This window comes from Canis lupus, chromosome 29, assembly GCF_011100685.1.
Source record: "Canis lupus familiaris isolate Mischka breed German Shepherd chromosome 29, alternate assembly UU_Cfam_GSD_1.0, whole genome shotgun sequence".
Taxonomy (NCBI): Eukaryota; Metazoa; Chordata; class Mammalia; order Carnivora; family Canidae; genus Canis; species Canis lupus.
In genome coordinates this window covers 128,814-705,529 of record NC_049250.1, presented here as the reverse complement: position 1 = coordinate 705,529, position 576,716 = coordinate 128,814, and the positions used below count along the sequence as shown (strand labels likewise).

At 38.2% G+C, this 576,716-nt stretch overlaps 4 protein-coding genes and 1 pseudogene across 4 annotated transcripts; 3 read left to right on the top strand and 2 right to left on the bottom strand.

Annotated features, from left to right (window-relative positions):
- Positions 1-7,890: 7,890 nt before the first annotated feature.
- On the top strand, positions 7,891-12,474 carry LOC100856084 (annotated as a pseudogene).
- Positions 12,475-88,439: 75,965 nt separating this feature from the next.
- On the bottom strand, positions 88,440-138,453 carry UBE2V2 (ubiquitin conjugating enzyme E2 V2). Its single transcript, NM_001205115.1, has 4 exons — positions 138,418-138,453; positions 106,662-106,810; positions 101,488-101,613; positions 88,440-89,654 (listed from the first exon to the last, which is right to left on the bottom strand). The coding sequence occupies exons 1-4, from the start codon at positions 138,431-138,433 to the stop codon at positions 89,508-89,510; spliced, it is 438 nt and encodes a 145-aa protein (NP_001192044.1). The 5' UTR covers positions 138,434-138,453; the 3' UTR covers positions 88,440-89,507.
- Positions 124,632-124,943, top strand: LOC100684842 (cytochrome c oxidase subunit 7B, mitochondrial-like). The gene has a single exon (XM_038579264.1). The coding sequence runs from the start codon at positions 124,669-124,671 to the stop codon at positions 124,909-124,911; it is 243 nt and encodes an 80-aa protein (XP_038435192.1). The 5' UTR covers positions 124,632-124,668; the 3' UTR covers positions 124,912-124,943.
- Positions 138,454-184,266: 45,813 nt separating the features above from the next.
- MCM4 (minichromosome maintenance complex component 4) lies at positions 184,267-201,407 on the bottom strand. Its single transcript, XM_038579263.1, has 16 exons — positions 201,207-201,407; positions 200,670-200,834; positions 200,206-200,369; positions 200,010-200,111; positions 199,412-199,507; positions 199,235-199,330; positions 197,692-197,830; positions 196,506-196,726; positions 192,866-192,986; positions 191,212-191,471; positions 190,406-190,771; positions 189,819-189,946; positions 188,626-188,833; positions 187,035-187,263; positions 185,697-185,830; positions 184,267-184,914 (listed from the first exon to the last, which is right to left on the bottom strand). The coding sequence occupies exons 1-16, from the start codon at positions 201,274-201,276 to the stop codon at positions 184,822-184,824; spliced, it is 2,592 nt and encodes an 863-aa protein (XP_038435191.1). The 5' UTR covers positions 201,277-201,407; the 3' UTR covers positions 184,267-184,821.
- Positions 201,408-202,136: 729 nt separating this feature from the next.
- PRKDC (protein kinase, DNA-activated, catalytic subunit) lies at positions 202,137-419,966 on the top strand. The gene is given in 87 exon segments (NM_001006651.2): positions 202,137-202,294; positions 204,250-204,326; positions 204,425-204,517; positions 206,717-206,791; positions 207,534-207,642; positions 208,157-208,269; positions 208,356-208,455; positions 213,824-213,879; positions 213,967-213,997; positions 214,476-214,633; positions 215,187-215,333; positions 217,047-217,211; positions 217,689-217,857; positions 218,168-218,217; positions 218,829-218,954; positions 220,193-220,345; positions 222,050-222,165; positions 222,499-222,658; positions 223,391-223,477; positions 223,912-224,031; positions 224,452-224,611; positions 236,225-236,331; positions 238,394-238,484; positions 239,919-240,082; positions 240,944-241,096; positions 246,787-246,894; positions 249,925-250,151; positions 258,408-258,502; positions 260,013-260,112; positions 261,400-261,533; positions 266,069-266,323; positions 269,991-270,214; positions 270,926-271,137; positions 271,561-271,693; positions 272,151-272,309; positions 273,334-273,537; positions 282,896-283,081; positions 283,461-283,565; positions 284,603-284,770; positions 288,442-288,569; positions 298,075-298,282; positions 301,853-302,031; positions 302,997-303,165; positions 303,407-303,472; positions 304,547-304,619; positions 305,894-306,042; positions 308,441-308,575; positions 308,775-308,894; positions 316,997-317,140; positions 320,176-320,327; positions 320,951-321,082; positions 327,050-327,161; positions 329,432-329,556; positions 329,642-329,791; positions 330,972-331,145; positions 332,023-332,121; positions 333,229-333,436; positions 335,482-335,671; positions 336,861-337,073; positions 341,851-341,963; positions 344,174-344,305; positions 347,392-347,571; positions 358,221-358,426; positions 360,791-360,929; positions 361,796-361,984; positions 362,823-363,047; positions 363,946-364,054; positions 365,808-365,919; positions 381,274-381,463; positions 390,213-390,387; positions 391,770-391,963; positions 392,774-392,954; positions 394,501-394,661; positions 397,710-397,921; positions 398,771-398,858; positions 398,967-399,110; positions 404,326-404,530; positions 405,940-406,007; positions 406,748-406,968; positions 407,271-407,363; positions 409,837-409,926; positions 410,118-410,189; positions 410,265-410,466; positions 411,244-411,432; positions 412,256-412,395; positions 419,761-419,772; positions 419,774-419,966. Coding segments are annotated over 87 exon segments (12,405 nt in total). The 5' UTR covers positions 202,137-202,140.
- Positions 419,967-576,716: the final 156,750 nt, after the last annotated feature.

Below are 576,716 nucleotides of genomic sequence, written 5' to 3'. Positions count from 1 at the left end.
CACAGAGACAGAGAGAGAGGCAGAGACACAGGCAAAGTGAGAAGCAGGCTCTATGCAGGAAGCCTGACGTGGGACTTGATCCCAGGTCTCCAGGATCATGCCCTGGGCTGAAGACGGCGCTAAACCGCTGAGCCACCGGGGCTGCCCACTGTTTGCTCTTTATAAAATTTTTTCACAACCATAAAATCAACTTTTTATTGTGCTATATTATGACATCATTGTAGATTTATAGAACTTTGTGGCTTGTTTGTGTATTTTAAGTATTCTCCTATATTTGTCCAGCTTTATTGAGATATAACTGACCAAATTGTATATATTTAAAGTGTACAATGTGGTGACTTGCTAACATATATATTGTGAAATGATTACCATAGTCAAGCTAATTAAAACATTCATCATCTCACAATTACCTTTTTTTACATGTAGTGAGATCACTTAAAATCAATTCTCTTAGCACAGTTCAAGTATGCAACAGTATTATTGATAACCACCATGCTGTACATTACCTCCTCAAAACTTACTCATCTTAAAACTGAAAGTTGGTACACATTTTCCTCATCCCCCAGCCCGTGAAACCACTATTCTATTCTCTGCTTCTATGAGTTAGATTTTTTTAGATTCTACTTATAAGTGAGATTAAATATTTGTCTTTCCATGTCTGGTTTATATCACTTAGCATGTCCTCCAAGTTTACCTTTGTTGTTGCAAATGGCAGGATTTCCTTCTTTTTATGGCTGAAAAATGCTCCATTGTGTGTGTGTGTGTGTGTGTGTATCACATTTTCTTTATCCATTTATTTTTCAAAGCTATAGTAATCAAAACAGTATGGTACTGGCATACACATAGACCAATGGAACAGAATAGGGAACCCACAAATAAACACATACATATGTAGTCAACTAATCTTTGACAAAGATCCCAAGAAGACACAATAGAGAAAGGATAGCCTTTAACAAATGGTGTGGGGGAAACTGAACATCTGTATCAAATGAAAAAGGATGAAATTTGATGCTTACACACACAAAAAAATTAACTCAAAATTGGTTAAAGACTTGGGGCACCTGGTTGTCTCAGTCCATCAAGTATCTGACTCTTGATTTTGACTCAGGGTTGTGAGATTGAGCTTTACATCAGGCTCCATGTGGAGCCTGCTTAAGATTCTCTTTCTCTGCCCTTCCTCTCTCTCTCTGGCCTTCTCTCATTGTCTCTCTCTCCCTTACCCTCCCTTTCTCCCTCCCTAAAAAAAAAAAGGTTAAAGTCTTAAGTGTAAGACTTGATCCCATAAAACTCCTAGAAGAGGGATGCCTGGGTGGCTCAGTGGTTAAAGCACCTGCCTTCAGCTCAGGGCATGATCCTGGAGTCCTGGGATTGAGTCCCACATTGGGCTCCCTGCATGGAGCCTGTTTCTCCCTCTGCTTATGTCTCTGCCTCTCTCTGTGTGTATCTCATGAATAAATAAATAAAATCTTAAAAAAAAAAAACTCCTAGAAGAAAACATAGGTGAAAATCTTGACACTGGTTTTGGTAATGATTTTTTTTATATGACACTAAAGCACAAGCAACAAAAGCAAAAATAAACAAGTTGGGACTACATCAAACTAAAATGCTTTGAAAAAAACCATCAGCAAAATGAAAAAGCAACCTACAGAATGGTAGAAAATATTTGCAAACCAAATATCTGATAAAGACTTGGTATCTCAAATGGTTTTGTATACATACAAACTTAGCTGCTAAAAAAAAAAAAAGTTTAAATAACCTGATTTTAGACATGTTATCTTTCCAAAGAGGTATACTGATGGCCAATATGTATATGAATAATTAATCATCGTGAAATGGTTATCATCAAAAAACACAAAGGGGTGCATGAGTATCTCAGTTGGTTAACCATGAGACTCCTGATTTTGGCTCAGGTCATGATCTCAAGGTTGTGAGATCAAGACCCACATTAGGCTCCATGCCCAGCTTGGGATTTTCCCTCTCCTACTGCCTCTTCACCCCTGCCCCTGTCTCTCTCTCTCTCTCTCTTTCCCAAAAAAAAAAAAAAAAAAAAGACAAAAGTACTAGCAAGGATGTGGGGTAAAGAGATCTGGTGCAATTTGAGATTACAAGTTGATACAGCCACTACGGAAAACAATGAGAAGGTTTCTCAAAAAAATAAAAAATAAAACTATGATCCAGCAATCACATTTCTGGGTATAATGCCAAAGAAAAGAAAGTCAGTATCTCAAAGAGATATTTGCACTCTCATGTTCATTGCAGCATTATTCACTATAGCCTAGATATGGAGCAATCCTTGTAAGTGTCCAGTAATAAATGAATTTATAATAACAATTGATTATGTTTTACTATCAGGTCACTTCTAGGTGACTGAATGAAATTATTTCCTTGCCTGGGGTGAGTGGGACAATCTTTTACTCAGGACATGGTTACTTGGAACTCCTTATATTCCTAAAATTCATAAAAGAATAACAGGGAACTTCAATCTTGAACCTTCAGTAGATGGCATGTTGATTACCAAGAGCCAGGCTAGCTTCCCATAGGCTCCATGGGCTTATTCTTCAGTTCCTCTGCTGTATGTTCCATAAGATAAAGCACCTGTTGCACTGCTTTCCCGCCACCTTCAGTGCCACCCTCTTTGCTTGGACTTCACACCCTATACTTTGTGGCTGAATAATTCCAGCCCATGATTCCAACTGCCAAATACATTGCTGCTGGCCCCCAAATCTAGACAATTTGTCCTAACATCCAGACAACCCAATTCAAAATCAACATGTCCACAAACGAAATATAAATGCCTCATCTTTTCTCCCAACACTGTCTGCTTCAAGCCAGCTACATAATTTGCAGCAGCCTGTAAAAAATGAAAGTGAAGACAAAAGTGCCTTTAAAGGAACCAAAACATAGGTTTTTTTTCTTTTCTCCAGTCTCTCTCTTGACTTGTCATGGTATTTGTTATTTCCGGTTGAAAGTTGTTCCAGGTTAACAAAAATCACAATTTTTAATAATTTGAGTGAATTTTACTGCTCATCTTTATGTTATGGAATGCCAGTTTTAAATGCAAATACAGGAGCATTTAACTCATATGTAAAATCACAGAAATTACACAATTTGCATTCTGTAACTTGTATGTACACACATATTTTATTCTTACCAAAACTGGCAACACTACACAAAACAGATTGAACTGCTTTTAATTGTGCTTCTTGATATGTGTACATTCTACCAACCCTCTCCCTTTGGCGCACTGATGGGTAAGGAAGGGCTTTCACTTTACTTCAATGTTATCATTTTCAGCAAATATAGGAAGAGCACAAGCAAGGGTATGATAGAGTTTCCTTGTCCTCTGTGCTTCCTCGTACTTCATTGCCTTCTTTCTGGGTTCTCAGCAAGCTCTGATTTGATTGGCAAGTGTAGACTCTGGGGCTGTGGGTTATAAACATAATTTGCTCATCGTGTCCTCACTTTGAGTGGGCCCATTGAGATTCTGTACTCATTGGGGCATCTCAACACTGTATGCCAAAGAACAGCCCCAAACTCCTTTGCTCACAAGCATGTTCCATCATCCCCTCAATAGAAAGCCATTAATTCCAGGACAGTGACAGCTTGGAGCCTGAGCTCCTTCTGAAAGTGGGGCCATGCAGCCACCCTGACTTCTGTGTCTCAGTGAGGGGCAGCACTGAGTCTAGAAGCTTGAGCCACCCATCTGAGGGCCACCTGACCCTTCTTTTGTCTGATCCTTCACAGCAAAGGAGCCCAAGCAAAATCTGCTAGAAGTGTCTCCTCTCTTCTTCCCTCCCTTATCACCTCTACTTCGAGGCTATACAGCTCTCAGGTCCCCCAGGTTCCAGTCCTGCTTCTGTCCATCCAGCCTGTCAATAGGAGCCAGTGATCTTTCTAAAATGCAAATTCTTGGGGCATCTGGATGGCTCAGTACGTTAAGCATCTGCCTTCGGTTTAAGTCATAATCCCAGGGTCCTGGGATTGAGCCTCATGTTGGGCTCCCTGCTCAGTGAGGAGTCTGCTTCTCCCTCTGCCCCTCCCCACTGCCCATTCTCTCTCTCTCAAATAACATCTTTCAAAATAATCTTTCAAAATAAATAGATAATAAATAAAATAAAATGCAAATTGTTATCACATACATACCAATGAAAATCCTCTAACTCCTCTAAGGTTCCATCCATACTCCTCAGCACACCTCACTCCCTCCTGGCCTCTAGCTCTCCCTGGCACGTCCCTTGGTCTCTCCCCTCTGCATCTATACCCCTCCCTCTCATCTGTCCAAGTCATCCTGGCCTCCACCCCTTCTTTACCTGCCCAACTTTTCTCCAGCCTTCCAGGCTCAGTGCAGGGCTGATGGATCCTGGGGACCCCAAACACACTCACCTAGATTAAGTGGCCTTCCTCTGTGCTAACATCAATCACAGAGTCCATTAAGCTATATATCAATCATATACTTCCTAATTCCTTCACCAGGAAGCAATGAACAACTTGTAGCCAGGGACAGTGATTTTTATGCTTTGTTCCCAGCACCAAACTTAAGGGACTTGCCCAGAACAACACTCATAAATGGTTCCACAGGGATTGTGCCAGAACCTCACCAGACAGGAAGGCCCTCCCTCTGCCTCCAGCCTGTAGAAAGCTCACCCATGAAATCTTTTTTTTTTTTTCAGTATTGAGATTTTACTGAAGTTTGATTTGCCAACATATAGTATAACACACAGTATATCCCATCAAGTGCCCCCCTCAGTGCCGTCACTCAGTTACCCCATCCTCCCACCTGCCTCCCCTTCCACTACCCTTTGCTTGTTTCCCAGAGTTAGGAGTCTCTCATGGTTTGTCACCCACTCTACTTTTTCCTACTCATTTTCCCTCCTTTCCCCTATAATCCCTTTCACTATTTCTTATATTCCACATATGAGTAAAACCATATAATGATTGTCCTTCTCTAATTGACTTCACTCAGCATAATACCCTCCAGTTCCATCCACGTCGAAGCAAATGGTGGGTATTGGTCCTTTCTGATGGCTGAGTAATATTCCATTGTATACATAACCCACATCTTCTTTATCCATTCATCTGTCGATGGACACCGAGGCTCCTTCCACAGTTTGGCTATTGTGGACATTGCTGCTATAAACATCGGGGTGCAGGCGTCTCAGTCTTTCACTGCATCTGTATCTTTGGGGTAAATCCCCAACAGTGCAATTGCTGGGTCGTAGGGCAGGTCTATTTTTAACTCTTTGAGGAACCTCCACACAGTTTTCCAGAGTGGCTGCACCAGTTCACATTCCCACCAACAGTGCAAGAGGGTTCCCCTTTCTCCACATCTTCTCCAACATTAGTTGTTTCCTGTCTTGTTAATTTTCACCATTCTGACTGCTGTGAGGTGGGATCTCATTGTGGTTTTGATTTGTATTTCCCTGATGGCCAGTGATGCGGAGCATTTTCTCATGTGCTTGTTGGCCATTTGTATGTCTTCTTTGGAGAAATTTTTGTTCATGTATTCTGCCCATTTCATGATTGGATTGTTTGCTTCTTTGCTGTTGAATTTAATATGCTCTTTATAAATCTTGGATACGAGCCCTTTATCTGATATGTCATCAGCAAATGTCTTATCCCATTCTGTAGGTTGGCTTTTAGTTTTGTTGACTGTATCTTCTGCTGTGTAGAAGCTTTTTATTCTGATGAAGTCCCAATAGTTCATTTTTGCTTTTGTTTCCCTTGCCTTCATAGATGTATCTTTCATAGATGTATGTTGCTGTGGCCAAGTTCAAAAAGGGTGTTGCCTGTGTGTCCTCTAGAACTTTGATGGATTCTTGTCTCATATTTAGAAATTCCATCCATTTTGAATTTATCTTTGTGTATGGTGTGAGAGAATGGTCTAGTTTCATTCTTCTGAATGTGGCTGTCCAATTTTCCCAGCACCAGAAATGGGCCCTCAACTCTATGGTCAACTAATATTCAACAAAGCAGGAAAGAATATCCACTGGAAATCTTTCATTTTCACATTGAAAGTATCTTGATGTCAAGAAGACAATCATGGAAAACTTTTAATTTCATTTCATTTTACTTTGTCATGAGGACTCAATTAGATTTGGATTTCACAGTAGTGAATTGGGAAAAAGTATTCCACTGAAGGTCAGGAGAAATGGGTCTGTTCTTGAGTTCTGCCATTAAATGCTGCATGTTCTTGTGCAAATCACCTAACTTATTTGGGCTTTGGTGCATTTATCTTTCAAATAAAAGGACTGTGTTAGCAGGTGATAATAATGCATGCACTCATTATAGCTACCTGCTACATTTTAGGCTTTATTCAACATATGATCTCATCCCCCCCAATAACACCATTTTCCAAACAACTAAAGTGAGACTCAGAGACTAAATATTTGCACCATCTGGTGCTGGTAAAGCAGTGCCTAGGAGAGTGGAGCAGGATGTTGTGCCTCACTCCTCTGTACATCACTAAAATCCCACTTCAAAAAATTGCTGCTTTACCAATCCCCTCAAGGCTATGACACCTGCACTGTCAGCCATCACAGGTCAAACTGTGCCAGACCCCCCATGTCAGTCTGATTCAGTTAATTCTGCTCTTTCCTCTCTGCAACTCTGTCTAAAAGGGACTTGCAGCTCTGAAATTCTGTGGTTCTCATATAACCCCTGAATAATTCTTATTCAGCCCTTTACCCCACCTCTTCCCCTTCTATCTCAAACTCCCAGATGGAGAGATGGAATGGTATGGGGTGGCAATCTCCAATTTCCTGGAAACTGCACACCTCAAAAATAGCCTGAGCCAAGTGTGCATCCCAGTTTTCCCAGGGGCAAGCCAGCCAGGAGGAATGGCTTAGCCTGAAAAGAGCAAGAGGAAGCAAGAATCCAACCTCCAAAGCAAACTCTAAACTCTGGGATTAAAGCAATGGTGCTGTTTGAGGCAGGAGGCTTTTAGGTGGGCAAGGACAAGTATTTGAACAAGCCTCTCCAACCCTCGAAGACCGTGGTTTTGTTCTCACACTGACCTCAATGTAAGGAAACAGAAGCCACAGCCAGGGAAATGGAGCATCTTGGCAGCCCCCATCATTGGTTTCTCAGAATTGCTGTGTCTTCTTCCAAATGAACCTCAGGAGAACCACAATTTTAAAACTTACTTCATCTGAGAGAGTCAAAATTATTTTGGCAGTTCTTGGAAGGGGAAAAAAAGACAACTAATCCCTTCCCTACTCCCTCCCCATGACAAAAAGAAAAGTTACAACATAAGGCATATTGGAGCCAGTTACAGAAATACATTTGAAGATCTGCAGTGTTGCACAATGTGCAAATTTGGAGAAGTTTAATTTTGAGGCTAAGTAAATGTCTGGAGACTTTATTTAAAATGTCCCTTTGTTTTTGCCCAGCCAAACTGGCACCTCAGCATCACAGAAGAGGCCTTTGTTTCCTCCATGACATCAGGACACTCTGGGTACAAAGAACAACCATCAGGGAATCTTAGATGGGCAGAAAGATTATTTCTATTTTAAGGGCTGTACCTCTGCTTCCTGCAGGGTTAGAAGGGCGTTAAGCAGGCTGTACCCTACAGGTTGCCTTAGTTAAATATATACATTCAGCATGATTAATACACAATTTGACAAGCCTCCCCATAATTTATCTGAAGCAAAATCTCAAGCTTACATAACATTATCATACATTTGCATCTCTAATGCCATATCATTTAATATTACTACACATTAAGAAAGGCATATCAAAACTGGAAATATCCCAAGGAGGTCAATTAAAGTGTTGGGAGAGACTTTCATATGATAATAATTTGGAAGAAAATGATGACAGAGCACGAACGATTAAAATATGTAATATCAAAAAAAAAATATATATGTAATATCACAAAGGGTAATAGGAGCCATGTGTGAACATGTTCAACAAGTTCCAAAATGCCTGGGCAGAGGGTTGCACTGTAAACCCCAAGGAGGTCATTTAGCATAAGTAAAAGAAGGAATGGATAACAAATAAAGGACACACAAAGTTCAGACCCCTCAAGCTGTGTTCATTCTGCTGGTCCTGCTCATTTACTCATTCATCTATCCATCCTTGTATTGAGTCAGAGAATATGTAGGGAGCACAGTCCCTTCCCTCAGGGTCTTCAGGACCTCAGGAGAAACAGAGTTCAAGCCAATTATACAAACATTTGAAAGCACCTACTAACTGCCAGGAGTTGTACCAAGGAATGCCCACAGGAGAGATTCTGTGACTGAGGTTAGCACCGGGGTCATGCAAGCACATAGAAATGATCAACAGGGCCAGACAAGGTACACTGAGAGGGTCCAAAAGGGCTCCTAGGGGAGGCCATGGTGAATGGAATTTCAAAGGATCATTAGAAAACATATGTTTTCTAATGTTTTCATACAGTAAGGGGGTAGGGAGGTGGAAGTTTCAATGGATAGAGCACTTCTGCTGACTGCTGCCCTATAACTAAACCCAGAGCCAAAGGCACCCAGACTTTTCAACTGCTTAGCAGCAAACCCTGAGTAGTGGCTTTTCTCCCATCCTCTGAGACCTTTGCTTCCAGCATTTCCCCCAGTTCCACAAGGTATTCCTTACAATTAACCTTTTATTCCACATCATGCGTAGTGGGGCTGCTTCTTTGATTGAACCCTGACTGATAGCAATTGTATATAATCTCTCACCTCCCACTTACTACCCAATGCACCCCATTAAGAATTCTGTTTTCATCTCTCCATGGAAAAGCTTTTGGAGATCCCCTGCAGCCTCAAATTCTCAACCCCTGGCCTAGTATTTGTTTGCATAGAACTTGCTATCTCAGCAGCATTTGAAACCATTGTTGGCTATCCCCTTCATGAGGGTTGATTTTTCTCTCATTTTCTCCTGGCTTTTTCTCTTGTGTATATTTGCTCTCTCCTCTTCTTCTTCCTAACCTGTAATTTTTTGAGTGTCCTAGTGCTTGGATCCTGGTTCTAATCCTTTCCCTGTGGACACTGTCTCCCCACCAGACTTAATCTGGTGTCCAGGCTATAAATGCCATGGCTACTGGGACTATCCAACATCTCCCATCCCCTTCTCTTGCCTGAGCTCCAACTCAAATCTGGAGCACTCTTCCTGGTACCTCCAGGGTGATATCTAACAGGCATTGGACCAACCTTCTGCCCCTCAAAATGCACCCCTCTGTGGGTCCCCCACATATCAGTGAACACTATTACTTAGTTGCTCAGGCCACAATTCTGGGAGTTTTCTTTGTTCTTCATTTTCCTCACTAGAGTATTCCTACATTAGCAAGTCCTATATACTACACTCCAAAAATATCCTAAGTAGAACTCTCCACATCTGTTGCCTCCATCCTAACCTGCATCTTCCTTTCTTCTTCAGATGCCTGCATCATGTTCCTAATACCTAACTTAAGGGGTCCTCACAATCTCACCTCTAGCCATCCTTCATCTGTTCAAAGCTCCAAATGTTTCCATTGCAATCACCAAAATATTTACACTACCATGCAAGCCCCACCTTGCCTACCACCCCATTGCCTACCATAAGCATGGGTTGTCAACCGAACACCTAGCCCATATAGGTACTGGTTTGTGCCAATTCCCTTCCTGCTAACTCAGGAAGGAGCATACAGCCTCATATAGTGCCTTAGTCTATTGAGGCTGCTATAACAAAATACCACAGACTGGGTCCTTATAAGCAGCAGAACTTTCTTTCTCACAGTTCTGAAGGCTGGAAGTCCAAGATCTAGATGCCTTCTTCCAGGTCCCAGATTTCTTGCTGTGTGGTACAAAGGGTGAGGGAGCTTTTTGAGATCTTTTATAAGGACACGAATCTCATTCATGAAGGCTCCACCCTCATGACCTAATCACTTCTCAAATCAAAGATACCACCTCCTAATATCATCACCCTGTATATTCAATTTTAACATATGCATTCAGGAAGCACAAACATTTAGACCATGACATATAGCAAGTGAGAGTTGTGAGAAAATCTGCTGAGGCTTTGAGAAATGTTTTCCTCAGGAGGGGTGTCCCAAGAACAGAAGTCTTCCCTTTTACTTCTGCATATTGTCATGCTGGATTTGACCCTGGGTTGCTGTAATATTCATCTTGCTTCTTGTCTTAGAATGAAGCAATCACTAAGGACAGCAGCACGTGGCAGAAATATGGAAAGGTTCTGGATCCTGATGATGTTGTTTGACTCTCAATCCCATGGCTTTAGGGCCCACCTATTTCTAGACTTCCTAAAATAATAAATCATAAATTTCCTTATGGTTTAAGTCTATCTGAGTTGGGGTTTCTTTTGATGCACCCAAAGGCATCATGACGTTACCTCTTCCTTTATTGCCCTTGGAACCACTGGCCTTCTTTCCATCTCTAGAACATTACAAACTTGTTCCCATCACAGGACCTTTGTGCTGCTTTTTCTAGCTTGGAGTGTTCTGTCCCAGAATACTCACCTACATTGGGCTTAGTTCAAGTGTCATTAGTCAATGGTAACTGCTTGACCTCCTCATTGAAGTAGACTCTTACCCAAGACTCTTTCTGTTTTATTTCCCTGTTTTCTTTCTCACAGCCTTTGTCATTACATTATATTATTTGTCTACATGTTTATTTTCTGCTCCTCTGCCAGAACGTAAACTCCATTAGGGTAGGAACATGGTCTTGTTCATTTTGCAGCATGCAGATTAGAGCCTGGTTTAGTGATTGTTCAATAAATGTCTTTGAGAGGGCACCTGGGTAGCTCAGTGGTTAAGCATCTGCCTTTGGCTCAGGTTGTGATCCCGGGGTCCTAGGATTAAGTCCCACATCAGGTTCCCCATAGGGAGCCTGCTTCTCCCTCTACCTATGTCTCTGTCTGTGTGTGCCTGTGTGTGTGTGTGTGTGTGTGTGTCATGAATAAATAAATAAAATCTTAAAAAATAAAAAAATAAAGCTTAGAATGGCATAGGCCTAGAAAAAGCACAAAAAAAATCTTTAAAAAATAATAAATAAATGTCTTTGGAATGAATAAAATGTGACATAAGAACATGGCAGATTAAAGAACTACAAGTATGGGATGCCTGGTTGGCTTAGCAGTTGAGTGTCTGCTTTCGGCTCAGGGTGTGATTCCAGGGTCCTGGGATCAAATCCCATATCGAGCTTCCTGCAGGGAGTCTGCTTCTCCCTCTGCCTGTGTCTCTGTGTCTCTCTGAATAAAAAAATAGAATTAAAAAAAAAAAACAGGTATTTCTGTGTGCTATGCTGAGGGGAGTGACAAGGGTATAATAGAGAACAGGATGGAATTAAAGATAAATGCCAAGTGGTTAAGAGCTTTGTGTTTTATCCTAGAATTAATGAAAAGCTATTGATTTTTAAGAAGAGCATAATAGGTTCCTGGCATGGACATCAGTGTAGGTGATGGTTACAGCTTCCCTCGTGTCCACATTAGCTCCCTGGCTGCTCCATCCACGCAGAGCTGCCACCTCTGTCATTGCCCTTTTTATCTCTCACTGGTTCAAAATGAAGCTGTTGTCATTTCTGTAAGCTAACTTGGCCAGAAAACCAAGCAGGAAGTGCAGCAGGAGGTGGAAGAATGGGTGGTATTGGGCAACAAACAGGCACACCTGAGCATGGTTCTGGTTGGTGAGAATCCTGCCAGCCACTCCTACGTCCTCCACAAAATCAGACCAGCTTCAGAAGTGGCAATCAACAGTGAAATAACTGTGAAACCAGCTTCAGTTTCAGACGAAGAATTATTGAATTTAATCAATAGACTAAATAATGATGATAACTAGCTGGCCTCCTTATTCAGCTGCCTCTTCCAGAGCACATTGATGAGAGAAAGATCTGCAATGGTGTTTCTCCAGAAATGTTGATGGCTTTATGTAATTAACGTCAGGTGAATGTGTTAACAGCGGCACCATAGGGTGTCTGAGAAATAATTAACTGACTGGCATTCCAACCCTAAGGAAGAATGTGGTTGTGGCTCAGAGGTCAAGAAATGTTGGAATGCCCATTGCGATGCTACCACACACACGGGGCACATGAACACTCTGGAGGTGATGCCACTGTTACAGTATCTCATCAATACACTCCCAAGGAGCAACTGAAGAAATGTACGGTTCTTGCAGAAATTGTGATCTCTGCTGTAGGCATTCTCAATCTGATCACAGCAGATATAATCAAGGAGGGAGCTGCACTCATCAATGTGGGAATAAATAGAGTTCAAGATCCCATCCTGTCTAAAGCCAAGTTGGTTGGAGATGTCGATTTTGAAGGAATCAGAAAGAATGCCAATTACATCACTCCAGTCTGGGGGGTTGGTCCCATGACAGTGGCGATGCTAATGAAGAATACCATTATTGCTGCAAAAAAGGTGCTGAGACTTGAAAAGCGGAAAGTATTGAAGCATGGAGTAAAACCAATCAACTGTTATGTTTTCTGTCATGAACGACATTCCAAGCCAATTCAAGACACAAAACAGGTCAATTTTTTATTTTATTGAAATGGTTTAAAATTATGCTTTGTATTTGTTGAAAGCTTAAATGGGTCTGTATAGCTCAGTACCTCACCACAAAGCATGCCAGTATCATGCTGGGTCATGTGATCCAGCCAAGACAAGCCATTAACGTAGTGATAACAGGAAGGACATTGTCCCATTGAGAACAGATGCTTAACTTTGTCAAGTCAGTTAAGTTAAAATTTGCCTTTTCTAGGATTGTGTTTCCCAAGTGCTATTCCAGTAAGAGTTGGTATTCACTTTAGGTTCCAAACCTTTCGAGTTCAACTGGTCAAATCAAAGGAAAGATGTTGCTAGAGAAAATTAGAGAAAAAGGGTGAAAAGGAAGAAATGGTAATTGAGTAGGAAAAAGTATTCTAATTTACGTACATATTGTATGTAAAAACTACCTGTTAATGGTGTCCTGCGCTGTCATTTCATGGCTTAGTTAGTCATTGGGAAGATATTTAGGGTAGTTCCACATGCTGTTAGTCTTTGTTCCATGTGTGTTACATTCATGAGGTCTCCTCATTATTTTCTAGTATTGAAAGACTTATTTTATAGATTATTTGTGTAAATTGTCATATTTGGCTTTTCCTCTACCCTTAAACTTCATTGTTACATCTTTGTATTGTTGGGGGTGTATGTATGGTTTCCTTGGCCTATCTTGAAACTTATTTTTGTTTTTTTTGTTTTGTTTTGTTTCTTTTTAATTTTTATTTATTTATGATAGTTAGAGAGAGAGAGAGAGGGAGGCAGAGACACAGGCAGAGGGAGAAGCAGGCTCCATGCACCGGGAGCCCGATGTGGGATTCGATCTCGGGTCTCCGGGATCACGCCCTGGGCCAAAGGCAGGCGCCAAACCGCTGCGCCACCCAGGGATACCTTGAAACTTATTTTTGAAAACAAAATTTGGCTTCATAATCATTAGGGAAGTTTGTATAAGTATGCAACTTACTTTTCCACCAAAGACTTGTCAGCAATTGCCTGCTTTTCTCGGATGTACCAGTTGGCTTTCCCGAATGGGTTTTTGAGAACTTGAGTTAATTTATTTTTTTAATAATAAATTTATTTTTTATTGGTTTTCAATTTGCCAACATACAGAATAACACCCAGTGCTCATCCCGTCAAGTGCCCCCCTCAGTGCCCGTCACCCATTCACCCCCACCCCCCGCCCTCCTCCCCTTCCACCACCCCTAGTTCTTTTCCCAGAGTTAGGAGTCTTCATGTTCTGTCTCCCTTTCTGATATTTCCTACCCATTTCTTCTCCCTTCCCTTCTATTCCCTTTCACTATTATTTATATTCCCCAAATGAATGGGACCATATAATGTTTGTCCTTCTCCGATTGACTTAAGAACTTGAGTCAATTTAATCAAACTTCCTGATTAAAAGGGTGTTTTTGTATTTGTTTCACTTTTTTAAAAAAATAAAACACTTCTGATTGGTGTGGGGAGTGGGGAAGGAGCATAATACAATACTGTATAAGGTATTCAAGAGAAACAAGAGAAGGGATGGGGTAACTGGGTGATGGGCATAAGGAGGGCGCTTGATGTAATGAGCACTGGGTGTTATATGCAATTGATGAATCACTAAATTCTACTTCTGAAACTAATTTTTTTTTAAAAAAAGAATGCTTGTTCCTACTGAATTGCAGAAAGGGGATTGCCTCCACTTCCTAATCTTATCCTCCTGTGAACTGAATTTTGCTCGCACTAATCCCTGAAAGTGTTTTGCTAAGATTGCCAACAATTTTCTGGCTACTGAATCAAATGGGCACTTGTTAGTTCTCATATCACTTGGCTTTAAAGCAGTTTCATTGTTTGCTATTCTCTCCTTTTTGAAATGTTCTCTTAACTTCCTTGAAACCACACACTTTCTGCTTCTCTGCTGTTTTCTTTTTGCTGTTACTTTCTTCCTTCTCCTTAGATGTTAGTTTTCTTTAGGATTTGTCATTAGACTTCTTTTCCTACTTTCTGTATTCTTCACAGTCTTCTCACATGACACCATCCATGCTGTGTTTTAAATCCAATCTATGGGGCACCTGGGTGGTTAAGCATCTGCCTTCTGCTCAGATCATGATCCTGGGTTCCTGGGATTGAGCCCTGCATTTGGCTGCCTGCTCAGTGGGGGGCCTGCTTCTCCCTCTCCTGCTCTCCATGCTTGTGCTCTCTGTCAAATAAATAAAAATTAATGAAAAAAAAATCCAATCTACATGCCATATTTCTAACCCAAACTGTGCTTTTGAGCTCCAAACCTATACTTCCAGCTGCAACTGGCTATCATCATGTGGTGTCATATACACACCCAATGCTCATTACATCAACTGCCTCCTTAAGTCCATCACCCAATTATCCCTTCCTCCCACCCACCTCCCTTCCAGCAACCCTCAGTGTTTCCAAGAGTTCAACCTCTCTTAAGGTTTGCCTCCCTCTCTATTTTCATCTTATTTTACTTTTTCTTCCCTTCTCATATGTTGCTCTGTTTTGTTTTTTAAATCCCACATATAAGTGAAATCATATGATAGTTGTCTTTCTCTGACCACTCATTTCACTTAGGGTAGCTCTATTTTTAACCTTTTCTATTTTTAACCATACTGTTTTCCAAAGTGGCTGCACCAGTTTGCATTCCCACCAACACTGCAAGAGGGTTTCCCTTCCTCTGCATCCTTGCCAACATCAGTTGTTTCCGGAGTTGTTCATTTTTGCCATTCTGACAGGTGTGAGGTGGTATCTCATTGCGGTTTTGATTTTTGTGTGTCTGTTGGCCATTTGTATGTCTTTTTTGGAGAAAAGTCTGTTCATGTCTTCTGCCCATTTCTTGACTGGATTTTTGTATTTTGGGTATTGAGTTCAACAAGTTCATTACAGATTTTGGATACTAGCCCTTTATCTGATATGTCATTTGAAAATATCTTCTCCCATTCTGTAGGTTGTCTTTTAGTTTTGTTAACTGTTTCTTTGGCTGTGCAGAATCTTTTTATCTTGATGAAGTCTCAATAGTTCATTTTTGCTTTTGTTTCCCTTGCCTTCATAGATGTATCTTGCAAGAAGTTGCTGTGGCCAAGTTCAAAAAGGGTGTTGCCTGTGTTCTCCTCTAGGATTTTGATGGATTCTTGTCTCACATTTAGATATTCCATCCATTTTGAGTTTATCTTTGTGTCTGGTGTCTAGCTTCATTCTTCTGCTCGTGGCTGTCCAATATTCCCAATGCCATTTGTTAAAGAGACTTTTTTCTATTGGATGTCCCTTCCTGCTTTGTTGAAGATTAGTTGACCACAGAGTTGAAGGCCCTATTCTGGGTTCTCTCTTCTGTTCCATTGGTCTGTGTGTCTGTTTCTGTGCTAGTACCATACTGTCTTAATTATGACAGCTTTGTAATACAGATTGAAGTCTGGAATTGTGATGCCTCCAGCTTTGATTTTCTTTTTCAACATTCCTTTGGCTATTTGAGATCTTCTGTGGTTACACACAAATTTTAGGATTGTTTGTTCCAGCTCTGTGAAAAATGCTGATGGTATTTGAAAGGGATTGCATTGAATGTGTAGACTGCCTTGAGCATAGAAATTTTAATAATATCTGTTCCTCCAATCGATAAGCATGGAATGATTTTCCATTTCTTTGTGTCTTCCTCAATTTCTTTCATAATTGTTCTATAGTTTTCAGTGTACCTCTTTGGTTAGGTTAAGTCTTATGGTTTTTGGTGCAATTGTAAATGGGATCAATTCCTTGTTTTCTCTGTCTTCTGATTCATTTTTAGTGCATAGAAATGTGACTGACTTCTGTGCATTGATATATCCTGCAATTCTGCTGAATTCCTGTATCAGTTCGAACAATTGTTGGGTGGAGTCTTTTGGGTTTTCCACATAGAGTATCATGTCATCTGCCAAGAGTGAGAGTTTGACTTCTTCTTTGCTGATTTAGATTACTTTTATTTCTTTTTGTTGTCTGATTGCTGAGGCTAGGGCTTCCAGTACTATGTTGAACAACACTGGTGAGAGTGGACATTCCTGTCATGTTCCTGACCTTAGGGGGAAAGCACTCAGTTTTTCCCCATTGAGGATGATATTTGTTGTAAGTTTTTTGTACATGGCTTTTATGATATTGAGGTATGAGGAACCAGCATTTTTAACCCCAGTCGTTACATCTTTGAGGCTCACTTCCCATCAATAGCATGGGGAATATTACTGATAAATCATTGGCAACATTACATTAGGCACAAATCTTAACTGTACATTTTTTACTTAAATTATACTTATTTGTACACTTGGCACCAATACTCAAATGGTGAAATATGCAATAGCCAAACTGTGGAAGGAGCCTTGGTGTCCCTCAAAAGATGAATGGATAAAGAAGATGTGGTTTATGTATACAATGGAATATTATTCAGCCATTAGAAATGACAAATACCCACCATTTGCTTCAACGTGGATGGACCTGGAGGGTATTATGCTGAGTGAAGTAAGTCAATTGGAGAAGGACAAACATTATATGTTCTCATTCATTTGGGGAGTATAAATAATAGTGAAAGGGAATAGAAGGGAAGGGAGAAGAAATGTGTGGGAAATATCAGAAAGGGAGACAGAACATAAAGACTCCTAACTCTGGGAAAAGAACTAGGGGTGGTGGAAGGGGAGGAGGGCGGGGGGTGGGGGTGAATGGGTGACGGGCACTGAGGGGGGCACTTGACAGGATGAGCACTGGGTGTTATTCTGTATGTTGGCAAATTGAACGCCAATAACAAATAAATTTATTATTTAAAAAAAAGCATCCCAGAAGACAACCCCAGGCCCTTTCCAATCAACAGCCCATCACCCCACCACTGACAAATGTTGTTGGGATTTGTTTCAGAAGTTACTTTTGCTTGTGTTTTAACTTCATATAAATGAAAACTTACTGAATATTATATCTTTGCAATTAATTCATTCTGTTATATCAATAAGTTCTACTTAAGTATTATAATAACAACAAAGCCTCAAAAAGACAATGTTACCACACCTAAGCAATCATTTTCACTGGATAGCTGTCACTCCCTTTGGAAAAGTCACTACTCTTTAAAACTATTATGAAATAAACATGCAAACAACATAAAGATGTATGCAGTATGACGTGTAAGTGCCCCTTTGCTTCTTCCCAAATCCCAAATCCTTCTGCCTTCCCTAGAGGTGATTGCTGCACACACTGCCACATGTCCTTCCAGAACTTTCCTACACATTTACATATGTTTCATTCAACAAATAGTTATTGAGTGCCTACTATCTGCCAGATCCTTTGTATTACAGATTTTTTTGGTACTGTTTTTGAGGTAAAAAGGATTTCACTGAATATGTATTGGAGAATTTTCTGCCTGTATCTATATATCTAACATGTTTTGCAATGCCTTATCATATTTTATAAGATATATGCATATGCTAAAATTGTTTACTATTCCCTTATTAATGGAATTCAGGTTGATTCCAATTTTCACTGTGTAACAATGCAGGGTATATTTAATTTTTATTTATCTGTGTCCATACGCAAGTATTCATGTAAGCTGTATTCCAAAAATAGAATTTCTGGGTGAAAATATGCATTTAAGATTTTTCTAGATATTGCCAGCTTTTGATGGCTATTGCAAAAATACCATCAAAATGGCTGCAATAGGGATCCCTGGGTGGCGCAGCGGTTTGGCGCCTGCCTTTGGCCCAGGGTGCTATCCTGGAAGACCTAGGGTCGAATCCCACATCGGACTCCCGGTGCACGGAGCCTGCTTCTCCCTCTGCCTGTGTCTCTGCCTCTCTCTCTCTCTCTCTCTGTGTGACTATCGTAGATTAAAAAAAAAATGGCTGCAATAATATGCACCACAGGATATGACTGCATGTTTCCTTGTATCCCCACCAACCCCAGATATGATCTCTATCTTCCTTAACTTTTGCCAATCTAACCAGTAAAATATGGATGGCATCTTGCTGATGTTTTAGTTCATGTTCCCCTGATTATTAGGGAGTTCAGCATCTTTTCAGTCATTTCAGCATCTTGTGAGTCATTGTTGTTTTTCTGAGACTTTACCCCTCCTTCTTTCATTTGGCTTTTTCTTATTGATTTGTGTGAACTCTTTATCATGACTATAACTCTTATTTTGTTCTATGTGCAGCAAATATTTTCTTCTGACCTTTGGTTCATGTTTTAATTTTGTTTATCATGTCATTCACTAATCACAAGTGTTTGGGTGTTTTGTTTTTGTTGATCAGATCTGTCAGTCAATTCCTTGATGGTGTTCAGAATTTGTGTCTTGCTTTGTACACTCTTCATGACCCCAGGGTTAAGAAAAGATCCCTCTATATGTTTTCTTTCAGCATCTTTTAAAGTTAGGTCTTCCGTTTTAGAAATATATTTCATCTAGAATTTGCTTTTCTGTTTGGTGAAAGGCAGGATCATAACTTGTTCCCCATCAAGTAAGCAGTTATCCCAAAGGCCCTTATTGGATGGTCCATCCCTTCCCTATTCCTCATTGCATACTTTCTTCTTGAATCCCATATATTCCTAGGAACCAAATTCTCTATGTCCAATTATAGGTGCACAGCCATGTCATTTTGTTTGTTTGTTTGTTTTCACAGCCATGTGAAACAAAATTTTGAAAAAATTTTGGTGAATACAAAATTTTTCAAGATATAAATATATTTCCAAGTCTTACTAGAAGTTCACTAATGGTTTCCAGGCTCTATTAACTTCTCTTCAGCTTCAAACCCCTTTTTCCTCTACTAGGAACCAAATTCTCTATGTCCAATTATAGGTGCACAGCCATGTCATTTTGTTTGTTTGTTTGTTTTCACAGCCATGTGAAACAAAATTTTGAAAAAATTTTGGTGAATACAAAATTTTTCAAGATATAAATATATTTCCAAGTCTTACTAGAAGTTCACTAATGGTTTCCAGGCTCTATTAACTTCTCTTCAGCTTCAAACCCCTTTTTCCTCTACTAGGAAAGCCCAGCCGGGGGAGGTGACTTAATTGCCACTTTAACCAGACCAGACTGCCTCAGAGGCTGCTGCCCTCCACAGTGGAGGGACCTCTGGCACAGTGGCAGCCCCAAGGAAAAGCCCCATGAAATTATCACATCTCCATCAATTTTCCTCCAAGGCAATTTTTTTGTAAAGTCGTTTTGTTCTTCCACTGATGTTTGCAAGTTATCAAGGCTTAATGTAAGAAAGAGTATTTTAAGACAAAAAGCCTTTCTTCTCAATAATAGTCAAGAGAGTTGGGAGAGAGTAATCAAATCATAGTATTCTAGAGATGGCATGGCTTTCATCATTTTTTCAAAAGCAAAGAAAATGTTTTATTACTTTGAACTGACTTGGGTATATCAAACCAAAGTGCTGCGGTTCATTTCTATTTTATAATTGTCCTTAATGCATAACTGCCACCTGGCCAAGTTTCCTTCTCACAGAGAATATATCAAATATTCTTTCAACAAGTATGCAAATAACTTTGTTTCAAATCTCATTGATATAGTTGATATGGATATACTTCTGTTTATTTTTTGTAATTTTTTAATTCCTCAAATGTATGATCCATGCTGTCCTAGGTCTCCTTATGTGTATGTGCAGTTTTTTAATTATACTACCTTTAAGAGACCTGCCATCAACCAGACAACACACAAGAATTTGAATAAATGATTCAAAATGAGCAGTTGCATTTCAGACCTTTGACATGGCACAAATTGCCAAAACAGGCCACATGCATAAACAGTTTAAACTTCTATTGGGTCGAAATAGTTAGAAATGTTAAGTTCCAGATTCTAATCTGCTCACCTATTGTCTTAGAACATGCACTTCTGGATGAACTTGCTAGTATTGATGGTAATTCCTCACTCTCTATTGTGACCAAGCATGAGACATTGGCTGAAAGAAGGAGTTAGGCTCTTCTCATGTGGAGCAGAGTTTGTCTCTATGCCAAAGTGGCTTGCATCTTTACACTAACACACGAAGTTTCTCCAAATAGCTGAGTAAAGTAGTTCAGAGCTCAACTGACACCAGAGCTCATGGGGAGACAAGTACTCTGTCCAAATCAAAGATTCAGGATAACCTACAATTTCTAATAGCATGATTCATTCAATTCAACTTTGTAACAAAAGTAAGGTGCCAAAGACTGTAGTAACACAGATGTGCCCTTAAGAATATTTTTTCAAGATCCTCTTTCTAGACCAGTTGCTTTCAAAATTCACAGTACAAAGCTTCACATGGAATAATTTGTGAAAATGCCAATCCAGGCTTGTCCCAGGTCTGTTAACTGAGGAGCTCAGAGTAGGCTGGAGAGTCTAGTCCAGGACCCTGGAGTCAGGGGGCTTGGACACACACTGGTGTGTGTTTTCATGCTAGATAAAAAGTGCAAAGCCTGAGAGAAAGATGCACTGGACAGAGAGTGACAGCACAGGGTTGTTGCCATACAGCATAGCACACCACAGCTCCAAGTGGGAGACTAAGGGCCACATGCAGTACAAGTACATTCCAGTAACACATTTCATGGTAGAGATTCTATAGTCCAAAAGGACAGCACCCATCATTTCCTTCAGGCTGAATTTGAGCCAAAAGGATAGCCTCCAACTTCCTGCATTTGCTCTAAATTTGTTTGTATAGATTTGCTAGTCACCAGGTCAGTTTACCATACATGATGAAATGACAAACCTTCTCCAGACAGTAACAGGAACAGTGCATCAAATCCTCCTTATGCTTCAAACATCTCTGACTTCTGCCACCAGCCAAAGAAAGTTCTCTACTTTTTAAGGGTTACCCTAAATTTACTGAATTCACCCAGATAATCCAGTTAATCTCCATAATTTAAGGTCAACTGTGCCAATCAAGAGAGTGATATCCCATCACATTCACAGGTTCTTGGAAGCAGGGTGGGACAGTTTGGGAGGGGAGGTGGCATTTCAGAAATTCTTTATAGTCAGCTATAAACACTGACTATATGTTGGTATACTAGGTGGCCTTGTTGTGTGTCATTAAGTTCCCAAATTGGCAGTTTCCTTTCCTGAGAATTTGAGATAATAACCCTTTTTCAGGACTCAGTACACCATGAGAATGATTGCAAATTCAGGCCAAACATTTGTTTGCAAATATTTCATTGCTGTACCAGATATCCTCACCAGGTATAATATACTGCTTTGTTCTTAATACACCAAGACAATGCTGTTGATCTCCCTGCCTTCCCATTGAAAGTGGTTATGTTGTGAATGTCCTTCCTGGGAGTGATGGTGGCTTAATCTGCTTTTTCTCATTCATTTCATCCACCCCGCAACAATACCCATTGTACTAGTCAAGGTTTGGGAATAACTAAGAAGAGCTTAATAAAGTGAAATAATAAGATTTGACCAGACACATAGCAACAGCAGAAGGCCATTCCCTCTGAGTCTGAAGGGCAACAAAAGAGAGTGGTTACCATATCACTGAGGTCTTAGGTAGAGGAATATAGACATCTCCCACCTATAGCCTGGCAAGGAGGAAGCCAGGGGATAAATACTCTGAACTTTCCCTCCTCCCCTCTTCAATATCTTACTGCTGACTTCCATCAGTTGAACCCAACCAGAGCCAAAAAGGAAGGTTGATAGATACAGTCAACAGAGATCAGCATCCCAAAGCACAGAGCATAGTGAGAAAATTGGAAATATACTGACTTTAATATCAAGGAGGAAGGATATAGTAGTCATAATAAATTCAGTTTTGCTGCAACGAATGACCCAAAATCCCTGTGGCTTTCAATAATGGTCACATGTTCATTCAGGGCCAGTGCTACTCTTCTCCATGTCATCCTCATTCCAGAATGGAGGCCAATCAAGCACCACCATCTGATGTATGTCTAATCTTGTAGGATGAATAAAGGAAGTAATCCCAGTACCAGCTACAAAAGAATCTGTCTAGAAATGGTACACATTAAATCTGTCCCATTTCAATGGCTAAAGCACATCATCACATGGCCACCCTTGGCTTTTTAAATATATGGTGATGTATAACTTCCCACTGTGAGAGGCATCATAGGGAGGAAAAACTGGAGTATCTAACAAACAGAAATACAATGTAACATAACAGGGATGAGTGGATATGGGTAAGCAAACAGCAATCTACCATAGTCTACTTTTGCCTAACCAGTATCCATACCTACCCTTGCTCCAATACAGAGAATACCCTTAGTCCTTCCCCATGGGAGATCAACCCTAAGGAATCACCCTGTGATTCATTCATCCAGCTTGAAGTGTAGGACCTCTGGGTCATATCTTCATCATCAGGTGCAAATGTGTCTTCTGAAGGTCCAGCGACCTATGAACATATGACTTAAAAAGCTATTTTCCCCATTAACAAATCCAATGTGCATAATTGCAATAAAAACTCACTCTTATTGGGAAATGAAGAGAATAGGAATTACATAGCAACCAGCAGCGATGAGTCTATAGTAATTATCAAACTCTACGAGGCAAAATTATGTGTATATATGTGCATTTTTCTAAAGAAACTGCCTATAGTTGACAGAAATCTCAAAAACAATCTGAATTTGAAAAAAAGGAACCACTGAAGTAAAAAGAAAATTATATATTATTGAGAACTAAAATTTCTCTGCTGTAATAGAATTTTCTTAGAACAAAAGCACAGTCGAACTCATTTCTAGATTATAGAAGTTGAATATAAAAGGAAGATAACCCTTAACTTCACTGAACTAAGAAGAAAATCATTCTACACTCAGTAGAGTAGAGCTATCATGCAGGAATAATTCCTTAATGTCTCAGCACCTGGATTATTTTGCATGTATAATTTGTTTCCATAAGTGGTTTGAGTGTATAGGTAGATTTTTCTCTCAGGGGTTGGACAATTAAGTGAAATGGGATATATAGGCAGGACTTAACTACTTCATGTCCATTCAGATTTACCCCAGTTAGCATACAGATCAAAGAGCTCATAATCAGTTACTTCCAGTAAGAAATTAATTTCACAGAAGAACAGAGAAGTAGCTCATTTGGTAAATTCATTTTAATGAGATCCCCAAAACCAGCTCTCATCTTATATGAATCTCAGTGCAGGTAGATGTCAGAGAATACTTAGCAAGTGAGTTTCTGTTGGAATCCCTCTCACTTTATCTTTTCCCCTTAGGTTTCTTTTTCCAGTGGAATTGGCAAGGAAAACTGTCATGGTCTTCCATTAGTCCCAAAGAATAAGCCATAAATTCTAAAAAAAAAAAAAAGAAAAAAAAAAGACAAAGATGCCATTAGGGAAACTGGCAGAAGAGATATCACTAAGAAACTACAGTGAGAGTTAGAGAGATCTTCTAAGTCCACCACCTAAAATAATCTATATATTAGTCTCTGCAAAATTGTGGCAACTATCTTTTTAAAGACAACTAATAATAACGTATTACTGAACTATAGAGCAGAGATGACAAACAAAAAACACATATGCCACCAATAAAATTACTACACCCAAAATCAATGGATACTTCTGCCCAAGAAAATTCTAAGCTATGTTTTTTCTTTTTATTAATATTTTATTTAAATTCAACTTGCCAACATATAGTATAACACCAGTGTTCATTTCATCAAGTGTCCCCCTGAGTGCCTGTCACCCAGTCATCCCATCACCCTGCCCTCCTCCCCATCTGCAACCCTTTGTTTCCCAGAGTTAGGAGTCTCTCATGGTTTGTCACCCTCTCTAATTTTTCCCACTCAGTTCTCCTCCTTTCCCTTATAATCTCACTATTTCTTATATTCCCCATAGGAGTGAAACCATATAATGATTGTCCTTCTCTGATTGACTTACTTCACTCAGCATAATACCCTCCAGTTCCATCCACGTCGAAGCAAATGGTGGGTATTTGTTGTTTCTAATGGCTGAGGAATATTCCATTGTATACATAGACCACATCTTCTTTATCCATTCATCTGTCGATGGACACCGAGGCTCCTTCCACAGTTTGGCTATTGTGGACATTGCTGTTACAAACATTGGGGTGCAGGTGTCTGAGCTTTTCACTGCATCTGTATCTTTAGGGTAAATCCCCAGTAGTGCAATTGCTGGGTCGTAGGGCAGATCTATTTTTAACTCTTTGAGGAACCTCCACACAGTTTTCCAGAGTGGCTGCACCAGTTTGCATGCCCACCAACAGTACAAGAGTTGCTTTGCTCCACATCCTCTCCAACATTGGTTGTTTCCTGTCTTGTTAATTTTCACCATTCTCACGATGTGAGGTGGTTTCTCATTGTGGTTTTGATTTGTATTTCGCTGAAGGCAAGCAATGTGGAGCATGTTCTCATGTGCTTGTTGGCCATGTGTAGGTCTTCTTTGGACAAATTTCTGTTCATGTCTTTTGCCCATTTCATGATTGGATTGTTTGCTTCTTTGCTGTTGAGTTTAATAAGTTCTGTATAGATCTTGAATACGAACATTTGCAAATATCTTCTCCCATTCTGTAGGTTGTCTTTTAGTTTTGTTGACTGTTTCTTTGGCTGTGCAGAAGCTTTTTATCTTGATGAAGTCCCAGTAGTTCATTTTTGCTAGTGTTTACCTTGCCTTCGTGGATGTATCTTGCAAGAAGTTGCTATCGCCAAGTTCAAAAAGGGTGTTGCCTGTGTTCTCCTCTAGGATTTTGATGGATTCTTGTCTCACATTTAGACCTTTTCATCCATTTTGTGTGTATCTATGTGTCTGGTATAAGAGAATGGTCTAGTTTCATTCTTCTGCATGTGGCTGTCCAATTTTCTCACACCATTTGTTGAAAAGACTGTATTTTTTCCAGTGATATTCTTTCCTGCTTTGTCAAAGATGAATTGACCATAGAATTAAGGATCCAGTTCTGGGTTCTCTATTCTGTTCCATTGTCTGTTCCATGTCTCCGTTTTTGTGCCAGTACCACACTGTTTTGATGATCACAGCGTTGTAATACAGCTTGAAAAAAAGCATTATGATGCCCCCAGCTCTGGTTTTCTTTTTCAACATTCCTCTGCCTATTCCGGGTCTTTTCTGTTTCTACACAAATCTTAAGATTACTTGTTCCAACTCTCTGAAGAAAGTACATGGTATTTTGTTAGGGGTTGCACTGAACATGTAAATTGCTCTGGGCAGCGTAGACATTTTCACAATATTAATTCTTCTAATCCATGAGCATGGAATATTTTTCCATCTCTTTGTGTCTTCTTCAATTCTTTCAGAAGTGTTCTGTAGTGTTTAGGGTATATATCCTTTACCTCTAGGTTTATTCCTAGGTATCTTATGCTTTTGGGTGCAATTGTAAATGAAATTGACTCCTTTATTTCTTTCTTCAGTCTCGTTGTTAGAGAAATGCCACTGATTTCTGAACATTGATTTTGTATCCTCACACTGCCGAATTGCTATATGAGTTCTAGCAATCTTGGGGTGGAGTCTTTTGGGTTTTCTACGTACAGTATCATGTCATCTGTGAAGAGTGGAGAGTTTGACTTCTTCTTTGCCAATTTGAATGCCTTTTATTTCTTTTTGTTGTCTGATTGCTGAGGCTAGGGCTTCTAGTACTATGTCAAATAACAGTGGTGAGAGTGGACATCCCTGTTCATGCTCCTGATCTTAAGGGAAAGGCTCCCAGTGTTTCCCCATTGAGAACGATATCTGGGGGGGGGCGGGGAGAAATGGCAGAAGAGTAGGGTCTCCAAGTCACCTGTCCTCACCAACTTACCTAGATAACTTTCAAATCATCCTGAAAACCTATGAATTCAGCCTGAGATTTAAAGAGAGAACAGCTTGAACGCTACAGATAGAAGAGTTTGCACTTCTAACAAGGTAGGAAGACGGATAAATAGATAAATAAATAAATATCAAGTGGAGGAGGGGGCCCAGTGGGAAGCCAATCTCAGAAGGGCAGCAAAAGCCTCCAGGACAGGAAAGCCCAATACCGGAGAAGCAGGAACTTTAAAAATACGCACCGGATTCTTCCTGAAGGGGAAGGAGCTCGTAGCGAACTGGGCAAGATCCCAGGAAGAGCAGTGGAGCCTCCAGGTTCCCAGGGTCACTATCAGGAAGTGCGCCCCAGGGGAGAGCACGCCACACACCGCAGGCCAAGCTTGGTGAAGGGCTGGAGCGCGTGCCTGGAGGGGCCCCGGGAGCACCTCATGCGGTGGCTCTGGACAGAGGGTGCTGCGCACCCCGGGAACGCGATTCCAGTGGCACAGGCCCCGTATCCCAGGGCACCAAGAGGACACAGCCCAGGATCCTGTGCTCCCATTGGGACAAGTGGAGGTGGGGAGGGCACAAGACACTGAGGACTCCCTTACCGCTGGGCACCCCCAAGCTGTGCAAATCAGTGCCCCATGCCCCCTGTATCATCCAGGCCAGTGAGGACTGGGATACTGCAGTAATTACTGAGGGAGCTAACTCCAGAGCTGGTCAGATGGATGCCGCCAGTGTTGTTGTTCCTCCAGGTGTCACCCTGTGCCTGGGACGGAGCGGGGCCACCAGGGAACAGAGGCCTCATGGGGTAAACAGTTCCCACTGTGCCGTGCACCTGGAAGGGAGCGGGGCAGCTCCACCAGGGGCACACACCTGAGAATCAGCACAGCAGCCCCTCCCCAAGAAGACCAACTGGAAGGACAGGGGAAGAGCAAGTTCTCGACCGACCAGCACTGGAAAGCTCCAGGGGAAGTCGAGGGACTTACAATATATAGAATCAGAGGATACCCGCCTTGTTTTATTTTTTTGCTGGTTTGTTTGGGTTTTTTTCTCTTTTTTTTTCATTTCCTTTTTCCAGTTCAACTTGTTTTTAGCCACTCTGCACTGAGCAAGAAAAACTCACCACAAAAGAAAGAATTAGAAACAGTACTCTGGGAAATGAACTAGGGGTGGTGGAAGGGGAGGAGGGCGGGGGGTGGGAGTGAATGGGTGACGGGCACTGGGGGTTATTCTGTATGTTAGTAAATTGAACACCAATAAAAAATAAATTAAAAAAAAAAAAGAAACAGTACTCTCTCCCACAGTTGCAGAATTTGGATTACAATTCGATATCAGAAACCCAATTCAGAAGCACAATTATAAAGCTACTGGTGACTCTGGAAAAAAGCATAAAGGATTCAAGAGACCTCATGACTGCAGAATTTAGATCTAATCAGGCAGAATTTAAAAATCAATTAAATGAGATGCAATACAAACTGGAGGTCCTAACGACAGGGTTAATGAGGTAGAAGAAAGAGTGACATAGAAGACAAGTTGATGGCAAGGAAGGAAGCTGAGGAAAAATGAGAAAAACAATTAAAGGATCATAAGGAAAGGTTAAGGGAAATAAATGATATCCTCAGAAGGAAAAATCTACATTTAATTGGGGTTCCAGAGGGCGCCGAAAGGGACAGAGGACCAGAAAGTGTATTAGAACAAATCATAGCTGAGAACTTCCCTAACTTGGGGAGGGAAACAGGCATTCAGATCCAGGAGACAGAGACATCCCCCCCAAAATCAATAAAAACCGTTCAACACCTCGACATTTAATAGTCAAACTTGCAAATTCCAAAGATAAAGAGAAAATCCTTAAAGCAGCAAGAAACAAGAGATCCCTAACTTATATGAGGAGAAATATTAGGTTAACAGCAGACCTCTGCACAAAGACCTGGAAGACCAGAAAGGGCTGGGTCTTAAATGAGAAGAACATGCAGCCAAGAATACTTTATCCAGCAAGGCTCTCATTCAGAATAGAAGGAGAGATAAAGAGCTTCCAAGATAGGCAGAAACTGAAGGATATGTGACCACCAAATCAGCTCTGCAAGAAATGTTAAAGGGAACTCTGTAAAAGAAAGACGAAGTCCAAGGAAACAATCCACAAAAACAGGGACTGAATAGGTATTATGATGACACTAAATTCATATCTTTCAATAGTAACTCAGAACATGAATGGGCTTGCTTAATGATCCCATCAAAAGGCGCAGGGTTTCAGCAAGACCCATCTATTTGCTGTCTACAAGAGACTCATTTTAGACCTAAGGACACCTACAGCCTGAAAATAAAAGGTTGGAGAACCATTTACCATTCAAATGGTCCTCAAAAGAAAGCAGGGGTAGCCATCCTCATATCAGATAAATTAAAGTTTATACCAAAGACTATAGTAAAGGATGAAGAGGGACACTATATCATACTTAAAGGGTCTATCCAACAAGAGGACCTAACAATCATGAATATTTATGCCCCAAATGTGGGAGCTGCCAAGCATATCAATCAATTAATAACCAGAGATCCCTGGGTGGCGCAGCGGTTTAGCACCTGCCTTTGGCCCAGGGTGTGATCCTGGAGACCCGGGATCGAATCCCACGTCGGGCTCCCGGTGCATGGAGCCTGCTTCTCCCTCTGCCTATGTCTCTGCCTCTCTCTCTCTCTCTCTCTCTCTCTCTCTCTCTCTCTCTCTCTCTCTCTCTCCCTGTGACTATCATAAATAAATTTTAAAAAAATTTTAAAAAATCAATTAATAACCAAAGTTAAGACATACTTATGATAATACACTGATATTGGGAGACTTGAACATGGCGCTTTCTGCAAATGACACATCTCCTAAGCACAATATCTCCAAAGAAACAAGAGCTTTATTTTTTTTAAAAACAAGAGCTTTAAATGATACACTGGACCAGATGGATTTCACAGATTTTTATAGAACTTTACATCTAAACGCAACTGAATACACATTCTTCTCAGGTGCACATGGAACTTTATAGACCACGTACGGGGTCACAAATCAGGTTTCAACCAATACCAAAAGATGGGGATTGTCCCCTGCATATTTTTAGGCCATAATGCTTTGAAACTAGAACTAAACCACAAGAAGAAGTTTGGTTATACTGTAATAGTGAATCCATATCACATTACAGCAGAAAGAATAAACCTTAATATATGTAAATTTTTTTAAAAATTGGTATATAAGAGGAGTCTCAAAATAGAAAGCAGACTATGACAAAAGAATTCACTGTGTTACCACTATATGAAATAACCTTACTGAGGAGGGATAGGAGTGGGAAGGGTGATGGCCTAAGTTATTTTTCATATTAGCTCAATCTTTACACCTAAATATAAAAGCACTGTACTCCAGTTGATAAAGTTGTTTTCCATTTGGGGTATGGGTTAAGTTTGAAGCCACAATTTATATATATTATAACTGAATAGTGTGTAACTCTATGGCATATGAAGAGGGGCAAGTTGTGCACCAAGTGGGAAATTACAGAGAAGTAAGGGGAAGGGACGAGAATATCCCATCTGGTAATGGATTAATATTTGAGACATTAGCACGAACCCATCTTAGTTTAATATAGATGCATATGAATACATAGAAAAATATTTATAGAGTTGTGTGTATACAGGTTAATATACATTCATGTATTTCTTCGCTCCATCAGTTTAGAGGAACTAGTAGCATTGAGCAGAGCTAGCACCCAGACTTAGTTCCTAATACCCTTCTCTGATCAAAGGAATCATAGCTCTACAGTGACATGGCTGATCCTAGGACTGAAATGGGAAATAAATGAGATAAGCCAGGAGAAATGTGTAGTGCCAGAAAGTAAGGAAGTGCTAACAACAACAACAATAATAATACACACACTGATGGAAGTATGTCAAAGGGACATGGGACCAAGTGAAAGGGTCCCCAATGGCCAAAGTGGAATAATTGGAGCAACAAAAAAAATAACATAGTATTGGATTAGAACAAAATGTATAAAGTAAACATTCATGGACCCATACTAATATGAGTAAATGAATAAATGATATATATGATGGATGAGGAAAGAGGTGATAGATAGATAGATAGATAGATAGATAGATAGATAGATAATAGATAAATAGATGAAAGAAAAAGAGAGAAAGAAAGAAGAAAGAAAGAAAGAAAGAAAGAAAGAAAGAAAGAAAGAAAGAAAGAAAGAATGATAGATGATGATGATGATAGATAGATAGATAGATAGATAGATAGATAGATAGACAGATGATAGATAGATCTCTCATGGATAAGAATTTCCAATGATCTATGCAAGTACTCTGTGTTCAAGAAGATATAGTATAAATCCCCCTTCCTCAAGTACTGGCTGCACATAGTAACTTTCTTCCAAAGAGCACAGGATGAATTGGGGAGGGGGAGGAACTTTACAGTAAAGACAGATGAAAAATGCCACCTCAGCCAAGTGATCAAGACTAATATCAAAAGTCATGTTGATAGTATTATTGGTAGTATGTACTTTAATAGGATGTGATGAGACTGGCATTTTACCTCTGTGATATTCCTTCCTAAAACCCACAAACCCAGTCTAATCATGAGAAAAATACTGGACAAGTTCCAATTAAGGGACAATATACAAAATATCTGGTAAGTACTCCTCAAAACTGCCAAGATCTGAGAAAAGTCTGAGAAAATGTCACAACCAAAGGACCCTGAGGAGACATGATGACTTAAGGTAAGTTGGTATCATGGAATTGGGTTCTAGAGCATAAAAAGAACAGGTCAAAAACTAAGAGGGATGTTTGGGTGGCTCAGTAGTTGAGCATCTGCCTTTGGCCCACGGCATGATCCCAGGATCCAGGATCGAGTCCCACATCCGGCTTCCTGCATGGAGCCTGCTTCTCCCTCTGCCTGTGTCTCTGCCTCTCTCTCTCTATCTCTCTCTCTCTCTTTGTCTCTCTCGCTCTCTCTGTCTCCCATGAATAAATAATCTTTTAAAAAAACTAAGAAAGTGTATTAAATATGGACTTTAATTACTGTTATCAAATTGGCTCATTCATAGTGAAGGTAGACAATACTGATGCAAAATGTTAATAATAGCAGTATATGCAAACACTCTACACTATGATCATAACTCTTCTTAAGTCTAGATCTATTCTAAAATAGTCACCTTAAAAAGTAAGTTTAAAAATCAATGGATAGGCTTATTAGCAGAATAGAGAAAACAAAGGAAAGAATTGATAAACCAGAAGATAGAACAATAGAAATTACCCTAACTGAACAGAGATAAAAATAGATTTTAAAAACATGAACAGAGCCTTAGGACCTGTGGGACTGTAACAAAAGATTTAGTATTCCTAGCATCTAAAGTTCGGAAGGAGAGACTGAAAGATATTCAAAGAAATAATGAAAGAAATCTTTCCAAATTTGGTGAGATATAAACCTACAGATTTAAAAAGCTGAGTAAACATAGGGTAAAGACAAAGAAATCCATGCCAAGATTTATTATAATTAAGTCTCTTTAAAATTAAAAAAAAAAAGAAATCTTAAAAGCAACCAGTGAGAAACAGCATATTCTCTATCAGGGAAAGATAAATCCAAATTGCATGTTTCTCATCAGAAATCATAGAGGCCACCAGAAAGTGACACATTATCAAATGCCTAAAAAGAAAAAAATAATTAAGAATTGTCAACTCAGAATTCCATATCTAGGTAAGTTTATCTTCAGAAATGAATAATATATGAAAAACCTCTCAAATGAAAGAAAACTAAAATCATTTTGCTGAAAGCAGATCTACTCTTAAAAAATGGCTAAAGCATATTCTATGCTTTCCTGTAGAAGTAAAAGAACTAAAATATAGTCAAACTGAAATGTAAAAAGCTATTATTGTGTTCCAGTCCCAAATGATGGCTGTAAAAACAAGGATGAAGGAGGAAGAAGAATAAGTCAATGATATAGAAGATGGAATATAAGGAAGCAGAAAAGAAAAAAAGAAAGTAACCAGATCATGAACAGAGATTGAGAGAACTCAGCAATTCAATTTATCAAAATTATATCACAATAATAGGGGTCCCAGAAGAGGAGGAGCAGGGGATAGGAGAAGAAAGTTTATTTGAACAAATTATACCCAGGAACTTCCTTAATCTGGAGAAGAAAAAAAGCATTCAATTCCGGGAGTCACACAGAACCCCCTGAAAATCAATATAAATAGGTCAACACTTCGATATATAATAGTGAAGCTTACAAACTGCAAGGATAAAGAGAAAACTCCTGAAAGCAGCTCAGGCAAGAGATCCTTAACCTACAAGGGTAGAAACATAAGGCTGGGAGCAGACCTGTCCACACAGACCCGGCAGGACAAAAATGGCTGACAGGACCTATTCAACGTACTAAATGGGAAAAATATGCAGACAAGGATATTTTATACAGCCAGGCTGTCATTCAGAATAGGAGAGATAGAGTTTCCTGGACAAAAAAAAACAAAAACAAACAAACAAACAAAAAAAAACTAAATAAATCTGTGAACACTAAACCACTCCTGCAAGAAATAGTAAAGGGGATCCCTTGAGTGAAAAGAGAGCTCAAAAGTAACAAACACCAAAATGAAACAGAGGCAATCTACAGGAACAGTGACCTCACAGGTAATTCAGTGGCACTAACTTCGTATCATTCAAGAATTACTCTGAATGTAAATGGACCAATGCTGCAATCAAAACACATAGTGTATCAGAATGCATTAAAAAGAAAGGGAATAGAAGGGAAGGGAGAAGAAATGGGTAGGAAACATCAGAAAGGGAGACAGAACATAAAGACTCCTAACTCTGGGAAACGAACTAGGGGTGGTGGAAGGGGAGGAGGGCGGGGGATGGGGGTGAATGGGTGACGGGCACTGAGGGGGGCACTTGACGGGATGAGCACTGGGTGTTATTCTGTATGTTGGCAAATTGAACACCAATAAAAAATAAATTTATTATTTAAAAAAAAGTATGCATTAAAAAAAAGACCCATCAATATTCTGTTTCTAAGATAATCATTTTAGACCAAGACACTTCCAGATTGAAAGTGAGGGGGTGGAGAACCATTTATCATGCCAATGAATGTCAAAAGAAAGCTGGAGTAACCATCTTTCTGTCACAAAAAAACAGATTTTTTTAATTTTTAATTTTTTAAATTATTCTTTATATTTTATTTAAATTCAATTTGCCAACATATAACACCCAGTGCTCATCTCATCATGTGCCCTCCTTAATACCTGTAACCAATAAACCAGATTTTTAAATCAAAGACTGTAATAAGAGATGAAGGACACTATCTCATAATAAAAGGGTATATCCTACAAGAAGATCTAACCATTGTAAATATTTATGCTCCCAACTTGGAAGTAGCCAAATACATAAACCAACTAATAACAAAACTAAAGAAACTCATTGATAATAATATAATAGTAGGAAAGACTAACAGCCCACTCACAGAAATGGACACATCATCTAAGCAGAAGATCCACAAGAAAACAAGAGCTTTGAATGACACACTGAACCAAATACTCTTCATAGATATATTCAGAGCATTTCATCATAAAGCAGAATACACATTCTTCCTGAGTGCACAAGGAACATTCTCTAGGATAGATCACATACTGGGTCACAGATCAGGGTTAAACTGCTACAAAAAGACTGAGATTCTATCATGCATATTTTCAGACCACAATCCTTAATAACTTGAAGGTAACCACAGGAAAAAAATTTGGAAAGATCTTAAGTACATGGAGGATAAAAAGTTTCCTACTAAAGAATGAAGAGGTCAATGAGGAAATTAAAGAAGAATTTTTTAAAATGCAAACAAAGGAAAATGAAAACATGACAGTTCAGAACCTTTGGGATGAGACAGAAGTATATAGCATAACAACCTTTCTCAAGAAACTAGAAAAGTCTCTTTTTGAGACTTGTTTTTTTAACAACCTAACCTTACACCTAAAGGAGCTGGAAAAAAAATAGCAAACGAAGCCTAAATCCAACAAGAGAAGAGAAATGAAAAAGATTAGAGGAGAAATCAATGATATAGAAATTTTTTAAAAAATAAAAAGAACGGGGATGCCTGGGTGGCTCAGCGGTTTGGAGCCTGCCTTCGGCCCAGGGTGTGATCCTGGAGTCCCGGGATCAAGTCTGACATCTGGCTCCCTGCATGGAGCCTGCTTCTCCCTCTGCCTGTTTCTCTGCCTCTCTCTCTGTGTGTGTCTCTCATGAATAAATAAATAAAATATTTAAAAAAAATAAAAAGAACAGTAGAACAGATCAACAAACCTAGGAGCTGGTTCTTTGAAAGAATTAATAAGATCAATAAAACCCTAGCCATACTTACCAAAAAGAAAAGAGAAAGGACCCAAATCAATAAAGCATTAAACAATAGAGGAGAGATCACAACCAACACCAAAGAAATGCAAACAATTATAAAACAATATTATGAGCAGTTATATGCCAACAAATTAGGCAATGCGGAAGAAATGGATGCATTCCTAGAAACGTATAACTGAAACAGGAAGAAATAGAAAACCTGCAGACCCATAACCAGCAAGGATATTGAAGCAGGAATCCAAAATTTTCCAACAAACAGGAGTCAAGGGCCAGATGGCCTCCCAGCAGAATTCTACAAAACATTCACAGAAGAATTAACACCTATTCTTCTGAAGCTGTTTCAAAAAATAGAAATAGAAAGAAAATTTCCAAATTCTTTCTATGAGGCCAGCATTACCTTGATCCCAAAACTAAAGACCCCACCAAAAAGGAGAATTACAAACCAATATCACTAATGAACATGGAGGCAAAAAATCTTCACCAAGACACTAGCTCATAGGACCCAACAGCACTTCAAAAGGATTATTCACCACAGCCAAGTGGGATTCATTCTTAAGATGCAGGGGTGGTTTAACGTCCACAAATAAATCAAGGTGATACACCACATTAATAAAAGAAAGGACAAGAACCACATGGTCCTTTCAATAGATGCAGAAAAAGAATTTGACAAAGTACAGCATCCTTTCTTGATTAAAACTCTCCACAGTGTAGGGATAGAGGGAACATACCTCAAGATAATAAAAGCCATCTATGAAAAACCTACAGCGAATAGCATCCTCAATGGAGAAAAAAGTGAGAGCTTTTCTCCCAAGGTCAGGAATATGACAGGAATGTCCCCTCTTACCACTCCTGTTCTACATAGTACTGGAAGTCCTAGATTCAGCAATCAGACAACAAAAAGAAATAAAACTCATCTAAATCAGCAAAGAAGAAGTCAAACTCTCACTCTTCGTAGATGACAAGATGCTCTATGTGGAAAACCCAAAAGACTCCACCCAAAAATTACTAGAACTCATACAGGAATTCAGCAAAATATAAAATCAATGCACAGAAGTCAGTCACATTTCTATGCACTAACAATGAGGCAGAAGAAAGAGAATTCCAGGAATAGATCCCACTTATAATTGCACCAAAAACCATAAGATACAGAGGAATAAACTTAACCAAAGAGGTAAAGGATCTGTACTATGAAAACGATAGAACACATATGACAGAAATTGAGGAAGACACAAAGAAATGGAAAATCATTCTATGCTCATTGGTTGGAGGAACAAATATTGTTAAAATGTCTATACTACCCAGAGCAATCTACACATTCAATGCAATGTCTATCAAAATACCATCAGCATTTTTCACAGAGCTGGAACCAAGAATCCTAAAATTTGTATAGAACCAGCAAAGAACCTCAATAGCCAAATGAATGTTGAAAAAGAAAACCAAAGCTGGAGACATCACAATTCCAGATTTCAACCTGTATTACAAAGCTGTGATCATCCAGAGAGTGTGGTACTGGCACAGAAACAGACACATAGATCAATGGAACAGAATCGAGAACCAAGAATTCCCCCTCCCAACTCTATGGTCAGCTAATCCTCAACAAAGTGAGAAAGATATTGGATACAATAGAAAAAACTATTTCTATTGGATAAAATAGAAAAAAAAACACAGTTTCTTCAACAAATGGTGTTAGGAAATTTGGACAGCAACATGCAGAAGAATGAAACTGGACCACTTTCTTACACCATGCACAAATGTAAACTCAAAATGGATGAAAGACCTAAAGGTGAGACAGGAATTCGCCTAAATCCTAGAGGAGAACACAGGTAGAAACCTCTCTGACTTTGGCCACAGCAACTTCTTGCTAGACACATCTCCAAAGACAAGGGAAACAAAGCAAAAATGAACTACTGGGACTTCAGCAAAATAAAAACCACAGCAAAGGAAACAGTTAACAAAACCAAAAGAGAACCAAAAGAGAATGGGAGAAGATATTTGCAATGCCTTGTCAGATAAAGGGCTAGTATCCAAAATCTATAAAGAAATTACCAAGCTCAACACCCAAAATACAAAAATCCAGTCAAGAAATGGGCAGAAAACATGAACAGACATTTCTCCAAAGAAGACATACAAATGGCCAACAGACACATGAAAAAATGCTCAACATCATTTGGCATCAGGGAAATACAAATCAAAACCGCAATGAAATACCACCTCACACCCATCAGAATGGCTAAAATGAACAACTCAGGAAAAAAACTGATGTTTGCAATGATGCAGAGAAAGGGAAACCCTCTTACAGTGTTGTCACAGGGAATGCAAAGTGGTGCAGCCACTCTGGAAAACAGTATGGAGGTTCCTTAAAAGCTTAAAAATAGAACTACTCTATGACTCAGCAATTGCACTACTAGGTCTTTATCCAAAGGATACAAACATAGTGATTTAAAGAGGCACCTGCACCCCAACGTGTATAGGAGCAATGTCCACAATAGCCAAACTATGGAAAGAGCCCAGATGTCCATTGACAGATGAATAGAAAAAAGATGTGGTCTATATACACAGTGGAATATTAGCCATCAGAAAGAATGAAATCTTGCCATTTGCAATGACATGGATGGAACTAGAGGGTATTATGCTAGGTGAAGTCAAAGACAAATATCATGATATCCACTCATATGTGGAATTGAAGAAACAAAACAGAGGAACATAGGGGAAGGGAAGGAAAAGGAAAATAAGAGGAAAACAGGGCAGCAAACCATAAGAGACTCTACTATAGATAACAAACTGAGGGTTGCTGGAGGGAGGTGGGTGGGAGGACAGGCATTAAGGAGGGCAGTTGATGTAATGAGTACTGGGTGTTCTATGCAATTGATAAATCACTAAATTCTACCCCTGAAAGTAATAATACAGCATATGTTAATTAAATTGCATTTACATTTAAAATTTTTTATTTTTTATTTATTTATTTATTTTTTTTTTTTTTTAAACAACAGCGTTGTTTTTTTTTTAAGTCAGTGCTCCAGGTGATTCTAAGTGATGCCACAGTTAAGTAGAAAGGCTTCCTTTTAATTTCTTTTTTTTTTTTTAATTTATTTATGATAGTCACAGAGAGAGAGAGAGAGAGGCAGAGACACAGGCAGAGGGAGAAGCAGGCTCCATGCACCGGGAGCCTGATGTGGGACTCGATCCTGGGTCTCCAGGATCACGCCCTGGGCCAAAGGCAGGCGCCAAACCGCTGCGCCACCCAGGGATCCCTAAAATTTTTTAAATAATAAATAATGCGTGTGTTAGATACTGTAAAATATTTCAGAGAAACATCCACTTCAAGAAAACACGAATATCTCTTAGCTAGCTCTTAAAAGAAGCCCCTGAAATCAACAAGTTCTATATATTGATTGAGTCCTATAGTATCACACAATGTTGTTTTTTGTGGTAATTTGGAAAACAACAAGCCTTATTTTTCAATCACGTTTAAAATACTTTAAGCATATAAGAATATTGTCACTCTTCTAACAAAAATGAGTCTGTGAGTGAATGCAATATCATGAAAGGCTTGAGAAAAATTATTAAATTTATTTTCAAATTGTAGCTCTATCAACTATAATTGCATTACAATACAACTTAATATAAAGACAAACAGAATTTAATATTTATTAATGCCCAAGGTAGAAAAAATCTCAAGTTACTTGTTATGCAATGAAAGTAACATTTTTCCATTTAGATATTTTTGGCTATGTATTAAATAAAAAATGTTACAGATGATATGGAGAATGCAAGGGGGAGAGAGGGAGAATATGGAGAGATGATTCTTACCTGGTAAAGCCAAGAAAAAGCACTCAATTTCAAAATTGAAGAAAAAACAAATTTCTCAAGCCATTAGTATCATTAGTGTTGCTTTAATAAAACCACACCAACATTAACGAGAGCAAATTTTAATTCACTTACCATGCCCCTACCCTAACAAACTACTTTTATCCTCCACATTCTCAAAATAGTTCAATCATAAGAATCTCCATAAGCTAAAATGTCTCAAACACAGAAAAAATGCACTTCCACATTTGATAAAACTCAATCTAAAAAAATAGTACCCTAAAATATTTACAAGAACAAAGAAAGCTACTAAGAGTGAGGCATATTTCATTCACATATGTTGAAACCTATTCCTAAGACTTCTGTGTTTCTCTGTCATTCCAAACATGCCCAAGAGGAAATGGAGAAATATTCTGGATGTAGGAAATATGTGCCCTGAAAGCATCTGAAATTGGTTCAAATTTTAACTATTTACTAGTGAACTCACTTATGCCCATGGGGCTGGCCATGAGAACAGAAAGCAAAATCTCATAGCACTGTCCTCTATCGTTTCAGCACACTCTGTATTCTAGTCTTAGAGTTTTCACAACATATGAAACAGTCACCTAAGGACGTAGGGAAAAAATGGAACTGAGGATTTACCCAACTTAAAACAGACAAGTATAAATCTTGAAATTGAGTAGGACTTGGATTGCTATGTTCATGCTCCTCCTAGTGACTAAACTCAGGAAAACAAACACACACACAAAAAAAAATCAGGTTTTCCAAAGTCACATTCATTAAATGTTTTAGTGTCCACAGTGTGAAGGATGGGACTCCACTAGTCTTCAAATAAATGTCCATACAGACTCTCCTCCACAGAGACCACCCACCATTTCACATCTTGCCTGTAAATTATCTGTATTAAGTAGAACACATTGTCTTGACTTGGGTCTTCAGCTTATAAAAAGCTTCCAAGAGCAAGGTTTGTTCTGTTCTTTATTTGGCAGATGGCATTTCAGGTTTGTGCACATGCTCAATACTATAAATAACAGCTCAAGCAGCCCTCAACTTGCTCTTGCCTTCGATGACACATAGGAGATCTTAGCTTCTATGGGTCACTGTTGTTTCCTTGTCAAAGTTAACCTTGTGTCCTGACATGTTTAGGCCATATTTCTTGTGACTCCCATTAAGTAGCAGAAAGACACAAACATGGTATTTATTAATTCTAAAAAATAACCATTCTTCTTATAACATATACAGCATCTGAGGGGCACAGGGCTCCACAATTCAACATTGTATATGTATACGAGGCATCTGCCACCAGCAAGGCCACAGGAAGGTATCAGCGTGAGACCCTGAAGGTTAGGCCTCCACAGGAAATTGCTTGGTCAGCAAATTGCTCCTACAGCTTGGTAACATTAACAAGAAAAAGCCAGATGTTGTTCAAACTAATCTTCAGCTCAAAATACAGAATGGAATCATTTTTCCATGGTCAAGAGGAAAAGCCACTTGCAAGTTCCCACTGTCTTTCCAGAGTTCTGTTCTGTTTAAAGCACTCTAGGACTCTAATCTTCAAGGAAATGAAATGCTAAACTAGACAGAAAAATACACAGCCCAAGTCCTGCATATTTTGGAATTGAGGAGGAAGCACCCATCTTGGTGGTCTCTTTCCTTAGACATATGAGCACAATGGTGACCCCCTCCAAGGAGGCTGCTGAGGTCTTCCCAGAGCCTCCACCAATTCCCCTCAGTCCTGTCTTTTCTCAACACTGAAGCCAAAGCGATGACATTAAAATTTACTTCTATGCATGTTCTCCTTAGCTCAGAATCCTGCAATAACTGCTCATGACACTCAGAGGAAAAAAAAACAACAACAGCACAATGTCATCCACACATATGCATAAAGATATGTGGACAAATACACCAGTAATGGTGGAAACAAAAATTGGCCTGAAGGTGAATCAATCAACAGTTTCAGGAGTCAAAGTACGGTCAATGCAGCCACCTACAGATGAAGTTCACCTATATGTACTGACAAGGAAAGGTAAATAACACAATGTATTAGGTTAGAGAAAAAATAAGACAAAATATTACATTTAGAATAAATCCATTTATGTTGTTTTAAAAGTGTGTAAAAGTGCATGGCACATGGGTGGCTCATTTGGTTAATTGTTCAACTCTTGATTTCAGCTCAGGTCTTGATCTCAGGTTGTGAGTTCAGCCCCTCTTTGGCCCCACATGGAGCTTACTTAATAAAATAAAATAATAAAATAAAATAAATAAAAATAAAATGAAACAAAACAAAACAAAATAAAATAAATAAAAGTCTCCAAATCTCTAAGGAGCCCGTTTGGGTTTTGGTTTCTTAAGTATAGGATGGTGTTTAGATACCATTTGCTAATATTTAATAAATGGTAAAATGAGTCTGATGTCTGATGATTCAGTTAAAATTGAGATTTCAGAACATGATTAAATTAATAAAAATCCTTTCCTTGAAAAAACAGAACTAAAAAAAAACCTTTATTTTTTGAAATCCCCTTAAACCATTTAATTTAATAGATGTAGCAATCCTTGTTCTGCATTTAATTATCTGTATCCTCCTTACTCCCACCCAAAATTGTTTATTCCACTTTGTGTTTAGAAAAAATAAAACTTCTCAACAGGCAGCCTGAAAATGAAAAGCATTTGGGGAAACAATTCAACACCTTTAGGTCTCACAAGTATTGAAACAACCCCCAGGGCACTACTGGTCCCTCATGAACCAGCTTTATGTCCACTCTTGTCAGCAAAGTGAGTTGGTAACAAAGTGATTTCTCTGAGCTATTGGTCTAAATCGTGCAGATTCACCTTGATCATTTTCACCTCAGTTAAACTTCAGATCATGGCTAATGTGACATAATTTGGGGGTTTGGGACTGAACAGTCAGGAAAGAATTCTTGGGACATCTTCAGTGCAAAAAAAATGGTGGTCTTATTAAAGCACAGGGGCAGGACCCTAAGCTATAAACAGCTGCACTGGGGTTGTAACAGGTGACTGATTATATATTTTCAAGGAGGGAGGAGGATTAGAGATAGTGTAAGTCCCTAAGGAATTTGGAAGCGGTTTCCAAGACTTTGAGGGATCATTTACTACTGTATAGTCAAACCTTAGTCATGAGACCCCTCAAGATGTTTATCAGCAGGGCACAGGTTTAGAGGATAACTGCTAACGTAGACTTTGATGGGGTGGGTAGAGATAAAGGAAGTTTCCAAAGGGATTTTTATATGTTAAGGAAGACTTACAGGATCCTGGAGGTCAGGCTGATATCAAGCTAAGGTTGCCTCTTTTTTTTTTTAAATTTTTTAAAGACTTTATTTATTTGACAGAGGGAGAGAGAGAGAGCCCACGAGCAGGGGGTAGGGGCAGAGGAAGGAGAACCAGATTTTATTTACTTTATTTGAGAGAGTAAGCCAAAGAGAAAGCATGAGCATGGGGGGGGCGGGGGTTGTACAGAGAGTGGTGGGGAGAAGCAGACTCTCCATTGAGCTGGGAGTCTGATATGGGAATCCATCCCAGGACCTTGGGATCATGACCTGAGCCAAAGGCAGACGCTCAAATCAACTGAGCCACCCAAGCGCCCTCTAAGGTTGCCTTTTGCCTGTAGCAAAGTATTAACATCAAAGCAGTTGAGTTCCTAGTGGAAAGTCACTCTGCCTATCCTAGGTACTTGTCAATGGGCTGCAAATTGTAAGGAAATTTAACTTTTTTCTACATTTCTTCTGCCTTTGTTCTTCACATCTAAGCAGCTGACTTTCCATCATCTGATAATTCTCCCTAGAACTACAGCTTTACCATAAACCTGACTTAAGCTTACCCCTTCTTGCCTGTGCTTGTCCTGGTTGTACAATGAATGTGCCAAAAGAATCTGAGACTGGGAAATGCCGAAGACCTTACAATGATCTGATTTGCTTTCCTACCCTCAATTCCTCCTCCTGTCACTCAGGACCTACAATATTGCCTTGCATATAGTAACCACTCAATAAATACTTACTGAATAAATAAATAAATGAGGCAACAAATGGACACAGTTCCTTCTTGGACATTCAATCTCCTCCCCCTAACTGCCACATTCACCACCACATGTTCCCCACCTACTTACCTTCCTCCCCACATTCAAATTCAATTCACCTCACATCCTCCACAAAAGTCTTTCAGTAATCTATATATCATCATTCACCACCAAAAAATGCACACTTACTGCTATATATACAATGTTTAACTAAGGGTAGTGATGTGAATGTGTGTGTCTGCCTTTGGCTCAAGTCATGATCTCAAAGTCCTGGGATGGAGCCCTGCATCAGGCTCCCTGTTCAGCAGGCAGTCTGCTTCTCCCCTTGTTCCTCCCCCTGCTTGTGCTCTCTCTCTCTCTCTCTCTCTTTCTCTCTCTCTCGCTTACTCTCTATGTCTCTCAAATAAATAAATAAAATCTTTGTTAAAAATACATCTTTACCTGCCTTAAAATCACGTATCATGAAGTAGAAATTGGAACAATAATCTTTGGCACCAGAATTTTTGTATTCTGTTCTGTTATAAACTCTGGAGTCAAAGATGAGAGCTTTAAGTTGGTGTATCATCAGTGACTAGAACAACCACCAAAGGTGATTAAGCTTCTTTAACTTTTTTCTTTTTTTTTTTTTTTTTTTTTTGTATTCTAGTTTTTTGCTTGGTTTGGTTTTTTCCCCCTAGAAGGGAGAGAGAGAAGAGGAAGCTGAGGATAAAACACAGTTAAGCAGTCAAGACAAATTTTTAGAAAGAGCATGTCTGACGTTCAATTTGTTTGCATTGCTATGCTATAGATCCTTCTTTTATTAACTCCTTCACATTTTCTCCCACTCAAAAAAACAAAAGCTTACTTGCTTACAGATGCCTTGTGTTAAGTGACATGTACAGTAGAAACTGATCAAGAGAGCGAAGTATCTAGGTCAATGGTATTTGGAGCAGAGACCACTCTTCTGAAAACAGGCTCCAGAGCAGAAATGAACATAAATACATAAGGACTCTGGGAATTTTCACAAATTTGTGTTCCATACAGAACAGAAGTCAATAAGCTATGTAATATTAATTTTTCCTGAACTCAATAGCTCTAATAGATTGCTTATAATATTTTATATACAAGATCATGTCATCTGAGATAGAAATAGTTTTATTTCCTTCCTTCCAATTTCAATGCCTTTTTTTCTTTCTCTTGTCTAACTGTCCTGGCTAGATCCTCCAGTACAATGATTAAGACAGTGGCCAGGACCGAGATCCTTATCTTGTTCCTGATCTCAGAAAGCAGTCATTCTTTCACTAGTTAGTATAATGTTAGCTATAGGTTCCGTTACACACCTGTTACCAGGCAGAGGAAGTGTCCTTCTGTTCCTGATGTGTTGAGAGTTTTTACTATGAAAAGACATTGAATTGGTAAATGCCGTTTCTGCTTCTATTGAGATAGGCTATGAATTTTGTCCCCTATTCTATTACTATGGTGTATTACTTCAATTGATTTTTCTATATTGAACTGGCCTTGCTTTGCTGGGATAAATACCATTCAATCATGATATATAATCCTTTATATATGTGGCTGGATTTGGTTTTCCAGTAATTTGCTGAAGATTTTTCAACCATATTCATTAGAGATATTGATCTGTAGTTTTCTTAGGTCATTAGTTTTGGTATCAGGGTAATACTGGCCTCATAAAATGAGTGAGAAGTGTTCTCTTCTATTTTTTGTAAGAGTTTGTGAAGAACTGGTATGAATTCTTCTGAAATGTTTAATAGAATTCATCAATGAAGCCACCTGGGTCTAGGTTTTTCTTTCTAGGAAGTCTTTTTTACATTAATTTGGTCTCTTTGCTTGTTATAAGCCTATTTATATTTCCATTTCTTCTTGTTTTAGTAGTTCAAGTCTTTCTAAGAATTTGTCAAGGCTATCTAATGTATTGGCATAGTAATCACTTATAATTCCTTTTATTTCATTTCTCTAAATAATGTCCCTGACTTCATTTCTGATTTTGGTAATTTGAATCTTCATTCCATTTTTCTTGGTCAATCTAGCTAAAGGTTTTTCAATTTTGTTCATGTCCAGACTTAATCTTATACAGAACTCAAGATGTCAGGAGCCCACAGGTTACAGTTGGGTTCTACTGTGTATACATAATGGAAACTCACTAAATGCTTGTCCTTGAACACTCTACAGATTTACACTCTCTTCTTTCCCTCGATGGCATTCCGATAGCTCTAAAACTGACTCTATAAGACTATCCTGCATAACTTAATTTCTACAAGTTTAAATAAACTTAGCAAGTGATAAAAATAAATATTTGTCATTTGATCAGACACTAAAACAGACAGAATGATGAAAGAAGATATATACTATCATTAATAAATATAGGTAAGCAACACAAACCAGCTTATATTGAAGTCATTTTTCCTCAATTAACTATCATTAACCAATCTCCAAATTGAATGATCTGAGTACTAAACTTTTAGAACCTGAAACGTGGACAGTCCCATAATTTCTAGTAGGAAGAGAGGCCCATGCAACGAAGGCCTTATGCATTTGCCTCATGACTGTGTGTTCCCGAACTTGCACCTATGCAAGGAAGAGGTAGTCCATATTTACAGGATATAATAAACATGTGACAAGAGTTGAACATACCATCCATGGTGACTCGGACAAAGAGTTAATAATGGATACCAGTGGAGCTTCTTTTTTTTCTGAGTTAGAATTAATTTTTTTTATTTTTTGTATATTTTTATTGGAGTTCAATTTGCCAACATATACCATAACACCCAGTGCTCATCCTGCCATGTGCCCCCCTCAGTGCCCATCACCCAGTTACTCCATCCCTCCACCCACCTCCCCTTCACTACCCCTTGTTCATTTCCCAGAGTTAAGAGTCTTTCATGTTTTGTCACCCTTTCTGATTTTTCCCACGCATTTTCCCTCTTTTCCCCCTATGATCCCTTTCACTATTTTTTATATTTGCCATATGAGTGAAACCATACAATGATTGTCCTTCTCCAATTGACTTACTTCACTCAGCATAAGAACCTCCAGTTGCATCCACGTCGAAGCAAATGGTGGGTATTCATCCTTTCTGATGGCTGAATAATATTTCATTGTATATATAGACCACATCTTCTTTATCTATTCATCTGTCAAAGGACACCATGGCTCCTTACACAGTTTGGCTATTGTGGACATTGCTGTTGTGAACATTAGGGTACAGGTGTCTAGGCTTTTCACTGCATCTGTATATTTGGGGTAAATCCCCAGTAGTGCAGTTGCTGGGTCATAGGGTATCTTTATTGTTAACTCTTTGAGGAACTTCCACACAGTTTTCCAGAGTTCACATTCCCACCAACAGTGCAAGAGGGTTCCCCTTTCTCCACATCCTCTCCAACATTGGTTGTTTCCTGTCTTATTAATTTTCACCATTCTCGCTAGTGTAAAGTGGTATTTCATTGTGGTTTTGAATTGTATTTCCCTGATAGCAAGTGATGCGAAGCATTTTCTCATGTGCTTGTTGGCCATTTGTATGTCTTCTTTGGTGAAAGTTCTGTTCATGTCTTTTTCCCATTTCACGATTGGAATGCTTGTTTCTTTGCTGTTGAGTTTAATAAGTTCTTTATAGATCTTCGATACTAGCCCTTTATCTGATATGTCATTTGCAAATATCTTCAGTGGAGCCACTTTCACAACTACCTATCGTTAAAATTGACGGCCATGTTCATGTATATGTATACATACTCATACACACACACATGCACATACACATGTACACCATCTGAAATAATACCAAAATAGAGTGCAAGAAAGAAATGTGAGCAGAACTCAGAGATTAATGAATGTACAGCTTCAGATGAGGTTAGCCTGAAATGAGGCTCATCGAATATCAGTTTGGTCCAGAAAAGAATGAGTTTCTACTGCAGCCACTCACATTCTCTGCAGTCTTTCCCTCAGATCCCAGAGCTCATCTTATCCATCAATATTGATAATAAGACAGGAGGGGCAAGATGGCAGAAGAGTAGGATCCCCAAGTCACCTGTCCCCACCAACTTTCCTAGACAACTTTCAAATCATCCTGAAAACCTACGAATTCGGCCTGAGATTTAAAGAGAGAACAGCTGGAATGCTACAGTGAGAAGAGTTCCCACTTCTATCAAGGTAGGAAGACAGAAAAAATAAATAAAAAGGCATCCAATGGGGAGGGGCCCCCACAAGGAGCCAGGCTAAGGAGGGCGGCGAGAGCCTCCAGGACAGGAAAGCCCAGTCCCGGAGAAGCAGGAACTTTACCAATCTTCCAATCTTCCCGGATGGAAAAGCGCTCACAAGGAACTCAGGCAGGATCCCAGAAGGGGCAGTGATGCCCCCAGGCTCCCAGGGTCACTAACAGAGGAAGTGCACCCCGGGGGAGAGCGCGTCACACACCGTGGGCCCAGCTCCATAAAGGGCTGGAGCGCGCACCCGGCGAGGCCCCGGGAGCAACCTGAGGGAGAAGCTCAGGTGGTGGCTCAGGTGGTGACTCCACACAGAGGGGGCTGCGCGGCTCCGGCAGTGCAATTCCAGGGGCGCAGGCCCAAGGCGCTGGGGGGTACAGCCCAGGATCCGGCGCTCCCCCCAGGACAGGCAGAGGCCGGGAGGACACAGGACAGCAAGGACGCTCCTGTCACCGGGCGGCCCCGAGCTGTGCAGATCAGCGCCGCCCCCCCCCCCCCCCCCCCCCCGCCCACGGGGCCTATCCCTGCGGACTAGGACCTGCAGTAGTTACTTCTGGAGCTGACTCTAGGGCTGGAGAGCTGGCTGCCGTCATTGTTGTTCCTCCAGGTGTCACCTTGTGCCTGGGACTGAGCAGGGCCACCAGGGAGCAGGGGCCTCACGGGATAAACAGCTCCCACTGAGCCATGCACAAATCTTAAGATGATTTGTTCTAACTCTCTGAAGAAAGTCCATGGTATCTTGATAGGGATTGCATTAAACGTGTATATTGCCCTGGGTAACATTGACATTTTCACAATATTAATTCTGCCAATCCACGAGCATGGAGTATTTTTCCATCTCTTTGTGTCTTCCTCAATTTCTTTCAGAAGTGTTCTGTAGTTTTTAGGGTATAGATCCTTTACCTATTTGGTTAGGTTTATTCCTAGGTATCTTATGCTTTTTTCTTTTTCTTTTTTTTTTTTTTTTCAGTTCCTGTGTGGGCCGGTTTATTTAGTGATACTTGCATCATTTTTTTTTATTGGTGTTCAATTTACCAACATACAGAATAACCCCCAGTGCCCATTACCCAATCACTCCCACCCCCCGCCCTCCTCCCCTTCTACCACCCCTAGTTCGTTTCCCAGAGTTAGCAGTCTTTACATTCTGTCTCCCTTTCTGATATTTCCCACACATTTCTTCTCCCTTCCCTATTATTCCCTTTCACTATTATTTATATTTCCCACATGAATGAGAACATATAATGTTTGTCCTTCTCCGATTGACTTACTTCACTCAGCATAATACCCTCCAGTTCCATCCACGTTGAAGCAAATGGTGGGTATTTGTCATTTCTCATAGCTGAGTAATATTCCATTGTATACATAGACCACAGCTTCTTTATCCACTCATCTTTCGTTGGACACCGAGGCTCCTTCCACAGTTTGGCTATTGTGGACATTGCTGCTATAAACATCGGGGTGCAGGTGTCCCGGCATTTCATGCATCCGTATCTTTGGGGTAAATCCCCAACAGTGCAATTGCTGGGTCGTAGGGCAGGTCTATTTTTAACTCTTTGAGGAACCTCCACACAGTTTTCCAGAGTGGCTGCACCAGTTCACATTCCCACCAACAGTGTATGAGGGTTCCCTTTTCTCCGCATCCTCTCCAACATTCGTTGTTTCCTGCCTTGTTAATTTTCCCCATTCTCACTGGTGTAAGGCGGTATCTCATTGTGGTTTTGATTTGTATTTCCCTGATGGCAAGTGATGCAGAGCATTTTATCATATGCATGTTGGCCATGTCTATGTCTTCCTCTGTGAGCCCAGTCACTCCATTGCCAAAGCTAGCAAGAAACATGCACGAAAGGTATGTATGATAGCGACACTCTGGAAATAGCCCAGAGGCTTATCAACAGTGGCAAGGTAAACAATTTGTGGTTCTTTCTTTCTTTCAAATATTCCTCAACACATACAACAACAGCTTGGATGAATCTACAACTATGTTGAATAAGAGAAGCAAGACATGGGAACATATATTGTTTGATTCTATTATATTAAGTTCTGAATATGCAACAAAACTGAGTCATTTTGTTTAAGAATAAAATATATGTTTACATAGTAAATGTGAAAGAAAAGCATGAATGTGGTTACCCAGTAGGTCAAGAGATGGTTACTCTCAGCTGAGAGGTGATAACCTAATAAGCTGTAATGTTTGTTTTGTGTACTTTTCTACTTTTAGTATATGTGCTGTCAAAGTGAGTACTGTTCTGTGTACTTTTCTATAGGTGATATTTCTCAACAGAAAAGATTTTGTTTTTTTTTTAAAAAGGCTTGGGATCCCTGGGTGGTGCAGTGGTTTAGCACCTGCCTTTGGCCCAGGGCACGATCCTGGAGACCCGGGATCAAGTCCCACGTCGGGCTCCCGGTGCATGGAGCCTGTTTCTCCCTCTGCCTATGTCTCTGCCTCTCTCTCTCTCTCTCTGTGACTATCATAAAATTAAAAAAAAAAAGGCTTAAGCGGGGCAAGATGGCAGAAGAGTAGGGTCCCCCAAGTCACTTGTCCCCACCAACTTACCTAGGTAACTTTCAAATCATCCTGAAAACCTATGAATTCAGCCTGAGATTTAAAGAGAGAACAGCTGGAATGCTACAGTGAGAAGATTTCGTGCTTCTATCAAGGTAGTAAGATGAAAAAAAAATAAAATAAAAAAGGCATCCAAGGGGGAGGGGCCCCGCAAGGATTGGGGCTAAGGCCAGGCAGCGAGTGCCTCCAGGACAGGAAAGCCCAGTCCTGGAGAAGCAGGAATTTTACCAACCTTCCCGGATGGAAAGGCATTCACAGGGAACTCAGGATCCCAGGAGGCACAGTGAAGGCCCCCAGGTTCCCAGGGTCACTAACAGAAGTGTGCCCCGGGGGAGAGCGTGCCACACACCACGGCCGAGTTCCCTGAAGGGCTGGAGTGCGCGCTCAGCGGGACCTCGGGAGTAGCTCAGGCAGCGGCTCCGCACCGAGGGAGCTGCACTGCCCCAGGAGCGCAATTCCAGTAGCGCAGGCTCCAGAGCCCAAGGCGTCGGGGACACAGACCAGGATCTGGCGCTCCCCTTGGGACAGGCAGAGACCTGGAGGACACAGGACAGCGAGGACGCTCCAACCGCCAGGCGGCCCCAAGCTGTGCAGATCAGCGCCCACAGTCCCCAGAGCATCCAGGCCCCAGTGGACTGAGAGCTGCGGTTGTTACTGCTGGAGCTGACTCTAGGGCTGGAGAGCTGGCTGCCGCCACTGTTGTTCCTCCTGGTGTCATCTTAGCCTGGGACTGAGCAGGGCTGCCAGGGAACAGGGGTCTCACAGGATAAACAGCTCCCACTCACCAACAATGAGATTGAAGAAAGAGAAATTAAGGAGTCAACCCCATTTACAATTGCACCCAAAAGCATAAGATACCGGAGGAGGGGCAGGATGGCGGAAGAGTAGGGTCCCCAAATCACCTGTTTCCACCAAATTACCTAGAAAACCTTCAAATTATCCTGAAAATCTATTAATTCGGCCTGAGAATTAAAGAGAGAACAGCTGGAACGCTACAGTGAGAAGAGTTCCCGCTTCTATCAAGGTAGGAAGACGGGGAAAAAGAAATAAAGGAACAAAAGGCCTCCAACGGGGAGGGGCCCCGCGAGGAGCCGGGCTGAGGCCGGGGCGAGTGTCCCCAGGACAGGAGAGCCCCGTCCCGGAGAGGCAGGAGCTGCACCAACCTTCCCGGGGGGAAAGGGGCTCGCAGGGAGGTGGAGCAGGACCCAGGAGGGCGGGGATGCCCTCGGGCTCCCGGGGACACTAACAGACACCTGCACCCGGGAGAGTGCGCCGAGCTCCCTAAGGGCTGCAGCGCGCACTGGGGACCCGGAGCAGCTCGGGGGGGCTCGGGGGCGGCTCCGCGGAGGGGGCTGCGGGGCGGGAGCAGCTCGGGGGTCTCGGGGGCGGCTCCCCGGAGGGGGCTGCGGGGCGGGAGCAGCTCGGGGGGCTCAGGGGCGGCTCCCCGGAGGGGGCTGCGGGGCGGGAGCAGCTGGGGGGCTCGGGGGCGGCTCCGCGGAGGGGGCTGCGGGGCGGGAGCAGCCCGGGGGGGCTCGGGGGCGGCTCTGCGCAGGGGGCTGCCGGGCGGGGGCGAATCCAACAGCACAGGCTCCGGAGCAAAGGGCGCCAGGACACAGCCCAGGATCCGGCCTCCCCCGGGACAGGCAGAGGCCGGGAGGGCCCAGGACAGCGAGGACGCTCCTGCCCCGAGCTGAGCAGATCAGCGGCCCCGCCCCGGAGCCTCCAGGCCCTGCAGACGGAGAGCTCCGTGGTGACTGCGGGAGCTGACTCCAGGGCTGCAGAGCTGGCCCCGCCACTGCGGTTGTTCCTCCTGGGGCCTCACGGGGTGAACAACCCCCACTGAGCCCTGCACCAGGCAGGGGGCAGAACAGCTCCCCCAAGTGCTAACACCTGAGAATCAGCACAACAGGCCCCTCCCCCAGAAGACCAGCTAGACGGACAAGTTCCAGGAGAAGTCAAGGGACTTAAAGTACACAGAATCAGAGGATACTCCCCCGTGGTTCTTTTTTTCTTTTTTTTTTCTTTTTTTTTTTTTTTTTTTGTTGTATTTTGTTTTGCTTTTTGATTTGTTTTCTTCCCCCACCCCCCTTATTTTCCCTTTCTTTCTTTTTCTTTCTCCTTTTCTTCTTTTTTTTCGTTTTTTTCTTCCTTTTTTCCCCTCTTTCTCTTTTCTTTCCTTCTTTCTCTCCTCTCTTTTTCTCCTTTTCCCAATACAACTTTCTTTTGGCCACTCTGCACTGAGCAAAATAACTATAAGGAAAACCTCACCTCAAAAGAAAGAATCAGGAACAGTCCTCTCTCCCACAGAGTTACAAAATCTGGATTACAATTCAATGTCAGAAAGCCAATTCAGAAGCACTATTATACAGCTACTGGTGGCTCTAGAAAAAAGCATAAAGGACTCAAGAGACTTCATGACTGCAGAATTTAGAGCTAATCAGGCATAAATTAAAAATCAATTGAATGAGATGCAATCCAAACTAGAAGTCCTAATGACGAGGGTTAACGAGGTGGAAGAACGAGTGAGTGACATAGAAGACAAGTTGATAGCAAAGAGGGAAACTGAGGAAAAAAGAGACAAACAATTAAAATACCATGAAGATAGATTAAGGGAAATAAACGACAGCCTGAGGAAGAAAAACTTACTTTTAATTGGTGTTCCTGAGGGCGCCGAAAGGGACAGAGGGCCAGAATATGTATTTGAACAAATCATAGCTGAAAACTTTCCTAATCTGGGAAGGGAAACAGGCATTCAGATCTAGGAAATAGAGAGACCCCCCCCCCCAAAATCAATAAAAACCGTTCAACACCTCGACATTTAATAGTGAAGCTCGCAAATTCCAAAGATAAAGAGAAGATCCTTAAAGCAGCAAGAGACAAGAAATCCCTGACTGTAATGGGGAGGAGTATTAGGGTAACAGCAGACCTCTCCACAGAGACCTGGCAGGCCAGAAAGGGCTGGCAGGATATATTCAGGGTCCTCAATGAGAAGAACATGCAACCAAGAATACTTTATCCAGCAAGGATCTCATTCAAAATGGAAGGAGAGATAAAGAGCTTCCAAGACAGGCAGCAACTGAAAGAATATGTGACCTCCAAACCAGCTCTGCAAGAAATTTTAAGGGGGACTCTTAAAATTCCCCTTTAAGAAGAAGTCCAGTGGAACAATCCACAAAAACAAGGACTGAATAGATATCATGATGACACTAAACTCATACCTTTCAATAGTAACTCTGAACGTGAACGGGCTTAATGACCCCATCAAAAGGCGCAGGGTTTCAGACTGGATAAAAAAGCAGGACCCATCTATTTGCTGTCTACAAGAGACTCATTTTAGACAGAAGGACACCCACAGCCTGAAAATAAAAGGTTGGAGAACCATTTACCATTCGAATGGCCCTCAAAAGAAAGCAGGGGTAGCCATCCTTATATCAGATAAACTAAAATTTACCCCGAAGTCTGTAGTGAGAGATGAAGAGGGACACTATGTCATACTTAAAGGATCTACCAACAAGAGGACTTAACAATCCTCAATATATATGCCCCGAATGTGGGAGCTGCCAAATATATAAATCAATTAACCAAAGTGAAGAAATACTTAGATAATAATACACTTATACTTGTGACTTCAATCTAGCTCTTTCTACCCTCGGATAGGTCTTCTAAGCACAACATCTCCAAAGAAACGAGAGCTTTAAATGATACACTGGACCAGATGGATTTCACAGATATCTACAGAACTTTACATCCAAACTCAACTGAATACACATTCTTCTCAAGTGCACATGGAACTTTCTCCAGAATAGACCACATACTGGGTCACAAATCGGGTCTGAACCGATACCAAAAGATTGGGATCGTTCCCTGCATATTCTCAGACCATAATGCCTTGAAATTAGAACTAAACCACAACAAGAAGTTTGGAAGGACCTCAAACACGTGGAGGTTAAGGACCATCCTGCTAAAAGATGAAAGGGTCAACCAGGAAATTTTTTTTTAATTTTTTATTGGTGTTCAATTTACTAACATACAGAATAACCCCCAGTGCCCGTCACCCATTCACTCCCACCCCCCGCCCTCCTCCCCTTCTACCACCCCTAGTTCGTTTCCCAGAGTTAGCAGTCTTTACGTTCTGTCTCCCTTTCTGATATTTCCCACACATTTCTTCTCCCTTCCCTTATAGGCCCTTTCACTATTATTTATATTCCCCAAATGAATGAGAACATATAATGTTTGTCCTTCTCCGACTGACTTACTTCACTCAGCATAATACCCTCCAGTTCCATCCACGTTGAAGCAAATGGTGGGTATTTGTCATTTCTAATAGCTGAGTAATATTCCATTGTATACATAAACCACATCTTCTTTATCCATTCATCTTTCGTTGGACACCGAGGCTCCTTCCACAGTTTGGCTATCGTGGCCATTGCTGCTATAAACATCAGGGTGCAGGTGTCCCGGCGTTTCACTGCATCTGTATCTTTGGGGTAAATCCCCAATAGTGCAATTGCTGGGTCGTAGGGCAGGTCTATGCATATCTTTGATTTTGTTAGATGATGCCAAGCAGTTCTCCAAAGTCACGTTTTATGCCAATGTACACTGTGGATAAGAACTGGAGCAGCTGTACATTCTCACCAGTGTTTGGTATTGTCAGTTTTCTTAATTTTACCCATTCTGGAAGGTAGCAGAGACAACTCACTGTGCACCTTTTCATATGGTTTTTGTTCATTTGGATATCATCTTTTTTGAATGCTGGTTAATGCCCATTTTCCTATTGGGTTGTCTGTCTTTTTCTTCTCATTGATAGAATTCTTACTTACAGATTTGAATTCCTCTAATTATTTGTATTGTAAATATCCACTCTCAAGGGTTGCCTCTTCGTTTTCTTATGGTATCATTTAATAAATTAAAATCCCAATAGAAAAAAGTTTACCAATCTTTTACCTTAAGGTATAGTTTTCTCTGTCAAGTTAAGAAATATTTTCCTGCCTTAAGCTTGGCTTTCATATTTATACCTGCAATCTAGTGGAATTGATTTTTGTGTATGGTGTGAGGTAGGTGTGGAGGCCTTTTTTTTTTTTTTTAGAGAGAGATTTGTTCATTTTGGGCAGCCCGGGTGGCTCGGCGGTTTAGCGCCACCTTCAGTCCAGGATGTGATCCTGGAGACCCGGGATCGAGTCCCACGTCGGGCTCCCTGCATGGAGCCTGCTTCTCCCTCTGCCTGTCTCTCTCTCTTTCTGTGTGTGTGTGTGTTTCTAATAAATAAAATCTTTTTTTAAAAAAGAAATTTGTTCATTTTATGTTTTCAAATTTATTGTCATAAAATTCTTCATAATGTCCTATTTTCATTATAATATCCATAATACCCTTTTTATTACTAATATTGATATGTGGGCCTTCTCTTAATAAGCCTTAATGAAGATTTGTCAATTTTAGAGAACTTAACAAAAAGCCAAATTTATATTTGTTTGTTCTATTATACATTTATTTTCTGATTTATTTATCTTTACTTTTATCGTTATTTCCTCCTTTCTACTGTCTTTCAGTTTAATTTTCTCACAAAAACTTCTTTTTTAAATTAAATTTCATTTTATTTAAATTAATTAACATACAGTGTATTATTAGTTTCTGAAGTAGAGTTCAATGTTGTACATAACACACAGTGCTCATTACATCATATGCCTTCCCTAACACCCATCACCCAATTACCCTATTCCCTCCATCCATCTCCCCTACAACAACCCTCAGTTTGTTTCCTACAGTTAAGAGTCTCTTATGGTTTGCCTCCCTCTCTGCTTTTAATTTTATTTTGTTTATTTTAATTTTCCCTCCCTTCCCCTATGATCCTGTTTTGTTTCTTCCATATATCAGTGAAATCATATGATATTTGTCTTTTTCTGACTTATTTCACTGAGCATAATACTCTCTAACTCCATCTGTGTCATTGCAAATGGTAAGATTTCTTGTTTTCTGATAGCTGAATAATATTCCATTATATATATAGATACCACATCTATTTTTATACATCCATCTCTTGAAGAGCATCTGGGCTCTTTCTATTGTTTGGCTATTGTGGACATTACTGCTATAAACATTGGGGTTCAGGTGCCCCTTTGGATCACTAAATTTGTATCTTCTGGGTAAGTACCAAGTAGCACAATGATGGGTCATAGGATATGTCTATTTTTAACTTTTTGAGGAACCTCCATACTGTTTTCTGGAGTGGCTATACCAGTTCACATTCCCACCATCAGCACAAGGTGGGGGTCCCTTTCTCCACATCCTTGACAACATTTGTTGTTTCCTAACTTCTTGATTTTAGCCATTGTGATTGGTGTGAGGTGATATATCATTGTGGTTTTCATTTGTGTTTCCCGGATATCAAGTAATGTTGAGCATCTTTTCATGTGTCTGTTGGCCATTTGTATGTCTTCTTTGGAGAAATGTCTGTTCATATCTTCTGACCATTTCTTGATTGGATTTTTTGTTCTTTGGGTGTTGAGTTTGATAAGTTCCTTATAGATTTTGGATACTAGCCTTTTATCTGATAAGGCATTTGAAAATACCTTCTCCCATTCTGTAGGTTGCCTTTTAGTTTTGTTGACTGTTTCCTTTGCTGTGCAAAAGTTTTTCATCTTGATGAAGTTCCAGTAGTTCATTTTTGCTTTGTTTCCCTTGTCTTAGGAGACATATCTAGTAAGATGTTGCCATGGCCAAGGTCCAAGAGGTTACTACTTGTATTATCCACTAGGATTTTGATGGATTTCTATCTCACCTTTAGGTCTTTCATCCATTTTTAGTTTATTTTTGTGCATGATGTGAGAAAGTAGTCCAGTTTCATTCTTCTGCATGTGGCTTTCCAATTTTCCCAATGCCATTTGCTGAAAAGACTGTCCTTTTTCCATTGGATATTCTTTCCCACTTTGTTGAAGATTAGCTGACTATAGAGTTGAGGGTGCATTTCTTGGTTCTCTATTCTGTTCCATTGATCTATGTGTGTTTTTAATGCCTGTACCACACTGTCTTGATAATCACAGCTTTGTAATACAGGTTGAAGTCTGGAATTGTGATGCCTCCAGCTTTGGTTTTCTTTTTCAATATTCCTTTGGCTATTCAGGTTCTTTGCTGGTTCCATACTAATTTTAAGATTCTTGGTTCCAGCTCTGTGAAGAATGCTGATGGTATTTTGATAGAGATTGCATTGAATGTATAGATTGCTCTGGGTAGCATAGAAATTTTAACAATATTTGTTCCTCCAATCAATGAGCATGGAATAATTTTCCATTTCTTTGTGTCTTCCTCAATTTCTGTCATATGCGTTCTATCGTTTTCAGAGTACAGATCCTTAACCTCATTGGTTAGGTTAATTCCTAGGTATCTTACAGGTTTTGGTGCAATTGTAGTAGGATCAATTCCTTGGTTTCTCATTCTTCCTACTCGTTAGTGTATAGAAATGTGACTGACTTCTGTGTGTTGATTTTACATCCTGCCACTTCCCTGAATTACTCTATGAGTTCTAAAAATTTTGGAGTAGAGTATTTTGGGTTTTCCACATAGAGTATCATGTCCTCTGCGAAGAATGAGAGTTTGACTTCTTCTTGATAATTTGGATGCATTTTATTCTTTTTTTGTTGTCTGATTGTTGAAGCTAGGACTTCTAGTAGTATGTAGACCAATAGTGGTGAGAGGATATCCCTATTGTGTTTCTGACCTTAGGGGAAAAGCTCTCACTTTTTCCCCATTGAGAATGATATTTGCAGGACGCCTGGATGGCTCAGCAGTTGAGTGTCTGCCTTCAGCTCAGGGTGTGATCCCAAAGTCCTGGGATGGAGTCCCACATTGGGCTCCCTGCATGAAGCTTGCTTCTCTCTCTGCCTGTCTCTGCCTGTGTGTGTGTGTGTGTGTGTGTGTGTGTGTGTGTGTGTTTCTCATGAATAAATAAATAAAATCTTTTTTTAAAAAAAGCGAGAATGATATTCGCTGTGGGCTTTATGTCTATGGCTTTTATTATATTGAGATATGTTCCCTCTATCCCTACACTGTGGAGAGTTTTAATCAAGAAAAGATGCTATACTTTGTCAAATGCTTTTTCTGCATCTATTGAAAGGACCATGTGGTTCTTGTCCTTTCTTTTATTAATGTGATATATCACCTTGATTGATTTGAGGATGTTGAACCACCCCTGCAGCCCAGGAGTAAATCCCACTTGGTCATGGTAAATAATCATTTTAATGTACTGTTGGCTCCTATTGGCTAGTATGTTGGTGAGAATTTTTGCCTCCATGTTCATCAGGAATACTGGTCTATAATTCTCCTTTTTAGTGGGGTCTTTATCTGGTTTGGAGATCAAGGTAATGCTGGCTTCATAGAAATAGTTTGGAAGTTTTATTTCCTTCTCTATTTTTTGAAACAGCTTCAGAAGAATAGGTATTAATTCTTCTTTAAATGTTTAGAATTCCCTGGGGAAACCATCCAGTCCTGGACTCTTGTTTTTGGGAGGTTTTTGATTACTGTTTCAATTCCCTTGCTGGTATGGGTCTGTTCTGGTTTTCTATTTCCTCCTGTTTCAGTTTTGGTATTTTATATGATACCATTTCTTCCAGATTACCTAATTTGTTGGCATATAGTTGCTCATAATATGTTCTTATAATTGTTTGTATTTCTTTAGTGTTGGTTGTGATTTCTCCTCTTTCATTCATGATTTTATAGATTTGGATCATTTCTCTTTTCTTTTTCATAAGTCTGGCTGGGTTTATTGATCTTATTAATTCTTTCAAAGAACCAGCTCTTAGTTTCATTTATCTGTTCTACTATTCTTTTGGTTTCTTTCACTGATTCTGTTCTAATTTTTATTATTTCTCTTTGGATCTAGGTTTTATTTGCTGTTCTTTTTCTCTCCTTTAGGTATAAGGTTAGGCTGTGTTTTTGGAGACTTTTTTATTTCTGAGAAAGGCTTGTATTGCTATATCTTTCCTCTTCAGACAGCATTTGCTGTATTCCAAAGGTTTTGAGCAGTTGTGTTTTCATTTTTATTTTTTTGATGAATTTTTTAATTTTTCTTTAATTTCCTGGTTGACCTATTCATTCTTTAGTAGGATACTCTTTAATCTCCATGTTTTTGTGGTTCTTCCAAATTTCCTCTTATGATTGAGCTTTAAAGAATTGTCTGGGGATGCCTGGGTGGCTCAATGGTTGAGTGCCTGCCTTCTGCCGAGGGTGTGGTCCTGGAGACCTGGGATGGAGTCCCACGTCGGGCTCCCTGCATGGAGCCTGCTTCTCCCTCTGCCTGCGTCTCTGCCTCTCTCTCTCTCTCTCTCTCACTCTCTTTGTGTGTGGGTGTGTGTCTCATGATTAAATAAATAAAAATCTAAAAAAATTAATTTAAAATAAAGAAAGAAAGAATTGTCTGAAAATATGCAGAGGATAATCCCAATCTTTTGGTACCAGTTGAGGTCAGATTTGTGACCCAGTGTGTAATCTATCCTAGAAAATGTTCCATGTGCACTTGAGATGAATATGTATTCTGTTTCTTTAGGATGAAATGCTCTGAATATATCTGTGAAGTCCATCTGGTCCAGTGTGTCATTCAAAGTCTTTGCCTCCTTGTTGATCTTCTGCTTAGTTTGTCTGTCCATTGTTGTGAATGGGGTGTCAAAGTCCCCTACTATTATTGTATTATTATCAATGTGTTTCTTTAATTTTTATATTAATTGGTTTATATATTTGGCTACTCCCACGTTAGGGGCATAAATGTTTACAATTATTAGATCTTCTTGTTGGATAGACCCTTTAAGTATGATAAAGTCTGCTTCTTCATCTCTTATTACAATCTTTGGTTTAAAATCTAATTTGTCAGTGTGCCTGGGTGGCTCACTCAGTTAAGCTTCTGCTTTCAGCTCAGGTCATGATCCCCAGGGTCCTGGGATCAAGCCCCAGGTCAGGCTCCCCTGCTCAGTGGGGAGCCTGCTTCTCCTTCTCCCCTTTGTTCTTGCTCTCTCTTGCTAGCTTTCTCTCTCTCTCAAATAAATAAAATCTTTTTTTAAAAAAATCTAATTTATCTGATAAAAGGATTGCCACCCCAGCTTTTTTTTTTATGACCATTAGCATGATAAATGGTTTTCTGCCCTCTCGCTTTCAATCTGGATGTGTCTTTGGATCTAAAGTGAGTCTCCTATAGACAGCATATCGGTGGGTCTTCTTACTGGTCTTTGTTATTTTGGGGCTCTCTCTTTGCTTAAAGGATCCCCTTTAATATTTCTGCAAGGCTGGTTTACTGATCACAAATTCTTTTAGTTTCTGTTTGTCCTGAAAGCTCTTTATCTCTCCTTCTATTTTAAATGACAGCCTTGCTGGATAAAGTATTCGTGGCTGCATTTTTTTTCTCATTTAGTACCCTGAATATATCATGGCAGTCTTTTCTGGCCTGCCAGGTCTCTGTGGAGAGGTCTACTGCCCCCCCTTGTGTTTCTACCCTTGTAGGTTAAGGAGCTCTTAAAAATCCTGCTTTCAGGATTTTCTCTTTTCCTTTGAATTTTGCAAGCTTCCCTATATAAAAAATATTTTTAATTGATTTTGAGGGGTGTTCTCTATGCCTCCTGAAATTGAATACCTGTTTCCTTCCCCAGATTAGGGGAAATCTCAGCTATAATTTGCTCAAATAAACCTTCTGCTCCCCCCTTTCCTCTTCCCCTGAGACCTTAACTTTTCTAATATTGTTTCATTTTATGTGATCACTTGTTTCTCAAATTCTCTCCTTGTTAACCAATGGTTGTTTATCTTTCTCTTTCTCAGTTCTTTATTCTCCATTATTTTGTCTTCTGTGTCACTACTCTTCTACCTCATTTACCCTAGCAGTTATAGCCTCCATTTTTCATTTCAGCCCAGTAATAGCCTTTTTTAAATCTCCACCTGATTAGATTTTAATTCCTTTATTTCTCCAGTAAGGGATTCTCTACTGTCTTCTATGCTTTTTTTTTTTTCAGGCCCAGCTAGTATCTTTATAATCATTGTTTTGAATTCTAGTTCTGACATCTTATTTATGTCCATATTGATTAAGTCTCTGGCTGTCTGTACTGCCTCTTGTTCTCTTTTTGGGGGTAAGTTCTTCTGTCTTGTCATTATATGTCCAGAGAAGATAGATGAAAGAGAGAACAAAATACAAAAATAGCAACAATGATCCCAGAAAAATATACACTAAACAAATCAGAAGAGATCAGAAACCAGAAAAGAAAAAGAAAAAAAAGTGAGAATAAAACCAAGCAGAAGAGAGCAGCCCAGGTGGCTCAGTGGTTTAGCACCGCCTTCCACCCAGGGTGTGATCCTGGAGACCCAAGATCGGGTCCCATGTCGGGCTCCCTGCATGGAGCCTGCTTCTGCCTCTACCTGTGTCTCTGCCTCTCTATCTCTCTGTGTCTCTCATGAATAAGTAAATGAAATTTTAAAAGAAAAATCAAGCAGAAGGTGAACAGAACAGAAAAGTAAACTAGATCCTGGGTGTATTTTGGTCTGTTTGTTACTAGAACTAAATCCCAAATTTGTAAATAAAGAAAAACTTTATATATATATATATATATATCTATCAAAATAAAATTGAGGGCAGCCCCGGTGGCTCAGCGGTTTAGCACTGCCTTCCACCGGGGGTGTGATCCTGGAGTCCCTGGATCAAGTCCCGTGTCGGGCTCCCTGCATGGAGTCTGCTTTTCCCTCTGCTTCTCTCTCTCTCTCTCTCTCTCTCTCTCTCTCTCTCTCTCTCTGTCTGTCTTTCATGAGTAAATAAATAAAATCTTTTTTAAAAAATGAATACAATGAAAGGAAACCAAAAAGAAAAAAAATATATATATATATAAAATGTGAATATAGAAATGAAAATTTTAAAAGACTTAACAGAAGAGTTGATAAAATCAGCTGAAAAGGAAAAAAGATTTAAACTGAAAGACTAAAGAATCATGAGAAAAAAAAAACATGAATTCTATATACTATTTTTTCCTAGAGCTGGAGTTTTGCAGTGCTGTATGCTCAGTACACTTAGTATTGGCTGGAAGTTTCTGCTGGTCTTCTGGGAGAGGGGCCATGTGCACTGATTCTGGGGTGTCCTTGCCCAGGCAGTACTGTACCAGCCCTTGCCAGAGAGCTGGACTCACTGTAAACTCCAGATTGCTCTCTGGGGCTTTTGTTCCCTTAAGGCTTTCAGGACTGCTTTGGGGGATGAAAATAAAAATGACAGTAGCCTAAGCTCCATCTCCGGAGCTGAAAGTTCATGCCCACCACCCTTCAGTGAGCCTTCATGGAAAAGCAATCACTTTTGTCTCTCTGTTTTCTGTCTCCACTCTGTTTTCACCCTACCTGTGACCAAGCATTTTTATCCCAGGTATGAGGCCCCATTTTGAGTCTCCAAACATTATAGACTTCAGCAGCATGCACCCCATTTTTCCTCCCAGGGGAGGGAGGAGGGGTCTCGCCATGCGTCTGCCTCTTGCTGGGTTGATACTAGAAAGTGGTTGTCCAACCATGCCAGCGGTTCATGGTTTATGGCAACATCACGCAGAAAGCCCACTCCTGGGCTCACTGGTTGCAGTCAGCTTCCCTGCTCTGATGTTGTGATACTCGGGAACTCTGCTCCACTCAAGCATCCTCCTTCTTTTTTGTGACCCCGGGGATCCTGAGACCATGCTGTCCCATCTGGGATTCCATCTTGCTTTGCCACCTGAGTACCTTTCAGGCAGGGATGTGCTCCACTAGAGCAGACTTCTAAAAGTTCCAATTTTGCACTCTGCTGCTTATAGCACTTTCGGGTACTGGCTTATGGATGCTTTCTCCTCCCCTCCACCTCAGGTTTATCTTCCAATATATTGCCTCAGATTCACTTCTCCTCACCCCCTATCTTGCAAAAAGTGATCAATTTTCTATTTCTGGAATTGAAGCAATTTTTTTCTTAGATCTCTAATTGAGTTTGCAGGTGTTCAGAATGATTTGATAGCCATCTAGCTAAATTCCAGGAACCAGACAAAACCAAAGTCCCCTATTCCTCTGCCATCTTACTCCTCTCCCTCCCTGTAACTTCCTGAAGTGGATACCTAAATGATTAACTTTCAGCATTTTTTACCCACATTCCTTGGCTCATGGCACCTTCTCCATCCTCAAAACCAGCAATGGTTGGTCAAGTCTTTCTCACATTACCCCACTCTCACACTGACACTTCTGCCTCCCCCTTCCAGATTTAAAGGACATTTATGATTATATTGGACCCACCTTGTTAACCCAGTATAATTTCTTTATTTTAAAGTCATTCCATTTCCATTTCATGGAAAGGGGGAGTCAAGGTTGTAGGTGGAATTAAAATTAGAATTCTTATAGACAGCATATATTTGAGTTTAGTTTTTTTAACCCAGTCTAATAATCTCTGCCTTTTAATCGAGGTGTGTAGAGCATTTACATTTAACTGATATGAGTGATGTAATTAGTATATTGGATATAACTCTAAGATCTTTACTATTGCTTTCTATTTCATTTGTTCATTTTTTTTCTCTTTTCCTCTTTTTCTGCTTTTGGATTTGGTGATTTTTTTATTTATTCCATTATACCTTTTATTGGCGTATTGGCAACTCTTTGTCATATTATTTTAGTAGTTGCCTTAAGATATCTACATATTCATCACAATCCATCTTCAAGTGATATGTCATTTTCCATATCATATAAGAACATTATAACAGTAAAATCCTATTTCTCTATTTCTCTCCTACAAGACTTCATGCAATTATCATACATCTTACTTCTAAATATTTTATAAACTCTACATCAATATTATTGCTTTATACAGTCTATAAAGATTTAAATAAGAAAAACTGTGTATCCATATATAAAATTGTCTATAAGACTGTATATTTTTTAAGATTTAAATAAGAAAAAATTGTGTATCTATATATAACATTTTTAGTGTTCTTCATTCCTTTGTGTAGATCCGTATTTCTTCTGGTATGATCTTCCTTCTGCTTAATTTCCTTTTTACTTCTTATACTGCAGGTCTTCTGGTGACTAATTCTTTTATCTTCATTATGCTTGAAAATGTTCTTTTTTAAAAGATTTTATTTATTAATTCATGAGAGACATAGAGAGAGAGGCAGAGATGCAGGCAGAGGAAGAAGCAGGTTCCCAGGAACCCAGGATCACACCCTGAGCTGAAGGCAGATGCTCAACCACTGAGCCACCCAGGCATCCCTTGAAAATGTTCTTATATCACCTTTGCTTTTTAGAGATGTTTTCAATGGGCAAAGAATTCTAGTTTTGTTTCCCCTTTCCAGTACATTGAAGCTGTTGCTCTACTCTGTTGTGGTTTGCAGAAAGAGTACAAGAACTACAAGAAATACACTATCATCCTTATCATTGTTCTTTGTACATGATACATCTTTTTTCTGCTTTTAAGGTATCACTGGCTTTAAGCAATTGATTAGACTTAATGTAGTTTCTTCAAGTTTCTTGTGCTTAGAGTTTATTGATATTTTTGAATGTATGTGTTTATGGCTGTCATCACACCTGGAAAATATCCAGCCATTATTTCTTGCCAAACCCTGGCTCTTCAGAAACCCTTTTTCCCCCCTCGCCTTTTTTCTCCTTATGTTCCTTTTTGAGTATTTTCTATTGTCTTTAAAGCCACTATTCTCTTATTCTGCAATATAATCTGTTATGAAACCTATTTGGTTAGGATTAATTCCTATTAGTTACTAATCCTATCAATCTTATTTTTCATCTCAGACATTATAGTTTTTATTTCTAAAAGTTCATTTTGTCTTTCATATCTTTCATGTCTCTACTTAACATGTTCAGTCTTTTCATTCTTAAAATATCAAATACAGTCATAACTATTTTAACCTTCTTCTTTGCTCATTCTATCATCTATGTTATTTTTGGATCACTTTTAATTGATTGATTGGATTGATTTTTTTTTCCCTCATTATGAATCCTACCCTACTTTGAGTGCTGGGTAACTTTTGACCATATGCCAGACAGTATGATTGTTGAGTGCTAGGCATTTTGTTTTCCTATATTTTGTGCTTTGTTACAAAGTTTAATTTCTTAGAATTGATTGATCGGCGTGTCTGGGTGACTCAGTCGGTTACATGTCTACCTTTGGTTCTGGAATATTTTGTGCTTTGGGATCAACATTCACATCAGGCTCCCTCACACATCAGGGATCTTGCTTCTCTGTCTACTGCTCCCCTTGCTTGTGCTTGCCCTCTTGATCTGTCAAATAAATAAACATAATAAAATCTAAAAACAACAATTTGAACCCTTTAGATCTTGCTTTTAAATTTCCTTAATTAGGGATGCCTGGGTGGCTCAGCAGTCTAGCATCTGCCTTTGGCTCAAGGTGTAATCGCAGAGTCCCCAAGATCCCTGCAGGGAGCCTGCTTCTCCCTCTGCCTATATCTCTGCCTCTCTTTCTGTGTCTCTCATGAATAAATAAATAAAATCTTTTATAATTAGTTAGTTAATTAATTTCCTTAGGACCATAACAGTGTTTAGTCTAGGGTTAGTTTATTCTCATCACTGAGGCAAAGCCATCCTGAGTATTCTTCCTAATACATTGTGAAATATGAAGTATTCCACTTTGCTTATGGGAACAGCCATTGTCCCAAGCCCCATGATTTTTCCCTCTAATCCTTTCAGGTAGTTCTTTTTCCTTGGCCTCAGGTGCTTTTCTCTCACACACAGGCTGATCTATACTGAGCTAAATAAATAATAAATGGAGACCCTCTGTAAATCTCTTTTTGTGTGGCTCCCTTCTCTCCAGTACTCTGCCCTGCAAAATCTAGCCATCTCAGCTTCCCGAAGTTCCCAGCTCTGTTTCCTCAAATCAGGGAGACTGCTGGGCTCTATCTGACTTCTCCCACCTGCCCTTGTATCTTAGGAAACTTTCTCCAGGTAGTAAGCTGGGGCAATTAGATGGCTCTATTTACTTGTTTCCTGTCTCCATTACCTGATGTTCAATGCTTCAGAACCATGGCTTCATATATTTCGTCTGGATTTTTTTTTTCAGGAGAGGGTAAATATGGTCCTTGTTTTCCCATTTTTTATAAACAGGTTGTATCCTTATGTTTTAGCCATACATCATGTTAACTATCATACAATTAAGCCATTTTCTTTGTTTCCAATCTGACAATATTTGTCTTGTATTAGATTATCTTACCATTTACATTTAACATAATTACTGATATATTTATATTTGGATCTACCATCTTACCAAGCTCCTATGTTACCTATTCTATATTCCTTTTCCCTTCCTTCTTGCCTTCTTTTGGATTATTTTTTATAATTCCATTTCTCCCCCTATTAAATAGAAAACTATATGCTTTTCTAATGTTTATATTTATTTATTTAATAATCTCTATACCCAGTGTGGGGCTCAAACTCAAGATCAAGGTTGCATATTCCAACTGAGCCAGCCAGGCATCCCTAAAAATTGTATGTTTTTTTTTTTTTTACTATTCTTATTTGTTTTGTTTTACTATTCTTCGAATGTTTATCCTCACTTAGAGCAGGCATCCTGTTTCAGAACAAATGAAAATTATGAACAAGTATTTCATTATGAACTTTTTCATGTTTTTTTTTTTTTTAATTTTTATTTATTTATGATAGTCACAGAGAGAGAGAGAGAGAGAGAGAGAGAGAGAGAGAGAGAGGCAGAGGGAGAAGCAGGCTCCATGCACCGGGAGCCCGACGTGGGATTCGATCCCGGGTCTCCAGGATCGCGCCCTGGGCCAAAGGCAGGCGCCAAACCGCTGCGCCACCCAGGGATCCCTTTTTCATGTTTTTAAAGTAATTGCCAATTTGATTCAAGAGATTCAAACTACTAAAAAGCAGAAATGCAAGTGCACAGGAAATATTTGACGAGAAGATTTTTTTTTAATGGGCTGGCAGATCTCAGAAAAGTAGAAGAAAAAATCATAAAAATAAAGCAAAATTGGAAGCAACACAAAGGATACAATGCATTGTCAAAAAAACATTAAGAGATATAGAGTAAACAAATTAGAAAAGCAGGGAAAAGGGAATAGAAATAAAGAATGTTAAGAGAATCAGAGAAAAAGTAACTGCTATGGAAGAATGGCAATGGAGGCCCAACTTATGCATATGAAAACAAAAACAATAGGACAGGCTAAAGATATAATTAAAGAAAGCTTTACAGAAATAAAGAAGACATGAATCTACAGATTGAAAAGGATCCAACTGTCCCAAGAAAAATTCACACAAAACATTTAATACCAAGGCATATTCTAAAAAAACCTTTGTATATCCAGATAAAAAGTTTGTCTAAGTGAAAGTATCAGAAAGCAGATTATTAGGCTGACCTCAAATTTCTCCACAGCCTGGTTTAATGCTAGAAGACAGTAATTAATGCCTAAATGTGCTCAAAGAAAGAACAAGTACTTTAAATACAGCCAAATTGTCTTTCAAGGACTAAAGCAAAATATTGAAAAGCCTCAGCCTCCTACTTCTGATGAATCTGTCCTTAAAAATCACCAAAGGATGGATATCAGCCCATCAAACATAAGAACAAAATCTATTATAAAAAAGAATGGACAGGGATTAAAAACAAACATAGCAATTGTGATTAAAGAATAACATAAATGTTATAAATATTGGCAATGAAAAAATAATAATAGAGAGGAGGAAGAGTACAAGAAGCAGCTAACAATTCTCAGATGAGACTCACTCTGGGTAATGAGAATCATCTTAGCAGATATTATGCCCCCTCTCTGGAGGCAGCCCACATTTAATGGTTGGTTGATGCAAGAATTTAAGGACCTAGACCACTCACCTTGATTTGCAACAACTCTAAGAAGCCGCACACTCCGGAGTTCCCATGGAATTGGCTAGGGCCTTTGCTGTGATCGCCTCCCAGCTCAACCTTGTGGTGCAGTGGCCCTGCCAGGTAGGCTATACAACTCAAGAAACTCTATGCTATTAGAGGTATTAGGGAGGGTGGAGGGGATATAAAAAAGACACCTGTGGTATTTGCGACAAGACTCTACAGGAGAATCACACTATACTACCAAGGTTCTAAAGCAAAGCCCTCTCTTCTATGACAGACACTTATGTCTTCCAACTCATGAGGCCAGGTGGATCCAACAGCAATCTACTGTAAAAGGAAATGGTACTAAGGGATCAGGCATGAGCATGCCACAGGGAACTTAAGAGTTTACATGCAAGTGACCTGAACATCATGTCAGCTTACATCTATAGTCACACTGGGGTCAAGGGGATATATGAGACCAGCTTACTGAGAAACAAGGAAAAGCCTGGTTTGCATATTGGTCAGTTTCATTTATCAGTACAAAGCCAAAAAGAAACTGCTTCCACATCACAGCCCTTCTTAGCCCTAAAAGGCAGCAGTGAATGACATCCTTTTCATGACATCCTTGGCACCATACCTCACCATCCACTTTGTGAGGCAGGAGGAAGCCTAAAGTCAGAATGTACATGGACTCATGGGAGGTAACAAAACACTCAGCTGGTTGGAGTATGGCAGGAAAACAAGTGGGAGGTCAGAGGAAGAGGCATGTGGATGCAACTATAGAGTGAGTACAAAGTGTGAAGATCACTGGATCAGAGGTTAAAGTCCACCAGAGGAACATCCACCACAAAAGAGACATCAAACATCCAGGTGGACAGAATGACTCAGCAAGCTGGCATCAGCTAGTCTCTCATCAACACCTCAGGGCTGATACAATGGGTACATAAAGAGAATATCAATGATGGTCAGGATGGAGGTAATCAAGACCAGTCTGTCAGTTGTTGGTGCTGAGTGTCCAACATGCCAATGACAGCAACCCATACAGCCTCCGATATAAAACCATCCCTAAGAAAATTAACCAGATATTTTGGGGGCAAGTTGAGTGTATTGCACGCTTCCAATCCTGGAGAAAGATGGTTTAATCTTTCCTCTAATAGACATATTCTGGGGATGAGTTCACCTTTCCTGCCACAGAGCCTCATGCCCTGATCCTGGGGGCAGCCTGGAACATGACCGTCAATATAAGAATATAAAGGCCCAGTCTTCTTGCCCAATTAGGACAACTCTAAATGGCCATCCTAGCTCCAGAACACCCCCATTGGAGTGGCTGAGGCCTCTGTTTTAACTGTCACAGCTCATATTCTTCCTCTGCCAAGACTGCTTTACTCCCATAGGTATTGATTCTCAGAGCATTTCTCAATAAACTTCCCGCACGAAAGTCTCAGAGTGTATATCCCAGGGACCTGCTTGCAGGAGAGGAAGGCTAGAGACAAAAAGACCAGCCTAAGCCAAAGTGTTTTGAACACTCTCTTCTATACACTGCCCATCGCTGATCCAATCCAGGGACTAACGGGCACATTCTAGCATTAGGTTCTCAATGACAAAACTGTTCTTTCTGATTTCTGAGCTTCCAAAAAGGGATCCAATGTTTGCAGTCTTGAAAGTACCTGTGCCTGGGTTTTTTTAATTAGAAAATCAGGATTTTAAGAGAGAATAAGCAAAATGTTGTTAAACTGGCAAATACACTAAAAACAAAAGGGGTCACATTTGTAGCCACAGGCTGCAATATAATTTGTGTTAAATAAAATCATGCAATAAAATATGCCCTGTGTGAAATTTCTAAATAAAAATAATAGCTTGAACATGATAGCAAGTATGAGAATACTGGTCTTCTGATTCAGAAAAATGAATGGTCCAGGGAAGAGCTTAATACACCAGATTTAAGCTATAATACAATATCTGCAATTGGTTACATGTTGTCTAGCAATGCATTCAATGAATCCTGAGAAAATTTAAATATTGTTCTATAACAGAAAACTGCCAATTCCAATCAAGCAATTGATTTGAAATTTAGCTACCACGCCCTCTTTCTCTCCCTCTTTTTCTTCTCTCAGAGGTATTTTTTCCTGCCACAGAAGCCAGAAATTACCAAAAATAAAAACAAGCCCTTGAAGTCATATAAGGCTATTTAAAGCACCTGAAACAAGACGATGACTCTAACATGTCTTCCTTGAATTTTTACAGATGCCACATTTATAAACTTCATATTAATCTCTATCTCAAAAAAAAAAAATCTCTATCTCTAGTCACCTTACCAAATGAATGAGGTATCTAGCAATTAAATTTACCGTAATTATCATTTTATCACACTTGATCAAATTATTTTTATATATTAAAAAAATCCTGTACATGCAAAGACCATAGATATGTCCATACTGAGACATAATTAAATAATGTGCCAAAAGTGATAAAATAATAATTTGGGGCCCTAGAGAAAATAATGGTTCAAATTCAATACTAGAAATACTAAAAGTTCAATCAACAAGTATTTAAGAGCCCTGGTGGCATTTAGTTTTCTCAATCAATATTCTACCAATAAACAACAGTTTTCTATTTCCCTCCAGAATTCTTCAGTACATTCTTTGTTTGCTCATCAAAAGATAAATCCATTTATAGTGGGTCTTATTTTTAAAACTGCCAGGATCAATTGAGAAAACACCATCTATAGTTTCTTCATAACACAGTTGCATTAATATTATTTCAGTAAAAGGTATGGACGAGGCTCCCTCTTAGATTTCTGAGCATCCCTTCCCCAACTCCAACAGCTGGGCTGGCTCCATCACCTCAGATCTTCTGCCTATAAACTCAGAAAAAAGGAAATGTGCCATGATAACCTACATTGTTAGGATGCAGAGAGGAAAAGAAAGTTCAGACATATCTTGGTTTCACTTATGTGCTTCCAGCATTATATAAAAATAAATCTTTCAGAAGAGTCAAAAAGAAAATCATCTAAATGATCCAAGGACAGGAATTTGGCTTCTAAAATGCAGGACATTGTTTTCTTTTGCACACAGCCACCTCACTAACGAAGATTCCCTTTCCTGGATGAAGCACTCAAACCTGTGGCTGCCCTCATATCTATTTTTACACAATGACAGGTAATTGCAATAAAACACATCTACACATTTTTACATCTACAAAGTGCCTGATACTAAACAATTCTGGTCTGGTCTTTGCAAAACTTCAGCTTTTATTTAGCTAAGCCAAAAATAAAACAAATAAACAAATGTCCTGTTTCTCTTAGAAAACTGCCTACTAGCAAAACTCTTCTGGTTAAATATATATATTTTTGCTGCCAGGGGGCCAAGATAACACATTGCCTATAAATGGCAGAGAAAGCTCTTCTAAAATGTGATACATGAAAATGGGTTATGTCGAACTCCTTTCTGAGCCTTGTGTCAGCCCTGGTCCATTTCCCCAGATGGGTGTCCTGCTGAGCCCGCTTATTTTCAAGTCAGTCTAGTCATTTTCAGCCATTACTTTTGCCAACAGGACAGAAGAAACAGAGAGAGGATTTTTGTAAGTAATCTTTTATTCTGAGCACTGTGAAGTCATTCTCCACTCAGAATAATACTGTTTTTCTTGGAACTGTCCAAGCTGTTAACCATAATGATGGAATATTATAAAGCATTACTTTATTCATATTTTATTTAGCCTAATTTTTAGGTTGCCACGTCCCAATTCCAGAATTCAATCAGCTCCAGTTTTAGCAGTAACCTCATACTTTGCATCCTGCCAACCAAGGTCAGTTCTTATATGGAGCTTCTGACTTGGACCAGTTGGTGACATAGACTTGGGAAGTGTGTAGAGGACCTCTCATCCCTGACAGATTGTCAAGGATTGTGCCTCAGATTATGCCAACATGACTGGCTCACTGCCTAGGAATTGCCAAGATGGACCAAAATGCAGATATGCTCCACTCTGTGACTTAGAAAATTCAATCCATTAATATGAAAATTGAAGTACACACAAAAAAGATGTCTCCATTACTGTTTAATTTACCTGCAAAGCTCCAGCCCATACTAGTCATCAATCCCACTTATGTTACAAAAATCCCAAAAGAGGGGGCACCTAGGTGGCTCAGTGGTTGAACGTCTGCCTTTGGCTCAGGTCATGATCCCAAGGACCTGAGATCAAGTCCCACATCAGGCTGCCCAGAGGAAGCCTACTTCTCCCTCTGCCTATGTCTGTGCCTGTTACTCACGAGTAAATAAAATCTTAAAAAAAAAAAAATCCCAGAAGATGCTTTCTTAAAATATTGGGGTTTGTATTTATATATTATTATAATAAACATTTGGTTTTTTCCCTCTAACCCTTAAAAAAACAACTTTATGGCATTTTTAGGTAGAATGCATACACTTTCCCTAATTAGCATCTTGCATTAGTGTGGTACACTGGATGAACCAACACTGACACATTATCATTAACTAAAGTCTTTAGTTTACCTTGGGGTTCACTCTTTGTACTGCACACTTTATGGGTTTTGACAAATGTATAATGCATGTATCTATCATTACAGTATCATACTGCCCGACAAATGCTCTTTGCTCCACCTATTTGTCCCTCCCCTACCTCCCTACAACACCCTAAGCTCCTGGCAACCACTAATCATTTTACTGTTTGCCTTGTCCAGATAGCATATACTTGGGGGTCATATGGTATGTAGCCTTTTCAAACTGACTTCTTTGACTTAACATGTATTTATGGTTCCTCTATGTCATTTTATGGCTTGATAGCTCACTTCTTTTTATTAAGGAATAATGTTCCACTCCTGAGAAAGCATCTGTCTCTTCTTCCTCCTCCTCCTCCATCATCATCATCATCATCATCATCATCATCATCATCATCATCATCATCGCTATGTGCCAGACACTATCCTAATACACATTAATTTAATCCTTTTAACACCTTATAAGTACTAGTAATATCTCCATTTTACAGATAAAAGAGAACATATTTTATCTGTAAGGAAGCAGGGCAGAAATCCCAAGCCTGCAAAGATAGTAAATGATGGAAAAGACTTAACCCTTAATCACTATAATATACTGCTTCATGTAAAAGCGTCTAAACATTTTTCAGAGCCCAATCTTGTTTTATTAACTCACAGAGCTACACTGAATATATAATTATATATATGAATTAGGAGTGCTCTTTATTATTTCTCAGGAAGAGTAATCCATCTTAGTTCCTACATGTTATATCTCTTTACTTTTATTTATTCGAGTAACTATCTAATGAGTGTCTCATCACCCACATAATTGGTGACAGTAACTAGACTCATCATCTAATCTTCAATTCACATTCAGTTCTTTTGTTATATAGTATTTCTATAATAACTTCAGATATCTTAGCCAAAATTATACTTTTCAACATCAATTGTAAAAAGTAGGATATTAATTTTACAAGATTATGAAAATTCCAGAATGAAAAACACTGGGCCCACTTATAGTCATGCTGTTGTGAGAGGTCCTTGGTTAGCTACTACTTCAATCTCAACATTACACCCTCTGGGCAACACAGCAACCTGGTAAGCAACTCCAACAAGAAAACTACTCTTGAAATACTGATGGTATTTCTGCATTATGACTGCAAAATATAATGGAAGAGCAATTAGGCAAGAAAAAGAAATGAAAGCCATCCACATTGAAAAAGTGTAAAATTATCTCTATTTGCAGATGGCATGATTTTATGTACAGAAAACCCTAAATAATTTATATCAAAAATCTATCAGAGCAAATAAACAAGCTCAAAATTGAAGACACAAGACTCAATAAAGTGTATACAGAGGTAATGATTATACCTCAACCCACAGCTAACAAGATACTAAATGGTGAAAAGCTGAAAACTTTTCCTCTAAGATCAGGAACAAGACAAAACATCCACTCTCACCAGTTTTATTCAACATAGTATTGGAAGTCCTCACCACAGCAATCAGACAACAAAAAAGGAATAAAAGTTATTTGAATTGGTAAGGAAGAAATAAAACTGTCATTATTTGCAGGTGACATGATACTATCTACAGAAATCTCTAAAACTCCACCAGAACACTATTAGAACTCATCAATGATTTCGTAAAATTGCAGGATACAAAATTAATACACAGAAATCTGCTGCTTTTCTGTACAAGAACGACCTAGCAGAAGCAAGGGAAATTAAGAAACAATCCCATTTACAATCGCATCCAAAAAAAAAAAAAAATACCTAGGAATAAATTTAGCCAAGGATGTGAAAGACCTGTACACTGAAAACTATAAGACATTCATGAAAGAAATTAAAGACAACATAAATCAATGGAAAGCTATACCATGCTCATGGATGGGAAGAATTATTTGTGTTAAAATGTCCATATTGACCAAAATAATCTAGAGATTTAATGCAATCCCTATCAAAATACCAAAGGTATTTTTTCACAGAATTAAAACAATTAATCCTAAAATTTGTGTGGAACCACACAAAAGAAAAACAAAAACCACAGAAAACAAACAAATAAAAACCCAAATAACCAAAGCAATCTTGAGAAAAGAGAACAAAGCTGAAGGTTTCACATTCCCAGATTTCTTTTTTTCACAGTCTTAGATTTCAAACTGTACTACAAAGCTATAATAATCAAATCAGTATGGTACTGGCACAGAAATAGATCAATGAGACAGAATAGAGAGCCCAGAAATAAACTCATGCTTATATAGTCAATTAATCTACAAGAAAGGAGGCAAGAATTTGCAATGGAGAAAGGGCAGACTCTTCAATAAATGGTGCTGAGAAAAATGGGAGAGCTACATTCAAAAGAATGAAATGGAAACATTTTCTTACAACACACACAAAAATAAATTCAAAATGGATTAAAGACTCAAATGTAAGACCTGAAACCATACAATTTCTAAAGGAAAACATAGGCAGTAAACTCTTGAACATTAGTCTTAGCAACATTTTTTACTCTGCCTCAGGCAACCATAGCAAAAATAAACAATTGGGACTACAAAAAGTTTTTGCACAGTAAAGGAAACTATCAACAATACAAAAAGGCAATCTACTGAATAGGAAAAGATATTTGCAAATGATATATCTCACAAGGGGTTAATATCCAAGATATATAAACAACTCATACAACTCAAACCCCAAAAACAAATAATCCAATTAAAAATGATCAGAGGTCCTGACCAGACATTTTTCCAAAGACATAAAAATGGCCAACAGACACATGAAAAGGAGTTCAACACCAGGGAAATACAAATCAAAACTACAATGAGATATCACTTCACACCTGCTAAAATGGCTATCATCAAGAAGAGAGAACAAGTAGTGAGAATGTAGAGAAAAGGCAACTCTTACGCACTGTAGGTGAGAATGTTGATTGGTGTAGCAGCCACTATGGAAAACAATATGGAAGTTCCTCAAAAAATTGAAAATAGAATGACCCATGGCATCTAAGTAGCTCAGTCAGTTAAGCATCTGACTATTAATTTCAGCTCAGGTCATGATCCCAGGTTTATGAGATCAAGCCTGACATTGGGTTCCACACTGGAATTCTCTCCCTTCTTCTCCCGCTGCCCCTCCTCTCCAGCTCACACATTTCTGCTCTCTCTAAAAAAAAAAAAGTAGAACAACCCTATGATTTAGTGATTTTAATCACACTACTGGGTATTTGCCCAAATAAAACTAAAACACTAATTCAAATAAATATACACGTGTGTCAGCTATCCTCAAATTAAAAAGAAAGAAAAAGATATGCACCTCTGTTTATTGCAACATTACTTACAATTGCCAACATATGGAAGCACCCTCAGTGTCCATTAATAGATGAATGAATAAAGAAGATGTGGTATATATACACAATGGAATACTACTCAGTTATAAAAAAAAAAGTGAAATCCTGCCACTCACAACAAGGAGGGTATTAATACTAAGTGAAATAAATCATACAAAGACAAATATCATATGATTTCATGTTTATGTGGAATCCAAAACACAAAACAAACAATAGAAACAGACTCATAAATACAGAGAACAAACTAGTGTTTTCCAGAAAGGAGAGAGTGAGAGAGATGGGTGAAATAGGTGAAGGGGATTAAGAGGTACAAATGTTGGGATCCCTGGGTGGCGCAGCAGTTTAGTGCCTGCCTTTGGCCCGGGGTGCGATCCTGGAGACCCGGGATTGAGTCCCAGGTCGGGTTCCCAGTGTATGGAGCCTGCTTCTCCCTCTGCCTGTGTCTCTGCTCCCCTCTCTCTCTCTCTCTGTGACTATCATAAATAAAAAATTTAAAAAAAGAGGTACAAATGTCTAGTTATAAAATAAATAAGTCCTGTGGATGAAATGTACAGCACAGGGATTATAGTCAATACTTGTAATAACTTTGCATGGTGACAGATGGTAACTATGCTTATTGTGGTATTTTGTGGAGTTTTGTTTTATTTTGTTTTTAAAGATTTTATTTATTTATTCATGAGAGACACAGAGAGGCAGAGAGATAGGCAGAGGGAGAAGCAGGCTCCCTGCAGGGAGCCCGATGCCAACCCGATCTCAGGACTCCAGGATCACAACCTGAGCCAAAGGCAGACACTCAACCACTGAGCTACCCAGGTATCCCTTGGTGAGTATTTTGTTACTACATCACACACCCGAAACTAATATAGTATTACCTCAATTAAAATTAATTGAAATTTATTTTATTTATTTTAGTGGATTAAAGATTTGAACATTTTATCTGACACCATAAAATCCCTAAAAGAAAACATAGGTGGTAATCTCAACATTGTATCAGCAATGATTTTTTGTATTTGGCTCCAAAAGGTAAGACAACGAAGGCAAAACAAACAAGTGAGACATCACACTAAAAAGCCTCTGCACAGCAAAGGAACCCACAAACAAAATAAAAGGTAACCTATGGAACAGGAGAAAATATTTGCAAATCATATTATCTAGTAAGAGGTTAACATCCTAAATATATACACAATTCATACAACTCAACACCAAAAATAATAATAAAAACATCCAGCTAGAAATGGACAGAGGATCTGAATGGAAATTTTCCCAAAGAAGACATACAGATAGCCAACAGACACATGAAAAGATGCTCAATATCACTTAATTATCAAGGAAATGAAAATCAAAACCAGTATTAACACTTCATTCCTGTTAACATGATTATCATTCAGAAGACAAGAGAAAACAAGTATTGGGGAGAATGTGAAGAACAAGGAACCTTCATGAACTATTGGTGGGAATGCAAACTGGTGCAGCCACTATGAAAAACAGCATAGAGGTTCCTCAAAAGAAGTAAAAAATAGAATTACCATATGACCCAGGAATTGCACTTCTGGATATGCATTCAAAGGAAACAAAAACATGAACTCAAAAAGATACCTTCACCCCCATGCTCATTGCAGCATTATTTATAATAATCCAAGACACAGGAACAACCTAAGTACCATCAGTCAATGAATTACTAAAATGTAGGAGAAAATACATATATTCATATACATATAGTGGAATATTATTCAGCCAGAATAAGGAAATCCTGCCGTTTCCAACAACACGAATAGACTTAGAAGGTTATTTGCTAAGTGAGTTAAGTCAAAGACGTACCCTATGATCTCACTTTTTGTGGAATCAAAGAAAAAAACCCTTTATATATAGAGAACAAGTTGATGGTTTGCAGAAACAGGGTAAAGATGATTTTAAAAGTACAATTTTTTGGTTACAAAATAAATCCTGGGGATGTAACATACAATGGTGACTAAATAATACTGTATTGTATATTTGAGTGCTGCTAAAAGAGTAGATCTTGAAATTTCCCACAAGGAAAAGAGTGTTTTGTAATTACATATGGTGACAGATATTAAGTAGACTTACTGTGATCATTTCACAGTATATACATACATATACTGAATCGTTACACTGTACATCTGAAACTAATATGTAACATCAATTATATCACAATTATTAAAGATTATTGTTAGTTGATAATGGCTATGTAGGATCCATGTTATTTTCTAGAAGTATTAAGAGGTAAATGTTAGAATGTCTGTATTTTTATTTATTTTTTTTTTACTTTTTTATTTTTAGAATGTCTGTATTTTTAAAATACTTCAATATAGTTTTGAAAAAGATCAGGGTCAGTTGCAAAAACAATTGTAAAAGTATAAGTATAAATGGTCCAAGTTTCAAAAATCATGCTCCAGTGTCAAGAATTAATCTTTCCTGAACAAAAAGATGAATGGACACAGAAGCTTTAATCTCAAGAGGCCTCAAGAGTGCTTATAAGCACTCCTTCCCCTACACACAATGATAAAAATTTCTCTAATTTAAATATCAACTTTATGTGACCCCCTAATATAATTTTAGAGAAGTTTTTAGGTTTGTTATACCAATGTTCAGAATCACTATAGACAAGGGTTTAGAAGATCTGAAATTACAACAAGTTATTCCAGAGTAATCACAACTCAGGCAACATGGAATGTTGATTTTCATACTGATGTCTTTATTGCATGTGCTTCATTTTCATACCCTACATTGGAATTATTTCCTCTGTACAGTAATAAACATCTTTTGTTCTAAGCTATCTAACAAACAAGGAAGCAAAGATCAATATTTGGGAGAGAGGAATTAGACTTCAGTTAATGCCTAACAACTAACTCGTTTCATCACAGACTTGATAAGCTATTGTGGCTAACAGTGCTGGTCATTACTTGGGAATAATGTAAAGCTAATGAAAAGTAGTTAAGGGCTTAGATTCGTAGGGATATAAAATCAATCTAGTTAAGATACAAATAGGCTAGACAAAGTACACATAATTTCTCTTCAGGGGGCCGAGAGCAGAGGAAAAAATATTGCAGACACATGACCAATGTACAAAAAACAGTTGTAGCAATCATCTGAAAATTAAAAGAACAATTCCATTCACTATAGCATCAAAAATAGTAACATACATAGGTATAAAGTGCAAGACTTGTATACTGTAAGGAAAGACAACTATGAAACAATGTTGAAAGAAATTAAAGAAAATGTAGGTAGACAAAGTCATCCCATGTTTATGGATTGGAAGATTTAATATCGTTAAAATGGAAATACTTCCCAAAGCAATGTACAGTCTATGAAATCGCTACCAAAACTTCAACTTTTTTTCCCCACAAGGATGAACAAGCTGGTGTTAAAAGTCATATGGAAATGCAAAGGACCCAAAATGGCCCAATCTTGAAAAGAACAAAGGAGGATTCAAATCCTTGATTTCAAAACTTACTGCAGTGTTACAGCAATCAAGACAGTGAGGTATTGGCATTAAAGCTAGATTTACAGATTGATGGAATAGAACTGGAAGTCCAGAAATAAATCTACACATACATGGTAAACTGATTTTTGACAAGACCATTCAACAAATGGTGCCAAGATAGTTGGATATCACCATGCAAAAGAATGAATTTGGACCCCTCCTTCACAATATATTCAAAAATTAACTCAAACCAAAAACCTGTGAAAGCTAAAAAAAAATTGTAGAAGAAAACATAGATGGGACGCCTGGGTGGCTCAGCGGTTAAGCGTCTGCCTTTCACTCAGGTCGTGATCCTGGAGTTCCAGGATCGAGTCCCACATCGGGCTCCCTGCAGGCAGCCTGCTTCTCCCTCCGCCTATGTCTCTGCCTCTCTCTCTCTGTTTCTCTCATGAATAAATAAAATATTTTAAAAAATTTAAAGAAAACATAGATGTAAATCTGTTACTGTATCAGTCAAGACGAATAAATGATAAATGACTAGATAAGTTGATAGATTGATCAATAGATATAGGTAGATAGACACAACACAGAGATAGATTTATTTTAAGGAACTGGCTCAAGCAACTGTGGGGGCTGGTCAGTCTGAAATGTGTAGGACATGCTGGAAATTCAGGTAGGACTTAATGCAGAATTCATTCTCCTCCAAGAAACCTCAGTTGTTTCTCTTAAGGTCTTTGACTGGAAGAAGCCTACTCCCATTATTGATGGTGGCCCCCTTTACTTAAACTCAGCTGATTGTAGATGTTGTCTGTATCTGTCTCTACATCTATGAAATATCTTAAGAGGAACACCCGAATTAGTCACTGACAAATGGTACTATGGCCTAGCCAAGTTGACACATATAACCATCATGACAACCTTGGACTAGGCAATGATTTCTTAGATGCATCAAGTACAAGCTGTCAAAGGAAAAAAACAAAAATTGGACTGCATAAAAATTAAAAACTTTGTGCACCAAAGAATACTATCAAAAGAGTGAAAGATAATACAAAGAATGGGTTGCAAATCATGTATTGGTAAGGGTCTAGTATCCAAAATATATAAGAACTCTTACGACTCAATAACAAAACAACAAAGAACCCAATTTTAACAGGGGCAAAGGATGTGAATAGACCTTTCTTTAAAGAGAAATATTGTAAAAAAAAAAAAAAAATGTTCAGCATCATTAGTGATTAGTAAAACCCACAATGAAATACCACTGTATAGCCATTAGTATTGCTAAAAATCAAAAACAAAGAGTGTTGGCAAGGATGTAGAGAAATTAGAACCCCCATACACTGCTGGTAGGAATGTAAAACGACATAGCCACTTCTTAAAACATCCAGGCAGTTCCTCAAAATGATACAACAGAGCTACCATATGACTGGACAATTCTACTCCTAGGTGTCTACCCAAGAGAAATTAAAACATCTGTCCAGCAAACAGCTATACACAAATGTTTAAATAGTATGATAGTCAAAAAATGGAAACAGCTCAAAAGCCCATCATTCTGGAAATGTTCTGGAATAGTGGTAACAGTTGCATAATCTTGAGGATATATTTAAAAACACTGAATTGTACACTGCTAAATGATGAATTATATGGTAATTTATAGCTCAACTTAAAAAGAAATAGAAATGAAAAGCTCAGGAAATGTAGATATGATGTCACTCCCAGCTATCCTGGCCTCAGGCCTAGCACTGTCAGGGCTGGAATGGAGTGGGCCTAGTAGAGCAGCGGAAGCACCTGCATGAGGTGCATGAACCAATCATGCATAGGAGAGGACCTGAGCAGGTAGTCGGTGAGCATACTCTAACAGGGAGCATTACTGGGCAGCATTCCATACCATGTTAGCTCAGAGGTAGACTGGTTTCTTCTGTATGTCCAAACACTAAGTAGTGACTTTGAGATTTAGGTCAAAAGTCTGTATTTCAGGTGGGCCAATACTTGTGCTGGATGAACGCATCTATGAACTACACCAACAATACCAGTTCAATTTATAACTTAGGACAGAAAAAGAAGGCAAACCTGTCTGCACAGGAAATGCCAAAAACAGCAGTCACAGTAAAACTAATTTATATAGGGGGCACCTGGGTGGCTCAGTGGTAGAGCATCTGCCTTCAGCTCAGGTTGTGATCCCAGGATCCTGGGTTTGAGTCCCACATCGGGCTCCCACAGGGAGCCTGCTTCTCCCTCTACCTGTGTACCTGTGTCTCTGCCTTTCTGTGTGTCTCATGAATAAATAAAATCTTTTTTAAAAAACCTAATTTAGGGATCCCTGGGTGGTCTGCCTTTGGCCCAGGGCGTGGGCCTGGAGTCCCAGGATCGAGTCCCATGTCGGGCTCCCTGCATGGAGCCTGCCTCTCTGTGTCTCTCATGAATAAATAAATCTTTAAAAATAAATAAATAGGGCAGCCCCGGTGGCGCAGCGGTTTAGCGCCGCCTGCAGCCCGGGGTGTGATCCTGGAGATCCGGGATCGAGTCCCACGTCGGGCTTCCTGCATGGAGCCTGCTTCTCCCTCTGCCTGTGTCTCTGCCTCTGTCTCGCTCTCTCTGAATAAATAAATAAATAAATCTTATAAATAAATATATAAAAAATAAGATAAAACCTAATTTATATACAGCCTAGATAGGAACATTTGAAACAGAATTAGCTTTCATGATATAGCAATGTTAAATTCAGGTATCTGGGGTAGAATCACCCTACGCCCCTCCATACACACACACACAGATTTGACAGCACATCTCAAGAACAGGGCTGGTGAAGGACACCAGAGGAATTAAGAGCAGAGGGCCAGAAAAGTACGTAATAACAGAGAATTTGGAAAGACAATCAGCACACATGAGGGCTCCTAAGTGCAACTGCTCTTGCTCCTCCTCTGTACAGAATGAGAATGAGCTTACGCACCCAAAACATGGTCTACTCAATGGTGTCTGCTATGTGCTAGATACACTTCCATTACTTTCCCCCTTTAAGACCGTGCTTATTAGACCTTTTGATACTGAAAGTGTGGTCCACCAACCAGGAGACATCACTGGCAATTAAGAAATATTGAACCTTAGGGCCTATCCCAGACATACTGAATTTAAATCTGCATTTTAACAACACCCCCCAAAATGACATTAAAATGAGAAAAGCACTGGTCTATACCACTAATATTCTTTCCAGACTGCACACTATATGCAAATAAAACCATGATTCTGTGTGCCCTCAAAGACAGCAAGGCTTCAAGCACACACTGTAAATGACTGAAAAATCAACACGTTTGGCACTGAGGGCATCTCAGAACTTGTTTACTCCTACTTCCTTTTCATGGGTAAGGAAAGGACTCCAGAGAATATATGGGCTATCTAAAATCTAAATTATTCTTAAATGACAATGTAACCCTTAAAAATTCAGTTTACCAAAGACCAGGATAAGCAAATCAGTATGTACGTATGGTCTAATTCTCCTTAAGACATGCTATCAATCTAGTATGTGCAGCTGTTCAAGAATCTTAGAAATTCAGTCCCAAGACAGATTTTCCTGATTAATGTCCCCCAAAGGCCAACACTTCACCTCTTGGTATTTGTCACTAAATAAATTGCCTATTTACCTATCTCTAAGCCCCAGTAGACTGTAAGATGCTTTGTGACACCACTGTGTGACATCACTGTATACACATGGCTGGTGAACTGCATGGACCTAATATGCTTTTGTTGAATTAATGAATTAATATAACCAAATAAAATCAACCAAAACCAGATGATTGTTAGTGGTAAAGACAGTATTAAAAGTCAGTCTTTTAACACCTGGCAGGGGAATTAGGAGCAAATATTATTAACCTAATCCACATTTTAACTTTGACTAGATAAAAACCAATTGACTAAACAGGGCAGCCCGGGTGGCTCAGCAGTTTGGCGCTGCCTTCGGCCCAGGGCATGATCCTGGAGACCCAGAATTGAGTCCCATGTCGGGTTCCCTGCATGGAGCCTGCTTCTCCCTCTGCCTGTGTCTCTGCCTCTTTCTCTGTGTGTCTCTCATGAATAAATAAAATATTTTTTTAAAAATTGAATAAACATTTACTGAGACCTTAACCTACCTGGGAATTACATTATACAATTCCAGTAAGGCAAGATGAGTAAAAGATTTCCTTGGAGGAACCACATATTGACATTTACTACATGTAGCCTTTTTTGCAGGGGGAGGTTCTATAACTCAGGTGACTTCAATGTGATTACATTCAAGAGTGAAGATCATTAGTGAAGAGGCAGGTTTGAAATGTAATCTCCTTTTCCTTTAATCATGTTTCTCAGCATATCCATTCACTTTACGTATGTTGCATATATGAAATTTTCTATTAGAATGTAGTTGAATAGTGGGGCCTTCACACCAAGTTACGCCAAGCTTTCTTTTGCACAAGTTAATTCTTTCCAATGGAATTCATTGTAAAGACCTGCTGCTGGTGTCAAAACAATTGTGCCTATCTAAAGGTGGATCAACCAGGCCAGCCCACCCCAACCAGCTCCAGGACAAGAGGAAGGGATCCTCTGGCCAATGTCGGGGTATCAGGCATGCCAGGACTAATATCCAGAAGCCCATCTGTTACCTTCAACCGAGCAGAAATTAAATTCATCTAGAATGCACAAGTAGGTTAATGAAGCCTACATAACCTCATATAACCTCTTAAAAAATCAGCTTACACTTTCCACAGTACAGACTTGATATAAACGAATATTAACATAAGATTTAATGCTTAGATTAATAACATTTTTAAATGCTACCATTTATTGATCACTCTGTATCAGACTGTAACTAAAAACAATATTTCATGAAACCACAACTCTGGGTAAACATGGACATTACAGAAGAAAGTGAAGATTACAGAAGCTAACTGGCCCAAAGTCATAGGGCATGTGGCAAAATAGTATTCACCCCAGGATTTGCACAAGCTTCCTCTCTACTGCTGCTCTACTTCATTTCTCAATATTACTATCCTGTTCACCTTAGAACCTTATTGCTCATGGGCGCTTAGGCTCTCTAAAGTAAGGAGTGCCCTTCCTCCTAACAACATGTTTACTCATTCAATAACCAAGAATTGACCATAACTTATATTTATATATGACCTCAAAATTATCATCTATATTCTATAACTTACTAGTAGCACTCCACAAGGATTTAACACAGAGAGGTCTTAAAAACAAGTATCCCAATGTGTTTGGCAAACACAACTCAGTAAAGGTTTCATGACAAAAAGTTACATTTCTGGTAGTCATGATTCCAACAATTTTTAATCCAAATAAATAATTCTGACATTTCTTTGTAGCCAAATACACTTGTTTTCAAAAGGTGATATTTTTAATAATCTTAAAGCATCTCAATTAAGAAAACATCCAATTTTTTATTTTTCATTTCAAAAAATATACTTTGGAAGTATGTTTTAAAGTTCAAATAATTATTAAAATCCATTTATAAGTAACTTTACAACTTTTATTGTGATGATCATGACCACCATAATTAGCTACTTGAACATCAACTCTCAGCAGTTAAAGCCAAAACATCAACACGAGGCCAAGGACAACAAGCGACAGGTTGATAAAAAGATCTACAATCAGAGTTGTAAAGAAGTTAGGAAGGAAACAGGATTACAAATATTAACAGAGGAGGAACACTTTGCACGGGCAGGAAGGAATCAGAGCATACCAAGTGATTCAAGCTGGTGAAGCAACCTCCCAAGAGTATTCTTCAAATTCATGGTCAGTGTTGATGTCAAAGCAAGAGGATAGAGGGGAATCACATCCAGAGTGATGGAGAGAAGAAAATTAAAAGTGCCTGAAGGAGTTAAAAGGAAAATCCACTCAACAGAAGAGAACTGGTCACAAGAAGAGAGGTGACCATGGGTGATGGAAATGGCACAGTTGTCAAAACAGAGAGGAGTAAAACTGCATTTTACTGCTGTTTATATTCTAAACCAATAAAAGTATTTAGCACCCCTTACTACTGAGCTTGGGGATCGCATCATTTAGCTTAACTTCATTGGTTAAAATGTGTTACCCTAGAAACTAATACTATACTATATGTTAACTTAAATTTAAAATTTTATAAAAGGAAAAACTGTTACCCTAAATTAAAATGTTATCAATATATCAAGTTACCTATCATCACTAATTGTAAATAATTTTTAATTCCTATTCAGGACCACAATGGCAGCAAAGTGAGTATAACTGTACTTCTTCATAATCAAGGGTTTAAGACAATTGTGGTCTCAAAGCGGAACAAAGACTCGGGAGTTTTAGTTCTTTGCAAGATCCATCTGGCTAATAGAAAATAACAGTAATGGACTTAATAAAGACTTATATTTACACCAAAGGTCAGGTAACATAGCAATTATGTTTCTGTAGCAGTCTGTCAGAGAAAAAAGGTTAGAAAATTTGAGATCCAGCAGCACACCACAGTACAGACAGGGGAAAAAAAGCCAAAAGATACAACATCAACATTTACATTTCAAGCAGATTAAATAAAACATCCTCAATTCTAAATTATTTTATATTTTAATTACTCTGTAGTTGAATGTAATTTACTTTATAATTTTATAAAGGCCCAAGAGCATAAGTTTATACCTTAGTACAGTTTTATGCATTAAACAATGTTTTAACAAAAATAATTCAAAACAGTGAGTCCACAAGTACTATTTTTCTCCTTAGAGAAGACCATACATTACTCAAGATTAAGAAATGTAGGCATTTAGGTATTTTACTTTTCTTGTGTACTCGATTATTTTCACTTGAGTATTGTAATTAGTGAAGAAAAGTCTATCACTCACTTTAAATTTGTCTATCACCCACTTTAAATTACCTGGCTTTTTAAAATTATAGCAATAGAAAGATAATTTATGATAATAATCTAGACATCTGACAATCATTACTTGGCCAACATGGCTTGAAAAGGAGTAAAACATTTTGTCAGTTATCAACTCTGAAGAAAATCTATTTTTCGTCTCCTAAAGGCTGCTAAACTACAATTCATCCCACCTTTGTATAATAAAGCAATTACAATTACCATGCTTGTTGACTGTAAGAGGAGACGTCCTTGGACCCCAAAAAATAACATTAATTATCATAACAAATTTTACTATATTTTAATATAAGGATATCCTGTTAAAATCTTACTTCACATTATATTGTAATTTCTCCAGGTTACTGTTATCTATTGTTTAAAAAAAAGAAAAGAAAAGCAATTAAACTACATGAAGAATATACTCAATTGTTAGTGCTTCCTAATAATCTTTGAACAAAGTATTTTTAAAAATTATCCAACTACTGCACTGAACAAACAACTAAACTTTTACTCTCAACTCAGTAATTTGCTTCTTTACTGAGTATAGGTCTCTCATTACTATTGAATTCTTAGTGCCAACTATTAGTCTTTCCTTTGGGAATAAAATATTAACTTCATTTTCATATTTCACTGCAAAAACTTCCAGATAAACAGCTGCTCGTTACTGAGCATGGATAAGATAAAAGAATTCACATTAAGTCTACATTTGACAGCAAATGAATCACTGTACAAACCTTACATGGTTATTTGGTCAGTTATTCATCTTAGACAAAAGGATTCCTGGAATCTGTGTTAAGAAAGTGAGATCTATCTGGCTTTGATTGTTCTTTTCTTAACGAACATGCCCAAAAACTCATGGGTCAGTCTTTCATAAACTACATGGCAAATTAACTTTTTTTGATGAGAATATCCAATCACGGATGTAAATACCACAGCAACCTCTTCACATCCACTGATTTTTTCTTTAATCACGTACTCACTCCATGTGTTCCCCAAAACTCCCTTATTCTACAAAATGATGGTTTTGATGTCATTTTCTGTATCACCAAATACCTCCAAAATTTTCTCTTCAGAAAATGCATATATCTTTTCAATGTTCCAATATACTTTTATTTTTTTTTTTTTCTTTTTTTTTTTTAATTTTTATTTATTTATGATAGTCACAGAGAGAGAGAGAGAGGCAGAGACACAGGCAGAGGGAGAAGCAGGCTCCATGCACCGGGAGCCCGACGTGGGATTCGATCCCGGGTCTCCAGGATCGCGCCGTGGGCCAAAGGCAGGCGCCAAACTGCTGCGCCACCCAGGGATCCCCCAATATACTTTTAAAATAACATTTTCAGTGTGAACTACGGTAAGATTTCCATCCACTCTTAATGTAACTTTTATAAGGCATATTATCTTTAGCATAAACAATATTTCCATACATTTCCTGCTTTTTAGTAAACACAGTACTGGGTGGGAATAAACTGCCAATACTCTTAACAATTCTCTAATACACTGCATCCATTCCTTTCTATAATGTTTCTATTTTATATACAAAATACATATACTTTCCAAAATAGTGAGAACTGAAATCTTTTTGTGAAAATAACGAAAAATTAATCAAACTGATACTGGAAATTACATTGATACTTATTGGAAAAGTAAAATCTGTGCCTTCTAGATCCTTCGCAGTAATAGACATACCATGATTCTACACAAAGTCTAAAAAATATACTTCTAAAATGAAATCAGGGTAAAACATTCCTTAAATACCTCCCAAATCCCATTATTCATTATACTAGACTTCATAATTAGTACTTATATTCTTTAAACTGCAAGTAAGAACACAGTCATGTGCTCATTAAAAGGGTTAACATAGTTTTGACCGAAGTCTGTAATCATATGATGTACCTACCAGAACCGCCCAAAGCCATACACACCAAATCTATTAAGGATAATGTACTAGTATTTTCCAGCTGTCTCCTAATTTTCAAAACAATATTAATTTCACATGTATACCAATAAAAATATAGTGTGAAACATTTAAATCAGTGAATTGGCATTAAATAATCCAGACTAATAAACCAATATAAATAAAACTAATGTACTCTCCAAGCACTTATTCAAATTGAAGTGATAAATTCTTTTAAAAGGATAATCTGAAATTAAAATTTCATCTGTATTACACCCATAGATTCCTATACCACTATCCTTACAAATGTTTATGTTCCAAAATTCTGAAAAGTAACACTTGACCCATAATGCCATCATTTAAAAATATTAGAAAAAATATGGTAAAATCAGCAATTCTGAAAACTAGTAACTAAAAGTTTTAATTAAAGCAGAACATTGACCTAGTAGGACAAGAATTTCATTTTTGTAATCTTTATTAAATTTGTTGATCATCCCCTAGGGTCGCAACTGCTAGCCTTTTAAACAAATTTCAAAGGCAATTTTACAGTTCATTTAATACCACACACACCTATAACCTTAGCCATTTTAGAAAACAAAGGAAAAACTGCTTCAAAAATGCGGTCTTAGAAATGTTACTATAAGTAAGAGCGGCTTTACATTAGCTCCTTCTATAATCAACCAGTATGTCTTAGATTGCCATGTAGATCTTGATTGTGACATGCAAAATGGATTCTGCTTTGGATACTGTCTAATTGGCATGCAGATTTCTGCAGAGATACATAGTCCCAAAAACCAAACGGAGAATAAACATCCTCAGGCCAACAATATATGCTTGGGGGGAAAAAAACCCTTCACAATAGTGGATACCGGTAAAGGAAAGAGGACAAAAGATCAAGGTAGCCAGATTCTCAGCTCACCAATATAATTTAACATTCAAATGGTTATTAGCTACAGTGTATGACAAGACACATTTCCAAAGTGGAAAAGAAATTGTTAGACTGATTTAGACCAGTAATGGTCTTATCTATGAAGTCATTGTAATTCAAATTAATCCTCAACCATTTAAAAATTTTAAGAACCTACTTTAATAAATTACACATGCACTAATTTGTGTATATGTTCTACATGTCATTTGAAAGCATTTTAAACATCTTTGAAAATTAAAAATAGCCATGTTGAAATTAGTAAATTTAGACAACTATCACTGACTTTCATGTATTACTGACCAAGAAAAAGCAGCTCAGAGCTTTAACTGTGAATGACTTGATATAAAATGTCAGGGCATCTGAGAAATTCGTCCTTGTTACCTAACCACCTTTCTATTTAATTCAATGAATTCATAAAAGAGTATTTTTAACAAAGTAGTATACCCAGTGCTTTGAAATGAAAAACTGCAACTTAAAGCCTTGAGTCATTTTGGTTAAGGCAAACATAAATGAGCTTTCAATTCGGAATTACTGAAACTGGATAAAATTAATCCCAATTAGTAAGTATAAGAAGCATAAGGGGAAGAAATGTCACAGAAACTAAAGAAGAAAAAGGTTACAAAGAAAAAAATGGAATGTGTATTTGGATAATTTGCAATTTATAATTCTATAAAATCTGCTAGAATTCAAACATTTTTTAGTATTTCTGGTAAACTCAAATTCAAAATACAATACCTGGGATTCCTCTTTCTCCAAAGAACAAATTAAACTACTTAAGTAATTTGTTCTCTGAAATACTCGGCAAATTCCAATTCACAAGAAGTATACAAAACAGGATAATAAAAGGTGTTTACAGATGAATAGCTATAATAATTCCAATTTTTGCTACCTCAGCAAGGTAGTGTACATAATACCACATCAATATAATAGAAATGGCACAGTTTCTGAGGACACATTCCACATTTTATTTACATTTTAAGACTAACTTTAATCTCAGAATCACATATCCATACACCTATTTCCTTTTTGTTGATTTCACTTAAATGCATGGTTTGTCAAACAAAGACTGTAAACAAATATTTACCATGTCTGTTACATGTAACACACAGGAACGGCTTTTAACAGAAATTCATCGACCTCCCCACAACATGTTTTTATTATAAATACAGGTATCAAAACAATCCTGAACATATTTTTGATACTACTAGTAGTCAGCACCCACACCGCTTCAAAAATTAACACAATTTGTGACAATATTCATTGTACCTGCTACTTTAGACAATTTCAACTGAAGCTCTTTCACTAAGCAAGATGGATAAAGCATGCCATTTCTGTTTTTCCTTCTTGAGATTTTTTTAACTTTTCAGAAACACACATGCTTCCACAGCATCTGACTCTTCTCTCCATGCTTTCATCTTGTAAACCTGAATTCTATTTTGAGTACTCCAGGTTTATGCTTAAATGACAGTGCCTTAACAAGAGAAAAAAATATTGTGCTGCATTTTTCCTCCTGAAACCTGAAAACATAATGGTGTACATATATTAAATATATTTCTACAAATGTCCAGGTCATGTTTACCAGCTGGAATTCTTTTACTTAATGTGTGGGTATATTCTGCATTGTAATATTTAATCAAGACATTAACATGAGTAGAAGGTTGTTGATTTAAGACAAGTTTGAGATCCACTAAAATTAATTGTTGTATGTTTGTCCTTCTGGTGGCTGTGGAAGCTTCATATTTTCTTTGGACATCATTAGACGTCTTAGCTCTTGAAGTACAACTTTAATGCTATATGAATTTTGCCATTTAGCTAACACTGGTATGCTCCGTGCATCCACCTGAAATGGAGGAAAAAAGCAAAATTAACTACAAAGTTTAAAGTACTATGGCATCAATTTATTAAACATACTTTAATAATAAATGCTTTTAAAATTCATAGCCTGGCTCTACTTTCACGAAAAAGAACATTATGAAACTACACAAAAGAAAACAATGCTATCATACTTAGGAAAAAGAGTCCTTCTGTAACAGGTATTTCCTAAAACTGTGTCTTTTATGTGTGTGTGTTTTTCTGTATCTTTTAATAAACATGTAGTGAACTTTGGACGTCAGAAATAAACATTACATTAAATAACTATACTGTAAATATATTTTCCAATTCCTTCTTGATGATATGGTCTGAAAGTTCCTCTCCATTTCCAATGCCACTACCCAGAATCTGATCAATTATCTTGAATGGGATTTAGGAAAAAGCTGTGAACCTGATCTCTGCTTTTGGATTCTTCTTACCAGTGTAGTCTTTGCACTATAATAAACTAACCTTCCATTGTAGAAGACTGACAGAATTAGACTGCAGTTCCTTCAAAGCCTTATCCCCAGGTAACTGATTATCACTTGACCTGTCTGGCAGTTCCCTGGAAAACCCCATTCACAGGGTTTTTTCTTTATCTAACCTCAAAATTTACCCACTGAGTACTACCTATTCCTCCTCCCACCCACACCCACCCAGGCATTTGTCAAAAAATAATCAGTGTCAATTGTTTGGACATCTCTGCTGCCTGGAGAGACATTACAAACAGGAAGGTGATCAAAATATTTCAGAGGAAAAATTGGGAAATTAGATGTCCACAGGGGCTTTGAAAAGTTCCACATATTCTTGGCAACCTAGAAGACCATACATATAAGGGCTCACAAAAGACTTGATAAACTCCCACTTGTGGCTGACCTTGAGAAACATATAAAAAAAATTACAACCAAGTGGAATTTACCCTAGAACTGTAAGTTTGGATCATTTTAAAAGTCAGTCGTTATAATACACCATATTAACAGAATAGAGAACAAAACCAAAATTATTTCAATAAACACAAAAGGGCATTTGATAAAAACCCAACTTTTCACGATAAAAAAAACACTTAACAAACAAGGTATAGAAGGGAACTTCTTCAGCCTGATAAGGGGCATCTATAAAAACCTACAGCTAATATCATACTCAATTATCACTGCTAGTCAACACTGTACTGGAGGCAATCAGGCAAGAAAATGAAGTAAGATGCATCAGACAAACAGATCAATCTCCCTTTGCAGATGACATGATCTTGTATATAGAAAAGCTTAAGAGCTAATAAACAGAGTAAAGCTGCAGGATACAGGATCAATTTATAAAAACCCTGTCTGTATACTTATAATAAACAATCTGAAAATAAAGTTAAGAAAACAATGCTATTTATAACTGGTTAAGAATAAAATGCATAGGTATAAATTTAATAAAAGAAGTATAGGACTGATCTAAGGAAAACTGTAAAATATCACTGAAAACTCAGATCTAAATAAATGGAAAGAGGGCAGCCTGGGTGGCTCAGTGGTTTAGCGCTGCCTTCGGCCCAGGGTGTGATCCTGGAGACCAAGGATCAAGTCCCCTGTCAGTCAGGCTCCCTGCATGGAGCCTGCTTCTCCCTCTGCCTGTGTCTTTCTGTCTCTCTCTCTCTCTCTCTCTGTCTCTCAGAATAAATAAATAAAATCTTTTTAAAAATTAAATAAAAGGAAAGACATCACTTTTTTTTTTTTTTGGAAAGACATCTCCTATACATAGATTAGAAGACCCAATATTATAGTATGAAAACACTCCTTCAAAGTGGTCTACAGATTTAATAAAGTCCCTATCAAAATTTCAGTTGCCTGGCATTTTTTTTGTTTGTTTTTGTAGAAATGAACAAGGTTATCCTAAAATTCATATGGAAACAAGGAATCCAGAATAGCCAAAACAGTATGAAAAAAAACAAAGCTGGCACTGGGCTCCGGTGGACGGCAACTCTCCACAGTCTAGACTGTGAGCTCCGCTCACGCCATGCATGCGAGTGGTTATAGTCACTGCTAAGTCTGCCCTTCCTCCCATTTTCACGTCCTGAACCAATCACTCGGGAAGCAGCCCTGCTGGGTGGGGTGAGTGAGATGGGAAGCCCTAGTGCACATCTTACTCTGATTCATACAAAGCATGGGCTGCCACATTTTTTCCCTCTTCATCCAGTGGTGTGGAGTGTTTGTTGTCCCTCATTCATTGTCCACCAGCAAAAATCATGATGATGGGATGATAATTTATTAACATTTAGGAAAACTGAATAGTTTCCGAGTAGTTAAAAACCCTGCTGTGAAATGAATAACCTGCATGTTGGAGTCACTCATTTAAAACCACCACTGAAAGACAGTATGCATGCTTTAAAACACACCCACAGAACAAATAGCTTTAGTACTGACATCATGGCTCAAGGTATGTTTTTCCTGCAGAGTGAAATGACTTGGTTAATCATGGGTCCAGTAGTGTTATGTGCTTGCTACATATTTGTTTCACGAGACCAATGGCGTGTTTCCAAAATTACTTTTTCCCCAGAACACTTGAAAAAAAAAAAAAAAAGGGATCCCTGGGTGGCGCAGCGGTTTAGTGCCTGCCTTTGGCCCAGGGCACGATTCTGGAGACCCGAGATCGAATCTCACGTCAGGCTCCCGGTGCATGGAGCCTGCTTCTCCCTCTGCCTGTGTCTCTGCCTCTCTCTATGTGACTATCATAAATAAATAAAAAATTAAAAAAAAAGATCTTATTTATTTATTCATGAGAGACACACACAGAGAGAGAGGCAGAGACACAGGCAGAAGGAGAAGCAGGCTCCATCCATGCAGGGATCCTGACGTGGGACTCGATCCCGGGTCTCCAGGATCAGGCCCTGGACCAAAGGCAGGCGCTAAACCACTGAGCCATCCAGGGATCCCTTCCCCAGAACACTTCTTTGTTCGATATGGTTAACGATAATTGGCTACTTGTCTCTTCTTGCCTCCTTAAATCTGCTACCATGCTATAAGGGTCCCATGCATTTCCTTTTAAGAACCTTTCCTCTGGGGCAGCCCGGGTGGCTCGGCAGTTTAGCGCCGCCTTCAGCCCAGGGCCTGATCCTGGAGACCCAGGATCGAGTCCCACATCAGGCTCCCTGCATGGGGCCTGCTTCTCCCTCTGCCAGTGTCTCTGCCTCTCTCTCTCTCTCTGTCTCTCATGAATAAATAAATAAATAAAATCTTAAAAAAAAAAAAAAAAAAAGAACCTTTCCTCTGGCTTTTCAGAGGTCCTATGAACTAGACAACCCCTAAAGTTGATCTTCTTCTGCCCATTTTATTGGTTGAAATTCCAAGATTCTAAAGAGAGTCTATGCAGTAGGAAAACACTGTCGTGCTGTCAGTTTCCAGTGGACAAGTCACAGACTGGGAGAAAAGATTTGCCAATCATGTATGTGACAAAGGATCTAGATCTACAACATATAAAGAACTTTGAGAACTCAACAGTAAGAGAACAAACAGCCCAGTTAGAGCGTGGGCAAGAGACTTAACTTGGCACTTCACCAAAGAGGATATGTGCATGGCAAACAAGCATGTGGGAAGATGTTCAACCACCAGTGGCTTGGTTATAACTCATTTTTTATCTACGTCATTGCAGACCTAATGTATGCTCATTCACAAATGCTCATCTGATTCAATGCCTGGTAAATGGCAGGAGGAACCCCTTGGATGAATTCATATTGAGCTGATATCCAGACATTTGTTTGATGGAGGGAACGTTTAGATCATTTCCCCCTATTCCCACAAAAGTTTTCCAACAGGTAGGGAGATGTCCCTTTGTCAGCAGTGACCATTGCCTTACCAAAACACACATGCACATGAATGTCTTAACTGACTAATGTCTATACTTCCTGAGCCAGAGAGGGTGAGCTGGACTCCTGAGCCACAGCATGGATGTCTGTGCACCCCAGAGAGGGGTCCCAACTGGCAAGCTTCAGTAATGCAGGCAATAAACACTGCATTGGCAACCCAGCCATGCCAAAAAGATAAATGCCTTTTCACAAATTTTCATTCCTCTTAAATTAAGCTATTTCTATCTGACTTGAAAAATACCCCATCCTGGGATCCCTGGGTGGCACAGCGGTTTGGCGCCTGCCTTTGGCCCAGGGCGCGATCCTGGAGACCTGGGATCGAATCCCACATTGGGCTCCCGGTGCATGGAGCCTGCTTCTCCCTCTGCCTGTGTCTCTGCCTCTCTCTCTCTCTGTAACTATCATAAATAAATAAAAAAAATTTAAAAAAAAATAAATTAAAAAAAAAAAGAAAAATACCCCATCCTGCCAATGAAGTGTCCTCCTTCCCTCCTGGTATAGTCCCTTGCTATGAAAACTGGTCACTTCAGAAAAGGTGAAGCTGGCTGTCCACAGACCTCCATCGTTCTCCCTTAGGGGTACAACCATAGTAATGTGAGTGTAGTTTGCTTTTAATTTAGACAAAGCTTTTATCTGTGATTCTTTCCCCTCAAATACAGTATTGTGAATCATTTTGATGATCAATATGTAAATGTGAATAATAGAATTTATGTGTCTGGATCCAGCCTTCTGAAGTCTTTTGAGGACTCTCTTTACACATAGCAATATATAGTGCTCTAGTACCCTTTCAGCAAAGCACATGTCATCATACGTGTCTTGTGCCCATCCCGTTTGCCTCTTAAACGTCTGGTTAGCGGGGACCCAAAGATTTCAGTGAGTCAATGTACATAACTTTGTATTTAGCTATATTATTGCATACGACACGATCTGGTGCTAATGCTCTGCCCTTGGCATTCTTAGGTGATGGCTGACTCCCCTTCTCTGTCATAACTCAGCTCTGGAATGCTCTATATAGCAAGGTTTCAGTCAGGGGCATTGCCTGTGGCTTTTATCCTGCCATCCACTGTGGAAAATGTGTACCTATTTCATGCTTGACACTTAACCACTTACCTCTCAACACATCATCCTGCTTGACTTTAACAAAATAAAGTGTCTCTGAAAAAAAAAAAAGAAAAAAAAGAAAAAAAACGAAGCTTTTCCAATTTTTTTTTTAAGATTTTATTTATTCATTCACGAGAGAGACAGAAAGAGAAGCAGAGACACAGGCAGAGGGAGAAGCAGGCTCCATGCAGGAGCCTGATGTGGGACTCGATCCCGGGACTCCAGGATCACACCCTGGGCTGAAGGCAGGAGTTAAATCACTGAGCCACCCAGGGATCCCAGCTTTTCCAATTTTAAAACTTACTCTAAAGGTAAGTAATCAAGAAGGGTGGTTCTTACATAAGGATGGATGACATCGGACCAATGGACTACAACTAAGAGCAGAAAAGTAAATCCATGCATATGTGATCAACTAATCTTTTGACAAAGGTGCCAGGAAAACACACAATGGGAAAAGGATAATCTCTTCAATAAATGGTATTGGGACAACTGGATAACCACATACAAAGGAATGAAGTTGAGTCCTTACATTACACATGAAGATTAACTCAAAATGGATCATAGACCTAAATTAAGAGCTTAAGCTATTTTAAAAAACCTCTAAGAAAACAGGAGTAAATCTTCATGACAGGGGATTTGGCAATAATTTCTTAAATATCTAATGCCTAAAGTATATTCAACAAAATAAAAAGTAGATAAGTTGCCTACATCCAAAACTTAAAATTTTGCATTGCAAATCACATGCTCAAGAAAGCATAGACAAGGGCAACCGGGGTTGCTCAGCAGTTTAGCGCTGCCTTCGGCCCAGGGTGTGATTCTAGAGACCCAGGATCGAGTCCCATGTTGGGCTCCCTGCATGGAGCCTGCTTCTCCCTCTGCCTGTGTCTGTGCCTCTCTCTCTCTCTCTCTGTGTCTCTCATGAATAAATAAAATCTTTAAAAAAAAACAAAAACAAAAACGGACAATCCACAGAATGGGAAAAAATACTTGCAAATCATATATCTGATAATGGACTCTTGTTCTATATATAAAGAACTCTTACAGCTCAATAATAAGAGGCCAAATATCTCTCAATATATATACTACTGGAAAAAATGCAAAATGTTATGTCCACTGTGGAAAAAGTCTAGCCATACCTCAAAAAGTTAAACATACAATTGAATGTCAGTCACATATGACCCAGCAATACTATTCCTAGGTATACATCTAAGAGAAATGAAAATATTTGCCCATATCACCCTGTATACAAATGTTCACAGTAGCAATATTCATGATAAGCTAAAAGCAGAAAAACCAAAATGTCTGTCAAATGATGAACGGATAAACAAAATGTGTTATATCCACGTAATGGAATTATTATTCATCAATAAAAAGTAATAAAATACTGATATATGCTAAAACATGAATGAACCTTGAAAATATTAAGTTAGGGATTCCTGGGTGGCGCAGTGGTTTGGCGCCTGCCTTTGGCCCAGGGCGCGATCCTGGAGACCCGGGATCGAGTCCCATGTCGGGCTCCCTGCATGGAGCCTGCTTCTCCCTCTGCCTGTGTCTCTGCCTCTTTCTCTCTCTGTGTGACTATCATGAATAAATAAATAAAATCTTTAAAAAAAAAAAAAGAAAATATTAAGTTAAAAAAGCTAGTCACAAAAATCATATATTATATGACTCCATTTAAATGAAAAGTCCAGAATAGGCAAATCTATAAGGACAGAAAGATTAGTGGTTGTTTAGGATATGGGAAGGTGGGGTAGAAAGGGACAACTAAACATGGGTACGGGATTTCCTTTGAGAGGGACAAAACTGTCCTAAAACTAGATTGTGGTAATGTATCCATAACCCTGTGAATACTAAAAAACACTGAATTATATGCACTTCGAATGAATTGTAGCTGGTGTGTAAATTGTATGGTATGTAAACTGTATCACAATAAACTGCTTAAAATAGAAAAGATAATTTTTAAATAATTCTCTTACAAGTAAATGAAACAATAATAAGAATATTATAATATTAAGATGTACTTAAAGTGCTTACTTCAATGCTTTAACTTACGGAGGAGCAAGCCCTTAGCCTATTTTAAGTAGACTCCATTAGTGAACAAGAGTTTACAAGTGGAGAAAATACCAAGCTCTTTCCAAAGCAGAAACAAACACTTCCAGCTATAAAGTTACACGATAGTTAAATAAACATAAGTGATTGCAAATCCTGTGAAATACCAACAGAGTACACACACACACACACACACACACACACACACACAAAAAAACCTGGGGGGGGAAAAAATGAAGGAAAGGAGAGAGAAAGGAGCATGGGAAAATAAGTATCATGTCAGAACAAATCTGCATCTTACCATTCTATAATATACAACAACCTCCAAAACTTGAAACCTCACAGCATAAAGAACTGACACTTGACAGAGCTAACCATCCACAAGGAGTAATTTTGCCTAGCTGTATTAAATATAAACAAAATTACTAAAGCAACAGGCATAATTTATCAAGTATCTAAATAACCTCAAAATATATAAAATTCTCCTAGCATATCACCAATGGTCAATGTGAAATTCTGACTATCAGTTATGAAAGTAATACTTTAAATTCTTAAATATCAATCAAGACAAAAACTGATGTCCAGTGTATTCACCCTACTTCACACATCTACACTCTAATCATTAAAATCAGTATCATTCCTTTCTCTGTTTTCATTTTTTTTAAAAGATTTATTTATTCAGAGCGAGAGAGAGGCAGAGACACAGGCAGAAGGAGAAGCAGGCTCCATGCAGGAAGCCTGACATGGGACCCGATCCCGGATCTCCAGGATCACACCCTGGGCTGCAGGCGGCGCTAAACCGCTGCGTCACCGGGGCTGACCCCTTTCTCTGTTTTCAAATCCCCATTCCAGACTGACAACATGAAGTGTTGGTGAGAGTATATGAGCACAGGATACTGTTACACACAACTAGTAGGACAGACATGGATACAATCCTGTGGAGAGTCAGTTGGCAATACTCCATCAAACTATGGGCAAGCCCCAAACCTCAGCAGACATTCCATTTCTAGGTGTATGCACTGGAGCAGTGCTACTCAAAGTATGTTCCACGGAGCGGAGCTAGGCCTTGAACTAATTTTTTGCTGGCGCGCCACAAGATAAACACAGAAGTGTCTATGATAATTTGACAGAGAAATTTTTATTTAAAGAATCTGAGTTTGTATTTTATCTTTTTTCTTTGATTTTCTTAGTAATTTTTATTGTACTTGAATTTACAAATAAGGGTGCCTGGGTGGCTCAGGTGGTTTAGCAACTGCCTTCAGCTAAAGTCATGATGCCAGAGGCCTGGGCTGGAGCCAGTGTGAACTGGGCTCCTTGATCAGCAGGGAGTCTGCTTCTTCCTCTGCCTCTCCCCCTGCTTGTGCTCCCTCTCTTAAATAAATAAAATATATATTTTTTTAAAGTACTGATCTACAACATATTGGAAACAACAAGCTAACCAACAAACACCCAAGTCTTGAGCAGCACCGCCCCAGAGTAAAAGAATACATGTATAGGAACGCCTGGGTGGCTCAGTGGTTGAGCATCAGCCTTCGGCCCAGGGCGTGATCCTGGGGTCCCGGGATCAAGTCCCACATCAGGCTCCCTGCATGGAGGCTGCTTCTCCTTCTGCCTATGTCTCTGCCTCTCTCTCTCGTGTCTCTCATGAATAAATAAATAAAATCTTAAAAAAAAAAAAAAAACATGTATAGTAAGAATGTCCACAGTAGAAATCTTTTCAATGAAAACTGAAAACAGCCTAAATGCCAACCAGGTGAAAAACAGAATACTGAACAATAAAAAGGAACAATCTAATTTAAATGACTCAACATGGATGAAGCTAAAAAATCACTGATAAAAGTGATACAGTACAGAGGTATATACACACATGCGTAGTAAAAGTTAAATAACCATGCTCAGAAATAATAAACACCAAATTCAAGATGAGACTACCTCTGAGGAAAGTGGAAGGGGAAACTGGGGAAAGGTACACAGATTAACCATTTATAACACAATCTTTCTTTAAAAAAAAAAATTTTAAAGAAAAATTAGGACCATTACAAACAAGACCAACATGCTAAAATTTCACAAGGGAAAATAGGAGATGTTGGTTATCGTTTTCTAAAATTTGTCTATGTTAAAAATATTTCTTCTAAAAACACCAAAAATGAGGACGCCTGGGTGGCTCAGTTGGTTAAGCATCTGCCGTGACCTCAGGTCATGATCCCGGGGTCCTGGGATCAAGCCCCATGTCGGGCTCCTACTCAACAGAGAATCTGCTTCTCCCTCTCCTTCTGTTCCTCTCCCTGGCTTGTTCTCTCTCTCTCTCTCTCTCTCTTTCTCAAATAAAAAATCTTGGGGGGAAAAAAATGAAACAAAAAGAAAAATGGTAATAAATTTATAGTAACTGCTACAAAGGAAAACATCAGAGTCAAAAAAGGGACAAAATTCAGATTAGAGAATCAGGAAGGACTTCTCTGAGGAAGTGACATTTACATTGAGAAATGAAGCGTCTGTAAGGATTAGCCTGAGTGGGGGACATGTCCAGACAGGAAGAACAGACAGTGCTATGGTCCTGAGGTAAAATGAAAGGTGTGTGGAGCAGTGTGTACCCTGTGAGTCCCAGTGAGCCAAAGCAAAAAGCATGTACAACATGGCTGAAGTCATTAAAGGATATTAAAGCAGAGAAGTGACACAGCACAATTGTATTTTAGAAAGATCCTTCCGGATCCTTGCTCTGGAAAGACTGGAGGAGGTAAAACAGCAGAATCAGAGACTGCTGCAAGACAAGAGATGATGGTCAACATTCACTTAGTGGCAAGGTAAGCAGAAAAATAAGACCTGACTCAAGTTACATTTTCAACAAAGACTAACAGAACTTAATGGTAGATAGGCAAGGGAAGAGAAGCTGTCTGGGAGACAAAACATCAAAAAACAGGTAAGACACCCATGAGGCTAGATAAACTTGTTAGAGGTATGCTTGAAATTTAATCCTGAATTTCCTAGTTCCCACAACAATGCAGAACCCACCATTAATTACTTAATTTATAGAGTCTATAATATGAAAACAAATCAGCAGTTGAGAAGAACAGCTACTCCCGGTAGAGATATTCAACAAGAACAACTTCCTCATAAAGGCAATGCTGTGCATCACAAAAGAAATTCCCTGAACAATATCCTTTCTGTAAATTCAAAATGTTTTATGATCCTGCTTCTATCACATCTCTTAATATTATCTAACATAGAAAGAGTTAAGCTCGCACATTGCAATTTCTAGAATAAACACTGAAAGAACAGAAACAGAATTTAGAAACTTGAGAACAACCATGTCAAAAGTAGAAGAGAAACAAAATATGCATGGGAAAATAGAAACCACAAAATAAAACAATTAAACCTAAATGTATTAATATATTGTATATTAAATGGACTAAATGTTCCCAGTAAATTACAAAGGTTGATTGACAGACAGGAAGGACTCTCAGAACTCAGCTTTTAGTTGGTATACACCAGGTAGGGAGCTCCGGAAGTGACCCAGCAGGTAAGGATTTGAGATTTCCAATGACCTGCCCACCTTCCTCCTGTCAGGGTCATGCTTTCATCGAGAGCACCCAGCAGGGAGGCACCAGCCATTTTGAGGCCTTGCTGTGGGCCTGCATATTTGACTGAGGGTTATGGTTTGGGGGGCTAGCTCTATGCTGAGGGCTCAACTTATTGCCAGAGGGAATTACAAATGTGGAATAGATGAAATATGGAATAAATCCTATCATGTTGGAATAGAATTAAAGGTACTGGCATATAAACTCATGGCTTTTAATAGATAATATATTGAGGTAGGTATGTAGATAGGAAGAAAAAAAGGAGGTTAAGGATAGGTATACACATGTGACATACTAGGTAAAATTTTTAAAAAGAGAGAATATATATAAAAGAAAATTTTTAAGATGCTAATTACCTCTGGTGAGGAAAAGAACACAGGGATGGGATGAGGAGAAGCCACAAGAAGTTAAGGATATTGATAATATTAGATGTTACTCATTATTATGTTGATAGATGATACTCATTATTATGTTGTTGCTATACTTCCTAACATGTATTTTGCATGTGAGCGAGCCCTCAATATGGCATCTCAAGAGTCTGGATTTAAGTCTTAACATGAACCTCAACAATCTACTCATACTGAATTTCAGTCTTTCCACTAACTCCCTGTGTGAATCAGGTAGAGCATGTCATTTTGGTTTATTTCCTTTAAACAGACAACAATGCTCAACCTTTTTGTTCTAATATGGACATAACTTGTTCCTCAAAGAAAAGCTTCCTCTTGAAGAATATTCATCCTTTTAGTCTCACCAAATGTACTGAACCTTAAAGAAAAATAACATTCAAAGAGAAATAATGGTCATCTTCATACCAAATAAGGCTTCAACTAAAATATGACTACTCAAGCAATTAATAAAATCCTAAGAGAATTGTGATTATCACATCTATCCAGGCTGGTTGGTTCATAAAGGTTTAAGGATAGGCTGACTTATAAGAGAAAAACAACATAAGATAAATTTCTTTTAGACTTCTAGCTAAACAAAGGTCCTTTCTTTAACTTTCTCCTGACTATATATTATGCATTTTATAAGAATAAAATGATTGGGGATCTCTGGGTGGCGCAGCGGTTTGGCGCCTGCCTTTGGCCTAGGGCGCGATCCTGGAGACCCGGGATGGAGTCCCACGTCGGGCTCCCAGTGCATGGAGCCTGCTTCTCCCTCTGCCTGTGTCTCTGCCTCTCTACATATATATCTATCATGAATAAATAAATAAAATCTTAAAAAAAAAAAAGAATAAAATGACTAATTTAACTTACCATTCCACTGGAATTATTAATTCCATTCATATTAATTTTGGTTACAAATCTAACTGATGGAGGAGCTTCTGGGTATTTAGGTCCACATTCTACTTTCAGGCTATATATTCTGTTTTCATAATTTGTCTGGAAGGCAAAAAATAATAATAGTAATAATAACAATATTCAAGTGCTAATAAAGAGAAAAAGACAATAGGAATATATTAGATCTTACTTTATGATCAAGAATTTACTTTCCTACATTGAAATTTATTAACTTATATGACCAGAAAGAAATGCAGCAAGTGTACTTAAAAGTCAAGATTTTATAATATTAAAATTACTCTACAAAAAAAAATTATTCTACAAAGTTATATCAAAATGATCACAATTTGCTTTTTGTGGAACAAACAATGCCTATAACAAAATTAAAAGGGAAAAACAAACCACTTAAATTCAGATTGTACTAAAAAGTTTATATTGCAGGGGGAAGGACTACTTGACTTGTGTCACACATATATAAAGGTTCCCATCTGGGGATCCCTGGGTGGCTCAGCGCTTTGGCATCTGCCTTTGGCCCAGGGCGTGAGCCTGGAGTCCCGGGATCGAGTCCCACATCGGGCTCCCTGCATGGAGCCTGCTTCTCCCTCTGCCTGTGTCTCTGCCTCTCTCTCTCTGTGTTTCTCATGAATAAATAAATAAAATCTTAAAATAAATAAATAAATAAATAAATAAATAAATAAATAAATAAATAAATAAATAAAAAATAAAGGTTCCCATCTGTCCAGAACAATTCTAAGTCTTCCTACTGTCCCAGTTTTAATTATCAACAATACTTCTTCACTCTCAAAAGGGTTTGGCTGGACAATAAATTACACGGTTACCCCACTTACACAGCAATCAAAAACTTCTAGCCATAGGGAAAACACATATACCATCTTATAGCAATAAAACATAATTATTTCATGCCTGTTATTAATTATATTTATGCTACTTCATTAACTTTACGATTCATTAAATTCCATTTTCAGAGAGACAACAGCAAACTTTATGTCTCCATATCATTTTGTTAATCAAGAAGTTGAACATCACCATATTATAAAACAGCCATTTTAAAGCTACCACACTAAAATACTTCCAGATTATTTAGGCTTATTTTCATGCTATAATTAACTCTTTATCTTTATGGCTTTTGCTCACTTGGTTAACTTATTAGGGTACAATTAATAATAGTAAAGTAAAAAATAAATAGAAGTGAGAATGTAATACCTGTTGGTTCCTGCATAAACCTGGAAAAAAACAAATAAGCTAACCATCTATAGATTTCACTTACCCAAACTGATCCACAGCTTCCTTTCCCTTAAGTAAGAGCTATTCCCAAGTGGAGGTCAGACCTGGGATATTAACCTACTGTAATTTAAAATGTATGCAACAATCTTGTACATATAATTATTAAATATTTTGACACTTTAGAAAGAAATACCTGTATAAAAATCATCCCAGTTTAATAGCACACATCCATTAACAACATGCTCAGCACTTTGGATATGTATAGAAAGGACTAAAATCAGAGAGATCTCCAAGAAATCATCCAGTCTGTGGTTCTCCAATCTGGATACATATTAGCTTCACTACAAAACTTATGTTAAAAAATAATAATAGCCCTGAAAAATTCTACAATGTTAAAAATATTCACAGTATGTAGAAACAACCAAAACACTCACACTTTGCTGGGAACAAACTGTTTTGGAAACAATTTGGCATTTTCTTATAAGTAATTGTATACCTACCCTATGATGTAGCAATTCCATTCCTAAGGATTTTATTTTAAAAAAGAAAATGGGAACAAACACGTTCACCAGACTTTTAAAAGAATGCTCATACCAGCTTTCTTTCTAATAACCACAAAGTAGATAAAAATCCAAATACCATAAACACAGCTGATAAACACATTGCGGTACATATTCATATAGTAAAATACTACTGCATAATAAGAAGAAACATACTCCTACTATATGGAACTCAGCTATATCTCTAAGATACTATGCTGAATCAAAAGAAGCAGACCAATAAATATACACACTACATGATTCCACTTATACAAAGTTCTACAAACTGCAAAACTTCTCCAAGGTGCAGGAAGTAGTGCCTACTGTGGAGGTGGGAAGAGGCAGAGGTATATCTAGAGTATAGGCAACAACGTGTATTTGTGGAAACTCATGGTAAGATTTGTGCATTTTATTATATGTAAATTATACCTCAATTTTTTTTTTTAAGTTAAGAAACTCTAAGCCAGACTTTTGATCTAATTCAATGCTTAGAGTAAACATCATCTTAACTTTGAACAACTTGGGACTAATTTTACAACCTCTAAATTTAAAAAAACAGCCACATCTCTCTGTTATCTAATAAAACAGCAAAAAAATAAAGCAAGTGAGAAAGAGAGCGAGAATATTTACTAAATATATACTATAAGTCAGGTCCCTTCCTATTGTGTAATTATTACATCATTTAATTCTCCATATTTCTTTTTTTTTTTTAAAGACTATTTATTATTTGAGAGAGAGAAAGAGACCAAGGTGAAAGGTAGAAGGATACAGAGAATCTCAAGAAGACTCTGCACTGAGTACGAAGTCCGACGGGGCACAATCCCACAATCCAGAGATCATGACCTGAGCTGAAATCAAGAGTGAGACGCTTAACTGACTAAGCCACCCAGGCACCCCTCCATATACCTAAAGATGAGTATAGTATCTCCATTTATATATAAAGAAACTTGGAAAAGTTACTAAACCTCTAATGCTAAAAAAATATTGCTTCAGAAAATTTAAAACACAAACATATATGGAAAAATAAAATTACTGAACATATAAATTCAAACAAATAACATAAAAAAACAGGGATCTTAATAATATACTAAAAAAAGATTTAAAAACCACTAATCAAGTAGCAGTATGATGAGATAAAAATTTTCCCATTATCCTGGTTAGATGTAGATACCTAAAGCTGAGGACAAACTAACTGCTCTCAACATGGCACCTTCTGAAGCAAAAACAACTAAGGCGAGACAGCAACCCCTGTAGGTTTTATTAAAAGGCAACTGAATGAGTACACAAGGACTCACCATCACTGGGTCCCACATGCTCCAGTAAGGGAGGTAGGTAGAGAGAGGGTGGGTGATCACTGGCTGGCTGGAAAGATGCTGTGCCTTTGTAAGGTGCACCCTTCTTGTCTCTTCCTGGCACTCAAAGGAAGTGAGAAGAAGCTCCAAGACCTCCACCCTCAGAAAGGGGAAGGCCCAATGAACAGAAGCCCAGCATGCCACTGGTAACTCTGTATCTACATGCACCTTTGGAGCAAACTAGACCCACTCCTCCCCAAGCTAAAACAGCCTCCACTATGCACTAGCACAGCCTGGACACAGGGGCTTCCTGCAGTCCAGTGACACCAGGAAAGGCAGCTAGTTTGGTGAGTCCTGCTGGTGACCCCATGGTGTGAGATAAAGTGGAAGTAGCTCTTCTACATTTGGGAACTATGATATGGGACAGTCCACAAAAATCACTGAGGAATTCATATACAAGCTCCAAAACATTCTTAAAGTTTACAGTCCACTGGAGGTAGTGCCCGGAGAAAACCTTAATCTAAATAATTTCAAATTGGTACTCTACCAAGCTCAGACCATCAAATCTTCAAACTACTCATTAAAAATGTTCATAAATTAAAGCACTTTTTTTTAAACCATCAGACCATAGTAATAATGCTCACATGCAGTGAAAATCAAGGTTTTCATTATAAATACCAAGTTATAAAATACATCAAGAATCTTAACCATCGGGCAGCCCAGGTGGCTCAGTGGTTTAGCGCTGCCTGATTCAGCTCAGGGTGAGATCTCAGAGTACCGGGATAGAGTCCAACATGGGCTCCCTGCATGGAGCCTGCTTCTCCCTCTGCCTGTGTCTCTGCCTCTCTCTGTGCGTGTCTGTCTCTCTCTCTTTCATGAAAAAATAAATCTTAAAAAAAAATATCTTAGCCATCAATATTATATTTCCTTCCTCAAATATCTGATGGAAAAATCAAAGCAGTGAAAGGAAAGAGTTTGTTAGGTTAGTAGTGTGCTCAAATTTTGCAAAGGAATACCAGAAAACATAAAACATACATTAATTCACTCTCTAAAATTAACACTGCTGATTACTTGGGTCCATTTTTCTTTTGTAATCATCAAAAGGAAATCTAAACTCTATCCAACAGCAAAAACAGTTGGAATGCTCTCATCATAAGGTAGTCAATAGTATATAAAACCAAAGACTAAAAAAAAAACTCCTTCAAATTGGTGTTCTTTCCAGCAAGTCAAGAACACTACATAATTCATATTTCAAAGACTCACTGCCAAGAATGCAATAAATGGGACCTTTGAGTAAGGAATGCAATGTAGAAAAATATTTCCCCAGTCTAGAAAAGATTTTGAGTAAAAATAAAACTTCATAAACTTAAGACCTAAGAATAAAATACAATAGGTCTGTTGCCAACAATACTAGAAAATATGCAAAAAAATCACATACTTTTCTATATACTTAATTAATGAAGAAATTGAGGCCTATCACATTTAGAAGGCAAGTCAAATGTCAAAAGGACAAAGATTAGTGTGTACTCAATAGAAACCAATTCAGAAACCCTTGATTACACATACAGCAGATTAGTAACATGTTATGTCAAAATATACTGTTTTCTCTTCCCAAATAACCCCTCCATTTCCTCACCTTTTCTCCTCTCTATCTGGAATGTTCTCCATCCCCATCACCACCTTCTGAAATCCTACCAGTCAGTCCTTTAAGGCTCATTCCAAAGGCAACTTCCTCCACTGTTCAGCCTTCCTCAATTATTCCAGCTAGAAGAAACATATTCTAAAGTCCCGTAGTGAACTTTCTCTGCCATATTTAGAATCTGTTATATGTATTTATTTTTTCTCCTCTACTAAACTGCAAACACCTTGACAATCTTTCCCCCCCCAGTCCTCCATACAAATCAAGCATTATACCCTACACACAGGAAGCATCAATAAATGTATACAAAATGAATTAAGAGGGAGGAACTGCTTCAGTCAGAAGTGATAATTTTAGTATCAATACTATAAAGTAAAATGCTTACTCTAAAATGACAATAAATAATAGAAAAAATATATAATATTTAGCACTGACCCTTGGTGGCCCAATAATCATGCCTGTCCACCTTGTAAGTGTCATATCTTCATCATCTTCAAGGCCCCAGCTAACCGTACCATCGCCTACTCCTTTTTGTCCTTCTTCAAGTTCTTCCAACAAGCGAAAATTACGAGGAACTTTAACGCCTATACAAAAGAATGTCAATGTAAATGTAAAAAGCCTATAATTACAAGAGCTGCATATATTCAAATTCAGCTTTTTCCAAATTAATTTTTATAATTTATTTTAAATTATAGACAAAAATTCCCTTTAAGCATTCTGCCCAAAAAAATGCTCAATCTAAAAACCGCACAAAATGAAAACACTAAAGAAAGCACTGTACCAAATATTAACTGCAATATAGAACATTTACATAAATTCCTAATTAATGTTATCCTGACATAAATCAATCATAAGGAAATCATTATAAAATGAGTATTTTCCATAACTGAGAATCTGTTCCAAGCCTAAAACACTGCATCGAATAAATGGGCAAAGGGCAGCCCAGGTGGCTCAGCAGCTTAGCACCCGCCTTCAGCCCAGGGTGTGATCCTGGCGACATCGGAACTGGTCCCGCGTCGGGCTCCCTGCATGGAGCCTGCTTCTGCCTGTGTCTGTGCCCCTCTGCCCCTCTCTCTCTCTCTCATGAATAAATAGATTAAATCTTTAAAAAAAAAAACACACTCACAAATAAATGGGCAAAGACCAGAAAGTTCATAAAAGCTCAAATTCATATATATACTCTATTGCTTTTCTAAGACTAGAATTATGTTCCATCTTTTAAAAAGTACTAGAGGGTACTATTTTTTTCTAGAATGCTTACGCAGCTCCACCCATAGTCCCCAATCTCCTTTCCTGTTCTCATCCCAAACCAGTAGGATCTTACCTTTCCCATGTTGGTGCTTAATTATTACTTGGACAGTTCCTCCATTTGAGAACAAGTCTCGTTATGGATGTAGGATCTGCCCTTCACCTCTGGGCCCAACCTTACCAATTATTCATGATCCACTAGCCCTTCTCACATTTCCCCTTCTTTAGAACTCATCACCTCTATTTCTAAAATCTTAACAGAAGTCTTCCTCTTTACCTAGAATTTCCTAGAATTCACAGTTTTCACTTTTATTCTCGATTAACCTGGTCTTTGCCACCATTGTGACCTCCAACCCCTAGAATCCAACCATGATTCCTCTAATTGACCACAACCTTTCCTAAAATTATTGGCTTGGCATCTCCATAGGATGGACCCTGTTGTCTCCCAAGTTCTCCATAGCATCTAGCCTGAAACATCCCCTAGCTCCACCACAGAAGTCCTGAAAAAATTAGGTAAATGCCCTCAGAAGCCTCTCTCTCTCTCTGGCTCTGGAGCTTGTGCATATGTGCTTGTGCATGCTCTGTCTCTCAAGCATGCACATACACAGCTATGAAGCAGAAAGGACATCTCTTTTATATATGTGTATATATATATACATATACACACACACACACATATACACACACACACACACATAGATTTTTAGTGACATCTCTTCTAAAGAGACTATCATTTGTGTTAACTTCTCTCTCTTGGTAAAACCAAAACATCTTTCACTTACTAATTCATAGTAATCCTTCTGGACGTACAATGAAAAAACAGTAAATACTGGAACATGGAAGAACACTAGCCATTTTATGTGCTGGCTTTATTTTTTAAAAAGTGCTTGGAAATCTTGGGTCACAGAAATACAGAGCTGTCATAAATCACAAGAAACAAGAGTAGCCATTACTTTAACTCCTATGATTGTATGCTACTTAAATACCTTATTCTACTTAACCCTACAAACACCCATTCTACACCTGTAGGAATTCAGGTATGGAGAAGTTATGTGACCTACCCAAAGTCACACGGCTGTAAGAGCCTCAGTTTCTAGACCAAAGCCACTTTCACTCATTAGGCTGCACAGCAATACAAACTACACAGGCAGCATATCCTGGCAGAGATCTAGGAATCAGACTGCCCAAGTCTAGTTCAGCTAACCATTTGACATGTGATCCCCCCAGCCCTGTCTTCTCAGCTATAAAAGTGAGTAACAGAAGTTCTTACATCACAGAATCACTGTGAAAATTAAATAAGATAATCCATCTTAAACTCAATAAATGCTGACTATGATGATCATTTTAGTATTTTATTTTATTCTTTTTAAATATTTTATTTATTCACGAGACAGAGAGAGGCAGAGACACAGGCAGAGGGAGAAGCAGGCTCCATGCAGGGAGCCCGATGCAGGACTGGATCCCGGTACTCCAGGATCACACCCTGAGCCAAAGGCGGTGCTAAACCGCCACCCAGGGAACTCCTAGTATTTGATTTTAGATAGAATTACATAAAACTTCTATTAACCTGCATCTAAGCTACGTGAGAAGGAAAGTTCTTTGTCCAATCCTATAGGGTGGCCCCTAGAAATTTTATCCTAAGCTATAAGTTTCTATTCACCTAACATTGGGACATATGCTATGCTATTTTCCTATAGATTTATAGTCATGACCTACAATACATTGCTACTGAACTGCTTTTTAAAGTAATCTTAAAGGAGCTTGATTATCCTTACACTTATGGAGTCATTCCCTAAGAATTATTCTAAATTTGCATTGAATTTTGTTGCCTATTTAATAAACAATTCAAACAAGTGACCTTTATAAACACCCAAGCTACAAAGTAAACAATGTAAAATTAATGTTTCTTTTTACATAAATGCCATAAAAGTGGTAAACCTAGTTATTGCTAAACTTTTCACCCTTTACCTTTATATAGCATTTTGGGAAAATACTTCTAAGACTGATAGACCAATTATTGAAATACTAACATTTAAAAAGTTATAGCAGCTAAGTCTATTTGCTTTTAAAGTATAAGACAAGAAAAAAAAAAGCCACTAAGCCATATTTTCAAATTCGGTACTAGAGCACTCTGGTTTTATTTCACCCAATCACTATGATCTGTGAAGGAAAAAAAGTCACAAGATGCGGATGTTGCTCCATGAAAACTCAAGTGTGTACATAAGCTGCCCTCTGGATCTCTTGCCATCTATGAACCTTCTTCTATAGTTCTACTTGTCTTTTTCCTATATGTCTATGTGTGTTGGGTTTTTTTTTAATAGTTTTAAATATTTTAACTCTTTAGGATGGGATTTTTATTAAAAGAAAAAAAAAGTAACCCATAAATCCACCCCTTTCTAGGTGAAACATAAAATGCTGTCGATTTTTTGGTTCAAAAGAACACCAAAGAATGCCAAAGATCATCTAGTCCAAAATCTAATACTTCAGACTAATGAAAATTATCACCAGGAAATGTTAGGTGATTATATCTATATATAGGTATAGATTAATAGTCACTTAACTTGGTTGACAAACCAAGTCAAAAATCTATGTCCTGTCTTCTCCACTAATCTAGTCTCCTCTTTAGTCCATTACAATGAACCTGCACTCCTGGGGGTAATAATACCAAAAACGGTAACATTCATAACCAAAACTGTGAATGCCTAGAAAACATGTTTCCAGCTTTAAATCTCAAGGATATCAAATTCCAAATCCCTTGCCTTTATTTCCCATGATACCAAAAATAAGGGCATAAAGATTACCGAATAAATAGAATAAATCTTGTCATGCAATATTAGGAAAAGATATCCCAACTCTAAGTTTTTACCTTTTTCAAGTTACAGCGAAATAAGACCTTGAATAGCACTAAGTCTATAAATCTATCCACACAAACATAAGAAATGACAGGAAACAAACTTACCAGCAGTTTGCAATTAATCATCTAAATTAAAGTTGAAAGGTAGTATGGTTTGATAGAGTAGTGTGGATTCTAGTTTCAGCTGATGGTAAACAGTCTAAGATATACAAAAGTCCCCAAAATTCAGAAATAATTATTACCATTTTAGTGTATTTCTCTTCAGATTATTTCCCATGTACAATCTATGATTCCTATGCTTTTTTCCCCAAATGAGATCTTGACTCATGGTTTTATAACTTCCTTTCCCCCCTGTTATGAACATATTTCTATGGCAAGCATAATCAAGTACCATTTTTAAATGCCCCAATAAATAATATTAGTCTTGCTTGAGGATCAGGGGTAGGGAAACTGGACCAGGGGAATCGTTGCCTACTCAAAAATTAAAGGAAAACACCTGTAGGAATGGAATAAATCTTTTGTCTTATGTGCTTTTCAACCATCCTTTAGCTGGTCCTCAAGAACACCCAAATTAACTATGGGACCCTTTCCCTCATCCCTCAAAGTATCTATGAGATAAGGAAGACAGTATCTGGGTCTTGTGTGCTGTGGAATATGGTCAGACTGTTTCCCCTGCCCCCTGCAGAGTTCTTAGGCATGGGTTGCAACAAACCTGAGCAGACAGACACACTGTTAAGAAGTCCCACCTGGGGATCCCTGGGTGGCTCAGCAGTTTAGTGCCTGCCTTTGGCCTGGGGCATGATCCTGGAGTCTCAGGATTGAGTCCCACGTCAGGCTCCTTGCATGGAGCCTACTTCTCCCTCTGTGTGTCTGCCTCTCTCACTCTTTCTCTGTGTCTCTCATGAATAAATAAATAAATAAAATCTTAAAAAAACAAACAAACAAACAAAAAAAGAAGCCCCACCTGTGATTTACATTGTCTGGGTCTGCCCTATTGTGGGAGTTCTGAGTTCTCCTCAAACACCCAACAAGCTGACTTGATTTTTAATAAAATATTTATTGAGCACCTCCTACAAGACAAACATCTGCTAAAAGCTTTAAAGACAAAAGTACTTCATTAAATCTCACCTTGTAAATTGATACAATAGCACCATTTCACTAAGTAAAAAAAAAAAAAAACTAAGGCTTAAATTATTGGGTTGAGCCTTATAAAATGAAACTGCTGCTTTCAGGTATCTTTTTAACAGAAAGAGTAATCTCATAAAATTCAATCTAACTACATGGAGAATGAGTCAGGGTTGAATCTCTTAGCCATTATTCTCCAATGCCTTGTCATGTAACCTACTAGTCCCAGGTGAAACTCATTTCCCTAGCTACTGCTAACTTGTCCCCAAGTCCCTGCAAATCTGATGGGGATGAGAGACACATCTTGACCAACTGGAGAAGCAACTCTGACAAAATGCTGTTCTGAACTCTCTTAAAAAGAACCTTTCTATATGTCACACACTGGGTGCACTCAAAGCAAAATACTCCTTCCCGGGGAAATAATATAGTATTTTATATTTTTCAAATTATTTTCTCATACAACCATCTGTGTATTAAAAAAAATCTTCTGAGGGATGATGGGTAGCTATATCTACATTTACAAAGACCAAAAACATGAAGTAACTAACTCAAGACCACAGCAAGCTAGTAGCTGAGTCAAAATAATTCAAATTTCCTAACACAGGTACAACATTCTGTCACTGTATACTACATCTCAAAATCCAGAAAATTTTATTCATTTTTTTTAAGTCTATGCCCAGTGTTGGGCTTGAACTCATGACCCCAAGATCAATAGTCACATACATACTCTACCAACTGAGCCCTCCAGGTACCCCAAAATCCAGATAATTTTTTTAAAAGGGTAGGGAAATTACAGAATGCATACAACTGAAAATACACATTTTCCAAAAATCATTCATTGTTGGAATTTGTCATATAAACAAAAATATTATTCATAGATAGTTGTTTAAAGATTCAAATGTGAGTTACAATAAAAAATAAACTTTAAAAAACATAGATATATACATAGATATAGATTAGTAGTGTCAAGAAAGGCAATCTTGCTTTTGCATGCTCCAAGATGGGAAAATGCTAAGAATTAACAAATGGTTGGTTCTGCTTTTTCATAGTGTTTTGTGTGAGGTGGGTATGGCTGGGATCTTTAACGTTCCAGGGAGCTTTTGTCCATAAGGAAGAACTTTACTACTGTTTATTCTTTCACTAATACTAATTTTGAAAAAAAAAAAATGTTTGATATTAAACAAGCTTTAAAAAAAATAAAAAATAAACAAGCTTTATAAACCCAATCAGTAAGTATTGAAACATTGATGACAAGCTGATTCCATTCTCTTTGGCTTTTAGTTAAAAAGAGGTCGGTTAATGTTTCTTTGTTGCATCTTTTTTAATAGTTTAAATGTCAAAACACATTAGCGAGTACAAAATTTATTATGACTGGAACAAAAGCATCTATGTTTCTTCATTATTCCTATAATTCCAAATAGAATAGATTTCCTTATTTAAATAATTTTGTTATTTCGCTTTCTCAGAGTATTACCATAAATAAAAGAAAATGGATTCTATAAATAAATAAATAAATAAATAAAATAAACAAAAATATTGTAAAGTGTTAAAATTTAAGTGCAAGAAACTTCTGATTTGTAGTGCTTAAAATCAAAAATTAATAAAAGTATTTATAAAAGTTCTCTGAATAATACAATTTTGTAGTAATTTAAGACTCAAATATTTGTTTGATTTTAACATTATTATCTTCCTTAACAGGACAAACAAAATTATGAAAACACGATGTAGAAGAACATAGATAAGACAGCAAACTATCAGGAGACCTACATTTTATCATCCATTCACTACTATATTAATTCATTCCTTCACTCAACAATCATTTGATTACTACTGGATTCAGTTACTCTGCTACGCAGTTGACACCAAGAGAACTAAAACATTTTTTTGCCCTCAAGAGCAAGACTAACTAATGGGAGGAGCCCCAAAACAGATACATGCATGTATGAAACAAGATATATAGAAAAGGCCACATTAAAAGGAAGCAAGAATCCAGATCAAAGGAGACTGGACAAACATGACAACCAAACACAATCTTGAATCATGTACCAGACTAGAAATTACTATTATTTTGCTTTAAAGCACATTAGCAGGGGGAGGAGTTAAGACAGCAGAGGAGTAGGGAGAGACCCTAAGTTTGTCTCATCCCTGGAATACAACTATATAGTTATCAAATCATGCTGAACAACCAAGAAATCAATCAGAGGTCTGATAAAACAAATGCCACAAGTCTACCAGAAGAAAAGCAACCACCGACTGGAAGGTAGGAGGTGTGGAGGAGGTACTTGAATCTGGTGTGAAATACCTGAGGACACAGCAGAGGGGAAGAAGCCTACTTAAAGAGGCTACCAGAAAGTATTATTAGCAGCAAAGTTCAAAATCAAAACTTTTAGAAGTCCGCAACAGTGGAGTACATGCCTAGCTTAAAGGTACTCAGATGGTGAAGCAGGCAGAATCCCATGTGTGACAGTGTGGTGTCAGGATCCCGGGGTCCCAAGAGGAAAGAGTGACACCTAAGTGTGGTAGGGTTCCTAGGCATAGGACTATGGAAGCCGGCTGAGAACAGCAAGTCTAGGTGGCCGCTTTCTGCTCTGTGTTGCATAAATCGAGAACCACTGCATGATCACACTATCACTTTCCTGGGACGGGTCCAGCAAAAGGCAGAAACGTGGCAAGACCCTCCCTGGGAGGAAGTGAGGTCTGCATTGAGAAAGTTCCTAAAATTTGAAGTTCCGAAACTCGCTCATGTGCCTGAGATAAAAATGCTTAGACACAGGCAGGGTAAACATAGAGTTCTGATTGAAACCAGGAGACAAGGGTGACTTACTGCTCTTCAATGAGGGCTCACTGAAGACTGGGGGGCCCAAATTTTCAGCTCCAAGGCTGGAGAGCTATGGCACTGCCATATATTCATCACAGGCATTGGAGCTGAAAGCCTTCAGGGAGCAAAACAGCGCCACCTAGTGGAGACCGGAGCTGCTAACACCAAGCCCTGCTCCCTGCACACTTGAGGCACCTGAGAATCAGCACAACAGGCCCCTCCCCCAGAAGACCACCAAAAACAACTTCCTCACACCAAGTTTACTGATGATAGAGGGGGCTGCAAGGCATCAGCTCCAGGGGAAAACAATAACGAGCATTCTTTGTATTTTTATTCTTTAGTCTTTTACTACTACTTCTTCACATACTGTCTCACTTTTTTCTTTTTTAATTCTTTTCATTTTTATACATACCACTTTTTTTTTAGTTTTTTGGTTCCCTTCATTGTATTTTGTTTTATTTTATATACTTTTTCTTTCTTATTTTGGGATCTAGTTTATCAAGCACACCAAAAACACTCAAGATCTAGTTTGGGGGGTGGATTTTTTGTTAGTGGTGTTATTTATGGTTTTATTCTTTTTCTCTCTTCTTTTCTTTCCCAGACTTGATGAGATAGAGAAAATGACCCCAAAAGAATGAATGGAAGATAGTACTCACAGCAAGGGAGTTAATACAGATATAAGATGTCTGAACTAAAATTTAAAACGAATATTAAGATACTAGGTGGGCTTTAAAAAAAAAAGATACTGGGTGGGCTTGTAAAATGCGTAAAAGACACTAGAGAATCCTTTACTGTGGCGATAAAAGAACTAAAATCCAATCAGGCTGAAATTACAAACGTAGCCTGAACAAATGGAAGAACCGAGATGCAATCTCCAGGGGAGGCCATAAAAATGAGGAAGAACAAAGAGAAGAGCGAATCAGTAATAGAGAAAATAAAACTATAGGAAATAATGAAGTTGAAAAAAAAAGAGGGAAAGAAAACTATTAGATCAAGAAGATAGACAACTAGGCGATTTCATAAAGCAAAATAATATACATATTATAGGAGTTCAAAAGAAGAGCGGGAAAACGGGGCAGAAGTTTACTGAACAAATTATGGCTGAGAACTTCCCTAATGTGGGGAAGGAAACTGGCATTCAAGTTCAAGAGGCACAGAGAACTCCCCTCAAAATCAACAAAAATAGGTTAACACCTCCACATATTATAGTGAAACTACCAAAATACAAAGATAAAGAGAGGGACACCTGTGTGGCTCAGCGGTTGAGCGTCTACATTTAGCTCAGGGCATGATTCCGGGATTCGGGATCGAGTCCCACATCGAGCTCCCTGTGAGGGATCTATCAACAAGAAAACCTAACAATCATAAAAATTTATGTCCCTAGCATGAGAGCACCCAAATATATAAATCAAATAATAAGAAACCTAAAGCAACTCACTGACAATAATACAAGGCTAAATAATAGTAGAGGGCTTTAACACTACACTCACAGAAATAGGCACACCCAAGCAGAATATCAACAAGGGAACAAGGGCTTTGAATGACATACTGGACTAGATAGCTTCCCAGGGGAATTCTACATATAAAGAAAAATACCAAAAGAAAAAAAAAAAAAAAAGAAAAATACCTATTCTTTGCAAACTCTTCCAAAAAAATTGAAATGGAAAGAAAACTTCCAAACTCTTTTATCTTGATCCCCAAACCAGACAAAGACTCCACCAAAAAGAAGTACAGACCCTGATAAACACAGATGCAAAAATTCTCACCTCTTAAAAAAGGGTGGGGTGGGGTGGGGTGGGGGGATGCCTGGGTAGCTCAGAGGCTTAGCGCCTGCTTTTGGCCCAGGACTGAGTCCCACATCGGGCTCCCTGCTTGGAGCCTGCTTCTCCCTCTGTGTCTCTGCCTCTCTCTCATGAGTAAATAAATAAATAAAATCTTAAAAAAATATTTCTCACCAAAATACTAGCTAATAGAATCCAAGAGTACATCAAAAGGATTATTCACCACAACCACCAGGAGTGGGATTTATTGCTGGGCTGCAGGAGTGATTCAATATCTGCAAATCAACCAATGTGATACACTATATTAATTTTTTAAACAATAAGAACCATATGATCCTCCCAGAAGATACAGAAAAAGCATGTGGCAAAATACAGCATCCTTTCTTGATAAAAAACACTCCACAACGTAGGGATAGAGGGAACATACCTCAACATCATAAAGACTATACACGAAATAACAGCAGTAACTATCATCCACAATGGGGGAAAACTGAGAGCTTTCCCTTATCTAAGGTCAGGAACACAAAAGGGAATGTCCACTCTCACCACTGTTGTTCAAAAGAGTACTGAAAATCCTAGCCTCAGCAATCAGACAATAAAAAGAAATAAAAAACATCCAAATCAGCAAAAAAAGAAGTCAAACTCACTCTTCACAGATACTGTATGTATAAAATCCAAAAGACTCCACCCAAAAATTGCTAGACTGATAAAAGGAATTCAGCAAAGTCGCAGAATATAAAATCAATGCATAAAAGTCCGTTGCATTTCTATACACTAACAATTAAGCAGCAAAGAGAGAAATCAAGCAATAGATCCCATTTATAATTGCACCCAAAACAGTAAGATACCTAAGAATAAACCCAACCAAAAAGATAAAAGATTTGTACTCAGCAAACTACAGATCACTTATGACATAAATTGAGGAAGACACAAATGGAAAAACATTCATGCTCATGGATGGGAAGAATAAACATTGTTAAAACATCTATGCTACCCAAAACCTACACATTCAATGCAATCCCTATCAAAATACCATCAGCATTTTTCACAGAGCTGGAACACACAATCCTAAAATTTGTATGGAATCAGAAAAGACCCCGAATAGCCGGAGGAATGCTGAAAAAAGACAGGGTGCTTCAGTCAGTTAAGCTTCTGCCTTTGGTTCAGGTCATGATGCCAAGCTTCTGGGATCCAGCCCCAACCAGGCTCCTTGATCAGTGAGGAGCCTGCTTCTGCTTCCTCGTCTCCCTCTCCCTGCCATTCTCCCTGCTTGTGTACCCATGTGCACGCTCTCTCTCGGTCAAATAAATAAAATTGAAGAAAGGGAAGAATGGAGGGAGGGAGGGGAAGAAACCAACCAAAGATGGAGGCGTCACAATTCCAGGACTTCAAGCTGTATTATAAAGCTGTGATCATCAAGATAGTGTGGTATTAGCATAAAAACAGACACACAGATCAATGAAACAGTACAGAGAACTCAGAAATGGAACCTTAACTCTATGATCCACTACTTTTCCACAAAGCAGGAAAGAATATCCAATGGAAAAAAGACAGTCACCAACAAATGGTGTTGGGAAATTGGACAGCCATATGCAGAAGAATGAAACTGGACCACTTTCTTACACCATATCCAAAAATAAACTCAAAATGCATGAAAGACCTAAATGTGAGGCAAGCATCCACCCAATCCTAGAAAACAGGCAGAAACTTTTTTGACCTTGGCCACAGCAACTTCTTGCTAGACACACCTCCAAAAGCAATAAAGACAAAAGCAAAAATGAACTATAGAAATTTCATCAAGATAAAAAGCTTTTGGGACGCCTGGGTAGCTCAGTGGTTGAGCGTCTGCCTTCAGCTCAGGGCATGATCCTGGGGTCCAGGGATTGAGTCCAGCATCAGGCTCCCTGCAAAGACCCTGTTTCTCCCTCTGCCTATATCTCTACCTATCTCTGTGTGTCTCTCTCATGAATAAATCAGTAAAATCTTTAAAGAAAAAAAGATTTAAAAACTTCTGCACAACAAAGGAAACATTAACAAAACTAAAAGGCAACTTACAGAATGGGAGAAGATATTTGCAAATAGATCATCAGATAAAGGGTTAAGTATCCAAAATCTATAAAGAACTTATCAAACTTAACACCCCCCCCAAAAAAAAAAAAAAAATCCAGTCAAGAAACAAGCAGAAAACATGTACAGACATTTCTCTAACGAAGATATACAAAGGGCCAACAGATACATGAAAAGCTGCTCAACATCACTCAGCATCAGGGAAATACAAATCAAAACCAAAATAAGATACCACCTCACACCAATCACAATGGCTAAAATGAACAACTCAGGAAACAACAGATGTTGGTGAGGATGTGGAAAAAGGGAAATCCTCTTACGCTCTTGGTGGGAATGCAAACTGGTGCAGCCACTTTGGAAAACAGTGTGAAGGGTCTTCAAAAAGTTAAAAATAGAGCTACTGTTAAGACCCAGCAATTTCACTACTAAGTATTTACCTAAAGAATACAAACAGTGATTCGAAGGATACAGTGATTTGAAGGGGCACATGCACTCAGTTTATAGCAGCAATATCCACAACAACTAAGAGATGGAAAGAACCCAGATGTCCATCAACAGATGAATGGATAAATATGTGGTATATGTATGTGTATATATATATATATATATATATATACACACACAATAGGACTCAGCCATCAAAAAGAATGAAATCTTACCATTTGTAAGGGCCTGGATGGAACTAGAGAGTGTTATGCTAAGCAAAATAAGTTAATCAGAAAAAGATAACTACCATATGATTTCACTCATATATGGAACTTAAGAAACAAAACAGAGAAACAGGAGAAGAAAAAAAATAAAAATAGGCAAAACAAAAGAGACTCTTAACTATAGGAAACTGAGGGTTGCTAGAGGGGAGTAAGGTGGTGGGTTCGGGTCACTGGGTGATGGGTATTAAAGAGATCACCTGAAGCAACTCTGTTTTGTTTCTTGTTGATGGACATCTGGGTTCTTTCCATCTCATTCACTGCTGATAATGAGAATAAACTAGTACAACTACTTTGATGAATGAACTGAAAAAACTTAAGAAAATATAAACCCGCTCAAAAGCCGCATATAAATAGATCTTTATATTGTTCCTAAGTACTTACATATGCAGCAAAAGTATAAATATGTTTGTGCAATATACTCCAAAATCAGGATAGCAATTACCTCTGGGCAAAGAGGAAGAGGCCTAGTACTTAGAAGGATACTGATAACATTTTACTTCTTCGAAAACAATCTGAAGCAAAAATAATTTATTAGATTTTGAGAGAGCTAGTGGTTGATATATGTGTATTCACAATTTTTTAAAAGATTTTTTTAAATTTATTCATTCATGAGAAATAGAGAGAGAGAGAGAGAGAGAGAGAGAGAGAGAGGCAGAGACAGAGGCGGAGGGAGAAGCAGGCTCCATGCAGGGAGCCCGATGTGGGACTCCATCCCGGGTCTCCAGGATCATACCCTGGGCCTGAAGGCGGTGCAAAACCGCTGAGCCACTAGGCTGCCCTGTATTCCCAATTTTTTTCTGCTGTTTAAAATCTGTCTTTTAAAAGGAGGAACATCACAAAAAAAGGGGTGGCAGAACATGAGAGAGAGAATGATGGGCAATGTTTGGGTACAGTAATTGAGGGTGAATGAGCAAAGAGCCAGATATGACCTGGAATATGGGGCTCAACAAAGAAAGGACAAGGTGCACTTGCAAACTCAGACTTTACCTGCAGTAAGAGGTGGGGTAAGGGGTGGGCATTAAGCATGATAAGGAAGGAAGAGGAAAATACTATCAGTAGTGATAAAAGATAAAGAAAAGTTAAGTGCCTAAACTAAGAAAACTGATTCATTGTATTGTAATTCTGTAATTGTATTTACTTCCAATTAACCAAAATAAAAATCAACTACAAGCTAGGAACTCTGCAAGGCCATTGGGATCTACCACTGACAACCATGGTCCCAGGCCTCTTGCAGCTTATAGTTTAACAGGGGAGCAAGACACAGAAATCAGATTATGAGAAGTGCTAAAAACAAGAAGGAACAACACAAATTTTTCATTAACATTTTAGTATTTTCATTAATAGGAAACTAGCCAGATGACCCTGAGTAAACAGTGTTTTCTTTTACACTTTGCACACTTCAGTGTGAAATGTAGAACTAAACTACATCAGTGACGTACAACCTTTTGTCCATCCCAACAAATCTCAATGACTGACCAACAACACATAAAAGCCTACTACAGGAGGAAATCCACCAGACTGGGTAGAAAGAACAGGCAACAGGAAGAAGAAATCCTTTGCCTTTTCTCTGCCCTTATCTCCATTTTCTGGTTCAAAATCCTTATTGAGCCACATTATTCCCAAATTTATGATTCTTGATCTCCGTGAAAAAGCAAGGTATCACCAATCAATTTTAAAACAAAACAACTTACCTATATGATTCCTGAACTGCCTTTAAACCAAAGATCAAATGCAGTTTTGTTATGCTATAGTTTTACTTTCTAAAGATTCATGATTCTTTTATCTATTAACTTGCAAACAAAATAGTCAAGAGTCATTGTATTTGGTGGCACATTAAAGGAAGCCAGAAATTATCTGCTATTCCTCCCACTGAGAGGTAGTCTCATTTTCCTCCCATTTAACCTTCCTTCATTTCATCCAGAGGACTGTTTCAGAACATTGGACAAGACCCTATCCTATTAAAAAAAAAAAAAAAAAAAAAAGGCAAAAAGCATTAAAGTTAAAAATTTTCAACTTGATTTCAGTACTTATTTAAAGTATTTAAAAATCTCCTAATATCAATAACCAGTTCCCTGAACAAGCAGTAAATGGCCACAAATATCTATAACAATAAAGAATATATATTTCATACACATGAAATACAAATGATACAAGAAAATAAACCAAATTTAAAAATTCTTTAAAAAATTGGCAAACTAAAGAATGATGAAATTATGCATCCACCCAAAAATAAAATTTAAAACATGCTAAACACAATGCTGGTAAAACTGTGAGAAAAATATATGTAGTATACATAACTTTATACCACTGGAAATCAATTCTACCTTAAGAGGTAATTTGACAATAAATAAATAATTTTTTTTTTTTTTTTTTTAAAAGAGGTAATTTGACAAACGTAACAAGAATTTGTACTCAGGGGCAGCCCGGGTGGCTCAGCAGTTTAGCGCAGCCTTCAGCCCAGGGCCTGATCCTGGGGACCCCGGATGGAGTCCCACGTCAGGCTCCCTTAATGGAACCTGCTTCTCCCTCTGCCTGTGTCTCTGCCTCTCTCTCTCTGTGTCTCTCATGAATAAATAAATAAATAAAATCTTAAAAAAAAAAAAAAGAATTTGTATTCATATGCTTTAACTTCAAATTTCAAGTTATGTTGTCCTCAAGAACAAAACACAGGAGTGTAGACTGCTTCCAAAGCCAGCTATGAATAATTCTCCTCTCTCAGGACATAGCCCTCCCCGCCATTAGGGCTGGAGACTATTTCCCCTCTGCTTGAATCTGGAAGGCCTTGCCACTTATTTTGACAGAATATGGTAAAGTGATGTTGGTGTAGTTGTGGAAATAGCATTCTCAGAAGCCTGGTGGCTTCTCTTCTGTTTAGCTCTCTTGGAAGCCAACCATCAATTAAGACACTACCAGGATGTTAAGAAGTCAAACAGGCCAGACAATGGCCAGTCCTAATTGAATCAAGAAACCTGAACAATAGGCCCAGCCAATCATCACATTTGAAGCCACTAAGTTATACAGTGATTTGCTATACAGTCATAGATGGTAAAGGTGAGAAGAGCAAGTGAAAAAGTACTCTGGAGAAAAATGGTTAGCAGTGCAAAAACTTAGAGGTCAACTGCCATACATTCAGGTAGTTATGTCATATATTTAAAACATTACATAAAATCACTTTAAAAGACATGAATTAGGAGCACCTGGGTAGCTCAGTAAGTTATGCACCTGACTCTTTGATTGTGGTTCAGGTCATGATCTCAAAGTCATGAGATCCAGCCCCACATTGGATTCTCTCTCTCCCACTTCCTCCCATCTCTCTAAAAAAATTAAATTAAATTAAATACATGAATTGTATTCCACAGCTAACATCATCCTTAATGAAGAAAAACTGAGAGCTTTTCCCCTAAGGTCAGGAGGTCAGGAATAAGACTCTCACCAGTTATTTAACAGTACTGGAAGTTCTAGCCATAGCAAACAGACTACAAAAGAAATAAAAGGCAGGGATCCCTGGGTGGCGCAGTGGTTTAGCGCCTGCCTTTGGCCCAGGGCGCGATCCTGGAGACCCGGGATCGAATCCCACGTCAGGCTCCCGGTGCATGGAGCCTGCTTCTCCCTCTGGCTGTGTCTCTGCCTCTCTCTCTCTCTCTCTCTCTGTGACTATCATAAATAAATAAAAAAAAAAAATTAAAAAAAAAAAAAAGAAATAAAAGGCAATTAAACTGATAAAGAGGAAGCAAAACTTTCACTATTTGCATATGACATGATACTCTATATAGAAAACATGAAAGAACCCACCCAAAACACTTCTAGAACTGATAAACGAATTCAATAAAGTCGCAGGATACAAAATCGATGTGTAGAAACCTACTGCTTTTTTTAAGATTTTATTTATTTATTCATGAGAGTCACAGAGAGAGAGAGAGAGAGGCAGCGACACAAGGCAGAGGGAGAAGTAGGCTCCATGCAGGGAGCCCGACGTGGGACTCGATCCCAGGTCTCCAGGATCACACCCTGGGCTGAAGACGGGCGTTAAATCCCTGAGCCACCCGGGCTGCCCGCATTTCTACACACCAAAAATGACGCAGAAATATCATTTACAATTGCACTAAAAACAATAAGATACCTAGGAATAAACCTAGCCAAAAAGGTGAAAGACCCATACTCTGAAAACTGTAAACTACTGATGAAAGAAATTCAAGATGGCACAAAAAAAAATGGAAAAACATTCCACGCTGATGGATTAAAAAAACAAGTATTGTTAACCATCTATTCATGAGAGAGAAAGAGACACAGAGACACAGGCAGAGGGAGAAGCAGGCTCCACACACACAGAGAGCCTGACGTGGGACTTGATCCCGGGTCTCCAGGATCATGCCCTGGACTGAAGGCGGCGCTAAACCACTGAGCCAACCAGGTTGCCCAACAAGTATTGTTAAAATGACTATACTACCAAAAACAATCTCCACATTTAATGCAACCCCTATCAAAATACCAACAGCAATTTCCACAGAATTAGAACCACATCTAAAATTTACGTGGAACCATAAAACATCCTGAATAACCAAAGCACTTTTGAAAAAGAAAAAAAAAAAAACAGAAGTATCACAATATAAGTTTTCAAGTTAAAGTGCAAAGCTGTAGTAACCAAAACAGTATGGTACTGGCACAGAAAGAGACACATAAATCAATGGAATGGAATAGAAAATCCAGAAATAAACCTACACCTATATAGTCAATAATCTTTGACAAAGTAGGAAAGAGCACCCAATGAGAAAAAGTCTCTTCAACAAATGGTGTTGGGAAAAGTGGACATCAATATGCAAAAGAAACTGGACCACTTTCTTATACCATACACAAAAGTAAATTCAAAATGAGTTAAAGACCTAAGTGTGTAACCTGCAACCATAAAAATCCTAAGAGAACACGGGCAGTAACTTCTTTCATATCAGCCATACCAACTTTTTTCTAGCTATGTCTAGGCAAAGGAAATAAAGCAAAAACAAACTATTGGGTCTACAATAAAATAAACTTTTCTGCATACGAAGGAAAATCAAAACTAAAAGGCAACCTATGGAATAGGAAAAGGTATTTTCAAATGACATCTGATAAATACTGAAATACATAAAGAACTTAACATCCAAAAAACAAACAATCCAACTTCAAAATGGGCAGAAGACATGAACAGACCTTTCTCCAAAGAAGACATACAGATGGCTAACATACAGATGGCTAACAAACATTCTCAACATTACTTAGCATCAGAAATACAATGAGAGGTCATCTCACACCTGTCAAAATGGCTAAAATCAACAACAACAAAAAAACAGGTGTTGCTAAGAATGCAGAGGGGAAAAAACCTTCCTGTACTGCCTTTGAGAATAAAAACTGGTGCAGCCACTGTGGAAACCAGTATGAAGGTTCCTCAAAAAGTTAAAAATAGAACTATCCTATGATCCAGCAATTCCAACACTGGTTATTTACCCAAAGAATACATAAACACTAATTCAAAGGGATACATGCAAAAAAAAGGGGGGGGAGGAATACATGCACCCCTATGTTTATACCATCATCATTCACAATAACTACAATATGAAAGCAGGTGAAGTGTCCAATGAGTGATGAAAGGATAAAGAAGACGGTGTGTGTGTGTGTGTGTGTGTGTGTAACAGCCATAAAACAAGGAAATCTTGCCATTTGCAACATGGATGGAGCTAGAGAATACAATGCTAATCAAAAAATAAGTCAGAGATTTTTGTTTTTCAGGGCTCTTTGCAAGGGTACTTGGCATGAAGTTGTAGCAAAGCAGTAACCGCAGTTGCACCGTTCTGCCTTCAGCTCCAGGATGTTTCCCATGGCCAGAATCGCTCTAAGTCATCTCGGAGTTCAAAGCATTCCACAAACAATGGCAAGGCAGAGTCACCAGAAATGGGCACCTGATTTCCATGATAAATATGGTAATGCTGTATTAGCTAGTGGAGCCACTTTCTGTATTGCTGTATGGGCATATACAGCAGCACAAATTGGAATAGAATGGAACCTGTCCCCTGTTGGCAGAGTCACCCCAAAGGAATGGAGGGATCAGTAATCCCAGCTGGTGTAATAATGAATTGTTTCAAAACCAACTCCTAATTGATGCCAAGTGAAAGCACTGTGCACCCACTAAAATATGGCATGATTTAAGAAATAAAGTACATTTAAAACCTTCAAAAAAAAAATAAGTCAGAGAAAGACAAATACCCTATGACTTCATTCATATATGGAACTTAAGAAACAAATGGGCAGGGCAGCCCGGGTGGCTCAGCGGTTTAGCGCATGCCTTAGCCCGGGATGAGATACTGGAGTTCTGGAATCGAGTCCCACATCAGGCTCCCTGAATGGAGCCTGCTTCTCCCTCTGCTTTGTCTCTGCCTCTCTCTCTCTCTGTGTGTGTCTCTCATGAATAAATAAATAAAATCTTTTAAAAAAAAATGAGCAAAGGGGAAATAAAAAAGAGAGACAGAAATCGAAAACTTGAGTCTTACACAGAACTGATGGTTCCCAAAGTGGAATGGGTTGGGAGGATGTGGTTAAAAAGGTAATGAGGTCTAAGGAGTGCACTTGCAATGAGCACCAGGTGATACATGAAGTGCTGAATCACTATATTGTACACCTGACACTAACACAAGACTGTATGTTTACTAACTGGAATTAAAATAAAAACTTAATAAGATAATAAAATACATGAATTACAGTAATTATAGAAATGAAAAAAACAGGCCTAATAACAACACATATACATTGATTGTATTTATCAGAAGTTTTCAAATGTTCATCAATATGAACCCAAAGATATGAACAAATGTTGCTTTAAACTCACTAGGCCTGGGGTGCCTGAGTGGCTCAGTGGTTGAGCGTCTGCCTTCGGCTCGGAGCATGATCCCAGGATCCAGCATCAGGTCCCACATCAGGCTCCTTGCAGGGAGCCTGCTTCTCCCTCTGCCTATGTCTCTGCCTCTCTTTCCATGTGTCTTTCATGAATAAATAAATAAACTCTTTAAAAAAAATAAAAAATAAAAATAAAAAAATAAACTCACTAGGCCTTTTTACCTTACTATGTTATTAAAAGCAGAATATTTTAGAAAAGTACATGAAGACATTCTGTGTCTTTACTGCCCTCTGTTTTAAACTATGTGCACTCAGTCTTCCATGCACCATCAGCGGAATTCCTAGTTGAGTAGGCCTATCATCCTATTAGCTCTGACCACTCATTCAGCAAAGGAACAAATATGACTGAATCATTAATCCTTATTCACAGTTCTTCACTCAGGAAAAAACCCATTCCATAATTTCCTATAATCCCACTAGCTTTTTCAAAACCAGAAATCATAATCCCACTATAAATACTATCATCAAGAATGTCAAAAATGTCAATACAGAATTGACATCAAGGCATATGATTTACATTACAAAAAACTTTAGAATGGAATTATATCCATCAGATAGTATGAACTGATAATACAAATACTGATTTAATGATAAAAACTACATTTACAAGAGTCACAAAAAATCAGAATATTCCTTTGCTGAAATGAAGATTTATCATGTACAGCAATTTTAACTTGTCTCTAAAATATCTCAAGAAATTGCATGAGATTAAAAATATTTTTCACTAGTACATATTTTTTATTTTTATTTTTTAAGATTTTATTTTTTCATAAGAGACACAGGGAGAGAGAGAGAGGCAGAGACAGGCAGAGGGAGAAGCAGGCTCCATGCAGGGAGCCAGACGTGGGACTCGATCCCAGATCTCCAGGATCACGCCCTGGGCTGAAGGCAGCACTAAACCACTGAGCCACCCAGGCTGCCCTTATTTTTATTTTTATTTTTTTAAAGATTTATTTATTCATGAGAGACACAGAGAGAGAGGCAGACACACAGGCACAGGAAGAAGCAGGCTCCATGCAGGGAGCCCAATGTGGGACTTGATCCCGGATGCTGGGATCAGGCCCTAAGCCGAAGCTGCTCAACTGCTGAGCCACCCAGGTGTCCCTAAAATATATTTTTTTAAAGATTTTATTTGAGAGAACATGCACATGCACATGCACACACACCAAAGGGGGCAGGCAGAGAGAGAGAGGGAGAATAAACTGCTGAGTGCAGAGTCTAATGCAGGGCTCAATCTCAGGATCCTAAAATTCATGACCTGAGCCAAATCAAGAGTCGGGCACTTACTTAACCAACTAAGCCATTCAAGCGCCCTTGGAATATATTAGGTTTATAACAATTGCTTAATATTCAATTAAGAAATGAGAACACAGGGATCCCTGGGTGGCTCAGCGGTTTAGCGCCTGCCTTTGGCCCAGGGCGTGATCCTGGAGTTCTGGGATCGAGTCCCACATCAGGCTCCCTGTATGGAGCCTGCTTCTCCCTCCTCCTGTGTCTCTGCCTCTCTCTCTATGTCTACCATAAATAAATAAATCTTTAAAAAAAAAAAAAAAGAAAGAAAGAAATGAGAACACATGTTAACATGTTTGTAGAACTCTGTACTTTAAAATTTGGTATATATTCACCTCACTAAATGCTTTGTAATAGGTTTTAAGTATTTTCTTTCATCTAAGTCTAAGATACCATCAACTATATGATGGAATAAGAAATTAACAAAAAAATTAACACTACAAACTAAACTACACAACATACACTTTTTTTTTCTTTTTCTTTTTAATTTTATTTATTCGTGAGAGACACAGAGAAAGAGAAAGGTAGAGACACAGGCAGAGGGAGAAGCAGGCTCCATGCAGGCAGCCCGACGCGGGACTCGATCTCAGGTCTCCAGGATTACGACCTGGGCCAAAGGCAGGCGCTAAACTGCTAAGCCACCCAGGGATCCCCAACATACACTTTTTCAGACGTTAAAATACCTTAGAACTCATGAAACATGGGGCGCCTGGGTGGCTCAGTCAGTTAGGCATCTGCCCTCAACTCAGGTTACGATCTCAGGGTCCTGGGATCAAGCCCCATGTTGAGCTCAACTGGGAGACTGCTTTCCCTCTCTTTCCACACCCCTCCCCCCCAACCTTCTCATGCTGTCTCTCAAATAAAATCTTTAAAAAAAAGAAATGATAAAACATAGTAAATAAAAGTATCTGGAAAAAAACAACTCAAATCAAATATTGTACATCTGAAGCATCTGTGCTATACCTTCAAATACAGGTGGAAAAACCTATAGAATATAAGGTTTGCAAAGTATCACAATCCTGGGGTTTGGGAAATGTATTTTGCACAGAATATGAATTATGCTACTGGTATTCTAGGTTACAACCAACACCACTCTGCCTCTGGACACTCCCCAAAAATTGTGCATACATATGAATTCATTCATATAATTATGTGCTGCATATTAACTCAAGTATATAAGGATAAAATAATCAGCTTAATGTGTTTAATCAATGTATTTGAACAAAATCTTTTAGGACTGTTTTACTTCAGAAAAGTAAACTAAAAACAGAATTTATGAGCAAAACATTACAATTTACAAAGAGGGAATGCTAGATTTTACTTGAACCATTTATTTTCTCATTATTAAATCTCTTAAATAGAAACTGTACCATAAGAAAATGACAGCACTCAAAAAACACTTGAATTTATAGCAGATGCTTATTTTCATTCTTTCTCTCAACGCTTATCGACTAGTCCTGTAGCAGATGCTGCCCATTCTGAACACCAAGACAGAATCCTTTCCCCAAGGTCTCACACTCAGATGTCAGTGAAGACAACCATATAAGAGATACATTCAACATTCAAATACAATGCAGTAAGCTGTTAAGACTTTGCTCAGATACACTACAGATAACTCAATGAGATAGGCAAACCAAGGGAGAATACAGAAGTTATTTACTATTCTCCAGAAAAGCAGCTAACAATGTTTATTCTAGGACTAGGAAAAGACATTTCCCTTAGAATAAACTAAGAAGTGGAGGAAAGTTAGGTAAGCTACAATATACCCTGGTTCCTCTCTAGTATTAATTTCTAAGTAAAATTAAGAACGGCATATACTCTAGAAGTTACGAGATCTTCTGACAGAGACCATTTAAATGAGTGTAACTGCTCTCCTGTAAGTTGTTAGCTTGCAGTCAGAAAACCATATTAAGCAAAATAAGTAAATATCCCTCCAAATTGCTGTTTGTAAGGTAAACACTTAAGAAAAGTAAAAACTTTACAACTTAAGTATTTCCTCTCGGGAAATAACCACTTACGTCAATATAGGTTAGTAAACTACAACTGATAAATTAGGTTAACAGGTGATGCTAGCATAAATAACAAATAGTAAATCAACCTATGTATTGTTTATATTTTTCAGTAACATTCCAGTCACTAAACTGAAAAATACTCATCATAATCACAGTACTTACAAAGCACAGACTGCTTAGAGAATGCTTTTTATCTACCTATTTAACTTTTTTTAATAAGGTTAAACCTCATACCTGGCAAGAGGAAGCATGGACTCCTACATAATCATAACCAGATCAGTTAGAAGTTACATTATGTCATCGCTTCTCCTCCTTTTGGCTAAAATCAAGTGAAGACATTTTTAAAGAACCAACTAGACAATGAAATACTTACCAAAAGCCATACTTTGCATCTTAATAAACTAGAAATATAGATAAATTGGACTTAATGAAAACAAAACTTTTGGGCTTTGAAGAACACCATCAAAAAAGTGAAATGATAACCTACAAAATGGGAGAAATTTGTGTATAGAATATATAAAGCATTCTAAGTCAGTGATTAAAAAAAATGGCCTAATTTAAAAATGAGCAAAGAATCTGAACAGACATTTCTTCAGACAACAAATGACCAAGAAGCACATAAAAAAATGCTCAACATCATTAGTCATGAGGGAAATGCAAATCAAAACCATAATGAAGGATCATATTACACCCACTAGAATGGCTAGAATTGAAAATTCAGGCAGTTTGTAATGTGGAGAAATCAGGACTCTCATAAACTACTGGTGAGAATATAAAATGTTCTCCATTTGGAAAACAGTATGGCAGTTTCTCAAACAATTAAAAATAGAATTTCCATTCTATTACCCAGCAATTGTACTCCTAGACATACACCCAGAAGAAATGAAAACATATATCCATACAGAAACTGGCACACAAGTGTTTATAGCAGCATTATTCATAATAGCCAAAACGTGGAAACAATCCAAATCAGCAATGAATAGATAAATCAAATGTAGTATACATAAAAAAATAGAATACTATTATTCAGCCATTAAAAGGAATAATTGATAAATGCTACATTGATGAACCTTCAAAACATTATACTAAGTAAAAGAAGTCAGACACAAAAGATCACATACCCTATAAAAGTCCAGAATGGGCAAATCTACAGAAACAGAACATAAATTTGTGGTTGAAGGGGCTAGAAGGGAATGATGAAGGGACAGTATGGTAAGGGTTAAAGTGTATAGGGTTTTGGGGGCAATAAACACGTTCTAAGGTGATGGTAGCGAACGGTTGCAAACATCTGCAAATACATCAGAAAACAACGAATTATATACACAGAGGTGAAGAGTATGGTACATGAATTCTGACTCAACAAAGGTTTAAAAAACAAGTAGAAAGGAGTAATTTTCTGAGACCAAACTCAGTATTTATTTACAGTTCCATCTCCCAGAAGCTTCAGCTTTCTCAGTGATCAACCAATCAAAGGTATAGTCAAGGACTTCATGGGCAAAACTGGCCTTTTTCCAGAGAACACTGAAATTTTTTTTAAGATTATTTATTTACTTATTTATTTGAGACAGAGTGAGCAGAGAGCATGAGTGGGGGGAGGGGCAGAGGGAGAAGGAGAAACAGACTTCCCCATGAGCAAGGAGCCTGACCCGGGGCTTGAATCCAGGACCGCAGGATCATGACCTGAGCCAGAGGCAGACGCTTAACTTGACTGAGCCACCCAGCACCTAGTACCCTGGATTTTAGACACTATTTCAAAACCCCTGGGGAGAATAAGGAGTCCAGATTACATAGCTGTTGAGCAGTCATAAGTCCCACAAATCTTGGAAGTAGGTTCTTCTCACCTGATGAGCATACACCATCCTGTCCAGAGGCACCCAAACTGGAGAAGTAGGTAAGAGCAAGAATGGGAGAAAGTGGAGTCAGTATTAAATGTTCTAAATCGGGGCAGCCCCAGTGGCACAGCGGTTTAGTGCCACCTGCAGCCCACGGTGTGATCCTGGAGACCCGGGATCGAGTCCCACGTCGGGCTCCCTGCATGGAGCCTGCTTCTTCCTCTGCCTGCGTCTCTGCCTCTCTCTCTCTCATGAATAAATAAAAGCTTTAAAAATAAAATGTTCTACATCACCAATTTATGAGCAACATTTAAGGTAACTCATTAGGTTATGCTTCCTACTTCTGAAAGAGATGAATTCCTATCAATCTCTCATAGCATTCCCAATAACCTCTCCTCCAATCCCCAAAATAAGCTGAGAGGGAAAATGTCAGATTTTGTAAGAATCACCAAGGGAGGGGTAGCCTGGGTGGCTCAGCGGTTTAGTGCCGCCTTCAGCCCAGGGCCTGATCCTGGAGACCCGGGATCGAGTCCCACATCAGGCTCCCTGCTGGAGCCTGCTTCTCTCTCTGACCCTCCCTCTGTTTCTCTCATGAATGAATGAATGAATGAATGAATGAATGAATCACCAAGAGAAACAATGACTGTGTATTTGCCTGCAATACCGAATTTGTGCTCACAAAAAAGATTTGTGTAAATGTGCAACAAGATTTAGCTATGATTATCAATTGTCTTAAATTTTTTTATTATTCTTTCAACATAATCAAGACAAAAAACATGTAGTTTTAATTATTTATAATGCCATTACACTCTCTGAAGTGTTTTTGTCTTAATCTTTAACGGCATTCGGGATCCCTGGGTGGCGCAGCAGTTTGGCGCCTGCCTTTGGCCCAGGGCGCGATCCTGGAGACCCGGGATCAAATCCCACGTCGGGCTCCCGGTGCATGGAGCCTGCTTCTCCCTCTGCCTGTGTCTCTGCCTCTCTCTCTCTGTGACTATCATAAATAAATAAAATTAAAAAAAAAAATCTTTAACGGCATTCATTTATGGAATCATTGTTAGGTTCCTACAAAATAAAAGCAAACAGAAAGTTTATAGAATACAGTGTAATACAGAAGTACTATAAAAAAAACTTGAAATCAAGAAACTAGCTCTGGACTCAACATCTAGCTAAATAATCTTATGAAAGTCATTTCATATCTAGATTTCCATCGCTCATCTATAAAAAAAAGAACTTGGCCCACAGCTCAGATGACCCATAAGGTGCTTTCCATCAGAACTACTATTTCAACATATGTAAAGGCATAAACAGGCCTTAAGGATTTTCCTCCTGTGGTCTGAAACATTGCTGAGTTCTAACTTAAACTGAATATAACACCTGCTTTTTTTTTTTTTAAGATTTTATTTATTTATTCATGAAACACCTGCTCTTATACAAATCAGTGGAGACTTTGCAAATAAGTCACTCACAAACGCCACTCCTAAAGTCCCACCTTATAGTATTACCTCAGATTCATTTATAAAAGCATCAGCTCTTTTAAAAAGTCAGCTACATTTAAAACAAACTTTTGAACACTGAATTTTATTCTTTATTCTAGTCTAAAAGCCTCATGTATCCACTTCGAAATTTTGTGTCAAACAGCTCCCCAAATAATTGTCAAGTGGATGTTTCCACTAAGGATAATCTTCTGTTTGCAGGACTTTCAGTTAGCACAGTTGAAGCTCCAGTTAGCAGTCTACTAACTGTAACTGCTTTAAGTATAAATTTTGCTGGGGATCCCTGGGTGGCTCAGCGGTTTCGCGCCTGCCTTTGGCCCAGGGCGCGATCCTGGAGTCCGGGGATCGAGTCCCACGTCGGGCTCCCGGCATGGAGCCTGCTTCTCCCTCTGCCTGTGTCTCTGCCTCTCTCTCTGTGTGTCTATCATAAATAAATAAAAATAAATCTTTAAAAAAATATATAAATTTTGCTGCTAGTTCCCCAGTCCATAAATCATTATGTAAATAACAGAAGAGCATCCTAACCAGTGGCCAATCACTTCACATCTTTTAAAATCTGTTGGTGATGGGTCACTACATCTGTTAGTCACATACAGACAGCAAAGCTTTTAGGAGTACTGCCTCCTTGTCTGCCAGTCATAAACCCATGTGACATTCTATAAAAATAGCCAAAAAAGGAAGTTAGCCGACAAAGATCAAAGTACAGCAAAGAAATGAAAACTGAAAGAAAGCGCAGCAAAGAAAGAAAAACAGGTAACACGAAAGTGAAATATGAATCAAATGTAAATACAGTTATAGAAGAAACACCCAACCATAAATGTTGGAGACTCTAGATGAGCAGCCACATGAACTTTGTGAATGTGAGCTTATGGGTGTAAATGACGAAAGTAATTTAAGAAAAAGATGACAGTGTTCCAGAGGAAGTGAAAAACTTCACAATAAAGAAAGTCTCAGATTATTTCCTAATACTGAAAGCAAAGAGGGTAAAATATTGGAAGTGATTCCAATTTAGGACTATGACAATTCACCAAAACACAGAAAAGATACTTGCTCCACGTCATAAGTTATAGGATGAGAAGAAAAAGTATTGCTCAAACTACTCCCAAGAAGTTTACAAATAAAACACTCTAATTCTTAATGTATCATGTTTAAATTACAGTACTAAACAAATCTCACTTTTACAATTTTTTTCTTTTCTTATACACTGGTAACCACAGAAAGAGTTTTTAATGTCTGAGCTATTATTTTCAAAGGTCACAGAGTAATAATTTTTCTTACTTAGTAATAAAATTGCTTTGGGGGCACCTGGGTGGCTCAAGTTAGTTAGGGACCTGACTTTGGCTCAGGTCATGATCTGGGGGTTCTGGAATCAAGCCCCATGGGCTCTGTGCTTAGCAGGAAGTCTGCTTCTCCCTCTCCCTTCCCCCTGCTCATGCTTTCTTTCTCAAAAAAGATAAATAGAATCTTTTAAAAAAATTTGCTTTGAACAGTTTGTTTGGTCATTTTACCACTCTACAGTACTGTGCAAAGGGGTGACTGCCTGGACAGGACAGTAAGGTTGTTTTATTTAACACTGTCAAGATCAAGGGTCTATCAAGAGTACCCAGGTTCCTAAGAGACACAGAAAAATCTATCAGGCCAGTTATTAAAGTCTCAAGGGGGGAAATGTACTGGACTACAGTAATTTAGCTCTCCTATTGTTTAGTTCCCATTCAGATCTCATCTGTTACTACTCCCAAATTCTACCCATATATCTTCATCTTGAAGATGGGGAAAACAAAATCAAGTTATCCAACCTTTTCATATAAGGAATGGGGAAAGCAAGGCTTAAGAGATTCAGTGGCATATGTCTACCAACCATGCCACAGTAATCTATGCAGGGCAGCAGAGGAATTAAAGACTGCTAATCTAGTTCTTGTTCCCATATACACAATGCTACCCACTTCTTAAAAAGGTAATTAGTAAGTTTTATTTTGGTTTCATTTTTCAACCATATGGCTAACACAGATCCACTATCAAAGAAAAAATACTCCCATTTTTTCCTGAGCCTCTCATTACTTAAAGATATTTTACAGTCATCTGCATTCAGAGCCCAGAACCGTACTCTAACACTAGTGTAACTTAAGTGATAAGAAATTTTAAAATGTTTATAACAATGTATCCCAAATGGGATTCTGAGATAGAAAACATACATTAGGTACTCTAATGTACAATCTTCTATATACTATCTTCACAACTTCTCTGTAAAACAAACTATTCTAAAATTTAAAACTTATTTATTTTAGAAAAGTATTACACATACTTTTTTATAAGTACTTATACTTTTTTATAAGTATAAGACACATGTCTTTTATAAGTGCTAGGATCCTTTTTAAAAAAATTTTATTTGAGAGAGAGAGAGAGAGAATGCGAGCGCATGAGCAGGGGGAGGGGCTGAGAGAGAAGCAGACTCCTTCCTGAGCAGGGAGCCCAATGTGGGGTTCAATCCCAGGATCCCAAGGTCATGACCTGAGCCGAAGGCAGATGATTAATAAACTGAGCTACTCAGGCACCCTTAGCGCTAGGATCTAATTAAATTTTTGAATCAAAGGTACTACATGTTCTATTCCTTAAAGTAGTGCTTCTTAAAAAAAATTAAATTAAAAAATAAAGTAGTGCTTCTTAAGCTATGTCCCATGAAATCCTCTTGACCCCCAGAGGTGACTCTGCCTCTTGGAAAAGGGGATCCTAGCTAGTGGGTCTCTACCCCAGCCCAATTTCCATTCATAAGAAGCATCTAATAGTCTGAAACAAAGATATTGCTAGAAAGAATAGTGTGAAAGTCACTCTCCAGCCTAAAAGGAAGATTCATGATCTGAGGACTATTCCAAACTCACAGTTCCTCATAACAGAACACTCAAATTCTAATCCTGAATCCATCACTATGTACAATCTTGTATTTTTTTAGGTCAGTTTTCTCACCCGGAAAATAAGAGGACCAAATGGTATGCCAAAGTATGTTTCAGCTTACAGTTCCCATTCTAATTTGAACTTTTTCTTTTTTTTTTTTTTAAAGATTTTATTTTTTTATTCATGAGACACACAAGGAGAGGCAGAGACACAGGCAGAGAGAGGGAGAAGCAGGCTTCATGCAGGGAGCCGGATGTGGGACTTGATCCCAGGACTCCAGGATCACGCTCTGAGCCAAAGGCAGATGCTCAACCGCTGAGCCACCCAGGCGTCCCATAATTTGAACTTTTTCTACCCAATTTCTCTTCTAGTAAAAGGAAGGGTAAAAGCATATGACTTAGATAAGGCACATTAAAATATAATGCCTTAATAAAGATCAAAAAATAGCTGTCAGGGATCCCTGGGTGGCGCAGCGGTTTAGCACCACCTTCAGCACAGGGCATGATCCTGGAACCCTGGGATCGAATCCCACGTCGGGCTCCCTGTATGGAGCCTGCTTCTCCCTCTGCCTGTGTCTCTGCCTCTCTCTCTTTCTCTCGGTGTCTCTCATGAATAAATAAATAAAATATTTTTTTAAAAAATAGCTGTCAAAAAAAATTATCTGTCAAGTGTCTGTACTTTCTGGCCTATCAAATAACTTTTACCCAAAATTATTTTGTCTATGTACATTTTTTAAATGACTCTTTTCAGTTTTTGGGGGGTTTTTTTTTTTTTTAGTAATCTCTACACCCAAAACGGTTGGCTCAAGCCCATGACCTTGAGATCAAGAGTCCCATGCTCCTCAGACTGAGCCAGCCAGGCACCCCAAAACACATAATTACATCCAGCTGTCTCATCTCATTTTAAATTTCCAGCTACATCATATTTATTCCACAAATATACAGGTACTATTTCCCTTCCATACCACCAAGAAGCAAAGAATATAAAAATACAGCCAACAGAAAGTGCAATTTAAAAAGTCTAGGGAGGGACACCTGAGTGGCGCACCGGTTGAGCGTCTGCCTTTGGCTCAGGGCATAATCCCGGAGTCCCACATCAGACTCCCTGCATGGAGCCTGCTTCTCTCTCTGCCTATGTCTCTGCCTCTCTCTCTCTCTCTCATAAATAAAATCTTTTAAAAAATTAAAATAAAATGTCCAAAGCTGCTTCTGCACTCATACCCACCTCAGTTCAACAATACTGTCAATAATGTAAGGCACAAAAAATGAATAAATACTGAAATATACAAGGGCAAGTTTTGCAATAGTTTCAAAATGAAATGCAGTGGTTTAAGAAAACTCAAATCCCTAAATTACATCATTATTAATTAAGCTAATGTTTCAAAGTTCATAAATCTCAAGAGTGAAATGTAACAATTGTGATACTGAAATATAAACCAGAAAATACAGGTATCCAATGTATAAGCAAATATGCCAATAATCAGTAACATCTTTATAATTTTTATTTGACTCTCTTAAAAATAACTAAAAGTGGTTAACAAAAAGTATCTGCCATTAATACCTATTATTTGGTCTTTTCAAAGTATTTCCACACTTTCTAATATGTATATTAAGGGAAAACAGTGCAATTAACAAAATGAAAAACATCAAATGCACTATTACTAAATTTTCAAGAACCCACAGATACTAAGCACAACTCTTACAAAGATACGGTCCGTTCACAAGCACACTGGACTTCAAATAGCAAGTAAAGTTGTAACAGTAAAATCTCACTTTTTATATAATCTTTGTTTTACTAGTTCTCTGACCTCAAGTATATTTCCCAGCGCTAAAACTGTTAAAGATTTCATCACTTATAATATCTGTAAATAATGAAGATGAGCCTTAAAACATAATTTTTCATTAAAATTTATGTTGAACGTAGTTTGAGGTATTATCTTAAAAGTTCCGATAACAGGGGCAGCCCCGGTGGCGCAGCGGTTTAGCGCCGCCTGCAGCCCGGGGTGTGATCCTGGAGACCCGGAATCGAGTCCCACGTCGGGCTCCCTGCACTGGAGCCTGCTTCTCCCTCTGCCTGTGTCTCTGCCTCTCTCTCTCCCTGTGTCTCTCATGAATAAATTAATAAAATCTTTTAAAAAGAAATTAAAAGTTCCAATAACGTACACTGCAACCTTCCATTTCTCAGCACATATACATTTAGAAATTCGTTTTATTACGCAATGATGGCATTTAGTATTAAATCACTGTTCTATAACCTGGTTTCAATAATGATTAGGAAAAATGAAAGATCACACGTATGTTTATGTAATAAAACTTAACATTTTCATTTTAACATTTTTTAAAATGGTCAAGCTTGGAAAATCTCAGCATTAATAATTAACTTCAAAAAAAATAATCAACTTCAAAAATCTGTGCTAAAAAAAAAAAAAAACCTCTGTGCTCACAGGAAAACAAACACTGTAGCCAGTACGAGAGAAGAGTTGAAAAGCCTACGACCTAAGAAACCCACTGCTTCAATTAGCTTTTCCTTGCTCTAGGTCTTTATTTTACTTGAACTGCAGTTTTGCATTTATTTTTCTTAAGATTTTATTTAAAGTTGTTTAAATGAATAAAAAGACAGTACGTCTTCAGTCAGGTAAGAATGGTCATCGTCTCTCCGTTATTACAAAAAGCGACAGTCCCCGTCCTTAGTCCTCCCCTCCGCCACCCATATAGAGGCCTGTCCCTGAGAACGCCGGCCCCTGCCCGCCCAGGATCCCCCGACCCCGAAACCCTTGGGCACGCGAGGCCGATACCGCCCACCTCGGGCCTCCTCTCGGCCCTCCCACAACACCTCCGGCTCGGCCACTGGATCCGCACCCGCCAGACCCCGCGAGCGCGCCCGCACCGGAGCCACCCCGCCCCCAGCCGCGAGCGCGCGGCCGACGCGCAGGCACGACCCACCGCCCCCGACGACCGCCCCGGGCCCTGGCCGGCGCCCGGCCCGCCCGGACTCTCCCCGCGCCCGGGCTGCGCTCCACAGGAAGCGCGGCGTCCGACAAGGCACACTCTAGATTCCCCCCCATAGTCAGCGCCCGGCCGCCAGCAGCCGGAGGAGGGGCAAAGCCGGGGTGGAGCGGGGCAGCAGGCAGCCCAACCCGGGAACCGACCTGTGGAGACCGCCATCTTCTCCTGCAGCCCGACGCCGCCGCATGCACGCACAGCGACGTCAGCGCCACTTCCGGCAGCGCGCCGCCCCACCCCTCAGCGCGCGGCTTCCCGGCGCGCGTCGCCACGGCCCCGCCCCGCCCCGCCCCGCCCCGCCCCGCCCCGCCCCGCCCCGCCCCGCCCCGCCCCGCCCCGCCCCGCCCCCGCCGGCACCCGGGCCCCCAGCCCCAACCCGGGCTCCCCTCCCCAGGGCTCTACAATTGGTTCCAAGGAAAAGGCAAAGGAAAAGTTCATCGGGACACCAAGCTGAGTGAGTCACCGTAGTGTACTGCGAAAATACAAAGTGAGTATTTTCTTAAAGGCATGTGCGGCGGAGGGGAGGGGGAAAATTTTTTTTTTTAATTAAAAAAAAAGGCTCGTGCAGTGGGCTGCAATCCCCAATATGGCAACCGGGTGTGTTAGGAAGGAGCCTGCGCCTCGAGAAGTGCTGTAAGGGAGCTCGGGTTTGCAAAGCCTGAATTTGTTCAACGATACATCTCATTAAGAATGTTTTATATTGATTATTGAGATATTTTGATATATTGAATTAAGAGAAGTATATTATTAAAAGTTATAACAAAATAGGGCATTGACAATTCTGTGTTGAAAAATGATTCAAAGGCGTTAGAAAATTTAAAGAACCCCTTAGAATTAAATGAATTTATTGCGTTCATATTTCACTTGTGAGATAGGCATGATAGTGAAACACTAAAGTCTATATCTAAGTCTGCAGAGGTCTGAAAACACTCTAAACTTCGTAAATAATTAGGAAGCATGTTGTTCAAACAGCAAATGTTTTTACATCCTTAGTGTCACTGCGTAACTGTAATGGTTCTCGATACGGTCCTCACAAATGTAATTGGTAATATCTGATACTTTCATCCCGTTTGATAAGAAATACAACCAAACCCGAAAGAAGTTAGATTACTTTCCTAAGAGCGTGAATCTACGAGCAGTTACGGCCGAGCCGGGAGCCGGACGACATTCTGATTCCCAAGCCCAGGCCCTTCTCGTTCCTGGCTGCCCTTGTGCTGCCGCTCCTGAGAGTCGAGGCTGACTCTGCTGCAGTAGCACGCGGCAGCCTCAGGTGCTTGCTTTAGCGGTTCTTAGTTCTTTCCATCCCACACACTTATTTTGTTTTAAGATTTATTTATTTATTCATGAGAGAGAGAGAGAGGCAGAGACACAGGCAGGAGGAGGGAGAAGCAGGCTCCATGCACCGGGAGCCCGACGCGGGACTCGATCCCGGGTCTCCAGGATCGCGCCCTGGGCCGAAGGCAGGCGCTGAACCGCTGCGCCACCCAGGGATCCCCAATCCCACACACTTATTTACCCCATCTCTTATATGTGTCTGAAGCTTTGGAAAAAGAAAGACTCTACTCTTGGGAGGCCCGTGCCTCAGCGGTTGAGTGGCTGCCTTTGCCTCAGGGCTTGATCCCTGGTGGGGGCGGGATCGAGTCCCACATCGGGCTCCCTGCATGGAGCCTGCTTCTCCCTCTGCCTGTGTCTCTGCCTCTCTCTCTGTGTCTCTCATGAATAAATAAATAAATCTTAAAAAAAAAATAATCTAAGAGAGGCAGGAAAGGCCAAGGTGAGCATGGATATAGGTCCTCCCATCACCTTCCACCACAGCTTACTTGGCTCATCAGTGTGCAATGAAGAAATGTTGGATTTTGAACCAGAAAGATGTAAGTCCAGCTACTTGGTCAACTTGTGACCTTAAAAAGGGCATTTAATCTCTTTAATCTACAATTTCCCAGCAGTGAAATAGGGGTAATCTTAGGATTTATACATTAAATATAGTGTCTGGCACATCAAATGTGTACAGTAAATGGTTGCCATTATTATGATAATTATAACATAAGAGAAAGTATTCTTTTTACTAGTAGGCAAATAATTTTTATAGGCATTTTGTATTCCTCAGGCTCTGCCTGGGAAGAAACTCAAAACCAAATCTCTAGTACCTCTCTAGTACATGTTTATGGTAATGTATGTTATGACATCAACCTTCAAATCACTTTGTTTTTTTATTTCTCCCTCATCATACTTTACACTTATTTGGCTCATTATGGTGGTATTTAATATATCTCTGTAAGTTACCACAAAGTAACTTTTCATTTTTTTAGAAAGGACTGTATTAATAAATGATAAATCAGCTATTATAAGTTTTCATTTCTATATAACCACTGGATAACTGGTATATGTCATTTCCTAATCCCTTCTTAAGAAAAAATGCCCTAGGGATCCCTGGGTGGCGCAGCGGTTTGGCGTCTGCCTTTGGCCCAGGGCACGATCCTGGAGACCCAGGATCGAATCCCACGTCAGGCTCCCGGTGCATGGAGCCTGCTTCTCCCTCTGCCTGTGTCTCTGCCTCTCTCTCTCTCTCTCTCTGTGACTATCATAAATAAATAAAATTAAAAAAAAAAATTTAAAAAAAAAAAAGAAAAAATGCCCTATCGTGTGCTCTAGTGAAAGAGACCCTAAGCTGTTGAACAAAAGTGGTCCAGCTGCAATAGTGAAACCAATTCCTGCCAGCTACAGTTAATAACATAATTCAAAGGCATCCATTCTATAGACTGACTAGCAGTCTATGTGAAGGTCTATCGCAACAAACACCTTTGTCAAACATGAATCAATCAGTTTCTCCTTCCCTCCCTCCTTCCCTCCCTCTCCCTTATCTGTCCAGAAAAATACAGATGGAAGCAGAAAGACAAGAATGACACACAAGAAGATGCGTAGAGTAGACACAAAAAAGTCACAGAATCCCTTCAATGGCAATTTGAAGACCTTAAGGTAACCAGGTCCTTAGATCCATGTTGGCTCCTTCTAGTTGCCAAAATAACTTTTCCTCTTCTTCCAACAGTAGAAGTGCAACTCCCATGAAGTTTCTGCCTCCCTCTTTTTCACTAGTGTTTGTGGTGGGCAGTCTAAGGCACCCCATGATCCCACCTTCTGGTGTTCATGTCCTAGGATGATCACCTACCCTGAGTGTGAATAGGACCGGTGGCTTGTCTCTTTTTCTTTTCCAGCTTTATTGAGGTATTATTGACAAATTAAAAATGTGTATATTTAACATATACAATGTGATGTTTTGATATATTTATACATTGTGAAAAGATTCACAAGCTATATATATCACTCAATTACCGATTTTTTATGTGTGATGAGAATACTTAAGGTTCACTTTCTTAGGGTGCCTGGGTGGCTCAGTCTGTTAAGTGTCTGCCTTCAGCTCACATCATGATCCCAGAGTCCTGGGATCCAGTCCTGCATCTGGCTCCCTGCTCGGTGGGGAGTCTGCTTCTTCCCCTTCCTTTGCCCCTCCTCCTGTTCATGCTCTTTCTTTCTCTCTCTCTCTCAAATAAATAAATAAAATCTTCTTTTTTAAAAATTTGCTCTTTTAATGTGGTCTATATATACAATGGAATATTATTCAGCCATTAGAAACGACGAATACCCACCATTTGCTTTGACGTGGATAGAACTGGAGGGTGTTATACTGAATAAAGTAAGTCAATCAGAAAAGGACAAACATTATATGGTATCATTCATATGGGGAATATAAAAAATAGAGAAAGGGATTATAGGGGAAAAGAGAAAATGAGTGGGAAATCTCAGAGAGGGTGACAAAACATAAGAGACCCCTAAATCGAATATAAATAATAGTGAAAGGGAATATAAGAGAAGGGAGAAGAAATGTGTGGGAAATATCAGAAAGGGAGACAGAACGTAAAGACTGCTAACTCTGGGAAACGAACTAGGGGTGGTAGAAGGGGAGGAGGGCAGGGGGTGGGAGTGAATGGGTGACGGGCACTGGGGGTTATTCTGTATGTTAGTAAATTGAACACCAATAAAAAATAAATAAATAAAAGAGACCCCTAAATCTGGGTAACAAACAAGAGGTAGTGGAAGGGGAGGTGGGCGGGGGGATGCCATGACTGGGTGACAGGCACTGAGGGGGCACTTGACAGGATGAGCACTGGGTTGTTATACTATATGTTGGCAAATTGAACTCCAATAAAAAAATATACAAAAAATTTTGCTCTTTTAGCAAATTTCAAGTATGTAATATATTATTAACTATAGTCTCCATGCTCTAAATTAGATCTCCAGAACTTATTTATCCTATTACTGAAAATTTGTAACTTAATGAATATCTCCCCCATTTCCCTTACATCCCAGCCCCCTGGCAATCACCATTTACTCTCTGTTACTTTTTTTTTTTTTCTTGTAAGATTCCACATATTGAGACCATACAAAATGTTTTTCTGTGTCTAGTTTATTTCACTTAACATAATGTCCTCCAGGTTCATCAATAGCATTCACAAATAGGATTTCCTTCCTTTTAAAAAAAGGATAAAAAAAAAAAAAAGGATAAATATTCCATTGTAGGTATGCACATTTCATTTCCTTTATTTGTCACAAAATACTTAGATTGGGGCAGCCCCGGTGGCGCAGCGGTTTGGCGCCGCCTGCAGCCTGGGGTGTGATCCTGGGGACCCGGGATCAAGTCCCGCCTCGGGCTCCCTGCATGGAGCCTGCTTCTAACCTCTGCCTCTCTCTCTGTCTCTATGAATAAATAAATAAAATCTTTAAAAAAAAATACTTAGATTGTTTACATGTATTGGCTACTGAGAATAATGCTGCAGTGAACATGTGGAAGTGCAGCTATCTCTTCAAGATGGTGACTTTATTTCCTTCAGATATATACCCAGAAGTGGGATTGCTGGATCATATGGTAGTTTTATTATTAATTTTTTGAGCAACCTCCATATTATTTTCCATAGTGTCTGTATTGGAACTTTGTCTTTAATCATTAGAGAATATGGTGAACTGATGGAATGTCACCTGTGCAATTATGATACCTACTATTGTAAAGATCATCTTACAAGGAAGCTTTTTCCTTTGCTGGTTTTTAAGAGATAAAGCTGCCATGTTGCAGGCTTCACTTTGGAAACTGCCCTCTGTGTCAAAAAACAGAGCAGCCTCTGGCTTACAGCCATCAATAAACTGAGGCCCTCAGTCTGATGGTATGCAAGAAACTGAATGCTGCTAACACCTGAGCCTGAAAGCAGCTCCCTCCCCAATCAAACCCTAAAAGGAGACCACAGACCTGAACTGACAAGTAGATTAAAGCCCTGCAGAGGATCCAGTTGAGCCATGCCCCAGACTCCTGACTCACAGATGTTGTTGGGAAAATGTGTATGGGGGCTCCTTGGTGGCTCAGTTGGTGAAGTATCTGCTTTTGGCTCCAGTCAAGATCCTGGGACTCTATGCTCAGTCCCTCTGTGCTCCTCCACCCCATGCTTTCTCTCTTTCTTTCAAATTAATTACTTAACTAATTAATTAATTTAAAAAATAAATATGTGTTCCTTAAGCTACCAAGTTGGTGATAATTGGTTATACAGCAATAAAAACTAATATCGTATCCTTATATAAAGTCACTATGACATGACAAATAAGGGAGTCTTTTTTTTTTTTTTTTTTTGGTCAACGAAACCTGACATAATAACCTGAGTAGAATTTCTTATCACCTTGGGGGAAAAAAAACCCTAGTATCATCAAATTATTAAACACACTCTCCCCAAGCTTTTCCTCAATTCCTACTGACCTCAACATTATATTGCATACCTAGATTGCAACAGCCTGTCAGCTGAACTATCTGTATTATCCTAATGTTTCTTAAACATTGCCTCTATTCTTTCCTTTCTAATTGAGAAAACCTACACTTCTTCCCTTTTGCCTACCACTGGGTTTGCAACGAGTTTCATATTTATTGTCAATACTAATCAATTCATAATGGGTACCTGAAGAGCTATTTGGAGAATTCTAAGGTTATGTTCATGCTCAGCAGAAAAAGAAGTGCTGTCGTCAAACATCAAAGTCTGCTGTAGGGAATTACAGCAAACACTGTCCACTTAACAACCTGGCCAAGGATATGAGGCCCAAATGCCACTGCCTGGCCTTCACAACCTTCCAGAATCCAGCCTCCACTGACCTCTCCTGTATTATTTTTCGTCACTCTCCAATGGATATCTCACACTTTACTAAAGCTATCTCTCACATATACCATTGCTATTGCTATTGCTATGTGCTATTTACCGCTTTCATGCTTGTATCTCTTCCTTAGATTTCCCCTCTCTCCTCTACCTTCAAATTTCCTGTCTTTCCTTCAGGCCAAATTCAAATTCTACTTTCCTGAATCCTTTCCTGATTAATTGTTCTTATCTGTTCATTAAACTGCTCTACCTCTTTTAGTCTGTACCAAGGAGGTAGTACAGGAAAATGCAGACATGTTCTATCTGCAACATAAAAATTAGATCCATTTGAAACCAGTTAAACTTGTAATCCAGGAAGTTGTGAGGTCTCAAAAACCAATGCACTCAACGGATTTTATCACAAATGGGAAGCTCAGTACCTGTGATTGAAATACTCTTATGCAAAAAAGAAAAAAAAGAAAAAGAAATACTCTTATGCACTATACACTCACAAAACCTCATTATTCATTCTGGGAATATTTCTGTCTTCTCAGAATTTTAATTCTGCCTTCTCTGTTGCCCTTTTGTAGCTGGGGTTTTTTCTCTTTTGGGGGACAAATTTCAATCATTTAAAGTCTTTGCTTCGAAGCTTACCTTTCTCCAGTATTGTTATATTTTCCCTGATTAAAAGCCTTCCAGGGATCCCTGGGTGGCACAGCTGTTTGGCGCCTGCCTTTGGCCCAGGGCGCGATCCTGGAGACCCGGGATCGAATCCCACGTCGGGCTCCCGGTGCATGGAGCCTGCTTCTCCCTCTGCCTGTGTCTCTGCCTCTCTCTCTCTCTGTGTGACTATCATAAATAAATAAATAAAAATTTAAAAAAAAAAGCCTTCCAATATTGAAATGCTGTTCAATAATAGAATCTGGTGGTTAATTCCCAGTGCTCACCCTACCTGACCTGCACACAGATGGTGGTATAATTGACCATTATGTTATCTGAGGACCAATTTTTTTCATTTGGCTTCAAACTCACCACACTTTTCTGGTATTTTAAGGGTATTTGGGGTTCATTTTAATCAGATATGGTAAGACACATAGATAAATTACTGTCATGAAGAAAGAAATTTGTTATTGTCAAAGTTACCTAGAAAAAGTAGGCAAGGGCATCCCTGTTGTGTTCTTGACCTTAGTGGAAAAGTTCTGTTTTTCCCCATTTTTGGTCAAGAAATGGGGAAGACATGAACAGACATTTCTCCGAAAAAAAACATACAAATGGCCTGAAAAGATGTTCAGCATCACTCACATCAAGGATATACAAAACCACAAAACCTCACACCAGTTAGAATGGCTAAAATTAACTCAGGAAACAACAGATATTGGAGAGGATGTGGAGAAAGGGAAACCCTCTCCTACTGTTGGGAATGCAAACTGGTGCAGCCACTTTGGAAAATAGTATGGGGGTTCCTCCTCAAAAAGTTAAAAATGGAAGACCCAGCAATTGCACTACTAGGTGTGTTGTTTTTTTTTTAAAGGTATTATTTATTTATGATAGTCACAGAGAGAGAGAGGCAGAGACACAGGCAGAGGGAGAAGCAGGCTCCATGCACCAGGAGCCCGACGTGGGATTCGATCCCGGGTCTCCAGGATCGCGCCCTGGGCCAAAGGCAGGCACTAAACCACTGTGCCACCCAGGGATCCCACTACTAGGTGTTTATCCCAAAGATACAAACATGATTCAAAGGAGCACATGCACCTCAATGTGTATAGGAGCAATGTCCACAATAGCCAAACTATGGAAAGGGACCAGAGATCCATTGACAGATGAATAGGTAAAGAAGATATGAATGGATAAAGAAGATGTATATACATATATACATTCTATATATATGTATGTATCCCCCATATCTTCTTTATGTGTGTATATATATATATATATATATATATACACACACATTTTATATATAGTACTCAGCCGTCAAAAAGAATGAAATCTTGCCATTTGTAACAACCTGGATGGAATTAAAGAATACTATGCTAAACTAAGTAAGTCAGAGAAAGACAAATACCATATGAATTTCACTCACATGTGGAATTTAAGAAACAAATATAGGGGAAGGGAAGGAAAAATAAGATAAAAACAGAGAGGGAGGCAAACCATAAGAGACTCTTAATTATAGGAAACAAACTGAAGATTGCTAGAGGGGAAGTGCAGGGAGAGGGTAACTGGGTGATGGGCATTAAGGAGGGTACTTGACGTAATGACCACTGGGTGTTGTATGCAAATGATGAGACACTGAATTCTACCCTAAAACTAATAATACAGTATATGTTAACTAAATTGAATTTATTTATTTATTTTTTTTACTAAATTGAATTTAAATAAAAAATTAAAAAACAAAAAGTAGGGATCCCTGGGTGGTTCAGTGGTTTAGTGGCTGCCTTTGGCCCAGGGCGTGATCCTGGAATCCTGGGATCAAATCCCACATCAGGCTCCCTGCATGGAGCCTGCTTCTCCCTCTGCCTGTGTCTCTGCCTCTCTCTGTGTGTCTATCATGAATAAATAAATAAAATATTTAATAAATAAGTAAATAAATAAATAAATAAATAAATAAAAATAAAAAACAAAAGGTAGGCATGGTATATCCTGTTGGGCCACATGGGGAAGCACCAGTCAGTCAGGAGGCAGAGGGGTTGAGAGAGAAATGTAGGCAAGAATCTTTATTGTGGATTCCACAAGAAAGAATGGACAAGGCAGGACAAGTAGGTTGGGACTAATTTAAATAATTTTAGTGGGTTCTGGAACATAGGGGATGTTCTAGTTTGATGCCTTGCTCTGGAGTGATTAAGGCAGGGAACAGTGATCCAGAGTGTGAGAGCCTAATAAAGGAGGTGATTAGGGTGTAAACTTTGGATTGCTTGGTTTGCTTTTGAAAGAAACAATCCCAGGAGAGTGATTTACCATCTTTAGGAATCAGCTAGCCCTGAAGGGGGCCATCCCTCAAGGACCAACAAAGCCAAGGTATATCAAAGCATCAAAATACAGAAAATAAAAAGACATTGTTAATATTTCTTGTCTTCCTCCTTCAGCACTGGACATCCCTTCTGAGTCTCCTCTCCTGCTTTCTTCTTTTCTCTAAAAATCAGAACGCTGAAGGCTAGTACTCCATTCTTGGAAAGTTTTTTCTTTCTCCATACTCACTTAGTGATCACATCTAAGCTCATGGTGTCTATGCTTTGACTCCAAAATAGTCTTTCCTTTCTCCTTCTCTCACATCCTGTATTCAGTCCATGTGGAGGTTCTGCTGGCCCTACCTTCCAAATATATCTGACATATACACTCTTCATTTCTCCTGCCCTGCTGCAAGCCTCCGATGTCTTTCACCTGGCTTATTCCAAGAGCCTCTGCTGCTACCCTTCCCCCAAATAGCTCATTCTTACCATAGTAGCCAGAGTGATCATTTAAAGCATAAGTCAGGGCAGCCCTGGTGGCGCAGCGGTTTAGGGCTGCCTGAAGCCCCGGGCGTGATCTGGAGACCCTGGATCGAGTCCCACATCAGGCTCTCTACATGGAGCCTGCTTCTCCCTCTGCCTGTGTCTCTGCCTCTCTCTCTCTCTCTCTGCATCTCTATGAATAAAAAATAAATAAATAAAAATAAAGCATAAGTCAAATTAAACTATTCCTCTGCTCAAAAATCTCCACTGGTTCCCAAAATATGTGGGGATTGAACAACACACTTTCAAATAACCAAGTCAAAGAAGTCAAGAAAAATTTATATTTTTAAATAAATGAAAATGAAAGCACAATTTATCAAAATTTGTGGAATACAGTAAAAGAAGCAGTTAGGGAGAATTTTATAGCATTGAATACACATATTAGAAAAGAAGAGAACTAAAGTCAGTCATCTAGGGCAGCCCCGGTGGCGCGGCGGTATAGCGCCGCCTGCAGCCCGGGGTGTGATCCTGGAGGCCCGGGATCGAGTCCCACGTTGGGCATGGAGTCTGCCTGTGTCTCTGCCCCTCTCTCTCTCTCTCTGAATAAACAAGTAAATAAATTTTACTAAAAAAAATCTCTCCTTCCCTCTGTGCCCCTTTCCCTCTAACTTGTATGCATGCACGTGTGCTCTCTCAAAAAAAAAAAAAAAAAAAAGTACTGTGAGCAACTCTATGCCCCAAATTCAGCAACCTAGATAAAATGGACAGATTCCTTAAAAGATACAATCTGTCAAAACTCATGGGAAAAGGAACCAACAGGGACGCCTGGGTGGCTCAGCGGTTAAGCTTCTGCCTTCGGCCCAGCACATGACCCTAGAGTCCAGGGATCGAGTCCCACGTCGGGCTCCCTGCATGGAGCCTGCTTTCTCCCTCGGCCTTTGTCTCTGCCTCTCTCTCTGTCTCTCATGAATGAATAATAAAATCTTAAAAAAAAAAAAAAAAAAGGAACCAACAGTATAAATAGATCTACGTCTATATTCCAAAACAGAAAGCATCAAGCCCAGATAGGTTCAATGGTAAATTCTATCAAACATTTAAGAAAGAAATTATACCAATTCTCTACAATCCTTTTCAGAAGAGAGAATGGAAGGAATACTTATTTTATTATGTTAGGTCAGCATTACCCTAATATCAAAACCAAAGACATTACAAGAGAAGAAAACTATAAATCAATGTCTCTTTAACACAGATGCAAAAATCCTCAACAAAATATTAGCAAATAGAATCCAACCATGTATAAAAAGAATTGCACAATAACCAACTGAGATTTATCCCAGGGACACAAAGCTATTTCAACATTCAAAAATTAATTAATGTAATGAGTCACATGAACAAATTAAAAAGAAAAGCACGTGATCATATCAATTGATGCAGAAAAATATTTGATAAAATCCAACAACCATCCATGATAAAAGCCCTAAGTAAGAAAGGAATAGAGGGGAACTTCCTTGACTTGCTAAAGAATATCTACAAATAAACAACGGTTGACATGATACTTAATGGTGACAAACTATAAGATTTTCCACTAAGATCAGGAACAAGACAAAAATCCCTTATTCATCACTCCTTTTCAACATTGTACTGGAGAAGAAAAGAAAGAAACTGTTTGTCCATGACATAATTGTCAATGTAGAAAATCTGAAAAAAATTTTTTAAAAATCTGAAATTAGTAAGTGGTTATAGCAAGGTTGCAGGATAAATGGTTAATGTACAGAAGTCAATCACTTTCCTAAATATTTGCAATGATCAAGTGGAATTTGAAATTAAAAACAATACCATTTATATAAGCACCTTAAAAATTAAATTCTTAGGTATAAATCTAACTGAGTAGGGGTGCCTGTTGCTTAAGTATCTACCTTGGGCTCAAATAATGATCCCATGGTCCTGGGATTGAGCCCCACATCTCCCTCTCCCTCTGCCTTTCCTTCTGCCACTTCCTCTACTGCTCCCCTTGCTTGTGCTCTCTCACTCTTGCTCTCTCTCAAATAGTAAATAAAATCTATTAAAAAAATTTTAAGATCTATATGAGTAAATTTCTAAAACTGATGAACAAACTCAAAGAACTAAATAAATGGAGAGACATTCCATGTTCAAGAGTAGGAATACTTAATATTGTCAAAATAAGTTCTTCCCAAATGAATCTATAGATTCAGTGCAGTCCCAATCAAAATTTCAGTAAGTTACTTTGTGGATATGGATAAATTGATTCTAAAGTTTATGTTGAGAAGCAAAACACCCAGAATAGCCAACACAGTATTAAAGGAGAAAAACAAAGCTAGGAAACTGACTCTACTCAACTTCAAGACTTACTCCAAAGCTTACTATATAGAACAGTGTCCTATTGATGAAAGAATAGGCAAAAAGATCAATGGAACAGAATAGAGAGCCTAGGGGTACCTGTGTGGCTCAGTCAGTTAAGCATCTGCCTTCAGTTCAGGACATGATCTCAGGGTCCTGGAATCAAACCCCACATCAGGCTCTCTGCTCAGCAGGGAGTCTGTTTCTCCTTCTCCCTCTGTGCTGTGCACTCTCTCTCTCTCTCAAATAAATAAATAAATAAAATAAACATTAAAAAAAAAAAAGAATAGAGAGCCCAGTAATAGATCCATATAATATAGTTAACTGTCTTTCATAAATGGCAGAGGTAATACAGTGGAACAAAGTCTTTTCAACAAATGATATTTGAACAACTCACAGCCACATGCAAAAAATAAAAAATAAAAAAGAATCTAGACACAGGCATATGTCCTTCACAAAAATTGACTCAAAATGGATCACAGGGCAGTCCCAGTGGCTCAGCGGTTTAGCGCCACCTTCAGCCTGGGGTGTGATCCTGGAGACCTGGGATCGAGTCCCACGTCAGGTTCCCTGCATGGAGCCTGCTTCTCCCTCTGCCTCTCTCTCTCTCTCTCTCTCTCTCTCTCTCTGCCATGAATAAATAAATAAAATCTTTAAAAAAAAATGGATCACAGACTGATGTATAAAATGCAACACTATAAAACCCCTAGGAAATGTCAGGAGAAAAATCAAGATGACCTTGGATATGGCAATGACTTCTTAGACATGATACCAAAAGCATGAAAGAAACAAATGATATGCTGCACTCCATTAACATCACAATTTTCTGCTGTGTGAAAGATACTGTCAAGAGAAGAAAAGCTAAGGGAAATAAATCAATCAGAGAAAGACAATTAGTTTCACTCATATGCAGAATATAAGAAATAGTGCAAGGGACCATATCGTAAGGAGGAGAAACTGAATGGGAAAAAATTAGAGAGGAAGACAAACCATGAGAAACTCTCAATGCTGGGAAACAAACCGAGGGTGGCTGAAGGGGAGGTGGGCCAGAGGATGGAGTAATTGGGTGATGAGTATTAAGGAGAGCACATGATATGAAGAGCCTTGGGTGTTATATGCAACTGATTGAATTACTGAAAGCTACATCTGAAACTAATGATGTACTAAATCAACATTTAGTACAAATAGACTTTAAATTTTAAAAAATCGGGATCCCTGGGTGGCACAGCGGTTTGGCGCCTGCCTTTGGCCCAGGGCGCAATCCTGGAGACCCGGGATCGAATCCCACGTCAGGCTCCCGGTGCATGGAGCCTGCTTCTCCCTCTGCCTATGTCTCTGCCTCTGTGTGTGTGTGTGTGTGTGTGTGTATGACTATCATAAATAAAAAAATAAAATAAAAATAAAAAAATAAAATAAAATAATGCTTCCTATAAAAAGAAAGAATGAAAAGACAAGCCATGGTCTGGGAGAAATACTTGCAAAAGATATACAGCTGTTAAGGACTGCTATACAAAATATAAAAAGAACATTTAAAACCCAGCAACAACAAAAACAACTCAATTAAAAAATGGGCCAAAGACCTTAACAGCCATCTCACCATAGAAGATATACAGATATGAATAAGCATATGAAAAGGTACTCCACATCATATGCCATCAAGGAAATGCAAATTAAAACAATGATAAATTACCACTACATATCTCCCCCCAGGGAGCCTACTTCTCCCTCTGCCTATGTCTCTGACTCTCTCTGTGTCTTTCATGAATAAATAAATACAATCTTAAAAAAAAAGAGAAGAAAGCAGACTCATTCTTGACCATCTACTGAGAACTGATTATTCAAGCCCAGAACCCTGCAAATAAGCATTTCACCACAATGCCAAGGTTAAAATGTATAGCAATTCTCAATTCTTCTCCCATCTGATAGAATACTGATTGATCACTAAATGTTAAACCCAAATTCAGCGGTCCATTTTTTTTCTCATATTCAGCATCTGAAGTACTCTTAAACCTAAATAAACAAGAGATGATGAAACCCAAGACAGTACAGATTTTGTTATTACTCCCTTGTTGTTGTTGTTGTTGTTGTTGCTTTCTCACTATGTAAGGGGATTCTTAGGAATAGTGGAAATTTTTGAAGTTTTCAATCCTTAGCTGGGAAGAATGGATAGCCACTGAAATAACATGAGCTCTATATGCCACAAGGAGGGGCTTGACTCAGAGCTGCAGTAGAATTCATTGAGGGACAGTCTGACATATAGTTGTTGTTTTTTTAAGGTTTTTTTTTTAAGATTTTATTTATTTATTCATGAGAGACACGCAGAGAGAGAGAGAGAGGCAGAGACACAGGCAGAGGGAGAAACAGGCGCCATGCAAGGAACCCGAGGTGGGACTCGATCCCGGATCTCAGGATCACGCCCTGAGCCAAACGCAGACACTCAACCGCTGAGCCACCCAGGCGTCCCAAAAGATTTTTTGTTTTTAAGATTTTATTTATGTACTTATGAGAGACACAGGCAGAGGGAGAAGCAGGCCCCATGCAGGGAGCCCAATGTGGTACTGATACCAGGACTGCAGGATCATGCCCTGGGTTGAAGACAGCGCTAAACCGCTGAGCCACCTGGGCTGCTCCTGACATAAAGTTAATTCCTAGATATCCAAGATGCCTGGGATATGGCAAGCATCTGCTCAGGGTGTGATCCTGGAGTATCCTGGCAGGGAGCCTGCTCCTCCCTCTGCCTATGTCTTTGCCTCTCTTTCTGTGTCTCTTGTGAATAAATAAATACAATCTTTTTAAAAAATTCCTAGATATTCAAATTCCTTTTTTAAAGAAGAGATAAAAATATTAAATATTTGTTAATAATTCTACTATAATAACTTATTTATAATTCTATCACTTTAACATACACTTTTGGTTTCTTGTATATATTTCATATAAACATTTTTTATGTGCTGCTATAGATTATTTGCTATTTTCAGTAAAAATATTTTTCCACTCAGCCTTCATAGATATAATATTAAAAGCGTTAGAATATTTATCACATTATCAAGCTACTTTCTTAATTTTTCACATTTTTCTGCTGCTTCCTTTTTTTTTTTTTTTTCTGCTGCTTCTAATATTTACTATTGTTGACAAGTCTATAGTTAGCATATTTTGTTTACGCTGAACCATCCCAATGGGATACATCTTTAGGAATGTAATAGTTGGATCAGTTACTATGATCTACATAGCTCTGCCTACATAATTGACACTAGATATTAAAATTTTTAATTGTATGCTGGTACAAAGAGCTGCAATATGAGTATCTGCCAATATGCAGTCATCAATAAAATAATTTGTTTTGTTTAAAGATTTTATTTATTTATTCATAAGAGACACAGAGAGAGAGAGAGAAAGAGGCAGAGACAGGCAAAGGGAGAAGCAGGCTCCATGCAGGGAGCCTGATGTGAGACTTGATCCCAGTACTCCAGGATCACACCCTGGGCTGAAGGCAGGCGCTAAGCTATTGAGCCACCGAGGGACCCCGTCAATGAAATAATTTTGTGAGCTTAACAACACGTGCGAGTACATTTCTTTAAGATTTGTATCCTCTTACAAATCCACAAATTTTCAAATTTCTGAGTATGTTATAAAGAAGAAATACTTAAAATTATTAATTTCTTTTTAAGATTTTATTTATTCATAGAGACACAGAGAGAGAGAGAGGCAGAGACACAGGCAGAGGGAGAAGCAGGCTCCATGCAGGGAACCCGATGTGGGACTCGATCCCAGGTCTCCAGGATCACACCTCGGGCTGCAGGCGGCGCTAAACCACTGCGCCACCCGGGCTGCCCCTAAATTACTAATTTTTAACTTAAGTGGCTAATATGTCCCAATATTTTAAATAAATAAAGCTTTGATGCTGCCCTCATTTAAATTAAGCTGAAGGAATCTATAGCTGGAGACCTTGATTTGGAAAGTAACCTGACTGATTAAAGATGACTGAGTCATTCCTATTGCATTTTCTATCTCTTTGCATTATGTGAGGTTTTTATTTTCTCCTTTAAAATTATTTATTCTGGGGCACCTGCGTGGCTCAGTTGATTAAGCATCTGCCTTTGGCTCAGGTTGTGATCCTGGGCTCCTTGCTCAACGGGGAGGCAGCTTCTCTCTCTCCCTCTGCATGCCACTCCCTTGCTTGTCCTCTCTCTCTCTCTCTCTCTCTCTCTCTCTCTCTCTCAAATAAATAAATAAAATCTTTTGTTAATTATGTATTCTTTTTTAAAGATTTTATTTATTTATTCATGAGAGGCAGAGAGAGAGAGAGAGGCAGAGACACAGGCAGAGGGAGAAGCAGGCTCAACGCAGGGAGCCCGAGGTGGGACTCAATCCCGGGTCTCCAGGATCACACCCCGAGCGGAAGGCAGCACTAAACCACTGAGCCACCCAGGCTGCCCAAAAATTATGTATTCGTAACCAGCATAGCATGCCTGAAATCTAGACCTGACAGCAAGATTTCACATATAGGACCTTTTCAGAAAAGCCTTGTCACCACAATGCATCCTGAAGACCCAGTACATTTATTGACTTCTAATGACCACAAACATGGGCACTCCTATTTCCACCTGGCTAAGTAAATTGCAGGATTGTGATCCGGGAAGTCAGAGGATTGGTTGACTGTGTTTCACAATAGAAAAGCTCCCTAGAACTTTAGCAGAAAATAAAGTACATTGCAAATAACTGTAGTAACACTTCTTACCCAGTATCTAAATGGTATCATTTCAGATGTACATGAACACTTAATGAATGCTTAGTAGTGTGTCCAGAAACACAATTTTATTATTTGTAAAAGATTTTCCAATGACATAATTTTTTAAATGGACCTTTAGTGACTTCTGATCATAGGATTAACTTGCCTGTAATTAGACAAGTGTTGGGACGCCTGGGTGGCTCGGCAGTTGAGCATCTACCCTTGATTCAGGGAATGATCCCGGGGTCCTGGGATCCAGTCCCACATTGGGTTCCCTGCAAGGAGCCTGCTCCTCCCTCTGCCTATGTCTCTGCCTCTCTCTATGTATCTCATAAATAAATAAATAAAATTTTAAAAAATAATTAGGCAAATGTTGGAGCACCAGCTGGCTCTGTCAGTAGAGCATGTAACTCTTGATCTCAAGCCCCATGTTGAGCATAGAGTTTATTTTAAAAATGAGTAGACAAGTATTAACCAAACCATTTATGAATAAATTAGTCTAGACCTATACTAGAAAGACCATTGTGCTATTAATAAAACATGAAATTTATTAGCATTTGTTAAATATTTGCTCTGTAAGCATTTATTGAGTTCTGTTTTTATTAATAAATAATATTAGGGGAAAGAAAATAAAACAATAAGAAAATTAAAGAAAAATCTTTTGCCTGAAGAGTTCCAACTCTGAGATGAGAAAAGACTACATATGAATGTAAAAACATTAGAAAACAATTTTCACATATTAAAAATACAATTCAAAAATAGTGAGAGTTGACATCTAAAGCACACAATTTCAGGTGTAGACCTGAAGTACATAATGATATTTTCCCCCTTACTGGCAAATTCTTTCAGGACGTACTGTTATATGACATCATCAAATGCTTTGGGCATTGTAGGGGTTTTCAGAGGAAACAGTGGGTCTGTTAGTGTAGCAGAATAAAGGCTATATCTAGTCTTTGTTTCCCTTTCCTGGCACAGAACTTCAAACATTCTTGGAATTTCCAGGGGCGCCTGCATGTCTCCGTCAGTTAAGTGTCTAGCTCTTGATTTCAGCTCAAGTCATGATCTCAGGGTTCTGGGATCAAGCCTCCCGTCATGCTCTGAGCTCAGCAGGGAATCTGATTCTCTCTTCCTTTCCCTCTGCCTCTCCCCCTGCTCACAGGCTCTCTCTCTCAAATCAATCAATCAATCAATCAATCTTTTAAAAAACATTCTTAGAATTTCCAGCATGAGGTAGCCCGGGTGGCTTAGCGGTTTAGCACCACCTTCAGGCCAGGGTGTGGTCCTGGAGACTTAGGCTCGAGTCCCGTGATCCTTGCGTGGAAGCCTGCTTCTCCCTCTGTCTGTGTCTCTGCCTCTCACTCTGTGTCTCTCATGAATAAATAAATAAATAAAATCTTAAAAGAAAAAAAAATTTCCAGCATGATAGGAGTGTCTTTGATATGTTGATGCAGTTACTCATTGAGATAATGTAAGGATGGGGAAGGGTGACCAGAAAGACCAACTACATGACTCAAAGGCTGGAACTTTGGGCCAGCCCAATGTTTAGGGAGGGGAAGGGGGCTGGAGATTGAGGTCAATCATATGTCCAATTGCTTAGTAAATTATGCCAACATAATGAAATCTTCATAAAAACAGAGGCTCCATGGAGATTCTTAGTTGGTGAACACACTGGTGTGCTGGGAATATAACATGCCTGGACTCTGTGAGAAGAGGACATGGAAGCTCTGCTGTCTCACTTCTCCAGATCTCATCATATGTGTCTCTTCATTTGACTGTTTCTTTATGGAATGTTTGTCAGAGTTCTCCAGGAAAACAGAACCAATTGGATGTATATATAGGGAGAAAGACATTTATTATAAAGAATTGACTCACTTGATTATGGAGTCTGAAAAGTCCCAAGATCTGAGTCAGCAAGCTGGAGATCCAGGAGAGCTAATGATGTAAGTTCCAGTGTGAAGGCTGGCAGACCCAAGAAGAGCTGATGTTTCAGTTCAAGTCTGTAGGCAGAAAAAGACTGATGTCCCAGTTCAAAGCAACCAGGCAGGAAGAGTTCCATCTTACTCATGGATTGTTCCTTCTTTTGTTCTATTCAAGCCTTCAACTGATTGGATGGGGCTGAAGTTGAATAGAAGACATGACCCCAAAATATGCTAGTTTGGCATTTACCTCTCCTTTACCTAAAAGAATTCAGATGGGGGGCTGACTCAGGGAGGGTGCTATTACCAGACAACTTTTAATCTGAATGACCCAACTGTATGGAAATTAAGCATGTAATTTGCTCTTCTTATTGTCCTGTGAATCATCTCCTCTCCTTAGAAGCTCCAGGCCTCTATCCCATCCCTTCTCTCAGGATGGCATATAAGCCTCAACTTCCCAATTTGTCCTTGGGTTTCTTATTACTATGGATTTCCCATATGTATGAAATTAAATCTGGTTTTCTCCTGTTAACCTGTCCCATGTTGATTTAATTATTAGAGCAGCCAAAGAATGTAAAAGAGTAGAAGGGAAAATTTTCCTTCCCCACAGGGCCCACCCACAGTAGGGAGAGCAATCTGCTTTACTTACTCTAAAAATTAAAACATTAATCATTATATTATCCAGAAAACACCCTCATAGACACATCCTGAATAATATATAATTAAATATCTGAACACTCATGACCTAGTCAAATTGATAACATAATATTAACCATCACAGTATACTTTAAAATAAAACTTTATAAGAATAGCACCATCAGTGAGTTGTGTCAGCAGTTCTAGTGAATCATAAAACCTGAGGGGCTTGCAGGAAACTCCATATTTATAGCTGCTTGGTTAGATGTACAAGTGGCCTCCAAGATTTGCACCTGGCATGGGAAGTGGGGGCAGTCTAACAATAGACTTCATCTTCAACCCGTGGGATCTGTGCTAAGTCTGGTAGTTAGTATCAGAATTGAATTGCAGGCCACCCAGGTGGTGTAGAAATAGAGCATTTTGGAATTTGTAGAAAGATAGGCAGAAGTGTGAGCGGCTTAGGGATACCCAAAACTTGCAAATGCCACCTCTACAGTTTTTGTTGGAGTTTTTGTCCTTAAACTTGTGAGGTCTGTGTTATGTCTGAGTAGTTATTGCTGGAATTGAATCGAATTGTGGGACACCAGTTGGTGTCAGAGTTGGTGTTTGAACACTAGTAGCCTGTGTAAAAAAGGCAACAATACCTATGGTACCTGGGTATTAATTTGATTCAGGTCATGATCTCGGGGTCCTGGGATCAAGCCCCATAGTAGGCTGTGTACTCAGTGGGGAGTCTGCTCAAGGATTCTCTCTCCCTCTCCCTTTGCCCTTCCTCTCTCTCTCTCAAGGAAGTAAATAAAAAGCTTTTTTTTTTTTTTTTAAGTAACAATACTTTTTATAAGGCCATAACCACTTGTCAAAAGACAAAGCATGTTAGTGCTGGTCACGCCTTGGTGTTTTGAGATTTATGGTAGATCTTTAGTGATCTTCCATGAGTCATCTCCAACAGCAATAATGACCATATACTAAGAACACTGTAATATGACATTACCTTGCAATATGATGTTGCAAGAGTAGTGCTGTAAAAAGATCTTTTGGTGTGTCAGAAGTACAAAAAACAATATTCTAAAAAAAAAAAAAAACAGTATTCTAAAATCTCACATAGGCATTTGTCATCATCAATATATCTAGACCCTTGTAACCTCTTTGTAAGTTTGCTTGCATTTATAAGTCAATTTATAAGTCAATTTATAAGTATTAATAAAGTGGCTCTGTAATGGCAAGACTAGCTACATCACCAAAGAAAAGCATAGTATATGCTCAGTTAAATTATTTCTTTTATTTTTGAATAAGTAATACATTCCCAATGTTCATAACTGACCTATAAGAAACTTATAGCAAAAAGTGTTATGTTACTTCCATCTATGTGCCATCTGCCCCATCAACTCCCCAAGTAAACACTTTTATTAGATTTTAATATATTCTTCCAGAGTTTGTTTATGCATTCTGGCAAATTAGAATATAGATTTTTTTACTCTTCTCCAATGTTTTTACGCACAAAAAGTGTAACTAAATATGCTATTTTAGACCTGGCTTTTTCTTCTTAGCAATATTTCTTAGAAGTCTTTCCATATAATTACATTGAGAGGCTTCCTCATTCTTTTTTATAGTATTCCATTGTATGGATATATATAATTTATTTAACTTTTCCTATTAATGCGTATTTGGGGTTGTTTCTAATTTTTTGCAATTATATGCAATATACAATAACTTTGTATATAAATAATTTCATATAGCTGCAAGTAAGTAGACTGAGAATTGTTTTGTGCAAACATCCACAGTGATACATTTTAGCAAGCTAGACTGTAACAATTATTGACAACTGATATTTGCCTCAGATCTCAGGCCAAGCAGATAGTAAAATATTTTAAGGAGGAGGAAAGTGAGATTCTGAGAAGTCAAAGTGTCTTCTCAGGTCGTTTAGCAGTGCTAGAGACCAATCACCACCTCCTGATTCCAATGTCTGAGCTCATTGGTATGCAAGGCTGTTTCCATTTGTGTCTTATCACTCAGAAATCCTTTCCAGTCAAGACTGTAAGCCTCAGCAAGTCTAGTGATACAAGGAATAAGTTTTCAGAATCTAATTAGACAAGAAATCTTGGCAATATCTCCATGTTCCAAAGTTTGCACATTCTATCCTTTTCAAATGCTCTCTTCCACAAAATTTTATTTTCTATTTTCAAACTGGTTGCCTTGGGGATCCGTGGGTGGCTCAGCGGTTTATAGCACCTGCCTTCAGCCCAGGGTGTGATCCTGAAGACCTGGAATCAAGTCCCACAGTCAGGCTCCCTCCATGGAGCCTGCTTCTCCCTCTGCCTGTGTCTCTGCCTCTCTCTCTCTCTCTCTCTCTCTCTCTGTGTGTGTGTTTCTCATGAATAAATAAATAAAATCTTAAAAAAAATTTTTCTAGGTTTTAGCAGCACCAAAGGAGGGAGGGAAGAATGGAACCCTCCTTAATAATGAAATTGAAGTGGATTGTCTTAAAGCCCAGTGAAGGAAGCAATAATGAGTGGATGAACCCTTTCCTTGAACTAACTGGAAGTCATTATCAATCATTTCTCAGTTTTTCATGGAGATATTCATTATGTTCCTCTGACAAAGTATGGGGGCTTCCAAGAAAACTTACAACTACATGACAGAGAGGAGCAGCAGAAGTCACTGCTTCCTATAAAAATAATAATCCCATGTTCATATAAAAACTGGAGATGACAGGGATGAAGGGAATCAGACTATGTCACCCCAAAGTATGCCACTTGAACAGAAGAATTATTTTGAGTTGAAGGCAATTGGGTATGGACATATATACACAGGAAGAGTTCTGGCTCTCTCCTGACCTGCCTGAAAGCAGGGTAGAAGTTGCCCTTTGTGTAGGTGTTCCCCTCCTCTGAACTTGAAAAAGAACTCTTGTCACTGGAGAGAGTCAACCCTGACATAAGTTTGTATAAACAAATCTTACTAAAATAACTCTGATTTTCCATTAGTTCCCCCCATATTTCCTAGTCACTTTCCCATGATTTGCCATCCTTTCTAAGCCAAAACCCTCCTTAGTTAAAAGTGGCATGTAAAATGAATGAATGAATGAATAAATAAATAAATAAATAAATAAATAAATAAATGGCACGTAAGTCCTGTGTCTATCCACTTCTTTGAGTTTCATTTTTTCCTGTAACTCCTATGTGCATAAATATTAAAAATATGTACCATTGTTCTTGTTTATCTGTCTTTTGTTAGTTAAATACAGAGTCCACTGCTCACAAACATAAGAGGTAGATGAAAAGTTTTTCATCCCTGACAAGTTGTTCAGAGGATCTTTTCTGACCCTTGTTTACACTGGGATAGCTATATAGAGATAGATAGAGAATCTGCTGTATGCCTCTCTCTCAGCTTCTGGGAGAATTCTTTGTTGTTGGTGATCTTCTTTTGATCAAATACCTATTGTCTCACTAATCCTGGAATCAAATGCAGACCAGAATGCACCAGAAGTCATGAAATAACTTTTGAAATGACCAGATAACTCTAAAAGGCAAGAAAAAGAAGAGGGATATATTTTTTATTATAAAAAGGGATAAAGTACTGATACATACAAGTGGAAGAACCTTGAAAATGTTATGCTAAATGGAGGAAGCCCAACACAAAAGGTCACATTTTGGATGGTTCTATTTATATGAAATATACACAGAGACAGTAGTTTATAGAGACAGAAAGCAGATTAGTGGTTGCCAGGTGCTGGAGGTGCAGGAATAGAATATGGCTGCTTCATGGGCATGAGATTTCCTCTTGGGGTGATGAAAATGTTTTGAAACTGGACGGAGGTGGTGATTGCACAACATTTTGAATGTAATAAATGATACCAAATTGTTCACTTTAAAATAGTTAATTTTGGGATCCCTGGGTGGCGCAGCGGTTTGGCGCCTGCCTTTGGCCCAGGGCGCGATCCTGGGGGAGACCCGGGATCGAATCCCACGTCAGGCTCCCAGTGCGTGGAGCCTGCTTCTCCCTCTGCCTATGTCTCTGCCTCTCTCTCTCTCTGTGACTATCATAAATAAATAAAAATTTAAAAAAAAGAAAAGTAGAATTAAAAAAAAAAGTTAATTTTATGTTATGTGAATTTCACCTTAATGGATTAAAAAAAAAAAGGAGGGGCTGTGGTTGAAACTATTCAGCTATTAATTACTGGTCCCCTCCAAGAACAGGTCTTTCTGACATTCTTTCTGCTTCTCTTTTCACAAATCCCAGCCCTTCCCACTGCTCTGGAAGCTGCATTCCTTCCTCTAGGGCTCCAGCCCTTGACCTCTTGCTGGATCCTGCAGCTCAGGCTTCTGTAAAGTGCCAATGGAGCTACCCTGAACTAGCCTACCCAGGGATGAGGGGGAACAAGGATACTTGATTCTAACTCTGTCTTTTCTTTGGAGAAAGCTGTGTTTGGGATTCCCAACTTGGGGTGCACCTGGATGGCTCAGCAGTGGAGCATCTGGCTTCAGCCCAGGTTGTGATCCTGAGGTCCTGAAATTGAGTCCCACATTGGGCTCCCTCCATGTACCCTGCTTCTCCCTCTGCCTTTGTCTCTGCCTCTCTCTCTGTCTCTCTGTTCTCTCATGAATAAATAAAAATCTTTAAAAAATAAAAAATAAAAAAATAAAAAGGACATTCATTCTGTTGACATGTCATTGACCAGGCAACTTTCCAAAGAGAAACTCTCAAGGCACTTTGTGAAAGAACATTTACTTCCTTTCCTGGGTCTGATTTAAATCACAAAAGCTAACCTAGCTATAAATGTTTCACTTAACGATTAAGTTGATTCTGTTCATGCCAAATGTCTCTGCTAATTGGGGCTGGGAAGAGTGAAAGAGTGGGACTTTTTTTCCCCGTTTCACCCTACCATACCTATAACACATTACTTTACAAAATCCTTTCAATCTATATGTGCACCTTCTAACCACCTTGCAACGTGATTAGAATGAGTATCCTTGTTCCAGTTTGACAAATGAGGAAGCCACTGAAGCTTGGAGGGACTAAGTGGTTCAGCTGGAACATGAATCCAGGCCTTCTGACCTCTAATCCATTGCTTTTATGAGGTTTAAAGGCTGAGAAGGAAATAGTATACATTTTTACATGAAAATGATAACTGCTACCCCTAAATCAAGCACTTCTTCTGTGTCAGACACTTTTACTTAATTTTATGCCTGTGTTTTTTCATTTAATCCTTACAACAGTATATACTTTGACATAATTATTATCACTTTCTAAATATAAAAACTCAGAGAAGTTAAGTAATTTGCCCAACGTCACATAGTAGTGGCAAACCACAGAATAAACATAGGTTTTCTAACTCCATGGCTTAAGTTTTAAACCTTTGCATATGATGTCCATAGTGGTTTGGTTTAGGTGAAGCAATATGACATAGAACCATTTTTTCCTTTACTTTCTCTGCATGTAATTCGTAAAAAGGCTGGAAAGATTGTAACCCACTGCTTCTTTAACTTCTGCTTTTTGGTTGACCAAAGAAACAATGAAGTCCTAACTGCCAGTTTTCTGCTTTAATTTTTTTCAGTTAAGATTGCCTCATTAAGGGGCACCTGGATGGCTCAGTTGGTTAAGTGTCTGACTCTTGGTTTTGCCTCAGGTCATGATCTCATGGGTGGTGAGATCAAGCCCCACACTGGGCTCTACATTCAGCAGGTAGTCATGCACATGCATGCTGTGTCTCTCTTTCTCTATCAAATAAATAAATAAATAAATAAATAAATAAATAAATAAATAAATAAATAAATAAAAACATTGCCTCATTAAAAGAAAGAATGAATGGAAAAGGAACAGCTAGAACAAATCTGTGTGGAATTACTTGTATGGGATGCTTTGGAATTTGGAATTGCTTGTATCAGTATGTACTTGTAGGGGAGAAAAAACATTCCTTCTATTCGCCGGTGAATTTGTGGCCCTTCAATTAATTAGGACAAAACACAGATTAACAAGAGGAAAAAACCTAGATCTAATTAAATCAGTCAATGATCAATGACTTAGTCAATCAAATTCAAACCTCTGTTAGAGTTCACAGCAACGTGAATGTGTACATGTGGAGATTGGGAAGAGTGGCACCTGGGAAAGGTGTGAAAGCTCTGTCTTTTCCCCATACTTCACCTCATGTATATTTTCATCTGGCCATTGATTTATATCCTTTATCATACCCTTTAATAAACTGGAAGCAGGGACTCTTGGGTGGCTCAGTGGTTGAGCATCTGCCTTCAGGTCATGATCCCAGGGTCCCAGGATCAAGTTCCACATCGGGCTCCCTGCATGGAGCCTGCTTCTCCCTCTGCCTGTGTCTCTGCCTCTCTCTCTTTCTCTATGTCTATCACGAATAAATAAATAAAATCTAAAAAAAAAAAAAAAAAAAAAGATTTTGAATTTCCCAGCCTCTATCATCACGTGGCAAATTCCTTATAATATAGATATAGATATAGACACATAGAGAGAACACTAATACAGCTGCTATTTATGTATGAAGAACAGAAAAATTCAACTGCACCCAAAATAATAAAATATCTTGGAATAAACTTAACCAGGGAGGTGAAAGATTTATACTCTAAAAAACTATAAAACATTGCTATAAGAAATTAAAGATGGGGATCTCTGGGTGGTGCAGCGGTTTAGCGCCTGCCTTTGGCCCAGGGCGCGATCCTGGAGACCCGGGATCGAATCCCACGTCGGGCTCCCGGTGCATGGAGCCTGCTTCTCCCTCTGCCTGTGTCTCTGCCTCTCTCTCTCTCTCTCTCTCTCTCGCTCTCTCTCTCTGTGACTATCATAAATAAATAAAAATTAAAAAAAAATTTTAAAAAAAGATACTTGGAAAATTATTAAAAAAAAAAAAAAGAAATTAAAGATGACCCAAAAAATGGAAAGATGTTCCATGCTCATGATTTGGAAGAAAAAATATGAAAATGCCCATACCACCTAAAGCAATGTACATATTTAATGAAATCCCTATAAAATACCAATACTGTTTTGACAAAACTAGAACAAAGTTTAAGCCTAAAGTATATATTTATATATATATATATATAAGTATATATAAGCCTAAAGTGTGTATATATATATATATATATATATATATATATGTATATATATATATGGAACCACAAAAGACAGGCAAAAAAAAAAAAATTGAAAAAGAAGAAAACTGGAGGTTCATAATCCCAGATTTAAGATATACTACAAAGTTACAGTAATCAAAACAGCATGCTACTGGCATAAAAAGACATAGATCAATGGAACAGAATAAAATTTAACAGATTGTATGGTAAAATTTACCATGATTGTATGGTAAAATAATCCTTTTTTAAAGATTCTATTTATTCATGAGAGACACAAAGAGAGGCAGAGACAGGCAGAGGGAGAAGCAGGCCCCATGCAGGGAGCCAAATGCAGGACTCATCCCAGGACCCCGGGATCACGACCTGAGCCAAAGGCAGACACTTAACCACTGAGCCACCCAGGAGTCCCTTACCCTTTCTTGTATTAATGCGGTGCATCCCAGGGCAGCCTGAGTGGCTCAGCAGTTTAGCGCCACCTTCATTCAGCCCAGGGCATGATCCTGGGGTTCTGGGATTGAGTCCCACGTTGGGCTTCCTGCATGCAGCCTGCTTCTCTCTCTGCCTGTCTCTGCCTCTCTCTCTGTGTCTCTCATGAATAAATAAGTAAAATCTTTTTTAAAAATGTGGTGCATCCCATTGATTGATGTGTGGATGTTGAACCACCCCTGCAACCCAGGAATAAATTTTACTTGGTCATGGTGAATAAACTTTTTAATGTACTGTGGGATCCCATTGTTAATATCTTGGTGAGAATTCTGGCATCTACGTTCATCAGAGATATTGGTCTATAATTTTCCTTTTAGGTGGGGTTTTTGGTTTGGAGATCAAGGTAATGCTGGCCTCATGGAAATGTTTGGAGGATTTCCTTCCATTTCTATTTTTCTGAAAAAGCTTCAGAAGAATCGATATTAATTCTTCTTTAAGTATTTGGTAGAGGGGTGCCTGGGTGGCTCCACCGTTAAGCGCCTGCCTTTGGCTCAGGGTGTGATTCTGGGGTCCTGGGATCAAGTCCCGCATCCGGCTTCCTGCAGGGAGCCTGTTTCTCCCTCTGCCTGTGCTTCTGCCTCTGTGTGCCTCTCATGAATAAATAAAATCTTTAAAAAAATAAATATTTGGTAGAATTCCCCTGGGAAGCCATCTGGTTCTGGACTCTTGTTTGTTGGGAAATGTTTGATTACTGCTTCAATTTCCTTGCTGGTGATGGGTTTGTTCAGGTTTTCTATTTCTTTCTGTTTCAGAATTGGTTGTTTATATGTTACCAGGAATGCATGCATTTCTTCCAGATTACCTAATTTGTTGGCATAAAGTTGCTCATAATATGTTCTTATAAATGTTTGTATTTCTTCAGTGTTGGTTGTGATCTCTCCTCTTTCATCTGTGATTTTACTTATTTGCATCCTTTTTTTTTTTAAATTTTATTTATTCATTCATGAGAGACACACACAGAAAGAGAGAGAGGCAGAGACACAGGCAGAGGGAGAAGCAGACTCCATGCAGGGAGCCTGACGTGGGACTCGGGATCACGCCCTAGGCTGAAGGCGGAGCTAAACCAGCCGGTCACAGGGGCTGCCCTCCTTTCTCTTTTCTTTTAGATAAGTCTCACTAAGGGTTTATCAATCTTATTGATTCTTTCAAAGTACCTACTCCTAGTTTCAGGGATCTTTTTTTTATCATTCTTTTGATTTCTATTTCATTGATTCCTGCTCTAATCGTTATTTCTTTCCTCCTGCTGGGTTTAGGTTTTATTTACTTTTTTTTTTTTCCAGCTACTTTAGGTGTAAGGTTAGGTTGTGTTTTTGAGACTTTTCTAGTTTTTTGAGAAAGCCCTGTATTGCTTTATTTTTTTTTTAATTTTTATTTATTTATGATAGTCACACACACAGAGAGAGAAAGAGAGAGAGAGAGAGGGTGGGGGGCAGAGGGAGAAGCAGGCTCCATGCACCGGGAGCCCGATGTGGGATTTGATCCTGGGTCTCCAGGATCGCGCCCTGGGCCAAAGGCAGGCGCTAAACTGCTGCGCCACCCAGGGATCCCAAGCCCTGTATTGCTTTATACTTCCCTCTTAGGACTGCCTTTGCTGCATCCTACAAGTTCTGAACTGTTGTGTTTTCATTTTCATAGTATACCTAAGAATAAACCTAATCAAAGTGGTAAAGGATCTGTACTCAGAAAACTACAGAACACTTATGAAAGAAATTGAGGAAGACACAAAGAAATGGAAAAACATTCCAGCTCATGGATTGGAGAACAAATATTGTTTAAATGTCTATGCTACCCAGAGCAATCTACACATTCAATGCAATCTCTATCAAAATACCATCAACATTTTTCATTGACCTGGAACAAATAATCCTAAAATTTGTATGGAATCAGAAAAGGCCCCAAATAGCCAGAGGAATGTTGAAAAACAAAACCAAAGCTGAACATCACAATTCCAGACTTCAACCTATATTACAGAGCTGCGATCATCAAGACAGTGTGGTACTGGCATAAAAACAGACATATAGATCAGTGGAAAAGAATAGAGAACCCAGCAATGAACCCTCAACTCTATGGTCCACTACTTTTCCACAAAGCAGGAAAGAATATCCAATGGAAAAAGGACAGTCTCTTCAACAAATGGTGTTGGGAAATTGGACAGCCACATGCAGAAGAATGAAACTGGACCACTTTCTTACACCATACACAAAGATAAACTCAAAATGGATGAAAGACCTAAATGTGAGACAGGAAACCATCACAATCCTAGAGGAGACCACAAGCAGAAACTTCTGTGACCTCAGCCACAGTAACTTCTTGCTAGGCATATCTCCAAAGACAAGGGAAACACAGATAAGAATGCACTACTGGGACTCCATCAAGATAAAAAGCTTTTGCACAGCAAAGGAAGCAGTCGACAAAACCAAATGACATCCTACGGAATGGGAGAAGATATTTGCAAATGTCTTATCAGATAAAGGTCTAGTATCTAAGATCTATAAATAACTTTTCAAAGTCAACACCCCAAAAATAAATAACCCAGTCAAGAAATGGGATGAAGACATGAACAGACATTTCTCCAAAGAAGACATACAAATGGCCAACAGACACATAACAAAGATGCTCAACATCACTCAGCATCAGGGATATACAAATAAAAACCACAATGAGTTACCACCTCACATAGGTCAGAATGGCTAAAATTAACAATCAGGAAACAACAGATGTTGGTAATGATGCAGAGAAAGGGGAACCCTCTTACACTGTTGGTGGGAATGTAAACTGGGGCAGCCTCTCTGGAAAACAGTATGGAGGGTACTGAAAAAGTTGAAAAGAGAGCTACTATATGATCCAGCAATGCACTATTGGGTATTTATCCAAAGGATACAAATACAGTGATTTGAAGGAGAGCATGCACACCAATAGCAGCAATGTCCACAATAGCCCAGCTATGGAAAGAGCCCAGATACCAATCAACAGATGAATGGATAAAGATGTGGTATACAATGGAACATTACTCAGCCATCAATAAAGATGAGATCTTACCATCTGCAATGACATAGATGAAACTGGAGGGTTATTGTGCTAAGTGAAATGGGTCAATCAGAGAAAAGCAATTATCAAATTGTTTCACTCATATGTGGAATTTTTTTAATTAATTAATTTATTTATTTATGATAGTCACAGAGAGAGAGAGAGAGAGAGGCAGAGACACAGGCAGAGGGAGAAGCAGGCTCCATGCACCGGGAGCCCGATGTGGGACTCGATCGCGCCCTGGGCCAAAGGCAGGCGCCAAACCGCTGCGCCACCCAGGGATCCCTCATATGTGGAATTTAAGAAACAAAACAGAGTATCAGGGGAAGAGAGGGCAAAATAAAACAAGACAAAATCAGAGAGGGAGACAGTCCATAAGAAACTCAAATATGGGAAATAAACTGAGGGTTGCTGGAGGGGTGAGGGGTGGTGGTATGGGGTAACTGGGTGATGGGCATTTAGGAGGGCATATGATATAATGAGCACTGGTTGTTATGTGCAATTGATGAATAACTGAACTCTACATCTGAAACTAATGATATACTATATGTTAATTATTGAATTTATTTTTTTTAAAACATTTTTTTTAAAGATTTTATTTATTTATTTATTATTTATTCATGAGAGACACAGAGAGAGGGAGGCAGAGACACAGGCAGAGGGAGAAACAGGCTCCATGGAGGAAGCCCAGCACAGGACCCGATCCCGGGTCTCCAGTATCACACCCTGGGCTGAAGGCAGCACTAAACCGCAGAGCCACCCTGGCTGCATAAGAAACCACTTTCTTTGCTCATTCATCCATGAGAAGCAACTCTTCATCTGTTCAAGTTTTATCATGGTATTGTAGCAATTTGGTCACACCTTCAGTCTTCACTTCTGATTCTAGTTCTCTTGCTCTTTCCACCACATCTGCAATTACTTCCATCACTGAAGTCTTGAACCCATCAAGGTCATCCTTAGGGTTGGAATCAACTTCTAAATTCCTGTTCATGTTGATATTTTGATCTTTTCCCATGAATCATGAATGTTCTTAATAGCATCTAGAATGGTGAATCCTTCCCAGGTTTTTAATTTATTTGCCTAGATTCACCAGAGGAATCACTCTCTATGGCATCTATACCATTATTATTTCTTAAACAATAAAACTTAACAATAAAATCAGGATGCCTGACTGGCTCTAGTCAGTGGCTCTTGATCTTAGAGTCATGAGTTCAAGCCCCCCCCATTGGGTGTAAAGCTCATTTAAAAAAAAAAAAAGACTTGGAAGTCAAAATTACTCTCTGGTCCATTAGCTACAGAATGGATAATGTGTTAGCAGGCATGAAAACAAGCATTCATGGTACCTCTCCATCAGAGCTCTTGGATGGCCAGGTGCATTATCACTGACCAGTAATATTTTGAAAGGAATCTGTTTCTAAGCAGTAGTTCTCAAAAGTGGGCTTAAAATATCCAGTAAACCAGGTTGTAAACAGATGCGCTATCATCCAGACTGTATTGTTCCATTTAGAGAGCAAGGTGGAGTAGATTTAGCATAATTCTGAAGGCCCTAGGATTTTCTGAATGGAAATGTGTTGACTTCAGCTTTAAGTTACCAGCTGTCTTATCCGGTAACAAAAGAGTCAGCCTGTCCTTCAAAGCTTTGAAGCCAGACATTGGCTTTTCCTCTCCAAATAAGAAAGTCCCATATGGCATTTTTTTCCAATAGAAGGCTGTTTCACCTGCATTGGAAATCTTTTAGTATAGCCACCTTCATTGAGGTGAATGAAATGAGGATCCCCTCATTTCTACTTTTAATTTAAAATGAGAGATTGGGACACCTGGGTGGCTCAGTGGTTGAGCGCCTGCCTTGGGCTCAGAGCATGATCCTGGGGTCCTAGGATCGAGTCCCACATCAGGCTCCCTGCATGGAGCCTGCTTCTCCCTCTGCCTGTGTCTCTGCCTCTTTCTGTGTCTCTCATGAATAAATAAATAAATAATAAAATCTTTTAAAAAATTAAAAAAATAAAAAAATAAAATTAGAGATGTGTGACTTTCTTTCATTTGAACACTTACAGGTAACTGTAGGGTTGTTAACTAGTTTAATTTCACTATTTTTGTGCCTCAGGGAATAGGGAGGCCTGAGGAGAAGGAAAGAGATAGGGGAAGAGCCACTTGGTAGAGCAGTGAGACATGCACAACATTTATTGATTAAGTTCACCATCTTATATGGGAACAGTTCATGGTGCCCCAAAATAATTACAATAGTTTCATCAAAGATCACAGCATTTGGCTGGCTCAGTCAGTAGAGCATGTGACTCTTGATCTTGTGGTCATGAGTTTGAGCCCCATGTTGGGTGTATAGATTACTTAAATTTTGTTTTGTTTTTTGTTTTTTTTTAATATTTATTTACTTATTTATTCAGAGAGAGCAAGAGAGAGACAGAGACACAGGCAGAGGGAGAAGCAGGCTCCATGCAGGAAGCCCGACGTGGGACTTGATCCCGGGTCTCCAGGATCACACCCCGGGCTGCAGGCGGTGCTAAACCGCTGCACCACCGAGGCTGCCCAGATTACTTAAATTTTGAAAAAAGATCACAAATCACTATGACAAATACAGTGAAAATGAAAAAGTTTAAAATATTGCAAGAATTACTAGAATGTGACACGGAGTCATGAAGTGAGCAAATGTCACTGGAAAAATAACACTGATAGACTTGCTCAACACAGGCTGATGCAAAACTTCAATTTGTAAAAACATATCTGCAAAGTGAAGCACAATAAAGCAAGGTATGCCTATAGATGGTTCACAATAATAGTTGAAGTCTTCAGTCTTCCACTCTTATAGTGAAAGCAGATCAGTAAGGAAATAGATGGCTTGAACAATATGAATCAGATCTAACAGTACATTCCACTCAACAACATGATATATATTTTTTGCAAGTTCACATGGAATAATCTCCAGGATAGACCATTTGTTAGACCCCAAAATAATTCTTAAATTAGTTCTAACAGACTGGAATTATACAAGCCATTTTTTCTGATTGCAATGAAATGAAACTTGAAATCATTAACAGAATGAAGGAAAAACTGGAAAATTCACAAATATGTAGAAAGTAAACAACACATTCTTAAATGACCAATTTGTTAAAAAGGAAATCACAAGAAAAATTAGAAAACTCCCTTTGTGAGATAAATGAAAACAAAAACATAACAGATAAAAACTTAGGGAATGCAGTGAAAGCAGTGTAAAGATGTAAACTTATTGTTGTATACACGCACATTAAAAAGGAGAAAGAACTCAAATTAATAACCTAACTTTACAGCTTAATGAGTGAGAAAAAAAGCAAACTAAACTCAAAATGTTCAGAAGCAAAACAAACCAATAAATAAAGGTTAGAATAGGGCAGCCCCCCCCGCCGGGCAGCGGTTTAGCGCCCCCCCCCCCGCCGGCGCAGCGGTTTAGCGCCGTCTGCATGCCCGGGGTGAGATCCTGGAGACCCGGGATGGAGTCCCACGTCGGGCTCCCTGCATGGAGCCTGCTTCTCCCTCTGCCTGTGTCTCTGACTCTCTCTCTCTCTCTCTCTCTGAATAAATAAATATTTTTTTAAAAAAAGATTCGAACAGAAAAACAATAAAATAGAGAATAAAAAACTGTTAAGATCAATGAAATCAAAAGTTGATTCTTGGAGGATGAACAAAATTGACAAATTTTTAGCTAGATTGACTATGAGAATGGAAGAAGACTCAAATGACTAAAATGAGAAATGAAAATGGGGACATTACTAATTATTTCACAGAAATAAAAAGGATTATAAGAGAATGTTATGAACAATGGTACACTAACAAATTAGATAACTTAGATGAAATGGACAAATTCGTAGAAAGACACAATCTACTGAAACTGAACCATGAAGAAATTTAAAAATTACTGTTCCTATAACCAGGAAGGAGATTGCATTAGTAATGAAAAGTCTCCCCAGAACGTAAAGACTGCTAACTCTGGGAAACGAACTAGGGGTGGTAGAAGGGGAGGAGGGCGGGGGGTGGGAGTGAATGGGTGACGGGCACTGGGTGTTATTCTGTATGTTAGTAAATTGAACACCAATAAAAAAAAAAAAAAAAAAAAGAAAAGTCTCCCAAGAAAGGCTGTAGACCAGATAGCTTCACTGGTAAATTCTACCAAACATTTAAAGAAGAATTAGTACCAATCCTTTTCTCACTCTTCCCAAAAATTGAAGAGAAGGGAATACTTCCTAATTCTTTCTATGAAGTCAGCATTACCCTGATACCAAATCCACACAAACACACTACACAAAGGGAAAACTATAGATCAATATTCTTTATGAATATTGGTGCAAAAATTCTGAACAAAATAGAAGCAAAGTGAAACCAGCAGCATATTAAAGGGACTATACAGGGATGCCTGGGTAGCTCAGTGGTTGAGCGTCTGCTTTCAGCTCAGGGCATGATCTCAGGGTCCAGGATTGAGTCCCGCATCGGGCGCCCTGTGAGGAGCCTGGTTCTCCTTCTGCCTGTGTCTCTGCCTCTCTTTGTGTGTCTCTCATGAATGAATAAGTGAAATCTTAAAAATAAAGAGGATTATACACTGACTCAGTAGAATTTCTTTTTTTAAATAAATTTTTAAAAAGATTTTATTTATTCATTCATGAGAGACACACAGAGAGAGAGAAGCAGAGACACAGGCAGAGGGAGAAGCAGGCTCCATACAGGGAGCCGGACATGGGACTCTATCCCGGCTCTCCAGGATCACACCCTGGGCTGCAGGCGGCGCTAAACCGCTGCACCACGGGAGGCTGCCCTAGAATTTCTTAGTACAGGAATTCAAAGTTTATTGAACATAGAAAAATCAGTCAATATAATATACCACATTAATAGAATGAAGGGAGAAAAAAACCCAAATGGTTATCTCAATTCATGCAGTAAAAGCAGTTGACAAATCGACATCCTTTCATGATAAAACACTCAACGAACTGGGAATAGAATGAAACTTGGTAAGGATAATAAAGGCTGTATATGAAAAATGCACAATTAACATCACTCTCAGTCGTGAAAGACTGAAAGCTTTTGCTATAAGATCCTAGTCAATACAGTATTGAACATTTTAGGACAATTAAGCAAGAAAAAGGAATAAAAGTCATCCAAGTTGGAAAAGAGGAGGTAAAATTATCTATGTTCACATATGACATGATCTTACATGTAGAAAACCCTAAAGATTACAAAAAATAAACTTTTGGAACTAAGAAACTAATTTAGCAATGTAGCAGGATACAAAATAAATACGTGAAAGTCAGTTGCATTTCTATACACTAACAGTGAATAATTTGTAAAGGAAATTAAGAAAACCATTTTATTTACCATACCATGTAAAGATACTTACGAATAAATTTAACCATGGAGGAAAAAAGCCTTGTGTACTGAAAAGTATAAAAGTTTGCCAAAAGAAATTAAAGAAGACCTAAGTAAATGGAAAGACAACTCATGTTCATGGATTGGATGACCTAACATTGTTAAGATGAAAATACTGCTGAAATTTCTGCAGGTCAGCAGGCAGGAGAGCTGCATGTAATGCCAGGGAAAGTCAGGAGAGACAGGGGTCTGTGTTGTCTTCTAATCTTGAGGACCAAAGAGAAGCTGATGCCTTGTCATTGGGCTGTGCTTACACCTGCACCTAAAGTAGGGAGAACCTGGGAAGGAGCACAAAATAAACACAGAATGGCTATTTTTGTACTGCACAACCCTTATCTCTTGCAAATCTCTCCTGTGGCCATCCCAACCAAGACCTCGTAGGGAAGGGAATTCCACAAAACATAGTTCCAGCTTAACCAAGTTGACGTAGGACAAAACCACCACAGATCAGAATATTTATAACTCAATAACTAAATAATCTATTTCATTGAGTAATCAGGAGGGTGTGAATGTTCCAAGTAAGACTATGTTCTAACTTTTATCATAAATTACATATCCTATCTGTTGTGTATTTAAGAAATTCAATGTACAGAGATAAGAAAACTCATTAAAATGGTTTACACAGAACCTCCTTGTACCCATTCAAACATAATATTATGCTCGAAGAGATGTCACCAGGATTTATGAAATATATTTTAAATTATTTCTAAACTCATAAGTGATTCTGATCTTGCCAATTTATATGCATATGAATCTAATTATTTTAGATATCTGTACATACAGTGAATTCAGTTTTTCTTTTTCACCTTGATCTAAAGTAGAATATGTGTTTATTTTTAAATATTTTATTTATTTGAGAGAGAGTGAGAGAGAGTGAGCAGGGGGAGGGGCACAGGGAGAAGGAGAGCATCTCAAGCAGACTTCCCACTGGGTGTGGAGCCTGGCATGGGGACTCCATCTCACTACCTTGACATCATGATTTGACCCTAAGTCAAGAGTCAGATGTTTGACCAACTGAGCCATCCAGGTGCCCAGAATATTTGTTTTATACACTATTTATAGAACTCAATGTGTCCTCTGATGTTGAAATCAGTATTTCAATTGCTATCTCCCTGCTGTTATTTATAATAAACTTAAAGATGTTTAATGCTGATGGCTTCAAGCTTAAAACAGTATAGGAAAAAATGTAAGGGACTTTGAAATGGACTAAGAATCATACTGGGCATATATAATGGAAATTAGGTATTGTCTGGGTTACTGGATTCTGTAGGTTCTCTGCTTCTTTTGCTGTCTTTGAGCTATTTTACAACTCTGTAAGTTGTAGAAAGCTGATAACAGTAGCAATGATTCTTGTCCATAAAAATATAAATTGTGTCCAGTGGATTGCAGTTGATTATTCCGTGTGTAATTTCATTTAACTTCAATTTGTAAATTAATGACACTATTTCTTTGATTTTTTTCATATGAACCAGTTCTAATTTCTTACTGATTTTCTGATTAATTTATGAGTTAAAATATTTAACATATATTTATTTTACATGTTTCAATTTCTTGATTATGTTCTTTTTTATTTTTATTTTTTTAAAAGATTTTATTTATTTATCCATGAGAGACACAGAGAGAGAGAGGCAGAGAGCCCGACGTGGGACTCAATCCCGGGTCTCCAGGATCAGGCCCTGGGCTGAAGGTGGCACTAAACCACTGAGCCACCCGGGCTGCCCCTGTTCTCTTTTTAAAATCACCTTTTAACAACAGCTTTATTTATATTCCTTAAGCTGAATTTCAAGTTAGAGCTCATGGAACAACATGTACCTTCTGGTTGTATTTATGTATTTACTCTACTTTTATTAAGGACTCAGGCCTCTCCTTGGGCTCTGGGGTGAAAATATGAAAGCCGTAGAAGTAAGTAAGCATAGGACTACAATATAAAGCAAAGGTCATGGTAGAGAGAGGTGCAGGGTGAGTGAGCTCCTAGAGAGGGTCCCAAGGGCACCTTGCCCTAGATCTTGTAGAAGGGCTGGAGTTGTTTAGAGCAGAGGAAGGGCATTTTGTGCAGAAGCACAGAGTAATAGGGAGCATGGAGAGTCTAGGGAACTGCCACACAACTGGTGGCAAGCATGGGGCACTGCAGGAAGATGTGTTAGTTTATCTGGCAGCTCTAAGGAAATAAAACACCAGAGACTGGGTGGCTTACACACAACAGAAATTTATTTGTCACAGTTTTGAAGGCTGAGAAGTCCACAATCATGGCTCTGGCATGTTTGGTGTCTGGTGAAGGCCCTCCTCTGGGTTGCAGATAGCCAACTCTGTCCTCATGTGGTGGAAAGAGGCAAGAGATCTCTGGGGTCTCTTTTTTATAGGCACCAATCCCATTTGTGAGGGCTCCACTATCATCTCCTGAAGTCCCACCTACCTTGGGCATTACATTTTCAACACAGGAATTTGAGGAGGATACAAACATTCCAACCACAGCAGTTGAAGAGCCAGATGAAGACCTCAGCCATCCAAGGGAGTTCAGATTTTATTAGCAAGGTCGTGGGAATTGAAGGACTGTACGTGAGCAAGTCACATGAACAGAAAGATGTTTCTTCAGGCCAGGGATAATGCCCCTTCCTCAGAGCTAGGGGAAGGAGTGTGCAGCTGACCTGGAAGCCCTGTAAGTGCTACCTGGATGCCTTACCTCTCTCAAACTGCCCAAGCTGCTACTTCTGCCTTCCAGAGTAGTCTAGCAATTCAGAGGCACAGAGCTCTGTTTCTAAGTGGCACTAGAGTTGGACAAAGTTGAAAAAAATTCTGTTTTGCTCTTTTTGACATGTATTTGATGAAATATTATTATTTTATTTATGTATTTTTTTGAAGAAGGATCCATACCCAAAGTAGGGCTTGAACTCACAGTCCTGAGATCAAGAATTGTATCCTCTCAACTGAACCAGCCAGGAACCTGGGAAGTATTATTATTTTTATCAAACATGCTATCAATACCGTGGATTAGTCTTTCCCTGTTGACAAAGTTCTATTTTTTTTTAACAACAGCTACTAATTAAGAAATAGAATAGTTTAACATGACATTAACCTTTTTCTAAAAGAATCATTAATATGTAAATATCAGTTTGAAAAGCACCTGGAATTCTATATTCATTTACTGTTTCACTGAACTGTCTGTTCTTTATTCATGAGAACTAGAGTTTATACATGATTACCTACAATCTTGAAATCAGATATTGAGAATAATTAGGCAAATTCTTTAACATACTTGAGAGTTTGCTCCCCTGGCATTTTTTTCACTAACTTATAAACTCATTCAAAGTAAAATTTCACATTTGATAGTGGTTTGATGTATAACTCTTTAGGAATACTTTGCATTTTGACCAGAAACTTCAATGCTAAACTTCAGGAGCAAATGATTTGGCAATTTTAGGTTCTGTGACAAAGCCACTGAGAGAGTTGGTTTAATGCACAATTATTTTAAATGTTTGTAGATATTCACTGAATAAGCAAACAAGCACATACTATATCTAGTTCTAGAGCTTTCTTCTCAGGACGCCTGGGTGGCTCAGCATTTGTGTGTGTCTGCCTTTGGCTCAGGGCATGATCCTGGGATCCAGGATTGAGTCCTGCTTCAGGCTCCCTGCTTCTCCCTCTGCTTGTTGTGTCTCTGCGTCTCTCTCTGGGTCTCATGAATATATAAATATTTTTTTTATTTTTTATTTTTATTTTTATTTTTATTTTTTTTAAGATTTTTATTTATTTATTCATGATAGTCACAGAGAGAGAGAGGCAGAGACACAGGCAGAGGGAAAAGCAGGCTCCATGCAGGGAGCCCGATGTGGGATTCGATCCGGGGTCTCCAGGATCACGCCCTGGGCCAAAGGCAGGCGCCAAACCGCTGCGCCACCCAGGGATCCCTAAATATTTTTTTTAAATGAAGCTTTCTTCTCTATGATTGTCCATAGTTTTCTTTTTCTTTGCATGTCGTTATTGTATCCTTTTTTAATTTCTAGGAGTTTCATAAGAATAGTCATTAAATGCTATTCTGCAGTCAAATATTGCTTTGCTGTAATAGTGCCAAAAGTTGTGAGGAGGAGGAGGAGCATTTTGCCAATTAAAAAGTTATTTAAGGTCAGCCCCGGTGGCGCAGCAGTTTAGCGCCGCCTGCAGCCCAGGGCGCGATCCTGGAGACCCGGGATTGAGTCCCACGTTGGGCTCCCTGCATGCAGCCTGCTTTTCCCTCTGCCTGTGTCTCTGCCTCTCTCTCTCCCTGTGTCTCTCATGAATAAAAAATAAAATCTTAAAAAAAAAAAAAGTTATTTAATACTCTAGAGCTTTTAGTCCTTTCCAAAGTTCCATGATTCAGGGGAAAAGACACTTTAAAATACAACCTTGTTGAGCTTAAGTCTGATCCTCTGGTCTCTCGAATGTTCAGAATGTCTCTGATAACACAAAAGTAAACCATAATGTACGGGAAATCTTTTACCATAACCCTGTTTTAAACAATCACAGCAGATAGCTTATCGAAATTGTCACAACAGATGCTGTATGCAATTTTCAAACTGATTTAAAATTTTTAAAAAGATTTTATTTATTTATTCACGAGAGACACACAGAGAGAGGCAGAAACACAGGCAGAGGGAGAAGCAGGCTTCATGCTGGGAGCCTGATGTGGAACTCAATCCCAGGATTGCGGGATCACGCCCTGAGTTGAAGGCAGACGTTCAACCTCAACCCCTGAGCCACCCAGGCATCCCTAAATTTTTTTTACATCAACTGTTACTTTACAATGTAATTTCCCAACTAAGGAAAGACTGCTTTAATTTTTTAAGGTTGTGCAAAGTTCACACTGCTGAAAGACATCAGATGGCACACTTTCCTTTTGAAATCCCATTAAAAGAGCAGAGAGGTCTGTACTAGGAGAAGTAATAGGGCATCTGAGGAGGGAAGATGAATCTGAAACTTGAATTTTATGAGCAGCAAATTTCTTCTAATTAGAAATTTCAATATAAAGGCTGATGCTATTTTATTAGCACAAAGCAGGGAGCCCATCTAGTCTAATTGTTCTAAGGTGATAAATACAGCAAACACTATGTAAGTCTGGGGCCTTCCTTACAGCCTCTTAGCTTATTTTAGAAATCAGCCCACTATTGCAGTCATTAATATGAGGAGATGGTAAAGAAGAAAAGGCAGGGCGCAACCAGCAATTCCACTGCAGTGCAAGAGGAGACAGTACTTGAGGCCTGCAGAGATGGGAGGGAGAGCGACAGGGGTAAAGGGTAAGAAGGAGTTGGGGAGGAAGGGCTCCAAGGATCCCAGAGGAGCACCACAGAGTGGGGGGAGCAGCACTGACCTGTATCCAGGGGATTGCAGAGAATGATCTGTCACTGTGTGCAAGCTCACGCTTCAAGGTCCTGCAGAGGGAAGGACCAGGAGGGAGCAGCCTGACCCTTTAAAGATCCTGGATTCACTGTCCTCTTGAGCTACAAATAGTTCTGTTTTATAAAATATCTTTGAATCACACATTATTACTGCAAAATAATTATATTCATGTATATGAATCTGTATACTGGTTAAATGTATGTATGTGTGAGTGTAAATATATGTTGTAAAAAAATTACGCATGTAGTAAGAGACAAATAGCATAGTTTAACTCTTTTTGAAAGGGCACATTTTATGAGCCTTCAATTAATATATGGAAATAAATGAAGGCCACCCAAATGAGAAAAGCAAGGGCTATTTATTCAGAGCTTGGTATATATAGCAAGGGAGTCAGCCACTGTCCCTTTCAACTTTATTTTCTCAGAGACTCAAATGCAGGCAAGGGAGTGGGCAAGTTTTATAGTAGAAAAAAAGGAAGGTTCACCCGTGCCCTGATTGTTGGTGCAGCAAACGTAGTGGGGCTAATTGGTTAGGGAGGCATATTGGACTTCCTCTTGTTGATCATCAGTTTGAGGGAGGGACGCATATTAGGAAAACTGGCAGTTCTTAAGTCCTGGCCATTTTGGAGTGTTAAAGAAGTTACTGTTTAGCTGCCTAGATTGTCACTAGAGATTGCAATCTGACATTCCCCAAGTCTTAGAGCACTCTGGTTTACTGAGCCGTCTATTGTAGATGAAGGGTTGCTTTCCCGCACAGGTTGCTGCAGGTTGTGGGTCAAAGTTCTATTTTTATATATAGTCTGGCTGTTGTCTCTTTGTATATTCAATTTCTTATATAATGTTAAAATAAGGTAAAATAAATGTTGCATAAAAGTATATTTAAGGGCAGCCTGGGTGGCTCAGCGGTTTAGTGCTGCCTTCAGTCCAGGGCCTGATCCTGGAGACTCAGGATCGAGTCCCACGTCAGGCTCCCTGCATAGAGCCTGCTTCTGTCTCTGCCTCCCTCTCTCCTTCTTTCTCTTGCACTCTCCCTCTCTGTCTCTCATGAATAAAATATATATATATATATTTAAAAAATTTTATTCTGAAAATGCAGTCATTATCATCAGAATAGGTCAATATACAGAGTTCAAAGGATTTTTGTTTTCTTTCCTTTAAAAATTATGCATATAAGTGAGATCATACACTATCTTTCTCCATCTCACTTAACACGATGCATCAAGGTCCATCTATGTTGTTGCAAACAACGGGATTTATTTTTATGGCTATGTAACATTCCACTGAATATGTTGATAGCCATTTAGGTTGTTTCCATTCTTGGCTATTGTAAATAATGCTATAAACATGGGACCCATGAGATTTCATGAATTGTTGAATGAACCATGGAGTCCCAGAAGCAGAGGGTCAGATCCAGTAATGTATTAATTATGAATGATTAGGAGTTTTTATTTTAATTAGAATAAGGAACATTTGAAAAGTTTTAGGGGATCCCTGGGTGACGCAGCGGTTTGGCGCCTGCCTTTGGCCCAGAGCGCGATCCTGGAGACCCGGGATCGAATCCCACATCGGGCTCCCGGTGCATGGAGCCTGCTTCTCCCTCTGCCTGTGTCTCTGCCTCTCTCTCTCTCTCTGTGACTATCATAAATAACTAAAAATTAAAAAAAAATTTTAAAAAAAAGTTTTAGGAAATGAGGTAATGCCAATTTGTGTGGCATTGCCAAATCATGGTAATGTGATTTGTTTTAAAAAGATCAATTCCAATATTAAAGGGTAAATGGGATCATGTGTGCAGCTTACTCACAAAATCTGATGAGAAGCATTATTTACATAGCCCAGACTGTCTCCTCATACGATACTTAGACTTACTAGGGGAAAAAATAGTAATTTACAATGAAATCTGGTAAATACCACTTTACTCAAGTGATTGAGGTTAACCTATGAGTAGAGTCAGATTTCTTGACTCTCGATATGATGCACTGGTCACAGCTTCACTTCAGTGGTTCCTGCCAAAATGTATACCCAGAATCTAATCATAAAGACATAAGACAAACCCAAATTGAGGGACATTTTAGAAAGAACTGGCCTGTACTCTTTAAAAATGTCTAAGTCATAAAGAGAAATAACCTAGGAATGTTCCATGTTGAAGGAGACTAGACATGAAAAGGAAATGCAAAAAAAAAAAAAAAAAAAAGAAAAAGAAAAGGAAATGTAACTTGTGATCCTGTCACACAAAGATATTTTACTTTTACTATGAAAAACGTGATTGAGACAACTGATGAAATTTGAACATCTGTACATCAGGTAACTATTCATTTAAAAAATTTTGTTATGAAATTGTCTTGTGGTTATTTTTAGGATAGTTTTTAGGAAGTTTTTAGAAGGGGTATTCTATAACTTTCACATGATTACAAAAATTTATAGAGAATGATAAAAGTAGATTTGAGAAAATGTTAACATTGAGTAAAGCATATATGTGAATTATTTTTACTTTTCTTTTGTGTAAATCTGAAATTTATCTCAAGATTTAAAAATTGGGGCACCTGGGTGGCTCAGTCAGTTAAGCATCGGATTCTTGATTTTGGCTCAGGTCATGATCTTGGGGTTGTGGGATCAAGCCCCACATGGGGCTCCCTGCTCAGTGAGGAGTCTGCTTGGGATTCTCTCTCTCCCTCCCTCTGCCCCTCCTTGCCACTTGCTCTCTCAATCTCTCTCTCTGAAATAAAAATCTTTAAAAAATGGATTTTAGAGGTATTTTAAGAAATTACCTTAGATTTAATAAGTAATCACATCCTCTTAAATATGTCATTAAATTCTTGTTTCTTTATTCTTGTTTCTTCCTAATTTTGACTCCTTTGGATAGAACAGATTGTATTTATAATGGATAATGGAAGGGGAATGGCATGTGTGTATTTGTATAAATCAAAGCCATTCTAACTAGCAAGTCAAAATCTTAAAAAAGAACAGAATAGCCTTTTTCTTTAAAAAAGATTTTATTTATTTATGCATGAGAGAGAGAGAGAGGCAGAGACCCAGGCAGAGGGAGAAGCAGGCTCCATGCAGGGAGCCCAATGCGGGACTCGATCCCAGGACCTTGGGATCACACCCTGAGCCAAAGGCAGTCGCTTAACCGCTGATCCACCCAGGCATCCCAGGAGGCTATTCTCTTTACAAATATGTTAACACACATCTATTGCCAGACACTGCACTAAGGTTATCACCATCCCGGCTTTCAGAGACCTATAGACCACTGGGCAAGTTATAAATGTGAATAAGAAGTTCACCAAAATAAACTTAAATTCACTATGATGGAACCATCCAATAACAGGATAGCTATATTCTTTTCTTTCAACTAAAATTCCCTTAAAACTAAACCATATACACATTTCATTTTCATTGTATAGAATTTCCATCCTGGTATTGAATTAAAAGGTTTAGAAAAAAATTACTAATTATAAACTTAAGGGAGAAGAATCTTTTTTTTTTTTTTTAATTTTTATTTATTTATGATAGTCACAGAGAGGGAGAGAGAGAGAGGCAGAGGGAGAAGCAGGCTCCATGCACCGGGAGCCCGATGTGGGATTCGATCCCGGGTCTCCAGGATTGCGCCCTGGGCCAAAGGCAGGCGCCAAACCGTTGCGCCACCCAGGGATCCCAAGGGAGAAGAATCTTAAGTCAGTAGCTCTGAATATGCATTACTTCCCAAGCGATTTCAGGTACTACCAGAACACATTCACTTTCCAATATGGCTTCCAATATTCTAGCCATTACTGCAGACTAAGAATTGGAGAAAGAACCTGTCTTTATTTCCTTTATCAATTTTTTAAAAGATTTTATTTATTTACTCATGAGACACAGAGGGAGAGAGAGTGAGGCAGCAAAGACACAGGCAGAGAGAGAATCAGGTTCCATGCAGGGAGCCCGATGCAGGACTCGATCTCGGGACTCTGGGATCACGCCCAGAGCTGAAGGCAGATGCTCAACCGCCAAGCCACCCAGGCGTCCCAGTTTCCTTTATCAATTTAAAAAACTCCACAGAAATGTATAATCCACTCTGGAACTTTAGAACATCTTGATTTCTAGCTACCTAGTACCTAGTGGCAGCAATGTAGTGTTTTTAATTAGTTTATATTTGTACAAGGGAGTCCTTTTTTTGTGACCTTATTTAGTATGTGATTTAGGGGAAAAGTCAAGAAAGATCATCCTCAGTGGCCATAGGATGGCTCCCAATAACATCAGGTAACTTTGTCTCACAAAACCCTACACGTGTAATTTTCATAATGATAATGTATTCTATCTATAACTTGTCAGTGGAAAGCTTAAATACAGCCTAAGAACCAGTTATCTCTGAGTAACTCAAGATTAACTTATTTCTAGTCTGAATAACAATGTGGTCACAAGAACACAGTTCAACGAATCAAACTTCTCTCCTCAGTAGAACATTTAGGAAGAATGTAACACAGAACAGGCACCAAAGAAACTTCTCTGCATGATTTTGGAAGTGGAAGCAATGTGTCCAAAAGCAATGTCTAAAAACCTGAGTTCTAGTCAGTGCATGGCATAGTTACATAAAGTTAATTTCTAAAGTCAGAAGATTCAACTTTTAATTCCAGCTTCATCTCTTGCTTTGGGCCTTCAGGCAAGAGATGAAGACTTCTTGCTTCCTTCATCTATAAAAAGGAAAGAATGAACTTAAGAGAGTGGCTGATGATTACATATAAAAGGGTGTCCTACACAGTGAACTCACTGAAAAACCTTCACTAGTAAAGTCACCTGGTTGGGCAGTTGGCTTGAATCATTTGGTGAAGCTCTCTCCCTAAGCAATGCCTCCTTCAAAATACAAGGTATTTTGCAAATCTGCCAAGAACAGCACAAATAAGAATGAGGGCTCACAAAAAGAGAGAGTTTGATGAATATTTGCCTCTAAGGATGCCTGGGTGGCTTCAGTTGGTTAAACACCCGACTCTTAGTTTTAGCTCAGGTCATGATTTTGGGCCATGGGATCAAGCTTCACATCAGGCTCTGCACTTAGCACAGAGTCTGCTTGAGATTCTCTGCCTCTCCCTCCACCCCTCCTCTCACTTGCTTACACTCTAAAAATAAATAAATAAACAAAATCTTAAAATTTCAGCATATCGGGCACTGGGGGTTATTCTGTATGTTAGTAAATTGAACACCAATAAAAAATAAATTAAAAAAAAATTTCAGCATATGGTGGTTTTATAAGAATGCCTGCTAGGATTGAAGTAAATTTGAAATAAAATGGAACTTATTATAGGGAATTTCTTTTGTGAGTTCTAAAATACTTATTACCATTATGAATTTCCATGAATATGGTATTTATTAAAGCTTTTTTCTTAATGAAAAATAATACCAAATAGCCAAGTATTACTTATTCAATCATTTATTTAGGAAAAAGTTTACAAATTAGGATAAAGTAGAAGTTAACCTAATCAATTCCAATTGCCCATTTAAAAAAATCTTATGGGAGCCATGAGAATAAGCCTCTGGTGGTCCTTCATTACTTCACACTGAATAATAGGCTCTGGCTAAGTTTAATCTCATATTACAAAAACTTCAAGCATATGGATGATTGCCTTTACAAAGTCCAGCACAAAAACCATGACCCAGACTGCCATCTCCAAAAGAGACTTAATATCTTGCTATATATATATGTATGTGTGTGTATGTATACACACACACACGGAAATACAGATTAAAAGCATTAAAACAATGGCATTTAAAAAATGTTAAGTGAAAACACAATTCACTAGTAAAACTGAAACTAGGTTAGAAAATTTTTATGGAACCAAATAACGACTAAGAATCTATTTCCACTGACAGCAACTGTGGCAGCTGATTGGCCCCTATGTTGCACACATATGCATCGAAGTGCAATGCCCAAGAGCAGATAAGCAACACACAACACTGCTCACAAGAGCTTCAGAGCAAGCGGACAGTTTTGCCAGTTACTGTTAAGAAGTCATCATCGGCTAAGGCACGCAGGGCTTCTTCAAACATATCTTTGGTAATTGCCTTTGGGGAAGAGATGGAAGTAATTATTTTACACGTCAAGTACTCCCTTATCTGTTCCATACACAATGATTTCAATGTCAAGAACCACCAGTCTGTTTCTTAGGTTCTAATTCAGAAGGGGCAACCATTCCCTGTAGAGGGCCTGATGGTGAACACACAGGCTTGACATCGATCCATACAGTGTGTAGAAATATTTGACTCTGTCCCTGTCGTGCTAATGCAGCCACAGAAAATATGCAAATGAAGGAGTGTTATGAAGGAGCTCTTTTCACTGAGCACCCAACTGTATTTACAAAAGGGAACCTGATAATTTCATCATTACATTATGATGCATGGCTGTTAACACCATTTATAATAGCAAAAAACTGCAAACATCCTAAATGTCCAACGGCTGGTTAAGTAAATGATAGAATAGCCATGCAAAGGATTTTACCCAATCATTATAGTAATGTTATTGTGCCTGTTTACCATCACACATGATGTAAAAAGCGTATTTTTAGTTAAAAGCCAAAGAAAAAGCAAGTTATAAAATAGCGTTTTAACTCTAACTATGTTCATTTTTCAAAGAAAAGACATGTGTACACATACACATATAAAAACCATTAAAGGAATACAACAAAATGTCATTATTTCTTGATGATGGGATCATGGGTGACTTTACTTTTTAAAAATCCATATCTTCATTTAATACTTAAAGAAAAAGATTTAAAAAAAAACCTTAAAAGAAAATATTAAGGTAAAAAAAGAAAAACTATTAAGCAGAAAATACTTAAAACACTTACTATGTCAGATTGTCCCCGGATATCCTCAAAGAGTTGCTGATATTTTAGAGCTGGTGTCTTGCCCTTAGATAAAATAAGTTTTTTCAATGCTTCAGCTAACTCTTCTTTCCGTTTACGAGACGTAGCACTCATTCCTGATTTAAAAGAAATGAAAAAAAAAAAAAAAAGGTTAATGAAAATATTTCTTCTGAAGGAAGTGAAATACTGCAAATTTAATAGTGTCACAAAAAGGTTAGGGGACAGTGGCTGCGTGCCAAAATATATTCAAAATTTTGAGTTCTGAATTCTCTGCGGTTTCCAATTTTCTATAAGTCAGTAACTGCTCGTTTCCACTGAAACACAGTCCACATAATCTGTATAGCAGGCAGTCAGCTCATTGAGAAATGAATTACTTCTTTTTTTATTTTTATTTTTTAAAAAAAGATTTATTTATTTATTTATGATAGACAGAGAGAGAGAGAGAGAGAGAGGCAGAAACACAGGAGGAGGGAGAAGCAGCTCCATGCCGGGAGCCCGACATGGGACTCGATCCCGGGACTCCAGGATCGCACCCTGGGCCAAAGGCAGGCGCTAAATCGCTTGAGCCACCCAGGGATCCTGTACTTCTTTTTTTAATTTTTTGAATTTTACTTATTTATTCATGAGAGACACAGAGAGAGGCAGAGACACACATAGAGGGAGAAGCAGGCTCCTCGCAGGGAGCCCAACGCAGGACTCGATCCCAGGACCCCAGGATCACAACCTGACCCAAAGGCAGACGCTCAACTGCTGAGACCCCCAGGCGTCCCAAGAAATGAATTTCTTCTTTATTTATTTATTTTTTTTTTTTAATTTTTTTATTATTTTTTTTTTTTATTTATTTATGATAGTCACAGAGAGAGAGAGAGAGGCAGAGACACAGGCAGAGGGAGAAGCAGGCTCCATGCACCGGGAGCCCGACGTGGGATTCGATCCCGGGTCTCCAGGATCATGCCCTGGGCCAAAGGCAGGCGCCAAACCGCTACGCCACCCAGGGATCCCTGAATTTCTTCTTTAAAGTAGACTAACACAGGTGCCTGAACAGCAGAAGAGGAGACAAAGTCCTTGTGAAATCAGATACAATGTGGCTTGTGCCCATGCAAGTGTACTAGTGCATATTTTTCTCAACTTTTAACAGATTCTCAAAGAGGTCCTGATCTCAAAAAGGTGAAGTACCTCTGCCACTTCAAATAATTATTAGCTTAAATGTGAAATATAAATTACTTATATATTTCGTGTGTCTATGTGTATATATTAATGCATATATGTATATACATATTAAAAAATTCTCATGTGCTCTTATCAATGCAAACAACAGACCTGTAGTCAGAATAGATATGTCCACAATGCCAGTCCGAGGGTCAGTGGCAGACTGCTTCAGAGCTTCCCGATGGAGGCGTTTTGCTTCTTCAACATCAACTGCTTCAACTTTGCTTGAGAATCGTACTTTAGCATGGGCTTCTGCTAATCGAATTAATGATTCCAGCTGTCGAGGGTATGCAGAAACCATTCCTCGGCTGCTACCTATCTTCCTCATGTCTACATAAGCCTAGTGTAAAAAGGAAAAAAAAGCCCAAAACTTGTAACGATACCTTAGTTTTGTGATTGAACCTTGAATAGTTAAGATTCTGTTAAATAAACAACCAGCTGCCAGGTGCAGCACTGAAGGGAATTAAGAGTCAGATTTAGACTTGGGCCTTAAAATTCATCAAGATGGTTGAATCTGATGTGGCTATGAAGAATGAGAGTAGATATTGAAGTGTGTGAGGCCTGGCACTCAGGAGACACAGTTTGTTGGGGTAAAGGGCAGGCCACAATTATAGCAGAGGACTAATTAGGATGTCTGAAAAAGGTGCTCAGGCACCTTTTTAATTTGTATTAAATTAAATTTAATATTAATTAAATTTAATATGTAAGTTGTATTAAGCTTACATATATGTGACATAATTTTTATTTTTTTTGAGCCACTCTCAAGTGTATGATACAAATGGACAATTACACATCACATACAACTTTCTACTGAGTATTTTCAGGGGCTTAGTTAGGAAGTAAAACCCATCAAAGCACCAGAAACCTTAATGTAATGTTTGAATAACTAAATGTCATTATGCACTGCTGTCCATGTGAAAGGATACTGAAAAATGATTTTAAAGTACTCACAATTCAATTTACTTTTTAGAAACAAGCAAATTAAATTAAGATTACTTCTCCAGATTTACAAAGTTAGTAAGTAGCATACTTATATTTCAACTCGGGTATTCCCATTTTAAATTCACTGTGCTTATAAACATTTAATTATAAAAAGTTTGTACAGGGATCCCTGGGTGGCTCAGTGGTTTAGTGCCTGCCTTTGGCCCAGGGCGTGATCCTGGAGACCCGGGATTGAGTCCTCCATCAGGCTCTCTCCCTCTGCCTGTGTGTCTGCCTCTCTCTCTGTCTCTTTCTCTCTGTCTCTGATGAATAAATAAATAAAATCTTAAAAAAAAAAAGTTTGTATGACATATATAAAAAGAAACCTATCCCCCTTTTACCTTTGGAAAAATCATTTGCAGTACAGGAAGAAAAAGCAGTTATAGGAAATAGTATGTTATTAACAAAATTACCATTTTAAGGGAGATAGTCAGCTAGTTACATTAATGCTATCTGCTATAGGCTCAATAAAGACATTTTTCAGGGTTTAAACATTTTTAAAAATTTTTATTTATTTATGATAGTCACACACACACAGAGAGAGAGAGAGAGAGAGAGAGAGAGAGGGGCAGAGACAGAAGCAGGCTCCATGCACCAGGAGCCCGACGTGGGATTCGATCCCGGGTCTCTAGGATCGCGCCCTGGGCCAAAGGCAGGCGCTAAACCGCTGTGCCACCCAGGGATCCCCATTTTTCAGGGTTTAAACGTGGATATGTGTTACCTCAATGAGAGCCTGGCTGGCTTCCTGGCTCAGCTGAGGCATGACCATGCTGTGGGCATAAGCAATGTAGTCCTTTAGCACTGCCATGTCCATGAACTCTTCCTCCATTTGTTCTTCGCTCCGGTAGTACAAAGCGACGAGGTGGTGGGCCAGACGCCTATCATAGGCTTCATCCTGAGGGTCCAGCATGAGGAATATCAAATCAAACCTGAGAAAATATTGTAAAAACACGGTTTTCTTACTTGGGACACCAACGTACTCACATATGTAACTTAAAAATTTCTCCTGGGGTGCCTGGGTGGCTCAGTTCGTTAAGCTTCCAACTCTTGGTTTTGGCTCAAGTCATGATCTCACAGGTCATGAAACTGAGCCCTGCATCAGGCTCTGGGCTCAGTGGGGAGTTAGCTGGAGATTTTCTCTCTCCCTCTCTCTCCTCTCTGCTGCCCTTCTCCCACTCCCTCTCTCAAATAAATAAATACATCTTAAAAAAAAAGTTGCTCCTAAGCCACCTAGGCCATGTACAGTGAATGTGTGTGTAGTCAGTTAGGGCAGCCGAGGAAGAATTAAATGTCTGCTGTCCAGTTGTCTGGTGAGTCTTCAGATCAGTCTCTTTCTCCCTCTTCTGGCCCTTAGGTCTGCCTAGGAAATAGTTGGTCACAAAATAGGTGAGTCAAAGAAGTAAGATTCCTCCAAGGGAAATGTTACTGTAATTTTTAGGATTGGAAGATTTTAGAAAAAAACAAACACAACTTTGGAAAAAAGCTGAATAATTAAAATCTAAAATTCATTTATGAATTAGGGGTAGTAGTGGGGTTGAAAAAAACCTGGAATACACAAATGCACTTTAACAAATTTAATTTTTCAGAACCTTATCTGTCATGTAAAGCTGTTCTCTGTACTTCAATGATATTCTATAATGATTTTAAGACTGTGATGAGCAGTGAGTGATGGCCTTCTGAAAAGAATGTCAAGGTGAAATGTCCAAAGCTTCAAAGAATGAATGTTAAAATGGTGCCCACAGCTGAGTAGAGAAACACAGTCCTTTCCATGAAAACCTGACCATATTAGAAGAATTTGCATTATAGTGAATAGTGAAGAGTGAAGAGCTTACGATGCTAGCAATTGTTGAATTTTATTATTTTTTCTCTCACCCTGAAAATTCCTCAAATGAGCGAAGTTTTATGTTCTCATACCTTGATAATAACGTGTGAGGCAGCTGGATATTTTCAATGGTGGTTTTTTTAGGATTCCATTGAGACTCAACAGGATTTGCTGCTGCCAGAATAGAGGTGCGAGCATTGAGCTGGCAAATAATCCCAGCCTATCAGAGAATACAGTGCAGTTAGAAGCTTCATCCTGATGCTAGCAGGAACAGTGTGAGCAATCTTCACCTGGTGTGCCCTCTGCTATATATCCACTCTACCAAGAGGCACACACATCACCTGGTAAGGGTAATATCAACAGATTTATCTGGGACAATGCCATCCTCAGATTCATGCCAAAAACTGAGTTTTAGACAAATGTATGCTGTAACACATTTTTCTCAGAAACTAAACACTCTATGTGACAATTAGGACAAACTCAAGTTCTGTGAATATCATATGATAGTGGGTTAGTACAGCAAAAAAGATGAAAGTATCCTGCAGGAAATACTCAAAGACATTTAGCTGAAACCTAGTAGGAAAAGTATTCATGAGTTTCCCAAAGTTAGAACCAAGGTGAATACAGATGCTAAATTTCTTAAGTACGCCCGTGTTTACAGATGAAGAATGGGCCTCACCTTTGCAATGGAAAGAGTCTGCTGTTCCATGACTTCATGTAGTACTGATCTTGTACTTTCATTCATCTTGTCGAACTCATCAATACAGCAGATACCATTGTCACTCAGGACAAGGGCACCAGTCTGCAAGACAAGCTGCCTCGTCTCAGGGTCTTTCATCACATACGCAGTGAGGCCGACTGCACTGGAGCCTTTCCCGGATGTGTACTGGCCCCTGGGGACCAGATTGTACACATACTGCAGCAGCTGAGACTTGCTGGTCCCAGGGTCACCGCACAACAGGATATTGATCTCGGCACGAAATTTACCTCTTCCTGTGTGACTGAAATCCTTTCTTGTTCCACCAAAGAGCTGAAGCAAGATTCCCTAAACAAACATGTTTTAAACATTCACTTACTACAGAGTAACTGAGATCTAGTTTAAATGTTAGAGGTATTTTCTTATCTTGTGAACAAAAAATTATAATTAAGGGAAGGTATAAAGAACACAATAGTGCTTTAAGTTACTGCTAACCAACTTACATAGAAGCACATACCACTGTCCCTGAATGGTGGCCATGTAAATCCCTATTCTGACTCCATCTGGCTTTTGTTATGTTTAGAAATATGTAAGTTCAATGTAGATATGAAGAAATGGACAATGACCAATAACCAATAACCAAGTGAGATGGTGAGCATTTTGCTCTGTGGAATACGCAACAGTTCTTATTCTTTGGCAGCAGGGAGAGGGGGCCATAGGGGAGGATGTTTATGCCTTTTGATTTCAAAAAACTATAAATGCTGATCAAAGTTTCAAGTCACTGTTACCTTCTTTATATCTTCGTGTTCATAAATGCTTGGAGCCAAGGCTGAAGCAAGTCTCTCATAAATGTCTGGCTTTCTGGAAAGTTCCTTAAGCAATTCCACACGCTTCTCTGAAAAAAGTTTCTGCTCTGCTTCTTCATCAAGGCCATGCAGACGTTTTGCATCAGTTTTCCGATAGTGAATGACATCAATGTGAGTTTTGTAGACAGACTTCACATTACTCACTCTTGAGCTAACTCGAATAGGAACAGCTCGATAGATGCCTGAGGGCACAACCAAGAGACAGGCTTTTTACCTTCCGCTAAATGGCGCATAAACAAGCAGACAGCAAACTGCACTTAAGAAACCAGAGGTCTGGCAGTGGAGGTGGGCTTTGGCAACACTGCCTTCATGGCCCTCCTTGGACTCAGGCTTATACTGCAAAGCTCCCTGCTGAAGTGGGGCAAGGCAAGTTGGGAAGAACACAGGTTTTTGAAAAAAGACCTAAAAATGTGTCTGTATGTGACCATCCGTTAGCTCTGTGACCTTGGGCACCTATCTGAGTATAACCATATGGCATATAATCATTCTGAGACTTAAATGACACTACTTTACTTTTAGCACAATGCTGGCTTATGCTGTGTTCAATAAATACTATTTTGAAATAGTATTTTCATTTCTCTTAAGCTGAATGTAAAGAATCTGCTTAGTAATTATTCGACTAGAACAAAGTACTAAAATCCTGTACCAAAAATTTGGAAAGGAAATCCTTTTTTTAAAAAAATATTTTATTTATTTATTTATGATAGAGAGACAGAGAGAGGCAGAGACACAGGCAGAGGGAGAAGAAGGCTCCATGCAGGGAGCCTGATGCAGGACTCAATCCCAGGACTCCAGGATCACACCCTGGGACAAAGGCAGGAGCTAAACTGCTGAGCCACCCAGGGATCCCTGAAATCCTAAAATTTTTTAAAAATTACTCAAATAAATGAATAAAATCTTTAAAAAAATTACTCAAAAATTATTTCACAGACAAGACAGCCTACTGAGTCAAAGGTAAAGATATGGTAAAGGAAAAACTACCACATGTTAATAATATTAAGTGTTTCTAGGTGAATGGCTATGCCCCAGCAGGCTTCCCAAAGAATATAATTTAAGAACATTAGAAGAAATAAATGAACAATCAACCCTTCAACCATACTAACTCATTCTCTATAGTAAGTAAATGTTAACCCTTGGGTATCCATTGGGAAATAACTAGCAAATTATTTAAAATTCCAGAACTGGTGAGTGCTGCTTTCTGGAGCTGCTGGTATAGTTCCAGTCTTACCGATACTAGCCTTGTCTGAGCTGTTTTCTCAAAATACCAATGTTATCAGGTCAAAATACACTCATGGCTCTGGAACAGTGAGATAGCAAAGAGCAAGCAACTGCAAGAACAACACATTGAAAGGTTCCATTTGCTCGGTAAAAAAGTGATTAAAGCATTATAGGCAGGAACCTCATGCCAATGAATTTATGACCAAGCCAAAGAGTTGATTTAAAAAAAAGGCGAGACAGACTTATCCTATCAATACAATCTACATTCTTTTTTTTTTCTCCAGGATCGCGCCCTGGGCCAAAGGCAGCCGCGCCAAACAGCTGCGCCACCCAGGGATCCCACAATCTACATTCTTACCTGTAATGTTCACTCTGTCTCCAGGCTGAACCTTGTCAACAAGATCATTGTGAGCAAAAAGGATGACAGTGTGAGGTGTCTGCCCTGCAGGCATATCTTCGGGAGACTCTTGAAGTTTGATCTGAAAGAGCAGAGGAAAGAGAAAACTCAGGAAATGACAAGCATAATTTAGACATAACTGCTAGCTTTGTACCACTTAGAACTATTTTTGATGTTTACATTTATTTTTATTTTTTTTAAAAAGATTTCATCTATTTATTTTAGAGAGAGAAAGCACATGTGCGTGTATGTGTGCACCTGGGTGGGGTAGGGACAGAGGGCAAGGGAGAGAAGCTGACTCCCAGCTGAATGGGGAGCCAGCTGCAGGGTTCCGTCATATGAGCTCGAGATCACAACCTGAGCCAAAATCAAGAGTCCCACACTCAACCAAACTGGGCCACGCAGCTGCCCTATCACATTTATTTTTGAAACCTCATTCTTGGGTGGCTCAGTTAGTTAAGTGCCTGCCTTTGGCTCAGGTCATGATCCTGGGGGTCCTAGGACAGAGCCCCATGTTGGGCTCCCTGCTCAGTGGGGAGTCTGCTTCTCCCTCTTCTTGCGCTCATCCTCTCTCTTAAATAAAATCTTAAAAACAACACCATTCTTTGTTTTAATCTCCCCAGTTGCTAAAAAACCTTTACTGTGACATGAACAGACTTTGTAAGAATAACCTTTATTTACAAATTCTCCTATCTGGGGGGAGCAGTCAGTGATTTACGTGACTGGTTTTCACCACTTTAAGGTTGTAGTGGATATTTCTTTGTATAAATGTTTGTCTGAATTTCTAATTATGTCTTTAGCAATTACTTCTAGTAGATTTCCTAGGTGAAGTACACACTTTTCCGGTGTGTACACTGCACAGTTAAGCACTTTTGTGCATCTCTTCTATTCACTGTGTGCACCCCATAAACACTTGGCCTGTTATCTAACAGACACTGCACCTGGCATGTGTTGCATCTACATGTTGGGGACTCCACAGTGAGTGAAGTCACCCTCAGAGTGGAGTGAAGACAGACAACACACAAACACACAAGTGAGCATATAACATTTGACAGTGACAAATATAAGGGATAGAAAAAAAAACAGTAAGGAGCACGGGCAGTGAAGGTGGAGCAGACGCTTTTCATAAAGCAAGGTTAGGGAATGCCTTTCTCAGATCAAGTAACCTCTAGGCAGAGGTCTAATGTTGTAAGGGAGGAGCCATGTGCTCTGAATGGTAAGAACAGCAAGTGCAAAGGTCTTGAGGCAAACTTGTGCTTGGCTGTGGAGGCCTGTATAGGGAAAATGGTTGAGACACTGTCAGTGAGGTCTATGGGTACAATAGTGTGCTGTGGTGATGTTGGGCCATGTAGTTTATAGACTACTCTAAAATACTAAGTTTTATCTCGGGTCAATCTGGCAGCCTTCGAAGCATTCGTTTTTTGTTTTTTGTTTTTTTAGATTTTATTTATTTATTCATGAGAGACACGGAGCGAGAGAGAGAGGCAGAGACACAGGCAGAGGGAGAAGCAGGCTCCATGCAGGGAGCCTGACGTGGGACTCAATCCCAGGTCTCCAGGATCATAACCTGGGCCAAAGGTGGCGCTAAATCGCTGAGCCACCCGGGCTGCCCTCTTCGAAGCATTCTAAGAAAGAATATTACACTATAAGCTCCTTGGGAACAGTGTTCCATATTTTTATCTCCAGCTCTCAGCACTATGCTGGCATGAGTTGTGGTAGATTTGATCCAATAATTGGTACTAATATTGGATGGAAATTTGTATCTATATTTAATTTTCAACTCTTTGGTTAGAAAAAAGGTTGTACCCTTTTTCACATTTGCTTATATTTTTCTTATTAACGCCCCATATGGGAGATTAACTTTTAGTATTTTGAACGTATTCTCTCTACCTATATTATAAAAAGTTTAGACACTGTAACAATAAAAAAAAAACTTAAACCTAGTTTGTCCCTGTGCCTACATTTACACCATTATAATCACATTAAATAAACTATTTTGTCTTTCCCACTTATTTCTACGTTGTTTTAATGACTTTATCTTAACATTTTCATTATTAAAAGGGCACCTGGGGGATCCCTGGGTGGCGCAGCGGTTTGGCGCCTGCCTTTGGCCCAGGGCACGATCCTGGAGACCCGGGATCGAACCCCACATCAGGCTCCCGGTGCATGGAGCCTGCTTCTCCCTCTGCCTGTGTCTCTGCCTCTCTCTCTCTCTCTCTGTGACTATCATAAATAAATAAAAATTAAAAAAAAAAAAGGGCACCTGGGTGGCTCAATTGGTTAAGCATCGGACTCTTGGTTTTGGTTTAGGTCATGATCTTGCAGTTCTGAGACTGAGCTCCATGTAGGGCTCTGAACTCAGTGTGGAGTCTGCTTCATTTTCTCTTCCTCTCCCTCCCCTTCTGCCCCTCCCATGTGCATGCTCGCTCACTCTAAAATAAATACTAAAAAAATTTCATCATTAAAGAGGCAGAAAAGCCAAACTTCTTTCACAATAAAATGTGTGAGAAAAACTTCAGAAAAATTGTCAACTCATTCTGCACCAGTGGAACAGCTGCAAAATGACAAAATTTAACCAAGTAATTTTTACCAATCTTTTAATTTATTTGATCTTTTTAAAGATTTTATTTATTTATCCATGAGAAACACACACAGAAAGAGAGAGAGAGAGAGAGAGAGAGAGAGAAAGAGAGAGACAGGCAGAGGGAGAAGCAGGCTCCATGCAGGGAGCCTGACGTGGGACTCGATCCAGGGTCTCCAGGATCACACCCTGGGCCAAAGGCGGCGCTAAACCACTGAGCCACCTGGGCTGCCCTACCAATCTTTTTAAAAAAAAATATTTTAAGTAACCTCTATACCCTTGGTGGGGCTCAAACTTAAAACTCGGAGATCAAGAGTTGCATGCTCTAACTCAGCCAGCCAGGTGCCCCAATTTTTACCAACTTATGTATATACTTTTGTCTGACATATTACATTTTTTTTTTTACAATCTTAAGTATTTCCTATGTAAATATCTCACACTAAATTTCTTTAAAAAAAAAATTTCTTTTTAAAGATTTATTTTTTTGTGTGTGGGGGGGCGGTGTAGGGACAGTGGTAGAGGGAGAAAAAGTCTTAAGCAAACCTCACACTGAGTGAGGATGCGAGGCTTGATCTTGCGACCTAAGATTGCAACCTGAGCTGAAACCAAGAGTCAGATGTTTAGCAAACTGCCAGACCCAGATATCCTTCACATTAAATTTTAGTAAGTCAATAAATTGAGCATAATAGTAAAAGAATGTAGTTTTCTTATTACAAAGTATGTCAGGCCATGAGAACGTAGTGTTTATTATAATAATGACCTGGTGCTCACTGGCAATAAAAAAGGAACACTCCCATCCCAAAACTGAAGACTTAAGCTCCAAGTGTCCAGCCTACAACCCTCTAACAAAACCGACAGTGTCAAAGGAATGATGTAGCTGAATGGCATTCAGGAAGCCAAGTTTTAGGACCTTACTAATGGGCACATTAAATTTGGCTTTTTGAGGATCCAGAGAGAGAGGCAGAAACATACTAACATGCCAAAGGGGAGGTTTCCCAGGGCACCCATGAAGGCACATACCATCTGCTTGTCAGAGAACACAGAGCGGTTGTGGATCAGTGCCATGCTGTGGGTGGTGTGGCAGTGCTCACAAACAGAAGGCTCAGCAATGCGACCACGGTCAATCTCCACCCGGGCTGTGTGGGCACACACTTGGCACTGGAAGAAGGCCTCTTGCATCTCTGGAATCAGCTGGGATGTCCTGATTACCATGCCACTGATGGCAATGAGCTGGTCAATATCTGCAAGAGGTTGAGGAGACAGGTCAGCTTATCCATCAGCCACTGGCCACAGTACAGCCAGAGGTGGTCTCTTTCCTGAGCTACATTCCTGCCAGGGCAGGTGTGGGTCTGCCAACAAGCCCAAGAGAATCTTACCGGGAAACAGAGGTATCTGAGATGGCTGGAGTACAGGTAGGTGCTGTGGCCAGGGCATGAATGTTTCATTGGGTAAACTCAGGTCTGCCCTGGGATGCCCTTCCTGTGTCGTCTTCCTTCTTCTCAACTCTGATGCACCTCTGGCCTTTTGCCCCAGGGTCCTCTGTCCAACAGAGGACCTACCAAGGAAGTGGCATCCAGCATTTCCCTGCTCATCTACTTCCTTTTCAAGTTTCTCTTTCACCATGAACTCATCCCACCTGGGTCTAGCACTCACCTTCCCTCCCTGGGCTGAGAAATCTTCTGCACTGCTCTCTTGTTCTAGGTTTTCTTTTATTTACTTTCCAAACCATATTTATTATTACTATTTCCAAAAACTTAATCTTTTGAGAGAGGAAAAGGAAGAGAATCGTCAAACAGTCTTCCTGCCAAGTGTGGACCTGAGCCGCCATCAAGAATCAGACGCCCAACCCACTGAGCCACCCCAGTCCCCAAACTAGATTTCTTTCGTAAGCTCCAAAACAGGGATATTTTGTATTTGTTTTCTACAGTGATTTTGAAAACGTGCTTTAGTAACTATAAAATTATCATATTTGGGCAAGTCCACCTTAAGATAGAGAACTGTCAAGAGTTATAACATCTTTTATGTAGTTTCAGTTCAGTTGAAAAGATACAGTGGGTACAAAGGCATATTGTGTAAATGAATCTGCCGTATATTTAGTCAATTTATAATTCATTACCACCACTCTCACACCAATTCTTTTAAAATTCCTTGATGAAATAAGATTTTGGATATTTTTATGTATTTTCCTGATATTAAAAAACATTACCGTCTGGATTCAGGTTTCTCATATTCTTCGTCTTTAAAGCATTGAAGGGTCTTACTTGAATCTGATGTTCTAAGATTGAGTCAGGGTAACGGTCAAAGAAGATCTCATTGACAGCCATGTCAAAGGTTGGGATAACTTCCTATAAAAATGAATGTAAAGAAGTCAAGCTGTGTTTATATTCCCATCTTAAAATTAAAAACAAGAAATAAAGACATTTCACATTAGCAAAATATAAAAACACATGTGGCATCTAAAGTATTACCTCTATATAATCACATACTGTTTATTTTTATTATTTTTATTTTTTTTAATTTATTTTTTCTTAAAAGATTTTATTTATTTATTCATGAGAGACACAGAGAGGCAGAGACAGAGGCAGAGGGAGAAGCAGGCTCCACGCAGTGAGTCCGATACGGGACTTGATCCAGGGTCTCCAGGATCACGCCCTGGGCCGAAGGTGGCGCTAAACCGCTGAGCCACCCGGGCTGCCCAAACATACTGTTTAAAACCTTTGGGTACACTGAGAATATGCTAATCTCACCTAAGCATACTCTCATTTAAGTGTGATCATGTGTAAGAAACCTTCACGGGGATCCTTGGGTGGCTCAGCGGTTTAGCACCTGCCTTCGGCCCAGGGAGTGATCCTAGAGTTCTGGGATTGAGTCCCACGTCGGGCTCCCTGCGTGGAGCCTGCTTCTCCCTCTGCCTGTGTCTCTGCCTCTCTCTCATGAATGAATAAATAAAATCTTAAAAAAAAAAAAAAAAAAAAAAAAAAGAAACCTTCACAATGTACTGTCATTTCTTAGGCTTTTAATTAGTAACAAAAAGATTTTGAATTCATACTTTAATGCTATGGAACTTGACCAAGGTCACACAGCTATTACACAGCAAGATCAAGAAATTAAAAAAAAAAAAAAAAAAAAAAGATCAAGAGATAATAACAAGTCTGCTTGCCTCCAAAAGCAACAGAATAAACATAGTTGATATGTGAATAATAAAAAGATTATGAGGTGCCTGGGTGGCTCAGTTGGTTAGGCACCCGACTCTTGATTTTTGAGGCATAATCTCAGGGTTGTGATATTGAGTCCTGTGTCAGGCTCTGCACTGGGCCTGGAGTCTGCTTAAGATTCTCTTTCTCCCTCTGCCCCTCTCACCTCAAATTAAGACTATCTCTCCTTCTCCCTCTGCAAACCCTCCCCCTACCTCTTACATGTGTGTGTGCTCTCTCTCTAAATGAATCTTAAAAAAATTTTTCTTTCATGTAAGATAATTTACTTCAACCCAAGCAGCTATCAATTTTAAAATTCACAAACTGCCAATTAAACTATGACCTGTCACTGATAATAACAACACACATCTCAATTTTGGAAATGTGAAAGTGTGAGAAAGTATTCATCTTAAAGGGAAATAAATACGATTTTCTTAAGGTTTTGTGCTCTGGAGGAACATCCTCTCAGGTACCCAGGAAATTCTGCTATTCAGAAACTCTCTAGATGTTCTGAATGTTTACTTTAATTCATCAAGGTCAAAACAAAAATCTTACCTGTGGGTAGCAGATGAGCTGTCTGTAGAGATTTTTGTCAAATGATTGTATATGTTCACAGTTTACATTTAAAAATGGCTCCCCAATTACATTAATCTAGAAGAGAACACAAGTAAGTTATACCCTGCTAAATGTCTTAAAATGCATTAATTTGATTTTATAAGACTATTTGATTACCTCTCCAAGTCGTTGCATGTACAGAGGCTCAGTAATATCTATGCCAATAGTTTCTTCTTCTTTGGCCAGAGGGTCAATAAAATGCTGAAGGAATCTCTTGATGTGGTAAGAAAAAGAGTAAGTTTGATGCATTTAGGAATAAGCAACTATTAAAAATGCAAAAAATTATGAGTATGTCCCTATTTGGAGATGGATATAAATAGTATTTTTTTCTTTTCAAAAACTAGAAAAACAAACAAAAAACCACACACACACACAAAAAAACAAAACAAAAAAACTAGAAAGACATCAACAATTCTTTTTTTTTTTTTTTAAAGATTATTTATTTATTCATGAGAGACACAGAGAGAGAGGCAGAGACACAGGCAGAGGGAGAAGCAGGCTCCATGCAGGGAGCTCAACATGGGACTTGATCCCAGGTCTCCAGGATCACACCCTGGGCTGAGGGCGCGCTAAACTGCTGAGCCACCTGGGCTGCCTGACATCAACAATTCTGAGCCACTTAAAAATCTACCTGAGTATTACAGCAACTTAGATATTGTTTATAAGCCCTTCCTCCCAGCATTTTGAGACCCTAAAGTATTAAGGTACAGCTCACCTGAAAATTTTCTTTGCAAGTTGCCACATTTACATCTGTTCCCCAGATCACAAGTTTTTGGCCTAGAGCCTGCTCACTTGCCACTATATCTTCTGTTGCTGGCTATACAGAAAAATACAACAAAACCAGTTAATGGGGAGTTACCCCTTTATTGTTCCCCAAATGCCACTGTCAGAAGATTGTATTGTGTACTCACCACTTCGGTCTGCAAATCCACCTGCAGGCCTTTCCGAGCAGACCCCAGGTCAGGCCTCTGCCTCACAGGTGTGCCTCTAACGCCACTCCTTGGGGTTCCGTCCACCCGAGAGCTGGGAGTGCCATATGTCAGTGGTGAACTAACGTCAAAATCAAGGGGAATTGCTATAAAGACAGAATTTGAAAAGACAAACTACTGTTATGTGTTGACTTAAGTCTTCTCAGCACAATGGCAAATAATGTTCCTTGTAACCTGTGGTCGTTAAGATTCTGAGAACTACTAAACTTTTCAGTGAAAAAGCACGAAGGCTTCTTTTTCTATTCAGTACGCCCTAACATGTACCCAGCTCCTGTACTCTTGGTGACATACTAGCTCACGACGGTTACGGCCACGACGGGTTAACAAACCCCTAAAGCATCATTCGTATAATAACCGCAGTAGAACCTAGATTGCCCAACACACACTTGAGGGCTGTATCTGAGCAGGGCTGGAGAATAAGGCGTCGTGCGCGGCAGGGCTGTGTAGGTCAGCTCCAGGTGAGGTGGGCATAGGCTGCAACTCTCCGGTGGAGGTAGAATCGTCGCCCCTCCGTCTTTGATGTGGTGATGACCTGGCATCCTCACTTCGAGCTTGTGACATACAAAACAGAAAACACGGCAATCAGTGCTCGCGCTGGGTCTTCCCGGAGCGCCACCAAGTCTCTTGGGAACACGCGCAAACAGAACGGAGGCGAATGGGCACTGACATGCACAAAACGCAGACACCACCCGGCAAGGGTGGAAGCGCGGGACGCAGTCCTGCCGGTCGCACACAGTGTGGCGCATTAGTGTCGGCAGAGCACAGGCTCGGCTCGCGAGCACCGCGGACCCGCCGGGCGCACACGCCGCGCTCCGGGCCTGAGAGGAGGCGCACACGTGACTTTCCCCGAACGGCGGGAAAAGGCCGGGGGGGGGGGGGGGACGGCTACCATGGCGGGCTCGACTTCCGCGGAAGGGACTTACGCGTCTGCGCAGGGGTGGTCCGCCCGCGCCGGCTGCCGCGGCGGCTCGGGGTGGACGCCGGGGACGACATGGCGCTCGGGGTACCTCCGAGAACAGGGCGGGTTCCAGCCGCGTATCTCCGGCTCGCCCCCTCGCCGCACACACGGCCGCGGGGCTCGCGGAACGCACCCGCCGGCTCGCTCTCCCGCACCGGGTAGGCAGAGGAAGTTTCGCGCCAGCGGCACCGCCGTCCCCGCCCTCGGCGGGAGCCCACCAATCATAGCGGCGCTCTCTGTGGCCCCGCCCTCGGGAGGTACCACTGCGCACCGACGAGGCGGGGGAGACTGCACGGCCGCCCTCAGCGTCCCGCGGACGGCCGACGCAATCCGCGCCCGCTGCCTCCCCTCCGCCCAGGTGACTTGGCCCCTGCTGGACCCGGTTTTCGCGGGAAACCTGGGGAGTCCAGCCAGACTGTTCCCGGAAGGTTAAGGACAATATTCTTTATCCCTTAAGCACCTGCATTTCTAAAGACATTACACATGGATTTTTCACTTTCTATCGAGGGGCAACTCTGTAGATCTTGACTCAAGCCCCTAGCTTGTCTTTTTTTTGTCTCTGGGATGTAGTCAACTCTATTCGCCAACCATCCTCCCCATCTACTTCCGGAGGTCACACAGCTGGCTTCCTGTTTCTACGCTTCCGTGTGTATGCTAAGTGCATTATATACGACACATTCGGCAATCTGCCAACCTCTTCATTCAGGCACAAGGAGGCTCTTCCTACGAATAAGGCCCTCCCTGCGGGGTTCCCTGAAATTTCGCGCCCCCAGGAGCCCGCCCCCGCTCCGGGCGTCCCACCGCCGCGAGCCCTGCCCCCTCGCGCCCCACCCCCCAGCCCCGCGGCACGCCGGGACCCGCGCTTAGTGTGCGCACGCGCACGGCCGCGTTCGGGCGCGATGGCCGAGTCTGGGTCCGGCGCGCGGGGCTCCCTGCTACAGCTGCAGGAGTCCTTGTCTGCTGGGGACCGCTGCAGCGCCGCGATGGCCAGTTACCAGCTGATCCGAGGCCTGGGGCAGGAGTGCGTGCTGAGCTCCGACCCCGCGGTGCTGGGTGCGTACAGACCGGGTCGCGCCGAGGACAGTGCCCACCGCGCGTGCGTGCGAGGGGGGGGTCTCGGGAGTCGCGGGTCGTGCCAGAGCCGCAGAGCCTGGGGTTTCTCTGCTGAGTTCATCCCGCAGTGCTTTGAAAAAGTCTAGTCATTGATTCTGGGTTGTTGGAATGTCTGTGAGTGTGTACAAAAAGTGATTTGCCATGCTGCTGTTTTTCCTAGCAGAGTAAAGATGCCTTTTTTTTTTTTTTGTGAAGATGCTTTAAAAGCACACTTAGTGAAAATGCCCTAAGTTTGGCAGTCATTGCTATGCTGCAGAAAAAGCAGAGAGAACCAAAGGAAGGTATTTTCTTTTACCTTAAAAGCGCCTAAACCCACTTGTACGTTTTTCCAGCTCTTAAGTTTGTTGTTCCTACTTCTGAGCAGGTTTGCAGAAATGTAACTGAATAGTCCTGCAGTTCTTTTAACATTTTAGCAGGCTCTAGATGAGAACCTTTTGCTCCTTTGTAGTAAAAGTGCCTCTTTTGGCACTTTTAAAATATATCATTGCATGAAAACTTCTGATGCTATCTAGTACCTATATATTGACAAGTATATATTATTGGGGAAATAAATTTAAAAAACGTAAATTCTTTCTAGTCTCAAAGTGTTTTTTGTTTTGTTTTGGTTTGGTGTTTTTTTTTTTTTTTTTTTTTTTTTTTTTTTTTTGGAGAGAAGGAGGGGAAGGAGCTGAGTTAGAGAAAGACTGTCTCCAGTAGTCTCCCCACTCAGTGTGGAACCCCATGCCAGGCTGTCTCAAGACCCTGAGATCATGACTTGAGGTGAAATTGAGTTTCCCTTGGGGCCCCTAGTCTCAGAGTTTCTAAGTTACAATTCCCCTTTTCTGTTCCTCTAGTAAACTTGTTTATAAAGAAGTTGCAAGTTTACTCTCAATAGTTTTATGTTTTTCCAGGTGAAGGATTATAGAGGAGTGTATTACTTTTCTGTTGCTGCAGTAACAAATACCACAAGCTTAGTGCTTTAAGAAAACGTACATTTAACCTTACAGTTCTGTAGTTAAAACCCCAACAGGGGTCTCACCTAACTAACACCAAGGCATCGGGCAGGGTCACTTTACTTTCTAAAGGATCTCGTGTAGAATCCATTTCCTTTTTCATTCAGGTTGGCAGAATTCTGTTCTTTGCGATTTCAGGACCAAAGCCCGGTTTTCCTTTCTGGTGTTCCCTGCTTATAGAAGCCGCCTACATTTCTCAAATCGTGGCCTTCATCTTCAAAGCCAGCAACCATGGCTCTAGTAACCCCTGTGCTTGAAATTTTTTCTCTCCTCTCTTTCCATGTTTCTTCTTCTCTCCTCCGCTGGTAAGGGCCCATGTGAATATATTGGACCCATGGATAATCCAGGATAATTTCCTTTGTTTTTTTTGTTTTTTTTTTTTTTTTAATTCTACTTATTTAATCATGAGAGACAGAGAGAGAGGCAGAGGGAGAAGTAGGCTCCATGCATGGAGCCTGATGTGGGACTCAACCCTAGGTCTCCAGGATCACGCCCTGGGCTGAAGGCGGCGCTAAACCGCTGAGCCCCCAGGGCTGCCCTAATTTCCCTTTTTTTAAGGTCAGGTGACTAGCAACCTTAATTCCATTTGCAGCCTTAATTTTCTTTTTCTGTGTAAAGTTAGTGTATTCACACATGTTATATCATGATTAGAGCTCAGGTATCTTTGGGGCCATTATTCTGATTGTGTCATCTCAGTGGAATATCATCTACAATTTCCTGTTTTCTTTGTTTAAATACAGCAGCCTTAAGTTAGTTTTTAATTTTTTAAATTGTTTATAAGGCTTATATTATGTAATTATAATTTAATTGCTTATAAGGCTGAATTGAGAAACATGGAGCTCATTTAGGGTGGGTTTATGGGGTGCTTCTTGGCACTCTCTTACCTTATTTATTTTTGTTCAGCATTACAGACTTCCTTAGTTTTTTCCAAAGATTTCGGTTTGCTTGTATTTGTTCGGAAGTCACTTAGCATTGATGAAGTAAGTTGAAGATTTCATTTTCCTTTTCTTATATATTTCTGTATGCGGAAATAACGCTTCTGCTTGCCCATATGTAATGTTTATTTCTTTCATTATAGTTTCGTGATTGTAGAGAAGAAGTCTTAAAATTTTTATATATTTTCTTAGAAAAAATTGGCCAGAAGATCACACCTTATTCTCTTGATATTAAGGTAAGGAGAAAAAAAAAAAAAAACGTATCTCATTATATACCAACATCGATTTTAACTTTTGCTGTAAGTTAAACTTGGATTTATATTTTATTCTTGCCTGTCTCATCGAGGATCTTATTTGTGCTTGATTATGGGCTAGAAATGAAGTGGTCTATTCTTTTTAGGTTTACTAAGGTAAGGCCCTTGTCAAAAACTACTTTGATAACTATTAACTTTTTACATGTAGGAAAATGCAATTTTTTTTTTTTTTAAGATTTTTTATTTATTCATTGAGAGACACACAGAGACACAGGCAGAGGGACAAGCTGGTTCCATGTCGGGGAGCCTGACGTGGGACTCGATCCCTGGTCTCCAGGATCACACTCTGGGCTGAAGGCGGCGCTAAGCCACTGAGCCACCTGGGGTGCCTGGATAACGCTTTTATAAAAAGTCATAGTAAATTGAATTGTGGAGAGATTTCAAAACACTGTAAAAACAGTTTAAAGAATTCTCCTGCTGGGTACAATTTACATTTCATGCCCTTCATATGTGCTCTTTGGCAGCAGTTTGGAAAGTTTGCCTTTCCTGTGCTTCCCGTTCTCTTCCCACCTGCCTTTCCCAGGTGTTGTCATAATTTACTGTGGAACTGGTAATCATAAATTCAGTTGTTCTTTCTCAGACTTGTTTATACTTTGAGCAGGTGCCACAAAGTAAGTTGTTTTTATTGGTTGTAAATTGCTTCTCATTCTTGGATGCTAAGATTTGATGAAGTATGTATTCAATCTGGGGTAATAGGCATAAGTAGTTAATTAGCACATATTTTGTACATGTGTTATATATATATTGTATTTTTATAGTTGAGTAAGCTAGAGAAAAAAGTGGTATTCAGAAAATTGTGGGAGAAAATATATTTACAGTACTGTATTGAAAAAAATCTGAGTATAAGTGGACCTGCGCAGTTCAAGCCTGTGCTCGAGTCAACTGTATCTTAAAAAATTGCTTCAACACTGGGAATAACTAACATTTGTAGAGTGCTTTAGAGTCTACAAAGTTCTTTCATGTACAGTTTGTCTTACTTAGTTTTACTGAAAGTCTGTGAAGTAGGTATCTTCAATCTTTTTAGCTTACAAATGAGACTTAAAAGTTAAGAAACTTCACCCAAAACTTGGAACCAGGTGGCCTCTCTCCGGAGTTCCTCATTGTTTTGTTAGTATGAGCTGTTTTACTGTGGAGTGCCAACCATTTCTCTTGGAATTGCTTTAGTTACCTTGTTAAGTTTTTCATGCTTAGTTTCTTGATAAATGGCAACAGGTGCTATGGGAGGTATGCAAGGAAGCATAACTTTTTTTTTTTTAATCCTGCTTAGGTGTCCATTTACTTTGTGTTTTTGTGATTATTGTTGATATCATTACCATAGCATACTGTATACATGCCTTCAGTAATTTTTTGTCTGTATATTTATATACTCTAATATTATACCTTTTTTTTTTTTTTTTTTTAAGATTTTATTTATCGGGCAGCCCCCGTGGCTCAGCGGTTTAGTGCCGCCTTCAGACCAGGGCGTGATCCTGGAGACCTGGGATCGAGTCTCACGTCGGGCTCCCTGCATGGAGCCTACTTCTCCCTCTGCCTGTATCTGTCTATCTCTCTCTCTGTGTGTGTGTCTCTCATGAATAAATAAATCTTTTTTTTTTTTTAATTTGTATTTATTTATGATAGTCACACAGAGAGAGAGAGAGGCAGAGACATAGGCAGAGGGAGAAGCAGGCTCCATGCACCGGGAGCCCGACGTGGGATTCGATCCGGGGTCTCCAGGATCGCGCCCTGGGCCAAAGGCAGGCGCCAAACCGCTGTGCCACCCAGGGATCCGTGAATAAATAAATCTTAAAAAAAAAAAAAAGATTTTATTTATTTACTCATGAGAGAGAGAGAGGGGCAGAGACACAGGCAGAGGGAGAAGCAGGCTCCATGCAGGGAGTCTGATGTGGGACTCGATCCCGGGACTCCAGGATTATGCCCTGGGCCAAAGGCAGGCGCCAAACTGCTGAGCCACTCAGGCATCCCTCTGATATTATACTTTTAACAGCTGAATACTAAATTGTAGCACGTCATAGATTGGTGTTGCTCCTCTCAGAGATGTACTTTTAGCTGTTGTAAAGTTTTAGTTTGAAGAACTAAGATCTTATTGATGATTTCGGTATGTCTCCTTTTAAAACCTAGACTACTTGTACCAGTGTTTACACAAAGGATAAAGCTGCTAAATGTAAAATCCCAGCCCTAGATCTTCTTATTAAGGTAATTTTGTTGTTTCTAAGTACATGTATTTCATATTAAACCTGTAACTTAAAAAGCAGAAAAATAGAGTTTTAAGTTAGGTTTTGAGGGTGAGATGTTAGAGGCTAGGCTTTGGTCACATTGATGTATGGACAAAATTTTCCAGTCATCACCTCTAATACTGGGGCCTTTTGCTCTTACTGCCTTCTGGGTAGTAGAGGAAGGATTTGGGGTTGTAAGGGGAATTAAGAGGAAAAATAAGGAATTTACTGCCCCTCTGTTATTCTCTCACCATAACTCTTAAAAACGTAAGGCTGCTAAGAGTTGCCAGAATTCACATCATTGTAGGTCAGAGTTCTTTCTTAAACCTTAGCATGAAAATGGGTCTGTAAATTGTACTTAAGTGATTCCTGGGCGACTCTCCCGTTTCTCAGATGTATGTCTTTTATTGTATCTCCATTTTAGAATTACTTAGGGTCTTGTTAGTCCTTGTCTTAAGTGCCTCCAAGAGAATGGTTCTTGTCATGTTGTTGGTTTCTTGGGAAGGTAAACTTAAGTGTACAGCCTCTTCCCCTTTGTAACGTGTTTTACCACCCACCTCAACCTCTGGCTTCTAAATAATCAGGCTAGATAGGAGTGCTGAGAAGCCAAAGACATTCCCTAGAGACGTGATTCTGGAGCTTTGTTGTGTAGAAACAGTGCAAAAAAGGGAAGCCTTGTTGTTATTCTCCTGTTTAGACAATGCTAGTTTTTATTATTTTAGTTACTTCGGACTTTAAGAAGTTCTAGACTCATGGATGAATTTAGTATTGGAGAATTATTTAATAAATTCTATGGAGAACTTGCATTGAAAACAAAAATACAGGATACAGGTGAGATGTTTCAAACGTTAATTTTAAATATTTTAATAAATTGATGTTAAAAATTTAGTGTAAAACTTAGGTTTTCTCTCCAAAGCATTTATATATTCTACAGAGGAATTCTTTTTGCTGAAAAAAAAAAATCCAAATAAAAACGTGTAAAATTCTGCTTATAAAAGTTTAATCTTTATGAAATGATTTCTTTGAGTGGGGTCCACACTCTGTGAACTCATGACCCTAAGAGTAAGAGGCGCATGCTCCATGGATTGAGCCAAACACTCCATGAAATTATTTCTTTAAATAGAAAACACAGAAAAGAAGAAAACTCACAACATATGTCAAATGTAACTTAGTTTATAACAGTAGATTGGCATAAAATTTATCAGGAAAGAAAGATTCTGGTCCTTAAAACTAGATATTTTCTGTATCTTCGAAATTACTTTTGAACTAAACGTTCTTTGACTTTGTTATACACTTTAATTTATTTAAATATAATTTTTTGACTTCTTTAAAATTTATTTTTCAGTATTAGAAAAAATATATGAGCTTCTAGGAGTATTAGCTGAAGTTCATCCTAGTGAGATGATAAATAATTCAGAAAAACTGTTCCGGGCTTTTCTGGGTGAACTTAAGATCCAGGTATGGCAAACTTTATGCTATTCTGCTTCCAAAGATTTCACTGTGTTTTTCTCTTTTAATGGTATCTTCTTTAAAACATTTTTTAGATGACATCAGCAATAAGAGAACCCAAACTGCCTGTTCTGGCAGGGTGTCTGAAGGGATTGTCTTCACTCATGTGTAACTTTACCAAATCCATGGAAGAAGGTATTGTTTGACTTTACTTGATTTTCTTCTTATTTTGAAAGCTATAATTCTAAAACGAATTGCTAGTTTACTTCTTTGAACTTTCAACCAATTGTGGATTCACCATAGTTGTGAAAATTAATATAGAGAGGTTCCATTTGTCCTTTACCCACTTCCTACTAGTGATGACCTCTTCTATAACTAGTCCGGTAGCACAACCAGGATATTGACATTGATAAATCTACCAACCTTATCCACATTTTACACATTTTACACAGTTTTGTGTGCATACCTTTGTGTATGTGTATTTCATTCTCTGCAGTTCTTTGATGTACAAATTTGTGTATGCACCAGTGCAGTCGATACTAAACAGTCTGCCACCATAAGGAGCCTTCCTGCTATTCTTTCATAGCCAGTCACACTTAAGTGAATGACCCAGGTGCCCCTGAAATCATTTAAGTGCTATGCTTTTCCACACATATTGTAGAATAACTTTGTGCCTACAAAACACCTTACTTGGATTTTGATAGTCATTGCACCAAACTTGTATATTTATCTGTAGAGACTGATATCTTCGCTATGCTGAATTTTCTAATCCATAACACAATTTCTCTCTCCATTTATTTAGGTCTTTGATTTCTTCATTATTAGGATACAGATTCTTGCCTATGAATTTTTTTATTTTTTAAATATTCATTCATTCATTCATTCATTCATTCATTCATTCATTAATGAGAGACAGAGAGAGAGAGAGGCAGAGACACAGGCAGAGGGAGAAGCAGGCTCCATGCAGGGAGCCTGAAGTGGGACTTGATCCCTGGTCTCCAGGATCAGGCCCTGGGCTGAAGGTGGCCTAAACCGCTGAGCCACCCGGGCTGCCTCTTGCCTATGAATTTTAAAGTTTGTTTAATATGCTTTTCTTTATAGTTATCAATAATATTTCCTTGTAATATCTCAGTTTTAGAGTATAAACTAAGATAGTGTTATATGCATTATGAAATTCATTTCTTTTTAAAAGGCAGTGTAAATTTTTAACCCTAAGAGATTCTTTAAGCAACAAAAAATTCCCTATCTTACGATTTCTGTTTAAGTAATTGCCAAATTTTTCTACCTCCTGTGTATTTGCTTTTATTAGATTGAAACTTAGGAAATTCCAGTGTCCAATATTTTTATATTCTAGTATCCAATGATTTTTGACCTACAAAAACAGTGATTTGATGTTTCAACCTAATATTTTTACTCATCCTTTTATTGCTTACCAAAGATGTAGTTGCTCTATGTGATTTCTCTTTATTTTCTTTCTCATCTGTCCCATATTGTATTGCCAGCTTCCCATTTCATCAGGTTGCTCACAGATCACCTATTTGAGACCTTTATGGTTCCCCTGAGATGAGTCACTTCCTCTGGCTTTTGTATTCTTCTGTTACAGTACTTCCTATGATGTGTTTTTAATTTATTGGGTCATAACCAGTAAACCAGTGTTTATTTCTGTCACTTGAACCTGCTGGCAGGTAATGTTGCTAATTTGTCTTTGTATTTGCTTGGCATATTAATTGATATTTAGTGAACATCTACAGTTTACGAAAAATAACAGCACTTATTTTATTGTTCATTTACCATGTGCTAAAAACTATTCTAGAGTAGTGCAAGGAAAATGCCAGTAATAATTTTCTACGACAGGTAATATCTCTATTTTCTAGATCAGGACACTAGAACTAAGACAAGTTACTTGCCCAAAGTCACACAACTGACATGGTAGCAGAGTAATGGCTCTCAGTGATGTCCTCATTCTAATCCATTGAAGCCTCTAGAAAGGAACACAGCCATGCTGACACCCTGATTTTACCTCCGTGAGACCCATTTCAGATTTCTCATCTGCAGAACTGTATAGTAACAAATTTGTATTTTTTTAAGCCACTCACTTTGTGATGGTTTGTTATAGCAGCAATAGAAAATTATATAACCAATAAGTGGCAAGACTAGGATTTAAGCATTGGTCTGAGGCAATAAATTTTTTTTTTTTTTAATTTTAAAGGTTATTTATTACTTATTTAAGGGAAAAAAGGAAGTACTCATGCCCATACACATGAGCGGGGGAGAGGAAGAAGCAGGCTCCTCGTTGAGCAGGAAGCCCCATGTGGGGTTCGATCCTAGGACCCTGGGATCATGACCTGAGCTGAAGGCAGACGCTCAATAGACTGAGCTACCCAGGCACCTCCTCTGAGGCTCTAATTTATAGTTTTCCTGTCATGCCATGATAATGTGACATCAAGCACTAAATACTAATACTGATACTTTCATTCATACAGTATGTGTTTCTTGGTGCCTTCTATGTAAAAAGTTATGAATTAGGTGTTAGACTCAGTAGTTAGAATCACCAGGTTTCTACCATCGTGAACTCAGTCTAGTAAAGGAAACAGACAATAGATGAACAAGCTATTATAGATTTTAGGGTTCAGTTATGCAAACAGGCTGGGTACAGTGAATAGGAATATCAGAGTATGAAGAAGGTAGAGGATGTATATAGCCCTCTGGTTCTTTGCGCAGTATGTGGGGTCAGTGTGTGAGGGGCTTCTGAGCTTGCATTTCATTCCCAATGGCAGAAGAAACCATGTTTTTTCCTCCAGTGAATAGATATGGGCTAGTTGATGTTTTACAAGGGTCTACTTGACTGCTATTGGGTATGAGATTTGTTTTAGTGTAGGATTGAGAGACTTGGCTCTTAAGTGTGGCTGCAAGCAACTGAAGTTGGTGCAGTGGTGTTTAAACTGGGTTGGACAGGTTTTAGGTAATAATGTGGCTTTCTGTTTTGGACATGTTGAACCATAGGCCATGGGATGTCTCAGCTTAGATGTTAAGGGTACAGTTGTATACTTAGGACAGGATCTTGCAGGAGGAATTAGACTTTAAGATATAAATTTGGCAGTTTTCAGCATAGAGGTATTATGTTAGGCTGTGAATGTGAGCAAGATTAGCTGGGGAGTGGGTACAGAGAAACTGGGGCAAGGATGTAAAGGTGCTTTGCTCTGTGTGGAGTCTGAATACAAAGCCACCAGAGCTGCAGAGTGCGTCCACCTCAACAAGGGTAAGTTCAGTTGAGTGTCAGAGGACAAGCTAGGCAGAGCAGGTTAAGGAGTAGTAAGGTGAAGATAAGGTGGAATGGAAGGGAGGAAGTGGAGGCTATCAGCAGAAAACCTTTTAGAGGAATCTTAATGGAGGAGACCAAAGAAACATGGGATACCTGATGGGAGCTATAGGAGAAGGGTTTTTAGAAGTAGGTACCAGAATTTGTATACTCAGGTTCCTAGCCGCACTATCCATAATAGCTAAAAGGGAGAAACAACCCAAGTGTCCATCAACAGATGAATGGATAAACAAATGTAGTATATACACAGAATATTATTCAGCCTTAGAGAAGGAAGGAAATACACTCCTCTGCTATAACACGTGGGCTTGAGGACATTCTGCTAAGTGAGGTAAGCCAGTCACAACGGTATAAATACTGTATGAGGTAGCAGGAACAGGGAAACTTATTGGTTCAGAAAGTAGAATCGGGTTACCAGGGGGTGGGGGACAGGGGAGTTAGTGTTTAATGTGTACAGCCTTTCCATAGGGGATGATGAAATTTTTTTGGGTATAGGTAATGGTGGCGAGTACACAATAATGTGAATATTTAACGCCACTGAATTGTATGTATACTTACACGTAGTTAACATGGTAAATGCTTCATTATGTATATTTACCACAACAACAAAATAAATACAAGAGCATGCTTGTCGAGGGAGTGGTCCACTAGAAGGCAGAGGTGGAAAAAAAAAAAAAAGAAGGCAGAGGTGGACACAGGAGAGTGGACAGTGGGAGGCGGAGTCTAAGGAAGGTCATAGAGGTGATGTCCATTCCCACAACTGGGAGCTCAAGCCCTGGCGTTCCTGCACCTCCCTGTGTTCACCTGAGTCCACACATTCTAGACCAGCTATGCACTGATGAGTACCTCGTGCCTTTGAGTCTGTTCACCTGTGTTTACATGGTCACTTTCTTTTTTTTTTTTTTTTTTTTTTTTTTTTTTTATTTATGATAGTCACAGAGAGAGAGAGAGAGAGAGAGAGAGAGAGAGGCAGAGACACAGGCAGAGGGAGAAGCAGGCTCCATGCATCGGGAGCCCGACGTGGGATTCGATCCCGGGTCTCCAGGATCGCGCCCTGGGCCAAAGGCAGGCGCCAAACCGCTGCGCCACCCAGGGATCCCACATGGTCACTTTCTATTAGTATCAGAATGACCTTTTTATGAAGTGATTCCCATTCTTTTAGGTCTAGCTCAACTGTTGTCTGTAAATCTTGTCTTGAATACTCAGAGCTGGAAGAAATTCTCCTTATATTTAAAATCCCGAAGGAGCTTTTAAAATACTTCTTTTATGGAATGATCCTACAGATGTGCTGATGTGTCAGTCCTCTTAAGCCCTCTCTGACCCCTTCTCTTTCTGTCTTCTGTCACAGTTGGGCTCTGTTTTTAAATGTATCAGTCCTTTCGATCAAAGTAAACTATCTTTGAGCTTTTGCTGTTTGCAAGTCTCTGTTCCAAGGTTAGATAACTTAGCGATAAGTAAAGCTTGATTTCTGGACAGCTGTAGTGAATACTAGTGGGAGACAGTTAAATAGTAGTGATGTCTGTCAGGTCAGCGTAAGAGCCTTGGGTTATACTTGTGTAGCTGCTTTCTCCTTAGGTGGTAAGTTTATTAAGGTCAAAGATCACATTTTATTCATATTTGTAAATACCATAGTAATTTGGCATGTGTCGTATGCTAAATACAAGCCTGGCAGTACAGGGATGATGATCATGTGCTTGAACTTTTTTTTTTTTTTTTAAAGATTTTATGTATTTATTTGAGAAAGAGAGAAACAGAGAGAGAAAAGCAGGGGGGAAGGGTAGAGGAAGAAGCAGACTCCCTGGTGAGTAAGGGGCCTGATGCGGGGCTTAATCCCAGAACTCTGGGATCATGACCTGAGCCAAAGGCTGATGCTTAACCATCTGAGCCACCCAGGCACCCCATGTGCTTGACCTTATATAATCTTCCATACGACTATCAAAGAAGCTATACAATGTCCCTTTTTATAGATAAGAAAACTGAAGCTCTGAGAGATTACCTAACAGAGCTTGTAAGTGATGAGGTGGATTTGAAACCCATGTCCTTGTAACTCAACATTTTCTTCTTTCTTTACTATAATAATAACGTCAGCAGTCATAGCTTGCAGCTCTCCAGCTGAAGTGAATGATAGAAGACATGCTTCCTGTATTCAAGGAAATAAAACTGTTGGTTGTAAAGCGTTTGTGAGGTTTGTCAGATGATACTGTTGGGATTTTTAATGGAGACTTCTTTTTGTTTTTTCCCCAGATCCCCAGACTTCGAGGGAAATTTTTGATTTTGCATTAAAGGCAATTCGTCCTCAGGTAGGATTAATATTACTCTTAATTCTTTTATAGCTGAGACTTGAAAGTTTCAAACATAGATGGTAATTTTTAAAATTTCTTTAATAGATTGACCTGAAGAGATATGCTGTACCCTTAGGTAAGATTGTATATATAACAAGGTGGAATATTTCAGATTTTTAAATTAATGTCATGATTAAACTTTTGCTTAAACTGTAAGTGAAGTATGTCTTGGATGTTTCACATACAGTTACTTATGGAGAGGCTTTTGGAGGCTTTGTTTTTGGCACACAACTCCGGTTAGGTGGTCACACTTAAATGACATGGCTTAAACAATGCTACTTTAGAGCATCTTTAGGGGATCCTGATTGTTTGATACTGACTTTTATCTAAATAAATCCTGATCCTACTTCTGAACTTAGTTTTGGAGGTCACTGGTCTATTGATTCAAGTGTAGGTTCGCAGTGTTAGAACTCTGATCAGGATCCCTAAAGTTATAGTATAATGATAGTGGATCTTCATGAACAGTTTTAGTTTTGACATGTACTTGAAGCTTTCTTAGTTTTTGATTCTGCTTTTTGTTATTATATTTTAACTGATGGTTTTTGCAATTGCAGCTGGCTTGTGCTTATTTACCCTGCATGCATCTCAGTTTAGCACCTGCCTTCTGGACAACTATGTTTCTTTATTTGAAGTGCTGTCAAAATGGTGTAGCCATACAAATGTAGAAATGAAAAAAGCTGCACATTCAGCTCTGGAATCTTTTCTGAAACAGGTATTCAACTTTTATTTAGAAATACTTTTTCCATACAAAAAATTAAATTCAGTTTTGTGCATGCACGTTTCAAAGATGAATACAGGTTGATCTATTAGCTTTTATAGTATTGAAATAGAAAAGCTTGGTTATTAATCGGCTCTGTTTTGTGTTGCCGTAATGAGTCACTGAGTCTGTTACTCCTGAACTCGCTGGCCACTGGACCTGCATGACTCTGTAGTGTGCTGAGTTATAGACGAGTTCTAACTATGCTTTCATCTTCATCAAGGAGCCTAAATTCAAATCTGGTTTTTGTTCACGTCTTTTTGCACTGGACTGGTCTCTTTCAGTGCTTTCCTCTAGGAAAAATGCATCACATGTAATAAAGTGTCTTTTCTGAACTTGATGCAGACTAAATGAATTGAAGTGGTAGTTGTTTATCAATAAAAGATATTGTGTAGAATTATAACAATGTATTGAAAATATTTAAACAATTCTAGCCTTTTTACACTTTAATAGATTCCTTTGTTTTGCTATTAAATATTTCTAAAATGTAAATATTATGCAATTGCAGGTTTCTTTTATGGTGGCAAAAGATGCAGAAATGCATAAGAGTAAGCTACAGTACTTCATGGAGCAATTCTATGGAATCATCAGGAACATGGATTCAAACAGCAAGGATTTATCCATTGCAATTCGAGGATATGGACTTTTTGCAGGAGTATGTCTCATTAATTTATTCTTTTTAGAATAAACACTCATTGTGAGTGTTTAAAAGAATATAATTATTGCATTTTTGAATAGCATCTCATGCTTGTGACAATACTTTGTTACTTGCTTTGTTGTTTCAGTGCCAACTATATACTAGGATTCTGTAGACATATTCTCTCAAATTTTCATTATAGATTTTTAGGAGTACTGTTTCACTTTTAACAAATGAGGAAACTGAGACTTAGAGAAATTAGGTAACTTGTCAAAGAACACACAGTAATTTACAGAGCCAAGATGTAAATTCAAGTCTAAAGACTGGAAAACAGTATGCTTTTTCCACTAAACTGTGCTGCCCACTATTTATGAAGTAAAATTATAATTTATGTCACTCGGTGTTTTAGAAAGAGAGGTTCTGATGACAGAAGTATATAGTTAAGAATATTGTTGGAGTGCTTGGGTGGCTCAGTTGGTTGAGCGTCCAATTCTTCATTTCCGCTTGGGTTATGATCTCAGGGTTGTGAGATGGAGCTCCACATTAGACTCTGTGCTTGGGCATGGAACCTACTCAAGAGTCTCTGTCTCTGGGGTGCCTGGGTGGCTCAGTGTTGAGTGTCTGCCTTTGGCTTAGGTCCTGATCCCAGAGTCCTGGGATTGAGTCCCACATCAGGTTCCCCGCAGGGAGCCTGCTTCTCCCTCTGCCTGTGTCTCTGCCTTTCTCTCTGGGTGTCTCATGAATAAATAAATAAAATTAAAAAAAAAAATTCTCTCCCCCCCTGCTTCTTTGTCCCTCTCTCTTAAAAAAAAAAAGTATTAAAAAAAGATTGATAATAACTATAGTTATTTCCTTCTTGGTGGATCTCTGTGACTTCTACTTTACAGAGAAAAATGACTTCCTATCTCTCTATGGATTTACCCATTGGTGTCTACTTCCTTTTTCAGGGAAGGAGAGACCCTCTTCCCAGCTTTCTGCTCTCATAACTCATTCCATTTCTGATCATTTCCTCGTTTGCTTCCAGATGATTCTCCCTCCTCTTGCTTTATTTAATCTTCATTTGTCTCTGTTGGCTCCTTTGAATATATGTAGGGCAGAAGAACCAGTATGTGAGAAAGCTCAGAGGTAAATAAGAGCTTGGAATTTTCAACTTTATGCACTATGGTGTAACCAACTTCAATTTGTTCACTGTAGAATAGGTTTACAGTGTGGCTGGAGCATGATATATCAAGAAAAAGGGAAAGGACTCTAAAAAGATTAAGTCAGTCAGATTCTCAGGGAAGCTAGTTTAGATCTGAGGTCCAAAGAAGCCTTTGAAAAATCTGAAGCTGGATGGTAGCATTATCAGATTTGTGAGTTACAAAGATGGCTCTGGGTATAGTGTGCAGAGTGGTGTAGTAGTGTATTCCAGCTTTAAGTTTACTTCTTGGTTTCCCTTGTCTAGGTGACTAGCCTCTCGGGGTACATTCTACATCTTATTTGTCTTTGATGGCTACCAGTGTCTAGAATAGTTGGCTATCAATAGATTTCTTGTATATAAATACGTATTTACAATATATTTACAGATTATTTTTAAAAGCATTTTATGAGATATATTGTATTTTATAACTTTGATCTCCATTGAAAAGCTTAATATTCAGCTTATAATCACATGGCTTAATGTGACACCTTAAATATCATTGTTTTGATATTGATAAGATTGATAAAGACTTTTGTTTACCTTTCTGAAAGCCTTGCAAGGTTATAAATGCAAAAGATGTTGACTTCATGTACATAGAGCTCATTCAGCGCTGCAAGCAGCTGTTCCTCACCCAGATAGACACTGTTGATGACCACGTTTACCACATGCCAAGTTTCCTCCAGTCTATTGCAAGTGTCTTGCTTTACCTTGATAGAGTAAGTGAAATAGTTAATTAAACAAGGACAATTTTAACTATTTAATTTCAGATAACTATTTAACTATTTAATTCTTCAGATAACTTGACGGAGTCATATGAATTGTATGCATTTAGTACAGGCACCATTGTGATCAAGGTGCCATTTTTAATTAAGTACTTTGTGTTAATAGACTTATTGTCATGAAACTTTTTGTTATCCAAAACAGGAGAAATTTGTTACTTATTTTATCTTTCTAAAAGATTAAGATTGCTGCTTTGAATAGAATTGCACCTAAGTATCATTCAGACAGTTTTACTCTGATTTTTTTAGGCCGTCACAATAAATGTTAAGTTTACTAGTGGATTAGATATAAGCCAGGTCTTTCATTTAGCTAATATATGTCCACTTGGATTGTAATTACTTTGGATATTTGTATTATTCCTATATTTATTTTTTCCCTCCTCTAACTTTTAGTTTGCTCTCCATTTTTGGTAGGTTCCTGAGGTGTATACACCGGTTCTGGAACATCTCATGGTGGCACAGATAGACAGTTTCCCACAGTATAGTCCAAAAATGCAGTCAGTGTGTTGTAAAGCCCTAGTAAAAGTTTTCCTAGCCCTAGGTGGAAAAGGACCAGTTCTCTGGAATTGCATCAGTACTGTGGGTAAGTGTGGAACTCACCCTTGTTTTTATGATGATACATGATGAATACTTAACATGTTGTTTGATAGAGATATCTTTCATGTCTTTTAATGCCTCTTGGAGAACTAATGTTTTGGTGGATCAAAACCATGTTTTTGCATCCTTTTTTTGAATCTTTTTTTTTTTTCTTCCTTTTGCTTCTGAATCTTAATAGTCCAAAATTTTAAAGTAAAGATATTAACTAACTTAAAGGAAAAAATTTAGAGGTACAGTTACATTCAGTGAAATAATGGTTTACTGATTTTATTTTTGTTTTCATTTTCTTTTCTCAGTGCATCAGGGTTTAATCAGAATATGTTCTAAGCCAGTGATCCTTCAAAAGGTAAATTCTGAATCTAATGTTTTAATATTTAGTCTTTTGTCACTGAAAGTTAGAAGTGATACTGGGGTTTGTGGTCTGTAAATATACAAAAATGGCCTTTTTAGTTATTAGCCATGCCTTACATTCTGAAAAGTCTGGGATATAGTGCCTCTCTATTTTTTCAGGTGAATAAACTTCTCTTGAGTTATGGAACACCCTTAAATGTAACTTTACTATTATTTACATATTTTTGTAGGAACGGAATATTTTCTTTCTTGAAACTCTGAGACAAAATGCTTAGGTGTATCATGGGAGGCATATCTTCGTTACCTGAAGTAACAAGAAATAGGGTGAAGTAGGAGATTGACCTGAGTAGGAAAGTGAGATCAATGACTCACAACACATTCCTCGTTTTAAATATTTGTTCTTGCACCTCTCTTAGTCCCAGTTAGAAAAATCATGGTTTCTTTTTCAGCTTGCTTTCTTATCCTTTCATGCTATACTGTCTTAATCAAATTACAGTCTCCTAATGATGTTTTAGCTTAGAAAACTCTGAAAGTCAGAATGTTCTAGCAGCCATGCTTATTTTGTGAATCCACCAGTATATATTGGTATGTTGTCTTCCTGCCCAGGGTGTTGAGTCTGAACCTGAAGAGTATCGTGCATCAGGGGAAGTTAGAACTGGCAAATGGAAAGTGCCCACGTATAAAGACTATTTGGATCTTTTTAGAAGTCTCCTGAGTTGTGACCAGATGATGGTAAAAATGACTTATTTTAAAGCTATGAAAGTACCCTTGTTCCTCTAATTAGTCTCTATAATTTTACTCTTAGGACTTTGTTTCAGAACTACGTTTTATTAACTTTTTTTTAAAGTACTTTGAGTGATAAAAAATTAAAATGATATAAGTTAGGAATAAAGTCATAGAACTCACATGAATGTAATAATTGCTGTAGCTGAGTCCTCATTTTATCTGTGAGTAGTATGTTTCATGCTAATTTATTCTTCCTAACAGATCCAGCCTCTAGGTAACAGAAGTATAACAATATTGTCACTATGGGAGAACTTTTATTTGTTAAAGATGAAGATTAAAAAACATAGATCAATCTTACTGATTCAGTAGGTGTGAAGAAGATTGGTGCATGGTTATTTACATTATTTATGATTAGAATAATGCCTCCTGTTATTTCTGGTAGATGTTCTTTAATGTCTGTTTTATACTTGCTTCTGGCCACCATTTTATCATAGACTTTGACAAAGCATTATAGCCTAGGAAAGTCTTTGTCCATAGATGATTTCTATCCTGTGAAAAATCTTAGGAGTTTTTAGTTGTTTTCATATTGAGGCAAAATAGTATAGCACTTTTAGTAATTTTACCTATAATATTTCTTTCTTATGTGTGACGTTAATTATTCCTATATTTTGAGGTTAAGTTAACATAGAATATTTGACTGAGTAAAGGCAGAGTAATTGGCCTGTATTTTTGGAATAGTGGAATAGTTTCACTTAAAAAGAAGTGATAAATTATACTTTTAAATTCATTCTGAGTGTAGGTATACATTTATTCACATGTATGTATGCTTATGTGTGTGTATATGTATATACATGCATGCATATTTATGTTTGTATATATAAATGTACATGCATTTGTATTTCCACAAATACAAGTACATAATGTATATGTGTGTATAGTATACATATGTGTTTTTCTGCACACACATTAAGTGAGATCAATGCTTTGACAAGAATTAGCTTAAATCTTCGCATTTGCTACTGTGTTCTTAGTATGTGTTACATACCTGGGTAGGTCATATCTGTCTGAAATGATATTGCCCTGATAATTTAGGAAAGTGTCTACATTTTGCAGCTTCAGAACTTTTAGGTAAATCTGTTATAGTTTACACAGAAGTTTCTGTAATACCTAAATATTTATATGCATGGTTATACTGATACTTTTTTGCATAAATTTTGAAATTCATTACTTTTCTTTATTTAAAGGATTCTCTTTTAGCAGATGAAGCATTTCTCTTTGTGAATTCTTCACTTCAAAATTTGAATCGTTTGCTGTATGATGAATTTGTCAAATCAGTTTTGAAGATTATTGAGAAATTGGATCTTACGCTAGAGAAACGGAATGTTGGGGAACATGAGGTTAGAAGTTTTTGTCAATAATAATTTTGTATCATTTTTATGCCAGCTCTCTTTGTATGTAAGCATCCCAGGGGAAAATAGCACATTTGTAGAGATTGCAGGAAATTGATTTCTATGGCATCCGTGTGTGTCATGGGTACTTTGCTGTTTGACTAGCCCAGTGTGTTGAAAATGTTATATGTAGATTTGCTCAAAAAGTAATTTATATGTTTAATGTTGTAAAATCACTTATTTAAAAAAATTGTTTACTGGGCTTGTTACTTATTTTTTAGCAATTGTAAAGTGTCATCTTAATTTGTGTAGAGGGGACTTCTTGCAATAGGGTAGGGAAAGCTGGGATTCCTCTCGTTCGTAGCTAAGGAAACTCCAAAGTCTGGGTGCGAAGTGCTAAATGTATTCTCAAACTAGTAGAATATAGGCAATAGGCAGAAAAGAAAGAACATCTTCACTTGTTTCTGTACCCAACTTCCTGGCCTGGATGGAATGTAAGTCATGGTTTAAGGCTGCCAGATAGAAACTGCTTTGCTCTTACCTGAGGATAAGTTTTAGTAAAACACTGTGGTAATGACACTAGTGTTGAAGGGCTTGAGTTCCAGTGGAAAAATGTAATTTGCTTTTCAGCCCAGTGATTTCTTTTCCCTTAGGTTAGATTATGTCTGTTAGTACATATGTACTTCCACTGCAGTATCATGAAGTTAGACGAGACATTCGGGTGGGTATGCAGAAGATAAATAAAGGACATAATAGGCTGTCTGTCACATTGACTGTATTGCATTTGTTTTGTTCTATTTTTTATGCTGGCTTGATGGGAACACCAGTGTATTTTATTGCTTTTTATGTTTTGTGTATGTATAAAATAATCTTTTGGATTATTTTCAACTTGCTGAAAGGGGCTTCCTGGAACTGTGTTAGTCAACAAACCTGCTTCTTAGGACACTTGTCTTTGTCACTTTGTCTTCAGTGACTTCCTTTGCACTTTCTTTCTCCTCTTATTTTCTGCTTTCTCCTGTTTCCTAACCTTTTTTACTTCACCTCCAGCAGTTCAGTTGTCACCTCAATGAGCATTTCCCAAGTAAGCCTACCCTTACCCTCCTCTACAGTTTCCAGTCTGTTTGTTTCTTTTTTTGAGATTTACTTATTTGAGAGAGAAAGCGCGAGTGCACACGCGAGTTGGGGGAGGGGCAGAGGGAAAGAATCTCTAAGCAGACATCCCCCCAGTGAAAGCAGAGCTCAACACAGGGCTTGGGCTTAGGACCCTGAAATCATGACCTGAGCTGAAATCAAGAGTCAGCTGCTTAGCTGACTGAGTGCTCCCCAGTCTGTATTTCTAACTGCTGTTTAACATTTGCACCTGAGTTTGATAACACAAGCACAGTATGTTCATAGTAAGTTACTGTTACTTAACACTGTTGATTACTCTTCTGTTTCTCAGCTTGAAACCTCTAGGTTATGACTGACACTTCTGTGTTCTGAAATTCTACCTCTGTCAAGTCATCATTGCTAGTTCCTTCAAGGAGTCACAGCCCCCGTTCGTATTTTTGTATTTGTACCATTCTTTTCTCATTTCACTTTGTCATTTTCTTTAATGTTTCCTGCAAGCTGTATCAGCTTTGTTAAATTATATTAATTGTAATTATAATTAAGGATCCGTCTGTACTTTTCTTACTTTGATGCAATGTTCATTTGAGTACATCTGCTTTTAAGGATGAAAATGAAGCTACTGGTGTTTGGGTGATCCCAACCTCAGATCCAGCTGCTAACTTACATCCTGCTAAACCCAAAGATTTTTCAGCTTTCATTAACCTGGTGGAGTTTTGCAGGTATTTTTAAAAGTTCTAATTATTTAAGGGTGGAAATCACCAGTTATTGGCCATAGTATAGGAAAACCACCTATATAGATTTATGAAATGAAATAATAAAGGGCCTAAACTCTAAAATTACTTATATGAACTGTTAAGCTATATCTAAATGTACCAGCTTAGAATTACCATTGTTTTTCTATTTAAAAGATGTGCAGGGAGGGGAAAAAAGGAAAATGAAAATGTTTATGTAATGGAATCATATATCTTTTTGTTATGTCACTTATAACTTTGAAGCTGAATAAAAATATATGATAAAAAATTCTACACTAAGCTTTTAATTTGTTTTTACAGAGACATTCTTCCTGAGAAACATATAGAATTTTTTGAGCCATGGGTATATTCATTTGCATATGAATTAATTTTGCAGTCTACACGGCTCCCTCTCATTAGTGGTTTCTACAAATTGCTTTCTGTTGCTGTGAGAAATGCCAAGAAAATAAAATATTTTGAGGTAAGTGTTTTTTTGTGGGAACATTGAATATTTTTGTGTTTTTTAAGTTGCATGAGTGTGTAAGGGCATTGTAAAATATTATAATATTGCAGTTTTAAAATCTCATTTTACTTTCAATACTTATTAAAACTGATAGTGTCAGTGGCAATTGAGTAACACCTGTTAAAAAAGTTAATAGCATTTTCTATTCTGATTTATAAGCACCTGGCTAATAAGGCTAGATTAACAGAGGTTCTTAAAGTGTGGTTCTAGGATCAGCAGCATCAGCATTCCTTTGGAAATCTATGCCTTTTCCAGATTTATCTAATCAGAAACTCTGGGGGCAAGGCCAGCAGTCTGTGCTAACAGACCACCCAGGTGATCTGGTGGCTAGCAACATTTGAGAATAACTGAGTTAGTGTACCTAACACCATAGTCAATTAGAGTGGTCCAATTGGTTAGTTACAAGGAGAGCAGTTCTCTTGGTTCATAGGTTAGAAGTCAGGGAAGGAGAGTGGATTTAGCTAGGCCTCTGGCTTTTGACCAGCCATTCACTTTCCATCTTATGCTTTGTTTCTCACTGGCCTCAGCCTGAAGTGTTATCAGAGCTAATTTTTTTTTCCTCTCTGTACAAGACCTTGGCAAAGTGAAAAATGGATTCACCCCTTAGAAAGAAGACTGGGAACTGCTAGATTAAGACACAGAAATACATGATAATCGTTCGCTTTATTAATTTACTGCTTTTTTCAACAGGGAGTTGGTATGAAGAGTCAGACGCAGGCTCCCAAGGACCCAGAAAAGTATTCTTGCTTTGCTTTGTTTGCAAAATTTGGTAAAGAGGTAACTTTTTAAAGTGATTTATACAGTGTTATCATGGGCTATTTAAAAAGTAAAGTTTGTTGTAAAAAAATCTTAGTAATCATAAATTATGTAATTACTTAAACATTTGTTTGCTTAATCGAGATTGGGATTAAGGGATTAGGAAGTACTAAAAGGAATCATTGTGTTTCAAAAGTCCCTTGAGTTTTCATGGTAAGTTTGAATGATGTCGACTCAAAACTAATAGATTCTTTAGCTCTCCATGTAAAGAGAATTAAGTGCTTCAACAAACGAACTTTTCCTAGAGATCAGTGCTTAATTTGTAAATTAAACCATATCATATAAAAGCCACATGATTACTTTTTATATTTGAGAACAGGGTAAATATTTTTTGTTGAATTTCAAAGTATAGGCTCTATTCAGGTGCACAGCACTGTGTTTCTCTTCTTATTAAGGTAACAGTTAAAATGAAGCAATATAAAGATGAACTTTTGGCCTCCTGTTTGACCTTTATTCTGTCCCTGCCACATGACATCATTGAACTTGATATTAGAGCCTACATTCCTGCATTGCAGGTAGATGCATTGTCTTAAATCCATTTTCTTCATGTAATGTTATGTTTTCTAGAAAACATGGAAATATCAAGGTCTTGCCACTGCAGTCACAGCTGGTGCTTACCCATCAGACACCCTTGGTTCAGGTTCTTCTGCCACATAGTACCTTTGGGACTTAGGATACTTGGTTTGGCCTCTCAGAGCTTCCCTTACAGGTGGATGTGAGGATTGAACCTGTGTATGAAAGTCTGCAGTATAACACCAACTATATAGATTGGTGGTGCTTGTTTTCCCACTAATGACCTGGGATGCACCTACTTACCTCCATCACTGTCTATCAGTAGAAGGCTTTATTCATTAGAAACCAAAACTAATTGGTGTTTTTTCTTTAAATGTTAAGTTCTCTGCATTTCAGCTTACCTTGTTTGTATTAATATGTAGATGGCTTTTAAACTGGGCTTGAGCTATACCCCATTGGCAGAAGTAGGCCTGAATGCCTTAGAAGAATGGTCAGTTTGCATCTGCAAACATATAATTCAGCCCCATTATAAAGACATTTTACCCAGCCTTGACGGATATCTGAAAACTTCAGCTTTATCAGGTAAGGTTTAGAAGAATTGTGATGTGTATCTTAAATAAAATGGCATTGTAATAACTTTAATAGGACTGTTTGTATTTTTGTAACTTCTAAAATTTGAACCCAACATATTCAAAATATGTTTGATTGAGGTTTTTGTTATTTCTCCAACTTAGTGTAATTGGGATATGAGAAATAACATTGGGACATATAATTGAGGTATTAAACCTGTTATTATTTTATTCACATCCTGCCAAGATTTATAAAATCTTCAAGGGTAAGAGCTCTGTCTTTAATGTCTTGAACTGCTTATAAATCCTAATATAGTGCTTTGCGATAAATACATTGTTAAATGGGAATTAAAACTATAAAAATTCAATAGTAATTTTATAGTTTGTTTTTATTGGTGTTCCAAATATAATTGATGAAGCACTACTGTTAGCCAGTTAAGAATAATTATCATAGTAGAAATAGATTTGAGAAAAGATTCAAAGGAAAAAAAAATCACTGGGCCAGGCAAAAGTATGACCAGTCAAGAAAAGTAGTAATTAGTGTTGAGGAGGCAGATTACTTGAACCAGAATGAACATGGACATTGTTATCAGATGGAGCAAAAAGAAGGATTCAGATTGGAGAAAGACACTGAAATATTGCTGAGAATTGAAACTTCAGTTCCTATCATGAAAAATTTAGTAAATTAAATGGAAAATTAAGTGTTAATTTGTTAAACTTTATCTGTGTAAATCATCTTATTCAACTTAAGTTTTGTTGGTTTGGAAACATTAAGTGGAAGTTGTGTGACACATTTTATTCACTGAGTCTGGTTGGTAAGACACCCTTGATGCATATACAGAGTTCAAGAAGAGTTACAGTTTTGAGAGATTTTTCTGTAATTGCTAGCAGTAACAAGCATTATTTAGAGACCAAAAAAAAATTATTATATATATATATATATATATATATATATATATATATATATATAACATGTATATATATATGCTAGTTAATGTTTATAGCTTACTTAGGCTTTTAAAATTCACTTTATATAAAGATTGCTGCTTTTTGAATAAATCACTAAAAATACATGGACTTAGTTTAAAAGAATGAATATATCTAGTAGCAAATGGTATACTTTTTGTTTTCTGGAATTTAGTTCTATTAGCTCATTGAAAAGATTTATGTTTCTTTTGGGGTACCTGGATGGCTTGGTTGGTGAAGTGTCTGACTTCTACTTAGGTCATGATCCCATGATTCTGAGATCTAGTCCTGCATCAGGTTCCCTGCTCAGCGGGGAGTCTACTTCTTCTCTCCCTCTGCCACTCCCCCTGCTTGTGCTCTCTCTGTCTCTCTCTCAAATAAATAAAAATCTTTTTTTTTTTTAATAAAAATCTTTTAAAAAAGGAAGGAAAAGATTTTTTCATCTAAATTTTAATAAGGGAAGATACTTTGATTCTTTTAAGCAAAGGATTTATCTATTCATAAATATATGTACTCTAGATAATTAGAAAATAGGAAAAAACAGTAGGTAAAATTAAATAACAAAAGAAAATCCATAATCTTAAAGACAAGGACTATTTTTTAGTAACATTTTATTTAAAATGTTATCAAACTTTGAGGACAGTTGCATGAGGAGTGACAGACACTCCTATATACTCTTTACCCAGATTCCACAGTAAGGCTTTGTCCCCTTTGCTTTATTGTTATATGTGCTCTTCTTGTATTCTGAGATAATGTGTGTGTGTGTATGTGTGTGTTTATATATAACATTTTTTTCTGAACCCTTTGTGAGTAAGCTGCAGGCACTATGGACAACCTAAATGTTGCAATGTGTATTTTTCTTTCTTTCTTTTTTTTTTTAAGATTTTTATTTTATTTAAAAGAGAGTGAGCGAGCATGAGTGTGGAGCCTGACATGGGGCTTGACCCCACGACTCTTGAGATCATGACCTGAGCCAAAACCAAGAGTTGGATGCTTAACCAACTGAGCCACCAAGGTGCCCCTCAGTATGTTTCTTACGAGTGAGAATATTATTTTACACAATCATGGTATCATTGTCAAAATAAGAAAAAATAACAAAGATACATTCTTTTCTAATCTGTAATCCATATATAGATTTCTCAGTTGTCCCATTAATTTCTTTTATAGTTTTATTTCTCCTGGTCCAGAATTCAATCTAGAACCATGTGTTGCACTTAATAGTTAAAATGCCTTAGCATTCTTGAATGTGAGTAGCTCTTTAGCCTTACTTAGTTTTCATGATGTTGACATTTTTGAAGATTATAGGACAGTTGTTTTCAATATGAATCTGTCTGATGTTTTCTCATAATGGGATTCAGTTGTGCTGTTTGGGGAGAAACACCCATAACTGATGCGTGGGTGGCCTCCTCACAACATCATGATGGTATTTGGTGCCATTACCAATCATGTTCATTTTGACTATTTGGTTAGTGAATTTCTGCACCTTCTTTTTCTAAAGTGACTATTTTCCTTTTGTGAGAGTCAGTCATTTGAAATCCTCTTCCTCTCCTCTTCCTAAAGTATTCAGTCCTAAGATCTTTAGGTTGTACAGAGGAAGTTAGGTGTTAAGGTAGTAGTGGTGTTCCCTAGTAACATGAGGAGGACAGCCCTGAGGAGAGCCTGGCATGGGTGTCAGACCTGAAGCAGGGTTGGGAGGGCCCCCACATATTGGGCAGCCTTATAGGGCATGAGGGTCAAAGCAGGGTGCAGAAGGTGACATATGGGGGATTGATCAAATAAATAAAGGTTAATGGAAGCTAGGTTTCTTTTTGTTAGATAAGGCAATTACAAATACAGGAAGAGAAAACTGATTTTTTGACTGATTTTAGTGTGCTGGAGGGGCAGGGCTATGTAGGAACTTTCTCTGGGAATGAAAGTGTTGTTGGATGCTAGGCCTGACACTCTATCTTCCTGGCACCAGCCCTGTGCAGTCTGCCCACCTTGGCAGGCATCCTTCCAAAATGGTACCCACTCCACTGTACTAGCAAATGACCTTGACTGAGGCTAGTGCTCCCCACCCCCAGGTGGCTGCAACCCTGCCACTCCCCTGTGGGCAGCTTCAGCCAGGACTGCCTACCCACCATAAGCTCCTGCCTGTGGGGGCAGCCTGACCACCAGTATATCCAGAATAGTCATAACTGGGCTTCACAGTCAGCAGATAAGATGATCCAGAGGAATGGATCAGTGATCTAAAAGACAGGATTGTGGAAATGACTCAAATAAAATAGGAAAATGACAGGAGAAGAAAAATGAATTTTTATTCTTTTTTTTTTTAAGATTTTATTTATTTGAGAGAGACACAGAGGTAGTCACAGAGATAGAGAGCATGAGCAGGGAGGAGAGGGGGAACCAGGTTCCACATCAGAGAGCCTGATGCGGGGCTCAGTCCTAGGACCCTGGGATTATGACGTGAGCTGAAGGCAGACTCTTAAACAACTCAGCCACCTCGGCACCCCAAAAAATGAAGTTTTAAAAATAAGAATAGTTTAAGGGCTCTTTGGGACAACATCAAGCATACTAACATAGGCACTATGGGAGTCCAGAAGAAGTAGACAAAGGGGCAGAAATTTTACTTGAATAAATAATGGTTGAAAACTTCCCTAACCTGGGGAAGGAAACAGATCTAGGTTCAGGAAGCACAAAGAATTCTAAACAAGATGAACTCAGAGAGGTCCTTAGCAAGCCATATAATTAAACTGGCAAAAAATAAAGATCAAATCTTAAAAGCTGCAAGAGAAAAGCAAATAATTATATAGAAGGAAAACTTCATTAAGTCTATGAGCTGATTTTTCAGCAGGAACTTTGGAGGCCAGGAGAGAGTGGCATGATATATTTAAAGTGATGAATGATAAACAAACCCTGCAATCAAGAATACTCTTCCCAGTGAAGTTATCATTCAGAATTAAAGGAGAGGAAAGTTTCCCAAACAAAAACTAAAGGAGTTTATTACCATTAAACATGCCTTTCCAGAAATGTTAAAGGGACTTTTTTTTTTTTTTTTTTTAATTTATTCATGATAGGCACACAGTGAGAGAGAGAGAGGCAGAGACATAGGCAGAGGGAGAAGCAGGCTCCATGCACCGGGAGCCTGACGTGGGACTCGATCCCGGATCTCCAGGATCGCGCCCTGGGCCAAAGGCAGGCGCCAAACCGCTGCGCCACCCAGGGATCCCTAAAGGGACTTTTTTAAATTAAAGAGCAAAGGCATTAATTCATAACAATTTGTAAAAATATAAATCTCACTAGTAAAGGTAAATACCTTTTGAAGGTAGGGATTAATCACTTTTTAAGCTAATATGAAGGTTAGAAAACAAAAATAGTAAATCAGTGATATTTACAATAATTAAAGGATATGCAAAATAAAGAGATGGAAAATATTAAATTAAAAAACATGGGTGGGGGGGCCAGCCCTGGTGGCTCAGCGGTTTAGCGCCGCCTTCAGCCCAGGATGTGATCCTGGAGATCTGGGATTGAGTCCGGCGTTGGGCTGCCAGCATGGAGCCACCTTCTCCTTCTGCCTGTCAATGCCTCTATCTCTCTCTGTGTCTTTTGTGAATGGATGGGTAAAATCATTAAAAAAAAAAAAAACGGGGGGAGTAATTTTAGATACTTTTAGAGTATGTTCAATCTTAAGTGTGACTCTCAAATTTTTTTTAAAGATTTTGTTTATTTCAGAGAGAGCATGAGCCAGGGGGAGGATGCAGAGGGAGAGGGAGAAGCAGACTCCCTGTTGATGTGGGAGCCCAACATGGGGCTCAATCCTAGGATCCTGAGATCATGACCTGAGCCCAAGGCAAGATGCTTGCCTGACTGAGCCACCCAGGTGCCCCTAGTGACCATCAATTTAAAATAAATGGCTATATGTATATAGGGTGTTCTATATGAACCTCATGTCAACCACAATTCAAAAACCTATAATACACAAAAAATAAAGAGAAAAGACCCCAAATATAACACCGAAAAGTCATCAGTTCACAAGGGAAGAGAACTATAATGCAACCAGAGAACAATGAACGAAATACCTATCAATAATTACTTTGCATGTAAATGGACTAATGCTCCAGTCAGAAGATAGAGGGTGAATAGATGTAAAAAACTAAACAAGACCCATCAGTATGCTGCCTATAATGACTCACTTTATTTTTTTATTTTTTTAAAGATTTTATTTATTTATTCATAGGAGAGACACAGAGAGAGAGAGGCAGAGATACAGGCAGAGGGAGAAGCAGGCTCCATGCAGGGAGCCGGATGTGGGACTTGATCCTTGGGACTCCAGGATCATGCTCTGGGCTGAAGGCAGGCGCTGAACTGCTGAGCCACCCAGGGATCCCTAATGACTCACTTTAAAGATTTTTTTAAAAAATTTATTCATAGAGACAGAGGCAGAGGGAGAAGCAGGCACCATGCAGAGAGCCTGACATGGGACTCTATCAGGGTCTCCAGGATCATGCCCCAGGCTGCAGGCGGCGCTAAACCGCTGCGCCACTGGGGCTGCCCACCTAATAACTCACTTTAGACCAAAAGACAAAAAGACACATACAGACTGAAAGTGAAAAGATGGAAAGATACTTCATGCAACTGGAAATGAAGAAAAAAGAAAAGCCAGGGTAGCAGTACTTATATTGGACAAAATAGACCATTTTTTCATTTGAAATTTTATTTTTTTAAAAAATTTTATTTATTATTTTGTGTTGATTTTTTTTTTTCTAAAATGTGAGACAAAATAGCCTTAAAACAAAGACTGTAACAAGAGACAGGCTCATTACATAACCTTAAAGGAACCAATCTAACAAGGGCCGTAACAATTGAAAATAGCTGTGCACCCAACATAGGAACACCTAAAACAAAAAACAACAACAACAACAAAAAAAACATAGGAACACCTAAGAATGTGTAAAGCAAAGATTTACAGATAAAGGGAGAAATTGGCAGTAAAACAGTAATAGTAGTGGACCCCTACTTACCCTAATGGATAAATCATTCTGACAAAAACAAATAAGGAAACTGGCCTTAAATGACACATTGGATCAGATGGACTTAGTAGATATATATGGAACATTCTATCCCAAACCAGCAGAATATGTATTCTTTTCAATTGCTTGTGGAACATCCTCTAGGACATTCTGTAGGATAAATCATGTGTTAGGCCAAAAACAAGTCTCAGTAAATATAAGAAGACTGGAGTTATATCAGCCCTCTTTTCTGACCATAGTAGTATGAAACTAGAAATCAACCAGAAGGGAAAAGAACTGGAACAAACAAACAAGTGGATGCTGAACAACATGCTGATTAAACAACTAATGAGTCAAGGTAGAAAGCAAAGAGAAAATTAAAAAAATACTTTGAGTCAAATGAAAATGGAAGCATAACATTCCAAAGTCTCTGGGACACAGTAAAAGCAATTTTAAGACAGAAATATAGCAGTATAGGGCATCCTCAGGAAATAAGAAAAATCTCAATCTAAACTTACACCTAAAGGAACTAGAAAATGACAAAACACAAACTTAGTAGAAGGAAGGAAATAAAGATCAGAACAGAAATAGAGACAAAAAAACAATAGAAAAGATCAATGAAGCTAAGAGCTGGTTCTTTCGACTCATTGAAAGGAATGGATAAACCTTTAGCTAGACTCACCTAGAAAAAGGAGAGAGACCAAATAAAATCATAAATGAAAGAGAAGCCCCAACTGATACCATGAAAATACAAGGGGTTATTGAGAGACTGCTACAAATAATTACATGCTAATAATTGGACAACCTAGTAGAAATAGATACTTTTTAGTAACATGCAGTCATCCAAGACTGAATTAGGAAGAACTGGAAAACCTGAACAGACCTATTACTGGTAATGACATTGAATCAGTAATCAAAAAACCCTTAACAAACAAAAGTCCAGGACCAGATGGCTTCATAGGTGAATTCTTCCACACATTTAAAGAAAAGTTAGTATCTATCCTCAAACTATTTAAAAAAGTAAAGAAATGCTTTCAGATTAATTCTCCAAGGCCAGCATTTCTTTAATACCACAATCAGACACTACAAAAGAAAATTACAGGTCAACATCCCTAATGAACATAGATGCAAAAATTTACATTAAAATATTAGCAAACTAAATTCAACAATACACTAAAAGATTCATATACAGTGATCAAGTAGGATTTATTCCAGGGATGCAAGGATAATTCAACGTTTACAAATCAGTGTGATATACCACATTGATAAAATGAAGGATAAAAATATGTTCCTCTTAATAGATGCAGAAAAAGCATCTGACATAATTCATCCATTTATGACAAAAAAAAATCTCAAAGTGGGTATAGAGGGAACAAACATACATGATAAATCTATGTATGACAGGCTCATAGCTAACATATTCTGGGAGAAAGCTGAAAGCTTTTCCTCTAAGAGCAACAAGACAGATGTCAGCTCTCCCCACTTTTATTCAGCATGGTACTGAAGTCTTAAGACATAGTAATCAGATAAAAAAATAAAAGGCATCTAGACTGGTAAGGAAGAAATAAAACATGTATAACTGTAACTATTTGCAGATAATAGAAAACCCTAAAGATGCCACTAAAAAAAAAAAACACATCCATAGCAGGATACGAAATTAATATGCAGAAATCTATTGCATTTCTGTACACCAATAAAGAATGTAAGGAATTAAGAAAATTCCATTTACAATTGCATCAAAAAGAATAAAATATCTGAATAAATTTAACCAAAGAGGTAAAAAACCTGTACTCTGAAAACTAAGATGTTGAAAGAAATTGAAGATGGCAAATGGAAAGATATACCCTGCTCATGTATTGGAAGAATTAATATTGTTAAAATGGCTATACTATTTAAGTCTGTACAAATTCAGTGCAGTCTCTATCAAAATATGAATAGCATTTTTCACAGAATAGAATCCCAAAATTTGTTTGAACCACAAAAGACCCCAAATAGCCAAAGCCATCTTGGGCAAGAAAGACAAAGCTGGAGATATCACACTCCCAGATTTCAAATCGTACTACAAAGCATTGGTAATTGAACAGTATTGTATGGCACAAACACACACACATAGATCAGTGAAATAGAATGGAGAGCCCAGAAATAAACCCACATATATGTGGTCATTTAACCTACACTAAGGTAAGAATACACAATGGAGAAAGGATGGTCTCTTAAATGGTATTGGGAAAACCAGAGAGCTATATGTAAGAGAATGAAATTGGACCATATACAAAAATAATCTCAAAATGAATTAGAGACCTAAGTGTAAGATCTGAATTCATAAAGTGCCTAAAAGTAAACGTAAGCAGTAAATTCTTGGACATTAAGCAAGATTTTCTTCTATCACCTCAGGCAAGGACAAAAAAACAAACATAAGCACAACCTTAAATTGTTCTCCCTGAAGGACTTAATGAAATCAAGACTTTTTCAAAGTAATACTAAGTAATACATCTTCGATGTTATGCATGTTAGCATGATCTTCAAGTCAGTAGGTCTTAAATAGTTTTCACTTTTAATATGGTAATTATTGCTGGTTCTAATCCACATAAGCAAAGATCTGTGCAGGTTCTACTAAGTCCCAACTGTAAAAAGCTGTCCACACTGAGAAGCCTGAGTTTATGAGAAAACTACTTTTCTTCCTTGAAAAGCAAGAGCACACCCAGAATTGTATTTCTGCAGTATTGCTGCTATGGTAGCTTCAACAGCTCATTGCATACAACTCATTACAAACATTTTTTTTTTAATTAAGAAAACTTGGATGGATAATTGAGAATTGTCTTCCACACTCACAAACTTTCTCAGACTCCCAGAGCTTGTGAGCATATGTCACCATTGTCTGCAGCCGCATGTATCCTTATCCAACACATTCGTTATTTAGCATGATCCCAAGGTTGTGCCTTGTTACATTCTATAAAAACAAAAGCAAATGAACTTAAAAATTCGATCTGTTTCAGATTTTATTTTACTGAGAAATTATCTGGGTGTGCAATGATATTCTATTAATTTGCTCAATCCGAGGTTTCAGGTTACCTATAGAGCTTAGAAATTAACAGGTTTTGTGCTACAAAGTATAATACTGGAGAAATAAAAAGTTTGTCCAAATCATGATTTAGTTTATTTATTTTAAAGATTTTATTTATTTATGCATGAGAGACAGAGAGAGAGGCAGGGACACAGGCAGAGGGAGAAGCAGGCTCCATGCAGGGAGCCTGAAGCGAGACTCAATCCTGGGTCTCCAGGATCACACCCTGGGCTGAAGGCAGTGCTAAACCGCTGAGCCACCGGGGTTGCCCAATGATTTAGTTTAGTTGAATGTAAATTCATGACATTTTTCATAAAGTAAAAGGTAGGACTGTTTGTGATGATGAAAAAGTTCTGGAGGTGGGTGGTGGTGATGGTTAGGCAACATTGTGGCTGTTTTTTTTTTGTGTGTGTGTGGCTGTTATTAATACCACTTAATTGGTTAAAAGAATACATTTTATGTTATGTATCTTTTCCTGCAATAAAAAGTATTTGAGTAATATGTTAGCATACTGACTTGGTAAGCCTGGATAAGTATATCCAAGTAGAATAATATGTACACTTGTATTATACTTAACACTGATAGAAAAAAAAAATTTGAGTTTAAACCAAAATTATTAAACTTGTCTCATTTACCAAAAATGTGCCTTATTATGTAATGTGAATTCCTCAGATGTTTTAGTTTTTCTAAGATTTCTTTTTAAATTATGGCACATTTGAAGCGTTATGGTTAATGCTGAAAGCATTTTCACAGAAGTAGCAGAACATTAATTTTACCTGTATAAAACACAACAGAGCTCTTTGAAGAGCTAGTCTAATCTATTATCTAATCTATTAATCTAATCTATTAATACCCTCCAAATGTAGGAGAACATTATACGCAGAGGGAGAAGTAAAGGTCTTTGTCAGTTCAGGTACATAGATACAGTAACTGGTAAAGAGCATATTGCTTCAGTTCTGAGATCTGAGTCATAGCTCAAGAGATACAAAAGCAAGACAAAACACTAACCAATCTAGATATTGGAAAAGAGAGCTGTTTTTTCCAGTATCTGAAATTCTGAACTAATTTGAGTTCAAAGAAAACCCCAAAGAATGAAACAAAAACAAGCAAAGAAAACCCCGATCCTCTTTTCATCTCTGGCCCATCAGAGAGTAGGTCTCTAACATCTGTACATAAGAGGTCACCAGATGACAAGTATATTCTTAGTTATTCCTCCCACCCATGGAGACTAGTTTATTGGGCAAACCAAAAGAACAAAATTGTAGAAAGGAGAACTAGGCAAATGGCAGAGGTAAAGTTTTGTTTGGTATTCATTCCTGGAGCCAAGAAAAGATGTGCTGGGATTAAACCATCCATGAGGTATCTTCCAGCAAAGCAGCTGACCTAGCTCTGTCAGCCCACTGGGCATCTCCAGAACTAGTGAAAAATAACTTTATAGCTTCGAAATTGTGACTCCAGACTCGTATAAAGTGTACATGTGTCAAAGATTTTATTTAACCAATAGAAATAAAAGAACTAGTAAAATGTTACAGTTGGCTTCTATAACCTGAATCTAATCATGAGAAAACATTAGACAAATCCAAATAGAGGGACAGTATACAAAATTCCTGGCATATAACTTTTTAAGTGTTCCAATTATGAAATTCAAGGGAAGACGAGAGAACTGTGTCAGTTTAAAGGATACTAAAAAAAAACAGGACAACTAAATAGGACATGTGGTTCTGAACTAAAGACATTAGGATGATTGCTGGAATCTGAATGGGGCTGAGATTAATTGTGGGCCATGTCTCAAGATGAGTGTCTGGATTTGGATAGTTGGTGTGGCTGTCACATAGGACAATGTCCTTGCAGGAAACACACTAAAGTATTCAGGGGTAGTAGGGCATCATGTTGGTAACTTACTCTTAAGTGGTTCAGGAAAGAAAAGTTTTGTACCATATTTTAAAATTTTCTCTAAGTTTATGATCATTTAAAAAAAATTACAAGGAGATACTTTACAGCTGTAAGTATTCTTGCTCTTCATTGAGTTTTCACCATAATAGTTTTAGTGTCCTTTGATTATTCTTCCTGAATCGATTAATGCTATGATGGTTGCAAAATAGTGATTCTCTAACTCCATCATTCCTTTATACTACTTGGCATTCTACTGTAAGAAGTAACTTTCTTTTCAGATCTATTTTTGTTAGTAGGGACTTATGGATTCTAATTTTTCCAATGGCTCTAATCTTTTATTATTATTAATTTTGAAGCTCAGATTGTTCCAGATTTAGCTTTCATGTAAAGAACGGGGGCTGGCTGCTTTTCTTCAAGCAGCTCCTTACTTCTGGAACTACATGGTGATTCAGGCTCCTCTTAGAAATACAGGTCTGCCCAATCTCTGAAGTTAGTCACTTCTCCAAGGAACCATGTTTCTTTTAGTAGACAATGATATTTAAAACCAGGGCAACCACTATAATTTCTTTTTTTTGTAGAAACTTAATATTCTAACCATAATTAAAATTAGGATTTTAATGCCTCTTTTTAGCAATATTGTGTGTTCTTCCAAGTATGTATCAAAAATATGAGTGAATGCTATTTAAAATTGATTTTTGTTTACTGTTGATAGATGAGACCAAGAATAATTGGGAAGTGTCAGCACTTTCTCAGGCTGCCCAGAAAGGATTTAACCAAGTTGTGTTAAAGCATCTGAAAAAGACAAAGAACATTTCATCAGTAAGAAAACCCTTGTATTTTCTTTACCTTAAACAATGCAGAGATAAGATTCTAATGCTTATGAAAAGTAGGTATCTTAGTTTAAAATGTTATTCATATATGTTATAACACAGAAATAATTTCAATATATTTTTAGCTATAAAAATGTAAGAAATATTAACTATTTGGTCTGTCGTCTTGATCTTATTTTCTTGTTTGCTTCTCAGATGTATTTAGTGGATAGTAAAAAGTATGTTTCATATTTAATAAGCAATCAGAATTTTGATATGGATATGTAAGATTGATTCTTTTACATATAAAATTTAAAATACATCATTTTGTCAAGTTTCATTCATGCCAGTTTTTGTGTTTTTTTGGTGACGATTTTTTGAGGTTTTTGAGATGTGGCATATTATTGGAAAAAATAAAGAGAAAACAGTATAGAGAAAATATGTATTTTTCAGGTATTAAGTAAAAACTAAAATTTGAAAACCTTTTAATTTCTAGAACTGATAATGCAAGTTTAGGGTAAATTCTTTCCACCTCGTTATCTTTGACAGCTTTTGATTGAAAGACTGCATAGAACTGGAAATGGCTCTCAAATATATTTAAATTATGTTATTACATATAAATAAAGCAAGATAAAATTACTTGAGTATATCGAGTTTTGCAAATAAAATTTCTTTACAGATACACAATCCCTTATTCTCTAAAAGAGTGGTTCTTGAAGTAAAGAACCCTGTGGATTCCAGAGTATGAGGCCAAAACTATTTTTAATTTTTACTCATTTACATTTGCACTATGGTGTAATGATCGGTACCACTGTTGGTTCCTTAGCACTTTATTAAATCTTGATCCTTGAACTTGTCTTTTTAATGTTCTGTGCGATGAAACAGGAAGTATACATAAAGCAGTCTGCTGCATAGTGCAATGTGACAGTTGTCTTCAGGAAAAACACTTTTGTGATGCTTTGAGCTGTGAGCTCATGTAGCCACTCTTTTCATGAATACTATTTTTACTTTAAAGAACAACTGACAAGACAAACTGTGGCTATTTAGGATTAGGCAGAGATTTTATCTAAAATAGAGTGAGCCTGTCACTTCAAAGAAAACATTTGAGAGTATTTGTTGCCAATGGCAAAATTCAAGTTTTATAAACACAAATTAAATTTTAGAAAACTTGAAACCATCATCATGAGCTTGACAGCTTCTTAATACTTAAAGATTTTTTTGAAGAGATTGGTGATATTAATGAATGTGATTTTTTTTGCATATATAATGAAATGTGGGAACATTTGGAAGATCTGCATAACCCAGTAAACCAATATTTTCAGATGACCAGTACATTATGTTACCAAATCATGTATGGATAGAAAAATCCACTCAAAGTGCAAGATAGGCCAGTGATTTTAATATAGCAGATTATGTAAAATTCATTGGTAAGGTTTCACATTCCACATTGTGACTAATATTTAAGAAATTAATATTTGTTCAGTTTTAGAGTAGTATCAAAGAATAACCATGGTTATCTAAAAAGACTATTAAAATGCTGCTCTCTCTTCCAAGTATGGCCCAAACAGCATATCAGCCTAGTTGTTTTTTAATGATCCAGACAGTAAAGAGATTTATACAAATGTGAAAGTGTCAGTTTCCTGAGGTTTTTAATTCTTTTTGGAAAACATACTTTTCCTTAAACTATGTTATTTGTTAACATGTAATGGGTTTTGTATTTTAAAATACAATAATACCCAATCATGCCAAGGTTTTAACCTCTAGTATGATAAATATTAATAAACATGGCCCACTTTAAACAAAAGTTCTTTGGGGAACCTCAGTATTTTTTAAGGGTGAGTGGTCCTGCCAATACTTTGAAACTTGGATATCTGATTACAAAATTATAGGAGATGTGACTTCTTTTCATGAATTTGCAATAATATTAACAGCAGTATTGTGTAAGATATAATGAACTATTGAGAGACATTAATAACAGAGAGGGTCATAAAACAGTTTGTTTTTTCCTCTCATAATTCTCTTAATTTTTAACCCTCTTATCATCACATATATATCATTGTTCAAATTTCCAGAATGAAGCACTGTCTTTAGAAGAAATAAGGATTAGAGTAGTACAAATGCTTGGCTTTCTAGGAGGACAAATAAACAAAAATCTCCTAACAGGTAAAGATTCCTTTAAAATAAATTTACCTCTGTAGATGTATTTGTACTTTAATTTGAGTGTATAAAGATCGTAATATATTCTGGTATTTGCTCTTGTATGTGATTTATATATTTTCAAGTAAGGTTACAAAGAATAGTATTTTGCCTAATGAAATGCTTTGACTATACCCATGCAATCTGGATAATTTACTACTAGTTGGGAAAATATTCTAGCCTGATTTGTTAAGCACATTTCCCGTTTTTTTTTTTTTTTAATAATAAATTTATTTTTTATTGGTGTTCAATTTGCCAACATACAGAATAACACCCAGTGCTCATCCCATCAAGTGCCCACCTCAGTGCCCGTCACCCAGTCACCCCGTCACCCCCACCCCCTGCCCACCTCCCCTTCCACCACCCCTAGTTCGTTTCCCAGAGTTAGGAGTCTTCCATGTTCTGTCTCCCTTTCTGATATTTCCCACTTATTTTTCCTCCTTTCCCCATTATTCCCTTTCACTATTATTTATATTCCCCAAATGAATGAGACCATATAATGTTTGTCCTTCTCCGATTGACTTACTTCACTCAGCACAATACCCTCCAGTTACATCCACGTCGAAGCAAATGGTGGGTATTTGTCGTTTCTAATGGCTGAGTAATATTCCATTGTATACATAGACCACAGCTTCTTTATCCATTCATCTTTTGAAGGACACCGAGGCTCCTTCCACAGTTTGGCTATTGTGGACATTGCTGCTAGAAACATCGGGGTGCAGGTGTACATTTTCCGTTTTGAAACAGAATCCAACTTGACACTTTTAAAAAAAATATTAAACATTGTGTCAGGAATTCAAAGTTAATCTTTTTGAAAATCTGATACTCTTAATATTTAGATATCTTTCAAGTGTTTGTGATCAGAATCAACATTTTAAATGAGTAGAAATTCATCTGTATTTTTAGTTTTGAAATTTCATATTAAGTACACTAGTGACTTTTGGTAATTTAGGAAGTTAGAAACTATATTAGGAAAATAAGTGTTGCAAAGGGGAGATTTTTATTTTTATTTTTTTTTTTTGTTTTTTTTTGTTTTTTTTTTTTTTATTTTTTTATTTTTTATTTTTTTTAAGGGGAGATTTTTAATAAAAATATTGTTCATTTATCATTTTCCCACATAACACCTAAAATAATTCTTACTGAAAATAGAAATGAAATATTCTAGACTGTTCAAATTGTTTAAAAATAATTTCACTTTGAGCTGAAGTTAGAAATAGTTTGTCAGTGATTTGTAATGTTGTAATTATATGTCTAAAGTAAAACAAAACAGAAAAGGAAAGATGAACAACATGCTTAATTTAAAACTATAAAAAGAATTCTGCTTTCATAAATGAATCATAGAGCAATTGGTATTAGAAAGATTTTGAATGAAAACATGCTCTTCTTGATTTATTTCAACAGCCACATCCTCAGATGAAATGATGAAGAAATGTGTGGCATGGGACAGAGAAAAAAGACTCAGTTTTGCTGTACCATTTATAGAAATGAAGCCTGTCATTTATCTGGATGTGTTCTTGCCTCGGGTCACAGAATTAGCTCTTTCAGCTAGTGACAGACAAACTAAAGTACTATTATTTTTCATTACATGTCACTTAGAATCTATGCTTTTTTTTTTAATATTTTATTTATTTATTCATGATAGAGAGAGAGAGGCAGAGACACAGGCAGAGGGAGAAGCAGGCTCCATTCAGGGAGCCCGACATGGGACTCGATCCCGGGACATCAGGATCACGCCCTGGGCCGAAGGCAGACGCTTAAACCGCTGAGCCACCTGGGCTGCCCCGAATCTATGCTTTTTAAAACCTGAATTTGGTGGGAAATAGATAACATATTTCAGCCATTCCAATATCATTAATTTTGTACTTTCCATAATATGATAGTTTGATAATGATTCAGTTATTAGAAGTAGTTGTCACTGATAAAAAGTAAATGTTATCTTAATGGGAAATAACTTTGTAAAACATTAATATACCAAAAAACTGTTCATAATAGAAAATACAGTAGAAAGGACATTTAAAAGTGATTTCCAGCCTGTGCACCATTATCTCTTTAACCTGGGAGATCAGAAACAGGTAATCTCAGGTTTTTATGAAACTGATTTGGAAATTTCCAAAGTGCTGTAAAAAAACATATACTAAAAATGAAGGTTGAAGATGTGTTAACAAATGAAGCAAAGGCCTGTCATCATGGCATCAATGAAATAGCTAGTACCACTTTGTTTAAATCTTTTAAGATTCAGTTCTTACCTCTTGGATATACAGAGGGTTAATTTTACACAAGTACTACCTCCAGTTACTTTATATTTGGGGTGCTGGTTATCTGCAAAAATTTTTCTTTTTAAAGGGCTAAATTGAGGAAAATTTCAAAGTATTCTTCCCTTGTAAACCTGGAAGCTTAAACTGTGTTGAACTCCTGGTTTAATTTAGGTTGCAGCTTGTGAACTTTTACACAGTATGGTTATGTTTATGTTGGGAAAAGCCACTCAGATGCCTGAATGTGGTCAGGGATTCCCACCCATGTACCAGCTCTACAAGCGAACTTTTCCTGTGCTACTTCGACTTGCATGTGATGTAGATCAAGTAAGTGAATAATTTTGAATCTGACACAGTTGTAAAACTTAAAAAAAAAATTGGGCCTAGGTCAGTGATCATCAAAGTTTGCTGCAGTTTGGAATACTCTGAGGATCTTAAAATAAATACTGCTGTTGGCTCCTGCCCATTCTGACTGATTTAATTTCTCAGGGGTTTGATCTGAGGATTGGGACTTTTATTTTATTTTTATTTTTTAAAGGTTTTATTTATTTATTCATGACAGACACAGAGAAAGAGAGAGAGAGGCAGAGGGAGAAGCAGGCCCCATGCAGGGAGCCTGACATGGGACTCGATCCCAGGTGTCCAGGATCACATCCGGGGCCGAAGGCGGCGCTAAACCACTGAGCCACCGGGGCTGCCCTGATTGGGACTTTTAAATGCTCTCCTGACAGTTTTTAATGTGCCACAATTTGGGAATGAATCACTGATCTAGTTAAGTTACTGATAGTATAGGTGTCTAAAACTCAATTGGCAGTCTCCCCTCATGTAGGGACTTAGAGTCTCAAGTAGTGAAGAAGAGATAAGTAACCATGTACAAGATTGGAAATTGTTGATAAATGACCTCTTCCTGATGAATTTGTGGCAAATTCTCCATTGCTGCAATGAAGCAGAAAATAAGTAGAATTCTCGGTTCATTCGAGGAAGCTAGTATATCTCTGACACTAGGGTGCACACATAAGAGAGGAAACTAAAAAGAAAGACTGATTTGTAAATATAGATGGAAAATTCTTCACTATGTATAAAGGAGTATAATCCAGCAATGTATTAAGATGTGCCGTGATTCAGTAGGATCTTTGTTTAAAACTGGAAATTTACCATGGAATCAGATCAGAAGCAGTGATTGTTTCCATAGAAGCCTAAATGGTATTTGTCCTGCTAAACTAGGAATAGTTTGATCTTATCTTTAATACAATCAAGAATGTCTTCTTGAATGCTAGAGCCAAATCATCCCCAGGCATGAAACACTAATGCTGCCTTCCTTGTGCTTAAGCCAGGACAGAAGCCCAAAGTTAGAAGTGAGTTGGCCTGTTAAGGGGCACCTCCAGCACCTACCAGAACAGTGCCTGCAGTGTGGGTGGTTGCTCAGTATTACTTCATGTGCATTTACTTAGTTACGTGCAGTGGTTAGTATTTGGGCCTCTCACCAGGCTGTGAATTCCCTGTGGACATGTCAGACAGTAGAAAGGAAGAATTTTTATTTTGAATATAATTTTTTTATTAAACCTGGAAAGCCCAAGAATATCAGCTGATAAACTCGAAGAATTAAAGGAGGAAGCTGATGGATTACAAAACAAAACACATATATATATCAGTATTCTCATATATGTATATGTATATATACAACCCTGAGATCATGACCTGAGCCTAAATCAAGAGCCAGATGCTCCACTAACTGAGCCGGTCAGGCACCCCAGTATTCTCCTATGTCTTAAATATTAGTACTGGCCACTTGGAAGATATGTCTACAGCATCTCACTCATAGCAGTATGAAATATATATACAAAATGTCTATAAATAAATGTCAATACACCAGGCAGATGTATATTTTATGAATACAAAATGAGCGTGCTCTGTACTTGAGATAGAAGAGTCATTATTGAAAAAAATGCCAGTTCTTCCCAAATCAGTCAGTAAGTTTGGTATCATTACAGCAGAAAGCCCAGAGTTAATTTCATTTTAACCCAAAAAGTAATCTGAAAGAATAATTGCTTGAACCTAACCGAGAAAAAAATTTTTTTTTAATTTTTAAATTTTATTTATTTATTTATGAGAGACACAGAGAGATTGAGGCAGAAACACAGGCAGAGGGAGAAACAGTCTCCATACAGGGAGCCCAATGTGGGACTCAATCCTGGGTCTCCAGGATCACACCCTGGGCTGAAGGCAGCACCAAACCGCTGAGTCATCTGGGCTGCCCAAGAAAAAATTTGAATGTATAGAACACTAACCTTTGCTTTTAGCAAAAGGTTGCCTTTTGCCTTAGCAAATGTTAAAATGTAAATTATAGTAGGATTGAACTTGGCATGGATAGATCAGTGGGAGGAGAATCTCTTAGCTGCCAAGTGGACCTATGTGCATACGTAAAGATTGTATATATGGTAGAAGAGGCTTTTTAAGTTAGAAATGGATCATTTAGGGGATCCCTGGGTGGCTCAGTGGTTTAGCGCCTACCTTTGGCCCCAGGGCGTGATCCTGGAGTCCCAGGATCGAGTCCCACATCGGGCTCCCTGTATGGAGCCTGTTTCTCCCTCTGCCTGTGTCTCTGCCTCTCTCTCTCTGTATCTCATGAATGAATAAATAAAATTAAAAGAAAAAGAAATGGATCATTTAATCATATTAGGCCAGTTGACTAACATGAAAAATTAATTTCCAATTAAGAGAAGGAAAAACAAACTATAAATATATTACAGAAAAATGTAATGTTATAGCATGTCTGTATATCTTTGGATTGGGATGGTCTTTTTCATTGGTAAAATATGTTATTTAATATAGAAATACATGAAGCTAAAAATGAATCTCCATCTCATCACCCCTTCCCCATTCTTATTCCTCTGAAAAAGCCGCTTTCTCCTCTGCTGAAATTTTGGTGCATATATGCCCAGATCTTTGTAAAAACGTGTTTTTACAAACATGTGTATATGTTTTATTTATAAAAAGGATCATTGCATTAAAAAACTCTTTTATTTTTTTTTTTTTAATATTTTTTTAAACTTTTATTTATTTATGATAGGCACACAGTGAGAGAGAGAGAGGCAGAGACACAGGCAGAGGGAGAAGCAGGCTCCATGCACCGGGAGCCCGACGTGGGATTCGATCCCGGGTCTCCAGGACCGCGCCCTGGGCCAAAGGCAGGCGCCAAACCGCTGCGCCACCCAGGGATCCCTAAAAAACTCTTTTATGTACAAAATATAATTTCTGCTACTTGGATGAATTTTGTTATCATTATGTTATAAGCATCCTTCCGGGATCCCTGGGTGGCGCAGCGGTTTGGCGCCTGCCTTTGGCCCAGGGCGCGATCCTGGAGACCCGGTATCGAATCCCACATCAGGCTCCTGGTGCATGGAGCCTGCTTCTCCCTCTGCCTGTGTCTCTGCCTCTCTCTCTCTCTCTCTCTGTGTGACTATCATAAATAAATAAAAATTAAAAAAAAAAAAAAAAAAAAAAAAAGCATCCTTCCATGTCTTTCCCTACAGTTTGTATAGAAAGGGAGATTTTCCTACAAAATATGGAATATAGGTATATAAAAGAAAAATGTTAATGTCCTGATAGTTTTGACTCTATAAATGTTTAAAAATGCTGAATGGCACAAAACCCACAACTTATATATATATATATATATATATATATAATGTAGGGAAATTTTTTTACAAATTCTTCTGAAGATAAAAGAGTTTTAAATGGGCAAATAGATAAAGAACAAAAATAGGCAGCTTATAAATGAAGAGATACATATGGCCACTGAAAGATATTTTTAAATATTTTCATCTTTTTAGTAAACAAGGAAATTCAAATTTACATCTATTGTCAAATATTTTAAAAATTGCAAGTGCTTAATGTCGAACATGTGGGTAAAGGACTTTGGGAGATGTGGCTTTTAAGAATGTGGGTGGGCACAGGCTCTTTGTGGGCAGAGCAAAAGGCTGGGTGACCTGCAGCCCTAGTCTAGCACTCTCTTACTAGAGTTGTGCTCAGAACAGTGCATGTAACTTTTCAGTGATTTCTTCCTAACAGAAATACCTGCATTCTAACAATAGGATTTGGGCAACTGGATCACGGTATCTATATATGAGATACCAGGCAGCAAGTAAAATATTGATATAGATTATGTATTTATGTGAAATATTCCAAATTGGAAGGAAAATTGGTTGCAAAAATGTATATTTTTACACATGCATATATGGATTTTAAATAAAATATTTTGAAAGTTACAATGAGTTCCAATGGTCACAGGGGTTACCTTTGTAATATAGGATTATAGATGGACAGTTTTCTACATTTTCTAAAATTTCTATAAGGCGTGTATATGTATATATTTACGTGTGTATGCATGTATATTATATGCATATAATTTACATACTATGGGTTAGAGAGTATAATTCTTTAGAAAAATGATGCTTTAAGACAGGTTAAACTTCCACACTGAAAGGTAAGAACTTTTACTTTGATCAATCCCAAGGTTAGAAAGGTATTCTTTTGTGGTGAATTATCCAAGTGCAGGAGGACTGTGTCTTTTAGTCGAAGTCCTCAGACATTTTACATGTTTTTTGACACGGTATACATACCAGAATGCTTCATTCTTGAACTCATGGTCAGTGGGGAGATAAAATTCCCCTGGATTTCTTTGTATTGCCATTGGAGCCTTAGCATCGTGAGACACAGAAATGTTTAAGATACAAAGATAGGGAATGTTTGCCTTCACTTCTGCTACATATGTTTTGGTTTTAATATATAAGGAGGATTAGATCTGTAACCATATGTCTAGGTAATTGCTGTTATCCAAAAGGATAAAAAGACTTATTTTAATCTCCCCCAAATAGTCACACCAGACTAGCCCACTAGGTTAAGCTCCCAAGATTCCAGGAAGAGGAGTACTGTATCCTGGGTATTTCCTTTCAGAGAAGAGTCCAGGCCTGGCAGACACCTGGGATTGTAAAAGCCAGAGACCCACAAGGCTCTGCTCCTAGAGAAATTTTATTTACATTCTAGAGAGTTGGAATGAGAACCCAGGATCTTTTCCATCCCATCTCCAAATAGTAAAGATATCCCACCTTCTTTTTGGCAGGACGAGAGAGGTGATTCTTTGTCCTGTATCTCTTCTGTGATTGGGCTTTTAAAGTTTATATGTGTAGGGTGTTGATCTGGTTTTTATTTGGTCACACCACAGGGTGTAAATCAGGGTGTAGGGAACCACATGGTCATTATTTGCCTTTTTTTTTTTTTTTTTAATAGAAAGAGAAGGAGAGACAGAACGGGGTTGGAAGGGGAAGAGGGGGGGAGAGAATCTTAAGGAGGTTCCATGCCCAGCATGGAGCTTAACTTGGGGCTTAATCTCATGACACTGAGATCATGACCTGAGGTGAAATCAAGAGTCAGATAGATACTTAAATGACTGAGCCACCCAGGCACTCTGGTCACTATTTGCTTTTTAGTTGAATAATGATAATGTCTCTGATCCAGAATACTTTGCATGTATTTAGGATCAAATTAATGAAAATAAATTTTTTTTTAAAAGCCAACATTATCTGCCTTCATATTGGAAGAACAATAAGTTTTAGAATGCGGGATCCCTGGGTGGCGCAGCAGTTTAGCGCCTGCCTTTGGCCCAGGGCGCGATCCTGGAGACCCGGGATCAAGTCCCACGTTGGGCTCCCGGTGCATGGAGCCTGCTTCTCCTTCTGCCTATGTCTCTGCCTCTCTCTCTCTCTCTCTGTGTGACTATCATAAATAAATACAAATTAAAAAAAAAAGTTTTAGAATGCATATTTTTCTCTGCTGGATTCTTAGGAAAAAGAGAAGAGCTAGGAAGAACATGTTTATCATTCAATTTTAACTAAAGAAGGAAACTAATAAAACCATTGTGGTATTATTACTTAACTTTTCCTGTCATTTAAACAGCACTCTTTCCAATATAAAATTACTTTAATGCTAAGAAAAGAATTGTAATTGTTGTTCTTCAGGTGACAAGGCAACTATATGAGCCCTTAGTAATGCAGCTGATTCACTGGTTCACTAACAATAAGAAATTTGAAAGTCAGGATACTGTCGCCTTACTGGAAACGATACTGGTGAGTAATGGTTGATTCTTTTCTTGTAATTTACATCAACTAGTTATATTTGATCTACGTTTAGAACGTTAAGAAAAATTACCTATCAAGATATCAAAATGTAGCATCTACCTGGATACTATTGGTTTTTTTTTTTTTTCCTTTTGTTTTAGAGAATTGGTGAAATGGCATTTTTTTTTTAAAGATTTTATTTATTTATTCCTGAGAGACAGAGAGAGAGGCAGAGACACAGGCAGAGGGAGAAGCAGGCTCCATGCAGGGAACCCGACGTGGGACTTGATCCCGGGTCTCCAGGATCAGGCCCTGGGCTGAAGTTGGCGGTAAACCGCTGAGCCACCTGGGCTGCCCGAAATGGCATTTTAATAGATAGGATACCATAGTCATTTCCTGAAGTGTTACTTTTAAATATCTGCAGACAGTGTGCACATTCTTTTAAAATTTTATTTATTTGAGAGAGAGAAAGAAAACATGGGTGTGTGGAGGGGCAAAAGGAGAGAATCCTCAAACAGACTCCCTGCTGAGTGCAAAGCCCACTCTGGGGCTTGAATCCTAAGACCCATGAGATCATGACCTTTGCTGAAACCAAGAGTGGGATGCTCAACCGACTGAGCCACGGTGCCCTTGCACATTGTGTTGTTGTTTTGTCCTCTTTTTTTGGGAGAATGGTTATAAATTAAATATATATTTAATTTATATATAAATTAGACTTCATATACGTGAAGGCTATGTGTGTGTAGAGTAGAAGGAATGAAAAATAGTGTGCTTATTTTTTAATCAGAGTTGCAATATGCTCTTTAAAAAAAATCTATAGTATAATAATTAAGACTAAAAGGGATTTTTTGAGCTTATCCAGTTTTTTCCTGTATTCAGATTCACAATTAAAGAGCCCTACCTAGAAAGGGGCACCTAGGTGGCTCGGTGGTTGAATATCTGCCTTCGACTCAGGTCATGATTCCGGGATTCTAGAATTGAGTCCAGCATTGGGTTCCCTAGGGGGGAGCCTTCTTTTCCATCTGCCTGGTCTCTGCCTGTCTCTCTCTGTCTTTCATTAATAAATAAATAAAATCTTAAAAAAAAAAACAAAAAACAAACCCTAGTAGCTATTTCTGTAGAACTGTCCTGAGGCCATAGAGTAGATTCATTAAGATTTGATCACTGGTTCATTGAGGGCAGAAGCAGGGAGGTTAGCTTGATTTTATTATAATTGTGTGAGTTTTTGCAAATGAGTTTATATTTGGTTCCTTTAAATGTCATCTTACTCGATTTTACCTATTATTTCATCCTATAATTTGGTTTTGTCATATATTGACTTTTAGAATCAGAAGCCCCAGTTAAATGCATAGCAAGTTTGTCCAAACAGACGTCTTTTAAGTCCATATTCTTGCAAACTGATTCCAATTTGAATGTGTGTGTCACTTTCTGTTAAATTTGAGAGGAGCCAGAGAAATAGAGAATTTGAGACTGGGCATCTGGACAGAGGAAATAAAGGGCAGTAGGTGGTTGGTGTGTTTGTGGGGATTGCAGTTTGTTTGTGGGGATCGCAGTGTGTTGTGTTTCATTTGCATGGGAGCATATTGCAAGGTGGGCTGGGAAGACACGCAGAGCATCAGAACATTGCATCTAGGGGAACCACATGCTCCAGTTTGCTCCAGATGGTCTTGATTACACTGGTTGTGTGTGTAATTGTAATAGTGTTCTTTTCACTCTCAGAGTTACCCTAATTGGATGCCTTGTTGTAGGCATGGGAGTCACTGAACATTTCAAATTAGGGTGGTGACAGTGATATTTGTGGTTTAATTCCCTGCAGTGTCTACCAGTGAGTCCTGCCTATAATAAATATGTTTAATTAAATTTAACTTGTGGCTTATTTGCATTCAGATGGATTTATTCTAATGTTCCTATTCTGAAGTTTCTGTCTTAGCTGTTTCTCTTCTAGTCTTGATTGTTGAAGGGGGCTTAGTAAGGATTTCAGAAAGAAATCAGTTAAGATCATGATAATGTAAAGTGAGATAGTTGAGGAAAGGAAAGGTAAAGGAGGAAATGGGAAGTTGGTACAGTGCTTGAGTGAAAGCATGTCTACAGGTTTCCCAGTAAGAATTGTTAATTCCCTAATGTTAGCACATGCATTATTTACCCACTCCTCTGAGAAACAATAAATATCACCTCTTCACATTTCCGCAGTTAATTGCTTCTTGAATTATAATTAGCACTGTAATAAAAGATTTTGCATATAGCAAATAACTGGGGACGTTAGGTAGAAGAACTTGCTTATTTCAGTGTTCAGTATAGTTTTTTTTTTTTTTTAAGATTTTATTTATTTATTCATGAGAGACAAGAGAGAGAGGCAGAGACATAGGCAGAGGGAGAAGTAGGCTCCCCTTAGGGAGCCTGATGTGGGACTCTATCCCTGAACTCCAGGATCACAACCGCTGAGCCATCCAGGCGTCCCCAGTATAGTTTTTTAAGTTAAACCTTTCCTATACAGATCTAAGAGGGGACTATGTCTAGAGGGAGACAAAAACATTCAAACTTCCTTGTTTGTGTGCTTTTTAAAGATATTTAAAGACTGTGCCTATAAGGCATAGAGGTTGCTCTTATGGAAAGTTACATTTTTAGAACCACATCTCTATATTATTTTTATTTATGTAGCATTACAGTTCTCTTGGAACCTAGAAGGATCTTATTTCCTTTAACCTCAGTAAAGCATCTCAGATATTGTTATGAGGTAAAATCAACAACAAAAACTTTAAGGATGTAGCCATTGGGTTTCTTTAGGAAAAGGAGAGACCTTTTTGTTGCTGCATAATTAAAATATTCTTTTTTTATTCTTTTTTTTAATGGATTTTTCAGTTTCTTTGTTTAAAAGAAAATGTCAAAAGGCCATTATTAGCATAGATTCTGATTAATCAGATTGGTTTTACTAGTCTTTATTGTTTTCTTGAATAGTGTTCTAAATTAATTTTCATAACATGCTATAGTTATACTCAGAGCAGACCAGGTATTCAGTTGTCATCTTATGTTTGGTTTTAGGATGGAATTGTAGATCCTGTTGACAGTACTTTAAGAGATTTTTGTGGTCGGTGTATTCGCGAATTCCTCAAATGGTCCATTAAGCAGACAACACCGCAGCAGCAAGAAAAAAGTCCAGTGAACACTAAATCACTTTTCAAGCGACTGTACAGCTTTGCACTTCACCCCAATGCTTTCAAGAGGCTAGGTGCATCACTTGCCTTTAATAATATCTACAGAGAATTCAGGTAAGTAAGCCATCTGACAGGGAAGAGTATAAAGAAGTTCTTTAAATTTTTAGTAATGATTTTGAAAAGTGACTGCTATTTATGTATCCATGTATTCATATAGCTGGCATTTAGTAGATTATTATATGTCAGATGCTGTGTTCTTTTCTGGGGATTAAAAAATGAATTAAAATGCAGTTGGCATTCAGGAAGCTCAAATTACTGAGATGCATACAAACATAATACCACAGCAGTCTTGTAAATGCAATGGAAGACCTAATTCAGGATCTTTTGGAGCATAGAAGAGGAGAATCTAACCTTGCTTGAGTAAGTTAAAGAAATCTTCCTGTAGCATTTTTTTAGAGAAAACTTAAAGGATAAATAAATCAGCCACAGCATTTCAGATCAAAGGGATGCAGTAGAGATAAAAAATAGAGTGTTATATAAGGAGATAAAGACATTTTATTTTCCTGACTATGGAGTTGGAAGTTTAGAAGGGAGCATAGTGAGCCTGCGTAGGTGCCTGTGTCTGTAGAGTTAAGAAACAGGTTACTTCTAGTGACAACAAGCCCTTGGAGTATTAGGAGAAGGAGCTGCATGTTTAAATTTCCTCCTGAAATCCACCTGCCTATAGCTATATGGAGAGTAGATCTGAGTGAGATAAGAACAGGGCTAGGACACCAGTGAAGGGGCTATCATCAGTCCCTGACCTAAGGTTGTAGTCATGTTTGTCCATTCATTTATTGTTACCTATTAAGAATATTATGTGCCAGACACTGTGCCAGATGCTGGTGATGTAAAGATACAGCCATTCAGGAGGATTGCCTCTATAAAACGAGATAAAAATCACATAGATAATTGTAAAACTTGTTGCTGAAATCAGTTCTTTTATGTAGTGGTAGATGATTACCAAGTAATCAGATAATGAGGAACCTGACTTTGATTGGTCCGGACAGTTTCTCTCAGGAAATGGGAGTTATGATAGCAGTGAGGAGAGCAATTGTAAAAATAAGATAAATGACTGAGAGAGAGAGAGACAGACAGACAGGGATGGATAGTTGGAGGGATAGGAAATTGTGTATGTGCAGATGCACATTTATATGAAAATTGACTAGAGTTTGAAGCCACTGTGTAATTTTTTTTTAGCTTTTTAAACTGTGAAACATATGTACAAAAGAGTGTTTAAAACATGTGTATGAATCTGTCACTATTTTTATTTTTTTTTTATTTTTTTTATTTTTTATTTTTTAAAAGCTTTCTTTTTTTTTTTTTTTAATTTTTATTTATTTATGATAGTCACACAGAGAGAGAGAGAGAGGCAGAGACACAGGCAGAGGGAGAAGCAGGCTCCATGCACCGGGAGCCCGACGTGGGATTCGATACTGGGTCTCCAGGATCGCGCCCTGGGCCAAAGGCAGGCGCCAAACCGCTGCGCCACCCAGGGATCCCTGTCACTATTTTTAGATGACATATTATTATATATAGAAAACCCTGAAGACTTCACCAAAAAACTATTAGAACTAATAAATTCAGTTTCAGGACACAAAAGCAATATACACAAATCTATTGCATTTCTGTACTTTAATAACCACTTATCAGGACATGAAATTAAGAAAACATTTCTATTTATAATTACATCAAAAAGAATAAAATAGGAATAAATTTAACCAAGAAGGTGAAAGACCTATACAATGAAAACCATAAGACATTGGTAAAAACAACTGAAGAAGCCACAGATCAGTTAGAAAGATATACCATGCTCATGGATTGAAAGTATTTATATTGTTAAAATGGCAATACTCTCCCCAATATTCAACATATTCGGTGGAATCCTTATAAAATTCTAGTATGACATTTTTCACAGAAACCAAACAATCCTACAATTTTTGTCGAACTACAAAATACATTGAGGAGCCAAAGTAATCTTGAGAATGAAGAGCAAAGTTGGAGGCATCATGCTCCCCAATTTCGAACTATACTACAAAAGCTATAATAATTAAAATAGTATGATATTGGCATAAAACAGGTCAATGGAACTGAATAGAGAGCTTAGAAATAAACCCACACAAACATGGTCGATTAATTTTTTACTGAAGAGCCAAGAATAAACAGTGGGAAAAGGACAGTCTCTTTAGTAGATTGATGTGGGGAAAACTGGACAGCCACATACAAAAGAATGAAACTAGACATATCTTACACCATACACAAACATTAACTCAAATTGGATTAAGGACTTGAATGTAAGACCTGAAACCATAAAATTCCTGGAAGAATAGGTGGTAACCTGTTGGACATCAGTTTTGGCAATGATGTTTTGGTTCTGATTCCAAAAGCCAAGAAAAAAACGTGAAAGTAGACATGTGGGACTATATCAACTAAAAGTTTCTGCAGGGCACAGGAATCCAATAAAATGAAAAGGTGACAAAAGGTGATCAGTTTCACAAGTCATCAGGGAAATGCGAATCAAACCACAATGAGATACCACCTCATGCCTGTTAGAATGGCTACTATGAAAGAGGCAAGAAATAACAAATTTTGGCAAGGATGTAGAAAAAGGGAACCCTTGTGCACTGCTGGTAGGAATGTAAATTGGCATAGCCACTATGGAAAACAATATGGAGATTCCTTAATAAAAAATAGAAGTACCATATGATCCAACAATTCCAAATTTTGGATATTTGTCCAAAGGAAATGAAACACTAATTCAAAAAGATATATGAACCCTGATGATTATTGCAGCATTATTTAAAATAGCCAAGATAAGGCAGACCGGGTGGCTCAGCGGTTTAGCATCACCTTCAGCTCAGGCCCTGATCCTGGAGACCCAGGATCCAGTCCCACGTTGGGCTCCCTGCCTGGAGCCTGCTTCTCCCTCTGCCTGTGTCTCTGCCTCTCTCTCTCTCTCTTTCTTTCTCTCTCTTTTTCTCTGTGTCTCTCATGAATAAATAAATAAATCATTAAAAAAATAAAATAGCCAAGATATGGAAAATGTCCATTAGTGGATGAATGAAGAAATATGGTATATATATACAACAGAGTAATTCAGCCATAAAAAAGAATGAAATCTTGCCATCTGAAAACATGGATAGATTTGAGGTCATTATGTTAAGTGAAATAAGTTAGAAAGACAAATACCTTATGGTCCTACTTATTTGTGAAATCTTAAAAAAAAAAAAAGAAAGCTCATAGATACAGAGAATAGATTGGTGGTTGTCACAGGCTGGGAAGAAGGGTAGGCAAAATAAGTGACAGAGGTCAAAAGGTACAAACTTCCAGTTTTAAAATAAGTAAGTCATAGAGATATACAGACATACCTCATTTTGTTACTCTTCACAGATACCGCATTTTATACAAACTAACTTTGGGTAGGTCTATTAGCACTACTTTTCCAACACTTACTTTGTATCTCTAAGTCATGTGTTGGTAATTCTTAAATTATTTCAAACTTTCTAATTATTCCTGTATTTGGGATGGTGGTCTTTGATGTAACTATTGTAATTGTTTTGGGGTGCCATGAACTGCTCCCATATAAGACAGTGAACATAATTGATAAATGGTGTGTGTGTTCTGACTGCGCAACCAACTGGCTGTTCCCCCTTCTCTCCCTCTCCTTGTGGTCCCCTATTCCCTGAGACACAGCAACATTGAAATTAGGTCAGTTAATAATCCGACAATAGTCTTTAATAAAGTGAAAAGAAGATTGCATGTCTCTCAGTTTACATCAAAAGCTAGAAATGATTAAGCTTGGTGCAGAAGGCCTATGAAAAGCCAAGACAGGCCAAAAACTAGGCCTCTTACACAGACAAATACTGAATGCCAAGGAGAAGTTCTTGAAGGAAATTAAAGTGGACCCTCCAGCAAACATATGGATGAAAAGGAAGTGAAACAGACTTATTGCTGATATGAAGAAAGTTGTGGTGGTCTGGATAGAAAATCAAACTAGCCATAATACTTCCTTAAGCCAATGCCTAATCCAGAGCAAGGCCTTAACTCTCCTCAGTTCTATGAAGTGAGAGAGGAAAGGAAGCTGCAGAAGAAAAAATCTGAAGCTTTCAGAAGATCTGTGAAGTTTAAGGAAAGAAGCTGTCTTCATAACATTAACGTACAAGATGAAGCAGTGCTGATATAGAAATTGCAAGTTATCTAGAAGATCTCGCTAGGATAGTTTATGAAGGTACCTCCACTAAACAACAGATTTTCAGTGTGAATTAAACAGCCTTTTGCTGGAAGAAGATGCCATCTAGAGCATCGTAAATAGAGCGGAGAAGTCATTGCCTGCTTCAAAGCTTCAAAGGACAGGCTGGCTCTCCTGTTAGGGGCCAATGTAGCTGGTGATTAAGTTAGAGCCAGTGCTGATTTACCATTCTGAAAATCCTAGGGCCCTTCAGAATTATGGTAAATTTCCTCTGCCTGTACTCTCCAAATGGAACAACAAAGCCTGGATGATAGCATATTTGTTTACAGTGTGGTTTACTGAAGATTTTAATCCCCCTGTTAAGAACTACTGCTCAGAAACAAAGATTCCTTTCAAAATAGTACTGCTCAGTGACAGTGCACCTGGTCATCCAAGAGCTCTGATGGACAAGTACCGTGAGTTTATTTGTTTTTATGCCTGCTAACACAATTATCCATTCTGCAGTAAATGAATCAAAGAGTAATTTTGACTTTCAAGTCTTATTATTTAAGAAATTTCATAATGCGGGATCCCTGGGTGGCGCAGCGGTTTGGCGCCTGCCTTTGGCCCAGGGCGCGATCCTGGAGACCCGGGATCGAATCCCACGTCAGGCTCCCAGTGCATGGAGCCTGCTTCTCCCTCTGCCTGTGTCTCTGCCTCTCTCTCTCTCTGTGTGTGACTATCATAAATAAATAAAAAATTAAAAAAAAAAAAAAGAAATTTCATAATGCTATAAATTGAAAACCTGGTAAGGATTCACCATTCTAGATGCCATTAAGAACATACATGATTCATGGGAAGAGATCAAAATATCAACATTCACAGGAGTTTGGGAGAAGTTGATTCCAACCTTAAGGATGACTTTGAGGGGCTTAAGACTTCAGTGAGGGAGTAACTGCAGATGTGGTGGAAAGAGCAAGAGAACTAGAACTAGAAGTGAAGCTTTCAAGTGTGACCAAATTGCTGTCGTTTCATGACAAAACTTTAATGGATGAGGAGTTGCTTCTTATGGATGAAGGTGGTTTCTTGAGATGGAATCTTACTCCTGGGGAAGATGCTGTGAAGATTGTTGAAGTTTTAGAATACCGTATAAACTTAGTTGATAAAATAGTGGCAGAGTTTGACAAGATTGATTTCAGTTTTGAAAGAGGTTCTGCTGTGAGTGAAATGCTACCAAATAGCATCACCTGCTACAGAGAAATTAGATCTGAAAGGAAGAGTTGGATCTATGTGGCAAACTTCTCTGTATCTTATTTGAAGAAATGGTCACAGCCACCCAGCCTTGAGCAGCCAACGACCCGAATCAGTCAACACCAGCCATCAACACTGAGGCAAGACCCTCTACCAGCAAAATGATTATAACTCACTGAAAGCTCAGAAGATGGTTAGCATTTCTTAGCAATATAAAGTATTTTTAATTAAGGTATGTTTTCAGACATAATACTGTTGTGCTTTTAATATACAGTACGATGTTAATATAACTGTTATATGCCCTGGGAAACCAAAAAATTCACTTCACTGCCTTTGTTGAGATAATTGCTTTATTTTGGTTACCTGGAGCCAAACTTGTAGTATTTCTCAAGGGTGCCTATAATGTAGAATATGGTGACTATAGTTAATACTGTATTACATATTTAAAGGTTGCTAGGAGAGTAGATTTTAAATCTTCACATCATGAGGAAAAGAATTTTTTAAATATATGGGGATAGATGTTAACTAGACTTATTGTAGTGATCATATTGTAATGTATACAAATACAGAGTCATTTTGTTGTACTCCTGGAATTAACACAACGTTATATGTCAGCTATACCTCAGTTAAAAAAAAAGAACTCTGTATGTTGAATAATAATAAGTTTTTGCATACTCCCCACCTAGGTTAAGAAATAGAGTATTTTCAGTATTTCAGACCTTCCTCTTTGAGCTAATCATTCATTCTTCCTTTATATTATTTATTCCCTTGTTTGTCTTTTTTGTTTCTTTTTTTTGTTTCATTTTGTATGTATGTACCCCAAATGATACATTTTGCAATTTGGAAGATCAGTGTTTTCACTGTTTGGTGAAGTGTCCTGGGATATTCTGTTCAGTGGAGACTGGCTCCAGCTTCCATGAGAGATTACAGGAGCCCATTCCAAGGAATTAGAATGACAAGGTTCACGTTAGTTTTATAGCAGAGCTCTCCAGAATGTTGTGAAGTAGATCACAAGTGATATCTGGGAGAAATATCATCTGAACGTGTGGACTGCCCTTTAATTTCTGCTTCTCAGCTCCATGTGGCTCACCATGTGTCAGGAACATGTCAAGGCAATACTCTCTCCTGGGATAAATGAGCACTCTCAGCTGATCCAAGTTGAACATGGACAGGAGAAGAACTTTTAAGTACCTGATCATGGTCACCCAGGTTAAGAAAGGAATTTGGGCCATCTTCTGTACAGGTTGAAAAATCCATACTGTGGTGTTTTGGTGGAGACAGCTGTTACCAAGTCTCTTTCTTGGGTCCCTGCTCACCTGTTGTATTGGATCTCCTTGCCTTTCCTCTTGGATTGTCCCCTGCACTTCTTCCCTGTTTGATTTTTTGTTTCCTTTTCCTCTCTTGCCTTCCTTTTTGGATACTCTTGATTTGTTGGATCACATTCAAAATAGCTTTTTGAGAAAAGGTACACAATAGAGAAATTCTTTGAAATCTTACATGTTGAATAATATAAATACAAGTCCTATTGTTTCCTTTCTGCATGCTGATGAGCTGTTTGCACACCTTTCTTGGGAAACATATTTGTAGGGCATCATTTTGTCATGTCATTTCTCTACTTAGCTGCTTTAGCTGGTGTTGATACCTAAGCTAAAACCTGTTATACTCAACCTGGCCTTTCAAGATCCCCCAGCTTTTGGAGTCTCATCACAAGCTGCTCTTCCAGGCACTTGAGTGGCTCAGTTGGTTAAGCGTCTGCCTTCAGCTCAGGTCATGATCTCAGGGCCCCTACTTGTGCTTGCTTACTCACTTGCTCTCTCCCTGTGTCAGATAAATAAATAAAATCTTTAAACAGAACACACACACACACACAAACTGCTGTTCCAAATGAATCTTTTCTTTTCCTTGCCAGTTTGCTTGCTGTCTCCTGTTTTTCATCTTGCCTCCATGTCTTTGCCCATACCACACATTTATCAGTTAATGTCCTTTATTTTCAGTGTCAGATCTGGGTGTGTGACACCAGGGATGATGGGGAGCTTGTGATTCTGACAGGCCCTGCCCCTCTTAGGATTCAAACTTAAAAAAAAAAAAGAAAAAAAAAAAACTAGGACTATATTCCTGACAAACCAAACACCAGTTTGTGATTTTTGTTCTAAGTACTCTGGTCCTGCACACTTGCTCTAGTTCTGTTTGTTCCAGGAACACTCCCTCAGTGGGTGGTGCAGTGACCCAGCACTTCATCAGATGAGTAGAACTTCCAACTTGTATTCTTCTCTGAACTCCTCTGAGACTCAGTTCCTAGCCCTGTCATTTTATATTTAATCATTTACTGTCCTGTGTTATTAAGGAGCAAATTTTCCAGGGAGAGATCTGCCCTCTGCCCTTCACCCACCCATGAGTTTATATAAGAATTGCTCCACAGACATTGTTGGTCAAATTATTTACATGTGCCTGTTGTGCTTGTAAAGCTTAGCATTTACTACTGGTATTGACTTGTTTTTGGATAGGGTAAGAGATTTTGAAATTCTTTTTATTTTGAAAGAATGTGGATTTGGTATGAAACTTTCTCTTCTATTTTAATGAGGTGTGTGGAAGTGTGGTCAAAACAATGGTTCTGAAGTTATTTGCTGTGAGCAGTTCTATAGACTGAAGGGTACTTGTTTGCAGAGAAAAAGCGAATATTGCCTCTTTTGGTTTATATAGTTTTTGCTCTGCTCTTGAGGAAGTTTTCTTCTTTGAGAATTATTTTAGGTTGCTTTATGTTTCAAAACATTTGAGCCATTTTTTAAAAAACATTTAATTCATGTATGTACTCTTTAATTCAGTAATGTACTCTTTGATAACATTACTCTTTTCCCTTGTCACTTCTGCTTTTTTGTTTTCCTAGGTGAAGTTCAATATTCTTTGTTTTACAGGGAAGAAGAGTCTCTGGTAGAGCAGTTTGTGTTTGAAGCATTGGTTACGTACCTGGAAAGTCTGGCCTTAGCACACACAGATGAGAAACCCTTAGGTAGGTCTTATCTGAGTGTTTTGTTTGTACACCAGTTCTGTTTGCCTGACAAATCTTCAAGAACTTTACCACTCAGGGGTTAAGCCTCAGGTAATTCTCTCATAAGGTGATATTTTCTTTTCTCCTGTCTCCCATTTAGGGTGATAAGTATGAAAGGGAGATATGCCCCTCTGATGCCTCCAAAACAGTTAAGAATCTTCAATGCCCACCTTCTGTGTGGCCCACCACATCTCCCTGGTGGCCACTGAGCTTGACCCCTAGATGGCCAGAGATTTGCCCAGGGCAGGCGGGACAATTTTATTGTGCAGCTCCAATGAAGCCAGCCAGTACTGTGATGACATGAAATGTGAGAATGTTCGATTGCACCACGTAAAAAAACCTGGGTGTAATAATCACTGAGATGTGGCCAGTGTCTCACTGATGACAGTTTGAAATGTGGAAGATAGATCTCATTACAAGATTGTGATAAAGCTGTTTCAACTATAATTAAGAAATAATAAAATGATAAGTCAGAAATAGACTTAAAGTAGTTAAGACAGTAATAAATGGTAGACTTTACAATTAAATTCTGTATTATATAAAATTCTCTATTCTGTAAACTTACTTTACAAATAAATTCTGTGTTATGAACATCACGGAATTTCTGGGCTGGAAGTCTTAGATATCTTACCCAGAGAACTTAAGTGACTGAGCTAGGTCACATAGATGTGTATAGCAGAACTTCTTTTTCACTTATCCAGATTTTATTTTGTTTGTGTTTTTAAAAAGACAGGTTGTGTTCTACTATCCTTCATGGTGATAGCCTACTGTGGGTAAAAATACTTAAAATTTAGCTCTTGCCATCAAAGAGCTTAAAATTGCTTAGTTTATCTTGACATAAAGGTGAATTTTCTCAACAAGTGAAATTTAACACTTAAAAATCACTGCCATATTTTCAAAGCATAGAAAGAAAACGTTTTCTTGGTTATAGAACTCAAATTGTGTAAGGCTCCTTTCCTAAATAACCTGAGGCATCTGTGGATGGCTTTACTAATTTACTTTGATTCAGAACCTACAGTGACTTATTATTAATCTATCTATGGTTGAACCTACATAAGAAAAAGGGGAGGTCAAGGAATTTATACTCCTCAAATAATAACCTTAAATGGAGGTAGATAGGATCTGGCCTGGTAGGTGAATTTTGTAATACCTTCCATCTCAAATCCAGTATGTGAGGCTGTGCTTTGGCTGACTGGGGGCTGGTGAAGCAGTTTCTCATTAGGTGCAGTATTGTTATGAGTGTGTGCATGTGCACTATACTATTCTGAGATTTTAAATGTGGGTTTTGTTTTTGTTTTGGGACAGTGTAAATCATTTATTTAAATTATGTATTCTGAAGGCTGAAACGATGTTGACTCTGTTGTAAAATTATCTTTTTAGTTAAAACCTATAATAAACCTATAATACTAATTTATTCACAATAATCAGCTATATAACTCCTTTGGAAATACATTTTTGTGCTTGAGAACAGGTACAATTCGACAATGTTGTGATGCCATTGATCACCTAAGGCATATCATTGAAAAGAAGCATGTATCTTTAAACAAAGTAAAAAAACGACGTAGGCCACGGTAGGTGATACTGCTTCTTTTTTTATTTTTCCAACATAAAACTAATTCCTAGTAAAAGAGAATTTGGAAGAAATGTGTGGATATATAAAGAATTTTCTAAACAAGAAATGTGTGGAAATAGATAATTTCTAGGACGCTTAAAAGCTTTGTATTTGAAAGTGCTTGGTTTACTGTATTAATTTGTAACGGACATTTATTTTACCTGCAGTAATTTTGAATGCAAATTTGATGTGGAATTTTTTTTTCTTTTTTTTTTTAATTTTTATTTATTTATGATAGTCACACAGAGAGAGAGAGAGGCAGAGACATAGGCAGAGGGAGAAGCAGGCTCCATGCACCGGGAGCCTGACGTGGGACTTGATCCCGGGTCTCCAGGGTCGCACCCTGGGCCAAAGGCAGGAGCTAAACCGCTGCGCCACCCAGGGATCCCTGATGTGGAATTTTTTGACTAGAAAATGCACGAACTATTGTGGAGTAAATTTAAGATATAAAAACTGTAATATTGAAATAGCATTTTGACAGTCATAGAATTATAGAATGAAGCCAAGGCTGGCTTTTTAACCAGTGGTATCCAGCCTTCGCTCTTAATCCCATTCTAGCAAGGTCTCATTCTCCAAAAGGATGGTATGTGCCATGCATCAGCCCCTCCAGATCTGTGCAGGGCGTCTGGGGAGTCTGCTGGCTGCTACCACTCTGTAGAAACATTGGCACACGTAAATTGGATATTAATATTTTTTCTGTTGTTATAAAATTGATTCTTTCAGATCCTATTCTTAACTTTTGACCTCTAGATCACTGGTTCCCAAAGCATGCATCAGAATTACCTGGAGGTCTTGTTGTAACACAGGTTGCAACACAGCTGAGTCTATCCCCAGAATCTTTAAGGAGGTCTAGAGCGGGGCTAAGGATTTGCATTTTCTGCCAAGTTTTTAGATAATATTGTTGCAGCTGGATCAGCAACCATAATTTGAGAAGCACTCCTTTAGATTTCAGATCTCCCTTTGTTTTAAGGTACATTGAAAAGGAAACCTAAAAATATTGGTGCTGTTGTTTTAAGAAATGCTTTTTAATTTTTTCTCAATTAGAAAAAAACGAAGATAAGCAACATTTAGGACCTATTTAACCTGTGACATTTTAATGGTATACTAATGATAATACATTAAAAATAAATTGAAGTTTCTACATGTATTATTGTGGCAAAATTGAGCTTATGGTTTCTATACTCTTGGGTCAGCCAAATGTAAATGTTGGGGTGTGTATTAAATATAGTGTATTATCTCCATTTAGAGGATTTCCACCTTCGGCATCATTGTGTTTACTGGATATGGTCCAGTGGCTGTTAGCCCACTGTGGAAGGCCCCAAACAGAATGTCGACACAAATCCATAGAACTCTTTTATAAATTTGTTCCTTTATTGCCAGGTATTGTGATCTTTATGTCCTGTAAATTATGAGTTTTGCTTCTATCAGTAGTAAAATAAATGTGTACTTATTTAAAATGTAACCTTTCCGTTATTTAGATGAATGTTACAAATAATATGTTCCTCATAAAAAGATATGTTCTATATTCATTACAGATCATTTGTTTGACAAAGGATGAAAGATGGGCTATGCATTTCTCAAAGATTTTGAGAAGCAAGGAAAGGAAAAAAAGTGCTCTTTTGATGTCCAGTGATATAGAGGAAGTAAATTTAGAATTTCCCAGTATCTTTTATTCCACTCTATTTTTACTTTTTTATCTCATTTAAAGGAAATAAAAAGGGTTGGATAACCAGTTAACATGTTAACTGATATTGTTAACATGATATTCAGTTAATAGTTGGTGAAATAAGAAATTGCTAGACTGCTAAATCCGAATGATCCGGGCAGCCTGGGTGGCTCAGTGGTTTAGCGCCGCCTTTAGCCCAGGGCCTGATCCTAGAGACGCGGGATCAAGTCTCATGTCAGGCTCCCTGCATGAAGCCTGCTTCTCCCTTTGTCCATGTCTCTGCCTCTCTCTCTGTGTATCTTTCATGAATAAATAAATACAATCTTTAAAAAAAAATCTGAATGATCCCAGATTATTATGATATTAAAGGGAAGCAGTAAGCCTATGTTTTTTATTTTTATTTATTTATTTATTTATTTATTTTTAATTTTTATTTATTTATGATAGAGGGGGGGGGGGCAGAGACATAGGCAGAGGGAGAAGCAGGCTCCATGCACCGGGAGCCCGATGTGGGATTCGTTCCCGGGTCTCCAGGATCGCGCCCTGGGCCAAAGGCAGGCGCCAAACAGCTGCGTCACCCAGGGATCCCCTAGCCTATGCTTTTTAATAATGAGTGCACTAAGCCATTAAACTATACTTAAAGACTCAAAATAATTACTAAGTTTCTTAATAGAGGAATAAATGTGCCTCAGGACAGACCCAGGCCCTGGCTTCCCTCTGTGGAGTGTACTGTGCAAGAACCCTGCTATGCTGTGGTGTCTGGATAAGAAAGGTCATGGAACACTACAGATCATTTGGGGCTTTTTCCTCATTGAAGTAGAGGTGCAATTACTTGGTATAATTCTAAAACTTAGAAGATACTCTATTTGTTATACTGTGGAATGTATTGTGATACGCTATAGATTTAATATAGCATATATTGCAATTGTATTAGTACTACATATACTATTTGGTATATAAATATATGGTATATATTTGCCTACTATAATTTTAGGTATATAATGGTAATGTGTATTTGGATTTTCTTTTTTTAATTTTTTTTTGTGTATTTGGATTTTTAATGTAGAGAATTGTTTAAAAAAATCACTAGTATTTTAAATTTGTTTATTGCTTTTAGTTAACAAAGTTAGTTTTGTAGTCATTCTCACAGAACTCCTATAAAGTCCATGAAGATTGGATGGGGTGGGGATCCCTGGGTGGCTCAGCGGTTTAGCGCCTGCCTTCGGCCCAGGGAGTAATCCTGGAGTCCTGGAATCAAGTTTCACATCAGGCTCTCTGCATGGAGCCTGCTTCTCCCTCTGCCTGTGTCTCTGCCTTCTCTCTCTCTCTCTCTGTGTCTTTCATGAATGAATAAATAAAATCTTAAAGAAAAAAGATTGGATAGGTGGAAAGGTGGGCATGTTTTCCTTATTTTTAAAGGGAACTTGGCCCAGATATTACATGGGTGGAACTATTAGTTGGCAGACCTTACCTCCCTTCCAATTGGATCTCTGATTCTCCTGCATCCCACACAATTCCTAGTGATGTCAGCTTGACTGATCCCAGACATTTCTATTGTTTTTCTCAGTTGCTTACAATAGGGACCTCACATATTTTCAATGAAATAAGTAGAGTTCTGCTCAGAATTGTTTCTGTTACACAAAGGATGCTAAATAGGTGAACCTTGTCCTGCTGCCAACATATACTTTGTATGAAAGGAATGAACGTTCCATCACTTATGTTCCTCTGTGCCCTCCAGTGTTGCATCCACCTTTCTCTCTGCTATGTTTTTCCCCAGTGTTTTTTTTTTTTTGTCTTTATTTTAATTCCAGTTAGTTAACATATAGTGTCATAGTAGTTTCAGCTATACAATATAGTAATTCATCAACTCCATTATGATCTGGTGCTGATCATATCAAGTGCATACCTAATCCCCACCACCAACTAAACTGATCCTCCCAACCCCATTCCTGTCTGGTAACTGTCAGTTTGTTCTCTATAGTTAAGAGTCTTTTTCTTGGTTTGTCTGTTTTCCACCCTGTGTTCATTTGTTTAGTTTCTTAAATTCCACCTATGAATGAAATCATAGGGTATTTGTCTTTTTCTTGCTTAGCGTAATGCTCCCTATGTCCATCCATGTCATTACAAATGGCAAGATTTCCATTTTTTTTATGGCTGAATAATATTTATACCACATCATTAGTCGATGGACACTTGGGCTGCTTCTGTATCTTGATTTGTAAACAGTGCTGCCCCCAGGGTTTTTTTGTTTGTTTGTTTGTTTGTTTGTTTGTTTTTTAAAGAGGGGGTGGGAAGGGAGCAAGAGAATTTCAAGCAGGCTCTACAGCCAGCCCAGAGCCTGATGTGGGGCTCAATTGATCCCACAACCTTGAGATCATGACCTGTTCCAAAATGAAGTCGGACACTTAAACAACTAAGCCACCCAAGCCCCCCACCAGCAAGTGGTTTTTTAAAAAAATTTTTTAAAAATATTTTATTATTTATTTATTCATGAGAGACAAAATGAGAGAGAGGTAGGGAGAGAGAGAGAGGAGCAGAGACACAGGCAGAGGGAGAAGCGGGCTCCATGCAGGGAGCCTGATGTGGGACTCGATCCTGGGTCTCCAGGATCACACCCTGGGCTGAAGGCAGTGCTAAACCACTGAGCCACCCGGGCTGCCCCCTCAAGTGGTTTTTAAGGGACAATGTTAAGTGTCTCTTTAGATCAGAAGTCCTATGTCTTGAAAGAGTATACTGTCATCTGGGCAACTCCCAGATCAGTGGAATGTAATGACAAGTGAAAGCACATCCCTATGACATGTATCTGGGTCTTTGACTGTTGAGACTCATGTTGAACAGAAAGCCAGGGTGACAGCAGCCATAGTTTGGAGGAGAGTGAGAAGGAGGCAGGGATCTGGGAAGGTTCTCAGCAATACAGATGTGCTTTCCAAGGCTTAGCTCTTCATCCATATGTTCCCTTATCCTCTTCTTTATCTACACCTGTCTTTCTCTGTCCTTCTATGACTCATAGCTGGCATTTGATACAGAACTTAAATACTGTTTTTACTCATTTTCTTTGTCAGTATTTATTTATTTATTTAGTCAGTATTTAAAATAATGGAATGTTTAATAATTCTCGCTAAAACAAATCTGAAGGGGCACCTGGATGGCTCAGTTGGTGAAGCATCTGCTTTTGGCTGAGGTCAGGATCTCAGGGTCCTGGGATTGAGCCCTGAGTCAGGCTTCCTGCTCAGCCGGGAGTCTGCTTCTCTCTGTCTCTGCCCCTCCACCTTCTTGTGCTTGCTTTCTCTCTGTCAGATAAATAAAATTAAAAAAAACAAAAAACCTGAAAACATGATATGGAATCTTTTACATACATAGCTATGATAGGTATTTTTTAACACAATAAAGAAACAATTTCTTCTTACTACATCAGAAATACATTATTGTTTTGCATTCTTTTCTAAGTTCATTAGAATCAGGATGATTTGACCTTTTGAGAGTCATTGATTTTAGAGCCTACAAAATACAATTAAATGTTTTTTTCTTTAGTTTTGAAAACGGTTAATACCTAAAGGAGAAAATATCTTTCAAAAAGATAATTCAAGGCTTTTATTTAATAAAAACTGCACTGTGATAGGTAATATTCTAAGCACTTTTTCAAATACTAACTACTTCAATTCATTTAATCTTTGTAGGAACCTTATAGGTAGATACTGTTAGGATTCTCATTTACAGATGAGGAAACTGGGACACAAGAGAGGCCAGGTCCGCACAGCCACGAAGTAGGATAGGAACTTGAGAATCACAGTGCTTTTCTTTGTGTTTATTCTTTAAATTACTCCTGGGAAAAAAAGGATAATAATTTTCAAGAGAAGAGGCAAGGGAAAGGATATGATGCTTATAGCTGTTTAAATAGTATCCAACCATTTTTATAATGTTTAAAATAACTGAAGAGAATAGCTTTGGTGGAAATACCTTCTTGGCAGTAATTACATTGAAACAAGTTATGATTGCTATAGTTAAAAAATTATCCCTTATCATAAGTTGTACAAGCCTGTACATAAGTTGTACAGGTATTTTATATGGAAACTGTATTTGAAATATTGTGGTATTGCCAGTCTTGTTTGAGTCTAATTATGTTCGTTAACATATCAGAGTTTAATTCTTGTTTTCTATTATTGGGGGATGCTATTTTTATTTAGGCACCATGATTAGATTAATTTTAGTTATGTGAAATTACGTGTTTTCATCTTGTTTCTTTTTTAAGGCAACAAATCTCCTTCTTTATGGCTGAAAGATATTCTTAAGAACAAAGATACTTCCTTTCTCATAAACACATTTGAGGGGGGAGGAGGAAGTTGTGATCGGCCGTCAGGCATCCTTGTTCAGCCCACCCTCTTCCATCTGCAAGGGCCGTTCAGCTTGAGAGCTGCCCTGCAATGGATGGACATGCTTTTGGCGGCTCTGGAGTGCTACAACACATTCATTGAAGAGAAAACCCTCAAGGCACCTGATGTCCTGGGTAGGTAATATCTGTGCCCCAAGTTACTGTGGTCCAGTTCTACCTGAAGTTATTCAGGGAAAAACAGCAGTAGGGTCTTTGACTAGACAGGCAACACTGTCTAGAATCACAGAAACAATGGCAACAGCAGGGAGCATTAATTTAGTCCTTGCATTCTTCTTGAAGCTCACAGTGAGGGTGGGGGTCTGGTGTACATGACAGCACGGAGGCTACAGAAACCTGCCCAGAGTCTGTACTTTTGTGCCTTGTTCACAGGTTCTTAATGATCTTTTTTATCAAATAACCTTTTGAGGTTTTCATTTGCATGTAGCACCTTAAAAGAGTTTTTCATGGGTGCCTGGCTGGCTCAGTTGACAGAGCATGCAACTCTCATTTCTTTTGTTTTTAAGAGAAAGAGCATGGGAGTGGGATAGGGAGGGACAGAGCGAGAAGGGAGAGAAAGAATTAGGCACTATGCTCGGCATGGAGCCAGATGTGAGGCTCAATTTTATGACCCTGAGATCATGACCTAAGCTGAAATCAGGAGTCAGAAGAAGCTTGACCGACTGAGTCACCCAGGCACCCCGGAGCATGCAACTCTTGGTCTCAGGCTTATAAGTTTGAGCCTCACATTGGGCAGAGAGATTACTTAAAAAATAAAATCATTAAAAGAATGTTTTTGAGGGCACATGGGTGACAAAATCAGTGAAGCTGCTGACTCCTGGTTTTGGCTCAGGTCTGACCTCAGGGTCATGAAATCAAGACCCACATCAGGCTCTGTGCTCAGCAGTGAGTCTGCTTCACATTCTCTGCCTGTCCTGCTCATGTTCTCTCTCTCTCTCTCTTTCTCTCCCCTTTTCCTCTCAAATAAATAAATCCTTTAAAAAGTATTTATAAAATAAAAGAGTTCTTCCTTACATGAGGCTTTGATCTTATTGCATGTTTCTGAGTAGCTTGTCTTTATTTTTCTTACGTTGTCCTGTTCCTTAGTATTTTTATTGTAGTATAATGATCATAGTATTTTTTTTTTTTTTTTTTACAGAGGGTAGGATGTAGAGTGGAGTGTTTTGTGTGATCCTTAGCCTGTGCTGGGAAGAAGGAGATGCAGACTCTATCCTTCTAGTGACCTACATGGGAGATGGGTCCTGGGAGGTGTGTCTCTCTGAGAATATAGTATCTGCAGAGGACCACAGCTGAGAGCTACATTGCTCTGAGCTTTGAGGTTCGCTGAGCAGGCTCTTTTGGTCTTTGGGGGTGAATAAATCCTCTCTTACGGGATGAATATCCAACTTACCACTTAAAACATATTCTGTTATTTACCTGATTTTCACTTCAGACACAGTATCCATTCTGGTGGTGGCTGACTAAAGGAACTACCAGTCTCTAATTCTGTCAGAGGTGAAATCTGTATTTCGGGAACTGGGGAGAGAGAACCAGGCTATCTTGTCTTCCTTCTAGTTTAAAGAAGTTGGAGGCAGACATAGTGGGGAGTATGTAATGTGTGCAGTGCACATGCACACACTGGGGTTCGGGAAAGCAGATTTTTTTTTTTTTGTATATATTTTTTATTGGAGTTCGATTTGCTAACATCTAGTATAACACCCAGTGCTCTTCCTGTCAAGTGCCCCCCTCAGTGCCCGTCACCCAGTCACCCCACCCCCACCACCCTTCTCCCCTTCCACTACCCCTTGTTTGTTTCCCAGAGTTAGGAGTCTCTCGTGTTCTGTCACCCTCTCTGATATTTCCACTCATTTTCTCTCCTTTCCCCTTTAAGGGAAAATAGATTTTATACTATTTTGAGATCTGACTCTCTGGCATGGGATGCATCATGATTATAGTATGGGATTCTCAGAAGGATAGGTCACATAAGTTCTGATATTTTAAAAATAATAGTAGCTGTTTACTAGCAAATAGTTCCCTAAATTCATTGTTTTAAAAGATCTCATGTCATTTTGAAAATTTCAACAAGAAAAAAGGCATAGGAAATAGGTAAAACCTTACCCCCTACTTGCATTAGCTAGTGACAGATACAAAAACAGTGTAGTGTTCACTTTTCTAAACTTTCCTATGCATATAATATGTATTTTAATTTTAATTTTTTAACTTAATGGGATTATTGCATGCTTTACTGTAATTTTCTTTTTAAAAAGAAACTCTTTAAAAGAAACTTAACATATTGGATGTCTTTTTATGTCAGTTTATATACCTTGGGCTAATTTAAATGAGCATGTATTACTAAATTATCCAAATGTGTCACAGTCTTTGAAATGTTGATTTACCTTGTGAAGAGTGGGGGACATTAAAAACAATATGCCTTCTTTCAAACTTGACAAAGAATTCCTCGTTGCTTTTAGTGATTGAGCAAGTTGTAATTTCTGATGTGTGGACATTTGAATGTGAAATCGTTAGTATTACTTAAAAAAATGTATTCATTGGAGCCTAAATACTGTAGAGGCCTTTTGTTCAACATTATCAGGCTTAAAATGATTTCTTTACTTGGAAGTTTTGCAAAGTTCCTGAATTATTACCATTCCATACCCTTTTTTTATCCTAAGTATTCTCTGTTTTTATGCTTGTGTTTTTACTCATAACTCTACATTTTTGCATCAAAATGGTCTGAATGTTATAGGTTTCTTCTGTGTTGCACTATCATTGCATTTATGTTTAGGGCATTTAAAGCTTATTACTATTAAAGCAATAAAAATATAATAAGCATTTTGATAAATAATTATTACATATAACAAGTAAAATTATATGATTAGCATTCTATTGTTTTGTATAGATTTTAATAAAAAACTTGTTCACATAAACAAGTGCCATATTTGAATAATGCTAAAATGTTCATTTTTTTCCTTCATTTAACATATCTATAATTGGAATGTTTCATGCAGCCTGTGGTCTGTTGGATTCGAGGATATTTGGTGTTTGAAAATGAAATTCTTAATATATTTTCTCTAATTTCTTTGAATACATGGTGACCTGTCATCAAAATTATTTTTAATGATCTGTCAAGTTGGCAATTTGATAAACTCAAATTTTATGGAAACAAAGAATATGAAAACAAACCCTCAGACTTATAAAAGCATTTCTTAGTTATTAGCTTTACTCTTTCTGTACACCACTTTTTAAAATTGTCCCTTTGTTTAGGAGGTCTTTACACCCTAGTATAAAACTACAGTTAAGACGGAGGAGAAGAGAAAGTTGCTTTGTCTTTCTTCCATAAGCAAGACTGGGTTAATCATGAGAGGAGTAGAGATGGGACAGGAGAACCAGCTCCTTCGTATTTATAGATAGACATGTGATCACGTTTTATGAAAAAATCCATTTGGGGGTTGATGCGATTGTTTCCATGAAAGGACTACTGCCAGAATTTCTCTGTTGCCCCTTTGAAGGACATTTCAGTTGTTTTTGTTTCTTCATCATTAAAAATTACTAAAAATGAATATCCATAAAGCACATCTTTAGAATTCTGCCATTGTTTCATTATTATAAAATTTCAGTGCTAGATCGAAGCATATGAGCATTTTTAACATTTGATAGAAATTGACATGCATATTTTTTAAAGCTTTTTCAGTTTGAATTTTGACTAAAAGTATATCATGCCTGTACTTAAAGAAGGAATTTTGCATTAATCATAGTGGAGTTAGAAGGAAGTTAGAATGTTAATAATTGAGTGTAATTTTTTTAGGTACTGAAACACAGTCTTCACTTTGGAAAGCGGTGGCTTTCTTTTTAGATAACATTGCTATGCATGATATCACAGCAGCAGAAAAGTGCTTTGGCACTGGGGCAGCAGGTCACAGACCCAGCCCACAAGAGGGAGAAAGATATAATTACAGCAAATGCACAATTGTGGTCCGGATTATGGAGTTTACCACAACGCTGCTCAACACCTCCCCAGACGGCTGGAAGGTAAGTCACTCCTACTGCTCTGTTAGTTTGAGATCAGTACTTGGCAGTGGAAAAATATTTTCCAGTACCTATTAAAAGTGGTTTTGGCTTTCTAAGAACTTTCCATTGCTGTAGGAGTTATGTGTTCTTGAAAGTTATAAAGCTTTGCATATACTTCAGATTCTTATTGTGTGAATAAAATACAAAATAATTTTTCTAAATGTCTTATTGAATATTGCATTTTATGGTATGATTGATGAAACATTTGCCTTAGGAAACATGCATTAGCATATTTGTAAATGTATCTGTGAGGTTTATTATATAAACAAAGTCCAGTCCGTCTATCCATTTAATACATATTAAGTGTCTACTATATGTCTGACTCTATCTCCAGATACAGTATGTCCCTAAATGAGGGGCGTAAGGCTCTGATCCACAGGCCACATCCCACTTGCCTGCTTTTGTAAAGAATGTTTCACTGGAACTCATCCAAGCCCATTTGTCCATGTATTGTCCATGGCTGCTTTCACATTGTGATGGCAGTTATTTCAGTAGTTGCAGCACAGACTATGGGACCCACACACCCTAAGGTATTTGATACCTGACCCTTTACAGAGAAAGTTGCCAACCCTTGCCCTAGCCAGGCAAAAATCTCCAGCTTCATGGACCTCACACTAGTGAAATCTAAGTGCGGACTAATGGATATGTTTTTATTGAAATCATCTTTTACAGCTCCTTGAGGAGGATTTATGTAATAACAAAAACTTTATGACACTCTTGGTGAAAATCCTATGTCAGCCCTCGAGCATAGGTTTCAACATTGGTGATGTCTTAGTTATGAATCATCTTCCTGACGTTTGTGTAAACCTGATGAAAGCTCTAAAGAAGTCCCCATACAAAGACACCCTGGAGATGTGCCTCAAGGAAAAAATAACAGTACAGAGGTGGGCATTCTGATCATGCTCGGGATCAGTTTTGTGTTGGAATTTAAGGTTGCAGCATACTCTGGCAGCTATGTGTGTGGATGCTATCGCCCCGTTTCCTGAAGTAGTGGATCTCATCAGTGGGGTGTTTGACGCAGAGGATCTCATTAGTTTGAAAATCATCTATTTAACACATGCCTTTCCTGCACCTTATGGTATGCAAGCCTCTGCAGTGACTTAGCCTCGTGTTGATTTCCACGGCTGGATCCATGGGCCCTATGGTCAGTGTTAACCCATGTTTCCTTTCCTGGATCACAGAATGAATGTGAATGTCAAGGAGTCAGGAAACACATTTATAACAGAACCCACAGTTTTTCAGTGTATTCTGCTCATTTGGTGAGATGAGCACTCATCTCGTTTCTTTTTGTTTTTCTTCCCTGGCAGCATTGAGGAGCTCTGTGCCGTTGACCTGTATGGTCCTGATGCTTATGTGGATAGGGCCACACTGGCTTCTGTTGTGTCAGCTTGTAAACAACTTCACAGAGCTGGTGTTTTGCATGTTGTATTACCGTCTCAGGTAACCAGCCATCTGTTTTTACATTTCTCTTGGCTTTATTAAGCTAATTAGTCTATTATATATATATATATATATATATATATATATATATATATATATATATATGTTTTAAATGTCCTTTATATATAGAATGTGCTGAAATGGGAAATCGAGAATTACTTGCACCAGACATGTGTTAACTTAGAATATGAATATTAAAAAAAAAATAAAGGACATTTATATTTCCAGCAGCCTTCTGAAGAACTTTAGGGATGAGCTCCTATTGTGCCTTTGTGGGTAGGCAATATAAATGAAAAAATATAGCATAGAAAGCGAAGTTGAGTGAAGATTTTCCTGACAATTAGGTAGTCAGTGTTAATGAACATGGATTTTTTTTTTTTATTCATGAAAGGTGTGAAATTGTGTGTTTTTATAAAATATCTTATTGCTGAATGTTTCAGCATTGACTTTATTTTAGTCTGCAGATCAGCGTCATTCTGTTGGCATAAAACTTCTTTTCCTGGTTTATAAAAGCATTGCACCCGGAGATGAACGAGAGTACTTTCCTTCGCTAGACCCCAGTTGTAAGCGATTAGCCAGTGGACTTCTGGAGTTGGCCTTTGCTTTTGGAGGACTGGTAGGAACAGCAGCTATATGCTATGCTATCCTTATGATATAAATATATAGCTCACTTGCAGTGTGTTTCTAAAAGCAAGAATTTAGCTGGAATTTAGTAAGTTCTTAGCTTAGCAAGTACTTTAATAGATTTATATGATCTGACTTCCTTTCTAAAAGAATTTTTTTTTAATAAAAGATATAGGACTATTCTTCTTCTTTTTTTTTTTTTGTAAGATTTTTATTTATTCACAAGAGACACACAGAGAGAGGCAGAGACACAGGCAGAGGGAAAAGCAGGCTCCACACAGGGAGCCCGATGTGGGACTTGATCTTTGGACTCCAGGATCACGCCCTGAGCTGAAGGCAGGCGTCCAACCCCTGAGCCACCCAGGCATCCCGACAGTATTCTTCTTAAATTGTGGTTTTGTCTATCCCATTTTGTTTCTTAAAAGACTTTATAAGGCAGAGAACATTTTGTGAATATAAAGCTGATACAGTGGCTTTCTCTTCCCCTGTCCTTGGTGACCTTCAGATGGCTGATATGGGAGGACCCTTGAAGGATAATTCCACAGGCTCCCCAGAAAGATGTCTTCATCGATTTTTGAACCATGCAGGGGTGGCCTCAAACAGTCTCTGTAGTAGCTGAGATCTGCTAACCAGTCTTTTGTGTTCATTGCTTTCACCCATCTTCCCTTTTCCTGTAGCAGAAAGCAGAATCTTCTTTGCCCCTTTATTCACTTAATGTAAACAAATCACATATTTAAATTAATAAAAAATACTCTTACTCGCCTCTCCCTTCAAAGCAGCAACAAGATTTTCTGGATATTTGGGAGAGTCAGGGAAGATTTCTTTCATGAAATGAAACCTAGAAAATGCATGCTTATTGAAATGTATACAATTCAAACTTGAACCCAGGTCTTCAAATACCAGTTCTCTTTAGAGTTCTCTTTAGTTCTCTACTGTGTGATTTTCCAATTCCAAAGTTAGCAGCTTCCCAGGAGTCCTTCTCTAACAGGTAAAATTGTACCTTTCCTTCTTCACAGTGTGAGCACCTTGTGGATCTTCTCCTGGACACAGCAGTGTTGTCTATGCCAGCCTCAGGAGAGTCCCAGAGAAACATGGTCAGCTTCTCTCATGGAGAGTATTTTTATAGCTTGTTTTCAGAGATAATCAACACTGAATTGTTGAGAAATCTAGATATGACTGTATTGAAGCTCATGAAATCATCTGTGGATAATCCCAAAATGGTAATGAAATTTTTATTTTTATTTATTTTACTTGAAGCAAGAATTACTATCAGAGTCCACTCATTGGGCTAGAGATGCTGCTTTTGTTAGTGAAAAACTTGCCCCTCATGTAGTACATTACCTACACTTGTGAGTTCATTGTGAAATATTTACTTAAATGAAGTGTATTTTCTTATATAATGCATATAAAAAGATTGCCATATTCTTGAAAAATATCTAAACAAAATAAGATCTCTTCTTGGAAGGTTTAAAGCTCTTGCCAATGTTTGAAGACAAAATCAAAGGAAAGAAAACCCATCTTTAATGAACATTTAATAATGTTAAGTGGACATTGAAAGATTGATTTTTTTTTTTCTAATCTCTCACTCCCCCAGAATCTCTAGGCGTAATATTACAAGGCATGGCTATGCAGGATACTGACTTTTGTGAAGAAGTGGTGCTGGAGCTTAAAAGCCCATCATGAGACCCGAGCCCCCCTTTCTTTTTGCACCAGCCATCAGCTAGTCTTATACACTCGGTGTGCTTTCTGTAGTCATGGTCCTTTCACAGATTGGTATAGAGTCATTATTTCCTGCATGCTCCTGCTGTAGCCCACTTTGCCTCCTCACATTGAACCTTGGAGCTCAGTATTTAATAGATAGTTGACTTGGGTTTGCTACACTTGTAAAAGTTTGAAATTAACCCAGTCCATAGACAGTCAGGAACTGGAACTATTAGGAATGACCATTTTAAGGGAGAATGCATAATTTCCTACTGACTTAAGCTTTTACTCCAAAAAGTGCTTGTTGTCTTGTGGGGGGGAGTATTTTGTAGCAGGTTGTACTAGATATTTGGATTTAAAGTTAGAAATGAACTTTTAGTAGACCTGTGACACCCAGGAAATAGAACATTTTGATCTCTGAAGCTATTTAAACTTCTGGTGAAGGTAATGAAGAAAAGCCATACATATTTACCTCTACTTAATCCTCAGTTCCCTGTAAAATGTCAGAAATGGGGCTTTTTTGTTTCATTTTGTTTTTTAGAGCACAATGCTAAAAGGACACGTTAAAAGATGAGAGACGAGTGACATTTTGGAAGCTAGAAAGCAAAAGGAGAAGTTGTAACAGACTTTAGAGTCCAAGAAAACTGCAGTGTACCATAGTGGTGGGGAGATGGGCAGTTGCTTCATGCTGCAGAACCCAGACCTTCTGGTGTCTGCTGATGGAATACTGGGAGCAGAATGCAAAGGAGAGGCTGAAAAGAGAGGGACCGTTTAAATGTTAGCTGTCCCCTGCCTGGTCACCTGGCCTTACCTTGTCCTCAAGGGACTGATCTTTTTGCACTTGAGGACACTGGGGGCAGCCAGATCTCTGCAAGGGATAAGTATCTCTGTACCAGGGCACTCTAGGCAGACTTGAGGGAGCCTAGGCAGACTTTTTTGGTATTTTCTTTTCTTTTTCTTTCCCCCTCCCCTTCCCTCTCCTCCCCTCTCCCTTCTCTCTCTTTCTTTCTTTCTCAGATCTTTAGTCAAGATTAGAGGCATGTTCTGTATATAACACCAGTATTAAGTAAAGTTTGAAATACTTTATACCATGCAAAACCATTTTATTATTCCACAGGTGAGAACTCTGTTTTGTACTTTACTCTTTCAGATTTAATGCAGTTCTTGCACTCTTCTGACTTTAGTCTCCCACTAGTATTTTTTTTTTAATTTTTATTTATTTATGATAGTCACACAGAGAGAGAGAAAGAGAGAGGTGCAGAGACACAGGCAGAGGGAGAAGCAGGCTCCATGCACCAGGAGCCCGATATGGGATTCGATCACCAGTCTCCAGGATCGCGCCCTGGGCCAAAGGCAGGCGCTAAACCGCTGCACCACCCAGGGATCCCGTCCCACTAGTATTTTTGAACAACCAAAATGTTTCTGGTGTGTTGCTGTATTTTTGTATTTTGCCCATTATTCTATTGGGATGGAATTTCTTAATAATTTTTAACAGATTTTTGTATATTAGGAATAGTAGACATCTGTCATGTATGCAAAAAGTACTTTTTCCTACTGGCCATTTGTCTTTCAGTCTCACTTGGAGTGTTTATTTTATACAGAAGTATTTATTAAATTTATTAATCTTCTTTACTGTCATTCCCGTCTTTTATGTCATATTTAGAAAGGCCTTCTCCAACCCAATTATTATCTTTAAAATCTGCCCATCTTTTTTCTGTTACTTCTATAGGTTCTTTCTTTCTTTCTCTCTTTTCTTTTCTTTTCTTTTCTTTTCTTTTCTTTTCTTTTCTTTTCTTTTCTTTTCTTTTCTTTTCTTTTCTTTTCTTTCTTTTCTTCCTCCCCTCCCCTCCCCTCCCCTCCCCCCCTCCTCTCCTTTTTTTCTTTCAAGACACACAGAGAGAGAGGCAGAGACACAGCCAGAGGGAGAAGCAGGCTCCATGCAGGGAGCCCTGATGCGGGACTCGATCCACTGGACCTCACCCTGAGCCTAAGGCAGACACTCAACCACTGAGCCACCCAGGTGTCCCCCATAGGTTCTTTTTTTTTTAACAAATATAAATAATGCAAAGAGCACTGGAGAAATGGCATTTTTTCCCCAAATGGCTACTTACTGGGCATTTATTCACTAATACATATTCTCCTCACTGATTCAAGATTCTCACTTTCTTGAATACTAAATCCCTGTACATATTTGGATCTGAAGTTGGACATTTTAATTTCTTAACCATCTGTTTCTCAGCCAGTACCATGATGTTTTAATTCCAGCAGTTTTAACGTACAACTAATCATCTGGTAAGGCAATATTCCTTCTTAGTATTTTTGTTTTTCAGACTTTTCCAGCGATACTTGCATATTCTTGAAAGTGAACTTTAGAATTGTTTTGTCAGGTTCCTCATTACCCTTCCCACAAAATGTAGGGATTTTGAATGATAATACACTCTGTAGAGTAAATTTAACCAAATTAACCTCTTTTTTAAAAATAAGCCTGTTTTTCTTTTTTTTTTTTTTTAAGCCTGTTTTTCTAAGGTTCTCTCTCCATTTATTCAAACCTTTATTCATATTCTCAAATTTCTTTGTCATACTATTATGTAGAATGCTATCATTTTATTCATCTAGTTACTACATGTTTCTTAACATTTCTAGATACTGGATACTATTTAGTTTTAAATGTAAATGGAATATTTTCCCTTTATATTTTTTTTCCCCAAAGATTTTTAAATTTGAGAGAGAGAGAGAGAGAGAGAAGATGAGTAGGAGAGAGGTAAAGGGAGGTAGAGAGAGGTAACTCTCCGCTGAGCACAGAACCTGACATGGGTCTCAATATCATGACCCTGAGATTATGATCTGAGCTGAAATCGAGTCAGATGCTTAACTGACTAGCCAACCAGGTGCTCCCCCACTTTATATTTTCTTTATAAGGATGTGGTATATGAGAAAACTATTGATTTTGTTTATTTTATAATCATTCACATGAATGAATATCCTTTTTCTTTTTTCCAAATTTATGAAGATGTAATTGACAAATAGCATTTTATAAGTTTTAGGTGTACAACATGCTGATTTGATTTAATCAACGTTGATAATCCTGCAGAATGATTACTGGGATGTTTAGTTAATGCTCATCATCTTAAATAGATAAAATATTTTCCTTGCAATGAGAAATTTTACATACTTCAGCACTTTTTCTTTTTTTAAAAAAGGATTTTATTTATTTATTCATGAGAGACAGAGAGAGAGAGAGAGAGAGGCAGAGACACAGGCAGAGAGAAAAGTAGGCTCCATGCAGGGAGCCCGATGTGGTACTCTAGGATCTCACCCTGAGCCTAAGGCAGACACTCAACCACTGAGCCACCCAGGCGTCCCAGCACTTTTCAGATATATGAAACAGATTTTAAATTTAGTCACTATGTTGTACATTACATGTCCAGAATTATTTTATAATTGGAAGTTGTACCTTTGACTACTTTGATTCATTTTGTCCAACTCCCTATGGCTGGCCTCTAGCAAGCACCAGTCTGCTCTCTGTATCTGTGAATTTGGCTTTAGATGCCACATATAAGTGTTTTCATACAGTTTATCTTTCTCTGTAGGACCTATTTCACTTAGCATAATGTTGTCAGAGTCCAATCTATGTTGTGACAATTGGCAAAATTTTCTTCTGAATAATATTTCATTGTATATGTATATACCACATCTTTATTCATTCATCTGTTGATGGACACAAATTGTTTCCATGTCTTTCTTTGCATATAATGTTGCAATGAACATAGGGGTGCAGATACATTTTTTAGATAATTATTTCCTTTTCTTCAGATATATACCAGAAGTAGAATTGCTGGACCATGTGGTACTTCTGTTTTTAATTTTTGGAGAACTGCCACACTTATTCCACAGGGCTGTACCAATTTGCACTCACACCAACAATGCACAAGAGTTCCCTTTTCTCCACATCCTCACCAACACTACTACTTCTTTTTTTTTTTTTTTTAAAGATTTTATTTATTTATTCATGAGAGACAGAGAGAGAGAGGCAGAGACACAGGCAGAGGGAGAAGCAGGCTCCATGCAGGGAGCCCGATGCAGGACTCCATCCTGGGACTCCAGGATCATGCCCTATGCCGAAGGCAGGCGCTAAACCACTGAGCCACCCAGGGATCCCCCAACACTTGTTTTTGATACTAGTTTCTTACAGGTATGAGATGGTATCTCATTATGGTTTTGATTTGCATTTTCCTGATGATTTCACTAATTGAGCACCTTTTCACATACCTTTTGACTGTCTAAAAAATGTCTTACTCAGTTCCTCTGCCCCTTTTTAAATTAGATTGTTTGATATTTTGCTGTTGAGTCTTTCATATATTTTGGATATTAACCCCTTATCAGACACATGGTTTATAGATAGTTTCTCCCATTTTGTAGGTTGCCTTTTCATTTTGTTGATGATTTCTTTTGATGTGCAGAAGATTTTTAATTTGATGTAGTTCTATTTGTTTATTTTTGTTGTTATTTCCTGTGCTTTTGGTGTCAGATCCAAAAAAATAATTGTTAAGACCAATGTTAAGGAGCCTATTCCTTAAGGAATTTTATGGCTTCATGTCTTAAGTTCAAGTCTTTAACACATTTTGAGTTGGTTTTTGTGTATGGCATAAAATAGGTGTCAAGTTTCATTCTTTTACAGGTAGTTGTCCCATTTTCCCATTACCATTTATTGAAGAGACCATCCTTTCTCCATTGTATATTTTTGGCTCATTTGTCCTTCATCATTGTATATTCTTGGCTCCTTGCATGTGTTTTTTTTTTTTTTTAATATTTTATTTATTTATTCATGAGAGAGAGAGAAGCAGAGACACAGGCAGAGGGAGAAGCAGGCTCCATGTAGGGAGCCTGATGTGGGACTCGATCCTGTGGGTCTACAGGATCACACCCTGCGCTGAAGGTGGCGCTAAACCGCTGAGCCACCAGGGCTGCCCTCCTTGCATGTTTTATACTTGGGCTTTCTATCCATTGATCTATTTGTTTTTATGTGAATATTATACTATTTTGATTAGTTTGACATGATATAATATGAAATCAGGAAGCATAATGTTTCCAATGTTGTTCTTTCTAAAGATTGCTTTGGTTATTCAGGGTCTTTTGTGATTCCATACAAATTTTAGGATTGTTTGTTCCATTTCTGTGAAAAATGCCATTGGAATTTTGGTAGGGATTGTACTGAATCCGTAGATTGCTTTGGATAATAACATTTTACCAATATGAATTATTCTATTCCATGAGCATGGAATATCCTTTCATGTATTTGCATCTTCAATTTTTTTCATCAGTGTCTTTCAGTTTTCATCATACCTCCTTTCATTTTAACCTCCTTGGTCAAATTTATTCCTAGGTGTTTTATTCTTTTTGATATAATTTTGGTGCAATTTGATTATTTTCTTAATTTTGCTTTCTGATAGTTGGTTATTAGTATATAGAAACACACCTAGTTTTACATCTTGATTTCGTATCTGCAACTTTACTGAATTTGTTGATTAGTTTTCACAGTTTTTTTTTTTTTTTTTTTGGTGGAGTCTTTAGGGTTTCCTGTATATAAAATCATACCATCTGCAAACAGTGTTACTTCTTCCTTTCTGTTTTTGTTGCCTTGTATTTTTCTTGTCTGATTGCTATGGCTAGGACTTTTAATACCATGGTGAATAAAAGTACTAAGAGTAGACATCCTTGTTTCTGATTGTAGGGAACACAGCTTTCAGTTTTTCACTATCAAGAATGATGTCAGCTGTGCATTTATCATATATGGCTTTTATTATGTTGAAGTATGTTCCCTCTGTACCTGAATTGTTGAGTTTTTATCATGAATCGTTGTTGAATTTTATCAAATGTTTTTTCTGCATCTATTAAGATGATCATATGATTTTTATCCATTATTTTGTTAATGTGGTGTGTCACAATAATTGACATGCAGATGTTGAACCCTCCTGGCATCCCTGAAATAAAACTCACTTGATCATGGTATGTGATCCTTTTAATGTATTGTTGAATTTGATTTGCTGATATTTTGTTGAGTTCTGCATCTGTGTTCATCAGGGATAGTTTACTGTAATTTTCTTTTCTTATAGTTTCCTTGTTTGGTTTTGGTATCATGGTTATTGCTGGCTTCATAGAATGAGTATGGAAGTATTTACTTGTCTTTTAGGTGTTTAGCATAATTTGAGGATTGGTCTTAGTTCTTCCTTACATGTGTGGTAGAATACACCAGTGAAGCAGTCTGGTCATGGACTTTTGTTTTTTGAGAAGTTTTTGATTACTGATTCAGCCTCCTTACTATTAACTGGTCTGTTCAGATTATCTCCTCAAGATTCAATCCTGGTAAGTTGTTTATCTTTAGGTATTTATCCATTTCTTCTAGGTTATCCGATTTGTTGGTGAATAATTGTTCATAATGGTCTTTTATGATCCTTTGTATATTTTTGGTGTAGGATTACCTTCTTGAAATAAGGAAGTTAGGGCAGCCCCAGTGGCCCAGTGGTTTAGAGCCTTCAGCTCTAAACACACACCGGGGTGTGATCCTGGAGACCTGGGATAGAGTCCCTGTGTCAGGCTCCCTGAGCCTGCTTCTCCCTCTGCCTCTCTCTCTCTCTCTCTCTCTCTATCTCTCTCATAAATAAATAAATAAAATCTTAAAAAAAAAAGAAAGAAAGAAGGAAGTTAAATGAAAGCCTCTCTGAATTCTGAAACTTGGAGGCTTTTAGTTCTCTTCCCTCAGTGTGGCTCCCAGAATATGGTCAATTAGATATATACCCTCAGGCAGGATATCAGAATATTTTGACAAGTCTAAGGGAAAATAATGATTAAGTGTTATCACTACCCAACCAACCTACACTGATCCTCATTACCAGTGAGCCTGCCTGTTGCACAGTACTTTTAGTCAGTTCCTCAATGTGTGCCAACAGCCAGGGAGCACCAGGCATTGAGGAAATGGATTCTAAAAGAGAGAGGCAGATAAAAAACCATTTGACACAGTGACTATTCAGTGAGATGGAAATATAAAGAGAAAAGAACCACAGAGAGATGAGAGATGTCAGTGTATTGACGAAATAAAAATTGCTACTGAAAAGAACACTGTTAGAAAGTAACTTTTGGGAATTAAGCATGGGCATAAGAAATTAAAATGAAATGAGTTTGAAAGATAAATTTAGGAATTCTCACAGAAAATAAAGTAAAACAAACAGAAACTAGTAGAGAAAAACATGAGGAGACGTGGGATCCACTGATAAGATTCAGCACCAGGACCTCTGCTCCAGAGAGAAGACAGGCTCTCAAGAGAATGTCCCAGAAACAAAGGCCTCGAGCTTCTGGATGGGAAAGAGTCATTGAAAATCCAGCACAGTGTATGAAAGCAGTTCTACATGGAGCAAATTTCTTGAAAATTCAGAGCCCCAGGGGCTTCACCATGAGAAAAGATTCTATTTTTTTTTTTTTTTTTTAAAGATTTTATTTATCCATTCATAGAGACAGAGAGAGAGGCAGAGGGAGAAGCAGGCTCCATGCAGGGAGCCTGATGTGGGACTCGATCCCGGGTCTCCAGGATCACACCTCAGGCTGCAGGCGGCACCAAACCGCTGCGCCACCGGGGCTGCCCTGAGAAAAGATTCCAAAGTTTCTGCGAGAGACAAGTGGATTCCATTTAAAAGGATCAAGAAATCAGATGCTGTTTGTCTTTGCAACCACACAGTGGATGCTGGAAGATTGTAGGACAAATTTCTTTCACAACTTAGCAAAGAAGATTCCAACCTGGAGTTCTGAATCTGGCCAGACTATCAGTCATGTGTGAGAGTGGAATGCAGATGTTTCAGATATGCCAGATCTCAAAGGAATCTTATCTCTTCTGCACTCAAATCATTTAGCCAAGAAAGAGAAAGATGTTGGATCTGGGAAGTTGGCTCAAACAGAGAAGGGGACCAGTCTCCTGGAAGTTACACCCAGAGGGCAGTGATCACAGACATTCCAGAGTAGGAGCTATGTTGCCACTGACATGGAGCTGATAGACCTCCTGATATGTTTAGATGTCTTGAGATTTCATTGATTCGGGAGAGTTTGATGATGAATAATGATAGGCACATTGAAAGCAGTAAAGAAAGTAAGCAAGTTAATACTTAAGAGAGATCAAAATGTTGTGTAAAAATGATTGTGTCATTATGATTAGAATATTGAATGTTAATCTAACCAAAGTTAGGATGTCAACTATTGGAAAAGTGGCAGGACAGGAAATGTGTGTGTGCAAGCATATGTATATGCTTCTGTGTATGTGCATGTGTAACAGAGGAGTGTTAATTCTTCCTCTTATTGAGAATGCCCCCAACTAAGAAAACAAGAAATAGGATAAATACGATTTCATAAAAGAGACCACTTTATGCTTTTGTGGGCAAATTTAGCTGTTAAGTTGCTCTTCTCAAATTTGAGGAGTTGTGAGGGACACCTGAGTAGCATCCTCTCCTCCTCCTTAACCTCCTCCTCTCCTCCTCCTTTGGTTAAGCATCTGCCTTGGGTTCAGGTCATGATCCTGAGGTCCTAGGATTGAGCTCGGCATTGGGCTCCTTGCTCAGCTGGGAGTCTACTTGTTCCTGTCCCTTTGCACTCCCCACCCCCGCTTGTGTGCAAGTGCGTGTGTGCACGCTCTCTCTCTCTCTCTCTCTCTCTCTCATGCGCTCTTCCTGTGTCAAATAAAATCTTTAAAAATATTTGTGGAGTTGTGAAATAAATAGCTATTACAGAAATAGCATTTTTATTTTCCAAGAATACCTTTAAACTGAAAGTAGATTTTGTCATATATCTGTCAGTCTTGATATTGAGGATTTTTCAAGTACCATACACTTGTTTCAGGTGAGTGCCATTTTGAATGGAATGTTAGATCAGAGCTTCCGGGATCGAGCCAGCCGGAAACAGCAAGGACTGAAACTTGCAAGTACAATTCTGCACAACTGGAAGAAGTGGGACTCATGGTGGGCCAAGGATTCTGCTCCTGAAAGTAAAACGGCGGTGCTGACCTTATTAGCAAAAATTTTGCAGGTATCTTGAGAACCTTAAAAATGAAGTTGTTTTGGACTCTGTAAGTTTTATCTTTAAAAATATAATGGACATTTCTTAAGAACTCATTGGTTTGATCAGTAAAAAATATTTTTATTAAGTTGCTGATTACCTTACATTTTATACTTTTTCCATTATTATGACTTATACTCATTATCCTTTCCTATACTTTGCTTTTTTAGTGTTTTTAAGTCCTACCAGATCAATTTAAAATATTTCAGAACAAGAATTGTTAAAATATTGTTGAAGCCCAAGAACAAATTTGTAGATTATTTCTGGAATTACAATCTTGGAAAATGTGTTAAAGGACATTAGAAGCATAATATAGAGATGTATCATGTTTTTACTTCCCCTCCTTTAGATCGATTCATCTGTATCTTTTAATACAAATCATAGTGCATTCCCTGAAGTCTTTACAACATATACTAGTCTACTTGCTGATTCAAACTTGGGTTTACATTTAATGGTAAGTGGTGAAAAAGATTTTTTTTCAGATTACGTTCTCAATTATTTTACCACTTTATATTTTTACATACTTACGATGCTTTCTCTTTTTTATTATGGAAAATTTCAAACATATTCAAAAGCAGAGAATAACCCCTATGTGCCTGTCACTCAGCTTCAATAGCCACCTGTCTATGGGTGTGTCTGTTTCAACTATGCAGCCATTCCCACTCTTGAAGGAGACGTTTGGCATCATGTTATCTAATCTGCTCATACTTTTGTGTGTCTCTCTAAAAGATAAATATAATCACAATGAATTTCCCATACTTAGAAGAATTAGTATTTCTCTTTGTGTATGTGTAGTTCAAATTGGCTTTTTTGAGAATTGCTATATTCGTGAATGACAGAATTTAAAGTATTAATCATTTTTCTATTAATAAATATATCTGGGTAATTTTTAGGTCAAGAACTTAATACTATAATTTTAAAATCTTACAATAATTAGATTTTATGCTATAATAAAACGTAGCCTTAATGAAAGACGTCTTTTTAGTAGATCATAAGGATATTTCTTTGAAAATTTCTGTTCTGTGGTTAATCAAGTTTCTCATTCCTCAGTATGAGGGAGCTTGGGAACTTTCTTGCCACACAAGGGAGATAGGAAATATCACCTAGTTTCTTTTACACTTGTTATAAAGTTCTGTATTAATTCTGCAAGGAATATTTATAAATTATCCCATAGGTTGTTCAGTATGCTCTTCCACACTCTACTAGAGTCTGTATTTGTAGAAGGAAAAATCACACAGCATCATCATACAGTGTCCTATTTAATTACACATTAATAGCCCTGAGTTGGCCCACTGGCCTCTACAGTAGAAGCCGAGATACAGCATTGTGTTTGGGTTGGCTTTCAGTGTAATCTGGAAGGTATTCTGAAGTCATTCATTCAATCTACACAGTGTATTATTTGCAAAGCCATTAGAAAACTGTATTTTATTTTTCCTGTGGGATTATAAGCCCCAACTGGTGCAATTTCATATGTCTGCATTGCTCCCACAGGGTCAGGCTGTAATTCTTCTTCCATTCTTCACCAATCTTACTGGAGGCAATCTTGAGGACCTTGAGCATGTTCTTGAAAAGCTTATTGTTTCTAATTTCCCCATGAAGTCTGAAGAATTTCCCGTGGGAACTCTGCGGTACAGTAATTATGTAGACTGCATGAAAAAGGTTAGTTTTTAGTAATACCAAGTGAAATTAAAACATTGTTTTTCTGTTACATTTCTTCATGAAAATAAGTGAAATATTCAGAGTCAGTGAATTTTTGCAACTTTTAAGAATTCAGTTCAATTCATTTTGAAAGCTGGGTAGCTGTAGATATGCAGATGCATATCTAAATCCTTTGGAATTTATTCCTATTTTATTTTTATTTTATTTATTTATTTATTTATTTAAATTTATTTTTTATTGGTGTTCAATTTACTAACATACAGAATAACCCCCAGTGCCCGTCACCCATTCACTCTCACCCCCCGCACTCCTCCCCTAGTTCGTTTCCCAGAGTTAGCAGTCTTTACGTTCTGTCTCCCTTTCTGATATTTCCCACACATTTCTTCTCCCTTCCCTTATATTCCCTTTCACTATTATTTATATTCCCCAAATGAATGAGAACATACAATGTTTGTCCTTCTCTGATTGACTTACTTCACTCAGCATAATACCCTCCAGTTCCATCCACATTGAAGCAAATGGTGGGTATTTGTCATTTCTAATAGCTGAGGAATATTCCATTGTATACATAGACCACATCTTTATCCACTCATCTTTCGATGAACACCGAGGCTCCTTCCACAGTTTGGCTATTGTGGCCATTGCTGCTATAAACATCGGGGTGCAGGTGTCCCGGCGTTTCATTGTATCTGTATCTTTGGGGTAAATCCCCAACAGTGCAATTGCTGGGTCGTAGGGCAGATCTAGTTTTAACTCTTTGAGGAACCTCCACACAGTTTTCCAGAGTGGCTGCACCATTTCACATTCCCACCAACAGTGCAAGAGGGTTCCCTTTTCTCCGCATCCTCTCCAACATTTGTGGTTTCCTGCCTTGTTAATTTTCCCCATTCTCACTGGTGTGAGGTGGTATCTCATTGTGGTTTTGATTTGTATTTCCCTGATGGCTAGTGATGCAGAGCATTTTCTCATATGCATGTTGGCCATGTCTATGTCTTCCTCTGTGAGATTTCTGTTCATGTCTTTTGCCCATTTCATGATTGGATTGTTTCTTTCTTTGGTGTTGAGTTTAATAAGTTCTTTATAGATCTTGAAACTAGCCCTTATCTGATATGTCATTTGCAAATATCTTCTCCCATTCTGTAGGTTGTCTTTGAGTTTTGTTGACTGTATCCTTTGCTGTGCAAAAGCTTCTTATCTTGATGAAGTCCCAATAGTTCATTTTTGCTTTTGTTTCTTTTGCCTTCGTGGATGTGTCTTGCAAGAAGTTACTGTGTCCAAGTTCAAAAAGGGTGTTGCCTGTGTTCTTCTCTAGGATTTTGATGGAATCTTGTCTCACATTTAGATCTTTCATCCATTTTGAGTTTATCTTTGTGTCTGGTGCAAGAGAGTGGTCTAGTGTCATTCTTCTGCATGTGGATGTCCAATTTTCCCAGCACCATTTATTGAAGAGACTGTCTTTCTTCCACTGGATAGTCTTTCCTCCTTTATTGAATATTAGTTGCCCATAGAGTTGAGGGTCCACTTCTGGATTCTCTATTCTGTTCCACTGATCTATGTGTCTGTTTTTGTGCCAGTACCACACTGTCTTGATGACCACAGCTTTGTAGTACAACCTGAAATCTGGCATTGTGATGCCCCCAGCTATGGTTTTCTTTTTTAAAATTCCCCTGGCTATTCGGGGTCTTTTCTGATTCCACACAAATCTTAAAATAATTTGTTCTAACTCTCTGAAGAAAGTCGAGCTCCCGGCCACGCAGCCCCCTCCGCGGAGCCGCCGCCCCGAGACCCTCCGAGCTGCTCGGGGAGCGCGCAGCCCTCTCTGCACGGAGCCTCTTCCTCTGCCCGCTCCCCCGGAGCTGCTCCCGCCCCGCAGCCCCCTCCGCGGAGCCGCCCCCGAGCCCCCCGAGCTGCTCCCCCCCGCAGCCCCCTCCGCGGAGCCGCCCCCGAGCCCCCCGAGCTGCTCCCCCCGGAGCTGCTCCCGCCCCGCAGCCCCCTCCGCGGAGCCGCCCCCGAGCCCCCCCGAGCTGCTCTGGGTCCCGCCGTGCGCGCTGCAGCCCTTAGGGAGCTCCGCGCATCTCCCGGGGCGCAGGTGTCTGTTAGTGTCCCCGGGAGCCCGAGGGCATCCTTGCCCTCCTGGGTCCTGCTCCACCTCCCTGCGAGCCCCTTTCCCCCGGGAAGGTCGGTGCAGCTCCTGCTCCTCCGGGACGGGGCTCTCCTGTCCTGGGGACACTCGCCCCGGCCTCAGCCCGGCTCCTCGCGGGGCCCCTCCTCCCTGGAGGCCTTTGTTTCTTTACTTCTTTTTCCCCGTCTTCCTACCTTGATAGAAGCTCGAACTCTTCTCACTGTTGCATTCCAGCTGTTCTCTCTTTAATTCTCAGGCCGAATTCATAGATTTTTCAGGATAATTTGAAGGTTTTCTAGGTAATTTGGTGGAGACAGGTGATTTGGGGACCCTACTCTTCCGCCATCTTGCCCCTCCTTATTCCTATTTTAAGTTGAAATCTTTTATTCAGAAAAATACTGGGAAATATTCTATGCATAATGTATACATTTTGAAAATTAATGCCAAAATGAGTTAAGAAATAGAATATTACCAATATGGTTCAGTTTCTAAAATTTAAATAGTGGTTATTTGAGAAACATGTAGTGATTATCACCTATGTTATTTAATATACAAAGGTCTCTAAAGTATCAGTGGCTTACACCAGGTGGTAGATGGTTTCTCCTGTATAATATTAGATTGTTGTTATTTTCAGCAACATATACAGGTTTCCCCTGCTATCCAAAAGTAGAACTTTTTGTAAGTAGGCTTTTTGTAAGCCAAAATGGCATAAAGCAAAGAAGCAGTTACCATTAATTTGTATGGAAATTTTTTTCAGCATTCCCAGACTCAAAAGCACCTTTCTTAGGCACTTTTGATGCCAAAGGACACATCTTGCTAACAGGTACACAGAATAAATTGAGATAAAGCACAGATGTTTACAGACACAAAGCTATGGTAGCTTGATGCTGAGATGCTGAGTGTAGATCCTGGGGAAAGAGCTTGGTGGTACCACTCTCAATGGTCAGGATACATGCTGCTTTTAACTTGCCAGTCTCCTGTCTTGAATGGTAGGTTCCTGCAATCAGCAGGTCATTGGTGGGGTGACACCATCATATAGGTACCTTCTGAGTATCCTGTTCCCAAGCAGTCTGTTACCTAACTGGTTATAGCATCCACAAAGATTGTACATAGATCTTTGGTACTTTCTCTTAATGTAAATGTGCTAATGTAAATATAAGTATAGTCACTGAACATTTGAAGAAAGCTTCCAACCTAAGAAGATGTAAACTAACAGGAAGAAGGAAATCAGGGAACTGAATCAATAAAGGGAAATGGGAGATGAGAACATTAAAGAAACTGTAAGAGTAACTTCAGAGATGAGAGAAGAAGGTATGATATCCATGAATAGAACAAATAAATGCTCTTGGAAATTAAATATGTAAAAGCAAAATTTTAAAAAACTTCACAAAACAGACAATAAAATTGAGGATATTTCCTAGAAAGTGGAACAAAACATTAGAGAGGGAAAATGGGAGAGTAGAGACGGATGTTTTAATTTTGTTTTGTTAGTACTAGTAAGAGCAAAGCAAAAATAAAAACTCAGGAAAATTATTATTTTTTTCTCCAGTTTCTAGATGCTTTGGAATTATCTCAAAGTCCTGTATTGTTGCAGTTGATGACAGAAATTCTCTGTCGAGAACAGCAGCATGTTATGGAAGAATTATTTCAATCTACTTTCAAAAAGATTGCCAGAAAGTAAGTCATTCTGTTCTAGTCGGGGACACCAGGAACCATACATATTTTATTTCTGTAGGAAATTATCCTTTCTGTTCCAAAAAAAGTTGAGTGGCAATTGCAGTCCACTGTTACAACTGAATTTTATTTATTTATTTTTTTAATTTATTTTTTATTGGTGTTCAATTTACTAACATACAGAATAACCCCCAGTGCCCGTCACCCATTCACTCCCACCCCCCGCCCTTATTTTGTTTTTCTTGGTGGAGAAAAAAAGACTTACTGTGAAAGTTTCAAACATGCTCAAATCTACAGAATAAGACTGTAACTGGGCATCTAGATCAGAATAAACTAAGAAAAATCCAAATGCATAATGCAACTAAAGTAAGTACTTTGAGAGGAATTTGTAGCTTTTAATACCTATATTAGAAAATAAGAAATCTCCTGAATCGATATTATAAACCTCTGCCTTAAAATCAAGAAAAATAAAACTGAACTGAAAACAAACAGAAGGAAGGGAATAATAAAGATTAGATTGAAAAGTAATGAAATTGAAATTAGAAAAATGGTGGGAAAAAGTCAGTGAAACCAAAATTGGTTCTTCGAAAAGTTAGATGAAATTGACACTGTTAACTTGAAAAACTAGGAATAAAAGAGAAATTACAGTTCATGAAAATTAGGAATTAAGAGGGAAACATTACCACTGACCTCTCAGAAGTTAAAAAGATTATGGGAAAATATTATGAATGATATCATGCCAACAAATTCAACAAATTCAGCAACTTAAAGGGGACAAATTCCTAAAAAGTCACAAATTACCAAACTGACTCAAGATGAAATAGTAAATCTGAGTATATTTAATATATATAATTACGTATAATATATAATAAAATATATTTAATTTCATAACTTCTTCAGAAAATAGAGGAGAAAAGAGTACTTCCAAACTCATCCTGTGAGGCTATTATCACACTGTTAACAAAGGCAGATAGAAACATTACAAGAAACATATAAACCAATATCCTTCATAAATACAGACACAAAAGTTTTCAAAAATATATTTAAAAACTCTGGGGGTTATACTATATGTTGGCAAATCGAACTTCAGTAAAAACAAATGAAAAAAATCCAGCAATATGGTATATGTATAATAGATAAATATTATAGACTATGATATAAATATTACCTTTTATAAATATAATAAATATGTACAATATAGATATATAATATATATAACTTATGTAATATATATTTTATATATACATATATATATAAACACAATAACCAATTGGGATTTGCCCTAGGAATGCAAAACTAGTTTAATATCTAAGAATCAATAGTAAATACTATATTAAAAGAATAAAGGACAAAACCACATTATCATTTCAGGAGATATAGATAAATTTTTGACAACATCCATTCATGATAAAAAGGACAAAAGGTCACATATGAAAAACCAATAGCCAACAAAATATTTAATAGTAAAAGACTGAATGTCAGAGCAGCCCAGGTGGCTCAGGGGTTTAGCGCTGCCTTCATCCCAGGGCCTGATCCTGGAGACCCAGGATTGAGTCCCGCGTCGGGCTCCCTGCATGAAGCCTGCTTCTTCCTCTGCCTGTGGCTCTGCCTCTCTCTGTGTCTTTCATGAATAAATAAATAAAATTAAAAAAAAAAAAAAAAGACAGTGCTTTTCTACTAAGTTTGGGAACAAGGCAAGGGCGTACGCCCTTTTCATTCAACAAGATACTGAGATTCTAGCCAGTGCAGTCAGGTAAGATAAAGAAATAAAAGGTAACTAAATTGGAAAAAGGAGTAAAACTCTTTTTAGAGAGAGAGGGAGAGAGAGAGAGAGAGAGAGAGAGAGAGAACACATGCACTCATAGGGGATGAGGTGTAGAGGGAGAGGAAGAAAAGCCCAAGTAGACTGTGAGCTGAGTACATCGCTCGACTGTGCTCAATCCCATGACCCTTGAGACCATCACCTACTGAAATCAAGAGTTGGAAGCTCAGCTGACTGAGCCATCCAGGTGCCTTAAAGCTGTCTTTTTTTTTTTTTTTAATATTTTATTTATTTATGAGAGACACAGAAACACATGCAAAGGGAGAAGCAGGCTCCCCATGGGGAGCCCTATGTGGGACTCGATCCCAGGACCCCAGGATCGCGCCGAAGGCAGGCACTAAACCGCTGAGCCACCTAGGAGCCCCATAAAGCTGTCTTTATTCATGAATAGCATGAGGTAGAAAATCCTAAAGATCTACAAAAAAGTTATTAGAACTAATAAACAATTATAAAAAATTTTAGGATATAGGATCAATGTTAAATCCATTGCTTTCTATAAATGAGCAGAAAACATTCAAAACTATATTTAGGAATATAATTGCATTCATAATAGCATCAGAAAGGAAAAAAACAGGAATAAATTTAACAAAAGAAGTATAAGACTTGTACAATAAAAATTACAGCTCATTGCTGAAGAAAATTAAAAACTTAAGTATTTAAACATTAAACATTAATTTAAAAATTAAAGATTTAAATAAATGGAGAAACATTCCATGTTCATGAATTTGAAGATTGGGTATTGTTGACATGGCAGGTAAAGTTGATATGTAAATTTAATGCAGTCTGTCAGAATGCAAGCAAGACTTCGTGTTTGTGCAGTTTAAAATTTTCATTTTAATTAAACCTTACTGAAAATATACTCTCTAAGGATACAAAAATTTTGTATACTAAAATCACCTGGTATTTTTCAGTATATGGTTATTATGCCAATTAGGTATGCTTATTTCAGCTAATTATGAAATTTTAAAAATTGTTTATATTTTATCTTTCGATGTAATTTTCTTTTGAAAATGTAAAATATTTATATAATTTGAAAGTCATAACTGTAAGTTCGCCCGGTGGCCCAGTTGGTTGTGTGTCTGCCTTTGCTTCAGGTCATGATACCAGGGTCCTGGGATCGAGCGCCATGTTGGGCTCCCTGCTCATGGGGAGTCTGAATCTCCCTCTCCCTCTGCTGCTCCTCCCCCTGCTTGTATGTACACATGCACATGCGCACTCTCTCTCTCTTGCTCTTTCTCTGTCAAAGAAATAAAATCTTTTTAAAAAAAAGTCATAACTGAGGTTTATTTAAGAGTCTTTCTTCTGTCTGTGTCCCCTCTCTTATTCCTATTCACCTGCGTTTTTTTCTACCTATCTATTACAGATCACTCCATGTCAGTACAAAATCTTTCTCAATCCTTTTTAATTTGAATAACTATATAACTAATATAAATAAGTTATTGATTGTGAAGAAGTAGCATAGTATTTTGAAGCAGCCCTATTGATAGACTTTTGGGCTCAATTTTTTACTACAAAAAAATAACAGTGAATAGTTGTGTGTATATGTCATTTTGTATTTTGCCAATATATCTTTGGAGTGGATTCCGAAACATAATTCAAACGTAAATGCATTTGTAATTTGTGTGTGTGTGTGTGTGTGTATTGAATTTTATTTATATGTATATTTTTTATTGGAGTTTGATTTGCCAACTATAGCATAATACCCAGTGCTCATACAGTCAGGTGCCCTCCTCAGTGCCCATCACCTAGTCACCCCATCCCTCCGCCCACCTCCCCTTCCACCACCCCTTGTTAGTTTCCCAGATTTAGAAGTCTCTCATGTTTTGTCACCCTGATTTTTCCCACTCATTTCCTCTCCTTTTCCCTATAATCCCTTTCACTATTTTTTATATTCCCCAAATGAATGAGACCATGTAATGTTTGTCCTTCTCCAGTTGACTTACTTCACTCAGTATAATACCTTCCAGTTCCATCCACATCGAAGCAAATGGTGGGTATTTGTCCTTTCTGATGGCTGAGGAATATTCCATTGTATATATACATAGACCACATCTTCTTTATCCATTCATCTTTCGATGGACACCAAGGCTCCTTCCACAGTTTGGCTATTGAGGCCGTTGCTGCTATAAACCTTGGGGTGCAAGTGTCCTGCCATTTCACTGCATCTGTATCTTTGGGTAAATCTCCAGCACTACAGTTGCTGGGTCATAGGGTAGTTCTACTTTTAACTCTTTGAGGAATCTTTTTAATTCTTCTCTAATTTCCTGGTTGAACCTTTCATCTTTCAGCAGGATGCTCTTTAACCTCCACATGTTTGAATTTCTTCCAAATTTCTTCTTGTGATTGAATTCTAGTTTCAAAGCATTATGGTCTGAAAATATGCAGGGGACAATCCCAATCTTTGGTTCGGTTGAGACCTGATTTGTGACCCAGTATGTGTTCTATTCTAGAGAAAGTTCCATGTGCACCTGAGAAGAATGTGTATTCATTGAGTTTGTATGGAAAAGTTTTGTATATATCTGTGAAATCCAATGGTCCAGTGTATCATTTAAAGCCCTTGTTTCTTTGTTGAGGTTGTGCTTAGAATATCTGTCATTTGCAGAAAGCACCTTGTTGAAGTCGCCTATTAGTGTATTAATTATTTATGTCTTTACCTTTGTTACTAATTAATTGATATACTTGGCAGCTCCCACATTAGGGAGATAAATATTCATGATTGTTAGGTCTTTTGGTTGGATAGATCCTTTAAGTATGATATAGTGTCCCTCTTCATCTCCTAATATAGTCTTTGGGATAAACTTTAATTTATCCAATATGAAGATTGCTACCCAGCTTTCTTTTGAGGATCATTTGAATGGTAAATGGTTCTCCACCTTTCATTTTCAGACCGGAGGTGTCTTTAGGTCTAAAGAGTCTCTTGTAGACAGCAAATAGATGGGTCTTGCTTTTTTATCCAGTTTGAAACCCTGCGTCTTTGATGGGATCATTTAGCCCATTCATGTTCAGAGTAAATATTGGAAAATAGGCATTTAGTGTCATCATAATACCTATTCAGTCCCTGTTTTTTTATATATATTTTTTATTTATTTATTTATTCATGAGACACACACACACACACACACACACACACAGAGGCAGAGACACAGGCAGAGGGAGAAGTAGACTCCATGAAGGCAATCTGATGTGGGACTCGATCCTGGGACTCCAGAATCATGCCCTGGGCCAGAGGCAGGCGCTAAACCGCTGAGCCACCCAGGGATCCCCAGTCCCTGTTTTTGTGGCTTATTTTTTGGGCTTCCTCTTTCTTTTACGGGGTCCCCCTTAATATTTGTGTAGATTTGGTTTGGTGGTCACATGTTCTTCCTGTTTCTGCCTATATGGAAGCTCTTTATCCCTCCTTCCATTCTAAATGAGAGACTTGCTGGATAAAGTATTCTTGGCTGTATGTTCTTCTCATTTGGGACCCTGAATATATTTGCCAGCCCTTTCTGCCCTGGCAGGTCTCTGTGGATAGGTCGGCTGTTAATCTCACATTTCTCCCTGTATAAGTTAGGAATCTCTTGTTTCCTGTTGCCCTAAGTTTTTTTTTTTTTCTCTATATCTTTGGAAGTTGCAAGTTTCACTGTTAAACATCAAGGTGTTTAATGGTTTTTATTGATTTTGGGGGGGAACCTCTCTATTTCCTGGATCTGAATTCCTGTTTCCCTCCCCAAATTAGGGAAGTTCTCAGCTATGTTTTGTTCAAATACATTTTCTGGCCCTCTGCCCAGTTCACATTTTCTGGAACCCCAATTATACATAGTTTTTTTTTTTCCTTCTGAGACTGTCATTTATTTCCCTTAACCTTTCCTCATGGTCTTTTAGTTGTTTTTCTCTTTTTTCCTCACCTTCCTTCCTTGCCATCAACTTGTCTTCTTTGTCACTCACTCTTTCTTCCATCTCATTAACCCTCGTCATTAGGACCTCCAGTTTGGATTTCATCTCATTTAATTGATTTTTAATTTTGGCCAGATTAGATCTAAATTCTGCAGTTGAAGTCCCTTGAATCCTTTATGCCTTTATCCAGAGCCACCAGTAGCTTTATAATTGTGCTTCTGAATTGGCTTTCTGACACTGGTTTTTTTTTTTCTCTCTCTCTTTTTTTTTTAGTAATAAATTTATTTTTTATTGGTGCTCAACATGCCAACATACAGAATAACACCCAGTGCTCATCCCGTCAAGTGCCCACCTCAGTGCCGCCACCAAGTCACCCCCAACCCCCGCCCACCTCCCCTTCACCACCCCTAGTTCGTTTCCCAGAGTTAGGAGTCTTCCATGTTCTGTCTCCCTTTCTGATATTTCCCACTTATTTTTCCTCCTTTCCCCATTATTCCCTTTCACTATTATTTATATTCCCCAAATGAATGAGACCATATAATGTTTGTCCTTCTCCATTTGACTTACTTCACTCAGCATAATACCCTGCAGTTCCTTCCATGTCGAAGCAAATGGTGGGTATTTCTCATTTCTAATGGCTGAGGAATATTCCATTGTATACATAAACCACATCTTCTTTATCCATTCATCTTTCGAAGGACACCGAGGCTCCTTCCACAGTTTGGCTATTGTGGACATTGCTGCTATAAACATTGGGGTGCAGGTGTCCCGGCGTTTCATTGCATCTGTATCTTTGGGGTAAATCCCCAGCAGTGCAATTGCTGGGTCGTAGGGCAGATCTATTTTTAACTCCTTGAGGAACCTCCACGCAGTTTTCCAGAGTGGCTGCACCGATTCACATTCCCACCAACCGTGTAAGAGGGTTCCCTTTTTTCTCCGCATCCTCTCCAACATTTGTGGTTTCCTGCCTTGTTAATTTTCCCCATTCTCACTGGTGTGAGGTGGTATCTCATTGTGGTTTTGGTTTGTATTTCCCTGATGGCAAGTGATGCGGAGCATTTTCTCATGTGTTTGTTGGCCATGTCTATGTCTTCCTCTGTGAGATTTCTGTTCATGTCTTTTGCCCATTTCAGGATTGGATTGTTTGTTTCTTTGCTGTTGAGTTTAATAAGTTCTTTATAGATCTTGAAACTAGCCATTTATCTGATATGTCATTTGCAAATATCTTCTCCCATTTTGTAGGTTGTTTTTTAGTTTTGTTGACTGTATCCTTTGCTGTGCAAAACTTCTTATCTTGATGAAGTCCCAATAGTTCATTTTTGCTTTTGTTTCTTTTGCCTTTGTGGATGTATCTTGCAGGAAGTTACTGTGGCTGAGTTCAAAAAGGGTTGCTTGTGTTCTCCTTTAGGATTTTGATGGAATCTTGTCTCACATTTAGATCTTTCATCCATTTTGAGTTTATCTTTGTGTATGGTGCAAGAGAGTGGTCTAGTTTCATTCTTCTGCATGTGGATGTCCAATTTTCCCAGCACCATATGTTGAAGAGACTGTCTTTCTTCCAATGGATAGTCTTTCCTCCTTTATCGAATATTAGTTGAGCATAAAGTTGAGGGTCCACTTCTGGGTTCTCTATTCTGTTGCATTGATCTATGTGTCTGTTTTTGTGCCAGTACCACACTGTCTTGATGACCACAGCTTTGTAGTACAACCTGAAATCTGACATTGTGATGCCCCCAGCTATGGTTTTCTTTTTTAAAATTCCCCTGGCTATTCGGGGTCTTTTCTGATTCCACACAAATCTTAATTTATTCTAACTCTTTGAAGAAAGTCCATGGTATTTTGATAGGGATTGCATTAAACGTGTAAATTGCCCTGGTTAGCATTGACATTTTCACAATATTAATTCTTCCAATCCATGAGCATGGAATATTTTTCTATTCCTTTGCGTTTTCCTCAATTTCTTTCAGAAGTGTTCTATAGTTTTGAGGGTATAGATCCTTTACCTCTTTGGTTAGGTTTATTCCTAGGTATCTTATGCTTTTGGGTGTGATTATAAATGGGATTGACTCCTTAATTTCTCTTTCTGCAGTCTCATTGTTAGTGTATAGAAATGCCACTGACTTCTGGGCATTGATTTTGTATCCTGCCACGCTACCAAATTGCTGTATGAGTTCTAGCAATCTTGGGGTGGATTCTTTTGGGTTTTCTATGTAGAGTATCATGTGATCGGCGAAGAGGGAGAGTTCGAAGAGGGAGAGTTTGACTTCTTCTTTGCTAATTTGAATGCCTTTTATGTCTTTTTGTTGCCTGATTGCTGAGGCTAGGACTTCTAGTACTGTGTGGAATAGCAGTGGCGAGAATGGACATCCCTGTCTTCTGACATTGAATTTTAATCCAAATTGTAACTCTGTGGTAGATAGTGCTGTTTCTGATTCTTTTTTGGTGAATTCTTCCTTCTTGTCATTTTGCTCAGTGCAGAGTGGCTGTAAGTGGCCTTGGTCATGAATATTAGCCACCACCTAAATGAATTTCACCTAGATGGTTCTTGTTAGAAGGAGAAAACCTTTCTCTCTGTGGCGTTCTGGCTCTTCTCTATTTAAATCCCAGGTTCAATTTGTAGTTGCTCAGTATGTTTTGAAAGTTATCCACGTAAGTTGGTGTGACCAGGAGAGTTGAGGATCCCTACTCTTCCACCATCTTGCTCTCCCCCTTGCATTTGTAATTTTGCAAGCTTTCATTATATCCCTTTTTCGGGGGTTGATATTATTTGATCCCTCGGCAGTAAATGAGTGTCTATTTTGTCAGTTTTGCCAGTAGAGAGTATCGTGTCAAACACTTGTATTTTTTCCCATTTTTTATAGGTGGGAAAGAATTTCGAAGTGTTGTTTTAATTTGTATTTCTTTTATTATAATTGAAGTAGAACATATAGTTAAAGCTCATTTGCATTTATTTTCAGTAAACTACTGTCTTATTTTTTATAATCAGACTTTGTTCTTTTTCTTTTCTTCTCCTCCTTAGTTTTCTCTGTAAGTGTTTTAGGGCTGTGTTTCTACCGTGCTGTCAGAGAGCTCCTCAAAATAATTTAAATCAAAGGCGGTGCCCAAGTAAATATTACAGAAGCCCATATACCATCTAGTAATGTCCTGAGTCTTAAAATTTTCTGACTGAATTATCTTCTAAATTGAACATTTTGGCCCTGGTTCATCCTTCTACGAATCAGGATTTTAGATCTGGAAAAGGATTTTAATGATCATTTAGTCCTAAGCTCATATTTTTGTAGGTGAAGAAACAAACTCTGTATTCTTGGTTTATAGACTTACAGAGAAAATCTTATAGATGATCATACAATATTTTATATTCCAGATGAGAATATAAAGGGCCAGGTGAAAAAAAAAAAGGGGGGGGGGGCAGGTGAATATATCTCTGTAGGAAATAGGAATGGCTGTTTGTTTTTAGGAAGAGACTAGATTTTTTATAACTCATGAGTATCAAATTCTGAATCTGTGATCATCTTTAGGCCCGAGACTCTCCGAAAGCCTTCCAGCTATTTTCTAAAAATGGTCAGATTTAAAAGTAATGAAAACAATTCTCCTTAATGCCTAAATTGCGCTTGAAGATTTCTGGGGATGAGTACAATAATATGGTTCATGTACAAATGCTACTTGTATTTCATGGTTTTTATATGATCTTTAAAGTTACTTTTAAAATTTGTAGTCATTGGTGTTTATTTTGCTTGTTATGTGGGTAGGCACTCATAAAATATTTGTTCAAAGCAGGCATGTTCATATAATTCTTTTTTTTTTCCTTAGGAGTTCTTGTGTCACACAATTAGCCCTTTTGGAAAGTGTATACAGAATGTTCAAGAGGGATGACCTACTTTCAAATGTCACTCGCCAAGCATTTGTAGATCGCTCTCTTCTCACTCTGTTGTGGCATTGTGGCCTGAATGCTTTGAGAGAATTCTTTGGCAAAATTGTGGTGGAAACCATTGATGTGTTGAAGTCTAGATTTACAAAGGTATTTGTACATCTGTTATTAAATTTAATGGTAATGAGAATTGACCAATCTCCTTGATCAATGTCCTTAAAAACTTCAATGTGTGGTTGGAACTAGAGGGTATTATGCTAAGTGAAATAAGTTGATCAGAGAAAGACAATTATATGATCTTACTCATATGTGGAATTTAAGAAACAAAACAGAGGATCATAGAGCAAGAGAGGAAAAAATAAAACAAGATGAAATCAGAGAGAAAGACAAACCATAAAAGACTCTGAATCATAGGAAGCAACTGAGGGTCGCTGGAGGGGAGGAAGTGGGGTGATGGGGTAACTGGGTGATGTAATGAGCACTGGATATTACATTACATAAGACTGATAAATCACTTTCCTCTACCTCTGAAACCAAGAATACATTATATGTTAATTAATTGAATTTAAATAAAATTAAAAAAAAACTGCAATGGATCATTGTTGCTCAAGGAGTATTACCTCAACAGTTTGATAACAATCTGTAGTTACATGGAGTCTCCATTAGTTTCCTGAGGGTGTTTTAACAAATTACCACCAACGTGGCTTAGAACATCAGAGATTTATTCTCTCTTAGTTCTGTAAGGCAGAAATCAGAAATCAGTTTCCTTGGGCTTTCGTCAAGGTGTTGCAAGGCTATAGAGGCCCTAGGGATAAAGCCTTTCTTTGCCGCTTCCAGCTTTTGTGACAGCCTGTATTCCTTGGCTTGTGGCTAAGTCACTTCTCTCTTTGCTTCTGTGGTCACATTGCCTCCTCTTCTTTTGTCTAATCCCTCTTTGCCTCTCCTATAAATATATGATTGCATTAGGACCCACTTTGATCATCTGCTAATTCCAGATCCTTTACTTGATTTTATCTTTATAATCCTTTTTTATCATCTAAGGTAACGTTCAGGATTCCAGTGATTGGACCGTGGGTATTTGTAAGGGGATGTTATTCAGCTTAATATAGTCTCCCTGCATCAAATGTTCTCACTCGCAAAATACATTTTTCACATCCTAACATCTCCCAGAGTCTAAACACATCACCTCATCAACCTTTAAGTCAAAATTCAATCTGAGTATCATCAGCTCAGAGTCCTTGCTTTCATCATTCAAACTGTAATGAATCACGTATGGGTAAGATTCTGGGTATGATCCATCTTTGGGCAAATTTCTTTCCATTTGTGGACCTGTGAAACTAGAAAACAAATAATTTGTTTCCAAAAGACAGTGGTTCAACAGGCATAGGATGACAATTATAGTCATTCCTATTTTAAAAAAGAGAAAATGAGGTAAGGAAGAAATCAGTGTTCCATAGGTGCAGGCAGGCAGATTCTGCCTGGATAATATAATGCTTTGTGCTTGGTGTTCTGCCCTCTAGACCAAGACTCCATTCTTAGAGTCATTCTTTTTTCTTGAAGGATGGCATATATTTGCAGCTGAGTAGTTTTTATCAATCTGTTTCTTGCCTGTGGAATTCAGGGAGTACAACAGCTTTGTCCACCACCCCCCCACCCCCCATTTAATTTTGTCTCTGTCTGCTTCAGTCTAAGCTGGTGGTGTTTCCTCGGGTATGACATTCTCAACAACTCATAGCTCTCCTGTGTGTGTCTTGGTGGTTTACTCCATTAGATGAGAGTCCTTCACAGGTCTTTGTTGGATAATTACATCTCTGTTCTTGGTTCTATTGAAATGGATGAGGGCATCCAGGAGTCCCATGCTAATTTCTTCAGTACTGGCTCAAGAATGTCCAGCCACACCCTTGTTCTTCTCTCCCAAGCCACTTTTCTAACAGTGAATTTCCTAATGTTAGCATCTTTCACAATCTGGGTAAGCTGAGAATTTCTCAAATCAAGTTTTGGTTCTTATTGCTTAGTAGTTTTTTTTTTTTTTTTTAAGATTTTATTTATTTATTCATGAGAAACAGAGACAGAGAGGCAGAGACACAGGCAGAGGGAGAAGCAGGCTCCACACAGGGAGCCTGATGTGGGACTCCATCCCAGGTCTCCAGGATCAGGCCCTGGGCTGAAGGCGGCGCTAAATCACTGAGCCACGTGGGCTGCCCTCCCTGCTTAGTAGTTTTTTTTTTTTTTTTTTTTTTTTTATGATAGTCACAGAGAGAGAGAAAGAGGCAGAGACACAGGCAGAGGGAGAAGCAGGCTCCATGCACCAGGAGCCCGATGTGGGATTCGATCCCGGGTCTCCAGGATCGCGCCCTGGGCCAATGGCAGGCGCCAAACAGCTGTGCCACCCAGGGATCCCCCTGCTTAGTAGTTTTTAATTCAATTTGTCTCTTGCACCTCACATGTATTATAAGCAGCAAAGAAGAAAGCAGCCAGCACCTTCAACAAATTTGCTTGGAAATTTTTTCAGCTAAATATTCAAGTGCATGGCTTACAAGTTCTGCTGTGTATATAACTGTAGAACACTTTCTCAGCCAAGTTTTCTTGCCACTGTATAACAAGGATCCTCTTTCCTCCAGTTTCCAAAAGTATGTTCCTTATTTCCTTTTGAGACCTCACTAGCAACTACTTTAATGTCCATATTTCTACCACAAGTGTGTTTATGATGATTGAGAAGTTCTGTAAGACAATTTTAGCTTTTTCTGTCAAGCTTTTTACTTCCTTCTGAGCTCTCACCAGCAATGCCTTCAGTGTTGATTATTTCTGCCAGCAGTCTCTATAGGCAGTTGGCTTTTTCCGTCATGCATGGCAAATTTCTTTCAGCCTTTACCCATCATCCATGTGTTAGAGCAGGTCCAACTCTTGATACCAAAATGTGTATTAGTTTTCTAAATTTTCAGTAACAAATTACTGTCAGCTTGGTGGCTCAAAACAACAGAATTTTATTCTCTCCCAGTTTTGGAGGCCAGAAGTCTAATTAGTTTCACTGAGCTGAATTTGTGATGTTGTCATGACCACAGTTGTCCCAGCAGCCCTGAGTATCCGCTCCTTGCCTCTTCCAGCTTCTGGTAGCTGCTGGCATTCCTCAATATGTGGCTGCATCATTCTGGCCCCTAATTCCGTCATCACATAGCCTTTTCCTGTATGTCTCATTTCTCTCTCTTTCCTCTTGTAAGGTTACATATGGTTTCATCTGTGGCTGAATGAAAACCCAGAATTGTCTCCCTATCTTAAGATCCTTAACTTAATCACATTCACAAAGTCCTTTTTTGCCTTATGAGAGTGTATTCACAGGTTCCAGGGATTAGGATGTGGATATCTTTAGAAAATTCTGTAAGTACTTGAAAATTTTGTTTTTTATTACTTTGAAGTTTCACCTGCTATTGGTCATGTCTTTGATAAGATTTTGTGCAAAAGCCCTATATTCACATTCTAAGGTCACTATTTGGACGTTGTGCATTACTTCCTGCTACACTCAGTATAACACATCAGTATTTAGATCTATGTTTCTGACCTTGGGTGGTCTCCTATTGAAGTGATTCAACAGCCATGTTAAAATTATGTTATATGTAAAAAGCATTGAATATTAAATATATGTATTTGAGTATTTGATATATTCAATAAATAATTTTTCATATTTGATTAGACCAAAGATAATCATTTGTTACCTTTCCTTAGCTAAATGAATCTACTTTTGATACTCAAATCACCAAGAAGATGGGGTTTTATAAGATGCTAGATGTGATGTATTCTCGTCTTTCAAAAGATGATGTTCACTCAAAGGAATCTAAAATTAATCAAGTTTTCCACGGCTCATGTATTACAGAAGGAAATGAACTTACAAAGACACTTATTAAGTAAGGTTTTAGTCAACTTTTGGTTTGTTTGATTGGTTAATATTTTTGATGCATGTATCATTATGCTTGTATATAATGTGAATAAATGTTTAAGTATGAGTTTTTATAATTTTCTTTTTATGTACAAACTACTTAGACTTCAATTTAGCAGGTTATTGGGTAGCATGTTTTATCCTATACTCATCTTTTATAAGGAATAAAACTCGAATTGTTTTTTTTCCTCCCATTCCCCCACTCCTTAATAGCTTGATATATTTTTAGTGGTGTGATTTACAATATAAAGGGATTTATATATTTTCCTGACCGCCATTTGAAATTAAAGGAATAGATTGTGTGCTGATAAAACTGTTTTCAACAGTAGTTGGTCACCTGGGCAGTTTGGAGACCCCATCCTGCAGAATGAACTCTTAGCTCCTTAGCATGGCAGGCGAGCTCTTTTAAGAATGCACCCCCCTCTACACCTTTTGCTCACTGCCAGCCACTGCTGCTTCCCACCACATCTTCTGAACACACCATGTGGCTTATCCCTCACTATAAGTAACACTCTTCTCTCTGTTCATAATCCTTACATACATTTCCCCTTTGACTTAGAATTCAAAATACGGTTCATATTTTTTCTTTAAACCGTTGCTGGCTCCTGTGCCTGGCTTACTGTTGATCCTCCTTGCTTCCATCTCTTAATTTACTGGGCTGGTTGCTGTTGCTGTGCGTACCACAGTGTGGTGAAATCCCTGGACCCCACCTTTACCTTGAGATGTGCGTGGGTTCCGTGACTTAAGTTGTCTTTCTTTTTTTTTTTTTTTTTAAGTTGCCTTTTATTTCCAGTACCTAGTATTATGCCAGACACAAACGTGACACTCAGAGAAGGCTAAACTGAATTCAGATTCTGTTGTCTGGCATTGTTGGGCTTATGCTTCAATTTCCCTGTTATATGAATTAATTTTTAACCTGCATCTATTCTACAGATTGTGCTATGATGCATTTACAGAGAACATGGCGGGTGAGAATCAGTTGCTGGAGAGGAGAAGACTTTACCATTGTGCTGCATACAACTGTGCCATTTCTGTTATCTGCTGTGTCTTCACTGAATTAAAATTTTACCAAGGTTTTCTGTTTAGTGAAAAACCTGAAAAGGTAGACTTTTCATAAAACTTCCAGTTGCCATCAGTGCAGGATTTCAAGTTAATTATCTAAATTAAAATTATATCATAATTTGCCCATAATTTGCACATCCTCAGAATATTGAGGATGTAGTTCTTGTAGTTCTGCATATATAAAGCTAAAGTGCTTCACCATGAGTTATTAAGTATAGTAGCATCAGCAATAAGGTTCTCCACTATTCAGATATTTTTTCTATGACTCTTTGGATTTACAGAACTTGCTTATTTTGGAAAATCTGATTGACCTGAAACGCTGCTATACTTTTCCTATAGAAGTTGAGGTGAGTGAAATTTTTTATTGGTGTTCCTGAGTTTGAAAAATTTATCAGATGCTTATAGAAAAAACATATTATGTTAAACATGTGAAATTCCTAGTATTCAATTTGAACTATAATATCTGGTACAATTGCAGGCAACTATAGAAAAATGATCATAACTTGATTTTTCCCTCTCTTAACTAGTGAAAGATAGAAAATGGCAATAAAAGATGCTGTTAGAACATATCCCAGAAGTTGTTTGCTGAGTAAATTCCTCTGGTCAGTGAAATTGAGATCTATCCAGATATAGCATTATAATGCTGTGGCCCTGCTTGGGTAATTTGGCAGGATAATGGGAGTTGTCTGAGCAGAAGTCATGGTAATAGTTGGGAAACTTGCTGTGGCAAATGTGACAAGCTTAATTTTAGCCAAGCTAAGTTTGACATGCCAGCCTCAGCAATTGGTGGGAGATTGTAGGTGCAGCCTTTCACAGCCCACTGGAGATGGGAATTGGGTAGAGTGCCAGGGCTTGTACACCATGGTATAGGTCAGGAGCTGTCACTCATATTAGCATGCGTGGCTGCTGACCTTATCAGGTCTCAGGGGTTCATGAGTTCACATAAGTGGTTGCTACCTGCCTTGTTCCCTTTTGGGACAAGACTAGGAACTTTTTTCAAGGTGTATGTTCAAAGAACTAAAAATAAAAAAAATATAATATCATTCAGACAGTTGCTGTATGTTACTTCTAAACTTTACAATAGCATTGTAAGGTGCTGTGTTATACCATAACTGTATAGTTCAGGAAACTGAGGCTTATAGGTCAGGTATAGTCTATTGATAATCTGGGCATGTGGCTGCCAGAGCTTTACCCACATTAGGTGCCAGAGCCCAGAGGGGAAACATGTGCCTCAGTGGGGTTCTGTGGGAAAAGCATTTCTTAAGGGCACTCACCTGTCTTTGTGGATATATTTAGTGATTTTATATTTGATAAAAGTCTTGTTCAAAATTTAGTTTTTTTGGTCGAATTGCTATTAAAATAGAAAATGTGTGATCATGATTCTAAAAAGTTTTAAATTGTATATTTGTTTTGCTTAACAGGTTCCTATGGAAAGAAAGAAAAAGTACATTGAAATTAGGAAAGAAGCCAGGGAAGCAGTAAATGGGGATTCAGGTGGGATATTTTCAAAATGATAAGATTCTAATTTGTTATGTAACCAATGATATTTGTTATGTGAATAAAAAAATTTTTAAATATCCAAAAAACATTGAATTGGAGTTCAAAAAGCTTTAAGTGGCAAATAGAATTCTATTTTGAAAGAAATGCAGTTAGCTAAACTTTAGCTTCATAGAAGGACCTCAGAATGGGCAAAGAGGGCTAAGAAGAAATGGTATGCTTTTTCTAAAAGTGCAAGATTGGTTGATAGCTATTTTTTGCTTATGCATTATGTCGTTTGCTTAAATGCATTCAGAAATCAGTGTTGAAATAAAAGACCCATGCTGCCACTCATCTGTTTCAGACCTCCCATCAATTCCCACCTCCCTGAGAACAGAGCTGCCTAAGTCCCCTTGCCCTGCCTGGCTCCCCCCTGCGACTCTGCCCCAACGGCACTGTCCCCTGGCTGTGCTTGTAGGCACAGGGCTCATTTGGCTCCTGGGCATTTTTACGTGATGTCTCCTCCGCCTAGAATAATCTTGGTCCCAGATATCAACTTTTGTTTAATGCCAACCTTTGAAGGAAGTTCTCCCTGGCTTCCCTATTCAAAATTAACCCTCTTTTGCTCCCCATGCTCCTTGTTTTAGTTTTTTGGTTAATTTTTCTTCATAGCTTTTTGGTTTTTTTTTGAGGATAAAATTGGGACCAGTCTTATGTGTAGATTACTTGTTTTTCAGTAGTATCTTTCCCCATGTTTCTGTTAGACTTTTTTATTAAGGTTTTTATTTATTTATTTGACACAACAAGAGAACATAAGCAGGGGGAGCAGCAGAGGAGAGGGAGAAGCAAGCAGACTCTGCACTGAGCAGGGAGCCCAGTGCAGAGCTCTATCCCAGGATTGTGGGATCATGACCTGAGCCGAAGGGAGATGCTGAACTGACTGAGCCACCCAAGCGCCCCTAGACTTTATATACAAAATATACCCCATCAAAAATTTAATGCAAGAAAATTTTGTTAATATATCCAAAAATAATATATAGTTTACCTTAATGTCTCTATCCATGACAGTAGAAAATAACTGCTCAATAATGACAAAAACAAAAGGAGATCTTTCCCCATTTCTTTTGCTTTGTTAATCTAGTCAGTCTGTTGAGAATCACAGGATTGATGAAAACTTTAGTTAACACTTTTAATTTTATTAAAAAAAAACACTTTTAATTTTAATATCGTTTGAGCTTAGAGAAATACATTTTTTCACCAATTTGAATAAATGTATTCTCTTTATATTTCAGATGGCCCTCATTATCTGTCTTCCTTGTCATATTTGGCAGACAGCAGCCTGAGTGAGGAAATGAGTCAATTTGATTTCTCAACTGGCGTTCAGAGCTATTCATACAGTTCCCAAGACCCTAAATCTACCCATGGTCATTTTCGGAGACGGGTGATCACATTTCATATATTAAAAAATATTATTGGCATTTGTAAAGGAAGAGAGGTGTCATTGTTAGTGGAAGCCAGTTCTCTGTGGGTAGTCCTCAGAGGATAGTGTGTGGAGAATTTTCTAGGATCTCTTAGCCTTCCTTTGTATAGGCTCAGCAATTGGAGTTCACCAGTATAGGAAAGAAGGCTCTCTTCAAGGGCTGATTCACCTTAGTCAGTCTCCATGAAATTAGTGTTTGAAATCATAACTGCATATAAAGGTTTCCAGTGAGAGAGATAACAGTCATAGAGACTCAGATGCCATGCTGATATGACTATTGCATTATCCTCTGCAGAAGATGAAGAAGTTGTTCAAATATTAGATGTTATCAAACTGAAATGACTGAATGCATCTGGTTCACAAATGATAGCTTAACCTCATGAACAGAGATAGGAAACTGTAGACACATACCTATGCACTTACATAGGGACACAAATGTGTACACATATGGAAAACCATGAGCTCCATGGAACATCTGTTTCCCATCTAGGGTTCATTCAAGTTTTTCCCTTTGGTTTCTTTGAAATGCACTGACTCACTTCTTCTTTCCCTTAACCCCTCTGAAGCTCTCCTGGTGTAGGTCCTGAAGAATAGGTGGGCACCCCACTCTCTCTGTCTCTACTTCCGGGTACTGTTAGGCAGTTCTTGCCCCACTTTGGCCTGCCCGTTGGCTTTTTGCCTGAGAAGGGCTTGAGCAGTGCAGTGTTTTTGAAGTTGAGTTGGACTGTAAAAGTACAACATAAAGATGTTGCCCGTAGGATTGGCTTCTTCCTTTGTATTGAATACTTCAAGAGGAGCCCATTCATTAATTCTTTCATCCAGATTGTGTCATACACCTGTACTGGGCAATAAAAGAGTACGATTTCGTTCTGTTATGACTACATTGTCTAGTGAGACTCCTCCTTTGTGAATAGGCCATTTCCATTGAGGCATCTTGGGTTCAGTCCTAATGCCTTCAATTTGATTGCGTGACTTGACTCTCTGGTTTCAGATCTATCCAGTCTTTGTGAGCAGCATCTTGACATGCAGTAATTTTGACTGAAAAACATATTGAGTAGAACTGATTGCAGTCAGATACTGTAATTAATTCCTTTGACACCTTACCAGGTATCTGGAAAATGGGTCATCACCGTTACTCTGATTTTTCTTTTTTTTTTTTTATGGCTCATTGTTTTTTTTCTTATTTCTTGTAACCCTGATTGTGTATGATATAACCCTGATTGTGTATGAAATTTACTATTTGAGTGCTCATTTAGCACTTCTCTTACTACAACATAACACCACTTTCTATCATTTCTAAACCTCCAATTTATGGAAATTTCCATTATCTTTGGGAAGAAAGAGACCATGGGCACGGGTTACAAGAGGAGTACTTTTACAAATACTGTGCAGCCTGGGAAGTGATGTTCTTAGATAGCTCCTGCTGCCAGAGAAGAATGAATTACTGAACTATCTAGGGACATTTTTTTTTTAATAATAAATTTATTTTTTATTGGTGTTCAATTTGCCAACATACAGAATAACACCCAGTGCTCATCCCGTCAAGTGTCTAGGGCCATTTTTATTCCTCTTTCTATTCAGTCTCTGCAAGCACTGAATTTCCCCATGCTTAATTTTAATTTTAACTGTACAAAAACTTCTTAGCATCTCTCAAATCTTTCTTTCCTGGAAGTGATCTGTGCTTGGAAATATCCAGATAAATAGTTTCACTTTTTGTGTGTGTGTAAAATTTACTGTACAGGTATGTAAAACCTCAATTTAGCATTACACTTATAAAATGATTACCTCTGCTGTGATTTCTGAGAATTTTAGGGCCAACAATGGTTTAAAAGTTTTGTTCTTTTATTGATTAAAATTTCAAGACAAGGACTTTACAGAATTTTTTCAGAGAAAAACTCTTTTTCAGTTTACTGAGAAAAAAAATATAGGTAAAAATTTATCTTATAGTTTAACTTCAGTAGCTCCACTTCCTCCATAATGTGTCCAATAAGAATTATTGTTCTTAAGGAGTTGAGAGTTCTGGGGCCTCCCAAGACAAACATTTGTAAAGATCTTGCTGTCTGTACAAAGCAGCATGTGTGGCATTGATGCTGTGATCTGAATGTGACGCTGAAGGGAGTCACCATGCGTATAAGAGATCAGAGAGGAAATCTGTATCTAGAATGTAAGGAAGACATGAAGTCCTGGGTTATTTTTAGTTGTTTAATAAGAAAACCTAACAAGTGTATTCAATATTATTACTAATATATCATTGTTACCTAAGTATGTCTTTTATGATACTGTCTCAAAAGTCAGAATATCAGATACACTGAAATTTTAGCAGTGTACTCTTCATCATCAGATTCTTCCCTTTTCCTAGGAGCATAAAGACCCCATGGTCCAAGATGCTGTCCTAGAGTTAGAGATGGATGAGCTCAATCAACACGAATGTATGGCAACCATGACAGCCCTGATTAAGCACATGCAGAGAAATCAGATACTATCTAAAGATGAGGTTTGTATCTGCTAATCTTGTCTCATTTAATTCTGTTTATTAGTATCATAGTAAGAATAAACACTTAATATCAAATACCAAATTCTGTATCTAATAAACATGATTTTTTTGTTCATGTCTTACTTTGTCATCTCATAATATCAAAATGTGAAGTTATTTCATTCCACTTTTTAATGTAATCTTGAATGTATCATTTCAGGGTTCAGTACCAAGAAATCTTCCTCCTTGGATGAAATTTCTTCATGACAAACTAGGAAATCCATCGGTATCATTAAATATCCGTCTCTTCTTAGCTAAGCTTGTTATTAATACAGAAGAAGTAAGTAATTTATTTCCTTAAAAATTCTTTGCAGTTGGTAAGATGGCAGAGAAATAGGGGGACCCTAAGTTTGTCTTATCCCTCTGATGCAACTAGAAAGTTAGCAAATCATTCTGAAGTCAGTCAGAGGTCTGAGAAAACAAATGCCACAAATTTACCAGAAGAGCGACCACTGACCACCGTTTGGAAGGTAGGAGGTGCAGAGACTTGAATCCATTTGTGGCATAGCAGAGGATACAGCTGGGGGAGGGAGCCTGCTTAAGGAGGCTACTGCAGAATATAATTAGTGGAGTGCAAAATCAGGACTTTTAGAAGTCTGCTAAGTGGGGGATGTTCATAACTTAAAGTAGCTTGGGTGCTGAAGCAGGGCAGAATCGCAGGTGTGACAGCATAATCTTAGGATCCCTGGGGTCGCAAGAAGAACATCTGGTGCCTAAGTGTGGTGGAGCCCCCAAGCATAGGAGCAGAGAAGCGGGCTGAGAACACTCAGTCTAGGTTCTGGCTCTGTGCTCTGTGTTGCCATAAACTGCGCAGTGATCGTGCTACCACTTTCCTGGGAGGGGTCTAGCAAAAGGTAGAAATGGGCTGACACCCTTACACTCCCGTAGGAAGAATAGCATGGGTCCACCCCACAGGAGTCCCTAAAATTTGGTTTGAAACTCAGTCGTATGCCTGAGATGAAAGGGCATAGTCACCGGCTGAGTGAACACAGTTCTCATGGAAACTGGGGAGACAAGAGTGATGGCTCTTCTGTGAGGGCTCCCTGAAGAGTGGGGAGTGGGGAGCACCACCATGTTCATTCTGCCCATCTGAGCTGAAAGCCTTCAGGGAGCAAAACAGCGCCACTTAGTGGAGTCCGGAGCTGCTAACACCAAGCTCTGCCTTTGCTCACTGGAGATGCATTTCCATGAGAGCAGGTGCGCCTGAGAATCAGTGCAACAGGCCCCTCACCAGAAGGCTTGCAAATAACTCACTCTCACCAAGTTTGCTGATGATAGAGGGCTACAAGACTTCAGCTCTAGGGGAAAACACTATATACCATTCTCTTTTTATTCCTTAGTCTTTTAGTATTTCTTTTTGTTATTTTTAATTTTTTTCATTTAATTTCTTATTCCTATAAAATTTTTATCTACGTATATACTTTACATGTATATCTTATTTTTCATTTCCTTTCACTGTATTTTATTTTATAATTGCATATATATATATATTTTTCTTTCTTACTTTGGGATCTAATTTCTTTTAACAAGAAGATCAAAACACAATCAGGATCTAGTTTTGTTTTGTTGTTTTTTTCTGTTGTCATTGTTACTGTTTTTTTTCTTTCTTTATTCTTTTCTTTCTGAACAAAATAACAAGATGAATAAATTCACCCAAAAAGAAAGAACAGAAGATAGTATTTACTGCCATGGATTTCATCAATATGGATATAACTAAGATGTATGAACTAGAATTTAAAACAACGAATAAAAAAATAATATTAAAACAAAACAACGAATATAAAGATACTAAGTGGGCCTGAAAAAGCATTAGAAAACCCTAGAGAGAGAAAAAAGGAAAAAAACCTAGAGAATCTCTTACTGTAGAGATAAAAGAACTAAAGTTTAGTCAGGCCAAAATTTTAAAAAGCTATAACCAAGATGCAGTCCGAAATGGAGTCTAAAAAATGAGGATGAATGAAGCCGAAGAGTGAACCAGTGAGTGATACAGAAGATAAAATGATGGAAAATAAGAAAGCTGAAAAGAAGAGGGAAAGAAACATACCAGATCAAGAAGATAACTGAGGGAATTCAGTGATTCCATAAAGCAAAGTAATATCCATATTATAGGAGTCCCAGAAGATGAGAAGAAAGGGGGATAAGGTTTATTTGAAGGAAGTATAGCTAAGAACTTCCCTAATCTGGGGAAGGAAACAGGCATTCCAGTCCACAAAGCACAGAGAACCCCCCTCAAAATCAACAAAACCAGATCAACACCTCAACATATTATGGTGACCCTTGCAAATTATAAAGATAAAAGGAAAATCAAGGTGCCTGGGTGACTCAGTTCGTTAAGCATCTGCCTTTGGCTCAGGCCCGTGATCCCAGGGTCCTGGGATTGAGCCCTACGTCAGGCTCCCTGCTCAGTCAGCAGTCTGCTTCTCCCTTTCCCTCTGCCTTGGCTGGTGCTCTTGCTCACTCACTTGCTCTCCTCTCAAATAAATAAAATCTAAAAAAAAACAAAAAAAACAAAAAATCTTGAAAGTAGCATAGAATAAAAAGTCCTTAACATATAAGGGTAGACACATAAGGCTGGGAGCAGACCTGTCCACAGATCAGGGAAGCCAAAAAGAACTGGCATGGTATATTTAACACGCTAAGTGGGAAAAAATATGCAGAAAAGAAATCCAGCAAGGCTGTCATTCAGAATAGGAGAGGTAAACGGTTTCCAGGACAAACAAGAACTAAAGGAATTTGTGAACACTAAACGAGCTGTGAAAGAAATATTAACGGGGATCCTTTGAGGGAAGAGAGAACCCAAAAGTAACAAAGACCAGAAAGGTCTTTGGAACAGTGACCTACAGGTAACGCAATGGCACTAGATTCGTATCTTTCCAGAATTACTCTGAATGTAAATGGACTAAATGTTACAATCAAAATGCATAGGGTATCAGAATGGATTAAAAAAAAAAAGACCCATCAATATACTGTCCACCACAGACTCATTTTAGACCCAAAGACACCTCTAGATTGAAAGTGAGGGGGTAGGGAACCATTTATCTTGCCAGGGTACATCAGAAGAAAGCTAGAATAGCCATTCTTAAATCTGACATATAGATCAAAGACTACTAAGAGATGAAGGACACTGTCTTATAATTAAAAGGTCTGTATAGCAAGAAGATCTGACAATTATAAATATTTATGTTCCTAACTTGGGAGCAGCCAAATATATAAACCAATTAATAACAAAATTATAGAAACTCATTGATAATACTACAATAATAGTAGGGGAATTTAACACCCTACTCACAGCAATGGACAGATAATCTAAGCAGCTAATCAACAAGGAAACAAAGGCTTTGAATGACAGACACACTGGACCAGATGGCGTTTACAGATACATTCAGGTCATTTCATCCTAAAGCAGCAGAATATATATTCTTCTCCAGTGCACGTGGAACATTCTCTAGAATAGATCGCAAACTGGGTCACAAATCAGGTCTCAACCACTACAAAAAAAATTGAGATAATACCATGCATATTTTCAGACCACAGTACTATAAAACTTGAAGTCAACCACAAGAAAAATGTTGGAAGGACCACAAAAACATGCAGATTAAAGAGCATTCTACCTTTTTAAACAATAATTAATTAATTAATTAATTAATATATTCATTTATTCATGAGAAACAGAGAGAGGCAGAGACACAGGCAGAGGGAGCCTGATGTGGGACTCGATCCCAGGATCCAGGATCACGTCCTGAGCTAAAGGTAGATGCTCAACCACTGAGCCACCCAGTCATCCCAAGAGCATCTTACTAAAGAATGAATGGGTCAACCAGGAAATAAAGAATTTAAAAAAATTCATGGAAACAAATGAAAATAAAATCATGACAGTTTAGAATTTTTGAGATACAGTAAACATGATCCTAAGATAGAAGTATGTAGCAATAGAGGCCTTCCTCAAGAAACAAGTCTCAAAAGCACAACTTAACCTTATACCTAAAAGAGCTGGAAGAAGAACAGCAAATAAAGCCGAAATCTAACCGGAAAAGAGAAATAATAAAAATTAGAGCAGAAATCAATGATACAGAAATCAAAACAAATGAAAAGCAATCAGAACAGTACAATGAACTGAGGAGCTGGTTCCTTGATATAATTAATAATTTTGATAAACTCCTAACCAGACTTATCAAAAAAAAAAAGGGAAGAAAAAGATCCAGATCAATAAAATCATGAACAAAAGAGGAGAGATCACAACCAACACTGAAGAAATGCAAACAATTAGAGAATATTATGAATAATTATATGCCAGCAAGGCAATCTGGAAGAAATAGAATCATTCCTAGAAACATAAAACTATGCCAACTGAAACAAGAAGGAATAGAAAACCTGAACAGACCCATAATCAGCAAAGAAATTGAATTAGTAATCCAGAATCTCCCAACAGCAGGAGTCCAGGGACAGATGGTCTCCCAGTGAAATTCTACCAAATATCTGAAACTGTTCCCAGAAACGGAAATGGAAGGAAAACTTCCATACTCATTCTATGAGGCCGTCATCAAACAAGGCAAAAACCCCCACTGAAAAGGAGAATTACAGACCAGTATCTCTGCTGAATGTTGATGCCAAAATTCTCACCAAGATACTAATAAGATCCTAAGGTACATTAACAGGATATTCACCATGACTAGGTAGTCTTTATTCCTGGGCTGCAGGGGTAGTTGACATTCCTCAGTTCAATGAAGGTGATACACCACATTAATAAAAGAAAGGACAAGAACCCTATGTCCTTTTGATAGATGTAGAAAAACCATTTGACAAAATGCAGCATCCATTTTCTGCATCCTCACCAGCATTTGTGTCCCATCTTGTTAATTTTAGCCATTCTGACAGGTGTGAAGTGGTATGTCATTGTGGTTATGATTTTGTATCCCTGATGATGAGTGATGTCGAGCTTCTTTTCATGTGTCTGTTACCCATCTGGATGTCTTTCTTTGGAAAACTGTATATTCATGTTTTCTGCACATTTTTTAACTGGACTATTTGTTTATTGGTTATGAGTTTTATAAGTTCTTTATATATTTTGGATACTAGCCCTTTATTAGATAAACCATTTGCAAATATCTTTTCCCATTCTGTAGGTTGCCTTTTAGTTTGTTGATTGTTTACTTTGCTGTGCAAAAGCTTCTTATCTTGACAAATTCCTAATAGTTCATTTTCTTTTATTTCCCTGCTTCAGGAGACATATCTACGGAGAAGTTGATATGTCATAGATGTTACTGCCTGTGTACTTCTGTAGGATTTTGATGGATTTCTGTCTCACATTTAGGTCTTGCATCGATTTCGAATTTATTTTTGTGTATGGTGTTAGGAATTGGTCTAGTTTCATTCTTCTGCATGTTACTGTCTAGTTTTCCCCACACCACTTGTTGAACATTCTCTTTCCCACTGAATATTCTTTCCTGCTTTGTCAAAGATTAGTTGGCTATAGGATTGAGGGTCATTTCTGGTTTCTCTGTTCTGTTTCATTGATCTATGTGTCTGTTTTTATGCCAGTACCATGCTGTTTTGATGGTCACAGCTTTACAATATAGATTGTTAAAGTCAGGAATTATGATGCCTCTAGCTTTGGTTTTCTTTTTTTCAGCATGCTTTTGGTTATTCAGTGTCTTTTGTGATTCCATATAAATTTTAGAATTGTTTGTTGTAGTTCTGTGAAAAATGCTTGTGGTATTTTGAAAGAGATTGCATTGAATGTATAGATTGCTTTGGGTAGTATAGACATTTTAATAATATTTGTTCTTCCAATATGTGATAATGGAGTGTCTTTCCATTTCTCTGTGTTCTCTTCAATTTCTGTCTTAAGTGTTCTATAGTTCTCAGAGTACAGATCTTTAACCTCTTTGGTTAGATTTATTCCTAGATATCTTATGGTTTTTGGTGTAATTGTAAATGGATTAATTTCTTGATTTCTCTTTCTTTTTTTTTTTTTTTAAAGATTTTATTTATTTATTCATAGAGATGCAGAGAGAGGGAGAGAGAGAGAGAGAGAGAGAGAAAGGCAGAGACACAGGCAGAGGGAGAAGCAGGCTCCATGCAGAGAGCCTGACATGGGACTCGATCCAGGGTCTCCAGATCACGCCCTGGGCTGCAGGCGGTGCTAAACCACTGCGCCACCGGGGCTGCCCTTGATTTCTCTTTCTGCTGCTTCATTATCAGTGTAGAGAAATGCAGATTTCTGTATGTTGATTTTGTATTCTGTGAATTTGCTGAATTTGTGTATTAGTTCTGGCAGTGTTTTGGTGGACTTTTTCAGGTTTTCTACATAGAATATGACATCATCTGCAATAGTGAAAGTTTGACTTCTTCCTTGCCAATTTGGATGCCTTTTATTTCTTTTTGTTGTCCGATTGCTGTGGCTAGGACTTCCAGTATGGTGTTAAATGACAGTGGTGGAAGTGGACATCTCTGTCGTGTTCCTGATCATAGATGAAAAGCTCTCATTTTTCCCCATTGAGGATAATATTAGCTGTGGGTTTTTTGTAGATGTCCTTTATGATATTGATATATGTTTTGTCTAGTCCTACTTTGTTGAGGGTTTTTATCATTAATGGATGTTGTGCTTTTCAAATGCTTTTTCTGCATTTGTTGAAAGCCTCATATGATTGTATTCTTCCTTTTATTATCATATCACGTTGATTGACTTGCTCATATTGAAACACCTTGCAGCCCAGAAGCAAATCCCACATGATCGTGGTGAATTATTCTTTTTTTTTAACCTACTGTTCAATTTGGTAGTATCTTTTTGAGAACTTTTATACCCATGTTCCTCAGGGATATATTGGCCTTTAGTGTTCTTTATTAATGGAGTCTTGGGTTTGGGTTAAAATTTCAACTCTTAAATTTATTGATTTTGCAGATCTTCCTTGACTTATGATGAGGTTACATCCCAATAAACCCATCATAAGTTGAAAATACATAGGGGATCCCTGGGTGGCTCAAGTTTAGTGCCTGCCTTTGGCCCAGGGCGCAGTCTTGGAGTCCCAGGATGGAGTCCCACTTTGGGCTCCCAACATGGAACCTGCTTCTTCCTCTGCCTGTGTCTCTGCCCCCCTCTCTCTCTCTGTGTCTATCATGAATGAATGAATGAATGAATAAATAAATAAATAACTTAAAAAAATACATGTAGTACACTTAGTTTGCCAAACATCATAGCTGAACTTCACCTACCTTAAACATGCTCAGAGGAAAAAAAAAAAAAAAACATGCTCAGAGGACATATGTCAGCCCATAGTTGGGCAAAATCTAACAGAAAGCCTATTTTATAATAAGGTGCTGAATATCCCATGTAATTGATTGAATGCTGTACTGAAAGTGAAAACCAGAATAGATGTACGGGTGCAGAATGGTTTTAAGTATATCATTTGTTTACCCTTGTGATAGCATAGCTACTGGGGAGCTGTGAGTGCTGCTTGCCTCTGTGCAGCATCCCAGGAGTATCATCCTACACATCGTTTGCAAGCTCAGGAAAAGATACAAATCCAAAGTACAATTTCTACGGAAAGCATATTGCTTTTCTTAGCATCATGAAGTCCAAAAATCTTAAGATTTAACTTAGTCCTGGTAAGTCAGGGACTGTCTATAATTTAATAATCAAGAAGTTTATATTTGTTATTTATAAATCAACAGACATACATGGAGAGTGCAGACTTTTTTTTACTTATGGTGTGCATAAACAAGATTTGAGAGCATATGGATTTAAGTTGTGAGAGAAACTCTGAGGAAGCATATTTAATGAAAACGAAGTGGCAAAGGTTAAGAAGATAGGTAGCTTGAATTTTACTTTAGTTCCTTTGAATCAAAATGGCATTCTCTTGACATTTTTAAAATAAACTAGTGGACCTTAGCATATGGATACATTTTATTTAGATTTTATAGATCTTGGGCAGATGAAGTCTATAACACTGTGATTTCTGTAATACAAGAAAAATGAGAAAAAATTAGCCACATGCACCTACCTAATTTTTATGTTCTTATTTGTCATATGCTCTATGCATTTGCATATAATAACGGAATTCTCTAGAGCTGCATATTATTCAGGTGGGACAAGATTGATATAGAGAATATTTCCTTTTGATTACTAAGATCATAGTTATATCATGTTTTCAATGAAGAAAAGATCAATAATCCATTTCCCTCAAATTGTGGTTTTAGGAACCCATGAGGCTAGAGTTCAACAGAGAATCTGATTAAGCAGAGTAATTGCTGGAATTTACGTCTGCTTTAGATTTAGGTCAAATGCTAATATTAAATTTTAGCTGATGCAGGATACGTTCTTGAATTAACATTTTGGTGATTCGAAACCATTTTTTGATATTTGACTTTTAAATTTTCTTGTAGGTCTTTCGCCCTTATGCGAAGTACTGGCTAAGCCCCTTACTGCAGCTGGTGGTTTCTGAAAATAATGGAGGAGAAGGAATTCACTATATGGTGGTTGAGATAGTGGTTACTGTTCTTTCATGGACAGGATTAGCTACTCCTGTGGTAAGAATGGATACATCTTTTATGCCGTACTATATTAGTCTCTTGCTGATATCATACCAGAATTTATGACAAATAATCCAAGCTCCTTTTAATGAAAAGAGTTAACATTTTTAGCATTGTCATATTGCTGTACTAAGTGGCCTCATAATGCTAGTCTCATAATGCTAGTCTATTTGTTTTCTTTTGTGTCTGCTTTTGATAATTCCTCTGACTTTGTGTTTATTTTTAAGCTATCAGGTGTTTGTTTTGTTTCTTGTTTTTACTTGCTAGGAGCTTGGAAATTAGGTAACTGATATATTAAAAATAAGCTTGAAATAAATGTCAGTATAGGCCCTGAATATGAGGTCCTGAAAAGTTCTGCTGTAACTAAAGTCCCTGGATTTTTTTTGGCATTTGTTTTGCCAGCTTACCTACTTAGTATTGTCTCTGGCTCATTAATGGTTGAGATTGCCAATAAGAAGGTGACTACCAGGTGAATGATACTATGTCATACTCAGGCAGTCTTGTGGCTTCCTCCAGTTTAGATTCATATGTGCTAGAGCTTTGCCCATCACTTAAAAACTTTAGCACAAAAGTTTTCATGTAATATCCTGTGAACACTCCTCAGTAAACATGATATACAGACATAAGATTTTTACATATGTGTACCTATATCTGGATATGCCGGTCTGATTTCAGAGTAAATCAAATTTAGATTTCTTAGCTTTAGTGTGATAAAATAATTTGTACTATGCTAATAAAATGAAAGAATTGAGAGAGTATATAGTTTAACTCAGGAACCATTGGGAAAGATTGAGTTAAATGTCAGGTGCTTGGCTGAGCTTGAGAAAGCTGAACTGTTAGGTGTCAGAATAGCTGCATAAAATAATAGTGAGTCAAAGTGAAAATCAAGTGAAACCTTTAATCATTTATTGTGGTAGTAGAAACAAGAGGCTAAGGCCAGAGGAAGCATTGACTCCCCATTTGTTTCCCCCATGGAACATAGCAACATGGTCTGGTCTGGTAAAGGGTCAGGTGGATTAATTAGAAATTCAAATATATGACAGAGCATAACCACTTGGGATGGGGGTCATGGATGGCTAAGGGTCTGACTGCAACTTCCTTGGATATTACAGAGCCCTGGCTGTGTCCCAGGCTGGTGCATGAGGGCAGTGCACCCATGAGGCCTGCCAGGTAAAGCCTTTGTCACTACCTGTGCTTGGAACTGAAAAATCAGGCATAGGCTTTTCATCAAAAGCCAGAAGCCTCAGGAGACTGACAGATTTCTTTTATAAATGGACTTTTGGATTAAAAAATGCTTTTCCTAGCATTCTGTGCACGTGAATTAGAAGAAGAAACATTGTTAAAATGTCTATACTACCCAACGCAATCTCCACATTTAATACAATCCCTATCCAAATACCACCAGCATTTTTCACAGAGCTAGAACTAAACAATCCTAAAATTTCTATGGAACCGCAAAAGACCCTGAATAGCCAAAGTAGTTATGAAAAAGAAAAATGAACTGGAGGCATCACAGTTCTGATTTCAAGCTGTATTACAAAGCTGTGATCATCAAGACAGTGTGGTTCTGGCACAAAAGAACCCAGACACATAAATCAGTGGAACAGAATAGAGAACCCAGAAATGGATGTTCATTCCTATAGTCAACTAATCTAATAAACAGAATATCAACTAATAAACAGAAAAGAATATCAAATGGAAAAAAGTCTCTTCAACAAATGGTGTTGGGAAAACTAACAGCCACGTGTAGAACAATGAAACTAGACCACTTTTAACACCATGGACAAAAATAAATTCAAAATGGATGAAAGACTTTAATGTGAGATAGGAAACCATCAAAATCCTAGAGGAGAACAAAGCCACCTCTTTGACCTCAGCCATAGCAACTTATTAGATATATCACCACAGGCAAGGGAAGGAAAGCAATGAACTATTGGGACTTCATCAAGATAAAAAGCTCTGCACAGTGAAGGAAACAATCAACAAAACTAAAAGGCAGTCTTCAGAATGGGAGAAGATATTTGAAATGACATACCTGATGAAAGGCTAATGTCTAAAATCTACAAAGAACTTCTAAAACTCAACACCCAAAAACAAATAACCCAGTTAAGAAATGGGCGGAAGACATGAATAGATGCTTTTCCAAAGAAGACATCCAGATGGCTAAAACATACATAAAAAGATGCTCAACATCACTAATCATCAGGAAGATACAAATCAAAACCACAATGAGATAACATTGCACACCAGTCAGAATGGCTAAAATGAGCAAGGCAGGAAACAACAGATGTTGATGAGAATGTGGAAAAAAACAAATGCTCTTAACAAGGTGTTGGTGGGAATCCAAACTGTGCAGCCACCCTGGAGAACAGCAGAGAAGTTCCAGAAAAATGTTCAAAGTAGAACTACCCTACAATCCAGCAATTACACTACTGGGTATTTACTCAAAGGATACAAAAATACAGATTTGAAGGGATACATCCACCTCAATGTTTATAGCAGCATTATCAACAATAGCCAAACTATGGAGACAGTCCAAATATCCATCAACTGAAGAATGGCTAAAGATGTATCTATACAATAGACTATTACTCAGCTATCAGAAAGAATGAAAACTTGCCATTTGCAATGATGGGAATAGAGCTAGAGTGTATTATGCTAAGTGAAATAAGTCAGAAATAGACAAATACCATATAATCTCATGCGTGTGTAGAATTTAAGAAACGAAACAGATGAACATATGTGAATGGGGAGAAAAAAAAAGTAGAGGGAAACATGAGCCATGAGAGACTTTATAGAGAAGAAACTGAAGGTTGCTGGAGGGTGGTTGGTTAGGGATGGGCTAGATGGTGATGATTAAGGAGGGCACTTTCATGATCAACATTGGGTGTTGTATAAGTGATGAATCACTGAATTCTACTCCACACACCAATATTGCATTGTGTGTTCACTACCTAAATTTAAATTGAAAAAAAAAATGCTTTTCCAGAATGGAATGCTACATATTAATATAAATTTCTGTACTTTTTTAGGGTGTCCCTAAAGACGAAGTGTTGGCAAATCGATTGCTTCATTTCCTAATGGAACATGTTTTTCATCAAAAAAGAGCTGTGTTTAGGCATAACCTTGAAATTATAAAAACCCTTGTTGAATGCTGGAAGGATTGTTTATCTGTTCCTTATAGGTATAAATTCACTGGATTTTGCAATATCATTTAGACGTTTTAAAAATGTAGCATGATGTAAATGGTGATTTCAGTGAAATTTAATTACTCGAAATAATAAAAGAAGGAATATAATTTGAAATCACATCATTTATAAGGGTATAATATTGCTGCTAATAAAACTATAACCTCCAAAATTTGACAGTAGAAGCACCTCTGGGCAAGTCATTGCCTCTAGGTGGCTCCTGTTCCATCTTTCAACTCACCTGTGCTTTTCTCACACACTGGGCATGTGGGGTGCTCTCTGCTCTTCACTGTTCCAGTTCAGGGGTAGACTGTACGATTTTTCTTCCCTTTTAGCACAGCCTGAGGTGAGCTAAAACTTTCTGAAGGTTTCAGTATCAACTAAAGGTGAATGGGGGAAATAATTATATCATGAGAAATGTAGATGTGTTGTCTGTGTTGCACAGCTAGAGTAATGTGAATGCGTACAAAGAGGGTATTTGCAAGAAGGGTGTTAAACATGGGGAAAGATAAAGTATTTCTTATCCTGAATATTAGTCATAGAAAATTGTATATCTTGCTGCCTATTTTATTATATGATAACCTATAACCTATATTTATTCTTTATTCTTATGTTTCAGGTTGATATTTGAAAAGTTTTCCAGTAAAGATCCTAATTCTAAAGACAATTCAGTAGGAATTCAATTATTAGGCATTGTAATGGCCAATAACTTGCCTCCCTATGACCCAAAATGTGGCATAGAGAGAATAAAGTGAGTATTTTATTTGGTATATTTTTTATTGGAGTTTGATTTGCCAACATATAGCATAACACCCAGTGCTCATCCCATCCAGTGCCCCCCTCAGTGCCCATCACCCAGTCACCCTATACCCCCACCCACCTCCCTTGCTACTACCCCTTGTTCGTTTCCCAGAGTTAGGTGTCTCTCGTGTTCTGTCACCCTCACTGATATTTCATCATTTTCTCTCCTTTCCCCTTTATTCCCTGTCACTATTTTTTATATTCCCCAAATAAATGAGACCATGTAATGTTTGTCCTTCTCCGATTGACTCCCTTCACTCAGCATAATACCCTCCAGTTCCATCCACATCGAAGCAAATGGTGGGTATTTGTCATTTCTAATGGCTGAGTAATATTCCATTGTATATATACATAGACCACATCTTCTTTATCCATTCATCTTTCGATGGACACCAAGGCTCCTTCCACAGTTTAGGCTATTGAGGCCGTTGCTGCTATAAACCTTGGGGTGCAAGTGTCCTGCCATTTCACTGCATCTGTATCTTTGGGTAAATCTCCAGCACTACAGTTGCTGGGTCATAGGGTAGTTCTACTTTTAACTCTTTGAGGAACCTCCACACAGTTTTCTGGAGTGGCTGCACCAGTTCACATTCCCACCAACAGTGCAGGAGGGTTCCCTTTTCTCCGCATCCTCTCCAACATTTGTGGTTTCCTGCCTTGTTAATTTTCCCCATTCTCACTGGTGTGAGGTGGTATCTCATTGTGGTTTTGATTTGTATTTCCCTGATGGCAAATGATGCAGAACATTTTCTCATGAGCTTGTTGGCCATGTCTGTGTCTTCCTCTGTGAAATTTCTGTTCATGTCCTTTTGCCCATTTCATGATTGGATTGTTTGTTTCTTTGCTGTTGAGTTTAATAAGTTCTTTATAGATCTTGGATATTAGCCGTTTATCTGATATGTCATTTGCAAATATCTTCTCCCATTCTGTAGGTTGTCTTTTAGTGTTGTTGAATGTTCCTTTTGCTGTGCAGAGGCTTTTTATCTTAAGTCCCAATAATTCATTTTTGCTTTGGTTTTCCTTGCCTTCATAGATGTATCTTGCAAGAAGTTGCTGTGGCCAAGTTCAAAAAGGGTGTAGCCTGTGTTCAAAAGAAATAAAAGGCATTCAGATTGGCAAAGAAGAGGTCAAACTCTCCCTCTTTGCAGATGACATGAAACTGTACATAGAAAACCCAAAAGACTCCACCCCAAGATTGCTAGAACTCATACAGCAATTCGGCAGTGTGGCAGTATACAAAATCAATGCCCAGAAATCAGTGGCATTTCTATACACTAACAATGAGACTGAAGAAAGAGAAATTAAGGAGTCAATCCCATTTACAATTGCACCCAAAAGCATAAGATACCTAGGAATAAACCTAACCAAAGAGGTAAAGGATCTGTACCCTAAAGATACAGAACACTTCTGAAAGAAAATGAGGAAGACACAAAGAGATGGAAAAATATTCCATGCTCATGGATTGGCAGAATTAATATTGTGAAAATGTCTTTGCTACCCAGGGCAATTTACACATTTAATGGCAATCCCTATCAGAATACCATGGACTTTCTTCAAAGAGTTGGAACAAATCATCTTAAGATTTGTGTGGAATCAGAAAAGACCCCGAATAGCCAGGGGAATATTGAAAAAGAAAACCAGAGCCAGGGGTATCACAATACTGGATTTCAAGTTGCACTACAAAGCTGTGATCATCAGGACAGAGTGGTACAGGCACAAAAACAGATACATAGATCACTGGAACAGAATACAGAATGCAGAAATGGGACCTCAACTCTATGGTCAACTAATATTCAACAAAGCAGGAAAGACTATCCACTGGAAAAAGGACAGTCTCTTCAGTAAATGGTGCTGGGAAAATTGGACAGCCACGTGCAGAAGAATGAAAGTAGACCATGCTCTTACACCATACACAAAGATAAACTCAAAATGGATGAAAGGTCTAAATATGAGACAAGAATCCATCAAAATCCTAGAGGAGAACACAGGCAACACCTTTTTTGAACTTGGTCATAATATGTTTTAAATTCATTTGTATTTCCTTGGTATTGGTTGTGATCTCTCCATTTTTATTTGTGGTTTTATTAATTAGAGTCTTTTCTCTTTTGTTTTAATAAAGCTGGCTAATGGTTAATTTATCTTACTAATTTTTTCAAAGAACCAGCTCCTGGTTTTGTTGATCTGTTCCACAGTTCTTCTGGTCTCTATTTCACTGAGTTCTGCTCAAATCTTTATTAACTCTCTTCTTCTGCTTCGTGTAGGTTTTATTTGCTGTTGTTTCTCCAGTTCCTTTAGGTGCATGGTTAGCTTGTGTTTTTGAGTTTTTTCCCAATTTTTTGAGGGATGCTCGTATTGTGATGTATTTCCCTCTCAGGCCTGCTTTTGCTGTATCCCAAAGATTTTGAACGGTTGTATCTGCATTCTCATTAGTTTCCAGGAATCTTTTTAATTCTTCTCTAATTTCCTGGTTGAACCTTTCATCTTTTAGTAGGGTGCTCTTTAACCTCCACGTGTTTGAATTTCTTCCAAATTTCTTCTTGTGACTGAGTTCAAGTTTCAAAGCATTATGGTCTGAAAATATGCAGGGGACAATCCCAGTCTTTTGGTATCGGTTAAGACCTGATTTGTGACCCAGTATGTGGTGTATTCTGGAGAAAGTTCCATGTGCACTTGAGAAGAATGTGTATTTAGTGTCATTTGGATGTAAAGTTCTGTAAATATCTGTGAAATCCATCTGGTCCAGTGTATCATTTAAAGCTCTTGTTTCTTTGGAGATGTTGTGCTTAAAAGATCTGTCATTTGCAGAAAGTGCTGTGTTGAAGTCTGCCAGTATTAGTGTATTATTATCTAGGTAGGTATGTCTTCATTTTGGTTATTTATTTTTATTTTTTTTTTATTTTTTATTTATGATATTCAGACACACACAGAGAGAGGCAGAGACACAAGCAGAGGGAGAAGCAGGCTCCATGCACCGGGAGCCCGACGTGGGATTCAATCCCAGGTCTCCAGGATCGTGCCCTGGGCCAAAAGCAGGCGCTAAACTGCTGCGCCACCCAGGGATCCCCTCATTTTGGTTATTAATTGATTGATATACTTGGCAGTTCCCCTATTAGGGGCATAAATATTCATGATTGTTAGGTCCTCTTGTTGGATAGTTCCTTTAAGTATGATATAGTGTCCCTCTTCATCTCTTACTACAGTCTTTGGGATAAACGTTAATTTATCTGATATGAGGATGGCTACCCCTGCTTTCTTTTGAGGTCCACTTGAATGGTAAATGGTTCTCCATCCTTTCATTTTCAGGCTGGAGGAGTCCTTAGGTCTAAAATGAGTTTCTTGTAGACAGCAAATAGATGAGTCTTGCTTTTTTATCCAGTCTGAAACCTGTGCATTTGATGATATCCTGTAGCCCATTCACGTTCAGAGTTACTATTGAAAGATATGAATTTAGTGTCATCATAATACCTATTTAGTCCCTGTTTTTGTGGATTATTTCTTTGGGCATCCTCTTTCTTTTACAGAGTCCCCCTTAATATTTCTTGCAGAGCTAGTTTGGTGGTCACATATTCTTTAGTTCCTGCCTGTCTTGGAAGCTCTTTATCTCTCCTTTTATTCTGAATGAGAGCTTGCTGGATAAAGTATTCTGGGCTGTATGTTCTTCTCATTTAGGACCCTGAATATATCCTGTCAGCCCTTTCTGACCTGCCAGGTCTCTGAGGAGAGGTCTGCTATTAATTTCATATTTCTTCCCATATATGTTAGGGATCTCTTGTGTCTTGCTGCTTTAGGATTTTCTCTTTATCTTTGGAATTTGCAAGTTTCACTATTTAATGTCAAGGTGTTGAACGGTTTTTATTGATTTTAGGGGGGGAATCTCTCTATCTCCTGGATCTGAATACCTGTTTCCCTCCCCAAATTAGGGAAGTTCTCAGCAATGATTTGTTCAAATATGCTTTCTGGTCCTCCGTCCTTCTCGGTGCCCTCCCAAGTAAATGTAGATATTTCCCTCTGAGTCTGTCATTTATTTCCCTTAACCTTTCCTCATGGTCTTTTAATTTTTTTTCTCTTTTTTTCTCAGCTTCCTTCCTTGCCATCAACTTGTCTTCTATGTCACTCACTCTTTCTTCTACCTCATTAGCCCTTGTCATTAGGACCTCCAGTTTGGATTGCATCTCATGTAATTGATTTTTTAATTTCGGCCTAATTAGATCTAAATTCTGCAGTCATAAAGTCTCTTGATTCCTTTATGCTTTTTTCCAGAGCCACCAGTAGCTTTATAATTGTGCTTCTGAATTGGCTTTCTGACATGGCATTGTAATCCACATTCTGTAACTCTGTGGCAGAGAGTACTGTTTCTGATTCTTTCTTTTGTGGTGAGTTCTTCTTTCTAGTCATTTTGCTCAGTGCAGAGTGGCTAAAGACGAGTTGTACTTGTTAAAAGCACAAACTCCTCTCTGTAGCATTCCAGCTGTTCTCTCTTTAAATCTCAGGTCGAATTCGAAGGTTTTCAGGATGTTTTGAAAGTTATCTAGGTAAGTTGGTGGAGACAGGTGACTTGGGCACCCTACTCCTCCACCATCTTGCCCCGCTGTCGCATAAAATGAGTACTGAGGAGTTCGGCTTTGCTTCTTTTCTAGATTAAGATATAGATGAATTGGACTGACACAGTGAAATATGGTCTAATTTTGATGAATTTAAGGAACTTAGACCCATGTAAAAATATTTTTACTAAAATTTAGGTAGTTGGGCTTACAGGTCATTTGATAGAAGAAATATGTTAATGGAGTGAATGCAGAAAGTTAAGGTTTTAAAATAAGTATAATTTGTTTCAAGTGTGTTTTAGCAAATAGGAGGTGTTAGGTATTTTCTTTAGTATTTTCTAATGTCACATTTTCAGCATTTGCCCTAAAGCAACATAAGCTCTGTGGGATCATTTGTTACTGGATCATGACTTGAAAGCCCTCTCACTGTACTTTTTGCTATAGCTATAGCCTCTGATCCCTCCATTAGGACCCTGTGTGCGTGGGGATAGATGCGGCCCAATGCCTGCAGGGAGGGATGCTAGTGAGATACATGATGTGATGAGCACTGAGTGTTATATACTTCAGATGAATTATTGAAAATTGCATATGAAACTAATGATGTACTATATGATGACAGATTGAATTTAAATTAAAAAGAAAGATAATCTGTACCATCATAGAATGGAACTTCATTGTCCTACTGTTTTAGGATTTTTGAAAAGTCAGTGTTTGCATCACTGTTACTGTAGATTTCAGCATCCACCTTCTGAGCTTTTCCCATTATTTTTAAAGTGTCTCACTTTGGTTGGCCTTCCTGCATTAGCCTCCTGGCACTAGTTACACCAGTCACCTGATACTGTATACAGACATGTGAATCCATAAAGACTCAATGGGAAATAGTTTACTTTTAGATGAATTACATTTTTTGAGCTTTGATTCACTCAATGACAACTGAACAGAGCTTCTCTGGAGGTGGAGCCTAATATGCTGTGGCCGGTGGCATCCGGGGGCCCTGCACTGGTGTTCACTCTCCTCATTTCTGTGTCCTGCTCTTGTCATAGCAGATGGCTTTCAAGGGTTGTTGGTAAATCATGATATTGGATAGTAGCTTTCTTTGCACTACGGTTTCTGTATACTATCCAGCACTATGTTTTACTTTGACTAAAACTAGGTCCTGTGTGATTGAACTGGGAACTTTAATGTACATTCCTGGTCATGATGTAACAGCCTTAAGTATATCTTCACATGTATTTTCACATAAATAACTTGGATTATGTTTTATGTTTTGTATTTTCTCAATTTGTGCTATTGTGGCACAAAGAGTAAAGTTGTTATATTTTTAAGTCAACAGTATGTATTATTTGATACATATTTATTTTCTATATTTGTTACAGATACTTTGAAGCTTTGGTCAGTAACATGTCCTTTGTAAAATATAAAGAGGTATATGCAGCAGCAGCAGAAGTTCTAGGACTTACTCTTCGATATATTACCGAGAGAGAAAATGTGAGTGTGTTATACAATTTTAATAAATACTTCTTTTTCAGATTTGATTTATCATAACACTTGTTACTTATATCCTCTATAATGTAATAAAGCAAAGTGGCCATTCTGCATTTATTAATACTTTAGTCTTTCCGGTTGTATACACTGCTCAATTTTTTTTAAAGAGGACATATGATTTTTTTGAACACTTGTAAACTTAGTGAACATTTAAAGATTGGTAAATTTTTATTGTGAAAGTCAGAATATGAATATATAACTGGTTTTCATTCCTCTGAAAGTAATGCCAGGATTTCCTTTTGGAGAAAATTATTTTGTTGGCTACCTGCCATGGTTAGTTAGAGCTAAGGTAACTAGGAAAATGCCCTACTTCCAATCTGGGACAGAATATAGCTGTGAGACAGGACAGGGTACCTCAGAGACCATTTCTTAGTCTTGCGTGCCCTACCCACTTTACAGAATAACCTCACTGTATCTTCAAGTGCAATGTACATTCAGAGTACTGTAGTACTCAATAGCATGTGTAATTATTACAAATATGTAAATTTCTTGGACCAGTGTATGGAAATTACATGTTCTAAGTTACTTGAAAATAGCATAGTGGAATGGTGCTTACATTGCTGTCCTTCCATGATTAGTAAGTGAGGTGCTATGTATTTTGGAGCCCTCAAAACCACTGTCACTCATTGTGATAAGCCACTCTTGGCAAGTCTTTTTGCAATCTGTCCAAGATGACATAGTTGATCATTCCTCCTGATTTCCCTTTGTCATTGTTTCTAGGACACTCTTTTGGCTCTCTTCCTACTTCCCGGGCAGTTTCTTCTTTCTTCTATGGCTCCATGTTTCTTGGCCACCTCCCTAGCTCTGGTCCTCCTGTTCCCTGTCACTGGTCCTCCTGCTCCCCTGTCAACTATCCAGCCTGTGGCTTTGAAAACTGCCTGTATGTTCATGATTCCCAACTTTATACCTCCAGTCCACATCCTCTTCTGAAAGTAAACATGCAGAGTAGAGATTGGGCTGTTTTCACTATGTGACTAGGCGAGGAGTTTAGGGAAGTCAGAAGATCCTGAAGGCACCCAGCATACCCCAGCACAATGTAGTGGACCCCTGCCCATTTTGCTAGTTGGGCATTTATTTATGTTTAAAAAAAAGTTAAGGGAAAGAGACCTGTTTGAGATTAGTCTTCATTTATAATTTATTTTAGGGATTACCAGCTATTTTTGTAAAATAAGATTTTAATATTTAGAATAACCTTGTTGTTATTACAGGATTCTGATGTCCCTAGATGTTAGGTTTCAGATTACATAATATGCTAAATTTTCAGTACAGATGGATCAAATTATAGCAGATCCCAGGTTTAATCTCTCTTCACTTAAATTTCATGTTAGTAAGAATGATAAATACTTTTGTTTTACATAGTTCTTTTCTGAATATAAAATGGTATTGATTTAGTATAGAAATGAGAAAAAGTGAAATATAAGGAAGTGAGAGTCACTCATATTCTAACCACTAAATTGCTTTTAGTGCCTGAGATGTAGTCTCCAGTCATCAGCATGTATGTGCATGCATTTGTCTTCTGTTGTTCACCCATATTGTATTGTTTTATAATTTTGGTTATATATGTCAGGTACTTACTGGCTGGCTCTGGGCTCTGAGAATGCAGCCAGGAACAGGGCAGGCCAAGCCCCTGCCTCAGGAAGCTGGCTAGCATTTGGTGAGGGAATACAGACAATACACGAGCAAATCTATCATGGTAGATAGTAACACGTGTTGAAGAGAAAACTATAGGGAGATATACAGTGATGGGGTTGGTTGTTTAGATAAAGTTGCTTAAAAATTCTGGTCTGTATGAATATTTGACCAGAGATATTAACCCTGGCATCATAAAATATGTTTACCTAGCATTTAGTTACTGATTTTAGTTCAGCTTCTCAAATAACTTGTTAGCAGTATTTCAGGTATCAGAGGAAGCACTAATCTTTACTAACCTGCCGTCGGACAGCAGCTGGATGCCACCAGTGGTAGCAGCACAGAGCAGGCATGGTGATGGCTTGGTTCACCCAACTCACAGCCCCAGAGCTTCTTGTGCCCAGGGGTTAATGCCAAACCTGTGCATACGCCTGACACTGTACCCTGTGAACACCTTTACTTTGTATGTGATAGCATGGAACACCTTCCTTGAGTTCACTTAACTATTCAAGACAAACCTGTTTTCATTAAACAGTGTAAGTTTGCACCTTTGTGAAATTGAAAAAAAAAACTTAATTTTTCAGATATTGGAGAATGTGGTGTATGAACTGGTCATAAAGCAGTTGAAACAACATCAGAATACGATGGAGGACAAATTTATTGTGTGCTTGAACAAAGTTGTGAAGAACTTTCCTCCTCTTGCCGATAGGTAAGATGTCAGTTATGGTGGACATCGTGTTGCAAGGGACTGTCTGTAGCTGTCCTCTCACTCATTGGCCATGTCCACTGGTTAGATTTATGAACGCCGTATTCTTCCTGCTGCCAAAATTTCACGGAGTGATGAAGACCCTCTGTCTGGAGGTGGTGTTGTGTCGTGCAGAGGAAATAACAAATATCTACTTAGAGTTAAAGAGCAAAGATTTCATTCAAGTCATGAGACACAGGTGAGTGTGAAGCTAGCTCTGTATTCTCAGAGGCAGCTGGCTCATAAAATTTTGATTTGTTCAGCTGTCTCCTTCAACTCAAAGAATTTGTAGGTTTTCATAAAATATATTTGTTAAATTTTAATCAGAATTAAAGGTGGTAGAGCGTGCCCTCCTGCCTCCTATAATGTGACACTTTGGGAAAGCCACACCTCAAGCATTGTCTGTGGCTCTTTTCAGATTTAAAATGTGTGGTTTTGAGTTCTGTAGTCATTTTGCCAGCTAGGAGCCTTCCATTATTTGTTAAAATTATTCATTTATTTTCACATTATACTACTAAAATATTAAAGGTGATGTTGATCACTTACAGTGATTCAGTATTTCCCTGTAGAAATACTGATTACAGTATTTCTCTGTACTCTTTTTCAGACTTGTCTGTATACATATTTTTTACATAGGGATAAATTATTAATGCCAATAACAAAGAATATATGTCATTGTGTTGTGTTATCCTTCAGTAGAAATTTACTGAGTATCTACCGTGAGTAAAGCATTAAGCTGGGGGCTTTGAGGAGGAAAAAATACATAAAACCAGGAAACAAGTGTGCACTTTATTTGAGGCCCAGGCTACTCTTAACTCGGTTTTGACCTGCCCAGGTGGCTTGACTAGCACTTGAAATCATTTTTTCAAAATGTGGAATCCTTTATTTTTAATTTACTCTAATTTATTAATTTTATTTATTTAACTTATTTTTAATTTATTTTGTTGACATTTGGGATTTTTAAAAAATGAACTTTTATTTTGGAATAACTTTATATTTACAGAAAAGTTGAAAGATAATGCACAAAGTTCTCATGTACCCTTCACCCAGTTTTTCCGTGTCTCATAATTATGGTACATTTGTCAAAACTAAGAAATTCACATTGGTATGTTACTGTTAACGAAACAACACTTTATATAGATTTTACAGTTTTCTCACTAATGTCCTTTTTCTATTCCAGGATCCAATGCAGGATACCACAGTGAATTAATTTGTTTATTTTCAACATTCTAGCTCATGATAATTTTTTTAAATGTAATTTTTATGTTTCTGTTGTAACAAATTTTGCAATAGCACAAAGAAGAAAAAGTTACTTGTCATATCTGAAAGTATAATAAAAATTGTTAAATTTGTGTGTTTTTAAAAATCTCTCTTTATAGAGATGATGAAAGACAGAAAGTGTGTTTGGACATAATTTATAAGATGATGGCAAAATTGAAACCAGTAGAACTCCGAGACCTTTTGAATTCTGTTGTAGAATTCATTTCTCATCCTTCTCCAGTGTGTAGGGAACAAATGTATAATATTCTAATGTGGATTCATGACAATTACCGGTAAGCTCTACATTAACTTAAATTTTTTTTTTTTTTTTTTTTTTTTTTTTTTTTAGTGGGAGGTGGTGGTGAAGGGGCAAGAAGAGGGAGAACAAGAATCTTAAGCAGACCCCACACCCAGCACAGAGCCTGACATGGGGCTTGATCTCATGACCTGAGATCATGACCTGAGCTAAAACCAAGAGTTGGATGCTTAACTGACTGAGCTATCCAGGCGCCCCACTACATTAATATTTTGTATTACTATTTTTAAGGGAATATTTGGGTGCTTATAGCAATCTGGAACAGATTATAATAAATAATAAAACACTTTTAAACATATGTTTAATGATTAAAACAAGTTTATTTTAGTACATTGACATGTATCCTTATTTTAACTCCTTTTGTGTACCTATGGGAAATATTCAGAGTATGCAGTTATTGGTTGAGTTAATAGTGTAATCTGTTTTTATAGTTATCCCTTTAAGATCTGACAAAATTAAGGAAATGAACTCTGTGGGATGTCTTTATCCTATAGGACGTCCATCACACCACTTCCTAGGAGAGGTCTGATCCTCTCCAGGGACCTCTTAGCACTCCCAGGGAGCCCAGTGCAGCCCTGCTTCCATTACCCATCCACTCTGCCTCATGCATGTGAGCCCTATCTCTTTGCAGGAGTGGGGGGTGATGACAGTCACTTTGATGGGCTCACAGAGGCATCAGAGGAGGGTGTCAGGGTACATACATATGAGGGTAGGTTCTGTTGTGATTTGGGAAGTTAAAATACCATGGGAAAAGCCGAGATTATTTTCCTTTAATTATAGGTGGTGTTTTGGGGTTGAACAAAACTGATAGAAGACAATATTAATGTTTCATCATTTTGTTATTTTTTTCTCAGAGATCCAGAAAGTCAAGCAGATGATGACTCTCGGGAAGTATTTAAGTTGGCAAAAGATGTGTTGATTCAAGGATTGATTGATGAGAACGCTGGGCTTCAGTATGTGCTCCTCCTGGAATAATTGGGCCAGGACAAATAAATTTAGGGGTATTTCTTTCTAGATTTGCACAAAGTATTTTTCAGCAGTTTTAGAATTATATTTGAAATCACATTAAGACTTAAAAGTCCTGACAAGTTATTTCGATAGAAAACTCTTAAAAAGTGGTAAGGATAAAATTTTCTCTGCTCATGCAGTGAGCATGAGTGTTTCAAAATAAAAAAATCTGTGGGACGATTATTATGTGTCTGATTTAACTCAGATAGTTGAGATCACACTATACATATTGAGTGAAATGTTTGAAATTTTAGAAATATGAGGAAACTATAATATTGATTATATCTAGGAATGTAAATGATTATTTTCTTCTAAAATGCCTACCCTGGTGGTTTTGTGAGCATTTTTTCAAGTGCTAAGAAAGGGCAGAAACTTTTTGTATGATTCTCTATATCAGTTTTCCATTCTGCAATTTTAAACTCCTTTCAATTTCATAAGCATTCATAAATTATAGAGTCTACCCTGTTTTTTGTTTGTTTTAGCGGGTGAGAGGGGCAGAGGGAAAGGGAGAGAGAATCTTAAGGAGGCTCCACACACTGTGGGCTTTGATCTCACAATTCTGAGATCAGACCTGAAATCAAAACTCAGGTACTTCATTAACTGGGCCACCCAGGCACCCTGAGCATAACCTAGTTTTTAACTAGTTTAAATTTTGAATATTTTATGGCACTAATTCTTGGAGTGAGTTGTTTTAGCAAGGCAGTGAAGGAGTATATATAATTTCTTAAGGTGTTTTCTCAGTTTCCAAATACTTATATTATATAATCATCATTGAAAATAATAGATCATTCTCACGTAATAGAAATGAGAACAAAATCATCCAGTTTTTCACCTCTTGTTAAATATGTTAAAGTTTTGGAGTATTCCCTTCTTTCAGTGCATGTTATTGTTCATAACTCAGATTAAGCTCTTTATACAATTTTGAATGTAGTTTTCCTGTATGTTAAGCTTTATAGAGACAACAAACTGCCTTCACGTGACACTGTGTGTAGGACATTCTTTCTCATTTACTAATATCTGAGAAATATGCTTATTTCCTCTCTGCTCTTCAGATTAATTATTCGAAATTTCTGGAGCCATGAAACAAGATTACCTTCAAATACTTTGGACCGATTGTTGGCACTAAATTCCTTATATTCTCCGAAGATAGAAGTGCACTTTTTAAGTTTAGCAACAGATTTTCTACTTGAAATGACTAGCCTGAGTCCAGATTATGCAAACCCTGTGTTTGAGCATCCTCTGTCAGAATGTGAATTTCAGGTGAAGTACTTATCTCTAATAATAAATATTATAAGCTTTTCCTGTCTTTTAGTCAACAAACATTTTCTTTTTTTTTCTATAGAGTTCTTTATTCATGAAAGACACAGAAAGAGAGGCAGAGACATTGACAGAGGGAGAAGCAGGCTCCCTATAGGGAGCCCACTGTGGGACTTGATCCCAGGACCACCCCCTGAGCTGAAGGCAGACACTCAACCACTGAGCCACCCAGGCGTCCCAGTCGACAAACATTTTCTAATAGAGTTAAACTGGTTGTCTTTCTTTTATTGTGATATAATTAACATCTATTAATTTCAAGTGTACAGTATAATGATTTGATATTTGTGTGTATTGTGAAATAATCAACACAGTAAGTCTAGTTTCACCATGTACGTACAAATTTTTTTTCCTTGTGATGAGAACTTTTAACATCTACTCTCTTAGCAACTTTAAAATATACAATACAGTATTACTAACTATAGTCACCATGCTGCACATTCTGTCTCCATGACTTATTTATTTTTTAACTAGAAGTTTGTACCTTTTAATCCCCTTTCCCTATATCCCCTTCCCTCATCCTCAGCCTCTGGCAATCATCAGTCTGATCTCTGTATCTATCAGTTTAGGTTTTTTTGTTTGTTTTGTTGTTACTTTTTAGATTCCACATGTAAGTGAGATCATGTGGTATTCTCTGACATATTTCACTTAACATAATGCCCTCAAGGTCTATCCATGTTGTTGCAGATGGCAAGATTTCCTTCTTTTTATGATTCAGTAATATTCCATTAAATCACATCACATCTTCTTTATTCATTCATCCATTGATAGATATTAAGGTTGCTTCCATGTCTTGGTTATTATGAATAATCCTTCAGTGAACATCAAGGTGCATATATCTTTCCAAGTTTTGCTTTATTTGGATAAATACCCAGAAGTCGAATAGCTGGATCCTATGGTATTTCTATTTTTAGTATTTTTGAGGACCTCTGTACTGTTTGTTTTCCTTAGTGTTTGCACCAATTTATATTCCACACATCAGTGCATGAGGGTTTCATCTTCTCCATATCCTTGCCAATACTTGTCATTTCTTATTTTCTTGATCATAGCCACCTGACAGATGTGAAGTGATGTCTTACTGTGATTTTGTGTTTCCCTGATGATTAGTGATATACTGGGCTTCTTATTTTACTGGAAATACTCACACATTCCTTTCCAAAACACTCACATTTGCTTCAGCCTCATCTGCTCACACTTGTCTGCCTTTTAGCCTCCACTTAGATTTTCCTTTCTCCATAATGCCATCCTTCCTCATCAGTCCCCTCATTCATTTAGTAGATGCCAAGTGTGAACTTTCTCCTGACAGCCTTAACAACCTGTGATGACTTACATATTTACGGACATGCTCACTTTATCTCTGCCAAGCTGGGCAGTAGCACCTGACTGTTTTGCCTGCACTTGTCCTCCTAGTGATTTTCCTAGTGTCAGGCACATAATGGGACTTTGGAAGGAGCTGAGCCCTTTAGCTTGTTACAGCTGTGGTGCCATTTTTGAGTATGGCATGAAGCCATTTAATTCAGAATGTGAAGGAGGAGAAATATGGTTTTTCTCCCCTACTGCTAATCAGTATTTCTAGTTGGCAAATTGTTAAAGTCTTTAAGTTTGGAAAGGTTCTTCTTCAGTTGCTTCTCACAGATACATGAAATCATAGTACATATTTGTTGATAATACCAATGAATTCTAAATGAAAATATTATGGGGGCATATTTGGGTGGCTCAGTGGTTGAGCGTCTGCCTTTGGCAGGGTCCTGGGATTGAGCTCCATGGGGCTCAGGCAGTGGGGCGGAGTGGGGGGGTGTCCCTGCTCAGAGGGAGTCTGCTTATCTCTCTCCTCTGCCCCTTCCCCTTCTTGTGCCTGCTTCTGTCTCTGCCCTCCTGGTCTATCATGAATAAATAAATAAAATCCTTAAAATATAAATAAAGTAAAATAAATGTATTTCAGTGTTGCTAAAGAAGGACTATTATTTCATTTGGAGCTCTCTTACATTCAGGAATATACCATTGATTCTGACTGGCGTTTCCGAAGTACTGTTCTCACTCCGATGTTTATTGAGACTCAGGCTTCCCAAAGTACTCTTCAGACTCGGACGCAGGAGCGATCCCTCCCAGCTCAAGGAGTGATGGCTAGGCAAATACGGGCCACCCAACAGCAGTATGACTTCACACCTACACAAACTGCAGGTAACTGTTCACCTGAACACCTGCCTGTTCTGCACCAGGCAATATGATCTGTGGAAGTGGCCTCTACTGCAAGAACATTGACTATAAGAAAAGTAAAACAATAAGAGAAAAGAGTAAGAACCAACAGAAAAGCTATATCAGTCAAAGGAGAAAAGCACTGAGATTCCAAGAGTCATCAAATTCTTAGAGATAAAAAGTGGAAGGGGAGGGCTGGGGAAGAGTGATGGGCTACTGGTGTTTGAAGGTTATGGAGTTTCTGTTTGAGAAGATGGAAATGATCTAGAGATGAATTGTGGCGATGGTTGTACAACTGTGTGAAAATATTTGACACCATAGTACTGTACACTTTAAATGGTTAAAATAGTTAATTTGGTGTTCTCTAAATTTTACAACAAAAAAAAAGTAGAAAAGGATTATTTTTGATTGGAAAAAACAAAAGTTACAGTACATGTATGTGTTATTTTGATTTTGTCCAGAAAAATCCATTTAGTGCATCAAATTTAAAACCCCTTATCTCAAAAGCAAAGAACTAAAGAGCCAGACCAAAGTCATTTACTAGGTTTATAGTTTATTAAACTTTTCTTTCTTAAATTGTTCACCTGTTTCCTTTGATCAGAGATGTGTAAGTTGTACAGTAAAATGCCTAAATCATTTCATGTAAATGTTTCAGTGTTGTTCCTTTATATAAATTTAAATTTTTTCATGTTCTCTTGGTTCTAGAAGTAGGATTGATTTGAATGATGAATATTTTATGACACTATATTAGGCATCATGAATTTTAGTACCTTTTGGTAGATACAAAGTATCAGTCCTGTAATGATCACAGTGGCTTGAGGGAGCAGGTAGGGTGTTTCCTGCTTCACAAATGAGGACACTGAGGCTCAGACACTTGAGCTGCCTCAGGTCTCCCACTAGAAACCTGATAGAGCTTCCGCCTAGTGTCTTTCTGCTGTGACATAGTGTCTTTCTGCTGTGACATGGCTGTCTCCCTGGAGGAGCTGTCCCCAGTGACTGTGGCAGGTGAGCACATGGAGGCACTAGGTGCCACCAGGATGATGCCATCGTTTTGTCTCACACATGTGTCAGGCAGTTGGCACTGCTCCAGCTGCAGTGGCGGGGTGGTGTGGGCTTGGCAGTGTTGTGCAGTCCTGAGCGTGCTGTGACATGCTCTGGTCATGTCTGTTTGCAGATGGTAGAAGCTCCTTTAATTGGCTGACTGGGAGCAGTATTGACCCACTGGTGGATTATACAGTCTCATCATCGGATTCTTCATCTTCCTCCTTACTGTTTGCCCAGAAGAGGAATGAGAAGTCACAGAGAGCACCCTTGAAGTCAGTCGGACCTGATTTTGGGGAAAAAAAGCTGGGCCTTCCAGGGGACAAAGTAGATAACAAAGCAAAAGGTAAAAGTAAGCTTGCTGAAGTGTACTTAACATTAGTTAATGCAGAGGCTTAGATAAAGAAAGTGCATTTCCGACTGCATTCACATTTCCTTATAAATAAGGCCATTAAAATTTAATTCAGGGGTTCCTGATAACTAGTCAATAGAGTATGCAACTCTTAATCTTGGGGTCGTGAGTTCAAGCCCCATGTTGGGGGTAGAGTTTACTTAAAAAAAAATAGTAATAAAATTTAATTCAATAAATCTTGTTTGGGTACTTACCATGTTGAAAGCCTCGTTTTAGGTGTTCCAGAAAAGCTGTTGAATAAATTAAAATCAGTCCATTCATTTAGTGACTTTCTGAACATCAGAGTAAGTAAGCAAATAGGTGATCTTGAGATGAGACAGAATTAGTAAATCTCAGTAAAGCTCAAGGAAGGACCTGGGGAGAAGAGGCTGTTGTTGGGAGTAGCCTTGGGGGCTCGGGGTATGGGAAGGGGGAGGGTGAACAAGGACTGAAGCAGGAAGTATGGAGCATGTTTGGGAAGATTGTTTACAGACTGGCAGTCTTGTAGCAGTCTAGCCAAATAGGGTGCTGTGGGACAAGCCCACTGGGAGCATGGAGCAGACAGCTATGGATATGGGCCTGCAGATTTAGGAGGCTACCGAGGTTTTCCGTAGTGAACCAAGCAGACAGGTAGGGTTCTCTGGATGACCTCTTGGGGGATCCGCACAGAGCAGCATGTGCAGTGCCTGAGGAGGCCCTGGAAACCAAGGGTTCTGGTGGGGAAGAAGAGGGGGGACAAGTCACGGGGGTTGCAGGGAAGTGCTGGCAGACCTTGAAGACCCAGCACTGGCTGAAATGGTGCCACTCAGCTCTTGATGAGAATGGCAGCTCTGGGAGTGAGTGAAAACCCAGAGAATGGAAACAGAGAAAAGGTCCTAACACAGAACCTTGGGGAAATGCTAACCATATGAGTTTGGATATAAAGAAGTAAAATTAAGAGCAAGGATTACCATTTGCTTCAACGTGGGTGGAACTGAAGGGTATTATGCTGAGTGAAATAAGTCAGTCGGAGAAGGACAAACATTATATGGTGTCATTCATTTGGGGAATATAAAAAATAGTGAAAGGGAATAAAGGGGAAAGGAGGAAAAAATGAGTGGGAAATATCAGAAAGGGAGACAGAACATGAAAGACTCCTAACTCTGGGAAACAAACTAGGGGTGGTGGAAGGGGGGGAGGTGTGTGGGGGTTGGGGGTGACTGGGTGATGGGCACTGAGGTGGGCACTTGACGGGATGAGCACTAGGGTTATTCTATATGTTGGCAAATTGAACACCAATAAAAAAATAAATTTATAATAAAAAATAAGAGCTAGGATAAATTTATTTTATTATTATTTTTTATTAAGTTTTTAATTTTACATTTCAGTATAGTTAACCTACAGTGTTATATTAGTTTCAAATGTAAAATCATACAGTGATTCAACAATTCAATGCATCATTACTCGGTGGTCTTCATGATAAGTGTACTCTTAATCCCCTTCACCTATTTCTCTCATCCTCCCACCTACCTCCTCCCTGATATGCTTTATTTATTTTTTAAGATTTCTTTGGAGGTAATCTCTACATCCATTGTGGGGCTCAAACTAACAATCCCAAGATCAAGAGTCACACACTCCATTGACTGAGCCATCCAGGCACCCTGATACACTTTATTTTAAACGAGTAAATGTAAATTCCTTTAAATTAATTGTAGGAATTAAACACACATGAAATACTTTCCTCACTTCCTCACTTCACAATTCTGTGAATTTAAAGTAGGTGAGGTAAATCTAGCTTCCTTTTGCTCAGCACTCTGGGTTTGAAGGGGGCTAATGAGGCCCTCCTGCTTTGTCTGTTCTGCCCCCGGCTTTGTTGCTTCCCACCAGTCTTTTTTCTTTTATATCTTCCTCTGCTGTTTCTCCACCAAACTGTCATCCAGAGTGCATGGTTCTATGTCCTTCTGTAACTTTGACAATGAAAGCCTCAGGGTTAAAATGTAGTCCCAGAATGACTATTACCTTCTCATAGCTCGTTAATTGTCTTGCTCACCTCGAAACCATGGCACGTGCATCTTCCCACAGAATTGTTGAACGGGTGTTTGGGGCAGCCTGCAATACAGTTAATGGATGGAGATTGCCCGTGACCCACTCTACTCAGTGGGGAGGAGGCTCAGAAGACAGAAAGAAGTGGCTGAGGTTAGCAGCATAGTCCACAACTCAAACTGTTGAGCAATTTTTCCCTGTTTTCATTGACTTGTATAGAAATTAAGGAGGATAAGAGGTGAAACCTAATTTTTAAACCATTTTCTTTAAAAGTTTTATATGTGAATTTGAAAAAACTTGTAGAACTGAGTAGGTAAAATGAATACTATTAGCTATCCATTTTAATTTGATTAATGTATTTGAATCACCCCTTGTGCCTTTGTAAATGTAAAATATTTCCCATACTGTCTGTCTTTTTTGGGGTTTATGCATTTTCTTGCCTAAACAGGAATATTTAAAAATTCATAAAATGTGGTGAATTAATCCTTACTATGATACTATTATCATTGACATTTAAAAACTTGAAATTGTAACCTAATTAAAATGTCACTTTTCAGCCATTATTTTAATTCTTTACTACAGTTTCCTTCAGTTATTTGTATCAGAGTAATACATGCATGCAGTTTAAAGAGTCAAATACTTTGCCAAAGCTTTTTAGAATAACAACCCTCCATACCCGTTTCCCGAATTCCAGACACAACGGCTTAGACCCTTCTGAATCTCTAAACAGTATTTATATTGCTACTCTACCTTTTTTTTTTTTTTCCCTTGTAGCATTAGTCATTCTCTTTAAGCTTACATTATGGACATTGAAGATTTGGCTCCTTCTTGTCCCTCACTCCCACCCACCACACAGATGCTCACAGTGAATTCTTCTTGTGTCTTTATTCTCTTGATATAATTAAGTCTTCATCTTGGTTTCATCAGTAGTTTCCTCTTATTTGATTACATACAATTATGCATGTTCAAGTCATAGTGCTTCTATGACTATTTTTCCTTTCCTATTGTATAGTAATTTTTCTTGCGCATTGATAATTATTTTGGTTTAGATTTCTATATATTCATCACTTGATTCCCTCTGAGTTGTACCATTGTCTTTTTCTGTGTCCCAACATATAAATGTTTCATCTTAAAAGAAATCTCTTCTATGGCTTTTGAGCCACCCTGTCTTGAGATGTCTCTATTCAACCATGGTCTAGAGACCTGAGGGCCTTTTCACTTCTCTTGGATTGGATTCTTCTTTTTGGATGGCTCTTCTTTCTGGTGGAGCACTTCCTTGAGTAGCTTCCTGAGAAAAGGGGTCAGAAAGAGTAAGTTGTTTTTGATGCCTTGATGCCATACATTGCTTTTGATGGCACTCATACCTGCTAGGTAATTTAGCTGTAGAATTCTGAGAACTCACTAGGGTTCTCTATTACCCAGGGTTGGGTTGGGAAACCTGATGGCATTCTTTTTTTGATTCTTTATAAGAGTTGGATTTTTTCTCTGCAGAAGATCTTAGGATCCTTTCTTTTAAATCAATTTTAGGAAATTACACCAAAGTGTCATCTGGAGTGTGCAGGTCTGTTGTAGTGCATTTTTCTGGGCGGTAGGAGGGCCCTTTTAGACTGCTAACTTACTTTCCAGTTCTAGAATATTTTTTTGGGTGATTTTGTTGATGATTTCCTCATCTCATTTTCTTTTTGGAATCCTGTTGCTTGGATATCGGACCTTATCAGATCTTGTAATTTTCTTGTCATTTTTTTCCTTTTTGCTTTGTATTCTGGGAAATCACTTCAACCGATTTTCTAACCCTGGCTTTTATATCATATTTTTGGTTTCCATGAGCTTTTTATGTTCTCTGAATACCCTTCCATCCTTGATCCACTGTTGCAATTTCTACTCTTCTTTGATAATGTTTGAATTTTTTTTTTTTTTTGGATGGTCTGCTTTCATCGGTTGCTCTTTCCCTTTTGTTTATTTTTTGTTTCTGTTTTTTATATTTGAAGCTTTTCTCAAAATGTCTGGTGGCTTGTCTTTTGGCTTATACTCCCAGATGGGGCACTAAAAAGACATTTGGAATAGCTGCACATTGGAGTGCAGAGGTCCAACTAGACCAGGACATTGAAACTCCTGATGTATTGCTCTCTTTGCCTGTGCTTTTGAACTGGTGGATTACCCAGAGGCAAAATATCCAGTCTCTTGCCAGCAGGCTATAGGCCAGGGTGCCAGCACTCCAGAGGCCAAGCTGGAGCAGGCAGCTGCAGTTTCCAGAAGCCCATGTGGTTGCTGGGTAGAGTTGCTGTGTCTGCAGCCATGCTGGCCCTGTGCACCCGCAGGGCCACAGGGCCCTGCAAGCTCCACACCTGCAGCACGAGGAAACGTGCTTTCTAACCACACCTCCTGCTGCAGCCTCATCTTCCTCCTTGCCCCTAGAGGTGCTGGGTGCTGCCAGGTTTTGAGTCTTCCAGGTCTTCTCCACTGTTATTGCTTTGTCCCTGTTCTGTGCATGGTAGCACTGGGATTGGACTGAGTTCTCTCCAAAACTGGTTAGTTGTCTCCTGTGCGATTCTCTGTAGACTTATGTCATTAAAACAAAGCAAAACAACTAGATGAAAATTAAAAAATGGAGATAAGCGAATAATTCTATTTTGAGAGGATTCTAGAAAGAAGGCAAAGTCAACTGCAAATGTCAAATTGGCCATCTGTAACAAACCTTTATATTCTTTAGGTATAGACAATCGGACAGAAATATTAAGATTACGCAGACGATTCATAAAGGACCAAGAAAAGCTCAGTTTGATTTATGCCAGAAAAGGTATTGCTGAACAAAAACGAGAGAAGGTTTGTATCTGTTTTGAGAATTTGATCAGAAATATTTATTTTATATCAAAAGATATATACTAAGGAATAAGTTTGTCAGATATTTCTTCCCTAACAAAATTATGGAAGTAGCACTATATGCATTAAAGTTACTTATGAACCAAGGATTTTTCCCCTGACTAATGTAGATATAAAGGACAGTCATGACTCACTAATGAGGTCATGGGGATCTTGGAATGGAGCCTGTGTGGGTAGTCCCTTGAATCTGCAGTATGTTGAGTTCACAGGCGCTGCCAGGACCTCATCCCTGCCCCTTATCTCAGACTCTCACTGAAGCTTGACTTTGTTGTTTGTGTACAGACTGGCTTTCTCCATGTGGTGAGACACGGCCTCAAGTTGTTCCTGAATGATCTTACAACATTAGCTGCTGGGAGGGATTGGCCAGAACCTTGACCTAACTTGGGTCTGAGGCCACTGTGGGACCACGTAACAACCAGCCACTCTCCTGAGGGTGCCTGGATGAAGAGGGAATGGTGAGCCCAGAGAAAGGGGTGAGCAGGCCAGGCAGATAGATGGTCCAGGGTTATCTGCTGAAAGCAGTGACCTAGTGTGGCATGAATTAAACATTTCTCAAAATGTGGGATTAATGAAAGAATTTTTTTATCCATAGCTTCAGTATTACTTACAAATTAGTAATTACCACAGAATTTTCAAGAAAGATGAGATTATGAGTTAAAACACCCGAGTTTGTTCTAATTTAGTTTAAATCCTCACTTAATTAACTTCCAAATCTGAATATGAAGTAGTTGAGTGGTTCCACTGTATCTTCTGTGGGAAGAAAATGTACTTTTCATCTTTCTCTTGTCTCTGTAAATATAGCTGTTCTCTTAAAGAGGAGGGTCCCAAATCAGTGCCCACAGTCATCCCACACCCCTTCTTATTGGCCCCACCACATGTGGAGGGCATTCTGCTTTGTGCACTCGAAGAGGTAGCCATGAGCTACTAATTAAGCCTGAAATCTAACTAGGTCTGCCTGAAGGATATAACAAGCAGAATATGAACAGAAGGAAGAGATAAAATCAGGATTGTTGGATAGAAATCACAGGGAGATATTTTGGTCTGATATAAAGAGAGTCCTTTTAATAATTAGTAAATGTGGGATGGTCTGCTGTATGTATGAGCCAAGCATTTGCTCTGACACAGGTGTTCTCATCTGAAGTGGCTGACCTCACAGTAAGAATGGCATGGAGGTAATCAGGCACTGGAAGGCCATGTGCTTTATTTGTTGGGAGCATTGTGCTCCATGTCAGGCACTACTCTCAGTGCTAATGGTATAGAAGTAAATATAACATAAGCACTCATGGAGCTACAACGCAGTGAGTACAACAGACAAAAAAAGAGAATGAGTTAAGATTATAATGTGATTGTTGGAAATTAACCAAGTGATGAGAATGTGTGGGGAAGACTGTTAAAGAGGAAGTGAGAAAGCAAGCCTCTTTGAAGATGATTTCTGAGATAGGAACCAAATGATGAGAGAGAAACTGAAAAGACATTCTAGGCAGAGGTGAAGAGATATAGCAGCCCTATGTGGTGGGGACTCAGGGGTGAAGCCAGCCTGGCCTGAACAGGTGAGCAGGGTCGGGAGGAACCAGGTGTTGGGAGCTGTGATGATATCACCCGGCTGGATAGCTAAGGTTTTTCTAAGAGGAATTAAGGGGGGAAAGAACCCTGTGAGATATGGCTTTAAATGTTTTAATTCAAGTTCTCTGAATTTACCAATATTCACATTATGTTGTGATGAACATTTAAATAATGTTTTTACTGCTCATTTGCTAGTAATTTTTATTTTGGATTTATTGTCTGTCATAGACTGGTAAAGCATAGTGACCAAACCAATTTGTATAAAAATTGTCATCAAGCCCTGGGTGGCTCAGGGGTTTTGTGCCTGCCTTTGGCCCAGGGCGCGATCCTGGAGTCCCAGAATCGAGTCCCGTATCGGGCTCCCGGCATGGAGCCTGCTTCTCCCTCTGCCTGTGTCTCTGCCTCTCTGCCTCTCTCTCTCTCTCTCTCTCTCTCTGTCTATCATAAATTAAAAAAAATAAATTAAAAAAATTGTCGTCAAGTTCACCTTTATGTTAAGGATAGGTACTGACTGATCGTGCATAGTTCATGCACTACAGATTTTTTCAATAAAAATTCTAATCTTCCTTCTTTGGTTCTAATGATTATAGGAGATCAAGAGTGAGTTAAAAATGAAGCACGATGCCCAAGTCATTTTGTACAGAAGTTACCGCCAAGGAGACCTTCCTGACATTCAGATTAAATACAGTAGCCTGATCACCCCCTTGCAAGCTGTGGCCCAGGTTGGTCCTTGAATGCTTCATTTTTCTATTGACAGATAAAAACTGTTTTGCAGTTCCAGGGGGCTACTATGTACAAGGAAAAGTGGTTGATGCTACAGTATATCATAAACGAAGTGTTGATTTGTCTTTAACAGTGGACTTGGTTAAAAGTCATTGGTCCCAGTCTTGGCCCTGTTCTTAACTTTCCCAGGTGTGACTCATGTAGAGTCATCTAGAAGGTAGTCCTGCAGTTGGGTCCTTGTCAAGACACTTAATGCTCTGAGTCACAGTGTCTTCTATAAAACCAGGCAGTGAAATCTATTTTTCCTACCAATAATGTTGGTCAGTAAAATAATGTGTAATTTTAAACTTAAAAGTGCTAAGCCACTTAAATAATTTCTTATACAAGATCCTTTTGGTGGATGGGGGTGGATCAGGAGAATATCAGTTTATGGCTGGAATTCCTTAATTCCACCCACAAGAAGGAATTCTTCCTTCTTTGTTAATTTTCTTAATAGCAGAGGATTGGAAAAATTTTCCAAGTTGTTAGGGTTGAGAGTGAATGAAGTTTCCTAGCTGAATTCTCTGACAAATACAAGATATTTACTCCCTAAAAGCCTAATTAAGATTTCTTTGACTTTTATTGAAATAACTTTAAAAATTGGAGAGTATAAAAAAAAAATTGGAGAGTATTACATATATATATATATATATATATATATATATATATAGCATTATGCTAGGTGCTGAAATATAATGCCATATTTTATTCTACATAAATTTTCAGAACTAATGTTGCTTATAATAAGTTATATTTCCATATTCTTTTACCTTTTTTTTTAAGCGTTTTATTTAAATAAATATAGATTGATAGGAATTTGCAAAAGTAGTACATAGTCCCATATACCCTTTACCTAGCTTCCCCCACTGGTGGTATCTTACATAACCATAGTACATTATTTTTATCTAGAAATTGACATTGGAACAAAAGTGTTAAGTGGACTGCAGTCTTATCATTTTTTCCCTGCATTTGTGTATGTATGTGTGTGTGTGTGAGAGAGAGAGAGAGAGAGAGAGAGATTCTGTGCAATTGTAGCATACATATTGATTCATGAACTAGTATCACAGAAGAGCCCTTGGTTGTTATGGACTGCTTTCACATTCCTCTCATTAGCTTCTCCCAGTAATTTTGTGACATAATGGCAGTTGTTAGGTACATTTACAGATGAAGAATTGAAGATTAGCAAAGAATGGCAAATATAGTCAAAACTGTATATCAAAATAAAAGAAAAAATAAAGCTACAAATTTAATATAAAAAAAACCCACAACTGTATATTTTGATGGGTGTGGAACTAAGACAACACCCCTCTGTTTTGACATCTGGCCCAGTGTTCTTGTTCATCCCCACTATTTCCCAGTTTCTCTAATGCCTTGCATGTATGTATTTACTCACCGCCTCAGAAATGATGCTGCCACCTGCTCACCTGTGCCCAGATCAGTTCATCTCATTGGTGCTTGGAAAATATTAAGATGGTGAATATTGTTTTGAAAAAACATGACTACATTTTTTCTCTTCTTTGAAGAGGAATGTGTTTCCTTATGTTTCTCAAGTTCTAATACTTTATTCAATAAATATTATATATGGAGCAACTCCTTCTGGATGCCAGGGACTGTTCTAAGCACTAAAGGGCAACTGTGGCCTCCTCTGCTATCCTGGGCTCCCCTTCTTCACTATGAGCCTTGCACATGAGAGCGGAAGAGGAGCCTATAAAGGAGCCATTACAGCACGTGTCCAGCGGCAACATTCTGTTGCTCTGAAAACTTCTTTATCTTAATCACCACTGCATTGTCATGACAGAAGGAGCTTTTGAAGCTCCCTGAGAAATGAAGGAATTTGTGCATAAGACCCAAGAATTGGGGTTGTAGACATGGGAACCTGTGTGCCACAAGTTAAATGAAAAAAGAGTTAGCAGACACCATATAAGAGAGTGTGCATGTCAGTAGAAGATCCATCTGTGGCAGTGACTGTCTTCATGCAGTTTATGAGTGATACTTTCTTTTTTCCTAATCTATATTTTCTGAAAATTTTTATAGCAACCATATAACTCTATATGAGACAAATACATTACTTAAATAACAAAGAATAAATCAAATTGTACTTTTTATCCAGACACAAGTTTTTATCAAGCAAAATAATTCTTAAGTTTTTTAAATTCCTGTGTTCGTGCCTTCTTTTAAAAAATATAGACACTGGGCAGCTCCGGTGGCGCAGTGGTTTGGCGCCGCCTGCAGCCTGGGGTGTGATCCTGGAGACCCGGAATCGAGTCCCGCATCGGGCTCCCTGCATGGAGCCTGCTTCTCCCTCTCCCTCTGCCTGTGTCTCTGTCTCTCTCTCTGTGTCTATGAATAAATAAATAAAATCTTAAAAAAAAATATATAGACACTGCATGCTAGGGACTGTTCTTAGTACTGGTGTCACAGGCACAGATGAAGGATAATGTTCCTGTGGTCATGGAGCATGAGGATAGAAGCCAGAGGAGATCAGGTGGCATTCTGTTAGAGCTAAATATACCAAACATGAAAACTACTGATGGTTTTAACAGTTTAAATGGTCATAATGATGGGACTATGAAATTTAAATTGGCATTTTATTTAAGCTTCAGTTAGTTTTTTAAGCTTTATGATGATACTAATGTGAAGATAGTACCTAAAAATTTCATTTACTCTGTCTTAAAGGTCTTATCGATTACTGCAATGGTCACTTTCTATGCATTATCTTGGCTGAGCCTCACCACAACCCTATTATCCCCACTTTAGAGATGAGGAATCTGAAGGTCCAGACTTACCCATGAGTTAAGCTATTGGCTACATATGTGATTAAGCCAGCTTACATATTTCTGCATCCAAAATCCATGGTATCACAGGCATATTTGGTTAAATTTCAAGTAGTAGCCATGTCAATTCCTGTTAAAATTTTCTAAACAAAATTGAGATGTAAATTACTTATGTTGGCAGCACTTTGTGTTTTCAAATAAAACTGTGATAGTATTAGTGAATTATAGCATTTTTTACCTCAGATCCTAATTTGTCTTTGAATATTTTACAGAGAGACCCAGTAGTTGCAAAACAGCTCTTTGGCAGCTTGTTTTCTGGAATTATAAAGGAGATGGATAAGTACAAGACCATGTCTGAAAAAAACAACATTACTCAAAAGTTGCTCCAGGATTTCAGTCATTTTCTTAACTCCACTTTCTCTTTCTTTCCACCTTTTGTCTCCTGTATTCAGGTAAGAATCTATACGCACACTTCATAAATATGCACTATCTACTTTACCATCATATGTGTATGTCATAAAAACTTCATTTGTTTCACAAGCTGAAGCACAAGGTATTTAACAGAGTAGATGCTCTGTGTGGTTACCTCTTCCCAGATGGGCTGATGTGATTGATTGATTGATTGATTGATTGATTTAAATCACATGGGGGTGTCTGACTCTTGGTTTCGGTTCAGGTCATGATCTCAGGGTCATAGGAACGAGTCCCACTACAGGCTCCATGCTCAATGGGGGGTCTGCTTAAGAATTCTCTCAGCCCATGCCCCTCCCCCCCCCCCCCCCCCCCCCCGACTCAAACCCACTCTCTCACTCTTTAAATAAATGGATGAATCTTCGAGGGGAAATAAAACACACCTCCAAAACCCCAAACCTATATATGACTGAATAATTAGAAACCAGCCTTGGTATAAAAGTGTTCAGATTTATAATAAGCCATAAGCTAGTCCCTTCAGTGTTTTGGCTAAACTCTGAATGTTAGTTTTTTCCTTACATAATGCTTCACCAGCTTATTTCCTGCCTCCTGGTTGCCATTAACAGATCGCATGTTATCAATGTTGATTGAGCATATTCCTGACTTTGTTCTAAGTGACAGGGACAATGAGTGATGCAAGAGGAACAAATCTCTGCCCTTCCGGAATTACAGTGGGTGACCATTCTGACCGGTGTACGGTGGTATCTCATTGTGGTTTTGATTTGTATTTCCCTGATGCCGAGTGATATTGAGCATCTTTTCATGTGTCTGTTGGCCATGTTTTAAGTCTTCCTTGGAGAAATGTCTGTTCATGTTTTCTGCCCATTTCTTGACTGGATTTTTTGTTTTTTGGATATGGAGTTCGATAAGTTCTTTATAGATTTTGGATACTAACCCTATATCTGATGATATATTCACAAATGTCTTATCTCATTCTGTAGGTTGCCTGTTAGTTTTGTCAACTGTATCCTCTGCTATGCAGAAGCTTTTTATCTTGATGAAGCTTTTTATCTTTATCTAGTTCATTTTGCTTTTGCAAAATGCTTTTAATCTTTTTATCTTGATGAAGCTTTTTATCTTTATCTAGTTCATTTTTGCTTTTGCTTCCTTTACCTTTGGAGATGTGTCTAGTGAGATGTTGCTACAGCCAAGGTCAAAGAGGTTGCTAACTGTGTTCTCTAGGATTTTGATGGATTCCGTCCCACATTTAGGTCTTTCAGTCATTTTGAGTTTATTATTGTGTCTGGTGTAAGAAAGTGGGAGTTAAGGGTCCATTTTTGAGTTCTCTCTTGTGTTCCATTGATCTGTGTATCTGTTTCTGTGCTAGTACCAGGCTGTCTCGAGGAACACAGCTTTGTAGTACAACTCAAAGTCAGTCATTGTGATGCTTTCGCCTTTGCTTTTCTTTTTCAACATTCTTTTGGCTGTTTGGGGTCGTTGCTAGTTCCATACAAATTTTCAGAATCTAAATGTTGAGGTACTTTGATAGGAGTTGCCTTGAATATGGAGATTGCTTTGGGAAATATAGACATTTTAACAATATTTATTCTTCCAATCCATGAGCATGGAATGTTTTCCATTTCTTTGTGTCTTCCTCAAATTGTTTCTTAAGTGTTCTATAGTTTTCAGAGTACAGATCCTTTACCTTCTTGGTTAGGTTTATTCCTAGGTATCTTATGGTTTTTGATGCAATTGTAAATGCGATTGATTCCTTAATTTATCTTTCTTCAGTTTCATTGTTAGTGTATAGAAATGCCACTGATTTCTATTATTTGATTGCATTATTTTTATATCCTGTGACTTTGCTGAATTCCTGAATGAGATCTAGCAATTTTGGGGTGGAGTCTTTTGGGTTTTCTACAGAGGGTATCATGTCATCTACGAAGAGTGAGAGTGTGACTTTTCTTTGCCGGATTAGATGCTTTTTCTTTCTTTTTGTTGTCTGATTGCTGAGAAGGACTTCCAGTAAAGTAGAAAAACTGTGGTGAAAGTGGACATTGCTATCATGTTCCTAACCTTAGGAGAAAAGCTCTCCGTTTTTCCCTATTGAAGATGTTAATTTGCTGTGGGTTTTTTGTATATGACTTTTTTTTTTAAGATTATTTATTTATTTCTTTATTCATGATAGACACAGAGATTGAGAGAGAGGCAGAGACACGGGAGTAGGGAGAAGTGGGCTCCATGCCAGGAGCCCGATGCGGGACTCGATCCCGGGACTCCAGGATCGCGCCCTGGGCCAAAGGCAGGCGCCAAACCGCTGAGCCACCCAGGGATCCCCTGTATATAACTTTTATGATATGGAGGTATATACCCTCTATCCCTACATGGCAGAGAGTTTTAATCAAGAAAGGATGCTGTGTTTTGTCAAATGCTTTTTCTGCATCTATTGAAAGGATTATATGGTTATTGTCCTTTCCTTTATTAATGTGGCATATCCCCTTCATTGATTTGTGGATGTTGAACCACCCTTGCAGCCCAGGAATAAATCCCACTTGGTCCTGGTGAATAATCCTTTTAATGTACTGTAGAATCCTATTGGCTAGTATTTCAGTGAGAATTTTTGCATTCATGTTCATCAGGGATATTGGTTTGTAATTCTTTTTAGTGGGATCTTTGTCTGGTTTTGGAATCAAGGTAATACTGACCTCATAGAAAGAATTTGGAAGTGTTCCTTCCATTTCTGTTTTTTTGAACAGCTCAGAAGAATAAGTATTATTTCTTCTTTAAATGTTTGGTAGAATCCTGCTGGGAGGCCATCTGGCCCTGCACTCTTGCTGTTGGGAGATTTTTGATTACCAGTTCTATTACTTGGCTTGCTGTGGATCCGGTTAGGTTTTCTATTCCTTCCTGTTTCAGTTTTGGTGATTTATATGTTTCTGTATAGAAGAAATGCATTCTTTTCTTCCAGATTGCCTAATTTGTTGGCATATCATTCCTCATAATATGCTCTTTTAATTGTATTTCGTCAGTGTTGGTCGTGATCTCTTTTGTTCATGATTTTATTGATTTGGGTCCTTTCTCTCTTCTTTTTGACAAGGCTGGCTAGGGGTTTTTTGATCTTCTTAATTCTTTCAAAAAACCAGGTCCTAGTATCTTTGTTCTGTTTTGTGTGTGTGTGTGTGTGTGTGTTTTATTTCTATATTACTGATTTCTGCTCAAATTTTATTATTTTTCTTCTCCTTTAGGAGTAAGGTTAGGTTGTGTGTATCTTGAGAGAGGCTTGTATTGTTATATACTGAAACTCTTAGGACCGCCTTTGCTGCATCTCAACGGTTCTAAACTGTTGTGTTTTCATTTTCATTTGTTTCCATGTATTTTTAAAATTCTTCTTCAATTTCCTGGTTGACCCATTCATTCTTTAGTAGGATGCTTGTTAACCTCCATGTATTTGTGTCCTTTCCAAATTTTTCTCCTGTGATTGCATTCAAGTTTTATAGCATTGTGGTCTCAAAATAAACATGGTATAATCTCAGTCTTTTTGTACTGGTTGAGACCTGATTTTTGACCAACTTTGTGTGACGTATTCTGGAGGACATTCCATGTGGACATGAGAAGAATGTATTCAGTTGCTTTAGGATGGAATGATCTGAATATATCTATGAAGTCCATCTGGTCCAGTGTGTCTTTTCAAAGCCTGTTTCCTGTTGATCTTCTGCTTAGATGATCTGTCCATTGCTGTGAGTGGGTCATTAAAGTCCCTTACTATTATTCTGTTATTAACAATTAGATTCTTTAATTTTGTTATTGATTGGATTCTATAATTGGCTGCTCCCAAGTTAGGGCATAAATATTTACAGTTGTTAGATCTTCTTGTTAGAGTTAGACCCTTTTATTATGAGATAGTGTCCTTGTTTATCTCTTATTACAATCTTTGATTTAAAATCTAGTTTGGGATCCCTGGGTGGCGCAGCGGTTTAGCGCCTGCCTTTGGCCCAGGGCGCGATCCTGGAGACCCAGGATCGAATCCCACATCAGGCTCCCGGTGCGTGGAGCCTGCTTCTTCCTCTGCCTGTGTCTCTGCCTCTCTCTCTCTCTATGTGTGACTATCATAAATAAATAAAAATTAAAAAAAAATTAAAAAAAATAAATAAATAAAATAAAATCTAGTTTATCTGATAGAAGGATGGCTACTACTCCAGCTTTCTTTTGATGTTCATTAGCATGATAAATGGTTCTCCTTCACTTCACATCTCACTTTCAGTCTGGTGGTGTCTTTGGGGTTAAAATGAGTCTCAGCATATCAATGAGTCTTGTTTTTTTTAAATCCAATCTGATACCCTGTGTTTATTTTTTAAATTTATTTTTTATTTTTAAAGAACATTTTAAAAGATTTTATTCATTTATTCATGAGAGATAGAGAGAGAGGCAGAGACATAGGCAGAAGGAGAAGCAGCCTCCCTGTAGAGAGCCCGATGTGAGACTCCATTCCAGAACCCCGGGATCACACCCTGGGATCACACCCTGAGCGGAAGGCAGATGCTCAACCATTCAGCCACCCATCTGTTTAATTGGAGCCTTTAGCCCATTTTCATTGAGAGTAAGTCTTAAAAGAAATGAATTTAGTGCCATTGCATCACCTGTAAAGTCACTGTTCCTGTAGATTATCTCTGTGTTTTTCTGATTTTTGTTACTTTGGGCTCTCTTAGCTCAAAGAATCCCCTTCAGGGCTGGTTTAGTGTTCACAAATTCCTTTAGTTTTTGTTTGTTCTGGAAACTCTTTATCTCTACTTCTGTTCTGAATGACAGCCTTTCTAGACAGAATATCCTGGGCTTTACTTTTTCCAATTTAGCACCTTGAATATATCATGCTGGTCCTTTCTGGCCTGGCAGATCTCTGTGGAGAGGTCTGCTGCTGGCCTTATGTGTCTACCCTTGTAGGTTAAGGACCTTTTGTCCCGAGCTGCCCTAGGATTTTCTCTATCTCTGTGAAATTTATAAGCTTTATTATTATATGTCAAAGTGTGACCTATTTTTTATTGATTTTGAGGTGGGTTCTCTGTCCTTCCTGGAGTTGCATCCCTGTTTCCTTCCCCAGAATAGGAAAGGTCTGATCTATAATTTGTTCAAATAAACCTTCTGCCCTCCTCTCTTCTAGGAACTCTTCTGGGACCTCTGTTATTTGAATATTATTTTGCTTTAATGTATTGCTGATTTTTCAGTCTCCCCTAGTGATACAGTAGTTGTTTTTCTCTTTTTCTCAGCTTCCTTATTCCCCATTATTTTGTCTCCTATATCACAGACTCTTTCCTGCCTTGTTTACCCTAGCTGTTAGAACCTCCATATTTGACTGCACCTCAGTCATAGCATTTTTAATTTCGGCCTAATTAGATTTTAGTTCTTTTATTACTATAGTAAGGAATTCTCTTGTGTCTTCTATGCTTTTTAATGGCCAGCTAGCATCTTTATAGTCATTGTTTTGATTTCTGGTTCTGACATCTTACTTATATCCATATTATTAAATTTGTGGCAGAGTACCTCCTACTCTTTCTTTTGTAATGAATTTCTCCTTATAGTCATTGTGTTCAGTAAAATAAGGAGAAAGGGAAAAAAAACACAAAAGAGCAAAAAGAGCAATAACAACAACAAAAGCCTCAGGAAGTTGTTTCTGGTGTATATGCTGTGTACACTCTGCTGTTGTATTTTGGCTGCTCTTTCCCCCTGGTCCTTCCTCTACAGAGTTCCTTCTTGCTTGTAGTGGAGAGTGTTTGAACTTTTAAGTAGGTGTGCTTTGATATGTTTGTGAAGTTAAGCCTATAAAGGAAAAAATTAAAAATAAAAATAAAACAAAAACAAAGCCTGATTTAAGACAAGAGAAAAGGAAACAGAACAAAAATGGATACAAACAGGCAAACAATAAACTGTAAGCCTGATTTTAGAAAAATAAGGAACAAGGAAGGAAAGAAGAGTAGGGAAAGAAGAAAAGAGAAAGAAAAGAAAGAAGCCTGCACAAAAAATAAGAGAAGGAAACATGAACCAACAACTGAAAAAAAGTTATAAGCCTGATACAAAAAAAGAAGTAAAGGAAAAGAGAAAAAAATATAAAGAATAAAAAATAAGAAATAGAAAAGTACAAAATGAAAAAAGTTTTAAAAAATTAACAGAAGAAAAAAAAAAGAAGCAAGCCTGGTCCTATTTCCAGTAGAAGGTGATATTTTGGAGTTTTCTTTAATCACTGGACTTGGTAGATGTGAGGGCCTTTGTTGGTCTTCTGTGGGAGAGGCCTGCTGTGCCTGTTCATGGGCCAGCTGCCCTTTTAAAGATGTTCCTGCCAGGCTCTGGGGAGGAAGGGTGTAGTGCAGGGGCCTCTAGCCTCCACTGGAGGTGCTGTGTCTCTCTGTGTCTCTCTGCAGTTCTACTGTGCTGGTGGGAGGGAGGAGGGAGAAAATAGCATCACCTGCACCTCTTCCTTGTGGAGCAGAACTCCCTGCCACCATTGTTCAGGAGGCCCTTTTAGAAGAGCAGTCTCCTGTGACCTGCACTTTCGTCAGTTCCCTGCCCTGACCTGTCTGTGCCCAGGTCTTTGATATACCCAGAGCCACAGATCTCCTGTATTTTATCTCTGGCTGGTGGCTGGGATTCAAAACTCCCAAGATTTAAAGGGCCTGGTAAGGTGCAGGCCAATCTGTCTAGGGGAGGAGATGATCTGCAGGTACCCACCACCATCACATGCCTAACGTTGTCTCATCCTTTCCCTGAAAGGACATTGCACAGTGCGAGCACAGAGGCTAGAGTTTATTGTAATACTCAGCGAAAAGCTGAACCCAGGTTATCAGCCTTACGCGCTTGACTCAGTCCTCTGTTCCCTTCTGTCCCAGGGAAGCCATGGCAGAGGCTTGGATTTATTGCAGCAGACAGCAAAAACTGCCACTAGGTTATCTGCAATTTTCTCCAGTCTCTGCTTTCTGTTAGTTCTGCCACAGAAAAGCAGCCACTCAACGTGCACACAGAGGTTTAAGCCTACTGTGGCTCAGAGTAACAAGTTGTCTTCTGCTCTCTGGGAGCACCTCTGACCTTGCTGATGAGCACTGCTCAGTGGCTCTGGCTGGCCTTTGGTCCTTTGAGAGGCAAAATCTGCTCTTCAAATGCCCTCTGGAAAGGGAGTGATTTCTCCCTGTGGGACCCAGGGGATCTCCTCACTGCAGCTTATTGTGTGGTCCCTGCCTGCTGGGCAGGAAACTGCTTTCCTCCCTCTTCCTGACTTGACCCCAAGAATTGGGTTCCATCCCGTTTAGGCCTTGTGGCTTTTCTCTCCCCCAGATCAGGGCTCCAAACCCCACATCTGCTGTGTTCTCTTGCTCCAACTGTGCAGATTGTTTCCTTTATCCTCAGATTGTCTGTCTTCCTAGTTATTCAAATTAATTGAATGTTGATCTAGCTGTGTTTGAAGGACCAGGCAAGTTCAGAGTCCCTCTACTACTATACCATCTTAACCACTCCCCCCCAAAGCCCATTTTAGTTATTCTGTAACTAGTAACCTCATTGGAGGTTTGCATTAGTTAGCAAACTAATTGGTTAATAATTCGCTGAGATGAAATAGCAGCTTTTCCTGTTTTGTTCTTATGTAGCATGAAACTATTAATATAGTTTCTTTTTTTTTTTTAAAGATTTTATTTATTTATTCATAGAGACACAGAGAGAGAGAGGCAGAGACACAGGCAGAGGGAGAAGCAGGCTCCATGCAGAGAGCCTGACATGGGACTCGATCCAGGGTCTCCACGATCATGCCCTGGGCTGTAGGTGGCGCTAAACCACTGTACCACCAGGGCTGCCCTATAGTTTCTTTTTATGTATTCTATTTTTACTGGTTTAAATTTACAAGTAGAATTCCTTCATTGTTTTTTTTCTTGGCTACACTAAAGATAAGATTTGAGAAATTATATTGAACTAGCCAGTATTTCAAAATAAGTTTCTCTTTACATTGTGTTCTGAAGTGATTTTTTAAAATCTGAATTCCTAGTTTTGTCCCTATATTTATTTTAAAAAGCTAGCTTTTTCCATTGTTAGGAGAATCGTTAATTGTCATTAAGTAAATAAATGACTTCTATGCACTCCAGAGCTTGCTATTGAAAAAGCAGCACAAATGCAAATCAGTGCGTTAAATTTGCAATATTTCCATTATGATTCCTGTTTGTGGTTCATATCTGAAAGTATGATTTTTTTTCCCTTTCTCCATAGCATTTTAGTATATTTGGCATGGCATTCACATGAGTTCTTGTTCTAGCAAGTACTATCTCTTTGAGATGCCGCTGCCCAACCATGACATCCCAGAATGAGTTTCTTGTCTGCCACATATCCTGTTTTTGTCAGACTGTTCTAACTATATCTCTCAAACTGGAAGAAAAATCTATTTAACCATTTTTCCATGACATAGTCAATTACTATTAATTTGGTATCCAACACTTAAGCAACAACATTGCTTGTTGATCTTTTTAAAAATTTTGTTTTCTTTACAAAACATTTATTGAGGATATTATATGTGTAAACCTCTGTTTAAGAACTACAGAGGGGCACTGGCTGGTTCAATTGATTAAGCATCTACCTTTGCCTTGGGTCATGATCCCAGAGTCCTGGAATCAAGCCACATCAGACTCCCTGCTCAGCAGGGGAGTCTGCTTCTCCCTCAACCCCTACCTCTGCCACCTCATTCTCTCTCTTTCTCTTGCTTGTTCCCTCTCTCAAATAAATAAAATCTTTTAAGAAAAAGAGAACTATGGAATATTTGAAATGAAGAAATGTCCCTTGCCTTTACCTAATACAGTGAAATAAGGGTCCAAACCAAGAATATTATTAATAATTCCAATAGATTGTCAACATTTTAAAAATTAGATTTCATTACTTTATTCTGTTTTGGAATTTATAAAAAGTGAAATCAGTCAGCTGAAGTTTTTTTGTTTAGCAAATCATTCTTTTATGATACTATCAACAACTTTATACAGAATAATCAATCTTCTTAAAAATAGACTTATAGAACTCATTTAAATTATGAGAATACATTTATATATAAAGGAATGATATACCAGTAATAGTTGTTTGTTTATTTTAAACTTCCACAAAAGACTTCTATTGACAAATGAGAATAAATCTTAAGCTACATGCAGTCTGGTACAACATTGTTTACTACAATGTCTGGATGTAGAAGGTATTCAGTAAGTATAGAATGAGTTGATTCTTGGAAAATTAAAAGTATATTTATTTTAGAGATTTTATTTATTTATTTGGGAGAAAGAAGGAGTGAGTACGGGCATATGTGCTCTCAAGCAGTAGCAGAGAGAGGAGCAGAGGAGGAGGGAGAGGATAAAAGAGAATCTCTCAAGCAGACTCCATGCTGAGCATGGATCCCAATGTGGGGCTCAGTCTCGTAACACTGAGATCATGACCTAAGCCAAAATCAAGGTTTAGACGGTCAACTGACTGAGCTACCCAAGGGCCCCCAAAATATATTTATTTTAAAATAGTCTTTGTAACTCAGGATTTCCCTTTCTAAATTTAGAATGATGTTATCTCAAAATCGGATACATCAACTAAGACCAAGACTTTGCTGTGTTATTAATTTTTTTAAAGATTTATTTATTTATTTATTTATTTATTCATGATAGACATAGAGAGAGGGAGAGAGAGGGGCAGAGACACAGGAAGAGGGAGAAGCAAGCTCCATGCTGGGAGCCTGACTCGGGACTCGATCCCGGGACTCCAGGATCGCGCCCTGGGCCAAAGGCAGGCGCTAAATCGCTGAACCACCCAGGGATCCCCTGCTGTGTTATTAATTAAAACAGAATTTTATTTGGACTTTCTTTCCAGTGCCACTAGTTCCTTCTAAGAGTGACATTTTTGTTTGCTAGCTTGCTTTGGAGAATTTATATTCTTTCAAGTCCCATAATGTAGAATTTAAGTTGGCTTGGTCAGACTTATCAAGTGGTCCATGCGTGGCACAACTGTGAGGAAAGTGTTGTGTTTTTGGCTCAGGGGGTCTGTCTTCACTGTCTTTTCCAGATATCTGCATGTATGTGCATGCACAGACACACAAGAACTATATGCACACATTCAGGTGTGTTTTAATGAAATGTTGCCATACTATTTATATTCTTTATATTGATTTGTAGTTTATTTTTATTGGTGTATATAGGACTCTCAAATTCAGAGTTGCAAAGTAAAGGTCATATAAAAATTCCTAAAATCCTCTAATTAAGTATTGTGAATAAGCCCCTGAGTGGAAGGAGATGGAAAAAAAGATGCTAAATATTGTAATGGAGATTAGTGTACCTACTTTTGGTGATTAGGCATGAAATCTTTGTGTTTCAGCTGTTTTTATAACCTATTCAGGCTAAATATTCCTGGAAACTGCAATTGTTTGGATATATAAATTATACATATAAAAATTTTCATGTTTTGCTAGTGGTTTTCTTGCTTTAAATTAATCTCTGAATTGGAAGTGTAAAAATAAAAGGTCATTTCTTTCAGTAAGCTGAATGTTGAGGAAATTTTGTTAATAGAGGTACACAGAGAAATTTTTGGTTATATCACTACTTATGTTAAAATGTTCTTTTATGTTTAGTAAAATGGCTTATTTACTTGTGAAGATACAGTCAAAGTACCATAGGCAAAATAGCTGCATGTATTTGTGGTTTTGCAGGAAATCAGTTGCCAACACACAGACTTGCTGAGCCTGGACCCTGGTTCTATCCGTGCCAGCTGCCTTGCCAGTCTGCAGCAGCCTGTGGGCGTCCGTCTCCTCGAGGAGGCCCTACTTCACCTGGGGCCTCAAGAGCCACCTGCCAAGCAGTTTAAGGGGAGGATGCGTGTCTCTCCTGATGTTGTCAGATGGATGGAACTTGCTAAGTAAGTTTGGTAATCCAGACTGTTGGGAGAACAATGAATTTGACTGAAGTAATACAGAAAAAACTTTTCATTCTGGTGGAAATTGAGCAAATAAAATTGATAATAACACTTCTATGAAATTTAAAAAAAAAATCTCTCTGGTGAAGTACCATTCGATAAGTCAAGAGTAGATGTCACAACAAGGAGAAAAGAGAACATCAATGATACTTGTTCTTTCAGTATACAATCTTTTTGGATTCAGGGTCCTATTTACCAAGTTTAGTTTCCTGTCAAGTGTGGCCATAACTTACAGTTTTATATGTTTTTATTGCTTAACTAAACTGAATAGAGGGTAATCCATTATTTTCAGCAGGACTCATACTTTTAGAAACAATTTAATCCAGTTACTTTGTTAATTTGGGAAGAACAAGTACTATTTTGTTGCTAAGCCATTTTGCATTATGTCTGCTTTTTTCCTTACTTGTGCTTTTATCATAAAGCCAATGCCTAATTCTGAGAAGGATATTAGGTTAAAATTAAATTTGAACTTCTATTTTATAGTGCTGATTTTTGGATCTTCAGGTTCTAGGAAAAAGAGTAGAGAGAAGGGTGGGGAATCCTTGTACTAATCACTGTTTTATGGTCATATCTTTCTATATTGAGCACTATGTGTGAGCAATACATTGTGTCAGGTATTGAGAAGACTTAGGCATGTCTTGCACACTCACAAAACTAGCCATCTAGTAGGAAATGTATATACTTACATGCATAACTAACCATACATGGAATGGGAAGCAGTAAGTTCTCTGAGAAGCCAGGTAAATACCAGGGCAGTTCAAACCGTGCATCTTGGTTTATACTGATTCTAATTAGTAATCATTTTTAGCTTGTTGTTTCAGATGTATAAGTGCATAGTCAGTAACACTTCGTATATTTAACATTTCCAGGGAATGAGAAACTCATCTAATGTGTATTTGCTGGGTAAATGAAGTACACAGCTTTTAAGAGCCTAAACTTTAAACTTTTTTTTCTGACTTAAATATTTAATACTTCCTAATATTTTTGGAGCACCTGGGTAGCTCAGCCAGTTGAATGTCTGACTCTTGGTTTCGACTCAGGTCATGATCTCTCAGGATCATGAAATCGAGCCTTGCATCAGGCTCTGCACTCATTGGGGAGTCTGCTTGGGATTCCCTCCCTCTCCCTCTGCCCCTCTCTCAGCTCACTTTCTTACTAAAATAAATCTGTAAAAGAAATACTTCCTCAAACAGTATTAAGAACATAATTTTGCCTATCCATGATATGTCACAGTCATTATTTTGACCATGTTATAGTGTGTATCATCCTAGAAACACGGGGCTAGTGCAAAGTGGGTATGAGACTGATATAAGTTCCAATAACTCAGAGAACTCTCTTCTCTGAGTTATTGGAAAATAATTGTAGTTCTCATCTTCTCTTGGACTGTGAACTGTTATCCTACCTCCCATCTCCCCACTTCTGCCTCTGTTTGTTACCCATAGCCCTTTACAAACAGGGCAAGAGAGGGCCATGTCTACTAGATTTTAATCTAAATTTGGAATCCTTAGGCTCTGAGAGAGCCCTTAGGACTTTTTTGATGTAATAAATACATGAGATTTCATACCTGGTTAAGGACCAAAGTGCAGGAAAGCCAAGGAAGAAGCAGTCCTTGCTGGGTAGCTGTGTGATTGTGGTTTCAGGAAGAGATGACATTTGTGTGGAGACTTAAAAGATGGAAAAAATTCCAAGGGAAGGGAACAAACTTCTTAACACTTACTTGAGACTATCTTAGTGGGGAAGGTTGATTGATGGGGTGAAGTAGATTTTTGTTAATGGGAAGAGAGGAATGAGTGCTCCAGCAAATAGTAAGGCTGCAAGAAAATTACTTGTTGGTAGAATTGAGATGGCCCATAGAATGTGGATTAAAACATGGCCTTATTAGGACCAGGATTAATTTTTACACACTCTGGGTTCTTGACTACATTCCAAATTTTAGATATAGAAATACCTAAAATACCAGGATTTCAAATAGGTCATCCATGGATATGTACAATGTTACTGTAATAGATTTACACAGGATGGTCTTATTGTATGAGACAGTTTATCCACTGTAAACTTAATATTTTTAGATTTCACTTTAAATGCACTTTAGAGTAATCTCTGTCTCCTGTAGGACTAAAGTAGTAAAACCTAATGGTAACTTCACAATGTCTAAGATTTTATATTTTTATAGAACAAAAATAATGTATATCCTTTTTTGGCTAACATAATGAGACCTCTTGATTTAATTATCATTTCATTAGAATTAACACTTGAAAAATATTGGCATATTCATTGATTGAGACTTTCTTTTGGTTTGTTTTTTAGACTGTATAGATCTATTGGAGAATATGACATCCTCCGTGGTATTTTTAGCAGTGAGATAGGAACAAAGCAAATCACTCAAAGTGCAATTTTAGCAGAAGCAAGAAGTGATTATTCTGAAGCTGCTAAGCAGTATAACGAGGTAAAATTGATGTCTAGCAAATACGTCAGTTGCTTAAACACTTTTGTTTTCTGAAAAACTGTTAACTTTAGAATTTAGAGCTTCATTAATAATTCAACTTTATTCCTTAGTTTTTATACAGAGATTAATAGGGAATAGTTTAATAACCAAATGTGAAATAATTATTGCTTTATCTTTTACTCTTTTTAAGAAAACATCACTGAATAAAAGAGAAAGCATTTCATATAAAATACTATAAAACTGTAAGATGTTATTTCATTATGTGCTGTTATTATATAATTTCTATTTGGGTAGATTGTTTTCCTTCAGTAAGTAAAAAGTTTATGAAGTGGTAAGTAAGAATTGGTTTTTAGAAGATGACTATAAATTCAATTTTTACATTTGTGTTTTGAGTTGCCAGTGGCTATCCAGGTATAGATGTCCAGCAAGTAGTTGAAATTCAGAGTTTGTGATCTGTTAGATTCTTGAATGAGTAATCCAGGTTGTAAAGTCTTCTGCAATTTTCAGTAAATGTCCTATTTTCTGACTTTTAATCTCAGAACTCTTTAAGTGGTAAATAGCCCATAGCATTGATTTAAATCAAATTTTGGGTCAATCAGAGTCTTTAGTTTATTAATTGGCTTAATTTGTAAGTTTCTTAGAGAAATAGTTTCCTCTTGGTTTTTCTGTTCGTTTGCTTCCATAAGATTTCTTTTGGTTTATTTTCTTTTATTCAGTGTTACTCTATTTTCGGTTTTCTTTCCTATTGTCATAAATTCGAAAATGATTGTCCTTAGCATGAATGTTGACACTATGTATAATACAAATGTTGTCATTTATATTCTTTCCAACTTTGTAAAATAAATTTATGAACTTTTCTTCTTGAGGCTCTCAATAAAGAAGAGTGGGTTGATGGTGAGCCTACGGAAGCTGAGAAGGATTTTTGGGAACTTGCATCCCTCGACTGTTATAACCAGCTTGCTGAATGGAAGTCATTAGCATACTGTTCTATAGTCAGTGTTGATAATGAAAACCCTCCAGATCTAAATAAAATGTGGAGCGAACCATTTTATCAGGTGAGTAGAATTGTTGTTTTTTAAGGATTTATTTATTCCGTTTCGAGCAGAAGGGGCAGAGGGAGAGGGAGAGAGAATGTCAAGCAGGCTCTGCACCCAATGCAGAGCCTGACTCAGGGCTAGATCATGTTGCCCTGAGACCAAGATTGGCGCTGAAACCAGGAGCCGGATGCTTAACCAGCAGCACTACCAGATGAACTAGAATTATTTTTCAGGTCACTGAGATAAATGTTTTAGATGGTTAGCTATTTTCTAATTAGTGAAGTTGTTTAAAACTTTAAAAAAAAAATAGCAGTAGTTTTGAAATATAGGATATTTATAAAACCTGACCCCCCCACGAACTCCATATATTGTTAAATCACTTACCACTTTTGGCTAACACTTTCCAAATAAATGGGAGGCATTGAAAAATAAATATTAACACCCATCCTATGACTACATGGAAGAATATTTCATGGTGTCTTTATCCTGAGTAGCCTTGACCCCTGGAGTGGGACAGTTCCCCTCCCATGGTATAGCCCCAACTCTTGGAGGGAAGCAGCTTACTTGGTCCCCACAATGCAGCTGTCCTCACTTGTATGTAATTTCCAATGATCTTTTAGCTTTAAAAGTGGTTTCCGTTTTCTATAGGACATGTTCCTGTGTATTTTGTGGTTACATAATGAATAATTTTAAGTGAACATGTTTTAAAAATTGTAGTTTTAGGTTTGAAACATCAGACACCATCACTTTAGCTCTAAATCTTAACCTAAAAAATTATTCCAAAGGATATTATAAAATAATTAGGCATATTCATACTAGCTTTCTAAAGTTACAAGTAGAGTCTTCTGTTTCTTAGGAGACCTATCTACCTTACATGATCCGCAGCAAGCTGAAGTTATTGCTACAAGGGGAGGCTGACCAGTCCCTGCTGACATTTATTGATGAAGCTGTGAACAAGGATCTTCAGAAGGCTCTTATAGAGCTGCATTATAGTCAAGAGTTGAGTCTTCTTTATATCTTACAAGATGACATTGACAGAGCCAAATATTATATTGAAAATTGCATTCAGATTTTTATGCAGGTAATAAATGAATTAAAAAAAATCAAGTGAAAACTTTCCTTTACTATTTGATACCACCCATTTTCTTCTTTTCTATTCTTCCAGTTTCTTCTAAAATCTCTTCACTCTGTCTTACTGCATTTTTAATCCGCCCTCCCCCCCCCCCTTTTTTTTTTTTTTGCTTTTCCTTAGGTTTTTTTATCTTTCTCACACTGTTAAAGAACACTTGTGTAGACTTTTCATCTGGATTGGCTGAGTGGAAGTTTGATTGTTTTGTGGAGAAAATGAACTAATCTTAGCTGTTCATTTACTACCATTGTGCCTTCTTTCCTTTTATGAGAATCTTCTGATATTTGTTTTTAAATTCAGTGTCTTTATAGAACCTGTTAACATTTATCATTGGCTTATATTGACCATAGAAGCATAACCATTCATTGCCTTTGATTTTTATTTATTATTTATTTTTTAAGTAGACTCGTGCCCAATTTGGATCTATTGTGAACTCACAACTGTGAGTTCAAGACGTGAGCTGACGTCAAGAGTTGGTCATTCAACCAACCCAGATGCCCCAAATTTTGAATTTGTTCTGTTCAAGGGGAAGTTTATCAAAGAAGGAATTGGCTTCTGTAGTTGGCAGTTCTATATTATAAGATATTGTTAGTTTTAAAAATTGGTGGTGAATAGAGGCAACAATGCCTAATTATATATTGATATGTGACTAAAATTTGACTAAAAACCAAAATTATTTTTAAAACCTTAGACCATTTGTTAATTGCTTCTGTGTGCTAACTGGTAACTGCTCTAAGATACATTGTGTAATTGATATAGGATAGTTGCTGTATTTCACATTTTAGGGAGCTATATTGAAATTTAAAGTAATAAATTGATTTCTAAACAGTGTTAAATATTTTTTTTCTAGAATTACTCAAGTATTGATGTCCTCTTACACAGAAGTAGACTCACCAAATTGCAGTCTGTACAAACTATGATAGAAATTCAGGAGTTCATCAGTTTTATAAGCAGACAAGGTAATTTTTTTCACCTACCACTTTTTTCTTTTATAATTTTGGAAAAGTTTTGATGTGATTTTTTTTACTTAGTGAAAGGACAGGTTTCTTATGTATGGGTTAGAAAATACCTTGAGTTCATTCTACAAATACATATTTTGAGATCATTGAAATAAAGTCTAGGCACTGGAGATGCAAAGTCAAATAAAATGTATTGCCTTGCTTGAAAAAGCTTTCAAAAGAGTGAGGTAATCCCCACATGATGTGATCCTTACTGAGGCAGAGGGATAGCCCATGTCAAATATGGGTAACAGAATGTGCCCTGGACTGAAGGGTGCAGGAGGCTCCTGGAGGAAGGGCCTGAGTTGGGTATAGAAGAGTCAGGGGGACTTGCAGAGAATTTGCCTTATAGAAGGGCTGCAGTGTCTTGGATGGGCTGAAAGTTCAGTGACTGGGTGCCACATGCCCTGGCCTGAGGGGAGGTGAAGCTGCTGGCAGCAGTGTGCAAACCCTGAAGGTCTTTCCGAAGCCAACAGGAGATTTTATTCTGTCACCTACGAGACACCACCCAGAGTCAAAGGGAAAGAATACATCTTTGCATCAGTTATATGTCTTAGTTATAAAGTAGAATTCAACTTGTATGCTAAATAATTAAAAATAAAAATGAAAGACTCTCAGAGTACTAATAAAAATGGATATTTATATATATCTACAACTATTCATACTCTGCTTTAAATTTGGAGAATTCTTTTTCAAGTACATATTGTTAATGCAGATCATTAAGTGTTTTCTACTTTCCAGGACTTATGTTAATCTCCTTTTTCTCTTTTACATAGTTTTTATGACAGCCTCGTGAAATTTAGATTTTTTTCCTTCTCATTTTACAGAAACATAGGTTATTAAATAGCTTACCTAAACTAATAAGTGAAAGATCCTAATCTTGAACCCAGGACTGTCCTATTTAAGCTTGTGTTCTTAACCGCTGCTTTCCCACCAACAGAAAGAGAAAACTAAAGCTTTAAACAGTAGTAATGTAAAATTTAAATTTCCTGAGGGTTATCATGAATCTCTTGAGGCCAGATTGCTTTGGCTGTTGTTATCATGTAATCCTGTGCACATACCAAGGTCTGGGGCAGTATTTTCAACACAGTGAGTGTCTCCAGCTTAAATGGTGAATATTCACACAAATGACATAAACCAAGGTAAGTATCCCTATGCTGATTCAGATCAGATTTTGCCAACAAGAAAATTGGCTGCAGCCCTATGAAAACTCTTCAGGTTTCAGAACTTTCTAGATCTTGGAATTGTGGATGAAGGACTGTGAACCTATGCTAAGTGTAAAAATTACATATGTTTGTTTCCCCAGTTTTACTCTATGTCCTTAAAAAATTGAATTTTGGGGATGCCTGCGTGGCTCAGCGGTTGGGTGTCTGCCTTCGGCTCAGGTCGTGATCCCGGGATCCGGGATCGAGTCCCACATAGGACTCCTGTGACGAGCCTGCTTCTCCCTCTGCCTATGTCTCTGTCTCTCTCTCTCTCTCTCTCTCTGTGTGTGTCTGATGAATAAATAAATAAATCTTTAAAAAAAATTGAGTTTTGATGTCAAAATATATTAGATTTACTGTGATAAGTTTTTGTTTCTGTAGTGAAAGACGAAACAATTTTAATTTGGACAAGAAATTTGAATTAAGTTTCTGTTTACTAACAGTAGCCCAACTTTGTAAATTGGTCTTGTCATTGAGCTGTGGATATAGTCATCTTCTAATATTTTTAGGTAATTTATCATCTCAAGCTCCCCTTAAGAGACTTCTAAAATCCTGGACAAACAGATACCCGGATGCTAGAATGGACCCAGTGCACATCTGGGATGACATCATCACCAATCGGTAAGATGTGATCTTTTCAATCTGAATCTGGATTTTTTTCTGAAATTGCCAGAAAGGCTTCTCTCCAAAACTGTGGTTTAGGAGAATGTGGGGTTTGAGTGTAGATAGTTCTTATCTTGCTGATTTCCCCCGTAAGTTGTTCTCAGAAGACTCTGCGTGTCAACAGTTCCTTTGCCCCAGCTTGTCCCCTGTGAGAGGATTTCTTTTTTCTTTCTTTTCTTTGTTTTTTTTTTCTTTTTTTTTTTATTAAAGATTTTATTTACTCATTCACGAGAGAGACAGAGAGAGACAAGTGGAGAAGCAGGCTCCATGCAGGGAGCCCGACGTGGGACTCGATCCTGCGAAGGCAGGCACTAAACCACTGAGCCACCCAGGGATGCCCTGTGAGGGGATTTTTGCCCACTGACATTGACTTCATCGTGTGCCGAGAGGTTGATTATGAATATCCTTCTGGCAGTGAAAGAAGGCAGGGGGGCAGCCCCGGTGGCATAATTATGTTCTGAACCATTTGAAGTTAAGTTGCATATGTATGTCTTTTTAGCTCTTCATCATTTCCTAAGAGAAAGGGTGTTCTCTTATATAACCTCAGTTCAATAATAACTTTGCTATTTTCATTTTCATTTTATTTTTTTTAAAGATTTTATTTATTTATTCACGATAGACCTAGAGATAGAGAGAGGCAGAGACACAGGCAGAGGGAGAAGCAGGCTCCATGCCAAGAGCCTGACGTGGGACTCGATCCCGGGACTCCAGGACTGTGCCCTGGGTGGAAGGCAGGCACCAAACCGCTGAGCCACCCAGGGATCCCCTATTTTCATTTTTAATCTACAGACCCAATTTCACATTTGTCAGGAGTCCTATTAATGTTCTTTAAAGCATTTTCTCCATGTCTTAGACAGAATCCAGTCCAGAATCTCATACAGCATTTAGTCAATATGTCTTTCTGGCCTCTTAATCTGAAACACTTCCTCAGCTATCTTTCATGAAATTGACGTTTTAGAAGAATGTTCATCAATTTGGATTTGATGAACTGTATATTCTCACAGATTCAGTGAAATACTAGTGAAAATACTACTTAAGTGAAGTATTCTCAGGGTATCACATCTAGAAGCACAGTGTTCACATGGTTTTTACTGGAGATAGTAATTTTGATTGTATGGTTAAAAAACTCTCTCATATGAAAAGATGGTCAGCATCACTCATTGTTAGGAAAATACAAATTAAAACTATAATGAGATATCACCTTACACTTGTCAGAATGGCTAAAATCAACAATACAAGAAATAACAGGTATTGGTGAGGATACAGAGAAAGGGGAAACCACTTGCACTGTTGGTAGAAATGCAGACTGGTGCAGCCTCTGTGGAAAACCGTTAGGAGGTTCCTCAAAAAGTTAGAAGTACCATGCAATCCAGCAATTGCACTAGTAGGTATTTACTCAAAGAATACAAAAATAATAACTCAGAGGGATACCTGCATGCCAGTGTTTATAGCAGCATTATTTATGATAGCCAAAGTATGGAAACAGCCCAGGTGTACATCCACTGACAGACAAATGAATAAAGAAGATGTAGTATATACAAATACAGTGAAATATTAGCCATAAAAAGGAACAAAGTCTTGCCATTTGCAATAACTTGGATGGAGCTAGAGAGTATTATATTAAGCAAAATAAGTCATTCAGAGAAAGACAAATACCATATTTATTTCACTCAAATGTGCAATTTAAGAAACAAAACAAACAAGCAAAGGGAAGTAGAGAAGCAAGCCAAGAAACAAACTCTTAACTATAGAGAACAAACTAATGGTTACCAGAGGGATGATGAGCTGGGGGATGGGTGGGATAGGTGATGAGGATTAAGGAGTACACTTGTTGTGATGAGCACCGTAATTTATATGGATGTGTTGAATATATTATACATCTGAAATTAATGTAACATTGTGTGTTAACTAACTGGAATTAAAATAAAAACTTTAAATGTATACACACACACATACATACATACATACATACATACACACACAAGAACATTAAAAAGCAGAACTCAGAGAAAATATTGTCTGGTCTCTCCAGTGAATAACGCTTGGGAATTTTTGTTGTTTCAATGCCTAATTTTTTTCCTTTGCAACTAATTAACAGGGTGAGAGATGCTTTGAATATGCATATATCCTGTTTCTCATAAGACTTAGCCATCTATATTTTATATCTGTGAATGACTTTTGGCTGAAACCAATCTTGACATTGATCATTGCAAGGTGATGATTTTCTAACTCCATGTTTATCAGTCTACATCTTAGTGTAAAGAAGAGGCTTATCTTTTCCATCTATTTATTTATTCATTTACTTAAATTTTATTTACTTAGATTTAGTTATTCATATTCTATATGAATCATGGATTCCAATTTTATTTAATGGAATATAATCCATTACTGTTCTTATTTCATGTTGAGATTGTCTCAGATTTGGCCAGCAGGATCCCCTTCAAGCTAATATTACAGGCACATCTTGCAAAATTATTCTGTTTTTTCTAGAAATGCACAGTTTTATTTCTTACATTTGGGTCTGTGATCCAAGGATAATATTTGTAGATGGTATGAGGTGGGTAGATGCTATGATGTTTATATAGTTTTTTCATATTGCTGTCTAGTTGTCTAGTCCCATTGTTGTCTTTTCATAATTGAATTGCCTCAGCACCTTTTTTGAAAATCAATGACTATATGTATATGGATCTGTTTTTGAATGCACTGTGCTATTCCTTGTTTGTATATATTTTTTTTTCATATATCAACTCTCTTCATTACTGTTGCTTTATATTGTTTTGAATCATGTAGGGTAAGTACTCTAACTTAGTTTTTCTTTATGAAAATTGCTGTAGTTTAGGTTATTTATATCTATATATACATTTTAGAAACTACTTGTCAATTTCTTCCAAAAACAATCAGAATTTGGGATTTTGTTGACTGTAGGTCAAGTTTGGGAATTGCCATCTTAACAATATAGAGTTATACAATTCATGAATATTTTATGTCTATTTAGGTTTATTTAGGTTTCTTCCAAAAAATTTTTTTTGTTTCATTTTAATTATGCTCTTAATTCCCTTTATCTGTTTCACCCATGCACCACCCACCTCCCCTCTGGCAGCCACCAGTATGTTTGCTGTATTTAAGAATCTGTTTTTTTGGGGTTTTTTTTGTTTCTTAAATTCCACATACAAATAAAATCATATAGTACTTGTTTTTCTGTGACGGATTTCATTTAGCATTATACTCCTTAGGTACATCCACTTTATTGCAAATGGCAAGATTTTATTCTTTTTTATGACTGCATAATATTCCATTGTATACATACCACATCTTCTGTATCCATTCATCTATCAGTGGACTCTTAGGCTGCTTCCATGTGGTGGCTCTTGTAAGCATTGCTGTGATAAACATATGAGTGCCTTTATCTTTCCAAATTAGTGTTCTCATTTTCTTTAGATACCCAGTAGTGAAGTTGCTGGATCATATGGAAGCTCTATTTTTAATTTTTTGAGGAACCCTCATATTGTTTTCCATAGTGGCTGTACCAATTTGTATTCCTACCAGCAGTGCATGAGGATTTCTTTTTCTCCACATCTTCACCAACACTTGTTATTCTTGTGTTTTTATTTTGGTGATTCTGACAGGTGTAAGGTAATATCTTATCGTGGTTTCAATTTGCATTTCCCTGATGATGAGTAATGTTGAGCATCTTTTTGTGTGTCTGTTGGCCATCTGTATGTCTTTTTTAGAAAAATGTTTATTCAGGTCCTCTGGCTATTTTTAAAATCAGATAATTTGCTTTTTTTAGTATTGAGTTATATAAGTTCTTACATATTTTGGATAACTCCTTATCAGATATATTATTTGTAAACATATTCTCCCATTCAGTAGGTTGCCTTTTTTTTTTCGTCCTTGGTTTCCATCATTGTGCAAAAGTTTTTTACTTTGATATAGTCCCAATAGTTTATTTTTCGCTTTTGTTGCATTTGCCAGAGGAGGCATATCTAGAAGAAGGATTCTATGGCTGATGTCAAAGATATTACTACCTATGTTTTCTTCTGGGAATTTTCAGAGTTAAGCCTTTGAAAAGAGACAGGGGCAGTTAATCCATTTTGAGTTTATTGTTGTATATGTTATAAACAGTGATCTAGTTTCACTCCTTCACATATAGCTGACCAATTTTCCCAGCATCATTTGCTAAAGAAACTGTCTTTTCCTCATTGTATAATCTTGCCTCCTTTCTCATAGATTAATTGACCATATGATAAGGATGGGTTTATTTCTGGACTTTCGGTTCTTTTTTTTTTTAATTTTTTTTAAAATTTATTTATGATAGTCACACAGAAAGAGAGGCAGAGACACAGGCAGAGGGAGAAGCAGGCTCCATGCACCGGGAGCCTGACGTGGGATTTGATCCCGGGTCTCCAGGATCGCGCCCTGGTCCAAAGGCAGGCGCTAAACCGCTGTGCCACCCAGGGATCCCTGGACTTTCGGTTCTGTTCCATTGATCTGTGTGTCTGTTTTTTGTGTCTGTATGACACTACTTTGACTACTATAGCTTTGTTATATATTTTGAGGTCTGGGATTCTGATACCTTCAGCTTTATTCTTCTTTCCCAAGATTGTTTTGGCTATTTGGAATCTTTTGTGGTTCCATCTGCATTTTAGTATTCTTTGTTCTAGTTCTGTGAAAAATGTTTTTGGTATTTATTTATTTGTTTTAAAAGATTTCATTTATTTATTCATGAGAGACACAAAGAGACAGGGGCAGAGACACAGGTAGAGGGAGAAGCAGGCTCCATGCAGGAAGCCCGATGTGAGACTCGATCTCTGGACTCTGGGATCACACCCTGAGTCAAAGGCAGATGCTCAACTGCTGAGCCATCCAGGCATCCCATGTTTTTAGTATTTAGGTAGGGATTGCATTAAATCTCTAGATTGCTTTGGGTAGTATGAACATTTTAACAATACTGAATCTTCTAATCCATGAGGATGGGATATCTTTAGTTTGTGTCATACTCACTTTTAAAATCAATGTTTTATAGTTTGCAGTGTTCAGATCTTTCACCTCCTTGGTTAAGTTTATTCGGTATTTTATTCCTTACAGTACATTTATTTGTAATTAAGATCGTTTTCTTAACTTCTTTTACTACTACTTCATTATTAGTGTATAGAAACAAAATAGGTTTCTGTATATTAATTTTGTATCTGCAACTTTATTGACTTCATATAATAATGCTAATAATTTTTTGGTGCATCATTATGGTTTCTATGTATAGTATGTCATCTGCAAATAGTGAAAGTTTTACTTCTTCCTTTAATTTCAGTGACTTTATTTTTTCAGTAAAGGTGTCTTTTGTTAGATTTGTTACTAGGTATTTTATGTTTTTCAGCAGTGTTCCAATTATTTGCCATTCATGTTTTCTGAAAGTTTTATCATGCATGAGTGTTGAATTTTATTAAATGCTTTTTCTGCATCTGTTTAATTGATCATATACTTTTTCTCCATTTATGTTTTTAGGTCTATCATCAGATGTTTTGTCTATAGTGTTGTACACAAACATTGCTTCCTTAATGATGCTCTGTTTGGATTATCTGTCCATTTTTGAAAGTGAGATCTTAAAGTCTCTAGCTATTATTGTATTGCTGTCTAATTTTCCTTTCAATATTTGTTTTATATATTTACATGCTCCAGTGATAGGTGCATAAATATTTTACAGTTGTTATATTTTCCTGACCACTTTATCATTATAAATGAACTTTGCATCGTTTTACAATTGTTAGCTTAAAGTCTGTTTTGTCTGATTTAGTATAGCTACCTCTGATTTGTGTGTGTGTGTGTGTGTGTGTGTGTTTGTGTGTGTGGCTACCATTTGCTTGAAATATCTCTTTCTATGCCTTCACATGTAGTCATTGTTGTCTTTAAAGCTAACATGAATCTCTTGTATGGAGCATATTGTTGGATTTTGGTTTTTAATCCCTTCACCTATTCTGTGTGTTTTGGTTGGAGAATTTAACCCATTTACATTTAAAGTAGGTATTGATAGGTAAGGGTTTACTTTTGCCATTTTATTCTCTGACAGTTTTGTAGATCTGTTCCTTGCTTCTTTGTCTTTTGTGATTTGGTGATTATTTGTATGTATATACTTTGAATTCTTTATCATGATCTTTTGTAATTACTGAGGCCTTTCTTTGTGTTTACCACGAGGCTACATAAAATATCTTCTAATATCCTATTAAAACTGACAACAACTTAACTGCAATAGAATTTTTAAACTTTATGCTTTTATTTCCTTATGATCCTCACATATTAGGTTGTTGATGTTATAATTTAATTTTTATATTGTACATCTAATAGATTATTATGGTTATTTTTTAATACATTTGTTTTTTAATTAATTTTTAAAAGATTTTATTTGTTTATTCATGAGAGACACAGAGAGTCAGAGACATAGAAAGAGAAGTAGGCTCCCTGTGGGAGCCTGATGAGGGACTCGATCCCAGGAACCTGGGTTTACACCCTGAGCTGAAGGCAGACACTTAACCACTGAGCCACCCAGGCATCCCTGTATTTTTAATTTAAACGGACATTGTAGGTGAATTATACACCACTATTGCCATATTAGAGAATCTGACTTTGGCTCTGTATTTATTTTAGCAGCAAATTTTATATAACTTCACATGTTCTTATGATGTTAATTAGTAGTGGTTTATTTCTGCTTGAAAAACACCCTTTAGCATTTCTTATAAGCCAGGTTTAGTGGTGATAAACTCCCTTAACTTTTGCTTGTTCAGGAAAGTCTTTCTCCTTCATTTCTGAAGGACAAGTTTGCCACGTATAGTATTCTTGGTTGACATGTTTTTTTCTTTCAATATTTTGAATATATCATTCCATTGTCTTCTGGCCTGAAAAGTTTAAAAAAGTTTCTTTTGAGAACTCCACCTGTAATCTTAGGGAGGTTACTTTTTATGTGATGTGCTGCTTTTCTCTTGCTACCTTCAGAAAGTCTGTCTTTGACTGTTGACAATTTAATTATGTGTCTTGGTGAGCCCTGTTTGAATTCAGTCTACTTGAGGTCCTTTGGGCCTCATGGGTCTGGAAATCCATTTCTCTGCCCAGGTTTGTGAGAAGTTTTCAGCCATTATTGTTTTAAATATACTTTATAGCCCTTTCTCTTCTCTTAGGATTCCCATAATGTATTTATTGTTTTATTTATGCTGTCCCAGAAGTCCAGAGACTTTCTTCACTCTATGTTTGTTTGTTTGTTTGTTTGTTGTCTGTTTTGGCTTCTCTGGATAATTTCACTGATTCTTCTGCATGGTCAAATCTGTTTTTGAAGCTTTCTATTCATCAATTCAATCTTAGTATCCTTTGGCTCTAGGATTACTGGTTTTTGGTTTTCGTTTTGTTTTATGGTCTCTATTTTTTGTTGTTGTTGAACTTCTCATTTTGTTCATGCATTGTTTTCCTAATTTTGTTTAGTTATCTATCTCTGTGTAATTCACTAAATTTCCATAAAAGCATTATTCTGAATTCTTTTGCTGACAGTTTATAGATGTCCGTATCTTTAGGGTCATTTGTTATAGCTTTATTATTTTCCTTTGATTGTGTCATGTTTACCCACTTTCATAATCCTGATTATTTACATTGGTATCTACACATTTAAGTAAGTTATATCCTCTTCTAGAATTTGCAGGTTCACTTTGACAGAAAGAGTCCTTCACCAGTCAGCTTAGCTTGGGGTTCTGGATATGTCAGCTGTAGCATCCTTGAGGAGGTTGGGATTACTCCTAGCATATTTTTTAGGGTGAAGCCACTGCCCAAGTTGTAAGGCTGGGTTGGAGTGGTTGCCAACAGCTGAAAAGAGCGAGTGACTTGGTTCCCTGCTGACGTGAAGCTGTAGGATGGGCTCTGCAGTTTCCTTTATTCTCTGGTCAGTCTTCTAGATAGTCAGGACTAGGTACTATACTCAGCATTAGGCAGGGCTCTGAATTAACTTCCTCTTACCCTGAGGTGAGACAGCACACTGGCCCCAAGGCCAGCAGAGCCTTGTCTGGGAGGCCCAGATCAGGCATGGATGGGCTGTATTTTCCTGCCAGAGGGAGCACGTTTTGCTCTGCAGGGAGGGAGAAGTACTGGCTATGCTCTTTGCTCTGGTACTACTCTATGTGGGGTTATAGGATGGGCTGTACAGTTTCCTGTGTGCTCTGGGCAGGCCAGCTGAAGGTACTTGCTGTTTAAACAAGTGAGTTTCCCTGCCAGTGTGCACAACCATTGTACAAGTGCCAAGATGGGCAGATTTCTTGTTTGGAAACCATATTAAGCAGAACTCTGTGCTGAGTTCTGTGGCCTAAGAAGCCACCATCTTGGCTCTATAGATGGGTGGGCCACCTGCCAGGTCCTCTGCTCATGTGCTCCTGTAATCACAGTTGCAGGAGAGACTGTGCATATTCCTGGGAGCTCTGATTAAGCTAGAGCCTGTATTCAGCAGCAGTGGGGTTATACATTAGCTTCTTGTGTGGTTGGGATTGAGAAACAGACCTTTTGTGCTAGCAGGGCCCTTTGTTTAGGAGACCAAATCAGGCAGAGCTGTGCACCAAGATCTCCGGTCAGAAGGGTCAGCATATTGGCTCTGTAGACAGAGGGCTGCTGCTTGGGCTCTCCATTCAAGCGCCAGTTGCATGGTTGGCTGCACAGATGCCTAGGAACTCTGGTGAAGGTTCTTGATTGGCAGGGTTGGAGGTTGTATTCAGCAGTAGGTAGGGCTACTAATGAGATCCTTGCCTGAGTGGGGGACACAGAACAGATACCAAAGCAGGCAAGGCTCTCATTGGGAAGCAATTTAGGCAGAACTGTGTGGCAATTGTGGCCACTGGCTTGACTGCAAATAGGTAGGACTTTCTGCTTTTGTGAACTTGCTGCTCTAGTGGTTCTGGGCTGAGCAGCTTCCCAGGTGCTCCAGTCACGTCTCATGGTCAAGCAGGACAGGACCAAGACCGACATTCAGAAATAGGTGGAGCTGTTTATTAGCTTCCCTGCCCAGGCAGAGTGGCTTTTTGTTTGGGGTCTAACATCAGGTAGACCTGCACCCTACCTAGTTCCCTAGTAACACTGGGCCACTGTGTAGGCTCTGCAGATGAGCCAAGTAGATTAGAATTTCTACTTGGGCATTGCTATGAGTAGGAACTCTGGCTGCCAAAATCTGAGTGCTGGTTGCTTAAGCCTACTCCCCCCTTTTTTTTGTCACAGTCTGATCCCCAATGATCAAGCCCTACTGTAGCTTCCCTCATGATCTCTGTCAGATGAGACCCAAGTGGGCTTCCTGTTTCACAAGCTACAACACTGAGGTAGCTGAGTGTCCATCTTGAGCTCTTTTTTCCCTACTGGAACAACTGCACTTGAGGCGGGGGTGCCTCTTGGTGTGGTCCTGTCCCAGCCTGAGGTAGGGACCATGCAGTCATACAGTAGCTACTCCTTTTTCCCTTCCAATGCTGTCTGTCTCTGTGGTCTGTGTCTCTGTGTCTCTCCTCACACAGGCTTAACTCTCTGTGCTAAGATTTTCTCAATGGTGTCTTGTCCATGAATAGTAATTAGGTGGATGTTTTTTTGTTTTGGGGGTTTTTTGTGAGGGAGACTGAAGTCAAGAATGACCTGTGTCACTATCTTGATGACATCATTTTTCCTTATGCTTTAATACATTGACTGCTTTTTGAATATGAAACATGTTGAATTTTGGTGGTAAACCTTGTGTGATTACAGCGATCCCTTTTATATATTCTTAGATTTGCTAACATTTTGTTAAGAATTTTAGTGTCTTTATTCAAGTGGGATATTGGTTAGTAATTTTCTTTTTTACAATGTCTTTGTCAGGTTTTGGCATTAGGTCCCCAAGTTCGGACCTGTTCCCTTCTCTATTCTTTGAAAAAAGTTTATGTAAGATCCTTCTTATTTCTTACATGAATATTTGATAGAATTCACCAGTGAGACGTTATATGGTCCTGGAGTTTTCCTTTGGGGAAGATTTTTGATAATGCCTATAATTTCTTCAGGAGATACAGGCAATTTAAATATTCTATTTCTTTTTGTGTCAACTTTATTAAATGGTATTATTCAGTATACTTTTCTATTTCATTTAAGTTGTCCAGTTGTTTGCAGAAAGTTGCTCATATTATTCTCTTATTTATTTATTTTTATTACTTGGAGTGTCTGTGGTGGTAACCTATTTTTCATTCCTGATATTGGTGATTTTTATTCTAGATCATTCTAACTAGAGGTTTGTCAGTTCTGTTGATCTTCTCAAAGGACCAGCTTTTGACTTTGCTAATTTTCGTTATTATCCTGTGTTCTATGTCACTGATTTCTGGCCTCATCTTTAGTATTTTCTTCTTTCAATTTATTTTTTACTTACTTTGCTCTTTTTTTTTTTAACAGTGGAAACTTTGATGTTGATTTTATACTTTTATACTTTTATACTTTTTTCCCTTTATATAAGCATTTAAAGTTACATGTGTCCCTCTGTTTTAGCCACATATTGCAAATATTGATATATAGTATTTGCATTGTCATTTAGTTTAAAATATTTTCTAATTCTCTGGGGCTCCTGGGTGGCTCAGTTGGTTGAGCATCTGACATCATATTATGATCTCAGGGTTATGGGATCAAGCCCCATGTTGGGCCTTGCACTCAGCAGGGAGTCTGCTTGAAATTCCTTCCCTCTCCCTTTGCACTGCCCCCTTGCTTACACATATGCTTTCTCTAAAACAAATAAATAAGTAATTTAAATATTTTTTCTAATTCTCATGTGATTTCGTTTTTGATCCTTGAAATAGTTTATTAGTGTTTAATTTTCAAATAGATGAGGGGGTTTTTGTGTTTTTGTTTTTGTTTCTCATTGATATCTAAAGTAATTCCACTGTAGTCACAAAACTATGGTTTTAGCTTTTTAAAATATATTGAGACTTGTTTTACAGTTTAGCATATGGTCTATTTTAGTAAATGTACTATGTGTACTTGAAAATCCTGTATATGTTATGCAGTTCTTAGATGTACCATTTGTAAACTTCGATTAGATCAAGATGGTTGATGGTATTTTTCAGAAGTGTATGTCTTTATTAATTAATTAATTTATTTATTTATTTTTGTCTATCTTAAGCAGCTGCTAAAATAGGGATTTGAAAATCTCTTACTATGACTGTGGAATTGTCTACTTTTTAATTTCTATTTTTACTTTTTGTATTTTGAACTTTGTTAGTAGGCATATACATATTTGTTAGTAGGCATATACATAATTGCTAGGTCATCCTGATAAAAATGTCCTTTTTTTCATTGTCTTGAAATGTGTGTGTGTGTGTGTGTGTGTGTGTGTGTGTGTATATATATATATATTTCATATATGTATGAAGTAGCATATAGTGAAAACACTAATAGATAAAATTATATTTTTGCTTTAAATAGTCATGCATAGTGGAAAGAACTTAGGAGACAAGAAATCGTTTTATACTTATTATTTCTGATGATCATTGTTGATTTACAAAGATGCTATTTTCCTCCGGTATCTTTTCCCTTTGGCTGAAAATTTTCCTTTAAGCAGTTCTTGTAAGTTAGGCCTGCCTCTGATGAATTCTCTTAGTTTTCCTCTGAAGATACCTTTATTTCACTGAATTTCCAGAGGAGTATTTTCTGTGGATGTAGAATTCTGGGTGGATCCCCCTTCCGCCTCAGCAGGATCATTTGGCCTCCATGTTTCTGAAGAGAAAGTTACGATTATTCACATTATTGTTCCCCTGTATGTAATCTTTCATACTTTTGGTTTCAAGACTTTTTTTTATCATTGTTTATCAGCAGTCTGATATTGATGTGTTTAGGTGTAGTTTCCTTTGGAGTTTCTTGCTTACAGTTCACTGAGCTTCTCAAATTTGTACATTTATGTCACTAAATTTGGGGAATTTTCTGTTACTGTTTCATCAAATATTTTACTCCAATTTTTGTGTCTTTGCAGGCCGCCTGTTATATATTAGGCTTTTTAAAAAAAAAGATTTATTTATTTATTTATTTATTTATTTATTTATTTATTTATTTATGATAGAGGGGGTGGGGGCAGAGACACAGGAGGAGGGAGAAGCAGGCTCCATGCTGGGAGCCCGACATGGGATTCAATCCCGGGACTCCAGGATTGCGCCCTGGGCCAAAGGCAGGCGCTAAACCGCTGAGCCACCCAGGGATCCCTATATTAGGCTTTTTAACATTGTCTCACAGGTCCTTGAAGCTCTGTTCATTTTTTTTTTAAGATTTAAGCAGGGGTACTGGGAGAGGGAGAAACAGGCTCCCCACTGAGCAGGGAGCCTAATGTGGGGATTGACCCCAGGACCATGACCTGAACTGAACAGGTGCTTAACCGACTGAGCCACTTAGGTGTCCCAGCTCTGTTCATTTTTATTCAATCTTTTTTCTCTTTATTCTTTTTTTTTTTTATTTTAAGATTTTATTTATTTATTCATGAGAGAGGCAGAGAAGCAGGCTCCATGCAGGGAGCCCGACGTGGGACTCAATCCCAGGTCTCCAGGATCATACCCTGGGCTGAAGGCGGAGCTAAGCTGCTGGGCCACCGGGGCTGCCCTCTCTTTATTCTTCATATTAGATCATTTATATTAAACTATCTTCAAGGTCACTCTTCATTTTCATTTGTTTTAATTCCTCTTTAAGTCTATCCAGTGAGTATTTTATTAATTAGTGTGTTTTTTTCACTTGTAAAATTTTCATTAGGCTTTTTAAATACTTTCTACTGATATAACTGTCTTTTCATTATTTCATGTTATTCTTTGACCTCTTGCAGCATCATTAAAATAGCTGCTTGGGGTACCTGAGTGGCTCAGTTGGTTAAGCATCTGACTCTTGGTTTCAGCTCAGGTCATGGTCTCAGGGTCGTGAGATTGAAGCCTGCATCAGGCTCCACACTCACTTTGGAGTCTGTCCTTTTCCCTGTCCCTCGAGGTATCACTCCACCCCTCACTCACTTTCTGTCTCTCAAATAGATAAAAATTTTTAAAAATAGCTGCTCTAAGGTCCTTTATGATCATTCCAGCTTATGGGTCATCTCCGTTAAATCTGTTGACTCTCTTTTCCACTGAGAATGGATACATTTTCCTGGTTCTTTATATCAGGTAATTTTGGATCTTAGAAATTGTTAATATTATCTTGTGTAGATTCTGAGCTCTAATATAATTCTCAGGAATTACTGCTTTAGCAAGAGGTCAGCCCAGTTAGATTTGGACACTTGATTTACATCTCAGTTCAGGACTCAAGCCTTTCTTCACTGTTACCAGTCAGTCCTGCACATGCATATTTCAGGAGACAGTTTGAAACTTGTGTGATAACATACACAGAATTAGAGGGCCTCTTGTCTGGCTCTCCCTCTTTTAGGATTCCCACTACAGCCTTTGGTCTGCCTAGGCTCCCTTCCAGGTTTCTCTGGGCACAATACAGCAGGGTTCCAGTTGAATCTTAGTCACTCTGCCTACCATACCCTTCAGCAGCCATGGTTATCCTCATGGGAAAAACTGGAAAAAGAAAACCACAAACTCATCCTAATGGCAGTATCTCTCCCACCTTTGAGCTCCCTGCACATAGCAGTCTGCCATCTTGTATTCACTTTTGGTGGTCTCGGGTGGTTGTATTTGGTATTTTATTCAGAGTATTAGTTATCAGCAGGAAGATGGGCTGTAGGATGCTTACACTACTATGTAAGAGGACAAACTCTGTTATTTTTGGAAAGCTGGTTCTCTTCCAGCTCCATCGTCCCCTGTCTGATATAAGAACATGTCATACACTGTTAACACTTCTGTTTTTTAATTTGTTTCTTCTGTCTAGAACTTCATTACCTCTTCTACTTAAATTTGAATGCATTTTTCAAAGCCCAAGAAAAAGTCCATCTCACTTTTGGAAAACTAACCCACTGCCCCTTGTTGCCTCCCTTCCTATTTCTGTGAGCCCGGGGCACTTTACTCATAATGGAGTGTTACATTTATGTTTCAACACGTGCTTCACAATTATTTCATCAAGTATTTATCAATTACCTATCATATGCCAATTTTGCTTGTTTATTATTTTAACTATAAATAATGAAAGCTTAAAAAACAAAGCAACTTTGGGATCCCTGGGTGGCTCAGCGGTTTTGGCGCCTGCCTTCAGCCCAGGGTGTGATCCTGGAGACCCAGGATCGAGTCCTGCATCAGGCTCCTGGCATGGAGCCTGCTTCTCCTTCTGCCTGCGTCTCTGCCTCTCTCTCTCTCTCTCTCTCTCTCTCTCTCTCTGTCTTTCATGAATAAATAAATAAAGTCTTTAAAAAACACAAACAAAAAAAAAAAAAAGGAAAGCAACTTTTGGGAGGAGGGAGCCCTTGTGTGTTGGGTAGGGAGGTAGGAATACAGGCAGGTAGATGACTCGTGAGGCTTATATTTTGGGAATAACAACAACAAACAAAGGAGAGATGTATGGGACATGTCAGTCTGTCTGGCCACAGTGTTTCTAAGAAAATGCGAATTAGTCACTGGATGAACAAAAACGTGGTTGATATTGATCACGAATGGATTTTTATGTTAAGGTCCTTGTCAGTGTTATTGACATCAAAATAATGAAAATGAAATCACTAGAACAGTTAGATCTGTAAATTATAATACAAATAAAAATAATTTTATAGCAGTACAGCCTTATCTTTTCATATTCCCAGTGATCATAACCTGTTTGCTGCCTTACATTTTTCACCTTTGGGGTAGGACCTTAGATTGGAGATATGAAAAGAGAAATGGATTCTGCCCCAACATAGAGTATGTCAGCCATTCATTAAAAGAGAACATTGTTCATTTAAATGCTTTATTTTGGGGAGGTATGAGCAATAAATGATATTTGGAAAATATCTTTTAAAGAGTTGGTTAACTAAAAATGGATATTAAGTCTGATACCTAAAAAAATAAATAAATCTTGATACCTAGAGTATACATTTATAGTCTAAAAAATGAGCAAAGAATTTTTTAAAATAATTTATTTTTAGAGAGAGAGTATGTGAGCAAGCAGGTGGGAGAGGGAGTGGAGAGAGAGAATCTCTAGCAGGTTCCCTGCTCAATGTGGAGCCTGGCATAGGGCTTAGTCTCACAACCCTGAGATCACGACCTTAGCTAAAATCAAGAGCTGGATACATAACTGTACCCCCCCAAAATGAGCAAAAATTTAATGACTGTACAATTTCTGTATGTAATGCCATCCAGGAGCTTCCTATATGTCCAAGATTTCTTTCATGAGTCTTTGGCATTAACTCATTTTCTTTGTTTTGTGCAGATGTTTCTTTCTCAGCAAAATAGAGGAGAAACTTACTCTTCCTCTAGGTGATCATAGTTTGTCCATGGATGAAGAGAGAGATTCTAGTGATAAGATGGAAGTGCAGGAACAGGGAGAAGAGGTCTGTTCTCTGATTAAGAACTGTATGTTCTCCATGAAAATGAAGATGGTAGAAAGTGCAAGAAAGCAGGTAGGTTTGTGGTCTTCCATTGTAGCACAGAATTTTCTTAAATTAGCTGTTTTTTAGACTTAGCTTTTCCTTAAAATCTGAAGCCTGAATGTAATTGAGTAGTATCTTTTTCTCTTTAGTCAACTTGAAGAAACACTTAAAATCATCCAGAATACTCTAAAGTTTGTTATACATTAATTAATCATTAGGAAATGATTATTTTCTGTTATTAAAAAAAGAAAATAAATCCGGTATCAGATTTGATCTTGTTTAAAAAAATCAATGATTTCCAGTTAGTTGAAAATCATATTTAGGTTTATTTTGTGGAAATCTGTCATATGATAATAATATCCTTTCTTAATATAAATATGCTTTGCTTATATGTTACATATAAATATATTAAATCTGACTTTTCATGTAATTAAATCACATTTGAATATACTAGGGGAGCTTGCTCATTTAATGACCTGATATTAATAGATTGCTATTATAAACCAAAGAATGTATTCCAGTAGAAATAAGTAACATTTCTGTTCATAAGTGCTCATTTATAGGTTCTTCTTTGAGATGCGTTTTGTATCAGTTAGGAATTTTTATATTTCAAATAACAGAAAATTCATCCCAGAGCAGCCTAAGTGAATAAAAGAAATTTATTAGTTCCCATGAATAAAGAAGTTTAGAAGATCTGGCTTAAAATATACTCTGAACTATTATCATCAAGGGCTTGCTTTCTGTCCTTCAGTTCTCTCTTCTGCCATATGGTTTTGTCCTCAGATTCTTACATATTGGTAAGATAATCTCTGGCAGCTCATCCTTTGTATTTGGAAATGGCTGTAGATGTTTCATATCATTCTTCCTCTACACTACATCTTCTTAGAATTAAAGACAGTTTTTCTCTATTTCTTGCAGAAAAAAAGAATCCTTTTCATTTGCTCTGATTGCAGCTGGGGCCATCTTCAAGGCACACACTAAGGAGGGTCTGTGTGCCTTCTTAGGAAGTTAGGGTACTTGGACCAGATAAAGGGACAATGCATGCTACCTACTGCTATTCAGACTTCTCCAAAGTGAGGGGGAGGGTCCTGATGAGAGAGGGAAAGGAAATGAGCTGCAAGTATATTATTTAGAAATATGTAAGAATCACTAGGATCACTAAAAACCTTTCATATGGCACATTGGCTTTTCTTAGGAATTTTTCAATAATAAGTAAGGGCTAAATAGAGTTAGCTTGATAGAAGTAGTACTACTAGAGGTGAACAGAAAAAAATAGTTCCAGTCTGAAGATTACATAAACCCTTCAGTGCATTCCAGTTTACCAGCCTGTACTTTTCAAAAGAGCAGAATTGAAATTTGAGTTATGCCTCTTCATTACCAAGCACAACATTACATGGTGGAGATACTGTGTTGAATAAAATACAGAACGTAGACAAACAATTATAGTATGATAATACTAAAGGACGGTCACATGGGAAGGACACCTGACTTAGCCTTGTGGGAACAGAGAAAGCTTCCTGGAGTAGTTGGGAACTGAAAGGTGAAATAGGGTGGTGAGAATAACATAAAAGACCCAGGAATGACCCTGAGCATTTAGTTTCCTGAGTGGAGCTACCATTGAACCCCAGCTTCTATATTAGTAGTCCAGTTAATTAATAAGGGCAGCCCCTTAGGTAGTGGAGGTAAGTGGACAGGTTCAAGAAGAAGGAGGTGTGAGTGAGATACTATGATTGGTTCTGTTTGGGAGGGAAAAGTAGGATCCTTGGGGTTCTGCCTGTGTAGCTGGGTGAATGGGAATGCAGGAAAAGGAGCAGTTTGTGGGGCAGATGGTACAATCAGTTTAGGACATAGTGAATATGGGAAGCTGTTAAGCAAGTTGTGTTTTTGTTAGATAATTTGTACATAAGAAATCTAAAGTTCTGAAGAAAAATATCTGTGCTTGCGATAGAGATCCGAATGCGATCGGCATGTGGACTATCACTGAAGCCACAGGAGTAGATGAGGTGACTGAGACCAGTTGCCAAAATTGGCCTACAGCTTTAGGAGGAGCAAAGGGAGAGATGCCTACAAAGGAGCTGAAATCAAATGGTGACATTACAGTATGACCAAGAAGCTGAGCCCACAGAATTTAGATTACAATTCGATATCAGAAAGCCAATTCAGAAGCACAATTATAAAGCAACTGGTGGCTCTGGAAAAAAGCATAAAGGTTTCAAGAGACTTCATGAAGGCAGAAATTAGATCTAATCAGGCTGAAATTAAAAATCAGTTAAATGAGGGCAGCCTGGGTGGCTCAGCGGTTTAGCACCGCCTTTTGCCCAGTGCGTGATCCTGGGGACCTGGGGTCAAGTCCCACGTCCGGCTCCCTGCATGGAGCCTGCTTCTCCCTCTGCCTGTGTCTCTGCCTCTCTCTCTCTCTGTGTCTCATGAATAAATAAATAAACAAATCTTTAAAAAAAAAAATCAAATGAGAAGCAATCCAAACTAGAGGTCCTAACGACTAGGGTAAAGGAGGTAGAAGAATGAGTGAGTGACATAGAAGACAAGTTGATGGCAGGGAAGGAAGCTGAGGAAAAAAGAGAAAAACAAAAGACCATTAGGAAAGGTTAAGGGAAATAAATGACAGACTCAGAAGGAAAAATCTACATTTAATTGGGGTTGCAGAAGGTGCCGAAAGCGACAGAGGACCAGAAAGCGTATTTGAACAAATCATAGCTGAAAACTTTCCTAATTTGGGGAGAGAAACAGGCATTCAGATCCAGGAGATAGAGAGATTCCCCCCCCCCCCAAAAAAAAATCAATAAAAACTGTTCAACACCTTGACATTTAATAGTGAAACTTGAAAATTCCAAAGATAAAGAGAAAATGCTTAAAGCAGCAAGAGACAAGAGATCCCTAACTTATATGGGGAGAAGTACTAGGTTAACAGCAGACCTCTGCACAGAGACCTGGCAGGCCAGAACGGGCTGGCAGGATATATTCAGGGTCCTAAATGAGAAGAATGTACAGCCAAGAATACTCTATCCAACAAGGCTCTCATTCAGAATAGAAGGAGAAATAAAGAGCTTCCAAGATAGGCAGAAACTGAAAGAGTATGTGACCACCAAACCAGCTCTGCAAGAAATATTAAGGGGGACTCTGTAAAAGAAAGAGGAAATCCAAAGAAACAATCCACAAAAATGGACTAAATAGGTATTATGATGACACGACATTCATCTTTCAGTAGTAACTCTAAACGTGAATGGGCTTACAGATCCCATCAAAAGGCGCAGGGTTTCAGACTGGATAAAAAAGCAAGACCCATCTATTTGCTGTCTACAAGAGACTCATTTTAGACCTAAGGATACCTACAGCCTGAAAATAAAAGGTTGGAGAATCATTTTACCATTCAAATGGTCCTCAAAAGAAAACAGGTGTAGCTATCCTCATATCAGATAAAGTTTATCCCAAAGACTGTAGTAAGAGATGAAGAGGGACACTGTATCATACTTAAAGGATCTATCCAACAAGAGGACCTAACAATCATGAATATTTATGCCCCTAATTGGGGAAATGCCAAGTATATCAATTAATAACCAAAGTTAAGACATATTTACATAATAATACACTAATACTGGGAGACTTCAACACGGCGCTTTCTGCAAATGACAGATATTCTAAGCACAACATCTCCAAAGAAACAAGAGCTTTATTATTTTTTTTTTTTAATTTTTATTTACTTATGATAGTCACACAGAGAGAGAGAGAGGCAGAGACACAGGCAGAGGGAGAAGCAGGCTCCATGCACTGGGAGCCCGACGTGGGATTCGATCCCGGGTCTCCAGGATCGCACCCTGGGCCAAAGGCAGGCACCAAACCGCTGCGCCACCCAGGGATCCCGAAACAAGAGCTTTAAATGATACACTGGACTAGATGTATGTCACAGATATTTTAGAACTTTACATCAAAATGCAACTGAATACACATTCTTCTCAAGTACACATGGAACTTTCTCCAGAATACACCACATACTGGGTCACAAATCAGGTCTTAACTGATACCAAAAGATTGGGATTGTCCCCTGCATATATTCAGACCATAATGCTTTGAAACTAGAACTAAATCACAAGAAGAAATTTGGATAAAATTCAAACACAGGGAGGTTAAAGCAGGGGGATGCTGCTGAAAGATGAAAGGGTCAACCAGGAAATTAGAGAAGAGTTAAAAAGATTCATGGAAAGTAATGAGAATGAAGATACAACCGTTCAAAATCTTTGGGATACAGCAAAAGCAGTCCTGAGAGGGAAATACATCACAATACAAGCATCCCTCACATAATTAGAAAAAACTCAAATGCACAAGCTAACCTTGCACCTAAAGGAACTGGAGAAACAACAGCAAATAAAACCTACACCCATCAGAAGAAGAGAGTTAATAAAGATTCAAGCAGAACTCCATGAAATAGTGACCAGAAAAAATGTGAAACAGATCAACAAAACCAGGAGTTGGTTCTTTGAAAGAATTAATAAGATAAACCATTAGCCAGACTTATTAAAAACAAAAGAGAAAAGACTCAAATTAATAAAATCACGATTGAAAAAGGAGAGGTCACCACCAATCCCAAGGAAATACAAATGATTTTAAAAACTTATTATGAGCAGCTATACGCCAATAAATTAGGCAATCTAGAAGAAATGGACGCATTTCTGGAAAACCACAAACTCCCAAAACTGGAACAGGAAGAAATAGAAAACCTGAAAAGGCCGATAACCAGGGAGGAAATTGAAGCAGTCATCAAAAAACATCCCAAGTCACAAAAGTCCAGGGCCAAATGGCTTCCCAAGGGAATTCTATCAAACATTTAAAGAAGAAACACTACCTATTCTACTAAAGCTGTTCTGAAAGATAGAAAGAGATGGAATACTTCCAAACTCCTTCTACGAGGCCAGCATCACCTTAATTGCAAAACCAAAGACTCTACCGAAAAGAAGAATTATAACCCAATATCCCTGATGAACACAGATGATAAATTCTCAACAAGATACTAGCCATTAGGATCCAGTAGTACATTAAGAAGATTATTCACCATGACCACATGGGATTTATCCCCAGAATGCAAGGCTGGTTCAACACTTGTAATGCAATCAGTGTGATAGATCATATCAGCAAGAGGAAAAACAAGAACCATGTGATCGTCCCAATAGATGCAGAGAAAGCATTTGACAAAATACAGCATCCATTCCAATCAAAACTCTTCAGAGTGTAAGAATAGAGGGAACATTCCTCAGCATCTTAAAAGCCGTCTACAAATAGCCCACAGCAAATATCATTCTCAGTGGGGAAACACTGGGAGCCTTTCCTCTTAGATCAGGAACACGACAGGGATGTTCACTCTCACCACTGCTATTCGACATAGTACTGGAAGTCCTTACCTCAGTGATCAGGCAACAAAAAGAAATCAAAGGCATTCAAACTGGCAAAGAAGAATTCAAACTCTCCCTCTTCGCAGATGACATGATACTGTACATAAAAGCTCCCCCCTAAGATTGCTAGAACTCATACAGCAATTCGGCACTGTGGCAGGATACAAAATCAATGCCCAGAAATCAGTGGCATTTCTATATACTAACAATGAGACTGAAGAAAGAGAAATTAAGGAGTCAATCCCCCAAAACATAAGATACCTAGGAAGAAACTTAACCAAAAAAGTAAAGGATATATACCCTAAACACTACAGAACACTTCTGAAAGAAATTGAGGAAGACACAAAGAGATGGAATAATATTCCATGCTCGTGGATTGGAAAAATTAACATTGTGAAAATGTCAATGCTACCCAGGGCAATTTACACATTTAATGCAATCCCTATCAGAATACCATGGACTTTCTTCAGAGAGTTGGAACAAATCATCTCAAGATTTGTGTGGAATGAGAAAAGACCCAAATATCCAGGGGAATATTGAAAAAGAAAACCAGAGCCGGGGGCATCACAATGCCAGGTTTCAGGTTGTACTACAAAGCTGTGATCATCAAGACAGTGTCATACTTGGACAAAATCAGACACATAGATCAATGGAACAGAATTCAGAACCCAGAAATGGGCCCTCAACTCTATCAACTAATATTCAACAAAGCAGGAAAGACTATCCACTGGAAAAAGGACAGTCTCTTCAACAAATGGTGCTGGAAAAATGGACAGCCACATGCAGAAGAATGAAAGTAGACCATTCTCTTACACCATACACAAAGATAAACTCAATGGATGAAAGATCTAAATATGAGACAAGAATCCATCAAAATCCTAGAGGAGAACACAGGCAACACCCTTTTTGAAGTTGGCCACAGCAACTTCTTGCAAGATACATCTAAGAAGGAAAGGGAAACAAAAGCAAAAATAAATTATTGGGACTAAGATAAAATCTTCAGCACATCAAAAGAAACAGTCAACAAAACTAAAAGACAGCCTACAGAATGGGAGAAGATATTTGCAATGACATATCAGGTAAAGGGCTAGTATCCAAGATCTATAAAGAACATATTGAACTAAAAAAAAAAAAAAAAAAAAAAGAACATATTAAACTCAACAGCAAAGAAACAAACAATCCAATCCTGAAATGGACAAAAGACATGAACAGAAATTTCACCAAAGAAGACATAAACTTGGCCAACAAGCACATGAGAACATGGTCCACATCACTTGCCTTCAGGGAAATACAGATCAAAACCACAATGAGATACCATCTCACACCCATGAGAATGGTGAAAATTAACAAGACTGGAAACAACAAATGTTGGAGAGGATGTGGAGAAAGGGGAACCCTCTTGCACTGTTGGTGGGAATGTGAATTTGTACAGCCACTCTGGAAAACTGTGTGGAGGTTCCTCAAAGTGTTAAAAATAGAACTGCTCTACGACCCAGCAATTGCACTTCTGTGGATTTACCCCAAAGACACAGATGCAGTATAACGCTGGAACACCTGCACCCAAATGAGTATAGCAGCATTGTCCACAATAGCCAAACTGTGGAAGAAGCCTCGGTGCTAATAGAAAGATGAATGGATAAAGAAGCTGTGATATATGTATACAATAGAATATTTCTCAGCCATTAGAAACGACAAATACCCACCATTTGCCTCAACATGGATAGAACTGGAGGGTATTATGCTGAGTGAAGTGAGTCAATCAGAGAAGAAGAAACATTATAAGGTCTCGTTCATTTGTGGAATATAAAAAATAGTGAAAGGAAATAAAGGGGAAAGGAAAGAAAATGAGTGGGAAATATCAGTGAAGGTGACAAAACACGAAAGATTCCTAACTCTGGGAAACAAAACGGGTAGTGGCAAGGGAGGTGGGCGGGGGGTTGGGATGACTGTGTGACGGGCATTGACGGGGGCATTTGACGGGATGAGCACTGGGTGATAATGCTATATGTTGGCAAATTGAACTCCAATACAAAAAAAAAAATTTAAAAGACTTCCACATAACAACCAACGAAATAAAAAATAATGTATACATCAAAATTTAAAAACTCCTTTGCCTCAAATAACACACTCAAAACAGTGATGAGACAGCGCATACAATATGAGAAAATACTGGAAATCATATATCTGATAAGGGTTTACTATATAGAACACGTAAAGAACTCTTTATACCTGAACAACAGAAACACAAACTACCTTATAAAATGGGCAAAGGATTCTATTTTTTTAAGACTGTTTATTTGACAGAGAGAGAACATAAGCAGGGGGATCAGCAGGCAGAGGGAAAGGGAAGAGCAGTCTCCCTGCTGAGCTTGAGCCTGATGTGGGGGCTGGACCCCAGAACCCTGGGATTTTGGCCGGAGCTGAAGGCAGATGCTTAAGTAACTGAGCCACCTAGGAGCCCCTGGGCAAAGGATTCTAAATAGACATTTCTGCAGAGCAGATATACAGATGGTCAACAAGCATATGAGAAGATACTCAACACTATTAGCTATTAGGAAAATGCAAATCGAAACCACACAAGATACCACTTCACACCTACTGTAATCAAAGAGATATTGACAAGTATTGGTGAAGATGTGGAGAAATTGGAACCCTCCTACATTGAGGATAGGAATGTAAAATGGTACAGATGCTGTGGAGAATAGTCTGACAGTTCCTCAGAAAGTTACACATAGAGTTACCATGTGACCTAGGTATGCAGGAGAAATGAAAGTGTATGTCCACAAGAAAGTTGTATGTAGATGTTTATAGTTAGAATTATTCAGAATAGCCAAATGTTAGAAACAACCCAAAATCTATTAATAGATGATTGAGTAAATAAAATATATTCTCTCCATGCAATAGAATATTATTCAGCCATGTGAAGGAATAAGGTATGAATACACACTATAACTTAGGCGAACCTGGAAAAGGCTACACTAAGTGAGAGAAGACAGATAAAAATCACCACGTTTTCTTATTTCATTGATTGGAAATGTCCAGAATAGGCAAATCCATAGAGACAGACATGAGTGGTTTGCCCAAGGCTAGCGCAAATGGGGAGCAAATGCTTATGGACAGCGTGTTCTTTTTGAGTTGATCAGATAGTCTGCAACTAGATAGTAGTGATGGTTGCCCAACTGTATACTTGAAATGTGAATTCTATCCCCATGATAAAAAGACACGTACATAATTTAAGCTGAGGAGATGGAGTTGCTGCTCTCAGGTAAGTTGTGTCATGCAAAAATGGAAACAAGCCAATTCAAAATTTCTGTCAAAAAATTTTATTTCTAAGTCATCACCCATATGTCATCATACCACTTTTTTTCCTTCTATAGCACAATTTCTCACTTGCCATGAAACTACTAAAGGAGCTTCGTAGAGAGTCAAAAACAAGAGATGACTGGCAGGTGAAGTGGGTGCACACCTACTGCCGGCTCAGCCACAGCCGGATCCAGGGCCAGAGCTGCCTACAGCAGATTCTCTCAGCGCTGAAAACAGTCTCCTTGCTGGGTACTAGACTGTACTTATCTATGGAATTAAGTTCAGCAACACTATTTTGTATTATGTCTGTATCTTTTAAAACTCTACTTTTGCTGCTTTATCTGACATTTAGGATTTAAATCTTCTAATTTTATTAAATGTTTGGAGCCAAGGTACTTTGTGTCTTATAATGCTATAGAATATGGTACCTGGAGATTTTATTTCTTAATTGATCAAATACAATTGAAATTAAGGTTTTTTCTTTAATACTTATGCAAATTGTAGGTCTAATAGTTTAATTATTTATGAGAACCTTGTTTACCTACAAGAATTGCCTTTTAAAAAATTGAATGTGAAACACCTTTTTCCTCAGTTTTTCTCTTTTTATAATAACATAGCCTTCAAAACTGAGGGGAGAAAAAATTTGTGTGAGTTTTGGATGCATTCCACTGCTTCGCTACCTGTGTCGGGGGTGCATAGCAGCACTATTACTGACCATGCTTATAACCATATTCCCATGATTGACCCTTCAGTAGGATGGGGAATGATATCAGAGTATCAGTTTCAATAAAAATGCAAATTGAACAAAAGGCCTTCATATTTATCAGGATTAGAAAATCATCCTCATGATTGCTTAAATAATATTTTTAGGGTTTTTTGGTGGGTGGAATGGGGGAGAGGAGGAGGAGTTTGCTGATACTAAGATAACATTAATACTCATAATAATAATTCTACAGTTTTAGTAGTCGTAATATGGCTGTAGTTTTCAACAGTTTGGGGAATAGGGCCAGTAGTTTTGAACATGTATGTGAGGGTAATCTGGCAGAGAATTTTCATAGGTGGATGAGCAGTGCAGAGTGGTTGATGGCACTTGCTGAGTGACAGCCCTTCCTCTTTTGTGCCACCTCACAAAAGACTGCAGCGCGAGCTGTAGTTTTGACCAAGGCTGGTAAGCTCTCTTCCCTTAGCCACACTAGGGAAGATAGAGAATTAGACCTGTACATGCAGCATCATCTGTTGCTTTATTAGCTTTAGGTCACACTATCAACTTAAAAATCTCTAGTTATTAATGTATATGCACAAATGCATTAAAAAGAGACATTTTCTTTCCTTCATAACAGAATTAGGTGCTTTGACAAAATGTAGAATGATGGCGCTTGAATAAAAGTTCATTCAGTGTTTTAATTGCCTTAGCCTCTGTAGACTTTGATACAGTCACTGCTAACAAAGAACATTTTTCATTAATATGAGCTTATGAAATTCCCTAACCAATGTTTGAAGCCAGTTTCTTATACTTTCAAGATTTATTTTAATTTCTTAATAGAAATATGTATACTCTGAGTATCTTTTTAAATTTATGGCTTTCATTTATTTCTGAGAAAATCGTGTGTGTGTGTGCATTTTTAATCCAGCAGGAGAGAGCACATCAAGTTACTTCAGCAAAAATGTTCTGGCTTTCCATGACCAGAACATTCTCTTGGGTACAACTTACAGCATCATAGCTAATGCTCTCCGCAGGGAGCCAGCCTGCCTTGCCGAAATCGAGGAAAGCAGGGCTAGAAGAATCTTGGACCTTTCTGGATCCAGTTTAGAGAATGCAGAAAAGGTAATGAATACTGAAAGAGTGAACTTTTGATGTTTGTGTGTTGTACATCCATAATGTGCAGCTTTCAGGCTGCACGAAAGCAATAACAAGGAATGATGATTGCTTTGTGCTTTGAAAATGTATTTGACATTTATGCACAGCCAAGTTTCTTTGTGGAAAACGGACATACTCCATGTGTTTCCTGTTTATTTGAATGATACAATTTGTTTTAGTATTTGAAGTGAGAAATTTTGTTGGATTGATGTGGACAGTTCTTCTAAGAATTTTGTTAATGGATTTCACCACCAGTTGCCATTCAGACATCCCATTAACTTGTGGAGCAAACCAGCCCTTTCCACTTTTTTAGGTAGTGTCTGCTTTGCCTCGCTTTTCTCAGGTGATTTTATATTTTCCATAGTAGGCAGCCTCTTCTCATCTCACTGTGCACCTCACTTTAGTTGTTAGCCTTGCTTTCTTCCCCCTCAGTGTTACTACCAATGGCTATGCAGGGCAGTGAAGATAAAGTGCCAACTTCCATTTCTTCTTCAGTTCCTGACAGGCTGCATGACCCCCACTGATCTTTTATGCCAGGTCTGCATGACTAATGGACCATCTGGTTTTTCAAAGTCCTGAGGATCATAACTGAATCATTCACTATTTCACAATCAGGGCAGACAAACACTTTTTTCCATTTAACCAGCATTCTTTGTTATCTCATGGCTCACAAATCACAAGTGTTCTTTTTGTATCATTACAAGTAGAAAGTAGAGTTCTTCCAGAAACATTAAGCTGTATTCACAGGTTCACAACTGAGAGCTCTGTGAATTCTAGGTGATCGCAGTTCTGTACCAGAGAGCCTTCCATCACCTTTCTGAGGCTGTACGGACAGCGGAGGAGGAAGCCCAGCCTTCTCTCAGAGGCCAGGGTCCTGTAGCCAGCCTGACAGATGCTTACATGACACTGGCGGATTTTTGTGACCAGCAGCTCCGCAAGGAGGAAGAGAGTGCATCAGGTGAATTACAAATGGAAAAACCATTTAGTTTGTCACATTGTGCTAGCCAAAGTTTTAAGACTTCTTTAGGTACTTTAGGTTTCCTGTTTGCTTATTTTTCTTTTATTCTTTTATTCAGTCATTTAAAGATTTTTTTGAGAGTGTGTGTGCATGCATGAGCAGTGGGAGAGGCAGAGGGAGAGAGGGAATGTCAAGCAGATTCTGTACTGAGTGTGGAGCCAAACTCGGGCTTGATCCCATAACCCTGGGATCATAACCTGACCTGGAATCAAAAGTCAGACAGTCATCTGACTGAACCACCCAGGCACCCCTGCTTGTTTGTTTTTAAATGACAGTTATTCTGAGAAAAATCTTGTCCTTTTAAGAGGCCATGGCATGTTGCTGAGTGAAGTAAGTCAATCAGAGAAAGACACTTATGTGCTTTCACACACACATGGAATATAAGAAACAGCATAGAGTATCAGAGGGGAAGGGAGGGAAAACTGAATGGTAAGTCATCAGTGAGGGAGAAAAACCATGAAAGACTCTTAACTATAAGAAACAAACTGAGGGTTCTTGGAAGGGAAGTAGGTGAGGAACGGGGTAATTGGGTGACGGGCATTAAGAAGAGTGTATGAGGGCAGCCTGGGTGGCTCAGCGGTTTAGTGACACCTTCAGCCCAAGGTGTGATCCTGGAGACCCAGGATTGAGTCCCATGTCAGGCTCCCTGCATGGAGCCTGCTTCTACCTCTGCCCGTGTCTCCACCTCTTTCTCTCTCTGTGTCTCTCATGAATAAATAACATAAAAAAATCTTAAAAAAAAAAAAAAAAAAAAAAAGCATATGAGGGAATCCCTGGATGGCTCAGCGGTTTGGCACCTGCCTTTGGCCCAGGGCGTAATCATGGAGTCCTGCGATGGAGTCCCACATTGGGCTCCCTGCATGGAGCCTCCTTCTCCCTCTGCCTGTGTCTCTGCCTCTCTCTGTGTGTCTCTCATGAATAAATAAAATCTTTAAAAAAAAACAAAACATATAATGAACACTGGGTGTTATATGCACTGATGAATTCCTGAACTCTGCATCGGAAACTAATGATGTACTATATATTGGCTAATTGAATTAAATAATTTTTAAAAAGAGGCAATGACATCCTTAAGTAACATGACCAGCACATAAATAGCCTCAAGCTATATCTTTCCATATGCTTAGTTTATAGTTTCTACATTTTACTTGTAGCTCTTTGGTAATATTGGCTATGTGGCCTGTGTTTTACTCCTGAAATAAATTCAGTAATCAGCAGCTGCTCTATGTTCCCACGCAGCCCAAGAAGGAAACTGTGCTGCATGTAGAATGCATGATCTAATGAAGAGTCACTCTCAAGATGGAAACTTTTACATACGGCTGCAAACTGGGTCTCGTGTCTGTTGATCTAAAGTACTTGTTAAAAAGAGAACAGTGACAATACAAAATATAAGCCCAAAAAAGAAGTATCATTTGTTACATTTATAGTTTATGTGTATACAAGTGGATGTACTGACCATTGTTTTCTTCTCTCCTATACTTGGTAGTTACTGAGTCTGTAGAACTGCAGACATATCCAGGCCTTGTGGTGGACAACATGTTGAAAGCTTTAAAATTGCATTCCAGTGAAGCCAGGCTGAAGTTTCCCAGACTACTGCAGATTATAGAGCTGTATCCAGAAGAGACCCTAAGCCTAATGACAAAAGAGGTTAGTGCCTATATTCTAGTGAAGAGAACTTGACAGAACTTAAAACATGTTTCTGTTTATATCTAAACACATTAGTATGTTGCACATAGTATATAGTAAAATGCAATGCACATGTTACAGTTTTTCCTAACCAGCATTGCATTTTACTATATCCCAAAAACAAACATAATTTGAAGCCGTATAAAAAGACTGTTTACATTTACCCATTTTCCTCGGTGAGTGTTGATAAGAAAACTGTGTCTGAACAAGGATAACAGGGAGACGAGGAGGTATGTTTAGGACAAAGGTGGGAATTTTCTACAGCGCATTTGTGGCTCATAACAACTAAGGTGTAGTCTGGAACATCTGTTGGTGCCTTATGCTCAGTTTATTATTTATCTCAGGGAAAGAGAGTACATTTCAGCTGGCATCACATCCCCAGTGACCATAGTGCCTCCTGGCAGCACCAAGTTCATCAGGGTCCTGAGGCCTTTGGGTGTGTGGGTGCTCCCCAACAATATTCTGCTTACCACTTGTATGTCCTGTGCAGACCTCCCCTCCACAGGGCTGCATTAGCCTACTGTCTTCCTGTCGTTTGAGCCATCTGAAAGACTTCTTAATGACTTTTATAGATGTTTAACTGCAAAATTAAGTTGATAATATAATTGTTTAAATGAGTAACATAGCACTCAGCTTTATGTAGTAAATTTTTAAATAGTACTGGTTTCTGAGCTGTGGAGACTCAGTGCCTGGCAGGGCTTTACCACACCCTCTGACCCTTTTGTGGGTTTCGAAGGATGGGATTATTTTTAATAGGTCCTAAAAAGTAATTTCAGAAATGTAGTGTATACATGTGTGTGTGTTTTTCTTAAAGATTAGTGAAGAAATCATTAAATTATGATTTAATTTCCCCAAAATAATATTTTATTTATGTATGATGAAGATAGCATTTTGAATTTGTGAGAAATAAATGGAATGTTCAGTCAATGTTATGGCACCAGGGAGTCACTTGAGATGGGGAGCTAAGCTTTATTGAGCACTTCATTTGAGCCTTGTGAACCAATGCCTTTTACCCCCACACACTTTGCCCTTTCCTCACTTTATAGATAAAGGTAGGAAGCTTGCCATGTTCATTCCTTATACCAAAATTCCAAGTGCATCAGATTTTATCTTAAAATTAACACATTTTAAAAGCATGAGAGGAAAAAGGAATACATGAGCAAATTTTGAAAATGGCCTTGGAATAAAAAGACAAACACCAGAAGCTATAAAGGAAAAGAACACTTCCTGCAGGGGGAAAAATTCAAAAAGCAAAAATATATACAAAGTTAAAAAAAAATGCCAGAAAAATATTTGCAACACATACTAGAGATAAAGAGCTGATGTCTCCTTCTACGAAATAAATAGATCAGTAGAAAATGGTCAGAGGAAATGCATGCATGATTTAATATGTAAGGAAAATAAATGTAGGCCATTTACCCTCACAAACATGAAAATTAAAATTAGATATTTTTCACCTCTCAGATTGACAATAAATTTTTAAAAACTGTCTCCTGTGTTGGATTTTGTAGTCAGACTAATACATTTTTTTAAGTTGAAGCATGGTTGACATAACAGTATCATAGGTTTTAAGCATACAGTATAATGATTCAAAAGTTCTGTGCATTACTCAGTGCTCATCACAACAAATGTGGCTACTATCTGTCATTGTATGAACAGTACTATTGTTGAGCAATATTCCCTATGCTGTACTTTACATTTCCTTATTTTATTACAGGAACTTTGTACTTCTTAATCCCCTTCCAGCTGTTTTGCTTATCCTGCCACATCCCTCCTCTCTAACAACCACTAGTTTGATCTCTATTTAGGAGTCCATTTCTGTTTTTTGTTTGTTCATTTTTTTTTAGATTGCACATATAAGTAAAATCATACAATATTTGACATTCTTTGTCTGACTCATTTCACTTCACATACTACCTACTAGGTCCATCCACATAATCACACATGGCAAGATTTCATTCTTCACAAACCACATCCTCATTATCCATTCGTCTATCAATGGACACTTGGGTTGCTCTTATATCTTAGCTATTGTGAATAATGCTGTGATAAAATGGAAGTGCAGGTATCTTTTCGAATTGTGTTTTTGTTTTCTTTGAGTAAATACCTGCAAGTAAAAGTACTGGATTATATGGTATTTCTATTTTTAACTTTTTGAGGAACCTCCATACTGTTTTCCACACTGGCTGCACCAATTTACATTCCCACCAACACTACCCAAGTGTTGCCTTTTCTCCTCATCAGTACTTGTTGTTTCTTGTTTTTTTGATACTAGCCATTGTGACAGGTGTGAGATGATATTTCATTATGGTTTTGATTTGCATTTCCCTATTGATGAGTGATGTTGAACACCTTTTCATGTGTCTGTCAGCCATCTATATGTCTTCTTTGAAAAAATGTCTATTCAGATCTTCAGCCTAATTTTAATCAGATTATTTTTTTGTTTTGAGTTATAGGAGTTTCCATTTAGCTTTTAAAAATGAAAATTTGAAAAATCTTTTTGGAGGGAAATCTAGCAATATAATATTTCTTTATAACTGTTAATGTTCACATTAACTTCTAGAAATTTATCCTCTGGGCACATACAGCACAAGTAAGATAAATATATAGAGATGTCCATTGTAGCATTATCTGTAATAGCAAAACTTGGAAGATACCCTAAAAATGCATTATACAGCAGTAATTAAATGGAATACTATACAGCTATTAAAAGGAATGAGGTAAATATATCTATACATCTAAGAAAAACCAGCAACAGTGTATCTAGTCTGATTCCCTTCTTATAAGGAAAGGATATTTGTGTACATGCATACAAAACATCTAAAAGAATGGAATGGTGCTTCAGTGAAATAAGAACTAAGAGGGCTAAGGGCGAGAAGACATTTTATTTTAGACTTATTTTTATGCTTCTGATTGTAGACATATTTTTTATATTGGACACAATACTTTCATAATAAAACAGTGTTAAAAGTTTTATTCATTATTAAGTTACAGCTTTCTATGTTTTAGATTTCTTCCATTCCTTGCTGGCAGTTCATTGGCTGGATCAGCCACATGGTGGCCTTATTGGACCAAGAGGAAGCTGTTGCTGTCCAGTGCACTGTGGAAGAGATTGCTGATAACTATCCACAGGCAATTGTCTACCCATTTATAATAAGTAGTGAAAGTTATTCCTTCAAAGATACTTCTACTGGTCATAAAAACAAGGAGTTTGTCGCAAGGTGGGTTGATCAAATACTATATGTTATAAAGTGTATAGTAAAAGCAAACACATGAGGGCTCAGTTGTAGCATGTGACTCTTGATCTTGGGGTCCTGAGTTCAAGCCCCCTATTGGGCACAGACCTTACTTTAAAAAGAATTTTAAAAAGTAAACATATGGAAGCTTGAGTTTGTCTTCAAATCAATTAGAGCTGTCATTGAAAAGTAGAAAATCTTCGACATCTATTTGTTGGATGTATCTATTGCAGGTGTGTTATTTGTTACTGAATTTCTTTATTTTTTTTTTTCTTTTTGAAGTAAACTCTATGACCAGTGTGGGGCTCAGATTTACAAATCAAGAGTTGTATGCTGTACTGACTGAGCCAGCCATGTGCCCCTGAATTTCTTTCTTTCCTTAAAATACATTTCTTCTTAGAATGTTATTTATGAAACAATCTGTCCTTCTAATAGTAGTGGTTGATAATTAGTAATCTGTTGATTGAGGCAGACTAGATGAGATGCTTTTTGAAGGCAGTTTCTGAACTTATTCTTTAATTCAAAATATCCAAGAAGCCTCTCTTAGTAAGGGTTCAGTAGACTGCCTGAACTGTTGTCCTTTTCATTTTTCCACTTGATTTATAAGTGGAGATGGTTGACATAACTAGCAATGGTCTATTACTTTTGTAAGAATATTTGGTAAATGCGTGGTGTTTTAGGCATTCTGTGTTAAGAGCTTTTTCTGTCATGACTAGACTCTTAGTTGGTAATATATAGTTTTATATGTGACTATAAATAATTGTATTTAAATAAACTTTAGGCCTTGATCTTTGGAAGATATTTGATTACCTAACCTTGGTAATTGTTTTATAGGATTAAAACTAAGTTGGATCTAGGAGGAGTGATTCAAGATTTTATTAGTGCCCTAGAACAGCTCTCTAATCCTGAAATGCTCTTTAAGGTAATGTAATAGCTTCTAACTCATAAAACATAGAATTTGGATTGAACTTACTTGCAGTCAACTTGGTTTTTCCCTCTTTCTCTCTTTTTTTTTTTTTTTTTTGCACAGGATTGGACTGATGATATGAAAGCCGAACTGGCAAAAAACCCTGTTAATAAAAAAAACATTGAAAAGATGTATGAAAGAATGTATGCAGCTTTGGGAGATCTAAGGGCTCCAGGGCTTGGGGCTTTCAGAAGGAGGTTTATTCAGGTAGGGATAGGTGGCAGCCTGCCTATATAATAATGGAATCATTGTAACAATCAGTAGTTATATTTTCTGGCTTGTTAATAATCCTGGTTTTAAAATGTCTGTTGAATTTGTAAACTTTTCTTCATGCTCAGATTTTTAGATTTGAAGGTTATATGTAGTTTAATATATTTAATTTTTTTAAATTTAAAATTCGTGAACATACAATGCAATATTGGTTTCTGAAGTAGAATTCAGTGATTCATCCCTTAACTACAACACCCATTGCTCATCACAACTGTCCTCCTTAATACTGTAGTTAATATTTTTAATTCTCAAAGTGTTTTGAATGTTGGATCAAGAAAATATTTGTATTTTATACAAGTTGATGATTATTTTGAGCCCTTCCCTCTGTCCAAGGCATACTCCTGGATGCTGGAGGACATACAAAGAGAAGACAGACCCAGTTTCTAAATTCAGAGGGATTGTCTGACAAATACATTATATAAAGAACTGTGGCTTGAGAACAAGTATGATACATGAAATCTGTTTCTAAAGTTGCCCTAGAGTGGAAAGGAAGAAAATACCCCCGGTCTGTAGGGGATCAGGAAAGTCCCTTGGAGCCAGAGAGATTAAAAATGAACCTTGAAATGTCCAGATTTCACACCAGCATGCCTTGTGCTTGTTGCTCCCTTTAAATGGGTTTACTTTCTCCTCTTCTCCATCTGGAGAACTCACCTTTAGATTTGGCTTGGCTTATGCATCCTTTCTTCCCTAGACCTCCTTCCCCAACAAGAAGGAGGTTGTTCTGTGTTGTGTAACACAACTTAAGTATATTTCTGTTAGCATTAATCACACTGATTTTGGTCAAATTACTTTTGTTTATTAAACTCTAAGAAACTGAAGAGCATAAGTAGAAGTCCTGGTGTTCATATTGCCAGTTTTCAAGTTTCTAGTGCAAAGGAAGATCTTTGTCCCTTCTGTTGTTTTTTTTTTATATATATAACTGCTTTATTAAGATATAATTCACACACCTTATCATCTATCTATTTAAAGTGAACAATGCTATAGTTTTTATTCTATAAATATTACATCAGTTTTGAACATTTACTTTAACATTTTTTTAAAGATTTTTATTTATTAGCATGTGAGACGAGTGGAGAAGGAGAAGGGCAGTGGGAGGGGAAGAGAGAGAGGGAGAAGCAGACTCCATGCTGAGCAGAGTCCCTCATGTAGGACTCGATCCCAGGACCCTAGGATCATGACTTGAGTGGTAGGCAGATGCTCAACCACTGAGCCACCCAGGTGCCCCCTTTTAAAGATTTTATTTATTTGTTTATTTGATAGAGAGAACACTAATGGGAGGAGGGGGAGAGGTAGAGGGAGAGGAATAAGCAGAATCCCCACTGAGCACAAATTAAAGGATCTTATGATCCCAACACAGGGCTCGATCCCAGGATCCTGAGATCATAACCTGAGGTGAAGTCAGCTGTTTAACTGGCTGAGCCACCCAGGCACCTCTAGAACACTTTCATCATCACCAAAAGAAAGCCCATACCTGTTAGCAGTTACTCTCTATCCCTCCCTCCTGCCACCCTGGGCAACCACTAAAGTACTTCTGTTTGTGTAGATTTACCTCTTCTGGACATTTTGTATAAATGAAATCTTACAATGTGTGACTGACTTCTTTCACTCAGCATGTTTACAGAGTTCATCAATGCTATAGCGTGTATCAGTGTTTCATTCCTTTTTATGGCTGTGTATTATTCCACCATAAGGACATGTCACATTTTGTTTATCCTTTTGTCAGTGGGTGTACATTTGGAGTGTTTCCATGTCTTAGCTGTTATGAATGCTGCTGCCATGAATATCTGTGTATAGATTCTTCTGGGGAAATCCTCAGGAGTGGGAAGCCATATTTATCTTTAGCTCTTCCTTTAATTTATACCTCCTGAATTAATTATAATTAGACTTGTGAACAGGGATTTTTGTCTTATTCATATTTTCTCTCCGCCTCCTAGAATACTGCCTGATGTGAAACTGGCATCTTGAATTAGATGAATAATTGGTATAGTTTTGATAATTAGAGATAGATTTTGGTGGGTACTTTAGGTACATTCCCACTTAGGGTAGTTTTAGTTAGTGGTATGAATGTGGGAACACATGGGACTATCTGTTGCCTAAATGTGACCAGCAGTATATCCTAAAAGTGAAGATAAAACCATAACTTTCTGTACATCATGTTATGACATAATATTAGGCTCTACATCATATCAAATCTGTCTCCTAGTACTGAATATACAAGAGCCTCAGTACAGGAACTATACATAATGTAAGAGTACTTAAAATCAATGTATTAGCATTAACAAAATGTATAAAATTGGAGAATATTAGATTTGGAAAAGTATTTGTGTTTGTTTTAAGACCAGTGGTCTACATGCATTTTTTGTAAAGGTCCAGATTTTTGGTGTTTAGGCCATACCAGTCTCATGTTATGAATACTCAAATCTGCCATCCTAGTGCAAAAGCAGCCCTAGACAGTATGTAAATGAATAGGCATGGTTGGGAGGATTCCAATAAAATTTTATTTTTTTTTTTAAAAAAAGATTTTATTTATTTATTCATGAGAAACAGAGAGAGAGAGAGAGAGAGAGAGAGGCAGAGACCCAGGCAGAGGGAGAAGCAGGCTCCATGCAGGGAGCCTAATGTGGGACTCGATCCCAGGACTCCAGGATCACGCCCTGGGCCGAAGGCAGGCGCTAACCCACTGAGCGACCCAGGGATCCCTAAAATTTTATTTATAAAAACAGGCAGTGAACCTTGACTTGCAGGTTGTAATTTGCCATACTGTATTCTATTTTTTTTTTTAAAGATTTTATTTATTCATGAGTGACCCAGAGAGAGAGGCAGAGACATAGGCTGAGGGAGAAGCAGGCTCCCCATGGGGAGCCCAATGCGGGACTCAATCCCAGGACCCCAGGATCACGACCTGAGCCAAAGGCAGACGCTCAACCACTGAGCCACCTAGACATCCCTGCCATACCTTATTCTAAACAAAGGCGTTGGATCTGAAAAACAGGAGACTTGCCCTGTATCAAATGGAGAGAATGGCAGAATGGCAACTGACACCAGGTGCCCTAGCATAGTGGAACCAGTTCATCACCTGTGAGAAGGCTTCATTTCAGCAGTACTGTTCTGCTGCCTTCCCCCATCTGCCCTGCTCTCAGGATGCTCTGACCCCCACCCCAGAGAGAGGGCAGGGAATTTCATCCTAGTTTGCTGCCTGTCTCTCTCCTTAACCGGTGTGAGAATATCCACAGCAGCCCTTCATCACTTCATGCAGAATAATACTGTGCAGTCCCCAGTTAAGACTGCATGTTATCCCTTTGAATTTGTGGCCACTTCATTTCCCTGCATGCTGGGTACCATAGGGCTGCAGCCTGGAAATCTGTTAGGGTAGACCACTGTTCTTCCCAGGTGCTGCTCAGCACAGCTGCATCCAACCCTGAGGGAGAGTATGGTAGTGGCAGAAACATACTTCCATCATTCCTACCAGCCATCATATTTGTTTAGAGGTTAATTCTAATACCCTGAAAAATCAATCTACAACTTACTGCTTCATACCAAATCAACACATAATTTGTGTTAATTAATTAATTAAAATAATAATCTACCAAAACAGAATTTTCTCAGATTTCACTTCAGAGGGCATTATGCCATTCACATATATTGTTGGTGCTGAGTATGTTTGGGAAATACCTAATATTATCATGTATTCTAGAATTGGAGATTATTTCTATACTTTCAATTCCACTTATAGATTTAAAAATAATGGGGTACCTGGGTGGCTCAATGGTTGAGCATCTGGCTTTGGCTCAGGTCGTGATCCTGGGATCCTGGGATCAAGTCCTGCATCAGGCGCCCTGCAGGGAGCCTGCTTCTCCCTGTATCTGTGCCTCTACCTCTCACGAATAAATAAATAAAATCTTAAAAAAAAAAGATTAAGGAATAAATTCACTTTATGTATGTCAATTTTCTTGTAATGGATTATCTTAAAATAGGGCATAATTTTCATTTATACCAGGTTTATGTTTTGGGGTGAGTTTTAAATGTGGTAAAAATTTCTAATTAAAGATACTGAGTAAATCTTAGTGACTTACTACTAAGTCACTGTTAGTGATTCTCTTGAGTTTTTTTTTTTTTATTTTGATATCAGGATTATAATTTAAATGAATATTTGGGTAGAGATTAATACAAAGAAATATTTGTAATTTTCCATCTTAAAGGATTTGAAGGGGGACATGCACCCCAATGTTTATAGCAGCATTATCAACAATAGCTAGAATATGGAGAGAGCCGAAGTGTCCATTGACTGATGAATGGATAAAGAAGATGTGGTATACACATACACACATACACACACACACAATGGGATATTACTCAATCATCAAAAATGAAATCGTGCCATTTTCAGTGTCATGGATGGAGCTAGCGTGTATTATGCTCAGTGAAATAAGTCAGAGAAAGACAAATACCATTTGATCTCGTGTAATTTAAAAAGAAAACAAGTGAACATATGGTAAGGGGGAAAAGAAAAAAAGAGAGAAACAAGCCATAAGAGACTCTTAACGAATAGAGAACAAACAGAGTTTATGGAGAGAGGTCGGTGGGAAATGGGCTAGATGGGTGATGGGTATTAAAGAGGGCACTTGTTGTGATGAGCACTGGGTGTTGTATGTAAGTAATGAGTCATTGAATTCTATCCAGAAACTAATATTGCACTGTATGTTTACTAAAATTTAAATTAAAAAATAATTTAAAAATATAAATTAAGGTTTATACTAGTTTGTGATTCAAAATAATGACTTGAAAGACGTTTATCAGAAGCTCTTCAGCTCTGATGAAGAATCACAGACTTTTCATTTTATTAAATTACTCCCTTTATTTAGTACCTTGTTCCCAATTACTCCTGCTGTCATAATGATACAGATCAGTAACTAGACAATGTACTCCAAGAGGTTAAAGGTTTTTAAGCTTTATAATTTTAAGATTACAATTTAATGATTATAATTATTACTAACTGTATCCTTTCTGTCGTTTCCGAGGAACACAAACAAAAGGCAGCCTTCATATGTTTAGAGTATTGAAACATTCAAGGAAAACAAAAGTATAAATCTAGAACCTTTCCTGAAGTTCAAGCTAAACATTAATGTTTAATGTAAATTATTATTAATTTCAGGTTTTTGGAAAAGAATTTGATAAACACTTTGGGAAGGGAGGTTCTAAGCTACCTGGAATGAAACTCCGTGACTTCGGCAGTATTACCGACTCACTATTTTATAAAATGTGCACAGACTCAAAGCCACCTGGGAATCTGAAAGAATGCTCACCCTGGATGAGTGACTTCAAAGTAGAATTCTTGAGAAATGAGTTGGAGATTCCTGGTGAGTTTATTCTTGGGGTGACAAAACTGGACTTTAAGGAGAATAGTGGTGTAGCAAGGACTTTTGAGTTCTAAAAACAGGAATATTGGGTTCTTGGCAGTTATTTTTTAAGAACTTAAAATTTCACTATACTTTTTGTCATTATGACAATCTATAATTACTGTGAATTAGTACACTTTACTAAATGTCTACTTATAGTTTTCTTATTTTCCTGCTTATACAAGTATTCAGACTTGCATTTAATAATGTAACTGGTAATTTCTCTGAACATACCATGCTTTGCTTCTACTACATTCTTCAGAAATGTAATATAGGTACAAATGCAAATCCCTTCCTTGGATGTGCATATTGGTCCCATTTAAAATGACAAAGATAAAACAAAAAAAAACAAAAAAATAAAATAAAATATAAAAAAATAAAATGACAAAGATAAATGATCTACCTTCAGGACAGAATTGTGACTATGAGGATAGAGGCACAGCAGGCTGGTCTGATGTGAACACAGCAAGATTTTTCAAAGAGTCTTTATACATTCCACGTTCTTCATCCTAGAATTTGCCAAAGAAATATTTTATTATGGTTATTCATATTCTCATATAGTGGATATAAGAAAAAATTGGAAAAACACTTTGTGATTATTAACTGCTCTGCATCGCATGAAAGAAAGCTGAATATGTAGGCCTCCTCTTATGCAGCTTGATTCTCCTTGATATAATAGAGTTTTCTAGCTTATTGCATTATTTTTTCTGTTTGGAATTTTTCTACTCTATAATAGGAAGCTATTTTCCATTAGATTGAGAAATAATAGCATTATTTAAAAAAAACTCAAATTTTGTGGGGGGCACTTGAGTAGCTCAGTTGGTTAAGCATCCAACTTTTACTTTCAGGTCAGGTCATGATCTCAAGACTGTGAGATCAAGTCCTGTATCAAGCGCCGCACTTAGGGAATTTGCTTGAGATTCTCTCCCTGCCCCTCCCTCCCCCTTTCATGTGCTTTTTCTCCATCTCTCTCTTTAGAATAAATAAATATTTTTTGAAAGATTTTATTTATTTATTCATTAGAGATACATACACACAGAGACAGAGACATAGGCAGAGGGAGAAGCAGGCACTGTGGGGGAGCCTGATGTGGGACTTGATCCCAAGAATCCAGGATCATGCCCTGAGCCAAAGGCAGATGCTCAACCACTGAGCCACCCAGGCGCCCCAATAAATAAATCTTTTTTAAGGAATTCAAATGTTTTTAAAATAAAACTTAAAGTAAAAAATTTTATCACAATTTTATTATTATTATCATAAATATTATTATTATTATTATTATATATTATTATTATATAAACAGGTATATGTTAAAATACAGGGTTCTGTAACAAGCTATATTTAAGTAAGGCTTCTGTGGTTTGTCTTAGGTCAGTATGATGGCAAAGGAAAGCCACTACCAGAATACCATGCACGAATCGCTGGGTTTGATGAGCGGGTAGGTGCCAATGTCTGTGACTATTGCCAGTATATGACAAGTTTTGGTGAGTAACTATTGGATGAAGGAAGAGGAAATAGTCATAAATAGCTTCAGGTCCTATTTGTCTTCATTGTACTCTATTCTGTCCTGAAAGTATTTACATAGCAAATCTCTCATCAGTCAAAAATAATTCCTGTAAAGATTATGAATGTGGTGTTTAGTTTTTCAGGTATGAGAATGACATATTTGTCTTTACTAGAGAAAGGAGCTTTCCATCTTGATCTTAAATGCACAGAGTTTTCTGATCCTATTAGTTACTGAAGCTCTTAATACAATGCTTCAGTGCTTTAATGTAACAAATTCAAAGAGTAAACTCTGTGTACATGCTTCAGTGTTTTAATGTAACAAACTCAAAGAGTAAACTGTGTGTGTGTGTCTATTTTAAAACATAGGTAGAGTTAACTTTAGGAAGTTAACATGTTATAAGTTGCTCATTTATAAGGAATTATTTATATCTACATTTTATAAGCAATTATTTGTAACAAGGAATATGAAGTTTCTAGAGGCACAGCAGTAGGACATAAACAGGTAACAAATATTTCCCTGGCACTAGGTTCTGTATTAGTTTTCTGTCACTTCACTGTCTCTTTGAGGAATCTGTACCAACCAGCCTTACTTTTTCTCTTTTGATAATGATACTATCAGTTTTTCTATCAGTTTCTTAGACTGCACCTAAAATATTTTCTTAATTTTTAAAGATAAAAGTAATGGCTTCTATCAGAAAGCCGAAGCGCATTATCATCCGAGGCCATGATGAGAAGGAGTACCCTTTCCTTGTCAAGGGGGGTGAAGATCTGCGGCAGGACCAGAGGATCGAACAACTCTTTGAGGTCATGAATGTCCTCCTTTCTCAGGACACCGCCTGTAGCCAGAGAAACATGCAGCTGAAGACTTACCATGTTATACCCATGACCTCCAGGTGGGACCAGTGCACATAGTCATTCTAGAATAGGTTTTTTTGAGTGTAAATTTTAGGACTGGGCCAAATCCTTGTTTAAGGTTACAGAGATGGGATTTAGTATTTTAGCTTTCATAAAGACAGGGCTATAAACAGAACTAACAAGCACTTGTAGGCGCTTGCCTTTGATTTTCAAACTTAATATGGAGAAAGTAAATGAAGAACTGACTTGAGGAAATCTGCTTTGATTCTACAGAACTTTTTTCTGATGAGGAAAAAGAGGTTTAGGTTTGTGTTCATAAACTATTTATTCTCCTTTTCAGATTAGGACTAATTGAATGGATTGAAAATACTCTTACCTTGAAGGACTTCCTTTTGAGTAACATGTCACGAGAGGAGAAAGCAGCTTATACAAGGTGATGTGGAGCCTACATACTCCTCCTTCAACTCTGCCCAGACATATTGCAAGCCTGTTGCTCCCCAAGCATAATCTCCCTGAGTAATGTTGTTTTAGATTAAGTTCCTCTACCTCATGTTTCCAGTGACATTTCTGGGTCCCTTTTAATTTGGGGCTCTGAGCCACACCCTGGTCAGTTTTCTCCACCTCTGGCTAGATGAATAAACTAAATGGAATAGAGGGTTCCAAACAGTAGCTGCATAGATTCTACCACAATGAAAAAAAAATGGTATTAGCTTTGCAACAACAGTAATGAATATCTTAAGGAAATAAAAAGATTAGCAACTAACATTTAATTAAACATTTTCTGCATGCTAGGTAGTATTCTCAGTTATTAATGTGTGTGAAGTCATTTCTTTCTTACAAAAACCTGCAAATTATTATTAACAGCTCTGTACAGATGAGGAAGTTGAGGCCCAGAGAGTTTATATAACTTGTCATAGGCTGCCCAGCATGTAAGTGGGCTACCTAGGATTATTAGTAATTAATTCTAGGTCATGATATTGGTGCTTTTTATTTTTCTTTACCCTTTTATTATATTTTCCAAGTTTTCAACAACGAACATAGATTTTTAATCAGAAAGCATTTTGGTTTTTTTCTGTAAAGAAAAGTAGGGACAACATTGAAAGACATTTTGAAGAAGGAATTGAGAAGTTTGGATGAAGGAAGAGGAAATGACTGTAATTAGCTTTAAGGCCTGTTTCTTTATATGTACTCTGTTCTGTCCTGAAAGCATTTAAATAGGAGCAAAATTCTCATCAGTCAAAAATGATTTCTGTAAAATTAAGAATATTCTTACCAAAGTCTTGCTTCTGCTAAATAAGGCTGTGTGTACGAACTTTTAATTTCAATCATTTGAGTCCTTGCCTGCAGTTGTTCTGTGTTCCTTAGAGGACAGGGAAACTGATGGACAGTACTTCCTGGAGTCAGGAAGTCCAGATCTTACTCATGCTAACTTATTCTGACTTTTAGTGGGAATCTTGCAAAACTGACGTGCCCTTTCCTTTGTTCCTATGCCTCCGTGTCTAAGATGGAATAGTAATGTAAAATACATAGGGTAAACATAGGTGTTGGTGGAGTTCAAAGTGCCTTTCAAATACAGAAGTGTATAAATTACTTCTCACTACCTTTTTATAACAAGGCACTTCCAGCCCTCCATTAATAAAATCATTGCTTTTTTTTTTAAAGATTTTTTTAAAAAGATTTAATATTTATTCATGAGAGACACAGAAAGAGAGGCAGAGACATAGGCAGGGAGAGAAGCAGGCTCCATGCAGGGACCCCAAAGCAGGACTCGATCCCGGGACTCCAGGATCACGCCCTGGGCTGAAGGCAGGCGCTCAACCACTGAGCCACCCAGTCATCCCAAATCATTCCTATTTTTTTCTTAATTTGCATGTTGCAGTTTTCTAACCTAAAGATTTTCATTCCAATTGAAACTTGGAGAGAATTTAGATTGAAATGGAGGGTTGTATTGTGAAATTAACTTAGCAACTCAGAAAAGATTCACTTTAAGTAATTGAACTACTAACAGATGAAATAGTTCTATCTTTAGATTTCTTTTTAGGAAAATTTGTTAAATCTTTTGACAAACCCCAAAGTGGCCAGACATACAAAACACATTTCCAACAGCTCACTATGGCTTTTGCCTATGAACCATTACTAAAAATAGCTTTCTAAGTTCAATTCAATGCCATTGTCATTTAAGATAATTCCTTACTGTATTTTTAAAATTTTTTTTTATTGGAATTCAATTTGCCAACATTTAGCATAACACCCAGTGCTCATCCCACAAGTGACCCCTCAGTGCCCATCACCCAGTCACCCCAACTACCCGCCCATCTCCCCTTCCACTATCCCTTGTTCATTTCCCAGAGCCTTGTTGTATTTCATATGGATTTTGTATGTATCTACATGCTGGACATGGTGAAGAAAGAGTGTGACAATTCAAAAAACAGACTTAATCCATCTTCAACGCATAACTTGTCACCTTTTAGTTTGTAGTAGTAATATGGCTTATCATTTCTTGCCTACTTTGAGTAAGTTGCGTGTTGTACTGTCATCCTGTTAAGGTTCTTTTCCACTACCAGATTTTTAGAACCATATGCCTGAATCATAAACACTTATGTTTAATTTATCTTGTTCTCTGTATGGAGTGGGAAATTTATTGTATCTGATCATTTTGTGCCTGAATTTTGGCATAGAAAATGGCTTTGATTTCTTTAGGAGTAACGAACAGTGAATTATGATATATTGAGATTCTAGATCCAGAGTAACATGGGTTCACTGTTAATATTAAATATGATTAAAAGTCATATTTATTTCCCTGGCTCTTCACTATTTTTCAATGAATTCTTGGTGATCTTTGCCACTGAAATCATTATAATGCTAAATATCTTCCTAGTGCTGATTCTCTTTTTCCTACTTATTAGTGATCCCAAAGCACCACCATGTGAATATAGAGATTGGCTGGCAAAGATGTCTGGAAAATATGATGTTGGCGCTTACATGTCAATGTTTAAGTAAGTTTTGTTTTGATTTTCCTTTTTACTAGCTAGTTAATTCTTCTCAAAGTTTCATGTTACTCTTGTTTCTTAGAAAGTTTGCCTCAGATCATCAAAACCTAGTTATTTGATATTTGAGCCTCAGTATAAATTTTAAAGTTCAAGTCCCAGAAATTTGTTCTAATTAGTCATTTCCTATTAAATCATAGGGCAGCTAGTCGTACTGAAACAGTCACATCTTTTAGAAGGAGAGAAAGTAGAGTGCCAGCTGATCTCTTAAAGTAAGTATCCTCCTGATTTTATAAGCCAGCTGGTGGCATAACAGAGACTACAGAGATCATGTCTCCCTCCCCCAGGCGGGCCTTTCTGAAGATGAGCACAGGCCCTGCAGCCTTCCTGGCACTTCGCTCCCACTTTGCCAGTTCTCATGCTCTTATGTGCATTAGCCACTGGATTCTGGGTATCGGAGACAGACATCTGAACAATTTCATGGTAAGCATGGAGACAGGCGGATTGATCGGAATCGACTTTGGACATGCATTTGGATCAGCTACTCAGGTATATGCACCTTGTTCTCATTGTTCTTGGCTGGTTTAGAACCATAGTCATAGGACCTTCTGGAAATGGATAGGTTTTAAAGAAGAAATGACACATCAATTAGCTTGGTTTGTCATAGTCCTTAAATTTGACATTCTTACAGAATAAGGGAGAAGGGAGAATCTCAACTTTGTTTTGGCGTTGTTCAAACGGGTTGCAGAAGGTGTGATGATGAATTATATAATCAAAGCCAAGAATAGAATGTATTTCTATAAAGAGGGAAAACTATAAGGAAATTTTATGAAGCCCTAATCAAAATGTCTTCTACAAGATGTGATATAAATCTCTGACGTTAAACACTGAAGGTTTTTTTTTGTTTTTGTTTTTTAAGATTTTATTTATTCATGAGTGACGCAGAGACATAGGCAGAGAGGGAGAAGCAGGCTCCCCATGGGGAGCCCAATGCGGGACTCCGTCCCAGGACCCTGGGGATCACAAGCTGAGCCAAAGGCAAATGCTCAACCACTGAGCCACCCATGTGCCCCTAAACTCTGAAGTTTTCAATTATACTTGTAAATCTCTGCAGGCTGTGTGATCCTACACACATAGGTTTGTGCATTACAAAGATGATTGTGTTGATTACTCTTGGGCACAGTGGATTCACATCTGTGTAACTAATTTCAAGAAAAGAAGAGTTCATATTTTCACTGTGAATAACTGTGGGAGGATGTTTTGTGCCTTTTCTTTTGAGATTTCTAGTTCGTATGTTCTCCTTCTCATAACTATTTTTTTCTCTAGTTTCTGCCTGTCCCTGAGTTGATGCCTTTTCGTCTGACTCGCCAATTTATCAATCTGATGTTACCAATGAAAGAAGCAGGTGTTGTGTATAGTATCATGGTGCATGCACTGAGAGCCTTCCGCTCACACTCTGACCTGCTTACTAACACCATGGACGTGTTTGTAAAGGAACCTTCCTTCGACTGGAAAGTAGGCTTGTTTATATGCACTTTGCATTTTTATTACAGTATACCAGGGACTGATCTGGGATCTCTTACGTGATAGAAATACATCAGATTGTGTTTATTAATATATTAATGTTGTTTTGTAAAGTATTTCTTAAAATTAACATTTGGGGTCAGTTGGCCTGAAAACCAGATAAAAGACATAATCTTCATTTGGAAAAAAACTGTTCTTTCGTTTGAGTATATTTCTAATGAGGAGTTAATATATATAGACCCATGGGTGATGGTGTATCTGGTTTCTGAGACAACTTTTTTTTTTTTTTAAGATATACAAATTGTTTTTTTTCTTTTCTTTTTTTTTTTTTTTTTAAGATTTTACTTATTTATTATGAGAGACACAGAGAGAGAGAGAGACAGAGACACAGAGGGAGAAGCAGGCTCCAAGCAGGGAGCCTGATGTGGGACTCGATCCTGGGACTCCAGGATCATGCCCTGGGCCGGAAGGCAGACGCTTAACCACTGAGCTACCCAGGCGTCCCCGAGACAACTTTTAGTTTAAAATATGTTCCATGTGAGGTTTCTTGATTTGTTGCATAGTGCTTTCTTAAGTATTGAGTTTCTTCATAATACAGCCCAAAAGAATGAAGCTTAGTGAGGGCATCCTTATAGTGTATGGTACCTACTGTCATTGTCACTGTTATGTATAGTACTACTAGAATGTGTATAAAAAGCTATAAAGTTCTCCCCAGTTATAGATGTTTATTTTAAAATCATTACTTGTTCAATCTGTTTGGATGTAATCATATAAACTTAAAATAAGCAGAGAACATCATGTTCTTTTCTTTTAGAATTTTGAACAGAAAATGTTAAAAAAAGGAGGATCATGGATTCAAGAAATAAACGTAACTGAAAAAAATTGGTATCCCCGGCAAAAAATACATTACGCTAAGAGAAAGTTAGCAGGTGCCAATCCAGCAGTTATTACTTGGTAAGATGATTATTTGTGAAGAAAAAAACAAAACGCCAACATACTACTATTTACTGAAGAATTACTAATGTATAATGTGCTGAGTAGTTTTCATTTAGCCTGTGATATTAGCATTATTATCTTCATTTTACAGATGAAAAAAGCATGGCTTGGGGCAGCCTGGGTGGCTCAGTGGTGGGAAAGAAAGAAAGGAACAAAGGCCTCCAAGGGGGAGGGGCCCAACGAGGAGCCGGGCTGAGGCCGGGGCGAGTGTCCCCGGGACAGGAGAGCCCCGTCCCGGAGACGCAGGAGCTGCACCAACCTTCCCGGGCGGAAAGGGGCTCGCAGGGAGTTGGAGCAGGACCCAGAAGGGCGAGGATGCCCTCGGGTTCCCTGGGACAGTAACAGAGCAACTGCGCGCCCAGGAGAGTGCGCCGAGCTCCCTAAGGGCTGCAGCGCGCACGGCGGGACCCGGCTCGGAGGGGCTCGGGCGGCGGCTCCGCGGAGGGGGCTGCGCGGCCCCGGGAGCAGCTCGGCGGGGCTCGGGCAGAGGAAGAGGCTCCGTGCGGAGGGGCCTGCGCGGTTCCAGGAGCAGCTCGGAGGGGCTCGGGCGGCAGCTCCGCGGAGGGGGTTGCGCGGCCCGAGAGCGCGAATCCAACAGCGCAGGCCCCGGAGCACAGGGCGCCGGGACACAGCCCAGGATCCCGCCTCCCCCGGGACAGGCAGAGGCCGGGAGGGCCCAGGACAGCGAGGACGCTCCTGCCCCAGCTGAGCAGATCAGCGGCCCGCCCCAGGAGCCTCCAGGCCCTGCAGACGGAGCTCTGGAGTTCCTGCCGGAGCTGAATCCAGGTTTCCAGAGCTGCCCAGCCACTGGGGCTGTTCCTCCTGCGGCCTCACGGGGTAAACAACCCCCACTGAGCCCTGCACCAGGCAGGGGCACAGCAGCTCCCCCAACTGCTAACACCTGAGAATCAGCACAACAGGCCCCTCCCCCAGAACACCAGCTAGACTGACAACTTCCAGGAGAAGCCAAGGGACTTAAAGAACACAGAATCAGAAGATACTCCCCGGTGGTTCTTTTTTGTTTGTTTGTTTTGTTTTGTTTTGTTTTGCTTTTTGATTTGTTTCCTTCCCCCACCCCCTTTTTTTCTCCTTTCTTTTTCTTTCTCTTTTTCTTCTTTTTTTTTTTCGTTTTTTTTCTTTTTCTTCCCTTTTTTTTCTCTTTCTCTTTTCTTTCCTTCTTTCTCTCCTCTCTTTTTCTCTTTTTCCCAATACAACTTGCTTTTGGCCACTCTGCACTGAGCAAAATGACTAGAAGGAAAACCTCACCTCAAAAGAAAGAATCAGAAACAGTCCTCTCTCCCACAGAGTTACAAAATCTGGATTACAATTCAATGTCAGAAAGCCAATTCAGAAGCACTATTATACAGCTACTGGTGGCTCTAGAAAAAAGTATAAAGGACTCAAGAGACTTCGTGACTGCAGAATTTAGAGCTAATCAGGCAGAAATTAAAAATCAATTGAATGAGATGTAATCCAAACTAGAAGTCCTAACGACGAGGGTTAACGAGGTGGAAGAACGAGTGAGTGACCTAGAAGACAAGTTGATAGCAAAGAGGGAAACTGAGGAAAAAAGAGACAAACAATTAAAAGACCATGAAGATAGATTAAGGGAAATAAACGACAGCCTGAGGAAGAAAAACCTACGTTTAATTGGGGTTCCCGAGGGCACCGAAAGGGACAGAGGGCCAGAATATGTATTTGAACAAATTCTAGCTGAAAACTTTCCTAATCTGGGAAGGGAAACAGGCATTCAGATCCAGGAAATAGAGAGATCCCCCCCCTAAAATCAATAAAAACCGTTCAACACCTCGACATTTAATTGTGAAGCTTGCAAATTCCAAAGATAAGAGAAGATCCTTAAAGCAGCAAGAGACAAGAAATCCCTGACTTTTATGGGGAGGAGTATTAGGGTAACAGCAGACCTCTCCACAGAGACCTGGCAGGCCAGAAAGGGCTGGCAGGATATATTCAGGGTCCTAAATGAGAAGAACATGCAACCAAGAATACTTTATCCAGCAAGGCTCTCATTCAAAATGGAAGGAGAGATAAAGAGCTTCCAAGACAGGCAGCAACTGAAAGAATATGTGACCTCCAAACCAGCTCTGCAAGAAATTTTAAGGGGGCCTCTTAAAATTCCCCTTTAAGAAGAAGTTCAGTGGAACAGTCCACAAAAACAAAGACTGAATAGATATCATGATGACACTAAACTCATATCTCTCAATAGTAACTCTGAATGTGAACGGGCTTAATGACCCTATCAAAAGGCGCAGGGTTTCAGACTGGATAAAAAAGCAGGACCCATCTATTTGCTGTCTACAAGAGACTCATTTTAGACAGAAGGACACCTACAGCCTGAAAATAAAAGGTTGGAGAACCATTTACCATTCGAATGGTCCTCAAAAGAAAGCAGGGGTAGCCATCCTTATATCAGATAAACTAAAATTTACCCCAAAGACTGTAGTGAGAGATGAAGAGGGACACTATATCATACTTAAAGGATCTATTCAACAAGAGGACTTAACAATCCTCAATATATATGCTCCGAATGTGGGAGCTGCCAAATATATAAATCAATTATTAACCAAAGTGAAGAAATACTTAGATAATAATACACTTATACTTGGTGACTTCAATCTAGCTCTTTCTATACTCGATAGGTCTTCTAAGCAAAACATCTCCAAAGAAACGAGAGCTTTAAATGATACACTGGACCAGATGGATTTCACAGATATCTACAGAACTTTACATCCAAACTCAACTGAATACACATTCTTCTCAAGCGCACATGGAACTTTCTCCAGAATAGACCACATATTGGGTCACAAATCGGGTCTGAACCGATACCAAAAGATTGGGATTGTCCCCTGCATATTCTCAGACCATAATGCCTTGAAATTAGAACTAAATCACAACAAGCAGTTTGGAAGGACCTCAAACACATGGAGGTTAAGGACCATCCTGCTAAAAGATAAAAGGGTCAACCAGGAAATTAAGGAAGAATTAAAAAGATTCATGGAAACTAATGAGAATGAAGATACAACCGTTCAAAATCTTTGGGATGCAGCAAAAGCAGTCCTAAGGGGGAAATACATCGCAATACAAGCATCCATTCAAAAACTGGAAAGAACTCAAATACAAAAGCTAACCTTACACATAAAGGAGCTAGAGAAAAAACAGCAAATAGATCCTACACCCAAGAGAAGAAGGGAGTTAATAAAGATTCGAGCAGAACTCAACGAAATCGAGACCAGAAGAACTGTGGAACAGATCAACAGAACCAGGAGTTGGTTCTTTGAAAGAATTAATAAGATAGATAAACCATTAGCCAGTCCTTATTAAAAAGAAGAGAGAGAAGACTCAATAAAATCATGAATGAGAAAGGAGAGATCACTACCAACACCAAGGAAATACAACAATTTTAAAAACATATTATGAACAGCTATACGCCAATAAATTAGGCAATCTAGAAGAAATGGACTGCATTCCTGGAAAGCCACAAACTACCAAAACTGGAACAGGAAGAAATAGAAAACCTGAACAGGCCAATAACCAGGGAGGAAATTGAAGCAGTCATCAAAAACCTCCCAAGACACAAGAGTCCAGGGCCAGATGGCTTCCCAGGGGAATTTTATCAAACGTTTAAAGAAGAAACCATACCTATTCTCCTAAAGCTGTTTGGAAAGATAGAAAGAGATGGAGTACTTCCAAATTCGTTCTATGAGGCCAGCATCACCTTAATTCCAAAACCAGACAAAGACTCCACCAAAAAGGAGAATTACAGACTAATATCCCTGATGAACATGGATGCAAAAATTCTCAACAAGATACTGGCCAATAGGATCCAACAGTATATTAAGAAAATTATTCACCATGACCAAGTAGGATTTATCCCTGGGACACAAGGCTGGTTCAACATGCGTAAAACAATCAATGTGATTCATCATATCAGCAAGAGAAAAACCAAGAACCATATGATCCTCTCATTGGATGCAGAGAAAGCATTTGACAAAATACAGCATCCATTCCTGATCAAAACTCTTCAGAGTGTAGGGATAGAGGGAACATTCCTCGACATCTTAAAAGCCATCTATGAAAAGCCCACAGCAAATATCATTCTCAATGGGGAAGCCCTGGGAGCCTTTCCCCTAAGATCAGGAACAAGACAGGGATGTCCACTCTCACCACTGCTGTTCAACATAGTACTGGAAGTCCTAGCCTCAGTAATCAGACAACAAAAAGACATTAAAGGCATTCAAATTGGCAAAGAAGAAGTCAAACTCTCCCTCTTCGCCGATGACATGATACTCTACATAGAAAACCCAAAAGTCTCCACCCCAAGATTGCTAGAACTCATACAGCAATTCGGTAGAGTGGCAGGATACAAAATCAATGCCCAGAAGTCAGTGGCATTTCTATACACTAACAATGAGACTGAAGAAAGAGAAATTAAGGAGTCAATCCCATTTACAATTGCACCCAAAAGCATAAGATACCTAGGAATAAACCTAACCAAAGATGTAAAGGATCTATACCCTCAAAACTATAGAACACTTCTGAAAGAAACTGAGGAAGACACAAAGAGATGGAAAAATATTCCATGCTCATGGATTGGCAGAATTAATATAGTGAAAATGTCAATGTTACCCAGGGCAATATACACGTTTAATGCAATCCCTATCAAAATACCATGGACTTTCTTCAGAGAGTTAGAACAAATTATTTTAAGATTTGTGTGGAATCAGAAAAGACCCCGAATAGCCAGGGGAATTTTAAAAAAGAAAACCATATCTGGGGGCATCACAATGCCAGATTTCAGGTTGTACTACAAAGCTGTGGTCATCAAGACAGTGTGGTACTGGCACAAAAACAGACACATACGTCAGTGGAACAGAATAGAGAATCCAGAAATGGACCCTGAACTTTATGGGCAACTAATATTCGATAAAGGAGCAAAGACTATCCATTGGAAGAAAGACAGTCTCTTCAATAAATGGTGCTGGGAAAATTGGACATCCACATGCAGAAGAATGAAACTAGACCACTCTCTTGCACCATACACAAAGATAAACTCAAAATGGATGAAAGATCTAAATGTGAGGCAAGATTCCATTAAAATCCTAGAGAAGAACACAGGCAACACCCTTTTTGAACTTGGCCATAGTAACTTCTTGCAAGATACATCCACGAAGGCAAAAGAAACAAAAGCAAAAATGAACTATTGGGACTTCATCAAGATAAGAAGCTTTTGCACAGCAAAGGATACAGTCAACAAAACTCAAAGACAACCTACAGAATGGGAGAAGATATTTGCAAATGACATATCAGATAAAGGGCTAGTTTCCAAGATCTATAAAGAACTTATTAAACTCAACACCAAAGAAACAAACAATCCAATCATGAAATGGACAAAAGACATGAACAGAAATCTCACAGAGGAAGACATAGACATGGCCAACATGCATATGAGAAAATGCTCCGCATCACTTGCCATCAGGGAAATACAAATCAAAACCACAATGAGATACCACCTCATACCAGTGAGAATGGGGAAAATTAACAAGGCAGGAAACAACAAATGTTGGAGAGGATGCGGAGAAAAGGGAACCCTCATACACTGTTGGTGGGAATGTGAACTGGTGCAGCCACTCTGGAAAACTGTGTGGAGGTTCCTCAAACAGTTAAAAATATACCTGCCCTACGACCCAGCAATTGCACTGTTGGAGATTTACCCCAAAGATACAAATGCAATGAAACGCCGGGACACCTGCACCCCGATGTTTATAGCAGCAATGGCCATGATAGCCAAACTGTGGAAGGAGCCTCGGTGTCCAACGAAAGATGAATGGATAAAGAAGATGTGGTTTATGTATACAATGGAATATTACTCAGCTATTAGAAATGACAAATACCCACCATTTTCTTCAACGTGGATGGAACTGGAGGGTATTATGCTGAGTGAAGTAAGTCAGTCGGAGAAGGACAAACATTATATGTTCTCATTCATTTGGGGAATATAAATAATAGTCAAAGGGAATATAAGAGAAGGGGGAAGAAATGTGTGGGAAATACCAGAAAGGGAGACAGAACGTAAAGACTGCTAACTCTGGGAAACGAACTAGGGGTGGTAGAAGGGGAGGAGTGCAGGGGGTGGGAGTGAATGGGTGACGGGCACTGGGGGTTATTCTGTATGTTAGTAAATTGAACACCAATAAAAAATAAATTAAAAAAAAACACCAAAAAGCATAAGGAAGAAAAAAAGAATAGATAAATTCATCAAAATTTAAAAATTTTGTGCTTTACAGGATACCATCATGAAAGTAAAAAGACAACCTCACAAGAATGGGAAAAAATATTTAAAAGTCATAGCTGATAAGGGACTTGTATTTAGAATACATTAAAAAAAAAACTAACACTATAACTCAATAAAAAGATAATCCAATTTAAAAATGACCAAAGGATTTGAGCAGACATTTCTTTAAGAGGATATACATATGGGAAGATGCTTAAAATTATTATTACAAATGAAATACCACTTCATACCCACTAGAATGGCTATAATAATAAAATGGCATACAGAGGTGCCTGGGTGGCACAATTGGTTGAGCATCTGACTCTTGGTGTCAACTCAGCTCATGATCTCAGGGTTGTGAGATCAAGCCCCATGTTGGGCTCCACATTCAATACAGTCTCCTTGGGTCTCTCTCCCCCTCCCTTCCCCCTCCTCTCTTTCTCTCTGAAATAAATCAGTGTTTAAAAAAATGAAATATAGTACAATGTGGAAGAATGTGGAGAAATTAGAGCCCTTGTATGTTGCTATTAAGAATGTAAAATGGTGCAGCTGCCATGAAAAACAGTGGCAGTTTCTCAAAAAGTTAAATAGAATTACCATTTGGCCCTGTAATTCCACCCCTAAATACAAACCAAAGAGAAATGAAAGTGTACATTTACACAAAAACTTGTAGACAATTTTTTTTAATACTTACATTTAAATTCTGTTAGAATTTTTTTATTAGGTGAGCTTTATTTTTTAAAAAGAATCTCCACACCCAATAGGGGGACTGTTAACTACAACCCTGAGATCAGGAGTCACATGTCCTATCAATTAAGCCAACTAGGCACCTGTAGGTAGACAAGTTTTAATAGCAACATTATTCATGTTCTATGTTTCAACAAATCCAGTCTCTTGATTTTAAGGTTATAAGCCACAGAAAATATTCTATAAGTGATAAGAGGGAATGTTTGGATAAGATAGCCAGGAATGCAAGCAACAAGGGAAAATAATGAATGGTTCATGTTTTTGTATTTGTTTAATCTTTTTTCCAGCGATGAGCTGTTTCCTGGGCCATGAGAAGGCACTTGCCTTTGGAGATTATGTGGCTGTAGCACGAGGAAGCAAAGATCACAACATCCGTGCCCAACAACCAGAGAATGGACTGTCAGAAGAGGCTCAAGTAAAGTGCTTGATTGACCAGGCAACAGACCCCAACATTCTTGGCAGAACTTGGATAGGATGGGAGCCCTGGATGTGAAGAACTATGAGAGTCAGCAGATAAACAAGCATGAAAGTGGTTAAAGTATCTCCTAAACTTTCATCTATAGCCATCAATTTTCCTGAAGCACTGAAGGGAAGAAATCTATTTAGTGGCAAAGTCTTATAGCAGGAGTTTAATCAAGACCATGATGAATAAGTGAATATTGATATGAATGATTAGGTTACGATTATGATAGACTTAAAGTAGGAAAATCTACATCTAGGTTCATACAAGTATTAAATCAAGAATATAGCATATTGCAAAGTGCTACAACTTAGATAAACCAGCTCTCTTAATAAATGGTGTAAGTATGAACATTCCATGCAGTGTTCTTATTAGTAATTATGTTCATTGGAAATAAGACCCAGAAGACTTCATCACTAAGATTTTATGAGAGTGAAGCCAAAAGCATGATAAGGTGTTATATTAGTAGTATAGGAATCATAATGAATGATACAGCTTATAATACTTAGAAATGATTGCTTTTGATATTTTAGGGTATTTTTAGGCCATTTTCTTTCATTTTATTCTCTTCTAATTTAGACATTTCATGATAGATTTGTTCTCCAAAAGAGAAAGTATTTAGCAGAGAGGAAAAACCTTGGTCTTAGCACTCACTTTTGCTGTTCATATCCACAACAGGAAGGTAGATAACAGTGCTTGGCATCTCAGCCTCAGGATTTCTAACTTCAGGAATTGCAAGTATGATGATAGGGATAGCATACAGCATTTCAATTCTAGGGAAAAAAAAACAAAAACTAAACAAACCCCTATTGGAACTGAATTCCTTATTTGGAGACAAAACATACATTCTAGGGGTGCCTGGGTGGCTCAGTGGTTGAGCGTCTGCCTTTGGCTCAGGGCGTGATCCTGGAGTCCCAGGATTGAGCCCTGCATGGGGCTCCCTGCATGGGGCTCCCTGCATGGAGCCTGCTTCCCCTCTGCCTGTGTCTCTGCCTCTCTCTCTCTCTCTCTCTGTCTCTCATGAATAAATAAATAAAATTTTAAAAACACATGTTCTAAAACAGCAAGATCAAATTATGAGACACAAAAATAGGTTCCTTTCCTTCACAGAATCTCTGCCTCTCCTCTAAGCCTGCACATACCTGAACTGTTTTCAGGTTGGCTCTGAGCTTTCTGTTACTGTTTGTCTTTAAACAATTATATTTGGAGACTTTTGTGTGCTTTTGAAAAATAATAAATTTAGGAACATGAAACATTAAAATTTCTCCCAAAGTAATATAGCTCTTATGTAGTTTCAAAAACAAAATAGTCACTTTATATTTCATTATACTAATTGTCATTTTGAGAAATACAGGTTGAATACATTATGACATTAAAAATAAACCATTGTATTCTCAACAAATGGTATCATAATCAAAGAAATTTCATCTCAAAAGAAAAATAAGTGATCATGTATGTGAAAATCCAGTAAACACATGATCTAGTAAATATTATTTGCTAAGCACAAAAACCAGAACAAACTACCTTGGTGTTGATTATATTTTCTATCACAACTTAACTAACCATTTTTGCTTATGTCTTGATAATGTGGGATGTATTCATTGACTAGATCCCATGTTAAAGGAAACCCTGTTTTTTAATGACTACTTTTCATGTCAGTAAAAATTCATTGTTACAAGATGACTGTGTATATGAGTCCAGTTTCAAAGCTGTCTACTTGAAATTGTATCCAAACCAATGAGAAGGCAGTAAAAAGTCACTATACAACATTCAGAGACATTTGCACAATGGCTCAGGATGGTAAATGACTATTACACATGCGGAACTACATGTCTAACCCATATCTTGTCTCTATACTTCAACCCTATGATTCTTGTCTGCATAAAGATACTTGTTTGGATGCAAGAAATAAAAGAAGACACCCATACTGATTATAAGGAAATATGAATAATAAGAATATTTTTGGGATCTTTCTCTATGTAGGATCACATCATCTGATAATAGAGATAGTTTAACTTCTTTTCTAATTTGAGTGCTTATGTTTCTTTTTTCCTGCCTAATTGCTCTGGCTATAACATTCAGTACAATATTGAGAACATGATAAAAGTGGATATATTTGTCTTGTTCCTGATCTTTAGGAGGACATTTTAATCTTTCACTGTTGAGTATCCTGTTGGTTCTGAGACATTTACATAAATGTCCTTTCATCTAGTTGATCAAGTTTCTTTCTGTTCTTAGTTTGCTGAGGTTTTTTTTATCATCATACAGTGTTGAGTTTTGTCAAATGCTTTATTTGCATTAATTGAGACAACCTGTGGTTTTTCTTTTTTGTTTATGAATGTGAATTATAATGAGTAGTATTAAGATGTTAAACTATCCCAGAATTGCTGGTATAAATCCTGGTTGCCCATAGTGAGTAATCCTTTTACTATGCTGTTGGATTCTGTTTGCTAGTATTTTGTTGAAGATTTTTGCATCAGAGTTCGAAAGGGATATTGGTCTCAAGTTTTCTTGTGAAACTTTTGTCTAGAGTTAGTATCAGAGTAATGATGGTCTCTTCAAATGAGTTAGGAAGTTTTCACTTCTCATATATTTTAGAAGTTTGAGAAGGATTGGTATTCTTTTTTCTTAAGGATTTTAAAAAATTTCTTAGAGAAAGTGTGCAGGTGGGGAGAGTGGCAGAAGGAGAGGGAGAGAATGCCAAACAGACTCCTCGCTGGTGGTGGAGCCCAACCTGGGGCTGGATCTCAGGACCCTGAGATCATGACCTGAGCAGAAATCAAGAATTGAATGCTTAACTGACTGAGGCCACCCAAGTGCCCCAGGATTGGTGTTAATTCTTAAGTGTTTTTATAAAATTCACCAAGGAAGTCATCTAAAGGCTAGCCTGCTCTTTGTTGGGATCTTTTTTATACTTATATTTTTGTCTTGGTTTTCTTTTTTAAAAAATTGAAGTATACAGTCTTTGGGAAAAACTTTCTTTTGAGGACCATTTGAATAGTAAATGGTTCTTCACCCTTTCATATTCAGGCTGGAGGTGTCCTTATATCTAAAATGAGTCTCTTGTAGACCACAAATAGATGGGTCTTTTTTTTTTATCCAGTCCAAAACCCTGCATCTTTTGATGGGATCATTTAGCCCATTCACGTTCAGAGTTACTATTGAAAGATATGAATTTAGTATCATCGTAATACCTATTCAGTCCCTGTTTCTGTGGCTTATTTTGTTGGGCTTCCTCTTTCTTTTACAGGTCACCCTTAATATTTTTTGCAGAGCTGTTTTAGTGGCCACATATTCATGCAGTTTCTGCATATCTTGGAAGTTCTTTACCTCTCCTTCTATTCTGAATGAGAGCCTTCCTGGATATAGTATTCTTGGCTGCATGTTCATCTCATTTAGAACCCTGAATATATCCTGCCAGTCCTTTCTGGCCTGCCAGGTCTCTGTGGAGAGGTCAGCTAGCTGTTTATCTGATATTTCTCCCCATATAAGTTAAGAGTCTCTTGTCTCTTGCTTCTTTAAGGATTTTCTCTTTATCTTTGGAATTTGGAAGTTTCACTAGTAAATGTTGAGGTGTTGAACGGTTTTTATTGGTTTTGGTGGGGGGGGCCTATCTCCTGGATCTGAATGCCTGTTTCCCTCCCCAAATTAGGGAAGTTCTCAGCTATGATTTGTTCAAATATGTTTCTGTCCCTCTTGGCGTTTTCTGGAACCCCAATTATATGTAGATTTTTCCTTCCAAGGCTGTCATTTATTTCCGTTACCCTTTCCTAATGGTCTCCTAATTGTTTTTCTTTTTTCCTCAGCTTCCTTCCTTGCCATCAACTTGTCTTCTATGTCACTCTTTCTTTCACCTCATTAACCCTCATCGTTAGGACCTCCAGTTTGGATTGCATCTTATTTAATTGATTTTTAATTTCAGCCAGATTAGATCTAAATTCTGCAGTCATGAAGTCTCCAGAATCTCTAGAATCCTTTATGCTTTTTTTCCAGAGGCACCAGTTGCTTTATAATTATGTTTCTGAATTGGCTTTCTGTCATGGAATTATAATCCATATTCTGTGGCAGAGAGTACTGTTTCTGCTTCTTTCTTTAGTGGTGAGTTCTTCCTTCTAGTCATTTTGCTCAGTGGAGAGTGGCTGTGAGTGGGCTGAGTCAGTATCAACCACGACCTAAGTAAATTTCACTGTAGATGATTCTGGAGGCCAGAGACCAGAAAATGAAAACAAAGATCAGAACAAAATAAAAGGACCACTAAAGTGAAAAACAAATTTTATAACAAGGTAGTAAACAATAAAAGGCCAAAAATCCCAGAGAAGAAGGAAAAAAAAAAAAACCCCGAGTAAAAAGAGAAGAAATAAAAAAGGGGGGGGGACTGGGAGATGCTGGTGGTGAAGAAGTTGTAGTGGAAGGAGAATGCAGTCTACCTGAGGGGTCCTAGAATGTGGTCCTCTTGGTTCTGCGTGTATTAAATTCTGTATGTTAGAAGATGCTCAATCCCAAATTTGTATAAAGCAACAATACTTGTAGAAAGCCCCTACACTGACCACTGAAACATAAACGAGATAAAAGAGGGAGGGGACAAAATGAGAATGAAGAGAGAATATAATCTCAGAGAATGAACCAGCATGGTGTTCCACTTGGTTTCGGGTGCATGCTGGTCATGTATTAGAAGGTACCGCCATTGTAGAACAAACTGAGGCAGAAAACAGAAAAACCCATATTTTGTATATCTCCCAAAATTAAATTGAGTATGTTGGAATCCAGACGTGGAAAATATATCTACGACCTGTAATTGTAGAAATATGAAAGTCAAAAGAAAGAAACTTAAAAATAGGTGGTAAAATTTTGTAGTTAAGGTGGGAAAGAGAAAAAAATTGGAAAATTTCAGTCTGATATAAAAACGAGTTGTACTGGAAAAAGGACAGAGGGCAGCCCTGATGGCTCAGCAGTTTAGCCCAGGGCGTGATCCTGGAGACCGGGATTGAGTCCCACATCGGGCTCCCTGCATGGAGCCTGCTTCTCCCTCTGCCTGTGCCTCTCTCTCTCTCTCTCATGAATAAATAAAATCTTTTAAAAAGGTGGGGGGAAGGAGGGATACCCTCTAGTTCTATATACTGTAAATCCCTCAACTTCCCCTGGAGCTTTCCAGCGCTGATTGGTCAAGAACTTGCTCTTCCCCTGTCCTTCCAACTGGTCTTGGGGAGGGGCTCCTGTGCTGATTCTCAGGTGTGTGCACCTGGAGAGATGCTGCACCACCCCCCACCGGGTGCCAGGATCAGTGGGAGCTGTTTACCCCGTGAGGCCTCTGTCCCCTGGGGCCCTGCCTTTCCCGGGCACTAGGTGACATGAGGAACACCACCACTGGTGGTGGCCAGGTCTCCAGCTCTGGAGTCAGCTCCCTGCAGTAACTACCGCAACTTCAATCAGGACTGGCCAATGCTCCCAGGGGGGATGCAGGATGATGGGCTTTGTCTGCTCGGTGACCTGGGATCCAGGGCCCTGTGCTACTAGAATAGCCCTACCAGGGAGTGCAGCTCCTGAAGGCAGCAGAGCACAGACGCCTCAGTCGAGCTGCCTGGCCTGACCAACTGGCTTCTGCCAGATGCCCCGCCAATCCTATACAGAGATCAGTCCGCGCAATGTGGGAGCTGCCACGTATGTAAATTAATTAATAAGCAAAGTAAAGACATACTTAGATAATAATACACTATAGTAGGAGACTTCAACATGACAGTTTCTGCAAATGACCAATCTTCTAACATCACCAAAGAAACAAGAGCCTTAAATGATACACTGGACCAGATGGATTTCACAGATGTATACAGAACTTTCCATCCGAACGCAATGGAATTCTCAAGTGCACATGGAACTTTCTCCAGAATAGACCATATACTGGGTCCAAATCAGGTATCAACTGATACCAAAAGATTGGGATTGTCCCCTGCATATTTTCAAACCACAATGCTTTGTAACTAGAACTCAATCACAAGAAGAAATTTGGAAGAATCTCAAACATATGGACGTTAAAGAACATCCTACTAAAAGATGAATGGGTCAACCAGGAAATTGGAAAATTAAAAAAATTCATGGAAACTAATGAAAATGAAGATACAACTGTTCAAAATCTTTGGGATACAGCAAAAGCAGTCCTAAGAGGAAACTACATCACAATACAAGCCTCCTGCAAAAAATTGGAAAAAACTCAAATGCACAAGCCAACCTCCCACCTAAAAGAACTGAAGAAAGAACAGCAAATAAAGCCTACACCAAGCAGAAAAAGAGAGTTAATAAAGATTCGAGCATAACTCCCTGAAATAGAGACCAAGAAGAACTGTAGAACAGATCAACAAAATCAGGAGCTGGTTCTTTGAAAGAATTAATAAGATAGATAAACCATTAGCCAGCCTTATTAAAAAGACTCAAATTAATAAAATCATAATGAAAGAGGAGAGATCACAACCAATACCAAGGAAATACAAGCGATTTTGAAAATGTATTACGAGCAGCTACACGCCAAAAAATTAGCCAATCTAGGAGAAATGGATGCATTTCTGGAAAACCACAAATTACCAAAACTGGAACGGGGAGAAGTAAAACCTGAACAGAACAATAACCAACGAGGAAATTGAAGCAGTCATCAAAAACCTCCCAAAACACAAGTTCAGGGCCAGATGACTTCCTTTCCCAGGGGAATTCTATCAAACATTTAAAGAAGAAATAATACCTATTCTAACACTTCCGAAGGAAGGGACGGAATACTCCCAAACTCGTATTATGAGGTCAGTGTCACCTTAATTCCAAAACCAGACAAAGACCCCAGCAAAAAGGGGAATTATAGGCCAATATCCCTGATGAACACAGATGCAAAAATTCTCACCAAGATACTAGCCAATAGGATCCAACAGTACATTAAGAAGATTATTCACCATGACCAGGTGGGATTTATCCCTGGGATGCAAAGCTGGCTCAACATTCATGAAACAATCAACGTGATAGATCATATCAACAAGAGAAAAAACAACCATATGGTCCTCTCAATAGGTGCAGAGAACGTATTTGACAAAATACAGCATCCATTCCTGATCAAAACTCTTCAGAGTGTAAGGATAGAGGGAACATTCCTCAGCATCGTAAAAGCCATGTCCAAAAAGCCCACAGCACATATCATCATCAACGGGGAAACACTGAGAGCCTTTCCCCTAATATCAGGAACATGACAGGGATATCCACTCTCACCACTGCTATTCATCATAGTACTGGAAGTCCTGGCCTCAGCAATCAGACAACAAAAAGACATTAAAGGCATTCAAATTGGCAGAGAAGAGGTCAAACTCTCCCTCTTTGCAGATGACATGATACTGTACATAGAAAACCCAAAACACTCCACCCCAAGATTGCTAGAATTCATACAGCAATTTGGCAATGTGGCAGGATACAAAATCAATGACCAGAAATCAGTGGCATTTCTATAAACTAACAATGAGACTGAAGAAAGAGAAATTAAGGAGTCAACCCCACTTACAATTGCACCCAGAAGCCTAGGATACCTAGGAATAAACCTAACCAAAGAGGTAAAGGATCTATACCCTAAAAACTATAGAACACTTCTGAAAGAAATTGAGGAAGACACAAAGAGAGGGAAAAATATTCCATGCTCATGGATTGGAAGAATTAATACTGTGAAAATGTCAATGCTATCCAGGGCAATTTACACATTTAATGCAATCCCTATCAAAATACCATGGACTTTCTTCAGAGAGTTGAAACAAATAATCTCAAGATTTGTGTGGATTGAGAAAAGACCCGAATATCCAGGGGAATATTGAAAAAGAAAACCAGCACCGGAGGCATCACAATGCCAGATTTCAGGTTGTATTACAAAACTGTGATCATCAAGACAGCGTGGTACTTGGACAAAAACAGACACATAGATCAACGGAACAGAATAGAGAATCCAGAAAGGGACCCTCAACTTTACAGTCAATATTCGACAAAGCAGGAAAGACTATCCACTGGGGAAAAGAATCTCTTCAGTAAATGGTGCTGGGAAAATTGGACAGCCATGTGCAGAAGAATGAAACTAGACCATTCTCTTACGCTATACACAAAGATAAACTCAAAAAGGATGAAGGATCTAAATGGGAGACAAGAATCCATCAAAATCCTAGAGGAGAACACAGGCAACACCCTTTTTTAACTTGGCCACAGCAACTTCTTGCAAGATACATCTATGAAAGCAAGAGAAACAAAAGCAAAAATTAATTATTTGGACTTCATCAAAATAAAAAGCTTCTGCACAGCCAAAGGAACAGTCCACAAAACTAAAAGCCAACCTACAGAATGGGAGAAGATATTTGCAAATGACCTATCAGATAAAGGGCTAGTCTCCAAGTCTCCAAGATCTATAGAGAACTTATTAAACTCAACAGCAAAGAAACAATCCAATCCTGAAATGGGCAAAAGACATGAACAGAAATTTCCCAGAGGAAGACACAGACATGACCAGCAAGCACATGAGAAAATGCCTCACATCATTGGCCTTCAGGGAAATACAACGCAAAACCACAATGAGATACCACCTCACACCAATGAAAATGGTGTAAATAACAAGACAGGAGACAACAAATGTTGGAGAGGATGTGGAGAAAGGGGAACCCTCTTACACTGTTGGTGGGAATGTGAATTGGTGCAGCCACTCTGGAAAACTGTGTGGAGGTTCCTCAAACAGTTAAAAATAGACCTGCCCTATGACCCAGCTATTGCACTGCTGGGGATTTACCCCAAAGATACAGATGCAGTGAAAATCCGGAACACCTGCAACCCCACTGTTTATAGCAGCAATGTGCACAATAGCCAAACTGGAAGGAGCCTCAGTGTCCATCAAAAGATGAATGGATAAAGAAGATGTGGTCTATGTATACAATGGAATATTCCTCAGCCATTAGAAATGACAAATACCCACCATTTGCTTCGACGTGGATGGAACTGGAGGGTATTATGCTGAGTGAAGTAAGTCAAACGGAGAAGGACAAACATTATATGGTCTCATTCATTTGGGGAATATAAAAATTAGTGAAAGGGAATAAAGGGGAAAGGAGAGAAAATGAGTCAAAATATCAGTGAGGGTGACAAAACATGAGAGACCCTAACTGAGAAAGGAACAAGGGCTGGTGGAAAGGGAGGTGGGCGGGGATTTAGGGTGACTGGGTGACCGACACTGAGGGGGGCACTTGGCAGGATGAGCACTGGATGTAATGCTATATGTTGGCAAATTGAACTCCAATAAAAATAATTTTTTTTAAAAGAAAGCTGGCTTGAAGGCATACATACTTCTGAGAGTTGAGGCAATGGCTTGTCCCTTGCGCATCCACACTACCTGGAGACTTAGCTTAACACACTTCTGAAATATGCCTGACAGAAATTGTGTGAGAGGCAAGTGACTTGCTGTAGAACTGGAAGGTTTGCATCTCCGAGTTCAATACAGCGCTTTCCATAAAACCTCCTCACGTAGAATGGAGTTGCTCTAACTCTAATAGGAGAGAGGGTAGTAGAAAGCTGGCTTCAAGCCACACTTCTGAGAGTTGAGCACTGTGCTATCCCTCACGGGTCCACACTCCTTGTGCACTTAGCTCCTAACTCCTTGATATTCGATGGTAGACAGTAGTTGTGTGAAAGGCAAGTGGCAAATTGCCTGCCAAGAAGTCTTGTGGCTTGAGTTCAACACAGTACTATCCTTGAAACCTCACCGAGATTTCACCTAGATTCTAAGTGCAAAAGGAGAGATGCTTGTTGAAAGCTGGCTTCAATGCATACATACTTATGAGAGTTGAGCCAATGGCTTGTGCTTGCTCATCCACACTACCTGTATACTTAGCCTCTAACACCCTTCAGTATGATGCCTGACAGAAATTGTGTCAGAGGCAAGTGACTTCCTGTAGAACTGGATGGGTTGTGACTCTGAGTTCATTACAGCACTTTCCATAAAAGCCTCTCACATAGAATGGAGCTTGCTTCGAACTCCCCCAAGAGAGAGACTAGTTGAAAGTTGGCTTCAAGCCACACTTACTTCTGAGAGTTGAGCACCCATGCTGTTCCTCATGGCTGCACACTGCAATTGGAGTTAGCTTCTAACTCCCTTATGTTAGATGCTTCTCAGAAGCTGTGTGAGAAAAGAGTGCAGAGCTGCAGGACCAGATGGCATGTGTCTCTGAGTTCTTTACAGCTTTTTCCATGGAATGTCCTACGTGAAAATGGCGTTAACCTCTAAATCTCAAATAAGTCTACTTGTAAACTCACATCAAGGCATCGTTACTTCTCAGAGTTGAGCATGGTGTTGTCCCTCGCAGTTCCAAACTGCCTGTGGTTTTAGATTAAACAACAACCTCATTTTAGATGATGACAGAAGCTCCATGAGAGGCAAGTGTCAAGCTACCAGCCCGGAAGGCTTGGGTCTCTGAGTACATTACAGGGCATTTCATGCAACCTGCTCACCTAGAATGGTGGCAAGTTCTTACTAGTATAGTAGCAAAGGTAGTTAAAGCTGGCTTCAAGACATAGCAATTTAAATTGAGCAAAGGACCTGTCCCCTGATTTTCCACAATACCTGTACACATCGATTCTAACTCCCTTATATTAGACACATGACAGACTGTGAGGCAATTGGCAAGCTGCAGAACAGGAAGGAGGCCATTGTCGAGTTCAAGAAAGCACTTTCCATTAACCTGCTCACTTAGAATGGAGCTTACTTTGAACTCTTATAGGAGAGAGACTAGTTGAAAGCTGGCTTCAAGCTGTATTTACTTCTGAGAGTTGAGCAACCACCATATCGCTCATGACTCCACACTGCCTGTGGGTATTATAGCTTCTTACTCTATACCCACATGTTAGATGCCTGACAGAACTTGTGTGAGACACTACTGGCAATTTGGAGGCCCAGAAATCTTGAGCCTCCAGGTTCAGAACAGCACTTTCCTTGAGAAATGAGCTAGGATGAGCTAGGATGAGCTAGGTTGTAACTTCTATAAGAAAAGGAGTAATTGATACCTGGCTTCAAGGCAAAGTTATTTCTGAGAGTTGAGATCCTTGCCTGTCCCTCAAGGATACACGCTGCCTCTAAGTTTAGTTCTAGAACACTGATGTAGATGCTTGAGAGTTGTGTGAGAGGCAACGGGCAAAATGCTACCCTTCTAACATATGTAAAATGCCTGACAGAATTTCTGTGAGAGGCAAATGACTAACAGTAGAACTGGAATGTTTGCGTCACAGAGTTCAACACAGCGCTTTCCATAAAACCTCCTCACTTAAAATGGAGCTTGCTTCAAACTCTCATAGAAGAGAGGCTAGTAGAAAGCTGGCTTCAAGCCACACTTACTTCTGAGACTGAGCACCTGAGCTATCCATCGAGGTTCAACACCCCCTGTGCACTTAGCTCCTATATCCTTGATGTTCAATGCATGACACAACCTGTGTGAGAGGCGAGTTGTAAATTGCCTGCCAGAGGTCTTGTGTCTCGAACTCAAAACAGTAGTTTCCTAGAGTTGAGAGTTGAGAGCTGAGGTCACCGAGAGTTGAGCTAAGTTCTAATTGCAATAGGAGAGAGGCAGTTGAAAGCTAATTACAAGGCATAAATACCTCAGAGGGTTAAGCCAATGACGTGACCCTCTGGCATGCACACTCCCTGGAGACTTAGCTTTTAACACCCTTCTATATGATGCCTGACAGAAATTCTGTGAGAGGCAAGTGACGTCCTGTAGAATTGGAAAGTTTGCATCTTCGAGTCCAACACAGCGCTTTCCATAAAATCTCCTTCACATAGAATGGAGTTTGCTACAAACTCTCCTAAGAGAGAGGTTAGTTGAAAGCTGGCCCACCATTTGCTTCAACATGGATGGAACTGGAGGGTATTATGCTGAGTAAAATAAGTCAATCGGAGAAGGACAAACATTATATGTTCTCATTCATTTGGGGAATATAAATAATAGTGAAAGGGAATAGAAGGGAAGGGAGAAGAAATGGGTAGGAAATATCAGAAAGGGAGACAGAACATAAAGACTCCTAACTCTGGAAAATGAACTAGGGGTGGTGGAAAGGGAGGAGGGTGGGGGGTGGGAGAGAATGGGTGACGGGCACTGAGGGGGGCACTTGGGATGAGCACTGGGTGTTATTCTGTATGTTGGCAAATTGAACACCAATAAAAAATAAATTTATTATTTAAAAAAAAAGAAAAGAAAGCTGGCCTCAAGCCACACTTACTTCTGAGAGTTGAGCACCCATGCTATCTCTCGCGGCTCCAAAAGCATGGGGAGTTAGCCTCTAACTCCCTTGTGTTAGATGCTTGTCAGACGCGGTGTGAGAAAAAGTAGACAGCTGCAGGACCAGAAGGCAAGTGTCTCCGACTTCAATACAGCTTTTTCCAAGGAACGTCCTAACGTAGAACGGCGTTAAACTCTCAATATCAAACACACAAGTCTACTTGTAATCTCGCTTCAAGGCATAGTTACTTCTCAGAGGTGAGCACAGGTGTTCTTCCTCGCACTTCCTAACCACCTGTGGTTTTAGATTCAAACGTCTTCATTTTAGATACTTGTCAGAAGCTGCGTGAGAGGCAAATATCAGGCTACAGGCCTGGAAGGCTTGTGTCTCTGAGTACACTACAAGGCATTTCATGAAACCTGATCACCTAAACGATGGAAGTTTTTTACTAGCATATTATCTAAGCTAGTAGAAAGCTAGCTTAAAGCCACCCTTACTTCTGAGAGTTGAGCACCTGACCTCGCGGCTCCACACTCCCTGTGCACTTAGCTTCTACAGACTTGATGTTCAATACCTGACGCCAATCGTGTGAGAGGCGAGTGGTAAATTGCCTTCCCAGAAGTTCTGTGTCTCAAACTCAATACAATATATTCCTGAAACCTCCTCAGCCAGAGTTGTTATGTTCTAATTGCAATAGGAGAGAGACGAGTTGAAAGCTGGCATCAAGGCATACATATTTCTGACAGTTAAACCAATGACTTGTCCCCCTGGCATGCACACTCCCTGGATACCTAGCTTTTAACACCCTTCTGTATGATGCCTGACAGAAATTGTGTGAGAGGCGAGTGGCTTCTAGTTAAACTGGAAAGATTATGTCTCCAAGATCAATACACCACTATCCATAAAACCTGCTCACTTAGAATGGAGTAGGCTTTTAAATCTTCTAATACAGAGGCTAGTCGAGAGCTAGCTTCAAGCCACACATACTTCTTAGAGTTGAGTACAATACCTACACCTCCCGGCTGCACTCTATATGTGCACTTCGCTTCTAACTCCTTAATATTTAATGCCTGCCACATATTGTGTGAGAGGCTAGTGGCAAATTGCCTACCCAGAAGTCTTGTGTCTTGAGTTCAATACAGTACTTTCCTTGAAACGTCCTCACAAAGAGTTGAACTAGGATTTACCTGCAATAGAAGAGACAAGTGAAAGCTGGCTTGAAGGCCTAAATACTTCTGAGGGTTGAGCCCTTGGCATTTCCCTCTCCCATTCACAATACATGTATACTTAGCCTCTGGCAGCCTTCAGTATAATACCTGACAGAAATGGTGTAGGAGGCAAGTCTCGTCATGCAGACCTTGAATGCTTGCGTCTCCAGGCTGAACACAGTGCTTTCAAAAACTTCCTGACCTTGAATGGAGTTTGCTTCATTCTCTCCTATGAGAGAGCCTGGTTGAAAGCTGATTTCAACACACCTACTTCTGAGAGTTGAGCACCTGTTCTATCCCTTGCACCTCCACACTTCCTGTGCACTGAGCTCCTAAATCCTTGATGTTCGATGCCTGACATATATTGCGTGAGAGGTAAGAGGCAAATTGCATACCCAGAAGTCTTGTGTCTCGAATTCAATACAGTAATTTCCTTGAAACATCCTCACTGAGAGTTAAGCTAGGTTTTTCCTGCAATCGGAGAGGCGAGTTGAAAGCTGGCTTGAAGGCATACGTACTTCTGAGAGGTGAGCCTATGGAGTCTCCCTCTCCCATTCACAATACACGTATACTTAGCGTCTAACAGCCTTCTGTGTAATGACTGACAGAAATGGTGTGAGAAGCAAGTCTCCTTATGCAGACTTGGAATGCTTCTGTCTCCAGGCTGAATACAGCACGTTCACAAAAAATTCCTTACCACGAATGGAGATTGCTTCGATCTCTCCTAAGAGACAGGCTAGTGGAAAGATGGCTTCCAGCCACACTTACTTCTGAGAGTTGAGCACCTGTGCTATCCCTCATGGTTCCACACTGCATGTGGCAATAGCCTCAAACTCCCTTATGTTAGAAGCTTGTCAGAAGATGTGTGAGAAAAGAGTACACAGTGGCAGGACCAGATGGCATATGTCTCCAAGTTAAATAGAGCTTCTTCCATGGAAGGACTTACCATAGAACGGGGTAAACCTCTGAATCTCAAATAAAAGCCTACTTGTAATCTCGCTTCAAGGCATAGTTCCTTCTTAGAGGTGAGCACAGGTATTTGCATTTCCTCACTGCCTGTGGGTTTATATTTAAACAACCTCATTTTACATACTTGGCAGTAGCTGCCTGAGAGGCAAGTGTCAAGCTACAGGCCTGGCAGGCTTCTGTGTCTTAGGACTCTTCAGGGCATTTCATGCAACCTGCTCATGTAGCTCAATGGAAGTGAGAGCACAGTTTCCAATTATGGTAGAAGGTTGTTACCAGGATAAGAGTGAAACGAATTGAAACCTGGCTTCAAGGCATACATACTTCTGAGAGGTCAGCCAAAGGCATGTCCGTTGCGCATCCACACTACTAGGAGACTTAGCTTCTAACACCCTACTGTCAGATGCCTGACAGAAATGGTGTTAGAGTCTAGTGACTTCCTGTAGAACTCAATGGTTTGCAATTAAGAGTACAATACAGTACTTTCCAAAAGACCCCCTCAGTTAGAATGGAGTTTGATTCAAACTCTCCTAAAGGGAGGCTAGATGAAAGCTGGCTTCAAGCCACGCTTACTTCTGAGAGTTGAGCACCCATGCTATTCCTCGCGGCTCGACACTGCATGTGGAGTAAGCCTGTAATTCCTTTACGTTAGATGCTTGTGAGAAGCTGTGTGAGAAAAAAGTGCAAAGCAGCAGGAGCAGAAGGGCATGTGTCTCCCAGTTCAATACCACTTATTCCATGGAACGTCCAATCTTATTTGGCCCATCACCGCCCACTATCAAATAAACAAGTCTATTTGTGAGCTCGCTTCAAGGCATAGTTCCTTCTCAGAGTTCAGCACAGCAGTTATCTCTACCATGTTCTCACTGTCTGTGGTTTTAGAGTCAAACAACCTAATTTTTCATACTTGTCAGAAAGGGCATGAGAGGCAAGTGTCAAGCTACAGGCCTGGAAGGCTTGTGTCTCTGAGTACACTATAGGGCATTTCATGCCACATGCAAACTGAAAAGGTGGAAGGTTCAAACTAGCATTGGAGCGAAGCAAGTGGAAAGCTGGCTTCAACGCAAGCTTCTTTTGAGACGTGAGCAAAGTACCTGGCCCCTGAGTTTCCATGATGCTTCTACATAGCTTTAAACTCCCATATATCACATAGATAGCAGATAGTGTGAGGCAAATGGCAAGGTGCAGAACAGGAAGGAGACCATCGATGAGTTCAAGAAAGCATTTTCCATTGAACCTGCTAACTTACAATGGAGCTTCCTTAGAACTTTCCTAGGATAGAGGCTAGTCGAAAGCTGGCTTCAAGGCACACTGCCTTCTGAGAGTTGAGCACCCGCACTGTCCGTCGTGGCTCCACACTGCATGTGGAGTTAGCCTCTAACTCCCTGATGTGAGGCGCTTGTCAAAAGCTGTTTGAGAAAAGAGTGCACAGCTGCAGGACCAGAATGGCATGTGTCTCCCGAGTTCAATACCGCTTTCTCCACAGAATGTCGTACCATATTTGGCCCATCAACTCTCAACATCAAGTAAAGGAGTCTACTTGTGAGCTTGTTTCAAGGCATAGTTCCTTCAGAGTTGAACACAGGTGTTGTCCCTCACAGGTCCTCACTGCCTGTGGTTTTAGAATCCGACCACCTCATTTTCCATGCTTGTCAGAAGGGGTGTGAGAGGCAAGTGTCAAGCTACAGGCCTGGGAGGCTTGTGTCTCTGAGTACACTATGGAGCATGTCATGCCGCCTGCTCACCGAAGACGTGGAAGGTTCTTCCTAGCATTGGAGCAAAGCAAGTTGAAAGATGGCTTCAACGCATGCTTTGTTCTGAGACGTGAGCAAAGGACCTGTCCCCTGAGTATCCACGATGCCTGTACATAGAGCTTCGAACTCCCTTATGTCAGATGCAATTCAGAGAGCGTGAGGCCAGGGTGAAGGTGCAGAAGAGGAAGGACTGCCTCGCTGAGTTCAAGAAAGCATTTTCCTTTGAACCTGCTCACTTACACCGGAGCTTCCTTTGAACTCTCCTAGGATAGAGGCTAGTCAAAAGCTGGCTTCAAGGCACACTACCTTCTGAGAGTTGAGCACCCGTGCCATCCGTCGCGGCTCCACACTGCATGTGGAGTTAGCCTCTAACTCCTTATGTGAGCCGCTTGTCAGAAGCTGTTTGAGAAAAGAGTGCACAGCTGCAGGACCAGAATGGCATGTGTCTCCTGAGTTCAGTACTGCTTTCTGCATGGAACGTACTACCATATTTGGCCCATCACCTCTCAACATCAAATATACCAGGCTACTTGTACTCTCGCTTCAAGGCAGAGTTCCTCCTTAGAGGTGAGCACAGGTGTCGTCCCTCACCTTTCCTCACTGCCTGTGGTTTTTGATTCAAACAACCTCATTTTACACACTTGTCAGAAGCTGCGTGAGAGGCAAGTGTCAAGCTACAGGCCTGGATGCTCACGTGTCTGAATACTCTTCAGGGCATTTCATGCAACCTGCTCACTTAGCTCAATGGGAGATGAGAGCACAGCTCCCATTGATGGTGGAAGGTTCTTCCTAGCATAGGCGTGAAACGAGTTGAAAGCTGCCTTGAAAGCATACGTACTTCTGAGAGGTGAGCCTATGGCTTTTCCCTCTTGCATTCGCAACTCATGTATACTGAGCCTCTAACAGCCTTCTGTATAATGCCTGACAGAAATGATGTCAGAGTCAAGTTCCTCCTGCAGACCTGGAATGATGTCATCTCCATGCTGAATACAGCGCTTTCACAAATCTTCCTTACTGCGAATGGACTTTGCTTCTATCTCTCCTAAGAGAGAGGCTAGTGGAAAGCTGGCTTCCAGCCACACTTACTTCTGAGAGTTGAGCAGCCAAGTTGTCCCTCACGACTCCACCCTGCACGTGGAATTAACCTTAAACTCCCTTATGATAGAAGCTTAGCAGAAGCTGTGTGAGAAATGAGTGCAGAGTGGCAGGACTGGACGCCACGTGTTTCCGAGGTCAATAGAGCTTTTTCCATGGAAGGTTGTACCTTAGAATGGAGTACACCTCTGAATCTCAAATAAAAATAGAAAATAATCGAATCGAATTGAATTGAGTAGAAAATAATCGAATCGAATCGAATCAAATCGAAAATAATCGAATCGAATCGAATCGAAAATAATCGAATCGAATAAAAAATAATCAAATTGAATCGAATCGAATCGATCGAAAATAATTGAATCGAATTGAATCGAATCAAAAATATTCGAATCAAAACGAAACGAATCGAATCAAAAATAATCGAATGGAATCGAATCAAATCGAAAATAATCGAATCGAATTGAATCAAAATAATCGAATCGAATCAAATCAAATAGAATCGAATCGAAAATAATCGAATCAAATCGAATCGAAAATAAACGAATCGAATTGAATCGATTCAAAAATAATCTAATTGAATCGAATCGAATCGAATTGAATCGAAAATATTCGAATCGAATCGAATCAAAAATAATCAAATTGAAATGAATCGAATCGAATCGAATCAAAAATAATTGAATAGAATCGAAGCGAATTGATCGATGATAATCAATTCGAATCGAATTGAATCGAAATGAATCGAATCAAAAATAATCGAATCGAAATGAATCGACTCGAAAATAATTGAATCGAATCGAAACGAATCGAATTGAAAATAATCAAATTGAAACAAATATAGTCAATAATAATTGAATCGAAAAGAAATGAATCGAATTGAAAATAATTGAATCTAAACGAATCGAATTGAAAATAATCGAATTGAATAGAATTGAAACGAATCAAATCGAAATAATCGAATCGAAACTAATCGAATCGAAAATAATCTAATCGAAACGAAAATAATCTAATCGAAATGAATCGAATCGGAAATAATAGAATCAAATCAAAACGAATCGAATCAAAAATAATCGAATCGTAACGAATCGAATCAAAAATAATCGAAACGAATCGAATCAAAAATAATTGAATCGAATTGAAAAAAAAATTGAATCGAATTGAAACTAATCGAATCGAAAATAATCTAATCGTAACGAATCGAATCGAAAATAATCGAATCGAATCAAATCGAAAAGATTGAATCGAAAAAAATAGAATCAAAACTAATTGAATCGAAAATAATCGAATCGAATCGAATTGAAACGGATCAAATCGAAACTAATCGAATCGAAAAAAATCGAATAGAATCGATTCGAATCAAATCGAAATTAATCGAATCGAATCAAATCAAATCGAAAAGAATCGAATCAAAATTGAATCAAAAAGATACGAAAAGAATCGAATCGAATCGAAAAGAATCGAATTGAATAGAATCGAAAGAAACGAATCGAAAACTAACAAATCAAATCGAAAAAAATCTAAACGAATCGAATCAAAAAAACAAATTGAATCGAATCAAAAAGAATCGAATCGGGGATCCCTGGGTGGCGCAACCGTTTGGCGCCTGCCTTTGGCCCAGGGCGCGATCCTGGAGACCCAGGATCGAATCCCACATCAGGCTCCCAGTGCATGGAGCCTGCTTCTCCCTCTGCCTGTGTCTCTGCCTCTCTCTCTCTCTCTCTGTGACTATCATAAATAAATAAAAAAAAATTAAAAAAAAAACCCAAAAAACAAAAAGAATCGAATCGAATCAAAAAAGATTGAATCGAATCGAATCAAAAAGAATCGATTCGAAATGAATTGAATCAAATTGAATCGAAAAGAATCAAAACGAATCAAATAAAGAAGAATCGAATCGAAAAAAATCTAATCGAATCGAATTGAATCGAAAAGAATTGAATCGAAAAGAATCTAATCGAATCGAAAAGAATCAAATAGAAAATAATCGAATAGACGAATCGAAAAGAGTCGAATCGAAAAGAATCGAATCGAATCGAAAGAAATCGAATCGGATTGAATCGAATAGAAAATAAATCGAATCAGAACGAATCAGCCGAAAATAATCGAATCAAATCGAATCGAAAATAAACGAATCGAATTAAATCGAAACCAAAAGAATCAAATGGAATCGAAACAAATCGAATAGAAAATAATCGAATCAAAACGAATCGAATCGAAAATAATTGAATCGAATCGAAAAGTATCGAATAGAAACGAATTGAATCGAATCGAATCGAAAATAATCGAATTAATTCGAATTGAAGCAAATCGATTCAAAAATAATCGAATCGAAATGAATCAAATCGAAAATAATTGAATCGAATCTAATAGAACTGAATCGAATCGAGAATAATCGAATCGAATCGAATCGAATCAAAAATAATTGAATCTAATCGAATCGAAAGGAATCGAATCGAAAATAATCGAATCGAAACGAATCAACTCGTGAATACTTGAATCGAATAGAAACGAATCGAATAGAAAATAATCAAATCGAAACGAATCGAATCAGAAATAATCTAATCGAAGCGAATCTAATAGATAATAATTTAATCGAATCGAAACGAATTGAATCACAAATTATCGAATCAAAATGAATCGAATCGAAAATAATCGAATCGAATCGAATCGAAACGAATCGAATCAAAAATACTCGAATCGAAACTAATCGAATCGAAAATAATCGAATCGAATCGAAACGAATAGAATCGAAAAAAATAGAATCGAAAATATTCGAATCGAATCAAATCGAAATGAATCTAATAGAAAATAATCGAATTGAAACGAATCAAATCAAAAATAATCGATTCGAATCGAATCGAAACGAATCGAATCGAAAATAATCGAATCGAAAATAATCGAATCGAAAATAATCGAATCGAATCGAAAATAATCGAATCAAAACGAATCAAATCGAAAATAATTGACTCTAATCGAAATGATTCGAATTGAAATAATCGAATCAAAACGAATCGAATCGAAAATAATCTAATCGAAACGAATCGAACCAAAAATAATTGAATCGCATCGAAACGAATCGAAAATAATCGAATCGAAACGAATCGAATAGAAAATAATCGAATCGAAACGAATCAACTCGAAAATAATTGAATCTAATCGAAACGAATCGAATCGAATCAAAATAATTGAATCAAAACGAATCGAATCGAAAATAATCGAATCAAATCGAATAGAAATTAATCGAATCGAATTATATCGAAATGAATCGAATTGAAAATAATCAAATCGAAACGAGTCGAAACGAATCGAATAGAAAATAATCGAATCGAAACTAATCGAATTGAAAATAATCGAATAGAAATGAATCAATTGAAAATAATTGAATCGAATCGAAATGAAACGAATCAAAAATAATTGAATTGAATCGAAACTAATTAAAAATAATTGAATCGAAACAAATCGAATAGAAAATAATTGAATCGAAACGAATCGAATCGAAGATAATTGAATCGAATCGAATCGAATAGAATCGAAACGAATCGAATTGAAAATAATCGAATTGAATGGAATAAAAATGAATCGAATCGAAAATAATAGAACCAAACTATTAAATCGAAAAAAATTGAATCGAATCGAATCAAATCAAATAGAAAAGAAACAAATCGAAATTGCATCAAAAAGATTCGAAAAGAATCGAATCGAATTGAAAAGAATCGAATCGAATCAAATCAAAAAGAAACGAATCGAAAACTAACGAATCGAATCGAAAAAAATCGAAACGAATCAAATCGAAAAAATTGAATCGAATCGAATCGAATCGAAAAGAATCGAATTGAATAAAAAAAGATCGAATCGAATCAAATAAAAAAGAATCGATTTGAGTGATTCGAATCAAACTGAATCAAAAGGAATCGAAACGAATCTAATAAAGAAGAATCGAATCGAATTGAATTGAATCGAAAAGTATCGAATTGAAAAGAATGGAATGGAATCGAATCGAATCGAAAATAATCAAATCCTAAAGAAGTGAAATGAATCGATTCGAATTGAATCGAACCTAATCGAAAATAATCAAATGGAATCGAATGAATCGAATAGAATCGAATCAAAAATACTCAAATCGAATCGAATTGAAACGAATCAAATTGAAAATAATAGAATCTAAATGAATTGAATCAAAAACAATCGAAACGAATCGAATCCAAATTAATCGACTTGAAACGAATCGAATTGAAAATAATTGAATCAAATCGATCAAATCGAATCTAATCGAAAATAATCGAATCGAAATTATTTGAAGCGAATCGAAAATAATCGAATCAAAGTGAATCAAAACGAATTGAATCAAAACGAATCGAATCGAAAATAATCAAATTGAATCGAATCGAATTGAAAATAATCGAATCGATACGAATCGAATCGAAAATAATCGAATCGACACGAATAGAATAAAAAATAATCGAATCGAACGAATCAAATCGAATATAATTGAATTGAATCAAAACGAATCGAATCGAAAATAATCAAATCGAAAAGAATCGAATCAAATTGAATCGAAGAGAAAAGAATCGAATCGAATGCAATCGAAAAGAATCGAATTGAATCGAAAAAATAGAATCGAGTTGAAAAAATCGAATCGAATCAAAGAGTCAAATTGAATCGAAAATAATCGAATCGAAAAGAGAATCGAATCGAAAAGAATCGAATCGAGTAGAGAAGAATCAAATCGAAACGAAAAGAATCAAATAGAAAAGAATCGAATCGACGAATCGAAAAGAATTGAATCGAAAAGAATGGAATCAAAAGGAATAGAATCGAATTGAATCGAATAGAAAATGATCGAATCGAATCAAAACGAATCGAAAGAAAATAATGTAATCGAATCGAATAGAAAATAATCTAATCGAATCTAATCAAAACGAATCGAATCGAAAATAATCGAATCGATTCGAATCGGAACAAATCAGCCGAAAATAATCAAATCAAATCAAATCGAAATTAAATGAATCGGATTGAATCGAATCGAATCGAAAAGAATCGAATCGAAAATAATCGAATCGAAACGAATCGAATCGAAAATAATTAAATCGAATTGAAACTAATCGAATCGAAAATAATTGAATCGAATCGAAAATAATCGAATCGAAACGAATAGAATCGAAAATATTCTAATCGAATCAAATCGAAATGAATCTAATAGAAAATAATGGAATCGAAATGAATCGAATTGAAAATGATCTAATCGAAACTAATCGAATCGAAAATAATCAAATAGAATCGAAAATAATCAGATCGAAACGAATTGAATCGAAAATAACTGACTCGAATCGAAATGAATCGAATCGAAAATAATCGAATCAAAACGAATCGAATCGAACGAATCGAATAAAAAATTGAATCTAATTGAAACGAATAAAAAATAATCTAATTGAAACTAATCGAATCTTAAATAATTGAATCGAAATGACTCAACTAGAAAATAATTGAATCGAATCGAAACGAATCGAATCGAAAATAATTGAATCGAAACGAATCGAATAGAAAATAATCGAATTGAAACGAATAGAAATTAATCGAATCGAATTGAATCGAAAAGAATCGAATCGGGATCCCTGAGTGGCGTAGTGGTTTAGCGCCTGCCTTTGGCCCAGGGCACGATCCTGGAGACCTGGGATTGCATCCCACGTCGGGCTACTGGTGCGTGGAGCCTGCTTCTCCCTCTGCCTGTGTCTCTGCCTCTCTCTCTCTCACTGTGTGCCCATCATAAGTAAATAAAAAAAAATTAAAAAAAAAAAGAAAAGAATCGAATCGAAAATAATCGAATCGAAACGAATTGAATCGAAAATAATCGAATCGAATCAATCGAAACGAATCGAATCGAAAATAATCGAATCGAAACTAATCGAATCGAAAATAATCGAATCAAATAGAAAATAATCGAATCGAAATGAATTGAATCGAAAATAATTGAATCGAATCGAAACGAATCGCATCGAAAATGATCGAATCGAAACAAATCAAATAAAAAATAATCGAATCGAAATGAAACAAATCAAAAATAATTGAATCGAATTGTAAGATATCGAAAATAATCGAATCGAAAATAATCGAATCGAAAATAATCGAATCGAAACGAATCGACTCGAAAATAATTGAATCGAATCGAAAATAATTGAATCGAGGGGATCCCTGGGTGGCGCAGCGGTTTGGCGCCTGCCTTTGGCCCGGGGCACGATCCTGGAGACCCGGGATCGAATCCCACGTCGGGCTCCCGGTGCATGGAGCCTGCTTCTCCCTCTGCCTGTGTCTCTGCCTCTCTCTCTCTCTCTGTGACTATCATAAATAAATAAAAATTAAAAAAAAAATAATTGAATCGAAACGAATCGAATTGAAAATAATTGAATCAAATCGATTCAAATTGAATCGAAACGAATCGAATCGAAACGAATCGAATCGAAAATAATCGAATCGAATCGAAAATAATAGAATCAAAATGAATTGAATCGAAAATAATCGAATTGGGGATCCCTGGGTGGCGCAGCGGTTTGGCGCCTGCCTTTGGCCCAGGGCGCGATCCTGGGGACCCAGGATCGAGTCCCACATCGGGCTCCCGGTGCATGGAGCCTGCTTCGCCCTCTACCTATGTCTCTGCCTCTCTCTCTCTCTGTGACTATCATAAATAAATAAAAGTTAAAAAAATTAAAAATAAAAAAAGAAAATAATCGAATTGAATCGAATCGAAATTAATCGAATCAAATCAAATAGAATTGAAAAGAATCAAATCGAAATTGAATCAAAAAGATTTGAAAAGAATCGAATCGAATCGAAAAGAATCGAATCGAATAGAATTGAAAAGAAACGAATCGAAAACTAACGAATCGAATCGAAAAAATCGAATTGAATCGAATCGAATCGAAAAGAATCGAATCGAATCGAAAAGAATCGAATCGAATCGAAAATGATCGAATCGAAACGAATCAAAAAGAATCGATTCGAAATGATTCGAATCAAATTGAATCGAAAAGAATCGAAACGAATCAAATACAGAAGAATCGAAAAAATCGAATCGAATCGAATTGAATCAAAAAGTATCAAATCGAAAAGAATCGAATCGAATCAAATAGAATCGAAAATAATCAAATCCTAAAGAATTGAAATGAATCGATTCGAATTGAATCGAATCAAATCGAAAATAATCGAATCGAATCGAATGAATCGAATTGAATCGAATAAAAAATACTCGAATCGAATCGAATTCAAACAAATTGAATTGAAAATAATCGAATCTAAATGAATCGAACGGAAAATAATCGAAACAAATCAAATCCAAATTAATCGAAACGAATCGAATTGAAAATAATCAAATCGAATCGATCGAATGGAATCGAATCGAAAATAATCGAATCGAAATTATTTGAATCGAATCAAATCGATTCGAAACGAATTGAATCGAAAATAATCGAATCAAAACGATTCAAATAGAAAATAATCGAATCAAAGTGAATCAATACAAAACGAATCGAAACGAATCGAATCGAATTGAAAATAATCGAATCAAAAAAAAGAAAAGAATCGAATCAATTCGAATCGAATCGAAAATAATCGAATCGAATCGAATCGAAAATAATCGAATCGAATCGAAAATAATCGAATCGAATCGAATCGAAAATAATCGAATCGAATCCAATCAAAAAGAATTGAATCGAATCCAATCGAAAAAATCGAATCGAGTTGAAAAACTCGAATTGAATCGAAAAGAATCAAATCAAATTGAAAAGAATCGAATCGAAAAGAATCGAATCGAATCAAAAAGAATCGAATCGAAAAGAATCAAATCGAATCGAAAAGAATCGAATTGAAAAGAATCAAATCAAATTGAAAAGAATCGAATCGAAAAAAATGGAATCGAATCGAAAATAATCGAATTGAATAGAAAAGAATCAAATCTAATCGAAAAGAATCAAATAGAAAAGAATCAAATCAACGAATCGAAAAGAATCGAATAAAAAATGGAATCGAAAGGAATAGAATCAAAATGAATCGAATCGAAAAGAATCGAATCGAATCAAAAAGAATCGAATCAAGTTAAAAAAATCGAATTGAATCGAATCGAAAAGAATCGAATCGATTCGAAAAGAATTGAATCGAATCGAATAGAAAAGAATCGAATTGAATCAAATCAAAAAGAATCGAATTGAATCGAAAAGAAACGAATTGAGAAAAATCAAATGGAATCGAAAAGAATCGAATGGAAAAGGATTGAATCGACGAATCAAAAAAATAGAATCGGAAAGAATTGAATGGAATCGAATCAAAAACAACAGAATCGAATTGAAAAGAATCGAATCGAATTGAAATGAATTGAATCCAAATGAATCAAATCGAAAAGACTCGATCAAAAAGAATCGAATTGATTCGAAAAAAACAAATCGAATTGGATCAAATCGAATCGAAAATATTTCAATCGAATCGAATCGAATTGAATAGAATTGAAAAGAATCGAATCGAATCAAAAAGAATCAAATCAAATTGAATCGAATCGAATGGAATGGAATCGAAAAGGATCGAATCAACGAATCGAAAAGACAGGAATCGAAAAGAATAGAATGGAATCGAAAAAAAACAATCGAATCAAATCGAAAAGAATCGAATCAAAAGGAATCGAATCGAAACGAATTGAATCCAAATGAATCGAATCGAAAAGAGTCAATCGGAAAGAATCGAATCAAATAAAAAAAACGAATCGAATACAATTGAATCGAATAGAAAATAATCGAATCGAAACGAACGGAAATGAAAAGAATCGAATTGAATTGAAAAAAATCGAATCGAATCAAATCACATCGAAAAAAATCGAATCAAAACGAATTGAAAAGAATCGAATCGAAAAGAATTGAATTAAATCAAGTAGATTCGAATCAAAAAGAATCGAATCGAGGTGAAAAAATTGAATCGAATTGAATCGAAAAGAATTGAATCAAAAAGAATCGAATGGAATCAAGAATCAAATCGAATTGAAAAGAATCGAATCGAATCAAAAAGAATCAAATCAAATCGAATCTAATTGAATCGAAAAGAATCTAATTGAATCAAGTAGAATGGAATAGAAAAGAATCGAATCCAATTGAAAAAATTGAATCGAATTGAATCGAAAAGAATTGAATGAATAAGAATCAAATCGAATCGAAAAGAATGGAACCGAATCAAATAGAAAAGAATCGAATCGAATCAAAAAGATTCTAATAAAAAAAAGATTCTAATCAAACTGAATTGAATAAAAAATAATCGAATCGAAACAAATCGAATCGAATCGAAAGAATCGAATCGAAAGAATCCACTCGAAAAGAATTGAAACGAATAGAATCAAGTTGAATCAAAGAGAAGCGAATGTAATCGAATCGAAAAGAATCGAATCGTATCGAAAAGAATCGAATCGAAAAGAATTGAATGGAATCGAATCGAATCGAAAAGAATCGAATCAAATCAAATCGAAAGGGATCGAATTGAAACCAATCGATACGAATATAAATGAATCAAAACGAATTGAATCGAATACTTTCGAATCGAATTGAATCGAAAAGAATCGAATCAAATCAAATCGAAAAGAATCAAATCGATCGAATTGAAAATAATCCAATCGAATCAAAAAGAATCGAAACAAAAAGAATCGAATCGAATCGAAAATAAACGAATCGAAAAGATTGAATCGAATAGTTTCGAATCGAATCAAATCGAATAGACAAGAATTGAATCGAAAGGAATCGAATTAAAAAAAAAAAGAAAGGAATCGAATTGAAAAGAATCTAATAGAATGGATTCAAATCGAATCAAATCGAATCGAAAAGAATCGAATCAAATCGAATCGAAAAGAATCGTATCGAACCGAAAAGAATCGAATCGAATCGAATCGAAAAGAATCGAATCAAATCGAATCTAATCGAATCTAAACGAATCGAATCGAAAAGAATCAAATCGATAGAATCAAAAATAATTGAATCGAATCGCAAAGAATCGAAACAAAAGAATCGAATCGAATCGAATTGAAAAGAATTGAATCGAATAGTTTTGAATCGAATCAAATTGAATCGAAAAGAATTGAATTGAATCGCAAAGAATCGAAAAGAATTGAATCAATCGAATCGAAAAGAATCGAATCAAATCGAAAAGAATTGAATCGAAAAGAATCGAATTGAAAAGAATTGAATCGAATAGTCTCAAATCGAATCGAAACAAATACAAAAGAATCGAATTGAATCATATCAAATCGAATTGAAAAGAATCGAATCGATCGAATCGAAAAGAAACAAATCGAATCGAAAAGAATCGAATCAAAATAATCAAATCGTAGCGAATCAAATCGAAAGGTATCAAATCGAATCGAATCGAAAAGATTCGAATGGAATCAAAAAGAAACAAATCGAAAAGAATCTAATCGAATCGAAAAGAATCGAATATAATTGAATCGAAAAGAATCGAATTGAATCGAACAAAATCGATTCGAATCGAATCGAATTGAAATGAATCGAACTGAATGGAATCGAATCCAAACGAAAATATTCGAATTGAATCTAATCGAAAAGAATCGAAAAGAATCGAATCGAATCAAATCGAATCAAAAAAATCGAATTGAATTGAAAAGAATAAAATCGAATCGAAAAGAATCGAATCGAACCGAATCAAAAAGAACTGAATCGAATCAAATCAAAAAGAATCGAATTGAATCAAATCGAATAGATTCAAATCGAATCAAATCGAATTGAAAAGAATCGTATCAAATCGAATCAAATTGAATCATTTCGAAAAGAATCGAATCGAATCGAAAAGAATTGAATAAAATCGAAAAGAATCGAATCAAAAAGAATCGAATCGAATTGAATCAAATCGAATCGAAAAGAATTGATTCGAATCGAAAAGAATCGAATCAAAAAGATTGAATCGAATCGAAAAGAATCGAATCGAATCAAAAAGTAGAATCGGGGGATCCCTGGGTGGCGCAGCGGTTTGGCGCCTGCCTTTGGCCCAGGGTGCGATCCTGGAGACCCAGGATCGAGTCCCACGTCGGGCTCCCGGTGCATGGAGCCTGCTTCTCCCTCTGCCTATGTCTCTGCCTCTCTCTCTTTCTCTCTCTGTGACTATCATAAATAAATAAAGATTTAAAAAAAATAAAAAAAAGTAGAATCGAATCGAATCTAAAAGAATAGAATCAAATCAAAAAGATTCAAATCCAAAATAATCGAACTGAACAGTCGAATTGGAAAGAAACAAATCGATTCGAGTGAGGTGAGGCTCAGGTGTGGAACAGAGTAACCAGGTCCCAATGATGCCCAGGTGAGGACCAGAGACACCAGATCCAAGTGAGTTAACAGGTCCAGCTGGGTCTCAGGTTCCAGAGTCATCATGTCCAGGTGAGCCTCAGGTGTGGAACAGTGTAACCAGGTCCCAATGATGCCCAGGTGAGGACTAGAGTCACCAGATCTGGGTGAGGCCCAGATAGGATCAGAGTCACCAGTTCCAGGTGAGGCCCAGATAGGATCAGAGTCACCAGTTCCAGGTGAGGTCAAGAAGGAGTCGACAGCAATCAGGCCCAAGTGGGGAACAAGGTCACCAGGACTGGGTGAGGCCCAGATGGGGACCAGATTCACCAGGTCCAGGTGAGGCCCAGGTGGTGACCAGAGTCACCTGGTCCGGGAAAGGACCAGGTAAGGACCAGATTAACCAGGTCCAAGTGAGGCCCACAGGGGACCTGAGTCACCAGGTATGGGTGAGGCCCAGGTGGCAACCCCACTCACCAGGTCCAGGTGAGGCCAACCTGCAGGCCAGAGTCACCAGATCCAGATGAGGCCCTGGTGGGGACCAGAGTCACCAGGTAAATGTGAGGCTAGAAGGACACCACAGTCACCAGGTCCAGGTGTGGTTCATGTGGGAACAAGAGTCACCAGGTCGAGGTGAGACCCAGGTGGGCACAACAGTCACCAGGTCCAGATTGAGGCCTAGATGGGGGGGCCCAGAGTCATCAGGGCCATGTGAGGCCAAAGTGTGGATCAAAGTTATCAGATCCAGGTGAGTCCCAGGTGGGGAACAGAGTAACCATGTCCCATTGATGCCCAGGTGGGACCAGAGTCACAAGGTCCAGATGAGGCCTAAGTGAGGAGTAGATTCACCAGGTCCTGTTGAGGCCCAGTTGAGGACCAGAGTCCCCAGCTCCGGGTGAGGCCCAGAGGGGGACCAGAGTCACCCCATCCAGGTGATATCCAGGTGGGTACCAAAGGCACCAGGTCAGGGTAAGGCCCAGAGAGGGGAGAGTCACTAGGTCCAGGTGAGGCCCCGATGTGGAACTGAGTAACCAGGTCTCATGATGCCCATGTGAGGACCAGATTCACCAGGTCCAGGTGAGGTCCCTGTGGGAACCAGTCACCTCGTCCAGGTGAGGCCCACAGGAGTAGTGCCTCCAAGCTCAATCCCGCGATTTCCTCGTAATTCCTGTCTTAGACTGGTGCTACATACTAAGTTCCATACTAGCTAATTGAACCCTGCATCCATCGGCAACTTACATCCGAGAGTTGGGCTCACACGCAGTCCCTCACAGTTCCACACTGTCTGCAGAATGTCCTTCCAACGTCTTCACCAGAGACGCTTGTCAGAAGCTTGTGAGACGCAAGTGGAATAATGCAGGCCTGGAAGGTGTCTCCAGGTGGAGTAGAGTGGTATTCTTGGAACCTCCTGAGTTAGAATACTGCTGCGTTCTCAGGGCCATCAGAATGCAGCTAGTTGAAAGCTGGCTTGTAGACATGCTTCCTTGTGAGAGTTCAGGTGAGGGCAGGACCCTCCCAAAACCTAACTGCCTGTAGACATAGGTCCTAACATCCTTATGTTAGGTGCTGGAAGAGGTTGTGAAAAGCATGTAGACGTTTCAGGCTTGTAGTCACGTGTAACTGAGTTCAATACAGCGATTTCCAACAGCCTTGTTCAATTGAAGTGTAGCTAGGTTCTAACTCCCATAAAAGAGTGGCTAGCAGACATCTGCCTGCAAAGCATGCACGCTTCTCAGAGTTGAGCTTATGGCCTGTACCTCCCACAATCTGACGGCCTGTGCGGATCGCTTCCACAGCATTCTGTTCTATGCGGGACAGTAGTGGAGAACCAAGTGTCTGCATTGTCAATTTTGCGACTACCGGACACCTGCCTCCAAGTGATGCACACTCCTTTGGATGAGCTTATGGCTTGTTCCTCCCACATGCTGACCGCCTGTACCTTTCACTTCGAAAGGACGTCGTTCGATACGGGACACAAGTTTTGTGAGAGGCAAGTGTCTCCTAGCCCAATCCAACGACTTCTGAGTAATTCCTCCCTCAGAAGGGAGCTACATACTAACTTCCAAACCTGAGTACCTAGTTGAAAGCTGTCTCTCTGGGGAACTTCCTTCTGCGAGATGAGCTGACACGCGGTCCTTCCCAGTTCCACTTGCCTGCAGTTGGCGTTACGAACATCCTCACTAGACATGTTTGGTAGAAGTTCATGGGAGGCAAGGGGCAAGCTGCAGGCTTCAATGGTTGTGTCTCCAGGTGCAGTAGAGCTTTATTCATGGAACGACCTGACTTCCAATGGTGTAAAGTTTGGTTTAGGTTATGGGTTAGGGTTAGGGTTAGGGTCCTGTTTAAGCTTAGGGTTAGGGTTAGGGTTAGGGTTAGGGTTAGGGATAGCGTTAGGGTTAGGGTTAGGTTCAGGGTTAGGGGTAAGCTACGGGTTAGGGTTAGGGTTAGGGTTAGGGTTAGGTTACGGGTTAGGTTACGGGTTAGGGTACGGGTTAGGGTACTGTTAGGGTTTGGGTTAGGTTACGGATTGGGTACGGGTAAGTGTTAGTGTTAGGGTTAGGGTACGGGTGAGGGTTAGGGTATGGGTTAGGGTTAAAGTTAGGGTACTGTTTAGGGTTAGGGTTGGGGTTAGGGTTAGGTTACGGGTTAGGGCTAGGGATAAGGTAAGGGTTAGGGTTAGGATTAGTTTAGGTTAAGGGTTAGGTTTAGGATTAGGGATTGGGTTTCGTTAGGTTAGGGTTGGGGTAAGGTTAGGGTTAGGGTACGGTTTAGAGTTTGGTTTACGGTACGGGTGAGGGTTAGGGTAAGCGTTAGGGCACGGGTTAGGATTAGGGTACAGGTTAAGGTTAGGTTTAGGGTTAGGGTTATGGTTAGGGTTTGGGATACGGTTAGGTTTAGGGTACTGTTTAGCGTTAGGGTTAGGGTTACAGTTAGGGTTAGAGTACGGGTTAGGGTTAGATTTAGAGTTCAGGTTATGTTTAGGGTTCAGGTTAGGATTAGGCTACGGGTTAGGGTTAGTGTTAGGGTTATGGTTAGGGTTCGGTTTAGGCTTAGGTTTAGGGTACACTTTAGGGTTAGGGTACGGGTTAGGGTTAGGGATAGGGTACGGTTTAGAGATATGGTATGGATTATGGTACGGGTTAAGGTATGGGTTAGGGTACTGGTAACGGTTAGGGTTTGGGTTAGGTTTAGGGTACGGGTTAGGGTTAGGTTTAGGGTTAGGGTACGGGTTAGGGTTAGGTTTAGGGTTAGTGTTAGGGTTTGGGTTAGGGTACGGGTTAGGGTTAGGTTTAGGGTACTGTTTAGGGTTAGGGTTAGGGTTTGGGTTAGGGTACGGGTTAGGGTTAGGGTTAGGCTTAGATTAGGTTATGGTTAGAGTTTGTTAGGGTTAGGTTTCGGTTAGGGTTAGGGTTAGGGGTAGGGTTAGGGTTTAGGGTTATGGTTAGGGTTAGGGTTTAGGGTTAGGGTTAGTGTTAGGTTTAGGTTACAGGTTAGTGTTAGGGTTAGGGTTAGGTTATTGGTTAGGTTTAGGGTTAGGGTTCGGGTTAGGGTATGGTATACGTTAGGGTTAGGGTTAGGGAACGGGTTAGGGTTAGGGTTGGGGTTAGGGTTAGGGTTAGGGTACGGTTTCAGGTTAGGGTTAGGGGTACGTTATGGGTTTGTTTATGTGTTAGGGTACAGGTACATTTACGGGTTAGTGTACGGGTTAGGGTTAGGGTTCAGTTTAGGGAACGGGATAGGATTAGGGTTTGGGTACGGGTTAGGGTACAGGTTAGAGTGCAGGTTAGTATACGGTTTAGGGTTAGGGTATGGGTTAGAGTTAGGGTTCGGGTTAGGGTTGGCTTTAGGGTTAGGTTTAGGGTATGGGTTAGGTTTAGGGTTACGGAACGGGTTAGGGTACGGGTTAGGGTTAGGGTACGGGAGAGTTTGTGTTAGAGTTAGGGTATGGGTTTGGGTTAGGGTTAGGGTACGGCTTAGGGTTAGGTTTAGGGTTAGGGTTAGGGTTAAGGTACACGTTAGGGTTAGGGTACTGTTTAGGGTTAGGGTTAGGGTTAGGTTTAGTTTATGGGTTAGGGTTAGGGTTATGGTTAGTTTACGTGTTAGGGATAGGGTTAGGGTTAGGTTAGGGTTAGGGTTAGGTTTAGAGATAGGGTTAGGGTTATGATTAAAGTTAGGGTTAGGTTTAGGGGTAGTTTTAGTGTTAGGGTACGGGTTATGGTTAGGGTTAGGGTAGGGTACGGTTTAGGGTTAGGGTATGGGTTAGGCTTAGTTTTAGGGTTAGGATTAGGGAACGGGTTAGGGTTAGTGTTAGGGTACCATTTAGGGTTAGTGTATGGGTTAGCATTAGTGTTGGGGTTAGCTTAATGGTTAGGGTACGGGTTAGTGTTAGTGTATTGTTTGGGTTAGGGTCAGGGTTAGATTTAGGTTACGTGTTAGGGTTAGGGTACGGGTTAGGGTTAGGATATGGGTTAGGGTTAGTGTACGGGTTAGGGTTGGGGTTAGGGTATGGTTTAGGGTAAGGGTACGGGTACGGGTTACGGTAAGGGTTCGGTTAGGGTTAGGGTATGGGTTATGGTTAGGTTTAGGGTTAAGTGTTGAGGTTAAGGGTTAAGGATAGCGTTAGGGGTTAGGGTTAGGGGTTAGGGGTAGTGTTAGGGTTAGGGTTAGGTTTAAGGTTTGGGGTTACGGTTAGGGTTAGGGCTAGGGTTAGGGTTTGGGTTAGGGTTAGGGTTAAGGGTAGAGTTAAGGGTTAGGGTTAGAATCGATTCGATTCTTTTCGATTCGATTCTATTCTTTTCGTTTTGATTTGATTAGATTATTTTCAATTTGATTATTTTCGATTCAATTTGATTTGATTATTTTCAATACGATTCAAATCGATTATTTTAGATTCGATTAGATACGATTATTGTCAATTCAATTCAATTCTATTATTTTCAATTTTATTTGGTTCGATTCAATTCGATTTGATTATTTACGATTCAAATCGATTCACTTTTTTCGATTCCATTATTTTCGATTTGATCCGATTATTTTTGATTTCATTCAATAATTTTGGATTTGATTTGATTCAATTATTTTCGATTCGTTTCGATTCGATTATTTTCAATTTGATTCGATTCGATTATTTTAGATTCGATGTGATTCGATTATTTTTGATTCGATTCGATTCGATTCAATCATTTTCGATTCTATTCTATTCAATTCGATAATTTTCGACTCAATTCGTTTCGATTACATTCGATTATTTTCGATTCAATTCGATTCGATTATTTTCGATTCGATTCGTTCATTTTCGATTCGATTCGATTCAATTATATTCAATTCTATTTGATTCGATTATTTTCGATTCAATTCTGTTCGAAACCATTCGATTTTTTAAATTCAATTCGTTCGATTATTTTGGATTTGATTCGATTCAATTCGATTATTTTCGATTCGATTCGATTCAATTCAATTACTTTCGATTCGATTCGATTACTTTCGATTCAATTCAAATAAATTTGATTATTTTTTATTCGATTCGATTGGTTTCAAATCGATTATTTCGATTCGATTTGATTATTTTTGAATCGATTCGATTCTTTTCCATTTGATTCGATTATTTTCTTTTTTTTTTGTTTTTTTTGTTTTTTTTTGTTTTTTTTTGATTCGATTATTTTTGATTCGATTCTATTCGATTCTTATTGATTCGATTATTTTCAATTTGAGTCGTTTATTTTCGATTCGGTTTGATTATTTTCGATGCGATTTGATTCGATGCGATGTGATTATTTTCAATTCGATTTGATTCTTTTTATTCGATTTGATTATTTTCGATTTGAATCGATTCAATTCTTTTCGATTCGATTATTTTCAATTTGATTCAATTATTTTCGTCGATTTGATTATTTTCGATTCAATTCGATTGGATCATTTTCGAGTCGATTCGATGTGAATGGATTATTTTCGATTTGATTCGATGTGATTCGAGTTTCAATTCGATTCGATTCTTTTCAATTCGATTCGATTACTTTTTATTCGATTGGATTATTTTCAATTTGAATCGATTCGATTCTTTTCGATTTGATTATTTTCAATTAGATTTGATTATTTTTTAGTCGATTTGATTATTTTCGATTCAATTGAAGTAGATTATTTTCGATTCGTTTTGATGCGAGTCGATTATTTTTGATTTGATTCGATTCATTTATTTTCGATTCGATTTGATTCGATTATTTTAAATTCTATTTGATTCGAGTATTTTCAATTTGATTCGGTTCAATCAATTCGAATCGATTATTTTTGATTCGGTTTAATTTGATTTGATTTGAATCATTTTGATTCGATTCGATTATTTTCGATTGGAATATTTTCTTTTCTTTTCGATTCGATTCTTTTCTATATGGTTCGATATTTTTGATTCGAATTGACTCGATTCTTTTCGATTCGATTATATTAGATTCGATTCGATTAATTACGATTCGTCTTTTCGATTCGATTCCATTCTTTTCGATTCAATTAGATTATTTTCAATTCGAGTCGATTATTCTTGATTCGATTAGGTTATTTTCGATTCAAATAGATTCGATTGTTTTCGATTCAATTATATTCTATTCAATTCGATTATTTTCCATTCGATTCGATTATTTTTTATTCAATTCGATTGGATTATTTTCGAATCGATTCGATGGGAATTGATTATTTTTTATTTGATTTGATGCGATTCAATTGTCTTCGATTCGTTTCGATTTTTTCGATTCGATTCACTCATTTTCGATTCGATTCGATTATTTTCTATTCGAATCATTTCGATTCTTTTCGATTCGATTCTTTCGATTTGATTCATTATTTTCATATCGATTTGATTATTTTTGATCAATTCAATTTGATTATTTTCGATTCCATTTGATGCGATTCGATTATTTTTGATTCGATTCGATTTGATTCGATTATTTTCGATTCAATTTGATTAGATTAGTTTCGATTCCAGTTATTCGATTATTTTCATTTCGATTCGGTTCGATTCGATTCGATTCAATTATTTTCGATTTGATCGATTCGATTCTAATCTTTTTGATTCGATTCGATTATTTTTGATTTGACTCGGTTCTTTTCAATTCGATTATTTTCGATTTGGTTCGATATTTTCGTTTCAAATCGACTCGATTCTTTTCGATTCGATTGTATTAGATTCGATTCAATTAATTTCTATTCGATTCTTTTCGATTCGATTCGGTTCTTTCCAATTCGATTTGATTATTTTTGACATTCGGTTATTTTCGATTCAAATCGATTTGATTGTTTTAGATTCAATTATATTCTATTCGATTCGATTATTTTCCATTCGATTCGATTATTTTCGATTCAATTCTATTGGATTATTTTTGATTCGATTCGATGGGAATCGATTATTTTTGATTCAATTCGATGTGATTCGATTGTTTTCGATTCTTTTCAATTTTTTCGATTCAATTCGATTATGTTTGATTCGAATCGCTTCGGTCGATTTGATAATTTTCGATTTGATTCGATTTGATTATTTTCGATTCGATTCGATTTGATTCCTTTCGATTCAATTCGATTATTTTCAACGCGATTCGATTCAATTCGATTATTTTCTATTCGATTCCATTGGATTGGATTCTTTTCGATTCGATTGGATTCTTTTCGATTCGATTGGATTCTTTTCGATTCGATTCGAGTTTTTTTGATTCGATTCGATTATTTTTGATTCGATTCAAGTATTTTCGATTCAATTCGATTCGATTATTTTTGATTCGATTTTATTCAATAGAATCGATTATTCTTGATTCGATTCGATTCGATTATTTTCGATTTGATGCGATTCGGTTAAATTATATTTGAGTCGATTAGATTTGATTCAATTATTTTCGTTTTGATTTGATTCTTTTCGATTTGATTCGATTGTTTTCTATTCTCTTTGATTTTTTTTGATTCGATTGATTCGATTGGATTATTTAGATTCAATTCAAATCGACTCGATTCTTTTTGATTAGATTATATTAGATTCGATTCGATTAATTTCAATTCGATTCTTTCGATTCAATACGATTCTTTTCGATTAGATTCGATTAGATTAAATTTGATTGTTTTCGATTCGATTTGATTATTTTTGATTTTTTTTTATTGGTGTTCAATTTACTAACATACAGAATAACACCCAGTGCCCGTCACCCATTCACTCCCACCCCCCGCCCTCCTCCCCTTCTACCACCCCTAGTTCGTTTCCCAGAGTTAGCAGTCTTTACGTTCTGTCTCCCTTTCTGATATTTCTCACACATTTCTTCCCCCTTCCCTTCTTTTCCCTTTCACTATTATTTATATTCCCCAAATGAATGAGAACATATAATGTTTGTCCTTCTCCGACTGACTTACTTCACTCAGCATAATACCCTCCAGTTCCATCCACGTTGAAGCAAATGGTGGGTATTTGTCATTTCTAATAGCTGAGTAATATTCCATTGTATACATAAACCACATCTTCTTTATCCATTCATCTTTCGTTGGACACCGAGGCTCCTTCCACAGTTTGGCTATCGTGGCCATTGCTGCTAGAAACATCGGGGTGCAGGTGTCCCGGCGTTTCATTGCATTTGTATCTTTGGGGTAAATCCCCAACAGTGCAATTGCTGGGTCGTAGGGCAGGTATATTTTTAACTGTTTGAGGAACCTCCACACAGTTTTCCAGAGTGGCTGCACCAGTTCACATTCCCACCAACAGTGTAAGAGGGTTCCCTTTTCTCCGCATCCTCTCCAACATTTGTTGTTTCCTGCCTTGTTAATTTTCCCCATTCTCACTGGTGTGAGGTGGTATCTCATTGTAGTTTTGATTTGTATTTCCCTGATGGCAAGTGATGCAGAGCATTTTCTCATATGCATGTTGGCCATGTCTATGTCTTCCTCTGTGAGATTTCTGTTCATGTCTTTTGCCCATTTCATGATTGGATTGTTTGTTTCTTTGGTGTTGAGTTTAATAAGTTCTTTATAGATCTTGGAAACTAGCCCTTTATCTGATATGTCATTTGCAAATATCTTCTCCCATTCTGTAGGTTGTCTTTGAGTTTTGTTGACTGTATCCTTTGCTGTGCAAAAGCTTCTTATCTTGATGAAGTCCCAATAGTTCATTTTTGCTTTTGTTTCTTTTGCCTTCGTGGATGTATCTTGCAAGAAGTTACTATGGCCGAGTTCAAAAAGGGTGTTGCCTGTGTTCTTCTCTAGGATTTTGATGGAATCTTGTCTCACATTTAGATCTTTCATCCATTTTGAGTTTATCTTTGTGTATGGTGCAAGAGAGTGGTCTAGTTTCATTCTTCTGCATGTGGATGTCCAATTTTCCCAGCACCATTTATTGAAGAGACTGTCTTTCTTCCAATGGATAGTCTTTCCTCCTTTATCGAATATTAGTTGCCCATAAAGTTCAGGGTCCACTTCTGGATTCTCTATTCTGTTCCACTGATCTATGTGTCTGTTTTTGTGCCAGTACCACACTGTCTTGATGACCACAGCTTTGTAATACAACCTGAAATCTGGCATTGTGATGCCCCCAGATATGGTTTTCTTTTTTAAAATTCCCCTGGCTATTCGGGGTCTTTTCTGATTCCACACAAATCTTAAAATAATTTGTTCTAACTCTCTGAAGAAAGTCCATGGTATTTTGATAGGGATTGCATTAAACGTGTATATTGCCCTGGGTAACATTGACATTTTCACAATATTAATTCTGCCAATCCATGAGCATGGAATATTTTTCCATCTCTTTGTGTCTTCCTCAATTTCTTTCAGAAGTGTTCTATAGTTTTGAGGGTATAGATCCTTTACATCTTTGGTGAGGTTTATTCCTAGGTATCTTATGCTTTTGGGTGCAATTGTAAATGGGATTGACTCCTTAATTTCTCTTTCTTCAGTCTCATTGTTAGTGTATAGAAATGCCACTGACTTCTGGGCATTGATTTTGTATCCTGCCACGCTACCGAATTGCTGTATGAGTTCTAGCAATCTTGGGGTGGAGACTTTTGGGTTTTCTATGTAGAGTATCATGTCATCGGCGAAGAGGGAGAGTTTGACTTCTTCTTTGCCAATTTGAATGCCTTTAATGTCTTTTTGTTGTCTGATTGCTGAGGCTAGGACTTCCAGTACTATGTTGAATAGCAGTGGTGAGAGTGGACATCCCTGTCTTGTTCCTGATCTTAGGGGACAGGCTCCCAGTGCTTCCCCATTGAGAATGATATTTGCTGTGGGCTTTTCATAGATGGCTTTTAAGATGTCGAGGAATGTTCCCTCTATCCCTACACTCTGAAGAGTTTTGATCAGGAATGGATGCTGTATTTTGTCAAATGCTTTCTCTGCATCTAATGAGAGGATCATATGGTTCTTGGTTTTTCTCTTGCTGATATGATGAATCACATTGATTGTTTTACGGGTGTTGAACCAGCCTTGTGTCCCAGGGATAAATCCTACTTGGTCATGGTGAATAATTTTCTTAATGTACTGTTGGATCCTATTGGCCAGTATCTTGTTGAGAATTTTTGCATCCATGTTCATCAGGGATATTGGTCTGTAATTCTCCTTTTTGGCGGGGTCTTTGTCTGGCTTTGGAATTAAGGTGATGCTGGCTTCATAGAACGAATTTGGAAGTACTCCATCTCTTTCTATCTTTCCAAACAGCTTTAGGAGAATAGGTATGATTTCTTCTTTAAACGTTTGATAAAATTCTCCTGGGAAGCCATCTGGCCCTGGACTCTTGTGTCTTGGGAGGTTTTTGATGACTGCTTCAATTTCCTCCCTGGTTATTGGCCTGTTCAGGTTTTCTATTTCTTCCTGTTCCAGTTTTGGTAGTTTGTGGCTTTCCAGGAATGCGTCCATTTCTTCTAGATTGCCTAATTTATTGGCGTATAGCTGTTCATAATATGTTTTTTAAATTGTTTGTATTTCCTTGGTGTTGGTAGTGATCTCTCCTTTCTCATTCATGATTTTATTAATTTGAGTCTTCTCTCTCTTCTTTTTAATAAGGCTGGCTAATGGTTTATCTATCTTATTAATTCTTTCAAAGAACCAACTCCTGGTTCTGTTGATCTGTTCCACAGTTCTTCTGGTCTCGATTTCGTTGAGTTCTGCTCGAATCTTTATTAACTCCCTTCTTCTCTTGGGTGTAGGATCTATTTGCTGTTTTTTCTCTAGCTCCTTTATGTGTAAGGTTAGCTTTTGTATTTGAGTTCTTTCCAGTTTTTGAATGGATGCTTGTATTGCGATGTATTTCCCCCTTAGGACTGCTTTTGCTGCATCCCAAAGATTTTGAACGGTTGTATCTTCATTCTCATTAGTTTCCATGAATCTTTTTAATTCTTCCTTAATTTCCTGGTTGACCCTTTTATCTTTTAGCAGGATGGTCCTTAACCTCCATGTGTTTGAGGTCCTTCCAAACTGCTTGTTGTGATTTAGTTCTAATTTCAAGGCATTATGGTCCGAGAATATGCAGGGGACAATCCCAATCTTTTGGTATCGGTTCAGACCCGATTTGTGACCCAATATGTGGTCTATTCTGGAGAAAGTTCCATGTGCGCTTGAGAAGAATGTGTATTCAGTTGAGTTTGGATGTAAAGTTCTGTAGATATCTGTGAAATCCATCTGGTCCAGTGTATCATTTAAAGCTCTCGTTTCTTTGGAGATGTTTTGCTTAGAAGACCTATCGAGTATAGAAAGAGCTAGATTGAAGTCACCAAGTATAAGTGTATTATTATCTAAGTATTTCTTCACTTTGGTTAATAATTGATTTATATATTTGGCAGCTCCCACATTCGGAGCATATATATTGAGGATTGTTAAGTCCTCTTGTTGAATAGATCCTTTAAGTATGATATAGTGTCCCTCTTCATCTCTCACTACAGTCTTTGGGGTAAATTTTAGTTTATCTGATATAAGGATGGCTACCCCTGCTTTCTTTTGAGGACCATTCGAATGGTAAATGGTTCTCCAACCTTTTATTTTCAGGCTGTAGGTGTCCTTCTGTCTAAAATGAGTCTCTTGTAGACAGCAAATAGATGGGTCCTGCTTTTTTATCCAGTCTGAAACCCTGCGCCTTTTGATAGGGTCATTAAGCCCGTTCACATTCAGAGTTACTATTGAGAGATATGAGTTTAGTGTCATCATGATATCTATTCAGTCTTTGTTTTTGTGGACTGTTCCACTGAACTTCTTCTTAAAGGGGAATTTTAAGAGGCCCCCTTAAAATTTCTTGCAGAGCTGGTTTGGAGGTCACATATTCTTTCAGTTGCTGCCTGTCTTGGAAGCTCTTTATCTCTCCTTCCATTTTGAATGAGAGCCTTGCTGGATAAAGTATTCTTGGTTGCATGTTCTTCTCATTTAGGACCCTGAATATATCCTGCCAGCCCTTTCTGGCCTGCCAGGTCTCTGTGGAGAGGTCTGCTGTTACCCTAATACTCCTCCCCATAAAAGTCAGGGATTTCTTGTCTCTTGCTGCTTTAAGGATCTTCTCTTTATCTTTGGAATTTGCAAGCTTCACAATTAAATGTCGAGGTGTTGAACGGTTTTTATTGATTTTAGGGGGGGGATCTCTCTATTTCCTGGATCTGAATGCCTGTTTCCCTTCCCAGATTAGGAAAGTTTTCAGCTAGAATTTGTTCAAATACATATTCTGGCCCTCTGTCCCTTTCGGTGCCCTCGGGAACCCCAATTAAACGTAGGTTTTTCTTCCTCAGGCTGTCGTTTATTTCCCTTAATCTATCTTCATGGTCTTTTAATTGTTTGTCTCTTTTTTCCTCAGTTTCCCTCTTTGCTATCAACTTGTCTTCTAGGTCACTCACTCGTTCTTCCACCTCGTTAACCCTCGTCGTTAGGACTTCTAGTTTGGATTACATCTCATTCAATTGATTTTTAATTTCTGCCTGATTAGCTCTAAATTCTGCAGTCACGAAGTCTCTTGAGTCCTTTATACTTTTTTCTAGAGCCACCAGTAGCTGTATAATAGTGCTTCTGAATTGGCTTTCTGACATTGAATTGTAATCCAGATTTTGTAACTCTGTGGGAGAGAGGACTGTTTCTGATTCTTTCTTTTGAGGTGAGGTTTTCCTTCTAGTCATTTTGCTCAGTGCAGAGTGGCCAAAAGCAAGTTGTATTGGGAAAAAGAGAAAAAGAGAGGAGAGAAAGAAGGAAAGAAAAGAGAAAGAGAAAAAAAAAGGGAAGAAAAAGAAAAAAAAACGAAAAAAAAAAAGAAGAAAAAGAGAAAGAAAAAGAAAGGAGAAAAAAAGGGGGTGGGGGAAGGAAACAAATCAAAAAGCAAAACAAAAACAAAAACAAAAACAAACAAACAAAAAAAGAACCACCGGGGAGTATCTTCTGATTCTGTGTTCTTTAAGTCCCTTGGCTTCTCCTGGAAGTTGTCAGTCTAGCTGGTGTTCTGGGGGAGGGGCCTGTTGTGCTGATTCTCAGGTGTTAGCAGTTGGGGGAGCTGCTGTGCCCCTGCCTGGTGCAGGGCTCAGTGGAGGTTGTTTACCCCGTGAGGCCGCAGGAGGAACAGCCCCAGTGGCGGGGCAGCTCTGGAAACCTGGATTCAGCTCCGGCAGGAACTCCAGAGCTCTCCGTCTGCAGGGCCTGGAGGCTCCGGGGCGGGGCCGCTGATCTGCTCAGCTGGGGCAGGAGCGTCCTCGCTGTCCTGGGCCCTCCCGGCCTCTGCCTGTCCCGGGGGAGGCGGGATCCTGGGCTGTGTCCCGGCGCCCTGTGCTCCGGGGTCTGCGCTGTTGGATTCGCGCTCCCGGGCCGCGCAGCCCCCTCCGCGGAGCTGCCGCCCAAGCCCCTCCGAGCTGCTCCTGGAACCGCGCAGCCCCCTCTGCACGGAGCCTCTTCCTCTGCCCGAGCCCCTCCGAGCTGCTCCCGGGGCCGCGCAGCCCCCTCCGGGGAGCCGCCGCCCGAGCCCCCCGAGCTGCTCCGGGTCCCGCCGGTCCCGCCGGGTCCCGCCGTGCGTGCTGCAGCCCTTAGGGAGCTCGGCGCACTCTCCTGGGCGCGCAGTTGCTGTTACTGTCCCCGGGAGCCCGAGGGCATCCTCGCCCTCCCGGGTCCTGCTCCACCTCCCTGGAGCCTCTTTCCGCCCGGGAAGGTCGGTGCAGCTCCTGCGTCTCCGGGACGGGGCTCTCCTGTCCTGGGGACACTCGCCCCGGCCTCAGCCCGGCTCCTCGCGGGGCCCCTCCCCCTTGGAGGCCTTTGTTTCTTTATTTCTTTTTCCCCCGTCTTCCTACCTTGATAGATGCGCGAACTCTTCTCACTGTAGCATTCCAGCTGGTCTCTCTTTAAATCTCAGGCCGAATTCATAGATTTTCAGGATAATTTGAAGGTTTTCTAGGTAGTTTGGTGGAGACAGGTGATTTGGAGACCCTACTCTTCCGCCATCTTGCTCCTTCTTGATTCTTTTCAATTCGAGTCGATTCTATTCGATTTGATTCGATTCGGTTTTTTCGATTCGTTTTGATTATTGTCATTTCGATTCGACCTTTTGATTCATTTATTTCGATTCAATTCTTTTCGATTCTAGTTCCTTTCTTTTCGATTCGATTCCTTTCGATTCTACTCGTTTCGATTCTTTTTGATTCGACTCGATTCGATTCTTTTTGATTTGATCGATTCAATTATATTCGATTAATTTTGATTCGATTCGATTTGATTTTTTTGATTGGATTCGATTCTTTTCGATTCTATTATTTTCCATTAGATTCAATTAGATTCGATTCTTTTCGACTAGATTTGATTAGATTAGATTCTCTTCAATTCTTTTCGAATCAATTTGATTCGAATGAATCGAATTGAGTCGATCTGAAAAGAATCGAATCCAATTGAAAAAATCTAATCGAATGGAAAGGAATCGAAAGGAATAGAATCGAATTGAATCGAAAAGAATCGAGTCGAAAAGAAATGAATGGAATCGAAAGAATCGAATCGAGTCAAATCTAATTGAAAAAAATCGAATCGAATTGAATCGAGTCAAAAAGAATTGAATTGAATCAAAAACAGTCGAATCCAATCGAATCGAAAAGAATCGAATCCAATTGAAAAAATCGACTTGAATCGAATGGAATCGAAAAGAATCGAATAGAATAAAAAAGAATCGAATCAAATCAAATTGAAAAGAATCGAATCTAATTGAATCAAATTGAAAAGAATCGAATTGAATCGAAAAGAATCGAAACGGATCGTATCTAATCAAAAAGAATCGAATCGAAAAGAATCGAATCCAATTGAAAAAATCGAATCTAATTGAAAGGAATCTAAAAGAATAGAATCGAATTCAATCGAAAAGAATCGAAAAGAAATGAATCGAATCGAAAGAATCTATCGAATCAAATCTAATTGAAAAGAATCTAATCGAATTCAATCGAATTGAATCGAATCGAAAAGAATTGAACAGAATTGAATCGAATGAAATAGAATTGAAAATATTCGAATTGAATCGAATCGAATTGAATCGAATCGAATCTAAAAGAAACGAATCGAAACGAACCGAAAGAAAAGAATCGAATTGAATCGTTCAAATCGAATCGAAAATAATCGAATCGAATCGAATCGAAATGAACCAAAACAGATCGAATCAAATTGAAAAGAATGGAATTGAATCGAATGAACAGAAACGAATCGAATCAAAAAGAATAAAATCAAATAGAAAAGAATCGAATCGGAAAGAAATGAATCGAATCGAAAACAATCTAATCGAATCGAAAAGATTTGAATCCAATCGAATCGAAAAGAATCGAATCAATTCAAATGAAAGAATTGAAACGAATCGTATTACATTGAAAAGAATCAAATCGAAAAGAATCATTTCGAAATGAATCGAATCGAAAAGAATCGAATCCAATTGAAAAATTCGAATCGAATCAAATGGAATCGAAAAGAATACAATCGAATGAATAAAAGATTTGAAAAGAAAAGAAACGATACGAATCGAAAGTATCGAATTTAATCGAATATAATTGAAAAGAATCGAATTGAATCGAATCAAAAGAAGTGAATCGAATCAAAAAGAATCGAATCGAATCAAATCGCAAAGAATCAAATCGAATCGTATTGAATGGAAAAGAATCGAATAAAATCGAATCAAAAACAATTGAATCGAAAATATTCGAGTCATATCGAATTGAATCAAATCGAATTTAAAAAATATGAATAAAATTGAATCGAATTGAAAAGAATCAAATCGAATCAAGAAGAATTGAATTTAATGGAAAAGAATCGAAACAAAACCGAAAGAAATGTATCGATTTGAATCGTATCGAATCGAATTGAAAAGAATCAAATTGAATCAAATCAAAAAGAATCGAATCGAATTGAAGAGAATCAAAACGGATTGAATTGAATTGAAAAGAATCAAATCGAATTGAATGAAAATAATTGAATCGAATCAAAAAGAAAAGAATCGAATTCAAGAGAATCAAATCAAATCGAAAAGAATCGAATTGAAAAGAAATGAATCAAATTGAAGAAAAGAATCTAATCGAATCAAAAAGAAAAGAATCGAATTGAATCAAATAGAAAGGTTCGAATCGAAAAGAATCGAATGGATTCAAATGGAAAAGAATAAATACGAATCGTATTGAATCGAAAGAATCAAAACTAAAAGAATCGAATCGAATTGATTCGAATCGAATCCAATCGAAAAAATCGAAACAATTCGAATGTAATCGAAAAGAATACAATCGAATTGAATCTAAAAGATTCTAATCGAAATGAAAAGAAAAGAATCGAAAGAATCAAACTGAATCGAATCTAATTGAAAAGAATCGAATCGAACCGAATTGAAAAGTATCGAATCGAATCGTATCGAATCGAAAAGAATCAAATCAAATCCAATCGAAAAGAATTTACCGAAAACAATCGAGTCGAATCAAATAAAATCGAATCAAATTGAAAAAAAAATCGAATTGAACTGAATCGAATTGAAAAGAATCGAATTGAATAAAAAATAATCGGATCGAATAGAAAAGAATCGAATTGATTCGAATAGAATAGAACAGAAAAGATTCAAATCAAATCGAATCGAAGTGTCGAATTGAATAGAATCGAATCAAAAATTGAATAAAATCGAATAGAAAAAATTGAATCAAATTGAATTTAATCAAAATGAATAGAATAGAAAAGAATCGAATCGAATCAAATAGAAGAGATTTGAATTGTATCGAACTGAATCGAATCGAATTGATAGGAAAAGATTCGAATTGAATCAAATCGAATCGATTATAAAAGAATCGAATTCAATCGAATTGAATCAAATAGAAAAGATTCGAATCGAATCGAGTTGAATAATATCGAAGAGAATAGAAACTAATTGAATCGAAAGGAATTGAACCGTATAGAATAGAATCGAGTAGAAAAGAATAGAATAGAATCAAATAGAAAAGAATTGAAATGAATCGAATAAAAAACAGAATCAAATCGAACCGAAAAGAAACGAACTGAATAGAAAAGAATAGAAGTGAATCGAATTGAAAAGATTCCAATAGAATCGAATTGAATCGAATTGAATAGAAAAGAATTGAATCGAATAGAAAAGAATCGAATCGAATCAAATCGAATAGAAAATATTCAAATTAAATCGAATAGAATAGAATAGAAAAGAATCAAATTGAATAGAATAGAATAATCGAATCGGATCAAATAGAAAGAATCGAATAGAAACGAATAGAATAGAATAGAATCAAATCAAATCGAAAAGAATCGATTCGAATCGAAATGAATTGAATAGAAAAAATCGAATCAAATTGAATCTAATCGAAATGAATAGAATAGAAAGGATAGAATAGAATCGAATAGGATACAGTAGAATAGAAAAGAATCGAAACGAATCTAATAGAAAAGAATCGAATTGAATCAAATCGAATAGAAAACAATTGAATAGAATTGAATAGAATTGAATCAAATAGAATAGAAAAGGATCGAATTGAATCAAATCTAATCGAATCGAAATGAATCGAATCGAATCCATAGGAAAAGATTCGAATCGAATCGAATGGAATCGAATCAAGTTGAAAAGAATCAAGTCAAATCGAATAGAATAGAATCCAAAGAAAAGAATCGAATTGATTCGAATTGAATATAAAAGAATAGAATAGAATAGAAACAAATAGAGTCAAATTGAATCGAATTAAAAAGAAAAGAATCCAATCGAATTGAATAGAATTGAAAACAAAAGAATCGACCCCAATCGAACAGAAAAGAATCGAATCTAATCTAATGGGATAGAAAAGATTCAAATCGAATCAAATCGAATAGAAAAGAATCGAGTCGAATCGAATCGAATCGAAAGGTGTCGAATCGAAAAGAATTAAATCGAATCGAATCAAAAAGAATCGAATCAAAAAGGATTGAATCGAAAGAAAAGAAAAAAAAGCTCGAATCGAATCAAATCGAATCAAAAAGAATCCAATCGAATCGATTCGAAAAGAAAGGAATTGAATCGAAAACACACGAATCGAAAAGAATCTAATCGAATTGAATGAAAAAGAATCGGGTCGAATCAAAAGAATCAAATCGAATAGAATTGAATAGAATCGAAAAGAATCGAATCGAATCGAATCAAATGGAATTGAATGGAAAAGAATTGAATTGAATAAAATAGAATCAAATCGAAAAGAATCAAATAAAAAGTATCGAATCGAATCGAAAAGAATTGAATCAAATGAATTGAAAAGAATTGAAAATAACCAAATCTAAGCGAATTGAATCGAAGAGAATCAAAATGTATTGAATAGAATTGAAAAGAAAATAATCGAATCGAATCGAATCGAATTGAAAATAAACGAATCAATGTGAATCGAAAAGAAACGAATTGAATCAAAAAGAATCAAATCAAATAGAATAGAAACAAAAAGATTCGAATTGAATTGAATCGAATGGAATCGAATGGAAAAGAATCGAATTGAACCAAATAGAATCGAATCCAAAAGAATCGAAACGAAAAAATCGAATCGAATTGAATCAAATCGAAAAGAATTGAATCAAAAAGAATCGAATCGAATTGAAATAAATAGAAAAGAATCTAATCGATTCGAATCGAATCAAATCGAATCGGAAAGAATCAAATGGAATCAAAGAGTATCGAATTGAATCGTATTGAATAGAATCAAAAAGAATTGAATCGAATGGAATGGAATCGAATCGAAAAGAATCGATTGGAATCGAATCGATTGGAAACGAATAGAATCGAATGCAATCGAATTGAAAAGATTCGAATTGAAAAGAATCGAATCTAATCGAATCAAATATACTAGAATAATCGAATCAAACAGAATCGAATTGAAAAGAATCTAATCGAATTGAAATGAAAATAATCGAATCGAATAGAATCAAAAAGAATAGAATCAAATTGAATGGAATCAAATCGAAAGGAATCTAATCGAATTGAAAAGAATCGAATCGAATTGAATCGAAAAGAATCCAATCGAAAAGAATCGAATAGAATAGAATAGAATCAAAAAGCATCAAATAGAATCGAATGGAATTGAATCGAAAAGAATCGAATTGAATCAAATCTAAAAGAATCAAAACGAAAAAATCTATTCGAATCGAAAAGAATTGAATCGAATTGAAAAGAATGGAATCGAATCAAATAGAAAAGAATCTAATCGAATAGAATTGAATAGAATCGAAAGGAATCGAACTGATCGAATAGAATCGAATCGAAAAAATCTAATCGAGGGATCCCTGGGTGGCGCAGCGGTTTGGCGCCTGCCTTTGGCTCAGGGCGTGATCCTGGTGACCCGGGATCGAGTCCCACATCAGGCTCCCTGTGCATGGAGCCTGCTTCTCCCTCTGCCTGTGTCTCTGCCTCTCTCTCTCTCTCTCTGTGACTATCATAAATTAAAAAAAATCTAATCGAATCAAATCGAATTCAAAACAATTGAATGGAAAAGAATCGAATGGAATCGAATTGAAAAGAATCGAAAAGAATCGAATCTAATCGAATTGAAAAAAACTGAATCTAATCGAATCGAAAAGAATTGAATCGAATCAAATAGAAAAGAATCAAATCGAATCAAAACGTAAATAATCAAGTCAAATCGAATCGAAAAGAATCGAATCGAATTGAATCAAAAAAATCGAATAGAATAAAAAAGATTCAAATTGAATCGAATTGAATAGAATCGAAAAGAATCGAATCGAATTGAATTGAATATAATCGAATTAAAAGAATCGAATTGAATCGAATAGAATATCGATTCAAAATGAATCGAATCGAAAATATTGAATCGAATCAAATAGAATCGAAAAGAAATGAATCGAATCAAATTGAATAGAATCGAAAAGAATCGAAACTAAGCAAATTTAAAGAATCGAATCAAAGAGAATCGAAAAGAATTGAAAGAATCGAAAAGAAAATAATCAAATCGAATCGAATCGAAAAGTATTGAATCGAATCGAATCGAAAAGTATCGAATTGAATCGAATCGAATCAAACAGAATTGAATCGAATCGAATCGAAAAGAATCGAATCGAAAAGTATTGAATCGAATCGAATCGAAAAGTATCAAATTGAATCGAATTGAATCGAATCGAATCGAACAGAATTGAATTGAATCGAATCGAAAAGAATCGAGTCGAATAGAAAAAAATCGAAACGAATCGAATCGAAACGAAAGATTTGAATCGAATTGAATCGAATCGAAAGGAATCGAATTGAAAAAATCGAATCGAATCGAAAAGAATAGAATCAAAGAGAAAGGAATCGAAAAGAATCTAATCAAATAGTATCGAAAAGAATTGAATCAAATCGAATGGAAAAGAATCGAATCGAATCGAAAGAAATAGAGTCGAATTGAAAAGAATCGAATCGAACGAATCGAATTAAGACTTGAATCAAATTGAATCAAAAGGAATCTAATCGAATCAAATCGAATCGACTAGAAAAGAATCTATAGAAAGGAATCGAATCAACAAGAATCGAATTGAAAAGAATTGAATGGAATCGATTCGAATCGAAAAGAATTGATTCGAATTGAATCGAATCGAAAAGAATCAAATCGAATCAAATCCCTAACCCGAACCCCTAACCCCTAAACCCTGCACAAAACCTATCCTAACCCTAACCCTTAACCCTAAACCTTAACCCTAACCCTAACCCTAACCCTAATCCTGACCCTAACCCCTAACACTAACCCTAACTCGAACAGTAACCCTTAACCCGTACCCCAACCCTAACCCGTACCCTAACCCGTACCCTAACCCTAACCCTAACACGTACCTAACAATAAACCTAACCCTAACCCCTAACCCTAACCCTAACACCTAACCGTAACACTACCCTGAACCCTAAACCCTAACCCTAAACCAAAACCTAACCCTAACCACTAAACCTAACCTTAACCCATAACCCTAACCCTAACATGAAACCCTAACCACTAACCCTAAACCTAACCCTAACCCTTAACCCTAACCCTTAACCCTAACCCTAATCCTAACACTAACCCAAACCCTTACCCTAACCCCTAACCCTAACCGAAACCCCAAACCTTAATCCTAAACCTAACCCTAACACTACTCCTAAACCCTAACCCTAACCCTTAACGCTATCCGTAACCCTTAACCTCAACACTTAACCCTAAACCTAACCATAACCCTTACTCTAACCCGTACCCTAACCCTAACCGAACCCTAACCGTAACCCATACCCTAACCCTAACCCGTACCCTAACCCTAAACCATACCCTAACCCCAACCCTAACCCGTACACTAACCCTAACCCATATCCTAACCCTAACACGTACCCTAACCCTAACACGTAACCTATATCTAACCATGACCCTAACCCAAACAATATACTATTTTTTTTTAATTTATTTATGATAGTCACAGAGAGAGAGAGAGAGAGGCAGAGACACAGGCAGAGGGAGAAGCAGGCTCCATGCACCGGGAGCCCGACGTGGGATTCGATCCCGGGTCTCCAGGATCGCGCCCTGGGCCAAAGGCAGGCGCCAAACCGCTGCGCCACCCAGGGATCCCCCAAACAATATACTAAGCCTAACCCATACCCTAACCCTTACGCTAACCCCAACCCTCACGCTAACCCTTACACTAACCCTAAATGGTACCCTAACACTAACCCGTACCCTAATCCTAACCCTAAAATTAACCCTAACCCGTACCCTAACCCTATACCGTACCCTATCCTAACCCTAACCATAACCCGTACCCTAACACTAACCCGTACCCTAATCCTAACCCTAAAATTAACCCTAACCCGTACCCTAACCCTATACCGTACCCTATCCTAACCCTAACCAAAACCCGTACCCTAACATTAAAACTACCCCTAAACCTAACACTAACTCTAACCATAACCCTAACACTATCTCTGAAGCTAACCCTAACCCTAATCCTAACCCTAACCCATAAACTAAACCTCACCCTAACCCTAACCCTAAACAGTACCCGAAACCTAACCCTAACGTGTACCTTACCCTAACCCTAACTCTAAACCTAACCAAGCCGTACCCTAAACCTAACCCTAACCCAAAACCTAACCCTAACTCATAACCCTAACCCTAACCCCTAACCCCTAAACTAACCATAACCCCTAACCGCTAAACCTAACCATAACCCGAACCCGAACCCCTAACCCCTAACCCGAACCCTAGCCCTTAACCCTAACCCTTAACCATAACCATAACCCAAACTCTAACCCTAACACTAATCCTAACCGGTACCCTAACCTTAAACCGTACCCTAACCTAACCCTAACCATAGCCCGCCCTCTCACTAAAACTACCGCTAAACTAACCCTAACACTAATCAAAACCCTAACCCTATCTCTAAACCTAACCCTAACCCTAACCCATAAACTAATCCTAACCCTAACCCTAACCCTAAACAGTACCCTAACCCTAACCCTAACGTGTACTTTAACCCTAACCCTAAACCTAACCCTAAGCCGTATCCTAAACCTAACCCTAACCCAAACCCGTACCCTAACTCTAACACTAACTCTCCCGTACCCTAACCCTAACCTGTACCCTAACCATAACCCTAATCCGTACCCTAACCCGTATAGTAACCCTAAACCTAACCCGTACCCTAAAACTAAACCTAACCCCAACACTAACCCGAACCCTAACTCTAACCCGTACCCTACTAACCGTAAACCGTAACCTAACCTGTACCCTAACCCGTACCCTAACCCGTACCCAAACCCTAATCCTATCCTGTTCCCTAATCCGAACCCTAACACTAACCCGTACACTAACCCGTAACCGTACCCTAACCCTAACCCATAAACAAACCCATAACCTACCCTTAACCCTAACCTGAACCCATACCCTAAGCCTAACCCTAACCCCAACTCTAACCCTAACCCATACCCTAACCCTAACCCTAAACGTATCCCATACCCTAACCCAAACCCTAACCCTAATCTGTACCCTAAACCTAAGCCTAAACTGAACCCTAATCATAACCCTAAATATAACCCTAACCTGTAGCCTAATCCTAACCCTAACCCTAAACATAACCCGAACTCTAACTCTAACCCTAACCCGTACTCTAACCCTAACCGTAACCCTAACCAGTAACCTAACCCTAACCCTAACCCTAAACAGTACCCTAAACCTAACGCTATCCAGAACCCTGACCCTAACCTTAACCCTAAACCTAACCCTAAACCTAACCTTAACCCGTACCCTAATCCTAAACCGTACCCTAACACTTACCCTAACCCTCACCCATACCCTAAACCAAACTCTAACCCGACCCTAACCCTAACATTACCCCAACCCTAAACCTAATGAAACACAATCCCTAATCCTAACCCTAACCCTAACCTAATCCTAACCTTAACCCTTACCCTATCCCTAACCCTAACCCGTAACCTAACCCTAAACCTAACCCTAAACAGTACCCTAACCCGTACCCTAACCCTAACACTAAACGTAAACCTAAACCGAACCCTAAGCTGTAGCCTACCCTAACCCTAACCCGTACCCTAACACTAACCTCTTACCCGAATCCATAACCTAACCCGTAACCTAACCCGTAACCTAACCCTATCCCTAACCCTAACCCTAACCCGTAGTGTACCCCTAACCCTGAACCTACCCCTAACCCTAACCTGAACCCTAACCCTAACCCTAACCCTAAGCTTAAACAGGACCCTAACCCTAACCCTAACCCGTAACTTAACCCAAACTTTACAGCATTGGAAGTCAGGTCATTCCATGAATAAAGCTCTACTGCACCTGGAGACACAACCATTGAAGTCTGCAGCTTGCCCATTGTGTCCCATGAGCTTCTGACAAACATGTCTAGTGAGGATGTTCGTAACTCCATCTGCAGGCAGTGTGGAACTGGGAAGGACCGCGTGTCAGCCAAATCGAATCGAAAATAAATGAATCGAATCGAAAATAATCAAATCGGATCGAATCGAAAAGAATCGAATCGAATCGAAAAGAAAATAATTGAAATGAATACAATCGAATCGAAATAAACGAATCGAATCAAATCAAATTGAATAAAAAATGATCGAATCGAATCAAATAGAAAATAATTGAATAGAATCGAATGGAATTGAATCGAAAATAATCAAATCGAATGGAATCGAATCGAATAGAAAAGAATCGAATCGAATTGAATAGAAAATAATGGAATCGAATAAAAAATCATTGAATGAAATAGAAAATAATCGAATCGAATCGAATCGAAAATATTCGAACCGAATGGAAAATAATCGAATCGAAAATGATCAAATCGAAAAGAATCGAGTTGATTTGAATCGAGTCGAAAAGAATCGGTCCAAAAAGAATCGAATCGAATCGAATTGAATAGAAAATAATCGATCGATCGAACGGAATTGAATCGAAAATAATTGAATCGAATCAAAAATAATCGAATCGAATCAAATTGAAAATAATCTATTCGCATCGAATCAAATCGTAAATTAAGAATCGAATTTAATCGAAAATAATCGAATCAAAAATAATCGAATCGAATCAAATCGAATCGAAAAGACTCGAATCAATTCGAAAAGAATCGAATCGAATTGAAAAGAATCGAATCGAATCCATTTGAATCGAATCGAAAATAATCGAATCGTATGGAATCGAATCAAATAGAAAATACTCGATCAAATCGAAAATAATCGAATTGTATCAAATCGAATCGAAAATAAATGAATCGAATCGAAAATAATCAAATCGGATCAAATCGAAAATAATCGAATCGAATCAAATCCAAAATTATCGAATCGAATCGAAAATAATGGAATCGAAAAGAAGCAAATAGATTCAAATAGAAAATAATCGAATCGAACCGAAAAGAAACAAATCGAATCGAAAATAATCAAATTTAAACGAATCGAATTGAATCGAAAATAATCGAATGGAATCGAATAAAAAATAATCGAATCGAATCAAATCGAATCGAAAATAATCGAATCGAATCGAATCAAAAATACTCGAAGCAAAAGGAATCAAATCTAATCGAAAAGAATCAAATTGGGATCCCTGTGTGGCGCAGCGGTTTGGTGCCTGCCCAGGGCGCCATCCTGGATATCCGGGATCAAATCCCACATTGGGCTCCCTGGTGCATGGAGCCTGCTTCTCCCTCTGCCTGTGTCTCTGCCTCTCTCTCTCTCTCTCTCTGTGACTATCATAAATAAAAAAAATCTAATCGAATCAAATCGAATTCAAAACAATTGAATGGAAAAGAATCGAATGGAATCGAATTGAAAAGAATCGAAAAGAATCGAATCTAATCGAATTGAAAAAAACTGAATCTAATCGAATCGAAAAGAATTGAATCGAATCAAATAGAAAAGAATCAAATCGAATCGAAACGTAAATAATCAAATCAAATCGAATCGAAAAGAATCGAATCGAATTGAATAAAAAAAATCTAATAGAATAAAAAAGATTCAAATTGAATCGAATTGAATAGAATCGAAAAGAATCGAATCGAATTGAATTGAATATAATCGAATTAAAGAATCGAATGAATCGAATGGAATATCGATTCAAAATGAATCGAATCGAAAATATTGAATCGAATCAAATAGAATTGAAAAGAAATGAATCGAATCGAATTGAATAGAATCGAAAAGAATCGAAACTAAGCAAATTTAAAGAATCGAATCAAAGAGAATCGAAAAGAATTGAAAAGAATCGAAAAGAAAATAATCAAATCGAATCGAATCGAAAAGAATTGAATCGATTCAAATCGAAAGAATCGAATCGAATCAAAAAGAATCCAATCGAATCGAACAGAATCAAATCGAATCGAATTGAAAAGAATCGAATCAAAAAGAATCGAATCAAATCGAAAAAATCTAATCGAATCGAATCCAATACAATCAAAAATCATGTAGTGCAATCGAATAGAAATAAAAAGAATAGAATCGAATCGAAAAGAATCGAATTGAATCGGATCGAATTGAATCGTAAATAATTGAATCAAATAGAAAAGAATCGAAACAAATTGACTCGAATCGAGAAGAATCGAATCGAAAAGATTGAAATCAAATCGAAAAAAATCAAATCGAATCGAATCGAATCAAAAATAATCGAATCGAATCGAAAAAATCGAATCGAATCGAATCGAATCAAATCAAATAGAAAAGAATCTAATCGATTCGAATCGAATAAAATTGAAAAGAATCGAATCAAAAAAATCGCATCTAATATCAAATCAATGAATCAAATTGAATGGAACAAAAAGATTGAATAGAATCAAATCAAATCGAAAAGAATCGAATCGAACCAATTCGTTTCCAAAAGAATAGAAAAGAATCAAATCGAATAGAATTGAAAAGAATTGAATCTAATTGAATCTAACAGAAAAGAATAGAATTGAAAAGAATCAAATCCATCGAAAAAAATCAAATCGAATCGAATCAAAAAGAATTAAAATGAATTCAATCGAAAAGAATAGAATCGAATCGAATTGAAAAGGATCGAAAAGTTTCTAATCGAATCAAAAAGAATCGAATCCAATTGAAATAATCGAATCGAATCGAATCAAGAGAATCGAAAAGAATCGACTCGAATCAATTCAAAAGGAAAGCAATTCGGAAAAAAAAGTATTGAATTGAAAAGAAACGAATCAAAAACTATCGATTCCAAACGGATATTATCGAATCGAATCAAAAAGAATTGAGTCGAATCATTTCAAATCGAAAAGAATCGAATCTAATCAAATCTAACGAATTGAATCGAATTTAAAATAATTCAAACAAATTGAATCAAAAGGAATTGAATCGAACCGAATAAAAAAGAATCGAATCGAAACGAACAGAATCGAATTGAATCTAATCAAAAAGAATCGAATCCAATTGAATGGAATCGAAAAGAATCATTCGAATCGAAAAAATCAAATCCAGTCGAATTGAATCGGTTCAAAAATCATGTAATCCAATCTAATAGAATTGAAAATAATCAAATAGAATAAAAAAGAATCAAATTGAATCAGATAGAATTGAATCATAAATAATCGAATCAATTCAAAAAGAATCGAATCAAATTGACTCGAATCGAAATGATTCAAATCGAATCAAAAAGAATCGAATCGAATCAAATCAAAAAGAATCATATCGATAAAAATCAAATCGAATCAAATCGACTCAAAAGAATAGAATACAGTGGAAGCGAAAAGAATCGAATGAATCGAATCAATCGTATAAAATAGAATTGAATCGAATCATCAAATCGAAAACAATCGAATCGAATGGATTCGAAAAGAAAGGAATCGAGTCGTAAAGAATCGAATCGAATTGAATTGAAAAGAATCGAAAAGAATCGAATCTAAGCAAATCGAAAAGAATCGAATCAAAGAGAATCGAAAAGAATTGAATCGAATCGAAAAGAAAATAATTGAATCGAATGGAAATGAAAAGAATCGAATCGAATTGAATCGAAAAGAATCAAATTGAATAGAAAAGAATCGAATCGAATAGAATAGAATAAAAAATAATCGAATCGAATATAATGTAATCGAATCGAAAAGAATCTAATTGAATCGAATAGAATCGAATCAAAAAGAATCGAAACGAAAAAATTGAATCAAATCGAATCGAAAACAAAAGAATGGAATTGAAAGGAATTGAATCGAATCGAAAAGAATCGATTTGAATCGAATCGAAAAGACTCGAATCGAATTGAAATGAAAAAATCGAATCGAATCGAATCGAAAATAATCAATTCAAAAAAAATCAAATCGAAAAGAAAAAAATCGAATCAAATAGAAAATAATCGAATCGATTGAATGGAATTGAAAAGAATCGAATCGATTGAAAATAATCGAATCAAAATGAATGGAATTGGAACAAAAAGAATCGAATTGAATCGAATCAAAAAGAATCAAATCGCAAGGAATCGAACTGAAATGAAAAGAATCGAATCGAATTGTATTGAAAATATTCTAATCAAAAAGAATTGAATCGAATCGAATCAAAAAGTTTCAAATCGAATGAAATCGAATCGAAAGAATCGATTTGAATCGAATAGAAAAGAATCGAATAGAATAGAAAAGAATCGATCGAATAGAATAGAAAAGAATCGAATCGAAACGAAAAAATCGAATTGAATCGAATCGATATGAATCAAATCGAAATGAATCAAAAAGAATCCAATCAAATAGAAAAGAATAGAATCGAAAGGAATCGTGGGGATCCCTGGGTGGTGCAGTGGTTTAGCGCCTGCCTTTGTCCCAGGGCGCGATCCTGGAGACCCGGGATCGAATCCCACGTCGGGCTCCCGGTGCATGGAGCCTGTTTCTCTCTCTGCCTGTGTCTCTGCCTCTCTCTCACTGTGTGCCTATCATAAATAAATAAAAGTTTTTTTAAAAAAAGAAAGGAATCGAATCTAATCGAATGGAATGGAATCGAAAACTATCGAATTGAATCGAATATAATCGAACCGAAAAGAATAGAATTGAAGAGAATCGAAAAGAATCGAATCGAATCGAATTGAAAAGAATCAAATCGAAAAGAATCGAATCGACTCAAATCGATTAGGAAAGAAAGGAATTCGTATCAAAAATAATCTAAAAGAAACGAATTGAAAACCTTCTAATCGAAACGAAAATAATCGAATTGAATCGAAAATATCGAATTGAATTGAATCGATATGAATCAAATCGAAATGAATCAAAAAGAATCCAATCAAATAGAAAAGAATAGAATAGAATAGAATAGAATAGAATAGAATAGAATAGAATAGAAAGGAATCGTGGGGATCCCTGGGTGGTGCAGTGGTTTAGCGCCTGCCTTTGTCCCAGGGCGCGATCCTGGAGACCCGGGATCGAATCCCACGTCGGGCTCCCGGTGCATGGAGACTGTTTCTCTCTCTGCCTGTGTCTCTGCCTCTCTCTCTCTCACTGTGTGCCTATCATAAATAAATAAAAGTTTTTTTTAAAAAAAGAAAGGAATCGAATCTAATCGAATGGAATGGAATCGAAAACTATCGAATTGAATCGAATATAATCGAACCGAAAAGAATGGAATTGAAGAGAATCGAAAAGAATCGAATCGAATCAAATTGAAAAGAATCAAATCGAAAAGAATCGAATCGACTCAAATCGATTAGGAAAGAAAGGAATTCATATCAAAAATAATCTAAAAGAAACGAATTGAAAACCTTCTAATCGAAACGAAAATAATCGAATTGAATCGAAAATATCGAATTGAATCGAATCGAATCAAAAAGAATTGAATTGAAAAGAATTGAATCGAAAAGAATTGGATAGAATCAAATAGAAAAGTATCTAATTGATTCGAATCGAATAGAAAAGAATCGAATCAAAAAAATCAAATATAATCGCATCTAATAAAAAGAATGGTATTGAATGGAAGCGAAAAGAATCGAATAAATCGAATCAAATCGAGAAGAATCAAATAGAATCGAAAAGAATTGAATCGAATCGAATTGAATCAAATATATTATAAAAGAATCTAATCGAATCTAATAGAAAAGAATCAAAACTAATTGAATCTAATCAAAAAGAAAGAATCGAAAAGAATCAAATCCAAACAAAAAAATCAAATTGAATCGAATCGAACAGAAATGAATATAATAGAAGCGAATCGAAAGAATGGAATCAAAGAGAATCGAAAAGAATCGAATCGAATAGAATCGAAAAGAATCGTATCGAAGAAAATCGAAAAGAATTGAATCGAATCGAAATGAAAATAATCAAATTGAATCGAATCGAAAAGAATCGAATCGAATAGAATCAAAAAGAATTGAATCAAATTGAATGGAATCGAATCAAAAGAATCGAATTGAATTGAAAATAATTGAATCGAATTGAATCGAATCGAAAATAAACGAATCGAATAAAAAATAAATAATCGAATCCAATAAAAAATAATCGAATCGAATTCAATTGAATCGAACCGAAAATAATTGAAACGAATCAAATCGAATTGAAAATAAACGAATCGAATCAAATTGAATCGAAAATAACTGAAATGATTCGAATCGAATAGAATTGAAAATAATCGAATCGAATCAAATCAAATCGAAAAGAATCAAATCGAATCGAATTTAAAATAATCAAATCAAGTCGAATTGAAATGAACATAATCGATTTGAATCGAATCGAATTGAATCAAATTGAATCGAAAATAATCGAAACGAATGGAATCAAATCAAATCGAAAGGAATCGAATCAAATTGAATAGAAAATAATGGAATCGAATCAAATAGAATAGAATCGAAAATAATCGAATCGAAAATAATCGAATTGAATCGAAAAGACTCAATCGAATTGAAAATAATCGAATTGAATGAAAATAATTGTATCGATTCGAATCGAATCGAAAATAATCGAATCGACTAGAATCGAAATAATCGAATCAAAACAAATCGAAATGAATAAATAATAATCGAATCGAATAGAATCGAATTGAAAATAATTGAATCGAATCGAATTGAAAATAAGGTAATCGAAGCAAATCGAATCAAAAATAATCTAATAGAATTGAAATAATTGAATCGAATCGAATCGAAAATAATACAATCAAATCGAAAATTATCAAACTGACACGAATCGAATAGAAAATCTTCGTATCGAATAAAAAATAATCGAATGGACTCAAATCGAATTGAAAATAATCGAATCGAAACCAATCGAATGAATCAAAAATTATCAAATCGAATTGAATCGAATTGAATCAAAAATAATCAAATCGAATTGAAAGTAACCGAATAAAAACGAATTGAATCGAAAATAATCGAAACAAATCGAAAACAATCGAATCACATCGAATGGAATCGAAAATAATCGAATTGAAAAGAATGTAATCGATTTGAATCGAATATAATCGAACTGAATCGAAAAGAATCGAATCAAAACAAAAATCATCAAATCGAATTGAAAAAAATCGAATCAACTCATATAGAATCGAATCGAATCTAAAATATTCGAATCGTATCAAATCGAAAATATTCGAAGCGAATGGAAAAGAATCGAATCGAATAGAAAATAATCGAATCGAATAAAAAAAATCAAATTGAAAAGAATCGAGTCGAATCTAATCAATTCGAAAAGAATCGAACTGAAAAGAATTGAATCGAATCGAATTGAAAATAATCGAATCAAATCGAACGGCATTGAATCAAAAATAATTGAAATGAATCGACAAAAAAATCGAATCGAATTGAATCGAAAATACCGAGTCGAATCGAAAAGAAAATAATCGAATCGAATCAAAAATAATCCATTCGCATCGAATCAAATCGTAAATTATAGAATTGAATTTAACTGAAAATAATCGAATAGAATAGAATCGAATCGAAAATAATCGAATTGAAAATATTGAAATCGATTCAAAGAGAATCGAATTAAATCGAAAAGAATCGAATCGAATCGAAAAGAATCGAATCTAATCCATTCGAATCGAATCGAAAATAATCGAATCGTATCAAATAAAATCGAATAGAAAATAATCGATCGAATCAAAAATAATCGAATTGTATCAAATCGAATCAAAAATACATGAATCGAATCGAAAATAATCAAATCGTATCGAATCGAAAATAATGGAAAAGAATTGAATCGAATTGAAAAGAAAATAATGGAAATGAATACAATCAAATCGAAATAAAGGAATCAAATTGAATCAAATTGAATTGAAAATAATCGAATCGAATGGAATCAAATCGAATAGAAAAGAATCGAATCGAATTGAATAGAAAATAATGGAATCGAATTGAATAGAAGAGAATCAAAAATAATCGAATCGACTCGAATCCAATCAAAAATAATCAAATCGAATCGAATCGAATTGAAACGAAAAATTGAATCGAATCAAATCCAATCGAAAATAATTGAAACAAATCGAAAAAAATCAAATCGAATCGAATTGAATCCAATCGAAAAATCGAATCGAATCGAATCGAATCGAAAATAATCGAATCGAATCAAATCCAAAATCATCGAATTGAATCGAAAATAATGGAATCGAAAAGAAGCAAATCAATTCGAATAAAAAATAATCGAATCAAATCGAAAAGAATCAAATCAAATCGAAAGTAATCGAATAAAATCGAAAATTATCGAATCGAAACGAATCGAATTGAAATGAAAATAATCAAATCGAATCAAATGAAATCGAATAGAAAATATTCTAATTGAATCCAATCGAAAATATTAGAATCAAATGGAATCGAATCTAATTGAAAAGAATCGAATCAAATTGAATAGAAAATAATGGAATCGAATCAAAAATCATCGAATTGAAAATAATCGACTTGAATCAAATCGAAAAGAATGGAATCGAATCGAAAATAATCGAATCGAATCCAATCGAATCGAAAATATTCGAAGTGAATGGAAAATAATCGAATCAAATCGAAAATTATCAAATCGAAAAGAATCGAGTAGATTCGAATCGTGTCGAAAAGAATCGATCCAAAAAGAATCGAATCAAAAAAAAAAAAGAATCGAATCGAATCGAATGAATCGAAAATAATCAAATCGAATCGAACGGATTGAATAAAAAATAATTGAATCAAATCGAAAAAAATCGAATCGAATCGAATCGAAACGAAAATAACCGAGTCGAATCGAATCAAATCATAATCAAATCGAATCATATCGAATTGAATTGAAAATAATCGAATCGAATCGCATCGAATCAAAAATACTGGATTCGCATCGAATCCAATTGAAAATAAAGTGAATAAATAAGTGACTTGAATTGAAAATAATCTAATCAAATAGAAAATAATCTAATTGAATTGAAAAGAATCGAACTGAAAAGAATCGAATCGATTCAAATAGAAAATAATCTAATTGAAACGAATATGATCGAATAGAATTGAAAAGAATCGAACCGATTCAAAAATAATCGAATCGAATTGCATCAAATTGAAAATAAACGAATCAAAGGAAATAATCGAATCGAATCGAATTGAAAATAATCAAGTCGAATCGAATCGAATCGAAAATAAGTGAACGACTCAAATCGAATCGAAATAATCGAATTTAATCAAATCAAATCGAATCGGAAATAAACTAATCGAATTGAATCGAAAATAATCGAATCTAATTGAATAGAATTGAATCTAAAATAATCGAATCAAATGGAATCAAATCGAATTGAAAAGAATCGAATCGAATTGAATGGAAAATAATGGAATCGAATAGAATAGAAAAGAATACAATTGAAAATAATCGAATCGAAAAAATCATATAGAATCAAAAAGAATTGAATCGTATCGAAAAGAATCGAATCGAATTGAAAATAATCGAATCAAATTGAAAATAATCTGATCTAATCCAATCGAATCGAATCGAAAACAATCGAATCAAATCGAATCAAAAATAATCGAATCGAATCGAAATTAATCAAATCAAATCGAATCGAATCGAATTGAATTGAATCGAATCAAATTGAAATTGATTTGAAAATAATCGATTCACATCGAATCGAATCGAAAATAATCGAAACTAATCGAATCAAATAATAATCGAATCAAATCGAAAGCAACCGAATCGAATTGAATAGAAAATAATGGAATTGAATAGAATCGAATAGAATCAAAAATAATCGTATCGAAAATAATCGAATCGAATCGAAAAGAATCGATCAAATCGAAAATAATCAAATCGAATCGAAAATAATCGAATCGAAAAGAATCAATTGATTTGAATCGAAAATAAGTGAGGCGAATCGAAAAGATTCGAATAGAATCAAATCGAAAACATCGAATCGAACTGAAAATATTCGAATCGACTCGAATCAAATCGAAAATAATCGAATCGATTTGAATCGAATCGAAAATAATAAAATCAAATCAAATCGAATAAAAAATAATTGAATTGAATAGAATAGAATAAATAATAATCGAATCGAATCGATAAAAAAATTGAATCGAATCGAATCAAAACGAATCGAATTTTAAAATAATTGAATCCAATCGAATAGAAAATATCGATTAGCATAGAATCAAATTGAAAATAATCAAATCGAATTTAATCAAAAATAATCGAATCGAATTGAAAAAAACGAATCGAATCGAAAAGAATCGAATCTATTCAAAAAGAATCAAATCAAATCAAAAAGAATCGAACCCAATCAAAAATAATCGAATCGAATCGAATTGAATTGAAAATCGAATCGATTCAAACCAAATTGAATCGAAAATAATCGAATCTAATCGAATCAAAAATAATCGAAACGAATGGAATTGAATTGAAAATAATCAAGCCGAATCTAAATTAATTGAATCGAATCGAAAATAATCGAATCGAATAAAAAATAATCGATTCGAATTGAAATGAAACGGTTGGAAAATAATCGATTCACATCGAATCGAATCAAAATAATGGAAACGAATAGATACGAAAATAATCGAATTGAAACGAAAAGAATCGAATCAAATACAAAAGAATTGAATTCAATAAAAAATAATTTTATCGAATCAAAAATAATCGAATGGAATCATAAAGAATTCATTATAATCGAATCGAATTGAAACGAAAATAATCCAACAGAATCAAATTGAAAATAATCGAAATGAATCGAAAATAATCGAATTGAATCAAATCAAATCGAAAAAATTCAAATCAAATCGTATCGAATTGAATTGAAAATAATCCAATCGAATCAATCGAATCGAAAACAATCAAATAGAATGGAATCGAAAAAAATCAAATCGAATCGAAAATAATCGAATCTAATCTAAAATAAATGAATCTATTCTAAAATAATCGAATTGAAAAGAATTGAGTAGATTCGAATAGAAAATATTGAGGGATCCTTGGGTGGCGCAGCGGTTTGGCGCCTGCCTTTGGCCCAGGGCGCGATCCTGGAGACCCGGGATCGAATCCCACTTGAATCGAATCTAAAAGAATCAAATCGAAAAGAAAAGAATCTATTCGAATGGAAAATAATCGAATCGAAAGGATTCGAATCGAATCGAAAAGATTCGATCGAATCGAAAGGATTCGAATCGAATCGAAAAGATTCGATCGAATCGAAAGGATTCGAATCGAATCGAAAAGATTCGATCGAATCGAAAGGATTCGAATCGAATCGAAAAGATTCGATTGAATCGAAAAGAATCGAATCGAATAGAAAGTAATTGAATTGAGAATAATTGAATCGAATCAAAAAGAATCGATCGCATCAAAAATAATCGAATTGAACCCAAAATAATCAAATCGAAAAGAATAGATCGATTTTAATCGAAAATTAGTGAATCGAATAAAAAAGATTTGAATCGAATCGAATCGAAAAGATTCAAATCGACTCGAATCGAATTGAAAATAATTGAATCGACTCAAGTAGATTCGAAAATAATAAAAACGAATAGAATCAAAATTAATCAAATCAAATAGAATCGAATCGAAAATAATTTAATCAAATCGAATCGAATCAATTCGAATTGAAAATAATCAATCGAATCGAATTGAATCCAAAATAAATGATTCGCATCAAATCGAATCGAAAATAATAGAATCAAATTGAATCGAAAATAATCTAATCGAATCGAAAATATTCGAATCTAATCGAAAATAATCGAATCGAACAGAATATAATTGATACGAAAAGAATCGAATCGAATCGAAAAGAATCAAATCGATTCCGTTCAAATCAAATAGAAAATAAGCGAATCGGGATCCCTAGGTGGCGCAGCGGTTTAGCGCCTGTCTTTGGCCCAGGGCGCGATCCTGGAGACCCCGGATCGAATCCCACATCGGGCTCCCGGTGCATGGAGCCTGCTCCTCCCTCTGCCTGTGTCTCTGCCTCTCTCTCTCTCTCTCTCTGTGTGACTATCATAAATAAATAAAAAAAAAATTAAAAAAAAAAAAAAAAAAGAAAATAAGCGAATCGAATCGAATCAATTCGAAAATAATCGATCGAATAGAAAATAATCAAATCGAATTGAAAATAAATGAATTGAATCGATAATAATCGAATAGAATCGATTTGAAAATAATCGAATCAAATCGAATCGAACCGAATCGAAAATAATCGAATCAGACGAAATCTACAAATTTCAAATCTATTCGAATCGAATCGAATTGAAAAAATCCAATCAAATCAATTGAATCGAAAAAAATCAAATAGAATGGAATCGAAAACAAACGAAAGGAAAAAAAACAATCGAATCAAATCGAAAGAATCGAATCGCATCGAAAATAATCGATTCATATCGAATCGAATCGAAAATAATCGAATCTAATTGAATCAAAAATACTCGAATCGAATCTAAAATAATTGAATTGGAAATAATTGAATCAAATCGAATCGAAAATAATCGATTCGAATCTAAAATAATCTTATTGAAAAGAATCGATTCGATTCGACTCGAAAAAATTCGAATAGAAAAGAATTGAATCGAATCATAACTAATCGAATCGATTGGAAAATAATAGAATCTAATCCATTCGAATTGAATTGAAAATAATCAAATCGAATCGAAATTAATCGAATTGAATCGAATCAATTTGAAAGTAATTGAATCGAAAATATGAATCGAATCGAAAACAATTGAAACGAATCGATTGAATCGAATGGAAAATAATCAAATTGAATCGAAAACAATCGAATTGAATTGAATCGAAAATAATTGAATGGTGGGATCCCTAGGTGGCGCAGTGGTTTAGCGCCTGCATTTGGCCCGGGGTGCAATCCTGGAGACCACATCAGGCTCCCGGTGCATGGAGCTTGCTTCTCCCTCTGCCTGTGTCTCTGCCTCTCTCTCTCACTGTGTGCCTATCATAAATAAAAAATTTTTTAAAAAGGAAAATAATCTAATTGAATCAAATTGAAACGAAAATAATCAAATCGAATTGAATCGAATTGAAAAACGAATCGAAAAGAATCTAATTGAATCGAAAATAATCGAATCGAATGGAATCGAATCAAATCGAAAAGAATCAAATCGAATTAAATAGAAATTTATGGAATCGAATGGAATCAAACAGAATAGAATCGAAAATAATCGAATCGAAAATAGTCAAATTGAATCGAAAAGACTTGATTGAATCAAAAATAATCGAATCGAATCTAAATAATCGATCGAATCGTAAATAATCAAATCGAATTGAAAATAATCAAATCGAAAAAATCCAATCGATTTTAATCGAAAATAATCGAACTGAATCGGAAAGAATCGAATCAAATCGAAAACATCTAATCGAATCAAAAATAATCAAATCTACTCGAATCGAATCGAAAATAATCGAATTGACTCGAATCGATTTGAAAATAATAAAATCAAATAGAATAGAAAATAGTCGAATCGAATCAAAAAGAATCGATTGAATCGAAAATAATCAAATCGAATCGAGAAGAATAGAATCGAATTGAAAACATAGAATCGAATCGAAAATAATCGAGTCGACTCGAATCGAATAAAAAATAATCGAATCGAATCGAATAAATAATAATCGAATGGAATCAAATCGAATCGAAAATAATCGACAAATCGAATCGAAAATAATCGAATCGATTCGAATCAAACCGAAAATAATCGATTTGCATCGAATCGAGTAGAAAATAATCGAATTGAATTGAACAGAAAATAATCAAATTGAATCGAAAATAATCGAATCGAATCGAAAATAATCAAATAGAATATAATCGAATATATTCAAATTGAAAATAATCGAATCGAATTGAAAATGATCGAACAGAATCGAAAAGAATCGAATCGAATCGAAAATAATCGAATCAAATCCAATCGAATCGAATCAAAAATAATCAAATCGGATCGAATCGAATTGAATCGAAAATAATCGAATTGCATCGAATAGAATCGAATAGAATCGAATAGAATCAAAAATAATCGAATCGATTCTAAAATAATCGAATCGAAAAGAATCGAGTCAATTCAAATCAAAAATATTGAATCGAATCCAAAATTATCAAAAAGAATGCAATCTTCAAATCGAAAATAATCGAATCGAATCGAAAGGATTCGACTCGAATCAAAAAGAATCGAATGGGGATCCCTGGGTGGCGCAGCGGTTTGGCGCCTGCCTTTGGCCCAGGGCACAGTCCTGGATATCCAGGATTGAATCCCACGTCGGGCTCCCAGTGCATGGAGCCTGCTTCTCCCTCTGCCTGTGTCTCCGCCTCTCTCTCTCTCACTGTGTGCCTATCATAAAAAAACAGTTAAAAAAAAGAATCGAATGAATAGAAAAGAATCGAATCGAATGAATCGAAAAGAATCAAATCGAATCGAAAATAATCAAAGCGAATTGAATCGAACCGAATCGAATCGAAAATAATCGAATCAATTCGAATCGAAAATAATTGAATCGAGTCGAATCGATTCGCATCGAATCGTATAGAAAATATTCGAATTGAATTGAATTGAAAATATTCAAATCGAATCGAAAATAATCGAATCGAATCGAATTAAAATAATCGAAACAAATCGAAAATAATCGAACCGAATTGTAAAGAAAATAATCGAATCGAATCGAACCAAATTGAATCGAAAATAATGAATCGCATTGAAGTGAAAATAAACAAATCAAATTGAATCGAATACAAAATAATCTAATCAAATTGAATCGAAAATAATCGAATCGAGCAAAATAGAATCAATACGAAAAGAATCGAATCGAAACGAAAAGAATCGAATCGAATCCATTCGAATCGAATCGAAAATAATCGAATTGAATTGAATCGTATCGAATACAATCGAAAATAAATGAATCAAATCGCAAATAATCAAATAGAACCTAATCGAAAATAATCGAATCAAATCGACTTGAATCGAATCGAAATTAATCGAAAATAATCGAATCAAATCGAATCATATTGAATAGAAAATAATCGAATTGAATCAAATTGAAAATAATCGAATCGAATCAAATTGAATCGAAAATAATCGAATGGAATTGAATCGAAAAAATTTAATCGAATTGAATCGAAAATAATGGAATGGAATCGAATCGAATAGAATAGAATCAAAAATAAATAAATCGAAAATAATCGAATCGAATCAAAAATAATTGAACCGAATCGAAAATCATTGAATCGGATTGAATCGAATTGAATTGAAAATAGTCGAATCGCATCGAACTGAATTGCATCGAAAATACTCGAATTGAATTGAATAAAAAATAATCCAATCGAATCAAATCGAAAACAATTGAATCGAATAGAATCGAAAATAATCGAATCGAAAAGAATCGAATTGAAAAGAATAGAATCGAATTGAAAATAATCTGATTGATTCTAAAATAATCAAAACGAAAAGAATCGAGTCGATTCGAATCAATATTGAATTCGAATCCAAAAAAATCGAATCGAAAAGAAAAGAATCCACTTGAATCTGAAATAATCGAATCAAATCGAAAGGATTCGAACCAAATCGAAAAAAATTCGAACGAATCGAAAAGAATCGAATTGAATTGAATTGAATCGAAAATAATCGAAGCGAATCGAATCGAACCGAATCGAATTGAAAATAATCGAATCGAAACGAATCAAAAATAATCGAATAAAATCGAATCGAAAATAATCGAACCGCATCGAATTGAATGGAAAATAATGGATTTGCATCGAATCAAATCGAAAATAATCCAATCAAATTGAATCGAAAATAATCGAATCGAATCGAAAAGAATCGAATCGAAAAGAATCGAATCAATTTGAATCGAAAATAATCGAATCGAATCTAAAATAATCGAATCAAAGCAAAAAGAATCGAATCGAATTGAATCAAAAAAATCGAATCGAATGCAATCGAATCGAATCGAAAATATTAGATTAGAATCGAATTGAATCGAAAATAATCGAATCAATTCAAAAAGAATCGAATCAAATCGAATAAAAAAAATCGAATCAAACCATCGAGTCAAGTCGAATCAAAAATAACCGAATCGGGATCCCTGGGTGGTGCAGCGGTTTAGCGCCTGCCTTTGGCCCAGGGCACGATCCTGGAGACCCGGGATCGAATCCCACGTCAGGCTCCCGGTGCATGGAGCGTGCTTCTCCCTCTGCCTGTGTCTCTGCCTCTCTCTCCCTCTCTCTGTGTGACTATCATAAATAAATAAAAATTAAAAAAAATAACCGAATCAAATAGAAAGGAATCAAATTGAATCAAATCGAATCGAATCGAATTGAAAAGAATCGATAAAATTGAAAAGAATCGAATCGAATCTGAAAGAATCGAATCGAAAAGAATTGAATCGAATCGAAAAGTATCGAATCGAATCGAATCAAAAATAATCGAAACAAAAAAAATAATCGAATCGAATCGATTTGTATCGAAAATAATCTAATCAAATTGAAACGAATTGAATCTAAAATAATCGAATTGCATCGAAGTGAAAATAATCAAATCGAATCGAATCAAATAAAAAATAATTGTATTGAATCGAGTCGAATTGAAAAAAATCGAATGGAATCGAATTGAATCGAATCAAAAATAATCGAATCGAATCAAATCGAAAATAATCGAATCGAATCAAATCCAAAATTACCGAATGGAATCGAAAATAATCGAATCGAATCGAAAATAATGGAATCGAAAAGAAGCAAATCGATTCGAATAAAAAATAATCGAATAGAATGGAATCGAACTGAAACGAAAATAATCGAATCGAATCGAAAAAAATAGAATCATATTAAATAGAATATAATGGAATCGAATCAAATAGAAGAGGAACGAAAATAATCGAACCAAAATAATCGAATCGAATCGAAAAGACTCAAACGAATCGAAAATAATTGAATTGAATCGAGAATAATCGAATCGAAAAAAAAGAATGGATTTGAATCTAAAATAATCGAAACGAATCGAAACAAATGTGAAATAATAGAATGGAATCTAATCGAATTGAATCGAATCGAAAATAATCGTATCGAATCGAATTGAATCGAAAATAATCAAATCGAATCTATTGTATCGAAAATAATCTAATCGATTCGAAACGAATCGAATCAAAAATAATCGAATCGAATCAAATCGAATCGAAAATAATCGAATCCAATCAAATTGAATCGAATCGAAAATAATCGAATCGAATTGAATTAAATCGAAAATACTCGAATCTAATCGAATCGAAAATAATTGAATCAAATCGAATCGAATTGAAATGAAAATATTCGCATCCAATCGAAACGAAAATAATCGAATAGAATCGAATTGAATCTAATTGAAAATAATCGAATCGAATAGAAAATAATCGAATCGAATCAAATCCAAAATAAGCTAATCGAATCGAAAATAATGGAATAGAATTGAATCGAAAATAATCAAATCAAAAAAAATCAAAAAAAAAAAAAGAAAGAAAATACTCAAATCGAGGGATCCCTGGGTGGCGCAGCGGTTTGGCGCCTGCCTTTGGCCCAGGGCGCGATCCTGGAGACCCAAGATCGAATCCCACGTCGGACTCCTGGTGCATGGAGCCTGCTTCTCCCTCTGTCTGTGTCTCTGCCTCTCTCTCTCTCTCTGTGTGACTATCATAATATTAAAATTAAAATAATAAGAAAATAATCGAATCGAATTGAATAAAAAAATCGAATCAAATTGAATTGAAAAGAAATCGAATCGAATCTAAATTAATCGAATCGATTCGAATCGAAAATAATTGAATCAATTCAAAAAGAATCGAATTGAATCTAAAAGAATCGAATCCAATCGAATATAATCAATTCGAATCCAACCGAATCGAATAGAAAATAATTGATTCACATCGAATCGAATCGAAAATAAACGAATTGTATTAAATCGAAAATAATCAAATCAAATAGGAAATAATAAAATCGAATCGAAAAAAATTGAAATGAATCGAAAACAATCGAATCGCATCGAATTGAATAAAAAATAATCAATTCCCATCTAATCGAATCGAAAATAAACGAATTGTATTAAATTGAAAACAATCGAATCGCATAGAATCGAATAAAATATAATCAATTCCCATCGAATCGAATTGAATCGAAAATAGTTCAATCAAATTGAATTGAAAATAATCGAATCGAATGGAAAATAATCGAATCGAATCTAAAATAATTGAATCGAAAACAATCGAATTGATTTGAATAGAAAATAACCGAATCGTATCGAAAATAATCTAATCGAATCGAAAATAATCGAATTGAAACGAATTGAATCGAAAATAATCGATTGGCATCGATGAAATCGAAAATATTCGAATGGAATTGTATCAAAAATAATCAAATCGATTGGAAAATACAAAAATCGAATCTAAAATAATCGAAACGATTCAAATCAAAACGATTCGAAATGAAAATAATCGAATTGAATAAAAAATAATCGAATCGAATCGAAAAAAATTGAAATGAATCAAAAACAATCGAATCGCAACAAATCGAATAGAAAATAATCGATTTCCATCTAATCGAATCGAAAATAATCCAATCGAATTGAATCAAAAATAATCAAAACGAATGGAAAATAATCGAATCGAATCGAAAATAATCGAATGTAACCGAAAAGAATCGTATCGAATCGAAAGAATCGAAACGAAATTAATCGAATTGAATCTAATATAATCGAATCGAAAAGAATCGAGTCGATTTGAATCGAAAATATCGAACCAAATAAAAAACAAAACAAAAAAAAACAACAACAAAAAAAGAAAATATCGAACCAAATCGAAAAGAATCGAATCGAAAAGAGAAGAATCCTTTCAAATCAAAAATAACCGAATTGATTCAAAACGATTCGAATCGAATCGAATAAAATCGAATAAAAAATAATCAAATCGAATCAAACCAAATCAAATTGAAAATAATTGAATCGAATAGAATTGAATATCATCAAATCAAATCAAAACGAAAATAAAAGAATCGAATCAAATTGAAAATAATCGATTCACATCGAATCGAATCGAAAATAATCGAATTGAATTGAAACGAAAATAATCAAATCGACTCGAATATAATTGAATCGAATAGAAAAGAATCAAATTGAAAAGAATCGAATCGATTCGAATAGAAAATAATAGAATCAAAACAAAAATAATTGAATCAAATCTAAAAGAATCTAATTGAATCGAAAATAATCGAATCTCATCTAATCCAATTGAAAATAACCTATTCGCATCGAAATGACTCGAAAATAATCCAATCGAGTTGAATCGAAAATAATCAAATCGATTCGAAAATAATCGAATCGAATCAGAAAGAATTGAATCAAAAAGAATCGAATCGATTAGAATCGAATATAATAGACTCGAATCAAAAATAATCGAATTGAATAGAAAAGAATTGAATCAAATAGAAAATAATCGAATCTCATCGAATAGAATTGAAAATAATATATTTGCATCGAAACGACTCGAAAATAATCCAATCGAGTTGAATCGAAAATAATCAAATCGACTCGAAAATAATCGAATCGAATCAAAAAGAATCGAATCAAAAAGAATCGAATCAATTCAAATCAAATATCATAGACTCGAATCGAAAATAATCGAAACGAATCGAAAAGAATTGAATCGAATCGAAAATAATCGAATCGCATCGAATCGAATCGAAATAATGGATTCGCAGCGAATCCAACCGCACCAAAAATAATTGAATCGAATCGAAAATAACCGAATCGAATCGAAAATAATCGAATCGAAAAGAATTGAATAGCCTAGAATCGAAAATAATCAAATCGAATAAAAAAGAATCGATTCGATTCAAAATAATCGAATAGATACAAAAATAATCTATTCGAATCCAATCAAATCGAATCGAAAATAATGAAATTTAATCCAATTGAATCGAAAATAATCGAATCGAATCGAAAGTAATCGAATCGAATTGAATCAAAGGGAAAATAATCGAATTGAATCGAATCGAAAATAATCGAATCGAATCGAAATTAAATCGAAATGAATCGAAAAGGATCGAGTCGAACGAAAAAAAAACGAATCGAATAGAAAAGAATCGAATCGATTTGAAAATAATCAAATCGAATAGAAAATAATCGAATTGAATCAAATTGAATCGAAAATAATCAAATCGCACTGAATCGAATCGAAAATAATAGATTTGCATCTACTCAAATCACATCAAAAATAATCGAATCGAATTGAAAATAATCAAATTGAAAAGAATCGAATCTAATCGAATCGAAAAGAATCTAATCAATTCAAAAATAATCGAATAGAATCGAAAATAATCGCTTAGAATTCAATTGAATCGAATGGAAAATAATCAAATTTAATCGAATTGAATCGAAAATAATCAAATGGAATAGAAAGTAATCGAATCGAATCGAATCGAATCGAAAATAATTGAATCGATTCGAATCAAATCGAAAAAAATAATCGATTGGCATTGATTCCCATCGAATTGAATCGAAAACAATCCAATCGAATTGAATAAAAAATAATCGAATCGAATGGAAAATAATCGAATCTAAAATAATTGAATCAAATCAAAAATAATCGAGGGGGAGGAGCAAGATGGCGGAAGAGTAGGGTCTCCAAATCACCTGTCTCCACCAAACTACCTAGAAAACCTTCAAATTATCCTGAAAATCTATGAATTCGGCCTGAGATTTAAAGAGAGACCAGCTGGAATGCTACAGTGAGAAGAGTTCGCGCATCTATCAAGGTAGGAAGACGGGGAAAAAGAAATAAAGAAACAAAGGCCTCCAAGGGGGAGGGGCCCCGCGAGGAGCCGGGCTGAGGCCGGGGCGAGTGTCCCCAGGACAGGAGAGCCCCGTCCCGGAGACGCAGGAGCTGCACCGACCTTCCCGGGCGGAAAGAGGCTCCAGGGAGGTGGAGCAGGACCCGGGAGGGCGAGGATGCCCTCGGGCTCCCGGGGACAGTAACAGCAACTGCGCGCCCAGGAGAGTGCGCCGAGCTCCCTAAGGGCTGCAGCGCGCACGGCGGGACCGGCGGGACCGGCGGGACCCGGAGCAGCTCGGGGGGGCTCGGGCGGCGGCTCCCCGGAGGGGGCTGCGCGGCCCCGGGAGCAGCTCGGAGGGGCTCGGGCAGAGGAAGAGGCTCCGTGCAGAGGGGGCTGCGCGGTTCCAGGAGCAGCTCGGAGGGGCTTGGGCGGCAGCTCCGCGGAGGGGGCTGCGCGGCCCGGGAGCGCGAATCCAACAGCGCAGACCCCGGAGCACAGGGCGCCGGGACACAGCCCAGGATCCCGCCTCCCCCGGGACAGGCAGAGGCCGGGAGGGCCCAGGACAGCGAGGACGCTCCTGCCCCAGCTGAGCAGATCAGCGGCCCCGCCCCGGAGCCTCCAGGCCCTGCAGACGGAGAGCTCTGGAGTTCCTGCCGGAGCTGAATCCAGGTTTCCAGAGCTGCCCCGCCACTGGGGCTGTTCCTCCTGCGGCCTCACGGGGTAAACAACCTCCACTGAGCCCTGCACCAGGCAGGGGCACAGCAGCTCCCCCAACTGCTAACACCTGAGAATCAGCACAACAGGCCCCTCCCCCAGAACACCAGCTAGACTGACAACTTCCAGGAGAAGCCAAGGGACTTAAAGAACACAGAATCAGAAGATACTCCCCGGTGGTTCTTTTTTTGTTTGTTTGTTTTTGTTTTTGTTTTTGTTTTTGTTTTTGTTTTGTTTGCTTTTTGATTTGTTTCCTTCCCCCACCCCCTTTTTTTCTCCTTTCTTTTTCTTTCTCTTTTTCTTCTTTTTTTTTCGTTTTTTTTTTCTTTTTCTTCCCTTTTTTTTTCTCTTTCTCTTTTCTTTCCTTCTTTCTCTCCTCTCTTTTTCTCTTTTTCCCAATACAACTTGCTTTTGGCCACTCTGCACTGAGCAAAATGACTAGAAGGAAAACCTCACCTCAAAAGAAAGAATCAGAAACAGTCCTCTCTCCCACAGAGTTACAAAATCTGGATTACAATTCAATGTCAGAAAGCCAATTCAGAAGCACTATTATACAGCTACTGGTGGCTCTAGAAAAAAGTATAAAGGACTCAAGAGACTTCATGACTGCAGAATTTAGAGCTAATCAGGCAGAAATTAAAAATCAATTGAATGAGATGCAATCCAAACTAGAAGTCCTAACGACGAGGGTTAACGAGGTGGAAGAACGAGTGAGTGACCTAGAAGACAAGTTGATAGCAAAGAGGGAAACTGAGGAAAAAAGAGACAAACAATTAAAAGACCATGAAGATAGATTAAGGGAAATAAACGACAGCCTGAGGAAGAAAAACCTACGTTTAATTGGGGTTCCCGAGGGCGCCGAAAGGGACAGAGGGCCAGAATATGTATTTGAACAAATTCTAGCTGAAAACTTTCCTAATCTGGGAAGGGAAACAGGCATTCAGATCCAGGAAATAGAGATATCCCCCCCCTAAAATCAATAAAAACCGTTCAACACCTCGACATTTAATTGTGAAGCTTGCAAATTCCAAAGATAAAGAGAAGATCCTTAAAGCAGCAAGAGACAAGAAATCCCTGACTTTTATGGGGAGGAGTATTAGGGTAACAGCAGACCTCTCCACAGAGACCTGGCAGGCCAGAAAGGGCTGGCAGGATATATTCAGGGTCCTAAATGAGAAGAACATGCAACCAAGAATACTTTATCCAGCAAGGCTCTCATTCAAATGGAAGGAGAGATAAAGAGCTTCCAAGACAGGCAGCAACTGAAAAGAATATGTGACCTCCAAACCAGCTCTGCAAGAAATTTTAAGGGGGCCTCTTAAAATTCCCCTTTAAGAAGAAGTTCAGTGGAACAGTCCACAAAAACAAAGACTGAATAGATATCATGATGACACTAAACTCATATCTCTCAATAGTAACTCTGAATGTGAACGGGCTTAATGACCCTATCAAAAGGCGCAGGGTTTCAGACTGGATAAAAAAGCAGGACCCATCTATTTGCTGTCTACAAGAGACTCATTTTAGACAGAAGGACACCTACAGCCTGAAAATAAAAGGTTGGAGAACCATTTACCATTCGAATGGTCCTCAAAAGAAAGCAGGGGTAGCCATCCTTATATCAGATAAACTAAAATTTACCCCAAAGACTGTAGTGAGAGATGAAGAGGGACACTATATCATACTTAAAGGATCTATTCAACAAGAGGACTTAACAATCCTCAATATATATGCTCCGAATGTGGGAGCTGCCAAATATATAAATCAATTATTAACCAAAGTGAAGAAATACTTAGATAATAATACACTTATACTTGGTGACTTCAATCTAGCTCTTTCTATACTCGATAGGTCTTCTAAGCAAAACATCTCCAAAGAAACGAGAGCTTTAAATGATACACTGGACCAGATGGATTTCACAGATATCTACAGAACTTTACATCCAAACTCAACTGAATACACATTCTTCTCAAGCGCACATGGAACTTTCTCCAGAATAGACCACATATTGGGTCACAAATCGGGTCTGAACCGATACCAAAAGATTGGGATTGTCCCCTGCATATTCTCGGACCATAATGCCTTGAAATTAGAACTAAATCACAACAAGAAGTTTGGAAGGACCTCAAACACATGGAGGTTAAGGACCATCCTGCTAAAAGATAAAAGGGTCAACCAGGAAATTAAGGAAGAATTAAAAAGATTCATGGAAACTAATGAGAATGAAGATACAACCATTCAAAATCTTTGGGATGCAGCAAAAGCAGTCCTAAGGGGGAAATACATGGCAATACAAGCATCCATTCAAAAACTGGAAAGAACTCAAATACAAAAGCTAACCTTACACATAAAGGAGCTAGAGAAAAAACAGCAAATAGATCCTACACCCAAGAGAAGAAGGGAGTTAATAAAGATTCGAGCAGAACTCAACGAAATCGAGACCAGAAGAACTGTGGAACAGATCAACAGAACCAGGAGTTGGTTCTTTGAAAGAATTAATAAGATAGATAAACCATTAGCCAGCCTTATTAAAAAGAAGAGAGAGAAGACTCAAATTAATAAAATCATGAATGAGAAAGGAGAGATCACTACCAACACCAAGGAAATACAAACGATTTTAAAAACATATTATGAACAGCTATACGCCAATAAATTAGGCAATCTAGAAGAAATGGACGCATTCCTGGAAAGCCACAAACTACCAAAACTGGAACAGGAAGAAATAGAAAACCTGAACAGGCCAATAACCAGGGAGGAAATTGAAGCAGTCATCAAAAACCTCCCAAGACACAAGAGTCCAGGGCCAGATGGCTTCCCAGGAGAATTTTATCAAACGTTTTAAAGAAGAAATCATACCTATTCTCCTAAAGCTGTTTGGAAAGATAGAAAGAGATGGAGTACTTCCAAATTCGTTCTATGAAGCCAGCATCACCTTAATTCCAAAGCCAGACAAAGACCCCGCCAAAAAGGAGAATTACAGACCAATATCCCTGATGAACATGGATGCAAAAATTCTCAACAAGATACTGGCCAATAGGATCCAACAGTACATTAAGAAAATTATTCACCATGACCAAGTAGGATTTATCCCTGGGACACAAGGCTGGTTCAACACCCGTAAAACAATCAATGTGATTCATCATATCAGCAAGAGAAAAACCAAGAACCATATGATCCTCTCATTGGATGCAGAGAAAGCATTTGACAAAATACAGCATCCATTCCTGATCAAAACTCTTCAGAGTGTAGGGATAGAGGGAACATTCCTCGACATCTTAAAAGCCATCTATGAAAAGCCCACAGCAAATATCATTCTCAATGGGGAAGCACTGGGAGCCTTTCCCCTAAGATCAGGAACAAGACAGGGATGTCCACTCTCACCACTGCTATTCAACATAGTACTGGAAGTCCTAGCCTCAGCAATCAGACAACAAAAAGACATTAAAGGCATTCAAATTGGCAAAGAAGAAGTCAAACTCTCCCTCTTCGCCGATGACATGATACTCTACGTAGAAAACCCAAAAGTCTCCACCCCAAGATTGCTAGAACTCATACAGAAATTCGGTAGCGTGGCAGGATACAAAATCAATGCCCAGAAGTCAGTGGCATTTCTATACACTAACAATGAGACTGAAGAAAGAGAAATTAAGGAGTCAATCCCATTTACAATTGCACCCAAAAGCATAAGATACCTAGGAATAAACCTCACCAAAGATGTAAAGGATCTATACCCTCAAAACTATAGAACACTTCTGAAAGAAATTGAGGAAGACACAAAGAGATGGAAAAATATTCCATGCTCATGGATTGGCAGAATTAATATTGTGAAAATGTCAATGTTACCCAGGGCAATATACACGTTTAATGCAATCCCTATCAAAATACCATGGACTTTCTTCAGAGAGTTAGAACAAATTATTTTAAGATTTGTGTGGAATCAGAAAAGACCCCGAATAGCCAGGGGAATTTTAAAAAAGAAAACCATATCTGGGGGCATCACAATGCCAGATTTCAGGTTGTACTACAAAGCTGTGGTCATCAAGACGTGTGGTACTGGCACAAAAACAGACACATAGATCAGTGGAACAGAATAGAGAATCCAGAAGTGGACCCTGAACTTTATGGGCAACTAATATTCGATAAAGGAGGAAAGACTATCCATTGGAAGAAAGACAGTCTCTTCAATAAATGGTGCTGGGAAAATTGGACATCCACATGCAGAAGAATGAAACTAGACCACTCTCTTGCACCATACACAAAGATAAACTCAAAATGGATGAAAGATCTAAATGTGAGACAAGATTCCATCAAAATCCTAGAGAAGAACACAGGCAACACCCTTTTTGAACTCGGCCATAGTAACTTCTTGCAAGATACATCCACGAAGGCAAAAGAAACAAAAGCAAAAATGAACTATTGGGACTTCATCAAGATAAGAAGCTTTTGCACAGCAAAGGATACAGTCAACAAAACTCAAAGACAACCTACAGAATGGGAGAAGATATTTGCAAATGACATATCAAAGGGCTAGTTTCCAAGATCTATAAAGAACTTATTAAACTCAACACCAAAGAAACAAACAATCCAATCATGAAATGGGCAAAAGACATGAACAGAAATCTCACAGAGGAAGACATAGACATGGCCAACATGCATATGAGAAAATGCTCTGCATCACTTGCCATCAGGGAAATACAAATCAAAACCACAATGAGATACCACCTCACACCAGTGAGAATGGGGAAAATTAACAAGGCAGGAAACAACAAATGTTGGAGAGGATGCGGAGAAAAGGGAACCCTCTTACACTGTTGGTGGGAATGTGAACTGGTGCAGCCACTCTGGAAAACTGTGTGGAGGTTCCTCAAACAGTTAAAAATATACCTGCCCTACGACCCAGCAATTGCACTGTTGGGGATTTACCCCAAAGATACAAATGCAATGAAACGCCGGGACACCTGCACCCCGATGTTTCTAGCAGCAATGGCCACGATAGCCAAACTGTGGAAGGAGCCTCGGTGTCCAACGAAAGATGAATGGATAAAGAAGATGTGGTTTATGTATACAATGGAATATTACTCAGCTATTAGAAATGACAAATACCCACCATTTGCTTCAACGTGGATGGAACTGGAGGGTATTATGCTGAGTGAAGTAAGTCAGTCGGAGAAGGACAAACATTATATGTTCTCATTCATTTGGGGAATATAAATAATAGTGAAAGGGAAAATAAGGGAAGGGAGAAGAAATGTGTGGGAAATATCAGAAAGGGAGACAGAACGTAAAGACTGCTAACTCTGGGAAACGAACTAGGGGTGGTAGAAGGGGAGGAGGGCGGGGGGTGGGAGTGAATGGGTGACGGGCACTGGGTGTTATTCTGTATGTTAGTAAATTGAACACCAATAAAAAAAAATCAAAAATAATCAAATCGAATCGAAAACAATCAAATTTAATCTAATCGAATCTAATCGAAAAGAATCGTATTGAATCGAAAGAATCGAATTGAAATTAATCGAATCGAATCTAATATAATCTAATCAAAAAGAATCGAGTCGATTTGAATTGAATCTAAATAATCCAATCGAATCAATCGAGTCAAAAAAAATCAAAGAGAATAGAATAGAAAACAATCGAATCAAATCGAAAAGAATCAAATCAAAACGAAAATAATTGAATCAAATCTAATCGACTCAAATATAATTTAACCGAATCGCATCAAATCGAAAATAATCGAATCGAATCGAATCAAGAATAATCGATTCTATTGAATAAAATCGAATCAAAAATAATCGAATCGAATTGAATCGAAAATACTTGAATCGAATCAAAAATAATCGAATCGAATCAAAAAAAACTCGAATCGAATCGAAAAGAATCCAATCGAATCGAAAAGAATCCAATCGAATCGAAAAGAATCCAATCCAATGGAATCGAATAGAAAATAATCGAATTGAATCGAATCGCGTTGAAAATAATCGAATTGAATCGAAAGGAATCAAATCGAATCGAATCGAAAATAATCAAATCGAATCAAATCGAAAATTATCAAATCGACCGAAGCGATTCGAATCAAACATAATCGAATTGAATTGAAAAAATTGAAAAGAATCGAAAACAATCGAATCACATCGAATTGAATCAAAAATAATCGATTCCCATCGAATCGAATCAAAAATAATCCAATAGAATTGAATCGAAAATAATCGAATCGAATGGAAAATAATCGAATCGAATAGAATATAATTGAATCTAAAACAATCAAATCGATTTGAATCGAAAATAACCAAATGTCAAAAATAATCGAATCGAATTGAAAAGAACCGAATCGAATCGAAAAGAATCGAATAGAAATTAATTGAATCGAATCTAATACAATCGAATCGAAAAGAATCGAGTCGATTCGAAACGAAAATATCGAACCAAATCGAAAATAATCGAATTGAAAAGAACCGAGTCAAATCAAAAATAATCGAATCGAATCAAAAGATTAGAATCGAATCGATCAAATCGAAAATAATTGAATCGAATCGAATCGAACCGAATCGAAATGAAAATAATCGAATAACTGGAATCGAAACTAATCTAATCAAATTGAATCGAAAATAATCGAATCAAATCGAATCGAATCGAAAATAATCGAATCGCATCAAATGGAATCGAAAATAATCAAATTGAATTGATCAAAAATAATCAAATCGATATGAAAATAATGAATCAAATCGAAAGAATCGAATCGAAAAGAATCGAAATGATTCGAATAGAAAATAATCGAATCGAATCGAAAATAAGTGAATCGAATCGAAAAAATCGAAACGAATCGAAGACAATTGAATCGCATCAAATCAAATAAAAAATAATCAATTCCCATCGAATCGATTCGAAAATAATCCAATCGAATTGAATAAAAAATAATCGAATCGAATGGAAAATAATCGAATTGAATAGAATATAATTGAATCGAAAACAATCGAATCTATTTGAATCGAAAATAACCTAATCGAATCAAGAATAATCGACTCGAATTGAAAATAATCTAATTGAATCGAAAAGAATGGAATCGAATCGAAAAGACGAATCGTAATTAATCGAATCGAATCTAATATAATCGAATCGAAAAGAATCGAGTCAATTCGAATCAAAAATATCGAACCATATAGAAAAGAATCGAATCGAAAAGAAAAGAAAATATTCGAATCGAAAATAATCGAATCGAATCAAAATGATTCAAATCAAATCAAATTAAACCGAATCAAAAATAATCGATTCGAATTGATTGAACCGAATCAAATTGAAAATACTCGAATCAAATAGAATTTAAAATAATCGAATCAAATCGAATTGAAAATAAATGAATCGAATCAAATCAAAAATAATCGACTCGCATCAAAACGAATCGAAAATAATCTACTTCAATTGAATCGAAAATAATCAAATCGACTAAAAAATAATCAAATCTAATTGAAAATAATCAAATCGAAAAGAATCGAATCGATTCAAATTGAAAATAATCCAATCGAATAAAAAGTAATCGAATCGAATTGAAAAGAATCGAATCGAATTGAAACTCGAATCACATCGAATCGAATCGAAAATAATCCATTCACATCGAATCGACTCGAAAATGATCCAATCGAATTGAATCGAAAATAATCAAATCGACGAAAATAATTGAATCAAATTGAAAATAATCGAATCGAAAAGAATTGAATCTATTCAAATCGAAAATAATCAAATCGAATAAAAAGAATCAAATCGAATTGAAAATAATCACATCGCATCGAATCAAATCGCATCGAAAATAATCAAACCGAATCGAAAATAAACGACTCAAATTGAAAATAATCGAATCAATAAGAATCGAATAGAATCGAATCGAAAATAATCGAATCAAAAAAAACAAAAAAAAACCAAAAAAAACAAAAAAAAAGAAAATAATCGAATCAAATGGAAAAGAATCGAATCGATTCAAAAATAATCAAATCGAATCGAAATAATCGATTTGAAACCAATCGAATCGAATAAAAAATAATCAAATTTATTTGAATTGAATCGAAAGTAATCGAATCGAATCGAAAGTAATTGAATTGAATCGAATCGAATCGAAAATAATCGAATTGAATCGAATCAAATCCAAAATAATCGAATCGAATTGAATTTAAAAAATCGAATGGTTTCGAACAGAATTGAATCGAAAATAATCGAATCAAATAGAATTGAATATAATCGAATCGAATCGAATCGAAAATGAACGAATCGAATCGAAAATAATCGAATCGAATTGAATCGAAAATAATCGAATGTAATCGAAACGAATTGAGTCGAAAATTATCGAATTGAATAGAATAGAATAGAATCGAAAATGATTGAATCGAATCGAATCGAATCAAAAATAATCGAATCACATCGAATCTAAAATAATCGAATCGAATCAAATTGAAAATAATCGAATCGAAACGAATCGAAAATAATTGAATCAAATCAAATCCAAAATTATTGAATGAAATCAAAAATAATCGGATCAAATCGAAAATAATGGAATCGAAAAAAGTGAATCGATTTGAATCGTAAATAATCAAATCGAATCGAATCGAACCAAATAAAATTGAAAATAATAGAATTGAATTGAATTGACAATAATCGTATCTAATCGAATCTAAAATAATCGATTTGAATCGTATTGAAAATAATCAAATCAAATTGAATCGAAAATAATCAAATTGAAAATAATCTAATCAAATCAAAACGAAAAGAATAGAATCGAATCGAAAAGAATCGAATCGATTCTAACCCTAACCCTTAACTCTACCCTTAACCCTAACCCTAACCCAAACCCTAACCCTAGCCCTAACCCTAACCGTAACCCCAAACCTTAAACCTAACCCTAACCCTAACACTACCCCTAACCCCTAACCCTAACCCCTAACGCTATCCTTAACCCTTAACCTCAACACTTAACCCTAAACCTAACCATAACCCATACCCTACCCTAACCGAACCCTTACCGTAACCCGTACCCGTACCCTTACCTTAAACCATACCCTAACCCCAACCCTAACCCGTACACTAACCCTAACCCATATCCTAACCCTAACCCGTACCCTAACCCTAACACGTAACCTAAATCTAACCCTGACCCTAACCCAAACAATACCCTAACCCTAACCCGTACCCTAACCATTAAGCTAACCCCAACACTAATGCTAACCCATACACTAACCCTAAATGGTACCCTAACACTAACCCTAACCCGTACCCTAATCCTAACCCTAAAACTAAGCCTAACCCATACCCTAACCCTAAACCGTACCCTACCCTAACCCTAACCATAACCCGTACCCTAACACTAAAACTACCCCTAAACCTAACCCTAACTCTAATCATAACCCTAACCCTATCTCTAAACCTAACCCTAACCCTAACCTAACCCTAACCCTATCCCTAACACGTAAACTAACCATAACCCTAACCCTAACCCATAAACTAAACCTAACCCTAACCCTAAACAGTACCCTAACCCTAACAGTACCTTAACCCTAACCCTAACCCTAAACCTAACCCTAAGCCGTACCCTAACCCTAACCCAAACCCATACCCTAACTCTAACACAAACTCTCCCGTACCCTAACCCTAACCCGTACCCTAACCCGTTCCGTAACCCTAAACCTAACCCATACCCTAAACCTAACCCTAAAGCCAACCCTAACCCGAACCCTAACTCTAACCCATACCCTAACCCTAAACCGTATACTAACCTGCACTCTAACCTGTACCCTAACCCGTACCCAAACCCTAATCCTATCCCGTTCCCTAAACTGAACCCTAACACTAACCCGTACACTAACCCGTAAATGTACCTGTACCCTAACACATAAACAAACCCATAACGTACCCCTAACCCTAACCTGAAACCGTACCCTAACCCTAACCCTAACCCCAACCCTAACCATAACCCGTTCCCTAACCCTAACCCTAACGTATACCATACCCTAACCCGAACCCTAACCCTAAACCTAACCAATAACCTAACCCTAACCCTAACACTAACCTGTAACCTAAACCTAACACTAACCCTAACCCTAACCCTAACCATAACCCTAAACCCTAACCCTACCCCTAACCCTAACCCTAACCGAAACCTAACCCTAACAAACTCTAACCATAACCTAATCTAAGCCTAACCCTAACCCTAACCCGTACCCTAACCCAAACCCTAACCCTAACCCTAAACAGTACCCTAAACCTAACCCTAACCCGTACCCTAACCCAAACCCTAACACTAACCCTAAACCTAACCCTAACCCGTACCCTAACCCTAAACCTAACCCTAACCCGTACCCTAAACCTAACCCAAACCCTAACCGTTACCAGTACCCTAACCCATACCTTAACCCGTACCATAATCCATACCATATCTCTAAACCGTACCCTATCCCTAACCCTAACCCGTACCCTAACCCTAAAGTGTACCCTAAACCTAAGCCTAAACCGAACCCTAACCATAACCCTAACACTAACCCTAACCCGTAGCCTAATCCTAACCTGAACCCTAAACATAACCTGAACTCTAAATCTAACCCTAACCCGTACTCTAACCCTAACTGTAACCCTAACCCTAACGCTAAACAGTACCCTAAACCTAACCGTATCCCAAACCCTAACCATAACCCTAACCCTAAACCTAACCTTAACCTGTACCCTAATCCTAACCCGTGCCCTAACGCTTACCCTAACCCTCACCCGTACCGTAAACCAAACTCTAAACCGTACCCTAACCCTAACTTACCCCAACCCTAACCTAACGAAACCCAATCCCTAATCCTAAACCTAACCCTTAACCTAAACTAATCCTAACCCTAACCCTTACCTTATCCCTAACCCTAACCCGTAACCTAACCCTAACCCCAACCCTAACCCTAAACAGTACCCTAACTTTAACCCTAACCCATACCCTAACCCTCACCCATACCCTAACCCTAACACTAACACTTACCCGTACCCTAATCCGTAACCTAACCCAAACCCTAACAGTACCCTAACCCGTACCCTAACCCGTAACCTAACCCGTAACCTAACCCTAACCCTAACCCTAACCCGTAGCTTACCCCTAACCCTGAACCTAACCCTAACCCTAACGCTATCCCTAACCCTAACCGTAACCCTAACCCTAACCCTAAGCTTAAACAGGACCCTAACCCTAACCCTAACCCATAACCTAAACCAAACTTTACACCATTGGAAGTCAGGTCGTTCCGTGAATAAAGCTCTACTGCACCTGGAGACACAACCATTGAAGCCTGCAGCTTGCCCCTTGCGTCCCATGAACTTCTACCAAACATGTCTAGTGAGGATGTTCATAACGCCAACTGCAGGCAAGTGGAACTGGGAAGGACCGCGTGTCAGCTCATCTGGCAGAAGGAAGTTCCCCAGAGAGACAGCTTTCAACTAGGTACTCAGGTTTGGAAGTTAGTATGTAGCTCTCTGAGGGAGGAATTACTCAGAAGTCGTTGGATTGGGCTAGGAGACACTTGCCTCTCACAAAACTTGTGTCCCGTATCGAACGACGTCCTTTCGAAGTGAAAGGTACAGGCGGTCAGCATGTGGGAGGAACAAGCCATAAGCTCATCCAAAGGAGTGTGCATCACTTGGAAGCAGGTGTCCGGTAGTCGCAAAATTGACAATGCAGACACTTGGTTCTCCACTACTGTCCCGCATAGAACAGAATGCTGTGGAAGCGATCCGCACAGGCCGTCAGATTGTGGGAGGTACAGGCCATAAGCTCAACTCTGAGAAGTGTGTATGCTTTGCAGGCAGATGTCTGCTAGCCACTCTTTTATGGGAGTTAGAACCTAGCTACACTTCAATTGAACAAGGCTGTTGGAAATCGCTGTATTGAACTCAGTTACACGTGACTACAAGCCTGAAACGTCTACATGCTTTTCACAACCTCTTCCAGCACCTAACATAAGGATGTTAGGACCTATGTCTACAGGCAGTCAGGTTTTGGGAGGGTCCTGCCCTCACCTGAACTCTCACAAGGAAGCATGTCTACAAGCCAGCTTTCAACTAGCTGCATTCTGATGGCCCTGAGAACGCAGCAGTATTCTAACTCAGGAGGTTCCAAGAATACCACTCTACTCCACCTGGAGACACCTTCCAGGCCTGCATTATTCCACTTGCGTCTCACAAGCTTCTGACAAGCGTCTCTGGTGAAGATGTTGGAAGGACATTCTGCAGGCAGTGTGGGCTGTGAGGGACTGCATGTGAGCCCAACTCTCGGATGTAAGTTGCCGATGGATGCAGGGTTCAATTAGCTAGTATGGAACTTAGTATGTAGCACCAGTCTAAGACAGGAATTACGAGGAAATCGCGGGATTGAGCTTGGAGGCACTACTCCTGTGGGCCTCACCTGGACGAGGTGACTGGTTCCCACAGGGACCTCACCTGGACCTGGTGAATCTGGTCCTCACATGGGCATCATGAGACCTGGTTACTCAGTTCCACATCGGGGCCTCACCTGGACCTAGTGACTCTCCCCCCTCTGGGCCTTACCCTGACCTGGTGCCTTTGGTACCCACCTGGATATCACCTGGATGGGGTGACTCTGGTCCCCCTCTGGGCCTCACCCGGAGCTGGGGACTCTGGTCCTCAACTGGGCCTCAACAGGACCTGGTGAATCTACTCCTCACTTAGGCCTCATCTGGACCTTGTGACTCTGGTCACCTGGGCATCAATGGGACATGGTTACTCTGTTCCCCACCTGGGACTCACCTGGATCTGATAACTTTGATCCACACTTTGGCCTCACATGGCCCTGATGACTCTGGGCCCCCCCATCTAGGCCTCAATCTGGACCTGGTGACTGTTGTGCCCACCTGGGTCTCACCTCGACCTGGTGACTCTTGTTCCCACAATGACCACAACCTGGACCTGGTGACTGTGGTGTCCTTCTAGCCTCACATTTACCTGGTGACTCTGGTCCCCACCAGGGCCTCATCTGGATCTGGTGACTCTGGCCTGCAGGTTGGCCTCACCTGGACCTGGTGAGTGGGGTTGCCACCTGGGCACTCACCCATACCTGGTGACTCAGGTCCCTGTGGGCCTCACTTGGACCTGGTTAATCTGGTCCTTACCTGGTCCTTTCCCGGACCAGGTGACTCTGGTCACACCTGGGCCTCACCTGGACCTGGTGAATCTGGTCCCCATCTGGGCCTCACCAGTCCTGGTGACCTTGTTCCCCACTTGGGCCTGATTGCTGTCGACTCCTTCTTGACCTCACCTGGAACTGGTGACTCTGATCCTATCGGGCCTCACCTGGAACTGGTGACTCTGATCCTATCTGGGCCTCACCCAGATCTGGTGACTCTAGTCCTCACTGGGCATCATTGGGACCTGGTTACACTGTCCACACCTGAGGCTCACCTGGACATGATGACTCTGGAACCTGAGACCCAGCTGGACTGTTAACTCACTTGGATCTGGTGTCTCTGGTCTCACCTGGGCATCATTGGGACCTGGTTACTCTGTTCCACACCTGAGCCTCACCTCACTCGAATCGATTTGTTTCTTTCCAATTCGACTGTTCAGTTCGATTATTTTGGATTGAATCTTTTTGATTTGATTCTATTCTTTTAGATTCGATTCGATTCTACTTTTTTTTATTTTTTTAAATCTTTATTTATTTATGATAGTCACAGAGAGAGAAAGAGAGAGAGGCAGAGACATAGGCAGAGGGAGAAGCAGGCTCCATGCACCGGGAGCCATGACGTGGACTCGATCCTGGGTCTCCAGGATCGCCACCCTGGGCAATAACACCAAGAGAAACACAAACAATCCAATCTAGAAAGGCCAAAAGACATTGAAACAAGAAATCTCCCAGAGGAAGACATGGACATGGCCAACATGCAATGAGAAAATGCTCTGCATCACTTGCCACTCAGGAAAGTACAAATCAAAACCACAATGAGATACCACCTCAAACCAGGGAGAATGGGGAAATAACAAGGCAGGAAAACAACAAATGTTGAGAGGATGCGGAGAAAAGGGGGAACCTCTTACACTGTTGGTGGGAATGGTGAACTGGTGCAGCCACTCTGGAAAAACTGTGGGGGAGGTTCCTCAAACAGTTAAAAATATACCTGCCCTACGACCCAGCAATTGCACTGTTGGGGATTTACCCCAAGAGACAAATGCAATGAAACGCGGACACCCTGCACCCCGAGTTTTCTAGCAGCAATGGCCACGATAGCACAACTGTGGAAGGAGCCTCGGTGTCCAACGAAAGATGAATGGATAGAAATGTGGTTTATGTATAAATGGAATATTACTCAGCTATTAGAAAATGACAATACCCCATTTGCTCAACGGATGGATGGAAATGGGAGGGTATTATGCTGAGGGAAGTAAGTCAGTCAAGGATTTTAAGGGACAAACATATACATGTCTCATTCATTTGGGGAATATGAATAATAGTGAAGGGAAAATAAGGGAAGAGAAGAAGACATGTGTGGGAAATATCAGAAAGGGGAGACAGAACGAAAGATGCTAACTCTGGGAAACGAACTAGGGGTGGTAGAAGGGGAGGGCGGGGGGGTGGAGAGTTGAATGGGTGACGGGCACGGGGTATTCTGTATGTTAGTAGTTAAATTGAACACCATTAAAAAAATCAAAAATATAATCAAATCGAAGCGAAAACAATCAAATTTAATCTAATCGACTCTAATCGAAAAGAATCGTATTTGAATCGAAAGAATCGATTGAAATATCGAATCGAATCTAATATAATCTAATCAAAAGAAATCGAAGTCGATTTGAATTGGAATCCTAAATAATCCAACGAATCAATCGAGTCAAAAAAATCAAGAAGAATCAGAATAGAAAACAATCGAAATCAAATCGAAAAGAATCAAATCAAAACGAAAAAATAATTGTCAAATCTAATAGACTCAAATATAATTTAACCGAATCGCATCAAATCGAAAATTAATTCGAATCGAATCGAATCAAGAATAATCGATTCTATTGCATAAGAATCGAATCACAAATAATCGAATCGAATTGAACGAAAATATTGAATCGAATCAAAAATAATCGATCGAATCAAAAAAACCGAGCGAATCCCCCCCCCCCCCCCCCCCCCCCCGAAAAGAATCCAATCGAATCGAAAAACGAATCATCGATCAAAAGGAATGCCAAATCCAATGGAATCGAATAGAAAATAATCGAATTGAATCGAAATCGACGTTGAAAAATAAATCGAATTGCATCGAAAAGGAACTCAATCGAATCGAATCGAAAATAATCAAATCGAATCAAATCGAAAAAATTATCAAATCGACCGCAGCAGTCGAAATCAAAACATAAAGAATTGAATTGAAAAATGAAAAGATCGAAAACAATCGAATCAAATCGATTGAACAAAATAATCGTTCACCATCGAATCGAATCAACAATAATCCAATAGAATTGAATCGAAAATATCGAATCGAATGGAAAATAATCGAATCGAATAGAATATATAAGTGAATTCTAAAACAATCAAAATCGATTGAATCGAAAATAAAACCAAAATGTCAAAAATATCGAATCGATTGAAAAGAACCGAAGAGGAATCGAAAAGAATCGAATAGAAATAATGAATCGAATCTAATACAATCGAATCGGAAAAGAATCCGAGCGAATTCCGAAACGGAAAAATACTCGAACCAAAATCGAAAAATAATCGAATTGAAAAGAACAGTCAAATCAAAAATAACTCGAATCGAATCAAAAAGATAGATCGAATGATCAAATCCCGAAAATAATTGAAGCGAATCGAACGAACCGAAATCGAAATGAAATAATGAATTAACTGGAATCGAAACTATCTAATCAAATTGAATCGAAATAATCGAATCAAATCGAATGAATCGAAAAATAATCGAATCGCATCAAATGGAATCGAAAAATAATCAAATTGATTGATCAAAAATAATCAAATCGATATGAAAAATAATGAATCAAATCGAAAGAATCGAATCGCGAAAGAATCGAATGATTCGAAAGAAAATAATCGAATCGATCGAAAAAAGGGAATCGGAATCGAAAAATCGAAACGAATCGAAGGGGAAACCAATTGAATCGCATCAAATCAAATAAAAATAATCAAATTCCCACGAATCGATTCGAAAAATAATCAATCGATTGAATAAAAAAGAATCGAATCGAATGGCAAAATAATACGAATTGAATAGAATATAATGGAATCGAAAACAATCGAATCTATTGAATCGAAAATAACCTAATCGATCAGAATAATCGACTCGAATGAAAATAATCTAATTGAATCGAAAAGAATGGCTAAATCGGAATCGAAAAGACGAATGGATTATCGAATCGAATTATATAATCGAATCGAAAAGAATCGAGGTCAATTCGAATCAAAAATATCGAACCACATAGAAAAGAATCGAATCGAAAAAGAAAAGAAAATATTCGAAATCGAAAATAATCGAATCGAATCAAAATGATCAAATCAAATATCAAATTAAACCGAATCAAAAATAATCGATTCGAATTGATGAACCGAATTCAAAATTGAAAATACGCGAAGCAAATAGAATTTAAAATAATCGAATCAAATCGAATGAAAATAAATGAAGCGAATCAAATCAAAAAATAATCGACTCGACATCAAAACGAATCGAAAATAATCTACTTCAATTGAATCGAAAATAATCAAATCGACTAAAAAATAATCAAATCTAAGTGAAAAATAATCAAATCGAAAAGGATCGATACGATTCAAAATTGAAATGAATCCAATCGAATAAAAAGTAATCGATCGAATTGAAAAGAATCGAAATCGAATTGAAACTCGAATCACATCGAACGAATCGAAATAATACATTCAAATCGAAATAGACTCGAAAATGATCCAATCGAATTGAAGTCGAAAATATCAAATCGACGAAAATAAGTGAATCAAATTGAAAAATACTCGATCGAAAGAATTGAACTATTCAAACGAAAATAATCAAATCGAATTAAAAGAATCAATCGAATTGAAAAATAATCACATCGCATCGAATCAAAATGCATCTCGGAAAATAATTCACAACGAACGAAAAAATAACGACTCAAATTGAAAATAATCGAACCAATAAGACATGAATGAAATAGAATCGAAGCGAAAATAATCGAATCAAAAAAAAACAAAAAAAAAAACCAAAAAAAACAAAAAAAAAAGCAAATAATCGAATCCAACTGGGAAAAAGAATCGAATCGATTCAAAAAAATCAAATCGAATCGAATAATCGATTGAAACCATCGAATCGAATAAAGAAATAATCAAATTTATTTGATTGAATCGAAAGTAATCGATCGAATCGAAAGTAATTGAATTGAATCGAATCGAATCGAAAATAATCGAAATAATTGATGAATCAAATCCAAAATAATCGAAAATCGAATTAATTTAAAATCGAATGGTTCGAACAGAATGAATCCCCCCCCCGAAAAATAATACGAATCAAATAGAATGAATATATCGAATCGAGCGAATCGAAAATGAAACGAATCGAACGAAAATAATCGAATCGAATGAATCAAAAATAATCGAATGTACCCCCCCCCCCCCCCCCCCCCGAAACAGAATGAGTCGACAAATTATCGATTGAATAGAATAGAATAGACGAAATGATGAATCGAATCGAAAAACGAATAAAAATAATCGAATCAAATCGAATCTAAAATAATCGAATCGAATCAAATTGAAAATAATCGAACCGAAACGAATCGAAAATAATGAATCAAATCAAATCCAAAATTATTGAATGAAATCAAAAATAATCGGATCAAATCGAAAAATAATGAATCGAAAAAAGTTGAAAATCGATTTGAATCGGAAATAATCAAATCGAATCGAATCGAACAAATAAAATTGAAAATAATAGCATTGAATTGAATTGACAAATCGTATCTAATCGAATCTAATAAATCCGATTTGAAGCGTATTGAAATAATCAAATCAAAGTGAATCGAAAAGAATCAAATTGAAAAAATCTAATCAAATCAAAACGAAAAAGAATAGAATCGAATCGAAAAGAATCGAATCGATTCTAACCCCTAACACCTTTAAACTCTACCCTTAAACCCTAACCCTAACAAAACCTAACAATAGCCCTAACCATAACCGTAACCCCAAACCTAAACCCTAACACTAACCGAACACTACCCCTAACCCCTAACCCTAACCCTACGCTATCCGTAACCATTTAACCCAACACTGAACCCTAAACCTAACCCTAAACCAATACACACCCTAACGAACCCGACCGTAACCCGTACCCGTTACCCTACCTAAAAACCCTACCCTAACCCAACCCTAACCCGTACCACTAACCCTAACCCATATCATAAACCCTAACCGTACCCTAACCCTAACACGTAACCTAAATCTAACCCTGACCCTAACCCAACAATACCCTAACCTAACCCGTACCCTACCATTAGCTAAGAACCCCAACAACTAATGCTAACCAGACACAACCCTAAATGGTCCTAACCACTAAAACACTAACCCCGTACCCTATCCTACCCTAAAACTAAAGCCTAACCCATACCCTAACCCTAAACAGTTACCCTACCCTAAACCCTAACTAACCCGTACCCTAACACTAAAACTACCTAACCTAACCTAACTCAATAATAACCCGAACCTAGCTCTACCTAACCCTTAACTAACCTAACCCTAACCCTATCCCTAACACGTAAACTAACCAGAACCTAACCCTAACCCATAAAACTAAACCTAACCCTAACATAAACAGTACCCTAACCAAACAGTACCGTAACACAACCCTAAACCTAAACCGAACCATTAAGCAGTTACCCTAACCTAACCCAAAAACAATACCCAAACTATAACACAAACTCTCCAGTACCCTAACCCTAACCCGTACCCTAACCGTTCCGATAACCCTATAAAACGAACCATACCCTAAACCTACCCTAAAGGACAACCCTAACCCGACCCTAACTCTAACCATACCCTAACCCCTTAAACGTATACTAACCTGCACTCTAAACCTGTACCCTAACCCGTTAACCAAACCCCCTAACCTATCCCAGTTCCTAAACTGAACCCTAACACTAACCCGACACAACCCGAATGTACCTGTACCCTAAACACAAAACAAACCCATAAACGTACCCCGAACCCTAACGAAACCGTCCTAAAACCCCCTTTAAAAAAAAAAACCCTAACCCCCAAACCTTAACAATAACCCGTTTCCCTACCCTAACCCAACGTGCTACATCCTAACCCGAACCCTAACCCTAAACCTAAACCAATAACCTAACACTAACCCTAAACACTAACTGTAACGAAAACCAACACTAACCCTAACCCTAACCAATAACCATAACCCTAAACCCTAACCCACCCATAACCCTAACCCTAACCGAACCTAAACCCTAACAAACTTACAATTAACCTAATCTAAGCCTTAACCTAACCCAACCCGTACCCTAACCCAAACCCTAACCCAACCCTAAAACAGTACCGAAACCTAACCCTAACACCGGACCCTAAACCCAAAACCCTAACACTACCCTAAACTAACCACTAACCGTACCCTAACCTAAACATCAACCCTAACCCGTACCTAAACATAACCCAAACCCTAACCCGTACCCGTACCCACCCATACCTTAACCAGTACATAATCCCATACCATATCTCTAAAACCGTTACCCTATCCTAACCTAAACCCGTACCCTAACCCTAAAGTGACCTTAAACCTAAAGCTAAAACCGAACCCTAACCATAACCTAAACTAAACACCTAACGTAGCCTAATCCTAACTGAACCCTAAAAATAAACCCTGAACTCTAATCTAACCTAAACCGTACTCTAAACCCTAACTGTAACCCTAACCCTAACGCTACAGTACCCAAACCGAACGATCCCAAACCCTAACCATAAAAAACAAAAAAAAAACCCTAACCCTAAACCTAACCTTAAACTGTACCCAATTCCTAACCGTGCCCTAACGCTTACCCTAACCCTCACCCGTACCGTAAACCAAACTCTAAACCGTACCCTAACCCTAACTTACCCCAACCTAACCTAACGAAACCCAAATCCCTAATCATAAACCGAAGCCCTTAACCTAACTAATCCTAAACCCTAACCCTTACCTCTATCCCTAATCCCTAACCCGTAACCTAACCCTAACCCAAACCCTAACCCTAACAGTACCCGAACTTTGGAAACCCTAAACCCCATACCGAACCCTCACCAATACCATACCCTGAACACTAACACTTACCCGAACCCTCATCCGTAACTAACCCAAACCATAAACAGTACCCTGAACCAGTACCCTAACCCGTAACCTAACCCGTAACCTAACCCTAACCCTAACATAACCCGTGCTTACCCAGTAACCCTGAACTAACCCTAAACCCAAACGCTATCCCCTAACCCTAACAGTAACCCTAACACTAACCTAACTTAAACAGGACCTAACCGAACCCTAACCCATAACCTAAACCAAACTTACCCTTGGGAAGTCAGGTCTTCCGGGAATAAAGCTTCTTACTGCACCTGGAGACAAAACCATTGAAGCCTGCAGCTTGCCCCTTGCGTCCCATGAACTTTACCAAATGTCGTAGTGAGGAGTTCCATACCAAATTCTCGGACCATAATGCCTTGAAATTAGAACTAAATCACAACAAGAAGTTTGGAAGGACCTCAAACACATGGAGGTTAAGGACCATCCTGCTAAAAGATAAAAGGGTCAACCAGGAAATTAAGGAAGAATTAAAAAGATTCATGGAAACTAATGAGAATGAAGATACAACCGTTCAAAATCTTTGGGATGCAGCAAAAGCAGTCCTAAGGGGGAAATACATCGCAATACAAGCATCCATTCAAAAACTGGAAAGAACTCAAATACAAAAGCTAACCTTACACATAAAGGAGCTAGAGAAAAAACAGCAATAGATCCTACACCCAAGAGAGAAGGGAGTTAATAAAGATTCGAGCAGAACTCAACGAAATCGAGGACCAGAAGGAACTGTGGAAACAGATCAACCGAACCAGGAGTTGGTTCTTTGAAAGAATAATAAGATAGATAAACCATTAGCCAGCCTTATTAAAAGAAGAGAGAGAAGACTCAATTAATAAAATCATGAATGAGAAAGGAGAGATCACTACCAACACCAAGGAAATACAAACGATTTAAAAAACATATTATGAACAGCTATAACGCCAATAAATTAGGCAATCTAGAAGAAATGGACGCATTCCTGGAAAGCACAAACTACCAAAACTGGAACAGGAAGAAATAGAAAACCTGAACAGGCCAATAACCAGGGAGGAAATTGAAGCAGTCATCAAAAACCTCCCAAGACACAAGAGTCCAGGGCCAGATGGCTTCCCAGGAGAAATTTTATCAAAACGTTTAAAGAAGAAATCATACCTATTCTCCTAAAGCTGTTTGGAAAGATAGAAGAGATGGAGTACTTCCAAATTCGTTCTATGAAGCCAGCATCACCTAATTCCAAAGCCAGACAAGACCCCGCCAAAAAGGAGAATTACAGACCAATATCCCTGATGAACATGGATGCAAAAATTCTCAACAAGATACTGGCCAATAGGATCCAACAGTACATTAAGAAAATTATTCACCATGACCAAGTAGGATTTATCCCTGGGACACAAGGCTGGTTCAACACCCGTAAAACAATCAATGTGATTCATCATATCAGCAAGAGAAAAACCAAGAACCATATGATCCTCTCATTGATGCAGAGAAAGCATTTGACAAAATACAGCATCCATTCCTGATCAAAACTCTTCAGAGTGTAGGGATAGAGGGAACATTCCTCGACATCTAAAAGCCATCTATGAAAAGCCCACAGCAAATATCATTCTCAATGGGGAAGCACTGGGAGCCTTTCCCCTAAGATCAGGAACAAGACAGGGATGTCCACTCTCACCACTGCTATTCAACATAGTACTGGAAGTCCTAGCCTCAGCAATCAGACAACAAAAAGACATTAAAGGCATTCAAATTGGCAAAGAAGAAGTCAAACTCTCCCTCTTCGCCGATGACATGATACTCTACAGTAGAAAACCCAAAAGTCTCCACCCCAAGATTGCTAGAACTCATACAGCAATTCGGTAGCGTGGCAGGATACAAAATCAATGCCCAGAAGTCAGTGGCATTTCTATACACTAACAATGAGACTGAAGAAAGAGAAATTAAGGAGTCAATCCCATTTACAATTGCACCCAAAAGCATAAGATACCTAGGAATAAACCTCACCAAAGATGTAAAGGATCTATACCCTCAAAACTATAGAACACTTCTGAAAGAAATTGAGGAAGACACAAAGAGATGGAAAAATATTCCATGCTCATGGATTGGCAGAATTAATATTGTGAAAATGTCAATGTTACCCAGGGCAATATACACGTTTAATGCAATCCCTATCAAAATACCATGGACTTTCTTCAGAGAGTTAGAACAAATTATTTTAAGATTTGTGTGGAATCAGAAAAGACCCCGAATAGCCAGGGGAATTTTAAAAAAGAAAACCATATCTGGGGGCATCACAATGCCAGATTTCAGGTTGTACTACAAAGCTGTGGTCATCAAGACAGTGTGGTACTGGCACAAAAACAGACACATAGATCAGTGGAACAGAATAGAGAATCCAGAAGTGGACCCTGAACTTTATGGGCAACTAATATTCGATAAAGGAGGAAAGACTATCCATTGGAAGAAAGACAGTCTCTTCAATAAATGGTGCTGGGAAAATTGGACATCCACATGCAGAAGAATGAAACTAGACCACTCTCTTGCACCATACACAAAGATAAACTCAAAATGGATGAAAGATCTAAATGTGAGACAAGATTCCATCAAAATCCTAGAGAAGAACACAGGCAACACCCTTTTTGAACTCGGCCATAGTAACTTCTTGCAAGATACATCCACGAAGGCAAAAGAAACAAAAGCAAAAATGAACTATTGGGACTTCATCAAGATAAGAAGCTTTTGCACAGCAAAGGATACAGTCAACAAAACTCAAAGACAACCTACAGAATGGGAGAAGATATTTGCAAATGACATATCAGATAAGGGCTAGTTTCCAAGATCTATAAAGAACTTATTAAACTCAACACCAAAGAAACAAACAATCCAATCATGAAATGGGCAAAAGACATGAACAGAAATCTCACAGAGGAAGACATAGACATGGCCAACATGCATATGAGAAAATGCTCTGCATCACTTGCCATCAGGGAAATACAAATCAAAACCACAATGAGATACCACCTCACACCAGTGAGAATGGGGAAAATTAACAAGGCAGGAAACAACAAATGTTGGAGAGGATGCGGAGAAAAGGGAACCCTCTTACACTGTTGGTGGGAATGTGAACTGGTGCAGCCACTCTGGAAAAACTGTGTGGAGGTTCCTCAAACAGTTAAAAATATACCTGCCCTACGACCCAGCAATTGCACTGTTGGGGATTTACCCCAAAGATACAAATGCAATGAAACGCCGGGACACCTGCACCCCGATGTTTCTAGCAGCAATGGCCACGATAGCCAAACTGTGGAAGGAGCCTCGGTGTCCAACGAAAGATAATGGATAAAGAAGATGTGGTTTATGTATACAATGGAATATTACTCAGCTATTAGAAATGACAAATACCCACCATTTGCTCAACGTGGATGGAACTGGAGGGTATTATGCTGAGTGAAGTAAGTCAGTCGGAGAAGGACAAACATTATATATTCTCATTCATTTGGGGAATATAAATAATAGTGAAAGGGAAAATAAGGGAAGGGAGAAGAAATGTGTGGGAAATATCAGAAAGGGAGACAGAACGTAAAGACTGCTAACTCTGGGAAACGAACTAGGGGTGGTAGAAGGGGAGGAGGGCGGGGGGTGGGAGTGAATGGGTGACGGGCACTGGGTGTTATTCTGTATGTTAGTAAATTGAACACCAATAAAAAATAAAAATAAAAAAAAAACAAAAAAAAAACAAGAACTTAAGTCTCCATGACATTATGAGTTATATAATATACATCTTTAAAACCTAAAACAGGCTGTAAGGTTATGCTTCATGGAAACTTACGTCTCTTAATAATATTGAATTTCATTATCTTGTATATATTTAATATTAAATTTCAGGACAAACATTAAAAAAAAATAAAGAAAAGAATCAAATTGAATCACATCGAAAAGAGTCGAATCCAATTGAATGGAATCGAAAAGAATTGAAACGAAAAGAATCGAATCGAAAAATCAAATCGAATCGAATTGAATACAATTGAAAATCATGTAATACAATCGAATCGAATCGAATCGAATTGAAAAGAATCAAATTGCATCGGATCGAATTGAATCGAAAAGAATAGAATCGAATCGAAAAGATTCGAAGCGAATCGATATGAATCGGATCAAATCCAATCGAATCAAATCGAATCGAAAATAATCGAATCGATACAAATCGAATTGAAAAGAATCGAATCGAATTGAATCGAAAACAATCGAATCGAAGCGAATAGAAAAGAATCAAAAAGAATCTAATCTAATCGAATTGAAAATAAACGAATCTAATCAAATCGAAAAGAATCGAATTGATTCGAATTGAATCTTAAATTATCGAATCAAATAAAAAAATCGAATCGAATCGAAAAGAATCGAATCGAATTGAAAAGAATTCAATCCAATTGAATCAAATAGAAAAGAATTGAATCGGAAAAAATCGACTCGAAAAAATTGAATCGAATCGCACCGAATCTTAATATCGAATTGAATGGAAGCAAAAAGAATCGAATCTAATCTAATCAAAGGATCAAATCAAATTGAGTCCAAAAGAATCGAATCGATCGAAAAGAATAACATCGAATCGAATAGAATCGAAAAGAACAAATTGAATCGAATCGAAAATAATCAATTTGAATCAAATAGATTTGAATCGAATAGAATCGAATCGAAAAAGTCGAATCGAATTGAATCAAATCAAATGAATCGAATCGAATGTAATCTGAATACATGAATCTAATCGAAATCATTCATTTACATGAATCTAATCGAAAATAATCGAATCGAAACGAATCGAATCGAAAATAATGGAATCGAAACGAATCTAATCAATAATAATTGAATCCAATCGAATCGAATTGAATAGAAATTAATCGATTCAAATTGAATCGAAATGAATCAAATCGAAAATAATCGAATCGAAACGAATCGGATCGAAAATAATTGAATCGAATTGAAATGAATCGAAATGAAAATAATAGAATCAGAGTAAACATGTACCTTTGATGCCCAGGTGGGACCAGAGTCACAAGGTCCAGACGGGGCCTAAGTGAGGAGTAGAATCACCAGGTCCTGTTGAGGCCAAGTTGAGGACCAGTGTCCCAAGCTCCGGGTGAGGCCCAGAGAAAGACCAGAGTCACCCAGTCCAGGTGATATCCAGGTGATGTCCAGGTGTGGACCAGAGTCACCACGTCAGGGTGAGGCCCAGAGGGGGACGAGAGTCACTAGGTCCAGGTGAGGCCCCGATGTGGAACTGAGTAAACAGGTCCCAGTTGCCCATGTGAGAACCAGATTCACCAGGTCCAGGTGAGGTCCCTGTGGGAACCAGTCACCTCTTGCAGGTGAGGCCCAGGAGGGACCACAGCAACCAGGTCAGAGTGAGGTCCAGAGGGTGACCAGAGTCACCAGGTCCAGGTGAGGCCCAGGTATAGAAGAGAGTAACCATGTACCAATTGTGACAGGTAAAGACCAGAGTCACCAGGTCCAAATGAGGCCCAAATATGGATCAGAGTTGTTTTGTTACAGGTGAGGCTAGAAGGAGAACACAGAAACCAGGTCCAGGAGAGCCCCATATGGGAACCAGAGCCACCACATCCAGGTGAGGTCCAGGTGGCAACCACAGTCAGAAGGTCCAGGTGAGGCCCAGGTGGCAACAAGATTCACCAAGTCCAAGTGAGACCAAGGTGGTGACCAGAGTCACCAAGTCCAAGTGAGGACCAGGTGGCAACAAGATTCACCAAGTCCAAGTGAGACCCAGGTGGTGACCAGGGTCACCAGGTCCAGGTGAGGACCAGCTAAGGACCAGATTCACCAGGTCCAAGGGAAGCCCAGGGGGGGCCAGAGTCACCAAGTTAGGGTGAGGCCCAGAGGGGGAACCAGAGTAACCAGTTTAGTTGGAGACCCAGAGTGTAACCAGAGGTCCCCGGTCTAAGTGATGCCCAGGTGTGGAATAGAGTATCCAAATCCCAATGATGCCTAGGTGAGGACCATAGTCACTAGGGCCATGCAATGCTCAGATGGGGATCACAATCACCAGGTCCTGGTGGGGCATAGAAGGAGACCACAGTCACCAGTATCAGGTGAGCCCCATGTGGGAACCAGAGCCACTATATCCAGCTGAGTCCCAGGTCCATGTGAGGCTAACGTGAGGAACAGATTCATCAGGTCGAATTGAGGCATAGCTAAGGACAAGTGTCACCAGGTCAGGGTGAGGCCTAGGTGGGGACAAGATTCACCAGCACTGAGTTAGGTCAAAGTGGGGACGAGAGGCACCAGGTCCAGGTGAGGAGAAAGTGAGGACCAGAGTCACCAGATCCAGGTGAGGTCCATGTTGTAACGAGAGTCACCAGGTCCAGGAGACATCCAGGTGTGGACCAGAGTCACCTGATCCAGGTGAATCGGGGTGGGGACCAGAGTCACCAGGTCCAGATGAGGCCTATGTGACGACCAGAGTTACCAGGTACACGTGAGGCTCAGGTGGGGACCAGAGGCAACAGGTCCATGTGAGACCGGCTGGGGACCATGGTCAACAGGTCTACGTGAGGCCCAGGTGGAACAGAGTAACCAGGTCCAGGTGAGTACCAGGTGGTGACAACAGTCACCACGTCCAGGTGAGGCCCAGGTGGGGACCAGGAACACCAGGTAGAGGGGAGGCCCTTGAAAGAACCTGATTGAACAGTTCGAGGTGAGGCGCAGGTGGCAACCAGAGTCAGCAGGTCCAAGTCAGGCCAAAGTGGGGTTCACAGTCACCAGGAGAGGGTGAGACCCAGAGGGGGACCAGAGTCACCTGGTCCAGGTGAGGTCCAGTTGTGGAACACAGTCACCGGGTCCCAATTAAGCCAGGTTGAGGACCATGGTCAACAGAGCCAGGTGAGGCCCAGATGGGGATCAGAGTCACCAGGTCCAAGTGAGGCCCAGGTGGGAACCACAGTCACCAGATCCAGGGTAGTCTCAAGTGCAGAACAGAATCACCAGGCCCAGATGAGGTGCAGGTGGCAACCACACTCACCAGGTCCAGGTGAGGGCAACCTGCAGGCCAGTCACCAGATTCAGGTGAGGTCCTGGTGGGGACCGGAGTCACCAGGTAAATGTGAGGCTAGAAGGACACCACAATCACCAGGTCCAGGTGTGGTTCACGTGGGAACGAGAGTCACCAGGTCCAGGTGAGACCCAGGTGGGGACCACTGTCACCAGGTCTAGATTGAGGCCTAGGTGGGGGGCCCAGAGTCATCAGAGCCAGGTGAGGCCAAAGTGTGGAGCAAAGTTATCAGGTCCAGGTGAGTCCCAGGTGGGGAACAGAGTAACCATGTCCCATTGATACCCAGGTGGGACCAGAGTCATAAGGTCCAGTCGAGGCATAAGTGAGGAGTAGATTCACCAGGTCCTGTTGAGGCCCAGTTGAGGACCAGAGGCCAGGCTCCGGGTGAGGCCCAGAGGGGGACCAGAGTCACCCGGTCCAGGTGAAATCCAGGTGGGGACCAGAGTCACCACGTCAGGGAAAGGACCAGAGTTGGACGAGAGTCACAAGGTCGAGGTGAGGCTCTGAACTGGAACTGAGTAACCAGGTCCCATGATGCCCATGTGAGGACCAGATTCACCAGGTCCAGGTGAGGTCCCTGTGGGTACCAGTCACCTTGTCCAGGTGAGGCCCAGGGGGGACCACAGTCACCAGGTCAGCGTGAGGTCCATAGGGTGACCAGAGTCACCAGGTCCCGGTGAGGCCCAAATATGTATCAGAGTCGTTTGGCTCCAGGTGAGCCCAGAAAGAGACCACAGGATCCAGGTCCAGGAGAGCCCCAAATGGGAACCAGAGCCACGAGATCCAGGTGAGGTCCAGGTGGGGACCACAGTCACAAAGTCAAGGTGAGGCCCAGGTGGCAACAACATTCACAAGTCCAGGTGAGTCCCAGGTGGTGACCAGAGTCACCAGGTCCAGGTGAGGACCAGGTAAGGACCAGATTCACCAGGTCCAGTTGAAGCCCAGGCGGGGGACCAGAATCCCCAGGTAAGGGTGAGGCCCAGAGGGGGAACCAGAGTAACCAGTTTAGTTTGAGGCCCAGAGTGGACCAGAGGGCCCCAGTCAAAATGATGCCCACATGTGGAATAGAGTATCCAGGTCCCAATGATGCCTAGGTGAGGACCAGAGTCTTTAGGGCCATGCAAGGCCCAGATGGAGATCAGAATCACCAGGTCCTGGTGAGGCATCGAATGAGACCAGTCACCAGTATCAGTTGAGCCCCCTGTGGGAACCAGAGCCACTAAATCCAGTTGAGTCCCAGTTCCATGTGAGGCCCACGTGAGGACCTGATTCATAAGGTCGAATTGAGGCATAGCTGGTACAGGAGTCACCAGGTCTGGGTGACGACTAGGTGGGGACAAGATTCACCAGGTCTGAGTTAGGTCCAAGTGGGGACAAGAGTCACCAGGGCCAGGTGAGGAGAAAGTGAGGACCAGAGTCACCAGATCCAGGAGAGGTCCAAGTGGGGACCAGAGTCACCAGATCCAGGTGAAGCCCAGGAGGGGACCAGAGTCACCAGGTCCAGATGAGGCCCATGTGAGGACCAGAGTTACCAGTTACACGTGAGGCCCAGGTGGGGACCAGAGGCAACAGGTCTATGTGAGGCTGGCTGGGGACCATGGTCAACATGTCTACATGAGGCCCAGGTGTGGAACACAGTAAGCAGGTCCAGGTGAGTCCCAGGTGGTGACAACAGTCACCACGTCCAGGAGAGTCCCAGGTGTGTACCAGGATCACCAGGTACAGAAGAGGTCCTTGAAAGAACCGGAGACAACAGTTTGAGTTGAGACGCAGGTGGCAACCAGAGTCAGCAAGTCCAAGTCAGGCCAAAGTGGGGTTCACAGTCACCAGGTCAGGGTGAGACCCAGAGGGGACCAAGGTCACCTGGTCCAAGTGATATGCAGTTGTGGAACACAGTAACCGGGTCCCAATTATGCCCAGTTGAGGACCATGGTCAACAGGGCCAGGTGAGTCCTAGATGGGGATCAGAGTCACCAGGTCCAAGTGAGGCCCAGGTGGGGACCACAGTCACCAGATCCGGGGTAGTCTCAAGTGCAGAACAGAATCACCAGGCCCAGATGAGGTGCAGGTGGCAACCACACTCACCAGGTCCCGGTGAGGCCCTGGTAGGGACCAGAGTCACCAGGTCCATGAAAGCTAGAAACACTGCAGCCACCAGGTCCACATGAGGTCCATGATGGAATGAGAGTAACCAGGTCCAGGTGAGACCCAGGTGGGAACCAGTGTCACCATGTCCAGGTGTGGCCCAGGTGAAGACCAGAGTTAACAGGTCCAGGTTGGTCCTGTTAGGGAACAGTGTAACCGTGTCCTGATGCTACACAGGTGGGTACCAGAGACACCATTTTCAGGTGAGGCCCAGGTGGGGACCAGTGACATTAGGTCCAGGTGAGGTCCCGGTGGGAACCACAGTCACCAGGTCAGGTGAGGCCATGCTGAGGATCAGAGTCACCAGTTCCAGGTGAGGCCCAGGTGGGGTCAGAGTCACCTGGTACAGAAGAGACCAAAGTGAGGACAAGAGTTACCAGGTCCAGGTGAGTCCCAGTGGGGAATAGAGTAAACATGTCCCGATGATGCCCAGGTAGGGACCAGAGTCACCAGACCAGATGAAGCCCAGGTGGGGAGCATATTCACTAGGTCCAGGTGAGGCCCAGTTGAGGACCAGAGTCCCCAGGTCTGGATGAGGCCTAGGGGGGTACAAGAATCACCTGGTCCAGGTGACATCCAGATGGGGACCAGAGTCCCAAGGTCAGGGTGAATCCCAGAAAGGTTCCAGAGTCTTCAAGTCCAGGTGAGGCTCAGGTGTGAAACAGAGTAACCAGGTCCCAATTATGCCCAGGTGAGTACCAGAGTCACCAGATCTGGGTGGGTTCCAGATAGGATCAGCGTCACCAGTTTCAGGTGAGGCCAAGAAGGAGTCCACAGCAATCAGGTCCAGGTGGGGAACAAAGTCACCAGGACTGGGTGAGGCCCAGATGGGGACCAGATTCACCAGGTCCAGGTGAGGCCAAGGTGGAGACCAGAGTCAACAGGTCCGGGTTTGGACAAGGTAAGGACCAGATTCACCAGGTCCAAGTAAGGCCCACGTCGAGACCTGAGTCACCATGTATGGGTGAGACCCAGGTGGCAACCCCACTCACCAGGTCCAGGTGAGGCCAACCTGCAGTCCAGAGTCACGAGATCCAGGTGAGGCCCTGGTGGGGACCGGAGTCACTAGGTAAATGTGAGGCTAGAAGGACTCCACTGTCACCAGGTTCAGGTGTGGTTCATTTGGAACAAGAGTCACCAGGTCTAGGTGAGACCCATGTGGGGACCACAGTCACCAGGTCCAGATTGAGGGCTAGGTGGGGAGCCCAGAGTCATCAGAGCCATGTGAGGCCAAAGAGTGGATCAAAGTTATCAGGTCCAGGTGAGTCCCAGGTGGGGATCAGAGTAACCATGTCCCATTGATGCCCAGGTGGGACCAGAGTCATAAGGTCCAGACGAGGTGTAAGTAAGGAGTAGATTCACCAGGTCCTGTTGAGGCCCAGTTGAGGACCAGAGTCCCAGGCTCCCAGTGAGGCCCAGAGGGGGACCAGAGTCACCCGGTCCAGGTGAAATCCAGGTGGGGACCAGAGTCACCACGTCAGGGAGAGGCCCAGAGAGGGATGAGAGTCACTAGGTCCAGGTGAGGCCCCGATGTGGAACTGAGTAACAAGGTCCCATGATGCCCATGTGAGGACCAGATCCACCAGGTCCAGGTGAGGTCCCTGTGGGAACCAGTCACCTCATCCAGGTGAGGCCCAGGGGGGACCACAGTCACCAGGTCAGGGTGAGGTCCAGAGTGTGACCAGAGTCACAAGGTCCAGGTGAGGCCCAGGTATAGAAGAGAGTAACCAGGTCCCAGTGATGCCCAGGTAAGGACCAGAGTCACCAGGTCCAGGTGAGGCCTAAATATGGATCAGTGTCATTTAGTTCCAGGTGAGGACAGAAGGGGGGCCACAGGAACCAGGTCCAGGAGGGTCCCATATAGGAACCAGAGCCACCAGATCCAGGTGAATTCGTGTCGGGACCAAAGTCACAAGGTCCAGGTGAGGCCCAGGTGGTGACCAGAGTCACCAGGTCCAGGTGACGACCAGGTAAGGACCACATTCATCAGGTCCATTGAAGCGCAGGGGGGACAGAGTCACCAGGTAATAATGTTGAGGCCCAGAGGGAACCAGAGTAACCAGTTTAGTTTGAGGCCCAGAGTGGGACCAGAGGTCCCCGGTCAAATGGCGGCCCAGGTGTGCAATAGAGTATCCAGGTCCCAATGATGCCTAGGTGAGGCCCAGAGTCACTAGGGCCATGCAAGGCCCAGATGAGGATCAGAATCACCAGGTCCTGGTGAGGCATAGGAAGAGACCAGGTCCATGTTAGGCCCACATAAGGACCTGAGTCACCAGGTATGGGTGAGGCCCAGGTGGCAACCCCACTCACCAGGTCCAGGTGAGGCCAACCTGCAGTCCAGAGTCACCAGATCCCGGTGAGGCCCTGGTGGGGACCGGAGTCACCAGGTAAATGTGAGGCTAGAAGGACACCACAGTCACCAGGTCCAGGTGTGGTTCATGTGGGAACGAGAGTCATCAGGTCCAGGTGAGCCCCAGGTGGGGACCACAGTCACCAGGTCCAGATTGAGGCCTCAGTGGGGCCCAGAGTCATCAGGGCCAGGTGAGGCCAAAGTGTGGAGCAAAGTTATCAGGTCCAGGTGAGTCCCAGGTGGGAACCAGTCACCTCGTCCAGGTAAGGCCCACAAGAGTAGTGCCTCCAAGCTCAAACCCGCGATTTCCTAGTAATTCTTGTCTTCGACTGGTGCTACATACTAAGTTCCATACTAGCTAATTGAACCCTGCATCCATCGGCAACTTACATCCGAGAGTTGGGCTCACACGCAGTCCCTCACAGTTCCACACTGCCTGCAGAATGTGTTTCCAACGTCTTCACCAGAGACGCTTGTCAGAAGCTTGTGAGACGCAAGTGGAATAATGCAGGCCTGGAAGGTGTCTCCAGGTGGAGTAGAGTGGTATTCTTGGAACCTCCTGAGTTAGAATACTGCTGCGTTCTCAGGCCCAGAAGAATGCAGCTAGTTGAAAGCTGGCTTGTAGACATGCTTCCTTGTGAGAGTTGAGGTGATGGCGGGACCCTCCCACAACGTGACTGCCTGTAGACATAGGTCCTAACATCCTTATGTTAGGTGCTGGAAGAGGTTGTGAAAAGCATGTAGACGTTTCAGGCTTGTAGTCACGTGTAACTGAGTTCAATACAGCGATTTCCAACAGCCTTGTTCAATTGAAGTGTAGCTAGGTTCTAACTCCCATAAAAGAGTGGCTAGCAGACATCTGCCTGCAAAGCATGCACGCTTCTGAGAGTTGAGCTTATGGCCTGTACCTCCCACAATCTGACGGCCTGTGCGGATCGCTTCCACAGCATTCCGTTCTATGCGGGACAGTAGCGGAGTGAGAACCAAGTGTCTGCATTGTCAATTTCGCGACTACCGGACACCTGCCTCCAAGTGATGCACACTCCTTTGGATGAGCTTATGGCTTGTTCCTCCCACATGTTGACCGCCTGTACCTTTCACTTCGAAAGGTATGGGTTAGTGTTAGTGTTAGGGTTAGGCTTAGGGTTCGGTTTAGGTTTACGGTTAGGGTTAGTGTATGGTTTAGGGTTAAAGTTAGGGTACTGTTTAGGGTTAGGGTTAGGGTTAGGTTACGGGTTAGGGTTAGGGTTAGGGATAGGGTAAGGGTTAAGGTTAGGATTAGGTTAGGGTTAGGGTTAGGATCAGGGATTGGGTTTCGTTAGGTTTAGGGTTGGTGTAAGTTTAGGGTTAGGGTACGGGTTAGAGTTTGGGTTAGGGTACGAGTGAGGGTTAGGGTAAGCGTTGTAGTACGGGTTAGGATTAGTGTACGGGTTAAGGTTAGGTTTAGGGTTAGGTTTAGGGTTAGGATTAGAGTTAGGTTATGGGATAGGGTTAGGTTTAGGGTACTGTTTAGTGTTAGCCTTAGGGTTAGGGTTAGGTTACTGGTTAGGGTTACAGTTAGGGTTAGAGTACGGGTAAGGGTTAGAGTTAGAGTTCGGGTTATGTTTAGGGTTCGGGTTAGGGTTAGGCTACAGGTTAGTGTTAGTGTTAGGGTTATGATTAGGGTTCGGTTTAGGCTTAGTTTTAGGGTACAGATTAGGGTTAGGGTACGGGTTAGGGTTAGGGTACGGTTTAGAGATATGTTATGGATTACGGTACGGGTTAAGGTATGGGTTAGGGTGCTGCTAACGGTTAGGGTTTGGGTTAGGTTTATGGTATGGGTTAGGGTTAGGTTTAGGGTGAGTGTTAGGGTTTGGGTGGGTAAGGGTTAGGGTTAGGTTTAGGTTTAGGGTACTGTTTAGGGTTAGGGTTACGGTTAGGGTTAGGGTGAGGTTCAGGTTACAGGTTAGGGTTAGGGTTAGGGTAGGTTACGGTTAGGGTTAGTGTTAGGGTAAGGTTTCGGTTAGGGTTAGGGTTAGGGGTAGGGTTAGGGTTTAGGGTTAGGGTTAGGGTTAGGGTACTGTTTAGGGTTAGGTTTAGTGTTAGGTTTAGGTTACGGGTTAGGGTTAGGGTTAGGGTGAGTTTATGGGTTAGGTTTAGGGTTCGGGTTAGGGTATGGGATACGTTTAGGGTAAGGGTTAGGGAACGGGTTAGGGTTAGGGTGGGGTTAGGGTTAGGCTTAGGGTACGTGTTCAGGTTAGGGTTAGGTGTAGGCTATGGGTTTGTTTATGGGTTAGGGTACGAGTACGGTTACAGGTTTGTGTACGGGTTAGTTTTTGAGTTCGGGTTAGGGAATGGGATTGGGGTTTGGGTACGAGTTAGGGTATGGGTTAGGGTACAGGTTAGGTTACGGTTTAGGATTAGGGTACGCGTTAGAGTTAGGGTTCGGGTTAGGGTTGGGGTTAGGGTTAGGTTTAGGTTTACGGGTTAGGTTTAGTTTTACGGTACGGGTTAGGGTGTGGATTAGGGTTAGGGTTAGGGTACGGTTTAGGGTTAGTGCATGGGAGAGTTAGTGTTAGAGTAAGGGTACGGGTTAGGGGTAGGGTTAGGATACGGCTTAGGGTTAGGTTTAGGGTTAAGGTACACATTAGGGTTAGGGTTAGGGTACTGTTTAGGGTTAGGTTTAGGGTTAGGTTTAGTTTTCGGGTTAGGGTTAGGGTTAGGATTAGTTTACGTGTTAGGGATGGGGTTAGGGTGAGGTTTGGGTTAGGTTAGGGTTAGGGTTAGGGTTAGGTTTAGAGATAGGGTTACAGTTATGATTAGTGTTCGGGTTAGGTTAGGGGTAGTTTTAGTGTGACGGTACGGGTTATGGTTAGGGTTAGTTTAGGGTACTGTTTAGGGTTAGGGTACGGTTAGGGTTAGTGTTAGGGTTAGGTGTTAGGGTTAGGGTTTGGGTTAGGTTTAGGGTTAGGGTTATAGTTAAAGGTTAGTGTTAAGTATAGGGTTAGGAATAGGGGTTAGGGGTTCAGGTTCGGGTTAGGTTTAGGGTTAGGGTTTGGGTTAGGTTTAGGGTTAGGGTTATAGTTAAGGGTTAGTGTTAAGTATAGGGTTAGGGATAGGGGTTAGGGGTTCGGGTTCGGGTTCGGGTTAGGGTTAGGGGTTAGTGGTTCGGGTTAGTGTTAGGTTTACGGTTACGGTTAGGAGTTAGGGTTAGGGTTTGTGTTAGGGTTAGGGTTAGGGTATGGCTTAGGGTTAGGTTTAGGTTTAGGGTTAGGGTTAAGGTACACGTTAGAGTTAGGGTTAGGGTACTGTTAAGGGTTAGGTTTAGGGTTAGGTTTAGTTTATGGGTTAGGGTTATGGTTAGTTTACGTGTTAGGGATACGGTTAGGGTGACGGTTAGGGTTAGGTTAGGGTTTTGGGTAGGGTTAGGTTTAGAGATAGGGTTAGGGTTATGATTAGAGTTAGGGTTAGGTTTAGGGGTAGTTTTAGTGTTAGGGTACGGGTTATGTTTAGGGTTAGGGTAGGGTACGGTATAGGGTTAGGGTACGGGTTAGGGTTAGTTTTAGGGTTAGGATTAGGGTACAGGTTAGTGTTAGTGTTAGGGTACCATTTAGGGTTAGTGTATGGGTTAGCATTAGGGTTGGGGTTAGCGTAAGGGTTAGGGTACAGGTTAGGGTCAGGGTATTGTTTGGGTTAGAGTCAGGGTTGGATTTAGGTTACATGTTAGGATTAGGGTACAGGTTAGGGTTAGGATACGGGTTAGGGTTAGTGTACGGGTTAGGTTTGGGGTTAGGGTATGGTTTAGGGTTAGGGTACGGGTTACAGTTAGGGTACGGGTTAGGGTTAGGATTTCGGTTAGGGTTAGGGTACGGGTTAGGGTAAGGGTTATGGTTAGGTTTAGGGTTAAGTGTTGAGGTTAAGGTTTACGGATAGCGTTAGGGGTTAGGGTTAGGGGTTAGTTGTTAGGGTTTAGGAGTAGTGTTAGGGTTAGGGTTTGGGTTCGGTATGGGGTTATGGTTAGGGTTAGGGATTAGGGTTAGGGTTAGGGTTTGGGTTAGGGTTAGGGTTAAGGGTAGGGTTAAGGGTTAGGGTTAGGGTTAGGGGTTAGGGGTTGGGTTAGGGTTAGGGGTTATGTTTTGGGTTAGGGTTAGGGTTAGGATTAAGGGTTAGGGTTAAGGGTTAGGGTTAGGGTTAGGTTGAGGGGTTATGGGTTAGGGGTTAGGGTTAGTATTAGGGGTTAGGGGTAATGGTTAGGTTTAGGGTTGGGGTTGGGTTTGGGGTTTGGGTTGGTTTTAGGGTTAGGGTTAGTGTTAGAGTTAGGGGTTAGGGTTAGGTTTAGGAATAGGGGTTTGGGTTAGGGTTAGGGTTAGGGGTTAGGAGCTAGGGTTAGTGTTATGGTTAGGGTATGGGTTAGGGTTAGGATTAGGATACGGGTTAGGGTACGGGTTAGGGTTAGGGTATAGTTTAGTGTTAGGATATGGGTCAGTGTTAGGGTACGGGTTAGGGTTAGCGTACAGGTTATAGTAGGGTGTGGGTAGGATTAGGGTTAAGGTACAGGTTAGTGTTAGGGTACAGGTTAGGGTTAGGGTATGGGTTAGGGTTAGGGTTAGGTTTAGGGTATGGGTTAGGGTTAGGGTACGCGTAGGCTTAGGGTTAGGGTATGAGTTAGGGTTAGGGTACGGGTTAGGTTTAGGGTTAGGTTACAGGTTAGTGTATGGGTTAGGTTTCGGGTTAGGTTTTGGATTAGGTTTAGGGTTAAGGTTAGGGTTAGTGTTAGGGTTAGGTTTAGGGTTAGGGTTAGGGTGAGGGTTAGGTTAGGGTTAGGGGTTAGGGTTAGGGCTAGGTTTAGGTTTAGGGCTAGGGTACGGGTTACGGTTAGAGTACGGGTACGGTTAGGTTTAGGGAATGGGTTAGGGTAGGGTTAGGGTACTGGTTAGTGTACGGGTTAGGGTATGGGTTAGGGTTAGTGTATGGTTTAGGATTAGGGTACGGGTTAGGGTTAGGGTATGGGTTAGGGTTAGGGTATGGTTTAGGATTAGGGTACGGGTTAGGGTTAGGGTACGGGTTATGGTTAGGGTTAGGGTACGGGATAGGGTTAGTGTAAGGGTTAGTGTTAGGTTTCCTGTACGGGATAGGGTTAGGGTTAGAGTTTTGGTTAGGGTACGGGTTATGGTTAGGGTTAGGTTTAGGGTATGGGTTAGAGTTAGGATAGAGGTTAGGGTTAGGTTTAGGTTACGGGTGAGTGTTAGGGTTAGGGTACGGGTTAGTGTATGGGTTAGGTTTCAGGTTAGGTTTGGGGTTAGGTTTAGAGTTAGGGGTTAGGGTTAGTGTTAGGGTTAGGATTAGGGTGAGGGGTTAACGTTAGGGTTAGTGTTAGGGGTTAGGGTTAGGACAAGGGTTAGTGTTAGGGTTAAGGGTTAGGGATAGTGTTAGGGTTAGGGTTAGGGGTTACGGGTTAGGGGTAGCGTTAGGGTTAAGGGTTAGTGTTAAGGGTTAGGGTTAGGGTTAGGGGTTTGGGGTTAGGGTTTAGAGCTAGTTTTAGGGGTTAGGTGTTAGCATTAGTGTTAGTGTTAGGGTTAAGGTTAGGGGTTAAGGTTAGAGTTAGGTGTTAGGGTTAGATTTTGGGTTAGTGTTAGGGTTAGAGTTATGTTTAGGGTTAGTGGTTAGTGGTTCAGGTTACGGTTATGGTTAGGGTTAGGGTTGAGGTTAGGGTTAGGGCTTAGGGTTAGGTTTTGGTTTAGGGTTAGGGTTTAGGGTTAGGGTTAGGTGTTAGGGTTAGGGTTAGGGTTAGGGGTTAGGGTTATGGTTAGGTACGTTTAGGGTTAGGGTTAGGGTACGGGTTAGGGTATGGGTTAGTGTTAGATTACTGGTTAGGGTTAGGGTTAGGATATGGGTTAGGGTACGGGTTAGGGTACAGGATAGTGTTAGAGTACTGATTAGGGTTAGGGTTAGGGGACGGGTTAGTGTATGGGTTAGGGTACGGTCTTAGTGTTAGGGTACGGGTAGGGTACGGGTTAGGGTACGGGTTAGAGTTGGGGTACAGGTTAGTGTTAGGGTACCTGTTAGGGTTAGGGTCCGGGTTAGTTTAGGGTACAATTTAAGTTTAGTGTTAGTGTTCGGGTTAGGGTTAGGGTTTGGGTTAGGGTTTAGGGGTTAGGGTTAGGGTTAGGCTTACGGTTAGGGTTAGGGTTAGGGTTAACGGTTAGGGTTAATGGTTAGGGTTAGGATAGGTTTAGTGTTAGGGCTTAGGGGTTAGGGTTAGGGATTTGATTCGATTCGATTCTTTTCGATTCGATTCGATTCAATTCAATTCTTTTCGATTCGAATCGATTCGATTCAATTCTTTTCAATTCAATTCTTATCGATTCAATTCTTTTCGATTCGATAGATTCTTTCCTATTCGATTCGATTTGATTCGATTCGATTCAATTTGAGTCTTTTTGATTCGATTAGTTTTGATTCGATTCTTTTCAGTTCAATTCGATTCAAATCTTTTCGATATGATTCAATTCGATTCTTTACGATTCGATTCGATTCTTTTCAATACGACTTGAATTTTTTCGATTCGATTCGATTCTTTTACATTCGATTTCATTTGATTCATTTCAATACGATTCGATTCTATTCTTTTTGATTCGATTCTCTTCGATTCGATTTGATTCTATTCTTTTCGATTCGATTCGATTTTTCGATTCGTTTCGATTCCTTTCGATTCGATTCAATTCAATTCAAATCTTTCGTTTCGATTTGATTCGTTTTTTTATTAGATTCGATTCTTTTCGATTTGATTCAATTCGATTTGAATATTTTCGAATCGAATCTATTCTTTTCGATTCTATTCGATTCGATTCTTTTCGATTCGATTCGATTCTTTTTGATTCGATTCAATTCTGTTTAATTCGATTCGATTCAATTCTATTTGATTCGATACTTTTCGATTCGATTCGATTCAATACTTTTCGATTTGGTTCTTTTCAATTCGATTCGATTCTTTTCTATTTGATCGATTCTTTTCAATTCGATTCGATTCGAGTCAATTTGATTCTTTTCGATTCGATTCGATTATTTTTGATTCGACCCAATTCTATGGTTTGATTCTATTATTTTCGATTCGATTTGATTCGATTCTTTCCGATTCGATTCGATTATTTTGAATTCAATTCTATCCTAATCAAATATTTTCAATTCGATTCAATTGCATTAGATTCGATTATTTTTTATTCAATTTGATTCGATTATTTTCTATTTGATTTGAATCTTTTCAGTTCGATTCGATTATTTTCGATTCTATTTTATTATTTTCTATTCGATTCGATTATTTTCGATTCATTTCGATTCGATTATTTTCTATTCGATTCGATTCTATGCGAATCGATTATTTTCGATTCAATTCGATTCGATTTGATTATTTTCGAATCGATTTGATTCGATTCGATCCGATTATTTTTGATTAGAATCAATTCTATAATTTTCCATTGGATTATTTTCGATTCGATTCGATGCGAATCGATTATTTTTGATTCAATTTGATTCGATGTGATTATTTTCGATTCAATTCAAATCAATTTGATTATTTTTTATTCGATTTGTTTGGATTCGATTCGATTATTTTTGATTCGATTCAATTATTTTTTATTCGATTTGATTCTTTCAATTAGATTCGATTATTTTCGATTCGATTCGATTATTTCCGATTCACTTTGATTCGATTCGAATCAATTATTTTTGATTTCATTCGATTTGATTCGGTTCGATTATTTTTGATTCGATTCCATTCAATTTGATTATTTTCGATTCAATTAGATTCGATTATTTTCGATTCAATTCGGTTCAATTAGATTAGATTATTTTAGATTCAATTTGGTTCGATTCGGTTCGATTATTTTCGATTTGATTCCATTCGATTCGATTATTTTCGATTTGATTCGATTGGATTAGTTTAGATTATTTTCGATTTGATTCGATTCTTTTCAATTCAATTCGATTATTTCCGATTCGATTCGATGCGAATTGATTTTTTTGATTAGATTCGATTCGATTATTTTCAATTCAATTCGATTCTTTTCGATTCGATTTGATTCTTTTCGATTCATTTTTATTATTTTCCATTCGAATCGATTCGATTATTTTTTATTCAATTTGATTATTTTCGATTCGATTTGATTATTTTCAATTCAATTCAATTTGATTATTTTCGATTCGATTTGATTCGATACGAATCGATTTTTCTATTCCATTCGATTCGATTATTTTCGATTCGATTCGGTTTGATTATTTTTATTCAATTCGATTTGATTCGATTACTTTCGATTCGATTCGATTATTTTTGATTCGATTCGATTGTTTTTGTTTCCATTCTATTTGATTGTTTTCGAGTCGATTGATTCGATTCGATTATTTTCGATTCGATTCGCTTATCTTCGATTCCATTCTTTTCGATTCGATTTGATTCTATTCTTTTTGATTCGATAACGAATCAAATCGAATAGAAATGATTTGATTCGAATCGAATAGAAAAGAATCGAATCTAATCGAATCGAATCAAATAAAAAAGAATCGAATCGAATCAAAGCAAATCGAAAAGAATCGAATCAAAAAGAATCAAAACGAATTGAAAAAAATGTAATCGAATCGAATAGAATTGAAAAGAATCAAATAGAATCAAATCGAAAATAATCTAATCACATGGATAAAAATCGAATCGAATTGATCGAATCGAACAGAATTGAATCAAATGACATCGAAAAGAAGCGAATCAAAAAGAATTGAATCCAGTTGAAAAGAATCAATAGAATTGAATCAAATCGAAGAGAATCGAATCAAATAAAAAAGAATTGAAACGAATTGAAAAAGATTCGATTCGATTCGATTAATTTCGATTCAATTTGATTATTTTTCATTCGATTCGATTCTTTTGGATTCGATTCGATTTTCGATTCGAATCGATTTGTTTCTTTTCGATTCGATTATTTTAGATTTGATTCGATTATTTTCGATTCGATTCGATTATTTTCGTTTCAATTTTATTAGATTATTTTTGATTCGATTCGATTTATTGCGAATCGATTATTTTCGAGTCTATTCGATTCAATGATTCGATTCGATTATTATCGATTTGATTTGATTCTTTTCAATTCGATTCGATTATTTTCGATTCGATTATTTTCGATTTGATTCGATTATTTTCGATTCGATTCAATTATTTTCGATTCGGTTGGAATCGATTAATTTCGATTCGATTATTTTTGACTTGATTTGATTCAATTCGCTTATTTTCGATTCGATTCAATTCGATTGGATTATTTTAGATTCGAATATTTCGATTCGATTCGATTTTTTTATTTGATTCGATTATTGTAGATTCGATTCGACTATTTTCGATTCGATTTGATTTTATATGAATTGATTATTCTTTTTTTTTTTTTTTTAAATTTTTTTTTATTTATGATAGTCACAGAGAGAGAGAGAGGCAGAGACACAGGCAGAGGGAGAAGCAGGCTCCATGCACCGGGAGCCCGACGTGGGATTCGATCCCGGGTCTCCAGGATCATGCCCTGGGCCAAAGGCAGGCGCCAAACCGCTGCGCCACCCAGGGATCCCTGAATTGATTATTCTTGATTCGATTTGATTCGATTCGATTATTTTCGATTCGGTTAAATTATTTTTGATTTGAAGATTTGACTCGATTATTTTTTATTTGACTTGATTCTTTTCGATTCGATTCAATTGTTTTCGATTCCATTCTATTTGAATGTTTCGATTCAATTGAGTCGATTGGATTTTTTCGATTCTATTCGATTCGATTGGATTTGAGTTTTTTCGATTTGATTCGATTTGATTATTTTCGATTCGATTCGATTATAATGAATTCTTTTTGATTCGATTTGATTACTTTTGATTCGATTCGATTCGATTATTTTTTATTCGATTTTTTTGATACGATTATTTTCGATTCGATTCGATTTGATTCGATTATTATCGATTCTATTCAATTGTTTTCGATTCGATTCTATTCGATTTGATTTGATTATTTTCGATTCAATTCAATGCAATTATAATGAATTCTTTTCGATTTGATATGATTACTTTTGATTCGATTCGATTCGATTATTTTGGATTCGATTCTTTTTTTTCGATTCGATTTTTTTCGATTCGATTCGATTCGATTGGATTTGATTTTTTTCGATTTAATTCGAATCGATTCAATTATTTTCGATTCGATTCAATTCGATTATAATGAATTCTTTTCGATTCAATTTGATTATTTTTGATTAGATTCTATTTTTTCGGTTCAATTATTTCCTATTTGATTCTATTATTATCGATTTGATTCGATTGTTTCCGATTCGATTCTTTTCGAATCGACTTTTTTCTATTCGCATCGCTTCGATTCTTTTCGATTCGATTCTTTTCGATTTGATTCGATTCTTTTCGATTCGATTCGATTATTTTTGATTCGATACGATTCTTTTTGATTCGATTCGATTCGATTCTTTTCGATTCGATTCGATTCAATGTTTTTCGATTCGATTCTATTCTTTTTGATTTGATTCGATTCGATTAGAGTTTTTCGATTCGATTCGATTTTTTTCATTTCAATTCGATAGTTTTCGATTCGTTTCTTTTCAATTCTATTTGATTTGATTCTTTTCGATTCGATTTGATTCGAATCTTTCTATTCGAGTCTTTTCGATTTGCATTCCTTCTTTTCAAAACGATTCGATTCAATTCGATTCCTTCGATTTGATTCGAATCGATTCGATTCTTTTCACTTCCATTTGATTTTATTCTTTTGATTCAGTGCGATTTGATTCAATTTTTTTCGATTCGAGACTTTTCGATTCGAATTTCTTTCTTTTCAAATCGATTCAATTCGATTATTTTCATTTCGATTCGTTTCGATTAAATTAGATTAGATTATTTTCTATTTGATTCGATTCGATTCATTTCGATTCAATTTAAATCGATTATTTTGATTCGATTCGATTCGATTATTTTTAATTCGATTCGTTTTGATTCGATTCATTTCGATTCAATTTGATTTGATTATTTTCGATTCGATTCGATTATTTTCGATTCTTTTTTTTCTATTCCATTCCATTCGTTTTTTTCGATTCAATTTGTTTCGATTTTTTTCATTTTGATTCGATAGTTTTCTATTCGTCTTTTTCGATTCGATTCGATTTGATTCTTTTCGATTCGATTATTTTCGATACAATTTGTTTCGATCCGATTATTTTCGATTCAATTCGTTTTGATTCGATTATTTTCAATTAGATTCGTATCGATTCAATTAGATTAGATTAATTTCTATTCGATTCGATTCGATTCGATTGAATTATTTTCGAGTTGAGTCGTTTCGACTCGATTATTTTCGAATCGATTCGTTTCGATTAGTTTCAATTCGATTATCTTTGATTCGATTCGATTCGATTTGATTATTTACGATTCGATTCGTTTCGATTCAATTATTTTCGATTCGATTCCTTTCAATTCCATTCAATTATTTTCAAATCTATTCGTTTCGTTTCGATTATTTTCAATTCGATTAGTTTCGATTCGATTCGATTAGTTTTGATTCGATTTGATTATTTTCGATTCGATTATTTTTTATTCGATTCGTTTTGATTATATTCGATTTGATTCGGTTAATTTCGATTCGATTCGATTCAGTTATTTTCAATTCGATACATTTCCATTTGATTATATTCGATTCAATTCGCTTCAATTCGTTTTGATTCAATTATTTTTGATTTGATTCGATTCGATTATTTTCAATTTGATTCTATTCAATTTTCGATTCGATATGTTTTGATTTGATTATTTTTTATTCTATTTGTTTCGATTAGATTCGATTCGATTATTTTAGATTCGATTCGATTATTTTCGATTCAATTCGTTTTGTTTCGATTCGATTCGTTTATTTTCGATTCTATTCTATTTAATTCAATTCCTTTCGATTCGATTTTTTTTGATTCGATTCTTTTCAATTTGTGGATTCAATTCTTTTGTATTCGATTCTTTTCTATTCAATTTGATTCTTTTCAATTCGATTCGATTCTTTTTGATTCGATTCGATTCGATTCTTTTCGATTCGATTCTTTTCGAATCAATTCGATTCTTTTCGATTCGATTCGATTTTTTCAACTCGATTCAATTCTTTTCGATTCAATTCATTTCTTTTTGATTCAATTCTATTCTTTTCTATTTGATTCAATTCAATTTGATTCTTCTCGATTCTTTTTGATTCCTTTTCATTCGATTCGATTCATTTCGATTCTTTTCAATTCGATTCCATTCGATTTATTTCATTTTTTCAAATCGATTTGATTCTTTTCGATCGACCCTTTCTATTCGAATCGATTCTTTTTGATTTGATTCGATTCGATTCTTTTCGATTTGAGTCTTTGCGATTCAATTCGATTGTTTTCAATCGACTCTTTTCGATCCATTCGATTTGTTTCGATTCAAATCAATTCCTTTCGATTCGATTCTTTCGATTCGATCGATACGATTCGATTCTTTTCAATTCTTTTCATTTCGATTTGATTCGATTCGATTTTTTTCGATTCGATTCGATTCGTTTTTTTTGATTCGATTCGATTCTTTTCGATCGACTTATCGATTCCATTAAATTCTTTTCGATTTGATTCTTTTCGATTTGATTCGATTCTTTTCGAACGACTCTTCAATTCGATTCAATTGGTTTTGATTAGATTCGATTTTTTGATTCGATTCTTTTCAATTCGATCGATATGATTCGATTCTTTTCAATCTATTGATTAGATTCTTTTCTATTTGATTCGATTCGATACTTTTTTATTCGATTCGATGCTTTTCGATTCTTATCTTTTCAATTTCATTCGATTCAATTCGATTTTTTCAATTCGATTCGATTCTTTACGATTCGATTCGATTCTTTTAGATATGGTTCGATTTGAATCCATTCTTTCCTATTCGATTTGATTCTTTACGATTCGATTCGATTCGATTTTTTCGAATGGATTCAATTCTTTTCAATCGACTCTTCTATTCGATTTGATTCTTTTCTATTCGATTCGATTTGATTCTTTTCGATTCGATTCTTTTTTATTTCATTCGATTCTTTTTGATTTGATTCATTCGATTCTTTCAATTCGATTCTTTTCGATTCGATTCTTTTCGATTCGATTCTATCCTTTTCGATTCAATTCTTTTCGATTCTATTTGATTCTTTTTGATTCTATTTGATTCTTTTCGATTCGATTCAATTCTTTTCATTCGATTTGATTCAATTCGAATCTATTCGATTCAATTCTTTTCAATTGGATTCTTTTCGATTTGTTTCGATTATTTTCGATTTGTTGATTCGATCCTTTTCAATTCGAGTCTTTTCGATTCGATTTGATTCTTTTCGATTCAATTCGATACGATTAATTTCGATACGGTTCAATTTAATTTTTTCAATTCGATTCGATTTTTTTCGATTTGATTGTCCTTATTTCATTTGTTTCGATGGTTTTTGATTCGATTTGATTCGATTTTTTGAATCGATTCGATTCTTTTCGATTTGATTCGATCTTTTTCGATTCTATTCTTTTCGATTCGATTCAATTTTTTTGTCACGATTCCATAGTTTTCGATTGTTTCTTTTCGATTCAATTCGATTCGATACTTTTCTTTCTTTTTTTTAATTTGATACTTTTCTATTCGATTCCATTCGATTCTTTTCGATTCATTTCGATTCAATTTCGATTCTATTCTTTTGGATTCGATTCGATTATTTTCGATTTGATTTGATTCGATTTTTTCAATACGATTCGATTCCTCTTTTTTTGATTTGATTGAATTCTTTTTGATTCGACTCAATTTGATTCTTTTCGATTCGATTCGATTCTTTTTGATTCTTTTCAATTCAATTCGATTAGATTTGATTCTTTCGTTTTGATTCGATTCGATTTGATTCTTTTTGATCGACTCATCGATTCGATTCAATTCTTTTCGATTTGATTCGATTCGATTCTTTTCGATTTGAGTCTTTTGGATTTGATTCGATTCTTTCGATCGACTCTTTTCGATTCGATTCCATTCATTTCAATTCGATTCGATTCGATTCTTTTGATTCGATTGATACGATTCGATTCTTTTCGATTCTATCGATTCGATTCTTTTCTATTTGATTCAATTCGATTCAATTCTTTGCGAATCGATTCATTGCTTTTCGATTCATTTCTTTTCGATTTCATTCGATTCAATTTGATTTTTTCAATTCGATTCAATTCTTTATGATTCGAATCGATTCGATTCTTTTCGATTCGATTCGATTTGAATCGATTCGATTCTTTTCAATTCGATTCGATTCGATTATTTTCGATTCACTTCGATTTGATTTTTTTGAATGGATTCGATTCTTTCCGATCGATTTTTCTATTCGATTCGATTCTTTTCTATTCGATTTGATTTGATTCTTTTCGATTCGATTCTTTTCTATTTGATTCGATTATTTTCGATTGACACTTTTCGATTCGATTTGTTTCAATTTGATTCAATTCGATTCCTTTTGATTCGATTAGATTCTTTTTGATTCGATTATTTTCCATTCGTCGATTCGATCCTTTTCAATTCGATGCTTTTGATTCAATTCGATCCTTCTATTCGATTATTTTCGATTCAATTCGATTCTTTTCTATTCTATTTGATTCTTTTCTATTCGATTTGATTCTTTTCGTTCGATTCGATTCAATTCGAATCTATTCGATTCAATTCTTTCGATTGGATTCTTTTCGATTTGATTCGATTCTTTTCAATTCGATTATTTTCGATTCGTCGATTCGATCCTTTTCAATTCGATTCTTTTCGATTTGATTCAATCCTTTTCGATTCGATTCTTTTCGATTCTATTTAATTCTTTTCGATTCGATTCGATTCTTTTCATTCTATTCGATTCAATTCGAATCTATACGATTCAATTCTTTTCTATTGGATTCTTTTCGATTCCATGAATTCGATTCGATTCATTTCGATTCGTCGATTCGATCCTTTTCAATTCGATTCTTTTCGATTCGATTTGATTGTTTTCTAAATTTTTTTTGTAAATTTTTATTTATTTATTTATGATAGTCACAGAGAGAGAGAGAGAGAGAGAGGCAGAGACACAGGGAGAGGGAGAAGCAGGCTCCATGCACCGGGAGCCCGATGTGGGATTCGATCCCGGGTCTCCAGGATCGCGCCCTTGGGCCAAAGGCAGGCGCTAAACCACTGCGCCACCCAGGGATCCCTCTTTTCGATTCAATTCTTTTCTATTCGATTTGATTTGATTCGATTATTTTTGATTCTTTTCCATTCAATTTTGATTCTATTCTTTTCGATTCAATTCGATTATTTTCGATTCGAATCGATTCAATTTTTTTCGATACAATTAGATTCTTCTTTATTTGATTTGATTCTATTCTTTTCGATTCGATTTGATTCTTTTCAAATCAATTCGATTCTTTTCGATTCCATTTGATTCTATTCGAATTTTTGCGATTCGATGCGATTCGATTCAATATTTTCAATTTGATTCATTTTGATTCGATTATTTTCAATTCCATTCGTTTTGATTCTATTCGATTCAATAAGTTTCGATTCGATTTGATTCGTTTAATGTTGATTCGATTTGATTCGATTATTTTCGGCTGATTCGTTCCAATTCGATTCGATTTGATTATTTTCCATTCGATTCGTTTCGATTAGATTCGATTAGATTATTTTCAATTCGATTTGATTCGATTATTTTCTTTTTTCGATTCGATTATTTTCGCTTCGATTCGTTTTGATTCGATTCGATTCGATTATTTTCAATTCGATTCAATTCGATTCGATTCCTTTCGAATCGATTCTTTTCGATTCGTCGATTGGATTCTTTTCTATTTGATTCTTTTAGATTAGATTCGATCTTTTCTATTCGATTCGATTCTTTTCGATTTGAATCTTTTCGATTCGATTCGATTCTTTTCGATTCAATTTTTTTCAATTCTATTCGATTCTTTTCATTTCGATTCTTTTCGATTTGATTTGATTCTTTTCTTTTTTTTGTTTTGTTTTGTTTTTAATTTTTATTTATTCATGATAGGCACACAGTGAGAGAGAGGCAGAGACACAGGCAGAGGGAGAAGCAGGCTCTATGCACCGGGAGCCTGACGTGGGACTCGATCCCGGACCTCCAGGATCGTGCCCTGGGCCAAAGGCAGGCGCCAAACCGCTGCGCCACCCAGGGATCCCCGATTTGATTCTTTTCTATTAGATTCTTTTCGATTCGATTTGATTCATTCGATTGTATTCTTTTCGATTCGATTTGACTTTTTCCATTCGATTCGATTCGATATTTTCAATTCAATTCAATTATTTCGATTCGATTCGATTCTTTTCGATTCGATTCAATTATTTTCTCTTCGATTCAATTCGATTCGCTTCTTTTTGATTCGATTCGATTCGCTTTTTTCGATTCGATTCGTATCGAATCGATTATTTTCGATTCGATTCGTTTCGATTCGATTCATTTCGATTCATTTCGATTCTATTATTTTCAATTCTATTCGTTTCGATTCAATTAGATTTGATTATTTTCGATTCGATTCGAGTTGATTCGATTATTTTCAATTCGATTGGATTCAATTCAATGATTTTCGATTGGATTCGTTTCGATTCGATTCGTTTCAATTGAATTTGATTCGATGATTTCGATTCGATTCGATTATTTTTGATTCGATTTGTTTCAATTAGATTCGATTTGATTCGAATAATTTGGATTCGATTATTTTCGATTCGATTAATTTCGATTCGATTATTTTTTATTTGATTCGTTTGAATTCGATTCGATTCGATTATTTTCGATTCGAATCGATTCGATCGATTTGATTCGATTATTTTCGATTAAATTCATTTCGAATCCATTAATTTGGATTCGATTCGTTTCGATTGTTTTTGATTCGATTCATTTAGATTCGATTATTTTCGATTCGAATCGAATTCATTTCACTTCGATTCGATTCGAGTATTTTCGATTCGAATCGATTCGATTTGATTCGATTTTTTTATTCGATTAGTTTCTATTCTATTATTTTCGATTCGTTTCGATACAATTTGATTATTTTCGATTTGATTCGTATCCATTCGATTATTTTCGATCCGTTTCGATACATTTTGATTCGATTAATTTCTATTTGATTCGATTCAATTCGATTCAATTATTTTCAATTCAATTTGTTTCGATTCAATTATTTTCGATTTGATTATTTTCGATTCGATTCAATTATTTTCAAGTGATTATTTTCGATTTGATTCGATTCATTTCAATTCGATTAATTTCGATTCAATTATTTTCGATTCAATTCGTTTCGGTTCATTTCAATTCAATTGTCGATCGAAATGTTTCGATTCGATTATAGTCGATTCAATTCATTTCGATTAGATTCTTTTTGATTCGATTCGATTCGATTAATTTCGATTCCATTATTTTCTATTCGATTCATTTCGATTTGATTATTTTTGATTCCATTCGTTTCAATTCGATTTGATTATTTTTGATTCGATTCGATTCAATTTGATTACTTTCTATTCGATTTGTTTCGATTCAATTATTTTCGATTCGATTCATTTCGATTCGATTCGATTCGATTCACTTAATTTCGATTCGATTCGATTCGATTATTTTCGATTCGATTCGTTTCCATTCGATTTGATTCGATTATTTCCGATTCGATTCGTTTCGATTCAATTATTTTCGATTCGATTCGTTTCGATTTGATACAATTCGATTCTTTTTGAATCGATTCAATTCTTTTCGATTCGATTCGATTCTTTTCGATTCGATAGTTTTGGATTCGATTTGATTCGATTTTTTCATCTCGATTTGATTCTTTTCGGTTCGATTCGATTCTTTTCGATTCAACTTGATTCTTTTCTATTCGATTTTATCGATTCTTCTCAATTCTTTTCCATTTCTTTCAATTCGATTCGATTCTTTTCGATTCTTTTCAATTCGATTCGATTCGATTCGACTCTTTCGATTCAATTCGATTCAATTTGATATTTTTCATTTCGATTCGATAGTTTTCGATTCGTTTCTTTTTGATTCTATTCAATTCGATTCTTTTCGATTCAATTCGATTCGATTTAAATCTATTTCCGTCTTTTCAATTTGAATTCCTTTCTTTTCTAAACGATTCGATTTGAATCGATTCTTTTCAATTCGATTAGATTCCTTTAACTTACATTCGATTCTTTTGATTCGGTGCAATTCGATTTGATTTTTTTCAATTCGATTCGATTCTTTTCGATTCGAGTCTTTTTGATTCGAATTTCTTTCTTTTTGAATCCTGTTGATTCGATTATTTTCGATTTATTCGTTTAGATTCAATTCGATTTGATTATTTTCGATTCAATTTGATTAGATTCGTTTCGATTCGATTTATTTCTAATCAATTCGATTCTATTTGATTATTTTTCATTTGATTCGTTTCGATTAGATTATTTCTGATTCGATTCAATTCATTTTGATTCGAATAGTTTCGATTCGATTATTTTCGATTAGATTTGTTTCGATTCGATTCGATTCAATTATTTTTTATTTGATTTGTTTCGATTTGATTAAATTCGATTCGTTTCAATTCGATTCAATTCGATTATTTAAGATCCGATTCGAATCGATTCGATTATTTTCGATTCAATTCGTTTCGATTAGATTCGATCGATTTGATTAATTTCGATTCTATTCAATTCATTTATTTTTGATTCGTTTCATTTCGATTCGATTATTTTCGATTCAATTCATTTCAATTCGATTCGATTCAATTATTTTTTATTCGATTTGATTCGATTCAATTCGTTTATTTTCTATTCGATTAGTTTCAGTTCGATTATTTTCTATTCGTTTGGTTTCCTTTCGATTATTTTCTCTTTTTTTTTAATTTTTATTTATTTATGATAGTCACAGAGAGAGAGAGAGAGAGGCAGAGACACAGGCAGAGGGAGAAGCAGGCTCCATGCACCGGGAGCCCGATGTGGGATTCGATCCCGGGTCTCCAGGATCGTGCCCTGGGCCAAAGGCAGGCGCCAAACCGCTGCGCCACCCAGGGATCCCTCCTTTCGATTATTTTCAATTCGATTCGATTATTTATGATTCGATTTGTTTTGATTCGATTATGTTCATTTCGATTCATCTTTATTCATTACTATTCGATTAGTTTCAATTCAATTTGGTTCGATTAATTTCGAATCGATTTAATTCGATTACTTTCGATTCGATTCCTTTTGATTCCTTTCGAATCGATTATTTTTTATTCGATTCAATTAGATTTGAATCGATTATTTTCGATTCTAATCTATTCTTTTCAGTCAATTCGATACAATTCGAATCTATTCGATTCAATTCTTTTTGATTCAATTCTTTTTGATTCGATTCGATTTGATTATTTGATTCCATTCTTTTTAATTCAATTCAATTCGATTCTTTTCAAATCGATTGGTTTTGATTCTTTTCGATTCGATTTTTTCGATTCAATTCTTTATTTGATTTGTTTCGATTTTTTCGATTCGATACTTTTCAAATCGATTTGATTCTTTTTAATTCGATTCGATAAGATTTGATCTTTTTCGATTCTATTCTATTCTTTTCGATATTATTGGATTAGATTCGATTCGATTTTTTTCTTTTCGATTCAATAGTTTTCGATTCGTTTCTTTTTGATTCTATTTAATTCGATTCTTTTCGAATCGATTTGATTAATTTTGTCCTTTTCGATTAAATTTCGATTCGATTCTTTTCGATTCAATTCGATTTGATTCGATTCGATTATTTTTGGTTCTATTCAATAAGATTCAATTTTTTTCGATACGATTCGATTCTTCTTTATTTGATTTGTTTCGATTATTTTCAATTCGATTCGATTTGATTCTTTTCGATTCGATTTGATTCTTTTCAATTCTATTCGATTTGATCTTTTGCTATTCGATTCGATTCGATTTTTTTCGTTTCGATTCGTATCGATATTTTTCGTTTTGATTCGATAGTTGTCGATTCATTTCTTTTCGATTCTATTCAAATCGATTCTTTTCTATTTGATTAGATTCGATTCAAATCTTTCTATTCGTCTCTTTTCGAATCAAATTCTTTTCTTTTCAAAAGGATACGATTTGATTCAATTCATTTCGATTCCTTTCACTTCCATTCGATTCTTTTGATTCAGTGTGATTTGATTCGATTATTTTCGGTTCGATTCGATTATTTTCGAATCGATTCGTTTCGATTCGATTATTGTCAATTCGATTCGATTCATTTTGATTCGATTAGTTTCGATTCGATTATTTTCCATTCGATTCGTTTCGATTCGATTCGATTCGATTTGATTCGACTTTTTTCGATTCGATTCAATTCGATTTATTTCGTTTCCATTCGATAGTTTTCGATTCGTTTCTTTTCGATAATATTTGATTCGATTCTTTTCGATTCGATTCAATTCGAATCTTTCTATTAGAGTCTTTTCGATTTGAATTCCTTTCTTTTCAAAACGATTGGATTCGATTCGATTCTTTTTGATTCGATTTGATTCTTTTCACTTCCATTCGATTCTTTTGATTCGGTGCGATTCGATTTTATTTTTTTTCGATTCAATTCGATTCTTTTTTATTCGAGTCTTTTCGATTCGAATTTCTTTCTTTTCAAATCCTTTTGATTCGATTATTTTCGATTCGATTTGATTAGATTTGATATGATTCACTTTGATTCAATTTGATTAATTTGTATTTGATTCGATTCGATTCGATTTGATTTGTTTCGATTCGTTTTGTTTCGATTCTTTTAGATTCTTTTCGATTTAATTTCGATTCGTCTGTATTCGATTCGATTCAATTTTTCTCGATACGATTTGATTCTTCTTTATTTGATTTGTATCTATTCTTTTCGATTAACTCGATTTGATTCTTTTAGATTCGATTTGATTCTTTTCGATTCGATTCGATTTGATATTTTGCGATTCAATTCGATTTTTTTCGTTTCGATTCGATTCGATTTTTTTCGTTTTGATTCGATTCGAATCTTTTTATTCGAGTCTTTTCTATTTGAATTCCTTTCTTTTCAAAACGATTCGATTCGATTCTCTTCAATTCGATTATTTTCGATCCGATTCAATTTGATTCTTTTCACTTCCATTCGATTCGATTCTTTTGATTCGCTGTGATTCGATTAGATTTTTTTCGATTCGATTCAATTCGATTATTTTCTATTTGAGTCTTTTTTATTCAAATTTCTTTTCAAATCGATTCAATTCGATTATTTTCGATTCGATTCGTTTCGATTCAATTATTTTCGATTCGAATCAATTATTTTCGATTCGATTCGTTTCAATTAGATTCGATTCGAATTGATAAATTTCTATTCGATTCGATTATTTTCGATTAGATATCTTTCAATTCGATTCGATTTGATTATTTTTGATTCGATTCGATTCGATTCAATTCGATTTGATTTGATTATTTTCGTTTCAATTCGATTCAATTCAGTGATTCAGTGATAGGCACACAGTGAGAGAGAGAGAGGCAGAGACACAGGCAGAGGGAGAAGCAGGCTCCATGCACCGGGAGCCCGACGTGGGATTCGATCCCGGGTCTCCAGGATCGCGCCCGGCGCCAAAGGCAGGCGCCAAACCGCTGCGCCACCCAGGGATCCCTCAATTCGATTAATTTTGATTCAGTTATTTTCGATTCAATTCGTTTCGATTCATTTCAATTCAATTATATTCGATTTGAAATGTTTCAATTTGATTATATTCGATTTGATTCATTTCGATTCGATTCGATTCTTTTATTTTCGATTCAATTCGATTCGAATCAATTCGATTATTTTCGATTAGATTCTTTTCGATTCATTTCGATTAATTTCGATTCGATTCGATTATTTTCTATTCGATTCATTTTGATTTGATTATTTTCGATTCGATTCGATTCAATTCGATTTGATTATTTTTGATTCGATTCGATTCAATTCGATTTGATTATTTTCGTTTCGATTTGTTTCGATTCGATTATTTTCAATTCGATTCGTTTCAATTTGATTCGATTATTTTCGATTCGATTCGATTTGATTCTTTTCGAATCGATTCGATTCTTTTCGATTCGATTCGATTCTTTTCGATTAGATTCTATTCGATTTTTTCAACTCGATTCTATTCTTTTTGATTCGATTCAATTCTTTTCTATTCTATTCTATTTGATTCTTCTCGATTCTTTTCGATTTCTTTCAATTCGATTTGATTCTTTTCAATTCGATTCGATTCGATTCGACTTTTTCGATTTTATTCGATTTGTTTTTTCAAACTGATTCTATTCTTTTCGATCGACCCCTTCGATTCGATTTGATTCTTTTCGATTTGATTCGATTTGATTCTTTTGGATTTGAGTCTTTTTGATTCGATTCGATTCTTTTCAATCGACTCTTTTCGATTCCATTCGATTTGTTTCGATTTGATTCGATTCCATTCCATTGGATTCAATTCTTTTCGATTCGATCTATTAGATTTGATTCTTCGATACTTTTCAATTCGATTCGATTAGATTCAATTTTTTTTCCATTTGATTCGTTTTGTTTTTTCGATTCGATTCTTTTCGATCAACTCTTATCGATTCCATTCGATTCATTTCTATTTGATTCTATTCGATTCTTTTCGATTTGAGTCTTTTCGATTTGATTTGATTCTTTTTGATCGACTCTTCGATTCGATTTGATTGTTTCAATTCTTTTTGAATCAATTTCGATTCAATTCTTTTCGATTCGATTTGATTCGATTTGACTTTTTGCGATTCGATTTGACTTTTTGAGATTCGATTTGATTTTCGTCGTTTCGATTCGATTCGATTCGATATTTTCGTCTCGATTCGATATTTTTCTATTCGTTTCTTTTCGATTCTATTTTATTCTATTCTATTCTTTTCGATTCGATTCGATTCCTTTCACTTCCATTCGATTCTTTTCATTCGGTGCGATTCCATTTGATTTTTTGATTCGATTCAATTTGTTTCTATTCAATTCAATTCGATTAATTTCTATATGATTAGATTCTATTCGATTCAATTATTTTTGATTTGAGTCGTTTCGATTCAATTATTTTTGATTCGATTTGTTTCAATTCAATTTGATTCGATTCATTGTGATTCGATTAGTTTCGACTCGATTATTTTCAATTCGATTCATTTCAATTCGATTCAATTATTTTTTATTCGATTCGTTTTGATTCGAATATTTTCGATTCGATTCATTTCAATTCAATTCGATTCAATTATATTTTATTCGATTCTTTTCTATTCGATTATTTTCGATATGATTCGTTTCGATTCGATTCAATTCGATTCATTTTGATTCGATTAGTTTCGATTCAATAATTTTCGATACGATTCAATTTGTTTCAATTCGATTCGATTGTATTTGATTCGATTCATTTCGATTTGATTATTTTCGATTCGATTCATTTCATTTCGATTCGAATATTTTCGATTTGATTCTTTTCGATTCGATTATTTTCGATATGATTAGTTTCAATTCAATTCAATTCGATTAATTTTTATTCTATTCGATTCAATTCAATTCAATTATTTTCAATTTGATTCGTTTCGATTCGATTATTTTCGATTCAATTAGTTTCGATTCGATAATCTGTGATTCGAATCGTTTCGGTTCGATTATTTTCAATTTCATTCGAATCATTTCAATTCGTTTCGATTCGATTCGATTAACGTCGTTTGATTCGATTCAAATCGATTATTTTCGATTTGATTAGTTTCAATTCCATTATTTTCGATTCGATTCTTTCAATTCGATTCGATTCGATTATTTTCGATTCGAATTCTTTCGATTTGGTTATTTTCGATTCGAATTGTTTCAATTCAATTTGTTTCGATTCGATTCGATTATTTTCGATTCGATTCGATTTGATTGTTTTCGATTCTATTCGTTTTGAATCGACTCGAATCGATTATTTCCTATTCAATTTGATTCGATTATTTTTGATTCGATTATTTTCAATTCGAATCTATTCAATTTGTTTCGTTTCGATACGATTCGTTTAATTTCTATTCGATTGGATTTGATTCGATTTGATTATTTTCGATTCGATTTGTTTTGATTTGATTCGATTCGATTATTTTCGATTTGATTCGATTCGATTCGATTCAATTAGATTATTTTCGATTTGATTCGATTCGATTTGATTCGTTTTGATTCTATTAATTTCTATTCGATTTTATTCGATTCGATTCGATTCGATTCTTTTCGATTCGATTTTTTTCGATTCGATTTGCTTCAATTCGATTTTTTTTCGATTTGATTCAATTTATTTCGATTCGATTAATTTCGATTCGATTATATTCGATTTGATTTGGTTCGATTCATTTCGATTCGATTCGATTATTTTCCATTCGATTCTTAGCGATTCGATTATTTTCGACTCGATTCGTTTCGATTCGATTCGATTCGATTAGTTTCAATTCGATTCAATTATTTTCGATTCGATTCATTTCTATTCGATCTTTTTCGATTCGATTCGTTTCAATTCGATTCGATTCAATTATTTTTTATTCGATTCGATTCAATTCTATTTGATTCTTTTAATTCCATTCGATTCGATTCTTATGATTCGGTGAGATTCAATTCGATTTTTTTCGATTCGATTCGATTTGATTCTTTTCGATTCGAGTCTTTTAGATTCGGATTTCTTTCTTTTCGAATCGTTTCGATTCGATTATTTTCCTTTCGATTCGTTTCGATTCAATTCGATTCGATTAATTTCTATTCAATTCGATTTGATTCAATTATTTCGATTCGATTCCTTTCGATTCGATTATTTTCGATTCGATTAGTTTTGATTCAATTCGATAATCTTCGATTCGATTATTTTCGATTTGATTCTATTCATTTCGATTCGTTTCATTTCAATTCGATTATTTTCTATTCAATTCATTTCGATTCGATGATTTTTTATTCGATTCGATTCGATTAATTTCGATTCAATTCGATTTGATTATTTTCGATTCAATTCGTTTCAATTCGATTTGATTCACCAAGTAGGGTGAGACCCTGGTGGTGACCAGAGTCACCAGGTCCAGGTGAGGACCAGGTAAGGACCAGATTCACCAGGTCCAAGTGAAGCCCAGGCGGGGACCAGAGTCACCAGTTAAGGGTGACGCCCAGAGGGGGAACCATAGTAACCAGTTTAGTTTGGGGCCCAGAGTGGGAACAGAGGTCCCCAGTCAAAGTGAAGCCCGGGTGTGGAATAGAGTATCCAGGTCCCAATGATGCCTAGGTGAGGACCAGAGTCACTAGGGACATGCAAGTCCCAGATGGGGATCAGAATCACCAGGTCCTCATGAGGCATAGAAGGAGACCACCATCACCAGTATCAGCTGAGCCTCATGTGGGTACCAGAGCCACTATATCCATCTGAGTCCCAGGTCCATGTGAGGCCCATGTGAGGAATAGATTCATCAGGTCGAAGTGAGGCATAGTTGGGACAAGAGTCACCAGGTCTGCATGAGGCCTAGGTGGGGACAGGATTCACCAGGTCTGAGTTAGGTCAAAGTGGGGACGAGAGTCACCAGGTCCAGGTGAGGCCAAACTGAGGACCAGAGTCACCACATCCAGGTGAGGTCCATGTTGGAAAGAGAGTCACAAGGTCCAGGAGAGGTCCAGGTGGGGACCAGAGTCACCAGGTCCAGGTGAAGCCTAGGTGGGGACCAGAGTCACCAGGTCCAGCTGAGGCCCAAGTGAGGACCAGAGTTACCAGGTACACTTGAGGCCCAGGTGGGGACCAGAGTCACCAGATCCACTTGCAACCCAGGTGTGGACCAGATCCACCAGGTCCAAGTGAGGCCCACGTGGGGACCTAAGCCAACAGGTATGGGTGAGGCCCAGGTGGTGACAACAGTCACCACATCCAGGTGAGGCCCAGATGGGGGCCAGATTCACCAGGTCCAGGTGACCCAGGTGGAGACCAGAGTCACTGGGTCCGGGTGAGGATCAGGTGAGGACCAGATTGGGTCCAAGTGAGGCCCTCGTGGGGACCTTAGTCACCAGGTATGTGTAAGTCCAGGTTGCAACCACACTCACCAGGTACAGGTGAGGACAACCTGCAGGCCAGAGTCACCAGATCCATGTGAGGACCTGGTGGGGACCGGAGTCACCAGGTACATGAGAAGCTAGAAACACTGCAGCCACCAGGTCCACATGTGTTCCATGTGGGAACGAGAGTCACCAGTTACAGGTGAGGCCCAGGTGGGAATCAGTGTCACTATGTCCAGGTGTGCTCCAGGTGAAGACCAGAGTTAATAGGTCCAGGTGGGTCCCTGTTAGGGAACAGTGTAACCATGTCCTGATGCTACCCAGGTGGGTACCAGAGTTACCAGGTCCAAGTGAGGCCGAGGTGGGAGCAGAGACAAGAGGTCCAGGTGAGGTCCCAGTGGGAACGACAGTCACCAGGTCAGGTGAGGCCATGGTGAGAATCAGACTAATCAGTTCCAGGTGAGGCCCAGTTGGGGCCAGAGTCACCTGGTACAGAAGAGGCCAAAGTGAGGACCAGACTTACCAAGTCCAGGTGAGTCCCAGGGGGGATAGAGGAACCAAGTCCCGATGATACCCAGGTAGGGACCAGAGTCACCAGGTCCAGATGAGGCCCAGGTGGGGAGCATATTCACTAGGTCCAGGTAAGGCCCAGTTGAGGACCAGAGTCACGAAGTCCGGTTGAAGCCTAGAGGGGTACCAGAATCACCTCGTCCAGGTGACATCCAGATGAGGACCAGAGTCACCAGGTCAGGGTGAGTCCCAGAGGGGTTCCAGAGTTATCATGTCCAGGTGAGCCTCAGGTGTGGAACAGAGTAACCAGATCCCAAAGATGCCCAGGTGAAGACCAGAGTCACCAGATCTCAGTGAGTTCCAGATAGGATCAGAGTCACCAGTTCCAGGGGAGGCCCAGGTGGTGGCCAGAGTCACCACGTTTGGGTGAGGACCAGGTAAGTACCACATTCACCAGGTCCAAGTGAGGCCCACGTGGGGTCCTGAGTCACCAGGTATGGGTGAGACCCAGGTGGCAACCCCACTGACCAGGTCACGGTGAGGCCAACCTGCAGGCCAGAGTCTCCAGAAACAGGTGAGGCCCTGGTGGGGACCGGAGTCACCAGGTAAATGTGAGGCTAGAAGGACACCACAGTCACCAGGTCCAGGTGAGGTTCATGTGGGAACGAGAGTTCAGGTCCAAGTGAGACCCAGATGGGGACCACAGTCACCAGGTCCAGATTGAGGCCTAGGTGGGGGGCCCAGAGTCACCAGGTCCAGATTGAGGCCTACGTGGGGGGCCCAGAGTCATCAGGGCCAGGTGAGGCCAAAGTGCGGAGCAAAGTTATCAGGTCCAGGTGAGTCCCAGGTGGGAACCAGTCACCTCGTCCAGGTGAGGCCCACAAGAGTAGTGCCTCCAAGCTGAATCCCGCAATTTCCTAGTAATTCCTGTCTTAGACTGGTGCTACATACTAAGTTCCATACTAGCTAATTGAACCCTGCATCCAACGGCAAATTACATCCGAGAGTTGGGCTCACACGCAGTCCCTCACAGTTCCACACTGCCTGCAGAATGTGTTTCCAACGTCTTCACCAGAGACGTTTGTCAGAAGCTTGTGAGACGCAAGTGGAATAATGCAGGCCTGGAAGGTGTCTCCAGGTGGAGTAGAGTGGTATTCTTGGAACCTCCTGAGTTAGAATACTGCTGCGTTCTCAGGGCCATCAGAATGCAGCTAGTTGAAAGCTGGCTTGTAGACATGCTTCCTTGTGAGAGTTCAGGTGAGGGCAGGACCCTCCCAAAACCTGACTGCCTGTAGACATAGGTCCTAACATCCTTATGTTAGGTGCTGGAAGAGGTTGTGAAAAGCATGTAGACGTTTCAGGCTTGTAGTCACGTGTAACTGAGTTCAATACAGCGATTTCCAACAGCCTTGTTCAATTAAAGTGTAGCTAGGTTCTAACTCCCATAAAAGAGTGGCTAGCAGACATCTGCCTGCAAAGCATACAGGCTTCTCAGAGTTCAGCTTATGGCCTGTACCTCCCACAATCTGACGGCCTGTACGGATCGCTTCCACAGCATTCCGTTCTATGCGGGACAGTAGCGGAGTGAGAACCAAGAGTCTGCATTGTCAATTTCGCGACTACCAGACACCTGCCTCCAAGTGATGCACACTCCTTTGGATGAGCTTATGGCTTGTTCCTCCCACATGCTGACCGCCTGTACCTTTCACTTCGAAAGGACGTCGTTCGATACGGGACACAAGTTTTGTGAGAGGCCAGTGTCTCCTAGCCCAATCCAACGACTTCTGAGTAATTCTTCCCTCAGAAGGGAGCTACATACTAACTTCCAAACTGAGTACCTAGTTGAAAGCTGTCTCTCTGGGGAACTTCCTTCTGCAAGATGAGCTGACACGCCGTCCTTCCTAGTTCCACTTGCCTGCAGATGGAGTTACAAACATCCTCACTAGACATGTTTGTCAGAAGCTCATGGGACGCAAGGGGCAAGCTGCAGGCTTCAATGGTTGTGTCTCCAGGTGCAGTAGAACTTTATTCATGGAACGACCTGACTTCCAATGCTGTAAATTTTGGGTTAGGTTATGGGTTAGGCTTAGGGTTGGGGTCCTGTTTAAGCTTAGGGTTAGGGTTAGGATTAAGGTTAGGGTTAGGGTTAGGGTTAGGGTTCAGGTTAGGGTTAGGGGTAGGTTCAGGGTTAGGGGTAGGCTATTGGTTAGGGTTAGGGTTAGGGTTAGGTTGCGGGTTAGGTTATGGGTAAGGGTATGGGATAGGTTACGGATTAGGGTACGGGTTAGTGTTAGGGTTAGGTTACGGGTTAGGGTTAGGGTATGGGATAGTTAGTGTTAGAGTTAGGATACGGGTTTGGACTAGGGTTTGGGTTAGGGTACGGCTTAGGGTTGTTTAGGGTTAGGGTTAAGGTACACGTTAGTGTTAGGGTTAGGGTACTGTTTAGGGTTAGGGTTAGGGTTAGTTTACGGTTTAGGGTTAGGGTTAGGTTTAGAGATAGGGTTAGGGTTATGATTAGAGTTAGGGTTAGGTTTAGGGGTAGTTTTAGTGTGAGGGTACGGGTTATGCTAAGGGTTAGGGTAGGGTACGGTTTAGGGTTAGGGTACAGGTTAGGGTTAGTTTTATGGTTAGGATTAGGGTACGGGTTAGTGTTAGTGTTAGGGTGCCATTCAGGTTTAGTGTACGGGTTAGCGTTTGGGTTGGGGTTAGCTTAAGGGTTAGGGTACGGGTTAGGGTTAGGTTTAGGTTATTGTTTGGTTTAGATTTATGGGTTAGATTTAGGGTTAGGGTTAAGGGTAGGGTTAAGAGTAGGGTTAGGGTTAGGGGTTAGGGGTTTGGGTTAGGGTTAGGGTTATGTTTTGGGTTAGGGTTAGGGTTAGGGTTAAGGGTTAGGGTTAAGGGTTACAGTTAGGGTTAGGTTTAGGGGTTATGGGTTAGGGGTTAGGGTTAGGGTTAGGGGTTAGGGGTTAGAGTTAGGTTTAGGGTTAGGGTTACGGTTAGGGTTAGGAGTTAGGTTTAGGGTTTGGATTAGGGTTAGGCGTAGGGTTAGTCTTAAGGATTAGTGTTAAGGGTTAGTGTTAAGGGTTAGGGTTATGGGTTAGTGGTAAGGGTTATGTTTAGGGTTGGGGATGGGTTTGCGTTTGGGGTTGGTTTTAGGGTTAGGGTTAGGGTTAGAGTTAGGGGTTAGGGTTAGGTTTAGGGATAGGGGTTTGTGTAAGGGTTAGGTTTAGGTGTTAGGGTTTAGGGTTAGGGTTAGGATATGGGTTAGGGTATGGGTAGGAACGGGTTAGGGTTAGGGTACGGTTTAGTGTTAGGGTACGGGTTAGGGTTAGGGTACGGGTTAGGGTACGGGTTAGGGTACGGGTTAGGGTTACTGTATGGGTTAGGGTTAGGGTTAGGGTACGGGTTAGAGTTAGGGTACGGGTTAGGGTTAGGTTTAGGTTACGGATGAGTGTTAGGGTTAGGGTATGGGTAAGTGTATGGGTTAGGTTTCAGGTTAGGTTTAGGATTAGGTTTAGTGTTAGGGGTTAAGGTTAGTGTTAGGGTTAGGTTTAGGGTTAGGTTGAGGGGTTAGGGTTACATTTAGGGTTAGGGTTAGTGTTAGAGGTTAGGGGTTAGGGGTAGCGTTAGGGATAAGGGTTAGTGTTAAGGGTTAGGGTTAGGTGTTATGGTTAGGATTAGGGTTAGGGGATAGGTTTTAGGGTTATGGTTAGGTACATGTTAGGTTTGGGTTAGGATACGGGTTAGTGTACGTGTTAGGGTACGGGTTAGTGTTAGAGTACTGGTTAGGGTTAGGGTTAGGGGACGGGTTAGTGTACAGGTTAGGGTATGGACTTAGGATTAGGGTACGGGTTGGGGTACAGGATAGGGTACAGGGTACGGTTACATGTTAGGGTACGGGTTAGGGTTAGGGTACGGGTTAAGTTTAGGGTTAGTGTTCGGGTTTGTGTTAGGGTTAGGGTTAGGGGTTAGGGGTTTGGGTTAGGGTTACGGTTAGGGTTAGGGTTAGGGGTTAGTGTTAGTGTTAGGGTTAGGGTTAGGTTTGGGTTAAGGGTTAGGGTTAGGATAGGTTTGTGTTAGGGGTTAGGGGTTAGGGTTAGGGATTTGATTAAATTTGATTCTTTTCCATTCGATTCGATTCAATTCTTTTTGATTCGAATCCATTCGATTCAATTTTTTTCAATCCGATTCTAAACGATTCGATTTTTTTCAATTCGATAGATTCTTTTCTATTCGATTTGATTTAATTCGATTCAATTCTTTTCGATTCGATTCGAATCTTTTCGATTCAATTTGTTTCGATTCGATTCTTTTCAGTTCGATTCGATTCAAATCTTTTCGATATGATTCAATTCGATTCTTTACGATTCGATTCGATTATTTTCAATTAGACTCGATTTTTTTCGATTCGATTCGATTCTTTTCCATTCTATTTGATTTGATTCTCTTCGATTCTCTTTGATTCTATTCTATTCGATTCAATTCGATTTTTTCTATTTGATTTGATTCCTTTCAATTCGATTCAATACGATTCGAATCTTTCAATTCAATTCGATTCTTTTCGATTCAATTCGATGTTTTCGATTAGATTGGATTCTTTTCAATTTGATTCAATTCGATTCAAATCTTTTTGAATCGATTCTTCTTTTCAATACGATTCGATTCAATTCTTTTAATTCGATTCGATTCTTTTCGATTCGATTTTTTTCAATTTGATTTGATTCTTTTCGATTTGATCGATTCTTTTCAATTTGATTCGATTCCATTTGATTCGATTCGATTATTTTTGATTCGACTCAATTTGATGGCTTGATTCGATTATTTTCGATTCGAATCTTTTCGAATCGATTCTATTCTTTTCGATTCTATTCTATTCGATTCGATTCGATTCTTTTCGATTCGATTTTTTTTATTTGCTTCGATTCGATTCTTTTCAATTCGATTCAATTCAATTCTGTTCGATTCAATTCGATTCAATTCAATTCGATTTGATTCGATACTTTTCGATTTGATTCGATTCAATTCTTTTCAATTCGATTATGTTCGGTTCGATTCGATTCTTTTCGATTTGATCGATTCTTTTCAATTCGATTCGATTCGATTTGATTCAATTTGATTCTTTTTGATTTGATTCGATTATTTTTGATTCGACTCAATTCGATGGTTTGATTCGATTATTTTTGATTCGATTTGATTCGATTCTTTTTGATTCGATTCGATTCTTTTCGATTCAATTCAATTCTATTCGAATATTTTAAATTCGATTCGGTTGCATTAGATTCGATTATTTTTGATTCAATTCGATTCGATTATTTTTTATTTGATTCGATTCATTACGGTTCGATTCAATTATTTTGTATTCGAATTGATTCGATTCTTTTCAATTCAATTCGATTTGATACGATTATTTTCTATTCGATTTGATTCGATTTGGTTCTTCTTGATTCGATTCGATTATTTTCGATTCGAATCAATTCGATTCTTTTCGATTGGATTATTTTCGATTCGATTTGATTATTTTGGTTTCAATTCGATTATTTTCAGTTCAATCGTTTGGATTATTTTCGATCTGATTCGTTGCGAATGTTTATTTTCTATTCAATTAGATTCGATGCGATTATTTTCAATTCAATTCAAATCAATTTGATTATTTTTGATTTGATTTGATTGGATTTGATTAAATTTTTTTCAATTCGAATCAATTATTTTTGATTCGATTCAATTCTTTTCGATTTGATTCTATTATTTTTGATTAGGTTCGATTTTTTTCGATTCAATTCAGTTCGATTCGAATCAATTATTTTCGATTCAATTCGATTTGATTCTGTTCGATTATTTTCGATTCGATTTGATTCGATTGGATTATTTTCGAATGGATTCGATTCGATTATTTTCAATTCGATTCGATTCGATTATTTTCGAATCAATTTGGATTGATTTGATTCGATTATTTTCGATTCAATTCTGTTCGATTCAATTCGATTATTTTAGATTCAATTTGGTTTGATTCTGTTCGATTATTTTCAATTTGATTTGATTCGATTCGATTCTTTTTTATTTTATTAGATTGGATTAGTTTAGATTATTTTCAATTCGATTAGATTCTTCTCAATTCAATTCGATTATTTTCATTTTCAATTCAATTCGGTTATTTCTGATTTGATTCGTTGCGAATTAATTATTTTCGATTTGATTCGATTCGATTCAATTATTTTCGAGTCGATTCAATTCAATTCTTTTCAATTCGATTCGATTCTTTTCAATTCGATTATTTTAGATTAGATTATTTTAGATTTGATTCGATTTGATTAAATTCGATTCGAATATTTTCGATTCGATTTGATCATTTTCAATTCTATTCGTTTCCATTATTTTCGATTCGTTTTGCTGTGAATCTATCATTTTCGAATTGTTTCGTTTTAATTCAATTCAATTCGATTTGATTATTTTCAATTCGATTATTTTCAATTTGATTCGATTTGATTCGATTATTTTCGAATCGATTCGATTATTTTCGATTCGATTATATTCCATTCGATTCGTTTCAATTATTTTCTATTTGAATAGATTTGATTATTTTCGAATCGATTATTTTTTATTCGATTTGATCATTTTCGATTCAATTCAATTCGATTATTTTCGTCTCGATTCGATTCGATACGAATCGATATTTCGATTCGATTTGATTCGATTATTTTTTATTTGATTCGGTTTGATTATTTTTGATTCAATTGGATTTGATTCAATTATTTTCGATTCAATTCGATTCTTTTCTATTTGATTCGATTATTTTCATTTCCATTCTATTTGATTGTTTTCGATTCGATTGATTAGATTATTTTTTATTTGATTCGATTTGATTCAATTATTTTCGATTCGATTCGATTATTTTCGATTTGATTCTATTCGATTTGATTAGATTCTTTTCTATTCGTATGGCCTCGATTCTTTTCGATTCGATTATTTTAGATTCAATTCGATTATTTTCGATTCGATTTGATTATTTTTGATTTGATTTGATTCTTTTCGATTCGTTTTGATTCTTTTCAATTCGAATCGATTTGATTCTTTTCGATTTGATTATTTTCAATTCGACTCTTTTCCATTATTTTCGATTCATTTCAATTGATTCGATTTTTTTATTTTCGATTATATTTGATTGTTTTTTATTCGATTCGATTCTTTTCGATTCATTTCGATTCTTTTCAATTCGAATCGATTTGATTCTTTTCGATTCGATTATTTTCAATTTGATTCGATTATGTTCGATTCATTTTGATTATATTCGATTCAATTTGATTGGTTTATATTCGATTCTATTTGATGGGAATCGATTATTTTCTATTCAATTTGATGCGATTCGATACTTTTCGATCGATTCGATTCTTTACAATTCGACTCGATTTTTTTCGATTTGATTCGATTCTTTTCGATTCTATACGATTCTTTTCCATTCGATTCAATCTTTTCGATTCCATACTTTTCGATTCGATTCGATTCGATTCTTTTCTATTCGATTCGATTCATTCAAATAATCGAAACGAATAAAATTGAACAGAAAAGATTTGATTCGAATCGAATCGAAAGGAATTGAATTGAATCGAATCGAATGGAAAAGAATCAAATCGCGTCGAATCGAATCGAAAAGAATCGAATCGAATCGAATCAAAAAGAATCGAAACGAATTGAAAAGACTCGAATCGAATCTAACAGAATTGAAAAGAATCGAATTGAATCAAAAAGAATCGAGTCAAATCGATAAAAATCGAATCAAATTTAATCGAATTGAACAGAATCGAATCTAATGACATTGAAAAGAAGCGAATCGAAAAGAACCGAATCAAATAAAAAAATCGAAACGAATTGAAAAAGATCGATTCATTTCGATTAATTTTGATTCAATTCGATTATTTTTTATTCAATTCGATTCGATTCGATTATTTTCGATTCGATTCGATTATTTTGGATTCGATTCGATTCTTTTCGATTCGATTCAATTAATTTCGATTCGAATCGATTTGATTCTTTGTGATTTGATTTGATGATTTGATTCGATTATTTTCGATTCGATTTGATTCGATTCTTTTTGATTCGATTTGATTATTTTCTATTCAATTCTATTCTATTTGATTATTTTCAATTCGATTAGATTGCATTCGATTCGATTATTTTCGATTCAATTCGGTTTGATTATTTTTGATTTGATTTCATTCTTTTCGATTCGATTTGATTATTTTCGATTCGAATCGATTCGATTATTTTCTATTTGATTCTTTTCGATTCGATTCGATTATTTTTGAATCAATTCAATTGGATTATTTTTGATTTGATGCGATTAGATTATTTTCGATTCGATTTGATTCAATTAATTTTAATTCGATACGACTATTTTCGTTTCAATTCAATTCAATTTTATTATTTTTGATTCGATTTGATTTGATTCAATGCGATTATTTTCGATTCGATTCGATTATTTTTTATTCAATTTGGTTCTATTCAGTTTGATTATTTTCGATTTGATTCGATTCTATTCGATTCTATTCTATTGGATTCATATAGATTTTTTTTAAAATATTTTATTTATTTATGACAGATACAGAGAGAGAGAGGCAGAGACACAGGCAGAGGGAGAAGCAGGCTCCATGCACCGGGAGCCCGATGTGGGATTCGATCCTGGGTCTCCAGGATCACGCCCTGGGCCAAAGGCAGGCGCCAAACCGCTGTGCCACCCAGGGATCCCCATATAGATTATTTTTTATTTGATTCGATTCTTCAATTCGATTTGATTATTTTCAATTCGATTATTTCCGATTCGATTCGATGCGAATCTATTATTTTCAATTCGATTTTATTCGATTCGATTATTTTCGATTCGATTATTTTCGATTCGAATCGATTATTTGCTTTTCGATTCGATTCTTTTCGATTCCATTCAATATTTTTGATTTGAATCGACTTGATTCTTTTCGATTCGATTAATTTAGATTCGATTCGATTATTTTAGATTCGATTCGATTATTTTAGATTCTATTCATTTCCATTATTTCCGATCGATTCGATGTGAATCGATTATTTTCTAACCGATTCATATCAATTCGATTCAATTCGAGTCAATTCGATTCTATTATTTTCTTTTATTTTTTTTTTAATTTTTATTTATTTATGATAGTCACAGAGAGAGAGAGAGAGAGAGAGGCAGAGACATAGGCAGAGGGAGAAGCAGGCTCCATGCACCGGGAGCCCAATGTGGGATTCGACCCAGCGTCTCCAGGATCGCGCCCTGGGCCAAAGGCAGGCGCTAAACCGCTGCGCCACCCAGGGATCCCTCGATTCTATTATTTTCGATTCGATTGGATTATTTTTGATTCGATTCGATTTGATTTGATTATTTTCAATTCGATTCTATTCGACTATTTTCATTTCAATTCGATTCGATTCGATTTGATTTGAGTATAATGAATTCTTTTCGATTCGATTTGAATACTTATAATTTGATTCAATTCTATTATTTTTGATTCGATTCTATTTTTTCGATTCGATTATTTTCGATTCGATTCTATTTGATTCGTTTATTTTTGATTCGATTCGTTTCAATTATTTTCGATTTGATTCTATTCTATTCGTTTTGATTCTTTTCTATTAGTATCACCTCGATTCTTTTCGATTCAATTATTTTAGATTCAAATCAATTATTTTCGATTCGATTCAATAATATTCGATTCGATACATTTTGATTCAATTCGATTCTTTTCAATTCGATTATTTTCGATTCTATTCTTTTCCATTATTTTCGATTTGATTTGATGTGAATCGATTATCTTTGTATCGATTTGTTTCAATTTGATTTGATTCGATTCGATTCGATATTATTATTTTCGATTTGATTCTATTAATTTCGATTCGATTATTTTCGATTCAATTCGATTCAATTCGATTATTTTCGATTCGATTCAATTGGATCGATTCGTTTATTTTCAATTCAAATCGATTCTTTTCGATTCGATGCTTTTCGATTCGATTTATGTTCGATTCGATTCGACTATATTCAATTCAATTCGATTGGTTTATATTCGATTCGATTCGATTGGAATCGATTATTTTCAATTCGATTTGATGCAATTCAACTCTTTTCGATTCGATTCGATTCTTTTCGATTCGACTCGATATTTTTCGATTCGGTTCGATTCTTTTCGATTCCATTCTTTTCGATTCCTTTCGATTCGATTCGATTCATTCGAATAATCGAATCGAATTGAATTGAATTGAAAAGATTTGACTCGACTCGAATAGAAAATAATCGAATCGAATCGAATCGAATCAAATCGAAAAGAATCAAATCGAATCAAAAAGAATCAAAACGATTTGAAAAAAATCGAATCGAATAGAATTGAAAAGAATCAAATCGAATCAAATCGAAAAGAATCTAATCAAATCGATAAAAATCGAATTGAATTGTATTGAATCGAACAGAATCGAATCAAATGACATCTAAAAGAAGCGAATCGAAAAGAATCGAATCCAGTTGAAAAGAATCGAATCTAAAATAATTGAATCGAAAAGAATCGAATTGAATCAAATAGAAAATAATCGAATTGATTCGAATTGAATCGAATCAAAAATAATTGAATCGAAAAAAATTGAATCTAATCGCATCGAATCAAAAGAATTGAATCGAAAGGAAGCGAAAGAATTGAATGACATGTATCGAATCGAATCTAAAAAAAATTGAAAAAAAGAAAAAATCGAATCCGTTCAATAAAATCAATTTGAATCGAATCGAACTGAATCGAATATAATCGAATCAAATCGAATAAAAAAATCGAATTGAATCAAATAGAATTGAAAAGAATCGAAAAGAATCAAATTGGAAAGAAACGAATCTAATCTAATCAAATGGAAAAGAATCTAATCGATTCAAATCGAATCAAATCGAAAAAAATTGAATCTAATCGCATCGATTCAAAAGAATTGAATCGTATGGAAGCAAAAAGAATCGAATGAATCGAATCGATCGAAAAGAATTGAATCGAATTGAAAAGAATCAAATTGGATAGAATCAAATCGATTCGAAAGAATTGAAAAGAATCTGATCTAATCGAATCGAATCAAAAAGAACCAAATCTAATTGAATCTAATCAAAAAGAATAGAATCGAAAAGAATCAAATCCAATCAAAAAATCAAATCAAATCGAATCGAACTGAATCGAATATAATCAAATCGAATTGAATCGAAAAGAATCGAACCGAAGAGAATCAAAAAAAATTGAATAGAAATGAAAAGAATCAAATCGAATCGAAAGAATCGAATCGAATTGAATCAAAATTAATCGAATCGAATCGAAAAGAATGGAATTGAATCAAATCGAATAGAATCGAAAAGAATTGAATCGAATGGAATCGCATAAAAAAGAATCGATTTGAATGGAATAGATTGGAATCGAAAAGATTCGAATCGAAAAAATCGAATCGAATCAAATCGAATCGAAAAGAATCGAATCAAAAAGAATCAATCGAATAAAAAATAATCGAATCTAATAGAATCGAAAAGAATCGAATTGAATCGAAAAGAATCGAATCTAATCGAATCAAAAAATAGAAACGAATTAAATCGAAAAGAATAGAACCAAAAAGAAATGAAAATAATCAAATTGGGGATCCCTGGGTGGCGCAGCGATATAGCGCCTGCCTTTGGCCCAGGGCGTGATCCTGGAGACCCAGGATCGAATCCCACGTCAGGTTACCGGTGCATGGAGCCTGCTTCTCCCTCTGCCTATGTCTCTGCCTCTCTCTCCCTCTGTGTGTGACTATCATAAATAAATAAAAATTAAAAAAAGAAAATAATAAAATTGAATTGATTAGAATCGAAAGAATCTAATCAAACTGAATCAAAAAGAATCGAATCGAATCGAATCAAAAAGAATCATATCGAATAGAATCGAAAAGAATCGAATCGAATTGAATAGAATCGATTTGAAAAGAATCGAAATGAGAAATTGAATCGAATGGAATCGAATCGAAAAGAATTGAATCGAAAAGGATTGAATCGAATCGAAAGGAATCAAATCAAATAGAATCAAATAGAAAAGAATCTAATAAATTCTAATCAAATCGAATCGAAAAAATCGAATTAAAAAAATAAAATCGAATCGCATCGAATCAAAAGAATCGTATCAAATGGAAGCGAAAAAAATCGAATGAATCGAATCAAATCGAATCGAAAATAATTGAATCTAATCGAATTGAAAAGAATCGAATCGAATTGAATCAAAAACAATCGAATCGATGAAAAGAATGGAATCGAATCGAATCGAAAAAATCGAATCGAATCAAATTGATTCGAAAAGAACCGAAAAGAATCAAATCTAATCGAATAAAAAAGAATAGAATCTAATTGAATCTAACTGAAAAGAATAGAATCGAAAAGAATCGAATCCAATCAAAAAATCAATTTGAATCAAATCGAATTGAATCGAATATAATCAAATCGAATCAAATCGTAAAGAATTGAACCGAAGAGAATTGAAAATAATCGAATCAAATTGAAACAAAAATAATCGAATCGAATCGAATGGAAAGAATCTAATCGAATTGAATCAAAAAGAATCGAATCGAATTGAAAAGAATGGAATCGAATAGAATCGAATAGAATCGATCGAATCAAATGGAAATACATCGAAAAGAATCGATTTGAATCGAATAGATTCGAATCGAAAGAATCGAATGTAATCGAATCGAAAAGAATCGAATCGAAGAAAATTGAAAAGAATCAAATCGAATCGAAATGAAAATAATCGAATCGAATCGAATCGAATTGAATCAAAAAGAATCAAATAAAGAAAAAAGAATAAAATCGAATCGAAAAGAATCGAATAGAATAAAAAACAATCGAATCAAATGGAATGGAATCAAATGGGAAAGAATCGATTTGAATCGAATTGATTCGAATCGAAAAGAATCGTATCGAAAGAATCGAATCGAATTGAATCGAAAAGAATCGAATCGTTCAAAAAACACAAATCGAATTGAATCAAATAGAAAAGAATCCAATCGATTCGATTCGAAGTGAAAGGAATCGAATGGAATCGAATTGAAAAGAATCAAATTGAATCGCACTGAATCAAAAGAATCGAATAGAATGGAAGTGAAAAGAATCAAATCAAAAAGAATCGAATCAAATCGAATTGAAAAAATCGAATCGAATCGCACCGAATCAAAAGAATCGAATCGAATGAAAGTGAAAAGAATCGAATCGAATCGAATCGAAAAGAATCGAATCGGATCAAATCGAAAAGAATCAAATCGACTCGAATAGATTAGAAAAGAATGGAATTCGAATCGAAAAGAAAAGAATCGATAAGAAATGAATCAAAAACTATCGAATTGAAACGAAAATAATCGAATTGAAGCAAATCGAAAAAAATCGAATCGAACCAAATGGAAAAGAATCAAATCAAAAAGGATCTAATCAAAACGAAAAGAATCGAAACCTAAAGATCAAATTTAATCAATTCAAAAAATCGAATCGAAGAGAATCGAAAACCTTCGAATCTTTTTTTTTGAAAAGCTTCGAATCTAATCGAAATGAAAATAATCTAATCGAATCGAATTGAAAGAATCGAATCAAATAGTATTGAATAGAATCGAAAAGAATTGAATCGAATCGAATGGAATCGAATTGAAAAGAATCGATTTGAATCGAATAGATTTGATTTGAAAAGAATCGAATCGAATCGAAAAGAATCGTAAATAATCAAATCGAATCGAATCAAATCGAATTGAAAAGAATCGAATCGAATCAAAAGAATCGAATTAAATTGAATGGAATCGCATCAAAAAGAATCAATTTGAATGGAATAGATTGGAATCGAAAAGATTCGAATTGAAAAAATCGAATCAAATCAAATCGAATCGAAAAGAATTGAATCGAAAAGAATCGATCAAAAAGAATCAAGCGAATCAAAAAGAATAGAATCGAAAAGAATTGAATCGAATCGAATTGAATCGAATCGAATCGAATTGATTCGATTCGAAAAGAAAGGAATCGAATGGAATCGAATTGAAAAGAATCGAATCGAATCGCACCGAATCAAAAGGAAATGAAAAGAATCGAATTGAAAAGAATCAAATCAAATCGAAAAGAATCGAAATGAAAAAATCGAATCGAATCGAATGGAAAAGAATCGATCGAATGGAAAAGAATCGAATCAAATCAAATAGAAAAGAATCTAATTGATTCGAATCGACTCGAAAATAATCGAATCGAAAAAAATAGAATCTAATTGCAGCAAATCAAAAGAATTGAATTGAATGGAAGCTAAAAGAATCGAATGAATCGAATCGAATTTAATCGAATGGAAAAATCCGAATCGAATCGAATCAAACTGATTTGAAAAGAATCGAAAGGAATCTAATCTAACTGAATCGAATCAAAAAGAATAAAATAAAAAAGAATCAAATCCAATAAAAAACATCAAATCAAATCGAATCGAACTGAATGGAATATAATCGAATCGAATCGAATTGAAAAAATCGAATTGAATCGAATCAAATCGAAAAGAATCGAATTGAAAAGAATTGAATCGAATCAAATTGAAAAGAATCGAATTGAATCAGATCGATATGAATAGTAAATAATTGAATCAAATGGAAAAGAATCGAATCGAATGGAAAAGAATCAAATTGAAAAAATTCAAATCAAATTGATAAGAATCGAATCAAATTGACACGAATCGAAAAGAATCGAATCGAAAAAATCAAATTGAATCGAATCGAATCGAACCGAATCGATAAAAATCGAATCGAATCACACCCAATGAAAAGAATCGAATCGAATGGAACTGAAAAGAATTGAATCGAATCGAAAAGAATTGAATCGACTCGAATTGATTCGAAACGAAAGGAATTCAAATCAAAAAGTATCGAATTGAAAGGAAACGAATCGAAAACTATCGAATTGAAACGAAAATAACCGAATCGAATCGAATCGAAATGAATCGAATCAAATCGAATTTAAAAGAATTGAATTGAATCGAAAAGAATCGAATCAAATCGGTTCGAATAGAAAAAAATCGAGTCTAATCAAATCGAAAGAATTGAATTGAATCGAAAAGAATTGAAACAAATCAACTCAAAAAACATTGAATCGAATCGAATCAAAAGAATCAAATTGAATCGAACAGAATCTACTTGAATCGCATCAAAAAGAATCGAATGCAATTGAATCGAATCATAAAGAATCGAATCGAAAGAATCGAATCGAATGGAAAAAATCAAACGAATCGAAAAAATCAATCGAATTGTATCGAATCGAATCGAAAATCATGTAATCCAATCGATAGAATCCAATAGAATCAAATCGAATAGAAAAGAATCGAATTGAATCTGATCGAATTGAATAGTAAATAATCAATTTGAATCGAAAACAATCAATTTGAATCAAAAAGAATCGAATCGAGTCGATAAGAATCAAATCAAATTGTCTCGGGATCCCTGGGTGGCGCAACGGTTTGGCTCCTGCCTTTGGCCCAGAGCACGATCCTGGAGATCTGGGATCGAATCCAACCTCGGGCTCCCGGTGCATGGAGCCTGCTTCTCCCTCTGCCTATGTCTCTGCCTCTCTCTCTTTCTCTTTCTGTGACTATCATAAATAAAATTTAAAAAAAAGAAAAAAAACAAATTGTCTCGAAACGAAAGAATCAAATCGAAAAGATTCAAATAGAATCGAAAAAAATTAAATCGAATCGAATCGAATTGAATCGAAAATAATCGAATAGAATAGAAAAGAATCGAATCGAATTGAATCATAGAAAAGAACCTAATCGATTCGAATCGAATAAAATCGAAAAGAATCGAATCGAAAAAATCACATCTAATATAATCGAATCAAAAGAATCGAATCGAATGGAAGAGAAAATAATCGAATAAATAGAATGAAATTGATTCGAAAAGAATCCAACCGAATCGAAAAGAATCGAATCAAATCAAATTATACGATTCCAAAAGAATCGAAAAGAATCGAATCGAATTGAATCGAAAAAAATTGAATCTAATCGAAAAGAATAGAATCGAAAAAATCAAACCGAATTGAAAAATCAAATCGAATCGAATCGAATCGAAAATAATCAAATTGAATAGAATCAAAAAGCATCGAATAGAAAAGTATCCAACGAAACGAAAAAAATCGAATCGAAATTCAATTCGATTCAATTCAATTCGATTCTTTTTGATTCAATTCGATTCTTTTTGATTCAATTCATTTCGATTCTTTTCAATTCAATTCGCTTATATTCGATTCGATTCGTTTCTTTTTTATTCGATTTGATTCAATTCATTTGATTCTTTTCACATCCATTCAATTCGATTCTTTTGATTCGATGATATTAGATGCGATTTTTTTCGATTCAATTCTTTTCAATTTTCTTCTGCTCGAATAGATTAATCTTTTTTATTGATTCGATTCGATTCGGTTCTTTTCTATTCCATTCATTTGTTTTTGATTCAATTCGATTCGGTTTATTCGATTTGATTAGATTCGATTATTTTCGATTCAATTCGATTCGATTCAATTTGATATTTCTCAATTCGATTTGTATCATTTTGATTCTTTTCGATTCGAGTCAATTTGATTGTTTTTGATTTGTTTCAATTCGATTATTTTCGTTTCGATTCAATAGTTTTTGTTTCAATTCTTATCGATTCTTTTCTTTTCGATTCGATTTCCATTCTTTTTGAATCAATTCGATTCTTTTCAATTCGATTGGATTCTTTTTGAATTGATTCGATTGGATTTGATTCTTTTCACTTGCATTCGATTCAATTATTTTGATTCGGTGTGATTCGATTCGATTTTTTTCGATTCGATTTGATTCTTTCGATTCAATTCGATGCAATACTTTTCCATTCGATTCAATTTGATTCTTTTCGATTCGATATTTTTCTATTCGATTCCTTTCTTATCGAATCAATTCGATTCTTTTCAATTCGATTTGATTCAATTCGATTTTTTCGGTTAGATTAGATTATTTTCATTTCGATTCCAAAGTTTTCGATTCGTTTCTTTTCGATTCTTTTCTATACGAATTCATTTCTTTCCTAATCAATTCAATTTGATTCGATTCTTTTTGATATGATTCGATTCGATTTTTTCGATTCGAGTCTTTGTGGTTCGAGTCAATTTGATTCGATTTTTTTCAATTCGATTCGATTAATTATGATTCAATTCGATCCGATTCAATTCTATTCTTTTCGATTCGATTTGATTCTTTACGATTCTATTCGATTGGAATACATGATTTTCGATCAGATTCGATTCGATTCCATTTGATTTTCTGGATTGATTCGATTCTTTCGATTCGATTCTTTTCAATTTGATTCGATTCGATTCTGTTCGATTCGATTCGATTCTTTCGATTTGATTCGATTCGATTCTTTTCGATTTGATTTGATTCTTTTCGATTATATTCGATTGAATTACATGATTTTCGATTGGATTCGATTCTATTCGATTTGATTTTTTTGATTCGATTCGATTCTTTTCGATTGGATTCTTTTCGATTCGATTCAATTAGATTCAATTCTTTTCGATTTGATTCCATTCGATTCTGTTCGATTCGATTCGATTCTTTCAATTTGATTAGATTCGATTATTTTCTATTCAAATCAATTCGATTCGATTCAATTATTTTCAATTCGATTCGATTCAATTCGATTTGATTTTTTCGATTGGATTTGAATCATTTCGATTCGATTCCTTTCGATTCATTTCAATTGTATTCTTTTCGATTACATCAGAGTCACCAGTTCCAGGGGAGGCGAAGGAGTCCAAGCAATCAGGTCCAGGTGGGCAAAGTCACCAGGACTGGATGAGGACAAATGGGGACCAGATTCACCAGGTCCAAGTGAGGCCCAGGTAGTGACCAGAGTCACCAGGTCCGGGTGAGGACCAGACCAGAACCAGATTCACCAGGTCCAAGTGAGGCCCACGTGGGGACCTGAGTCACCAGGTATGGGTGAGGCCCAGGTGCAACCCGACACACCAGGTCCAGGTGAGGCCAACCTGCAAGCCAGAGTCACCAGATCCAGGTGAGGCCCTGGTGGGGACCAGAGTCACCAGGTAAATGTGAGGCTAGAAGGACACCACAGTCACCGGGTCCAGGTGTGGGTTTTGTGGGAATGAGAGTCACCAGGTCCAGGTGAGACCAGGTGGGGACCACAGTCACCAGGTCCAGATTGAGGTGGAGGTGGGGGTCCAGTGTCATCAGGGCCAGGTGAGGCCAAAGTGAGGAGCAAAGTTATCAGATCCAGGTGAGTCCCAGGTGGGGAACAGAGTAACCATGTCCCATTGATGCCCAGGTGAGACCACGAGGCCTAAGTGAGGAGTAGATTCACCAGGTCCTGTTGAGGCCCAGTTGAGGACCAGAGTCCCCAGCTCCGGGTGAGGCCCAGAGGGGGACCAGAGTCACCCGGTCAAGGTGATATCCACGTGGAGACCAGAGTCACCACGTCAGGGTGAGGCCCAGAGGGGGAGAGAGTCACTAGGTCCAGGTGTAGCCCCGATTTGGAACTGAGTGATCAGGTACAATGATGTCCATATGAGGACCAGATTCACCAGGTCCAGTTGAGGTCCTGTGGGAACCAGTCACCTCGTCCAGGTGAGGCCAGGTGGGACCACTGTAACCAGGTCAGGGTGAGGTCCAGAGGGTGACCAGAGTCACCAGGTCCAGGTGAGGCCCAAATATGTATCAGAGTCGTTTTTTTCCAGGTTAGGCCAGAAGGAGACCACAGGGTCCAGTTCCAGCAGATCCCCTTATGGGAACCAGAGTCACCAAATCCAGGTGAGGTCCAGGTAGGGACCACAGTCACCAGGTCCAGGTGAGGCCCAAATATGTATCAGAGTCGTTTTTTTCCAGGTTAGGCCAGAAGGAGACCACAGGATCCAGTTCCCGCAGAGCCCCTTATGGAATCCAGAGTCACCAAATCCAGGTGAGGTCCAGGTGGGGACCACAGTCACAAGGTCCAGGTGAGGCCCAAGTGGCAACAAGATTCACCAAGTCCAGGTGAGACCCATGTGGTGACCAGAGTCACCAAGTCCTGGTGAGGACCAGGTTAGGACCAGATTCACCATGTCCAAGTGAAGCCCAGGCGGGGACCAGAGTCACCAGGTAAGGGTGAGGCCCAGATTGGGAACCAGTGTAACAAGTTTAGTTTGAGGCCCTGAGTGGGACTAGCGGTCTCCTTTCAAAGTGAGGCCCATGTGTGGAATAGAGTATCCAGGTCCCAATGATGCCTAGGTGGGGACAAGATTCACTAGGGCCATGAAAACCCCAGATGGGGATCAGAATCACCAGGTCCTCGTGAGGCATAGAAGGAGACCGGTCACCAGTATCAGGTGAGCCCCATTAGGGAACCAGAGACACTATATCAAGCTGAGTCCCAGGTCCATGTGAGGCCCACGTGAGGACCAGATTCATCAGGTCAAAGTGAGTCGTAGCTGGGGACCAGAGTCGCCAGGTCTGGGTGAGAGCTAGGTGGGGACAAGATTCACCAGTTCTGAGTTAGGTCAAAGTGGGGACGAGAGTCACCAGGTCCAGGTGAGGCCAAACTGAGGAAGAGAGTCACCAGATCCAGGTGAGGTTCATGTTGTAAAAAGAGTTACCAAGTCCAAGTGAGGCCCAGGTATACAAGAGAGTAAACAGGTCCCAGGATGCCCAGGTAAGGACAAGAGGCACCAGGAACATGTGAGGCACAAATATGGATCCGAGTCATTTTGTTCCAGGTGAGGCCAGAAGGAGACCTCAGGAACCAGGTCCAGGAGAGCCTCATATGGGAACCAGAGTCACCAGATCCAGGTGAGATCCAGGTGGGCACCACAGTCACAAGGTCCAGGTGAGGCTCAGGTGGCAACAGGATTCATCAAGTCCAGGTGAGACCCAGGTGGTGACCAGAGTCACCAGGCCAGGTGAGGACCAGGTAGGGACCAGATTTACCAGGTCCAAGTGAAGCCCAGGGGGGACCAGTCACCAGGTAGGGTGAGACCCAGAGGGAGAACCAGTGTAACCAATTTAGTTTGAGGCTCAGAGTGGGTCCAGAGGTCCCCGGTCAAAGTGAGGCGCAGGTGTGGAATAGAGTATCCAGGTCCCAATGATGCCTAGGTGAGGATCAGAGTCACTAGGGCCATGCAAGGCCCAGATGGGGAACAGAATCACCAGGTCCTGGTGAGGCATAGAAGGAGACCACTGTCACCAGTATCAGGTGAGCCCCATGTAGGAACCAGAGCCACTATATCCAGCTGAGTCCCCGTCCATGTGAGGCCCACCTGAGGACCAGATTCATCAGGTCGAATTGAGGCATAGCTGGGGATAAGAGTCACTAGGTCTGGGTGAGGCCTAGGAGAGGACAAGATTTACCAGGTCTGAGTTAGGTCAAAGTGGGAACGAGAGTCACCAGGTCCAGGTGAGGCCAAAGTGAGGACCAGAGTCACCAGATCCAGGTGAGGTCCCTGTTGGATAGAGAGTCACCAGGTCCAGGAGAGGTTCAGGTGGGGAACAGACTCACCAGATCCAGGTGAAGCCCAGTGGGGACCAGAGTCACTAGGTCCATATGAGACCCAGGTCAGTACCAGAGTTACCAGGTACATGAGAGGCCCAGGTGGGGACCAGAGTCATCAGATCCACTTGAAGCCCAGGTCGGAACCAGACTCACCATGTCCAAGTGAGACCCACGTGGGGACCTGACTCCCCAGGTATGGGTGAGGCCCAAGTGGTGACAACAGTCACCACATCCAGGGGAGGCCCAGATGGGGACCAGATTCACCAGGTCCAGGTGAGGCCCAGGTGGTGACCAGAGTCACTGGGTCCGGGTGAGGACTAGGTAAGGACCGATTCATGAGGTCCAAGTGAGGCCCACGTGGGGACCTGAGTCACCAGGTATGGGTGAGGCCCAGGTGGTAACCCCACTCACCAGGTCCAGGTGAGGCCATCCTGCAGGCCAGAGTCAACAGATCCAGTTGAGGCCATGGTAGGGACCGGAGTCTCCAAGTAAATGTGAGGCTAGAAGGACTCCACAGTCACCAGGTCCACTTTGGTTCATGTGGGAACGAGAGTCACCAGGTCCAGGTGAGACCCACGTGGGGACCATAGTCACCAGGTCCAGATTGAGGCCTAGGTGGGGGCCCAGTGTCATCAGGGCCAGGTGAGGCCAAAGTGTGGAACAAAGTTATCAGGTCCAGGTGAGGCCCAGGTGGGGAACAGACTAACCATGTCCCATTGATGCCAGGTGGGACCAGAGTCACAAGGTCCAGACGAGGCCTAAGTGAGGAGTAGATTCACCAGGTCCTGTTGAGACCCAGTTGAGGACCAGAGTCCCCAGCTCCGGGTGAGGCCCAGAGGGGGACCAGAGTCACCCGGTCAAGGTGATATCCACGTGGGGACCAGAGTAACCACGTCAGGGTGAGGCCCAGAGGGGGACGAGAATCACTAGGTCCAGGTTAGTCCCCTATGTGGAACTGAGTATCCAGGTCCCATGATGCCCATGTGAGGACCAGATTCAACAGGTCCAGGTGAGGTCCCTGTGGAAACCAGTCACCTCGTCCAGGTGAGGCCCAGGTGGGACCACAGTTACCAGTCAGGGTGAAGTCAAGAGCATGACCAGAGTCACCAGGTCCAGGTGAGGCCCAGGTATAGAAGAGAGTAACCAGGTCCCAATGATGCCCAGGTAAGGACCAGAGTCACCATGTCCAGGTGAGGCCCATATATCATCAGAGTCGTTTTGTCCATGTGAGGCCAGAAGGATACCACAGGAACCAGGTCCAAGAGAGACCCATATGGGAACCAGAGCCACCAGATCCAGGTGAGGTCCAGGTGGGCACCACAGTCACAAGGTCCAGGTGAGGCCCCGGTGGCAACAAGATTCACCAAGTCCAGGTGAGACCATGGTGGTGACCAGTGTCACCATGTCCAGGTGAGGACCAGGTAAGGAGCAGATTCACGAGGTCCAAGTGAAGCCCAGGGTGGGACCAGAGTCACCAGGTAAGGGTGAGGCCCAGAGATGGATCCAGAGTAACCAGTTTAGCTGGAGGCCCAGAGTGGGACCAGAGGTCCCCAGTCAAAGTGAGGCCCAGGTGTGGAATAGAGTATCCAGGTCCCAATGATGCCTAGGTGAGGACCAGAGTCACTAGGGATATGCAAGGCCCAGATGGGGATCAGAATCACCAGGTCCTGGTGAGGCATAGAAGAGGACCACAGTCACCAGTATCAGGTGAGCACCATGTGGGAACCAGAGGCACTATATCAAGCTGAGTCCCAGGTCCATGTGAGGCCTATGTCAGGACCAGATTCATCAGGTCGAATTGAGACGTAGCTGGGGACAAGAGTCACCAGGTCTGGGTGAGGCCTATGTGCGGACAAGATTCAGCAGGTCTGAGTTAGGTCAAAATGGGGACGAGAGTCACCAGGTCCAGGTGAGGCCAAACTGAAGACCAGAGTCTCCAAATCCAGGTGAGGTCCAGGTGGGACCCAGAGTCAAGGGTCCACATGAAGCCCTGGTGAGGACCAGAGGCTCCAGGTACACGTTAGGCCCAAGTGGGGACCAGAGGCAACAGGTCCATGTGAGGCCGGCTGGGGACCATGGTCAACAGGTCTACGTGAGTCCTAGGTGTGGAATACAGTAACCTGATCCAGGTGAGTCCCAGGTGGTGACAACAGTCACCACGTCCAGGTGAGGTCCTGGTGGGGACCAGGATCACCAAGTACAGGGGAGGACCTTGAAAAAACCAGAGTCAACAGTTCGAGGTGAGGCTCTGGTGGCAACCAGTGTCAGCAGGTCCACGTCAGGCCAAAGTGGGGTGCACTGTCACCAGGTCAGGGTGAGACCCAGAGGGGGACCAGAGTCACCTGGTCCTTGTGAGGTCCAGTTGTGGAACACAGTAACTGGGTCCCAATTATGTCCAGTTCAGGACCATGGTCAACAGGGCCAGTTGAGGCTCAGATGGGGATCAGAGTCACCAGGTCCAAGTGAGGCCCAGGTGGGGACCACAGTCACCAGATCCAGGGTAGTCTCAGGTGCAGACCAGAGTCACCAGGTCCAAGTGAGGTGCAGATGGCAACCAGACTCACCAGGTCCCGATGTTTTCCTGGTGGGGATCAGAGTCACCTGGTATATGAGAAGCTAGAATCACTGCAGCCACCAGGTCCACATGCGGTCCATGTGGGAAGGAGAGTCACCAGTTACAGGTAGGCCCAGGTGGGTATCAGAGTCACCAGGTCCAGGAGAGACGCAGGTGGGAACCAGTGTCACCATGTACAGGTGTGGTCCAGGTGAAGAACAGAGTTAACAGGTCCAGGTGGGTCCCTGTTAGGGAACAGTGTAACCATATCCTGATGCTACCCAGGTGGGTACCAGAGATACCAGGTCCAGGTGAGTCCCAGGTGGGGACAAGAGACATGAGGTCAGGTGAGATCCTGGTGGGAACCACAACACCAGGTCAGGTGAGGCTATGATGAGGATAAGAGTCACCAGTTCCAGGTGAGGCCCAGGTGGGGCAAGAGTCACCTGGTACAGAAGAGGCAAAGTGAGGACAAGAGTTACCAGGTCCAGGTGAGTCCCAGTGGGAAATAGTGTAAACATGTCCCTATGATATCCAGGTAGGGACCAGAGTCACCAGGTCAAGATTAGACCCAGGTCGAGAGCACATTCACTAGGTCAAGGTGAGGCCCAGTAGAGGACCAGAGTCACCAGTTCTGGTTGAGTCCTAGAGGTGTACCAGAATCACCTGGTCCAGGTCACATCCAGATGGGGACCAGAGTCACCAGGTCAGGGTGATGCCCAGAGGGGTTTCAGAGTTATCATGTCCAGGTCAGGCTCAGGTGTGTAACAGAGTAACCAGGTCCCAATGATGCCCAGGTGAGGACCAGAGTCACCAGATATGGGTGAGGCCCAGATAGGATCAGAATCACCAGTTCCAGGTGAGGCCAAGAAGGAGTCCACAGCAATTAGGTCCAGGTGGGGAACAAAGTCAGCAGG

Excerpts from the sequence above, each read along its gene's own strand:
- LOC100684842 (XM_038579264.1), top strand. The coding sequence starts at position 124,669 with ATGTTTCCCATGGCCAGAATCGCTCTAAGTCATCTCGGAGTTCAAAGC.
- UBE2V2 (NM_001205115.1), bottom strand. Across the intron at positions 101,614-106,661 it reads TGATTATTGGGCCACCAAGG|ACAAATTATGAAAACAGAAT; the intron begins GTCAGTGCTAAA and ends TTTGCCTTCCAG. Across the intron at positions 89,655-101,487 it reads TTAATAATTCCAGTGGAATG|GTGGATGCACGGAGCATACC; the intron begins GTAAGTTAAATT and ends CCTCCATTTCAG.
- MCM4 (XM_038579263.1), bottom strand. The coding sequence starts at position 201,276 with ATGTCGTCCCCGGCGTCCACCCCGAGCCGCCGCGGCAGCCGGCGCGGG. Across the intron at positions 200,112-200,205 it reads TGGATTTGCAGACCGAAGTG|CCAGCAACAGAAGATATAGT; the intron begins GTGAGTACACAA and ends TTTTCTGTATAG. Across the intron at positions 187,264-188,625 it reads CCAGCCAGGCTCTCATTGAG|GCTTATGTAGACATGAGGAA; the intron begins GTAACACATATC and ends TTTTTACACTAG.